This window comes from Anolis carolinensis, chromosome 2 (assembly GCF_035594765.1).
Source record: "Anolis carolinensis isolate JA03-04 chromosome 2, rAnoCar3.1.pri, whole genome shotgun sequence".
In the NCBI taxonomy this organism is placed as follows: Eukaryota; Metazoa; Chordata; class Lepidosauria; order Squamata; family Dactyloidae; genus Anolis; species Anolis carolinensis.
This window is the reverse complement of record NC_085842.1, coordinates 270298105-270874820: the sequence shown is the minus strand read 5'-3', so window position 1 is coordinate 270874820 and position 576716 is coordinate 270298105. Positions and strand designations below refer to the sequence as shown.

General features: G+C 38.7%; 1 protein-coding gene and 3 long non-coding RNA genes across 6 annotated transcripts; 1 reads left to right on the top strand and 3 right to left on the bottom strand.

Annotated features, from left to right (window-relative positions):
• Nucleotides 1-219103: 219103 nt before the first annotated feature.
• LOC103279348 (uncharacterized) lies at nt 219104-271821 on the bottom strand. Of its 2 annotated transcripts, XR_506720.3 has the most exons (5): nt 271133-271821; nt 248226-248362; nt 247915-248012; nt 232828-233092; nt 219104-219512 (listed from the first exon to the last, which is right to left on the bottom strand). It is a non-coding gene; the product is annotated as an uncharacterized LOC103279348 (long non-coding RNA). The 2 variants fall into 2 exon arrangements; XR_506719.3 differs by lacking the exon at nt 247915-248012 and having other exon boundaries at nt 271133-271818.
• A 56344-nt stretch (nt 271822-328165) lies between these two features.
• On the bottom strand, nt 328166-553946 carry efna5 (ephrin A5). Of its 2 annotated transcripts, XM_003222988.4 has the most exons (5): nt 552273-553938; nt 369894-370186; nt 341824-341892; nt 341346-341426; nt 328166-332461 (listed from the first exon to the last, which is right to left on the bottom strand). In XM_003222988.4, the coding sequence occupies exons 1-5, from the start codon at nt 552395-552397 to the stop codon at nt 332340-332342; spliced, it is 690 nt and encodes a 229-aa protein (XP_003223036.3). In that variant the 5' UTR covers nt 552398-553938; the 3' UTR covers nt 328166-332339. The 2 variants fall into 2 exon arrangements, with proteins under 2 accessions (XP_003223036.3, XP_016850333.1); XM_016994844.2 differs by lacking the exon at nt 341346-341426 and having other exon boundaries at nt 552273-553946.
• On the top strand, nt 388295-419672 carry LOC134296683 (uncharacterized). Its single transcript, XR_010003503.1, has 3 exons — nt 388295-388767; nt 417527-417605; nt 419504-419672. It is a non-coding gene; the product is annotated as an uncharacterized LOC134296683 (long non-coding RNA).
• Nucleotides 394102-419514, bottom strand: LOC134296684 (uncharacterized). The gene is made up of 2 exons (XR_010003504.1): nt 400972-419514; nt 394102-400244 (listed from the first exon to the last, which is right to left on the bottom strand). It is a non-coding gene; the product is annotated as an uncharacterized LOC134296684 (long non-coding RNA).
• Nucleotides 553947-576716: the final 22770 nt, after the last annotated feature.

Sequence of the window (576716 nt, the reverse complement as noted above, 5' to 3'; positions counted from 1 at the left end):
CCAAGAGCTTCAACTAGTAGTTTAAACATGGAGCTCCAAACAGAAAACAAAGCCAGGGGAAAACAGACTTGGAGCTGATGCAAAAAGAACTGTGGTTCCAAACCCTTTCTGTTGCAGGCAACTGGCTCTGAGGATTTAAAGGGACAGTTCACAAAGATGTCACCAAACAGGTCCGGAGACAAATTGACAGGAACAGCAGCAACCTGCTTCAAGGATGCAGATAATGCCAGAAGCTCCTAGGATATGGTGAAGAGGCGTCGTCAGGTTGATCCAGGGTCAGGGCAGGAGACAGCAGCAGGGTCAAGAAGGCAGGCCAGAAGTCAAGAGCCATGGGTAGACATCAATCAAAGGGCGAAGGCAGAAACAGGGTCGAATTCCAGTCCAGGGTCCAAAGGTTGCAGTCATCAAAACCAGGTCCACGAAATGGCACAAAGAGCCAAGGCAACGAAGGCAACAGCAGATCAGAAGCAAAGTCCCAGTCCAGTCTTCTTGAACGAACAGAAATCCCAATGGCGCTTCAGCAACACCTTGCCACACGCAAAGTGAAGTGACCAAACATTCCCAATTTATTCCCATTCCTCTTGAGTGTCTAAACACCCACACCCAAACAGCAGGTGTCCCGAATCCTACTCAGAGTCAGAACTCCACACAGCTAGGGCTCGTGGATCAGGTGTGCCTAATTGCTCGTCAGTTCCAATCATCCTGCCCACACCCAACCCCATGCACACTTGAAGATCCATCCTCCCTTCTCCAAGCAGTCCAAGTGGGATCTGCTCCTGAAGATACCCAAGGTTCAGCAGTATCCATAGGCCCCAATTCCCCAGACATCTCCGGTGGCCATGCCCATTCAGTGCCCACTTCCTCAGCCACCACCTGTTCACCAGCATCCATTTCTTCCACAAACTCCCCATCTGAATCTTCCTCAGAAGATTCCCCATAGAGATCCCTAATCCTTTTCCTGCGCAAATCCTCCAACGAGCCCTCCTCGCGAGGGTTTTTCCTTCCTCTCCTGATCCCACCACCATCATCCATAGTCCCCGAAGGCGCAGTCACAACATAAAGCACATCAATCTCAAGGGCTAAGATGTGGAAACCTGCCACATGGAGTTGTCTAATGTGGTAAAGACTTTTTATGTTACTTTGCATAAGGGGGACCAAGCAAAATGACATGCCAAAAAGATAGTTGCTCATGCCCTGCAATTTACCAATTAGGACAATTGGATCCTAATTTTAAGACCTTTTTACTTGCTACCTTGGAATATCAGCAAGCCAGATTAAAACACAATCAACTCACATGGGTAAACTATTACTTTGGTTTCAATCTTGAGTTTCTGTTCCCTCTTTTTTTGGTGTGGTATTATCCTATGGAATCAGGAATTCCAGCTGGTTTGCTCTGCCTGTGAGGAATGTTACTTTTGCTGTGCAAATGCATTTCTGTTAGTAATTTCCTGACTATTTCAATGAATAATTTTACTTATGTATCAGCCTCAGCAGGATGGAGATATTATGAGAAAGAGCTTCGATGTGAGATCCTCTTGAGCTAATGAGAAAGTACTGTTTCACCTTTCTAAACAAAGATCAGTGTGGAAATTATTTTATTAAAAATAATTAAGTTGCCACTAAAATACATGGATAAAACATTTTGTTAATTTGTGCAAATGCTTAATATTTAATATTTAATGTTTTGGATCGTGCAAAATGTTTCCTTATATACATTTCTATGATTAAATGACAACAGATGGCATTTGAATTGCTCTCTAGATATCTTAGGTTCTATTTTTCAGAATTTTTAAGATAAAGCATTAAATCTGTATCCTGACATTTAGATAACTTATTGTAGTCTACAGTAAAATGTGGCACAAGAAGCAATCACTTACTTTTGGTATTAAAATCTTCAGTTGTTTCACTTTATTTTGCTTGATAGGAAATGAGTGTATTTTGTTGAAGATGAAAATACAATCTTCTTTTTTCCCACAACCTGCCGACCTAATGAAACGCGGTAAATTTCGAGGGCAATGCTGGTTCCTCTTTAGTTTTACAACGGAGCCAGCTGGCACCTGTCCCACAACATACAGCTACTTCCAGTGGACCACTATCAGAAAACTAAAGAGGAACTGGCCACCTCCGCAGCAAAACGGGAAGCTTCTCAAGTTACATTGGGATGTATAGGGGGAAGCCAGGTGCCAGTTGCTTTCTCCTATGAGATGAGGTTGGGGGGAAGCTGGGTAATGTATGCCATGGAACAACAGAGTCCCCATGTTGTTCCCCCCCCCCCCAGGCACCACCAGATTCACCACATACCAATTCATCACAATGAGTTCCTGAAATGGTACAAATATCCATGCCATTATTCTGTGGGCTTCAATTGGCAGAGATTAAATTTTATTATTTGACAAACAGTTTAAAGGGCTTAAACCATAAAAGCACTATTTTAAACTTAATTTCAAAAACAAATATATCAATCCATATTGGCTGAGATACATCTTGGTTGCATGGTGTAAAATTGCACTCACATCGTTATGTTGTGCTACACAACTGGCAAATAATTTTCCTTAGATAATTGAATCATTTCCTAATTGCTGGCAATCTTCCAGGCTAAGGTGGAGTGTCAAATGTCAGGGGGGAAATGAACAGAACAAAGAACTGGAGCCAAACCAAAAATAAATGGCAAAAAGTAGCAAATATAATAATAATACTTATTATTATCTACCTCTCCTTGTGGCTTGAGATAGGATACAAATATGCAGCAAATAAATTAATTGTATGAAACCATGTCTGCCCAGTCTACATTTTAATGACATATGATTCAATCAAAATACAAAATACTGTGAACAGGCAGTCCCCAAGTTACAAACATCTGACTTAAAATGACTCACAGTTAAGAATGGGGCTGAGACAACAGGAAGTGAGAGAAATCTACCCCTCAGAAAGGAAATTCACACCTGGAAAAGTTACCATGGGGAAAAGGTATCTCCTCTGAAACTTTATTGCATACAAATTCAAATTAAGAACAAACATTCAGAACCTATCTTGTTTGTAACCTGGGGACTGCCTGAATTGATATAGAATGTATGTAGAATGTCATCACCATTTACATTTAGTGGAATGAGCTAGATTTGATGTTGAAACTAATTTTATTCTGTGTCTGAAGGCAGCTGCTAGCATAATATTTGGTTACTCTGAAGGAACACCTGGTGTGAGAATGAAATAGCTTGATTCTTTTAAAGTTTCTTACATATTTTTATGACCCTGTTTGTTAGTAAATTCAGAACAGTTTTAAGAAAGGCAATCAAGCTGAGGATGTTATGTGTGTGTTTCATCTTATGCAAGTAACTGATGCAACAAGATCTCATGAACTAGCACCAAGAAAAACATTCTGGTTGTAGCTGGTCACATATGGAAACAAAAATATCTTTATTCTGTTTTTCTTCCTTCTATTTTTATACTAAATCTGCACCAGTTGGGTTTCAGAGGGAGGAAGAATGGTGAAAATATCTTTAAATCATTTGTTATTATTCAAAGCACAAGAGAACAAAGACCATGTAGTAAGCCCTATTTGACTTGGATCACATTTTGCCCAGAATAAATTTGCTCATATAATGTTAGTAGAAAATAAACTTCTAATGTTTACAAATATCTTCAATTCACAGATTGCTGCAGTCAGACGATATCAAATGATTAGTGAACCCAACGACTGTGACTCAAATGCTTGGAGAGAATGTTGGCCACTAGAGCACTTAATGGCTGGCAGATGCTCAAGACTAATTGCACACACTCCCTTCCTGCGACAATTAAATTCTAACATCCTCCAAACTAAAAATGGATCCAAATTATGTCCTGATGTGGACTAAGCACAAAAATAATGCAAAGCAGTTTGACAGATGTACAATGACTGGTATGTTCTTGGTTTTTAAAAAATTACTGCCACTGCCTGTAATATTGGATGGAAGGCCATGATATACATTTCCTCATCCAAACACATGCTGCCACCCATAGCTCTACTAAATCAGAACAATGATAATGGATGTGTCTTCATTTTCCAGCTGCTCTCCTTATTCAGTACTGAGAAAAATAGTGGCCAAAGTTCATTGGAAAACAAAATGGAGGAAAACCTCTATGAGTCCCAGGAATATGACTGCAACCCCTGTAATTTCTCTCGGGAAGGAAAGGATCTGTGGGTGTAAAGTCTGATATCTATGTACATGAAAGTGACAACTCAGGACTACCTCCAAATTTGCAAACTCTTTGCTTAACAGACAGCTCCTCACATGCAGTAAATGACCTCTTCTCTAATGCTAGTCTACTTCTTCATTCACACAGTCGTCTCCGACTCTTCGTGACCTCATGGACCAGTCCACGGCCAGAGCTCCCTGTCAGCCGTCACTGCCCCCAGTTCCTTCAAGGTCAAGCCAGTCACTTCACAAATACCATCCATCCATCTCGCCCTTGGTTGGCCTCTCTTCCTTTTTCCTTCTATTTTCCCCAGCATCATGATCTTTTCCAAGCTTTCCTGACTTCTCATGATGTGGCTAAAATACTTCATATTTGCCTCTAATATCCTTCCCTAATGCTAGTATCTTTGCATTATTAGGTTGTGAGTAACAATTGAAAAACAAAAAGGGAATATCACCATGCTTGTGGGAACTCTGGAACTTCCCCAGACTCAGTTTTTATGATCACCAGAGGGGAAAATCCAAGATACTGAAATAACAACTAATATAAATTTAATTGAAAATAGAATAAACAGTGTCAGTTCAGAAAGCAAAATATAAAATGGATCGAGATAATGTGTATACATTGATAAAAGAACTGGCTGATTGCCTAGAACTCTGCAAGTTCTTACTTCTATACCCTGCTTCAACATACTGCAATGCCAAGGAGTGCAACCAAACAGTAGTCTGCCATGGTGCTCATTTCAACATGATAATGTGGGGAGTGGGAGTGTCACCTATCTGTGACCTTCAGCCACAGCCATTCTTGTAGCTCCCAGGTGTCCCCCAGGACAAAAAAAATGTTCCAAATTGTCCACTATGTTATCTGGGATGTGTGGAAGGTATTTTCATCATATTTGGAGGACACCTGAGAAACACCACCACCTCCAAGCACACCCCCATGGCCAAACAAAATTCCCTCTTTCAGGTAGGAATCATTTCAACCATGTCTTTGATCTACCTTGGGCCAATTTTGAAGCCTTTCTTTGAAATGGGGTGAATGGGAAATATCACTTCCTGTTACTTTTTTAAAAAATCCTCTCTTGGGCCTAAAATGAACCAGGAAATCCCCCATCCCAAAAAAAAGTATCCTACAAGCCACTTGAGGGCAGAAAAAAACCATTTTTTCTTGCAGTAGTGGCTACAGCTAGTATCCTAGGCATACAAAGCCACCCATTACGCTTCCATAATTTCCCATCCCTTCTGTATTGCATAACCAGGACCCCAAACAGAGCTAGTATCTTTTGTCTCAGGACAATTTTCTGATACAGAGGGCCCTCCAGACAGGCCCTATATCCTAGGATCTGATCTCAGGTTTTCTGTTTATCTTAGATTATTTTGCTGTGGGAAGTCATATAATCCAGTTTAAAGCAGAAAACCTGGGATTAGATCCTGGGATATAGGGCCTGTCTGGAGGGCTCAGAGAGAATGGGAAACTGCCCAAACCAATTCTGTGGCCTGTTGTGATTTCATGCCCATTCAACGTGCTGCTTTGCAACATATAAATACCTGCATTTGGTTCAATATTACAAGATCTTTTAAATGTTACAGAAGCACCACAGAAGGAACCCAAACTGTCATCACATAAACTTTCTAGAATAGCCATCTTAAAATCTATACCCTTGACCTTTAGATTTAAATATATGTTTAGATGAATCCATAGAAAGCTGGATTGTTGTAAGTATGAACTGTCCATATAAGTAGCCTGACTTGAAGAATTCCATTGTGCTGTACATGAATTATGTATGACACCACACTGCTAAAAATTCTTCCACCTGCAGGCTGGTGATCAGAAATGTATTTACCATCTCACTACAGTTGGGAATATCTTCAACTGAAATGAAAAGGAGTTTTGTCTTAAATGCAAAGTAATTGAACTGAACTGGATGGAATATCACACAGAGAGAGGCATCTCCGTTGTGAATTTGTACTCATCCATATCATCAAGAATGAGAGCCATCATAGAATTTCCCAAAGATGATCACCATCAAAACATATCAAAACATATTCATTATTTATTTAAACATTATGTGGCCTCCTCAGTTTCATTGTTGTGTAGAAAGAGAGAAAGAAACCAGAAGAGAAAGAAATGATATGCTTCTCTGTGTTGATATATATATAGATAGATAAGGTAAATAAAGCAAGAAAGAAAGTTGCCATGGAATTGGGATTCACTGAAGAAATATGGTTTCAAATTTCAGATCAGCTGTAAAATTTACTACACAGTGTCAGTAATAGTTTGCCTCAGGAACCAAAAGATCTGAATGGTTTTTTTGATCTCTATTTGGGATTTTCCTGTAAGGTTAGTTGTTGATTCTAAAAGACCTGAAATGCTGGGAGAGATCACTGGAAGTTTTGGGTGAAGTGCATGTAGCTCTCACTTTAGTATTTGTTTCAGTCTAATGATTCTATGAAGGCTGCTGAATCCCTTAACTAGGGGCAGTCTAAAAAATGGGGTGCGTCTTAGAATTGGAAGTGTAATTTTTTTTTGTGATAGTGGGTGTTTTTTTTTGTGTCAGGAGTAACTTGAGAAACTGCAAGTCTCTTCTGGTGTGAGAGATTTTGTCGGTCAGCAAGGACGTTGCCCAGGAGACTCCTAAATGTTTGAGGTTTTACCATCCTGTGGGAGGCTTCTTTCATGTCCCCACATGGGGGGCAAAAGCAGACAGACAGACAGTTCACCCCACTCCCTGGATTCAAACGGCCAACCTCTCGGTGAGCAGTTCTAATGTTACAAAGATTTAATCCATTGCACCTCCTTAAGATGTATAAGCCAAAATAATTATTATAAATAAATAAAATTGAGTACCACATTCCTAATCTACTTTGAAGAACTCTTATGGGGAAAAGTTAGAAAAATATATTGCAACGCACTACCATACAAGACATTTTAGTATTTCAGTCATGAATCTGGAATGTTAAACACATGCCAGAAGAAATGTATTTCACATAAATTTGCATTTGGACATGACCATCTGATATCAGTGGAACAAGCTTATCAGAGAGTTGAATAAGTTATTTCATTTGTGTATGTGATTTTTATATCAGCACCTAAATTAACCATATTATTATGACAATATATTTATTTAGTCTCTCCCTAAGATGATGGAAATTATATTACCACAATGCTTCACCTCATCCTTAGCTATTAGTAGAAGGGGACTGGAAATATTATCTTCCCTGCACGCCAACAATCGTCCTTCACCCAATGCAGTTGCTGACTGTTAAGGTGGGTTGGCAGAAATCTGGCCAAGAAATATTATTTAGTTACACAGACCTGATAAAATAACCAGTGAAGAATATCACTTATTATTATTTCTTCCAAGTAATGCATTTAGTAGAGAAAGGATGATATGTATTTATACTGTCAATCCAGCATTCCGCATTTAACTCTGCTTTGGATTGTGACCAATGTGTCTGGCACTACTGAAGAAAAATAGTGAAGCCATATGACAGAAGCAATAACAGGAGTAAATAACACATTTATTTAATCAAAATGTTAGAAATTCCCATAAATATGCATGTGCTCTAAACTGGATATTCTACTGCATTTATGATGCCATCTAACTTTCAGTTATCCTGAAGAAACACCAAGGAGATCCTGTTGATAACTAATAAGATTTTGAATGTCAAGTCTCCTCTGATAAAGCATATGTAAAATGTAAAATGAAAGAATGGTTTAAGGACACTTTCTGTGGTTAATGATCCCTTTCCTAGCCTCAAACCAATACCCTGACAAATGCTACGGTCAGCGAAAGACAAGAGGGATCCTCTCTCCTCTGCAGGAGTCTACCGGATACCATGCAGCTGTGTACAAGTATACATAGGGACCACCAAACGTAGCGTCCAAACAAGAGTCAAATAACATGAAAGGCACTGCAGACTAATTCAACCAGAGAAATCAGCCATAGCAGAGCACTTGATGAACCAGCCTGGACACAGTATATTATTTGAGAACACAGAAATGCTGGACCACTCCAACAACTATCATGTCAGACTACACAGAGAAGCCATTAAAATCCACAAGCATGTGGATAACTTCAACAGAAAGAAGGAAACCATGAAACTGAACAAAATCTGGCTACCAGTATTTAAAAAACTCTACAATCAAAGCAGTAGATGGGAACCAACACTCTAAGGGCAGAGGAGCCCCAAGGACGGCTAATGACTGAACAAAGGATGCCCCCCAGGCAAGAGACAAAAACCTTTCCAATGCTAATTAGGGTGATTAACTGAAACATTAATGCTGGCTTCCCAGTGACAAAGGACTCTTGCCACACTCTGGACTCTCCACAGATATATATTTTTTCCTTTCCTTGCCTAGTTTATCCATGCCTCATAGCCTCTGAGGATGCCTGCCATAGATATGGGTGAAACGTCAGGAGAGAATACTTCTGGAACATGACCACACAGCCCGAAAGACATACAACAACCCTGTGATCCTGGCCATGAAAGCCTTCGACAACACATTTATCATTAAAGTTAGCAAACCTGAAGCATTGCTTCTCAAATTTTGAAAAGGGTGAAAATGTTTGTTACTTGTTACCAAAAGAGTAAATTTGCACAAAAGTGTTACAGAATAAAAGACTTCTGGGGGTGGGGGGGATAAGACCTTCATTAGTACCCCTGTAGCTATATCTGTGTGTTTAATACATTTAGGCCCCATCTACACGGTCATTATAATGCATATAGAACTGCATTATATGGTCAGGGTAGATTCATATACAGTGTTCCCTTACTACTTCGCGGTTCACTTTTTGCAGATTCGCTGTTTTGTGGTTTTTCAATAAACTCGAAAAGACTATTATAAATCATAAAAATTACAATTCACAGCCTAAGGAAGGGAGAAAGGAGAAGACAAAGGGAGAGAAAAGGAGCCCAAGCAGCAACAAGAGGAGAAGGGGGCAATTTATTAACACACAATTGGTTGATAAAGACTTAAAATAGTGTGTAACTACTAAAATAATGTATAAATATTAAAATAAATATAGTGTCCCTACTTCAGGAATTTTCACTTATTGCGGGTGGTCCTGGAACCTAACCCCAGCGATAAGTGAGGGAACACTAATCCAGTTCAATCTGCATTATAATGGCAGTGTAAATGGGGCCTTAATGGATTTCACACTGCATCAGGTATAGGGTTGGAAATAATACTCAAAATATTTTTCCCTGTTGTTGGGAAACCCTAATCAAAGGAATCCTGGATTGATGAGAATTTTCACAGATAGGGATTTATTCTACACAAAACTCACACGTATTGTTATTAGCTGATAGAAGGGAGTAATCTGCAAAGGAAACAGACCTTCTGTCCAGAAAACAAAATCCACATTTTTTGCATAGAAAATAGCATTTTCTGGAGAGGAAACAGAATGTTGCATGCACTTCCTGTACAGAAACTGCTGGTTTTTTGTCTTGTAACTTCATACAAAATCTATGCAAAATAGATCCTAAACTGAAAATGGTGCCAAAAAGGCTCTTATACACTTACCTAAAACCCAGGGAAGAAACGGGTTAAAGGTTTCAGTCCACACCCCCTCCCACAACCTTGGGGGGGGGGGTTGCTTAGATACCATCCTGGGTCAACCTTTGGTCCATCCAACCTCCCTCCAGTCCCTGAGTCCCTCCCCCAAAACTTATCTGAGTGGGTTGTCAGCCACACAGGCCCCTCTGGAGAGCTCTGTAGTTGTGTCAGAATGATGCTCCAGGTGGTGGGAATTGGGTGCTGGGAGGGGAGAGAGGCACCATCATGTTGCTCCAGGCTTTTGGAAATCTGAAGAAGTGGGATGGCTTTGGGGCTGACCCCTGGGACTGTGGAAGCAGTTCTGGGACTCAGTCCCCACAAGTCCCACACCTGTACAAATCCATACCTTAGCTTAAAGTATGGATCTTTGCAGGTGTTTAATTAATTAACGCAGTTTTCTCTGTATTGTTTATTTATTTATTTATTTATTTTATTTCCATCATTTATATGCCGCCCTTCTCACCCGAAGGGACTCAGGGCAGCTCACAATCTGGCAAATTTGATGCAGTACAAAAATAAACATAGCAATTAAAACAATCAATTTAAAACAATCCAATAAATACATTTAAAACAGTATAATAAAATACTTAATCCATTCGTCCACATAAACCTTGCACGTAAACCTTAGTCCGGACCGAGTTAAAGCCATAATAATTCATTCATTAACGCTTGTTCGCAAAGCCAGGTCTTCACCTTTTTTCTGAAACTCAGAAGGGATGGAGCCTGCCGGATGTCACTGGGGAGGGAGTTCCACAGCCGAGGAGCCACCACCGAGAAGGCCCTGTCCCTCGTTCCCACCAGCCGCACTTGTGAGGCAGATGGGACTGAGAGCAGGGCCTCCCCAGATGATCTTAAAGTTCTCATGGGTTCATAGGAGGAGATACGTTCGGATAGGTAAGTTGGACCGGAACCGTTTAGTGATTTGTAGGCCAAAACCAGCACTTTGAATTGGGCTCGGTAGCATATTGGCAGCCAGTGGAGCTGGCGCAACAGAGGAGTGGTGTGCTCCCTGTACACCGCTCCAGTTATAAGCCTGGCTGCCGCTCGTTGTACTAATTGAAGCTTCCGGGCCGTCTTCAAAGGCAGCCCCACGTAGAGCGCATTGCAGTAGTCCAAACGAGCTGTAACCAGAGTGTGGACCACCGTGGCCAAGTCAGACCTCCCAAGGAACGGGCGCAGCTGGCACACAAGTCTGAGTTGTGCAAAGGCTCCCCTGGCCACCGCCGAGACCTGGGGCTCCAGGCTCAGCGATGAGTCCAGGAGGACCCCCAGACTGCGAACCTGTGTCTTCAGGGGGAGTGCGACCCTGTCCAACACAGGCTGTAACCCTATTCCCTGTTCGGCCCTACGACTGACCAGGAGGACCTCTGTCTTGTCTGGATTCAATTTCAATTTGTTAGCCCTCATCCAGTCCGACACAGCAGCCAGACACCTGAACAGCCTCCTTAGTGACAGGTGGGAAGGAGTGACAGAGCTGGGCATCATCTGCGTACAGATGACACCGCACCACGAAACTCCAGATGATCTCTCCCAGCAGCTTCATGTATGTGTTGAACAACATGGGGGACAGTACTGACCCCTGCGGGACCCCACAAGTCAATGGTTGTGGGGCCGAGCAGGTGTCCCCCAAGGACACCATCTGGGACCGACCCTCCAGGAAGGACCGGAGCCACTGCAGAACAGTACCTCCGAGCGCCATCCCGGCAAGGCGCCCCAGAAGGATACCGTGATCGACGGTATCGAAGGCCGCTGAGAGGTCCAGCAGAACCAGCAGGGACACACTCCCCCTGTCCAGTTCCCGGCGTAGTTCATCGACTAAGGCGACCAAGGCTGTCTCGGTACCATGACCCGGCCTGAAGCCAGACTGCGCCGGATCCAGAAAATCAGTGTCAACCAAGAATGCCTTGAGTTGTGCGGCCACCACACGTTCCATGACCTTGCCCAAAAAGGGGAGATTGGAAATAGGCCGAAAGTTCTCCAATTGAGTGGGGTCCAGTGATGGCTTCTTCTACAGCGGTTTGATCACAGCCAATTTGAGGCTCGCTGGAAAAATGCCTTCCTGAAGGGAGGCATTCACCACCACCTTCACCAACTCGGCCAAACCCCCTCTGGCTTCCTTTATCAGCCAGGATGGGCAGGGGTCTAGGATGCATGTGGTAGCCCTCACCTCTCCAAGCACCTTGACCACATCCTCAGACTGAACCAATTGAAAAGAATCCATCAAAATAGGACAAGCAGGTGCTCGTGTTACATCCTCGGAGACTGCCGTTAATATGGTGTCAAAGCCGGAGCGGATCAGAGCGACTTTGTCCGCAAAGAACCGAGCAAATGCTTCGCAGCGGGCTGCCGAGTTGTCAGGGATCCCGTCTTGAGGATTTAACAAGCCTCTGACAACCCGGAACAGCTCCGCCGGACGGTTCTTTGTGGACGCAATATTAGCTGCCAAGAAAGCATTCTTTGCAGCATCTATTGCCGCGGCATATGCCCTGAGGTAGAGACACAGCCGTGTTCGGTCTGATTCGTTCCACTCTGAACGCCACACGCGCTCTAGTTCCCTCTTTTTTTGCTTCATCGCTGCCAACTCCTCGGTGAACCAAGGAGTCGGTTTAGCTCGGTTACTCGAGAGGGGATGTTCCGGAGCAATCGTGTCTACTGCCCTAGTCATCTCCCTATTCCAGAGAGAGACCAGGGCATCAACAGGATCACCAACCGAGGCGGCAGGAAACTCCCCATTAATTCTTTTTTACCTGAGGCATCCAAATGACACCTCAGGTAAAAGCGACACAGGTCCCACTTTTGCACCTGTCTGGAAAGGCCTACAGTCTGAAGCTGTAAAGGCTAAATAAAATTGCTAAAATTACTTATTGCATTTTTGAGAATGACATCAATGAAGAATAAAATCCCTAAAAGGATGTTCTGGAACTTTGGTGATATTAAGAGCATCTCCAATGTCTCCTCATGAAATCTTTCTCACCATAGATACAGTGAAATTTTCCTATAGTACTGGCAGTCCCCAAGTTACAAACATCTTACTTACAAATGACTCACAGTTAAGAATGGCGTGAGACAACAGGAAGTGAGAAAAATCTGCCCCTACGAAGGGAAATTCACTCCTGAAAGAGTTATGAGGAAAAGGTGTCTCCACTGATGCTTTGTCATCAATCCTTGTTTCCACATCACACCAAATTTTTCAAAATCCAATGATCACAGGAACAAAAAGTGAGCTGAAATTTTCTGAACAGGGGCGCAGAAATAAAAGAAACACCATGGGGGTGTTAACCCTTCGCTATGCTGTCCAAAGCTTGTGTGTGAGTGTGTTTGTGTGGCTGGAGTTACACTTTAAAATGTTCTGGCTCCGACTTAAATATAAATTTAACTTCAGAACAAACCTGGAGAACCTATTTTGTTTGAACTTGAGGACTACATGTACATAGATACAGTATGACCCCATGTCCATGCGGGATACATTCCAAAAACATTCTATAGATACCTAAAACCATGATAATAATCAGCCATATATTTTAACTCTACTTTATCAAGGAGCATATCCTAAAATTGCACTGAAGGTCCTAGATGACATGTTTTGAGGCAGAGGCAAATGAAACGGTGAATATTGAATATGTGAATAATAGGGTTGCATTGTACTGGTGTTTCCCTTCCTTATCCTTGCAATATGTAACTTTCATTATATTGGCTACATCAGGTTCTGCTCAATCAAACAGTATTGAAGTGCACAACAGGTGCGACAGCCAAAAATAGAGGGGTACAACTAGGCCTGGGGCAAAAGACCAAGTTCAGGAAGATGAAAGCTCCACATGGGGCTGCTGGAGGCTATTCTACGAGGCTCAATGAAAACGAAAGCAAGTACATAAATTAGTCAATAAACCAAACAGATTTTAAAGAATTTACCAAATAAAGGCCTAATCAAAATGAACAACCACCTGTTTCCTGAAAATGTATTTTTAAAAACAAGTACTGTATTATTTTATTAAGCAAAGAAATGTAAAATACAGCTACACATTTTATTTCATGATAGGCAGAGTAATTTTATAAGGTCTTTAACCTTCTCTGCTAAAGGATCTCTTCACACAGCTAGTGGTGACCAGTGGCAGCACTTCTCTTAAGGGTAAAGCATGGAGCCCTCATGCTGCCTGGCCTCACCGGCTGGCAGGACAATCACATGGGGGGAAGCAAGGAGTGAGTATAGAGAGCATGACTTCCCCTCCATGCCTAGCCCTTAAGAGGAGCACTGCAGCCAGCTGCGGCCAGCCATGTGACAAGGTCCAAAGAGTTCTAGTGCCTCACCACATCAGAACTCCCGTGAGTCCATAGCATTGAGTCATGGTAGTTAGTGGTGTCAAACTGCATTAATCCTATAGTGCAGATCCACATTAGGTAAGCATTAGGTTGCTGGGTGGGGAGATGAATCTACATTTTATCCTTTGAAATGAAAATCATATCAGGAAAAAACAGCCGGCACTCAGGAAAATCAAGCCATTCTGAGAAAGTGGGTGTTCTCTGTTTCAACAATTCCTGGGGCATAGGACCACTCAGAAGGATGAAATTAGAGTTTCTTTAAAATAGTCTATTCATATTCATTATTCATTAGTGTAGCATTAGAGAGATGCTGTACACATCCAGGTATTGATCTCTCTTTTTGTCCCTTTCTTCACAACAGAAGCAAACTATCAAAAATTAACAGATTATCTTTAAAATAGAAGTGTGTGTGTGTGTGTGTGTTTAATTGTGTTTACAAACTAAACATTTACAATATCCTTTCTGCAGGAAAAATACATGCTGAATGCATCGTTTAGTTAGATACATCTTGGTTCACATCCTCTGAGTTTCTAATATGCATTACAAACCAGCTTTCATGAATGGACATGTTAATAATAATGTGGTCATTTGTATTCAAGCTCCAGCTCACTCACCTTTAGGGACCCTTTGTCTCAAAGACTTGATTCATTATTAGTCTTGCTAACAAGGTTCCAGTTTCTCAGCATCAGTCCCCTATTTAGTTCCAATTTGTAATATCACAACCTTTGCTTAACCTTGACAGCAGAAGCATTTTCCAGATCCTGTTTCAGACAGGAAAGCAACATTAATTCCTTAGTGCTCTGGGATATCTGAAAAGAGGTGATATTAAAAATGCCTTTGGTCTGTGTATTTTTCGGAATGTTATTCCCCTTTGAGCAAGCGGCCTTCATAGACCCTGTACCTTAGAGAAGCTGCTTTATGCACACTGAAATAATACTATCTTTAAGTTACATGCAAGCTGGGGATTCTGAGACCCCCACAAATATCCAGTCTCATTGGGGGGGGGCACTCTTATCTTTCATACTCTCAGAATATGAACTATTCCATGAGTGGGACACATGGTTGAACAAGAAGGTATACTTCAGAACAGAACCTAGAAGAGAATGCTCTGAGACTACAAATCCCCAAATCATCCAGGCAGCATAGTCTGGTTGGGGATTCTGGGATTCATTGTTCAACAATTATTCCAAACCCTGTCCTGCAATGCAGACATGTCCATTATCCATGCATAATACAGCTCTTCTACAAAAGTATGAATCCTGATCAACCATGTTCCTTGCTCAAAGGGAGTAGATGTATACATAATTTTCATCTGAACACCATAAAGATTACTGTAATGTCAGGCTAGCAGGGATGATTTCACAGTCCCACAAATTCAGTGCATATGATGTCTCAATAGAATAGAAGCCCCATATAAGAGCCATGGTCTAAACCAGTGTTTCTCAAACTGTGCTCCTCCCGGTGTTTTGTTCTTCAACTTCCAGAAATCCCAGCCAGTTTACCCGCTGTTAGGAATTATTGGAGCTGAAGTCCAAAAAATCTAGAGGAACAGCTTGAGAAACTCTGTTCTAAATCAAGCATGGACAATTTTTCCAGAGCCAGGGCCAAGGCATGTCCCTACTAGACTGGGAAGAAATAGAAATGTCTCCATCCCATCCCCCAGAAAAGAATTTTGAATTTTTAATTATTTAAAAGAAAACTTTTCTACACCTCAAAACACACTCTAGGGACTGTGGAGGCATTTCTCTCCTAGATTTATTACTTTGTTTTAAACCCAGGTGAGATTTTTTTTTCTCAACCAGTGAATTGGCCAGAAGTCATGTCCAGTTTAGTGAAAATGTCCTAATGACAGCACAAAATGCCCCCACATCCCCTGAAGAGTACAGGTTGCTTGTTTTTTAAAGCTGCAAAAAATGAGGGAAAACAGATGTGCTGGAAGACTGAAGCCAAATAAGGAGCTCTAAGAGGATATACATCTCACATTCCACATACAACCTACCTGTCATTTTAAAGTTTACATGATGCATCAGATGGAATACCCGGTCGTGCAATGAGCTAAACCCTTGTGCTGGCTGAACTGCTGACAGAAAGGTCGGTGGTTCAAAACTGGGGGTGAACTCCCATCTGTCAGCTCCAACTTCCCATTTGGTGACATGAGAGAAGTTTCCTACAGGATGGTAAAACAACAGGGCTTCCCCTAGTCAACTTCCTTGCAGATAGTCAATTCTTTCACACTTATAGTAACTTGCAGTTTCTTAAGTCACTTCCGACATGAAAAAAATGCATCAGATTTGCTGAGCAGATCTTCAATTGAAGATTGTCTGGCAATGCTATGTATTATGCCTTAAATATCATGATACCATAGAGTCGTGCTGGCCACATGACCTTGGGGGTGTCTATGGACAATGCTGGCTCTTCAGTTTAGAAATGGAGATGATCACCAACCCCCATAGTCGGACACAATTAGACAATGTCAGGGGAAAACCTTTACTTTTACCTATTGTGATAAAAGAAAGTCAGGATATAAATGAAATAAAAGTTTTTTTTAAAAAAATTATTCTTTGCTACAGATAACGGGCTAATGAAGCCCTTCACATTTTATTTTTGTGTGCCTTTAAGTCACTTTCAGCTTATAGGAACCCTAAAGCAAACCTACCATGGGGTTTCTTGGCAAGATGTGCTCACAGGAGTTTTGACATTGCCTTCATTTGAGACTGAGAGAATGTTATTTGCCAAAGTCATCCAGTAGGTTTCCATGGCCAAGCAAGGATTCAGACTCTGATCTCCAGAGTTCAATGATCTACGAACTACACTACACTGGTTCTTATTGGAAAGGTGCTGATGGGAGATGAAGTCTAAAATCAATTGGACAATCAGAGATATCCATTGGACAATCATAACTGGAAGTCATTGTGTACCATGGATTAACTAAATAAATGCAAAAGATGCACAACAGTGGTTTCCAAACCATCAAGAACATAGAGGTACAAATAGAGGGAAAAGGCAATGGCTGGATATATTTCCTCCCTCAGTGTATAGTAGTAACACAGTAATGAATGCTAACCTCCCATGTTTTTTTAATAGACTGGAGCAGAGTTGACGTTAGAAGCCGAATCATTCCTCAGCCTCCAGTTCCTTTAGAAAAATACCTTCAAAGAATGTCTATATAAAGTGAAATGAAAATAGAGAGCTTGTCTAACTGCCTGGAAGAGCTTTTCAAACCACAATGGCACAAAAACCTGGGCAGGCTCCTAGATTGGCCCATGGCTTTGATAAACCACACAAAAGTTTTCAGGCATTTATTAGTTGACTCATTACAGTGCAAAATCCCTAAGTAAATCATAGGCCTTGAAATCACTTTGTCAAAACAACTGGTGAAAGGGTATAATAATCTTGAAATTCTATATGAGTTCTAGCCACCACTAAAGGTGGCAATTTAAGTATTGCATTCTCCCATTATTAGGTTAACTTTTTTCTGCAGCAGAGAGTTATGAGAATTCCTTACATATCATAAGATCAGATATGTGGGAAACTGTGGGTGTGTGTTAAGTTTAAAAACCTAGTGTTATTTACATTTCAGATGAAGAATAGGAAGCAGTATTCTATTCATACATGGATTTGCCAGACATTTCCTTGGGGTCATAGAATCATAGAATAGTAGAATTGGAAGAGACCTCACGGGCCATCCAGTCCAACCCCCTGCCAAGAAGCAGGAAACTGTACATGCACAAATTTATTAAATGTGCATACATTCAACCCATAATCCATAATCCATCGATACTATAGAACTTCTGGCTTTTATTTAAATCAGGATCTTGTGTTGAAATAAACCCATCCTGATATAACCACATTGCTTATAGTTCTTTATTGTATGGCAGACCAAATCCGTTAGCAGCCAAAAACAAACACGCTGAACAAAATAATCAGGCAACACTATTTAACCACACTGTTCCAGCCTTTGTCCCCAGATACACCACCGGGATAATCTCTGTTGAAATCGGTGTGGTTTGTAATTTGGGACCTAAGGGTGGCTACCTCAGGAGTCTCAAAACTATCATTGACAAGACTCTTTTCAAACAGAATAGCCATCTTTCAGAAAATGTCTTCTTACCATTGCTCAGGATAAGTCCGCTGTAAGCAAAAGCTGTTTTCTCTCACATACTGGAGAGAATTAAATTGCTTTTGCCTTCACAATCTGTCTGTTCCTGTTAGGTTGAGAGGAGAGGGAGAGCTGAGTCACCATGAAAGGGAAAAGGAATATAGACTTCCTAGTGTTTTTAACAGAGGCTATAGCAGGTCCCTCCAATCTTCTGATTAAAATACCATCAGGAATGAATAGTTTGTAAATATGAATGAGACCTATTAAGTACATTGTATTGGATCATTTCTAATAATTTGTATTTAGTATATTTTACTCATATTTGGCAATATTTTTATGAAAATCTAACCCAGTTACTCTGTAGAAACAAAAAGAATAAGCAGCATGAGTAAGCAACTTTAAAAGAACAGGCTTAACATTATACTTGTTGCGCTGATTTTTTTTATAGTGTATATAAAAATAAAACAGACAGTAAAAAACAGAAAAAAAGAAAAATACAACAGAATAAGCACATTTACAAAATGGTATACAGTCAGCACTCATTAAACATGGGAAAAATTAAATTTGGCTGTAGATTTCTTATCCCTCTAATCCCACACCCGTGAACTCAACCCCCATGACCTCTGACACCCCTCAATATGGATCACATAACTAACCAGCAACTACCCATATAATTTCTTTCACTAAATCCCCTTTATGGCAATCTTCAAATCTACCTTTGTCTTCCTTTCCAGATACCCAAGAGAAATGGGGAAGAAAGGGTGGAGAGAAAAAGAAGGAAATGCAGAAGGGAAGGAGAGAAGGAAGGAGAAAGAGAAGGGGGGTAGCATATATTATCTCGCCCCACACGCGCCTCCCTGCCTTTTCCTTTCCTCACTGCCCAACAAGAGTTTTACAGCCACTCTCTCCCTCCCTCCGTGTGTGTGTGTGTGTGTTGCATTCCCTGTACATCCCTTGGAAGGAAGGAAGGAAGGAAGGAAGGAAGGAAGGAAGGAAGGAAGGAAGGAAGGAAGGAAGGAAGGAAGGAAGGAGGCTGATCAGCTGTTTCAAGCTGGAGCAGTCTCTCTCTCTGTCTCCCTGGGGAAGGATGTGTCTTTTGGGGATGCTGGGGCAAGTCTTGGCTAGAGTACAGCTCAATCAGTCTCCCTTTGGAAATCCATCCATCCAAAAGAGGATTTGCCTGCCTGCCTGCATCACACTGACTGTTCCAACTCTCCTTTGAATTGACTCAGTTGCATAGAGATGTTGTAATCCAAGCTTCAGGGTTGGGCAGTCTTATCTTAAATTATCATAAATATTCAAAAACATTTAGCCTACTGATGCCTCAATTAATGCAATTTTATTGGTATCTATTTTAATTTTGAAATTTACCAGTAGCTGCTGCATTTCCCACCCTCGGCTTATACTCGAGTCAATAAGTTTTCCCAGTTTTTGTGGTAAAATTAGGTGCCTCGGCTTTTATTCAGATTGGCTTATACTCGAGTATATACAGTAAATATGTTGTTTATAAACATTTCAGTATGCCTTCAGACCTGGTTTAGGAACAGACACTGATTTGGTCATCCATGAGGTGATGCATCTTGGAAGTAGCTAAAATGGTGCAATTCTGTGTGGCATTTGGCCTTTGAAACTCCTCTAGATGTTTTGTTTGTTTTACATTATATTATTATTCCGTTATTTTAAATAAAAAAATTAGTTTGTTTTTAAAATCTTTATTTACATATTTTTAAAGGTTTTCTACAGATTGTGCTTTACCTTGATGGCCCTAGTGGACTGAAAGACAATATATTAATACAATTACTAACTAATTACATTCCTTCCAGCTTGAAGTCAAGACATTTCTGTCTCTCCAGGATTTTAAGAACATCTTCATTCTTTGTAGGGTTTTGAACTATTTTATTTTTGCTGCCAACTTCATTTTGGCTTTATTACATACTGCATTGTATTTACCACTTGTTCCTGGTTTTACTCTGTGCTTTTTAATTTCATAGTTTTATTGTGCTAATGTATTTTATGTTTTTAATTCATCTGTAAACCACCTGGTGAAATTCAGTTAGCAAGAGTGAAACTGTAATATTTATTTATTTGTTTTGAAATGTTCAGTGTGTCATTCTGCAGTAAAATACTTTAAAAATGGCTCATAAAAGTTCACAAAAACAATGTTTACATAAAGAACTAGAAAAGAACAAATAGAAAAGCAGTAGCAACAATTAACTAGGGAGTATTAAACAACATTGCTGTAGCTCTGCCACCAATGTAAGTTGTCAGAGGGTCTGATACCCCTCCCCAGTCAATCAAGACTCTTGTCTAGTTTGGAGCGGGTGGGGGGGGATATGACATAAGTAAAAAGCTTCAGACACATCTCTCTCTTGTGCATTAAGGAGAAAACTTTCACTTTTCTCCTCATTCCTTCCCCAGACTTCCCCATCCACCTTCCCTAAGTTGTTGTTTAGTGTTGTCAAGTTGACTTCAGCATATGGTGATCTTATGAATGAGAGACTTCCAAGTCTCCCTGTCATCAACATTCACCCTCCTATGAATTGCTGGGACTTATCCTGTTCTCAAGGATTTCTCAAAGACTGTTGACAGTGGTGCCAAGATTTCTTCCTAAATTTATTTATATTAGCAAGATATTCCTGTACTGCCCCTTTATCTATTATGTGCTACATTTTCCTTAATGCAGCCTCTGCTCCATTATCCCCAATTTGATCACTGCTTACCTTTGCAAAAAGACTGAGGCAAAAAAAGTGTTGAGTAGTTCTTCCTTTTCTCTGTCTCTGGCCTCTTCTATACTGCCATGTTAATTCCAGATTATCTGCTTTGAAGTCCAGTTCAATATAGTCCAGTTCAAAGCAGATAATGTGGATTATCTGCTTTGATAATATTATCTGCTTTGATAATCAGGATTATATGGCAGTATAGAAGGGGCCTTAATTAGCATTTTGCCATCATCTGTATGCAGTGGTTCTACCATTTCTTTATACTTTTGCTATGTACATAACAAAAAAGCCTTTCTTATTGTCTAGCAAGCTCATGCTGTGCTTTGGTTTTTGTAGTTTTCTCCCTACACATGCTGGATATTTGTTTGAATTCTTCTTTGGTGATTTCTCCTTTGATCCATTTAACTGCAAATACCAGCTAAATCCAGTATAAAGTGCTCTGGAGCTGCTCTGGTGCAACCTTCAGAGCATGCCCAGAGACCTTTGGCTGCCCAAACATTTGGCTGGTCCAAGAGTGCATTGGGTCCACTGCTGCTACTGCTTCACCACAGGCAAGAAGCTGTCTTCTAGAAGATTGCTAGTGATGTTGTATTTCTGGTCACATGCTTTAGCACTAGAAATGACATAACCATATGTCTCTGGGAGATAACTGCTTGCCAAAAGTGATGCAGTGGTGGATCTGTTAATGTTGTGGACAGCAGATTGGGCAAGATCTAGAATTATTCAGTTGTCCACACCTCCAAAACTTTGGGATCACTTTTGAGCTTACAATAAACTATGTAATAAATCTAATTTTCCCTTAACACAATGCAATAGTAGGATGCAGTGGTTGTGCTGAGAATCCAGTTATTATGTGGACTATTCACAGCAGCTGAGCAATGACTTTATTTTGACCATGGAAATATGGCTTTAGTGACTGTAGCATGAACTACAGCATCATACTAGAAATTTAGGTCAGGATGTGGCACAGGCTGGATAGCGGCCAGCTGCAACAAATCACTCTGACCAAGAGGTCATGAGTTCGAGGCCAGCCCATGCCTGCGTCTGTCTCTGTCTCTGTTCTATGTTATGGCATTGAATGTTTGCCTTATATGTGTGCAATGTGATCCACCCTGAGTCCCCTTCAGGGTGAGAAGGGCGGAATATAAATACTGTAAATAAATAAATAAATAGATCATTCATACATAAAACATCATTGGATGCATCCTTTAATGTCACCTATATATATATAGGTGTTACAGAAAGAACTCCAATCCTGTATTGAAATTCCAACAGCTGTATAGACAGTGTAAAATCATCAGATATTGCCCCCTCCTCATAACCACTAACAAATGTCTGCCATCTGTTCCATAATGCTAGTGGGATACTATTCATTTATTTTCTTTTTCAGATTTGTAGCCCACAGTTGTATTTTACTACCAAATCTACCACCCAACAGCATCTCAGATATACAAACATTCTCTTAGGTACTTATGCTGAGACACATACATTAAAGCAGTTTACTAGTCTGTGTTTTTATTTCTGATCTCTGGGGAAAGGTCATTCAAATATATTTTATGTGATTACATTTTCCATCAGCAAGCACAAATTATAAGGCAAGATGAATTATATGGAAATATTTTGACTATATCCTGATTTATAGTAAGGATGAAAAGAAGCCATCCTTCTCAGGATGCCCACGTGCATCCTTATGTATAGAGACATAACTGAAGTCAGAACACTAACTATAGCAGCTTTCATAAAATGAACAAATTGTCTCCCTTCCCTGAAATAATTAGTGTTGACATCTTTGTTACATATCCCTCAAGTAATAGATGGCTAACACCTACAACTCCCATGATAGCTAGCCACAGATCTATATGACCAGCTTCTTCCTGGAAGCAGGGCGAACATAGCAAATTGCAAATCCCCTGGAATTTTTCCAGCAAGCCTCCTAGGGACACCAGGAACAGGTTTCACTCCCTTTCAGTATTATCCCTGAACTAATAAGTATACTCCAGGGCTAAAAGCAAAGCAGCCAAGAAGGCAATGAATTTTACAAAGGCTAGGGGGTTTGGCTGCTATACAATCTCCTGACACTGTAATTTAAGAGCAATGGATAAAGTCTACTTCATTTCTGTATTAAAGAGGGTATTGCATCTATGAAAAGGCATTGCAAGAACAAATTGCTACAGTAAAATCGGATGGGTTTTTTCCCCCCAGAATCTCAGAAGAGTTACTTTTTAGGATTTTTTGACATGCTGACTTGGGGAGATTCTAGGAGTAAGAGGTAATTTTTTCAAGTTCTGGTTAGAGTCATCTATGTTCATAGACTTCATATACAAAATATGCATAGAAAGGCATGCAATTAGACTTGTAGCAATAAGATAACTAATTAGAGAAGGACCTTGTGGAATTGTTTTCATTAGATAGTCATCAAACCATTAGGCAGTCATATGACATTTTCCTTTCAAAAGTAATAGCCATTGGACAATGTTCAAAAATAAATTACTAACATTGGTTATTAAAATTTGGCTACAGAAGTATAAATATAATTCAATCTACATTATTTCTTAATGAGAAATATAACTTATTTTGGTCATTCCCTCTGAGTAAGGAAGCTTTCCACCTCCTAATGAGTTTAGGGAGAATTTTGGGAGAACCAACAACTCTTATTAAAGATGTATAAATAACATATCATATTCCTTTCATATCCAGAAAAATGGCTTCTTTTTTGGAAATTATTCTCTTCCCAATAGTCTCTGGTCTTAGTGGTATTTCTAAAAATTCAGATTCCTACTGTTGTGTCCTAGTCTGGAAGATCATACTGAGTTGTAAATTATTTTTCAGGATATCTATACCAACTATTGTCTCCTTGTGAAATCCTATTCACATTATTTCACACTGACAAGAGGTGTAGAGAAGGCGCAAAAATATACGTTGCTAACACTTCAAAGCACTGCATCTTGCTTTATGACATATAAATCCGATTAAGGGAAAGGGAGAGAGAAATGATGTGATCACTGCTCATACACATCATTCCATTCCTTTGGAAATCCTTGTTCCTGTTCTAATTGTTGACATTTTCCCACTGCTGGGGGCAATTCAAATTATACAAATTGCTGAAGATTAGCAGTAATCTCAGCTATTAATGAATAGTAATTGCTCTTGTGTATGTGCAACTGCATATCTCGTGTGTGTTTTATTATAGTGGGAGGAGGAAAAGTAACTTCAAATGAAGTTTTAATCTTTTTCAAGTATCACAGAATGGGTTTTTTAATGCAGACTGAAGTTCTATTCATTTATTTACCTGCATGTATGTGATTGGCATGAATCCAGGTAAAAAATGTCCCTTCATGTTCCCTTGGCTATTTCCATAGCTTTTATTCATACAACATTTTTATTGAAAGTATACAAAATGTCATTTTATTTCATGGTGTGGATAGAAAACATTTGGATTCTTTCATGCCTGACTTTTCATTCCTGATTGGAAAAAAATGAAAAAAATGAAAAAATAAATAAATCATTGTACACCTCTTTCTCAAACGTTACTTCACCATCTGCTCAGACAGCACACGACAGCTCCAAGAAAAATGTAGGGAACAAAATCAACCTCTGTACATGGCATTCATTGACCTTGCAAAGGAATTCGACACAGTGAATCGCAGCGCTCTCTAGGCCATCCTCCAAAAAATCGGGTGCCCTGACAAATTTGTGAACATCCTGCAGCTCCTCCATGATGACATAATGGCAACAGTCTTGGACAGCAACGGCTCCCAAAGTGACCCATTTAAGGTGGAATCGGGTGTCAAGCAGGGATGTGTTATTGCCCCTACCTTATTTTCCATCTTCATTGCTATGATACTTCACCTTGTTGATGGGAAGCTTCCCACCGGAGTGGAAATCATCTATCGGACAGATGGCAAGCTATTTAACCTCAGCAGACTGAAACCAAGGTCACCACAACATCTATTATAGAACTCCAATATGCCGATGACAACAAAGTCTGTGCGCATTCAGAAGAAAACCTACAAGCCACTCTAAACACCTTTTCAGAAGCATATGAGAAGCTCAGCCTCTCACTGAACATTGAGAAAACCAAAGAGCTCTTCCAACAGGTACCAGCTAATCCCTCTGCAATGCCAGGAATACAGCTTAATGGTGTAACACTAGAAAATGTTGACCATTTCCGCTACCTTGGCAGCCACCTCCCCACAAAAGTCAACATTGACACTGAAATACAACACCACCTGAGATCTGCAAGTGCAGCATTTTTCAGAATGAAGCAGAGTGTGTTTGATGATCGGGACATCCGTAGAGATACCAAGGTGCTTGTTTATAAAGCCATTGTCCTCCCAACCCTGCTCTACGCCTTCAAAATATGGACAGTCTACAGACGTCACACTCAACTCCTGGAGAGTTTCCATCAGCGTTGCCTCAGAAAAATTCTGCAAATCTCTTGGGAAGACAGGCGGACAAATGTCAGCGTGCTTGAGGAAGCAAAGACCATCAGCATTGAAGCAATGCTCCTACGCCATCAACTCCGCTGGACTGGCCACGTTGTCTGAATGCCCGATCACCGTCTCCCAAAGCAGCTACTCTACTCCCAACTCAAGAACGGGAAACGTAATGTTGGTGGGCAGGAAAAGAGATTTAAAGAAGGGCTTAAAGCCAACCTTAAAAACTGTGGCATAGACACTGAGAACTGGGATGCCCTGGCCCTTGAGTGCTCTAATTGGAGGTCAGCTGTGACCAGCAGTGCTGCAGAGTTCAAAGAGGCACGAATGGAGGGCTTAAGGGAGAAACATGCCAAGAGGAAGGCCCGTCAAGCCAACCCTAACCGAGACCGCCTTCCACCTGGAAACCGATGTCCTCACTGTGGGAGAACATGCAGATCAAGAATAGGTCTCTTCAGCTATCTACGGATCCATCCCCAAGATAACAGAAATGGAGGACCATCATTCTCAAACTACAACGGATCGCCTAAGTAAGTAAGTACACCATGCATCGTGTCTAATACAAGATCCTTCCATGGATCTAATTCATCCATCTTGACAGTGATGCATATTAAACACAATTTCTGTATAGTTCACCTGGTTAAGTAAACTTAAATTCCAACTGTCTTGCAGACTTCAAATGTTATCATGCCCATTCTCAATAGAAGCGAATATGTCCCAACATGGTTTAGTTGTTTGAGCAATGAAGTATGACTTTGGACACCAGAGTTCAAATCCCTGCTCAGTCATGAAACCTCTGGGGCAAGTCACAATCTGTCAACCTCAGAGGAAGGTAGTTGCAAACCATATCTAAACAAATCTTGCTAAGAAAGCCCTTGCCATAAGACAAGGTTAGAAATTACTTGAAGGAACACAGTAACAACTGCAATGTGTTTTTTGATGTGGGGTGTTGTGTGGTTTCCAGGTTGAATGGCTGTGTTCTGGCAACATTTTCTCCTGATGTTTCATCTGCATCTGTGGCTAGCATCTTCAGAGAATCTAATGGTAACAAAGCAAATGGAGTATGTATAAATGAGGAATGTCCAGGATGGGAGAAAAGAACTATTGTCTGTTGAGCAAGTGTAAAGGGTGCAATTAGCAAGCTATGTGTTGAGTGGGATCTACCCATTACCATGTGAGTAACCATGAAGATAGCATGGTCAATTAGTAAGGGCTTCTGCATAGAAGTAGCCTTTGAATTGTTTGCTGCCTAGAGACATCCTTTGTCTGGGTGGTATTCAGGACCGGCCCTAGGTAATTTTCAAGTGTAAGCAAACAGAATTTTGCCGCCCCCCCTCCAAACCAATCACTGAAAAATAAAACTGTTGGATAAGTGAAAATGTTGGATAATAAGGAGAGATTAAGGAAAAGCCTATTAAACATCAAATTACATGATTTTACAAATTAAGCACCAAAACATCGTGTTTTACAACAAATCAACAGAAAAAGCAGTTCAATACATGGTAATGTCATGTAGTAATTACTATATTTGCGAATTTAGTGCCAAACATTGAACTGGGATATAGGGCAGTGTGGACTCAGATAACCCAGTTCAAAGCAGATATTGTGGGTTATTCTGCTTTGATATTCTGGGTTATATGGCTGTGTGGAAGAGCCCTAAGGGTCTAGCCATCACCGCTGGGGCTTGGCTCCGCCGCTCACCAGGCGGCTCATGGGATGGCATGGCAGCAGCAGTGGCTCCCCTGGCCACAGCACGGCCCGGCTGCAAAGCGGCCAGCATTGGTGGTGATGGCCCCGGAGCACCAATCCCAGGTGGCCGCTTTGAGGCCAGGCTGTGCTGGGGCCAGGGGAGCCACTGCTGCCACCGTGCCATCCCCTGAGGTGCCTGGCGAGAGGCGGAGCCAGGCCCCAGCAGTGATGGCCCTGGCATGCCCATCCTGGGTGGTGAAGGTAGGAAGAAGGGAAGGAGGGAGGAAGCGGCTGGGGCCTTGCTGGGGCCTGGCAAGGGATCTGGATTATCTGAGTCCACACTTCTATATAATCCAGTTCAAAGCAGATAATGTGGATTATCTGCCTTGATATTCTGGGTTATATGGCTGTGTGGAAGGACCCTTAGGGCTCTTGCACACAGCCATATAACCCAGAATATCAAAGCAGAATAACCCACAATATCTGCTTTGAACGGGTTATCTGAGTCCACACTTCTATATAATCCAGTTCAAAGCAGTTCCTTCCCTTCTTCCTACCTTCACCCGGGGTGGTGGGGCCTTGCTAGGCATCCCGCCAGTCAGCTCAGGGGAGCCGCTGCTGCCGCTGTGTCATCCCCTGAGCCGCCCGGCCCAGGAGCCAAAGAACAAACTTCTCCTTTGGGAGAGGAAGCAGCAACAGCGGCAACGGCACCTGCAGCAGGTGAGGATCACCCGATCCTGGGAGGAGGCGGTGTGGGGGGGTGCATGCGCATGGATGCATGCGTGTGCACAACTACACCCCCTAGAGAATGGCGCCTTCAGCAACCACGTACTTTGCCTAATGGTTGAACCGCCCCTGGTGGTATTCACTAGTCATTGACCACTTACTGCCTGGAGACCTCCTGTGCCTGGGTGATGTTTTTCAAAGTGTTTTCACTGTTTTAGTGAAACTGTTTATATTAATAATCATTTTATTTTTGAAGAAGTCCAAATGCTATAATTTTTCTCCATGAAGGAGGATGTCAATGTTGACACACAGTGGAATAGTTCCAGTTTCAAATGGTTTCCTTAAATATGTTCAGATAATTAAGCTGTTCAATTTTGCATTAAAGTCATTAGTATCTTAAAATGTAGCAAGAAACATTATTGGCAAATAGTGATGGATATAAGTGTAAAGCTACAATAAAAATAAGCCTTTTCCCCTTTTGTGAAATTTAGTTCTCAATATATCATATAGACTTAACGAGGGGGATATTTTAAAATGTATTACTTTTAAAATGAAAGAAAAAGCTTTTAATAATATGAAAATTCCCTAATCCTACTCATAGCACTCAAAATAATTTGATTTGTGTTAATGGAAAATGGTTAATTTCCTCCTCAAGTATCATGATATATGCTATACAAGACCACTGCTGCAGATTTGTATTTAGTTTCATAAATCATAGAAATGTTTCATTGAGGCCAAATTGGGAGTATCTGGAGACCTGGAAATTATGGCCTATCTTCTACATCAGGTACTTCATTAAGTATATAGTACTGTGCATAATGGCCATATCTGCAAAACAAATTAGCTCCAGTGGGCAGTATCCTGCCCTGGATTGACCCCATTGGCATCATATGTACCCCTTATAATCCAAACCCAGTGCGTATTGAGAGCCACACATCCCCTGCCCTACCCCACCCCAATTGGGACAAAAAAGGAGCATCCCATTACATCCACATGCTCTCTGCATTGCATTACTTTTAGTCAGATGGCAACTAGTGATTTATTTTTCTTCCCAGCATACCTGAACCTACCAACAAGTAGATTTTCATATTTTCTTGTCCATCTTCCCACTAGCCTTGAACTCCCATTGGGTTGCTTCCCAGTCTTATCCCCTTCTCTTCTCCCATTCAGCGAGTAAGTGAGCATAAAATCTTTTTATGTTGTGACGTAAACTGACACTATCTCTTTCTCTGTCTTTCTGTATTTCTCTCTCAAACTCCTGGAGGGCTTTGGCATTTTATTTTGTTTTGTTTTATTTAGATAGGAGATGAATACCAACAGCCCAAACTTATCCCCCTTGTAGCAGCTGCAGGCACCCTATCCCCTTCTCCCCTCTCTCTTCCATAAAGAATAATCCCTCCCCCAATTCAATCCATTTACACAGCAATGAGATATTCTCTTTTCAGGGAGTGAACATGACCTGGTATTCATTGATTGTCTCCAATCCAAGTAAACTAACAGACTGATCTGGGGCAGAGACCTGCAGTCGACATCTTAGTCACTGATTTTTCAAAAAGATTCTATTCACTTCCTTAAAGACTGAGGAGATCTCTATTTTAGGAAGGGGAAAACTGGTCCCCTGCAAGTCTTTGAGATGCTGGCTAGCAAGGACCCTAACAACCAATAGTATGACATGAATAAATTGCAAGAGTGAGCTGGCTATGCCTTTCCTGAGTCTGAGAGGAAAATGGTGCCCTACTTACCCTGATGGAACACTTTCTTGAAAAGTATGGAATAGTACAAAGATGTAAAAATATGAAGAAAAAAAAATCTCCCAGTTGGGGTTGCCAGTTGTCAGGGCCTGGCCTTGAGTCATCTCCAGTAAAAGATACCGAGCAAATTCTTGTGGGTTCATCATATGTATATCACCAGCTCCACTAATATAGCAGCAGCTTGCTTCAATTTGAAAGGTTTCATAGATTTGTTGTTGCAACTTGCAAAGACTATTTAGGCCAAGATGAGGATATGCTTGTCATTGTAGAACCAGGAATGACTCTGCTCTACCTTCTGGCTACCTACTAGGCAAGATTAAATGTTCCTTATCTCATTCCCCAATTCCTTAAATCACCCTCATCCTACTGATCCATGATCTTGGAACAGCCCCTTTAGCTAAGATTTTTCTTTTGATTTTCAAACATGAAAATATGTTTTTCTCCATGCATGTCTCTGTTTCTCTCCCTCTGTTTCAATGTGGTTGAGTGACTGACTGTATAAAAAAAACTATGATTGATACATAATGCATGACTCTTAATGGCACTACCAAGTGTTACGGGTTTGTGGAAAAACAGTCCTGTCCAGACTTGTACAGCCCTTTTATGCATCCACAATGAGCAAAAGAAAATAATCCAAGAAGATGGAAAAATCAAAACTTACTCTTAAGTAGCAGAGTCAAGGAGAAAATTAAACAAGCAGCTTCGAAAACACAAAACCTCCAGCTTCAAAATAACTCAGTCCATCTGAAGCAACAAAACTCATATAAAGTTCTTTGCATTAAATTCATGCATCTTCTTTGGAGATTTCTTCAATGGTGCAAGGAGATAAGTTCTCAGCCAGAAACTTACTCGGAGTAAGTTCTGAAGCAAGTGATTCAGTAAGTCCCAAAAAAACATTACAAACATTCCCCAAGTTATACCCCATTCAGGGAGTGGCTCAAGCTTGTTAGCCTTGATTGTTCTAATTACCCAACTATGAATTGTAATTGACCAGGTGTTTTTCCCTTAACACACACATACACAAGTAGTGATCCCACAGAAACTTAGTCAAATACATGCATATACAGCAATACCAAGGGCCATTCCTAGATTTTGGGTTGTTTTCCCAAAACCTCAGAGTACAGGATGATCTTCTTATTCCCAGTTCATGAGGGCTAATTATGTCTGTGAGCCACCGTCACACAGTGTAAGTTTCACATGGTACCCAAATGCAAAAAGAAATATCAGAATGAAACTAGCAAATAAGCCCAAAGCAGGAATGCTGTTGTTGTTATGAAGCAAGGCACATGCCAGTATAAATACAACTCTGTAGTTTGCATTATTATTGCAAACAGCTTCACAATGTGCCTAACTAATACATATTAAGATATGATGCATGCACCACCTACTTTCAGAGCAATTAAAACCGCTATTAAAGATAAACAATTTTACAATGTGAGTAATTAGGTAAGGTCATGTACCGCCTTAGCACTTTAAAAGTCCCTATTAACTAATAATCCATCAAATCCTCACAAGAGCACATGAATGAAATATTCTACTGAGTTCTTAATATAAATACTTCAGCAATCAGAAAGAGATTAATGGAAGCAATCTACAATGTGTGCTGTTCAGGTTTTATCATTGCCAACAAAGAGTCCTTTCCTGCATTTTGCTGTGTACAATCATTCACCGTGTTTTTGTACACACTGGATTCACAGTATCAGGACAAAGGACTGATGCCTCATTTGTGGATATATCCATCACACATTTCCAGAAAGGGCATCTATACTTGTAAAAAGAAAAAGTCCTGCATAATTTCAACACACAAGGGCATGCATTATTCATTGTTGTGTGCTTTAAAGGTGCTGTCTTTGATTCAATGTGTACATTCATCATGATCTTAAAAGTCTGTTTCTTCTACCTAGCAGAATACTGAATGTTTACTTGTAAACATCTTAATTTTTCCCACACACTCAAAAATCCATAATACTTGATAGAGCATTTGCTCATCCACGTTCATGTATTTATGTCTCTCATCTAGATGCAAAGTCAGCACGTGGGGAAAGTTCTAAGGATTTATACCAGTGACTTATCTTAGAAATCTTTATACATTTGCAAGAAAGCTCTAGCAGGAAGAAAAGACTTACATTGCCATCTACCTTATTTTAAATAATATATGCTTCTCTATATCTATTTCTATGGGCAAGCAAGATTTAATAGAAGTCTGAATTATGAAAAAAAAACTATCTGTGATTATTTGAAAAGGATGGTTCCTGTTTTCATGTTGCTGTTCTTAAACTGATATATATACATATTATAAAATCACAGTTCGATTCTTTTCCTTTTATGGAATGACCATTTGGAAGGAGGGTGATGAGGACTGGACTCTGGTGACATTCAGTTTTCACTGCTGTGAAAGACTTAGGCCTGATCTACACTAACCACTCAAGTCGGTGTAGATTTGGATCAGCCTCATGGTAGCCACATGCTTCATGGAGCTGCTCCGCAGTAATGTGAGACAAAGTTACCTTCTCATCATCTTGTCTTCCATTCCTGAAAGTTGGGGGATACTACAAATTTTGCCTCAACTTTGGGCCAATGAGAACAATTGGACCAATGCCCAACTTGAACTTGCCAAAACTGTCCCAACTACCTTCCCACATTCCCCAGGATGGCCTGTGGACTTGGGATGGAAGTTCCTTTTATCACTCACGCCCCCCCCCCCCCCACACACACACATGCCATGACAGTCTCTGGATGTGACACAGTAGCCACCTTTCCCTTGTTACTTGCCCTGATATCAGCCAGAGTAATGGGGAACTCTGATTGGGGGGGAAGTGGAGTTAGGCGCTAGGAAATCGTAAGTGTTGTGTCATGGCTGGAGAATGCTGCAATATGGGGGATGAGGGGAAAACATTTTGAGCAGCAGCTTCCCAGCAGTGCCAAACTCCTCCTTTTCAACCCAATCTGATAGCCAGCATTCCAGATTGGGCCTGTCCTAAGGGTCAATAGATATGACCCTAGAGTTGTTTCCAGTTGACCCCTTCTATAACTGGAATAACTTCTATAACTGAATTCCCACTCTTCCCTATAACCTCTCTAAAGTAAGGTAAAGGTTTCCCCTGACATTAAGTCCAGTCATGTCTGACTCTGGGGGTTGGTGCTCATCTCCATTTCTAAGCCGAAGAGCCGGCATTGTCCATAGACACCTCCAAGGTCATGTGGTCAGCATGACTGCATGGAGCGCCGTTAGCTTCCCGCTGGAGCGGTACCTATTGATCTACTCACATTGTCATGCTTTCGAACTGCTAGGTTGGCAGGAGCTGGAGCTAACAGAGGCTGCTCATGCCGCTCACGGGGTTTGAACCTGGGACCTTTCGGTCTGCAAGCTCAGCAGCTCAGCGCTTTAACGCACTTCGCCACTTGGGCTCCGTAACCTCTCTATGCCTTCCAAAATTGTCTATAGGGCTTATGAACCCTGGGACAGAGTCTGGGGGAAGGGTCCAACAATGTCAGAGAAGTAGAAGAAGAAGCTCTATTGCATATGCCAGGGGTTTTTAAACAGGGGGCCTGTTCATGGTCCCTCAGACTGTTGGAGGGCCGGACTATAGTTTTAAAAATAACTATGAACGAATTCCTATGCACATTGCACATTTCTTATTTTGAAGTAAAAAACAAAACAAAATGGGAACAAATGCAGCCTCAATGTTAATCATCGTAATCATCATCATCATCATCATCATCATCATCTTCAAATAAATAAATAAATAAATAAATAAATAAATAAATAAATAAATAACAACTTTATTTCTATACTGCCCTGTCTCCTGGATGGGACTCAGGGCAGTTTCCAATCGTAAAAACAACACATACATTACATAGCAGCATAATAACACATTATTAAACAAGGTACAACAATACAATTATATAGCAAGAAATAACACTTTCACAACCTGATCAAGGGGACGGGAACCATAAACCCAATATATTAAAGTGTATTAAAGAGGCTTGGAAGAGACATCTTGGGCCATCTAGTCCAACCCCCTTCTGCCTTTGTGCACCAAAACATAATCAAAGAACCCCTGACAGATAGCCACCCAACAACAACAACAACAACAACAACAACAACAACAACAACAACACTGTAATAATCAGGGTTGGAGGAGACTGCTAGTCTAGCCCCCTTCTGCCTTCATGCACAAAAAGCACAAGCAAAGTATCCTCAACAGATGGAAGATGTGCATGGGGTGAGGGAGGAGGGGGGAGAGGCACATGTGGGGCAAGCAAGGAGGCGGGAAAGGTATGCGCCTTTCCCTCCTCCATCGCCCTGTGTGTGCCTTCCTCGGCAGCAACAGTGGGAAAGGTGCATGCGGGGTGATAGAGGAGAGAAAGGTGCACGCTTTTCCCTCCTTCTCCTTCACGCCACATGCACCTTCCTTGGAGGAGGAGGAGGGAGCCACCGCCATGGGGGCTGGATAAATGGCTCCGATGGGCTGCATGTGGCCTGCGGGCCATAGTTTGGGAACCCCTGGCATATACAATGTTGCGTCCATGCAATATTGGGATTCATTGCTACTGGATGGCTAGCTCTATATGGTAAAATTAATGCTGTTTTATAATATTTTAACTGCCATGATTCAATGCTATGGAATCCTGGGATTTCTGGTTGTTATGGCACCAGGACTCATTGGCAGAGAAGGCTAAAGACTTTATAAAACTTTATTTATTTATTTATTTATTTATTTATTATTTTGTGTCAAAAGCATTGCATAATAAGTAAGTTTAAAAGTGATAAAATAAAGGAATCTCAAACAGCTAAATAGTTTTAGACCAAAAGTGGGCAACAGCAATCGCATTGTCCATAGCTTTGAACAACTCCTCCTCCATGCATGAGGCAGGGTATTGTGGGCAAGCATACATATGAGGAGTTGTTTGTTCTGCTCCACAGTCACACAAGGTGGAGGATTCCTCCAGGTAGTGCCAACTTGCCAGGTTGTCTTTTGATCTGCCCACTCCGCTTCTCAGTCTATTTAGGGACTTCCAAGTTGCCCATTCTTGGTTTGCCCCTGGAGGCAGACCCTCATGGGGAGCCATCCAGTTGGAATTGCCTGGTTTAGCTGCCCAGAGGACACCCTTGCTGTTGCTGGGGGAACATCAAGAGGAGTGGTGGTTCTCATGAAGCTCCTCCTTGACTTGAGTCTACTGGAAGGAGGCTGATAGTCATGCAGTGGGTAGCTTTCACAATGTTCAACCTTATTTCTCTCACCGTTAGCAGCAACTTCCCGTTGCACATCGGGGGGGGGGCAATGCCAGCTAGCTTATAGAGTTTATCAACAGGTGTAAGTTTAAGGCATCCTGTGATTATTCTACATGTTTCATTCAGTGCTATGTCCACCTGCTTCGCATGGACAGACTTGTGCCAGACAGGACAGGTGTACTCAGCAGTTGAGAAAGACAAGGGCAGGGCTGATGTTCTTATTAATTGTGGGTCTGCACCCCACGCACTGCCAGTAAGTTTCCGCAGGATGTTATTGCGTGCAGCTACTTTGTGCTTGGTGTTCATGCAGTGTTTCCTATATGTTAGTGTTTGATCTAAGGTGACACCAAGATATTTAGGATGGAAACAGTGTTCGAGCTCTTGGCCTTCTGAGGTAACTTTCAGTTTTCTGTTGGCTTCACAATTACGTAAGTGGAAAGCACACACTTGTGTCTTGGTAGGGTTAGGCTTCAGGTGGTTATCTTTGTAGTAGCTGGAGAGATCTTTCAAGGCATTAGTGAGTTGGCTTTCAACTGTTTCAAAATCTTTCACTTGTGTTGTTAGGCCAAGGTCATCAGCATATATAAAGCTCTTTGTGAGTGGTGGTAGTGGCTGATTGTTCATGAAGATTTAAACAAGATGGGTGCAAGAACGCTGCCTTGGGGAAAACCATTCTTTTGTCTCAATCTACTTTTCCTGCCCTGAAACTCCGCATGGAAGCTGCGGTTTTCCAGCAGGGTCTGGACAGTTTTTGTAAAGTCAAAGTCCCGGGTGATATCGTAGACTTTATGCAGCATTTTTCTATGTTGCACCGCGTCATAGGCTGCCGTAAGGTCCACAAAAACTGTTCCCATAATGCAGCCTTTCTCATAGCCTTCCTCAATATGCTCAGTCAGATGAAGAATTTGATCTGTACAGTTTTTCCCTGGTCTGAAACTTGCTTGTTGTGCAATAAGCTTAGGTTCGATGACAGGTTCTAATCGATTTAATAGCATCTTCTCATATACTTTATATAGATGACATAAGAGGGAGATTGGTTGGTACTTCCTGGCATTGGAGGCATCTTTACCAGGTTTTAAAATGGCAATGATCTTAGTTTTCCTCCATGCTCTGGGAAACTGTTTGTGTGCCAAACATTGATTGTAAAATTTCAAAAGCCAGTTTTCAGCTTTGGGCCCCAAATGTTTGATTTGCTCCATCATTAAGTCATCTAGGCCAGGTGTTTTACCAGTTTTACATCACTTGATAGCTTCTCTGAGTTCTTTCAGGTTTAGAGGAGATGACAAATGGTGGGTTTCAAGTTCTGGCACCCTGTTGATTTTCATCTTTACTGCGGTTGGTTTTCCCATTCTGAATTAGCTGGTGAGCTATCTGGTCTGGTGTCACGTTTGCATGTCCATGGTTGACCAGAGGGTCACTATCCAGGCGTCTCAGCAATTGCCAGGCTTTTCGGCTACTCTTGAACATATCAAGGTTCTCAAGCAGCTCTATTCAGCGGTCTTTCTTAGCATTAGCTATGGCTGTAGATAGTTTTTGGCCTGCTGCTATAGTCTCATCACTGTATGGATTCTCTTGAAATAGTCTGAGATATTCCTGTAGCTGATTTAGCAATTCTTCATTTAGGCCTGGTAGGTAGCTTGTGAGATAGCCTCTAGGGATTGAGAGCCTCGAGGATCTTTTCACAGCTTCTACAAACCAATCATAGCATTTTATAGAAGGCTCTATATCAGGAATAGCTGCTTCCAAGGTCTCTGTAAACTTTGTCCAGTTAGCTTTATTGAAGTTATATCTTCTGCGGAATGGGACACTTTTTGGTCTTACAGCTGCATATGCTACGCAGCATATTGGTCTGTGTTGAGTATTGGGTATCAGGTTTAATACCCTTTTAATGCATTGATGGATTATTCTTTCATTTACAAAAATCAGATCAGGGTTATAACCCCTCTTCCATCGGCCGCTATTAAAAGATGGTGGTAATTTACTGTCATGAAGGAGGCTCATTCTATGTGATGACTCATGGGCCATGTAGTCCCGTTCCTAGCGCTGTGGTGACAGATGAAGAGGAAAACTTGGGTTTTCCACCGTTTCAGCCAGAATTGGAATTTTCCCAGCCAGAATTGGAGCCCTTGCACCTGCAGGAGGTTTGTCTTCCAGAAAGCTGCCAAACAAGCCCTGAGTCAAAATCTCCCCCATTTTCTCGCCGTAACTATTATCAACAACAGAAAGGAGTTCAGCAGGCTAATCGCAGAAGCCTGAGAATCGCAGCCAGGCATTCAGCTGATTAAGACTGCTTTCATGAGAAATTTTAGGGAGTCATGCATCTGGACACAGAGATTGACTTTCGGTTCTGGTTTCCCCAGAGAAGTGTTCTTTGGTGGGAAAACGAGACCCTATTTAGGTTCTTTGCCCTGAAGGAATTTTGCGGAGTCAATTCGTCAGCAACTGGAGTAGGTTGTGTGTGGACAGCGCTACTCCCGCTTCCAAGCCTTCGTTTCTGTTTCCAAGCCTTCGTTCCCGTTCCCAGCCTTGTTTACCTCCACGGACCTTGCCTTGCTTCCTAGGACTCAGCCTTGTCTTCCAGGACCTTGCCAAGTATTTTACCACGGATTTTGTCCCTGTTCCTCGTTCCTTGCTGCCTTGTATCAAGCCTTGTGTTCCAAGAATCAAGTTTACTTCCTAGCCTTGCCTCAAGTTCCTTGGACTAAGAACCTTGTCATCTCCCCTCACTTTGCTTGGCAAAGTGAGTGTTTCGGTTATTGGATTACAACTTTGGACCTTAATATTTTATATTGGACATTGTTTTCTTGGACTATAATTGACCTTTCCTGAAAGGTCTTCTTCTGAACTACATTCTACACTTATTTTTATTGACTTTATATATTTCCTTAATAAAGATATTAGATAGATTCTGGCCTCTGTGTATGGTTATTGGTGCTCTGCAGCCTGGGTCGTGACAGTTTGACTCCGCCGCCCTAAGCACCAATTAACCTAGGCCAGAATGTCTACCGGAGCCGGACCGGGGGCCCAGCCACTCAGCTACACCATCGACAAGGATGAAGTGGACCGCATCCGTGATAAGCTCAATGCGCAGGAGGGAGAAATAAGGGGATTGAAGGAATGCGGAATCCATCTCCCGGCCCTGGCGTTGCCAACCAAGTTTTCTGGAGAAGCTTCTAAGGTTCATGTTTTCCGTCGCCAATGCCAGGCTTATCTAGAGGCCCGTAATGCCGAGTTTCCCCAAGAAGACATCAAGGTGGCGTGGATCTACAGTCTCCTAGACGGGCCAGCGGCCAACTGGGCGACGGCACTGTTCGACCAAGTCTCCCCACATCTAAGATCAGCGCAACACTTCTTGGATCACATTAAGGCGACTTGGGGGATCGAAGACAATTTGGAGGCAGCCGGCCACAAACTCCGGCGCCTCTCCCAAGGGGACAGACCCTTGTCCCAGTACATAGCCGAGTTCCGAGTGCTGGCCCATAACACCGGCTGGAACGACATAGACCTCAGAGGACAATTTCGGGAGGGTCTCAACATCGAGATGCTGGAGGAAATCTCCAAGGTGGATCCTCCACACTCCCTTGAAGGACTCATTGAACAATGTTTACGGGCTGAAGTCATGCTTGCCAACAGAAAGCAATGGATCCGAGGCCAGAGCGGCAGGGCTGGAGCGAAACCTCCCTCTCCCACCGGCGTCCAGCCGCGTCCAGTGTGGAGACCCCCGCCACCAGCCCCATACCCCAGAGGAAGCGAGGAGGTGCCGATGCAGCTGGGCAATGTGCGACCCAGATTAGATGCTGCCGAGAAGGCCCGCCGCCAACGCCTAAATCTCTGTTGGTACTGCGGGAACGGGGGCCACTTTGCCAGAGAGTGCCCAGCCAAAGGGAAGCCCGCCGCCCGTCTGGCGGCGGCGTCCTCCACGGAGACGAAGGCGTCTGAGGCGGCTGGCGTGAAGCCGGCGGGGGAAGCCAGCGACCGGGCGTAGAGAGGCTCGCCAACCCGGTCAAAAACCCCACTCAAGAGCCGCCAACCGAGGTCCTATTTCTCCTGGTGGTCACGCTGTGGTCAGCGAAAAAAGGACCCGTCATGATCCATGCCATGATAGACTCAGGAGCCACAAACAATTTCATTGATAGAGAGTATGCCGACTCTCTGGGATTACAATATCACAGATATGATTTCAATGTTGTTCACTTCTGTGAGAGAGGTTGCAGATATTGCTATACCAGATCATACAAAAATGGCACTACCATATTGTCTGTGAGGTCATTTCACTGCCAGTTGCATTCCAAGAATTTTTGGTCTTCTCATTGTGATGTCTCTGTGTGTTTCCTGTATACATAAGCATCACATGGTGTCAAAGTGCTCTAATTCTACATTGTAGGTACACTCTTTGTCACATATGGAAACCAAATATCATTCAGCCTCCTTTAGCCATCTCTAAAATAGGAAAATAATGACTTCATAGGACTTTGCCAAATTCATAATGCAATTCAGAATGCATATATGCTCATGTACAACTCAAACTCATATATATGTTGAGGGCAGGTTTTGGTGCCAAAATTGAAATCTGATATTTCTCCCACATATGTAGTGAGTTTCAAGTCATTCTGACAGATCGTGGTGCTGTAGTGAACTATTAAAATGATGTATGTTGCAGACTCCCGTTATAAACAATGAACTGTAATTGAATTCTTGGTTCATTAAAATGCATGGTTCATACAAACTTTTTTAATACAGTTATGCCTCAGCATTCTCTACGATCTCTAATGCGATTTGATTATCAGATTACAGCAGAAATTGACCATAGAGTTGACCAGGACACTTCTAGAAATGTGTTCTCTCAGGTAAGAAGAATAGCAATTTCTTTATTCACTGTTTTTCGCTTTCACAGGGGTCTTGTGCCCCTAACTGCAATGAATGTGGAAGGCCAACTATATATTTATTTCTATACTGTTGACTACCATTACATATACACCAACAACTTCCAGCATGGCATGTGAACAGTTGTGCTGATGTACATTTCTCTTGCAGAGACAGTTTCCCCAACAGCAAAATATTTTGACATTCCATCTTTGCCCTTGATGACAGGATTTCTGTAGTTTTCTCATTGCTAAAGACACCATCAAGATGCTTATTCTTTGCTGTCAGGAAGATTAGTTTACTGAACTGGAAAAAATATTTTACTGAGACCAGCTTGTTGAATCAAACTGCCTTTGATATGAGAAATGCTGTGTAAATATATGAGATGTTTTGTTATAAAATATCACCAGAGAGTGAAAGGTAACATAGTGCAAAGGTACAGTATTAATCATGTTAAATGTAAATTATTCAGGCCAGTTTCTTTTCTAAATAGAAAAATGCAAAGGTTCTTCAGAATGATTTCTGTTCAACTGCTGAATTGCACAAATTGTTGACTAAGATCAAATGCAACTGCTTGCAATGGGTCACATAACATTGAGAAATAACCTTGTTAATACGAGTTGTCCTGCTGACTGGGGGCATTCTGGAAAAGTTCATTTCCAGTTTGTGGAACCAAAGAGCTCTTTCGGTGCTCTTATATTTTTTTAAAACACAACTTGCCTGACAAAGGAGCCAATGGAGCTTCAAAGGCTGGCATAGTGTATTTTGTGCATGTTGGTTGGCCAATAAAGGTATCACTCTTTTGCGGATTTTGTTTTTTGCTACATGGCTGTTCCTACAGCTATCTCTGAATATATTTTCTACATTTTACACACCTATACAGACCTATACTTGATCTCTTAGTCTGTAGCAGGGATTAGAATAAAGAATAAAGCCTCTTTATGTTTAAGCATGTACTAAAGCTAATATAAAATTCATTCACCAACAATCCCCTTATTCATGCCATCAAGAAATTATTTTATTTTCTTTTTGATACTAATGGACATGCTCTCCCAGTTCAGTATTAATCTTCACTTTTTAACTCAAGAAGAATTTTGTTCAGAAAGTGACTAATGGAGAGAATGATTACTTTCTAGCTTTCTTTAATTATAGCATTTCTGGACAATATTTTTTGCATTACTGGCAGCGCAACCTAGGAAGCACTATGTTATTCTCTAAGAGTAATAGATGTGCTGCATATTTTGTTTCTAATAAATGTAAATTAGCAGAAATTGGTACAGGAATTATTATCCTGAGTGCATATATTGAAATGTGAGGGTTGCTTTAAATCATGCACAGCACACCTGTTGAAATGACTCTGCCATAAGTTTACATCCTTTGATACATAGAGTCTCACTTATCCAACCTTCACTCATCGAACATTCTGTACTATCCAACACAGTCTGCCTCCCACCCAGATCCACAGCTATTTCTCTAGGCAGCAACACACAGTGGGCCAACATGCCCAACAACAACACAAGTGCAGCCACGCTCTCAAACAAGTGGCAGACTTGTTGTAAAACATGATGTTTTGGTGCTTAATTTGTAAAATCATAACGTAATTTGACATTTAATAGGCTTTTCCTTAATCCATCCTTATTATCCAACATTTTCACTTATCCAACGTTCTGCTGGCCCATTTATGTTGGATAAGTGAGACTCTACTGAATATGGAATTGGTGGTAGTAAATCTACTCACTTGATTTTAAAATGGCTCAAACCTCTGACTTCTTAAAGACAGGTCTTGGAGAAAGTTTTGGATTTTCTCTTTTAAAAATACAGAGTTTCTCCAAATCCAGGACAGTTTTATATTACTTTTCTGACAATACCATCCCCACTGTTCTCAAATTTAGCTTATGAAGGACAGGACAAACTAATGTCAAAGGTGGGAGGGTGACTGCAACCAAGGTCTCACCCTTCATTTCCTGACATCAAAGGGGCTTCCCGGGCATGTTCAGGAGCATCCACTGCTGCCAGAAAAGATTGAGAAGTAACAAACAAAAAAACAAAAAAAACAAACCATTGTTTCCTGCTACATAAATGAGCCAGCACAGGTTGATCTCTCTTTTTCTCTCTTCTTCTTCTACATGGCTGGATGGGAAATCAGGTATAAAAAGCAGTAAAAACAAATGGCATGCATAGCCCTAGAAAACTGACATTCGCATGATGTGTACAAGTGATCTCAGATACAACTCCCTTAGGCTACTTATGTCTAATCAATTACTTAAATTTCATTGAGTTTAGTGGGGGAAACATGTGGGGGTTGATTATGACACACTGTAAACCACAGCATATTGACCATAATAGTTCTTCTTATTGTAAAGTAGTTATGGTGCTGCCCAATTAATGTTGGGAAGGCTTTTATCGTGTAATCTAATCTCAATTGTGTTAGTCTTTCAACCCTTTTTATCTCACTGCATCATTCTGATATGTCTTCTGACCTGGGGGTCTGAAGTGTTCACTATTATCAGCCAATTAGTCCTTCTAGCTTCTGGCTCACAGAAGACAAATTCACTATATTTCTTAGCACTTGACAGCTTCAATTCCTTAACCTCCAAATTCCCCTTGATATATGACTCTGTGTCTTACCCTTTATTTCAGTATTCCAAAATGCCCCTATGGCCCTGCATTTTGAAACCAGCTACAGACTGTAGTCACACGAAGGTGATAATTTGCCTCTGACAGCCAGCTTTTTAATGCTAGCAATTTGTTGCTAATTCATCATAAATATGTCAACTGACTGAAGTTGTTATTTAATATTTTAATATATGATCCATTTACTTTATGATGTCGATCTTCATACCCACCATTATGGCACATTTACACTAGGAATTACAATTGTCTAAACCAGGAGTCATTGAAATTCCTTCATACAGCCATTCATTCATTTATATATGGCCAATTATACCAGATCCTGTCTGATCTTGGAAGCTCAGCAGGGTTAGTCCTGGTTAGTACTGGGATGGAAGACTATCACTGAATACTAGCAACTATAGGCTTTATTTCAGAGGAAGGAACTGATAAAATCCCTGCTGAGGATGCCTTGCCTAACAAAATTTACGGAGTCATCATAACTACATGGGCAACCTGAAGACATATGCATATACAAAATTAGCAGCTTTGGGCGGTTTCAAACCTATTTTTTTTTCAAACTTTACTCCATTCAATCTCATGATGTAAAAATTGGCCTTTTTTTAAAACATAAAATCTGTCCCTTCCAACCATAGGTTTGTTCTACATTTACCAGAATCCTTCAGTTGAGATGTTGAGAATTGTAGTGTAAAACATTAACTTTTTCCAACATGCTCAGTACACAACAGAAATGAAAGTAACTGATCCAGATTACATTAATAATGCCAAACCACGTTAAATGCACACAGGTCCATGAGACCTTGATTAGTTCTTTAATGAAAGACCACTAGATATTAAGGATCTTCAGATTCAACTAAGAAAGAGAATCACTACCATTTGACAATGCTAGACTAAATTTTTTACTGGTGTACTCAATATTAAGCATTTTCCTATGGCCCTGAAAGTCTAGAAAAAGGGGCATATTTCATAAATAGAATACATGTTTTGCACATAAAGGGTTCCAAACCTTGTTGTTTCAAGCTAGCTCTGGGGAAAACTCTCTCTCTCTAAATCTGCCTGCAGTCTCTCTGTCAAAAGGACCGCTGATTCACTATAAAGCTGCTTCCTTTCCTAGGGCATTTTCTCTCACTGGCTGCCAGAATTGTCAAATCACAGTTGTGTGATGTGCTGTGCTCCGTACCACATAACATTGCCTCTGTGTGCAGTACCCCATGCAAATGTACCTCAATCACCTCTAAGAGCATATCTTCCTTTTGTGAAAGTGTTTGTGATTTTTTTAAAATTTCTTAGCAAAACACAAGAGGTAAACCAGAAAACTTCAAGGAGTAGAGTTGTTAATGATGCATGAGGTTATGCCTTACATGTCATTAAGCCCAGTTCTAATACATCCGACATCCCTTTCATAAAAGACAGGAAAGTTCTTCACTGTAGGGACACCATTATTTTCAAGCAGTGATTATATTGTATCTGTTGGCTTGACTCTTAGGAATTCAAAGATTATATGTGCATGAATGCATATATGCACACACACGTGCCTACTGCAGGTGGAACATAAGGAGAGCCGTCGTGGATAAACTGAAGGCCTACCAGTCTACAGTTTTGTTCACAAAGTAGCAAATTCCACAAGCAGCTATTTCCCATTCAAGTTTTCCAATAAATAGGAAGACACAACACCTCTGGAAGTAAAGTTTTTAATTATTATTATTATTATTATTATTATTATTATTATTATTATTATTTCTTACCTGCCTCTCCTCGTGGTTTGAGGCAGGTTACAACATCACTAAAACACACCATCATCTAAAAACATTCTACAAATACACATATTAAAGCATCTATAAATACAAAACTGTAATGGAATTTGGGCCTAGAAGTAAACAACAAAACTAAACACCCCAGAACCTCGAAACTTGGCAACACAACCTGCCGTCCTTGCCCCTAGGTTCCGACAACAAAAAGAAAAGAGAAATAAAGTCCTAATTAGTGGGAGAGGAATAACTGTTTTTATCCAATTGCTGCCAGTTAGAAGGCTAAGCTCCGCCCACTTGGTCTCCTAGCAACCCACTCAGCCCAGGACCTCTTCAACCAGGCCTCTTCCACACTGCCTATAAGATACAGATTATCTGATTTTAACTGGATTATATGGCAATGTAGACTCAAGGCCCTTCCACACAGCTATATAACCCATTTATAATCTTATATTATTTGCTTTGAACTGGATTATCTTGAGTCCACACTGCTATATAATCCACTTCAGTGTGCATTTTATACAGCTGTGTAGAAGGGGCCTCATATAATTCAGTTCTATGCAGATAATATAAGACTATAAATATATAGTAGAGTCTCACTTATCCAACATAAACACCCCAGCAGAACTTTGGATAAGTGAATATGTTGGATAATAAGGAGGGATTCAGAAAAAACCCATTAAATATCAAATTAGGTAATGATTTTACAAATTAACCACCAAAACATCATGTTATACAACAAATTTGACAGAAAAAGTAGTTCAATGCGTAGAAATGCTATGTACTAATTACTGTATTTACAAATTTAGCACCAAAATATCACAATGAATTTAAAACATTGACTACAAAAACACTGACTACTAAAAGGCAGACAGAGTTGGATAATCCAGAACATTGGATAAGCGAATGTTGGATAAGTAAGATTCTACTGTAGTATGAAATAATTACTGTGGCAGACTAATACAGAACAATATAATCTCTAAAACCAGGACAGTAAATAAATAGCAACACTCAAAATGAGAATAAGGTAAAAATATTTACACACGCTGTGACAGCGATAAGATTAGTAATAGCCAAAAATTGGAAGAGCCCATTAAGCCAAAACAATGTGGTTGGAAAAAATATTGGATATTAAAAACATGGATAAATTAACTTGTTAAAAAAAACACTGGGAAAGCAATGAAACAAACGGACTGGTCTGATTTTGTCAGGACCCAGGCTGCAGAGCACCAATAACCATACACAGAGGCCAGAATCTATCTAATATCTTTATTGTAGGAGTATATAAAGTTAATAAAAACAAGTGTAGAAAATAGTCCAGAAGTAGACCTTTCAGGAAAGGTCCAAATTAGTCCAAAGAAACAATGTCCAATATGAAATATTAAGGTCCAAAGTTGTAATCCAGTAACCGAAACACTCACTTTGCCAAGCAAAGTGAGGGGAGATGACAAGGTCCTTTAGTCCATGAGACTTAAGCAAGGCTAGGAAGTAAACTTGATTCTTGGAACACTAGGCTTAATTCAAGGCAACAAGAAATGAGGAGCAAGAACAGGATCCGTGGTAAATTCGTGGCGAGGTCCGGGAAGCAAGGCAAGGTCTGTGGAGCAAGGCAAGGTCCTGGGAAGCAAGGCAAGGCTGGAAACGGGAACAAGGGCTTGGAAGCGGGAGTAGCGTAGTCCACACACAACCTACTCCCGAAGCTGACGAATTGACTCCGCAAGATTCCTACGTGGGCAAAACACCTAAATAGGGTCTCGTTTTCCCGCCAAAGAACAATTCTCTGGGGAACCAGAACCGAAAGCCATTCTCTGTGTCCAGATGCATGACTCCCTAAAGTTTCCCATGGGAAGCAGGCTTAATCAGCTGAATGCCTGGCAGTGATCCTAGCGCTCCTGCGAGACGCCTCCTGAGAGCCTTTCTGTTGTTTATAATAATCACGGCGAGAAAATGGGGGAGATTTCGGCTCAAGGCTTGTTTGGCAGACTTCTGGAAGGCAAATCTCCTGCAGGTGCAAGGGCTCCAATTCTGGCTGAAAAAGCTCCAATTCTGGCTGAAATGGTGGGAAACGTAAGTTTTCCTCTTCATCTGTCACAACAGTGCTAGGAACGGGACTACATGGCCCATGAGTCATCACACTATCCCCCTCCTCAAGGCCCCTGTCCAAAATGGGCTCTCTTCCCGAGGTGCGGGGGCGCGGCTTGGTGGGGTAGGCCTGGTGGAAGCGGCGGGCTAAATCGGGGGCATGGACTGTGGAAGCGTCTTCCCAAGAGCGTTCTTCGGGGCCAAAACCTACCCAGTCAATGAGATACTGAAGGCGGCGGAGATGAAAGCGAGAATCCAAAATGTCCTGAACCTCGAATTCCTCCTCCCCATCCACCAAAACAGGAGTGGGGGCCGGCCGGTCTGCATCAGGGCGCACACCATCCGCCGGAAGGAGCAGGGAGCGATGAAACACTGGATGAATGCGCATAGAGCGCGGAAGTTGGAGTTTGAAAGTCACGGGGTTAAGTTGCACCACCACTGGATAGGGACCAATGAAACGGGCATCTAGCTTCCGGCAAGGGCGGTGGGAGGGCAAAAAGCGAGTGGACAGAAGAACCCGGTCTCCTACCTTGATTTCGGGGCCCGGCTGGCGATGTTTGTCAGCGTGGCATTTATAGTCCTCCTTGGCTTGGTCTAGTTGCTGGAGCAATAGTTGTTGCACCGCTGTGAGTTCTTGCAGCCAGTCCTCTGCTGCGGGAACTTCTGAGGTTTCAATGACAGAAGGAAAGAAACGTGGATGGAAGCCGTAGTTTGCAAAGAACGGGGTTTCTTTAGTTGAAGCCTGGACACCATTGTTGTAGGCAAACTCCGACAGCGGCAACAGGGAAGCCCAATTGTCCAGCTGATAGTTTACATAACAGCGAAGGTATTGCTCCAAAGTGGCATTGGTGCGCTCAGTTTGCCCATCCGTTTGAGGATGGTGAGCCAAAGATAAACGAGAGTCTATGCCCTATAGTTTTTGTAGTGCTTTCCAGAAACGAGAGGTGAATTGAGACCCACGGTCTGTGACCAAACTCTTGGGCAACCCATGTAATCTGAAAACATGCTGAAGGAATAAATCTGCAGTCTCTTTGGCCGTGGGGAGGCCATCGCAGGGAATGAAATGGGCTAACTTGGTAAAAAGGTCCACCACCACTAGGATCGTGGTGAATCCAAGGGTAGGTGGTAGGTCAGTGATAAAATCCGCAGAAATTATTTCCCATGGACGAGATGGAGTAGGAAGGGGATGCAGTAGCCCTGAGGGCTTCTCCCTTCTTGTCTTGGAACGCTGGCATACCGGGCAGGTATTGACATATTTTTCTACATCCTTGCGGATCTTGGGCCACCAGAAATCTCTTAGGATCAAATGCATGGTTTTAAATAGTCCGAAATGCCCTGCTGGCTTGCAATCATGACACAGACGAAGTGCCTTTTCCCTGCCCGGTCCTGGAGGGATGTAGACGTGATTTCTATAGCAAAGCAACCCATCCTTAAGCGAGAAGGGAAAGTGTAGTCCTTGGCGAAGTTGATCTTGAGCCCAGGCATCCGCCTGTTGACTGGCCCTGATTTCCTGAGCACAAAGGGGCCCTGGAGTAGAGGAAGTAGATTCAATTGGAGTGGATTTGGTGTTCCCCACTGTGAGCGTGGCAAAGTTCTCGGGCTGCAGCAATTGGGATTCAAAGGTCTCTCTGCGCCCTGCAGCATATTCTGGTTTCCGTGATAGAGCATCTGCTTGCTTGGTCTGAGCTGGGGTTACATAATGGATCTGGAAGTCAAAACGCTCAAAGAATAAAGCCCAGCGCTGCTGCCTCTGATTTAACTTGCGGGCAGTTCTTAGATGTTCTAGATTCCGATGATCAGTATGGACCTCAATGGGAAATTTGGCCCCTTCTAACCAATGTCTCCAAGTTTCAAAGGCTGCCCTTATGGCCAAAACTTCTTTTTCCCAAATAGTGTAATTTCTCTCTGGGGCTGTTAGTTGACGGGAGTAGAAAGCACAAGGGTGAAGATGATCTCCCACTGGTTGCAAGAGTACAGCCCCAATTGCCACATCGGAGGCGTCAGCCTGCACAACAAAAGGAGTTTTAGGATCTGGGTGCTGAAGGATTGGCTGGGACGTGAATAATTTCTTTAGTTGCTGGAACCCTTTCTCTGCTTGCTCCGTCCAGCGGAAAGGCTGTTTCCCACGGATGCAGCTGGTGATTGGATCAGACCAGCGGGCAAAGTCTGGAATGAACTTGCAGTAATAGTTCGCGAACCCCAAGAAACGCTGCACCTCTTTCTTGTTGGTTGGCGCCCGCCATTCCAATACTGCTGAAACCTTTGCCGGGTCCATGGAGAGCCCTAGTGGCGAGACACGGTATCCCAGGAAATCTACCTCTTGTAGATCAAAAGCGCATTTTTCCAGCTTGGCATAAAGTCCATGATCCCGCAATCGTTGTAACACCATTCTGACGTGGTTCTCATGTTCTGATTGTGATCTAGAAAACACCAAAAAATCGTCCAAGTAGATGATCAAGAACCGATCTAGATAATCCTGAAAGATATCATTGACAAAATGCTGGAACGTTGCGGGAGCTCCACATAAACCGAAATTCATGACCAGGGACTCGAATAATCCGAATTTAGTCTGGAAGGCGGTTTTCCACTCGTCCCCCTCCCTGATGCGAACTAGATTAAAAGCCCCCCAAAGATCCAGCTTGGTGTAAACCTTGGCCCCTCGAAGCCGGTCTAATAGGTCCGAGATCAAAGGCAGGGGATAGCGGTTCCGCTTAGTGATATTGTTCAATGCTCTATAGTCCACCACCAAGCGTAGGTCCCCTGACTTCTTTTTCACAAACATCACTGGGGAAGCGGCTGGGGATTGAGAGGGTCTGATCAACCCCTTGCGGAGGTTTGACTCTATGAACTCCCTGAGAGTTTCTTGCTCTGGTTCAGTCAGGGAGTAGAGGTGTCCTCGCAGGATCGGGGCCCCCTCCACCAAGTCAATGGCACAATCATAAGGTCTATGCGGGGGCAGTTTCTCGGCTTCCTTCTCATTGAAAACATCCCAAAAGTCTGAGTATTTCTTGGGCAAGGTGATGATGGATTCAGCGTCTGTGGCATGGCAGACCTTGGCTACAAGACAATGGTTTTGGCAATATTTAGAAGCAAACTGCAGTTCTCTGTTGGTCCAAGAGATGCTGGGGTCGTGGAGTGTCAGCCATGGGATCCCTAGAATCACAGGGAAATGAGGAACCTCGGTAACAAAGAAGGAAATCTCTTCCATATGCTCCCTTATCCACATTCTGGTGGGTTCAGTCCATTAGCTTACTGGACCTGTCTTTAGGGGGCGGCCATCTATGGCTTGCACCACCCGGGCGTTCTTGAAATCGTGATATTGTAATCCCAGGGAGTCGGCATACTCTCTATCAATGAAATTGTTTGTTGCTCCTGAGTCTATCATGGCATGGATCATGACGGGTCCTTTTTTCGCTGACCACAAGGTGACCACTAGGAGAAATAGGACCCCGGTTGGCGGCTCTTGAGTGGGGTTTTTGACCGGGTTGGCGAGCCTCTCTACGCCCGGTCGTTGGCTTCCCCCGCCGGCTTCGTGCCAGCCGCCTCGGCCGTCTCCGACTCCACGGAGGACGCCGCCGTCAAATGAGCGGCGGGCTTTCTTTTGGCTGGGCACTCTCTGGCAAAGTGGCCCCTGTCTCCGCAGTACCAACAGAGGTTTAAACGTTGGCGGCGGGCCTTCTCGGCAACGTCTAACCTGGGGCGCACATTGCCCAGCTGCATCGGCACCTCCCCGCTTTCTCTGGGGTATGGGGCTGGTGGCGGGGGTCTCCACACTGGACGTGGTTGGACGCCGGCGGGAGCGGGAGGTTTTGCCCCAGCTCTCCCACTCTGGCCCCGGAGCCATTTTTTCCTGTTGGCAAGCATGACTTCGGCTCGTAAACATTGGTCAATAAGTCTTTCAAGAGAGTTCGGAGGATCCACCTTGGAGATTTCTTCCAACATCTCGATATTGAGACCCTCCCGAAACTGTCCTCTGAGGGCTATGTCATTCCAACCGGTGCTTTGAGCCAGCACTCGGAACTCGGCTATGTACTGGGACAAGGGCCTGTCCCCTTGAGAAAGGCGCCGGAGTTTGTGGCCGGCCGCCTCTAAATTGTCCTCGATCCCCCAAGTCGCCTTAAGGTGATTTAGGAAGTTCTGCGCGGAACTTAGGTGTGGGGAGGCTTCATCGTACAGCGCCGTGGCCCAATTGGCCGCGGGGCCATCCAGGAGACTGTAAATCCATGCCACCTTGATGTCTTCTTGGGGAAACTCGGCATGACGGGCTTCTAGGTATGCCTGGCATTGACGACGGAAAACGTGAACCTTGGAAGCTTCTCCAGAAAACTTGGTTGGCAATGCCAGGGCAGGGAGACGGATTCCGCGTTCCTTCAAGCCCCGTATTTCTCCCTCTTGCGCATGGATCATATCACGGATTCTGTCCACTTCATCCTTGGCGATGGTGTAGCTGAGTGGCTGGTCTCCCGGCCCGGCTCCGGTAGACATTCTGTCCTAGGTGGATTGGTGCTTAAGGTGGCGGAGTCAAACTGTCAGGACCCAGGCTGCAGAGCACCAATAACCATACATAGAGGCCAGAATCTATCTAATATCTTTATTGTAGGAGTATATAAAGTTAATAAAAACAAGTGTAGAAAATAGTCCAGAAGTAGACCTTTTAGGAAAGGTCCAAATTAGTCCAAAGAAACAATGTCCAATATGAAATATTAAGGTCCAAAGTTGTAATCCAGTAACCGAAACACTCACTTTGCCAAGCAAAGTGAGGGGAGATGACAAGGTCCTTTAGTCCATGAGACTTAAGCAAGGCTAGGAAGTAAACTTGATTCTTGGAACACTAGGCTTAATTCAAGGCAACAAGAAACGAGGAGCAAGAACAGGATCCGTGGTAAATTCGTGGCGAGGTCCGGGAAGCAAGGCAAGGTCCGTGGAGCAAGGCAAGGTCCTGGGAAGCAAGGCAAGGCTGGAAACGGGAACAAGGGCTTGGAAGCGGGAGTAGCGTAGTCCACACACAACCTACTCCCGAAGCTGACGAATTGACTCCGCAAGATTCCTACGTGGGCAAAACACCTAAATAGGGTCTCGTTTTCCCGCCAAAGAACAATTCTCTGGGGAACCAGAACCGAAAGCCATTCTCTGTGTCCAGATGCATGACTCCCTAAAGTTTCCCATGGGAAGCAGGCTTAATCAGCTGAATGCCTGGCAGCGATCCTAGCGCTCCTGCGAGACGCCTCCTGAGCGCCTTTCTGTTGTTTATAATAATCACGGCGAGAAAATGGGGGAGATTTCGGCTCAAGGCTTGTTTGGCAGACTTCTGGAAGGCAAATCTCCTGCAGGTGCAAGGGCTCCAATTCTGGCTGAAAAAGCTCCAATTCTGGCTGAAACGGTGGGAAACGTAAGTTTTCCTCTTCATCTGTCACAACAGTGCTAGGAACGGGACTACATGGCCCATGAGTCATCACAGATTTTGAAGATTATTTTCAGGAAGAATTGAAAGGATAACTTTACACAAGATGCAGATGGAAGACAGAAGACTCCCACCTTTGACAAGGTTCCTTTCCGGGTGTCTGGTTCAGACCCTCACCCTTGTTTCCCCTCAAACCACTCCCTCCCCTCCCCAGTCCAATACCCTACCTGGACCCTCAGGATGCACCTTCACCTACTTCTATATATGTATCCATCCTGTAGGGCTATCCCTTTTCCTACCCTTATCCTTCCCCTATCTTGTTTACCCATACCTACCCTCACTTTTTTCCCCTTAGCAAAAATGATGTAACTTTGAAAACCTTTAATAAAGGTTACTACACTTGTAACTGGTTTTAATTTGTCTTATTAATAGACATTTTAAAAAGTTTTATTGCTTTAAACTGTTCTAAACTGACTTTACCGTAGATCGCCCAAGTGGTCTCAGAAACAAGATGGGGTATCAATATTTTAATAAATAAAACTAATAATGATTTTTTCACAAATTTTTCTGAATAACAATAAAATATTGCAGTGGTTGGTCATTTTTGATGGTACAGTCTCAGTCTCTTGAAAGTTAGAAAATTCTTCACATCTGTCATCTCAGATTATGAAGTGTGTTCAGAATTTGACTCAACCTTCCACTATCAGAATTTGACAGCTACAGTCTCAGTTAATTCTTTATCATTCTTCTCTTTTATCTACTTTTGAAATATTTCAGTTTCTATCTCCCCCTTTCATTTCCTCCTTTTTCTACAGCTTAGTTCAGTTGCTGCAAACAGAGGGCATGTCTATACCGATCACTTAGGTTGGTGTGGAAATGGATCATTCTGGTGGCTAAACACCACACAAGGCTGATCCAGGTTAACCCCGGGCAAGACCACCTTAATGCAACCTTGCCTCTGGTTAACCTAAATCATGATGTGGGATCAGACCTGCATTCATTGTCTGTGTAGAAGGGCCCACTGTTCAAAGTGCAAAAGCAGTGGGGAGAGGAGGATGCAGAATCTTGCCATTTCCTGTAGGCTTCTAGTTTATGTGTTCTTGCTTATTAATAATGTTTATCAGGTTGGCCACATTCTGATGGTTTTGGCTACACGTGTTCCAGTTTTCATCTGTGAAATGTTGGAGAATATGGTATGATGGTGGGTAATGGACAAGCTCAAGTCTACTCTCCCCACAACAATAAACTGCAAGGGAGTGTGTGTTGGGAAGTAGGGCAAAGCAACAGAGCTATTAATGAAATTTTACATGCCTGGGACACCCAGTACTGAAGTTTAAGTGTCACTTTTTAAGTGATTAGAATTTGTAAAACATTGAGCACAAGCCAAGGAACTGCAGCAGAGCTTCAGCCTTTGAAATCTTTTTGTTAGATGCACATCAGCCCGAATGAACAGAGTGATTTCTTTACTAATGCACTTGTCTTTTTGTGTACACAGGCAGCAACAGTGCCATAATTTGATTCATTTGGGAACTTTTACTTAACAAAGCCTAATGCTTTCAGTAAATAATGACACAGAATAAATTAGCAGGGGGAATTTTAAATACACTTGAGGACTTTTCTACCTTGGAAAAAAAAGAACTCAAATCTAGGACAGTCACAATTAAAGTAATTAAAATAGCACTTAAGTTGCTGTGTATCAAAACAAAGCAGCACAGTTTGGATTCTGGCTATGTTTGCATAATCCATTTCTATTTCCTAACCTTCCCATTCCCAAAGTTCTTCTTAATGAAAAGCATTATTAGACATATCTGGAGGACTGATTGATTGCTTGCTTTTTAGGGCAATCTCCTTTGAAAATCTGAAATGCTTTTCATATGTTGCATCACTTTAATTGAAACTGCAAAACTAAATGTACATGTTTATTCAGATATCCTGCCTTGAAAACAACACATAACCATTTTCACTTTTTAAAAAGTCTAGTGAGGTGTGCTTGTGCCTAATAGCACAGTATTGCCACCAACTGAAGATAAAGAGCATACATTTTAATGCTATGTGGTTAGATGCCACCTGCAGCATTACAGGCCCTGTTTGCTCATAAACATGGTTCATGTCTCTACACTGCTGTAAAGCCCTGCAATCTCAGGAGGAAATTGGGGATCTAATTTAAGAAAGGCTTTCAAAAAGAGTTGCCAATATAAGATTTTATCCATTAACTGGAAAAAAAGATAGCACAAAGGCTATGTTCCTAAGTACAACAAGGCCTATTTCACATTTTGCAGGAAGAGGAGAAAGAGGAAATAAATGTATTATTTAACACAGAGCAAGAATAGAAATACTGGGGTTTCAAACCAATAATTGTAATAGTGAATGGAAGGACGTCACAAATATAGAAAATATGGTTTAGATGGCTATAAGAATTTCAATGAAAAGAATGAGCAACCTATGAAAGCCATGTCCCTCTGGATCCCACAATATTGGATAGCTACCAACCACTTTCCAATATTTCATTTTGGGATAAGGTATTGAAATATATGTTAGACAACCAGCCACAGGGGTTTCTGGATGAGATTACATAGATCCATTTCAATCTAGTTTCAAGCCTGGCTATGGGACAGAGAAAGCTATGGCTGACCTATGCCAGGAATTGGACAAGGAAAGTATCTCCAAGTGCTCCCCAGCTGTTTTTGCTGGACTACTCAGCAACTTTTGACACTATCCTTCTTGACTAGATGCTCTTTTAATTTTTTCCAGTTCTATGATTATATTATTATAGATGCTGCTATAATAAGGGAATTATTTAAAAATTATCAGTAGCAAGTTATTCCAGGCAATGAGAGACAGAATCCTCACTTAAAGCAAGTCTCTAGGTAAAGGCCACAACTTCCAATAGATTTGTAGTTGAACTATCCATTCTCTAATTTAACAAATTATAAATATTGTAATTACTTGTAAAAAGCTACTGGGCAGTCACAGTAAAGACACTTTGCAGACATTGTTAGGACAAATATTTTGATGTTTATGCATTAGTTTATCAATCAAAAGAATTTTAAAAACAATCTAAAATGTTAGTCTTTAGATTTTGATAGTAATAACTACCAATGAGCAATGCAATCAATAACACAACTGATTTTCTATTTAAAAACATCAAAATGAATGAGATGCTTTTTTTAAAAGCACAATGATAACTAGATGAAGGCATTATTTTTAGTAAATAATGTTTAAAAATCTGGGAGATGGATGTATCCAACATAATATTTCTGAATTATCCTTCCAGGAGACTGCTTCCTTTTCCCATTTCCCTTCTTTCATTGATTTTTTTCACATCTACATCAGGGACTGGAATCATGTGGCTCCCTGATGTCATTATTCTACAATTCCCAACATTCTTCTCAAATGTGTATAATGCCTTTGCCTACTGGGAATTGCAGCAATTGGACTTCAATCCCTGATCTACACCAATTAATTGTAAACATTTAATACTTGGTGGGATGCAAGGCCTAACTATGGAATTTGTCTAGGGTCCATATAAAGGTCTCCAACCAACACTTGTGCTTCCAATATATTTTGATTTATTGCCCATAAAGCAACTTTATGCTGAGCATATCGTTGACCTCTTTGAAATAAGCTACTAAAAATAAATATAATAAGGGCCAGAAGCCATCCATCCTACAGTGGCAGGATTATGCTCCAAGCTTCCCCTGATGGCAGTTCAATCTAAACAGTATGATAGCAGCTTGAAAAATTATTGGTCCTGCTTAGGACATTAAGGTATGCATCACTAAATATAAACGCTCCTGGTTTGGAATTTCAAATTGTTTTGACTGCATGTAAACAATACGGGTGCGCAAAACTTCATTTTTAATTAGCAAGTTGTGTCTAATTCATAAGTTTTGTATATACAAACAAATATTAGGAAACATGGGGGGGTGCCCACACAAAAACTTAAGAATCAAAACTCACACAATACTTTTTGTTTGAATTCTGTAATGCCCAGAATCCTATCAAAGTCAGTTTCATTTTCAAGCACAAACAAGGCAAAGCCAAAAAAACCTGTAATTTTTCTTTAAATTAATGGCTTCTCGCTATGAAAAGAGGAAAGCAGTAGGGTGGGACAAACTGAGTGAGCTAGGAAAGAGATTGAGAGAGCACAGAATTCTGGGAAATGTAGTTTTAGAAGGCAAGGAGCCCTATGGCAGAGAATTCAAAAGGCCCTGCCCAATCTTTTCCCAGAATTCTGCTCAGCATCATAAAGCTCCGATTAGAATAGGGGAGAGATTTTTCCCTCCTAGGAGCAGCCAGAGTTCCAATAGATTGTTGAATCTGTAGAGGATGACTAACTGATGCTTCAATACTAGTAAAAAAAAATCAGTGCTGGGCTGGGAAGAAATCTTTATATTTATTTATTTATTTACTGCATTTTACCCCGTTCTATCTCCACCTCAAAGGGAACTCCAGATTGGCTTCCAGTTTGGCAATAATTCAAACCCATATTGCAACATAAAAGCATACAAAATACACAACACATTAAGCATTAAAATAATAAAACCAACCATATAAATATATTTAAATAAACTGTTAAAAGCGTTGCACCTAATCCCATAATTATAGTCCAAGCCGATTCATTTATATTAACTCAATAGTTGCATATTGTACTATGATTGTACTACTCCCCAAGAGCTTGATTCCACAGCCAAGTTTTAACTTTCTTTCTGAAATAAAGATCTAATGTTATGGGGGGGGGGGAGTTCCATAGCCAAGGGGCCACCACTGAGAAGGCCTTGTCCCACCTACTTCACCTGCAAAAGGGGTGGGACCTAGGGCAAAGCTTCCCAGAAAATCTTAATATCTGAGCTGGTTCATGGGGGAAATACATTCAACAGGTAAGCTGGACCAGAACTGTTTAGGGCTTTATAGGCTAAAACCAGCAGTTTGAATTGTATTCGGTAGCAAACTGGCAGCCAGTGGAGCTGACGTAACCAGGGGGGTGGGGTGTATGTTCCCTGTACACCACTCCAGTGAGTAATCTGGCTGCCACCCATTGTACTACTTGAAGCTTCTGAACAGTGTTACAAGGAAACCCCACATAGAGTGTGTTGCAGTAGTCTATTCAAGATGTAACAAGAGCATGGACGACCATGGCCAAATCTGGCTTCTCAAGGTACAGGCTCAGCTGGTGCACATGTTTTAATGCTGATGTATATATCATTTTAATGATTTAATTTATGGCCATATGTAATCATTTTTATATGTGTAATGTTTTTATATTTTTATATAGATGTGAGGCATCGAATCTTTTCCATGTATAATGCTGTACACCACTTTGAGTCCCCTTGGGGTGAGAAAAGCTGTCTATGAATTAAATAAATAAATAAATAAATAGTTCAAAAGCTCCCCTAGCCACTACCAGGGGAAGTTATATTGGTTAATATGAGAGACATTCAACAAGATAGCTGTTGTTGTTGTTCTTGTTGTTGTTGTTTTTTTTAAAAAAAAAAGATTTTGTCAAAATCTTAAAAACCTCCCAAAAATCAGTACATGTATATTTCTGTAACTTGAGGGGAATGATCCTCATTATCTTGTGTCATTGTATAGAAAATTCAAAGAAATAGCTCTTGTAGTTTTTTTAACAAATGTTGTTTGTAAACACTTTGAAAATTCCCCAAAAATCAGTGGATGAGTGAAACATTCTGAAACTTGATGAGCTAACAGTGGTAGATGTGTTTTTATTGTAGTAAGTTTCATGCCAATAGCTCTAACAGTGAGGGAGAACGGTGCCCCTGAAGTTTCCCCATTGGCACACTTAATTACTTAATGTAATGTAACAAAAAGTAGTTAATTCATTATAGTTAGTTACAATACAGACCCTGTCCAATTTCGGAAACACTTTAGAAATTATTTTCCCTCACCCCCTTATTTTGTAATGAGTATTGAAACATTTCTTTCACTGATGGCACAGGCCTAGTAAACAACCCAAACACTTTTGCCCAATCGTAAAGCATCTAGCTTCCAGTCATCATAACATCTAACGAATGGTGGATGCCACAATCATTCTTAAATCCTCTTCTATTGCTATGCAGATTTTCTTCCTTCCTTCCTTCCTTCCTTCCTTCCTTCCTTCCTTCCTTCCTTCCTTCCTTCCTTCCTTTCTTTCTTTCTTTCTTTCTTTCTTTCTTTCTTTCTTGTGAAACTTGAAACTCCCTAAAAATAAAGAAATGATTATGAGAGCTAGCATGGTGTAGTTGTTTGAACATTGGATCACAACTCTGGAAAAAGGGTTTGAATCCCTGCTCAACCATAGAAAAAGATTGGATGGCCATGGCAAGGGCCCATCTACATGGGCTAAATGAGTCCGGACAGAGATGATAGACTTGTGGTATCCACATGACACGAATCCATCTGCCCTAACGGCTGCCAAAGCTACTTAAAACAGCCTTGTTCTCTGTTTTAAAAGTTGTGGGATGCTCTGAAGCTTTTCTAAACTCATCTGCACTTTGTGGCAGTGAGAGCAGTTGGTCCACTTCCTATTCCTATTCAGAAGTCACCATGGCTGTTCATATGGCCATCCCACTTTCCCCATGCTATGATTGCCCAAGGACAGGGGATTATTTATTTATTTATTTACAGTATTTATATTCCGCCCTTCTCACCCCGAAGGGGACTCAGGGTGGATCACATTATAACACACATAGGGCAAACATTCAATGCCCATAAACACATCAAACAGAGACTGAGAGACACACGCAGAGGCAAGTTAACCTTCTTCTGAGGGGATGTTCGATTCTGGCCACAGGGGGGAGCAGCTGCTTCATCATCCACACTGACGGCACTTCCTCATTCCAGGTCGTAAATTAGTTAATCTTGCCTCCCCACTTTATAAGTGGTACCTTATCTCCTACTTGATAGATGCAACTATCTTTCGGGTTGCTAGGTCAGCAACGAGCAGGGGCTATTTTTTATTTTTAATTGACGGGTGCTCACCCCGCCATGGGCTGGCCTCGAACTCATGACCTCATGGTCAGAGTGATTTAAGGCAGCTGCTCAACAGCTGCGCCACAGCCCGGCCCTTTCCTCACTCACCCTCAGCTTAGTGGTAACCACCAGGCATGGAACTGCCAGTTGTCCTCCCTTCTTGCATCCATTGATGTTGATCAGAGCTACAAAGCAATTAAAGAAGGGAGTGAGGAAGGAGGAGTGATTCGTCTTTTGCCGTCTTTCATCTCTGATGTTGCTCCATTGTTCTGGTCAGCATTAGTCAATGTGGCAAGCAATGACCACCGTCAGTTTTCTTCCCAGTGGTCACCACTATGTGAATAGAAGATAAAAATAGATAAGATTTGCAGTACATTGCAAAAGATAAGGTTTGCAGTGCAACATCACCTAACCAGCTTTGGCACCACTGAACCATGTGGACTCTATCCAACTGTCAGGCCAGTTCAGTGCCATGTAGTGCAGACACCTACTAGCTGCCAGACTGGCTCAGTGACTGGCCATACAAACTCCTGTGGCACTGATCCAAAGTAACCTACTCTGGATCAGCAATGAAGTATGTGGCCCAGGTAGGTGGGCCCCAAGTCCTACTCTCTCAGACTCAGAAGGAGACCACAATAAAGCCCCTCTGAAAAAAATATTGCCACAAAACCCCATGATAGGTTTTCCTTAGGGTTGACATAACAACATAATATAACAATAAAGAAGAAAAACTTGCAAATAATAATACTGTATCCCAGTCATTGTGGGTTCTAACCTGGTATCTCATTATGGCTGGAATGATACTTTATACTTTGACTTTTCTTTTCAGATCCTTTTAATTTATACTCAGTGTTATTTAAGCAATAAATAGCATGTTTTGTTAACCTACCCATGCAACGAATCATCTTACAGCACAATCCTACAAATATGTTTATTCAGAAATAAGTCCTGCTGGATTGAAGGGTTCTCATATTTTTCCTTGCCGAAATGAAATGAAATATCATAATTTTAAAGTTGTTTTGAAATTATAACAATATTTTGGTAGGGCCAAGCTACCAAAGATTCTATAACTAGCAGACTTGTGTGGTGATACTTCTTATGAACAGAAAACCCCAAAGAATGTATTCCTCAAAGCACCTTGAGTTTGGATAATTGATCCACATTCTTTTCATAATTCAGTTTGAGAATATTTTTGTTCCCTTTAAAAATTTGAGTTTACTTGACTCTCTCTGCAATGTTGAATTTATGATTCACCAATATGAAAATATATAAGACATAAATTTATACCCAGACCACCCTCCTTAACTAAGAAAAAAAATCTTAATATTTGCTCCAAATCCCCCCCCCCCAAATATTTGCCCCCAAATTTAGATCTACCGGATTCTTTGTGTCCCACCAGTAGGAAAACATTGTGGAAGGACAAGGGGAGAACTTCTCTGTAATGGCACTCAATGGTGAAATTCCCTCCCCTTAGAAGCCTGATTAGACCCAACACTGAGATCATTTTTGGCACCAGGTCATTTTATTGAACACTTCAGACCAAACTGATTGTATCCAAGATGCCTGTCTTATGGTTGGTACTATTTAACACTGTTTTAACTGGTTTTAAATCATTCACTTTTCATTGATAAACTATTTAATATATTTTAATTTGGTACGCTATCATTGTTATTGTTTTAAACTGATTTTATTGTAAGTTGCTCTGAAATTTTTCAATACTGGATGGGATATGAATATGTGAAAAATAAAAATAAAATGCATGGCGCCCTTAAATTAGGTAAAATAAATATCTTAAGCAAGCTTGAAATGAGGAAAGAAAGATGTAATGAAATGATAACTGCAAACACCCAAAGTAAGTGCACACTCTATAACTTAGGGTGCATTTATTGTTTGGACACGGAGCATTGCAGCAACCTGTGTCTAAAATGCAACTTTATTGTTGTTTTCCACTTTCAGTGCTGTAGAATCTTCCAGAGAGAGGCCAGCTGCCTGAATATTTTGCTGCAGTGGCTTAATGGGAAAAGTACAGTGGGGCCAAAAGAACCATCTAGGAATACAGCTCAAAACCCCCTCGGGAAAGCCATTCCCATAACTATGGTAAGCATTCTGAAGCAGTAGGTTACTTTAGATTTACTATGTTAAGTATTAAAATGCAATGGCACATTACTATTGCAAAAACAAATTTTGTGAACAGAGATGGACCAAGAAAGCTTTTAGCCCATTTCCTGGGTCATAAACAAAGAGCTTCATATGCAGCTACTGGAAGAAGCGTACAAGGGCACAGCACTATACGATCTTTATTGGATTACTCAGAGGTTTCAGCCACTAGAAGCTACCATCATGGGCTATATAAATCATTAAAATATTTCCCACAGAAGAGTGTTCAGGTTTAAAGATGTGGCTACTTTCATTCCCCAATATTGCAGAGTAAAGAATTTTTGTATGATTCTCTTGAGTTTTTCTTTTTAATAGAACATTTTACAAAATGATACTGATTTATTAATTGCAAGTGGCAATAAATAATTCATACAATTACATTTGTATCCCAAGTTTCCTTTTAGGAATCTGAAATAGCCCATTTTAAAACTGATTTCTTTTTTTAAGGTTTCTGTTTTCAAAGTATCATTTTGAAAATCAGGATATGATGAGAGATTGTGACTGGTTCAAGAACTTTAGCATGCTTCCTAGTGGCATAAGAATTTGAACTGAGTCTTTGCTAGATGTGGACAGACACACACTTAAAATGGTCTCAGACCATCCTGTACTGTGTTACCTGTACATCTAACAGATATTTGGTTCTCTTTTACTCTCCACAATAATAGCACTTGTGTGGTCGAATCTGGGCAACCATCTGCGTTTAGTTTAATCTGACCTGCAGCAGTGAGTTCCGCAGATCAGAAGAAGCCATGCTGAGATCAATTCGGCTATACAAGCATGCTCCAGCAGCAACATAAAATGTATCTTTTGCTCCTTCTCTGTGCCTTCCAAGCTTTTGACTATGTAACAACTTCTAATAAAAGCTATTTTGTATCCTCTCTTGCATGAAAGCTTGAATTTCCTCTCGCGGCTCTGCCCTCCCTTCTTTTCCTCCCTCGCTGGGCGAGCCGCGGAGCTGTGGGCTACCCCCAGCCTCAACTTCCGGCCATATCTCCTTTGTTTCGACCTCAAGCATGATCATCTTTCATCTCCCTCACTCAAAACGCTTCCCTGTCAAAAGGAGACCACCCTTTCCCAAATTAATAGAGTTTTCAGAGGCCAATCAGCTGATTGTCAAAATCTGTCAACTGTCAAAATCGGAGTTTCCTTGCATTGCAGCACGATTTTCTCTGCAAGGGCAGACTCGCAAAGGTTCTGACTACATGATGGGCATGGAGGAGGCCACCCAGGGCTCCCTGTCTGCCACCCATGAACTGCCCTCATCTCCGGACTGCCCCCCTCCCTCTGACCTTTTAACCCAGTGGGGCTGCTTCGCCCAGATTGTCACAAACTCAACTCCTTTTCAACTTTTATTTTATAAATTCCATACCATGAAAGCCTGGGTTCCGGGATTGGGAAACTAAGATGAAAAATGTTCCTATATGTGATCCATGTACTCTGCATGCTCCCTTTTTCCTTTATCCCTATGAAATATGTTTTATATTAAAGAATGACCAAATCCTGACCTAGCAATCAAACGGACAAGTTGCAACACACCCCAGAGGGGGATAATCCCTCACACCAGGAAACTGTCAGATTTCTCTTGCATGGACAAAAGATTAGGTTTTCATCCCATTAGACATCAGAGCATGGCCATCTAATGGGAAGGCAGCCATCTGGTTCCAGGACCACTTAACAATAGGGACAATCAAAGCACAATGGTCTCGGCTGTCAACAGGAACTGAACTCTTTTCAAAAACAAATACAGCTCATCCAATCACCAGAATCTGGCAGAGCCTGCCAGACAAATATGTATATTTGCACCCCAAGAAGCAGTTTAGAAACTCCTTCTGGACATTTACCCAATGACTCAATCATAATCCCTCGTTAATCCCTGGCAAACCCATTGTTCCTAGTTAAGCCCGCCTCCTCATCCCTGATTGGTCGGGAACACTGAGGCGTAGGGAGCCCTCTGATTGGACGAGGGTTCCCGCCGCCGTCTCAAGGACCAATCAGCATGCAGGAAGGCGGGGAAATGAATAGCGCGAAATTCAATTTGCGCCTCCCATTTTCTGTATTATAAAAGTTGTTGATCTGTAATGCATGATATGACTTCTTGACGAGCGATCACAGACTGTCATCCTTTTCAGCTGAACTGAATAAAAACAACTCGGTCTTCTTTCTTCACATCCTGAGAGTGAGAATTCTTTGGCTAAATCTTGATTTGTAGCAGTTCTGCCCACCCCCCCTTGCCAGGATCCTTGGACTCGTGGCCGGGATAGGAGCGGGGGCTCCCTTCAAGAAGGGAATCCCTAACTAAAAAGAGCTCAATATCACTTGGATAACATTTTAACTGCATATTTTGACTGCTCTCATATTTTACTTCTACCTGTCTAGCAGAAAATACCATAAAACTATAAATCCTAACTACAGGCTATTCCCAAGCTATGAACAAGATAGGTTCTGTAAGTTTATTCTTAAGTTGAATTTGTTTGTAAGTTGGAACAGATACATTTCTAAGTGCTGTCTCTGCCCCTGTTCAGAAGATTTCACCTCACTTTCTGTCATTGTACTAATTGGATTTTTAAAAAAAGAATTGGATTGTTCTGCCAACCAGAATTGGTGATAAAGCTTCAGTGAAGATACCTTTTCCCCATGATAACTTTTTTATGAGTGAATTTTCCTTCCTAGGGAAATATTTCTCTTACTTCCTGTTGTATCACCCCCATTCTTAACTGTGAGTCATTTGTAAGTCAGGTGTTTGTAACTCCTGTATCCATAAGATTGCTCCATAGCAGTTAAAGTAGAATCAAATTGCTATCACTGTGATCGTAAAGTGAGGCAAACCTGTTTTAAATCTAGGGCTTAGAAAAAAAAATCTACAGCTCCCATCAAATTTTGAGTTTCTTGAAAATGTAACCAAAAACAAAAGCAATACACACTGGGATTTGATGGGGGGAGTCTCATGGAAAAAGACATCAGATCTGGACCTGTTTCTTCATCTGTTGTTTCCTTCTCATACCCTTTATTGCCAACTGCCAATTAAACAACTGGCATCCCAATCTAGTATTTATCATGTCACATCATGTTTGATTTTCTTTCCTTTCAACTAAGTGCCAGCAAATATGTGAGAAAATCAAGATACCCATTTTCTTTAGATGCCATTCCTCATTAATTTGCGAGCTGTTCTAGGAAGCCTACATTTGAATTATAGAAATGACTCTAAAATAGAAACATGCTTCTTTGCCATCAGTTGTTGTGTTCTCTATCTTTTTCTCTCCCTCTCTCTTTTTACATCTTTGCACTCAAAGCATTTCAAAGTGCTTCTCTAAAGATACTGTTAATAAAACAGCTACATAACAAATGGATACACCATTATGCATTCAATAATAGCCTTGAACACTGACAGCTATTTAAGTGACAGTGAAAATATGAAAAAACCCCCATCAAAGTCAGCCTTTACATTTCAAGGAGTGATGTCAAGAGTCAAGACAGATGGGGAAAATAATCATTCCCATCTTCACCATGGTGGGCTATAAGGCTTAATTAATGTTCACAAACTGCTTTGAAGCCTTTAAATGGGGAATGCTTTATCATTATCTGGCTGACGACTATGGTGAGCCAGAAAATATTATATGATGTATCAGTTTCAGATAACACAGCATACAATTTCTATGTGGATTGTTTACTTCAGTGTGCACTAAGTTTGAATGTAGAAGACAATTGGCTTCTTTATAGGTGTGCATTAGGACATTGCAACAAACATAAAATAAGAAATGTCTGGGTACCAATAACTGATCTCCACTTGATTTGAATCAGGTTTGAGTGTAATATAGTAGTTTTGTTTGCAAAGGAATCTTGTAGCACCTTTGAGAGCATGAGCTGATGTGGATTTAAGTCTGCATCAGCAGATGCATTGAATGAGGTGCCTGGGAACAGACCTTTGTAGTTATGAGTGAGCAGGCTGTATGTGTGAATAGCAATCTGTTCATTTAGATCTATAAAAGTCTATTCCTTCACTCCATGCATGTAGTGAAGTATTCTATGAAAGCAACTTCTCTCTTTTAGTTAGTCCTAAAAGTGCTACAATTTTGCATAGTGATCTAGATTAACATGGCAATGTCTTTGAATTCTATAGTGGTTAAAGCAGAGATATTGTGTTAGTGTACACATTTGCCAGCCGGGGAGTCTATTTTGGAGGCAAAGCATGCTGCTTCCCTCCCAATTGCATGCATCATATACTGTACAGTAATGAGTGACACAGTAATTGTGTGCCTACATCTCTACATGCATAGGCCTAAGGCCAATAGTTAGTTCCAGTGGGAATTGATCCATTGATTCAAAGTGATTTACATAAGTGTTGATTTACTATTTAACAATTGATTCAATAGGTTTTCCACAGTTACTACCAGGAGCAAGACGGCTGCAGTAGGGCTTCTCTTCCAGTTATTCCACAATAGTTACCTCTGATCTTGGAGCTTGTATACATCCATATTTAGTTGAATCTAATGTGCACCTCAATTCTCAAAACCCTGAAACCAAAAGAAAAAAAGGATATGCTACCGGATGCCATGCACAGCAGCAAAAAGTGTCCTCTTTATCATTTGGCCAAAAAAAGGTGTGCATTACAGTTGCTTAGGATTCTATTTTTAAAAACTAAAACTTCAAACAACAGAAAAGAAAATATTGGGGTACATATATGCTGTAGAATGAATCCACTTCAACAGCCTTGGTTGAATGCTATGGAGTCATGAGGGCTGTAGTTTTAGAAGGTCTTGAACCTTCTCTGCCAAAGAATGCTAATGCCTCATCAAACTACACATACCAGGATAGCATATAGCCATAGCAGCTATTTTACTTTGGCTCAGAACTATGATTACCATATGACGGAAATATAATGCTCAATCTAAATTTCATGAGGTGATTTAGCCAAAAAAAGGTGAAATTAGATTTGAGTAAATACAGTAATTAGTATAAAGTGCCATGTACAATTATAGTTATTTCTAAAATCATATTCATAATAACTTTCATTTATCCATTGATACATTTCTTTGAACATGCACTTCTCCATTAGAAAGAGATGGAATTACATAGCTGCAGGAAGTGGACTCCTATATCATAGACCGATGTCATGACTATTCAAACAAATCATACAATACAGTACAATCCAAAAGAGGTTAACAAGGGAGGTGTTCCAGGGAAAGCCACACATGTTGTCCACCTCTTCCCTAAGGTAACATAGTATAGATGCTCATGGAGACATCTTTGTCACTGAAGACACAAGTATCTATTAGGTCCCAAGGTGAGAAATCTGCTACCATACATGGGCAAGGTTGTCATTGCTTTAGTTATTTGTGCACTGGACTATTGCTATGGTTATATGTATATATATTTTAATGGTCTGGAAACTTCACGTATTTGAAAACATGTCTGTGTGAAATTGCTAACTGAGAATCAGCAATATTAGCACATGCTGTGAATGCCACGTGGCTGTCAAAGAAATACCACCCACACCCAACCACAGAATTTCGTTTTCAACTGTCTTTGCTTTAAATTCTTTTAATCACTGTAATTTGTATCTGTATAGTGTGAGGTACATCTATTTTTACTGTCTTTTAATATTATTTTATTTCTTGTTGACAGAGGAGTGTAGCAAGGCAGCCTATAAATACTGTGGATAAATAAATATCCTATCCAGTTCTGCTCTGCTTTTGAAACAAAACCACCTCCTGGCACACAGTGATTGCAAAGCCCAGGCCTCAGTGTGATGCAAATGCTCAACATCAAGATCCCACTTGGACTTCCTCGGTAAGCCTCACAGTCACACAAAACTGAAATGTTTATCTTAGGCTGTAGTAGCAGAGTACATTTATTTAGGAGCAGGTTTGCACTAAAGCGAGGGAGATTTATTTCCAAGTGAATGGGATTACCGATGGGGAGCTTGCCTCCCTGTCACATAACAGCTGAAAACTTACAATTTTTCCAACCGGCTACGTCTTGCCTTTAGGTATCATTCTTTTAAAAAGGAGGAGGAGAAGAAATCTAATACTAAAATGTTTGGATGGGTATTTTTTTCCTGTCCAAAGTTCCTTTTGGCATATATGTGTGTGAATAAATAATGCCATAGTGTTCAAGCACAAAGATGCTGTGCCCCATTGTCTCAGGAAACCTTAGAGACTCTCTGCTGTAGCTGGAGAGACAGAAGTTTCTTTTTGTTATGAAAAATGTTTTTGTGAAGAACAAAACCAGGAAGAGAAAGTAACTGCTACAGAATTCTTGATGGGCACTTTAATCTTCTATTAATATGCAAATTTTGTTCTTTAGAACCTCTGTTAAAGTTTTTTCCCCTATCAGGCTATTTGAAAATAGTCCTATTCTCCCCAAGGTCCTTCGAGCTTGAGTCTAAGTGAAACACTGTTTCTATGCTAAATTCCCAAAGCTCTCTTGTATGCATCATTTTCATTTGAAATTATATGGAGTTTATTGAAGCACATTTGTAAAACATTCCACAGTTGATTTCTTTCTAAAGATCTCCTTTAATAGAGCCAAGTCCCCTGTTGATTTGTGTCACATGAGGATGTTAAAGGAGATCATCTCAAACAAGATGAAGAGAATGGAAAGTCATCTAAAGAAAAATGGAGGGGGGGAGGGTAATTGTAACTTTGTGAGCAAATTCAGGTAGATGTTGGGTTTTCTGATAAACATCCAGAAGACATTTCCTATCAGGGATTTTTCCTTTCATAAAGAAGAAACTAAAGTTGTGCATAATATTATCCTTACCACCGTCTGCTCAAAATCACATTGCTTTTCAGTAACACACGTCTCCTAAAAATGCCATGCTCGAGTTTTTAAAAGCCCTACTATGCATCTAAGAAACAGCGGAAACATACTTGTTGTTATGAAAAGGGAAATGAGTCGGGCTTTGTACTATGTTGTATATAAACAATTCTGTACAAAGTATTTCTGGTTCTCCATTCAGTAACCCAGACATTTTCTTCCCATTCATTATTTTTTATTATGTTCTCCCTTGCCTGTTATAGAAAAGGGGGCTATACTTTTCTTATAAGTTTCCATAAATCTCCAGTGCTTTCACTTTAAAATGCAGATGAAGATGAAAGGCAGGACTTGTCTCCAAAAAGTTTTTTTGTTTGGAATTATAAGCTTTAGCCTTCTGTTGCCTATTTGTTCTGTCTCATACCTGTACCACACACACAAGCATATTATGCCTATCGAGTTTGCAAAATTATATCCTGCAGAACTCTAGTTGTTGAATTTTTATCTAAAATGGGAGTAACACTCTAAAGTTACAGCTCTAAGATTTCATTCTGTCTCTTTAAAGAAAGGTTTTAGATGCAAAATGTTCCACTGTTGCCAGAAGATAGCTAGCATCTTTGGCTTTAACACGTTAACCAACCTTTTCCACATACTGAAAAAAAGAAAGGCTTAAGGAAGTAGACAGCACTTATACTAAATTATACTATATGTTTCAACCAACAAATTCATTTTAAATGTTTTGAGAACATAGAGCACATCTATACTGTAGAAGTAATGCAGTTTGACATCACTTGAACTGTCATGTGTCAATGCTATGGAATCATGAGAGTTTGGTAAGGCACCACCACTGTTCAGCAGAGAAGGCTGTAAAACCGCAACTCCCATGATTCAAGTGAATTGAGCCAAGGCAATTAAAGTGGTGTCAAACAACATAATTTCTATAGTTACAATGTGGATGCACTCAGGGCCCTTCTACACTTACTGCAATCATGCAAAACATGTGACTTTTTCTGAGCCTGCTGTGTGGACTGCTCCAGTGCATTGCGTTTTAAAAAAAACTCAAAACAGCTGATCAGGCTGTCAAAACATGGAGCCACGAACACACAGGTGGCTCAATCTAAGCACAGTTGGAAAGCAGTTAGAACGCTCTGCGATCACTCCTTTTTCTAATCTTTATAATATTAAAGAGAGCTTCAATTTAGAATTGGGTGAAAAGTGAGAATAAGAAATCTGCTTGTGTGTACTTTAGGATCTCTGCATGAGTGTACATGAGGTCCAGTGCGTCTCGGAAATATTTTTTTAAAAGAAACTTCAGCCGGATGTTCCCCGTCCCCCTCCATCTTGTGGACTTGTAAAATTCAGTTGAAAGGAAGGTGTGTGGATGACAGGGGAGCCCTTTCTGGGATTGACAGGACTGTGTGTGGACTTGCTATCAGCTCCCAAAAAAATTTGCCCCACTTTTAAAACCCACATTTTGACTCTGTCTGGAAGTGCCTCAGAGTCATGCTAGATTTCTGCAATAAAAATAAAAACAAACAACAACGAACAGACACTGGTATCAGATCCATTTGGGCTGGCAACATACCCTCTTATCAGATGCATGGGTATGTTACCTGATATTGCTGTTGTGTGCCTACAAGCCATTTCCGACCTATGAGGGCCCTAAGGTGAACTTAACACAGGATTTTCTTGGCAGTATTTATTCAGAAAAGGCTTGCAATTGCTAGCCACAGAAGCAAAGAGTGTGATTTGCCCAAGATCACCCAGTGCATTTAATCGTAAAGAAGAGATTCAAACTCTGGTCTCCAGAATCAGTTTTCTGCATAAAAAACAGGAGTTTGTGGTAAACAACAACATGCATTTTCCTTCACCTAAGGATGTGCAAATGCAGGGATAATACTACAGCAGAATATTTTCTTCTATAGCAGGAAGAAAACTACTGCAATTATTCAGCTTTGAAAGTGAGGATGAAATAGACAGGGGTTTACATCCCTAGAATATAGTCAGAGAAAGATAGTTTACTTTGTAATTATGACTACCTTCTTAATGGTTGGCCAAAGTTTCTGCATTGCAATATCCTAACTCCGGAACTGTTACAACATTTATAAATCCAATGTGTAAGACATCTGTGAAGACCTCATCAAAGAAATAGAAATTCGCACTTGATGAGGATTATAAAATTCTAAGAAATGCTTCCAGTTTCCCCATTTCAAGTCTTCAAACAGGTTACTTCATCTTTGAGAGTACCATCAGAAGGAGACTCCCCACAGGGCGGTGCACAACAGAGCAAGCAAAAAAAGGACCTTTGACAGAACATGAGAAGTGCCTCAGAACATAAGACTTATCAATGAAACCACCCGTGGATCACAAAAATATGTGGGTATTACAGATATGCTACACTAAAGCAATGGAATGTGGTTTACCTTAGTTAACCCAAAATGCTGTATAATTAACTAAATGCTGTGGTTAAAAACACACTCTATGTATGATTAGAACCGAATTCACGATGTGTGAATTTGACCTACAATGTGTTATACTAGGAAATGTGCAAACGTAAAAAAAGATAAATTGCTATACCCACATACACTCTACTCAATTTAAAAATTAAGGAAGTTCCTATTTTGCCAGACTGGTTGCTGATACAAATGGCATATAAGCATTTGAATCAGGCAGAGTTCTATTCTACAACATCAAGGATTTCTGGGTGTTTCTTACCACCTCATCATAGAAGCAAAATTGTGCTGCTTTCTCCCCTTTTCAGGCATGGAACCCACTGGCTCACATCCCACAACATAGATCTAATTCTGGCAGGGCTCCATTGCATGAATGGAGAGGAACCGGCATGCACCACCACTGCAGCAACACGGGAAGCTTCCCATGTTGCATGGGGTTCAATGGGGGAAAGCCAGGCAACAGACACTTCCCCCATGGGATAAGGTAAGGGGGAAGCCAGGCAATGTGGAGTGTGGAGCAACAGGTTCCCCACGCTCCCTGCCGGGGCCCAGATCGGTGGCAGCTTAGTGTGATTAGATCCTTAGCTTCTGAACTCAAACACAAGATTTCAAGTTGGAAGTTTATTTATTTACAGTATTTTTATTCTGCCCTTCTCACCCCGAAGAGGACTCAGGGTGTATCATAATGTACAAATATATGGTAAACATTAAATGCCATTAGACAAACAACACACAGACAGACACAGAGGTTATTTAACTTTCCAGCTTCTGGCTTTGTGAGGGTATGCTCGATTCCGGCCACAGGAGCTGCTTCTTCATCATCCACTGTGACAATGAGTCCTTTTGATGGAGTACTTCCTCATTCGGCATGCACACTGCTGGACTTTTTATGGTGTTGTAAATTAGCCTCCCCGCATAAGCAGTCTTTAAATTTTCCTATTTGACAGATGCAACTGTCTTTCAGGTTGCTTAGGTAAACAATGAGCTGGGGCTATTTAACAGTCAGGCACTCAATCTGATTCGTGCTTTGAACTCACGACCTCTCGGTCAGTAGTGATTTATTGGAGTAGGATACTAACCAGCTGCACACAGCCCAGCATTGTGAATTTTCATCATTCATGTCATTTGCATCGGAAGAGTTGCTTCTTCATTTGCACAGCCCATGACAAATTGATTATGACATCCAAATGGCTGAAAACTCTGTAGTATCCCAATGCTTTGGTGCAGTCTGATAGTGGTATCAGATCCAATTCAGATTTATTAGAGTGATCCGCTTGGGCAGAGCTCTATGGTTAGATAATGTCAGTGTCATTGCTACCACCATTCCTAGCCAGCTCAAGCTCCTGGCCACCATGGGCACCTCTGCTGATGCCAAAATGGGGTATCTGGATGATCAGCAAGAAAGCAGGGAGATCAGCAGTACTAAAACAGAGGAGATGACAGCCCAATGGGGCAAATGCACTCCTGGGCTGTCTAGACATGCTGAATTCAGAACTACTCCAGGGCAGGTTTACATTGAATTAATCTGCCCATTCTACATGAGCCCCTGAAGAAGATAAGTCAGTGGGTTTATTTCCATCAGATCTTGAAACAGTTACTTGGTTGGACTATAACTCCCAGAATCCACAGGGCCACTGGCTGCTGAAATATCTCAGCTCAACCCAAAAATACCTTTCCAAATACTGGTCTTCACTCTTCTCAGCATACACTGACAATAGGGGAGGGGTTTTCAGTGGCTAAAAATGGCATACAATCCTGTAATAAATAGAAGATCCCACATTTTCCTTTGCTTTTAAACACATTATTCAAAGCTAAGTAGCAGAAATATCCTAGTTATTTGGTTGTAACATGAAATTACATGACAAGGAAAATCAGCATGACTCCTTCTGAAATATCTATTGTTATTGTCTATTAAGTTTGAAACTGGTTCCGGTTTGGTTTTGTTCTTGCTGAAACTGGTTGCATTGTTAGTGTGATGTTTTAGGAGAAATTATCTCCCACCAGGGATTGCACGATAGAGGTGTGCATGACTCCAAAAATCAGCTTTGTTTGCATTTACAAAATTGAGGTGACCCTCATTTTGATTCTAAAATGTTTTGAAAAATTCCTAAGGGATCTGTCACAGCGAGTAAAACAAAACTCAGTTTATTGAGGTTACAGAACTAAAAACGCCCATAGGAAACAAAGAACAGGGCAAACACTTGACTTCTATTACCGGAGCCCGAAGGCTCAACCATAACAGGATCTGTGTCATATCTAATACAAAATTCCAACAATTTCATTTGTTTTTTGTCTTATTATTTGCCCATTCAGGCCAATGGGGATGCTCCTGGAACTCCTCTCTCCCTCATTCTTTGGACTATCTGGATGAAACTTTCTACAACTATAGCACATATCTATCTACCATTGTAAGCCCCCCAAGTTTCAGAATGTTTCACTCATCCATTGATATTAAGGATTTTTTTTGAAGTTTTTACAAACAACATTTTTTTAAAAAACTACACAAACTATTCCCTTGAATTTCTCTACAATGATACAACATTACCAGGGTATCACTCCCCCCAAGTTACAGAAAGATTTGCATATCTACCAATTTTAAGGGAATTTTAAAAGTATTGCCCCTCAATTTAAAAAAGAAATTTGCAAGGTCGATCCCCTTGGATTTCTCTAAAAGGGTACAGCATAGCCAGGGCATCATTCCTCCCAAGTTTCAGAAAGATTCACACATCCACTGATTTTTAGGGGATTTTTAAAGTTTTGTTCTCTCTATCGCCTAACTCCACAAAACACAGTCACACCCGGGGGAGGGGGGGAAGAGACGCCTTACAGATCATGAACTTAGAGGGAGGAGGACAGCAGTGGTGTAGCCCACCCTGGCTGCACTGCATAAAGGACACAAACTAATCCAGCTCCTAGCTAGTCACTCATTGCTACTGAGTTACTCGCTGAGTGCTACTCTAGATCTCCAGCTCTCTCCCAGTTCACTCACAATGGCAATCAAGGCACTGAGGCTCCTGGATTTAAAGGAAACACCAGGAGTATCTCCTCCTTTCTCCTCTCCCTCAGCCCTGATAGGTGAGGAGATCATGTGACATGCCCTTTTTGCCTGCACCACCCATTAGAGTTTTCGTGCACTGAAGAAGAAACTGACTCACTATGACTTACAAAAGTAACAAACTTCTTTTGAAATCTCAATAGATGGCTGTTTTAATTCATTTGTAGAGGAGAGCACAGTGCTGGCTTCATAACATTGGTCATAAGTACCAATTTTCCTAATTACTTACAACTCACGTCCGGATTTTTGCACAGCCCTATTGCATGATTTAGCTTTCCCAACTCCTACGAAGACAATAACGAGTGAAACATTTTAAAAGCAGAGTTAAGTCATAAATAGTGCAGCATGTATGTCACATTGTTGAGTAAGTAGTCTAGTATCATAAAGAGGGGTAAAACACTTTTAAGCTTGCTCCTTGAGCTCTGTATAATTGCATCAAATTGTTCTGGAGATTCAGCAGTGAATCATCACCTTTTAAATCCTGTTAACAAATTATTGTTATTAACCTTTTTTTTATAGATCAGACAACATGGTGTGAAAAAGTAGAGTAAAAATAAATCATCTATATTATAATTATATACTGTATGGAGAGTTACTGAAATTAACATACAAAAGCTGTTTCCTTTCCTTCAAAACATTTAAACAGAACTGACATTCAGTGGTAAGAATAATCTCAAACACCATGTTTTTCTATTGTTCAAACACATTTGAGTGTATTTTACCAAAGAAGAGCTAGAACAACTGTGCTCTTTGAAAAGCCTGACATGTGCTTTATTGTGAATTTCAGTAGTTATACTAATAAAGAAATTATGATTAAACAGGCTGCTTTGATCCTGGGGGGGGGGGGGGTACATTTTAGATTTGAATTCCCAAATGTCTTCTAATATCATGGAATTCTATTCCAAATTTCCAAGACCAGAAATAAATATATATTTAATATATGTAATAAAATCATTCTTATCCCAAAGTTCTTGCCATTCTTTTCTCAAGAGGAAGTAGCATTCTTCCTTACATGAGCAGAGACACATTGGGAAGCTTCCAACTCTAGTGATGTTTCTCACTCCTTGCCGCCAGACTACATTTTTTACCCACCCCACAGGAATAGGTTGATTTTGCATGTTAAAAATTTATGACATTCTTCAGCACTAAAAAAATCCCCTCAAAATGGAAGGGAAATAGCATCAAAACTTTGCTGAGGAGAGGTCACTAGTTAACCTGTTGTTGATCTTCACCTATAATACTTTTAAGATATGCAGCCTTGATACCTGTAATACAGACCATATCAACATTAGCACCAAGCAAAATAAGGCCTGGCTGTCAAGATTTCTGAAGGTCTCTTCCTCCACCAACCATGGGCTTTAAGCTAGATTTTAAAGGAGGCTACTGGCAAAACAATCTCAGTATTTCTTGCCTAAGAAGATCCAATGAAATTCATGGGGTTGTCATAGACCAACAAGTGACTTGAAGGCACATACATTAATATACATATGCAATGAAGCAGAAACATCTGGGACCCCTTCCTCGGTTTATTCACTGATCACCTTCTCTCCTGCCATGATTACATATTCTCTTTTCTTCATTTTCTCAGTTTTAATAAGACAAAAGACATCAATGGTAAGAAGGGAAAAAGGAAAGCCACGCTCCTCAGATATTTGCCACGTTTCTCTAGGATGAAGGCATAGTATTGCAAGGAGCAACTATGTAAATTAGTGTCACTAGTATCACTAGTGTCCAACCCTCTGTAGGGAAAGGGCTCCTTTCCTGATATTAAAAAAAATAGGTCTGTGTTGCACCAGAGAAGCAGATGTGAATATTTCCAAAAGCCAAGACTTTTCTAGTGATTATAAAACACATGGGCCTGTTTTCACATGAATTCTTTGACAGAAAGTCATTCAGAACAATAATGGCATCAATCCTAGAAATATTAAGAAATAGAATGCATGCCTGTGAATCAAGATTTAAAAAAAGAAAACCAAAGTAAATGGAAAGCATCCCCTGAACAGGAGGGGTCTCACTAACCTCAAAATGTTCCATTCTTCTACTTTGTTTTTAAGCGGACGTTTTCTTTTTAATGTTTCAAATTTAATAAACCCCCAAAGAGTATAGAGAAGACCATGGAGAAGCAGACTGGAAATTTCTTCAAGTGAGTCACACTTGCGTTTCATTATTTTCTTCTACCAAGCTGCATGAACAATTTTGCGCCTATATGTATGTGCATGCAGATAGGTAGGTAGATGGATGGATGGATGGCTAGATGGATGGATGTGTTAGTCATCTTCATATAAGTCAAGGACAGGCTTTGAGGTCAAAATTATGGGTTTCAAGGGATAAGTCAACTGACTTAATTAAGAGGGTGATGCCATTTCCGCACACAGGCATTCACAAAGGCCATAAGTGGCACCATGTCAGAAAGAGTAGAGGAGGGTCAGTGCTTCTTTTAGATTTTCCTCTTAAGAACTAAGAATTTGCCTTTCACCTCTCTATTCAAAGAAAGATAGAGTTCCCTTTTAAATAAGAATCAAGGTGTTGTACTCACATTGACCCATGGATAAATCAACCCAGATTTTTGGGTTGATTTTTTGACTAAAATGTCTAAACTGATACGACTATACAAGTTGGCACGTATTTTCATGATTAAAATACCTGTCCCTACCCTACATATCCATCTGTTCATTATATAACATGGCAAAATGAAGATTTGCTTCTGAAGGGCCTACTGTAAACTCTTAGTAAGCATGAATCAATAAAGAGAGTATAAATCATATGGAAACAATTATATCTTCTGCCAACATTCCTCCCAGGAATAATACTTTATTTTTATACCCCGCCTCCATCTCCCCGAAGGGACTCGAGGCGGCTTACATGGGGCTAAGCCCGGATAAAAACAGCAAACCAAATAAAAACAACAAAAAATACAGACAGATATTAAAATTCAACGCTCTAAACATAACAAAAGTATAAAATGATAATCATATCAAAATGGATTTGCCACTAAGTGAAACTCCAGTCAAAAATATATATCTTTTAGCTTTGGATAGCATAAAAGGTAAAGGTAAAGGTTTTACCCTGATGTTAAGTCCAGTCATGTTCGACTCTGGGGGTTGGTGCTCATCTCCATTTCTAAGCTAAAGAGCCGGTGTTGTCCATAGAAACCTCCAAGGTCATGTGGCCAGCATGACTGCCGTTACCTTCTTGCTGGAGCGGTCCCTATTGATCTAGTCACATTTGCATGTTTTCAAACTGCTAGGTTGGCAGAAGTTGGGGCTAACAGCGGGCGCTCAATCCGCTCCCCGGATTCGAACTTGCGACATTTTGGTCCACAAGTTCAGCAGCTCAGCGCTTTAATACACTGTGCAACCAGGAGTCCTGATAGCATAGGGAAGGGTTAACACGCCTGTGGTGTTTGTTTTGCTGTCTGTGCCTCTGTTCAGAAGATTTCAACTCACTTTCTGTCCCTGTGCTAATTGGATTTTGAAATAATTGGCTTGTTGTGGAAACAAGGATATCAATGGGATTTACCTACATGTTGATTCCCTGTTCAAGAACTGGGTACTCCAGGTGTGACTATCTGTAGAATTCAGTCCGCCAAGCATGAAGCTATGAAGATATCCTGTACTGCATTCCATGGGTCACAGAGTTGAAACAATTGACACTAGGCACATGAAATTTGCATAGAAGTCTATATGTTTTTGCACATCATTGTGTAATAGATATTAGTTTTCCTGACACTGCAGCAGTAGGAAGACTTCACACCAAGGGTGCATCTACAATGTAGAATGAATGCAGTTTGACTCCACTAACTGCCACGGCTCAGTGCTATGAGATCATTAATTGTAACATTATGAGGTTTTGTCCTTCTCTGACAAAGAGTGCTGGTGCTTCAACAAATTACTGCTCCCAAGATTCAATGGCATTGAGCCATGGCAATTAAATTGGTGTACCCCATTTTAATTAAACATATTCTGAAATATTTATTTCACATTTGTGCTTTTCCTTGACTGGAATGGGGATCACTAGGCCATCCAGAAATCTTTGACCACATATCCCATAAGCCCTTACCAATGGCTAGGCTGGCTGGTTCTTCAGGGAGATGAGGCACAAACCTCCTAGAGGAGCAAATATCCCCTACATTGGTCTATATTTATTCTGTTAAAGAGCAAAATACCAAAACTGCATTCTTGTTGGGAGACAGAAAAGACAAATGCTTACAATTAAGGTGTCTATTTCAAATTGGGACGAGCAAGGTTGGTAATTTAGTGAAACTTCATCAGCAGTTGAAATATGAGTCCATCATGGAACTGGAAATAAGTTTCAATATCATAAAAAACAAATTTGTGTTAATTCTTTCTACAGCAGTTTTCTATGTACAATGTGGTTTCCCAGGCTAATTTCATTTACCCTTATCAATTTAGCATTTTTCTTAATTTTACAATGAGAAAATTATTCTTCAGTTGATGTGTGCAGCCTTTAAAAAAAGAAAAAGGAAATGTTTTCCGCTTAAGGTGCAATTAATTAAGATGAAATTATGTACCCCAGGAAACAACTCAAGGAGGTCACTGTCAAGAGCATACTTCATAAATGATTGAAAACTCATTTTTGCATAAAGAGCAAATTGCAAAAACCTTCAAAACAAGATGACTGGGGATTCATTATTTCTGAAATCTATGGAAGGCCTCCAAAAGATTTCACTAGCAACTATTTGTAAACAGACAAGATACTGAAGAGTCTGTAAGAACTTCAGCTCCATACGCTAACGTTTATGGAGTATAAAATTAATTTATATCTTAAGCATACTCTTATTCATAGAAATCACTGGTCTTTAAAGGAAAAAAAGTCTTTTTAGTTTCCTACTTCTGTTTTTTTCCCTGCTGTACAGTACTTCAATTCATTTTCATACTAGTTCTTTATTCTTTTGCAATCCCTTACTTATGAATAGTAGTACTAGAGTTACAATGGCATAAATCATATGTGCATCGCAACTCACTTTTTGCAGATGTTTGAATTTTGTTCTGACCCTCCAAAGCCTATCTTGTAAGCAGTACAGCCCCACCATGTTGTTGGAGACATTGCTATGAAATATGGGGATTTGTAGTTTGGTTAGGTAGAAGTACTGTTTGGCAGAGAAGGATAAAGAAGTTGTAAAACTCCAGCTCCTATGATTCCATAGCATTGAGCCATTGCACTTAAAGTGGTATCAAACTTCATTAATTTTACAATTCAGGTGCACTATTTTCCTGAACATGCTTTGAGAAATAGCTGCACCATCCCTTACCCATCTTTCTCTCCTCTAAACATTTGCACTACATTTCATGCTGAGCCTGTCTCAGATATACAGAGAAGCATTTTCTTCTCTAGACTCTCTCACACAGTCCATACCAACCCAACCAGTCCAAATGCATTCCCTGTGTTCCTGTTTGGAGCAAGTCAATGCACACCGCATTGTCTGGCAAGGCAATGCACACTGCATTTATTATTTTCTTTTTTAAACAGCAAACGTCCCTCATTCTGCAGACTACATTTTAAACTTTTTAATCTGGTTAACTTGAAGATCTTGACCAACTTACATTTTAAACTTTTCCCTCTCTTCTTTCTCTGTTACTACCTGTAAAGAAGAACTACATGCCAGCAAGCAAGTAACCCTTCCTCCTCCAGTGCTCGATTTGAATAAGTTAATTTAGCAAATTACAGACTTGCTCATTAACAAGAAAAGATAACACAGGGCAAATCTACGCTGACCATTTAATGCTATTTCAAGATGACTCAAAATTGTGGCAGCCACAAAACATGCTGCCAGTGCCTGTATATAGTACATTAAAGAAAGTTGCAGGAAAGTCCAAGTTAAGCCTTTTAATGCACTACAGCAAATCTCAATATATCCAAGATCTCAGGGCAAAACCCACTCCACAGAATGCAGATACCCACCCTTCTACAGTTCTCTGTAGAATCTGGAAAGTAGGATGCCAAAAAATACCCAAGGACATGGCTGGCTAGTAAGAAGCTGATGGATCCCCCTGGGAGGGGTGATTGATTACCTCCCACTCCTGTGAGTTTCCCTTTTTTTCTTTTTTTCTTTTTTCTTTTTACCTTCTATACTTCTGGTGCACATCTCTCCTGGAAATGGGGGAACAGAACACAGAGGGTTTTGAAGCCAAGTTCCGTGGTAAATGTAATCACCTTCCTGGGCTCAAACTAATTCCAGTCCAGTCAATCTAATCTTCCATACAACAAAACTGGATCCTCCTAAATCAGTTGCAAGCTGTATTATAGTGGGTCATCTACACTGCCATGCAATCCAGTTTATGAATCTAGATTATCTGTTTTGAACTGGATTATATGGCAGTGTAGATCATATAGTCCAGTTCAAAGCAGATAATCTGAATTCAGAAACTGGATAATATGGCAACGTAGATCCAGCTCATTGTACTAACCCACTACTGCAAAAAGGAGACTATATAACAAAGTGGCTCATTACATGTACTATGTTACTTCCAAATTCTGGCTGCAAATAGGTTTTATGGGTAGGCATCAGAGAGCTATGGCTATCACTATCTGTGCACAAATGTTTAAAATTGCACATCTGCTGTACATATTTTGCTCTACTGCTTTGTAAAGTGTTAAGTCTTAGAATATAATGAATGCTTTTGGATCAAACCCGATGGAATCATTGCAATATGGGCAGAATAGCATTTTTGTTTTGTCTTTTCCTTTTGTTTTATAGTAAGCATCCCTTGCTTTTATGGCATTTCAGTGGTCTTTTTCTGACTATGGAGGCAACATGAGTTTTGGCAGTGATTTATACATTAGTTTTCCATTTTAACAGCTGGACCATGTGTGCTTGTACTGGTGCCATGTGGCACAGTGTTCAAAGCAGCTGAAGTCTGAATGGCTTGCAAACCCACACATTGCTTAAATACACTGCAGAACAAATCTTAAAGATATAGCCTCGGCATTTAAGGCACTCAATCTAGCTCAATAATTGTTTCTTCCAAAAGCATTTCCTGACAGTTCAGAGACTTTGAGGCTGTTACATGACTGAAGATGCCTGGTGATTCAAACCACAAAAAAGATGAGAGATACTTTTTAAAAAAGAGCTTTTCACATTCTTTAGTGGGATAGCTGCAAGATATCGGGCATCTACCAGTGGTGAGGCATGCACAGATGTGCTAAATTAAAATAAGCAGCTTTTGTTTTTTAAGTTCTTGAGTCGCCAATTAATCTGAACACTTAGCAAAAGGGTCCCATTGAGAATCCATACATTCCAGAGGAAAACAAAGAATGATAGAGGCAAGTATCAATTTCAATTTACTTGGTCTATGCATATTGATGGAAAGAATATTTGAATATATTTAATAATTAGTCAGAGAACAAGTGTCAGAAAATGTTGATAAGGAAAATTCTTGGCTGATGGGAATTTTACAATTTGGGGCTTACTTTGCATAAAATGTGCACATTTCTTTTGCATCGAAACAATATTTTTCTATAGGAAAAGGAATTTTCTGAACAGAAGTTTTTTTTTTTCTGAATAGACAGATAAACAAAAAATGCAGTGTTTTGTCCAAAGAAGACATTGTATAAAAATGTCTCAGCCTGTATGTAGTCTTCAAAACATTTTCCCTGATGGTGGAAAATAAAATTATTTGTGCCCCCTTGAAGAATAAAATTAGCAAAGAATCGCATTCCTGCCTATGCATTATGTTCTGGACCTATTACATCATCAGAAATTTGACCATGATAGTTTGTATCATCATTGCTGCATTTCATAACTATAGCAAGAAAACAAATGTAGGAGGTTTTACTTCATACAACATGTAGGAGATATTGGTTTATTGCACTACGTTTCTCATAGGGATCCAGCTTGATTGGAATCAGGTCCTTTTCTGCTCCAAAGGCAGAGATGTGTAAATCAAATCTGAGATATTAAAATCATGACAACAACTGAGGTCTTACATTTTTAAGGTACTCTACCATAATAATAATAATAATAATCATCATCATCATCATCATCATCTTTATTTATACCCCGCCACCATCTCCCCACGGGGACTCGGGGCGGCTCACATGGGGCAAGGCCCAACTAGCACAATTTACAAAAACAACAGCATAAATACATTGAACAATATACAAAAATAATAAAACACAGTAAGACAATAAAACAAGTTAATACAGCAGTAAATCAATCAACCACCAAGTACAATTCAGTCGAATTCATTGGTGGGGGGGACTGCAGCAGCAATATAAAATAACATCATCACTTAAAATACCAGAATAAAAGGGACCTAATAAAATTCAGGATAGAGTTATAGTGCCAACTGAGGCTGGTCATCCAGTGACTGTCTCACCAAAAGCCAACCTAAACATCCAGGTCTTCAGCTGTTTCCTAAAGGAGGATAGAGAGGGCGCCAACCTAATCTCCTTGGGAAGGGAGTTCCAGAGCCAGGGGGCCACGGCCAAGAAGGCCCTCTCTCTCGTCCCCACCAGTCGTAACTGTGAGGAAGATGGAAGCGAGAGGAAGGGCCCCCAGAGGATCTTAGAGATCGTGTAGGTTCATAGGGTCACGAAGATAGGCAGGTCCCAAACCATTTAGAGCTTTATAGGTAATAACCTGCACCTTGAATTGGGCTCAGAATATTATCGGCAGCCAGTGGAGCTGCTTGAACAGGGGGTTGACCAATCCCTGTAAGCAGCTCCAGTTAGTAACCTGGCTGTTGACCATTGTACCAACTGTAATTTCTGGACCGTCTTCAAGGACAGCCCTACGTAGAGCGCGTTACAGTAATCCATCCTTGAGGTAACTAGAGCGTGGACCACCATGGTCAAGCCAGACTTCTCGAGGTATGGTCGCAGTTGGTGCACAAGTTTTAATTGTGCAAAGGCCCTCCCAGCCACTGCCGACACCTGAGCATCAAGTGACAGCAATGAATCCAGAAGGACCCCCAAACTGCGGACCTGTGCCTTCAGGGGGAGTGTGACCCCGTCAAGCACAGGTAGCCACTCTATGCCCCAATTGGACCTCTGTCTTATCAGGATTAAGCTTCAACTTGTTGGCCCTCATCCAACCCATTACAGCGGCCAGACACTGGTCTAGGATCCAAGGGGCTTCCTTGGAAGTAGGTGGAAAGGAGTAGTGGAGTTGAGTGTCATCTGCGTAGAGATGGCACCGAACTCCAAAACCCCGGATGACCTCGCCCAGCGGTTTCATGTAGAAACTCTCATCATCCCTGCATGGAAAAAGTGCAACTACTGGACTAGTGCATCGTTAAAAGATGTACCCTGTTTCCCCTAAAATAAGACATCCCCAGAAAATAAGACCTAGTAGAGATTTTGCTGAATTGCTAAATATAAGACCTCCCCCGAAAGTAAGACCTAGCAAAGTTTGTGTTTGGAAGCATTCCCATCAAACAAAACACCAGAGCATGCAGGATCGGTAAATGTACGTACCATAGAGTGTTGTACATGGAAATATTGGTAGTAACAAGAAATTCTTGATAAGATTCACAGTTTGTCTGGTTAGGATGGTTTGTGATGACAACTACTATACAGTATATAATAAATGTTCATTTTTTGTTCAACAATAAATGTGAATTCTTCTTCATGGAAAAATAGGACATCCCCTGAAAATAAGACCTAGCGCATCTTTGGGAGCAAAAATTAATATAAGACACTGTCTTATTTTGGGGGAAACACGGTATCTGCAGGGGTATGAAAGAGAGAGGGGGAAGTGAGTAGTTGGAAAGTGGGCTTCTCTTCTTGTGTTGTCTTTTTCTTTTAAATATCCCAAGAAACCCGTGGTTATCTATTGTATGGAAGGTGTAGCTATTAGGTATGTCCAAAAAATTGTTTTGAATCTTATATCGGATTTATTTCGGATTGTTCTCGCTTTTTGAGACGTATTCTGAGACGTTGTATCATGGCGCAACCGACAATGTAATTTGAACCATTCTCTAATTGTCTCTTAATGTTTTGTTAATTTTTCCCCCAAATTTTTTTAAAAATATATTTTTTAAAATATTGTTAAAAGTTTTTTGTTTCTGCAACCTACCTTGAATGGGAGCTTAGCACAGCCTAACATGGCTGCCACTCCCCAACATGGCTGCCACTGCCCGGCCAATCAGAAGCTTCCACGATGGACACAAAGGTGGGGGCTAGGGCCTCTGCGTCCACATGGAAGATTGTCATAAAAGCCCGTTGTGTAGCCCAGGTGAGCCATTCTGGGCTGGGTTTTGCGCGGAGAGGGTGGTGGTCTGCAAATGGAGAGCAAGCAAGCCTCATGTCTTGGGAAGAGAGAGGGTGAAAGGGTTCTAGCTGTTCCCAAAGAGGGGTTTGGAGAAAGGCTTAGGGTTTTGTTGCTGGTTCCTTCTCTTGTGAGTGTGTTAATTTTGGTTAGCGCTCAGCTTAGAGCTGTGAATGCCAGGGTTATTTTTTTTTCCATATTATTAAAAAAAATCTAGCTTTCAATTTTGTTAAGAATAGTTCTTGCTGGATCATAGCATTATATCTTTGCAGAATCAGTAGTCTATTTCATTAAGAAGGCATTGCCTTTCAGGTTTGTGGGATCACATAGCCAGAGACACCATTTATTTCCAGAGTTCTTGCTTACAAATATAGCAAGGGAATTTATAGTTTTCAAAGTATCTTTGCACTCCTGGCCAGGGCATTGCTTGGTGTGGTCACTGCTCCATTTCTAATTGAAGGCAAGGCATTGCCTTTGAGGCTTGTGGGATCACATAGCAAGACACACCATTGATTTCCAGTGTCCTTCTTGCTTAAAAATATAATAAGGGAATTTCTAGTTTTCAAAGTTACTTTGCACACCATGCTGGAGCATTGCCTGGCTTGGTCACAGGTACATTTCCCATTGGGTTTGGGGTTTCTGGGAGCGCATAGCAAGACATAGCATTGATTTCCAGTGTCCTTTTCCTTAAAAATATTACAAAGGGAAAATCGGACACAGAAACAAAGTTACACAAGTAGAAGAATGACTTTCACATTGAAAAAAACACAATTGAACAGGAAATAAAACTTTCAAACCAGGAACAGGTTTCTTCAATTATTAAAAAATAGTTTATTATAAAAGCTATGAAAATTCACCAAAAATCGGAGGATACAGGAAACGTTCTGCAATTTGGTGAGCTAGGAGGGTTGAATGTGTTCTCCCACTGTACCAAATTTGATCAGGATAGCTCAAGAAATGATGGCAGGAGAGCCCTGTAAATGTCTCCCCAGGTGCTGTTTTTTTTTGGCGCTTGCGCATTTGCATTTTAGAAACATTTAGAAACATTACAAATTTTTGGAAATATCCAAAATTTTTGAGGGAAAAAATCGGAAATAGTTTCTATATCGAAGCGCCAGCACCCCCTACTTTAGAAACGAGAATTGAAACATTTTTTTCATCGATCGGACATGCTTGGTAGCTATATAGGAAAGCCTGTTTCTTGGATGGAGAAATCTGGACCTCAGTATTAGCATTCTCAAACAAAACAGGTCAAGTTTGTTTTTAAATATAATAAATTGTTCTTCTTATTTAAAAGCAATGAGGACCTGTCTGCACTGGCCAGAAACCCTGAATTGGGCCAAAAATCACTCCTGGGTGTCAGCAAAGCCTCCTGGCAATGAATCAAGAAACAGCAAAAATCAGGATCAGCCCAACTGGATGATCCGGACTGCCATGTTTGGAGATCAAAGTATGTAAATAGCGCCTCAGAATCTGGGACCAGTCTGAAGCAACAATGTTTTTGTTGCTCTTCTAGATGAGTCCTGGCTCGGTTTTTCTCAGCCTGATGCACAATTACCCAAATGTCTTTAGCAGCTTGGCAGCAGATAAGAAATAAACCTTGTCCCTCAATCTTGGTAAAAATTTATTTGATGCTTCAGTTCATGGACACACATAATATGGCTACAATATAGAATTAGTAGCACCAGTGTTTCACAACAAATAGTGTTATTTGAGAAAGGGCAGAAGCATAAGGACTTGAATTCTTCCGTATTTGTTTCTGTTATAGCCTGTTTAACCCCATCACATTCAAAGACCTTTATTAAAACATTCCAACAGGTCAACACTTTTGGGAGTTTTGCAGACACCAGAATTCTGCATTGAGCATGCAAAACTACACACAAATCCCAACCAAGCTGCTTTTTATCATTTTAACTGAATGTTTTCAATAGGTTTCAAATGTTTTGGTAATTTAATCAATGTTTTAATATATGTTTATTGTAAACACCAGTAGAATAATATCAAAATCCATCACCATTTCAATATACATATCAAATGATATATTCTTAGTAACATTATCGTTGCTAAATCCACCTTTATCTCCCGCTTGTGTCTATTGGTTTTCCACCCCTTCATCCCCTCCCCCCACCCTCTAGGAACAGTACTTTCTTTCATTCAGATATTATTTTAATTGATGAATTGTAAATAGAGAACTGGGATTTGAAATGGGGAAGACTGATAGATAAAGTCAAAGGAGAAAGAAAATATGAAGAACTGAATCATTCTCTATTTACCATTCTCTAAATAAATTAATATTGATGTTTTGCATGTTTTAATTGTATTTCATTCTAGTACATAAGATACGTTGTGTCCTGATGATAATGATTATGTAAAAGAGCTTTCTTGGGAAGATATGATATAGGAAACATGAATTACTCCCTGTGATCTTTTGGATCAGGCCTCCTCTCTGCATTTGCTAGTTTGAGCAACAATATGACTATCATATTTTCCTCTAACCCTAGTGATCAAAGTTTATGAAAAAGAAAATTTAGGATGAATAAATTTATTATTTGCAATGAAAGAGAGTTACTCATTTCTGCTTGCTGGAGAAATATTTTAAGAGACACACAACTAGACAAAAAGCAACATCCAGTGACAAATGCGCATAACTATATTACATTTGGAGGGGTCCCAATAGGTCTTCTTGACATGGAAGGTGGTTTGCTGTGATAAAATTTGAGAATCCATGCATTCACCCATGTGTCCTAGTCATTATTAGAAGCTCCCCAGTGTCTGAAAAAGATGCATATTGTCAGCCTGTTATCAAAATGTCTACATCTGCACACAATGGACATAGTTTGAATTTTCTGTTCCACTTCCCAAGGCAATATGTGAAAGAACAGTAAATAAAAACATTTGGGAAGAAAGCAGCACACCTTTTAGGTTCTTGTTAAAGACTGCAATGACCTGGAATAAAATACGTTTGTCACTGTCAGAATTTCAGAGAGTTCTGTGGTGAATGATGGCAATCGTAATTCTGATTACTCTGCCATTTTTCTATTTGTATTAAGTTTGCATGGTCTCCTTCAGACCCCATCAAATAACTGCCTGACTGAATCAAAGCATTCCCTGTGCCATCACACCAGATGCTGAAAATGTTCAAACTTACAGACTGAAAGAACTCTGAACAAAGTTGAACAATACAAGCTAGATAGAAAGATGTAAAACACTATGGCCAGGATTCAATGGTATAATTCTATTGTATGCCACTATACATCACAGTATCAATGACACAACTTTTCTCTGGCAGCTTACACCTCATAAAAAATAACCCTGCTGAGGAGGAACAATTGGAGGAGCCCTGCTGAGGAGTTCTCATTGGAACAAATCTCTTGTAGACACAGAGGAGTGTAATGGGAGGAAGATTAAATGAATGTCCCTGTTCTATTCAATATCAAAATATACTGGTAATTACAGTAGAGTCTCACTTATTCAACACTCACTTATGCAACGTTCTGGATTATCCAATGCATTTTTGTAGTCAATGTTTTCAATACATCGTGATATTTTGGTGCTAAATTCGTAAATGCAGTAATTACTACATAGTATTACTGCGTATTGAACTACTTTTTCTGTCGAATTTGTTGTATAACGTGATGTTTTGCTGCTTAATTTGTAAAATAACCTAATTTGATGTTTAATAGGCTTTTCCTTAATCCCTCCTTATTATCCAACATATTCGCTTATCCAGCGTTCTGCCGGCCTGTTTATGTTGGATAAATGAGACTTTACTGTAGTTATGATTATTATTAGCATGTAATTTTAAAGGAAAAATCTCAGAGTTTGTGTTCCAAAGATTTGTAAAAATGTCAACAGTATTCTCATCAACAGAAATGTGATGATGATTAAATGTAATCTTGATTAAAAATCATTTTAACATCAAAAAAATGTGACACTAATTCTCATCAGAACTTGGAAAAACTATCTTTTAGATAATTACATTCCAGGATCCTTCATTCTGTCTAGTAGTTTCTGGAATCAGTAGAAAAAAATTCCAAGTTCTGGTTTGTATGGCTCCAGATGAAGTTGACCAGGAACCTTATCATCAAGGTCCATGAAGTCACCCTGCATTGGGGCAAATCCATGGGCTCTTGGCAGGGTGTGTGGAGAAGACACTACACACCCCGCATTGCCCACCTTACCATGCTCCTTATCCCATGAGAGAAAGCGTTGCCGCCCAGCTTGCCCCATTGAAAGGAAGGCAACACAGGAAGGCTCCCATGTTACTGCAACAGTGATGTGCACTGCTTTCTCTCCCTTTTCGGCATGGAGTCTGGCTGGAAGTGCCTGCAAGCAGCATATAGCAGGCAAATCGGCCTGTATGATGAGAGGACTGACCAAGGATGTACATCCAGACCACTTTCCATGGATTCTTCTGCTCTGCTTTGAGATGCCCTCTCTTCCCCCAGGCCACCAGTTCTCCTTCTTCAATCCTCTAAGCCCTGTTGGGCTCAATCTCACATTGAAAAGTAGGAAGTGAAAGAGATAGGGAAGAGGAAGAGAAAGATAGAAAGAGATGTATCCCTCCCATCAGCCTAAATATCAACCTCATGGCCCTGTCTCCTCCCTCCCTCCCAGGCTTTCTCACCGTTATTTTCTCTCTGGTTCCTTTAAGAATTCTGCTACAGGGATTTGCTTGATCAAAGTGTCTTTACTGCAAGGTAATCTTCTTCCTGTTCCTTTCAAATACAGCATGGCTAAACAAGTCCCTGCAGCCCCATGCAAGTATGCCTCCTGACTCACTGACTTTTTGGCTCCCTCCCTTCCCTTCTGTCCATTTTTTTCACGTTTTTTGCTGGCTAACCTTCAGCAAAGCACAGTCAAACTCTTGTGGCATACAGGTCCCCTGTAGCTATACTCACTTGCAAGATTGGGACTCCTCAATGCCCCTACTGCCATCCTGCTCTCACTATGAAAGTCTGTGTCTGTGATTTTATCTCTGCCCCCATGCACTGTTCTCTGACTGTAGCAAAAGAAATCAGTGTTGTTCAGAATAACAGGCTTTAGGTCTGCCACTGTGTGCAGTTAGAGACAGTCCCATGAGTAGGCTGGCTAGCTGGTGTAACCAAAAATGGCAGGAGCAGCACCAATAGTAGAAGTGCTCTGTGTGTCTCTAAACAAGAAAGCATATTGCATACGTACGTCTTTGTCTTCAGAAACCACACACCCCATTCCCATGCCCATCAAAGTTGTGCATTGGGTGGAGGAATGAGAAGCAAGATGGATTCCTCAGGATCTCATGCATGCAAAGTCTCAACTACTTATGTCACTTGAAACTACTTATCATGAATTTGTTTCCAGTGTTAATATTGATTTTATGTTGATTTTAACGATTGTTTTTACTGTAATTGATGTTTTTATTGGATAACTGTTTTATTGTTGTGTTTTGATATTTGATTGTTTTATCTGGGCTTTGCCCCATGTAAGCCGCCCTGAGTCCCTTCGGGGAGATGGGGCAGGGTATAAAAATAAAGTTATTATTATTATTATTATTATTATTATTATTATTATTATCATACATACAGTGGTAAAGATAAACCAGAGTGTTGTTGTATGTTTTCCGGGCTGTATGGCCATGTTCCAGAAGTATTCTCTCCTGATGTTTCATCCACATCTATGGCAGGCATCCTCAGAGGTTGTGAGAATGCCTGCCATAGATGTGGGCAACCTCTGAGGATGCCTGCCATAGATGTGGGCGAAACGTCAGGAGAGAATACTTCTTGATCATGGCCATACAGCCCAGAAAACATACAACAACCCTGTGATCCTGGCCATGAAAGCCTTCGACAGCACAATAAACCAGAGTGATCTTTGACAGCCGGAAAGTGCAGCGGGAGGAATGAAGGGACAAGATTTATCAAGTCATCTTGGCAGATTATACACATACACACAAAAATCACTAGATAAACAGATAGACACATGTGTTGGTCCATGACAACGAGATAAAGAGAGGCCACAAGAAACAAAAGTGTAACTCATTGTGCTCTATTTTGTAGTTCATTATAATTTTTAAATAACAACCAGGAAATACTCCATTATGTAATATTTATATCCCCTGAGAATTCTACTGAATATATGAAAATTCAGAAGTATTTGAGTATTTTACCCTCTATGTAAGTTTTTCCTTAAAATGAAAAGGAAAAAGTCAGAAAAACACAAACCAGGAGGAATGCCTAAGTCTATTCTCTCATTTTAACATGTGCAGCACTTGTTAATTTTTAAAAATTATAGTTAGTTCTCTCCACTTCAATCTTACTGTAAAAGGCAAATACTTATTGAAGTTAAGACAGTCTATAATGAGCACACCAGGTAATAACCACTGAAATACATACAAAAGAGAAAGGTGTGGAGAAGGGACAGAACAGAGGTGGAATGAAAATGAGGCATGTTTCTCTTTTGTAGACCTGTGGCTTCTCAATAGACATCATTATGCATTCAGTGTTTGCCTCAAAGGTAAAAGGTCAACTGTGCTGGGAGCTACAGGCACATGCACTCTCTATGTATTCTTATCTATCTATGCAGTGGTTTTGTTGCCTCCAACTTTTTGCCTCACCTTTATTTTTACCAGGGGAGAAAATTTTCAGCAGTACATTTATGTGAGACCTTGGCTCCCCAAAGGTTGCAATCTCCCTGGGAATATGAGCTAGTGCAACTCTAACTACTCAGCATTTTCTGCCTGAAAGTCTCAGTTGACACCAGCTATTCCACTTGGATGAGATCTCCTGAGATTGTGAATGCCCAGAGGTTCTAATCTTATCAAGTGTATACTATCTGCTGAATAGTAAATGAAAAATCCTAATGGCATCACATAAGTAGTACTATAAATTACACATTAAGATCTAAAGAAAAGCCTGCTACCTTTCTTACTAAGCATACACAAGGCAACAATCTGCTTTTTTATGTGCACTGGAACTGCCCTTCCAAAACTACCCTTTCTTCTTAATTGGCTTCTGTTGTATTTCCCCAACAACATATATTTTCTAAAATTTTCTGATCTCATCTTTATTGCACTGTTGTGGCTGAGTGCACCTTTGGCTTCCTGCATTAAAATAAATGATCTTAGCTTAAACCAGCTTTACCAGGCAGAGAACAGAAAGTCATCTGGCAAAATAAAGGCACTGTTGGATTGGGAAAGAGTTCCTCTAGCATACATTTGGACTACATTGCCTCAGTTGATGATCCTAAAGCATTTTAGAGGCATGATCTTAAGCAAGTCATTAAAGGCTCTTTTCTCCCAAAATATTCCAACAGCCCTGTCTTGCTAATGTGTGTTTTTTTCCTGCTGATACTTTTGCATTGTAAGGTCTTCATCACACCAACCTGCTATTCTTCTACAGTCATACCAAATTGAGCACCTTTGATGTCATACTTCTCTCACAATTGTACTAGTCCATGGTCCCATTGATTATACTTCTGCATGCCTTCATAACCCTCCTTTTCTGCACTAATGTTGTTCTGTTGTTGTTGTTGTTGGTATAGTTGCACAATTTCAGCATTCAAAAAGGCACATATATGAAAGAAAACAGCTAGTTTGAGAATATCAAGGAAGAGGGGGAGAGGACTAGAATCCCATCATGTTAATAGTAATAGTAGTAGTAGTAGTAATAATAATAATAATAATAATAATAATAATAATAATAATAATAATAATAATAATTTTGTCAAGGAACTTTCCACGCAATGTTTTGTTGTGCCAGTTGTCAGCTCTAGTTTGTAGTGTGGTTTTCTTGTACTGGTTTTTTGTCTGCTGTGCTTTGAGGAGTTTCTGATTTTTGACTTCAATCAAAGCAGGTTCTTCACTTTGCTTTACATATTCTGCCAGGGCATGTTCTTCTTCTTTGACTGCTTGTTTGACTTGTAAGAGTCCTCGGCCCCCTGATCTTCTAGGCAGATAGAGCCGGTCAACATCGCTGCGGGGGTGCAGGGAATGATGGATGGTCATGAGTTTTCTTGTTTTTCTGTCCAAATTGTCCAGTTCCATCTGTGTCCAGTTTATGATGCCAGCAGTATATCTTATGACAGGTATGGCCCAGGTGTTTATGGCCTTGATGGTGTTGCCTCCATTGAGCTTGCTTTTGAGAATTTTTCTGACCCTTTGTGTGTATTCTTTGCTGACCACAGCTTTCACATGTTCATGTTTGATGTTGTCCAGCTGTAATATGCCCAGATATTTATAGGCCTCTGGCTGGTGACACTTTATTGTTTGGCCATTAGGCATATTTATGCCCTCACTTTCAATGATTTTTCCCTTCTTCAATGCCACTGTCGAACATTTGTCCAAACCAAACTCCATGTTGATATCAGTGCTAAAAATTCGGACAGTGTTGGTCAGAGACTGAATTTCAGTTTCTGTTTTCCCATATAGCTTCAGGTCATCCATGTACATCAAATGTGAAATTTTGTGAGAATTCTTAGATGTTTGGTAGCCGAGATTTGTTTTTTGTAAGATTGTTGACAGAGGGATCATGGCAATAATGAAAAGCAGAGGGGACAATGAATCTCCCTGGAAAATTCCTCTTCTGATGTTGACAAGTCCATAGCTTTCATTTCCAACAAACAGTTCAGTTTTCCAATGCTCCATCATGTTTTCAATGAAGGTGCCAACGTTTTTACAAATCCCGATGGCGTCCAGGCACTTGATGATCCAGCTGTGTGGGAGTGAGTCAAAGGCCTTTTTGTAGTCAATCCACATCATGTGAAGATTAGCTTTTCGGCTCTTACAGTTCTCCAGAATCATTTTGTCAATCAATAACTGGTCTTTTGTGCCCCTGCTTTTCCGTTTGTTGCCTTTCTGTTCATCTGGCAAGATGTTTTTTTCTTCAAGATAGTCTTGAATTCTGTCAGCTATGATGCCAGTCAGTAGTTTAAACATAGTGGGCAGACACGTTATTGGCCTGTAGTTTCCTGGTGCTGCTCCTTTTGTTGGATCCTTTTGTATCAGGTATGTTCTTCCAGTTGTTAGCCATTCACTGATACTTCCTTTCTGCAGCATCTCATTGAATTGTTGGGCCATTTTTCCATGTAAACTAATCAGATGTTTGAGCCAAAATCCATGAAGTTGATCACTACCAGGCGATGTCCAGTTCTTGACTTTTTGCACTCGTTTGCTGATCATTTCAGTTGTTATTTCCATCAGTTCCATTTTGTTCTGTGAGAATTTTCCTTCAAACTCCTTTATCCACCCAGCGTTTTTGTTGTAGTTTTTATTGTTTTCCCAAAGTTCTTTCCAGAACTTCGTTGTTGCAGTTTTCTCTGGTTTTATGGTTACTGTGTCTGTTGTTTGGTTCAGACTCTGGTAGAACCGTCTTTGGTCTGATTGAAACAGACTTCTGATTGATTTTGTCTGTACTGGATGATTCTGGCTTCATACCTTTCAATTTTTCTGGATGTTGCTGTAATTTGTTCTTTCACGATCTCCAAAGCTTCTTCAATTTTTCTGGTGTTCAGCCAGTACTTTCGGATCAGGTATTGCTTGATTTTGTCATTCTTCAGTTTCTTCTCTTTCATATTTTTCAGGTTACTTGCATCTGATCTAAGCTTTTTGATTTTCAACTCCAGCCTGACCTTCCACTTTGGTTTTCCAGTCGATTTTCTTTGGGGCTGCCTTGGTTGTAGGAGCCCAAGCTCTTCTGTTACTATCACTGCTGCACTGTAGGCATACTGGTTTGTTTGTTCAATTGATGTTATTTGGACAGTGGAGAGTACTGTATTCATATATTTCATGAGAGGTGCCAGTTGTCTCTTGGGCACTGTTTTTAGAGTTGGGAGCCGCTTTCTTATTGCATTTGCTGCAGCATGAGCCACGATCTTATCCTTGAGCTCTTGTTGTCTTGCTGTCAAGGTTCCTGGTGGTTCAACGGGTGTTTCAAGTGCTGGTTCTTCAAATTCTTGCAAAAGGTCCACTCTTTCTTCTGGTTCAATCTGTTCCACCATTCCAAGTGATGCTGGAGTCTCTGCTGCTGTCTGTGCTGTGGTCTGATGGTGATTTACTTTGCAAATTTTCTGGATTTCTTCAAGTTCAACTTCACTGAACACTTTGTTTCTGATTATGAATCTTCGTTGGTCAGCCAGTCGGGGTTCTGTTATCTGTGAGTCAGGGTACTCTTGTTTCCACAGTTGATGCATCCTTTTTTGGTAGCCACGCATTTGAGGTTCAGATTTGTAGTAGCATTTCATAATTGTACGGTTTTCTGGCATTGTGTATTTCTGCCGCTTCTGTGACTGTTCATTTGGGTTTTGATGATTCCATAGCCCACTTGTCGATGGATGTCCAGAATCAGCAGCATCCACCGCGGTCCTTTTTATCCTGGGTGACGACCGAGCCAGTATAGACTTCGTTTGGGTTTGATTCTCCATAATGCTAATGGGTTAGGTGCTCTTAGTTCTGCTCCTCAGCTGAGGCCTCTCTGGCTTGGTTGGACCTGCCGGTAGTTACACTACTGCCAGCACAGCCCTCAGTCATCATTGGAGCAGGTAAGCCCCCCCACCACGTCAAGGTACATGGAAAGTTCCTTGACAAAATTGAAGGAAAAGCTGATAAGGAGAAGACCTGGCTCTGGCTCACAAATGGGACCCTGAAGAAGGAGACAGAAGGCCTGATCCTTGCAGCCCAAAAGCAAGCCATCAGGACAAATGCAATTAAGGCCAAGATCGAAAAATCAGCTGATGACCCAAAATGCAGACTGTGCAAGGAAACCGATGAAACCATTGATCATATCCTCAGCTGCTGTAAGAAAATTGCACAGACAGACTACAAACAGAGGCACAACTATGTGGCCCAAATGATTCATTGGAACTTATGCCTCAAGTACCACCTGCCAGCAGCAAAGAACTGGTAGGATCACAAACCTGCAAAAGTATTGGAAAATGAGCACGCAAAGATACTGTGGGACTTCCGAATCCAGACTGACAAAGTTCTGGAACACAACACACCAGACATCACAGTTGTGGAAAAGAACAAGGTTTGGATCATTGATGTTGCCATCCCAGGTGACAGTCGCATTGACGAAAAACAACAGGAAAAACTCAGCCGCTATCAGGACCTCAAGATTGAACTGCAAAGACTCTGGCAGAAACCAGTGCAGGTGGTCCCGGTGGTGATTGGCACACTGGGTGCCGTGCCGAAAGATCTCAGCCGGCATTTGGAAACAATAGGCATTGACAAAATTACGATCTGCCAACTGCAAAAAGCCACCCTGCTGGGATCTGCACGCATCATCCGAAAATACATCACACAGTCCTAGACACTTGGGAAGTGTTCGACTTGTGATTTTGTGAAACGAAACCCAGCATATCTATCTTGTTTGCTGTGTCATACAACGTCGTTGTGTCAATAATAATAATAATAATAATAATAATACCTTACATGGGGCAGCTTACATGGGGCCAAGCCCGAATGTTACTGCTGACACAGATGAATAAGGGATCCCATCACTAAGGCAAGTGATAAGAAGGTAGTAGGAGATGAATGGGAGAATCACAGGAGGAAGGAAACTAGTACAGTAGAGTCTAACTTATACAACACTCACTTATCCAACGTTCTGGATTATCCAACGCATTTTTGTAGTCAATGTTTTCAATACATCGTGATATTTTGGTGCTAAATTCATAAATACAGTAATTACTACATAGCATTACTGTGTATTGAACTACTTTTTCTGTCAAATTTGTTGTATAACATGATGTTTTGGTGCTTAATTCGTAAAATCATAACCTAATTTGATGTTTAATAGGCTTTTCCTTAATCTCTCCTTATTATCCAACATATTCGCTTATCCAACATTCTGCCAGCCCGTTTACGTTGGGTAAGCGAGACTCTCCTGTAGCAGGAAGCACATGTGTCGGTGTAATAGGCCCCATCACCTTCCATCTGTAATGTTGTTTTGCCTCCCTCATGTGATAAAATTCAAAAACAATTGTTGTTTTTATTACTACGTACACCATTTTTGCTACTTCTAGGACAATCACCAGAGGTTTACTTGCTTAGCTATGTGCTATAATTATTCTGAGAGTTGTAATCCAAATATCTAGTTAGTACTGCATTTTATCTTTTCCTTCCTTCATGGTGAGATGTATGGTCATTTTTACTAATTTGTCACAACACTCCTGGGACATAGTTTGGAGACGCAGATAGTGCCACTTGCCCTCCAATGAGATTTGTTGTTAAATGGGATTCAATCTCCCCTCTGTGATCCAGCCTAAGCACCATCTGGTACAGTATGTAGCTCCCAATAACTGACTATATTATACAACCCTAGCCAGTCTGATCATTCAGCTGTTGAAAAAAAATAGTTTCATTATACTTTTTTTAAAAGATATATTTTCCTGTATTGATAGTGGTCTTGGTGCATGTCTTATTTTAAAGTAAACAAAGCAATTAAATACATTTTTAAAGTAGTAATGGGGGGAGCATTTCTCGTTTTTGCCTTTTCTTCTTTTGGTGGGCCCTTTTGGAGACCAGCAATTATACACACACACACACAAATTAATTCCACATGCAAAAGTGCTCTGGGTATTTCTGGAGAGAACTATTCTATTGTGTGATTGATTGGAGGTCAAGAACCTTTGACACAAGCATGCACACCCTCCTGGCTTTCTACCCACTAATTCATCACTTCAGGGGCTTATTTTAAAACTTTCAGATGCTTGAAACTTTTTTCTTAAGTATCATCTATCCCATCTATTTAAAACATGGACAAACCACTTGTAAAATACAATAACACTAAAAGAACACTCCAAAGGCTGCCAGATGCTGAATTTAAAAAAATCTAGGCAGTATTTCAGTATTTAAGAAAATCAAATGAAAATAACTGGCCGTTGCCATACACAGAAAGGCAAAAGACTTTGTTTAATCAGCACAGTGGAATCAATTTCATTCAGAATATTAAATTGCTTTCTCGTATGTGACTAAGCATAATTATATATGCTGGGTGATGCCCATATGTTTCCAACAGACTACATGAAGTCAAGCAGTAATCAACATATCCTATCATTAAAATTATTTGATATTCTGTTTATGGTGTTACATATTATCTGAAAGACTGGGAACAGGCCAGATGAATCTACGCAAGCAGTTAACAATGTGGCTGCACTTTAATATCTCTACTAGAGCAAACATGCAAACCTTCTTTTAATCTTCTCTCACGTTCTTTTATATATAAAACTATGTTGTGCTGAAATGATGCTTCAAAGAGACCTAAAACTAATAAAAGTATAAAGGCACTAATTTTGATGCTCTGCAAAAAGTGAAGGAAGCCACTAGAGCAGCACAGCACTTTCCACCAAAGTTTGCATGTAAGTAGCACAGCATCAAATAATCCCAATTATAACACCATCCCTCGCCTGAATCAATGATATATTGGGGGAGGTATTAATTCAAGTTTGCAAAACTGTAATATAATTACAACGAATATTGATATGGCTACCCCTCAGTTTTGAAATGGAAATTGCATTTGCAATAAGTAGGTTGTTGAGTGTATTTACCATGTCCATGAAATTACTCAGCACACACTATCAGGTATGTACAAGGTTTAAAAAATGCTGGTATTATATTAAAGTACTTCATTCTGTTCCCAAATTAGTTCTCCTTCTGGAAGATAAAGCTGGATAGTTATCCATGTAATACTTTCATTACAAAGGAATGGAGAATAACGTTAGGCTCAAAAGAAAGATGAACAGTAAAGGTTACATTCATGATAATGGAATTCATCAAGGAGACTGAGGAGAAACAGGGCAGGATTCACAAAAAAAATATCAATTTTGCCTTATTCTATTCAGCCTAGAACCTGGGAGTGGGGAATGCTTTATCAAGAAAAATTATTTCACTAAGGCATGAGCAACTTTTTCTTATGATTTTGAATACCAGAGCACCAATATATGAGTATAAGCGACTGAAATAAAATTTCAATGTAGGACTGGAATAAGGTAAAGGAGATACTCTGTTGGGTCAGTCCAAGGGAATCAAAGTATATTTTCTAATCCACTTCCATTGTTTTTGATTATTAAATAATTTAAGCTAATTATTTAAATGAATTATTATAGATTTGGACCAGAATCCTCTATCATGGTGTACATTATATAACTTTACATATACGTAGCTAATAGCTATGTAGCAAAGGCACCAAGAAAACCTATTAGTGAATTGCAAAGATACAGAATGGGACATTGACAACAGTATCCCAATGCACATTAGCATTCCTAGTCGGTGCCCTCACACAACAGGATGGATACACATTAGTCCAAATGTGCCCCACTGTTCCTCAGTCCTAATGTGCATCAGTCCCTTTGCCCTACATAGTAATGTAGCAGTAGCCATTTACTGCCCAATTCTAATTCTTGAAGACATAAATCCATTTACAAAGATGTACCATATATATATTTAGGGAGCCCCTGGTGGCACAGCGGGTTAAATCACTTAGCTGCTAAACTTGCTGACTGAAAGTTTGGTGGTTCGAATTCAGGGAGGGGGTGAGCTCCTGTGGTTAGCCCCAGCTTCTACCAACCTAGCAGTTCAAAAACATGCAAATGTGAGTAGATCAATAGGTACCACTCCGGCAGAAAGGTAACAGCACTCCATCCAGTCATGCCATCCACATGACCTTGGAGGTTTCTACAGACAATGCCGGCTCTTCAGCTTAGAAATGGGGATGAGCACCAACCCCCAGAGTTGGACATGACTAGACTTAATGTCAGGAAAAAACCTTTACTGTTACCTTGCCATATATATTTATGTATAAACCAATTTTATGTGTAAGCTGAGGGCAGGTTTTGAGGCCAAATTTATAGATTTTGATAGGATCCATGGACAAGTAATTCCACAAGGTAGGGAAAGCACCAAAAATTCAAAAGCAGCACCAAGGCAGAGAGAGTAAAGGGTGTTGCTGCTTCTTTAGGTTTTCCCAGGATGGACTAAACTCTTACCTTTCCCCCACTTTACTCAAAGAAGGGGGCAGCTCCCTTTTTGGTAACAGTTAAGATAAATTGATAAGTTGATTCAAGTTTTGGGAGTTGATTTTTAGACTAAAATTTGTAGACTTGCATATGACTATAAAGGGTAAATCCCCAACCAGATCCTGGCCATGGTGATGATATTATAATGTTGTTGTTGCTACCACTGTGATCATTGCCCTTATTTATATCTTTATTTAATTAAAAACGTACAAATTCATCAATAAAATACCATTAAAATAACATTACAATATTATTAGGATTTATAATATTAAACCAATTTAAAACATATGTTTAAAATGATTTAAAAGCAAATAAAAGATTGTACAATTTACACAACACCATCTTAAGTTCTTTCCTTAAAAACTATCAGTTCTAAATGTCTGTCAAAATAACAAACCCTTTGCTTGCTGATAGGAGTACAGCAAATAAGCTGTACAAGCCACTCTAAACACCTTCACAGAAGCATACGAGAAGCTCGGCCTCTCACTGAACATCGAGAAAACCAAAGTGCTCTTCCAACAGGCACCAGCTAATCCCTCTGCAATGCCAGGAATACAGCTTAATGGTGTAACATTAGAACATGTTGACCATTTCCGCTACCTTGGCAGCCACCTCTCCACAAAAGTCAACATCGACACTGAAATACAACACCGCCAGAGCTCTGTGAGTGCAGCATTTTTCAGAATGAAGCAGAGAGTGTTTGATGACCGGGACATCCGTAGAGATGCTAAGGTGCTTGTTTATAAAGCCATTGTCCTCCCAACCCTGCTCTACGCCTGCGAAACATGGATGGTCTACAGACATCACACTCAACTCCTGGAGCATTTCCATCAGTGTTGCCTTAGAAAAATCCTGCAAATCTCTTGGGAAGACAGGCGAACAAATGTCAGCATGCTGGAAGAAGCAAAGACCACCAGCATTGAAGCGATGCTCCTACGCCTTCAACTCCGCTGGACTGGCCACGTTGTCCGAATGCCCGATCACCGTCTCCTAAAGCAGTTGCTCTACTCCGAACTCAAGAACGGGAAACATAATGTGGTGAGCAGGAAAAGAGATTTAAAGATGGGCTTAAAGCCAACCTTAAAAACTGTGCCATAGACACTGAGAACTGGGAAGCCCTGGCTCTTGAGTGCTCTAATTGCAGGTCAGCTGTGACCAGCAGTGCTGCGGAGTTCGAAGAGGCACGAATGGAGGGCTTAAGGGAGAAACGTGCCAAGAGGAAGGCCCAGCAAGCCAACTCTGACCGGGACCGCCTTCCACCTGGAAACCGATGTCCTCAATGCGGGAGAACATGCAGATCAAGAATAGGTCTCTTCAGCCATCTACGGACACACCCCCAAGATGGAAGACAATCATCCTCGAACCAAGAGGGATCACCTAAGTAAGTACAGCAAATAAGGAGTCATTGTTGCCCCCCATGATGGGGAAATCCAGAGTCTAGGGGAAGCCACTGAAAGGTTCATCTCATATTGCCACCAGTAAAGTTAGTGTGATTGAAAGAAGAGCCTTAGGAAGCAGTAAACCTTCAAATGTGTTCTACTCTGAATACATTCAGGCTTGCTCCAAGTTTTCAGCCAAGTTCACTGTAGACTCTGCTTTATTTGCATAGGACACCAAGCTCCCTAGAAAACAAGGAAGACAATTTAGCTCCATTCTGTGAAAGAAAAGCCATGGCCATTTCCCAGACAGAATTGTCTTATCATAGATATTCAATTCCTCTTGCATCACAAAGTGAGGTACCTCCAACACCAACAACGCTGGCTACCTATAGAAATGATAGGCAATACATCAACAAAATCTGCCCTGGCCATCCAGTTTCAAATAGACACATTCAAACTTGGCAGAAGGTGGAAAAGGCCACCCAGGGATAAAATAATGGCAGACATTATTTTTTCATTTTCTTTTTTCATTTTTGTAGGAGAGGGGGGATTGTTACTTGCAAATATTGGCCTATATTGCTCAGAGCTATCAGGACCAATATATGATAGCTCATGTAACTAAGACTTTCTAGTGATTAATAATTCACCAAAAATTGTGTCACCTGCTAAAGAAAAGATTGTTCCATTTGTATTTCTATTAATTCCAGCATTATTCCTACAACACTTATATAACACTGAGTGTTAACCACAGTGATGATAGACAGAAAACAAATGATGTAAATAAATAATTTCAGCAAATGAAGAAAATAATAGAATTCATACATTTTATCAAACAAAAATGAATGCATATGAACTACATATTATTGGCATCTCAATTCATTTTGCATTATCACACACTAAATTCTGCTTGTAAGTATAATTTTAACCTGGTTGATATTATTTTTCTGATATATTTTGCTGTTCTTGTTTTCATATAATGAATATTTTTTTAACTAAAAATTCTTAAATATTTTGAAAAGTTTAATTGGTATTATTATTATTATTGTAAACTGGGAAACTACAACAAAATAGATAAGAATAAAACAAGAGGTATTTGTAAAAGTCCAGAAATTATACAACTCTGACCTCCTACAGAAATAGCACAAGAAAGCATCAGGGCAGAATAAGTTTGCAGGGGGATCATGACAGCTTTCTCTGAGGCTTGACCTTCTTTTGTATCTGCGATATCCACTTGGCTGCGGTGAAGAATGCCACTTTGAAACAGAAAAGAGTATGAGCTGATGGAACAATATCAAGAGTTACTCTAACCAAACTTCCATTGATGGACAATGTTAAAGAAATGTACTTTCCAGCTTTGTGAATTGCTTTAATTTAGATTTTTACCACTATAAATTCTATTTTTGCATTCAAAATTAATAAAACACATCAAAACCATACATAGATTGAGTTCCTACAGCAGATGTATGAACAAAATGTCATGACTATGTTCAGTTTCTGGATCTATCCCCAGAAACAACCATAAAATCCAGTCATCTTATTTATTTATCATGTCAGAAACGAACCAAGGGTAGCGTTGTAATGTATTTAAGAACATAAAGTTTTAAAAAATATACTAAATGTCCTTTGATCAGTAGCTGGTCATGTGGAGTGCCTCTGGTGTTGCTATAAGAAGGTCCTCCTTTGTTCATGTGGCAGGGCTCAGACTGCATTGTAATAGGTGGTCTATGGTTTTTTCTTCTCCACACTCGCATGTCGTGGACTTCACTTTGTGGTTGTACCAAGGGATATTGTTTTGGTACACTGAGGAATGGTGCATCCAGTCCCATAGGGAGCCATTGTGCCCAGAGAAGTTGTGGCAGAACCTCACAACTAATCCTATTTCTGGTCCTCACACCACAGCTCAATGGTATGAGAGGGATGGATGCTTCATCTTTCAGTGCTCCACTCTACAGCACTATAGATCTCTGTTCTTCAGTGAGGTTGGCTGTGGTCAAAGGTGGATTTGAGACACATTCACAATTATGACAATGGTACTACAATCATGAATGAGTTATCAGTATTGTTCAATATAGATGCTCCTGGTCTTAGAAGCCTTGGGTAAACACTGTTGTACTGAACTTGCTGAGTTCTGGCTCAGGGGCTATACTATAGGAAAGCTGATTTGTTTTGTTTTTACCCCTCAAAATAGATGCAAAGATATGTCTTCAGAATGAACTTAGGTGTCCTGGGACTCCATGAGGCATGCATCAATTTCAAACTACGTATGTCTCTCTGGACCATTGATTATGTTCTCCTACATAGTAATGGTTTAATCTGGATGGCCCTTGTGGTCACTTCCAAATCTATGGTTTTATTATTTTAGATTACATGCTTTGTATTGCCTTTCAATCTACTCAAGCTCATCTTGTAACTAGTACCAGTTGTACCTTCCATAAGAAGTCAAAACATATTATGTGTCTTCTTACTTTACTGAGTCAACCAATTAATGAAAGTATAAGCCATGTTTCTGATTCTTTCTCTGAATGACAACTACATGACACAAAGTCTCAGAAAACTGATGTTCTTCTCCTGAAACACATAACCACAAATCTGACCTAAAGCCGCCCAAAACAGCATTTCTGAATATTGTCTATTTGGCTTTTTTAAAAATTAAAAATACCATGTGCATAAATCTCTATAACAGCACTGCATTCTTAATGCATTCTTATTTATACATTCCTTTATTAACAGTTACAGGCAGCAGAATCATCTTGAATGAGATCATGTGATGTTTGTAGCAGACTTAACAAAGTTAAATCACTCCTATTGAATTCTTTTTTGAAGTCAGGAATCTGAAAGCATTTTGTAAGCCTTACAAATCACACAGTACTAATGATGGCTGACAAAGCTACGCTTTTAATCATTTTCACTTGGCAGTGGTAGAACTGAACTCTTCTGAAAGCCACCCAGAGAGAAAGCAGCTATTGCACCTCTGTTAAAGCACTTGTGGAGGATTTCTCACATAATTCTTTAAAGACTCATGTTCAGTACTATTATTGAGAAACTGCAAGTGTCAAGTTTGGGGGAAATTCATCAGAAAGGCAACATTCTTGTGCAAATTCATAAAATGCACACACATGCATACAAATGTTGTGGAGGGTGAGGGATTCCCTTTAGAGCAGCAATGTTCCAAAATTTAAGAAGCTACACCAATATTAAAAATAGGGAAAACAGTGAATTGTTCTGATTATTGAATATATTAAGCAGAATATATGAAAAGAATTTCTTTTTATAGCAATGCAACATCCAACTGGCAGACTCTGAACCAAGATCAATATAATAATTGACATTTCAGCTACAATCTTGCTCTTAGTGTTTTATGCATTGATTCTATTGAAGTCAGTGAGATGTATCTATGCATAATTGATAGCAGGAATGCCCCTATCTGTATAAATACAAAACCAAAAATAGAAACAATTAGTCTGTTTATTTAAAGAGTTGCCTGGCAAATGCATTATTTTTACATAAACATGTTGTGCTGATTGTTACTTCGCACTTTTAAATCTTCATATACATGAAGCATGGCCAGTCTTCTGGACAGACGTGTCTAGATATAACCAATTGCCAATTGCACAAGTCAGTGGCAACAATGCAAAAAATATTTAGTCACATTGTTTTGCTAAAGTATATGTCTTTCCATGCACGTTTGCAGATACTAAAGACTATTTATGCAGAGCATCAAGAGACTGAGCCTTAAATGGTAGTTTCTGGATTATTAGAAAAAGCGTCAAAAAGGTTAATCCAGTTCCACACTATGGCATTCCCCTTGGACTTTAAAATAAAACTTAAATTGTACCATCAGGTCTCCTGTGTGTGTTAATCCTTTGCACCAGTGATTACTCCCCATTTAGATTAGCAATTTTTTTTAGAAAAATCATGTAGGTTAAAGGTTCTTCAGTCTTGTTTTTTCCCTATGCACTTCTTAATCAATAAACCAGAGACACTTAAGTAAGCTTTTAGGGAATGAACTGGACATCTCATCCCCATAATGAAGAGATGTTGTGGGTCCCTTGGTTGCATAAAATGCATTAGGTACCCATCTCATATAAAATCAAAGTCCACAGGTTACTAGGGTCAAATGCATTAAGCTCCCTTTACAGACTGCACCAGCATCTGAGCCCAAGAACATACTGCTTAATTGAATATTAAGTACTGTCAGTCAAAGCCAGCGAAAATAGCTCTACTTATGCAATGCTTTTCAATTGTAATTATTTAAGTCTAGCATATGGAATATTTCAACTCACACTTTGGTAGTTTTCCACTGCTGACATCTTAACCTGAAGTGGAAGTTACATAAATCCCCATGATCTTTCAAGAGTTCTAACATGTGAACTATTCAAATGTCTGTTTCTTAGCAAGTAGCTTAATGGCAACAATGGTCAAAAACTTGATATAAAGTCTGCAACTTTGAAAGGTGTGCTAATGAAAATAAATAAACTGTTAAAGTGCTCAAGTTCTTTTTCAAGGGGGTCTTTTTCTTGAAGGTATCCAAATTTTAAAACTGGATTTTGATTTTTATCTTATATGTTTTCAAAATGTGACATACAAACAGCCTACCATATTAGGAAACAAGAAACCTATCACAACAGAAAACATCAGTGAAGGTATATTAGGACCTTTATTTCCTAGAAATTAATGATGAATTAGTAATCAAGTGCAATTTCAAAAATGTGTTTCCTTTACTTATTACATTTATATTCTACCCTATGACATAAAGGCACTCAGGCTCAGCCTTGAAGGCAACTCATAGGACTTAACAGAAAATAAAAACTACTATGGGTTCACTAGAATAGGAAGGAGACAAAATCACATATATGGGGATTATTTGCTTAGATAATAATGGGTTGCCAACCTGAAGGTTGCCGGTTCAAATCCAACCCAGGGAGAGCACGAATGAGCCCCCCTCTGTCAGTCCAAAACACCTGGAGGGCCGAAGTTTGCCCATGCCTGGTGTAGAAGCGCCCTTACCCTCATGGAGGTGAGATACAAGGCATGGAAGAGCTGTGGGGTGCGCTGGAGTAAGGTGTGGATCCATAGCTTGCTCCCCTCCTTGGATCCGGCATGGACCTCCTGCAGGAAGTAGAGGAGACACAGGGCCTTGGTGGCATGAATGGGGTGGGCGGGAGCAATGCCGGCATCGAGGGCAATGCCTCCCAGGGAGGGGCCCAGCAGAATGCAGCCCAGGAAGAGAGGGAAGGTTAGGCTGGACAGCCATGCCTCGATACGGGCCGGATTCCCCCGGATAGTCCTCAGGAGCGGGTTGGGGCTGCTGCATGGGCCGCCGAGGCCTCTCCTCGTGAAGACCTTCTCGAAAGAGAGCCCTGTCTCGCTCCGCAGCCCCTGCACCGCTGCATCCAGTGCCAGCAGGTCCGCTAAGGCTTCCTCGGTGATAATTGAGCCCTTTCCCATGGCAAAAAAAGCTGTTGCATGCTGAATGGGAGGGGGAGGTGGCTGGAGCTCTCGCTCTCTCTCTCTCTCTCAGCTAGAGCGGAGGCACCTCAACTGTGCCCTCTAGGGGACGGTGCCATCAGCAACTGCGTAGTTGGCGTAATGCTTGAACTGCCCCTGGCAGCAACTGAGAATGAAGGCCAGCTCTCTCGTTTCCACCAATCAAGCTTGCGATGGATGTGGGACAGGGACTCCCCTGAAGACCTCAGGGTCTGGACAGGTTTATACAAGGAGATGTGGTCAGCCAAATAGGCTAGACCTGAGCTGTATAGATTATAACCAGCACTTTAAATTGTACCCTTGCCACAACACCCCGACCTACATGAGTCTTGGGACACACCAGCTGATGTCAGCCACTTTACTGCTCACCAAAGAACCCAGAACCCTTAGCAAGTCCGTGGTCTGACTAAAAATCAGTCAGAATACCCAACTGTGTTGCAGTTAGAGACAGTCATGGCACAAGGGAAGGAATGAGAGGAGGCTGCCATCCAGCAACCCTGGGTCACCTGAGCACAGGGAGCATGAGATAGCTGTCAGCATGAGATAGCACAGGGAGCATGAGATAACTGCAGTTATCTTGAAAACTATTCCATGCTCTTAACACTCCCTATCTTCGGAGACAATCCATATTTTTGTTCAAGACTTGCCATTTCTTAACCAAAAGGAATGCCATATTAAGACAGCATAACCTGAATGAATCCCCTGTACTGTTTAACCTGCCACGAAGTTCAGACTAGGTCACACTAACCTAAGTGTAGATATGCTCTCTAGCTAACAGAACTTTTCATAGTTCCATCTGGCTGGTGGGATTTTGATTACCAAAATTCAGAAAGGGGGGGGGGTTACAAACTTTACTTTACTTTCCAGAAGATATGCATAGCCACATAAATTGTTTCCCAGGTTGGTAAGGAGACTCCGTCCATTGGTCTATGTATAAGGTTCTAAACTTTTGTTGGGGTTAGATGTTCAGGAACCATGTGAAAGTTGAAAAAACACAAATATAAAAAAATTGTGATAGCTATTTTTAAAAACTGAAGATAAAACTTATCTAAGCATTTCTAGTTCTCCAGCATAATTGTATGGTTAACCTCCAGCACAAGTTGACTATAGAATCAGACTAGATAATCTAGAAATGCCCAGACATAACATGGAACGTATAGGACAGCTGCAAATACAATAATCCACGAATTATTGTGGAGGAACAATTGTATATGTGTGTGCATATATGAATGCATTTATGCATATATATTGTGTGTTTCTGTGCTTGTATTCACACATACACACATGCATGTGTCTGTATATAAATAAGATGACATAATCTGCTGCTGGCTACTCCTTCCCTCATTTTCTTTTTTAACATGAATAATATTGTTCATGTTAAACCTTGGATGGTTTTTGTTTGTTGCATTCTATTAACATCCTTAAATCTTACAAAATGAAAGCTACTGTATGTCAATCATTTAGTTCAAGGTGTTTGCAATTAATCTTCCATTACACTTGACTTTCATATAGTTTACAGCACAAGCACATCTGTAAATCTATTCTTTCTACATGAAGTGTTTATTTATTTAAGTAAGGTGCTCATTATAAGTGAGCAGAAGCTTCTAAACTGAGAAATAACAGTTCATGGTCAGCTCATACACTTCTGGTGCTAATGATTCATGGATGCCTATATGCACACAGACTTGAATTTGACAAATGGATTAGAGGGATTTTTATGTGCTATGTGAAAATAATTAATTCACCGTTTGTTACTCTGGACTTTATCACATGCAATAAAATAAATGTTTCTACACATTTGAGGAACAGCTGACTATGGAGCCCATCACATGACACAAGCTTGTTCTGTAGATTCCAACTATTTTGCCGTTTCTAAAGTGTGTTTTTTTCCTTACACTTCCTAAGGTAATCGACTTCTTTTTAAAATTCCCCATGTAGAGATGTGTCAAAACGTGAAATTTAACATGTGATAGTAATTCTCCATTATTCACTTGTAAAGATAATAATGACATCGTTCAGGAGGGAGGAGCTGAGATGGGCAGTATAGAATTTATTTATTTATTTATTTATTTACATCACTTTTACCTCGCCTTTCTCCCCGAGGGGACTCAAAGCAGCTTACAATAAATAGGCAAAAATTCAATGCCTAAAAACAATGTAAAAACAACAATTCATATAAAAACGATCTACAAAACAACAATTCATATAAAACAGATACCATTGCAAAATAAAATCACATTATATAAAATTCTAAGCATGTCCAAGATTAGAATCCTTTCTTCCACCGTAATTCTTAGAACTAATGAGGAAAAAAATAGTAATTTATATCTTTTTTTAACAATGTAAATTCAATAGAGTTACCTTTTGAATCGAGAGGTATCTGTACTCATAAATTGTAATATAGAATAATATAGAATATAAGAAATCCCGTTTAATGATCTCACTTTAAAAAGTACTTCAGCAAGGACAAACACAGAGAAAATGGAGAAGACAGTTGGAGGAGAATGTCTCCTGTGTGATTTGAAGGCAAAGAGATAATTTGAAAAGATGAAGCCCTGTCTTGAAATATAGCATCCCAATCCTGTAAAGAAGTTGGACTGTGACCTTAGCTCACCCAAAATTCAATTCCATGTCTTATGAGATATCTAAGAACAGCACACATTGTGGAAGCTTAAATAAGAACACAAGACAAGCTCTAATGATCATATTAGGGACTGGATTAGATATGTTGTTGATATGTTTTAAAATGTTATCAACATCATCATTGTCTCAGTCTCTAAATATGGAACAACATAAAATATAATAAGTAGAACAATATATAAAAGCTAATCAAACATGTCACTGGACAAGGGATGCAATGTTCTATATCAAAAATGCAGCTACAGACCTTATTTTTCTTGGTTAAGAGTCCTGTGGAAGTGGACAGTCCTTCTATAAAGATAAAACACTAGATATGAAGATAAGCCCAACCCGCAGCTGCATGCAAAGCCTAAGGCAGTGGTTCTCAACCTGTGGGTCCCCAGGTGTTTTGGCCTACAACTCCCAGCCAGTTTACCAGCTGCTAGGATTTCTAGGAGTTGAAGTCCAAAACATCTGGTGACTCAAAAACTGAGAACCACTGGCCTAAGACATGGGAGGTTTTTGAATCCCCCTATTGAAGAAACCAGTTGGTTTCTTCAATAGGTTGGTGAGGGATTGAGCAAGAGCCTACTTAAGGCCAAGTGCATCTCAACTCCCTCATTTGTTCCTTGCCCTCAGGATCTATGATGCTCAATCAAGTATATCCTTGGAAGTGGTCAGAGGAAGTAACAGGTGACCCAGGCACAGTTCTTAACTCAAGAGTTATTTCCTTACAAGTTAATTCCCCTTAACAGTGTTTTCATTCACAGGTTCTTGCAGAAGTTCTAGAAAATAAATAAATAGGTCAGAAAATGGCCATTTAGATCCATTTTCTTGTGTCTGGTCTCATTATTTCATGGTGGAAATTCAAATATCTTTCATATTCAGTGTGATCAAAACCAAATGGAAACATTTGCCACTAGATGCCCCCCCAATGTTCTTATTGTATGGAAATAGGTGATTTAGGCATGATTATGATGAACAGGGAAGAGGGGGGGGAAACCCTCCACCTGGAGCAAAACTTGGAGAGGATTTACACATACCCTGACATGAATGTTACCTATATATTTATTAAAGAGAAAAATAACAGAAGACTTCAAATTTGGTCCTTGAATTTCACCTACTGCAGTATCTCTTTCCCATCCTTCCCAACCACAGGAAGCCTGCAAACGAAACATGAAAGCACATTCCTCGCAAAATTTATTCAACATTATAATGCTTCTAAATATAGAGTTTCCATTCAGTCATCAATAATCATTTAATCATTTAAAATATTTTCATATCTTCCATCACATTTGGTTGCTATTAATATACTGCAGCAGAAAAAAACACTTCATAACAAATCACAGAAAAATCATTTCTTTCAGTGAAATCACAATAATCATCAACTATGAAATGCCTAAAATCATAAAAGATTAAAAGAAAGAAAATTTTGTAACCCATGTGGTCCATGAATGGGGCATTACAACTGAATGTGGCACTGAATGGGACCTCACGACTGAATGCGGCACCACAAGCCTTCTCTCGGACTAGCATTTTCAATAAAGATAGATCAGAAAGAACCACAACAAACAGTGCATCAACACAGCCAAATTAATGTAGTTTAACACCAGTTTAACTGCCACAGCTCAATGCTATGAAATCATAAGAGTTATAGTTTTACAAGGTGTCTAACCTTCTCTTTTATAGAGTGCTTGTTGCTCAGCAAACTTCAAATCCTCGATTTCAATAACATTGAGCAATGGCAGTTAAAGATATGTCAAACTGCATTAATTCTACAGTATAAGTGCATGCTAAGAATATAGATGCTTTTAGGGAAAGGCAGTCTTTCAGATATCTGAATTCCATTTGAGGACCATAGTACTACTTCTAAATGGATCTGGAATTCGACATACATGATAAAGTAGTTCTGCCAACACATGTAAAAATGAGACTAAACACAAAAGGTGGATTGAAATATGGGTGATTTAGGACATCCTACCTAAATGGGGGGTGGGGGGTGGGGGGCGGGGGGTTATATCTGTGGTGTTGTGTCCTGTTGCATTAGAAAGAAAATTGTATCATTTATCAGGTCCCATCACATATTGTTCCTTCTTGCCTCTTCTCCTGAAATTATCCACTTTCAGATTTATCACACAAGTGAGTACAGTTCCTGCCCACTCAGTTTAAAAAAAAAAAAAGCCTTGGGAAAACGACTTTGGGGATACTAGACTTTGCTTTCTAATCCTGCTACGGCTGAGGAGATAGGAGGCATTGATCTTGGAAGATACACACCACTTTAGGGCTTTAAATTTTCCTTTCCAATCTTGTTACTCCCAAGGAGACAGGAGGAATTGATCTAAATGGGCTCCTCGCCTTCCTCCCAATCTCATAAGCTAGCCATAGAGCAATTTCAAAAGCCAAGATTACTATGAAGGAGAAATGACAGGAAAAAACAAAGTGGTGATATTTTGAAATTTTGGTATTTCTAATGATTAAATTAATTTTAAAAATGTACCATGCCAGGCTCATAAAGCATGATTTAGGGAGAAAAATGTCAATGTTTGGTAGGAGACCGCCCATAGGAACACCTCTTACTTAATGTCATCAATTTGATTTAATGCGGGGAATCTGACAGATCCCATCCCACATGGTTTTTTCCATTTTCTCCAATTGTATAGCAATTCCTGAGCTCAGAAAATGAACTCTGCCTGTCATCTCCCCCCTCCCCCCAATTTCTAGACATGTTAGAAAAATATTATTAATGAGATATGATAGACACAGGGAAGAGATCCTCCTGCGTTAAGTGATGGGCTCCATTATATATTGTTAAATTACTGTATTACTAATGATTAAAAATGGGGCTGCATGGGATAATATCCTATTGAACTCCCCAGCACAGATACCAAGGATTTGATCAAAGGTTTCTCAACATAACACTATATTACAGTAATAACCAGTCCACTGGCTATCAACTCAAAGAGCATCCACAGAAGTATACCCAGAGCAATTCTATCAGACTCAACAAAGAGACCAAGAAAAAACAACCAAGCTATATTAACCTTCCTTTTTCTTGATAGACAAATATCACTCAAAACATAAGTAAATTAAAAATTCCTTATTTGTAATGCTTAAGGCATACTAAAGAAAAACAGTGGAACATGGACCTTTCTTATGATACTCTTAAAGGGTACCTAAAAATCAAGGTGATCATGAGGAAAGCTGAAAAGTAGGAAATAATATTTTTTTAAAAAAAAATACCATTCAACAGTTTAGCTCAGATAATGGAGTACAACACATCAGCTGCTTATGATCTCCCTGTTCAATAAATGCAGCCACACAGGAGGCATTTGTAGCAATGGACCACATGGCCACCCAACCTTGCAGTTTAAGCTTCCATACTTTAGCAAGGGCACCATAAAGTCAGCTTCATCACATGGCCAGTCAATAGAGATGACAGATTCCCCAAAGAGTATATCGTTGCCAGCATTTAGTGAGATTATGCAGACTTAAACTAATAAAATCAAATTAAGGTAGCAACTGTTTTAAATATAAAACATTTGCTTCATTAATTCTAAACTAATCTAAAAGCTAAACTGTTCAGTGAACATTGTTGCAAACTATTTGATTCTTTACATGCCTAAAAGATTAATATTAGGAAAAAGTATAAAATCTTGTCATTTTTCTTATATTATTTCAAGATTTCAAGCTTTAGACACTAAAATATTTTTTCTGTGTTTAAGTTACAAATGAAAAAAAACTGACATAGTTTGCATCAAACACTAACATTATAACATAACAGCTTTTGATCATCTACCTTTCACTTGCTGAATGTGGTCTGTATAATGATTTCCTGGCCCATCAATTATTAGGCATTGTATCAGACACACACATACATTCAAAAACAAAATCAGCATTCCAAGCCTATTAGAACGACTTAAATCAAACTGCTCAACTAACAAAGTTTCTCATTAATAAATGCTTTATTTGTCTCCTTGGTTATTACGTAGTATGGGAATAGTATGATCACCATTTTCACAACCAATGAAAATATATTCCATAACAAGTGGGGGTGTGCAATTTGGTTTGGTAGCTGAAATATCCTGGAAGATCTGGCCCATTGGCAGCAATGAGGAACTTATGAGGCTGTCATTGTTAGAGCATCAGTCCTAAGAAACCCCTGCTTATGGCTTCCTTCCTTTTAATCTCCTTCAGCTAGATCTGGGTTAAAGCATCTGGCTTAAGAAACCTCTGTGTGAAGCGTCTTTTCCTTTAATCTCCTTCAGATAGCTCTGGGTTAAAGCATCAGGCTTAAGAAACACCTGTTTCTAGCATCCTTTCCTTTCATCTCCTTCAGCTAGATCTGGGGAGGAATTGAATTCTCCCCGTAGGGACTCAAGGGAGTCAGGCTATCCCCTCCCTTCAGTAAACCACCCCAATATTTAAACAAATACCCGCTCCCCAAATGCCCTTTCATGGCCCATAAATGAAATTGCCAAAGGAAAAGATAAGCAAGATCCTAAGAGCAGCTAAGGCACTGAGATGGATAGAATGCGGAACAGTGAGCAGCTTTCTTCTTCTGATTGGCTGAGGAAGGCAGCAGTGCTCACAGCCTTACAGGGAAACCTGCTTCCCTCTCAGCACAGCAGTCCATGTGTAGCCGAAAGAAACCAACAGCAGCCGTTTTCAGCAGTCAAGTGGTCTGTTGCAGCTGGAAAAAAATTGGTGGCGGTGCCTCTGCTGTTATGTTTGGCCAAAGGAGCCAAAAGAGCTGTAACAGCTGGAGCCTGTTTTAGAAAACAGATCAATGCACAGCCTCTGAATGTATGTATCAACTGAATGTGTTGGGATAAGCCTCCCATGTTGTGAGGAAAGCCTAAAGTGATGTTTTCACCCTGGTTGGCACCAGGGCCTCCACCAGAAGTCACATGATGTCATGTGATAACCAACATGGGGCTCCATCCAGAAAACGGGGTGAAAGCTTTCTAGGACACTAAATCCCCCCATCTGATGCGGTTGTTGGGTTATATGAGCCTGAATATATTGCATAAGATTTCCCTAGCCTAAAATGACACATTTTAATATATTGGGTTTATGGTTCCCATCCCCTTGATCTGGTCATGTAAGTGTGATTTATTGTTATAATTGTATTATTTTACTTTGTTTAATAATGTGTATTATGTTGTTATGTAATGTTTGTGTTGCTTTTATGACTGTAAATCGCCCTGAGTCCCATCCGGGAGATAGGGCGGTATATAAATAAAGTTTTATTATTATTTATTATTATTATATGAAAATGTGTGTTCAAATGAAAAAAATTGCAACTCTTCTAAATTTTGGGACAAGGTTTCCTGAAAATCTTTGAAGTCCCAATGCATTCCTTTAAAAATCTCTATTTAAGCTATACTTAAATTTGAGAGAAGTGGAGCATTCTGATTTATACACAAACTATTTGAGGTCCTGACTTATACACTAGGGATGGGCAAATCTTCGGAATAAGTCATTTATCATAATAAATTCATTATTCAAAATAGATCTGAAGGGGTTTCCGAGATGGTTTGGCACTTCAGAATTAACCTTCCAATTCGATGCGTTGGTGCCCATGCCTCTAAATACCTTCGGATATATGGGAAAGTGTTTTAATTCAGCCAACCTTTGCTATTCAGGAGAGAAATCCCCCATCCCGTTTTGGAGTGGTTGCTTCTATGGGGCTCTTAAACTGGCTTCCAGAAGTGTAGAGAGCCTGGATCTTCATCTTCCCCCACTTAAACCCACGCTTGCAAAAGTGGAGGGAGGATTTCCCTTGCAAACCACTTCGTCTTCCCGTGCTTAAACCCGGGCTTGCAGAAGGGAGAGAGCCTGATAATTGCAGGGCTTTGCCTCTGCAGGATCTCCCTTGCAAAACCTCTCCTGTCTTTGCAAGAAATTTTAAGTGAGGAAAGGGAGAAAAAGGGGGGGGGGGGAAATCAATCCCAATGTGCTGGCAAAACCTCAAACTAGAATTCTCCACCCAATGGGCAGGGAAAGCAAACTATCACCCTGCTAAGGATTTTCCACGATTCCTCCTTATTATTTTAAATTACCCTGATATTATTATTATTATTATTATTATTATTATTATTATTATTGGTACCCCCACTTTTCTCTCTAGATTTGATATATATTAACACGAGTCCCCTTCGATCTCAAATCTAGAGAGAAAAGTGGGGTGCCAATAATAATAATAATAATAATAATAATAATATCAGGGTAATTATATATATATATATATATATATATATATATATATATATATATATATATATATATATTAGTATCATTCTGGGAAGGGAAAAGGTTGCATTTTAAATCTATGTTTTATTAGTACAGTATTCCTGTGTATGTGACACATTTAAGCCCCATTCACTCCTAAGCACGGGAAGAAACCCACTCCTAGATCATCTTCTTATCCCAGATTATATGGCAGTATCCTCCTCCTCCACCTCCTCGTTTGCAAGAGGAATCAGGCTGGATCTACACTGACCTATATCCCAGGATCTTATCCCAGGTTATATGGCTGCAGTGGGGACATATATTCTCCTCCTCCTCCTCCTCATTTGCAAGATCAGGCTGGATCTACACTGGTCTATATCCCAGGATCTTATCCCAGATTATCTGATTTAAACTGGATTATATGAGTCCCCATTGCCATATAATCTGGGATAAGAAGAAAAGTGTCAAATCTTGGCACATGGCTGTGAATCCTGGGGGAGTTTTGGGAGGGTTGACCCAAGAATTGTAGTTCACCCATACATTTTCTCATGGGAGCATTCATAAAAAACAAAAGACTGAGGTTTTTACCTAAGACATAGTATAACATCGGAAGAAACTCACTCCTAAGCGCTTCCCTTCTTAGAAGCAGGCTAAAACCCATTATCTTCTTATCCCAGATTATCTGGCAGTGTAGACTCATATAATCCAGTTCAAAGCAGATAATCTAGGATCAGATCCTGGGATATAGGGGGCAGTATGGAAGGGGCCTCATGGTCAATCTATGCTGCCCTATATCCCAGAATCTGATTTCAGATTATCCAATTTAAACTGGATTATCTGAGTCCCCACTGTCATATAATCTGGGATAAGAAGAAAAGTCGGATCTGGACCAAGCTTGGCACACAGACCCAATATGACCAGCTGTGAATCCCGGGGGAGTTTTGGGAGGGTTGACCCACAACTTTTGGGAATTGTAGTTTGCCCATACATTTTCTCATGGGAGCATTCATAAAAAACAAAAGACTGAGGTTTTAAGCCTCATAGGAAAAAACAGTGGCTCCTTGTTGGGACAGCATGGCGTAATGTAGTGGTTTGAGAGTTGACTACAATTGTGGCTTCATTCCCCACTCAGCCATGGAAACCCACTGGGTGATCTTGGGCAAGTCACACACTCTCAGCCCCAGAAAACCCAAATGAAGCAATTTCAAACCAGGAACAGATTTCCTAATTCAGAGGCTGATGGCCATCTGTCAGGAGTGATTTGATGGTGTCCTGTGATTTCTGTTCCTGGGTGATAAATGTCATTTCCTAATTGGTTCTGTCATAGAAACATGGCAAAATTTTATCATACTGCCAAAACTTTGTCTTTGTGCAAGGGACGGGGTGCTATGATAGCACATATGGTTTCCTGGGACATTGTCCACCAATTTAACAAAGTTTCAGCCACAAAAACAAAGCTTCTGAAGTATAACAATGACTTTCAAAGTAAAGATAACCCAATGAAACAGGAAATAAGACTTTCAAACCAGGAACAGATTTCTTCAATTATTAAAAAAATTGTTTATTATAAAAGCTATAAAATTCGCCAAAAATCAGAGGATACGAAAAACATGGTAAGCTAACAGTGGTAAATGTGTTCTACCACTGTAGCAAATTTCATTAGGATAGCTCAAAAAATGAGGGAGAGAGAGGCCCCTCAATTTTCCCCATTGGCGATAATGTTTTCCTTTATGTGCATGCACACCCGCCATTAACGAAGTACATATGAAGTTTCAGAAGTTTTGGAAAGTTTTGATTTTTTTTTTTGCTTCAAAATTCAGAAATGACTTTAGCGCCCCCTATTTTGAAGTGAGTATTGAACCATTTTTTTCATGGATTTCACATGCCTATATAGAAGTAAGAACTTCATACACATGCCCATGAGTTAAATGCTAAGATGTTTTTCTTGATCTCCACACCCATTTGTACTCTATTAGCTTACTCCTATTTATCTGTAATGGGTTCCCATAAAGAATTCTAGGTTTGTAGTTTGGTGCAACTGGAAATGTCCATGTGCTCTCATTTTAAAAAAGCATCTGTGGGACGGGCATTATTAATAAACCAGGTTGCCTATGGCATACATTTTCCTATGGGTCTGCAGTCATATTTTATCAACAGCTGCCACTGGAATAATATTTTACTCCTAGAGAAAAACGTACATCTCTCCCACACAGACACTTTTTTCCAGTTTGGCTGACTCAGGCTGTATTCTGTGAGCCCCGTTCCGACATGTCTTCCAATATGTCAACATGTGGATTTTAATAGCTATGTCTGACCTTCATCTGTTCTAGGTTGTCCAGAAGGCCAAATAGCTGAGAAAGTGTGTACTGAGTGGCTTACCCAAGATGATGTTGGGTCAGCAACAGTCATTAAAAAGAGCACTGAAACAAGAAACTGTGAAAGCAGCTAAAGGCAAAGCTGTTTTCTGCCCATTATTGCTTAGCAAATTTCAACCAAGTTTTTACAGAAGGCAGATCAGCTCCTGTATATCAAATCTGGTGACCCATTCTATCAAGCTCAGCTTCTAATGTCTGATCTACACTTAAAATGAGCAAGAAGTATAACAGAAGCAAAACTGAGAATAAAAATAATTCCTGAACAGTGAACTGTCTGCATTCAACCAAAGTCAATTAAAGGCATTTTCATTCGGTGCCTTTCAGTGAGGCTTTCAGCTCACAGCCCCAGGACAGACTTTGATCTCTGTTCAGGTGAACATTTATGCTTTGATTACTTCATAGAAGGTTGAGTTATGTTCCCGTTCATTACATTAACATTACACAGGGAAGTGTTTGTGTGTTTATGTAATGATTAATAGTGCTATGTTTATGTAATCTGAAAGCATTCTTCATGCTATATCGTAAGTGAAAACAAAACATTCAATTTCCAGGATATTTCTAATCCATACTAGATAATAATCATAATAATCATAATTGTATTTCTTACTCACCTCTCCTTATTGCTCGATGTACAAGTGATGAGTACAACTTCTTTATACATGAAACAAACCTATTTTGTACCTTTTTTTGGTCAAGCTATAGTTTTGTGACACTGTTTTATGCACTTTTTGGATACTGTAGATTTTACTCCCATAGATCTAGAAATATTGTCTGGACATGGCCACAGAAGCAAACCTGAGTCAGGGCAGGCATATATGTCAGAGTGTGACAGAAGCTTTGAAGCTTTGGAGCATAGAAGAATGGATACTTTGAGACTTCAGTAAAAGCAAACATATAGCTTTACTGAGTAGAGCAAATATACAACACACACAAGCATTGACATCCAACCTAACAGACAGAAACAAGACAGAAGACATTGAAGTAAGAGGAAGGAACGAAATCTTATCTCTGAATCCTCCCTACGAGTTCCAGGCACACTCAGGGTCACATCTTCACAGTTCATTAGAGGCTTGACTGATTAACCCTTTCAGTGTCAATACACTCTCTGCTGATGCGATCAGATTACATTCACAAGCATTGCACAAAATTACATTTAAACATTCACATTACATTAATCTTACATTAACAATATGTACAAGTATTGTGGTTCCAAGTAGTTTAGGGCTTTAATTGTCCTCTCCCACCTATGCAGACTATAACTGAAGTTACTGGAATCCATTATCTTGATATAACTGTATTGCATGTGGGATTTTTTTTAAAGTCTGCATCTGCTTTTACACATCCCACAAAGACCCAATGCATACCATAGTTTAGAAGTTTGCGCGTCTTTCACAATGCAAAACTACAAGCAGTATTTTTTGGCAAAATGCATGCTCTCTGAAAACCAGAACTAAAGAAACAGAATGCAAGTAATAACATCAGCTGAAATAAAATCAGACCACATATGTTTGAAAAAAATAAGTTAACTCTGCCACATTTTCTCACTGACACTGTGTTATTGAGTATATATAAAAAATGATGTCTTGTCAGCCATCACTTTAACTTTTGAATAGGTATATATTAATACATTCCTTTCCATTTTTCCAGTGTGAGAGGAAAGGACTCACTGACAGCATTACAAAAGTAGCCTGAAGCAATGAGTATTTGAGATTATCAAATCAAGTCATAAAGTTTACATAATATTTTAAAAATATTTTTATGCAAGAATTCTGATGTTTAATTTGATTGCCATAGGCATAGAGTGGGTGTTCAGAAACAGTATCCCACACTTGCCTTTTCTTGAGGACTGTGGTTCCAAAAAGAAATAGCAGCATGCACATGCATACACATGTATTTATAATTCATTAAAAAGTATACAGCCTAGTCATACTTTCCTGTTTGTTCCTTACTCATATTTTCTAGGCTTGTGCGTGGATCTGTTTTAGCCATTTTCCTCAGGCCAATCCAGCTTCTTTGCTTGGCCAGATGGCTGTAATGGCAAGGGACCAGCCATCATGGTTTCCCATCCATAATGGGACCATGTAGCAACCAATCACGGCTCCTTCTCCCCTTTTCGGGAGCATGCGGCATGCAAAGAGGCTGCCTTCAGTTACTTACCTACCTACCTAACTACCTACCTACCTATAATTACATTCCTTTGCAGACAAGTTCTCTCTGTTTATATTTCTCTCTATGCTCTAAAAATAAAAGAAATTCCTAAAAACCAGGGGATGACTCAAACGTTATGAAACTTTTTGGGCTAACAGTGATAGATGTGTCATCCACATGTGGTCATTTTGATCCTGATATCCCTAAAAATGACAAGAAGAGGAGCCTGGGATTTATTTATTTATTTATTTCCAGCATTTATACCCCGCCCTTCTCACCTGGGGGGACTCAGGGCGGCTTACAACAGTTGGCAACATTTAATGCCAATAATAAAACAAAAACAGTACATATCATCAATTAAAACTATAAAAATACATCATTAAAATACATTGTAAAACTTAAAACATATGTAAATTAGATCCATTTGTCTAAAAACCTCATGCTTCAGCCTTAAATAGGACCATGTTGACGTTATCGTATTACTCGGTAAAAGCTTGTGCACACAGCCATGTTTTCACAGCCTTTCTGAAACCCAGAAGGGTTAGGGCTTGTCGGATATTTGTGGGGAGGGTGTTCCACAATCACGGAGCCACCACCGAGAAGGCCCTGTCCCTCATTCCCACCAGCCACACTTGCGAGGCAAGTGGGACCGAGAGCTGGGCCTCTCCAGATGATCTTAGGGATCTAGCTGGCTCATATGAGGGGATACGTTTGGATAAGTAAATTGGGCCAGAACTGTTTAGGGAAGCCTGCCCATTGTCGACAATGGACTGGATCTAGCTGTATTTTTTGGTTGCGGTCCAAAAACTGCCATCTGGCTGCATGCCCATTTTCAGGAGCCATGCGAAAACAGATATGGGAATCTATCAGTATCCGGCCAGTATAAACAGATCAAGGTACAGCCGAATGCACAAGCCTAATATTTTCTATAAAAGTGCTTCAAATTTTGGGGGGAAATCCCCAAATCTGATAAATACTTTTCAAGAAAGTAAAATGAATAAGAAAGCTATAATGAAGTTATGAGTGTCATCTCTTCATAGCACTGAGCCATGGCAGTTAAAGTGGTGTCAAACTGAATTGATCCTGTAGTGTATATACACCCTAGAGCTCTGCACTTTTTCCATTGAAAGGACAAACTAACAAAAGTGATGTTGTTATTTATTTATTTTCATCACACCATTTTTCTCAGGGACTTTCTTTCATTCACTTTGCTTTTACAATTATCCTTTTAATGTAGGTTAAGCTGAAAATGACTGGCCTAATGAACTTCATGACTAGATTACTATTTGAATAAGGCTCCCTTTATCCTGGGACAATAATCTAACCATTACAATATATTGCCACTTTTTCATTTCCCAGCCTGACTTTGGGCATTCATTTTAGGGCTGTGTATCACTTTTTTTTTTGCTGGAGGTTCTCACTAATCATGGGCAAAAAGGATTAGATGTACTTTTCTCTGCATTAGTAGCATGCCGTCGTTGCTCTTTGACATACGACGACTTAAAAGCATAATAAAATGAGGAATTATAGAATAAGCATTTCTGAACCTTGGATCATACTTATGTTAAATCTTGGATGAAAAACACTAAAAAGTAGGCTTAAGGCAGTGCTGTAAATTCTTGGACCCAACATCAAATACACATTGATCTGACAGAAATTATAATGATGATTCATGGCTATGCTGGTTGGGGAGTCGAAGAAAATAATGAGAGTGAAATTAATGGTCTTTACAACTAATGAAAAATATATTGTGATAACACTGTGTTGACTTTTTTAAAAAGAGAATTCTTGGCAATATGATTGGTGACCTTAAAAATAAAGTTTGCATTATCTGCTCTTTTAGGACTTTTAACTTTTCTCCCCAAGATCTGAGATTATCATTCACCATATTAACATAAAAACTAGCTACAAATAATGAGTTACTTGTAATTTATTCCACTCTTGGTAACTAAGATATACCTATATAATATTATGACCATGGATTGATAAAATATAATTCAACTCTCTTTACAGTGTAACTATAACATGTTACTTATAGTTAAGAGGGGCGGGCCTTAATAAATAGTAGAACAGGAATTTGTTAGGGTTCAAATGCTGTGCCTTATTACTGTCTCATGGACCAGTGTGGGTAATGAGATGACATTGATTTATTTATTTATTTACAGTATTTATATTCCGCCCTTCTCACCCCGAAGGGGACTCAGGGCGGATCACATTATAACACACATAGGGCAAACATTCAATGCCCATAAACACATCAAACAGAGACTGAGAGACACACACGCAGAGGCAAGTTAACTTTCTTCTGAGGGGATGTTCGATTCTGGCCACAGGGGGGAGCAGCTGCTTCATCATTCACACTGACGGCACTTCCTCATACCAGGTCGTAAATTAGTTAATCTTGCCTCCCCACTTTTATTAGTGGTACCTTATCTCCTACTTGATAGATGCAACTATCTTTCGGGTTGCTAGGTCAGCAACGAGCAGGGGCTATTTTTTATTTTTAATTGACGGGTGCTCACCCCGCCACGGGCTGGCCTCGAACTCATGACCTCATGGTCAGAGTGATTTAAGGCAGCTGCTCAACAGCTGCGCCACAGCCCGGCCCCATTGATGTAGACAGGAAGACAGTGTATGTGTTTCAGCATAGTTTAGCTTATAGTATTCAGCTGTAGTTTGCAAATGAAACTAAAAGAAGCAATTTCGTTGTTGTGAAGCAGGAACTAAAGAATTAGTTGCAAAATCATACCTGTAATCATTACTAAGTACTTTTTCAGCGTATTAAGAACACAACTTAGTACACTGAAAAGTGTAATTAATTACTTTAAACAGCTCTATCTACACAGAAAGAAAATGTCTACAATTGATCTATCACAAATACTCTCAGGTAGTTCCAGTATGGTAACTTCAGTGAGAAACTTTGTGCTGCAATTTGATACAGTGTCTTTCAAACATCTGTGTGAATGCTAAACAAATTGGTTCCTGTAAACATTTCCATTTTTTTCTCATTCAAAATTTGGTGAAATTATAGTGTTCTCAATGGCAAGAATGTTATAAAATTCCATATCTTCTGAGCAACTCTGATGCATTTTTTGTGAGACTAACTGGCTGACTTCCCACAGGGCTCCGTGAGTGAACCGGGGTAGCAGTGTGGTAGAATGCTTGCTTTGCCAACATGGTAGCCTCCCCATGTTTTATTAGGAACAACGTGGCTACAGCAGGATTAAGTCACACAGTGACATTTTCTCACATGTGATGGGGAAGCGTTAACTGCTGGCTGGGGTGCCGGAATTTCCCCGCTGACATCCCAGTTCACCATGGAGGCTGACAAATCACAATACTGGACCTCATACAGGTGATTAAATCCTTACTAAGAGTAGCAAAAATTCTGGAAAGATTCTACTCATGAATAATTGTATTCTGAAAAAGATAATTCCTGAAAATGTGAAACATTTTCACACTGAAATATTTTCACACATAACAGGTTTTCATTATATATGATCAAGGCACCTGAATAGTAGAACTCTAGCTGTTTTCTCACATTTGCAGCAAAATGAGAGTTCTCTTCCTTGGAAAATCTTGAATACTTAGTTACTTGATTCCTTATGGCCATATTGGAATCACAAAACATTTTCAAAACAGTTCAGTCTGGTTTCCATAATTAGATCATTGCAAAACTTCGAGCAGATCATATGAAAAACATTATTTAAATTTATCACACATCATGAGGTCAGCTGCATACCAAACTAGACATGATGTATATGAATCTTTTAATTCTGTACACATACTTTACTGGAAATACCAGCAGCTGGAGGGTGTGGGCTGACTATTACTTAGATCTGAGCAGGAAAGGAGTTTCCTCCCCTCCCCTTCTACAGTGCCAACACAGATGGTCCCTTTGGATCTGTTTATTGTACTGGGAGGAAAATTTCCCTGGCACAGGGCAACTAACAGCCTCAGGGGTGTTTTTAAGGATTGTAAAAAGGGAGGGCAGTGTTAGACCCTACTCTGTCACCATCTATGTTTCCAATAAAAAGCAACCTGCTAATCAGGGATCTGTTGTTTGTAATTTCTACAAATCTGCATGCTAAATACCATAATGGATTGAATGCCTTTATATATATATGTTCCGTTTGGTCCTTAGATTAGCTGAATCTAAACTGAACACAACTGACTTTTTTGAAAATTACAAGAGCAATTGTATTTCAGTAAACTGAGGTTGAGACATTTTTTAAATGTAATTTCTGCTTGGCTATTGTACTGCTGTCTAACTTTCAAATTAATCACACTGATTAGTGATAGAATTTCAAGACACATAAATATATGCTAACTTTTCCAGAATAAAATTATTTCTTGAACTCCTATATGCTCCTTGAATTTAGGCTAGTGTATATGTGTATTTAATTTGAAAGACATTGCACCATTTAATTGCAACAAACAGAGGAGAAGACAAAACATATATTTCTATTTAAAAGAAAAACAGCCCTAATTCGATATGGTCAGGGGAAAAACTACATTGTCTAGTGTCAATACAACTCAGGGAATACTCTGCAAATATTTTATTTGATTTTAAATCACAAGCAAGCAAACTGAATGTGTAGTCTGAAGACTTTAATCCACATGGTTTATCCTTCAGATGAAAAATAGTGTGCTTTAAATGAGAAAAGTTCTCCAAAGGAAGTAAAAAGAGAAAATGTAATTAGGATGGAGTGCAGCATGTTGAACTATGTGTAAATGTATTGCCCTGAAGCTGCACCCAAATGCACCAGGAGATTAATAACAAGCAAAAATGCATTGCTGCTCAGAAGTTATAAATGCGGTCTCCTTGAGTAGCCTCCTGGATCATCAGAATAACACTAGGCTGAGTAGGAAGGTAGGATTTGCGATTAAGTTCTAGTGTGGGTTCAGATTTGCATGAGAGGGATATTTTTAACAAAAATCTTTGCTTAGATAATTGTCATGGAGAATTCTCAGCATGAGGACAGCTTTTTGAGCAAATTTGATGGTATTTGGCTAGCAGCGATTTGGAAGAAATTCAGAGTACAGTCTTCCCTCACTACTTTTGCGGTTCGCTTTTTGCGGATTCGCTGTTTCGCGATTTTTCAATAAACTCTAAAAGAATATTATAAATCATTAAAAATTACAATTTACAGCCTAAGGAAAGGAGGAAGGAGAAACCGAAGGGAGAGAAAAGGAGCCCAAGCGGCAACAGGAGGAGAAGGAGGCAATTTATCAACACACGATTGGTGGATAAAGACTTAAAATAGTGTATAACTACTAAAATAATGTATAAATATTAAAATAAATATAGTGTCCCTACTTCGTAGATTTTAACTTATTGCGAATGGTTCTGGAATGAACCCCCCACAATAAGTGAGGGAACACTGTATAGAATTGGTAAAGTGTTCTAAGGAACCTTCAAGGCAAAGCGTGGCGCAGGGATATACATGCAGACACAATCCCCACTGTTTTCTTTCTTTTTCTTTTTAAATGCTATCCACAAGTTCTAGCAAGCATAGGAGCAATTTCACTATGTTTTGCTGTTTCTGATGTTTAGTCCAAAATGGTCTTTCTTAGGGTACTTCTAGACAGCAACAAAATGCAGATTTTCAAAGAGAGATAAACAAACTCAGGACCTGCCTACAAATCCCCACATAAACCGGCAGGTCCTGGGCTGCCTTCCCACACTGTCCTCACAGCCCTTTTTTGTGTCTCAGAATAAAATGGAGGTGGACAGGGGACATCCACTAGAAGTTTTTGGGGGTTCTTTCTAACTTTGTTATGCGCTGATCCTCATATGTGCATATCTTAATATAAAATATTAAGAGATTCCCATGTGCACATGAGGATTAGTGCATAACAGAGGATTTAAAAAAACCTTCCCCTGGATTTCTCTGTTTCCTCCATTGTTTTTTCATAATCCATTTAGGTTTAGAAACTTTAAAATAAAGATTTTCAGAGAGCTCCAATGGCTCTCCTTCCTGCTCCATTAAAGCCAGCTGGAAAACAGCTGTGTCTTGGGCTTCTTTAAAACGGACCTGCAGTCTCCATGAAGGGGGGAGGGGAAATGTCACATTTTGCCAGACTGCAAGGATAGACAGTCTGGCAAAAATGTGCATTTCCCAACCAGAACTGGATTAAAAGAGGACTTCTTTATCCTGTGTTTTGGCTTGATTGCTCCGATTCTGCACGGATTTACCGGTAACTTCATCTAGCCACCCTCTTTTAACCCGTTCTCTCCCATTTCTTTTGTGCTGTGTGGAAGGGCCCTTAGACAAGGAAGTAAGTAGAAGTCAACCCCTGGCCTTCTTCTAGTCTTTAAAGCTGTCTTTCTTGGGCCTGAGATAGATGCAGGTGAAGAATAAATGTGCTTTCCTAAATTTAATTTCTTTATTTCTGTATCTTGAACAAAAAAAATTCACCTATGAAGTTGAGTCAAGAAGGATAGAAAACATTCAAAAGGAGTGCTTCTTCACCTCCTTTTTGAATCCATGAGTCTAAGATAGCCTAGTATAAACCAAATTGTAAAGGAGATTTAGTAAATCCATGATTGTCATAGCCAGCTAGGATAGCGAGGGTGAAGAGGAGGAGCTGTTGGAAGGGCCACCATTCAAATTGGAGTCCAACAATGCCCAGCAACTTCCTCAGCCAAGCTTGAAAGGAGAGCCTTTGGAGGAAGCTACCACTTCTCTGCCTGCAGAACAAGAACAAGCAAGCACATCTGGGCAATTGGAGGCTGCCCCTGCCAACATACCTGAAGCAAGGTCAGCGTTAACAAATGAACTTGGAGGAGGAGAGCAGTCCTGTGAGGAAGCAATAATCAGGAGAAATTGTTCATAGGAGTTGGAGAAGGCTGGGGAAGGGTTTGGAAGGGGAGGAGGGAAGAGTACTATAAAAGGGTCTGAAGGTAATAGGAAAATTAGTAGTGTTATTTTCTTTCTCGTGTGTGTAGGAGCAATAAAGCTGGCTACGTCCAACTTGGTGTGTGATTATTGGTTAATTGCTAGAAACTACCAGCAGAAGCTGACATAATAACACTATTCACACTTTACTACTTGTCCTGAATAACAGTGAGAGAACCAGCAAACCATGTCATTGGAACAGGCTCTCAGGGAGACTGAGGAGGATGAAACAGAGGCCTCTCCAGCTGGGGCAGAAACGCTGTTATCCCCATATGGTGAGACGGTGGTTGGCAGAGCAATTGCTGGCACACAGTGGACATCTACTCAGTTCCCTGCTACTGGTGCAGAAGGGGTGACTGTGAGAAGGAAGGGTGGAGCACCACCTCAGTGGCATGGAGATGAGACCCCAAAGCGCCTTCGAGTTTTGGAATCCAAGGTTGACTCAATGCAAACCATGCTATGAGAGCTTTCCTTTTATTGGAAAGGGGTGCAACCTGTGGGCAGTATAGAGAAGTCAGCTGCAAGTGCCAGTTTTGAAATCCCAGCAGGAGCGGAAGAAGGGGTTCCTAAAAGCATGGGGCCTACTGGTGGACTAAGAGAAGACAAACAGAAGGGAATAAATTGGCCTCCACCGATGCTGCCACCAGTGCGATGAGTTCCCATCATCCCTCCTGGACAAGGATTTGCCAGAGGAGAACTGCAGGTAAAGTTTAAAGGGGACCCGCAGGAGCTATCTTATTTCCTGACCAATGTGAGGAATTATGTGGTAGACTAGGAACATACTTTTCCCTTGGAAGCAGCCCGAGTGCATGAAGTGGGAGCAAAGCTGAGGGGAGAAGCATCAGATTGGATGGTGCAACTTTATGAGATTCAAGCCCCAGAGCTTAACCGGTTAGAAGATTTCTTGGGAGCTTTAAAGCTGAGGTTCCAAGACCCTCTAGTGAAGATAAGGGCAAAGACTCAGCTTAGGCAATTGTGCCAAGGGAATAACTCGGTTGTAGTGTATGCAATGAAGTTCAAGTCATTGGCAGGTAAAATCCCGGAATGGTCAGCTGCCACTAAAGTGGAGCTATTTAAAGGAGGATTGAGACCAGATCTTTTAGAATGGGCATTATACTGTGATGATCCAGAGGACTTAAGAGTCCTGGATTTTGTTAGCTGGAAAAGTGGAAGGAATAAAACAGCAAGTGAAAAAGCGGGCCAAGGATTTTACAGTTGGTAGAAACACGGCTGCACCTGGCGCAAGTGCGGGAGGGCTCCGGTATCCTCCCAGGCAGCGCATGAGCAGTCAGGAATGGAGAGGAAGAAATCATGGATGTTTCGTGTGTGGAAAGGAAGGACACCTAACAAGAAATTGCCTGAAAAATCCAGTGAGGGGAAGTAGATCAGAGCGCCCCGACAAAGGGAAGGAGAAGCCCGGGCAGGCATCATCCCAATGGGTTGGAAGAGAGAGAGCGAATGTGGGCAGAGAGGAGGACGACTGGATGGCAGATCCCAATCCTGGAGTGGAGTCGGGTGAGGACGAGGAAGAACTGGGACAGCTGGTGGAAAACTCCCACGATCTGCAGTGAGGGCGCCCCAGCCGCAGATCTGGAACTCTCGGGGCGCAGAGCTGCTGGTGAGTAATAACTGCGAAATGTTGTTATTACAGATTGTTCTAGCCAATATATAGAAGGAGAAAGCTGTGTCTCTGAAGGCCCTGGTGGACTGTGGGTGTACCAGATGTCTGATCTCCCCAGTAGTGGCAGAGAAGCTGGAGTTAAAATGAGAAAAGTTGGATTCCCCATTGTGTTTACACAATTAGATGGGACCAAAGCAGGGTGTGCCCCAGTGGAGTACAAAACTGATTTTGTGGCCATGAGAGTCGGAACTCATCAAGAAACCTTACAATTTGTGGTGACTCCAAAAACACAATATCCAGTGATACTGGGAATGGCCTGGCTCAGAAGTAGAAATCCCCAAGTAGACTGGGAAAGAGGGACTTTGATGTTTTCAGATGGGATGTATTCTCCCTCCTATAAAGAACCCGGACCAGGGAAGAGGGATGTAGCTGATGTACTCATACAACCAGTAGAACAGGAGATGGACTTGCTAAAGAAAACTATCCCAGAAGCATATCATGACTTCCTCAATGTGTTTAGTGATAAAGCAGCAGGGACATTACCCCTCACAGGAAGACAGATTGTGCCATAAAAATAGACCCGCAAGCCAAGTTACCTAAGCCCAAGCTGTATGCCATGTCAGAAAGAGAAAAGGAAGCTTTGAGGGAATTTGTGGACACTAATCTTGCTTGGGGTTTTATTGAGCCCACAAACTCTCCACTTGCTGCACCTGTGCTATTTAGGCAGAAGAAAGATGGGGGACTGAGGCTGTGCACAGATTTTCTTGGATTGAATGCTATTTGCACCACAAACAAGTACCCCCTGCCATTAATTAAGGACATGCTAGCTCACTTGTTCAAGGGGAAGATTTTTACTAAATTGGACTTACGCGAAGCGTATTTCCGGGTTCGAATAAAAGAAGGGGATGAATGGAAAACGGCTTTTAACTGTCCCCTGGGTCAATTCCAGTATAAAGTTTTACCATTTGGGTTGTCAGGTGCTCCTGGAGTATTCATGCAATTAATCAATGAAACGTTACACCCCTTTCTGTACAAGGGGGTTCTCGTTTATTTGGATGACATCCTAATAGTTTCAGAAAATATGGGAGATGACATTAGATTGGTCCGACAAGTGTTGCAAAAGTTGAGGGAGGCACAGCTTTATGCCAAATTATCCAAATGTGAATTCCACAAGTCCGAGCTGTTTTATCTAGGGTTCCATATCTCACAAGAGGGGGTGAGGATGGACCCAAGCAAACTACAAGATGTGCTGGATTGGGAGGTGCCCTGAACAAGAAAACAGCTCCAGAGTGTTCTAGGATTTGCCAACTTTTACAGGCAGTTCATAAAGGATTTTGCACAAATTGCCGTGCCCTTGACAGACTTACTAAAAAACTAAAAGAAGAGGAGAGTCTGCCAAGATGAGAACTCCAGGGGCTCAATTAAATTGGACTCCTCAATGCCAAGAGGCTTTTGTAAAGTTGAAACAAATGTTTACTCAGCAACCAGTGCTAGCACACCCAGACCCGGAACAGCCTTTTGTGGTCAAGTGCAATGCTTTGGATGTTACATATGGAGCTATACTGTTTCAAAAAACATTAAAAGGGGTTTTAAAACCATGTACTTATTTATCCAAGAAGTTGTCAGATACTGAAAGGAGGTGGCCAGTGTATGAGAGAGAGGCATTTGCGGTAAAAGGGGCACTGACAACATGGAGGCATTTTTTAGAGAAGGCAAAACACCCCTTCCAGGTGTGGACAGACCATAAGAACTTGAAATCATTACAGACCCCCCAGAAAATGAATGCAAAGCAGCTGCGATGGGCCCAATTTTTTAGCAGGTTTAACTTTACACTAAACTTTTTCCCAGGGAAAAGTAATTGTATGGCAGATGCTCTCTCATGTATGCCTCAGCATAACAGTTGACCACAAGAGGACATTGGGACAATTTTCACAGAAAAGCAATTAGGGCTAGTAGTTGAAACGCGGTCCCAGGCAGCCCCTCTAGGGAATCCAGAAAGGGTTCCCTCAGAGTGAGAAGAGGTTTTCCAAGCTCAGTATGGTTCTGAACCCTCTGGAATCACAGAGAAAGGGGGTTTGTGGTACTACAAGTAGAAGTTATATGTCCCGGGAAAATTGAGGGGGCAAGTTCTCAACTGAGCACACGATCACAAAATCGCTGGACATTTCAGGGTTGTAAAGACCCTACAATTATTGAACAGGCAGTTTTGGTCGCCTGGAATGAGAAGAGATGTAAAGGACTATGTAATAGAATGTGTGGTGTGTGCCAAATCCAAGCAGTTTGTGGGGAAGCCTATGGGACTTTTACAGACAGTGGCTGACCCATGTAAACCTTGGAGACAAATTGTCATGGATTTTGTAGTCGAACTACCCCCCAGCAAAGGATATATTGTGATATGGACTGTTATAGATTTATTCTCTTAGCAAGCTCACTTTGTGCCATTAAAGCGACTCCCAACTGCACAGCGGTAAGCTAACCTGTTGCTATTGCATGTTTATAGATTACATGGGGCCCCAGAACGGATAATTTCAGATAGAGGGCCACAATTCACCGCTAACTATTGGAAGGCCTTTTTACGTCTACTAGGTACCAAACAAGCTCTCAGATCAGCCTATCATCCCATGATGGATGGAGCCACAGAGAGAGTTCAAAAGACTTTACAACAGTTTCTAAGGTGTTATACCAATTATCAGCAAGATGACTGGGTGTCATTGCTGCCTTTTTGTGAATTTCCTTACAATAATTCAGTACACTCATCTTCAGTACACTGGTTGAACTTCATGCTGAGGCTACAGCTTTGCTTTCCATACAGAATGTTTTGGGTTAAGCCTTCCCTTCTTCCTATTTCCTGAAGGTCTTCACACCATTTTGATTGACTCTGAGGTGTATGTGCAGTGAAACTCTTCCATCTTTTCCTAGCAGAGATCATCCATGTGCATATGGCTTCCAAGCCAGGATCACTTTCAGCCCTCTCAGCCTGAGAGCTATAAGGACAGAAACAAAAAGAAAAGTACCTCTATGGTTAGAATACTGTATAGTTATTTTAAACTACATATGTATATTACAAAAAGAATACATGTATTATACTTTCTCACAAGGATCCTAGATATATTTCTATTATATATTTTTCTTCCCACAAAATACCTGCACAATGCTAGCAGACACTTTAAATCAATGAATCATGACATGATCCCAGTTACTTAGCCACATCTGTTATGTAGTAAATTGCCCTACATCGCTACACGCATAATAAAGAGGAAGAAGAGGATATTTATTCTTAATGCAGACCTCATTATGTGAACATACACGAAGAGTCAGGACAGATGGATTGGCAGCTATACTATAAAATTTAGAAATAAAATGTGTTTATCTTCCCTAAGACATTATAATAATACTGAATGCAATCAATCAGTTGGGTGGAAGAAAAAAAACACTGTCCTATTTAATTTGTAGTAAGTTTTAAAAGGAAACTATTTGTATGAGACAATGACGAGTATTCTTCCTTACTGGAGATATTTCTTTTTAGTTGACTTGCTATTCTTTTTAAAGTAGATTTTATTTTAAAAGTAAGCAGATTTCTTTCATTACCTTCCTTTGCTTTAGGGTATTTGGAAGTGTTGATGCGCTGCCATTTTCAAAGGTGCTGCTTCCTGGTCTAATACTATCCAATTAGAATAATTAGCACAGATTAAAAATAAAAAAGAATGAAAATGCTGAAGCAGAAAAGAACCATGATAATGTACCATAGAAGAAATCTGGGCCTGAATGTAAATTTTTGTTTATTTGAAAGAAATAAAATAAAAACAAGGTAAAGGCAGATAAAAACACATACTAAATCTGATTTATTAATAACCTGACAAACAACAAGGCAACTAGATAGAAGGGATTAGGATTACATCCTTTATGAAGCTAGAAACAAATCTATTTTAAAGCAAACAGGATTGTTACGGATAGTCCCAAAGATGTATCAATCAATATGCCAAACAATGATGTTACAGCTTCGTTCATTTCGAGGAATATCACATGATTCCAATAAAAAGGTATAGACTGGCAAAAACTGTGCCTGGTCAATAGAAGCTCTAGCCTGGTGTGAGGAATGCTTAGCCCTAAAGCAGATAAAGGTAGAGATTTAAGCATTGTTTTTTGATGATGCTTCTTCTGCAATAAGGTCCATTTTTTGTATTAAATATTTTTCAGGTTAAAAAAACTTTGCTACATTTATTGGAAAAGGAGAAAGAAAAAGTGCTCTAACAATAAAGTTGCAAAAAGTGAAGGAGATAGATGGATTTGATCTTCTAAGAATCATTGGATAAGATGGTTGCATTTTCTAAAATGAATGAAACATGGGAAATATATCTATTTTACAATCTGGTTCCTTCTTCTGAAAGCTTATCTAATGTTGGTCATGTTATAAGGAGGTCTGGGAGGGAGAGAAACAGCTCAAAGGAGTTTTGCTAGTACCACCTCATCCCTTTTTAGGTCATGGCAGTGGTGGAGATATATCTAGTAATATTTAATGCCATTACATAGTCTTTCAAGACATTCAAGACTATGTGCAATGTCCTCAAAAGGGACTAAAATAATGTAATATCTGTTTATACTAGCATGTCAGCAAGGAAATTCCAGACTTTTAAAGACTTTGTTTCCTATAATGGAAAGCTATCTTCTTTCAGAGCACAATTCATTGCTAGAAAGGTTTTGCTAAGATGAGGGATTCAGACAATTCATCAAAAAAAAATCCAAGCTCTGGATGGTTATCCTCAGCCTTTCCAGCCTCATCATGAGCCTCCAAGAATTTAGCATAGTTTGTTTTACATTAAAAGTATATTGGGTTGTTGTATGTCTTTCGGGCTGTGTGGCCATGTTCCAGAAGTATTCTCTCCTGACGTTTCGCCCACATCTATGGCAGGCATCCATGTGGGCGAAACGTCAGGAGAGAATACTTCTGGAACATGGCCACACAGCCCGAAAGACATACAACAACCCTGTGATCCCGGCCATGAACGCCTTAAACAACACATTAAAAGTATATTCTCTGTCAGTGTTATCTTGAGGATCATTTTAAGGAAATTTGGCTTAAAGGATTAGATGTTTCTCCTGTTTCTAGTCAGTTCACCTGAAGCAGCTGCTCTTATCAAAATACATTTTAATGTATGATTCGTCAGGAACTAGCATCAGCTCTCAAAGGTATTATTGGGGTTTAAACAGCAATGTACTATACACATGATGGAACTTGAGGTGGAAATAAAATATGTGGAGACTACACCTTCCGAAGGCCAAGAGCAACAATAGGAAATACATAGACCATGGGTTGCATGGAATACCGGGTCATTTTTGCAAGTTTCAGTATCCCTCCTCACATATTATTTAGTAGGAAACATGGAAACCCCCTTGAAAATAAGCAGTTCCCAATGCTTGTAGGCAAAGCGGTTTTTACTTATTCATTTCTGTTAATGGGCTTTTGAGACAGAAATATTTTGCGTATTGATTTTATATTTAAACTAGAACCATATATTCATTGAACTTTTTTTTCTAAAATGAAAGTCCCTAATTTGTGTATGAGTGTGTGTACGTACTTTCTTTTTATAATTTATGTTGCATGGGCATCTTTAATTACAGCTTAACAATTGAATAAAAGATGGCAATGAAAATCATTCTGAATTGCCATTTCTGTCATGGACTCATATTTGGTGTGTTCAAGAAACCAGAAAACCTCCATGCCTTGAGTTCACAGCCAAGGTCAAAGAATGAAAACATCTGGGGCCCTACATCGGAAAGAGCCTGATAAGATGAACCAGCTCAGATCAGAAGACCTGGAGACTGGATTTTCGAGAGTTGAGGGGTGTCTCTTTGGGTGTATTGAACTAAAAGATTGCCCACATTTTCTTCATTCATAACGTTTCTGTATAGTAATAACTGAGTGTTAAAGACATTTCCAATATTTCCTTATTAGTTAATGTAATTGTTAATCATCACAGTTTCAATAAAAACTCCCAGGAGTCTTTTAGTCAAATAGGAAAAATATTCCAGGAGAGCAACCTCAGAATGCTGGAGCCACTTTAGGCCTCAATCCAACTGTCAATCCCAACTAATGTAGAACCACTAAATCAATGGGAACTTGGTAAATCAATGTGCATGTAAACTTAATTGATTCAATGAGTGTACATAAGGTACATAATGGAACTAGAGGTGGAAACTGCAGAGGTGTTGGGACTAATAATGGGATTTATGGCACAGAATCCAAAGAAGAAGCAAAATATGTGACAGAAGATTTAATTCCCACTGTTTAAATTCGGATAGCATCAGCAAGAATATTGACTTCCATCAGTAGTGATGGGAAAGGACAAAAAAATGAAGGAAAATATAATATATATAAAAATTGAAGGAATATATAATCTATATATATAAAAGAGTGATGGCATCACGGCAATTCACAAAACAACAAAAGTACAGGCCCCCCCAACCTCAAAATTTGACAACACAACCCATCATCCACGCCTCAAGGTTGATACAACAAAAAGAAAAGAAAAATAAAGTCCTAATTAGAGGGAGAGCAATAATTTTTTTTATCCAATTGCTGCCAGTTTAGAGGGCTAATCTCTGCCCACTTGGTTGCCTAGCAACCAAGGGACAGCCAGGTTTCAGTTAGGGGACAGGCAGATTTAGGCCTCACTTAGACTTCTTCCACAGATTATCTAATTTGCACTGGATTATATGGCAGTGTAGACTCAAGGCCCTTCCACACAGCTATATAACCCATTTATAATCTTATATTATCTGCTTTGCACTGGATTATCTTGACTCCACACTGCCATATAATCCACTTCAGTGTGCATTTTATACAGCTGTTAAGAAGGAGCCTCATATAATCCAGTTCTGAGCAGATAATATAAGATTAGAAATATACAGTAGAGTCTCACTTATCCAACGTAAACAGGCCGGCAGGATAAGTGAATATGTTGGATAATAAGAAGGGATTCAGGAAAAGCCAATTAAACATCAAATTAGGTAATCGTTATACAAATTAAGCACCAAAACATCATATTATACAATAAATTTGACAGAAAAAGTAGTTCCATGCGCAGTAATGCTATGTAGTATTTACAGTAGAGTCTTACTTATCCAACACTCGCTTATCCAACGTTCTGGATTATCCAACGCATTTTTGTAGTCAATGCTTGCAATATATCGTGATATTTTGGTGCTAAATTCATAAATACAGTAATTACTACGTAGCATTACTGTGTACTGAACTACTTTTTCTGACAAATTTGTTGTCTAACATGATGTTTTGGTGCTTAATTTGTAAAATCATAACTTAATTTGATGTTTAATAGGGTTATCCTTAATTCCTCATTATCCAACATATTCGCTTATCCAACGTTCTGCCGGCCCGTTTATGTTGGATAAGTGAGACTCTACTGTACTGTATTTACAAATTTACCACTAAAATATCACAATTAATTTAAAACACTGACTACAAAAACATTGATTATGAAAAGGCAGACTGCGTTGGATAATCCAGAACATTGTATAAGCGAATGTTGGATAAGTGAGATTCTTCTTTAATATGAAATAATTACTGGGATAGAATAATGCAGAACAATATAATCTCTAAAACCAGGACAGTAAACAAACAGGGGAATTCCACACAGGAAACAATCAGGGCCAGCTAACACCTCCCAACAAAGTATTCCCATCATCAAAGTCTGGCAAATCCTCTGTTTTCTCAGGGCCACAGACAGTAGAAGCACATAAAATATCGCAAACAACACCACTCTGAAAACAAGGGAATTCCAGACAGGAAACAATCAGTGCCAGCTAACACCTCCCAACAAAAAATTCACTCAGGGAGGAAACAGCCAGGCTTTAAAGCTGCAAGGCCATTACATCCTAATCGTTTTTCCTAATTGCAGCATTCATACTTGCCTCCAACAAACAAAAAAAAACCAATCAGAAATATTGTATATTCACAACCTTTAGGAAATAATATCCCTTGATGGCGCAGCGTGTTAAAGCGCTGAGCTGCTGAACTTCTGGACCGAAAGGCCACAGGTTTGAATTGGGGGAGCAGAGAGAGCCCCCACTGTTAGCCCCAGCTTCTGCCAACCCAGAAGTTCGAAAACATGCAAATGTGAGTGCATTAATAGGTACTGCTCCGGCGGGAAGGTAACGCCGCTCCATGTAGTCATCCCACATGATCTTGGAGGAGTCTACGGACAACGCCGGCTCTTCGGCTTAGAAATGGAGATGGGCACCAACCCCCAGAGTCAGACATGACTGGACTTAATGTCTGGGGAAAACGTTTACCCTTGACCTTAACTACCACCAGTTCCTCAATACTTTATTTCCCATACCACCATACTTCGCCACAGCAACGCGTGGCCGGGCACAGCTAGTATATTATAATCTGCTATATTTATTTATATTCCAGTTTTCTTTCAAAATTGGAAGTCAATTTACCAATCCAGCAGAAACACTATTAAAATTGTGTTGTTGAAGGTTTTCATAGCTGGAATCACAGGGTTGTTGTGTGTTTTTCGGGCTGTATGGCCATGTTCCAGATGCATTCTCTCCTCATGTTTCACTCACATCTATGGCAGGCATCCTCAGAGGTTGTGAGGTATACCTTACAACCTCTGAGGATGCTTGCCATAGATGTGGGTGAAATGTCAAGAGAGAATGCTTCTGGAACATGGCCATACAGACCAGAAAACACACAGCAACCACTATTAAAATCACATGCATATAATGTAGATGTATTCTTTGCCCTCTGTTTTTGGAGAAGATTCTGAAAATGTTCATATAATGTAAAGATTCTGCTGAAAATTCAAAATTCATGACATAAACTGGGGTGGATCTACACTGTAAAATTAAGACAGTTTGACACCACTTTGACTCCTGGGGCTCAATGTAATGGAAACATGGGGGTTGTAATTGTATCAGCCCAACTATTCCCACAGGTCTAAGTCAGGGGAAAATTCAAATTCTTGATCTAAATTCAAACTTTCCCCTGACTCTGGTTAATGTGTTACCTGGATCAACTCTATGTGGTATTTAGCCACTGCAGGTCCATTCCTCATTAACACAAACCCAAATGATCAGTGTAAATGTGGTCTTAGCTTCCCAAAGCAAAAGATATTAGATATGTTCCAGGTGCTTCATAGCACTTAACATTTGTTAATGGAAAGGAATGAATAAAACTATGGAACATAAGCTTGTGAATGAAAAGGAACCCAGAAACCTATAGATAGATCAGGATAAAAACTTGTTATTCATCTCCTTGGCAGAATTTCTACAGCATAATTTGCAATGAAATTTATCAAATTTGAATCAAAGGATGGGCATTCTATTTTGTGTACAGGATACCTTGCACCACCCTTCCAAACAGCTGTATAAAATCCACATCAAACTAGATTATATGGCAGTGTGGACTCAGATAAAACCAGTTCAAAGCAGATATTGTGGATTATCTGCCTTGATATTCTGGGTTATATGGCTGTGTGGAAAAACCCATAGTGATAAGAAGGAACTCACTATAGTATTTGGAAATGAACCATTCTACTTTTTTAAAGAAGACTCATTTGGAATGTGGCACTGGAGGAGAATTCAACAGATCCCATTGGTTGCACTGATCAGCAACAGATGTCTCTGAGAGTATCAGTAATCTATGAACCATCAGAATGTATATTCCCAATTGCAATCAAGGTTAGGTTGTCAAGTCATGACCCCATGAATTTGCTAAGGAATGGAATATTCAGAGGTGTTTTTTACCAGTCCGTGTGTCTGAAATATAGCCTATAGCACATGGTATCCTTTGCAAATATCCCATCCAAGTACTAGCCAGAGCTGATTTTTCCCTGTGCAGTTAGAAGGCATGGGAAGGGAGGACAGAACTAGCTTGGAACTTAAATAAGGGGCAAATTCTTTTAACCCTTCTCTCTATGGCATTTTCCTAATCTAGATCAGAATGTCTGTGCTATCTACTATTGAAATAAAAATCCTGCAATCAAAGGGAATTCTCAAGATTATCATTGTACCACAAAATGTTAAACATTATTGTAAAAGTCATGTGGGAAATAGCTTTTCTATGTTTCTTTTGTTCTGATGGACAGCTAGACCAGCAAGATCTTTAGTGCTGTGTGGCCTGTTCAAAGACTACCCAGTTTCTTCCTCATCTTTTAAAAGTAGTGCAAGGGGAGAAATGATGAGTTGAAAGGAGTCAAAGAGAGACCACTGAAAACATGAGTCCAGAAGTTGTGGCAGCAAGAAGAGCAGTTGAAAGGATAAAGTGCAAAATAAAACTCCCAGAATTTCCTTCTAGTGTCTACAGTTTCTCAAGTCCCCGAGTTGGTATGGCTGGTTATGTTGGCTTGAATATTCTTGTCAAAAAAGGTAATTTTTCCAAGCTCTGATCATTGCCACCCAAATAATGGTTTAAAAAAAAACCTAGTATTAATTCCTATTCCAAACTGGATACACATGAAGTTCCAATGCAATTTCTGCAGAGATCCACAAACCAGAGAGTGAGGCCAGAGGCATTTACCTAGCAGTGGCATGAAAGAACTTCCCTGGTACACCTCTGCAGTTGATCAATAATCTTGTGGGTCAGAAGAGAGCTGTACTCAATACATGTCTGGTAGCTGTTATGCTGCAGAAATAAACATTGCTTAAGGAATAGCTGGAATCTTCTTTATGCAATGACATATAAAGAAAATCTTCTAATGTAACACCCAGTTATACTAGTGTGGCATCCTAAGAAACTATATAGGAACCATTTAGTTTTGACCTAATTCCTCTCCTGCTGTGTAATGTGTTGAATAAGGGAAACTTAAGATGTCCAAAAAAGAATCACCTTAAGCTTAAGTTTGGGACCTCTAAGATCTTGGGAGAGATTTTCCGTTGGATTGCTCTCCTTCTCCTCTCCCTTTTCCTTTCCTTTTTTTTTCTTCTTCTTTAGGAATAATGACGTCCAAGACTATTATTTTACCTTGTATGTTCTCTGCAATAGAGCTTTTGGAAAACCAAAGCTGAGAAGTTCATTACTTATTGGAGGATTATTCCTCCCCAATTCGGTTTTGCCACTCCAAAGTCATGACCTTTACAAGTACAAGCAGAAACCAATAAGATGTTTAGAAGAAGAAACAACGAAGCTGAAGCTGAAGAGAGATGGTAAAATAACACCCCACCTGGGATGTGGGAAGCTACTGCAGTTAGTTCAACAGAAGTTATCAGCTCATGTGCCTCTCATTTTCTGTGACCAAGGGCAACAATCCTCAATTCCAAACAAATTTTCTAAGAAAGGGAAAAGCCAAAGGAAAACTCACAGCAATTGCATGAGAACAATTCAGTCTTGTAAAAATTAGAGCCCTGCAGCATTTCCAAAAACAGCCTCTGCAATCTGTCACTTCACACCAGTTAAAATGCACTCAGAAGCAGTTTCTGGTTGTGAACTTGACATTTGTAGAGAAGAGGGGATTGAACTTTTCTATTTCATTTGAAAGTCTAGCTCAATTTTTCTTTCGTTTTCAGCCAGTTCTGATATCCTCTGCACTGAATAATGTAGTCAGAATCAAAAATATCTTTCCATGGAAAAGACAAGGTTTTAATCAAAACAACATTTTAAATTAATCCACAAAGGTTAGTAGCTCACAGTAATGTTTAGTAGCCTACATCTGTTCACACACCAGTATTAGGCCTTCATGGTGTAAATGCAGAAAAAGGTAAGAGACAGAACAACTCTTATAAAGCTCCTGTGCTAAATTACCTGGAGGGAAGTTTTATTCATCACTCACAGCTAGGCAAATGGCTAAGCCACAACTTCACATGCTATATTCTGAAGCAAAATGGTATGTGTGAACAGCTTTCTCCTGAGGAAACATTCATATGTGTGAACATAAACAAATATGGATGGAAGTAATTCTCAGAATTATAGCAGGATGCTTTCCTAATGTAACAAGATATATATACTTGATGCCTCATTTGCTTCCTTCTTTTGACCTTTCTTGGAGAATTGTTCAAGTTCTTTTCAGAGGACTTGGGAAAAGGCTAATGCCCAAACCCTTTCTGCCAGTCTTCTACTCTCAAAAGCTCTCAACAGCTTTTTCCCTCAGCTTTTTTTTTAAAAGTACTATTCAGAGCTTGAAATGAATGTAATAATAAACTCATAAATGATATTATTTGCTTTCTAGGAAGATCACTAGATTCCTTAATTACTGCTGAAGTTAATCTATGCAATATGCTTTCATGGATTAGGCTATTCCCAGGTAAGGTAAAGGTTTTCCCCCGACATTAAATCTAGTCATGTCCAACTCTGGGGGTTGGTGCTCATCTCCATTTCTAAGCCAAAGAGCCAGCGTTGTCTGTAGACATCTCCAAGGTCATGTGGCCAGCATGACTGCATGAAGCGCCGTTACTTTCCTGCCTGAGCGGTACTTATCGATCTACTCACATTTGCATGTTTTCAAGCTGCTAGGTTGGCAGAAGCTGGTGCTAATAGTGGGAGCTCACTCTGCTCCTCAGGTTTGAACCACCAACATTTTGGTCATCAAGTTCAGCAGCTCAGTGGTTGAATCTGCTGCACCACTGGGGGCTATTTCTACATGTTAAAATTCATTAGAATGTGGACTTCTTTCTCTTTCATACACAGAAAAACAAGAAGGCCTCTTTCCTTGGATTTTATCACACAAGCCTACAATGGCACTACCACTGCATTATAGCAGATAATTGATACATGCCATATTGAGCACCTTTGATATCCCATTTCTCTTCATTAGCTCAATTGTGCCAATTTGCCGAGCCATGGTCCCACGATAGTACTTCTGCACATCCTCATAACCCTGCCTTCCTGCACTACTGTGTTTCTTTAATTGTTATTATTTTTATATTAGCACAGTTGTGCAATTTCAATATGGAAGACAAAAAAGACAAAGATATGTATGAAATAAAAAGAAGCAAATAAAAAGAATAATGAGGAGGAGACGGAGGGAGGGAGGGAGAGCAGGAGGAAAGAAAGGAGGACAATTCCACCCAGCATTATGTTATTGTCAACAAGTTGGCACAGAAACAGAAATAATACATCATATCAAGGTAGGTGAAGAGAATGTTGCAAAATTGCAAGCTATTGATGTGCTTAACCCATTAATATATAGGGGCAGGAAAATCACAGGAGGAGGCAAACGGACAGCAGAATGCACATGACATCATGTAACAGGAACCATCACTATTACCCCGTTTCCCCGAAAATAAGACATCCCCAGAAAATAAGACCTAGTAGAGTTTTTGCTGAATTGCTAAATATAAGGCCTCCCCCAAAAGTAAGACCTAGCAAAGTTTTTGTTTGGAAGCATGTCCACCAAACAGAACAGAGCATGAAGGATCGTTAACTGTATGTAGCATAGATTGTTGTACATAGAAATAATGGTAGTAACAAGAAATTCTTGATAGGATTCACAGTTTGGTTATGCTGGTTTGTGATAACAACTACTGTACAGTACATAATAAATGTTCAATTTTTTTGTTGAACAATAAAATGGAAGAATAAGACATCCCCTGAAAATAAGACCTAGCGCATCTTTGGGAGCAAAAATTAATATAAGACGCTGTCTTATTTTCAGGGAAACAGGGTATGTAAGGGTAATCTATGTAATTAGGGGGGAGAAAGCACTGTGGCTCTCTTCAGTCAGTTCTCTTCCTTTATTGCTTTTATTCTGAACTTGTTTCTGTTATCAACTATGGCAGTGTTTCCCGGGCTATCTGATTTGAAGGACCAGCAATTTTTTCAGTGTGCCAGGGACCCGCACTAAATTTGTGCCCATTGGGGATAATTGTTTCATTTCATTGAAATTTGCCAGGAGTCAGCAGCCAATGTCTCGGGCAGTGGCACTGGGACAATTACTTTTATATAATGTTACTGGCAGTGAGCTGCAACAAATCCCTTTGTAATCTTGCTCACACAGTGCTATGCATTTGAATAATTAAGTGATATTTTCCTCTCTCAAATCCACCCCCCCCCCATTTCTTTGTTTCTTTGCTTCTCCCTCTCTTTCTTTCCATCCATCTGATTCTGCCTTGTGTTCATCCTCTCCTGCTTCGTCCCTCCATCCCCACCTATGTTTAATGATAGAATTAACAAAAAATGGTTACGGAGAAAAATGGGCTTGTTAGATAACTGACCAGATAATTCACCAGAAAGTGAATTTGGGATCTGGGATCCTGCATTCAAAACATGTGCTCTACTACTTATGTTGACAGACCATACTTCTTAATGGAGAATAAGGAGGTAGAGCGCATGCAGTTTTTTCAGTTGTTCTGCATATTCCCAGGGGCTCTTAGAGATTAAAAATTCTCCACTCTTGATTCATTCACCAATCTTTTAAATTAACCACTTATTGCTGTGCTTGCAGTAATCAGTGTCTCCTAACTGAAATAAATCACTCCTTCTTAACCTTTAATAAACAAGGCATTAAAAGAGTGAAGTGTATGAGTTGGTGAAAGTGGAAAGAAAAAAAAAGAAAATGAGTCAAAAACTAAAATGAGGAACTTGTAACATGTGATCCATGCTTTGAGAAATCCTGTCAAAGACCTGTTCACAGAATCTCTGTCAACACAATCACTCACCATCTCATAGTCAAAGGCAGTCGGAAATCATATATAGCAATCAGTCCAACAAGGGCAAAGTATACAAATAGTCCAGGGTTCTTTTGAAAGGTCAAAGCCAAGCAATCTTACCAACTCAAACCATAGTCCAGTCATCAAAGCCAAGTTCCAAAAATTTGGGCTGTAGCAGTTCCATGACGTTACCCACAGAGTCAGCCTCTAGTTATTTATGCCACTTTCACAAGTGTTCTCACAGTTGGCCATCCTCTGAGCCAACTGATTATATCTTCTCAATTGGATGGCATCAGTTCTTAATTGCAACCTAGCTGGAATGCTTAACTCCTTGTCTGCTTCCTGAAGCTCCTGATCCTGCCCTAATTCTGCATCCCTACTACCCTGAGGCTCCTGATTGTGCTCTGCAGGGGTAGATTCCTCAGTTTCAAACTACTGCTCTCTGATTGCCCTGACTCAGATGTTGGGCAAAGAAGCCCTTCATCTTCGTCCTCATTACAAGCCTTGACAAAGCCCTTCCCAAGCTGGCAGTTCCCAGACCTGTAGAATCTCCACCATTCCCAAGCAAAAATACTGCTATGAGTTTCAGGGTTCACGTGGCTAACAATTCCAGCTTGGAGGGAGGTAAATTAAAAGGACAAAAACAGCCCTTTTGAAATATAGTTCCCTAAGGACAACAGGGGCAATCTCCATGTCAAGCTGTGTAAATCCCATGGTATGGCCCAACACTAACATCAATTTAACAAGTCAATTTATGATAACCCAACGTATTGATTAAACAAACTGAGTTATTAGAGCCCTTCTCAAGCTGACAGTTCCCATACTTGTTGGTTGTGAATTAATTTTCCAATTCTTAACATTTAACATGATTGAATTTATTCTGGAGCTACCATTTAAAAAACTACAAAGGGATTCCAGTGATTCTTTGAGATTTCAGAACAATTAGCCCCAAGAGAATTCTCCCTTCTTCCTTTACAATTTTACCTAGTGAGTGTGGAAACAGAAAGCTGGAGACCTTTCAGGTATGTGTTAACCTATGACACAGAGCCCTTCCTCCATTAATTCTTCCCACCCCAGGATAACTGGCCCTGGTGGCAATAGGATCACTCCTTTAAAGGGGGCTAGGAACTGCTACAGCATGACCTCCATATCCACAGGGGATAATATGTCCGATGGGAAGAAATGAAATCACAGATACTAGTACCACTGATACAGGAGTAGTACTGGGTTTTAATTTTATACAATGTTTCAAAATGTCTATCACAAGGCCTTTTCACTCCAGTTTCTTTAACAGGGTGTGGGGGACAGCCCCATTTTACTTTGTCATTGTTTTCCTTTTTCTCTGCCTTTTTCTTTTCAGATCTGTTATTTTCCACATTACATTGCTTTCCAAGAAAGTGATCACAGAAGTCTAGGTGCTCCTCCCTTCCCATGTTCATGACGGAATAGGTTGACATTCTGGGCATTCTGGAAAATGGTGTTTCACAAATCCAACCAGGCAAGTGCTGGTGCTAGTGACTCCTGTTGGGACTCTGATGGGATGATTAGGATTCAGTAAGATAGAGATGTAGCTTGGCAATGCCTTCTGAACAAATTCTGCCAAGAAAACCATGTGATACATTTGCCCAGGGGTAGTAACTATTCAGAAATGAATTGAAGGCATGCAGCCACAATAAGAAGGATTTAGCCTGGTTTGTACTTGGTAAAACTAAAGATAAATCCTGTCTGACATCCTGGAGAGCTGCCACCACTCAGACCTAATAATTCTGGGTTAGATGAATCAGTGGTGTGACTCAATAGAATACAACTTTCTTTATTCCTAGATTCTTAGCTTCCCAATGGCAACATGTAGTTGAAAACACACTTAGGAAATCAATTTATCTTTGGAAAACCAAAGAAATGTAGTTTCAATAACTCTTGATTAAATCTATCAGATGAGGAGAAACAAAAGGTCCCAAGCTTAGTTGTGGCAGTGGGTACTGAAGGTCACAGTTAGAAATAAGTTGCAAGCCTCTCAGGCATTACTACAATGCTACATTTGAATAGTGTCAAAATCATTTCATTGCCAGATGATAAGAATCCACTTGCTTTTGGAATAGAAGACAGTGTGGCTGGAGCTCCTTCATATGTTAGAGAAAATGTATAACAATTCCCTCCCTCGTCACACCTTTGGTGATACAATAGATTTAATTTACTAACGAAATTCCTTGACCAACCTATCATATTTTTACTGTCACCCATCCCTTTTCCCCTTCCTCTCCCACCCCTTTCCTTTGTCATAAAACTGTGAAAATGAAATAAAAAAACTTGTCAAGCCAAAAAAAAATCATTTCATTTGTGCATGGTGAAAAGGGGTAGGGACTAGAATATGAAAAAAGATTCAGAATTTAGCTAGCATCACCTAACTGCATGAGTTCATGTTAAGACCCCTTAAGCAAGTAATAAGTATAGTATTAAGCAAGTAATTATCTATAAAATAAATAATAATAAGTTATAACTTGTCCAACTTACAGGACTCTTGCATTGAATTCTGACTTCAATGTTTATGAAGTTCTTCATACAGAGAATGAATACTAGCTAGCTATGTGTGATGCTTCTGATGATGATGATTATTATTATTATTATGAATTTTTTTAGCTGGAGATCAAAATTGATGGGAGTCAATGGTATCTGGATCTTTTCATTCTCTACACTTAAACCCCTATATTGTGGCTTCAAGACTACCTTAATGATCAGAAGCTGCAATGGAATAAAAATTCCCAATGATCTACTTTCTTATTCTCCAAATTTCTCAGTTAAATCAGATACAGGGTCAAACATCAGCACATATATACTACTAATTTGTCAACAGGCCCAGAAACATCTAAGTTTTATCAAGAACTTAACACCAATTGGCTAATAAGGTGAAATATTCAAGTGCAACTCTTCCTGTTGAAGCCACGACTGAATTATCCTGAAGATTTCAAAGGTTTCCCAACAGTATGGTTGCTGTTATATTGAAAACATGTTATGTTGGAAATGTAAACTGAGGATGCAAAGACTTTTAGCACATTTCAGTTTATGTTTTAAAACCAAATGTTGTATAGTTTTCACATGGTAATGAATGTGATTCCTCTCTACTGTAGCATTTTAAAGAAACTAAAGCTCAAATTGGCATGGGGTTTTATCATTCATCTTGTTGAGGTTTTATAGGCAATTATCAGGGTGTGTCTACAGTATAAATATATGTCAGGAATTTGAAAGAAAAGCTTTAGTGAACAGTACCTCCTAAATTAAGAAAAAATGGGGAAATACAGTCACCAGCAGTACAATCCATAGGGAACATTAGCACACTGGTATCTGTACTAATAGAAGGGAGAAACTCACAGTTCAGTACCTGCCATTTTCCTAATATCTTGGAACACTTCAACTAGTGAAAAGACTATGGCATAAATCTAACAGAAGCAGCAGAACTCCTCCATCAACTATTCAATACCTGGCTTCATAGAATTTCACAATCACTTGAAGCAGACTTTATGCATACATGAAAAATTAAAGGAAAGGAAAATCACTCCCTTCCCCTTCTGCTGTTCCACCAAAAGAGATCCAGCACTGGATTCTGCCTAGTACTAGGACAAGTAGGCACAATAGTCTCAGTAAGACAACTTAATGTATTCTAGAAACTGAGTCATGAATTTGCACTAACACAGACACAAATTTGTTTCCTGCCACAGAGTTACTATCTTCCAGGGGGGAAAGGTCTAGAATTAAAATATCATAATGCCAACACATCTGACTTTCTAGCTTTAAGAATTTAAAGTGCAGTTCATTCTGGAGTAAATCCTAATATAGGTTCTCTCTGAAATTACCGTATGTGTTAAAATTTGAACTAATTATAACCCAATATAGGATATTCCCACACTACAAGATCTCATCTGATCTTGGAAGCTAAGTACAGTCAACCCTGGTTAGTAATTGAATGAGTGTCCACAAATGAATATCTTGTACTGTAGTCTATATTTCACCATAAATCAATTGCCACATGCACACACATAATGTGGAATATAGAAGAAACTGTATGGTCCAAGTCTGAGGTACTTATAAGAATAACTAAGGAGAAAGCATACAAATTATGAAAATTTAACTAATGGGAGGCGAAATGCTCATTCACTGGGCTTTCCTTTCAAGTAGCTGCTTTTAGAAGAGACGTGTCTAGAGGCATGTAGCATTTCAGAATAAAGAATTGGTATTTTGTTCAATATACATGCCTAAGCATGATCAGACAATACATGGTATACTAAACTGCAACTGTCTTTAATAAATATTTCACTTTTAGGAAGGAAATCTTCCTTGTAGGGTTTCATGTGAATACCAGATTGAATGACTAATCTGTTAAGACTAGTGTTCTGCCTCCAGCAGCCATAATAAAATTAAGTTTTTAGAGAAAGGTAAGAAACTTCAAAGAGGTTGTTGGCTCCTCTCTGAAATGTGAGACCTAATTACCTGGTCATTATCTTCTTTTGCATTAGTATAACCATCACTTTTTAAAAAAAGGAAATCCAGCCACTGAGAGAGAGAAAAAATTGCAAAACCCTTGAAGTAACTATTGTGACTTAACAAAAAAAAAGGAATAAGAAAGATCAAATTAGATATTGCTTATAATCTAGTGAGTTTGTTATTTATTACATACCTTGACTAATATAATATTAAGTGCAATTTATTATTTTATTTATTTGTTTCAAAACATTTCTCTGACATTTTACTTTTTTAAAAATCAAAAAGTTGTTTACAATAAAACCAGACACAAGAAATACATGAACCAAAAGAATTAATAAATAATAATAATAATAATATAAGACACCCCCCCCCCCCGTAGGTGCCACCTTGTCATGGTGGGGGGACTTAGCTGCTCCAATGATGCTGAGAGCTGTGCTGGCGGTAGTGTAATTACCGGCAGGTCCAACCAAGCCAGAGTGGTCTCAGCTGAGGAGTGGAACTAAGAGCATCTAACTCATTAGCATTATGGAGAATCAAACCAAAACAAAGTCTATACTGGTTCGGTCATCACCCAGGACTGCGGTGGATGTTGCTGATTCTGAACATCCATCAACAAGTGGGCTACTGAATCAAAATACAAATGAACAGTCACAAAAGCGGCAGAAATATACAATGCCAGAAAACCGTACAATTATGAAATGCTATTACAAATCTGAACCTCAAAAGCGTGTCTACCAAAAAAGGATGCATCAACTATGGAAACAAGAGTACCCTGACTCACAGATAACAGAACCCCGACTGGCTGACCAATGAAGATTCATAATCAGAAAAAAAGTGTTCAGTGAAGTTGAACTTGAAGAAATTCAGAAAATCTGCAAAGCAAATTACCATCACACCACAGCACAGACAGCAGCAGAGACTCCAGAAATACTTGGAATAGTGGAACGGATTGAACCAGAAGAAAGTGTGGCGCTTTTGCAAGAATATGAGGAACCAGCACTTCAAACACCTGTTGAACCACCAGGAAACTTGACAGAAAGACAACAAGAGCTCAAGGATAAGATCATGGCTCATGCTGCAGCAAATGCAAGAAGAAAGCGGCTCCCAACTCTAAAAACAGTGCCCAAGAGACACCTGGCGCCTCTTATGAAATATGTGAATACAGTACTTTCCACTGTCCAAATAATATCAACTGAACAAACAAACCAGTATGCCTACATTGCAGCAGTGATAGTAACAGAAGAGCTTGGGCTCCTACAACCAAGGCAGCCCCAAAGAAAATCAACGGGAAAACCAAAGTGGAAAGTCAGGCTAGAGTTGAAAATCAAAAAACTTAGATCAGATGCAAGTAACCTGAGAAATATGAAAGAGAAGAAAGAATTACAAAATCAAGCAATACCTGATCTGAAAGTACTGGCTGAACACCAGAAAAATTGAAGAAGCTTTGGAAATCGTGAAAGAACAAATTACAGCAACAGCCAGAAAAATTGAAAGATATGAAGCCAGAATCATCCAGTACAGACAAAATCAACTGTTTCAGTCAGACCAAAGACGGTTCTACCAGAGTCTGAACCAAACAAGAGACACATTAACCATAAAGCCAGAGAAAACTACAACAATGAAGTTCTGGAAAGAGCTTTGGGAAAATAATAAGAACTACAGCAAAAACGCTGGGTAGGTAAAGGAGTTTGAAGGAAAATTCTCACAGAACAAAATGGAACAGATGGAAATAACAACTGAAATGATCAGCAAACGAGTGCAAAAAGTCAAGAACTGGACATTGCCTGGTAGTGATCAACTTCATGGATTTTGGCTCAAACATCTGATTAGTTTACATGGAAAAATGGCCAAACGATTCAATGAGATGCTGCAGAAAGGAAGTATCAGTGAATGGCTAACAACTGAAAGAACATACCTGATACAAAAGGATCCAGCAAAAGGAACAGCACTAGGAAACTACAGGCCAATAACGTGTCTGCCCACTATGTTTAAACTACTGACTGGCATCATAGCTGACAGAATTCAAGACAATCTTGAAGAAGAAAAAATCTTGCCAGATGAACAAAAAGGCAACAAATGGAAAAGCAGGGGCACAAAAGACCAGTTGTTGATTGACAAAATGATTCTGGAGAACTGTAAAAGCCGAAAAGCTAATCTTCACATGATGTGGATTGACTACAAAAAGGCCTTTGACTCACTCCTACACAACTGGATCATCAAGTGCCTGGACGTCATCAGGATCAGTAAAAACATTGGCACCTTTATTGAAAACATGACGGAGCATTGGAAAACTGAACTGTTTGTTGGAAATGAAAGCTATGGACTGGTCAACATCGGAAGAGGAATTTTCCAGGGAGATTCATTGTCCCCTCTGCTTTTCATTATTGCCATGATCCCTCTGTCAACAATCTTACAAAAAACAAATCTCGGCTATCAAACATCTAAGAAATCTCACAAAATTTCGCATCTGATGTACATGGATGACCTGAAGCTGTATGGGAAAATGAAAACTGAAATCCAGTCTCTGATTAACACTGTCTGAATTTTTAGTACTAATATCAGCATGGAGTTTGGTTTGGACAAATGTTTGACAGTGGCATTGAAGAAGGGGAAAATCATTGAAAGTGAGGGCATAAATATGCCTAATGGCCAAACAATAAAGTGTCACCAACCAGAGGCCTATAAATATCTGGGCATATTACAGCTGGACAACATCAAGCATGAACATGTGAAAACTGTGGTCAGTAAAGAATACACACAAAGGGTCAGAAAAATTCCCAAAAGCAAGCTCAATGGAGGCAACACCATCAAGGCCATAAACACCTAGGCCATGCCTGTCACAAGATATACTGCTGGCATTATAAACTGGACACAGGCGGAACCGGACAATTTGGACAGAAAAACAAGAAAACTCATGACCATTCATCATTCGCTGCACCCTCGCAGTGATGTTGACCGGCTATATCTGCCTAGAAGATCAGGTGGCAGAGGACTCTTACAATTAAAACAAGCAGTCAAAGAAGAAGAACATGCCCTGGCAGCAGAGCCGGTCCAACAATGAGGCGAATTAAGCAGTCGCTTCGGGCGCCAAACATATGAGGGTGCAGTTGAGACTTCCTGTTGATTTGTTGTAAAACATGATGATTTGGTGCTTAATTTGTAAAATCTTAATGTAATTTGATGTTTAATAGGCTTTTCCTTAATCCCTCCTTATTATCCAACATTTCGCTTATCCAACACTTTTATTTTTCAGTGATTGTTGGGGGGGGGGGGTGCCAAAATTCTGTTCTCCTACACTTGAAAAATACCTAGGCCCGGCTCTGCCTGGCAGAATATGTAAAGCAAAGTGAAGAACCTGCTTTGATTGAAGTCAGAAATCAGAAACTCCTCAAAGCACAGCAAACAAGACAAAAAAACAGTACAAGAAAACCACACTACAAACTAGAGCTGACAGCTGGCACAACAAAACATTGCATGGAAAGTTCCTTGACAAAATTGAAGGAAAAGCTGATAAGGAGAAGACCTGCCTATGGCTCACAAATGGGACACTGAAGAAGGAGACAGAAGGCCTGATCCTTGCAGCCCAGGAGCAAGCCATCAGAACAAAGGCAATTAAGGCCAAGATCGAAAAATCAGCTGATGACCCAAAATGCAGACTGCAAGGAAACCAATTAAACCATTGATCATATCCTTAGCTGCTGTAAGAAAATCGCACAGACAGACTACAAGCAGAGGCACAACTATGTGGCCCAAATGCTTCATTGGAACTTATGCCTCAAGTACCACGTCCCAGCAGCAAAGAACTGGTGGGATCACAAACCTGCAAAAGTATTGGAAAATGAGTATGCAAAGATACTGTGGGACTTCCGAATCCAGACTGACAAAGTTCTGGAACACAACACATCAGACATCACAGTTGTGAAAAAGAAAAAGGTTTGAATCATTGATGTCGCCATACCAGGTGACAGTCGCATTGACGAAAAACAACAGGAAAAACTCAGCCACTATCAGGATCTCAAGATTGAACTTCAAAGACTCTGGCAGAAACCAGTGCAGGTGGTCCCGGTGGTGATTGGCACATTGGGTGCAATGCCAAAAGATCTCCGCCGGCATTTGGAAACAATAGACATTGACAAAATTACGATCTGCCAACTGCTAAAGGCCATCCTACTGGGATCTGCGCGCATCATCCGAAAATACATCACACAGTCCTAGACACTTGGGAAGTGTTCGACTTGTGATTTTGTGATATGAAATCCAGCATATCTATCTTGTTTGCTGTGTCATACAATATAATAAGAAATTATTCACTAAAATCAAGGATAAGGAACATAGTTCAGAGAGAGAAAATTAGGGAATTTATCAGGAAAATTAATTAATTAAAATGAAGCTCTATGCCCATTTAGATGAGAATAACCCCCCCCCCTCCCAAATCACTAGGTATTTCCTCACACGGCCCCTGGGGCTGTGGCATTTTGCCAGCCATTTCTGGTGAAAGGTGAGGCATGCGAGGTGGCTCATGATGCTCTGTGTGCCCTCCCTCCTTCTCCCATCATAGGGTGGGGATGGGACAAGGCCTGTTGGCATTCTTTCCTTATTATATGGGAGAAAGGGCAGCAATGCACATTGCCCTGTCATAATTTCCCCCATCATATGAGGAAATTGAGAGAAAAGTGTGGATAGCTCCATTGGAGCTACCCAAAAAACACTTTTCTCTCTGTCATGGAGGAGGTAGCATCTTGCTACGGTTCCCCTCCACTTTGGGGGGTGTGGGTGTGGGTGGGGCCAAGCTAGCATCATCTGATGATGCTCAGCAGGCTCTATCAACAAATGGATGAATGGGGCAAAAAAAGTCCCATGAGAAGAGGTCCTCTGATTTATTTCTAAAAGTATATAGCTAATTTTGCTAAAATGTTTAATTTTCCTGAGCTAAACAAAGCTTGAACAGTTACACAGAACGTTCAAAGAATTATCCTAGCTTCATGTTAAAAAGGAAGGGGTTATAGCCATTTTTATTAAAACAATATTAAGTCAGATGTTTTGACATGGATATGAGAAATGTAAGTGGATAGAAAGAATTTGTGAAGTGTTTGCTATCAAAGCTAAACAGAGTGTCTTGCTTTGTCAATATTATGTTAGTTATTGAACTGTCACACAGAAACATAAACCAAGATTCAAAAATAATCTTAATTCCAATATTTGAACATGTACATGAAGATGTATTTAATTAGGTCAACCCAAATGCATGTACTTTCCAGAAGTCTTCATCTGACAGGATGCTATAAAAAGCATGTAGGGGGTGAAGAGCTGACTTAAAGTTAAAGTCATAAAGACTTTGTGGTCAGAGTCTGAAGATGAAATGTGGGAGAGGTTACAACATTCAAATTAAGCTCATGGGTGATGCAATGGATCCGGGTTGCTAGGAATGAAGAAGCAAACAAAGAATGCCTGATCTCTTATTCAATTATTTTCAAATAAATCTTTATCAATTTGTATTTTGAAACCCACCTAAAATAATTCATATTTTGGAAGGCATTTTAATACACACTTTACATGCATGTTTTAATGCATATTTAGTAAGCAACTCTAAAAGAAGAAGTAGGCAGGCCTTACTGAAGGCAGTTAATCATAGCTCAGAAAATGCTGTGAAAAGGGGAAAACAGTTTAAAAAACAAGAGCTTATCTCTGTAGCAGTCCAGATAGGACACTGAATTCACAAATAGGGTTTGAATTTGAGGGAGATAGGGGAAACTTGATGAAGATATAGGAAACAAATGGTAGAGACAGGAAAGGCTTGACTATGATTTTAGCAAGCTGTGACTGATTGAGCAGTTCAAAGGCTAATATATTATTTAGTTGTGTCTCAATAAAATTCCACTTGTTAGTTGGTTTTAGAACTCTTTCTGGTTGTCTTTATCAAGCCTGATACTAGTCAGGTCACACTAATAATAATAATAATAATAATAATAATAATAATAATAATAATAATAATAATAACAACAACAACAACAACTTTATTTATACCTCGCCACCATCTCCCCATGGGGTCTTGGGGCAGCTTACATGGGGCAAAGGCCCAAACAACATAAGGACAAAATAAACAACAACATGATATAATCACAATATAAAAGATAAAAAGAGTAATACAATATAAAACAAGAATATTATAACAGTTAAAAACCAGTCAACTAAAATAGCAATACAAAGATTTAAAAAAAATGAGTTTACACACATAAATGGTAAGGACATAATAAATACAGGATAGATTATTAAAACCATCTGGGGCTGATTAGCTAATGACTATCTCACCAAAGGCCAGCCGAAACATCCAAGTCTTCAGTTGTTTCCTGAAGGAGGCTAGTGAGGGAGCCAACCTAATCTCCCTGTGGAGAGAGTTCCAGAGTCGAGGGGCCACGGCTGAGAAGGCCCTCTCTCTTGTCCCCACCAAACGTAGTTGTGAGGAAGATGGAAGCAAGAGGAGGCTCTCAGAGATCGCGCGGGTTCATAGGGGATGACGCGGTCATGAAGATAGGCATGTTCCAAACCATTTAGAGCTTTATAGGTAATAACCTGCACCTTGAGTTGGGCCCGGAATGTTATCGGCAGCCAGTGGAGCTGCTTGAACAGGAGGGTTGACCGCTCCCTGTAAGCAGCTCCAGTTAATAACCTAGCTGCTGACCATTGTACCAACTGCAATTTCCGGGCCATCTTCAAGGCCAGTCCCACATAGAGTGCGTTACAGTAGTCCATCCTTGAGGTAACTAGAGCATAGACTACCATGGTCAAGTCAGACTTCTCAAGGTACAGTCGCAGTTGACATGTACTCTCAGAAGTCTTGGGAGTGTTTCCTTAGGAAATATAATTACAAAATTTATTTGTATGGTTTTTTAAAAATTACAGTTGACAGGCAACACGAAGGTACATACACAGGTTCACACAAACACATATCCTTTAGTTACAGTGCCACTACAGAACTACTGAGTAGTTCTGAATGCTGACTAGTTGTTTGTTAAACTGATTAAAGAAAACTTCAGTGAAGTCAGAAACGACTGCATGCAGTTTCCTACTTTCAAGATTGTTGAGAAATATTTGAATCCAAACTTTGTATTAGAAATACAAAATTAAACTTGACAGCATCCCAGTATTTAAGGCCAACACATCTGGAATTCCAACTATTAACAGATGCCCAGATGCATTTTTGAAAAATCAATTACATGCACACGTCTGGGTAGAGATAATGTATAGCAATGAGTGGAAGCTGATAGCTTTGGTGTCAATAAAATGTTGAATCATGTCAACAAAAGCATCTGTAACATTTTGAATGTTGAATAAATTTCATTGAACAAACTTATATCCCAGTTTAAAGAAAACATAGGATCCAGCTTCTTTGAAATGACATTACTGTTCCAAAATACTTCCTCAGAAAAAACATCCCCCACAGTCTCTCAAATTTTCATTTCATCATGTTTTATTAATTAAATTTCAAGATGTTCAAAGCAGGAGATGTATAGGGACTTTTGCAAACATAAAATAAATCCATATATTGAAAAAACCATGGGGATGATGATAGCTGTGACAGCACTGAAGCTAAAATGTCTTGCCTGCATTGTAAAAGATAGTTCAGGCTAACTCAAAATAGATAGATGAGAATAGAGTTCATATTCAGCTTAGCAACGTCATCAGTCACAGTAGTATGACTTAGGTTTTGGGAACCGTGTCCCAGTCATTTAGAATTTGGATATTGTCCACAAAGAACTTTCTGCAAAATGAGTTTGTTGAATTGCAGCTTTGAGCAACAACCCATAGGAGCCATTTATTGTAGATACTAGGCATGAAGACAAGTGGGTGGTAGATTGTTTCTTTGTTCTTTGGCAAGATCATATGGTGTAATATAATCTCTGGATTTTTTTTTCAGGTTACTGAACAGTGTCATCCACTCCTATCTGGCACTTCTGCTCTGTAAAGTATTTTTCCGACATTCATTTAAGGATTTGTGTGCTGCCTTGATGACATCATGCCTTCCATTAAGCCACTCTGTGTTAAGGTTAGTGAAAGAGCAAGGATATGTCCTTTTAATTGCAGCTGTGACCTTCTCTCTGATGAATGACCTTCTATCTGATGAATAATTGGAAATGCCATAAAATAAAATGTATATGAAGGGATATAAATTTCTCTACAAATGATTGTATAATGCTATTTGAATCATTTTTCCGCAGTGTTGCAAGAATTTGGTGAACAGTGGGTTTTGTAAGTCTCACTGTTTTATGAGGTGTGAAGACTGCAGCTACCTTTTGCCAGAAAATGTGTTTTCTTCCAGATTATTTTCACTGATGGTAAAATGAGACTTTTTAAATTCTCAGTGAAACAAAATACAAAAAAGCTGAAATACCTCAAACAGTAATTGTCAATGGCATGCATCCTGTATTAAATACACACACACACACACACACACACACACACACACACACACACACACACACACACACACACATATATATATATATATATATATATATATATATATATATATTCATTCTTACCATTATGCCAGTGTATGTATTTTTAAGATGATTGTGAAAAAAGGTTTCCAGTTCCTCCTTGCAGGATGATCCATTCTTCACAAGCAATTCAGTGGTTGGCACCAGGGCACAGGCTCATAACTGGGAGGTCTGGGATACATACAGATTAGATGCAGTTTTGCAGTTAGGAAAAATGAAGACAAATTGCCCTTCAATGTACACCATCTTAACCATGGGTACAAAATAAATCCTAAATCACATATAGATCACACATCTGTGGTCTGATGGCTTCACAAAACACAGGAAAGTTTTGGTTCTTGGTTCTGAAAAATTTGGCACCTCGTGAATATCACTGGTATCTTGTTCTGTGTTGAAGTCCCTTTCCACTCTGAATGGCATTTTATAAGTTTGAAACAAGTTGCTAATAATGTCAAAATAATTCAACCATGAACTGCAAGATAATACAGTACCATAATCTGTTTAAAAAGAAGCCCCATTAAATACAATAGAGTTTAATTTTTGATAAGTTGATATAGAACTACAACCTAAAAGACATTTTAAAGAAAAAAATTATAAGCAACTTCTTTATGTATAGTAAAATGCCTTGAGAGATAAAGGTCCTTTCATTTTTTATTTTTTATTTCTTTTCTTTTTTTTCTTTTTTATTAGATTGGCTGGAATTCAGACACCACGTTCAAATCAATGATTGTGCATATATCCACTTTCACGCTTTATTCTTGATATTCAACATCTCTTGCAAAATCCACGCATACAGCAGAAGGGAAGTTGAGTTTTTAATTCTTATATTGTTTAAAGTTTCTCTCAGTCTAATATGTCTCTGTGTGTCTGTACATACTTGTCTATACAGGAAAGGGCCAGAAACATGTTTGATGGTTCTTGGAAGAGCCATTCCTACTATTGAACAGACAAACTGCTTTTGGAAACAAAATTATAAGTGTAATACTATCTAGCAAATTCCCTTAATTTGTATACATTTACCAAGCTCAGTTTATAAAAACAGAGGAGGCTTCTCTACTTAGACATAGTTAAAAAATGTACCTAGAACATTTTCTGGAAATTGATGTTTCTCATGCATGCTGGCCTTGATGGATGGGAATTACAGTTCTCTATATATTGAAGACACAATGTTGCAGAAGGTTGACTGAGATTTTTCTAAATTAGATTGAGTGCCGAGGACCCTGGGTGTGTCCACAACAAAGCCAATGTGTTTTACAGAAGATTCTAGCTCAAGGTTTTGGATGCCAAGAATGAAGTGGACAGAGGAGGCAAATTGAATATCTCACCTTAGGCAGATTGCTATGTGACAGGGAGTGAACATTTATTTATTTATAATATTAAAATCATTTACAGAACATACATAAGTACAATGAACTCTAAACCTAGATAGTGAACTCCCTAGAACTGGCTTTTGTGCATGAAGGTTTGTTGTCAGCCAATTTTGGAATTAACTAAGAAGAAGGAAACCAAAAATGACCTGAGAGAGATATGAAATAAAAGAGGAAAAGGCTTGAGAGTATCGTTCTGCAATTAGGTTTGGAAAATAAAAAATAAAAAAGAAGGGAAAAACAACAAGGTTATCTATCTGTTTATTCCCGACCTGCCTCTACTGGCTCATATCACATGCCAGCTACCTTGGTGGTGCATTCCAAAAAGTCAGATCATGACTGCATTACATGGAATCATGTTTACGTAGATTTTGGAATAGTCCCTTACTACCATATTTACTCAAATCTAATGTGCACCTTTTTTTCTAAATTGTATAGCCAAATGTGAGGTACACATTAGATCTGAGTAAATATGGTAGTAACAGACTCGCCCAGAATCTATGTAAAAATTGATTAGAACTGTGCAGGTAAACCTGCCTATGTTCCTCCATCAGGTTGAGGCTTGCTGACTGAGGCTGACTTCCCAATTGGCTTTATTCATGAGGCCTTTGAAACCTCTCCCTCGTTGGCTGTTCTAAACTAGGTGATGGAATGGCCAATAAACAAAGGGAAGCCACACATAACAGTCAACATCAAATCTTTTTTCTTTTTTCTTTTTGTAATGCACACCTAAATGTGCTTACATATGGTGAGAGTCTGAGACATTTCCTGCACTGAAAGCAGCTTTAATAATCTTTGTAGTAATTCAGCAACCTAGCTATGTTTCTTCTCCAACTAGTAAACTGGTCAATTTGAAATTTGCTTGATGACCAGAGCTTGGAAAAGCTTCTCATTTGGATTACAGTTCCTAGAATCCTGAAGTCAGCATGGCAATTTGGCATGCAGTAGGTTGCCAAAGCTGAAATCAAGAAGTGATTTCTATCACCTCTTTTTAAATCACATTCTGGGATTATAACAAGTTGAAAACAGTTGTGGGGCATGGTAAAGAAGAGCAGCGTCTGCTACTGTTTGAGAAACCAAATAGTCAATTCACCAAGAATCAGGCTAGAAATTCATCTATCCATGTCCCTTTAGAGAACAAGCTGCCACAAGTCTCCAGTTTGAGACAGCAATCCAGACCAGATCCTGTTCGGGCTTGTCTCTGAAGCATTCAGCAATAGCCACTGTTGTCCCTTAGTTTATTTATGACAAAGTTTTTAGACTGTATTGCACTTTAAAATGCTGAAGCACTGTCCAAACATCCCATATGAACAAAGAGATTTTCCATACTAAGGGTTCTTCATGTCGGAAATTACAAGGCACTATGCAGCTATTTCATCCTTTTCTTCTCAGTAGATATCCTATTGTAAGAACAAAGACAGAAGTAGCAGTGAAAAAACAATGCAAGAGATGAAATTATTTGAAACCCCTACAAAATGTATTGAATGAGAAAAGGCATTGCTCTCCTAAAACTTCCTTCTGAAACTATGATCAAATTACAGTTTAATTAAGTGTAAGGCAAAATGTTCTCTCCAAATGTAAAGGTTTCCACATAGCTTACAGGAATATAGTATTCCCAAATACTGGTGCTCCAGGTTTTGTGAACTTCAGCCAGAGCCGGTCCAACAATGAGGCGAATTAAGTGGTCGCTTGGGGCGCAAAACATACGGGGCGCAGTTGAGACTGCTTTTTCTGTTGATTGGTTGTAAAACATGATGTTTTGGTGCTTAATTTGTAAAATCTTAATGTAATTTGATGTTTAATAGGCTTTTCCTTAATCCCTCCTTATTATCCAACATTTTTGCTTATCCAACCCTTTTATTTTTCAGTGATTGGTTTGGGGGGGGGGCGCCAAAATTCTGTTCGCCTACACTTGAAAAATACCTAGGGCCGGCTCTGACTTCAGCTCACAGAATCTCTCAGCCATTCCAGCTGGCTTCATCCAGAAGATTCATAGCTAACTGCAAACATGGCTAGGACCTCATCATATTAACATCTGGCCCATCCTAGAATGCTTCCAGGATGGAGCTAGGATGGAAACCGCTGGAGCCCATCACATGACACAGGGCTACTTCCAGCGAGGCTCTGTCCTGGCGCCATCCTGGAAGTTTCCTAGGACAGAGCCAAGAGAATACGGGGGCCTTCTTGTGTTCTCGTTATTTAGAATGGGCAGTGTGGCAACATTTTCCTCCATGTAATAGGGAAAGCAGTGATGTGGTCAATAAAGGGTATGAAGTGACAATTTTCCCTATTGCCCCATGGATTCACCATGGTGCCCAGCAAATTCTGCCTCTGTTACCCACAATTTAGACCTCAATCTGATGAGGTCCCTAGAGAAATACATTTTTGGAACTTACACATGGAAGAGAGCTTGCAGCGGTAGCTTTCCATAACTGCACTTCCAATGCAGGGCGGGGGGGTACTGCACTCTATAATACCATCTGATGAAAATGTAAGAATTATAGCAGGATATTTATTTATTTATTTATTTATTTATTTATTTATACTTTATTTCTATCCTAGAATTTGATTCTCCTCTAGTACATTATTAAAAGAAAGATTAAAATCAACCAGTGAAATTGCATCCAGAAAATTATTAGTGTGATTTAGCTAGCCTTCCACTGAGCTAAATAAAAAATAATAATTTTTCATCTATTTCTAGAGTATTTCAGTACAAATAAAGAGAAGATCCAAATTAATGATTAGCTCTTTAACACAATTCTAATCATTAACTTGGAAACTGAAAGCAAGTATAAATTCCTTATATACTGTTTATATTCAGAAAAACAAATTTCTTGTGTAAAATGCTATCAGCCTCTTCAATTTGTAATGCTAACTTGGGCAGCAAAAATGTGTGCAATGATGTTTCTCCCATATATTAACAGCAGGAAGTCATTTTTATACACTTGTAGTGAAATATACATTTTAATAGAGTCTGATAATCTAACTCTGCATCTCTTTCCTTTTTTAATACCCACAACATGAGGGATCTCGAATGGATTATTAATTTGTAATAGAAAATCTGGCAGTTCTGTAATGACTGATAACTTGAATACTAGAGAAGTTTTATAGTAATCTGAGTAAGATGCATAGGTTGTAGTCAAGGTTCACAATTAATGGGCCTCAAAGTCTTGAAGATGCACTTCAATTAAAATTGAAAATTGCACTTCTGGATGCTATGTTCCCATACATCTTAAACCCCTTTTAGGGTGCATCTGTACTGTAGAATTAATGTTCCACTTTAACTGCCATGACTCAATGCTTTCAAATCCTGGGATTTGTAATTTGGTGAGGCACCAGCCTTCTTTGACAGAGAAAGCAAAAAAAAAAAATTAAACTATAACACCCATAATTTCATAGCATTGAACAATGGTAGTTAAGGGGGTGGCAAACTGCCTTAATGTTACAGTGTAGATGCATTTTTATGGGCTTTTCCCATAGTTACTTTGAGATCTGGTTGGATCCAGATGTTGATGTTGCTGGCAGGGAAAATTTGCGAATTCTGCATCTTGCATCTCTGCTCTGGAGGTTTAGGCACCTTGAATGACAAATGAGTGCATCAGCGAGCTGCAGGTTCTTGAAATTGAAAGATTCAGAGGTGGGACTCAGGATGAAACAAAATAAAGAAGACAATGGGACACTTCTGACCAATGATAGAAGAAGACGTTGCCTTGCTTCTTTGACTAGCTCATCTAATGGGGAGAAAGATCAGTATTCAAAACAATGGAGAGGATTAAGGCCGCAAAACATGGATATTTCAATACAGTAGACCAACATAAACGGGCCGGCAGAATGTTGGATAAGCGAATATGTTGGATAATAAGGAGGGATTAAGGAAAAGCCTATTAAACATCAAATTAGGTTATGATTTTACAAATTAAGCACCAAAACATCATGTTATACAACAAATTTGACAGAAAAAGTAGTTCAATACGCAGTAATGCTATGTAATAATTACTGTATTTACGAATTTAGCACTAAAATATCACGATGTATTGAAAACATTGACTACAAAAATGTGTTGGATAATCCAGAATGTTGGATAAGTGAGACTCTACTGTAGTTACAATTATTGGCTGAGAATTGTGACTGATTTCTGACTGTTTTAGTTGCTTAGTCGTGACAGAAAATAGCATTTCTCTTCATGAAAGAAGATTTAGGATGACATTACCTGGTTATAAATGGAGCCCCCGGTAGTGGAGTAGATTAAAGCCTTGTGACTTGAAGGTTGGGTTGCTGATCTGAAAGCTGCCAGGTTCGAAGCCCACCCGGGGAGAGCGCGGATGAGCTCCCTCTATCAGCTCCAGCTCCATGCGGGGACATGAGAGAAGCCTCCCACAAGGATGATTAAAAACATCAAAACATCCGGGCTTACCCTGGGCAATGTCCTTGCAGATGGCCAATTCTCTCACACCAGAAGCGACTTGCAGTTTCTCTAGTCGCTCCTGACACAAAAAAAAAACCTGGTTATATGGCAGTATTTTAATGTTACAGTTGCATTCCTGAATGGCCAGCCCTCCATATCCATGGATTCTGCATTCACAAATTCCCCCATCCATATCTTTAAAATAGTCTAAGAGAAACTCCACTAAAATGAAAGCTGTTGATTAGATGTCAATATACTGACCTTCTGTGATCATTTTTCTTTTATGATTTTTGTGGATTTTGTATCTGAATTATGTGCAGTAACTTGGAGTTATGTTTCACTAGGAATCTTTGAGAAGCACAACAGTAAAAATAAGTTGCACTTTCACATGTACCTCTTTTAGTCACTGGAGAAATATTCCCCTTTAATCCTATCAAAACCAGATTTGCAAAATAGTCAAAGCAGTAAAAGTTGCAATACTGCAATAGTGACCTATGCAAAAGTGACTTCACAAGAGATTTATGGTTTAAGTCAATTCAATAACTCATAACAGATATGTAAATCCTAACCAGAGTTTTGAAAATGTACTTTTGGAAAATTCCCAGGATCCTCCAATCAACCAGAACAAAGGTTACGCTAGCTGAGAGTTTCTGAGAGTTGTATTTCAAAGAGTAACTTGACTAAATTCTGATCCTGCCTGAGCCCCTGTCATTAAATAGGGCACTTTTAATTATGTGTATGACAGACATAATATTCCATCGGAAAATATAATGTTGTAACACATCCTGAGGAGAAAAAGATGGAAAAGTTGAATCAAGCTTAAATGCTGGTTATTGTTGTTTTTTAGGTTTTAAATTTAAACTGCATGTTCAGACAAGCTTTTGCTTTTCACCCATTCTTCATTTATTTCTTGAATTCTATCTGATCTCTTAAAAAAGGTTGTCCATCACACACCTAATGTTTTTAAACTTTCCTTGTCTGAGGCCCAAGCTTCCATATACAGGCTGCATTTGGAGTTCAGTCTGCAACTCTTGGCTTGCCTTCAGTATGTCACATGCCATTAGGAGCCAGAGAGCAAATAATATATTTCCATTTAAAAATCTGAAAAAAGTCACAAAAGGCTTTTGGCATTTACATCGCTCAGACAATCGCACTTAACACCCTCTAATTCTCTCCACAACTAATTTCTTATGTTCCATATATATGCTCAGCAGGAAATCAGGAATACCTATTAGAGGAGGGAAAATGTGTTTTTGCAGCATAACCATTAATGTACGCTAGTAACAAGAAGGCAGCATTAAAGAAATCTGGTGAAAAAATCAGAAAGGTTCAAATTGAATGAATTCAAACACCACTTAAAAAAAGAACTCTGCTTGAAAAGTCAGTACATGCAGTTGTGAAGGCAATTATTGCCTGTCTTGTTGTTATGTTGTATTTGTGTTTCATTGCTTATTGTGTCTTATTGTATTTACATTATTGCCAGATGCCTTGAGCACTATTTGGTGAACAGGTGGGATATAAATCTGCATTATAAATAAATTATGTTCCTGCAGAAAATAAGCCATGCAAAGCTTTTTTCTTTACAGGTAAGCAATGTCTATGTATTGGATACATGTGTGCATATATATTAGATACATGTGGTCTCTATTTTTGACAAATGCTGGCAACTGTATATATATATTGGATAAATATTGCACAAATGTTGACAGCTGTATATATATTTGATCCACGTGGTCTCTATTTTTGACAAATGATTAGGACAAGAACAACCAGGTACAGTGTCCTTTCCCATTCAAAAGTGTTGCTCAGCATTGATTTATTTACGTGAGTAAGCGGAACAAGGAACATGTACGCCCATCATCTTCCTTTCACTCTATATTGCTGGAGAAGGTCTGAAAAGGCTTCAAGTACATTCATCCAGACATGATCCCAGAATTTCAGAGTTCCTGATCTGGCAATCCTTTCAATCATGCAAAGCTCTACAATTTTATTCAGTTTGATGCAGTTATGGCTCTTTTTCAGATGTCCGGGCAACACAGGTTGATTGGGACTAAAGCAGTAGGCTTGTACCATGCATCCCATGTCTCTTTTCTCACGTAGGCATGAATAATAGTGACACATATATCACTACATGCAGGTGAAAACATGAACAAAGATTTCTTCGAAACGTAATCACTGTGGTGACACTTCCATTACAAAACAGAACTTTTTTCCTCCTTTCAAGGTTCATGTTTTCTCAAGAGTCAGAATTTCAAAATTAACAAGGACAACATTCTACCTAAGCCGAGTATGTTGCGAAAGGCATCAAGGAGGAGAAATAACTTTAAAATACAAGTGAGCATTTTGCCACTGAGGGAACAGAACATTTTGCTGGTATTATGTCAGAGATACAGACATGAAATGCTTCATTGCCAATGGCAAATTGCAGGAACAATTTTGTTCATGTGAAATGGGAATAAGTATTTACTCAGCATAAACTATTACTTATGATATAGTCTTTTGAAATAGAACAGCTCCAGGACATGAAAATCTAAACTGATCCATCATACAGTAGTCCCTCTAAGAAGCCAGGTAGAGATGTAAAGGAGGGGGGATGTGGATTACCCAAAGGCTCTATAGTTTAAACATGAAAAATATCCCCACATTATGTTTTCCTAACAGGGGAGTATTTCCACAAATCACTCCCATATCTATGAATGTGGCATATTTTGACAATCTTTTCTGTCCACATGTATTTGCTTTGAAAAAGGTATGGCTGTTGCCTGCTATCAGACTGAACCTTTAAAATGTTGGTCATGCAAGTAGTTTGCAGAGTCACTCTTACACCTCTCAAGCCTCCAAATGGCTATGAAGTTTCAACAGCATGATCAGAATTGTTCCCCTTCAGTGCCCACATAATTTGCTGGAACAGTTTCTAATGAGGTAAATGGTCAAGATTCGAGAATATCTGGGTGGCACATAGAGCTCTGGAAGCATGCCAGCTTGTATATGCCAGCACCTGGACAGGAGAGATATAGGGCACTTGGATATAGCTGGGTTGTCATGGTGCAGCCAGAATAAAGGAAAAGCTATTACCCTCCTGGATCTCCAAAGACTATGCTGGAGGTACTGTAACATGTGCTGGAATCTAAGAGGATGGTGAGTGTTCTTTGGTCAAACATTTACTGGGGATTAATTAATGTAGCAGTTGTTTCACAGCAAATAAAATTCTCTACTCTGTCTACTGTGGAGAGCTTCAAGTTGATGGAGAACATGCCCTCAGACCACTTTGTCTCTCAAACATGTGAATACACGACCCAACTTAAGACAAAATTAGAGGTGTCCAAATAACTAGACAAAAGAAACTTATGCACTGAAGTAGTTAAAAGATACACAGAAACACCTGCACATACACAGTTCCTTCAGGTCCAGGCCAAGAAGTATGAGAATAGAGAAACACTAATTTTCTAATGGAAAAGTGTGATTGCATTCCTCTCTCTCCTGGAAGATCATGCCAGAGTATACATTTCACTGAGACCTACCTTCAGCATTAGCTGTTCATTTGAAAATATTATATCAAATCAACAAACTGGGTTTGATCCTAGACAGACATCAGAGGGACATTGGAAACTACCAAATTAGTAGTAGATTTCTAGTATGTCAGACTTTTCTGGGGTAACAGATGAATATTAGTTCAACTGAGAGGCAGTCTCCTTCAGCAGACTTGGGCTAAATGTCTATCATATCCTCCTGAGTCTAACTGCAAAGTGGGAGCAGGAGGTTGTAAAATGATTGATTGAGATGTATTTTCCAACATAAAGGTTTTGGAACATATGAAGGGTTCAGGTGGTTTCCAAAATAGCCTTAATTCTTAATGGTAATGAATTGGAATTGAGCATCCAATTGCCCTCCACTTTCAAAAAACTATTGTGTGGGTATTGAATACTTTCAGGTCCATATGCTCAGGTTCAGTTACATACAGTATAATAATGCATGTATTTGAATTTGTAACGTGTTCTGTTATGGTCTAACTGCTTTATTATGTTTCAATTGTTATTTTTAAATTATGTCTACTTCTTTTGTCCTAATGTATCGTATATGTTTTATACCTGTTGCCAGGCCTGTAGCGAGGGGGTGGTTTTAGGGGTTCAACCCCCCCCCCCGAAATTTTTCAGGTTATAAAAAAAAATCTGGTTTACTCATGAATTTTAACTGGTTAACTAAATCCCCATGCTAAGTCTATGAGATGCAAAACATTAAGAGTCCCTCCAGGCACTATCTCAAGCAGATATTGACAGGTTTGTAGCGGGGAGGGGTGCGTGCTAGGGGTTCAACCCCCCCCCCCAAAATTTTCAAAACCCCTCCCGAATTTTTTTTCTGGCTACGGCCCTGCCTGTTGCTACCCACTTTGAATCCCTGATGGGGGAGAAAAGCAGGATATAAATTAATTAATACTAGTAATAATAATAATCTCAGTTCTGTTTATCTAAAAATGAGGATAAAGGTGTCCAAAAACTGGCATATGTTGCCTTTGCACAGTGGAGAAATAAACATGACACCTTGTTTCATGTGACTGATCGTTATCAGGAATGTTAATTCATTTAATGTTCATAATAGCTCATATCACAAAAGTAGATTTTCCTAACTCCTTTTATTCATTGGGATATTAATGGAAATAAAATCAGAGGCGAGGAAAAACAGTGTATATGATTAAAATGCAGTGCATACCATGTAGGTGGTAAGATTAAAATGTAATTTAAAAAAATTATTCTTCATAGTGACCTTATATTCAAGCGGGGGGAGGGGGGACATACGCATTTGTGCACAGCAGCCTATTTTGTCAGATGCATGGGATGAATGGCGAAAACAGTCCTATAACTGATGAAATAAGCTGCAGCTCCTGAACTATTATGCCAAATAAAACTGCCTAATCATTAAGGTGATGCAGGAATCTTTGTTTTTCTCCCATAAACTAAAATGGCTAAACACTAGGAAATATATACATGCATTATCACTAAATAAGGTTCAGTGGTTTCAGCTGTCTATCAAAACTATTAAATAAATTCTACTATTCAACATCTTTAATTTGCCTATTTTATTTTTTCTAAGTCATGTTATGGTTACCCTCACTGAAAACATTAGGCTACTTTTATAAAAACCTAATCATTTACTTTTTGGAAGAACTGGAATTCAGATTTTGAGTATTGTGAAAATAACATTTGCTCAAAGTCTGGGAACTAGCAAGACTTGCAAAATCGACTCTGATTTGAAAACTAAATCAAAATTGGCATTCATTAATCTAACATGGTGACTAACCAGCTCATCAGGAATGTGTACAAATTGGGACACATATTTTACAGTAGTCTCATCTATTGTCATTATTGACATTAGCTAAGCTTCATTGTTGATTTGCAGCATGTCACTTTTCATCCGGAATAAAAAGGAAAGTGGGGAGGAGATAAATGAAGGAAGCAGCAGTTTTAAGACTGACTGGTTTATTTAAGTATAAAAATCATGAATATCCATTCATTTCTTCAAATGCACTGATGGAGCACAATATAAAAGCTGTCTGCAATAACTAGAAGCCACAGGAAGAGCTATATCAAAACTTATATGTTTACTCAAAGTCTACTGTAATATGAAAACATTCATTTTCTGCTTCTAACAACCTCATCAGACAGGCTCCTTTCCCCATCATATGCCTTTTCCTTTACTCATTCCTGATGGAGCCCATTACACAAAGCACATATACTTTTGGCTGGGCTCCATCGGGAAAGTGGAGAGGAAGCAGCATATGCCGCCACCAAGCAACATGGGAGGCTCCCCATGTTGCTTTCAGGATAAAGGGGGGAGGCCAGACGGCAATGCTTCCCCCCATGGGATGGGGTTCCTGGTAAGTCATGCGATGTGTGGTGCAGAGTGATGGCTTCTCCCTGCTCCCCACTGGGACCCCATGGACTTCCCATGATGCCTGGCAAATCTATGGACATTTGTGATGAGGTCATAAGATCTTTCTCATTTCTTACATACCCTTGGATATACTTCACAAACATATCTTTTAGAAATTTCAGAATGGGAATACCTCATCCACTACTCTAACAGGAAAAGTATTTCAATTCCTCACTTTCCTTGCTTTTCCAACATTCAGAATGCAATCCTAAAACTAGACAAAGACCAGCTGAATGTGTGGTCAGTGAATGCAACATAAATGTTCCTCCATCATTGGAGTTGGAACCCTGCTATTTAGTGGCTATAATGCAACCCCTTATTGCATCAATAGAAAGTTCAGTAGGCAACAATATTGTACCAGGAGGGCAGGCAGTATAACATAAAGGTATGGGCATGTCAAACATGGCCAAAGATCTACAGGATCCTGGAGCAGAAAAGGTGGTATGAGACTGCAGAGTGCAATCTTCACTACAGAAACAAGAGGGGAAAAGGGGTTAGAACAGGCCATGTAGCAAGGCTCAGGAAGCTACGTGGAGGCCAGGAGGCCTGAGAAGCCACACACCCAAGAAGGCACCAGAAACCTTCCTCAGAGAAGGCACACACCCAAGGAGACAAGCTCTCCTGTAAGGCACTTTTTTCAGAGAGAAGGCACACACAAAACAGTCAAAGAGAAGGGGCGAGGGTAGGTAAAGGTAACTGGCACCACTGTAAACAACCACCACCATCCTGTGAAAGAGCAAAAAGGAACATAAACAAAATGACACTTGGCCCAAGGCAGCAATAAGAAGAGAAACTGCAGTAAACTGGAAGTCAATGATACCAAACCAGTCAGCTCCTGGTTCTCAGTGTTCCTTGCCAGATGATCAGCCAAGAGGGATCATGACTGGCCTTAAGTAGCCTAGACCAGGCTTTAAATAACTTAGACTCCACCTGTTACATCTGCCTAGTTTTAGCATGCTGTAGCATCATTCACCATGTAGCCCCACAAATGAAACCTCAGACTATTCCCTATTACACTCTTATATTGGGTTTATAGCAGATTAAAGATCTCACATTCTCTTAGTGAATTTTCAAAATTTTAATTTGGTCAGGACATCGTTGCTAGAAATTCCCAGTTCCCATCTTAGAACTACAGTTCACAGTAGTTTCCCAAAAAGTGATGATGTCAGAGTCATAGGTTTTCACATTGAGATGTCTGCTTAAGATGGTGTGCAATGTGTTGATGAGGACAGGGTGATATAAGTAGAGGCTCCACATCTTCTTTGCTCTACAATGGTGAGGGCTGAAGTCAATCAAAGCCAAGTAAATAACACTTCTGTCTCCAACAACAAAATAAACCTCCTTGAGATCTAGGTTTTCTCTATTCCATAGGGAGGGGTGATAATGCCCTTTATGAATAGAGTAATTGTTTCATTAATGAGTCACTAATTGCAGATCATGGAATTAGAAGCTTCAGAGTAAACTGATTTCTTGTGAATAGATGCAACATCTCCTTTTGGCACAAGACATATCACAAAAAGCACAACAACCTAGGCAGCCAGTTTCTGCCATAAATTTTAATATCTGAGGAAGCTCTCAAAGAACAGCATAACTGGAGAGGAGGAAGTCAAAGAGGGAATAACTCATAACACAAGTCCATTGAGCCACCATGAAGCTCAGTGTGATGACAAACTGCAAGCTTTTGGACAAGTTTTATCACACCCAAAGCAACTCATTATTTTTTGACATTGTTTCATTTGAAGAAAATGGTAATTAGTCATTGCAAATTATCAATTGTCTCAGGACACTTGATTCACTCAATGGTGTATTCACATCTCAGCTGGTTTTCCTCGCCCATGATCTGCAAATGACAGTTTTTAAATTAACAGCCACTCTGTGTTATCATAAAAGCAGGCACAACAAACAAGCTTCCAACTGGTCAGGAAGTTGGACCATATCATCAAATGTGCAAAATACAAACACGGGCATTGAGGAGCATTGAAGAAATATGACATTTTGCACATTTCAAAGTGGAGCCTTGATTAATGCAAGGCACTTATAATCACAGACTAAGAGAATTGGAAGAGACCATATGGGCCATCTACTCCAACCCCCAGCCATACAGGAAAAGCACAATCAAAGCAGCACCGACAGATGGCCATCCAGCCTGTTTAAAAGCTTCCAAGGAAGGAGCTTACACCACATTCTGAGGCAGAGAGTTCCACTGATGAACAGCTCTTACAGTCAAGAAGTTCCTCCTAATGTTCACCCTATAATTTTTAATAAACCTGCCTAAACCCAATTATTTACCCTCACCAGGGATTCTCATACTTTTTCAGCCATATAGCCCTTTTTGAAGCAGAAGTTTCTTGGTGAGACCCAATAAATGTTTATATATTATATTATATATAATGTATATATATAGCAGGCATGGGCTGGGCCAATGGCAGATGGATGGAGAGTATTTGTGTAAGCTAATTCACACAGTGCAAAAAAAATACAGTATTGGAAATGAATAACAATTTTAACCAACATAAACTTAACAGTATTTCAGTGGCAGACCCTTTACACAAAGACAAGCAAGCAAGCAGGCAAGCTGAGTTGGGGCATGCATAAACAATGGTCAGGCTTAACCAGAGCAGGGGAGGAGGACGGGGAGGAGGAGGAGAGGGGAGGGAAGTCTGTAGCTCCTCAGTTTGCTTTGCAGAGCCCTAAGGGCTTCACAAAGCACAAGCTTGAGAGCTGCTACTCTATGCAGCAATCGTCATTTGACAATGTGAAATAGTAACATATATAAAAGTAGATTATAGTATAACCTGATAATCCTTTGTTATTGTCAGCATCAGAATGATCTCTTCTATTGTTCTATATAGAACAGAAACAGAACAAAGGGGAGAGGAGGAGGAGTAGCCCTATATGTCAAAAACATTTACGTTGCAGAAGAGATGCAAGATGGCAATCCGGGAAACCAGCTTGAAAACATCTGGATAAGAATAAAGGGAAACGGGGCTCAAAAAGTTCTTGTCGTGGGTGTTTGCTACAGACCTCTGAACCAGGATGAAGACCTTGATGAAGCCGTGTGTCAGCACCTGACCCAACAGGCACAAAGAAGAGATATAGTAGTTATGGGTGATTTGAACTATCCTGATATCTGCTGGAAAACAAATTCAGCCAAGAGTACAAAGTCCAAAAAATTCCTCGCTTGCCTTGCAGACAATTTTATGGTCCAGAAGGTAGAAGAGGCAACAAGGGGATCAGCTACTCTTGATCTCATCCTAATAAATGTGAAGGACCAGATCAATGCTGTTGAAGTGGTCAGATCCTTAGGGGCAAGCAACCATGTGCTCCTGCAGTTTGCGATACAAAGGAAGGCCGAAACGAAGACAAGTCAAACATGAATTCTGGACTTTAGGATAGCTGACTTCCAAAAAATGAAGGAAATACTAAGAGGCATTCCATGGACGCCAATACTAAAAGACAAGGGAGTTAAGAATGGATGGGAGTTGTTCAAAGGTGCAATACTCAAGGCGCAAATGCAAACAGTGCCAACAAAGAATAAAAATAAGACAAATGCAAAGAAGTCAGAATGGATGTGCAAAGAACTTCTAACTGGACTAAGATTAAAAAAAAACATGCACAAGAAGTGGAAAAAGGGAGAAATCACCAAAGAAGGATTCAAATGAATAGCCAACTCCTGTAGGGAAAAGGTTCGCAAGGCTAAAGCGCAAAATGAGCTCAGGCTTGCCAGAGACATTAAAAACAATAAAAGGGCTTCTTTGCTTACGTCGGTAGGAAAAGGAAGAACAAGGAGGCAATAGGGCCTCTGCGAGGAGAAGATGAGGAAATTCTGACAGGGGATAGGGAAAAGGCAGAAGTTTGCCTCAGTCTTCTCACAAAAAGAAAGCCAGCCTCAACCTCAACAACATGGAGTGGATGAAGGATTAGGGGAAATCCAACCCCAAAAAGGGAAACAGGTTGTCCAGGAACACCTGGCCACTCTAAATGAATTCAAGTCTCCAGGGCCAGATCAACTACACCCAAGAGTATTGAAGGAACTAGCGGAAGTTATTTCAGAACCACTGGAAATCATTTTTGAGAGTTCTTGGAGAATGTGGTCCCTATCTTCAAGAAGGGAAAAAGGACGACCCAAACAATTACCATCTGGTCAGCCTCATGTCGATACCAGGCAAGATTCTGGAAAAGATCATTAAGGAAGTGGTCTACAAACACTTGGAAACAAATGCGGTCATCGCTAATAGTCAACACAGATTTACCAAAAACAAATCATGCCAGACTAATCTCATTTCTTTTTTTGATAGAGTTACAAGCTGGGTAGATGCGGGGAATGCCATGGATGTAGCCTATCTGGATTTCAGTAAGGCCTTCAACAAGGTCCCCCATGACATCTGGCAAACAAGCTAGTCAAATGTGGGCTAGGCAAAACTATGGTTAGGTGGATCTGTAATTGGTTAAGTGAACGAACCCAAAGGGTGCTCACCAATGCGTCGTCTTCATCTTGGAAAGAAGTCATGAGTGGAGTGCCGCAGGATTCAGTCCAGGGCCCAGTTCTGTTCAACATCTTTATTAACGACTTAGATGAAGGGTTAGATGGCACAATCATCAAGTACAAATATGTGAGGGGAAATTATAGGGAGGAGGGAGCAAGCTTGATTTATTCTGCCCTGCAGACTTAAAATGGCTTCAAACTACAGGAAAGAGATTCCACCTGAACATCAGGAAGAACTTCCTCACTGTGAGAGCTGTTCGGCAGTGGAACTCTCTGCCTCAGAGTGTGGTGGAGGCTCCTTCTTTGGAGGCTTTTAAGCAGAAGCTGGATGGCCATCTGTCGGGGGTGCTTTGAATATTTTCCTGCTTCTTGCAGGGGGTTGGACTGGAAGGCCCATGAGGTCTCTTCCAACTCTACAATTCTATGATTCTATGATTCTATAGTCCTGGTCAACCTCAGATTTCATCTATCCAACCTATTATCTACAGACAGTTTTCCTCAGCTTACTATCCTGGACTCTGTAAATGAATTTGCAAATAAAATTATGGCACATTCCAAAGTATCAGAAGTAAATAGGTAAAATCTTGCATGGTGTTAGAATAAAATTAATCCTCTACTTTGTGGGCAATATGAATGCATATTCTTCTCTCCTTTAGAGCTTTATTTTGGACTCAATCACTCCTTAGTTCAGATATAAGTCTGTCTAATCTACAGAGGGCCTGATATCCTGGTAAACACAGAGTGCAACTTGGGTAAACTGAATTTAGCTGAGACTTGGGACCCTTCTACACAGGTCAAAGGAATCAGTGCAAAGGTGAATTGACTCTACATGATGCACAGGGTCCACTCACCTTAATGCAGGAGAAGGCTGCTTACTCAGTCTTGTTCCACAAAGATCCAGAGCTAACCTGCATTTTATGGTGAACACTTTGGAAACAGCCTTTTCAAAGCAGCCATGGCAGTTCACCAAGCTTTTCTCAGCCTTGGCATAGAATCATAGAATCATAGAATAGTAGAGTTGGAAGAGACCTCATGGGCCATCCAGTCCAACCCCCCACTAAGAAGCAGGAAATCGCATTCAAAGCACCCCTGACAGATGGCCATCCAGCCTCTGCTTAAAAGCCTCCAAAGAAGGAGCCTCCACCACAGCCTGGGGGAGAGAGTTCCACTGTCGAACAGCTCTCACAGTGAGGAAGTTCTTCCTGATGTTCAGGTGGAATCTCCTTTCCTGTAGTTTGAAGCCATTGTTCCGCGTCCTAGTCTGCAGGGCAGCAGAAAACAAGCTTGCTCCCTCCTCCCTATGACTTCCCCTCACATATTTGTACATGGCTATCATGTCTCTTCTCAACCTTCTCTTCTGCAGGCTAAACATGCCCAGCTCTCTAAGCCGCTACTCATAGGGCTTGTTCTCCAGACCTTTGATCATTTTAGTTGCCCTCCTCTGGACGCTTTCCAGCTTGTCAACATCTCCCTTCAACTGCGGTGCCCAAAATTGGACACAGTATTCCAGTATACACTGGGCTTACCTTCCCTCTGTTGTTCTGGGTCTAGAAGCAGCTACCGGAAACAAAACTGGAGGTGGTCATCATTTATCACCTGTAGTGAAGCTAGTCAGAGTAACAAAGTGATCAGAGAATTAATGACAGTGGGAAAATAACGGTGGCAGTTCAGTGGAGATGACCCAAATTTGGCACCCCTGGATTGTACAGATGACATTCAGATATGGGGCCACCTCAGTGCCATGCAATGCAGACACCCACCAGCTGCTGAACTGACTCCACAGTTGGCCTTGCAGATTTCAGTGGCACAGAGGAAGAGTTCCCCATTCTGGATCAGCATTCCTGATTTACTTCTAACTTAATAGAAGACTCTCAACCAAGTTTGCAGACCAGTTATTCCAGAGTAATTGGATGAAAGTCAATATAGAATCCCCAAGATAAGAGGAACAAGGAATGGGTGCCAAGCTCAAATTAACCATGAAATAAATGCTTAAAGAATTCATAATAGCTATGGTTCCATTACAATTCAACTATGCTGAAAAGACTTAACAAGCATTTACAGCAAACATTAAAAGATAACGGCATCTATTGGAAATGGATCAGCTTAACTCAAAGTGCAGTTAATTAACTGATTTCAGCTTCAGGTTGTTCACAAATATTGTTTCAGTTTTTGCACATTCATGGCATCAGATGAACTTGAACTGTTTGCCATAAGACTTCCAAACAAAATTATTTCTGCAGCTCCCCCATATTAAACTAATCATTTTAATGGCTGAATATAGTCAAACTGTATGATTAGTATTGCTCATCCAAAGCCCATCCTTCTTTTTAAAAATTGGAACTCTGGTTGGAATTTTGTTAGGGATACACACACATATCTGTCATTTGAGTCTGCAACCAGGGCCGTAGCCAGAAAAAAATTTCGGGAGGGGTTTTGAAAATTTCGGGGGGGGGGGGTGTTGAACCCCTGACCCACCCGCCCCCCGGGTTCAGACCTGTCAATATCTGCTTGAGATAGTGCCTGGAGGGACTCTTAATGTTTTACTTCTCATAGACTTTGCATGGGGATTTGGTTAACCAGTTAAAATTCATGAGTAAACCAGGTTTTTTTTAAAACCTGAAAAATTTGGGGGGGGGGGGGGGGTTGAACCCCTAACCCCCCCCCCCCCTCACTTCAGGCCTGTCTGCAACTATCATTTTTGGGGTTCTTTGGGGCTGGTATTCTCTTTCTTCCCCTGCACAACTCAAAGCCTCTACTGAAAACCTCTGAGATTGCCCTGCATTGTCATTCTGTGTTTTGTAGTAATTTTGCAAGTTTGGAAAACAATCTGGGTGACTTAAAATGAAGACACTAGTACTGATGTCCGTGGATGACCACAGTAGATCTTAGCACTGTTGTTATTATTTTGCCTCTGGCTACAGGACATAGCCAGATATGGGGACATAACCAGATACTTCTCCAAACCTGGTTGCTTGGAATGGCCATGTAGGAAGCTTCAGTGACTTTTCAGTATGTTTGGGTAAGCCATATGACTCAGAATGGCATAGGTCCAAATACAGACATTTATGCTATACTGAGAAGATGCTGAATTAAACCCAAAGTATCCTGGTGGCACAGTGCATTAAAGCACTGAGCTGCTGAACTTGTGGACCAAAAGGTGCCAGGTTCAAATCCTGGTAACGGAATGAGCGCCCGCTGTTAGCCCCAGCTCCTGCCAACCTAGCAGTTCGAAAACATGCAAATGTGAGTAGATCAATAGGTACCACTCCGGCGGGAAGGTAACGGCTCTCCATGCAGTCATGCCGGCCACATGACCTTGAAGGTGTCTACGGACAACGCTGGCTCTTCGGCTTAGAAATGGAGATGAGCACCAACCCCCAGAGTCGGTCACGACTGGACTTATCGATGGGGGGAAACCTTTACCTTTACCTTTTTATGTCACCATTTAGCATCATAGAATATTCAACTATACATCCAACTTTGTTTTCTTTCTTGACAGAATGCAAGGACCAAGATATGGTATTCAGTTTCAAAAGCACATTCTATTTAATTTAGCTCATGTTTTCTAGCCAACATGAAATCTCATTGTGACTTGTACAAATCAGCCCTTAACAAAGTTGCCTGCTTAACACAAGAGGAATACTGATATATGTATTTTCCAGTGTAATGTACACAGTTCTGTCATATCCCTTTGAAGTATTTTTAAGTAAGCAAAACTTTGAAACAAACCTTAGACATATCTTTATGTGCATGTATTCCTAAAAATTTAGTAAGTGTTTTTAAACGAATAAATGGATGCCTGAGTTGCTATTTCAAACACCTAACTTGTACATGTCTTCATTGAAATTTGCTCCCATTCTATCTCATGTATAATAAATTTGTCACCACTGGCTCATACAGCAGGAATACCAAGCAAATGCCTTCATACATTTGGTTTTGCAAAGCCGCACTTCATTAGTTGTTGACATTAAGCAATTGTGGCAATCTCTTAGAACTGGAAATTTACCCAACAAAGGTTAAGCATGCTGGTGAATTCACAAGTGGAAATTCTAACCCACTGGATATATTTGCTGATAAACTCCACACATTTTAATACAAAACAGTGTGAAATTCCAGACACTGGCAGAGGCTCCTTCACTGTGTTCAAGCTAAATAGAAATCTCAGCACTAGACTACAACAATTTCAGACCGACACTACAATAGCCTTGGTCTAGATTTGTAACAATTTCTAAAAGAATAATAAAGTATAAAGGTAAAGGTAAAGGTTTCCCCTGATGTTAAGTCCAGTCATGTCTGACTCTGGGGGTGGGTGCTCATCTCCATTTCTAAGCCGAAGAGCCAGCGTTGTCCGTAGACACCTCCAAGGTCATGTGGCCGGCATGACTGCCAGAGCGGTACCTATTGATCTACTCACATTTGCATGTTTTCGAACTGCTAGGTTGGCAGGAGCTGGAGCTAACAGTGGGCACTCAAGCCGCTCCCGGGTTTTGAACCTGGAACCTTTCGGTCTGCAAGTTCAGCAGCTCAGCGCTTTAACACACTTCGCCACCGGGGCTCCTATAATAAAGTATATAATTTCTAAAAGCCTTCTCTCTTTCCATCAAAATGTATGCAGGTAGTACATACCTACCGCCACCAAATTATGTAATGCATCATTCCCTCTGCATACAATGTACTGTATTTATTACATGTATTAGTTCTAATCCTCCATCTGCTACAACATTGTGTCCTTTATCCTTCTGTCAGATCATTGTAAATGTGTTGGGGGAAAAACATTGCAGGCGGTGTATAGGGATCCCATAGCATTGAGCCAAAGCAGCTAAAGCGGTGACAAACTTCATTCATTCTACAATGTAGTAGGTGCACTCATCGTCTGTGGTATGATAGTTCATTCCAAGTATAGTGCTTGCACCAAGGGCTACTGAGACAGAGAAATGATTAAAAAAATCATTTTAAATTGTAAACTGTACTGTATCCTGTGAGTGCTAGGCATAGGAGAAAGCATTATTTCCTTCATATTTTAAAATTGCAGGGGTAATTTTAAAACACCATCAGATAGGTATGCTAATATCGGATGCTGCTATTTTCAATTTCAGTTTTATATGTAGTTTACTTTCTAATTTGATATACATCATAGGAAGATTCCCATGGTATTAGAAACTATCCACGAAAATTCATCTAACAATTTCAGTAAAATCCTCTTTGTATTTCAGAGGTTCAAAGATTATTACACACAATTGAGCTCTCATAGTAGTCTGGTGAATACTGTGAGGAGAGGAACATAGACCATGTTAAATCAATCTAGGTAATAAAATTATAATGTCCTATCAATAAAAATATGGATTTTTCTAAAACTGCTTGAGTTACCGTTTAGACATGAACTAAAATAAATTGTATTGACTGAACGAACTCTAATGTCATGATGCTACCAAACATATTTCCTACTCCATAACTGTCTAGAAATCAAACAAGGGATTAAAAATGTTTTGACCACCTCATGCAATTATCATTCATTCTGGTATGTTTCTACTTGAAACATAGATTGTTTCAAAGGCAGGAATCTCACTTCTCCTCATCCTAATTAATAAAAAAAACTTTCTTGTTAGACAGGCTTGAAAACAAAGCAAATCTGAATGCGGCCTATAGATTTTAATCATCATTGGTGATATGTGGGGGGGGGGACCATTCTGGGGTCAATCTAGATCATGGTTAAAGCACCAGTGACCCTTTTTGTTGATGATATCAAATGCAACACCTTTGGCAAATGGTGGTTTTTATATCAGTTGAATAATATAGAAATTTAGTTAGAAATTTAAAGGACATATCCAAGTGATTAACATATTTGGAGGCTGAGGTTCATGGCATTTTTAATGTTCAGACTGAAATCCAGAATACATTCATCACTGACATGGGATGGTTCCATGTGAACACTTTATCCTGGGGCAATCTAGAGTTTTATATTCTGGATTGGCCCCAGGATGGTTTTTCCCATAAGCCCCTAAACTGCTGTAGAAGCAGGAAAGAGCCCTGACTGTCCAGTGATGTGAAGTCTGGTTTGGCAGCATCAGATAGCCACTCTTGTCATCACCCTCCTGTTCTTGTTATAGTGCCAACCACTGGGCACAACATGACTAGCGTTTCCTGAAGTGTTGTTGGCTGGAATTTGAGAGCAATGTGGGGGGGGGGGGGGGATGAGAGGGGAGGGGGAAAGGAGGAATTGCCATTCCACCTCCCTTCTCTGATTCCCCTTGTGCCTAGCTGGTGTCACTCCAGAAGAGGAGCAACAGTTACACCCAGTGGCTGCTACAACAATGAGAAAAGGTGAAGGACGATAAATGCTATTCCATGTACCTGGTCCATCCTAACCTGGGGAAACGTGGGATAGCCACATAAACCATTGTGGCCAGTTACTTCTCGGAACTGGCCCAAAAGTTTACACAGGACCAAAGTTGCAGTTTGCTCCCAATTCTTGGGGTGAATTCAAAGCAATCCATGACCTTTTTAAAAATGTGGCTCAAGCCAAGGCTGCATCCCTTTCAGAATAAAGAGTTTGTGTAGATTTGCCCACAGAAACCACCAGCTGTATGATGAAGCATTTTCCTTCACTGAGGAATTTCCAGTAACCTTCCTTATCAGAGATCTGAGATGGTGCTCATAAAGCCTACAGCCCTGCTACCATGCACATTCTGGAAGTTTGAATAGATGATGAAGGCAAGTCACCTCCTCCTGCTCAATGGCAGAAAATTAGTAGTGGGGTCTCTCAGCCAATCTGTGACCTGTCAGATTAGAAGAAACCTAAGATGGCCCCAGTGCCATCCAGTCACTATTGCACTGATGATAAAAAATATATTGCACAAGTAGAAATTAGATATCTCTTTGTGCAGCTAGCATAACAGGGAGTGCATTGAGTGTGCCGTTGAGAAGATCTGAATATTTATCCACTATCATTCTTTATTTGTCATTATTTCTGTAAATTTAAATATAGAAAATACTTAAAATGCCCCCACAAAAAAAACCTGCCTGAAAGGGGCATATAATTTAATAGGTCAGGGGGTGTTCTTGTTTGTAAGGAGTAAACATTTGTTCTTGTTATATACCTTGTTTCTGACTTATGGAGATCCTAAGGCAAGCCTATCATTGGATTTTCTTGGCAAAAGGGTTTTGCCCCTGCCTCTCTCTGAATCTGAGATAACATAGGCCCGGGTTGTGGCGCAGGCGGGAGAGCAAGCCAGCTGCAATTAACTGCAATGAATCACTCTGACCAGGAGGTCATGAGTTCGAAGCCCGCTCAGAGCCTATGTTTGTTTGTCTTTGTTCTATGTTCATAGAATCATAGAATCATAGAATAGTAGAGTTGGAAGAGACCACATGGGCCATCTAGTCCAACCCCCTGCTAAGAAGCAGGAAATCGCATTCAAAGCACCCCCGACAGATGGCCATCCAGCCTCTGCTTAAAAGCCTCCAAGGAAGGAGCCTCCACCACGGCCCCGGGGAGAGAGTTCCACTGCCGAACAGCTCTCACAGTGAGGAAGTTCTTCCTGATGTTCAGGTGGAATCTCCTTTCCTGTAGTTTGAAGCCATTGTTCCGTGTCCTAGTCTGCAGGGCAGCAGAAAACAAGCTTGCTCCCTCTTCCCTATGACTTCCCTTCACATATTTGTACATGGCTATCATGTCTCCTCTCAGCCTTCTCTTCTGCAGGCTAAACATGCCCAGCTCTTTAAGCCGCTCCTCATAGGGTGTCACGACCCAGGCTGCAGAGCACCAATAACCATACACAGAGGCCAGAATCTAACTAATATCTTTATTAAGGAAATATATAAGGTTAATAAAAGCAAGTGTAGGAAATAGTTCAGGAATAGACCTTTCAGGGAAGGTCAAAATTAGTCCAAAGAAACAATGTCCAATATGAAATATTAAGGTCCAAAGTTGTAATCCAATAACCGAAACACTCACTTCGCCAAGCGAAGTGAGGGGAGATGACAAGGTCCTTTAGTCCATGAAACTTGAGCAAGGCTAGGAAATAACTTGATGCTTGGAACACAAGGCTTGAACAAGGCAACAAGAAACGAGGAGCAAAAACAAGATCCATGGAATTTACTTGGCAAGGTCTGGGAAGCAAGGCAAGATCCGTGGAAGTAAACAAGGCTGGGAACGGAGGCTTGGAAACAGGAACAAGGCTTGGAAACAGGAACAAGGCTTGGAAACGGAGTAGCTGTCCACACACGCTACTCCAGTAGCTGACGAATTGACTCCGCAAGATTCCAAAAGGGGCAAGGAACCTAAATAGGGCCTCGTTTCCCACCAGGGAACACTTCTCTGGGGAAACCAGAAACGAAAGTCAATCTCTGTGTCCAGATGTATGACTCCCTAAAATTTCTCATGGAAGCAGGCTTAATCATCAGAATGCTTTGCTGCGATTCTCAGGCTTCGGCGATTAGCCTGCTGAACTCCTTTTTGTTGTAGATAATAATTACGGCGAGAAAATGGGGGAGATTTTGACTCAGGGCTTGTTTGGCAGATTTCTGGAATACAAACCTCCTGCAGGTGCAAGGGCTCTAATTCAGGCTGGGAAAGTTCCCTTTCTGGCTGAAATGGTGGAAAACCCAAGTTTTCCTCTTCATCTGTCACAACAGCACTAGGAACGGGACTACATGGCCCATGAGTCATCACATAGGGCTTGTTCTCCAGACCCTTAATCATTTTAGTCGCCCTCCTCTGGACGCTTTCCAGCTTGTCAACATCTCCCTTCAACTGTGGTGCCCAAAATTGGACACAGTATTCCAGGTGTGGTCTGACCAAGGCAGAATAGAGGGGGAGCATAACTTCCCTGGATCTAGACGCTATTCCCCTATTGATGCAGGACAGAATCCCATTGGCTTTTTTAGCAGCCGCATCACATTGTTGGCTCATGTTTAACTTGTTGTCCACGAGGACTCCAAGGTCTTTTTCGCACACACTGCTGTCAAGCCAGGCGTCCCCCATTCTGTATCTTTGATTTCCATTTTTTCTGCCGAAGTGAAGTATTTTGCATTTGTCCCTGTTGAACTTCATTTTGTTAGTTTCGGCCCATCTCTCTAGTCTGTCAAGATCGTTTTGAATTCTGCTCCTGTCTTCTGGAGTGTTAGCTATCCCTCCCAGTTTTGTGTCGTCTGCAAACTTGATGATCGTGCCTTCTAACCCTTCGTCTGAGTCGTTAATAAAGATGTTGAACAGAACCGGGCCCAGGACGGAGCCCTGCGGCACTCCACTTGTCACTTCTTTCCATGATGAAGACGACGCATTGGTGAGCACCCTTTGGGTTCGTTCGCTTAGCCAATTACAGATCCACCTAACCGTAGTTTTGTCTAGCCCACATTTTACTAGTTTGTTTGCCAGAAGATCGTGGGGGACTTTGTCAAAGGCCTTACTGAAATCCAGGTACGCTACATCCACAGCATTCCCTGTATCGACCCAACTCGTAACTCTATCGAAAAAAGAGATCAGATTAGTCTGGCATGACTTGTTTTTGGTAAATCCGTGTTGACTATTAGCAATGACCGCATTTGTTTCTAAGTGTTCGCAGACCACTTCCTTAATGATCTTTTCCAGAATTTTGCCTGGTATTGATGTGAGGCTGACCGGACGGTAATTGTTTGGGTCGTTCTTTTTTCCCTTCTTGAAGATAGGGACCACATTCGCCCTCCTCCAATCTGCTGGGACTTCTCCCGTTCTCCAAGAACTCTCGAAGATAATTGCCAGTGGTTCTGAAATAATTTCCGCTAGTTCCTTCAGTACTCTTGGGTGTAGCTGATCTGGCCCTGTTAAAAGGCATTGAATGTTTGCCTATATGTGTAATGTGATCCGCCCTGAGTCCCCTTCGGGGTGAGAAGGGCGGAATATAAATGCTGTAAATAAATAAATGAATAAATAAATAAACATGTCTTCCTCAAGTCACCCAGAGGGTTTCCATGGCTGAGCACTACAGGGATTCAAAACTGCAGTCAGACACTCAAACCACTATACCAGCATCATGAAATTAACAGTATTTCACTTTTCCATAAAAGGAACATAATTTACCTTGCCTAATCACAAAAGGTAATGCTTTCCAGTGATACATTCAACAAACATGATACTTTCAAGCTTTCAACGTATTGATAAAACTTTCAGAGTTAGCTGCACAAAGGTATTTCCAATTTCATAGTTCCAGCAACCACCCACTTATGACTAACATGGGTCCTACTCTTACCTGGATTTCTAACCAAGTACTCACCCGCAAACAAAATAAGTTGCCATTTAGTTTGTATTTCCTATGCATTTCAAAGGCAGACAACATCAGAATTATGTATATCTCTGACAGATAACATGGATTTCCATGGGTGACTACTGAAAATCAATGTTTCTAAACTTAGCATTACTTATATAAGCAATATTTTTTGGGGATTTGCTAAACTGGAAGCAGTAGCCAGTCTCTCTTAATGTACCAAAATCTTTTAAGATAAAAATAAAATCATGATAATTATAATTTAAGGAAACCACAGAATGAAAAAAAATAAACAGCAAAAAATAAGCTGCCATGGATGATTTAATGGGTTTTGAAAAAGTAAGAGTGTTAAAAAAAAAAAAAAGCAAAAAGGGAAACAAAAAGGAAAGCAACACAGCTTTGGGTGAGCAAGAACTGCCTTCTACTAATCAGCAAATAACAAAGACATAAATTAAATGATTGCTACTCCAAGAATGACAGTAAGAACAATTTTAGTATCATTTGAAACATGAATTATTAATGCCTTCAGTGCCTGGCTGCAATATGCTTCATGTCATATTTTGTTTCTATATATCCATTAAAAAGAGAGTTTGATAATGCAAATGTTAATTGTCATAAATGGCCATGTATAGTATGAAAGGCTGTCTAAAGGGACTCACTTGGCAGATGCATTTACAGACAAAGGGCTATTTCACCAATTTTTATTAAATATCTTTTTAAACACATACAACAAAAACATTTGGCTGTATTAGACATATATAAGGATTAATTTTAATAAACAATAAATTGACAATATATCGTATTTACTCAAATCTAATGTTCACTTTTTTTGACTAAATTACATAGCCAAAAGTGAGGTAAGCAATAGTTTTGATGGTTTAATCAAATTGCATATGTAAACCCACCTGTGCCCCTCAGCCTAATTTGGGGAGAGGCATGGCTTCTCCACTGGCCTATTCACAAGGCCTTCAAAACCTCCCCCTTGGTTTTGAAGGTCTCGTGGATGAGGGCTTAGTTGGGAAGCTGCCGCCTGTCCATCAAATCTGCCAGCCTCGACCTGATGGAGGGACACGGCTTCGCAGAGCCGGCCCTAGGTATTTTTCCAAGTGTAGGCAAACAGAATTTTGGTGCCCCCCACAAAACCAATCACTGAAAAATAAAAGCGTTGGATAAGCGAAAATGTTTGATAATAAGGAGGGATTAAGGAAAAGCCTATTAAACATCAAATTACATTAAGATTTTACAAATTAAGCACTAAAACATCATGTTTTACAACAAATCAACAGAAAAAGCAGTTCAATACCTTGCGGAGGCAGGCCGCAGGAGACAGGAGTTGCCTCGATGGCGCCCCCAACAAGATGGCGCCACAGGCAACTGCCCAGTTGGCCTAGTGGTTGAACCGCCTCTGCCTGTTAGCCTTTCCAAAGCAGGCAGCAGAATCGCATTACATTCGACAACAAGGTTTTATTTGCAATGCACACATTCAAAATTGAGGTGCGAATTATAATTGATAATGCATTATACTTGAGTAAATACAGCTATATCAAATATTAAACAAAAAGAAACAACATGGAAAAAATAAAACAGGGGGCAAATAGGCTTGGCTTCCAATCCTCCAACTGAAGGTATTATTTGTCTCCAAAACTAATTATTTCTAATACAAACTATATTGTTTTTGTTATTTATCAAACTAGGTTATATACATAAACTTCTACACAAATCATAGAATCATAGAATCGTAGAGTTGGAAGAGACCTCACAGGCCATCCAGTCCAACCCCCTGCAAGAAGCAGGAAAATCTCATTCAAAGCACCCCCGACAGATGGCCATCCAGCCTCTGCTTAAAAGCCTCCAAAGAAGGAGCCTCCACCACAGTCCGGGGCAGAAAGTTCCACTGCCGAACAGCTCTCACAGTGAGGAAGTTCTTCCTGATGTTCAGGTGGAATCTCCTTTCCTGTAGTTTGAAGCCATTGTCTGCAGGGCAGCAGAAAAAGAGCTTGCTCCCTCCTCCCTATGACTTCCCTTCACGTATTTGTACATGGCTATCGTGTCTCCTCTCAGCCTTCTCTTCTGCAGGCTAAACATGCCCAGCTCTTTAAGCCGCTCCTCATAGGGCTTGTTCTCCAGACCCTTAATCATTTTAGTTGCCCTCCATTTTAGTTGCCCTTCTAGCTTGTCAACATCTCCCTTCAACGGTGGTGCCCAGAATTGGACACAGTATTCCAGGTTTGGACTCCCCAAAATCCACAAGGACTCCATCCCACTCAGACCCATTGTTAGTGCCATTGGATCACCGACTTACAACCTGGCAAAATTTCTACACAGCTACACAGCTACAAACCCACATTGGGCTCACTGCACACTATATCAAGGACTCCACACACTTCATAGAAAAGATCAGCAACCTCAATCTAAGCACCAAGGACATCCTGATCAGCTTCGATGTGGTGTCCCTATTTACCAAGGTCCCAGTAGCTGACACCCTCACACTAATCAAACAAAACTTCCCAGAAGACATCACAGCCCTGTTTCACCATTGCCTCACCACTAGCTACTTTCAGTGGGACACTGGATTCTATGAACAGAAGGATGGAGTGGCCATGGGGAGCCCTCTCAGCCCAGTAGTAGCAAATTTCTATATGGAATACTTTGAAAAGCAGGCCCTAGAAACAGCACCAAAAAAGCCAACCGTTTGGTTCAGATACGTAGATGACACCTTCACAATTTGGAGCCATGGAGAGGAAGAACTCAGCAAGTTCCTGGACCATCTTAACAGCATCCACCCAAACATCCAATTCACCATGGAAAAAGAAAAGGAAGGAAAACTGCCATTTCTAGATGTTCTGGTCATCCGCAAACCCAATCAACAATTGGGCCACACAGTTTACAGAAAACCTGCACACAGAGATAGATACCTTCATAAAAACTCCAACCATCACCCAAGTCAAAAAAGGAGCACAATCAAAGCCCCGACAGACCGTGCACAAAGAATCTGTGAACCTCACCTCCTCCAAGGTGAACTAAACCACCTAAACTGGGCTCTACAAGCCAATGGATACTCCACCACAGACATCATAAGAGCTGCAAGGCCAAGAAATGCTACAGTCAGCGAAGGACAAGAGGGATTCTCTCTCCTCTGCAGGAGTCTACCGGATACCATGCAACTGTGGATAAGTCTACATAGGGACCACCAAACGCAGCGCCCAAACAAGAGTCAAAGAACATGAAAGGCACTGCAGACTAATTCAACCAGAGAAATCAGCCATAGCAGAGCACTTGATGAACCAGCCTGGACACAGTATATTATTTGAGAACACAGAAATGCTGGACCATTCCAACAACTATCATGTCAGACTACACAGAGAAGCCATTGAAATCCACAAGCATGTGGACAACTTCAACAGAAAGGAAGAAACCATGAAAATGAACAAATTCTGGCTACCAGTATTAAAAAACTGCAGATGGGAACCAACACTCTGAGGGCAGAGGATGGCTAATGACTGAACAAAGGATGCCCCCAGGCAAGAGACAAAACCTTTCCAATGCTAATTAGGGTGATTAACTGAAACATTAATGCTGGCTTCCCAGTGACAAAGGACTCTTGCCACACCCTGGACTCCCCAGAGATATATATTCTTTCCTTTCCTTACTTAGTTTATCCATACCTCACAACCTCTGAGGATGCCTGCCATAGATGTGGGCGAAACGTCAGGAGAGAATACTTCTGGAACATGGCCACACAGCCCGGAAGACATACAACAACCCTGTTTCTATTTTAAAGTTAGCCACCAGTAGGAATATTGGAAGGGGGGCTATATTTTTGAGCAAAGCTTCCAAATATGCATTTCCTGGATTTGTACCCAGATTCAGAGAGTTTTCCTTTAAGCTGATCATTGCCCCAAATAATAAAGTGCTATTATTAGTTAAAATGCTGACCTGAGATGCATTTGTTAGAGAAAGATGCCTGCCTACGTAATTTATTAGAGAGATTGCATATGGAAATAAGTGTGAATTTCTATGCTGCATTTTAAAATGGTAGACTGCAGAGGAAAATGGGTGACATGGGCTTATGACATAATAAATACACATTTAAACACAGAGTCTGATTTTTCCATAGTTAGCTATTGCAATTATCACTTTGAAAAAGAATGATTTTTTTAAACTTTAATGCTGAAACACAGTAAGTGACATTTTCATCACCTTTGAGATTGTGATCTATTGCTGTTTATATTTGTAAGTCTTGCAGACAAGAATGTCTAAGCTGGTGCTTTAAGTTGCATCAATTTTGCTCCAGGGTCAAAGCATACTGAGCTGATTTCTCTTCTACAAGCTGGTCACCTATTGCTTAGTCATGCAGAAGTGACCTTTCCATGTTAAGAAATTCATACTGCTCACTGCTAACGTGAGACAAAAGGTATGGATTAAGTTATTAGGGCAGAGTGAGCCCTGGGCTAGCATCATTTGCATCAATCATGCTGAAACACACGAAATCACCACGACTTTCACAGATGTTAATATAATACACAATGATAGAGACAGAAGACAGCTCATCTGGCTTCAAGTTGGGAATTTCACAGAAGAAAAATACCCAGAGAAATTGTGCCAGAGCATAAAAGATAGCTGTCAGTCTGATTTAAAGGCTAAGGAATACATGAAATTCTTTGCTCAGCAAGTCCTTCAGGGTCTGGTAGTAAAACACAACTGGGAACCCAGGAAAAGTCATTTTGTGCAGCTTTAATTATGTACTCAGTGCTTGGAGAAGCCTTTTCATATATTTTTTTTACTATTTTTAATACATGTACAAGTGTGCCAGAATTTTTACAACTTGGAGATGGAACAGAGCCCCGCAGCCTCTATAGTTGGGTGTATCAAGGTTCAATGCTGATGGAAAGTCATCAATTTTATGCTGTCTTGTTTACAACATGCATGGAAATCAACACAGTAACTTCACTGCTAAAACAGAGCTCAAAATGCAAAATATTTTGCCCTCAGTTCACTCGGGAGTAGGGTTAGGAGGGAGCAGAATCTGTCTCTTCCCAGTAGGTTCAGACAAAAACAAATGGCTGTAGTCTCTCCTAAACTTATATGTTCTTCCTCGTTAATGTTTTTGTCAATATTGAGCATGCTCTGATTTTGCTTGACCCAAATTGTTTACTATGAAATGTTGGCAGGAATGTTAATAAAGTAAACCCATCACTCATCTCTGTGCGCTCTGGTCGTACCATATCACATTTTTGAAATATATGGGAATCTATCCCAGTAGATCATCATACTAGACTTCAATAAAATGATAATTATAGTATGTGCAAAATGCCTATGTGTATAGCCTTCTGCCTGATGCCAGGCCTTTCAATATTAAAGCAGTGTAGGATGCAGCAATGAGTACATAGTATAAAGTACTATATGCAGTTGACTCATGTTTTTTCCATCTGTCTGTGTGCAGGTTTAAAGAACTTCACACTACAATAAAAAGAATAAAAGCAAACTTCCAGGTGTTAAAACTGGTAACAGTAATCCTACATAAGCATAATACTGGGATGCATAAAGAAAGAAATCAATAATTAATTGATCTCAAAAAACAAATTAAATGATTCAGCGCTTATGCCAACAGATTTGTGGTGAAATAAAATGCCTGTCTTCTAACATTTTCTACACTCTAGAAGATAATGTACTACTACAAGCCTGACTGTAATGCTCAAATGATTAACATTTTAAATAGCTAAATTAGCTATAAGTAGCAGGGATACAGGTAAAGCATTAGACATAACTCTTATAACTAAACTCAATTTTGAAGCTCTCTAATACAAAGCTGTACATATAGGACATCCCCTTCAAAAGTATGAACTCTCACTTAAGCTCAAAGCCATAATTTTGAAAACCCCAGAAGGACATTTGTCAGAACCTCTGAAGGACACTGACATTTTGTGCTATACTTTCTGACCTCTGATATCACATCAAAAATAGCTACCAAAGGTAGCTGATCCATGAGGAAACAATATCAGAGGCAGCAGAGTGGAAAAAGATCAGGAGCTCATCCCCTTCATCTGGAACTGTTGGGAAGTAGAATGAAGATTGTGCCGTGTTGCACAGCATAGTACCTTGTGCTTTTAGAAAGAGGAAACCGCTTCCTAGAAACAAATCAGTATTCCAACAGCTAACAAAGAGTAATAAACAATTCTGAAAATATGGGCCTATCACAATTGGTTTCTGAACCTACGCATTCAGCAGATCATACACTTGATGTAGTTTTCAGCTCAGAACATAAGGATCTGTGGGCGAAGGTAAGCAATATCTCCAAGTTGTCATGAACAGATCATTTTCTGATCAGGGCTAGTATCACAGCAACAACCTACCTCTGCAAGGATGGAGGACCTATTAAAATGGTCCACCCTCCAAGGCTAATAATGAATCCTTTGAGATTCTAGGAGGCCTTAGAAGGCTCTATGGCTGGCATCATCAACGGTGGTGCAATGGGTTAAACCCTTATGCCGGTAGGACTGCTGACTGACAGATCGGCGGCTTGACTCCAGGGAGAGCAGATGAGCTCCCTCTGTCAGCTCCAGCTCCCCATGCAGGGACATGAGAGAAGCCTCCCACATTAAATATTAAACTTCCAGGCATCCTCTGGGCAACGTTCTTGCAGACGGCCAATTCTCTCACACCAGAAGTGACTTGCAGTTTCTCAAGTCGCTCCTGACACACACAAAAATAATCCAAAATCCTGTTGAATCCCTGATTAATCTCCGTCTTAACACTGACAAGGTGTGTGTGTGTCTGTGAGTGTTTTTAGATGTCTCAGCAGCCTTTGATACCATCAACCATGGTATCCTCCTGGAAAGCTGTAGGGGGTTGGGAATTGGATGTACTGTGCTGCAGTGATTCCAGTCACACCTCTCAGTCAAGTTCCAGATGGTGGTATTTGGGGAGAGCTGCTCCTCAAAAGAAAGGAGCTGTTATATGGCATTCCACAAGGTTCCATTCTATCCCCAATGCTTTTTAACATTTACATGAAACTACTGAGAAAGATCATCCAGAGGCATGGGGCGAGGTGTTAGCAGTATGCTGATGATAGCCAAATATGCATTCCAAAACAGCTCTAGCTATGGAACATTTGTCTCCTCCAAAAAAAATGCCTGAAAGAGGTAATGGGCTGGATGAGCAAAAAGAAATTAAAACGGAATCCAGACAAAATAGAGGTACTGGCTATTAAGAATCCTAACCTAGGAATGGAGGTGTGTCAATAGTTCTGAATGGGATTACAGTCTTCCTGAAAGCCTGTGTTGAGAGTGCTCCCGGATCCATCCCTCCAAATGTCAGCTCAAGTTGATGCAACAGTCAGGGGTGCTTACGATCAGCTTCTGCTGATCTGCCAGCTACAGTGTTCCCTCGCTAATCCACGGTTCGGGTTCTGCAGATTTGCTGTATCGCAGATTTTTCCATCCGGCCCGCGCTCCCTTTGCAGGCACTAAAGGGCCCAGTTTGAGTCACGTGACCCAGCCTGCGCTTCCTCCTCAGCCACCTGCAGGCAGCGCCAGAAGGCCCTGCCTACACCTCATCACCCCAGGAACAACAAGGAAGACAGAACAGTATGTTTAAAGAGGAAAAGAGGGAGGGAGGGAGGCTATATTTATTGAAATAAATATAGTGCCACTATATCGTGGTTTTCCACTTTTCACGGGCAGGCCTGGAACCTAACCCCCGCGAAAAGTGAGGGGACACTGTACACTCCTTCCTAGATTTAAAGGACCTAAAGATGGCAGTGCAGTCACTGGTAACCTCAAAATTGGACTTCTGCAATGCCATTTACATTGAGCTACCTCTGTGCCAAGTTTGGAAACTCTAATCAGTTCAAAACGCAGCAACCAGATTGGTCACAGGAACATCCATGAGTGAGCATACCCCCCCCCTATACTAAAGTCACTCCATTGGCTGCCAGTTAGTTTCCAGGCAAAGCATAAAATGTTAGTTTTGACCTTTAAAGCCCTACATGGTTTGGGTCCAGGTTATCTACAGGATTGCCTTCTCCCATATAATACGCCCCACACACTGAGACCCTCTGGGGGCAGCTACTCCAGCCTTCCAGAACTCAACCGGCAACTACCACCCAAAAGACCTTTTCATCAGCCTCCCCAAGACTGTAGAACAACCTGCCAGAAGAGCTTCAACAGCTAGATTAGCTGTCAATATTTAAAACACAACTGAAGACCCATCTCTTCTAGCAGGCCTACCAAGTCAATTTTAAATTGTGAATTTTATCTGTATTTTATTAATGTATTTTAATTTGTATATTAACTCTGTGTATTTTGTTGTAAGTCTTCTAATAGTGGCAAGGCCATTAATGATAATCAAAGTGATTAATTACAACATTCACACTGGCCTCCAACAGACAATAATTCTTTCTCCCACCCTGGACCTTACACAGATATAGAAACCTCCCTTGCTTAGTTTCCAGTATACTTCACAGCCTCTGAGGATGCCTGCCATAGGTGTGGGTGGAACATCAGGAGAGAATGCTTCTGGAACATGGCAATACAGTCAGGAAAACACACAACAACCCATCTTCTTGTCCTGTTTTGTCTATCAAAAACAGCCTTAAAACACTGTGGTAAGTAAATGAAAACTGCTTTACTTGAGCAAAACATAAAGTACAGCACACTCAGTGGAATAATGCAAAAGGAAGCAAGAAAGTCTTAGGGTAAACACAGTTCTTAGTCTCTCTTAAATTCCCAAATCAAATAGCAGTCTTACTTCAGACAAAGAAACAGCAATAAATCCTTAGGAGCAGTTTCCCAGATGCAAACTTGAAGCAGGCACAAGGGGAGCGAAGAGTCAGTTTATTACCAGCAAGAGCTGGCTGCACTTGCTTCTGCTTTATAGCCCTGAGGCCCCTCACAGCTGCTAGGGCAGTTCCTAATTACTCAGCTGCATTTCTGGCAGCTATTCTAGCTGAATGATGTCTCTGCTCTGTTTCCTTTCACCTCTCCTGAAAAGTGGGTACTTGCAAAATCTCCTCCTCAGATTCCAACTCACCCTCAGATTCATTAACACTTTCCTGCTCCCCTTCCTCTTCCGAAGAACAGGAATCCCTAACACTTCTAATAGTGTTTTATCTCCCTTTGACAGATTCCCTTTGACAGATTCAGATGTTTGCCTTTCCATTATAGTTTTATGATGCTACTCTAAATGCCAAGATGAATAATAATAATAGTAATAATAATAACAATAATAATAATAATAATAATAATAATATCTATCTTGTTTGCTGTGTCATAAAATAAAATAATAATAATTGTGTGGTTTTCTGGCATTGTATTGCTGGTGTTGCACTACCACCAGCACAGCTCTCAGCATCCTTGAAACATTGACAAAATTATGATCTGTCAGCTGCAAAAGGCCACCTTACTGGGATCTGTGTGCATCATCCGAAAATGCATCACACAGTCCTAAATGCTTGGGAAGCGTTCGACTTCTGATTTTGTGATATGAAATCCAGCATATACGAGTTTGCTGTGTCGTACTCTGTCTTTGTGTCAATAATAATAACAATAACAACAATAATAGCCCCAATAATAACAACAGCAACAACAACAGCAACAATAATGTAGCTTACTTAGAATCACAATATATGTTGTATGAGGGCTCATGAGGTCATAATATGACCCCAATTCTGGGTTCTTATTTAATTTATATTCCTAAATTTTTCTGGCACTTACCATTGTATACTAGCCATCTAACATAGACCTGTATACATTCAAAAGTCTTCTACAAATTATCTTAAAATAAAGGCTGCCGTGGCATAACTGTCTGAGCAAACTTCCACCCATAATGACAATAGTTGCCTATATTTAGAAGTCTTCAAAATGATAGAGGAGACATACTGCATCTGTAAACAAGGAAAGATAACAGCCAGCAAATAATGTAATGGCATCCCTAGGATTTGTCTTCATTCCCTGTCAGGTTCTCTAAAATGTATTTTGTTCTTTTTTACCATTTATCAATGAACAAGCAAAGTAGTTTGTCCAAACCAGCTAATCACCCTAACATTCATAAAACATTAAACCATGATACACATTAGTGTAGTAACAATAGTATTCTTATATAGTTATATAATTATAATTACTTAATAGTTACCCATTGCATTGTTGTTCGAGTCTATCTGTCAGACACTATAAGTAATATCTGAGTAATTGTAACTGTATGCTTTAAAACAATTTCTTTTGTACAGGAAGCATTCAGGACAAGATCTCCCAAATATTGACATGACAGAAGGAATGGCTTTCCTAGAAACTATATGCGATTTTGCAATCTGTTCCCATTGTAATTCAATAGCTCCATAGAGATTTGCACACGTGTGATGAGGCAACTTCATATTACTTCAGATGAACTCTTTTATCGCTAATCAATGGCATCAATAATGGAGTTCTGTTCATATACTTTAAAATCAGTAATATGCTCTTAGGCAACTTTAAGGTAGCCTAACAGCGGAATGATTTGCATCAGATAACGTTTTTCTTTTAAAAAAATGTACTAACCTCCTATTGCTAAAAGGTGAAATATTCTAACATTTTTAATTATCTGTTTTCCCATGAAAAAAGGATGGTTTGCATACTTTAAACATAACATTTTTTGCTTGTTAGAGCTTGCCTTGCCTCTTGTGTGTATGTGTGAAGTCTAAGGGATATCCTTCTTCTTGAGTTTCTGCTGAAATTGTGGGACTTCTATAAATCACATTATTTAAACAGTTTAAACAGTTTATTTAAATAGAAAAAGAATGTATGTGTGGCAATTTCTCTCTTAGAGACCCTATTATACAGAGGTACTTAGTAGGGGTGAGCAATTTGGTTAAACCTTGTTCTGTATTCAGTTTCCAGGTTTCAGTGGACTCCCAGATCCATTTTTCAGGAGCTTCCCAAAATCGGCTGAGGAAAAATCTGTTTTTTGATCTGGCAACCAAAAGATTTGGAAAATCCAGCCCATTTGGCTAAAATAAAGGGGCATCCCAGGCTCCCCTTTCCATGCTTTTTTAGAGCTATCGGGATGAAAATGGACATACAGTAGAGTCTCGCTTATCCAACGTAAACGGGCCAGCAGAACGTTGGATAAGCGAATACGTTGGATAATAAGGAGAGATTAAGGAAAAGCCTATTAAACATTAAATTAGGTTACGATTTTACAAATTAAGCACCAAAACATCATGTTATACAACAAATTTAACAGAAAAAGTAGTTCAATACACAGTAATGTTATGTAGTAATGACTGTATTTACGAATTTAGCACCAAAATATTATGATGTATTGAAAACATTGACTGCAAAAATGCGTTGGATAATCCAGAATGTTGGATAAGCGAGTGTTGGATAAGTGAGACTCTACTGTACTTGGAGAACACATCTACCACTGTCAGCTCCCCAAGTTTCATATAATTTGGGTCACCCTCTAATTTTTAAGAAATTCTTAAACTTTTTAGAAATTTAGTTTCCTTTAAAACAAACCCAAAAAGGTATCCCCCGCCAGTTCTGCCCTGTATTTCTCCAGTTACAGGTAGAAGCAACAGCAGGGCACCATTTGTGTCAAGTTCCAAACTGTGAAGGAGTCACTGTTCCACACACATCCCACAATTTATAGGAATTTTTAAAACTTCCTTTACTAATAAACACTATAGCATCAAGAATGAAAGAGAGATATCCCATCACTTAAATTAAATAATGAACTGGTCTTTGGGCACCACAGTTGAAGGGAGATGTTGACAAGCTGGAAAGCGTCCAGAGGAGGGCGACTAAAATGATTAAAGGTCTGGAGAACAAGCCCTGTGAGGAGCGGCTTAAAGAGCTGGGCATGTTTAGCATGCAGAAGAGAAGGCTGAGAGGAGACATGATAGCCATGTACAAATACGTGAAGGGAAGTCATAGGGAGGAGGGAGCAAGCTTGTTTTCTGCGGCCCTGCAGACTAGGACACGGAACAATGGCTTCAAACTACAGGAAAGGAGATTCCACCTGATCATCAGGAAGAACTTCCTCACTGTGAGAGCTGTTCGACAGTGGAACTCTCTCCCCCGGGCCGTGGTAGAGGCTCTGTCAAGATCCAGGCTGCAGAGCACCAATAACCATGCGCAGAGGCCAGAAACTATCTAATATCTTTATTAAAGGAATATATAAAGTTAATAAAAACAAGTGAAGAATATAGTTCAGAAGTAGACCTTTCAGGAAAGGTCAAATATAGTCCAGGAAAACAATGTCCAATATGAGATATTAAAGTCCAAAGTTATAATCCAATAACCGAAACACACACCTTGCCAAGCAAAGCAATCTCAAATGCATGGTTTTAAATAGTCCAAAATGCCCTGCTGGCTTGCAGTCATGACACAGGCGAAGTGCCTTTTCTCTGCCTGGTCCTGGAGGGATGTAGACATGATTTCTGTAGCATAATAGCCCATCCTTAAGTGAGAAAGGGAAACATAGTCCTTGGCGAATTTGATCTTGAGCCCAGGCGTCTGCTTGTTGACTGGCTCTAATTTCTTGAGCACAAAGGGGTCCTGGAGTAGAGGGAGTTGGTTCAACTGCAGTGGATTTGGTGTTTCCCACTGTGAGCGTGGCAAAGTTTTCAGGCTGTAACAATTGAGATTCGAAGGTTTCTCTGCGCCCTGCAGCATACTCTGGTTTCCGTGAAAGAGCATCTGCTTGCTTGGTCTGAGCAGGGGTTACATAATGGATCTGGAAGTCAAAACGCTCAAAAAACAACGCCCAGCGCTGCTGCCTCTGATTTAACTTGCGGGCAGTTCTTAGATGTTCCAATTACGATGGTCAGTATGGACCTCAATGGGAAATTTGGCCCCTTCTAACCAATGTCTCCAATTTTCAAAGGCTGCCTTTATGGCCAAAATTTCCTTTTCCCAAATAGTGTAATTTCTCTCTGGGGCTGTTAGTTGACGGGAGTAAAAGGCACAAGGGTGAAGATGTTCTCCCACTGGTTGCATGAGTACAGCCCCGATTGCCACATCAGAGGCGTCAGCCTGCACAACAAAAGGGGTCTTAGGATCAGGGTGCTGTAGAATTGGCTGGGACGTGAATAACTTCTTTAGTTGCTGGAACCCTTCCTCTGCTTGCTCCGTCCAGCGGAAGAGCTGTTTTCCACGGATGCAGCTGGTGATTGGGTCAGACCAGCGGGCAAAGTCTGGAATGAACTTGCGGTAATAGTTCGCGAACCCCAAGAAACGCTGCACCTCTTCTTGTTGGTTGGCGCCCGCCATTCCAATACTGTTGAAACCTTTGCCGGGTCCATGGAGAGCCCTTGTGGCGAGACACGGTATCCCAGGAAATCTACCTCTTGTAGATCAAAAGCGCATTTTTCCAACTTGGCATATAGTCCATGATCCCACAATCGTTGTAACACCATTCTGACGTGTTTTTCATGTTCTGATTGTGATCTAGAAAACACCAAAAAATCGTCCAAGTAGATGATCAAGAACCGATCTAGATAGTCCTGAAAAATATCATTGACAAAATGCTGGAACGTTGCGGGAGCTCCGGATAAACCGTAATTCATGACTAGGGACTCGAATAATCCGAATTTAGTTTGGAAGGCGGTTTTCCACTCGTCCCCCTCCCTGATGCGAACTAGATTGTAAGCCCCGCGAAGGTCCAGCTTGGTGTAAACCTTGGCCCCTCAAAGCCGGTCTAATAGGTCCGAGATCAAAGGCAGGGGATAGCGGTTCCGCTTTGTGATATTGTTCAATGTTCTATAGTCCACAACCAAACATAGGTCCCCTGACTTCTTTTTCACAAACATCACTGGGGAAGCGGCTGGTGATTGAGAGGGTCTGATGAACCCCTTGCAGAGGTTTGACTCTATAAACTCCCTGAGAGCTTCTTGCTCTGGTTCGGTCAGGGAGTAGAGGTGTCCTTGCGGGATCGGGGCCCCCTCCACCAAGTCAATGGCACAATCGTATGGTCTATGCGGGGGTAGTTTCTCGGCTTCCTTTTCATTGAAAACATCCCAAAAGTCTGAGTATTTCTTGGGCAAGGTGATGATGGGTTCAGCGTCTGTGGCATGGCAGACCTTGGCTACAAGACAATGGTTTTGGCAATATTTAGAAGCAAACTGCAGTTCTCTATTGGTCCAGGAGATGTTGGGGTCGTGGAGTGTCAGCCATGGAATTCCCAAAATCACAGGGAAGTGAGGAACCTCAGTAACGAAGAAGGAAATCTCTTCCATGTGTTCCCTTATCCACATTCTGGTGGGTTCAGACCATTGGCTTACTGGACCTGTCTTTAGAGGGCGGCCATCTATGGCTTGCACTACCCGGGCGTTCTTGAAATCGTGATATTGTAATCCCAGAGAGTCGGCATACTCTCTATCGATGAAATTGTTTGTTGCTCCTGAGTCTATCATGGCATGGATCATGACGGGTCCCTTTTTCGCTGACCACAAGGTGACCACTAGGAGGAAGAGGACCCCGGTTTGCGGCTCTTGAGTGGGGTTTTTGACCGGGTTGGCGAGCCTTTCTACGCCCGGTCGCTGGCTTCCCCCGCCGGCTTTGCGCCAGCCGCCTCGGCCGTCGCTGTCTCCACGGAGGACGCCGCCGCCAAACGAGCGGCGGGCTTTCTTTTGGCTGGGCATTCTCTGGCAAAGTGGCCCCCGTTCCCGCAGTACCAACAGAGGTTTAAACGTTGGCGGCGGGCCTTCTCGGCAACATCTAATCTGGGACGCACATTGCCCAACTGCATCGGCTCCTCCTCGCTTCCTCTGGGGTATGGGGCTGGCGGTGGGGGTCTCCACACTGGACGTGGTTGAATACCGACAGGAGCGGGAAGTTTTACTCCTGCTCTTCCACTCTGGCCTCGGAGCCACTGTTTTCTGTTGGCAAGCATGACTTCAGCTCGTAAACATTGGTCAATAAGTCTCTCAAGAGAGTTTGGAGGATCTACCTTGGAGATTTCTTCCAGCATCTCGATATTGAGGCCCTCACGAAACTGTCCTCTGAGGGCTATGTCATTCCAACCGGTGTTTTGGGCCAGCACTCGGAACTCGGCTATGTACTGGGACAACGGCCTGTCCCCTTGGAACAGGCGCCGGAGTTTATGGCCGGCCACCTCTAGATTGTCCTCGATCCCCCAAGTCGCCCTAAGGTGATTCAGGAAGTTTTGCACGGAACTTAGGTGCATGGAGGCTTCATCGAATAGCGCCGTCGCCCAATTGGCCGCTGGCCCTTCTAGGAGACTGTAAATCCACGCCACCTTGACTTCTTCTTGGGGAAACTCGGCTTGGCGGGCTTCTATGTACGCCTGGCATTGGCGACGGAAAACATGAACCTTGGAAGCTTCTCCAGAAAACTTGGTTGGTAGCGCTAAGGCAGGGAGCCGGACACCGCGTTCCTTCAAGCCCCGTATTTCTCCCTCCTGCGTATGGAGTGTATCACGGATTCTGTCTAATTCATCCTTGGAAATGGTGTAGCTGAGTGGTTGGGCTTCCGCCCCGGTTCCTGTAGACATTCTGGTCTAGGTTAATTGGTGCTTAAGTGGCGGAGTCAAACTGTCAAGATCCAGGCTGCAGAGCACCAATAACCATGCGCAGAGGCCAGAAACTATCTAATATCTTTATTAAAGGAATATATAAAGTTAATAAAAACAAGTGAAGAATATAGTTCAGAAGTAGACCTTTCAGGAAAGGTCAAATATAGTCCAGGAAAACAATGTCCAATATGAGATATTAAAGTCCAAAGTTATAATCCAATAACCGAAACACACACCTTGCCAAGCAAAGCGTGGGGAAATGACAGGGTCCTTTAGTCCAATGGAGCTTGACAACAAAGGCTGGAAGCAAACTAGATGCTTGGCAAACAAGGCTTGATACGTGGCAACAAGAGGCAAGAAGCAAGAACGAGGTCCGTGGCAAGATCTGAGGACAAGGCAGGCTTGAAACTGGAACAAGGTCCGAGGGAACTGGAGTAGCGTAGTCCACACACAATCTACTCCTGAAGCTGACGAATTGACTCCGCAAGGATTTCTTTGTGGCAAACACCTATATAGGATCTTGTTTTCCCGCCAAGGAACACTTTCTCTGGGGAACAAGAAACGAAACCTATACTGTGTCCAGATGCATGACTCCTTAAAGTTTCCCAAGGGAAACAGACTTAATCAGCTAATTGTCTGGCAGCTATCCTGGCGCTCCGGCGAGTCGCCTCTCGAGCGCCTCTATCTTGATTATAATAATCCCGGCGAGAAAATGGGGGAGATTTCTGCTCAAGGCTTGTTTGGCTGACTTCTTGTGGGCAAACATCTTGCAGGTGCAAGGGCTCCATATCTGGCAGAAACGGTGGGAAACCCAAGTTTTCCTCTTCATCTGCCACAATAGTACTAGGAACGGGACTACATGGCCCATGAGTCATCACAGGCTCCTTCTTTGGAGGCTTTTAAGCAGAGGCTGGATGGCCATCTTTCGGGGGTGCTTTGAATGCGATTTCCTGCTTCTTAGCAGGGGGTTGGACTGGATGGCCCATGAGGTCTCTTCCAACTCTACTATTCTATGATTCTATGATTCTATGAAAACTTAATGAAATTGATAAAAGGAGAAGAGAATTAGTTGGTTTCTGGAAACTTTGTTTGCTTGCTTGGTAGGTTTGTAAAAGTGTTTTCTGAAGGACAGAGATGAGGAAAAAATATAAGGAGAGGAGAGGAGCAAAATAGTTTCAGTGGGTCAATGCTCAGAGCCATTCTATAACTGTTAAAGCAAAGCACAAACACTCGCCCACCCAAAAGATGCTCTTTCTCAACTTGGCTGAGACATGTCACGGCTTTCTTCTCTTCTGATTAGCTCTACAGGCAGGCACACAGGGAAACCCCATGCAAGCACGCAGCTGCCTCTCTGCACTCCTCATGTCCCTGAATGGAAACCGAGAGTAGCTATGGCTTGCAGCTGTGTGGTCTGTTGTGGCTGAGAGAAAGATGATGGTGGAGCCCATGCCATTACATCTGTCCAAATGAGCCAAACCAGCTGGAGCCCATTTTTAAAAATGGATCCATGCACAACCGTTGTACTTAGTAACGTTTCAAAATATTAGTCCTAGTTTTAAGGTAAAAAATATTTATTTTAATTTTGTTTATAAAACATGTTGTACTTTAGCCTTTTTCAGATTATGCTAACCTACTGAGTTAATGCTATTGTTTAAAACCTAAAAGGGGGAATAGCAGAGTGTGAGCCTCTGTTTTGTGTAAAGAAGGTGCAATCAAATTCTAGCTGGAGTTTGTTTTTGTCTTGTTTGCATCTTCTCGCTTATCCTCCACAAAGCTTAAAAGAATACAAATTATTATTATTCCCATTTTCATACTCACAATAATCCCGTAATTTAGATTAAGATGAAGTAAGTGACCTATTAAGCTTCCTAGCCAGGTGGAAACTTGAACCTGGCACTCAGGGCCGGCCGGAGATATTTTTTGATGTGAAGCGGGGGTGCTGAAAAGCGCCCCCGCCACCGGCGCCCTGGCCCCGCCCAGCGTGCCCTGGCCCCGCCTCCCACGCTGCGTGGGAGGCGGGGCTAGGGCGAATAGTGAGGGGGGCGGGGCCAGAGTTGGCCCCGCCCCCCCCCCCCGCCCAGCGTGCCCTGGCCCCGCCTCCCACGCAGCGTGGGAGGCGGGGCCAGGGCACGCTGGGCGGGGAGGCGGGGCCAGCTCTGACGCCGCTCCCCCCCGCCCAGCGTGCCTTGGCCCTGCCTCCCACGCAACGTGGGAGGCGGGGCCAGGGCACGCTGGGCGGGGGGGGGCGGGGCCAGAGCTGGCCCCGCCTCCCACGCTACCCCCGCTCGCCCGTCTGGCCATTTCTAGCAGGCCAGAGTTCAGCGGAGGTTCCTCCAGGCCGCGATTGCGGCCTGGAGGGACCTCCGCTGAACTCTGGCATGCTAGAAATGGCCAGACGGGCGAGCGGGGGTAGCGTGGGAGGCGGGGCCAGCTCTGACGCCGCTCCCCCCCCCCCCCCGCCCAGCGTGCCTTGGCCCCGCCTCCCATGCTGCGTGGGAGGCAGGGCCAAGGCACGCTGGGCGGGGGGGGAGCGGCGTCAGAGCTGGCCCCGCCTCCCACGCTACCCCCGCTCGCCCGTCTGGCCTTTTCTAGCAGGCCAGACGGGCCAGGGCGCACTGGGCGGGAGGCGGGGCACCGTCAGGGCGGTGCCCCGCCTCCCACCCAGCCTGACGGCGCCCCCCCGGGCCTGCGCCCGAGGCGGCGGCGTCAGGTGCCTCAATAGTGGGGCTGGCCCTGCTGGCACTCTTAGTCCCCATTTACACTGACCATATAATGCAGTTTAAAACTGCAGTACATGACAGTATAGAGGGCCCCAAACCCAGCAATCCAGCAACAATGCCACACTTAGGCTCCATCTGCACTCCCCAACTCTTAATAGATGCCTACTTTTGGCGTAAAGGTTGGTGCAACATTTCAGATGTACACGGTCCACACATTTAGTAAATTGTAAAAAGAACATTGGTGGAAAGCTGTTGCGCTATATTCATCTGCTGGAATATTATATATTTGCAGCAATTTTCTTAAAACTTGAAGTATACGCTTTTTTTAACCATAGCCACAGCAATTCAGTACACATTGGTACAGTTTCTTAGTTTAACCATATATATGGGTGCAGCTTTGGAAGGCTTTGCTTTTGCCCTGAGGTGCAGAGCTATAGAAATGCCCACATAATTTTCCATGCAAATGTGGTAATAACTATTTCATATGTAAACCAGCCCCTTTCCTTCTGTTTGGAATGGCAATTAAATGCCTTAACTCTGGGAGCTAATTCACTACATTTATTTATTCAAGTGAAATTGCCAATTTTTCCATTTGTAATCAAGTTCCAAAATTATATATTTTACTGTAATCTGACTAATTTCCCAATAGTAAGACAAGACTGTGTGATTTTAGTTTTGACTTAGCTTTGTAAAGAGAAGGGGAAGCTCCTTTCAGCTTGATTTTAATTCCTCGGCAATGAAAAACAAAAATAAGAGAAACAAAAAAAATCCACATGTGGTTCAATATTCCAGCCATAAACTATACTCTTATGATATGTTACGGTGGCTTCTTATTATTCCTTCTCCTGAGTTGTAGGGATGGAAATGTGTTGTTTTCTAGTCAATGAGAATCCAACAGCCTTATTCTGCAGACTTAGTGGATAGAATATCTTCCTAAGTATCAGGTTACTTGGTATTAGCCAAGGTATGCCAATTCTCATTGATTTCACTATGTAATATAGTTTAGTCCTGGACAATTTTAGGAACCAACACAGTAGAGTGAACTGAGTGTTCAACTGGGATTATCTGAGATGAGGGTTGAATCCTCACTCAGCCATTGAAAACCGCTGGATGATCATATGCTTTCTATCTTAGAGGAAGAGAATGACAAGCCCCTGAATAATTTTTTCAAAGAAAACCCTACGACAGGGTCACTTCAATTTACTTGAAGGCACATGACAACAACAAATGGGCAATTTCACATCTGGAATTGCATACCATTATATGCATATCTGCTCCCCCATTTAATTCAGCTAGCAAAAAATACAGGACATTCTTTAGTTTAGGGTGAACACTATCTTTGGAAAGATTTCTTCAACTGCCAATAAAGAACTATTCACTTTTGCAAAAAAAAAAAAAAAAAAACACACACACACACACACACACACACACACACATAAGTAACTGATATTTGTTATATGAGTAGTTTGATCATTTGGAAATATCTTTAGTAACAACGCTATACGGCATATATGAAAAAATAGTGTCAACCGGATATTGAAAAGCATGGGTAACTCTATACGAAATGTTAGAAAAATACAGGTTTCTAAACAGACACCCTAGAAATAGAAACTGTAAAATTGGATTCCTATGACATCAAGCTTCTTAGATGATATGGGTGATTCCAGAAAACAATAGATTTCAGGATCCTTATATATAGATAACAGCAGAACCATTTTGAAGGGAGATAAGGCCTATAGTAATCGCATAAAATGCGATTACTCATACACGGAGGGGACGAAAACAAGACTAGCATTGCTGCTTTGTTGCCAATTTTCTTCCAGAATTTGTCTTACTTAAACTCAATAAAGCTAAGAGGCAATGAAATCAGAAAACATACTCTACAGGCAATGGTGCCTTTCTGTCAGGGCAGCATGAACAAGATGGTTGTAGGTAAAGAAATGCTAATAATAGCAACCCAACTCATTATATTTCTATCTGAGTGAGAGACAGTGACAGACCCAAGTTTTCAGGTGAGTTTCACAGCAGAGTAAGAACTAGAATTAGTATTTCCCAAGTCTCAGACAATACTATTAAAGACATACACCACATACTCTACAAACCCAGAGTTCTCAGTGTAGGGTGTAAAAACCCAAATGCACCAACAAGGTCCCATAAGAACGAATTTGTTTTATCGTGCCCCAGTTGTTTCTTATTGTGATGTCTCATGGGCCATGTAGTCCCGTTCCTAGTACTATTGTGGCAGACGAAGAGGAAAACATGGGTTTCCCACCGATTCAGTCAGAATTGGAGCCCCTGCACCTGCAGGATGTTTGCCCTCAAGAAGTCAGCCAAACAAGCCTTGGGCAGAATTCTCCCCCGTTCTCTCGTAAGGATAATTATAATAGAGATAGAGGCGCTAGGGAGGCGAATCGCCGAAGCGCCAGAATCGCTGCCAGACAATTAGCTGATTAAGCCTGTTTCCCTTGGGAAATCTTAAGGAGTCATGCATCTGGACACAGTCTGGGTTTCACTTCTTGTTCCCCAGGGAAAGTGTTCCTTGGCGGGAAAACAAGATCCTATATAGGTGTTTACCCGCAAGGAGATCCTTGCGGAGTCAATTCGTCAGCTTCAGGAGTGAGATCGTGTGTGGACTACGCTACTCCAGTTCCTTGTTTCCAGGACCTTGTTCTAGTTCCAAGCCTGCCTTGTTCCCCGGACCTCGCCACGGACCCTGTTCTTGCTTCTTGCTTCTTGTTGTGATGACTCATGGGCCTTGTAGTCCTGCTCATGACATTGTAATGCCTGATGAAGAAGAAAACTTGGGTTTTTTACCTTCCCAGTCAGAACTGGAATCTTCTCAGCCAGATCTTTCCCAGGCAGATCTGGGAACCTTGCACCTGCAAGACAGTTGTGTCCCAGAAGTATGTCAAACAAACCCAGAGCCTACATCTCCCGTGTTCTCTCGCCATGAGTTTTGTAAACAACAGAGGGGTTTGGAAGCAGCTTCGCGCAGGAGTGCTAGAATTGCAGCTAAGAATGTAGCCAATTAAGCCTGCTTTTCGTGAGAATCTTTAAGGAGTCAAACATCTGGTCTCAGAGTTTAGCTTTCGTTTCTGGTTCCCAGAGAACTGCTTCGGCGGGAAAGTTAGACTCTATATAGGTGTTTTACCCGCGTAGTAACTTCGCGGAGTCAATTCGTCAGCCTCCGGAGCGAGTTGTGTCTGGACAGCGCGCTCCGTTTCAAGCCTCGTTCCTGCTCAAGCCTTGTCCTTGTTTCCAGCCTTCGCTCCTGTTTCCCAGCCTTTGTTTACCTACGGACCTTGCCTTGTTTCCCAGGACTAAACCTTGCCTAGTTTCACGGATTTTACCAAGTTATTCCATGGACCTTGTTCTTGTTCCTCGTTACCTTGTTCCACGATTCAAGCCTTGTTTCAAGTATCAAGTTATTTCCTAGCCTTGCTCAAGTTTATGGACTAAAGGACCTTGTCATCTCCCCTCACTTTGCCTGGCAAAGTGAGTGTTTCGGTTATTGGATTACAACTTTGGACCTTAATATTTCATATTGGACATCGTTTCTTTGGACTAATTTTGACCTTTCCTGAAAGGTCTGCTTCTGGACTAACTTTTACATTTGTTTTTATTAACTTTATATATTCTCTTAATAAAGATATTAGATAGAATCTGGCCTCTGCGTATGGTTATTGGTGCTCTGTAGCCTGGGTCGTGACACTTGTTGCCTCGAATCAAGCCTTGTTTGCCAAGAATCTAGTTTGTTTTCCAGCCTTGTTGTCAAGCTCCATTGGACTAAAGGACCTTGTCATTTCCCCATTATTGGATTATAACTTTGGACTCTAATATCACATATTGGACATTGTTTTCCTGGACTAAATTTGACCTTTCCTGTAAGGTCTACCTCTGAACTATATTCTACACTTGTTTTTATTGACTTTATATATTCCTTTAATAAAGATATTAGATAGATTCTGGTCTCTGTGCATGGTTATTGGTGCTCTGCAGCCTGGGTCCTGACACTTATGCAAGGGTGAGTCAAAACATTTTGCCTCCTGTGTCATAAAAAACATTAATGAAAATATAACAGCATAACTTCCTACAGATCATAGCCTGAACTATCCTCTATGCCAGTGGTTCTCAACTCCCAAAAATCCCAGTCAGTCTACCAGCTTTTAGGATTTCTGGGAGTTGAAGGCCAAAAACATCTGGGGACCCCAGGTTGAGAACCACTGTTCTATGCAAAACTACCATTCAACATAGTCACCATCAATTTGTACACATTTGCACCATCGTTTAACTCAGGCATCAAAACCATTTTGGAAAAATTCAGGATTTTGCTTCATGACCCAAGATTTTAAATCTGTTTTAACATCATTCAAGTCATTTACTGGGTGAGATACTGACGAGCCCATTTTTACAATACCCTAACCCCAAATGTGGTCCCCATAGCTCAGTAGTTCTCAACCTGTGGGTCCCCAGGTATTTTGGTCTACAACTTCCAGAAATCCCAGCCAGTTTACCAGCTGTTAGGATTTCTGGGAGTTGAAGCCAAAAACATCTGGGAACACCAGGTTGAGAACCATTGCTCTATGCAAAACTACTGTTCAATATAGTCACCATCAATTTGTACACATTTTCACCATCTTTTAACCCAGGCATCAAAACCATTTTGGAAAAATTCAGGGTTTTGTTTCATGACCCATGATTTTAAAGCTGTTTTAACATCATTCAAGTCATTTAATCTGAAAGCATGTAGGTTGTCTTTCAGGTGTTCAAACAGATAAAAGACAGAAGGGGCCAAATCAGGACTGTTGTGTGGGTGAGGCACTGACCAGCCCATTTTTGCAATATCCTAACCCCAAATATGGCCATACAGCTCAGAAAACTCACAGCAACACAGTGACGACGACATCATCATCATCATCATCATCATCATCATCATCATCATCATCATCATCTACACATCACACCAAAATCCAGGGCTGATTGAGATAAAAAATGCTGATTCGGTTAAAAAATGCTCCGAACCTACCCCAAATTTTGTGGAGCTGTTCAAATGCTTTACCCTTAATCTGTGGCAGCAGTGGGGTGGATTCTAGACTGTCCAATTAGGCTGAACCCCATTGGACAGTCACCCTTACCTGGCTTGTCATCTCTGTCACTATGACAGCTGACCAGAAAGCCCCAGATCCCATCCCCAGCCATCTCCTTGGTGGCTCAGTTGCCTTTGCTGACTCCCGTCAATGGACAGAAGCTCTCCGGAACTTTTCAGCTGACTGCTGCTGTGACAAAAATGACACAGCCCTGATTTGTCCCTCTTCCCCACAGTGTGTGTCTCATAGTCTTAATTTTCTGATGTCAAATATAATTGGCTGAAATGTTCTACTGCAGTCTGCAGTTACACATTATGCAACTTTATGTGTATTTTGCTACGTAACAGAAGTGATAAGAAACCTTAGAAATTGCAACGATGTAAAGATGCATAATGGGAAACCAACAAGAGTGCCCCAATATCTGTCAGAAAGTGCCAGTGAATATTCTTCCCTGGGGCGCATGTGTCTTGAAAAGGCCTTGTGTAAGAGAAATGATTGAATCTAAGTATGTCACTTGAAAATTGCCGTCTCAAATTGGGCCATCAATTTGGAGACATAGCCTAATAAATTCTGCAGAGTTACAGTTCATGGCACTCTTTCTTTCTCCAACAAATTCTAAGTGGAAACAAGTAGTACACATGCGATATTTAATATATTTTACTCTCAATTTTTCAGTTATATAGCAGAATGGTTGCTGAAGTGATTTCCAGAGAATTAAGATAATTTGAAGGGATATTACAATATAACCCTGTCATGAAGAATATTTGTATAGAAATGCTGAAGTAGTAACAAAATCTGCTGTGTAAAACTTAATTCAAATATGAAAATAATTAAAAAGTTACTGCACTCTTTTAAAATGAGTAACACTTCATTCGTTGCTCAAATGTATGAAGTAATGAATGAAAGATAATGCCAAATATTTTGCTATTGCAGAATAAATAAGGTTTACAGATTTTAATTATGGCACAGGGATACTCCATACACAGAGGACCTTGAGAAGAAGCAGCATATTTAGCAAAGGACCAAAAATAATGCTGAGAGCTCTTTGTGAGTTCCTTGAAAACATCTAGCTGGTGGCTATATTTGAAAACAATTGCTACATTATTAAAATTGGGGTTTAATCAAGAAAAACATTTCTTTTTATTCCAGTATTTATTTCGGTTCTAGAGTTTCTCTTGTTTTCAATACAATATTTTAGTGCCAAATCAAAAAATGATGCTAGTTCATTGGGACAATGTCATTTATGCAAACAAGGTCCATCTTTCCTCATCCATTTTTATTCTCATCTGCCATGTAAACATATGTAAGTGCTGTGGTTCATTTCAGTATCTATATGACTCACAGGGACTAGATTCACTGGATGAACACATCAGGTTCTTACCTATGAAATTGATGGTTAATATCTGGTTTATCCATATACTAGATGATATTTCCTTTACCCTTCAGAAAGTCAAAAAGCTGGGCCTTTTGTACTTAGACATGTGTTTGTATGTGTAAATGCAGCACTGGGTCAAACTGGGAAGATGTCAGGACCCTGGCTGCAGAGCACCAATAACCTTACACAGAGGCCAGTCTCTATCTAATATCTTTATTAAAGAAATATATAAAATCAATAAAAACAAGTGAAGAATATAGTTCAGAAGCAGACCTTTCAGATAAGGTCAAATATAGTCCAGAAATGTATTGTCAAATATAAGATATTAGAGTTCAAAGTTTTAATCCACTTGACCGAAACACACACTTTGCCAAGCAATAGTGTGGGGAAATAACAGAGTCTTTAAAGTCCAATGAAGCTTGACAACAAGGCTGGAAATAAACTTGATTCTTGGCTAGATCCGTGACTGGAGACAAGGCAAACATGAAGCATGAAACAGAGTCCGTGGTAAAACCGTGAGACAAGGCAAGGCTTGAAGCTTGATCCGGGAAGCAAGGAACTGGGATTACGAAGTCCACACACGATCTCTCTCCTCAAGCTGATCAATTGACTCCACAAAGAATCCCTCGCGCCAAACACCTATATTGGGTCTCGTTTTCCCGCCAACAGAACTCTTTCCCTAGAGAACGAGAAGCGAAACCCAACTCTGTCCAGATGCATGACTCCTTAGAATTTCCCAAAGGAAGCAGACCTAATCAGCCATTTGTTTGGCAGCGATTCTCAGGCTTCTCCGATTATCCTCCCTGACTCCCCTATCTTTAGAATAATTTTCCCTCCTGGAAAACGGGGGGGGGGGGGGGGGAGTTCTGCCCAAGGCCTGTTTGGCTGAATTCTTGAGGGCAAACATCAACATCCTGCAGGTGAAGAGACTCCGGCTCTTGCTGAACCGGCGAAAATCCCATGTTTTCCTCTTCGTCTGCCACAATAGTACTAGGAACAGGACTACAAGGCCCATGAGTCATCACAGAAGACTACGGAATGTGACATAGAATGTAGATTTTTGAACATAAAATGCACAGATAAACAATGGAAGTGATCGGAACACAACTTGACAAGAAACAGGTGCATTGAATTACATAAGCAAACAGCCAGACACAAAGACCACTATAAGCACCAATATACATTTTTATTAAAAATGTAAGCAAATTAAATATACACACAGTATTCCAGGTATTTTAAGCTTGGACACTAATCAGCTTGGATTAATGAAAGGTTGCATGTAAATCAGCTGTATTGTCAAAACACTTTTCCTTTAATCCCTGATAAATGATGGGGTTTATAAAAGCAGATTTTATGGATCACTGAAGATAATTTAAATATACATATGGAAAGGAGTTTAAGTGTTAATCCACTGCCATTTAAGTAAACTGAGTATCTGTCATTGGTCTCTGCTATGTCCCGACATCTAATCATTTAATAAACTCACAGCTAGTCTAAACCGGTCTATGCTGGAATCCAATTTTGGATTTATACTCAGAGGATTCATACTACAGCACAGAATATGTAAACTCTCTTTTAAGGTCTTTTCCGCATATCATATCAATGCAACAAACCTGTACTGGTTCTGTTTGGAAAAGAAAATCAGTTTGTTTTCAGAGCATATATTCCTGCTGGCAAGCTACTCTTTGTAGCCCAATGGAGAAATAGATCCGCCTGAGGATATTTGCACTAGGTGCTTTGTAAATGAGATTGTGTTTTATTGAAAGCTGTGTTGTACATCTGTTTTGCTTTATCAACAAAACATGCAAACATGTTGATGGTTCCAGTCCAGAAATCTATTTGTAGAAAAAGAGGAAATGCAGAAAGTTCATGTAATTGGTAAAGGGAAATCCATATGTGCCCTATGAGTCTAGGGTTTTTCTTTTTCTTTTTTACTCATTGTTCTATTCTTTAATTGATGACATTTTGATGTTTAATGTTAAATACAGTCTAATGTTAAACACAGACATTACTAAAATAGCTATATGTTTCATTGTTTTCAAATAGAACATTTGCTGCTAAATAGTAAGACCCACAGTACTCATCTCTCATTCACCCTTATCTTTTCTTGGTCTGTTTTCCATTTCTAAATCTTTAGGAGAAAATCTTACAGATTTTTCTCACTGTAAAAACTGGTATCTCTAGAGAGGATTTCCCTCATATGCCATGTTTGTTTGCCTTCAAAGATAGCCTCCACTAAGATTAGCCTGTTTCCCCTGAATGAATGCCTAGAGGAGGTAATAGGTTGGATGAGGAAAAACAAACGGAGGCTGAATCCATACAAGATGGTTGTGCTTACTGTCGAGGGTCCTAACCTGGGGTTGAAGGTACTGGATGGAGTTGCACTGCCTCTGAAAGATGGCATTCACTGCTTGGGGGTATTTCTGGATCCATATCCCAAATGGTAGCTCAAATAGATACAACACCCAAAAATGTTTGCTATCAGTTTCAGCTGTTACACTGGCTAGGACTAGGACTAGAAGACCTTAAGGCGGTAGTGAACACACTGCCAAACTCAAGGCTAGATTTCTGTAAAGTGCCATAGATTGAACTGCCTCTATACAAGGTTTGGAAATTTTAGTTTCTTCAAACCGTGCCAGCCAGATTGGTTACTGGTATATCTAGGAGTTATAATATTACACCAAGATTAAGCTCATTCCACTGGTCAGCAATTTGTTTCCAGGTAAGGCACAAGTATTGCTTGCTGCACCATTCCACACCAGACAAAACAGTGCTGTTCCTCATAGCATTCAATGTTTGAAATTCAAAACTGGATTCCAGGATTATAAGGTGTTTTTAAAATGTTTTATCTTTGTATTATTGCAATTTGGTTTTCTTTATTCCTCAACCTCAGACAACACAGAATCACTTTAAATAAATAAGTAAATAATAACAAGAAATAAAATAAATAAACCCAGCATTGTTTGGGTCCAGATTACTTATGGGATTATCTTCTCCTGTGTAATATTCCCCATACATTTGTCCTTTATTTCAGTCAACTAGAATTAGGCTGACTACTCTTGCCCAGATAATTTTTACTTTAGCCACCCTCAAATTTGGAATCACCTGCCAGAAGAGATTTGATAGCAGGAAATGCTAGGTTTCTAAAAGCTCTAAAGACCAACCTCTTCCAAGAGCCCTTTCAAAATTATTTCAAATGTTTGTACTGAATTGATTATTTTTAATATGCATGCTCTTTTAATTGATGTTATGCTCTGATTACTGTATATACACATATATAAGTCTAGAAAGTTTAGACAAAAAAAAAACCCCAATCAGCTGAGTCAATGTAGTATTGTACCTTAACTCTTAAAATGGAACCTACTCCTTCTCTAAACAGAATGGTGAAAGACAAGAGCTTAGTCCATCCCAGGAAAAAATAAAAGAAGCACTAGCTCTCCCTGCCATGGTGACACTTTCAGCCTTTATGAATGTCTAGGTGGGAAATAGCTTTGGCAGCCAGTAGTGGCTGGCCCGCTGATGAGATGGCATTGGTGCTTTCCCCTCTCTGTGGAATGACCCTCAATTTATCAATGGTTAATTATATAAAAATCCATAAGTGTGGCTCCCAAACCTGCCCTCAGCTTACACATAATGTCAATTTATATGAGTGCATGCAGTATTTTAACTGGTTTTACATATTTTAACTGATGTTATGTGTTTATCTGTTGTATTTTAATCAATTGTTTGTCACCTTGGGTAAGAAACAAGTATTATTATTGTTGTTGTTATGCTGGAGGTGGCAAACTTTTGACATAAAACACAAGAAAATAATGAGAATTGATAAAATTAACAATTAAATTAACAATTAAAACTGAAAGGCCTGTCACAAAGAAGCTGAAGCCAGCGTATACCCTACCCCCATAAACTGAAGGTGTCTCAACACATAGATCCTATGCTGAATTTTCCATTTTCTCATTTTGATCAATGTTGTGGCTTGACCTGACCCTTTTATGTCTCCTTGTTGATCTGCTTGATCCAATGGATAAGGACACCTATGAGTAAAATCTTGCTTTTGTATATTTGTAAAGTCAGATGGTTGTTTTTTGATGGGCCTATCCTTCATATAGACGATACAGGGATTTTGTTCTAGTCTCAGTTCTTCATTTCTAGTACCTATAATGACACTGCTTAGCATATCTTGACCTGCAAGGAAGTCCATACTCATGCCCCATTTTCCTGATAATAACAATTACATATATGGAGCAGACTTTAGTGTTTTGGACAACTATCCACAAAATCCCTAGATGGCTGGTGGATTCTGGGGAGTTATAATTCAAAACAATCACCCTTTCCGATACCTCACTTTGAATTGGTCATATTGTACCAGCTTAACTTGGAGAAGTAAAAGAAAAGAAGAGTACCAAGAGATAAGCCCTGGCATACGTGAACATGTGGCTGGGCTCTTTGGAGTGACAAGTCTTAACAATTCCATCTGTATCTTTTTTATTTTTCTTCTTCTCCTGGAAAGGACCAGTTTTATACTTCTCATTTCTTTATTGTTCAAGGAAGAACTACAAAGGATGATACACATCAGTCCCCAAAGCAGAGAGCAGAAATGAATGAAAAGAAATTTGTTCAGTTCAGATATAGTTAATTGTTAAGATGAGACAGCATAGGATGTTTTAGTAATACTGAGCACTACAAATGCATTTTCAATATTGCAAATTAGTGGTATTAATTGGGCTCCTAGGTGTAGATCACAGATTTCCATTTTACAGCTACATAAAGCACTCTTTAATGCTTTAGTGTTATTTAACTGCAAAGTGTATTGATTCATTCATTTGTTGGGATTATTTAAGAATACATTTCAACTGCATTCCATATTCACACTGAATAATAAGTGTTTAGCACACATGCACAAATCACATCCACATTTAATATCAAATAGGAGATTGAAGTAAGATTCTGGGAGATGGGAAGCTTGAAGAAGACTCCCTGGGGTGCTTCAAAGCAATTGTCAGTGGGGAGAAAAACATTCTACATAGTTTATTATCCAGAAAAGAGCTGATTGCTCCAAGAGGCAACACAGGAAGGACACTAGCACAGCTGGGAAGCTGAAGATGAGAATGACAGGAGCCAATGACACACCTGCTGAGGGTGAGATGTATGTAGGCTTGGAAAAAGGGAACACCCCAGGACATTAGAAAGGTGGCATTATATCTTGCCAGGCAGCTTGATTGTCAGAAGCTACTATTTGCTTGCAACCAGCCATCCCCAACTGGCACTCTCCAACTGTGCAGGATCACAACATAGACTATCCTTACTATCTGGTGATGATAGGGTTTGTAGTTCAACACAATGGTGGGGTGCCAGACTAGGAAAAGTGTTCATGAACTATCCAAAGTGAACTCAAAACTTTGGAAAACTTGAAATGAGAACAGAGGCCTAGATCCAAAGAACATACTGGGAAAGCACTAGTTTCTGCTCATATACTTTCACCATCCCAGGGATGTGAAATAGCAGCTAAGGAGTTGCTGCTAGAGTAAGGATTTTTTTTTCTTCTGTAGGAGCTTGAGAGACAAAAAGAACACATCTGGGTGCACCTCCAAAGTGGCTCAGTAGCTGGAAGAATGGAGTTCTTTCGAGGACCCCTTTGCTCTGGCTGCACAGCTAGGACAAAAGGCTGGGTATCTGGGTATGTTTCTACAACATCCCTACATATATGCTGGCATCATTAAAATGGCACCAATATATCTCTTACAGGATTCTAGCATACAATACTATGTTTGAGGAAAAAACTTTCTAAACAGACATACAAATTGAGAAGATAAACTCCAACAATTTTATTGGGGCCACAGCACCACACTGATCACTGTTACTTTCATAGTAATAGGGTGTCAAATCATAACCAGACCATTGCTCAGATATGAATGGCTTAATCATATCATTATATTAGTTATTCCGAACAGTACTTTTCCAGACTCTGTTATTTACTCTCCATTTTTATTAGGGATCAGAAGCTAACATTTCCCAACCCATATGCTACAGTGGGAGATTCCCTATACATTTCACCAGTTGAATTCACATAGCTGTGACTTTTTAAATCTTTCAGAAGACCAGAAGCTATGAGTGCTGTGTGGATTGGGACCGGAGATCATGTCACATGACTTCGTCACAATCTACACAGCTGTCTTGAGATTTTTGGGCTTCCGGAGCCCAAGACAGCCCCCACCCTCTCCCAAAAAACCCCAGAAAAGCCTTTAAAAAGAAAATAACTTACCCGGCCACCATTACCGTGCTGCTGGAGATCTCCTGGCATGTAGGAAATGACTCACCAGGAGAAGGGGGAGGAAGAAAATTGCTCCTCCCCCTTCTCCTGGCACGTCATTTCTACATGCCATGAGAACTCTGGCAGCATGGTAATGGTGGCCACATAAGTTAATTTCTTTTTTAAAAGCTTTTTGGGGGGGTTTTGTGTCTAGGTGCCCTGCTGGAAGTTTCGTCAGGGCATCTGGACACACACACCACCAGGAAAGCGTAGGTGTTGGGCCAATGTGCAGACTCTAATGTGAGCCCAATCAGGTTTTTAAGCCCAATTGGGTCTGCATGAAAGTCTTGTCCAGAACAGCCCTAAACCACCAAACTTTGTTGTGCAGCTATGGCATATTATCACTATCGTGTTTCCCCAAAAATAAGACAATGTCTTATATTAATTTTTGCTCCCAAAGATGTGCTAGGTCTTATTTTCAGGGGATGTCTTATTTTTACATGAAAAAGAATTCACATTTATTGTTGAACAAAAAAATGAACATTTATTATATACTGTAGTGTACAGTAGTTGTCATCACAAACCAACATAACCAGACAAACTGTGAATCCTATAAAGAATTTCTTGTTACTACCATTATTTCCATGTACAACTGGTATGTACATTTACCAATCCTGCATGCTCTGGTGTTCTGTTCAGTGGGCATGCTTCCAAACAAAAACTTTGCTAGGTCTTACTTTTGGGGGAGGTCTTATATTTAGCAATTCAGCAAAACCTTTACTAGGTCTTATTTTCCGAGGATGTCTTATTTTCAGGGAAACAGGGTATCCCACAAAATGGGTTATTTCCATGTAGTTAGTAGAAAGTGACATACTTCTAATTATATTTTTCCTATGTGGTTCTCCAAATGAATATTATTTCCTCATCTGTTCTACATCAAGGACAATGAGATTCAGATATAGGAATTCATACTTTGAACACGCTATCAATAACCCAGAAAAATAAGTCTAAAATGCAAAAGAAAGACATATCCACACAAACTGTGAACACACGATAGCATCTTTGTTACTATCTTGGTATGTGGATGCCTACCTTAGCACCACAATCCAGGGCAGAGACTGATACAAAGCATCAATTGTGATACTTATCATCTTTGAGGGAAAAGTGATCGATGAGACTGTCACCTGGTAAGAAAGCATTAGTGATTTTCAGCTAGGAAATGACTTTTTTTTTTTTTTGCTACTGAGGTCGTTTGATAATTCTAACACTCTTAAGAGCTATCTCCAGAATTTATCCGAAATCTTATTTAACAATGGGCAGAAGCTTGACTTAGGGAAGAGAAATGCTAGCTTAGAAATCCCACTAGCATTGTTAGTTTGTGTCACCATTAAAGTGTGATGAGAAGCTATATATTTCAGTTCAAAGAAAGCAAAGATTAGCTGAGTATTAGAAAGGCAGGAGCAAAGGACACCATGTTCCAGGATAGCTAACCTTTGACCCCATAACTCCCCTATTATCAGGTTAAGTACAGAACTCATGCAGGAACAGATATAGACCACCATTTGGTAGTATATTTGTGAGCAATCGTGATCATAGAATATTATAGATAAATATTACAGTATGATAACATTTCCCTGCAAAACGCTATCTTGGAAGATCTAGGAAATAACATACAGAAATGTTATTTTCAGCTGGTCCATGTTCTACTCGGGTACAGTAAAATTCAGTGCAACTATTTACAAGTTCAGCTATAGTTTGTAATATCTCTTATTTCAAAACCAGCTGATGAATTAACCTGGAATACTGGAAAATGAATCCAGATATCGTCCAGAAGTCCATAAACTCCTTGAAACGATCTAGTTTACCCTTATATTATTCTGAACTTTAACCAGAATTCAACAGGAATTGTTTCATTTTAAGAAGATGAGGGTTTTTTTTTACTAAAATAACTTGATTTTTTAAAAAGCTGACCTTTGAAGAGCCAAGGACAATCCTTTTTGTGAATAGTCTTATCCAAAATAAATTCCAAATAAATGCATAGAGATGGTTGTCAACTGACCCTTTTTAAATATTTGGCAACAAAAAGAAACATACGTATGTCAAAATTGGTTGTGGTACTATTAGCAAGCGCCTTTAAGAAAGCTCACAAAGAAGCACTAACATCAAACTATCTACATAATTCCTATTGAATTAGAGATATATAGGTAAGTGCTTCCTGGAAGTAAGAATAAGCTCTAAATAAAGCTTGACAGTTTAACCTTTGTTTCTTCTTTATCCACTAAAGCAGAGAAGTAAAAACCAAAAGTAATGCATAGGATACGGAAAACTATCAACATCACAACAATGACCAAATTTATATTTTTGAACAAACTTGGATCCAGATCAAAACACTAGATTGGAAAAAGACAAAAAACTGTGATACTTAAAAATGCATCCAAATGTTAAGTGGCTCTCCTCCATCTCTGAGGTGTAGCTGCCAATGAAGCAGCATTGTGTTTTTCTCTCCCTAGCAATCTGCAGATCTGTACCACTTTTAGGATGCTCAGTGCCTCATTTCTCTTATTTGCAAAATCTATCACTTACTTTGAAAACTTGAAAAACCCAACTTCACTCTAAAAGTCTTGCAGTCCAAGAACATGTAAGCAAATCAAGATATTATAGAGAATGATCTGACAACAGTAAATAAGAAAACCATTGAAATTCATAATCTATTCTCCATAGTTGTTCTTGCGTTTTCATATTATTATCTCCATGGCAATTCTCCAATGTATCTCAACACCTTTCCTGACCCATTGTTTCCTTTCAACAAAAATCTTGTTCAGTGGAGACCCATAGTGGCATTTTCTGGCAGAACCTATGTTTGAATCTTACCCATATTCTCATTAAGGAACAATCTCATAAATATTGAATAGAATATCAGCCAATATCTTTATGTTGACTCCCATAAAATACATGTCCAAGCATAAGTAAAATAATATGCTCATCTGGCCATTGAGCAATGGAAGTTAAATATTTCTCTCTCTAACCTAGATAATCAAATCACATTGGTCATCAGTTAAATTTCACACTGCAAAAATACAATTTTAAAAGTGCATGTGCATCTGCAAATGTAAAAGACTTTTCTAATACAAAATTAATACAAAATGAAAATCACAGAATTATAATACTGTAATACCTCCAACCATACGGAAGCAACCAATGAACATGCTCACAGCATATGGCACAAAAAAGCATTATTACTGTCAAAATTAGTATACGCAGCCAATTCCTTTCTTTAAAATACAGTGGTGTTCATTATACTCAAAACAGTATTTTTGCTTAAATAAACATTAAATAGATATCAGATATTGAAGCTGAGGTATTTTTCCATTGATTGACTTTCACAGGACAATTTAACCCTTTATTCTACTCAAGGTCCTTTCCACACAGGCCCATAACCCATGACAGGTCTGGGGTTTATCTGAGGGGTCCAATACAACCATGCAGCTAAGCCTGAATTAATCTGGATTTGACACTTAGAAAAATCTAGACCTTCATGTAAAATCCAGATCTTTCCAGGTGTAGGCCTGTGGGGATCAACTCCTGGACTGCATTCCATGATCCCGGGGTCAATCCCCATTGCTACCCCAGTTTTTCTCAGAGCTCGAAGGAGCGGGATGGCACCCTCACCTTCCTTCCCAGCCCCCTCCAATAAGTTTTCATGCAAAACGGAGAAGCTGGGAGGCTGGCTGCATGCCCTCCTAGGTCAACCTCTGGTTGACCCAGGAAGGCATGTAGACACCCTTCCTCCAGGAAAAGTGCAGGGTTTGAGGGAGGTGTGGGGACTAAATCCCAGGAGGAACTAGGGTTACATATTCCAATTCCTCCTGCAATTTAGCCTTGTCGAGAAGGGTCCTCAGTCTATCTTCATAATATCAATTGATTCTAAGTATACATCCCAGGAATATACAACTTCTTCCATAAAATAATTTCCTCAAAATCTTCAAATTTGCATTATCTCATAGAGGTATTTTGATATGATCCGGCAGCACAAAATGCAGGGAACTATTTTTTCCTCAAATAGCTAGCACCTGAGCAAAAAAAAAAGTACAGATAGACTGATTTCAATATTGTACAGGAGGTGTCAGAATCACTGTATGTGTATGAATGAAGAGACATATCAGATTTGGAAAATGAAATCTAGATTTGAATTAAAGGAGACTTGACTTTATGTGTTTTCAGATTGATTGAAATCCCTAACTTACCCCATTTTGTGCCTGCTATTTCTGATATAAGTTTGGGTTAAAATAAACTGACCTGGAGAGTTGGTGTAAAAACCTGGAGCTCATACCTGGAGCTGACAGAAACATATATGAGTCTCCAAAATAAAATTGTGAAGGACAGGAACAAATGTAAGACTTTCTGGTGTTGTAAAATCCGTCTGGTTGCAGTCTATAATGTGTTTTGACTTTTTCCCATCACGCCTTGGTAATTTTCATAAATGAGGTTGTAAGTGCTCATTATCTACAGAAGTATATGCATTTAGAAAGGAAAATCTACAGTGCATATGCTGAAGACTGTTGCAAATGAGAGAAACAATCCACTCCCAACAGACAGAGAAGCACTGCAAAGCAGATATTCTCTGCTGTACATTTGGGGGGGGGGGGGGGGTGACAGTTCAAATACTGTTTTTCTAATTACATGAGTCCCAGGACATGGCGTGGAACAAGGCATTGACTTTGAACCCCCTTCCCACACTGAATCATGTTAGGAGAAGGTCTACTATGAGGTTCTCTCCCTTGCATTGTTGTTATTTATGTTCAGGCACTGCACTTTGAGGAGGGATAGGTATTAAAGAAGGAATACTCCTAGACTCTCTGCAGGGTGGGTTGGGACTACCCATGGGCTAAAGGTCTTCCATTCATTTTAGGAGTGTGTGATACAGCCACTCTGCTGGAACTATGTTAAGAAGTACTAGGTATGTTCTGTGCTTAGGTGGGTGAATAGGAGATACGTATATTGTATTTAGTCAGGTCTAGTGCACTATTGAATGTAATGCACACCTCCATTTTGAAAACCCTGAAACCAAAAAAAAAGAAAAGAAAAAAGAATAGGTTGGCCAATGTAATACGCCCCACGATGCAAGCAAGGTCAAGTAAGAGAGGAAGACAACAGAAAGTCCAACAGGTAAGGGGAATGCTCTCCAGCTGCCTGCCTGCCTAGCCTCTCACTTTCTGGGGCCAGCCGCCATCCTTTCCTCCTCCTAAACTTGGGCTCTGTTTTATCCCAGCCTGTACCTGAGCTGTCAGATGAGCCTGAGGTTGGGCCTGTTCAGCCTGTGATTGTACCTGCACCTGACCTATCAGATGAATCTGGGTTGGGGCCTAGGATTCCCATGCAGTCAGAGTTGGATGAAGCTGCTGTTCCTAACTAGCCAGAGTTTGTCCCTGAGGATTCTGAGAGCAAGCATACAATGTTTTCAAGTAGGTAACTTGAACCGCATTCCTTGGGAGAGTCAAGGTCGAACTATCCCTTGGCAAGAAAGGGAGGTTTTGAGACAAAGCAGACAGTTACTAACGAGAAAATGTTTTGAGCAAATTTCCCACGGAAAGAAGCCTTGATTTCAGCTTTAAGAGGAACTGCTTCTGAGGGAGATTTTCAGAGGTGGTAACTTTACTCACCGAGCATGGTTCCTGTTCATGGACTCATGTTTCATGTTTCATAGAATCCTATTTCATGTTCCTGTGGATTTTCATGCCAAGTTCATGTAGCCTTGTATCTTGAGTTTTGTTCCAGTCCATGTTCTTGCTCTTGGGAAATTTTGGATTATCCAGTCATTGTTCCTGAAAGTTTGCAGTTTGGATCCCTTGTTCCAGGTCAAAGATCCTGTTATTTGTTCCAGTTTTGTTCCTGTTACTTGGACTAATTTTGATAGCTTGTTGAAGTTTATTCTTGTGTTTGATTTTCATGGACCCTTGCTTCAAGACTCTCGAGTATCTTGTACCTGATGGACTAAAACCTTGTTTCATTGACTTTGAACTTTGATTTGCTATTGCTTACATATATTATTCTATAAACAACTTGCTTTGCTTATAGTCTGGGGCTCCAGCATGGTTTTGTGGTGTCTCTGCAGTCTAGGGGTACAACAGGTTCTAGTATAGACGGCTTCTTCCCTGGCTCCAATCTTGAGGCCCCAGGGAAGACAAGCAGAGCCAGCTGAGCCTTTGTTCACCCGGCTTGGGATTTTGTTATCACGGCAGCCATGTCCAAAATAACAGCAGCTGCAGCACCTTAAAAGTGCACTGCAGGTAAGGAGGGGAGGCTTATAAAAAAAAACCCCAATTCGAATGCACCGTCAAATCAAATGTACACCCTAATTTTGGAGATGTAATTAGCCAAAAAAAGGTGCACATTTGACTCATGTAAATGCAGTATTCTGCTTTTTGTTGTGTGGGGAAAGAAAAGTGTTTTCTCAATGAACTAAATAAATCCGAAGAGATTCAGGGCACACCTTATTTAGGATCATATTTTTAACAATCTGAAGACAAGACCCGTATGGTGACAAGAATTTTCCACGTTATATTTCAGTTATCTATTTTATATCCCCAACTTCTATAAATTTCTTTAATATCTTTTTAGAACCATCAAAACCAAGGATATAATTACATTTGTTGACAACAGATTCTATGAGCTGATTATCTGATTGTGCATTACTTATTATTTAATTGATTAATTTAGTGTATACCACCTTTCTGCCAAAAAAGTGCTAGGTAATGCATGTCTCTTTATACAGCCAAGCGATCACTGGGGTCAGACATGTCACTACCATTTTTTATATAATAGTGGGAAGAGGAACAAATATATCACACTGAGTGAGTATATGTTCAATATGTGTATAGTAGTGGTTGCAAAGCTATATAGTACATTTAATGTCTCTGGCTAAGGGCTATTGAAATCTTAAACAAAAATGCCCTTTAAAAGTGCTCCAACCAAAGTTAAGTACTTTTCTGTTCCATTGATTTCAATTAGTTAAGCATGATCTTAAATCTGTCCAGCTGAAATCAATGAGACTTATTAACTGGACAGCATCTCATTTATTCTTTTAAGACATCCTATATCAATCCTTTCCAACAGAAGCATTCACAGTAATTTCCCAAATGTTCATACTTGAAAATCTATTTGGCTCAGCAACCAAAATACTCAGAGAGGGAAATAAAAATTCTTTTTCCTAAGACTATCAAGTTAGAAGCACACAAAGAACACTATAATAAGTGTGTGTGTGTGTGTGTGTTTACAATGTATGATATTGTTTCACTTTTTTATGCTTGGCATATTTGAGCAGGTTTAGAAGCAAGATTTATTCAGCTTTATTACAATCCTCAGGAAAAATAACTAAGTGCAACCCTATATCTTTTCTGACATCTTTAATGTGGTTCTTCAGGATTTCAGTTTTTTTGTTCCTAACGCACAGAGAACAGGAAGGATAGGGCTGAAAAATCAATACTACTGAATGAAATGCTCACCCACAAGAAAGTGCAAATCTTTCACAGTTAAGGGCTCAAATTTACAGTCTACACGCAAAGAAAATCACCTTCTAAATGAGTGATAGATTTACCTTGGCAGAAAATGAAAAGACAGGCTCTAAAAATAACTTATTTTAATAACAATCAGGGATATTATGTGGAAAGCTGGAATATGAGGTGAGAGAATCATTTCTCCCAAAATGCCTTTGAAAAAAACCCCACCTTTATAATGTTTGATGTTGTACCGCCAATGATATCCTGCAAGACAGAAAGAGGAAAGAACTGTAATGATGAAACATAACAAAGAAGCAGCCATTGTTACAATTTATGTTTTTCTTGTTACAGTAATATGGTTATTTTAGGCAGTAGATTTTATACTCATGAATTTAAATTGAGAAATAATGGCTGTACCAGGACAATGGGCTTCTCTTTCTATTCATTGTACAGAAAGTACCTGGATTTTCACCACCCATCCACATTGAGGAATTATAGCAGTTTGATGCCCCTTTAAACTCCTTCCTATGGAATAATGGAGTTTGTAGTTTGTTGTGACATCACAGCTCTCGAAAAGCAAGGATAAATATCTCACAAGTCCCAGACTCCCATAGCATTGAGTCATGGCAGTTGTTGTGATGTCAAACTGCAATAATTCTGCAGTGTGGATATATCCTCAGTTTCATCTGTCTTCATCTCCGGAGATGAGCAGTGTTCTCAACCTGAACACCAGTTTAGAGATGGCATGAACATATGGTAAAAGTAATGCATCAAACCTTCAGTGAAAAAAAGGCCTGTATAAGTGGTACGCCTGCCCACTTAGTCATTTTGAAATTTGAGAATCAGTGCTGACTACAAAAACAGGATATTGGAAGGTTGACATCTACAGATAGGGCAGTACCTTTTAGTTTCACAGCAGGAGAATGTGTGACTGACAGGGAGGAAACCAAGCAGGCTGCCATATGTTCCTTATAAGAACTGATTCAATGAATATACATTTTCACATTTGCTGCTACAGTCTAAGAATTTTCAAGTTGAAGATTGCTATAACAAAGAGCATCTGCATTACCTATGGTAATTTACTTCTACCATATGTTTCTTAAGTGACATACTGTTGGTGTAGGAGATGCTGCTATATGTAATAGCGTGTAAACAAAGAGTAGAAGAAATAAAAAAACCAAAAACCTGTCAAACTGAAAAGGAAATAATGGGAAAAGAATTAAAGGCCTATATATTAAATATATAGTTACAAATACCATTAACTATCTACCTGACTGTCATCTGTCTGTCTGTCTGTTTGTCTGTCTATCTAAACATCTATCTGGAAACACAAGATTATCTGTAGGTCAATAACACTTGAGAGTATTGAAGATTATACCATTAGCCAAAATGTGGTCAAAATCTAGACATTACCTCTCATACATTTATATTAATTTTATTATTTTTCAAATGATTGTCCTGAGTTGAATATACAGTAGAGTCTCACTTATCCAAGCCTCGCTTATCCAACGTTCTGGATTATCCAACGCATTTTTGTAGTCAATGTTTTCAATATATCATGATATTTTGGTGCTAAATTCGTAAATACAGTAATTACTACATAGCATTACTGTGTATTGAACTACTTTTTCTGTAAAATTTGTTGTATAACATGATGTTCTGGTGCTTAATTTGTAAAATCATAACCTAATTTGATGTTTAATAGGCTTTTCCTTAATCTCTCCTTATTATACAACATATTCGCTTATCCAACATTCTGTCGGCCCGTTTACGTTGGATAAGCAAGACTCTACTGTATGTGCAATAAGTTTCATTCGGCCCTACTAGATTTTTCTGAAAACAGGATTGACTTTTGACCCAATGTCTCTATGTAAACAAATAATATACAGACAATATGTAAAGGAAATAATATTGTTAGTTGAGTTCACATGAAGATGGCCAATGTTTCTGTTGGTTCAAGACAAGGGAGTTAAAACTTTTTAAAGCGAATCACGAAGAGTAGTTCCGTAACACAAATAATTTAAATAATATGGTTAATTATATATTTTATATAGATTTAATTAAATCAATTTTCTATTTTCATGTGTTTTTTATAATATTTCAAAAACTACTAAAGATAATTACATGGGTAAAAATAAATGAAAGTACATAATCAAATATATAACTGTGTTCAAATTTCAAAAAAAAATGTTGATTAGAATAAGGGATACAGCATTTTGAAATATCACTTTTACACACACACACACTTTAAATTTGCATATCTAAAAATCAAGATCAATAACCTATATATTTATTATCACATTTTTAGAAATTGTATAAAGTACCTTTAATCTGATACCTAATTATTCAAAAAAATTACTCAGGCTGCATTGTAATAGGTGGTTTGCAATTTGCTCTTTTCCACACTCGCATGTTATGAACTCCACTTTGTAGCCCCATTTCTTAATATTGGCTCTGCATCTCTTGGTGCCAGAGCGCAGTCTATTCAGCACCTTCCAAGTCACCCAGTCTTCTGTGTGTCTAGGAAGGAGTTTCCATTCGGCATCAGCTACTGACTGAGGTTCTGGATTGCATGCCTCCACCCTTGTGCAGCAGAGCCTCAACCTAGAGAGCAAGTACTACATGTTTAGCTTCAAGAAGAGAGAGAGCAAGAGAGGAAAGGAAGGGGGGTGGGATTACAGTATGAAGAAAATGATGCTGTTTTGCCTTGTTGTTAAACTGGCCAACACACATTTTGTTGCCTCAAATGTGCTTCATTGCCACAGTGGCTGGATGGAACCAAGCACTGCTTATCTCTGAACATTTTTCCATTTCATTTAGGCTTCTTTAAATCTTTTCCTCACTGAAAGAGCAATATCCTTACTCACCTGAACTCAGTGTCATAATTTTCAGCTGAATGCTAATCTCATGCATTTACAACCATGATTGCCTATGTCATTAGGGTGTGGCGAAATTATGTGATCATGAAGAGATCCAAGTCTCAAGGGAATAGAGGGCCTCGTCAAGTATTATTATTAAGTATTATTAAATTAAGCTGGAAGCAGAACACATAGTAAAAGTGTTTCATTGTGGGCCGAGGCCAAGTGCTTTCATCTCTGGTTTAAGGATAAAAATCACAAGTACCTATTTGCTGATGCACTATGTCTCACTCTTGTCACCAACTATCTGTCAAATACAGTACGAGTCTATTATCCATGGATTCTATATCCACAGTTTCTCTTATCCACACTCCAAAAATGATTTTCCTGATAAATATATATGGGCCTCTATAGATCCTCCAGTGTGATTATATGATACGTTTCCGTTCCAAGAATAGTCAAAATATATGTATGATTTGCTATTATATATGATTCCAGGTATCAACAGGGGGTCTTGGAACAGATCCTCCTCAATGGATGTAAGGCTGAACTGTACTAATATATATATTGGCATGTATAGGAGACACAGAGAGGAAGAAGTAGTCATACTCAAACAATTTATTCATAGTTTTAAATATATTTTGCTGGGATAGAGCTGTCCAATAAGGTGGAAAATACCCTAAAGGCAAAAGTCTGGTCCATTGGAGGTGGATCTTGGAAGCTATGCAGGGTCAGCCCTGGTTAATACTTGAATGGGGGGGGGGAGCACCAATGAATACCAGGTACTGTATGATGCATTTCAAAGGAAAGAACAAGTAAAACTACAACTTGCTCATAAAACACTGTACATTTCTAAAATTAACATAAACATGATTTAGCCAACGATAACATACACGCATTAATGTGGCCATTTGAAAACTGTGCACAGAAATACACTAAGGATCTCATCAGTGCAAGGTGCTGGCCCTGCTTCTCGGCCAGGGCACCGAATAGTCTGGCCCATGGGCCATAGTTTCTCCATACCTGTTGAATAACAATAAGGCAGTGAAACCTCTTTGTGTTTTATGTCAAACATATCTAAGGAGCAGATCTATACCCCCAAAATAAGTTCAGAACTTTGGAGAGCTTCTTAAAAATCAGACTGTGTGGATATGTGCCTTAAAGTAGTCTGTTGGCTTCTGACAATCCCCTGAATTTTATAGGTTTTTCTTAGTCTAGAAATACTTAAGATGTGACTTGCCATGGCCTTTCTTTGATATATAGCCTACAACACCTGGTACAAGTTGTGTTTGAAAAGGATCCAACCATACTTTTGTGCATAAACAAATGAAGCTAGGGTGGCATGGTTTGGTGCACGCATGTAGGTGATCCTAATGCTCATTATTTTTTTCCTGCCTGCAGAAGCTGTCACTCATTGACAGACAGCTGGTAACTGAGGAACTGTAAGTGAGCACCATTTGATTTTCGTTTTTGACAAAATGACAGAAAAACTTGAACAATGCTACTGCATTATATTTTGTGTGAAGCTTGGCTATTCCCAAGTGGAAATGATCCACAAGACACAACAGGCCTTTGGGGATGAAGCAATGGGCACCACACACATAAAAGAATGGTACAACCACTTTAAAGATGGCCGCACATCAGTGGAGAGTGAAGCCCTCAACATCCAAAAACGAGATCATCGTTGACAAAGTGAGGACCCTGGTGATGCAGGATCGTCAAATCATGATCAGAGAACTTGCAGACTAGGCGAGCATCAGCGTTGGAACCATTCATTCAATTTTGACTGAAGATTTGGGATTCAAGAGAATCTCAGTAAAGTTCTTGCCAAACCTACTAACAATCGAGCAGAAGCAATGCCATTTGGAGATTGCACAGGACATGCTGTAGTCTGTGAACAGTGATACCTACTTTCTCAACACAGTGATCATTGGCGATGAGTCCTAGCTTTATGGGTATGACCCAGAAATCAAGTTGCAGCCATCACAATAGAAGCATCCAACATCCCTAAGACCAAAACAATCAAGGCAAGTCCCCAGCAATGTCAAAGTCATGCTGACTATTTTATTTGACTCCAGTGGCATGGTTCATCATGAGTATGCATCACACAGCACAACCATCACCAAGGAGTACTACCAAGAGATTCCGTGTTGCCTTCGTAACACTGTGAAATGCAAATGGCCAGATCTATGGACAACTGGCGATTGGCAGCTCCATCATGACAATGCACCCGTCTATTCTTCGTATTTGATACAGAGTTTCCTGGCCCAACAGTTGTGCTTCGTCAGGCTCCCTACTCTCCTGATATGGCTCTGTGTGACTTTTTACTTTTCCCCAAGCTGAAAATGTCCCTGAAAGGAATCAGATTTCAGTCCAGAGAAGACATTGTGCAGAATGCGACAGATCAGCTACACACCATCTCAAAGGAGGTGTTTAAGCACTGCTTCCAATACTATCAGAACCTATGAGAGAAGTGCCCAAGAGGACTACTTTGAAGGAGATTAATGTGAGATTGTTGTATCTTGACGTACAGTGTTCCCTCACTACTTCGCGGTTCACTTTTCGCTCCCTCACTGTTTCGCAGGTTTTCAATAAATATTAATGTAACCATTTATCATGGTATTTTTGCTGTTTCATGAGTTTTTGCAGTGTGCAAAGGGTTTTAGAAGGGGGGAAGGGGAGGGTAGAGAAGGGTTGGAAATAAAAAAGGGTTATTTAGCTTCTATTCTTCTTCTCTGCCTGTGTACTGTATGTTGTAACTGCTAAAATAAATTACAGACTGCATTGTAGTAAGTGGTCTGTGGTTTGCTCTCCTCCACACATAGAATAAATATTGTGTCGCTACTTCGTGGATTTTCACTTATTGCAGGTGGTCCTGGAATTTAACCCCCACGATAAGTGAGAGAACACTGTAAATGAATAAAGGTTGTATACTTTTTGAACACACCCTTTCATGGTTTACCATTCGTGTTCTAAGCAGGGCATGTCCAAGAGTCAACACTAATATGGGAGCCATCAGGCGCCAATGCTTAGCCATAATCCATTCCAGTTGTCTCCTAAAGCCAAACAATTAAGAATTGTGAAATGTTTCTACAGAACATCTTCCTTTGAGAGAAGAGAGATTAAGTGAAAACCATGCTTATTCATGAAAGGAATGTGAAGGCATCAAATAGATGAGAAGCACGGCCCCCATATAAATCTACCACAGAAATGGCTAGTGTTGTTTGCCTTCATAATGTAAGCCCAGACAAAATGTGAATCAATGAATATATTAGCTCTGCATAAAGAGATGGCACCTGAGACAGACACTAGATGAACACTAAAGCTTATTAAGGAAAAATCAAAGCACCAAGAGGAGAATGACAAGGCATATGCTCCAGCTATTACGGCTGACTTTTTGGGTTTAACTAAACTGTAATTAATTGAAATGGGGGTTGCTGTGTATCAAATTCCTGACACGAATATACAAAAATGTTTTTAAATATACATTTGAAAGCATGTAGAGTAGCCTATCAAACTATTTCTTGTTTTCTTTCTTTCTTTTTTCCTCTGAAGGGTTCGTTAAGAACATAAATTGGCTTCGGCAAAACTGTGTATTCTCATGCGAACACCTGTGAACTGTTGAGTTTAATTGGGCAACAGCTGGTGCTGATTGTGAATTTTCTTGCTGTATCTCATTACATTTCTGAATTTGGCACTTGTGAGATGGGTGCTGTTTATGAGAACTTGAACACATTTGAAAGACCTTCAATGAGAATTATTAAAATGATTTCTAAAAATATTCATCCAAGATCTATGGACTGTATTTCACTATTTCATTCAGGGTAAGGATTAATACATAGAGGTTATGGGTGAAGGTCCTGAACCCTAATAACACAGTGTTAGTGACATTCACAGGAATGCATCTACTTCTCTGTACTCTCTCTACATAAATCCATTTTATGCTTGTGTATGCTTGTTGTTGTTGATGATGATGTAATTGACATTGGTATCCAACTCCTCCAACACATTATTTAGCAGTTGCAAGCCCACTGGGACATTAGGTTTATGAAGAGAATCCAGATAGATGAGGGAAGATTTTGGGCAAAACTTTGCTATGAGGTAATATGATAACTGCTGCCATTCTTGTTTAAGTTTTCATTGTGTGGACTTACACATAGCACAGATGACATAAGGAGGACTTTTCCAAAGTGTGTGCTGCTTCTGTGGTTTGTGAAAGCCTCGCTTCAGTCCTCAGGAAGACTTTTCCTAGGATATGTGCTATCGCTACCAAGTTTATACAGCTAACAAGGAGGTTTGTGAGTTGTGACATTGTCACTCCACCTTCTGCCTTACTCAAAGGGCTCAATGAGCACATATGCACCCTCTGGCTTTCTCTCGAATCGTCTCTTCCTCCTGGCTTTCTGGTGCCAGTAGAACAACTTGCACAAACTTTCATAGTGAGGCAGAAAGCCTTGGTGCCAGTTGGCTGGCCTGCCAAAGAAAAGGGAACAATTTTAAAAAGAAGAAAAAGTGGAGGCAGTGGTAGCAGCAGTAAAATATTATTTTGAATACAATGTAAATCGAAAAATCATGGATAGCAAGTTACTCTCGCATACAGGTTTGTACTAAGAACATTCCTAGTGCAATATGATAGTTTAAATTTGAATTGGGGTATTTTGTGTATGTGGGGGAATGAGTATACACACACACACAGTGAGTGTAGCTTGTTTATATACTTCTATACTAGAGGCAGCCAATGGCTCCTATGAGAAGGGTGGTAAATGCAATCTACGTTTTAATCTAAGATTTCATGGATTTATCCAGAGTATTATACCATTTTGTTAGAATAGGTTTGGCACCTTCAATAGCTCCTTGAAAGTCCTCCAAAATCCAGAGTAGATTCATTGCTCTGCTAACATAGACCTACCAACCAATATACTATATATAATGAGTTAATGCCAGCAAAGCAGAAGATTGGGTTTCTGCTGGAAAACATGTTAAAAAAACAAAACCAAGCTGCAATGTTGGCACATTTATTTTCTCAATGACAAGACCAAGAAATACATTGGAGATATAGCTCATCTTCAGATAGAGCATATTCAGAACACACCCTCCGAATATGTCCCTAAAATATTCACATTATGTCAATACCAAGGAAGAGCAGCTGAGATGTATGTGTCCTCAACAGGGCAAATGTCTCCCCCACACATGGACCTCTTTCTTCTTCAGGGTATACAGAAAGATTTGCTAAATCCATGCAGACTTGAGCATCTTTCCAGGGCCCATAGAATTCCAGGTAAAGGTTGATAATAGTTTAGAGCATGGGTCCCCAAACTAAGGCCCGGGGGCCGGATGCGGCCCTCCAAGGTAATTTACCTGGCCCCCGCCCTCATTTATAATATAATATTTTTATATCAGTTTTAATAATATAATATATTGTATATACATATAATATTGAAAATAATATCATTTTATACAATACAATACTAACAATAATATCATATAATAATATTAATTATATGTTATATATTGCATATAATATTACAGTATAGTGGTATAGTTCAGTATAATATTATGCTAATATTGTGCTATGCTAATAATATAATATTGTATGTACATACAGCTGCTCTGAGTTCCCTTTGGGGTGAGAAGGGTGGGATATAAATGTAGTAAATAAATGTAGTAAATGAATAAAAAAATAATTTTGGACTTAGGCTCACCCAAAGTCTGAAATGACTTGAAGACACAACAACAACAACAACAACAACAACAAGAACAACAACAATCCTAATTAACCTGACTATCATTGGCCAGAAGCAGGCCCACACTTCCTATTGAAATCCTGATAGGTTTATGTTGGTTAAAATTATTTTCATTTTTAAATATTGTATTGTTCTTTCATTGTTATTGTTGTTGTTTTGCACTACAAATAAGATATGTGCAATGTGCATAGGAATTTGTTTGGTTTTTTCCCCCAAATGATAATTCGGCCCCTCAACAGTCTGAAGGATTGTGGACCGGCCCTCTGCTTTAAAAGTTTGAGGACCCCTGGTTTAGAGTAAGTCTTCTAATATTGCAGTTTGGCTCTGGCTTGGAGAAGACAATTTTGCTCCCAATAACCCTTATGGCAAGTGCTGGAAGTGAGATATGAAGACCAAAGACTAACACTAGACTGACAGACAGTCCATGGTGGCTGTTATGTCCATCACATTATATCTGCTCAGGCTTTAACTGATCCTGTTCAGGAGAATAGAAATACTTGTATATTATTTATTTATTTATTTATTTGCCATATTCATATCCCACCTCTCTCACCCCAGAGAGGCCTCAAGGCGGCCTTGCAACAGGCAGCAAATTGATGCCATATAAACAATAAACAATTACAATTAAAACATGAATTATTAAAAACAACAATTAAAATCATGCCAACCAAAACATAATCCAGGGCTGCTCTATTTGTCAATCAGATTGTTTCATAGTCACTTATTGCACTGCTCTAATTACTTGTCAAAAATGTGGTCCCAAAGCCATGTCTTAAGTTTTTTCCTGAAGGTCAGGAGAAAAGGGGATTATCTGATCTCACTGGGAAGGGAGTTCCATAGCCAAGGGGCCACCACTGAGAAGGCCTTGTCTCTCATCCCCACTATTGGTATTAGTTTCATAAAGTTTGTCTTCAAGTACAGAGCAGAGTCAGATGTGTCTGCTGAAATAGTCAGGGCAGTTCATACTCAGGACTTCTAGTGCACGATATTTTGGTCTAAAATTGAAGTCATCTGGATGAATCTCAGTTGATTTTCCGAGAAAATGCAAAACACTTAAAGGGAACTACATGAGAGACTTTCACACAAAGGGATATTGTGGATCTTTCATTCCCTTTTTCTTTCTGCCTATTCTTCCTTGGGATTAAAATACACAGAGGTCATGTGTGCATTATTGTATCATCTTGCTAAGCATTCTTAGAGCAATGCCACTGATCCTAGGGGCCAAAATTACCATCTTTTGCAACTTACAAGAGAACTAGAAGTTCAGAGAGAAGATGTTTAGAGTGCTGACCTTGCCAAGAGCAGAACAGCTTGGAGTGCAATGCATAGAAGAGCAAATGGCAAATGAAAACCAAATTATTGCAGGCAAGAAGGGGAAAATGAAACAGTATTGAGGGAAATTATCAATAGATGCCTATTTTCAAGAGAATGCCTCAAGATAATAGAGTAGAGCTATGAATATGTGCTCTTTCTGATGAAGAGGGAAGCAACCCTAACTATTAAAATGTCATTCATTTCCTCAAGTTCTGCAGGAGTTGTTTGAAAGCTGAAATAAACAAGAGCTCCTGGGCTTGAACTTGGAAGTGAATTGCAAAGCTTAAGGCTGGAACCTATCCATATAGTTAGCTGGGAATGCTGGGAACACAAAATAGAACAGGGCTGTGAAAGGTGAGGCCTGTGATGTGGGGATGGATTAGTCAAACCCAATAAAAGTAAAGATCTGACACTGGAGAATTTAAGTGAACATTTATATTAATAAACAACAACACCCAATTAAACTACATTATTGTAAAACTAACCCCACCGCCATCTCCATAAAACCACCTTCAGTAGAAGATGAAAGGAGGGCAAGCTTAGACATGTCGATTTGAGACTAAGACTCTTTTAGTTTAGTGGAGAGTGCTCCGTTGCAATAGAAGTGTTTATAGGATTACAATCTTAAAACAACTACTTTCACAGATTCCCAAAAAGGCTACACGCAAAGGATCGCCACATGATTCCTACAGTAGAGCATTCAAAGGCTTGGAGATACCAAGAATACTACTATTTCCCAATTGCTTTGTCGAAGGCTTTCTCAATTGCTCTCTTGTGAACTGCTTTTGGGACTTTATGATTAAAACAGCTCACTTCAGCTCCATCCTGTTGCACCACAATTCTAGTACACAGTCCCTGCCCAGGTTCAACAGAAATGCCCGTATTGTTCAGCCTTATATAGGGAATTGATTGTTAATCTGCTTTTTTATATCAGTGTATGGATTCTGAGCAGGGATTTCTTTTTTTTCTTTTTTCTTTTTTGTTTAATTTTTTTTTTAATTTAAGAGATACACATACACTGAGCAGGGATTTCAACAACAGAGAAAGACTTCATATGAAAGCATGAAAAGTCCCCAATTAAGGCAGTAATGAGTTAGATTTAGATTTTGGAAAAGTTACTTTTAAGATTACAATTCTTTGAATCTGCTAGCTAGCACAGACATGGTCAGAAGTAACATTTCAATGTTCTGCTATATTACATATTATTGAATCATTACTATAGCTACTTCTTTTATGCTATTTCAGATTAATGGGTGTCCTATCTCTAGAGAGGTGCCCCCGATGCTGCAGCGGATTAACCGCTGAGCTGTTGAAATTGCTGACCAAAAGGTTGGCAGTTCGAATCTGTTAGCCCCAGCTTCTGCCAACCTAGAGGTTCAAAAACATGCAAACGTGAGTAGATCAATAGGTACCACTCCGGTGGAAGGTAACGGTGCTCCATGCCGTCATGTTGGCCACATGACCTTGGAGGTGTCTACAAACAATGCCAGCTCTTCGGCCTAGAAATTGAGATGAGCACCAACCCCCAGAGTTGGACACAACTAGACTTAATGTCAGGGGAAAACCTTTAACTTTACCTCTCTCTAGAGAATTATTTAAAAATTTCCTTTCCTTTTCCCGACCCCTAGCTCAGAAAAAAAAATATGATTTGTTCTCTTTCATCTTCTTTGTGCACCCTTGACCTTTATGGCAAAGTCTGTGTTTTTGTACTTTAAAAATGCAATTGAGAAACTTTGTTCACCCCCATTCCATATATTTTGGATTTTCTTCCTCCCTTCTTTCTTTCCTTCCTTCCTTCCTTCCTTCCTTCCTTCCTTCCTTCCTTCCTTCCTTCCTTCCTTCCTTTTTTTTTTACTTCAGGAGCGACATATTACTAAGAGACTGCAATCTCTGTGATATGCTCATGGGTAGATGTTTTGTTTCTGTTGCAGAGCAGGAACACACATCATACTTGGCATATTGCATTGATGTACAGTGAATTACTGTTGCCTGAAGAAAAGTGCATTTGTCACAGCTTCATTGACCCATACTCATGTCTGTCCACCCACCCATCCACCCACAGCTCAGGCAAGTTGCAGTAGTGTTCTTCACAGACCTAGTCAGAGTTTTCTTTCCAACTCTGCTACATCTCATCAATCAGTGGAATTTACCCCATGCGTATAGAGAGCTTCAGCTTTTGAAAGGGTACAGTGGACAGCCAACCTGGGATTAGTTTGAACATAAACAACATAGATAATTTATAGCCCAAGCAATGCTGAAAGATTGGACTCCCCAGTCATCCCCTCTCACACAAATAAAGCTATTTCTAGATGAATTTTGAGAACCTTAGCAAAGCAATTTGGCAAAATATTGATAGCAATCACATTCTGAGAAATGATGCCTAAATTAATGGTATCCACAGAGACTAGTTCCATCTATTTTAACCAGAAAAAGCAGCATAACCTTTTGCCAAGTTTGTGTCAACCTTGCAGAAGACACAAAAGGTACTACACCCTGCTATGGACATTTTACCAAAAAAGTCTTTGCCCTTTAAAGAACGAAGAATAGATAGAAAAACATTATCACACTAAGGCCGCCAGTAACAATCAGTTTGCTACTGTTCTGTCGGCAGGCACCAGCTGGTGTCTGCATTTGGAAAAGTATGTAAAACTAGTGGCAGACTGATCAGGATGACAGGTTACCCAGTGTCAAGTGAACCCCCTTAAACATTTTTAAGTAGCCCCCCTTAAAGATGAGACAATATAGTAAAAATGTTAAGGGCTTTTTATTAGCTTGAAAATATAATAGATGTTCCAATATTTTTGTATGCAACTGAAATTTATGTTGTATTACTATTTTAATAATAATTTTAATTGTACTATTTTTCCACTTTTTAAAAAATGTTTTTAAAAAAACAAAATTAAATGGTAGCCTTATAGTTGTGGCTATATTGTCTCCTGGCAAACAATATTTTTAGACCCAGTTCACCACTATTTGTTGAGCCCCCGATGGCGCAGTGGGTTAAACCATGCAGCTGCTGAACTTGCGGATTGAAAGGTTGGAGGTTCGAATCCAGGAAGTGGGGCGAGCTCCCATTGTTAGCCCCAGCCTCTGCCAACCTAGCAGTTCGAAAACATGCAAATGTGAATACTGCTCCAGCCGGAAGGTATTGGCACTCCATGCAATCATGCCAGCCACATGACCTTGAAGGTGTCTACGAACAATACCGGCTCTTCATCTTAGAAATGGAGATGAGCACCAACCTTCAGTCAGACATGACTAGACTTAATGTCAGGGGAAAATCTTTACCTTTACCTACAAGAAGAAACTAACTATTGCAATGGTTCCTGTTTAGTGCTGTATAGCCATACATAGCAACTGTAATACTCAAAATATGGGCTACTTCAAATACAATGCAAAATGCAAGATATTATTATTATTATTATTATTATTATTATTATTATTATTATTATTATTATTCAGCTGTTTTGGTGTACTGTTTAGTGTATTCACCTTCAACTGATTGCAAACACTTGCTAACTGTCCTTTTTGGCTGTATCTTTACAGTGTCTAAGTCTTGCAATAAGAAGGGATTTCACCTCTTCCAAAAAAAAGACATAGTTTGAGATCTTACACTGGAAGATACATCTCTCACTGCAACACATCCTCCAACACAATTCCCACCTTTTCTGTGTGGCAGCTTTGTCTTCCCATAGTCATTTTCATGTTGGTGGAGAATGACGAAACAATACAGAGGTGTCCAGCTCTTTTCCCATAGCTGAGTAACCACACTATGAAAGGGACTCTTCATGACTTCCTGATGGTCTTCTGTGAGTCCCATAGGATGGTGCCATTGCTCTGCATCCATGTGATTTATATCCCTTTATGGTTTTGTATACTTTGAGTTGTATTGTAATGTTTTTTCTTTATTGTGAGACACTTTGAGTCTCTGTATGGAGAGAAAAAGCAGAATATAAATAAACATAATAAACATAAACATAAACATGAACAGGAGGAGGAGGAGGAGGAGGAGGAGGAGGAGGAGGAAAATATCTGCATTATTTTCTGCTCTTAAACAACAGGGAAATAGCAGCCTTGGGGAGACTGCCACACTGAAAAAATGGATTGTGGGACAGACTTTGATTATTGTGTGGCTGTGGTGGTGCAGTGGGTTGAACCACTGAGCTGCTGAACTTGCTAACTGAAAGGTCAGTAGTTCGAATCCAGGGAGTGGAGTGCGCTCCCACTGTTAGCCTCAGTTTCTGCGAACCTAGCAGTTCGAAAACATGCAAATGTGAGTAGATCAATAGGTACTGCTCAGCGGGAGGGTAACGGCGTTCCATGCAGTCATGCTGGCCACGTGACCTTGGAGGTGTCTACAGACAACGCCGGCTCTTTGGCTTAGAAATGGAGATGAGCACCAACCCCCAGAGTTGTACACAACTAGACTTAATGTCAGGGGAAAACCTTTACCTTTACCTAGAGTAGACTTCTCACCTCCCAACAATGAAAGGTGAGTGGATTACAAGGGTTCATGTTGTACTTAAACCATTATAACTCATAACAGGATGCCAACCATGATCCCTTTGATATGGAAACTGATAGAACTGTCTTTCCAGTAACTTATGAAATAATCTTACTCTGGAAGAGAAATAATCCCAGTACAGAATGATGGTGAAATGGGCATTACAGTCCAAATCATACACAATTAACACATTTTAATCCAGCACAAATACACTTTTTCATATACTATAAAAGTGCCATGTAATTTAATGGGCTGCATATTAATGTTATTGATTTTTCACAAACTCAATTACTTTTAATTTGAGTGGAGGAGCAAGACATTAGGTATGTCATTTTATTAATGAGTTGGATGAAAAAGTAGCAAGCATACTTATCACATTTGCAGAGGACACAAAACTAGGAGGCAGTTGAGAATTATCTTGATAAATTGGAGAAATGATACTGAAAATGATTTAATGATATTACATGGTGGGGGATCTAGGCATAAAATATAAAGTAGTTAGGCATTTGCTAGCTGAGAATGCCCTGGGAATTATAGAAGTGTATAAGAGTCAGTAAATTGAGTCCATTTTTAGTGGCACTTGGGTTTCCATTTAGCAGAAGTAGAAATAGGTATAGTAAATAGGTAAGTAAATAGATCTGTCTATCACGAGGCAAGTCCTCAGTTTTATTCACTATGTTTTTAAGGGTAAAGTGGGTAAACTTCAAAAGAAAACACCATCAACTTTTCATTCTAAATGGAATGCAAAACGAGATTTCAGGGGTGATGCGGAGTTAAAGTGTTGGCAATATACAGTAGTAACATTTCTCAGTTAAGAAGCTGCCACTCCATGAAAAGGAAGAACAATAATTTATTAGCACAGAGTTGAACACAAGGGTTTTTTTTAAAAAAAAAATCAAGTCTCATCTCCTCCCCTCCCCCTTCCATGGGATGGAGTAAGGCAATGCAGAGTGATGGGTGGATTTGCCACGAACCACTACTTAATGTGATGAGGTCCCAAAAGAGATTGCAAAAATACTGTTTATTGCAATATCATTGTCAGGACCCAGGCTGCAGAGCACCAATAACCTTACACAGAGGCCAGATTATATCTAATATCTTTATTATAGAAATATATAAAGTCAATAAAAACAAGTGAAGAATAAAGTTCAGAAGCAGACCTTTCAGATGAGGTCAAATATAGTCCAGAAAAGTATTGTCCAATATAAGATATTAGAGTCCAAAGTTATAATCCACTTGACCGAAACACACACTTTGCCGAGCAATAGTGTGGGGAATGACAGAGTCTTTAAGGTCCAATGTAGCTTGACAACTAGGCTAGAAAATAACTTGGTTCTTGGCTAGATCAAAGGCTTGGAACGAGGCAAACACGAAACATGAATAGAGTCCAAGGAAGTCCGTGAAAACAAGGCAAGGCTGGAAACTTGATCCGGGAAACAAGGAACTGGGGTTATGAAGTCCACACACGATCTCTCTCCTCAAGCTGAACAATTGACTCCGCAAAGTTCCCCTTGCGAGCAACACCTATATTGGGTCTCGTTTTCCCACCGACAGAACACTTTCCCTAGAGAACGAGAAGCGAAACCCAACTCTGTCCAGATGCATGACTCCTTAGAATTTCCCAAGGGAAGCAGACCTAATCAGCTAATTGTTTGGCAGCGATTCTCAGGCTCCGGCGATTTGCCTCCCTGGCTCCCCTATCTCTATTATAATTGTCCCTCCGGGAAAACGGGGGGGAATTCTGCCCAAGGCCTGTTTGGCTACATTCTTGAGGACAAACATCCTCCAGGTGGAGAGGCTCCGATTCTGACTGAAACGGCGGAAATCCCATGTTTTCCTCTTCGTCTGCCACAATAGTACTAGGAACAGGACTACAAGGCCCATGAGACATCACACTATCCCCCTCCTCAAGGCCCCTCTCAAACATGGCCCCTCTCCTTGAGTCGCGGGGGCGCGGCTTGGCAGGGTAGGCCTGATGGAAGCGGCGGACTAAGTCGGGGGCATGGACTGTGGAAGCGTCTTCCCAAGAGCGTTCTTCGGGGCCAAAACCCACCCAGTCAATGAGATACTGGAGGCGGCGGCGATGAAAGCGAGAATCCAAAATGTCCTGAACCTCGAATTCCTCCTCCCCATCCACCAAAACAGGGGCGGGGGCCGACCGGCCCGCATCAGGGCGTACACCATCCGCCGGAAGGAGCAGGGAACGGTGGAACACCGGATGAATGCGCATGGAGCGCGGAAGTTGGAGTTTGAAAGTCACGGGGTTAAGTTGCGCCACCACTGGATAGGGACCAATGAAACGGGCATCTAACTTCCGGCAGGGATGGTGGGAGGGCAAAAAGCGAGTGGACAATAGAACCCGATCTCCTACCTTGATCTCGGGACCCGGCTGGCGATGGCCGTCATCGTGGCGTTTATAGTCCTCCTTGGCTTGATCCAGTTGTTGGTGCAAGAGTTGTTGCACCGCTGTGAGTTCTTGCAGCCAGTCCTCCGCTGCAGGGACTTCTGAAGTTTCAATGACAGAAGGAAAGAAACGTGGATGGAAGCCGTAGTTTGCAAAGAACGGGGTTTCTTTAGTTGAAGCCTGGACACCATTGTTGTAAGCAAATTCCGATAGAGGTAATAGGGAAGCCCAATTGTCCTGTTGGTAGTTTACATAACAGCGAAGGTATTGTTCCAAAGTGGCATTGGTGCGCTCAGTTTGCCCATCCGTTTGGGGATGGTGAGCTGAAGATAAACGAGAGTCTATACTCAATAGTTTCTGTAGCGCTTTCCAGAAACGAGAGGTGAATTGAGATCCACGGTCAGTGACCAAACTCTTGGGCAATCCATGTAGTCGGAAAACATGTTGAAGAAATAAATCTGCAGTCTCTTTGGCCGTGGGGAGACCATCGCAGGGAATGAAATGGGCCAACTTGGTAAAAAGGTCCACCACCACTAGGATCATGGTGAATCCAAGGGAGGGTGGCAGGTCAGTGATAAAATCCGCGGAGATTATCTCCCATGAGCGAGAAGGAGTGGGAAGGGGATGCAGTAGCCCTGACGGCTTCTCCCTGCGAGTCTTGGAACGCTGACATACAGGGCAGGTATTGACATATTTCTCCACATCCTTGCGAATCTTGGGCCACCAAAAATCTCGTAGGATCAAGTGCATGGTTTTAAAAAGTCCAAAATGCCCTGCTGGCTTGCTGTCATGACACAGATGAAGTGCTTTTTCTCTGCCGGGGCCTGGAGGGATGTAAACATGATTCCTGTAGCATAGTAGCCCATCCTTAAGTGAGAAAGGGAAATGTAGTCCTTGGCGAATCTGTTCTTGAGCCCAGGCATCTGCCTGTTGACTGGCTCTAATTTCTTGAGCGCAAAGGGGTTCTGGGCTAGAGGAAGTTGGTTCAATTGAAGTGGATTTGGTGTTGCCCACTGTGAGCGTGGCAAAGTTTTCGGGTTGCAGCAATCGAGATTCTGAGGTCTCTCTGCGTCCTGCAGCATACTCTGGTTTCCGTGATAGAGCATCTGCCTGCTTGGTCTGCGCCGGGTTTACATAATGGATCTGAAAATCAAAACGCTCAAAGAATAAGGCCCAGCGTTGCTGCCTTTGATTTAACTTTCGTGCGGTCCTTAGGTGCTCTAAATTTCGATGATCAGTATGAACTTCAATGGGAAATTTGGCCCCTTCTAACCAATGTCTCCAATTTTCAAAAGCTGCCTTTATGGCCAAAAGTTCTTTCTCCCAAATAGTGTAATTTCTCTCTGGGGCTGTCAGTTGATGGGAGTAATAGGCACAAGGATGAAGATGTTCTCCCACTGGCTGCATGAGTACAGCCCCAATTGCCACATCAGAGGCGTCAGCCTGCACAACAAAAGGGGTTTTAGGATCAGGGTGCTGTAGAATTGGCTGGGTCGTGAATAACTGCTTTAGCCGGTGGAACCTTTTCTCTGCTTGCTCCGTCCAGCGGAAAGGCTGTTTCCCACGGATGCAGCTGGTGATTGGGTCCGACCAGCGAGCGAAGTCTGGGATGAATTTGTGGTAGTAGTTTGCAAACCCCAAGAAGCGCTGCACTTCCTTCTTGTTGGTTGGCGCCCGCCATTCCAATACTGCTGAAACCTTTGCCGGGTCCATGGAGAGCCCTAGTGACGAGACGCGGTATCCCAGGAAGTCTACTTCTTGCAGATCAAAGGTGCATTTTTCTAACTTGGCATATAGTCCATGATCCCGCAATCGTTGTAGCACCATTCTGACGTGTTGCTCGTGTTCCGATTGTGATCTAGAAAACACCAAAAAATCGTCCAAATATATGATCAAGAACCGATCTAGATAATCCTGGAAGATATCGTTGACAAAATGCTGGAATGTTGCGGGAGCTCCGGATAATCCGTAATTCATGACTAGGGACTCAAATAATCCGAATTTGGTCTGGAAGGCGGTTTTCCATTCGTCCCCTTCTCTGATGCGAACTAGATTGTAAGCCCCCCGGAGATCCAGCTTGGTGTAAACCTTGGCCCCTCGGAGCCGGTCTAATAGGTCTGAGATCAAAGGCAGGGGGTAGCGATTCTGCTTCGTGATATTGTTCAATGCTCTATAGTCCACAACCAAGCGTAGGTCCCCTGACTTCTTTTTCACAAACATCACTGGGGAAACAGCTGGGGATTGTGAGGGTCTGATGAACCCCTTGCGAAGGTTTGACTCTATAAACTCCCTGAGAGCTTCTTGCTCTGGTTCAGTCAGGGAGTAGAGATGTCCTCGCGGGATCGGGGCCCCCTCCACCAAGTCAATGGCACAGTCGTAGGGTCTATGTGGGGGTAGTTTCTCGGCTTCCTTTTCATTGAAAACATCCCAAAAGTCCGAATATTTCTTGGGCAAGGTGATGATGGGCTCAGCGTCCGTGGCATGACAGACCTTGGCTACTAGACAATGGTTTTGACAATATCTTGAGGCAAACTGCAGTTCTCTGTTGGACCAGGAGATGTTTGGGTCGTGGAGTGTCAGCCATGGAATCCCCAAAATCACAGGGAAGTGGGGAACCTCGGTAACGAAGAAGGAAATTTCTTCCATGTGTTCCCTTATCCACATCCTGGTGGGTTCAGTCCATTGGCTTACTGGACCTGTCTTTAGGGGACGGCCATCTATGGCCTGCACCACCCGGGCATTCTTGAAATCATGATATTGTAATCCCAGAGAGTCGGCATACTCTCTATCGATGAAGTTGTTTGTTGCCCCTGAATCTATCATGGCATGGATCATGACGGGTCCTTTTTTCACTGACCACAGCGTGACCACCAGGAGAAATAGGACCCCGGTTTGCGGCTCTTGAGTGAGGTTTTTGACCGGGTTGGCGAGCCTCTCTACGCCCGGTCGCTGGCTTCCCCCGCTGGCTTGGCTCCAGCCGCCTCGGCCGTTTCCGGCTCCACGGAGGACGACACCGCCAGGCGGGCGGCGGGCTTCCTTTTGGCTGGACATTCTCTGGCGAAGTGGCCCCCATTCCCGCAGTACCAACACAAATTCAAATGTTGGCGGCGGGCCTTTTCGGCAACATCCAGTCTGGGGCGGACATTGCCCAACTGCATCGGCTCCTCCTCGCTACCCATGGGGTTTGGGGTTGGCGGTGGGGATCTCCATGCTGGACGTGGCTGAACACTGGCAGAAGCGGGGGTTTTCACTCCGGCTCTCCCTGCCACTCTGGCCTCGGAGCCACTGTTTTTTGTTGGCTATCAGGGCTTCGGCACGTAGACACTGGCTGATGAGTCTCTCAAGAGTCCCTGGAGGATCCACCTTAGAGATCTCTTCCTGCATCTCGAAGTTGAGGCCCTCGTGAAACTGTCCTCTAAGGGCTATATCGTTCCAGCCGGTGTTCTGAGCCAGCACCCAGAACTCGGCTATGTACCGGGACAACGGCCTGTCCCCTTGGAAGAGACGCCGGAGTTTATGGCCGGCCGCCTCCTCGTTGTCTTCGATCCCCCAGGTCTTTCTAAGGTGGTTCAGGAAACTTTGCGCAGAGCTTAGGTGCGTGGACCCCGCATCAAACAGTGCCGTCGCCCAATTGGCCGCAGGCCCATCTAGGAGACTGTAGATCCACGCCACTTTGACATCTTCTTGGGCAAATTCGGCTTGGCGGGCTTCTAAGTATGCCTGACACTGGTGACGGAAAACATGAACCTTGGAAGCTTCTCCGGAAAACTTGGTTGGTAGCGCTAGGGCAGGAAGACGCACTCCGCGTTCCTTCAAGCCCATTATTTCACCCTCCTGCGTTCGGAGAGTATCACGGATTCTATTGAATTCTTCTTGGGAAATGGTGTAACTGGCCGGTTGAGCCTCCGCTCCGGTTCCTGTAGACATTCTGGCCTTAGGTTGTTTGGTGCTTAAGGTGGCGGAGTCAAACTGTCAGGACCCAGGCTGCAGAGCACCAATAACCTTACACAGAGGCCAGATTCTATCTAATATCTTTATTATAGAAATATATAAAGTCAATAAAAACAAGTGAAGAATAAAGTTCAGAAGCAGACCTTCCAGATGAGGTCAAATATAGTCCAGAAAAGTATTGTCCAATATAAGATATTAGAGTCCAAAGTTATAATCCACTTGACCGAAACACACACTTTGCCGAGCAATAGTGTGGGGAATGACAGAGTCTTTAAGGTCCAATGTAGCTTGACAACTAGGCTAGAAAATAACTTGGTTCTTGGCTAGATCAAAGGCTTGGAACGAGGCAAACACGAAACATGAATAGAGTCCAAGGAAGTCCGTGAAAACAAGGCAAGGCTGGAAACTTGATCCGGGAAACAAGGAACTGGGGTTACGAAGTCCACACATGATCTCTCTCCTCAAGCTGAACAATTGACTCCGCAAAGTTCCCCTTGCGAGCAGCACCTATATTGGGTCTCGTTTTCCCGCCGACAGAACACTTTCCTTAGAGAACGAGAAGCGAAACCCAACTCTGTCCAGATGCATGACTCCTTAGAATTTCCCAAGGGAAGCAGACCTAATCAGCTAATTGTTTGGCAGCGATTCTCAGGCTCCGGCGATTTGCCTCCCTGGCTCCCCTATCTCTATTATAATTGTCCCTCCGGGAAAACGGGGGGGAATTCTGCCCAAGGCCTGTTTGGCTACATTCTTGAGGACAAACATCCTCCAGGTGGAGAGGCTCCGATTCTGACTGAAACGGCGGAAATCCCATGTTTTCCTCTTCGTCTGCCACAATAGTACTAGGAACAGGACTACAAGGCCCATGAGACATCACAATCATTGACTTAGAAAGGATATTTAATTGTTTTTTAACTTATGTATTGCACTTTTTAAACTTGTCTAGTATGGATTGTTAGCCACCTTGAGACCCCACTGGGAGAAAGGTAGGGTATAATAAAGATAATAATAATAATAATAATAATAATAATAATAATAATAATAATAATAATAATAATAATAATAATAATACAGTCCCAAACAGTCTCGGATTTCCATATTTTATCTTTCACTATTCTGTTGGTAAAAGCCAGAACATTATACTGGCTTGAGTGCTAGATTAGGACTTTGGGAGAGCAGGACTGAAATTCATGACATTCAGGCACCTCATGAGTTTTCCTAAACCATTTTCCTGACATCCTTTTACCAGCAGAGACAGTCTTTTCTATTCAAGCAGGCTTTGAACAACTGATTGACAAGCAGGAATGCTTTTAATAAAGGATGCTGTGCTTTTCTTTTTTCCTTCCCTGCATGTCTTCTTAAATTGTTTCAAAATTGTATTTAAACTGGGTCTTGTTTTAATATGATAAACCATTTTATTGCATTTTATATTATATTTTATTCTGTTCTTAATGGGTATCTGTTGACTCTTTAGTTATGTTGTGAGCTTCTCTATAAGCCATCCTAGTTTGGGGAAAAGGGTGAAAATGTGGAGGTAAATAAATAGACAATTCTAAACTAAAAGGCATGTCTGGGGAAAGCATTCATATTGCTCAAACAAATCAGAGCTATTATGAATATTTATAGTTTTGTATTGCAAGGCGTTAGAGTTGGATTTGCATTATTGTTGATAGAACAAGTCTTTGGATTTACCTATTAGTTCTTGTAAATCTCATTAATGGATGAAATAGAGGTCTTCTTAGCAATGTGCCCTAATTCTGCAACTCTAGAAGGAGAAAGCATTAAACTGTCTTGTGATAATTTTATTTGGAACACTATCTTGGTGTCTAGGAAGAGAAATTTATGGCAACTTTATTTTATGTCTTTATCTTCATTAATGCTATATTAGCATTGATATTGCACCTGAAGGAAATTACTATGTACAGAGAATGCCTAAACAATGAAAAGGGAATTTATTTACTTGTTCCTAATAAGGTGGGGAGCATATTTATAATAACTCGATGGAAAGAGCCCACTTTGATTTAAAGGTCATGAGCTTGAGAGGAATCGGGTATCTGTTAATTTGGGATTTACAGCCAACATCAACTTTCTGCTTACTTGAAAAGTTAATGCTAATTTAAATTTTATTATTAGCAGTTCAGCTATATATTTAGATATAGGGATTTAAATCACAGCATGAGGTAGCTCCTAGCTACTTCTGTGGTTATATTTAATAGACATTCATTGTCCCATTTATTGGAAATAGTATGTACGATACGATAGTGCATGCAGGATAGACTGTGCTTATGGAAAACACTCTATCCTATACTTTCAAATATTGATCATATCAATTTGTGTGCCCAATAATATAGAGAGATATGTATGGCAAATACATTGGAGAGATGCCTGTGTCTAAAGTCATATTCAGCACAGGCCAACTAACAGTAAGAGATGATGGGGTAACCTCCTAGTTTCAAAAACGAATGATTACCTCAGCCAAACTTCCATGACATTGTTTGCCCGGGGCAATTCATATGACATTATTATGACACTATAATTCCCTTTAACCATCATGGCTCCATCCTATGGAATCCTGGGGACTGCCAAGCCTCAGCACAAAATACCCTCTCTTTTCAGTATGTTTTATGTGGCCCATATCTTACAAGAATGTAGAAGGACCTGCCAGAAGAGATCCAGCACCTAAATGATCTGTCAGAATTTAAAACACAGCTGAAGTCCTATCTCTTTTGACAAGCCTACCCAGTCAGTTTTAACTCTGAATTGTAGAATCACATTCTATGTTATTGTGTTTTAACTTTTGTCTTATAAATTTTAACATGTGTATGTTTTGATATATGCTTTATGGTTTGTTTATTTACTTATTTACTGTATTTGTACCCTGTCCTTCTCACCCAGAGGGGGACCCAAAAGGCAAAAACTCAATGCCTTATCAAACCAACAAATAATAAAAATAAACATATACATCAAGAGCATAACATTTAAAAAGCAATATAAACATTAAAACCAATTATTAAAAACCACACAATCCGTAATCACAATCAAGACCATTCCAGTCATATGGAAACTTATTTTCTCTTCTCTTAATGCACCGCACTTCTACCCAAAGGTTTGGTTGTATTTTAACTATGTGTATACAGTATATGTATATGAGTCCCCTCAGGGGTGAGAAGGGCGGGCTAAAAGTATAGTAAATAAATTAATTAATTAATATGTGTGTGTGTGTCCTAACAATAAAACACAATATGGAGCCGCAGTGGCGCAATGGGTTAAACCCTTATGTCGGCTGAACTGCTGACCTAAAGGTTGGGTTGCTGACCTGAAGGTGGCAGATTCAAATCTGTAACATGGGGTGAGCTCCCATCTGTCAGCTCTAGCTTGCAGGGACACAAGAGAAGCCTCCCGGCAGGATGGTAACACATCCGGCATCCTCTAGGCAATATCTCTGTAGATGGCCAATTCTCTCACTCCAAAGGCCACTTGCAATATGTTCTCAAGTCGCTTCTGACACTATTTTTAAAAAGTACGACACAATGTATATCTGTTAGTCCCAATGAAGTGAGGGCTCTTTCAGACAGGCCTAAAACCTGAGAGAAACCAGCATTTAAAATGCCAGTTTCTCTTGGGCTTTATGTCATGCAGTTGACCCAAACTCTGCAATTATGATGTGTGTGTGTGTGTGGGGGGGGGGGGTTACTAAGATCTACCTCTAATGTAATTGTTTTCATTGTTGAGGGTATCACCACCAGCTGCCAGCCCCCTATTTACCCAGTCTGCAGGCCTCTAGATGTAAGCTTCTGCTGCATCAAAATGATGCGTCATGAGCTTTGGGATTGCCTCCCTCCCTCTCCAAAGTTCCTGATGTATTATTTTGACATGACAGAAGCTTACTCCTACTCCTTACTCCAGTATGTTTACTGGGAAAGGGGGGAGGGTTGGGAGAGCAGGGTGGCAGTGCTCCTAGAGCCCGAAGAACCAGGATTGTACTCAAAATGGAACCAGAGCAGTATAATTGTAGTGGAAAAATGGTCATTATTGGGGTAGCAACTGATTCCCCATAACTTCCAAGATTTCACAGCTGGAAGTTGGGATCCAGCGTGCTGGCCAAGCAACATTAAAATGTAATTGAAACAGCCCCAAGGAAACTGAATTGCTGTAGCAGATTTATAGCTTTCATCCATACCAACACTAACAGATATGAAAGCCCTTTGAAAATTTTTGGACAACAGTTGGAAAATTTAGGGCAATGGCCATGATTTGCATATTTATGGATTCTATTACATATTATCCCACTCTCTCAACTCTTGCATAATTATCCTTTATATCTGTGGCCTTAATACCACTCAGTACTGCATCTGAAGAAGTGGGTTTATATCATGAAATCCATGATAATATTACATATTATCCCACGCTCTCAACTCTTGCATAATTATCCTTTATATCTGTGGCCTTAATACCACTCAGTACTGCATCTGAAGAAGTGGGTTTATATCCATGAAAGCTTATGCATAAATAAAAATCCAGTCATTCTTAAAGGTGATGCCACATTTCTTTTCTTTCTCCTTCTTCTTTCTTCCCATTTATGCTCTAAGAGACTAACATGACTACTTTGAAAACTAAAAGGTGAATGAAGTGTTATTTCACTGGTATCTGTATTGCTGCTTCTGACCTCAGATTTGTCTCCATTTACAATTGTAGAGTTTGTTTAGAAAATGGAAAAATGAGTTATAGGTGGAAACACATGGTTGGATAGGATTAAAATATTATGTACAGATCAAAACTATCAAAATTTATCCAATTGTGATTTCAGCTTCTGAAGGCCCAGTATGTCAAGCTCTCCAGTAGACTGAATGAGACACAGACAGGTGGAAGGCAAAATCTCACTAGCCAGAGAGAATGTCAGCAGAGAAAGCACTCCACAGTACTGACATTCTGCAATTGCAAATACAGAGCACTTTTATTTCAATTGACAGGTTTTCAAGAAACCTGTGCCAGCTCCTGATTGGTTCAGAAACTGTCTTGCTAGAATCTTCATCCTGAGTGGCTCAGGACTCCATCCAATGGCTCTTTGTGGTGGTGGGAAATCGTATAAGTTGTCATTAGAGTATTTGAAGTGTTAGTCCATTTATTGATCCGCTCCTGAGAGGGTTGTGATCAGAAAGGAATTAGGTTTGGCTGGTGATAATGGGCTGGGCTGGGTCCCCATATCTTCAGCTTCGTTGTGGATAATGGTGGAAAATGATAAACAATACGGTGCTTCAAAGTGTTGGCCATCTCAATAGGTTTCTCCATAGGGGTCCGATACAGAGATCTGGGAAAGGGATCACTCACTGGCTAGACCAGCTAATATCTGGTAAAACAGACAAAGAGGACCTAAAGGTTCTAACGCACATTCATTGTGAGAGAATTATGATAATTTCCTTTGGGTGAGGGCAAGGTAAGGTACCATTCTGGGGAATTTCCAGAGAATTTGTTTTAAAAGCCTCCAAAGAAGGAGCCTCCACCACACTCCGGGGGCAGAGAGTTCCACTGCTGAATATGGAAACAGGGACACACATTTTCAAGCCAGGAACAGAACTTCGTCATTATCGACACTTTTTAGAGCCTGGCTGCTTGACCATCTGTCCAGACAGATTGGGTTGTGTACTTGTGGCATGGAACAATTGGGTGCTATTCCTGGGTTATAAATGGCTGTTTCTATTAGCCACCTGCATGACCTTGGCTCTCAGTATTTACATTCCTCTCCAGCACATCCATGTCCCAACAGCCAGCAGTATGCTTTTGCCATTTACTAAACTGTACCCATGTTGTCAGTATACACTCAAGGTGGAACCAACATGTATAACCTGGCAACATCATCCTGTTGTTCCCTGGCACAAGCACACCACAAAAACTGTCTACCCAGATGGCCATACAACAAGATGACTAATTATAGTAATGATGACAATCTGTTCCTAGTTTGAAAGTGTCTGTTCCTGTTTCATTGTGTACTACTTAATGTGAAAGTACTTGTTGCACCCCAGAAACTTCATTTTTCTGCTGCAAACTTCATTAAGCAGGTGAAAGATGAAGTTCCTCTTCCCAGGACAAAGTTTTTGCCTTCTACTCAAGTGTCACCTTTTTTTTAGGGACTGACTAATCAGGAACAAACATCTAAAACCCAGGAACAAACCCAGATAAAAAGATTCTGTGATTTCTGATTGCAGGGACATACAGACATGCGAAGATCCAGATATTCAGCTAAAAACCGCAATATTCCTGCACCTGGAAATCTCATGTTTTTTGCCATTTGTAGCGATTGCTGCTGGGTTTACAGGGAACAGCATCTGGTCACCCTCCTGATTGCTGTGGGAGCTCCTGGAATAAGGGTAATGTCTGGGAGGGCCCTTTGTGGAGTATATTGCATTTGTCTCTGTTGAACTTCATTTTGTTAGTTTTGGCCCATCTCTCTAATCTGTTAAGATCGTTTTGAATTCTGCTCCTTTCTTCTGGAGTATTGGCTATCCCTCCCAATTTGATGTTATCTGCAAACTTGATGATAATGTCTTCTAACCCTTAATCTAAATCATTAATAACAATGTTGAACAGAACTATGTAGATCTACCATGTAGATATATTTCCCAATGGAGCCACATCTCATTTTCCATGACTTTGGGGACTAATTTTTTCTAACAAAATCACTTCAGTACGGGGCTTGGAAAATTGCATTTTATAGCAAAATTTGTTCAGATTGATTCTGTACCTTTTCAAAACAGCTCCATCATTGTGCATAGAAACTGGCCAGTTTAGCCTATATGAAATACCATGTGGTATTGCAGGAAAAATGGCATAGAAAACCATTTATTGCACTGGATCCAAGTTCCTAAGAGATTTATATCCTTTGAAGACAGTGTTCTATACTTTTCTAGTTATTTTTTTCTATGAGAATACAAAATTCCATACATTTAACAATGCTAAATGAAATCAGGCTGTGGCAAGAACAGTCTGGTCTTAGCTTCACGTCTACCTGTCTATTTCGCTAAAAGTTATCTGAACTCATGCCATTTTGCCAAAGGCTGCACATTTTGACATCAAAGACCAGATTCTTGGCGCAAGCAATTATCAATTTAAGCTTTGCCAAAATGATTTAGCCATTTTTGTTACAACTCTCACCAGATTCAAAGATATTCTGTTACATTGAAAAATGAATATATGCACATTAAATTGCCCACTATGTTCTGTCTGTCCATAGTTCTCTTTACCATGGACAAATTCTACTGTACCTGGTTGTAGCTTCTAGCAAGGACTATGACCACCACATGGTGGTTGGGGAGGGATTGCAAGCGCTAGATCTCAGCTACCTTGAGTTTGCTATTAAGTAAAATAAAAATAATCCTTTCTTGGATTTTTGTCAGAAAGGCTACTAGAAATATAGCCAGTGGTATCTTAGAGATCAGCAAGTTTTATTTGATATTAGTTTTTTTGGGGCTGCAAAAACCTTCATCAGTTGCAGAACAGAATGCTGCAGTCTGTCAAAGCTTACACCAAAGGAAATGTGTTAGTCACAACGCTTCTGTTGGTTTGGTTTGCTCCAGTAGATGCACATGGCTAGATCCCTTCTGCTCTCCCATGTAATGTTTACTTCAGACATCTGAAATCTTCATGAGTTCAGATTTGTAACTGTGCTGGCATATTGAATTTTCAAATTTTAACTGGAAACATTACATGTTATTGTTGCTATTAGAAATGTTCACAGAGATAAAGAGAGAGAGGCACACATAGATGTTATTTGTTTTGTACTAGTTGCAGGATCTAGAGCAGGGAAATCTATTGCTATTGCTTTTTATTCTCTAACAACCTCATCAAAAAGGTCCATGGATTTGCCCCACTCCACTCCCCGCATCACCCACCTTACCTCCTGTGTTGCCACAATGGTTACGTGTGTTGCTTTTTCTCCCTTTTCGGCACGCAGCCTGACCAGAAGTTCCTGTGTGTCCTGTGAAGGGCTCCATGCTGAAAATTGAGGGGGAGCAGCATATGATAGGCAAATTGGCTCATCTGATGAGGTAGTTAGACAGTTCTCTTGAACTGTCCCTTTCCTTCTCACTTGCATTATACAAATATATCTATAGCACATCTGTTCCTGAAGTACACCTGGTGAAAGTACAATAATATTGATTCTGATCACAATTCTAATGCTGCATAACACATGAGCAATAAACTTACTGTCTGGTCTTAGAAAGCCACTTCTTCTCCAGGTGTTTCCAGATCTGGTATGGGGTGATGAGTTTCCTTGCATCAGTAATTGGAACCCAAATTTTAGTGATTCCATTTTTAGTCTCTCTCTCTCTTTGACAAACTTTCTGCAGTAAAGTAAAATGTGGAAGAGCTATTTCAAATGCAAGAGAATAAAATAAGTCAATAATGCAACCTAGAGTCTCCATAAAATTCAGAGATAAGTCAAGGCTCACCACAAACACCCTGTCTTTTCCATCTGCTTTATGTGGTCCATATACTATAAGGTTCTAAGAAGGCCTCACAGTACAATCGGTCTCACTGAACCAGAATCATGGAATCATAGAGTTGGAATGGACCACAAAGGCAGTCTATGCAGAAACACACAATCAAGACAGTCCTGACAGATGGCTGCATCACTAGGGGAAGGAGTTCTTTGCCAGGGCTTTGGTAAAGATAGTTGGGCTCCAACCATCTTTACCAAGGCCCTGGCAAAGAACCCCTCTCTCTGGTGACTCAGCCTTCTACATTAAAAAAAAATACAGGAGGGATCTTCTTGAATTTCTGGACAACAAGAAAACAAGTTTAGGGTATCATTCCGCTTAAGTTTCAGAACATTTTTCTCATGCACTGGTATTTTGGGGTTTTTTTGGATTATTATTATTTTTTAATTCACTCCCTCCTATTGAGAGGAGGAGACAGCTTGCAGGGGAAAAACAGATGCAGCATGACAGGAATTTATGGAACTTGAAGTCCAAAAACAACTCCACAACAGGGGAAGAGGAAAGGAAAACCAGCCCTGTCATTGGCTGAGGAAGAGCATGTAATGCAGTAAGTATGGCTGTGTGCAGCCCCATTACCCCCATGGAGAGATTGCTTGCTTCAACTTGGAAAAAAATGGCCCAGATATAATAATGAAACTAACAAACTTTTCTGGAATTTTGTGGGGCCTTGTTTTGCTCCGTTTGAATTCGAGGGGGGGGGGGCTTCCTGTGTTTTATTTCTGCGATTTGCATCAACAAATTACCAAATTTGTCCGAAATGCAATCTGTTTTGGCAATTTTTTTATTCAAAGCCAACAATATGCACATGTGAAATAAAATAACCAAGTCAGATAATAAGTAAATTTTGCATATGTATGCAAGCACACATTGACCCCTCTAGAGAACACTTGAATGTGTTCTCTAAAATGTGCCCAAGGATAATTTTTCACAAGCCTCCACTTTTTTATGATTTGCATTTTAACATGCTGATGATAGCTGATGTAGACGGCTAAAAAAAAAAAAAAGGATAGACAGAGGATAGGGAGGAAAAGGAAGGTGGCCGGGCATAAAAAGGCTGGGTAAAAAGTAGGTTTTTTTCAGAGGCTTTGTTAACTGAGGTATTCCTGTATATGCAGGAATCTTGCAATAGGTTCCTAATTACCCCATATACCCAACCGGATAGCCTTGGGATGCTTTGGATATTGACCTTCAAAATTTCACCCTGCATGGCCATTAATTAGGAATACAGGGAAATGTAGTCCAAAATATCTGGAGAACATATGATTGGGAAAGAACATGTACTTCATATTCTTTGCTCAAATGTGCTTCCCCTCCTCCACTAATTTCAATTCCATTTCTTTTCTTTTTCTAATTTTGGAAGGATCTCCCTTCCTTATACCAAAATAACAGTGTGGCATTGAAGAGATGTGAATTTAAGGCATTGTTCTAAAGTTAGTAAGAGCAGTGTTCAGCTGTGTCTCCCGTGTTTTTTCATTGTAACACCTTCACCTTGTTGCCAAGAAAGAGTATTTTTTTAATCCTTTTAGCAGCCTTTTAACTTGACAGGTTCAATGTACCTTCCAAAGAACATGACTGTTAAAGACAAAGGCCACTTTGAGAAGTGACATTTAAATTGGTTTCCGCATTTCCCACATCAGTAAAGGAACACTGGCTAGAATGTATATCCAATTGAAAAATGGCTCTCCTGCATTTTGTCTTCTTTACTAATGGCACATCATTCTTAGCATCACATTACAAGCAACACTCCACAAACCTCACGCCACAAGGCTCAAAAGCAACAATCTTCCTACTATCATCATGAGAACAACTGGAGAAAGACACCAAGAAAGAGAGAGAAATCCCAAATTGTCTCATAGTCTAAAGGGATCAGATTCATTATGCTTTCATGTTTAAAAACAAAAACAATACAATTGGCCCTATTTATCTATAGATTATGCACAGCTTGAAAACATTCCCCTCCCCAAAAAAATCCAAAAATCAAAGCTTGATTTTGCCATTTTATATAAGAGCCACCATTTCACCTCAACATTGTGTATAATGGGACTTCAACTTTCAAGGATTTTGGTATCCACAGGAGGTCATATAACCAAATCCTAGGGGACACTAAGGGCCCACTATAGTACTATGCATTGATATAGCTCATGGAGGATGTCCCGGGATTATGCAAGTTTTTTCAAAAAAAGATTTCCAAAAAAAAGGAAATGCTTCCATCCAGACCTTTGTATTGCAGCCATGGAAACCAACTGTTGATTTTCTGATATCAGTACCAGGTATTGTAGACGGGGGGGGGGGGGGGGGGGGGAGGGGGGGGGTTGGGTATGCTAGACCCAACACTCACTCTTTCCCCACAGCATTCTCCCCAGTAAGAATAGAATGGCTCCTAGACTGTTGTAATTTGCCTTTCAGATATTCTCCTACTGTCCAACTAGCTTTTCCCTAATTTCCTTGTTTTGGCAGTTCCTATGCCTAGGCTTTTCCCTTCCCTTTGCCTTATTCTGTGAAAAACACTCAGAAGCAGAAACTAACTATCATAGGGTGTATCCACTATCCACACTTCAGTTATAGCAATTTGATAACCTTTTTGGCTGTCATGTGTCCATCCTATAGAATGTTGAGGTTTGTAGTCCAGTAAAATAATCTAATGCTGAAGATCAGGGGAATGAGGGCACTACCTTACTGTAGTGGGAAACTCTGAGTGCCACATCAAACTACAATTCCCAGCATTCTGCAAGATGGAGACATGGCACTTAAAGTTGTATCATGAGTCTGGATATAATCATACAAAGATTTGCATGCAACTCTTCTTCTGTTTGGCACATGTTATGGCCATCTTTCAATTTAAGATGAGATGGCAGAAGGAAACAGGGAAGAAGACTGCATATATCTGGAGAATTAATCACTGATTTCATCAGTCAGAAATGGGAAAGCTGGATGACATCACAAGCACACAAAAGCAAGATTTTTCATAGACAAGCTGAAAGAAAGAATGGATCATTAGTGTCTCCAAAATACACATTTTTCTTGATAGATAGTCCAGCCATTTTGAACTCACCAGCTGAATGGAGTTTCCTTTTACTGAAAACACAGCCAACATCTGCTTTGAATGCTAGAATATGGATAATCACATGGAGAGTTAAGACTAATCTTCATATAATTTAAAACACAAGTTTTAGCTCTTCTCCAACATGAGGCAAACATATGCCCTGTCTAATATTGAGTAATCTGCCAGACAGCGAGGATTTGAAGACATTGGTTCATTGGGAATGTTCTAAACTTAATGGAACTTTAAAAAAAAATGATGGATATCTAAATAATGCTAATTACAAATCACATGGAATATTCTTCCTCCCATTATATGTCAACCTGTTGACACTCTCCATATCTTTTTCTTTTGAGATCAACCTATCCTAGCTAACACAAAAAGAAATCATACAGAGCTCCATACAGCTTACTTCTAAGTAAAGTAGATGTTCATCCTTTGAGACTAAATTTGCCTGCCGCCATTTATGTAGAAGGATATCTTTATTATTTTTTTAAGTCAGGTTCTATCATATCGTTGTCAAGAGAGGGAATATTTTTTGTGTTGTCAAAGGCTTTCATGGCTGGAATCACAGGGTTGTTGTGTTTTCTGGGCTGTATGGCCAATGTTTTTGGAACATGGCCATACAGCCCAGAGGACACACAATAGCCCTGGAATATTTCTTTTTCTTTTGTGCGCATAATGGATATCATTACATTCCTCACCCATATTGAATTAATTTCAGTATTGTTTAGATATTTATGTATTTATTTATATCACATCTTTCACCCAATATGAGTCCCAAAGTGGCTTATAGAATAAGGCTAAAACAAAACACAGTTAAAACAAAATGTGTTTACAAAATATTGTAAATAGATAATCCTGCTCAAAGACAGTGAGTTCCTGGTATCCGCTGAGGTTTGGTTCCAGGACCCATGGGGATATCCAAATCCATGGATGTTCAAGTCTTGTTATGACATAATAAAATGGTGTCCCTTACCAAACTTTTACTGTTTAATATTTTCAAGATGTGGATGACTGAATGTAAGGATGAAGAATGTATAGATACAGGGGGGCAACTAAATTTAAAACAGTCTACATTACACATAAAGCGTAAGATTTATATTACATCAAACCATATTAAAACCCCTTTGCCACAGTCAGGGCCCATCCAGACAGACCCATGTCCCAGGAACGTATCCAAAGGACATCTCCGGTAAAACCGAATTAATTCAGAACAAACCAAGTCATCTTAGTTTTTCAGGCTCCTGGAGCCCAAAACACAGAGAGGGCACCCGAGGCCTCATCCCCACCCCGGTGTATCATTTCCTTGCACTAAGAGGGAACTTATGGTGGCCAGGTACTTTTAACTTTACTTTTAAGGGTAAACTGGGGGGTTTCAGGGTGACTGCATGGGGACTGAAATCTGCACCAAACCCACTTTGGCACAGATCTTAGTCTTGTTTGGAAGTGCCCTCAGTGAAAGATCAAAATCCTATTTAAATAAGAAATCTCTTTTTTGCCAGTGAAAAGAGAGCACAATCTAACCTCCTGTGACAGAAAGTCCCACAATGAAGGAGCTGTGCCTGAAAAGATTCTCCTATTTCCTCATTAACTTTCCTGTGGTGGAGGTGGAACAGAAACAAAGCCCCTCCCCTGAAGATCTTAAGATGTATGCAGATGCATACAGTGAGATACCAGTTATATTATTATCAAGATAGCTATACTTTAATAAAATTCTGCTAATAACAGTAAACATTCTGAATGTGCACGGCATTCATGCCACCCATTGGATGGCATGGATACTTATGGAATGATAAGATTAAAGTTAATGTAGATACTAACAGTCACTAAGTGAAATGTGCAGTTTTGAGAGCATAGATTGGATTCAAACCTAGGTTATACCAGAATATACCATTATGGATCTCAGTGCAAAAAGTGTTTAACAGAAAAGAAACAGCTGGTAGTGAAAAATAATTAAGATACGTTAGAGAATCACCGAATTATAGAGTTGGAAGAGACGACATAGTCCATCTAGTCTAACCCCCTGCCTTGCAGGAAAAGCAAATTCAAAGTATCCCTGACAGATAGCCAACAACCTATGTTTAAATGCCTTCAAAGAAGGAACCTCACTACACTCCGAGGCAAAGAGTTCCACTGCTGAACAGCTCTCACAGTCAGGAAGTTCTTCCTAATGCTCAGGTGGAATCTCCTTTCCTGTAATTTGAACCCAAGAAAAATATAATATGAAAACTGAAAAAACACTTATTAGAGAAGGATACAAATTGACTGATTTTCCTAAGCCCCTTCTACACTGCCATATAATTCAGTTTCTGATCCTAGATTTTCTGCTTTGAACAGTATTATATGGCAGTGTAGACTCATATAATCAAGTTCAAAGCAAATAATCTGGGATCAGATACTGGATTGTATAGCAGTTACTGTTATGTTAGCATTTTTAAAACCGATGGTATTGACTCGTCAAAACCCACAATGTGCAGGAAAATAGTTGGAAGTAATGCTCCTTTTAATTTTATTCATTCTTCAGTATAGTGGAATGTGCGGTAAGTTTTGTGTTTAACTTTTGCATTACCTATTTTGTAGCTTGTAATTTGTGCTTGTTATAAATGTTATTCTGTTTAATTTTTTTATTTTTGAATATCTGATTTGCATATATATCCATAATGAAATATAGTATCTTATTATTATTATTATTATTATTATTATTATTATTATTATTATTATTATTATTATTATTATTATATTTCTCACCCACTTCTCCTAGTGGCTCGAAGCAGGTTACAACATCACTAAAACAAACACAATAATCTAAAAACATTCTAGGAAATACACATATCAAAACATATTTCTATAATACATATTAAAATACACAGAACAAAGATATTAGGAATAGGAACCAAGAATCTCATCACAAAGGACCATTGCTCTATGCCCTACATTATCTGCCTTACCTTGACCCCCAGCCCTTTGGGAGGAAGCATCGCTATCCGGCTTCCCCCCATTGCTCCTAAAGCACCATGGTGGAATGTATGCCGCTTGCTCTCCTCTTTTGGCACGTAACCTTTGTGCATCATTTAATGGGCTCCGTGTTGAAAGTAGAGAGCAAGTGGTGTATGACAGGCAAATCAGCCCATCTGATGAGGTCGATTGTCTAAACAAAAACTGCATTTATGTCATACATACATTATATACACATAACCTGAACATTTTTATATAATATTTTTAAATAGTTTTGTGTACATTGATCCATTAGATTGAAAAGGTGTTGCAATTACAGCCACACATATGCATGATTTTAGATTTTGAATTGTTTCTGATTTTGGAATTCTGTTTTTAATGTAGCTATTACTTAATAAAAAATAAGATGTGGGGAGAGTGTGCAAGGTATTTAAGTGCCTATAAAAAGGATATGTTGATCAGACTTATAGCAAAGTCCAAAACAATCAGTAGCTCTCACCATATGTGTATCTGTATAATGAATGCCACTCAGTTTTTCTCAAATATATTTGTTTTTTCTACTCAAATTGATGTACAAACTCTGTGTTTCCTTGGGCCACATACCCCAAAGCACAGTCTTAATAAAGGAAAACTTTATTTGAGATTTCCCAAAATCTATTAACAGTAACCTGGATTAATACAAATAAGGAATTTCCTTTCCACTGAGCACGCAATGCCAGACACTTCCAGAAAAGTCTGGAATTTTGTCTAAACAAAACAAAATATATGTTCTATATAAAGCATGAATGCTTTTATAATTAATGATTTTTTCTATTAAAAGTACACAACACCAGTATTTTTAACATGCAAGCTTCTGACACAGAATATTTGTGTTCCTTATTTGAGTAATGAAACCCACATAAATACAGAAATCAAAAAGTTGTGATTGGGGGGTAGGAGTAAAAGCAGAAAATATGACATCTGTAACAAATGCAGTCATATATATTATCCATGTATTTCCATTGTATAATTTCTACAGCCAAATATTGCTTTAAATGTGTGCTAGTAAAAATTCAACCACAATTTTTCAACTCACATTTTCTGTTTCAGAACTGTGCTCTCCAGAATTAAGTTTCTACTGTCAACAAGCTGATGTTTTCAAGTTTGGCAGGAATAAATACAAGTCTGATGATATGTTGACAAAACTGTCACGATCAATGTTATTATTGGACATGATCTATTTGAAATGAATTTGGATATTTTAGACCATTTCCAAGTAAGAAATCCATACATAGTAACTGTTGGAGTATGGTTATATTTATATAAAATGTAAATCAAGTGTTTACTGCTGATGAGCAAGAGTGTGTATTTTCAATAATGAAATAGTTAACAGCAGGCTAGTTTGGACTGACCGTCTGTTGTGATTGTTATGACCTATCAGGCTTGATTTCCTGCCTTTGAGGGTTGGAACTTTCTCTGGACAGAGGAATGTGTGTCTTATCTTATCTGTGGTGTTCGGCTTGAACATTTCGCTGGAGATGGACAATGAATGCTATGCTCCGAAGCCAGGAAATATAACTGTAAATATGTAAATAAAATTTAACAACAGTTAAATTTACAACTGAACCTCCGGCTGCTGGAATTCTGTTGGCCAGTGCTGTTTCTCCGCAAGAGAAGTCAGCCTGCGAAAGAAAGGGGGCAGTAAGACCAAAATGATGATTTTTAGAATCCACTCTGCTTCCCATCATCCCCTAACAGTAACTACCTTATATGAACCCAAATCTCTGAGATAAATTTATCGTATTCTCTCAGCCTTCTGTATCTACAGATTCTACTACCCAAAAGTATTTTAAAAAATACTTTTTTAAATTCAAAAAGTAAGCCTTGATTTTGCCATTTCACATACGGGACACCATTTTACTATGCAATTGTATATAAAGGGATTGTATCCACAGATTTTGGTATCCGCTGGAGGTCCCGAAACCAAACCCAAGTGGATATCCAGGGCCCATTGTATCATCTTTTACAATGAAATGCGCTCTAGTGTTATTTCCCTTCGGTCTTCCACAACTGAAATGGTCATATGAAAGGAAAAGCAAATTCTAGCCTTCTGATTTTGGATGAACATATAATAGAACCCACAACAGGACTCATAACATGGATTGAAATACAGGGACAAAATCTTGCTATTCCAATTCTATCCTCACTTCTATTCTGGTAATAATGTCACAGGTAATAATAATGTAACAATTATTATTATTATTATTATTATTATTATTATTATTATTGTCAGATGATACACAATTCTACTCATCCTTTCCATCTAATTTCAAGGAACCCCCCCCCCCCCCCCGGCAGCTGTGATAAACTGTAATGAGGGCTAACAAGCTGAAGCTTAATCCAGACAAGACAATGGGCCTCCTGGTCAGTCACGAGGCCGGTTGGGGTATAGGATGGATACCTGTGCTCAATGAGGTCATACTCCTCCTGAGGACACAGGTCCGCAGTCTGGGGGTCCTCCTGGATTCAGCACTGACACTTGAAGCTCAGGTGTTGGCTGTGGCTGGGTGGACCTTTGCACAGTTAAAACTTGCACACCAGCTGTGACCGTACATTGAGAAGTCAGATCTGGCCGCAATGGTCCATGCCTTAGTTACATTAGTTACAAAATTGGATTACTGTAATGCACTCTACATTAGGCTGTATTTGAAGACAGCTAGGAAACTGCAATTGGTGCAAAGATCGGCAGCCAGACTTCTAATTGGAGCTGGCTATATGGAACACACAATGCCCCTATTAAAACAGCTCCATTGGCTGCCAATAAGTTTCTGGTCTCAATTTAAAGTGCAAGTTATTACCTATAAAACCCTAAATGGTTCAGGCCCTTTCTATCTTCGTGACCGCATCTCTCCCCCCACTCCATGTACCTGGCCAAGTGCGGTTGGGAGGACGAGGGAGAGGGCCTTCTTGGTGGTGGCCCCCCAGCTTTGGAATGCCCTCCCAAGGGAGATTAGGCAGGCCCCCACACTGTTCTCCTTCCATAGGGTTCTGAAGATCTGGATATTTAAACAAGCCTTTAAGAATGTCTAGCCCTATGGTCTGCAATCAATGGCACAATGCGCTGTTCCTTAGCACTACCCCACTCCCTTGTCTTATTTACAGTTTGGCCATGTCTTACAGTAGTTGTCGCCATAGGTCATTGGGCATTGTTCTGAGATTTAAATTGTTTTATATGCTGTAGTTTTTATTTTCTTGTATTGTAAAGGTAAAGGTTTCCCCTGGCGTTAAATTGAGTCATGTCTGACTCTGGGGGTTGGTGCTCATCTCCATTTCTAAGCCGAAGAGCCGGCGTTGTCCGTAGACACCTCCAAGTTCATGTGGCCGGCATGACTGCATGGAGCGCCGTTACCTTCCCACCGGAGCGGTACCTATTGATCTACTCACATTGGCATGTTTTCGAACTGCTAGTTTAGCAGAAGCTGGCGCTAACAGCGGTCACTCACTCCGCTCCCGGGGTTTGAACCTGGGACCTTTCGGTCTGCAAGTTCAGCAGCTCAGTGCTTTAACACACTTCGCCACCGGGGCTCTTGTATTGTACTGTGTGTTTATTTTATGCTTTGTTTTAGGCATTTTGTGCCATATGTAAGTCATCCCAGCTCCCTTCGGGGAGATGGGGGTGGAATATAAGAATAAAGTTGTTTTTATTATTATTATTATTATTATTATTATTATTATTATTATTATTTCCTTGGATACCATCCTACGTCAGCAGGATGGCGTTGGACGAAGAGGACAGTCTTTATTCAAGAGGATAAATGGACACAAATTTAACAATACTCAAACAAAGCATTTGCAGAGCATTTGACTCTTCATGTAACTATACTCTGACTTAAAACTAGCAGTTCTGAAACAAATAAAATTCACAGAAAGTTTGCAAAGAGAAGCAGCTGAATTGGGATGTATTAACAAATGCCAGTCTGATTGTAGAGGCAGAGGTAATGTTTTCTCGACATCCTATACATATGAATATAGTAAAATGATAGTTCTTATGACTATCATTTTACTTTAAATGTTCTCCTTAGAATAGCTGAGTTCAAGCAATCTGTGCTTTTGGTAAGCAGATTTATTACATTTACACATCTCTACTGCAGACCATCTTAACATTATTATTTGAAGCCAGGGTCACCGTTTATATCTTTTTGTATCCTAGTACATTCTGATCCCACTTCCAGATACCTAGACTGTGATCTGTGCATCTGAACTAGTGGAACATGAAAGTTCATGATAAAATAAACCAGTCAATGTCAAAGACACCACTAGATGCCTTCTTTCCACCAAACCCTGGCTTTGGGGATCCAAAGCAGCAGTAGGGAAATAGAAATGGAAAATGGTGAAATATTTTCACAAAATGGGCAGATTAAAAAAATATTTTGATAAAACATGACCTAAGGTTAGGATTTACAGAAAAATCAATGTGTCCTCATAAGAAGTTTGTGAAAGACGTCGTTTGCTGAAGAAGGCAAATTTCAAAGCTGAGGGAAAACACAGGAGAATAATTTTAAATGTGAATTTGCAAAATGTTCCCTTTGGTGTATTCATAAAACCACTAAGACGTTTAATAGGGATTCTTACAATTCCCTTCCTTTATGATGATTTTAGATTTGTCTTTTTCTCTTTTTTTGACAAAAACAATAGGCAAATCTCAACAAATGACTTTAGAAGCATGAAAATTGATGAGCATCTTCTCAAAAATAAGTTCAGATTACTCCTGGGTAACTATGAATTTGACACCTTAAGAAGGCGTAAGAAATGTGCTTAATGCCAGTTAATATAAAACAGAAAAATCATATTCACAAAATATGCCATATATCTGCTGCATCAGAAATTGAGGCAATGTGCCATGAAAAGCATTCAAATGTTTAATAATAAATTACAAAGCAATCAAGTGTATCCAATTTTCCTTACTATTTGTATCAGAAGCACCTTAAATAATTATGAATTTATGATAGTGTTAAGTCTTCAAGGCCTAGATTTTTCTTTAATGGATATTTTAGCAGTATAGTTAACCAGATGCAGGCTAGAATCCTCCCTATTAATCCCAATTATAATAGACCCTCTGAATCTGCCAGAGGCCCGTTCTACACTGCTATACAAAATCCAGATTATCTTCTTTGAACTGTATTATGTGGCAATGTAGACTCATATAATCCAGTTCAAATAAGATAATGTGGATTATATGCTTTGACAATCTAGATTATATGACAGTATAGAAGGGGCCTTAGTCAGCATCAAGGTAAATTCTAACTGTTCACTCTGTATTTACTCTAGTTGGGATTAATAGAATTTAGGCCACAGGGTCTTGGACATAATCAATTTCTGAAATCCACTGCTGCCCCCTGGCATCCAGAATGGACATCATTCCTGGAATAGGCACCCTTTTCCATCTATACATATAAAAGTTACTCTGGGGAAGAATATTGGAAGCAGATTTGGAGTGATGCAGGAGAAAGGAGTAAGATAGAATTTCACTAGCTTGCAGAGGAGTCCAACATTGGTTCACCTGAATGATTGATGTATGTCGCAGCACAGCTTTCAATTACTACGATATCCTTCATGATCAGTTATCTAGGGTAGGATTAGAATGCATTGTGTTATGGTCATTCTTGATCCTTCCTGGATAATATCTCAAAAGGCAGTGCTGTAGGACCTCTTTTCTAGTTTAGGCTGGCACAATGTTTCAATCTCCATTATTGTAGTAGTAGTAGTAGCAGTAGCAATAATAATAATAGTAATAATAATAATAATAATAATAATAATAATAATAATAATAGTAATAATACAGCGTTCCCTCGCTAATTTGTGGTTCGCTTTTTGTGGAGTCGCTATTTCGCAGTTTTTAAATAAATACTAAAATATTATAAATAATAAAATATTATTATAAATCCCTCTTTCTGCTTCCTTTCTAAGGAGAAACCTAAGTAAGTAAGTAAGTAAGTAAGTAAGGAAGGAAGGAAGGAAGGAAGGAGAAGCTGAAGGGAGAGAAAAGGAGGCTGAAGCAGCTTTGTTTTCGCCTCAAGCGCGCATGCACGTTCTTGAGAGGCGAGAAGGGGACAGAGACGCTACTTGCCAGTGAGATTGTAAACAACACAAATATAGCGTCCCTACTTCACGGATTTTCACTTTTTGTGGGTGGTCCTGGAACGTAACCCCAGTAATAAGTGAGGGAACACTGTAATAGATTTATTTTTGCCTGCCTCTTCTCTTGGTTCGAGGTGGGTTACAGCATTACTAAAACATAAACAAATGCATAATCATTTTATAACATTCCATAAAATACATATATTAAAACATATTTCCATAAAATACATATTAAAATACACAAAACAAAGATTAGGCATACAGTGATTTAAAATTCATCATTAAAACTGGGTAGTCCTGCCAGAAGAGATAGGTCTTCACTTGTATCTTAAATTCCAACAGCTGATTCAGTTATCAGAGCTCTACTGGCAGGTTGTTCCATGGTCATTGAGTGGCTGATGAAAAGGTCCTCTAGGTAGTGGTTGCCAGTTGGGTTTTGGCTAGTTAGAGTAATTGCCCCGCAAAGGACCTAAGTATGCAGGATGGATTTTACGGATTGTATGTTCCCATAACCAATCTCGCTGCCATATTTTGAACCAGCTGAAGTTTTCGAAGTTGGTACAAAGATAGCCCAATGTAGAGTGCATTGCAGAAGTCCAACCTTGAGGTTACACGTGTGCGCATTACCATCTTCAGGTCCTCCAAATCAAGGAAGGGGTGCAGCTCATATATCAGCCAAAGCGGATTGTAAGCATTTGTAATAGTTACAATAATGAAGCCCAATTTCAGTCCATGTTTGCATCCCTCCTGGGAGATAGGATGGGTTATAAATAAAGTATTATTATCATTATTGACAGTATTTAATCTATCTATTGTAGTTGGGACTACAGTAGAGTCTCACTTATCTAACATTCGCTTATCCAACATTCTGGATTATCGAACACAGTCTGCCTTTTAGTAGTCAATGTTTTTGTAGTCAATCTTTTCAATAATACATTGCGATGTTTTGTTGCTAAATTCATAAATACAGTAATTACTACAAAAGATTGATGTGTTTTGAACTGCTTTTTCTGTCAAATTTGTTGTAAAACATGATGTTTTGGTGCTTAATTTGTAAAATCAAAATGTAATTTGATGTTTAATAGGCTTTTCATTAATCCCTCCTTATTATCCACCATATTTGCTTATCCAACGTTCTGCTGGTCCGTTTATGTTGGATAAATGAGACTCTAATGTATTTAATTTAGGTATGTATTGCCAGCTACCAGTGTTAGACTGCACCTTTCATCACAGTAAATCCATTTCCACATAGTTGTTGGGAATCACCCTGGACTACTCAAGTCTAAATGTAGTCAGATAGATGATAGAGTTAGATTGAGGGAATCCTTTCCCCGTTTCCAAAGCATGCCTAGATAGGATTCACCATTGTTTCCTGCTTCCCGTCCTATTTAGGTCAGCCCACCCTTTGATGCTTTAGAAATATGATCTCTCCTAGGGCTTTGACGTAACTTCCCCAATTTAGCCTTTGGAATGTTTATGGCCCTAGAGATGAGAGACCCACGAGGTTGGTCGCCATTCCAGCTTCCTGCTTTGTTCCAGAAAGGACGCACCTCTGTCCTCTATTAGTCAAGATGTAACTATCTAGAGCTTTGTTATTTTAATCCATCTATGTGTATTAGAACAGGATAGATTAGATAGTTAGCTCCAAACCTTTTCTATCCATCAATGGATTTCTTTTTACCTCAATAAATGCTTTTAAACTTCAAAGCTAACTTTGCATCCCTTTGCCTTCCTGAATACACAGAGGCCTTCCAAACTCACACCGCGCAAGTCTCACGCTGCTGCAATTTTTTACTCTGCTATTTTAATGGGAATTTACCTCATAAAGAGGGTGATTAGAGCTTAACGGCACTTCCATTCCCAACAATAGTCACACTCAACAGTTAAAGTAGTTTGAAGCCATTTTTGTTGGTTATATATGTGTGTGCAGTAGAAAAAAAAACATTCTTTAGCATGTGCTAGGAAACCCAGGCTAGAAGAGGTTAAGGCATAGATATGTAATCCTAGAATAGGACCTTCTGGGCAAAACAAACATCATTTCCTAAATATTCATGTGAGAGCCGAGTTACTTTCTCTTTCATTGCAACCTCATGCTGTGAGTAACCCTTGTATATATGCTGTGTGTAAATAAAGCAATTAACCACTCTGTTGAGCTAAACTTAAGGGTTACAGCTTGATTTATTGATGGGTCAGCACAGACAGAGAGCAGGATAAATCATGTGTTCCAAAAACAGAAGTTTTGGGAGTCACAAGAGGGAAAGGAGGGGAAGGTTTTTCCAGTTCCCACTGGCCAGATGATTTGGGGACATCTCCTTTCTGAATCACACCGACAATTTTAACTTCTATGTCTTGTTCTCATGGAATTTTTAGAATTCTCACCAGAAAACACTCTCTCGTAGCTACAGCTACCAAGATATTCTGTTCCTGTACATTACAGAGTTAAACCAAATTAATCCTCAATCTCTTTTTATTTCAGGTTGCCTCAGTGTCTTCCAAATAACTTCCAAACAAGAAATGCTTCCCTTTTTTTCATTTCTCATTGTGACTTCCAACATCTCCTCTTCATCTCAACTCTTCCACTGCTGAGTCTCGCTGACTTCCAGATATGGGGATAGTTTCAGTCACTAATTCCTTACAAACTTCATTAGCATCATTCTTGTTCAAAGCTTGACAGCTACTTTCCTAACATTCTAATGGGAGTACTCAAACCCCTCAATCCCATCAATGAGAACTTCTCTCCATTTCCTGAACACACTTGACTAAGGCTCAACTTGAATGCTGGCAGTGTAACAGGGGCATTAAATGGGGTTCATAATAAGTAAATTGATTAAACAGGGATTTCTACAGCTTCCCAGAGGAAATAAGGGTTCTCTAAGTCCAAACAATGAAAGGAAGAGTAATCTGGACCTTGTATTATCCTTGCGGGAACAAACCAGAGTTAATACGTTGTGTCCAAATACACATAATACACATCCCACACAAATTTTATACAAGTTTTGTGAGTAATTACTCTAATTCAAGGAGTAAAGATGGGTGAAGTTGCCCCAGGAAAGGTCTAAGTATCCCATTTCAAGAATTGCCAGGTGAAATAAGAGACATGGCCCCTGTCTCTTTAATGGTTGTGTAGGGGAAATAATTTCAGCAGGTGTTGCTCAAATTCTCCTTTCTACACAACCAATAAAGGAACAGAAGCCCTGTCCCTTATTAAACCTGGGAACCCTAGAGTTTGAAAGTTCTTCATGTTGTTATTGAGCGTGGATACGCCCCCCCCCCCCCCCGGGTCAAATTATATTAAATTATCTCTCAAAGACCGCGAAGGGATAAGCCGTGGCTGGCAAGAACCTTTTATTTGGCAACCGTCTATTTTGCAAATGTCTGGAGGTCTGGAGGAGCTCAGCAGCAGCTACTGGCGCCTGAGAGACTTTGTAACAATATTTCCTTTTTATTTATATTGTTCCCAAACCCCTAAATAAACATGCACCTTAGTGCATTATCCCCTATATCTGCCTCTTTGAATCTCTTTCTGCATCTTGAGTCCTTTCCTCTTGCTTTCTTTTCCCGCAGCTGGCCTGGGTAGCCACCGGGCCACATGGCCGTCACAGCCCCATGGCCCTCTACGGCCCTCAGAGTGGGGCTTATTCTTTCCCTTTCACCCACACTAACCATTGTTTCATCTCCATGAACCCTTTTGCTAAATCCCACCCCTCTTTGGGTGTTCCGGTTGCCTCGGTGGGAGTCCCTGGTATCCACAGATCCCTATTTGTCCCAATTAATGTGTATATTTTGTACTTAAGGTAAAGGTTTCCCCTGACGTCATGTCTGACTCTGGGGGTTGGTGCTCATCTCCATTTCTAAGCCGTAGACACCTCCAAGGTCATGTGGCTGGCATGACTGCATGGAGCTCCGTTACCTTCCCGCTGGAGCGGTACCTATTGATCTACTCACATTGGCATGTTTTCGAACTGCTAGGTTGGCAGAAGCTGAAGTAACAGCGGGCGCTCACTCCACTCCCGGGATTTGAACCTGGGACCTTTCGGTCTGCAAGTTCAGCAGCTTAGTGCTTTAACACACTTCACCACCGGGGCTCCTACATGTATAAAAACATCTTTGAAGAGGTATGCCATTTTTCAAGACCCAGAAAATCCTTTCCAGACATTTTCCTGGGCATCATCTCTATCATAAAAGATTCAATAACCCATCATCTCTGAGCCAGTCCATCTCTACTGGTCCCATAACTCCCGCTGTGCAGAGGACAAAAGGAATCCGGGGCTCAGGCCACCTCTCCTTTGCGCAGCTACTTGGACACAAAAAACACTCATCACCTGGCATGACACTTCCCAACGATTTTCCACAATGCCATTTTTCCTTTTCCCAGGACTGGATTCTTTATCCCATTATTCTGGGCAATACTTTGCTGGAAACCCAATGGACATGGGCACTGCGGGTGCTGAACCTACTTTAATGAGTCCCTCATATACAAAAGACAATCATAAAATGCATGGGATCTGATGGCCCTCTTTGTTCTGTCCCTCAGTGGGACAAAGGTTACTCATTCAACTGTACTTTGCATCCCTTTGTCTCCCAGACCAGCATGCCCCCCCCCAGTCTGCCATTGGAGAGTGGGAATCTGCATTGGAAGTGGGGAACGCTCTCCTATTGGCAAGTGGGCACTGCAGTCCCGCCTCTGCAGGAAGTCCCAGCCAGCTGGCCTGTGACGTCAATGTAGCTCAGACAATCACAGCAAAGCCAGATCCAGCTGAAGCGGGAGTGGGAAATTCAAAGGATTTCGGTCTATAAAAATGTATCTTTTGTACTGTATGGCATATCAGCATACTTTAGCAGATTACTGTGAACTGGCATCACTTCAGCTGACTTGAATAAAATATCTTGTGGCCTCTTCTTCAGCTTGGTGAGATTTCTTCATTTGGGAACATTAGGTTAGCTTCTTCGTCTCACCAGGTGCACAGATCCATGGGCGGTCTGCTGCCGGTACCGGTATCTGCTTATCAGGACTCAGTATCCGTGCTTCAGGTTTCACTATCTGCAGCCTGCATCTCACTATCTGTGGTTGCTTCAAATTGTTCTATTTCAATGTCACATCAAAATGGAACCTTCAATAAAGCAATTTGTTGTATTTCTGAAATGGGGACGGGATCATGTTCAAGAGGTTTGCATTCAGTAGAACAGGAAAGTGTATATATAGATAGCGAGTCATTGCAGTGGTAATAAAAATGACACCACTGCTGTGTTATTCATTTTCTGCAGGCTGAATAATTTGTGACTGTAGGAAAAAAACACAATATTAAAAGAGCCGGAAATATATAGCTCTTTTCTATCCCTAACCTAACCTTTATTGTTCTCAAGTTATTTTCCATACTTTCTGCTGGGATTTTTTCACATATATCCTTTCCCTGAACAGCCTTTTGAAAAGGTTTTCGCCCATAATCCAAAACTCTGAGCCCAACTTCCCTGTGCAATTAAACTGTGGGACCTCAGTCTGAATGTTTGTATTTTAGTTGTCTGATTAATAGTCTTCACATTCAAATGGTCATGGCTGGCCTTTAAAGCCATTAACACCCCATTAAGATGAATGGGGCAAAGCTAGCAACTTTTGATTCAAATTGTTTAGTGGGACAAGACATAAAGATCCAGTTTATTGATTTACAGAGCGAGACTTCTTTCTCTCTTCAGTTCTAGCTGAGAGGGAAAAATACGGAGGCTTACCTATGTGAAACTTAATATGCAAGAACCCTAAATGACCTTCTCCCGTCAACACCTGGAGATTCAGTGTTCCCTTAAGGAATCAGATAATTGCACAAATACCACAGTTTGGAAAAAGACAGAAAGAAAACATGCTTCCCTAGCCGTTTCTTGTCCCATGTATTTTGGTGGAACTGCTCTGAAGCAGTGAAAACTCCACTCTGTCAAAGGCAGTTCCTGGCATCCTGATGCAAATAACTGTCAGTGTGAAATCCCCATCTAACGTCTTTGCTGAGCAAAATAAGTAAAAGCTGTAGTTTGCTTTTTTCCACAGGCAAAATAGCTCTGTGGATTTCTGTGCCTGCTGATGCTCTCATATATTTTTGTTTACAGTTATAATAATCTTGTGCCTGCATGCATCTCCCTCCTAACAGGCCAGTAATGATGCTATGAAATTCTAGCTGAAATTAAATGGCTGGAGTCTTTATCAAGAGTTGTCGCTGGAAATGAAATATAGATGATATTCCAACAAACTGAAATATCTAGACCTTTGAGAGGTAGAAATAATGCTACCAATCCTCTTTATCATCTAAGGGTGTATCTTCACTGTAGAATTAATGCAGGTTGACACAACTTTAACTGACATGGCCCAAGGCTATGAAATCCTGGGATGTATACTTTGGTGAGGCACCAGCACTTTTTGGCAGAGAGAGCTAAAAGCCCTATAGGAACCACAACTCCCATGATTCCATTGGGCCATGGCAGTTGAAGTGTGTTGAACAGCATTAAATCTACAGCATAGACGCTTCACAAATTCCTAGTAATAGATGGGTGTGGCCACAACTTTTATAGTCTCCCTACCACATCACAATTTTTTCCAATCTCTTTGTGCAAATGGGAAGGAGAGATCCAGGATGAGAGTTTAAGGACAAAATAGTGACTTACCTTTTTCTAGTATCCTATCCCTGTAACCAAGCAATTAATGGTGAAAAATATCATTATGACACTAATGCAATCGCAAATTGACACAGGATTATTTAAAAGATAGAAGAAACAAAGTGAATATGCCAAATTAAGCAATGAGATAGGAAGGATGGTGGTGCCATCAGCCTTAGATCAATGTAGTATTTGCAAGTACTTTGGTATGCTATCTTTGCCTGGGAGAAAAGTTGAAAATTGAGTTGTGTTCTGAACCAGAAGTCAAATTGTATGAAGGCAGACTAGTGTTTCACCATGGAGAAACCCGAAAACAAGTGTTTAATCCTTTTTTTTTGTCTGCCATTTCCCCTTTTTCTCAGCAGCTTTTATGCCTGTTAAGGTTTCAGGCCCTTATTTCTCCTGCATCCAACCCTGAGGAAAAACCAAGTGAAGAAGGGAATGATAAAAGAAAAGTAAACATGAAAGAAAATGCAAGCATCCCTAGTCTGCTAAAAATTCCAGAAATTGAATTGTTGGGCTATTTTTACATGAATGTCCATTTAGAGCTTCATGTTGGCTCAACACAACTAGGATTTTTGCATTCATGCAAATGATACATTGTTTTAATTTCTTCATTTTCCTGTGGAAAATTCCTGTGGAATTGTTCCAGAGGAAGTTCCACCCCAATGATGAACACATTTTAGCTCTACAAAAATTTCAAGAGAGTTTGGAAATCTTTCTGAAAGGGATAACCATCTTAGGGCAAATGAGGAAAGAATGGCTATTCAAGGACGAATGAAAGTGATATCCAATGGGGAAAACATTTAGTAGCCAATCAAAAGAGGCAAACTCTTTAGCGGACAAATGAAATTGATGTCCAATGAGGAGGACATTTGGCGGAGTCATACTCTCTCAAGGGATATTGAGGTTGATGCACAGCGTGAGTAATGTTTGAGCACTCATCCCCCCAAAGCAGTTGGAAGTGAATTATCATTAATAGGGGCTAATGATTTCCCTGAGCAATGCTTGATACAACAGCTAATGAGTGAAGAAAAGTGGATTTGTACCTATTGAATTCATCACAGTGAGCTGGATGTTAGGCTAGCATTATTAATGGATGCCACAAAGTTGAATTTAGAAATGGAAAAGAAAGAATTGGTGATTATTTTACTCACGGTGGCAAGACTTATAATTGCAAGGAATCGGAAAATAGTAACCAATCTTACACTGGAAGCATGGTATGGGGAGGTATGGAATGTAGCTTTAAATGATAAATTATTAGTGTAAATGAGGGTGTTCAGGGGGAAAATTAATAGATATGATTTTGATTTATACTGGTCAGTTTTTATTAAATATGTTCTAGAAAGTGAAAAAGGAAACTAATACAACTTTGTTGGCCAGGAATTTTGGATATGACATTTGTTTAATGGTTGAATTATAATTTTTATGGTAAAGGAAATGATACTTGTTCAGACCTTGGTGGTGGAGTTATGTGTTTGTAAAATGTTCACTGTTTTGTGATCTGTTTCACTGTAAGTTATTAATGTATGTAAATAAAGAGTAAATTTAAAAAAGGAAAAAAATGAAGAATTGGAAAAAAATAGGGACTAATGATTTCCCTGAGCAATGCTTGATACAACAGCTAATGCGTGAAGAAAAGTGAGTTTGTATCTATGGACTTCATCACAGTGAGCCAGAGAAAACAAGGAAGAAGAAAGGGTAGAATTTCATGGAGTTATATTTCTAAAGAAGAGGAAGGATTTACTCACTCCCATCACACTGAGATCACCTCTTCCAGCTTCTAACTCAACCATCTGTTTAATTCCCATCACATGAGCAGGTGATGACTCCTCCCATTTCAAGGATACCAGCACACTTTTTAAAACAGGCCTCCTTTAAGGCTTCAAACCCCTTAGACTGAAACAAAGGCACCTTTCTTAAGGCAGCACTTTTCCTGGGGTCATTTGCACTGAGATTTCCTCCCATTGTTCCTCCAGGATTTCTATTATTTATGTTTTTTTTTTAAAAAAAATCACCCCAGATTGTAGGAAGTGGTTTTAAATTAACTCTTATCTTTCCCAGAACTTTTGCATTGGCAATAATAGGAAGTGGTTTTAAGTTAAGCCTCTCCCCAAGCCTCTGCTTTGTCAGTCTGGGGAAATGGGCATTTTGTCTCCTCCCACACACAGAGTCATAGTCATCCTTTTATTTACAAGCGGGAAACAAAAGCAGGCAACCATGATTAACATCACACTGGGAAATTGGCCATTTGGTCCGTTTCTATGCAGGGAATTTAAAAATAAGTCAATTGCCAATCAACTCAGGAATTGTTGGAAAAACCAACACTTTAGAAATGGCAAAAAACCTCACCCCCACATTTGAAGCTTGTGTCATGTGAAGGGCACAGTAGGTTGCCGTATCTTAAATGTGTAGAAACACTGATTTTACTATGTGTAATGAAGTCATTTATGTGGTTTTGCTTCTACAACAAGAATTGAATAGCAAGCTGTATGTAAATGATACTTCCATTTCTCATGTCTGTATCAAAGACCACCTAAATGCTGATCTCATCCATTCTAGTCCACTGGTTACTTTGGTGTGTCTTTATTTTTTCACTTATCTATTTTTAAACAAATAACAATGCAACACAAGGAAGGAATATGTCCAAACAATATTCAGTCTTCAAAGTTTACATTCTTTCTTGCTATTTGTTTTATACTTGACTCACAATGGTTGCATTAACTGACTGTTTTATATTTCCATCACGAAGGATGAGCTAGCTGATGTCTCCTTGTTTTTGGAGCCCATTCCTTGTTTTCTTTCTATGCCAGGGACTGAGTATTTTACCTACAGGTTTGATGCAAAATGCATAAACTCAAGAGCCATCTGACTTATCCCTATGTATGGTATGAAGCCTAGGCATTACTTTGTAGTAGAAACCTCATGTTGCTTATCAAAGGAGAATCCTCAAGTGCCTTACCGCATGGTTAAAAAAGATGGGCGAAAACTGGCAATAGTTATCTCTTCCCTCCTAGTTTAACTAAACCAGACAGGGCAATTTTTGTTGGAAGAATCTGCTGGCAATCAATATGTCTCAGCTTGCTTCTCTGTGCCTTGCTGAGAGGGGGGAGAGAGCTGTTGGAAAAGAATCAAGACATGAAACTTCTTCAGCTCTAGTTTAGAGCTTATGAAAGCAAATGATCTCCAAGGCACTAATCCTTTCACCTTGGTAAATATGCAATCAATTTAAATGATTACAAAACAGAAAGGCTCCTCTTACTCTCCTCCTCCACTCGCCTTCATACCTAAAGGCTTGAAGTCACATATTTTCCTAGCAGGGCTCTCTGCTAAGGATGTCTGGAGTAACTCAGTGGAATGGCTATGTAAGAGAGAACACAAGATCCTTAAAGGCAACTGAATGTATTCTATTTCAAAGAATACTGGCTACTACTTTTACTTTCTCTGACACAGAATATATTTTCATTGACAGAAGAGCTTCAGCACTACAAACTGTTATTTGAGTATGAGAATCTCAGATACAGTTTTATTGTGAGAAACCTTTGTGGCTCCCCGTGAGAATTCTTTGGATCAACAAAGCAGGGTATAAATATTTAGAGTGATTATGTACATAATTTTTTTTAAAAAAAAACAAACATTTCCTCTATACGGTTTCATACAATAACAACAAAAATTCCTGTGTTATTTTTTTTGCACCAACTCCAGGACTGTGTAGAGAATTTGCCTTAAAGTACAAAGCATAGGTGTGATGGTGAACACAACCACTGAAAGAAACACTGTTGTTTTATATGATGGAGTGCTTTTGCAAAGAACATGATGAACAAAAGGCCCTGGTTTGACCCACATTGTTAAAGTATGCTTACCTGTAATGGCTTTCACTGAATTGATCTCATATTATCTGCTAGTGCTCCTTAGGGTACTCCAACCTTGGAAAGGGGCAGGATCTTGATTTGATGTACACCATTACATTTATTTTTCTTTTGTTGTCAACTGCTGCCAATAGGTGGAGGTGATGCTGGCCAAACATTCCCATTTTATTCCCCTTCCTCCTGGGTGACCAAACACTCACACCCAAACACCAGGTGTCCCAAATCTACTCAGAGTCTGAACTCCACACAGCTAGAGCTCGTGGATCTGGAGTACCTAGCAATTCGTCGGAGTCCCAATCATCCTGCCCACACTTAGCCCCATGAACACTTAAAGAACCATCCTCCCTTCTCCAAGCATCCCAATTGGCATCAGCTCCTGCAGAAACCCCAGGTTCAGAAGTATCCATAGGCCCCAAATCCCCAGACATCTCCGGTGCCTGTGCCCATTCAGTGCCCGCTTCCCCAGCCACCACCTGTTCCTCAGCATCCATCTCCCCATCTGAATCTTCCTCAGAAGATCCCCCATATAGCTCTCTAAGTCGCTTCCTGCGCAACTCCTCCAGTGAACCCTCATCACGAGGGTTTTTTCTTCCTCTTTGAATTCCATCACCATCAACCATAATCCCCGAAGGCGCAGTCACAACATATGTTCTATCAATCAGTTATTATTGGGAGGAACACAAAAATAACTGAAATGGATGAGATTTTTGGTGAAAAATTCTTACAATGCAAGGCTTTGATATTTTACTATATAAACCTGGTACACAATTATGTGCAATGTGTGCTCGTTGTTCTGAATTTCATGTGTCCTTCTGTGCTTTGTACAGTGGCAACTGGTGTTTTTGATGTAAATGGAAAAGAGAATCCACTCCAGTAGGCATGTAGCGGGGGGGGGGGGCTTGAGGGGTGGTCAGTGAGAAAGCCTTACATTTATTATTTAAACTGATTGAAATTATTAAATCATGATATGAATAAACTGTTATGTTTATTCATATCATGATCTGATCACCATGCTCAATATATCCCATATGCATGGGGGTATTGCGATAACGATACAAAAGGTTTGCTAGGGTAGACCCTCTTCCGCTCATACTCAGCCCCCCCCCCCCCCGAACCAAAATCCCAGCCCCTCCCTAAACAAAATTCTGGCTACGGGCCTGCACTCCAGGTTGGAACTCACATTTTAAAAGAACCATCCAAGATGCTGAATCTATTTTGAAGATAGAGTTCACCATCTTGGAAAGTTTCTTTAAAGTCCAACCACATCTGAACCCCAACTCTGAAGCACATCCTCCACCACCACACTAATGTCTATGTAAATATGGATATTCCAAAGTCTGAAAAAAAAAATCCCAAATGCATCTGGTCCCAACATTTCAGATAAGAGATATTCAGCCTGCATCCAACAGAAAACAAGCTGCCCAGAGAAGAAAATTATGATGACACCTTCTCTTGGAGGCTTTTCAGAAAGTGTGGAAGATGCAAGGCACAAGAGAACATAAAGATTGAAAAGTGAGATGCACACACATACAGAGCCACTTGTTATAGTAAGGTAAGCACTGATGAGTCCTGCACAATAAGAAAGTTCTCAGAAAACAGTACTGCTGTGAAAGAGTAAGAAAAGGGAACATGTGTGTATGGAATGAGAGAGAGGGAATTGAATGAGAAAATGTCATTACCTTACCTATGTGACAAAGCTGCAAATTTTATGGTTCCAACAATCAAAGGATTTCCATCAATATTGGCTGAGAATAACCCATAATCTTTTTTTGTGTGCTTCTACAACTTCTTGTTCCACATGGTCTGCCCACAATTTATTTATTCTATTTATTTATTTGCCCTATTTGTATCCCGCCTTTCTCTACCCCAAAGGGGATTCAAGGCTTCTTACATATGGTAATTATTCAATGCCTTAACACATACAAAATAAGCTTAAAATAGATTGATTAAAATTAATATATATAAACATTTAAAAACATTACATTCAATATTAAAATCACATCATCCAAAAATCGTAGTCTGAGGCCATTTAATAATCATTGCACACGTACTGAATCCATTATTGTACTAAGCTAGTCTCCAAAAGCCTGATCCCAAAGCCAGGTTTTTACTTTCCTTCTGAAGGGAGGGGGCTGATCTAATGTCACTAGGGAGGGAGTTCCACAACCGAGGGGCCACCACTAAGAAGGCCCTGTCTCTCGTCCTGCCAGCCGCACTTGCAAAGTGGGTGGGCCCGAGAGCATGGCCTCCCCAGAAGATCTTAATCACCAAGATGATTCATTCTACTACGCTTATAGAATTCAGTTTTCCCTACAAAAAGCTCAAGATGCCGTCAAGATGTTTATTTTATAATCACAACAATTTCCCTCTCCTGAGATGGGGTGGGCCAAGTGGGACCCCAAATATGATTTTGGGTTGGAAATCACAGCAGATCTAGTCAGTATAGATGAGGCATGGGCTAATTTTGACCCTCCGGGTATTTTTGACTTTAACTCCCAGAAATCCCAACCAGCCTGCTGGCTGTTAGGAATTGTGGGAGTTGAAGTCTAAAACACCTGGAGGGCCAATGTTTGTCCATGCCTGGTATAGACAATGGTGAGGATTGATGGAAATTGACACAATTTGTCTACCCCTGCTGTAGCTATTGCAATAATCTTGTCTGTCTGCTATTATTCTCAAAACCAGTGTGGCATGAGAAAAGGCATCTTAAGTTATTTTGGAGGTGAGCCCAGGAAAGGGCTTCAGAAATTCACTCTATGAGATCCTGTCTCACATTTCTGAACGTATAGGTTTTCAATGAAAAGGCCAAAGGATTCCACAAACTTGCCACTACACCTGTCAAAGTTAAACCCTGAGAATTGAGACTGTGGTCATCTAATTATCATGGTAATGACTTTATTGCTCCCCCCCCCCTTAATGCATTCTAAACTTTTAAGTGCTTACATCTAATGAATAGTATGCTAATTAAAGGGAAAATTCTCTTCTCACCTCAAGTCCTGCCACAAACTGAAACCAATGTCTTGGAATGACAAGTCCACATTGCAATTAACTTAATTGATCGGACTGAGCCCCTTCTCATGAAATGCATGAGAACAAGTTCCTGGCCTGATGTCAAAAACCCCTCTTGATGGAAGAAAGTTTCATTAGAAGACTGGGGCCTGAATCCTGTTGGTTAGTTCCAACTACAGTAGAGCCATTTAATCTCTTGTTGAATGGCAAATCAACATATAAGTACATCCAATTGAATTGATAGGTATGTTCTAGTTTGAACTAAAAACAGTATTCGGGCATGGGATTTAAGGATCCAACACATCACATTGCTTGGTAGATGATTCAGTTTTTGAACATATGTCCAGATGAATCTAAACAGATATAAAGAATGAGAGCAGTATGGATGCACTACAATGTTGAAATGTTTAAAAGAACACACGAGTTCATCTAAGAACAGGATAGATACGAATGTCCCACTGATAAAATTATTCTCAGGCCTAGGCTTGGTACCTGAAGCAGTCAAGAACAAGATGCAATGCGAAATTGAGCTGGTGGGCAGGATGAAATGCAAAAAAGAAAGTGACTACTCCACCTCATATCACATCTGCTCTGTGGGCATAAGGAAAATATACCAGTGAAATAGCTTTAGCCCAAATAATTCAGAATAAATTGACCATCTCAATGAATGTTAACTAATGGGGAGTGCCATTTACTTCTAACTTGCTTCATTGCAATACAATTTATTCCCTAATAAATATGGTTAGTTGCCACCCTAATAAAGGAGAAAGGTTAACAACAGTCATGCTTGTTTATAAAACTTAGATTTTTTAAAAGACTTTTTTTAAAAAGGCTTGTTATATTTTACTTTTCTTCTCCCCAGCAGAAGACCAGAATAAGGAAAGAAAAAAAATGAATATGAACCATAAATGTATCCCTGTTACATGGCTCCTGCTGAGTGCTAATAGGTCTTGGAATGAAATTGTTTTATTAATTTGATTAAGTTGAAGGAATATCTGGGGTCTCACATGAATAATTCAGATTCTCATCATATCTTCAGAAGCCATATGTAAAACATTGTTATACCTCAGTGGTCTTTTACAGTCTAACCCACATTTAATTTTCAATAATGTTGATTTATAGTTTTATAAAGCCAAATAATAAATATAATAAATTGTCCCCATATTTCTTGATCCATGGCACTATAAAATAACCACTGTAGTTTTACATTTCCAGTGTGAAATATTAAATACATAAATCAAAACAAGATTATTTTTCATCTGGCAATGGAGATCAGTTGCAGAGAAATGACAAATTCATTTTGGTTAAAATGAATGTTTTAAGGCAAGATCTCTGCAGAGCCTGTACCAATTTTTTTACAAAGACCCAGGGATTGCTGGTTCCCTCTGATACTAACAGGCTGCATTTCTAGGGTTTTCTATACTGGTGTACTATAAAGGTAATCGTACAGATGATCCTCAATCTTTTGAGAAGCAAAGGTGTATGTTTCCAATTCATTTTATTGCTCTGTTCTTATTAGCAAAGGATGTTCCCTTTCTTTTTAACACTCTTTCATACAGGAAAGTGGTCTCTACAGTTTACACCTGTACTGCCACCTGCCTGGCATCCTTGCTGTCTAAGTACAGATGTTACAAAGGGTTTCCTTTCCTTCTTCTTTTCCTCACCATTAAAAATAACAGTGGGCAATGAAAACCATTACAGAATAATAAGAACAACCCAAGACAGGCTGAAAGAGCTTCTAATTTTACAAATAGATCCATTTACTGCTACATACCCAGCATGTCATCCAGAAGTTTCATTGGGAACAAGAAATACCATTTTGCATTCTTGATTTAAAAGGCTACATCTAATTATAAGGATTCATTATAACATTTAAATACCTTTCAGAGCGTGTTTAATATTTTCAGTCACAAGATGCGTTCTGAAAGCATGCTGATGTTTGAATGCGAAAGATGTGGCAAGCATATGAATGAAGGAAAGAGTGAATAACTTAATGTGCCCTACTGGGATGAGGAAAACACCTGGGGAATGGAATGAAATCCCATACTCTCCAGATGTCCCAGTTTGGCAGAGATAATCCTGATAATGCCATTATTTTGACTGCTTTCTAAATGTCCCAGTTTCCCTCTCTTCTTTCCTTTCTCCACCTTTGTACTGTGCATAATCTGATTGTTGCAAACTGAATTCAAAGTGAAAAAAGTGTATCTTTTTCCCTCCACCATACTTTTTAAAAGCATAACTGGCAAATTACACCTCGCTGCTTAATGCACCACACACAAACAAATGCAGACCATTGGTTCTTGCATGATTCATGTTTGTAATGTGTGGAATAGTAGGAACAATAAGGATTCTCATAAGACACTTGACAAATTCTGAAAACCAGCCATGATGAAAATGGTAAAACTTTAGGGTTGTTGTGTGTTTTCCGGGCTGTATAGCCATGTTCCAGAAGTATTATCTCCTGATGTTTCACCCACATCTATGGCAGGCATCCTCAGAGGTTGTGAGGTATATTGGAAAAACTAGGCAAGGGAGATTTATATATCTGTGGAAGGTCCAGGGTGGGAGAAAGAACTCTTGTCTGTTGGAGGCCAGTGTGAATGTTGCAATTAATCACCTTGCCAGCTTCATTCCTGCCTGTGGGAATCCTTTTTCAGAGGCGTTAGCTGCCCCTGATTGATTCATGTCTGTGATACCAGCCATGAAAGCTTTCAACAACACTGTAAAACCTTAGCGCCACACTACAGAAATGTCATATGTGCCTAATAAGTCATTCTTCAGGTGTAAGCAAGAGGAAAGACGTTTCCAAGCATAAGAAAGAGAAGGAAAAATTAAATGTTCTCTTAGCATGACCACTGTTAGGTCATTTTAAAAGTGATCTGGAAACCAATCAGGTTTGGCTACCTTGGCATGGTTTGAAATGTAATCTTCCAATAGCAAATTAACACTAAAAAGCTTTGAAAGTAGCTTTTTAAACAAAAAATGTAAAGAGAACAATCAGCTCATTAGGCCTTGACATCTTTTGAGGTTTTGTTCCAGCCCCCATCCGCCAGCCACCCATGGATACCATGGCCATTACACACCATGATATGGTAAAATTGTGTCCCTGATAAAATGGCAAATCCAAGTGATTTTAAAATATATATAAATTCAAGCTGTGGATGGTTGGATCCAGTGGATAGAGAGCTAACTCTATGTAGGTTATTGCAATCTATCAAAAATGTTTAGGTATTTAATCTTAAATTACTATTCCACTTTTCTTCTAAGAAGCTCAAGGAAAAGTATGTGAATTTGCAGGTGACAGTCAATATTCAGAAACATTCAGAAAAAAATGGAAAGAGATATCAAAACATTAACTGACTGTCTTTGCATGAACCACCAATGCTGGACCTCAGTTTGAATGATTAGAAATGATGACAATATGAGAAGTACAATTAGATAGGCTACCTGCCTATATAACTCAAATTGTCAGTTTCCTTCACACCATATCATAATGATCCCCTTTACTTTCTCGATTTTCCTAGGAAACAGACTGAACTAGAAGTCAGATGTGCTTCAGACACATCCTAATGATATTTTACTTTTTGTCAGAACTCGAATGTCATCTACATTTCTCATCTGACAGAGAAACAGCTCAAATATTCTACTTCTATTTTTTCAAAGCCTAGGCATAAAAAGATTGATAATGGTGCTCATACAGGAGTCTTCACTTTAGTTAATATGTAGTCCTAGTTATATTTTCTGAGAGCCATATATATATGGAACATGTTCACATTCTTTGTATCAAGAATGAGCAAAATACAGCCTATAGGTGACCCAGCTTTGTTTTTTTTTTAGCCTCAGGAGCCACAAGGATGAAAAAAACTCAAATGCCACATTTTGCCACGTTTGAATGATGGACTCTGGAGACCAGTTCAGCCATGACAGTCACTGAGCGAGCTTGTGTAAGACGTTCTCTTGGAGGAAAATAGTACTTTTTCAAACTTTTGCTATTTTGAACCATCAGAAGTTGGGAGCAGTTGGTGGTAGCAGCTTTCCTATAAAGACTTTATCATTCCAATCTGTTCTTTCCAAATCTTCTGCCTAATATGTATCTTTATACATATGTGTGTGTGTGTGTGTGTGTGTGTGTGTGTGTGTGTGTGTGTAATGTTCGTTTTATTATGGAGTAAACAACAAAGCCACTGAATCCAAACACACCAAATTTGGCCACAAAAGACATAGTCATCCAAAATATGTCTTTCAAACATAAAAACCTAAAATTGTAAAGCCCAAATAAGAGGAAGAGGAAGAACTATTTTCCCCCTTGCTGCCAGTTAGAAGAGTAGGCTCTGCCCGCTTCATCTACTAGAAACCTACTCAGCACAGGGGACAGGCAGAGTTAGGCCTCACTTAGGCCTCATGCACACTGCCTATAAAATACAGATTATCTGATTTGAACTGGATTATATGGCAGTGTAGACTCAAGGCTCTTCCACACACCTATATAACCCAGAATGCTAAAGCAGGATAATCCACAGTATCTTCTTTGAACTGGATTATATAGAGTCCACACTGCCATATAATCCAGTTCAGTGTGGATTATATACAGTTGTGTAGAAGGGGCCTCATATAATCCAGTTCTAAGCAGATAATATAAGATTATAAATATAATATCTAAAATTACTGTGGTATCATAATACAGAACAATGTAATCTTTAAAATCAGGACAGTAAATAAAGAGCAATACTCTGAAAACAGGGGAATTCCAGAAAGGAAACAACCAGGGCTAGCTAACACTTCCCGACAAAGGATTCCCCCAGACAGGAAGCAGCCAAGCTTTGAAGCTGCAAAGCCGTTAAATGCTAATCAAGGTGACTAATTGCAGCATTCATACTTGCTGCACTAAGACTATTCATTGCTATTCAACCTGGCCAACCAAGAATTCCACAAGGTAGAAAGCGGCCAGGCTTGCAAGCAGCAAGACTATTCAGTGCTGTTCAACCTGGCCAACCAAGATTTCCCCTAGATAGAAAACCCCCAGGCTTTGAAGCCATGAGGCTAATCCGTCCTATTCAACCTGGCCAACGAAGGATGCCCCTATGTAGAAAGCGGCCAGGCTTTTAAGCTGCAAGACTATTCAGTGCAATTTAAGCTGGCCAAACAATGATTCCCCCACAAAGGAAGCAGCCAGGCTTCAAAGTGGCTCTTTAATTGAGGGTGCTACTCCAGCTCGCCAAACAAGGATTCCTCTAGGCAGGCCCGTAGCCAGGATTTTGATTTGGGGGAGGGAGGCTGGGATTTTGGTTCGGGGGGCTGAGTCTGAGTGAGAGAGGATGTACCCTAGCAAAAAATGTTGTATTGTTATCCCAATACCCCCATGCATATGGGATATATTGAGCATGGTGATCAGATCATGATATGAATAAACATAACAGTTTAAATAATAAATGTAAGGCCTTCTCGCAGACCACCCTGAGAATTTGGGGGGGGGGGGGGTGAAGCCCCTCAACCCCCCCCCCCCTGGCTACATGCCTGCCCCTAGGTATAACACAGCCAAGCATTGAAGCTGCAAGGCTATTCAGTGCAATTCAACCAGACCAACAAAGGATTAACCTTGGTAGAAGGGAGCCAGGCTTTAAAGCACGATACTACTCTGTACTATTGAAGCTGACCAACCAAAGATTCCCCTAGGTAGCAAGCAGCCAGGCTTTGAAGCAGTCAGGCTATTCATTGCAATTCTAGCAGCCCAAAAAACCCCATTCCCCTAGAATGCAAGTACCCAACCTTCCAAGCAGCAAGCCTATTCCATTCCAGCTCACCAAACAAGGATTCCCATAAGAAGAAAACGGCCATGCTTTGAGGCTGCAAGACTATTCACTGCTATTCTACCTGGCCAACAAATGATTCCCATAAGCCACAGCAATGGGTGGCCAGGCATATATATATATATATATATATATATATATATATATATATATATATAAATCTATTTCTTCCTATAAAGTGTATATGTTTCTTTGTAAAATATAGCAAGACAAAGGCATTTCAGATGAGTTAAGCCAGCAAATATGTGTTTGGCCACACAGCCCGAAAGACATACAACAACCCTGTGATCCTGGCTATGAAAGCCTTCGACAACAAATATGTGTTTAGTTAAGTGGTCTGCTTAGGCTGAGAGACTGATGACCGTGGAAACAGAGGCTCAAAAATGTTCATTTGTTTAACCTTTTTATTGAAAGCCCAACCCTTGATTACCGAGATCATCTCCAGACACTCACACCTTTGGTAAGTTTGGAAATGGACAGTTGAGTCAATCAAAGACTAATTTTCATTTCTTTGACATTGTTTCCATAAGGGACATCCCCTCTCAGGGGACGTCCTATCAGTTGATTGATTCTTTGGCCGGCAAACCCCAAATTGTCATTTTCATGAGGAGGAATCTCCAGCAGAAGGCAGAAATATCAGCAGTGTACTCAGCCAATCAGGGCACCGATCCAGACTGCCCCCTTTCTTAGCTAAACAGAGAAATGGGAGTTTTGAATAGGTGTCAAGTTGTATAAGAAGTCTTACTTTTCTAGGCATGTGCAATCAACAAAAAAGTTTCAAAAGACATTACAAAATTACAAGGTGTCAGTGACCCTCCAAAGTCTTAGTGGTGTTAAAGGTAGCTTCTTAGCAGGGGCGGTTCAAGCATTAGCCAAAGTAGGTGGTTTCTGAAGGCACCATCCTCTATGGGGTGCCTAGGGGGCGCTGTTGAAGCACCTCCACCCAGGCATGGCCTTCCTGCCTCCACGGCCACGGCCTGGCCTGGCCTCCGCAGTGGCCGGGCCACCATGGCAGTTAAAAGTGCCGCCAAGGTGCCTTCACTTTAAAGCAGAGGCGCAGAGTCACTTCCTTCAAGTGCTTCCCAAGCTTTGGTGGTGACCCAGGTGTTTTGGACTCCAGTTCCCACCAACCCCAAGCATCAGGCAAAGCAGTGAGGCTGTTGGGAGTTGAAGTCTCCTCCCTGGGGGCATGGCCTGAGGAGGAGGCCATTCAAGTTTGGGTGTTTGAGCAAGCTTGCTCCCAGCACTGGCAAGGAATGGAGGGCAGCAGCATGGAAAGCGGGGGCCAGAGCGACGGGGGCGCCCAAGGAGTGGCCAAGGAGGGCAGCCCCTTCAACTTGTGGTGCTTCCTGCAGCAGCCCCAAGTCCTTGCCCAACTCCTCAGCGCCGTAAGCCAGGACTTGGGGTGGGCGGGGATTCGGGAGGGGGTTGAAGGAGCTCTCCGAGCGCTCCCAGAGAGGGCTGAGGTACGGCCTCCTGATTGGTTGCTTCAGATACCTGGGCTTGAGGGAGGTATCTGAAACTCCCAGGATTTTATAGCATTGAGTCATGGCAGTTAAAAGTGCTGCCAAGGTGCATTTGTTTAATTTACAGCAGGCATAGGCAAACTTCTGCCCTCTGGTTGTTTTGGACTTCAACTCCCACAATTCCTAACAGCAAGGGGCAACCATGAAAACTATTTGCTCAACTATCTATGGCAGGCATGGGGCAAACTTCGGTCCTCTGGGTGTTTGGACTGCAACTCCCACAATTCCTAACAGCCATATAACCCAGAATATCAAAGCAGAATAACCCACAATATCTGCTTTGAACTGGGTTAGCTGAGTCCACATTGCCCCATATCCCAGTTCAATTTTTGGTGCTAAATTTGCAAATATAGTAATTCCTACATAACATTACCATGTATTGAACAGCTTTTTCTGTTGATTGGTTGTAAAACATGATATTTTGGTGCTTAATTTGTAAAGTCATAATGCAATTTGATGTTTAATAGGCTTTTCCTTAATCCCTCCTTATTATCCAACATTTTCTCTTATCCAACGTTTTTATTTTTTAGTGATTGGTTTTGGGGGGGCAGGCACCAAAATTCTGTTCGCTTACACTTGAAAATTACCTAGGGCCGGCCCTGCTTCTTAGCTTCTTACACTTGCCCATCCCTGGTGTATATGTCCATAGATTTAAGATCACATGAAGAAGTATAAAGATTTCTGCAATGTACCATAAAAATTTGCACAGTTATGTCTTTAAAAAAGGAAACATGACCTGAAACGCCAGCATGTTGCATCTGCTGGCACTACAGTCCCATAAATTGTTCTGATTACGTGAATTCACCAAAAACTTTGAGGGTTGTGGGAATGAAATGGACAAAATAATTGACAATCAAAGCAACATGCTACAAAACATTGACCTCAAAAACAAGTCTCTGTTGAATATTTTATGGAGATGGTTAATGAAGACCACAAATGTTTATAATATATGCACATATAACATGAAATTCAACATCTGCTCCTTCATCTACTCTTTTCAGCAGTCTGAAATAAATCTCTGTATTTTTTAGAAACATCACTTTCAAAAGATATTTTTGTCCACTTTCATGAAGAACAATGCAAAAGCAGAAAAAGGAAAGCATTCTCGCTTTCCTTCTGATCTGTAGATATACTTACCAGCTGCTTAAGATACTAGCTCCAGCACATAAGTGTTTTTCTTTTCCAGTGTTATGTTTGAATTGCTTTCTTTTTACATGAAACTTCAAAGTAGTTGCCTACATATGATCTGGTTCCCTTCCCCCTCTCTTTACAGCTGCATCTAAGCAGATTCAAAGATATTGGGTTTCTACCAAGACACATGGTTAACATTTGAGTGTTAGTGCTCTCCTGTCATTTAGAAAACTGTTTTTGAAAGCAGACAGAGACTTCTGCAGGATACAAAACTTGATGAAGGCAATGCTAAATGCAGCTTAACAAGAGATCTCCTCTGAGCTTATAACATATCAAACTCAAATTTAGTTGGCACCAAAGGCAGGGGATTACAACTACGGTATTTTGGGAAGTCAGACTGTTAAAAGGAGAATAGGAACCAAAAATAGAACTTGTCCTGGAAAAAATAAGAATCAAGGGAGACTGGTGTATTGATGCATATTTATGTGGATGGATCCTCTTCAGCAGTTTTAGAGTTGTTTTGCCTTCCCAGGCATGGTTTTAAGGACTGGCCCAAGACATTTTGCTGCCTAAGGCAGAATGCCAGGTATTCTAAACTGGCAATCAAGTGGCATATTGACAAAAGACAGTCAAGTTATTTTGCCACTTGAAACCGATTCCTCCCAAACACACACATATGCCTTTTCTTATAAGAAACTATCATAACAAGCAATAAGCTGTCCATTTGTTGTGTTTTTAAAATGCCATCCATTCCCTGAGGTGGCCTTTTCAATCTGCCTGATAACTGTAATGTTTGAAGGCTCTGCAGTACATAAGCCAGACTGGCTATGCATGTCCTCATCCCATAATTATGACTCAGCTATACCATCAGCCTTGCACTACAGCAGTACCATGGGAAGAACCTATGGAAAAACCAAGAGGAGAAGGAAGAAGAGGATAACAATTGGTTAAGCTCAGTCCATTAGTGGCTATAAATTAAATGCTGCTCCTTTATCTGGACAGGTGGTATTAAAAAACAAAAGTGTTTCTCTTAGGTGTGCAAGGCAGGGAGGAAAGAATACCACATGGGACAACTAAGTTACTATGACTGTTATATATGTGTTTTGTACTGTAAGCTGCCCTGAGTCCCCTGTTGGGTGAGAAGGGCGGGGTAGAAATACTGTAATAAATATAAATAATAAGTGGGATGACTGACAAGGACAATCTGCCAGGTTTCTTGTGTTCCCCTTTTCTGTCTTTCTTTTTCCTCTACTCAGGTTTTCCAGACAAATTTAGTTTTCTATCATAGTTAGAGGGGTCAAACAACTTAATGAGAAAAGCTCTCGGATCACTTAATGTTATGAGAAACATTTCTAGATTCTTGTTATCAATCTGTTATGTCAACTGGCTTTTATTAATCAGAAAAAATAATAATCATATCTCATTGGCCCATGTACAACTTTGAGGTACTAGTGGTAACATCTGTAATGATGTGAACTTTGACAATAATGATGGTGTTGTGCTATTCAGTATCTTTAAGCAGGAGCTGTTCAAGTAAACCAGGATCAGCAAGGCAACAACTCTATAACTAATTAAATCTGATTGTACAGACTTTGCTCTCTATTAGAAGCTTACACATATCAACATATGCCAAATCATCCCTAGATCAGGACAAAGCATGAACATTTGAAGTAGTGTAGGAATGACAGATGTTCTTCCTGATGATAAACTATGATGTGTTACTTATTTTCTGTGTATAGGGATAATAATAACAATAATAATAATAATAATAATAATAATAATAATAATAAGATTCATAATCAGAAACAAAGTGTTCAGTGAAGTTGAACTCGAAGAAATCCAGAAAATTTGCAAAGTAAATTACCATCAGACCACAGCACAGACAGCAGCAGAGACTCCAGCAACACTTGGAATGGTAGAACAGATTGAACCAGAAGAAAGTGTGGAGCTTTTGCAAGAATTTGAAAAACCAGCACTTGAAACATCTGCTGAACCACCAGGAACCTTGACAGCAAGACAACAAGAGCTCAAGGATAAGATCATGGCTCATGCTGCGGCAAATGCCATAAGAAAACGGCTCCCAACTCTAAAAACAGTGCCCAAGAGACACCTGGCGCCTTTCATGAAAGATGTGAATGCAGTACTCTCCACTAGGCTTGCTCAAATAATTCGTTTTCCCCGTTTACCGTTATTGATTCGTTTTTTTCGATTGTTTTGAAGCAATATCGAACCTTGGTTGTCCACACGTCTGGATATCGCAGTTTCGAATCGCGAGAGGCCGTTTTTTCTTATTTCTTCGTTTTTTTCGAAAAGAAAAAAAAGCTTTTGCAAAGCACCCAAACTCCTTTCCTTTTGCCCCTCAGCCAATGGGAGGCTCAGCCAATGGGAGGGGGCGAGGGGGAAGGAGGCCGAGGAGGAGGAGGAAGACGGAGGGGGGAAATGGCCGCCGCCGCCGCCGCCTCGCCTCAGCTCAGTGCATTAATTAATTGGGCCTTAATGAGCCCCCTTCCAAGCCAAACCCACCAGAGAAACACCCTCAATGCAAACCTTGCAACGTCCTTCTCTCCTTCTTGGACACAAAGGCAAAGGGAGGAGGCACTTCGGGTTCCCAAGCGACCTGAAAAGAGCCATAGAGAAAGGGAGAGCCAGTGCGCATGCTCCACCCTCCAAGGCACACAAGGGGGGAGTTCGCATGGGAGCCGGAAGTGTTGGGGCCTCCGTCCCTCCCTTGCTTTTCCTCTTTGGTCTCCCTATCTTGAACACAGAACACGCATGAAAAAAAACACACCATAATTTCACAATATATAGTTTAAATAACAAAAGGAAGAGGAAGGAAGAGGCCCGGGATGCGAGGGGGTGTGGGCCAGGCCCGTCCTCGGCTGCTCCCAGGGGCCCAGATTCGCACCCTCCCTCCCCCCAATACAGGTCTCCAGTCCATACCACGCTACATGAACTTGAATGGATACTGTGGTTGTGTTGTCGAAAGCTTTCATGGCCGGGATCACACTGTTGTGGTATGTATTCCGGGCTCTATGGCCATGTGCCAGAAGCATTCTCTCCTGACGTTTCACCCACATCTGTGGCAGACATAGAGGTTTTGACGTCTATGCGAAGCTAGGCAAGTGGGGTTTATATATCTGTGGAAGGTCCAGGGTGGGAGAAAGAACTCTTGTCTGTGGGAGGCAAGTGTGAATGTTGCAATTGGTCACCTTGATTAGCATTGAATAGCCTTGCAGCTTCAAAGCCTGGCTGCTTCCTACCTGGGGGAATCCTTTGTTGGGAGGTATTAGCTGGCCCTGATTGTTTCCTGTCTGGAATTCCCATTTTCTGGGTGTTTCTGGGAAGGTAATGGCACTCCATGTAGTCATGCCGGCCACATGACCTTGGAGGTGTCTATGGACAACACTGGCTCTTGGGCTTAGAAATGGAGATGAGCACCAACCCCCAGAGTCAGACATGACTGAACTTAACGTCAAGGGATACCTTTACCTTTACCTACACACACACACACACACACACACACACACACAAGCAGGGACTATATATATATATATACACAATATATATCACACACACACCAATTTAACAAAGTTTCAGCCACAAAAACAAAGTTTCTGAAGTAGAACAATGACTTTCACAGTAAAGACAACCCAATTTAACAGGAAATAAGACTTTCAAACCAGGAACAGATTACTGCAATTATTAAAAAAAGGTTTATTATAAAAGCTATGAAAATTTGCCAAAAATCAGAGGATAAGGGAAACGTTCCACATTTTGGTGAGCTATCAGTGTTAAATGTGTTCTACCACTGTACCAAGTTTGAAGAAGATCACTCAAAAAATGAGGGCGGGAGAGCCCCCTAAGTCCCCCCCCCCTTCGGGCTGTTTTTGGGCCACCGCGCATGCGCGTCCGCCATTAACGAATTAATTTAGAAAATAACGAATTTTCATTAATTTCGAAAAATTTTGGGGGCCAAATTCGTTATTAGCAACAAAAACGAAAAAACTGCCCCCTCTAGTATTGAAACGAGTTTAGAATCAAATTTTTCATGGATCGATCAAGCCTACTCTCCACTGTCCAGATAACATCAATTGAACAAACAAACCAGTGTGCCTACAATGCAGCAGTGATAGTAACAGAAGAGCTTGGGCTCCTACAACCAAGGCAGCCCCAAAGAAAATCGACTGGAAAACCAAAGTGGAAGGTCAGGCTAGAGTTGAAAATCAAAAAACTTAGATCAGAGCATACCTGATACAAAAGGATCCAACAAAAGGAGCAGCACCAGGAAACTACAGGCCAATAACGTGTCTTCCCACTATGTTTAAACTACTGACTGACATCATAGCTGACAGAATTCAAGACTATCTTGAAGAAAAAAACATCTTGCCAGATGAACAGAAAGGCAACAAACGGAAAAGAAGGGGCACAAAAGACCAGTTATTGATTGACAAAATGATTCTGGAGAACTGTAAGAGCCGAAAAGCTAATCTTCACATGACGTGGATTGACTACAAAAAGGCCTTTGACTCACTCCCACACAGCTGGATCATCAAGTGCCTGGACACCATCGGGATTAGTAAAAATGTTGGTACCTTCATTGAAAACATGATGGAGCACTGGAAAACTGAACTGTTTGTTGGAAATGAAAGCTATGGACTTGTCAACATCAGAAGAGGAATTTTCCAGGGAGATTCATTGTCCCCTCTGCTTTTCATTATTGCCATGATCCCTCTGTCAACAATCTTACAAAAAACAAATCTCGGCTACCAAACATCTAAGAATTCTCACAAAATTTCACATTTGATGTACATGGATGACCTGAAGCTATATGGGAAAACGCAAACTGAAATCCAGTCTCTGACCAACACTGTCCGAATTTTTAGCACTCATATCAACATAGACTTTTGTTTGGACAAATGTTCGACAGTGGCATTGAAGAAGGGAAAAATCATTGAAAATGATGGCATAAATATGCCCAATGGCCAAACAATAAAGTTTCACCAGCCAGAGGCCTATAAATATCTGGGCATATTACAGCTGGACAACATCAAGCATGAACATGTGAAAACTGTGGTCAGCAAAGAATACACACAAAGGGTCAGAAAAATTCTCAAAAGCAAGCTCAATGGAGGCAACACCATCAAGGCCATAAACACCTGGGCCATACCTGTCATAAGATATACTGCTGGCATTATAAATTGGACACAGGCGGAACTGGACAATTTGGACAGAAAAACAAGAAAACTCATGACCATTCATCATTCACTGCACCCTCGCAGTGATGTTGACCGGCTCTATCTGCCTAGAAGATCAGGGGGCAGAGGACTCTTACAAGTAAAACAAGCAGTCAAAGAAGAAGAACATGCCCTGGCAGAATATGTAAAGCAAAGTGAAGAACCTGCTTTGATTGAAGTCAAAAATCAGAAACTCCTCAAAACACAACAGACAAAAAACCAGTACAAGAAAACTGCAATACAAACTAGAGCTGACAGCTGGCACAACAAAACACTGCATGGAAAGTTCCTTGACAAAATTGAAGGAAAAGCTGATAAGGAGAAGACCTGGCTCTGGCTCACGAATGGGACCCTGAAGAAGGAGACAGAAGGCCTGATCCTTGCAGCCCAGGAGCAAGCCATCAGAACAAATGCAATAAAAGCCAAGATCGAAAAATCAGCTGATGACCCAAAATGCAGACTGTGCAAGGAAGCTGACGAAACCATTGATCATATCCTCAGCTGCTGTAAGAAAATTGCACAGACAGACTACAAACAGAGGCACAACTGTGTGGCCCAAATGATCCACTGGAACTTATGCCTCAAGTACCACCTGCCAGCAGCAAAGAACTGGTGGGATCACAAACCAGCAAAGGTTGTGGAAAATGAACACGCAAAGATACTGTGGGACTTCCGAATCCAGACTGACAAAGTTCTGGAACACAACACACCAGACATCACAGTTGTGGAAAAGAACAAGGTTTGGATCATTGATGTTGCCATCCCAGGTGACAGTCGCATTGATGAAAAACAACAGGAAAAACTCAGCCGCTATCAGGACCTCAACATTGAACTTCAAAGACTCTGGCAGAAACCAGTGCAGGTGGTCCCGGTGGTGATGGGCACACTGGGTGCCGTGCCAAAAGATCTCAGCCGGCATTTGGAGATAATAGACATTTACAAAATTACGATCTGCCAACTGCAAAAGGCCACCCTGCTGGGATCTGCACGCATCATCCGAAAATACATCACACAGTCCTAGACACTTGGGAAGTGTTCGACTTGTGGTTTTGTGAAACGAAATCCAGCATATCTATCTTGTTTGCTGTGTCATACAACGTCGTTGTGTCAATAATAATAATAATAATTTATTCTTATATCCCACCCCATCTCCCCTAGGGGACTCGGGGCAGCTTACAAAGGGACCATACCTGAACAGTATAAAATACAACGATAAAAACAATCCAAACACAACAATAAATACATCAAAAAAGAAAATACAAACAACAACAATTTAAAACAATTAAAACATGATTCAGGGTCCCAGAATGGTATAATTGGTACTTCAATCTTCAGACTAAGGGTGAGGAATAAGGTTAACAAGGTGCAATGCATTAGAACTTCTAATGGGATGGTACAACAATAAGGTGCAAAGTGTTGGGGTAAATAGCAGAAGGGGCTCACTCTGATGTTCTTCTTAATTGAAAGTGTTTTGGAAAAGCCAGGTTTTCAGATCTTTCCTGAAGGAAGTCAGTGTGGGCGCTAGTCTGATTTCTTTCGGAAGGGAGTTCCAGAGCTGGGGAGCCACAACCGAAAAGGCCATTTCCCTCGTCCCAACCAAACGTGTTTGAGACGATGGCGGGAGTGAGAGAAGGGCTTCCCTGGTGGATCGTAAAGTTCATGATGGTACATAATAGGAGATGTGGTCACAAAGATAAGGTTGAGAACCACTGAACTAATCAAATGTGGGTTAAGCAATGCTACTGTTAGGTGGATCTGTAATTGGTTAAGCAACCGAACCCAAAGCGTTCGATGTTTAACCAATTGTTCTTTTTCAACCTTGAAAGAAGTGATACTACACTGGGGAATTAAAAATGAAATGCAAAGATACAGAATGGGTGATGCCTGGCTTGACAATAGTCTATGTGAAAAAGATCTTGGAGTCTTCGTGGACAACAAGTTGAACATGAGCCAACAGTGTGATGCAGCAGCTAAAAAAGCCAATGGGATTTTGTACTGCATCAAAAGGAGTATAGTGTCTAGGGAAGTCATGGTGCCTCTCTATTCTGCTTTGGTTAGACCTCACTTTAAATACTGTGTCCTGTTCTAGGCACTGAAAATTAAAAGAGATATTGAGAAGTTGGAAGGTGTCCAGAAGAGGGCAACTAAAATGATCAAAAATGTTGAGACCATACCGCATAAGGAGTATTTTAAAGAGCTGGGTATATTTAACCTGCAGAAGAGAAGGTTGAGAGGAGAAATGAAAACCATGTATAAATATGTGAAATGATGTTATAAGGAAGAGGGAGCATGCTTGTTTTCTGCTGTCCTGACAACTAGGACGCGGAGCAATGGGTTCAAATTACAGGAAAGGTGATTCCACCTGAACATTGGGAAGAACTTCCTGAATGTAAAAGCTGTTCAGCACTGGAACTCTCTGACTCGGAGTATGGTGGGAGCTCCTTCCATGGAGGCTTTTAAACAGAGGCTGGATTTATTTATTTATTGTTTATATACTGCTTTTCTCACCACTGGGGGGACTCCAAGCAGTTCACAACATAGTCAGTGGTAAAATTCAATGCCTCAAATGTATAAAACATCTCATATCAAGTCAACATGATATAACAATAGATTAAAACCATTAAAACTATAAAACTATTACGACAATCACAGACCCAACATAAAACCTTTAGACCTTGCATCAGTCCCGGACTATCTTTAGCTACTTCCATATTTCCAGATTTCTGTCATTCATCAAATGCCTGCTTGAACAACAAAGTCTTAAATTGTTTCCTAAACAATAAGAAGGAGGGTCATCTATCAAGGGTACTTTGATGGTGCTTTTCCTGCATGGCAGGGGGTTGGATGGCCCATGTGGTGTCTTCCAACTCTATGATTCTGTGATTCTAATTTCCTGCAGCCAGGCATGCAAAGACAATGTAATCCAGCCATTGGGAGGACTACAGAGAGATACCTGAAGATGCCTTCATCATTTGCCCAAGTACAGGAATGCCAAAATGTAATACCAGGCTGGTCTCCCAGTGTCCCCAACCACTAAATACTCTGTTGCAGAAGTCCAGCAGGAGAAATACAGCTTCCAGAGACAGAGAATTGTTACATGGAGATGTGGATATATTCTTCCACAGTGATCACTAAAAAGCATATGCAAGTGTAATTTGACATTACGTGTATCTCACCAACAGAATTACAACCATATTACAACCTTAGCATGAAATGTTTCCCAGTCTCTAACTTATGAATGGTTACAATATTGATGTATTACATAGAAATAAACACAATTTTAAAAATACTGAAGCACTTTAAACACACAGCTTGAAATTAGTGGGGGACATGGGGAAGAGTGGGGATACATGTGAATCTAATATAGAGAAGGTGGAGGCAGCATTGATTGAGTCACACTTCCTGGTAAAAACCTAGTTTTTACAGGGGTGCTATTTAACTTTGCATCTTTCCTTGATTTCCAGGTAGACCTGAATGCCTCTGATCAGATTTGTTTTGTTTACTAACTATTGTTGAGAGAATCTCATCCACACTTTAGTGACATTTGATTAGAGACTTTAATGTTGTGCACAAGATTACCATTTAATATAGTCTGGAAAATTCACCTGGTGTAGAATGCAACATGCTGTTTATCAGTAATCATGACTTAGTATGTTCATTGATTATCTGTTTTGAAATATCTGCACTGGCTGCTAGTCTGTTTTGAAAGCCATTTCAAACCAGCAGTTTTCAAATAACTTACACCCTGATTAGAGAAAATATTTTCTATATAAGTAATCCAAAATGCCATGTTTGGAACTCCACTGCACAAGAAACATTCATTTGCCTCTACCAGGAATATGGCCTTTTCTGTACCCTTTTCTGTATTGTGGTTGTCCTTTTTTGAGAGAAATTCAAAAACTGCCTGCTGCCTTTTCTACAGATAAGTGTAAATGTTTTTGTTTTATTATGCTTTAACTTTTATTTTATTTATTCTCTATTCACTTTTCTACTGCTATTGTTCTACTTTTATTCTTAACAATACAATGAGAGGTATAGAAATATTTTTTTTATAAAAATCATTGGTCAAGATCCTACATATGTCGAATAAAAGTTCAGCATGCAGAACTCCACTGCAGCTCCCCATCAAGACCCCCAGAAATAACTGGTGTATGGCGATCCCCCACTTTGATATATTCAATTGTTTGTAAAAAAAATAATAATGGTAGAGCGGTGACAGAAGAAACATCTGGCCATGTTGCCATAGTCAGAAGCAGATGGGGAACAACTTCTGCAACATTTACTGAGAGCCTGTAGAGGTCTAAGCAGATGATGTCATTGGTCTGCGTCTGACTGTGGGAATAGAGTCAAATGCTTCTCCAATTATCCTCCTGTTCTCCATCAGCAAAGTAATGGCTGGATGGGGCTATCACTGTGCTGCAATGGAAGGCTGGGGGTGGCTTAGGAGATGACAGAGAAAGGAAGAAAATATCAACATATACCTCAAGTAAACAAATACATGTACAAACTAAGGTGAACTTACCTTTGTATACATCACTAACACAATGCCAACATAATAATAATGTTAGTATGGGCTCTTCAAACTAGTTTCATAGTTCTTTCTAACTTAGGCCACCACACAGTGGTGTGATTCTGCATCAGCTTCCCAAGAAAAACAGAGAAAGAGACCTAACTCATAAGTTATCATATTCAGCAAGAGATTCTGAAACATTTAAAAAAGATATCATAGTAATAAAACCACAAGGCAAAGTGAAAGAGATGAAAAGAAGCAAATCAAACTCAGCCAATTCATCTCCCAAGGTGAGTTAGTGAAAGCACACATTATTAAGCTGGGTGATTCATGCCTTTGGTCAGATACTGATAATAATGTCATTTCTGAATCTTTGTAGCACAGCATGGACCATTTAGTTCACCAAGGGAAGCTCACACCCACTGTGACAGATTCCTAAACTTTGCATGAATGGTTCTCGTCAGGCTCTAATTTGCACAAACCAGGCTGTAAAGTTTTTAAATCTTGAAATTGGTATCTTGTTAGTATGGGAAATCTGGAGTCATTGTGAATTACTGGGCAATGGTATTAAAATTAACCCATGAACATTTGTGACTTTTGTGTGGCGGCTACCCTTGAAACATCTTCACATCACATTAGGATGCCCATGTTTTCACTTGATGGTAATGATGATACAAACCAACCAACAAATCACCAATCAATCAGTTCTAACATTCCCTTGCTTCTTCTTCTACATGTTAAGCACTATCTGTAAATAGTAAACACTAATGAAGTAGAGTTCAACTATGAATGCCTACTGGTGGACTAATCAGATGGATAGTAGAGAAAGTATAACATAGTTGACTTACATAGTTGACTTGTAGTGTATGTGTTTGCTGAAATAGTCTCCATATGACTGCATTACTATAGTAAGTAAGTAACTTTATTTTTCTATCCTGCCACTATCCTGCCACCATCAGGGACTCAGGCCGACTAACACGGGACAAAGGCCCGAAAATAAAACAAGTACAACAATTAAGACATATTACAATAAATAAAATACAGTAAAATCAACATTATAAAAACAATACATTACATAAATCATAAAAACTCATTAAAAGCATAACATGCGCAAAACAAAATAAAATGAAATGAACCACCAGGTTGATGGAGGGGGATGGTGTAGCGGGGACATTTGAACTAAAGTGCAGTAATATAGTTATAAAGTGCTTTGGGGCGAACAACAAGATGGAAACATTTCTATACTCCTTTAACTCCTTGCTTTCCCTACACCAGAGCTGGCTGTGAACTGTCATAGAACTGCTGTGTTTGTAAGCATTATGGCAACTTTCTGGCTGAGCAAAACTGTGAAGAAAACCTGATGGTTGGTGTGTGTAAGCTTACCATAAGGCTTGGGGACCCATTTTAGCACTCTCCTAACTGGCATTGTAGCTCAGAATGAAGGTGTTTATATAAGCAATACAACTGCACACAGATCAGTGCATGAAAAGGCCAAAAGCAAGGGAAAACAATGAGAAAAAGGGATTTTATGTTTGTGCTTTTGTGCAATTTGTACCAAAGCAGAGGATTAGAGAGCCACTGCAGTGCCACAACTCATGAATATCTTTATTACTACTGCTCTGGCAGACATCGTGGAGAATTTTCAGGGGAGAAAAACTCTCCCTGCAAGGTGTCCATTGAGTCTTCCAGAAGTCTTAACAATAACATACAGTCTAGAAAAACGACCATGTGTCATGTGTGTTTTAAGTAAATCTATACAGAATGTGAGTCCTAATTGGGATGTTTTGTGATCTTCCATTGGAAATGGCTACAGGTAACCCTGTTCTTTGTTTAGCTGGTTTTTATTCTTCTCATATCTCTTTCTGAAATGACTTAGCCCACTCCTTGTCAGCCTCTAATATCACAAAGGAATGTCCTTGTGACATCACAAAAGATTCCCTTCTAAGTCTCGGGTTTTTGCCTTGAAATCCCAAGGAATTGGAGAATTTCATGACCTGAATATAAAGAAAGATAAGATTGCAATTTTAGCCTCACTAACTTGTGATTTCATGCCTCATTGAGCAAAACCTACTTCAGAAAACAAAAATCCACAAAGAGTTATAAATGCACAAAATACATCTTGCAAGCTTTTGAAGTTCTACTACCTTCTTTGTCAGCCAAAAGATGTTATTTTGAAAAATCATACATGAAAAAGTGACATTGGTAGGGTCACAGGCCTACATTTTATATCATATGTTGTTTCTGTTGTGGTTCAGTTGTTCTGGAGAGATTTAAGTGTGGGCAAAGGTAACTCTCCTTTTTGGCCATGTGGGAACCAGAGACAAAAGGCAATAACATTTCAACAGGTAATAACATTTCAACTCCAGAAGCAACAGAAACACAACATCCCTTGAGAACCAGGTTGTACTTGTCCTGCACGAAGCTAACTGCTTCTTTCTTAGAAGAAGACAGGTATAGGATTGTGCTATTAAAAGGTTGGGAGAATAACAGTGTCTTTGACACTGAAAGGATAAAAATGTTGGCATGAGGCAGGCTCCCTGAGAGAAGGACTCTCCGGAAAACTATTTGCCTTGTACCTTCCTCATCCTAGAGAAAGCAGTCACCAAATTATACTACAAGTGCTGGATTATGCCATACAGATTCTACAGTGACAGAGAATTATTGTTTCTTTCCTGACATCACCACCATAAAATAGGCATAAACTTGTACTCTTACCTATATTTGGTTATGTTCTCATTAAATATAACAACACATCTATTCCAGCATCATTTGGCCCTGTTAGCAGATATAAAAGCATCTTTTTCTTAAGTCTTCTTTTTCTTCTTTAGTACATAGCCAAAATGAACTCAGTGCTGTTATGAAGCTGGTAAATAGGGACTGAAACTGGGCATAATATCTATTGGACCAGAAAATGCCTTCTAGTACTATCCAGTTATTCAGAAGATTTCACATACATTATCCGAGTAATCTTAATAACACGGCCTATGAAATCTGTACAGTATTTGTCTTTCTAAAACCTCACTGCTAAGTCACCAAATGTGGTGAACTTGCAACCTACCATCAGGCATTTCTAAATTGTGGATTCTGGCTGGCAGCCTATCTCCCTTTGCATTACAAATTCACTCAAATTCCTTATCTTTTGAATTTCACTGTCACTAATGTAACAACGCTTATTATATCTTCTGCCCAGTTCACCAGCACATTGTAGTGCAATATACTAGTGCACCAGATTTAAAAAATAGGATTTTAAAAGATAAATCAATATTTGCTCATTTGCTGGGTTGGCTATTTATTTATGTTTGCATAACCAAGTAACACTCCTTGTCCAGTTCTCCCAACCCAACACAAAAGCCAACAGCTGGATTTGGCAAAGAAGGTTCTTTGAGTTTCCAGTCAGGTTGCCAAGATGAGGATATTTCTGTGAGAATTTACAACTTAAGCCATTGCTTTTCTATCAGGTGAGAGGCTCTGATCTCTGCTGTCACCAAATGTGATGACTTTAATAAATCTCACTGTTGCTACCAAGAATGAGGACTTTTCCTTAGCTCTGTTTCTCAACACTGCAAGGAAACTAGTGGGAAGAGGTTGGAAACATCCTGTTCCCTTCAACCCAACCAGAAGCTAAATAGACCTCCTTTGACTGATCAAGCTACTGGCTTAAATGCATGGCATTTACATAAGGTAACAATAAGACAACATTGTTTTATGACCTCATCACATGGAACATTTTCCTTGTCATAGGATACCTCATCTCCATTTAAGGGACAAGGAGGAACAAAGCCCATCACATGATGTTTGCCAACTTCCAGCCATCATCCGTTGTCATTCATCCTTGAAATGGAGCTGAAGTGTGTTGAAATGAGGGAGTTCAGAACCACAGGCAAGTAATTGTGTTCTGAGCCCCATGTGATGGGATCTGAAATATTTGCCTGTGTTGAATTGTTTCAGTGATGTGGAGGAATGGGCATTTCTCACCACTTTGCTGTCATTGCATTTTCTCCTTAATAGTAATCTAGGCTCCATAGGAAGTGGTGGATTTCTCCATTACACTCCATTTTATGAAGTGCCCCTCCATGATCCTTCTGTTGTTTAAAATGGTTTAAAGACAGTGCGGGTCTTATTTAAATAATTGTTTTTTAAATGTGCTGATCTCCTCTAGGGAGAGATTACCAAATTGAAAGGAGCGTTTAATGTGGTGAGAAGATTCAGTTGAAAGAAGTGTTACAAGTGGAATTTCTGCTCATCTACTCAAGGGGAGAAATTCAAAGAGAAGAGAGGAAGATCCCATTGAAAAGAGTGATTTAAAACTGTGACATGGGAAGAAACATCACCTCCTCTGATATGTGAGGCTTTGGAGAGGGCAAGGAATCCCACTGAAAAGAAGGCTTTTTAAAATGGTGTCTCATCTCCTCTGGTCTGCAAGGCTTTTGAGAGGGCAATTTTCTCCCATGGAAATAAGAGTTTCTTTCTGGTGTTTTGGGCTTTGGGGAGAGCAAGGGATCTCTCGGTTTTCGGATATTGAAGTTTTCCCTGATTAAGAAAAAGTAATATGGACAGGGAAGAGAAAAAAAATCCCAGTGTGATGGTGCCGTATGCGGGCAACCACAGGCAAAAACCTGAAGAGAGAAATATGTGATGGGAAGACGGAACTTGAAATGGGACGACTAGGGATCTAATAGTACAATTTCCTTTGGTATACACTGACAGACGGTCCCCAAAGCTTCTCAAGGTCCATGTTCTGATGTACTTATTGAAAATATCTGTGGAAGAAGACATAGGGTGCATCTACACTATGAAATTAATGCTATTTGACAACATTCAACTGTCATGGCTCAATGCTATGGAATCATTCTCTCAGTCTCTAAGGTACTACATGATCCTTTTTCATACTGAATACAGATAACATGATCCATAAATCTTGGTTATAAATAAACTGCAATACTGAATGCTAGTCATTTTTATGAACACCTTACCGAACATTATTGTCACTGCAAGGAAGCTATTATCTTGTACACTGAATTCACTTTTAAGTTCCTCCTGTGATCCAGGACTAACTTAAAGAGTAGAGGGTTCAACCGTCTCTCAGTAGCCATGCATAATAAACCCTAATCTTCCTGAACCTGGTGCTGTCTTTGGAAGGCTTAATTCTACTAAAATCTTCCCTTTGGTTCAGGTGTAAGGACAGAGTTCCTACCTCTGAAGTCTTCCTACTTTCTGAGACCAGTTACCAGCCCATGTCATTGCGGTCAGACATGGCCAACCTTGGCCCTCCAGGTGTTTTGGACTTCAACTCTCACAATTCCTAACAGCCAGTAGGACTTGAAGTCCAAAACACCTGGAGGGCCAAAGTTTGCCCATGCCTGTACCATACCCTCCAATCTTTCACAGATGAAAACTGGAACATGTGTGATCAAGCAATATCAGCATGTGATCAAGATGGTAAACTAATTAACAAGGAAGAACATACAAGTTAAGAGGGGCTGCAGCAGTTTGCTTTTGCCTGGGAAAGGCAAGGCTCCACTCCTTCCTGCTTATTTCTCCCTACTCCCTCCCCCCTCCCCAGTTTAATTGAGTGTAAAAACTGGAATAAGCTGAGGACAAAGGAGAAAATGAGAAGAAGGAGACATTTTAAAAGCTGGGACATTTTAAAAGTATATATTAAGTGGGACTATACCTACTACACTGGGACATGTGAATGGTATGGAAACCTGTGCTGGATCACTAATGGTACAAATATACACAAACTGAAACGAAAATGAATTCTGTGCTTAGACTTGGGTCCCATTTCCAAGATATCTCATTATGTATATGCAAGTATTCCAAAATCCCCCCCCCCAAAAAAATCCAAAATTGAAAATGTTTCTGGTCTTAAGCATTTCAAATAAAGGATAGTCAGACGTATACAAGAGTTAATTGTGAACCACTAATTCCATCATAATGCCTTCATATCAACTGGCAGCTACCTGCTGTCCATAATAAATTCAGTATTCCACTGTCACTGTTATTGTTGTCTACTAGGGTACATTGATTGTCAATGTACATCCTTTGTTTAAAAAATTACAAGCACTTTTTAAAAGTATACTTCTGACAAATCTTCAACAGAATCTGTTTGGGTTTAGAGGTACTGTATTAACATTTCTTTGCTGCAGATGAGTTGCCGGAAAAAGCAAGAACGATGAACTGGCAAAGACCCAAATAATAGCTGGATTTATATTTGAAACTGTGACTTTCTGACTCACAGCTTAAATCAGGTAACACTTTCTTTGAATTTCATAAAAAGGAATAAAATTAAATTTCTTCATTCTCTTCAAGCACCTGCTAAATTAGAAGATCAGAACATGGATCGCATAAAGCCTGGAAAGTAAACTTTTAAGGAGTAACTCATTGTGTTACTTAGTGCAAACTGATTCAAAATAAATAAATAAATAAATTTATTTAATTAACATAAAGGAAAGGAGCCCCCAATGGCTCAATGAGTCAAACCCTTGTGCCGGCAGCAACTCAAAGTGACCTCACAAAGTATTTGAACAAAAAAGGTTTGTGTATGTGTGAACCACACATACCCTGTATAGCAGGCATGGGCAAACTTTGGCCCTCCAGGTGTTTTGGACTTCAACTCCAATAGTTCCTAACAGCTTATCGGCTGTTAGGAATTGTGGGAGTTGAAGTCCAAAATACCTGGAGGGCCAACATTTGCCCATGCCTGCTATATACTCATGTACAAGTCTAGAAGTTTTAGTCAAAAAATCAGCCCAAAAATCCTCAGTGTGAATATTGTAACGTAGCTCTTCTCAAAAAAAGGAACCATCCCTTTCTCTGAGTAAAGTGGTGAAAGGCAAGAGCTTAATCTGTCCTTTGAGAAGCTAATAAAAGCATCAGACTCCTCTATTCTCTTGGCCATTACACCATTTCTGGTGTTTTTGAATGCCTGGGTAGGGAATCAAAAAAGTGGAAGCCGACAGCAACTGACTCTTTGAGTCAGCATTGTTGCTTTTTACTCTCCATGCAATAACCTTTAATTTATCCATGAGTCATATCAAAATCCATAATTTTGTCCCCAAAACCTACCCTTGACTTATATATGAGGTCGACCTAGCCATGAGTATATACAGTAATTTTTTTTGTTCCATAAAGAAATATTATCAATGTTGTCAGTTAGCTTGTTAAATGACCATATTTATTATTATGTCATTCCTCAAAGTAATGCATTATAGATAATATTATTGTTTATATTATGTTTGTTATAACCCTTGGACATCAATACATATTAGAGCTACTCTCTGCTGCAAGATGTGACTGATGTTGCCACAACCAAACAAGTTCAAATGACAGTGTGTTACAGAACAGGGCACTGCTAGGAAACATATTGTGGTCTTGTTCCCAATAGCTCAAAGGACCCAGAAAAGCAGGGCTTATGTCTCTGAAGCTCATGTTAGAGCATTTTAATAGTTTTCCTAGCATATACCACCTCCCTTGGTGGTTTCCAGTGAGTCATTATTCATATGTGTTAGAGTGGATAGAAACCTTTTTGACACTTGTGTTTGAGTGAGAAAGGGAATGGCACTCCTGTATACAGAACTCTAGATTTAAGTGCCCTGGATTCATGTGTAAATTCATTTCAAGGGCTCATTAAGATATATCATTCCTCCTTTTCCTTAGAACAATGAAAATATATGTTCACGTTTATCATGTCCTCTTGCTGATAATTCTTGGAAAAAAACACACCAGGTAAACTTGGCTGAAAGTCTAATAGCATCGACTTAAGCATGAGCTAGAAGATGAACTGCATTAACCTGTTTAAACAAAACTCATTTAAATCATGGAAGCTGGAATAAATCAGCAGCTCCATCTCCAGAGGCAGTAAAGTTCTGTAGCCCACCCAGCCGGCTGCCGGCAGCCTTCCTCCCACTCAAGAATTTTAAAAAGATGCCTGTGAGGAATCCTCCCTTTTCTTGCTGCCCACACGAAGGGTGAAGGGTGTTTTTCCTTGAAAAGAGCCATTAATCACATTCGGCTCTTTGTACCTGAAGGAAAAAATCCCTAGATAGAGGATAAATATAGCTGAAGAAAACACACACATGCACACACCTGATTTTATGCTTAAGCCAGGCTGCTTTGTTTCTTGACAAAATATCACCAGGGTTTAGGCTCTTGCCATAGAGAGCCGTTAAGTCCCTAAATGTATGTAAGTGGAAAGCATGCTGTGGAACACTATTCCACAAAGGAGCCAGAAATAAATCAGAATAAGCACCCGCCACCTCTTCCTTTCTCATGAGCCCCCTACAGAGATGCAACATTAAAAGCAAAAGTATTTGCAGGTTCTTCCAAAAGTGAATAATGAATTATTATTATTATTATTATTATTATTATTATTAGTAGTAGTAGTAGTAGTAGTAGTAGTAGTAGTAGTCAGAATGCAATACTGTAGCATTACTATGTAGGAAAGCCAACAAAGTAACCAGTGGGACCAATATCCAATGTGAATTTATGAACGTTGGACACTAGTGCACTTTGGCCTCTTTAACATTGGCTAGGTAGTGCCAGTGGGCATTGGCATCCTAGTGATGGCACAATATGCATCTTCACAGCTAACTGAGATGTTTCCTTAGCACCTCTGCTACATAGCTAAGTTATGCAACATAGATCATGATGTAGAATTGCAGCCATCATTGATTATGTTACCTACTACAGAAATCCAAAGAGCCTTTGCCCAAGTCGAGATTTTTAATCATGTTCAAGAATGGCATGCTTTTTTTTTTTATTTCGTGTCAAAAGCATTGTACAACAAATACATTTCAAATAATGGAAAGAAAAAAAAGAAATCACAAGCAACTAAATAGTTTTGGACCAAAAGCGGGCAACAGCAACCGCATTGTCTGTAGCTTTAAACAGCTCCTCCTCCGTACATGAGGCAGGGCATTGTGGGCAAGCATACATGTGCTGAGTTGTTTGTTCAGCTCCACAGTCACACAAGGTGGAGGATTCCTCCAGGTAGTGCCACCTTGCCAAGTTGTCTTTTGATCTGCCCACTCCACTTCAGGGACTTCCAAGTTGCCCATTCTTGGTTTGCCCCTGGAGGCAGACCCTCTTGGGGGGCCATCCAGTTAGAATTGCCAGGTTTAGCTGCCCAGAGGGACACCCTTGCTGTTGCTGGAGGAACATCAAGAGGAGTGGTGGTTCTCATGAAGCCCTTCCTTGATTTGAGTCTGATGGGAGGAGGGTGATAGCCATGCAGTGGGTGGCTTTCACAATGTTCGACCTTTCGCACGTCAGGAGGGGCAATGCCAGCTAACTTGTAGAGTTTATCAACAGGCGTAGGTTTAAGGCATCCCGTGATGATTCTGCATGTTTCATTCAGTGCTATGTCCACCTGCTTTGCATGGGCAGACTTGTGCCAAACAGGACAGGCATACTCTGCAGTTGAGAAAGACAAGGCCAGGGCTGATGTTCTTATTACTTGTGGGTCTGCTCCCCATGCGCTGCCAGTCAGTTTCCGCAGGATGTTATTGCGTGTAGCTACTTTGTGCTTGGTGTTCATGCAGTGTTTCCTATATGTTAGTGTTCGGTCTAAGGTGACACCAAGGTATTTAGGATGGAAACAGTGTTCGAGCTCTTGGACTTCCCAAGTAACTTTCAGTTTCCTGTTGGCTTCACGGTTACGTAGGTGGAAAGCACACACTTGTGTCTTGGAAGGATTAGGCTTCAGGTGGTTCTCTTTGTAGTAGCTGGAGAGATCTTTCAAGGCATTGGTGAGTTGCTTTTCAACTGTTTCAAAATCTTTTGCTTGTGTTGTGAGGCCAAGGTTATCAGCATATATAAAGCTCTTTGTGAGTGGTGGTTGTGGCTGATCGTTCGTGAACATAGAAGCTGCGGTTTTCTAAGAGGGTCTGGACAGTTTTTGTAAAGTCAAAGTCCCAGGTGATATGGTAGACTTTATGCAGCATTTTTTTATGTTGCACCGTGTCATAGGCTGCCGTAAGGTCCACAAAGACTGTTCCCGTAATGCAGCCTTTCTCATAGCCTTCCTCGATATGTTCAGTCAGATGAAGAATTTGACCTGTACAGTTTTTCCCTGGTCTGAAACCTGCTTGTTGTGCAATAAGCTTGGGTTCGATAACATGGCATGCTGCAAACACCACTATGTCACAATAACATCACACTTAGGTAAAACATATGTCCACTTATTTACTGAGCTCAGAAAATTATATTTTTCACTTTATGTACCACAGTTCCCAGAATCCCCCAGTTAGGATGGCTGGTGGTGATACTTACTGAGGGATTCTGGGAACTATAGTCACAAAAGAGGCACTGACTCTCTGTTCGTTTATTGCACTGATCTGTGTAATAATCTGGTGCATGGCTTGGAGGAAAGGAATGGGATCAGGAAGCATCAGGGAAGACACTGGTCAGGAGCATCTTGTAATGACATTTCTATTGCTACACACAAACTGGACTTTATAAAAGTGGAAAATTGAGATGCTAGAGAATGAGAAATCAGCCTCATTTGCAAATGTGCAGATGTTGATAAACACATAATTGGTCTCAGTATTCATGTGCCAGTTCTTGGAAAGACCATCTGGAAACTACCAAGTTGGTTACTGAATTGTCAAGCTCAACTATACTATGACTTTGGATCAAGGTGGCAAACACGTAATTCTCCAAGTGTGATTAGACCCCAACCCACATCAGCTAACATACCCAGTGGTGAGAGACACTGGGAAGTTGCAATCCAATAAGTTCTAATAGGCTGTTTGTTTCCCACACATGACTTAGAAAGATGCTTGAGGGCTCACTGACATATTTTGTTCTAAGACTTTTGGTATCTAAACTTTGCTGTGAATCTTTCTCCTAGTTCTGTAAAGATGAGGTTTTTGTACCAAATGAAAGAGGATAATATCAGAACATTTCTAAAAGGATCTCCTTAGTTCTGCCAAAATCAAGAGAAGGGGCCTCATCACTTAAAAAATGCATAAAGATTTTTATGATTGTCCAATTTTAGCTATAGAAGCATTTTAGTGGCTTCTTTTTGATTAAAATATACTGGAGCTGAGACTCCACACTCACAAGATTATTTCAGTTTTAATCACAATTTATGAGCATTAAAAAAAATCCCTCAGCAACCCTGAATTCTCTGCCTACTGACAGAGATGAAGGGGGAAGAAACAAAGAGAGACAGAAAGAGAGGTAAGCCATGCAGTGCCTCTCTGCCCTCTCAGAATTGCTGTTCATCACTCATTCTTTCAGCGGTTCACTTGCTCCTTTTCTGAGGGAGGTACTATTGCCTAATGAAACAATTAAGGTCTGACAGTTTAAATATGCTCTTCCATTCTTTTCAGGCATAAGTGCCAGCCGTCAAGACAAACTATCCCTACTGCTTTGCTATCAGCAGAGTCATAGCTACCCAAGATAGAGTGCCCTAAAAATAAAAGCAATTCTTTGTGCAGAACTTCATCAAGTCAGGTCATGTCAGGCCCTTTGGCCAAACGGCAATGAACTCATTTTATTATTCTATTTTTAAGCATCAGCCCCTTGAATCTTTTGGTATGTTCTATATAACACTCTTAAAGCTCACTCACTGTGGTCAAGGTTTTTATAATAGTTTGTGCCATGTTGTCTCTAACAGTGATAGTAGGACAGGCATCTTTTTACTGCATAATAGTACTGTAGTGAGACAACACAAGATTTCGCCATTCACTATTGCAGATTCGTAAGATAAAGTTACAATTCGATGTGGCTCTCTGTTCAGTTAGACTACATAATCTCGCAGTAAAATGATGTAAATACCACTCAGTCCAGAAGCCAGACAGGTTGAAGGACATCTTTTTGATTTCCAATCAAGGGACAAGGATGCCCAATCTTATCAGTGAACATCTGCAAAAAGGATTTATCACAGAAGTTCTGCTTTTGATTGTTGCAGTCTCACTGGTGGGAGCGTTTGACTGTACTTACTTACTTACTTAGGCGATCCCTCGCAGGTTGAGGACGATGGTCTTCCAGTTGTGGGGTCTTGGGGATGGATCTGTAGATGGCTGAAGAGACCTATTCTTGACCCGAATGTTCTCCCGCAGTGAAGACATTGGTTTCCAGGTGGAAGGCGGTCCCGGTCAGGGTTGGCTTGACACTCCTTCCTCTTGGCACATTTCTCCCTTAAGTCCTCCATTCATGCCTCTTCGAACTCCTCAGCACTGCTGTTCAAAGCTGACCTCCAGTTAGAACGCTCAAGGGCCAGGGCTTCCCAGTTCTCAGTGTTTATGCCACAATTTTTAAGGTTGGTTTTAAGCCCATCTTTAAATCTCTTTTCCTGCCCACCGACATTCCGTTTTCCATTCTTGAGTTAGGAGTAGAGTAACTGCTTTGTGAGAAGGTGATCGGGCATTCAGACAACGTAGCCAGTCCAGCGGAGTCCAATACATGATTTCTACTCCAGTGGGAAGCTTCCCATCAACAAGATGAAGTATCATAGCTATGAAGATGGAAAATAAGGTAGGGGCAATAACACATCCCTGCTTGACACCTGATTCCACCTTAAATGGGTCACTTTGGGAGCCATTGCTGTCCAAGATTGTTGCCATCATGTCGTCATGGAGGAGCCAAAGGATGCTCACAAATTTGTCAGGGCACCCACTTTTTTGGAGAGCTGTTGAGCAGTGAAGATCATGTCCACTGTTCCTCTGGAGGGGCGGAAGCCATTCTGGGAGGGTGTCTTCTGAGACAGGAAGAAGGTGGTTTGCAAAGATTCTTGCGAGGATTTTCCCAGCGGAGGTTAGAAGGGAGATACCGTGATAGTTCCCGCAGTCTGTTCTGTCAGAGTAATTGCAGCGCAGCAGTAGTAGGATGGAATCAGTGGAACGCAGAACGAAGAGACATCAGAGACTTTAGTAAAACTATATACAAGTTTTACTGTAAGCAGTAATAATCAAGACAAACAGGCTTGCAAACAATAGATGAACACAGGACTTGACTCTCACTCCAGGCAGACAGAACTCGACTCTACTCAGAACTGAACGCAATCAGCAATGCACACACTTGTGTCTGGACACTCCCTGGTTCCAGCCACACATCAAGGTCATTACACCTTCTAAGTAATTAACTCTTTCCAGACTATAGTCCACTCTGGATGATGCAATCAGTATGCAATACAGGAAAGACACAAATTTCATTTAAACACTACCAATACACAAATCCCACATTAACACGTTCTGTCCCCTTTCTTGAAAAGGGTGATGATGGTGGCATCCTTGAAGTCTGCTGAGATTTTCTCGGTCACCCACACTTTTTCAATGAGCTGGTGGAGTTGTTGTATCAGCTCGGGTCCACCCTCTTTGAAGATTTCAGCAGGGATCCCATTAGGTCCGCTGGCTTTGTTATTTTTTTGTTGGCTGATGACATTGCTGACTTCTTCCAAACTAGGCAGTGCTGCAAGCTCATCCCTGGTTTGTTGTTGCGGGATTTGTGAGAGGGCCTCTTCAGCCACATTGGAGCTGCAATTCAGAAGGTTCTGGTAGTGCTCTTTCCAACGTAGTGCAATTGATGTTTTGTCCTTCAGAAGTTTGGTTCCATCTGATGAGCCTAGAGGCTGTATGCCATGGTTTCTTGGTCCATAGATTATCTTTGTGGCTTTGAAAAATCCCCGAGCATCATGGGTGTCTGCAAAATGTTGGATTTCTTCAGCCTTCTTTGTCCACCAGATGTATTATACTGTATTAGTCCAAACATATCCCCTTCATTAGGATTCTTATATGTGTAACTGTACCTCATGCAAACAGAATTTAGAAGGGTTAATTTACTTTCTTCCCATCTTTTTTTAATATTTTTATTACATTACTATTAATTTGTTACAAAGAAAAGAAAAATCTTTACAATTCATATAATTAAATCTTTTCCTTCCCCCAGTGTTCTACCCGTTGTGCTCCCCATCACCAGAGTCCATTTCTTTATAGTCCAACCAGAACCTCATTTCTTCTGGTGGGGGTTGATTCCCATCTTTGGAGTCATGTATGCTATGACTAGTCAAAGCTCAGAAATTAATCACAAGCAACAAAGTTACCTGAGTACCACAGTTCTTTTCTGGAGAGGTGTAAAGCCTTGAAGAAAAGTGGAACATAAATTAAAGATAGATTACAGGTGATCGGTAGGTGGCTAGGTAGATAAATAGACAGACATATTGATCAATGATTGCACATTTCAAAACTAAACCGTTGATTAAAACAAATAAAATAAAAGTAAACAAAATAATTTATTATTGCAAATGTTTTCTAGTTACTTTCAAAAGTTAATTTGAGAGCATGCAAAACATTTTGAGGCATTTTGTCAGGAATGTTTAAAGTTTTGTGCCATTATTTTTTCAATACTAAAGTTCCCCACCCCACACACCAAGAAATTGGAATGTGGCATAATGTAGCAAGTTATTTATTCCATATTGAGTTACATAATACATATTAATAATGGGTTACTTTTTCAAACATAGTAATCAGTAAGGGGACAAATTACTGTTAAAATAACTTTCTAACTGTGTAGTAGGCATGTGCAATCAAAAACAATGGTTCTAAACTGTGTTCAAACGTAGGGGAGCTGGTGCTTCGTTTCTGAAGTCCTTTCCAAATTTTGGGGGTAAAAATTTTGGAACTCTAATAAAATGTATAAATCTTCATAAATATTTCGTTAATGGTGGTTGCGCATGCTCAATAAGAAAGACATCACTTCCAGTGGGAGGCTCAAACATCCCTCATTATTAAAGCTATTGGGGTGAAACTTGCTACAAGGGTAGCACTCATTTACCACTGTTAGCTCACCAAATTTCAGAACATTTGACTTATCCACAGATTTCAAAGTTTTTATGAAAAAAAAATTAATAATAAAGAAAATCTGTTCCTATTTTGAAAGTGTTATTTCCTGTTTCATTGTGTTTTCTTTGCTTTGAAAGTCATTGTTCTGCTCCAGAAACTTTGTTTTTGTGGCAGAAACTGTGTTAAATTGGTGGAGATTCAACAAAGCAAAATGTGCTATGTAATATATATAGGACAATGTCCTTTGCACAAAGACAAAAATTTTGCAATGTAATAAACTTTTGTCATATTTTTATGACAAACCATATGATCCAAAGTAGCAAGATACTCCTTCACAGAAGGCTTAGGGAGGAAAGTAGAGAATATCTTGGGGGCATTCTTGGCTAGTCTGTCACTTATTAAATCTCTGCCCTCCAATCTGTTACCCCTCCCACCCACCCCACCACCCACCCACCCCCACTCCCCAAATATATTGTTGTAGACTGGTAAGACTTACAGAGTTGAAAAGGGAGATGTCATTTTCCTAAGGCCATGGGAGTATATTGGGGAAATGTGCTTGTTTTTCTTGAGATCTTTTCCCCATGGATGGACATGTAAGGTTTGTGATCTAATGTGATCTGAACATGATGCCTGTTCCAGTCCACTCGACTGGAACAGTCATGGCACAGATCTTGGTTAGTTCCACATTGCAGTAGCTCATCAAGCCAAGCTATTAAACAGAGTAGCTGCTGCTCATGTGATTCACCTCCAATGAGTTATGATAGCATTTCAACCTATTTGCATGTGTTTTCTGGCTCATATCCATTTCCTGTGACATCCCATGAAAGGATTTACAAAGATGCTGTCTGACAGAATGGTTTAAAGAGCTCTGCATAGAGATGAATATTTCTGGAGTGTCATGCAGAATGAGTGGCTTTAGCCTCCCAGCTGTGCTTCTCAACAGATGGGGACAGCGGAGGATGCATATGATGTGACAGGACAGAATTAAGTTGAAGCTACAATTATCAGACTGACTGGAAAAGAAAACAAGGTCACTATCCATCTGATGGAAATCACATTGGATAAACATTTCTGTCAAAGGTCAATTAATCCTGCTTTAAGACCCGAAGTTCAACTACTTGGAGGTTGTCCCTGGAAACCACTGAGAGGAAGCATCTTCAGCCTTTTCCCACTGCCCTTTCCTTTCTGGCTCTTACCCAGACATCTTAAGAAATTTCTCAAGCAGTATGGCACACAACAGCAAGCAATGGAAGCATGCATCCATCTATTATTTGGACTCTTCAGTAAATTGGAGTTGTGAGGGAAGCAGATTTCATGGCATGCAGAAGTTTTTAATCCCAAATTGGCTACGTTCTTATCCAGTTGAGCCCCGGTGGTGAAGTGTGTTAAAGCACTGAGCTGCTGAACTTGCAGACCGAAAGGTCACAGGTACAAATCCCAGGAGTGGAGTGAGCGCCCGCTGTTGCTCCAGCTTCTGCCAACCTAGCAGTTCGAAAACATGCCAATGTGAGTAGATCAATAGGTACCGCTCTGGCGAGAAGGTAACGGAGCTCCATGCAGTCATGCCGGCCACATGACCTTGGAGGTGTCTACGGACAATGCCGGCTCTTCGGCTTAGAAATGGAGATGAGCACCAACCCCCAGAGTCAGACATGACTGGACTTAATGTCAGGGGAAACCTTTACCTTTACCTTTATCCAGTTAGCCTTCAGTATCCACAATTTCTGCATCCATCAATTCAACCAACTATGGCTTGAAAATATTTATTAAAAATCACAAAAGCACTATACTGATGTGTAGCCATACTTGGCTGTAGCCTCCCACTGTTTCATAGATCCTCACACTGGCACTTGTTTCAATTATTTGCCATTTTATTTAAAAGGCACCATTTTACTAAGCCATTGCTAAGCAATGCTTTTGACTGCTTGGGCAACTTGGGCAACTTGGAAGTCCCTGAACAGACTCAGTGAAGTTGGCAGATCAAAAGGCAACCTGGCAAAATGGCACTACCTAGAAGAATCCTCTACTTTGTATTATTGTGGAACAGAACAAACAACTCAGCATATGTATGTTTGTCCACAATGCCCTGCCTCATGCACCAAGGAAGAACTGTTTAAAACTACAAACAATGTGGTCATTGTTGCCCGTTTTTGGTCTAAAATTATTTAGCTGCTTGTGCTCCTTTTATTTTATCAGTTTGATATTTATTTATGCAATGCTTTTGACATGAAATAAAAAGAACTAAGCCATTGTACATAGCATAAGACTTGAGCGCCCCACACAGTTTGATATCCATTCGGGATTCTGGAATCAATGGTCCACTATATATGTAATAAGGACATAAAGCAGAGATAATAAGGAGGAAGAAAAAAACACAATTGGGAAATTATTATTCAAAAGAGGTTAAAAAAAACCCTAGCAGCTCTTATGCATATTTGTGTGCATGTGTGATATACTCTTCTACCTCATCTGACCAATGAGGCCACCATTACCTGAAAGTTTTAAATTGGAGAGATTCAAGAAGGTCAGCTGCACTGACATTTCATAATTTAAAACTCTGTTCAGTTCAAGTAGAAGACAGGAAAGATGATGCAGCTTTCCATATAACTAATTAGCACAAACACATCTTCCCCAGCAATTTATGTCTTTGGAGTCCAGGCAAGGACTATACCTTTACCTTATTTCAATATGAAATTGCTATTTATCGATTCTAAATGAGGTAAAATTTTCCAAATTAATATCTCTTTGCTTTTGAAAGGAGGAAATGAAATAAAGATGAAATGTTGAGACATTGTCCTTCCATAAAGTATAAGGCTGTGTCCACATTTACAAAATAATGCAGTTCTCTGGAGCTGCCCTAAAGAAGCATCCCTAAGGCTGTTTAGGTGTCCAGAAGCCAGCTGGCTGAGAGCATATAAGAGTGGCCAAAAGCTGCTTCCTCACAGAGGATTGGAGGCAGTGTTGGTTTTGCTGGTTGGATGGCTGAAGGCTATATTGTTACCTCAACAAATGGAACTTCAACAGCAAGCCTTTACGAGGAAGCTGCCTTTGGTCAGCAACACAACAGTGGGTCTGCTGGAAGTGTGAACACATCCACCCAGATCCAGCAGTCTACACCTCAGAAACACTGAAAGCTCCAGAGCTAATTCCATTTCTTCTTCTTTCAGATTAAACTCTGGAAGCAGCACTTCTGCTGTGAATTGAGTCATACATCATATGAACTTCCTGCAACAGTTGCAAGGTGAGTCTGCTTTATTTGGCTTGTGTAGATATGGCAGTGGTTCTCAATATGGGGTCCCCAAATGTTTTTGGCCGTCAACTCCTAGAAATCCTAACAGCTAGTAAACTGGTTGAGATTTCTGGGAGTTGTAGGCCAAAAATATCTGGGGATCCAGGTTGAGAACCACTGAGATATGGCCTAAAATATAGGATTGGAATCAGGAAACAAGAAACACTGTGAGTTGGAGAAACTGTGGCTGATATAGCAAAGATAAGAGAAGAAAAGCTGCTAAGAACCTCTTCACATGGCCCAAAATTTGGCGGCAGTGACAGATTTTCTGTCCTTTTGTCATAGAGCCTGCTGTCTCCCAACAGACCCCAGAAAAGTACTTCCAGGGTGGCTCTGTGGCTAAACTGGAAAAAAAAACCTGCCACTGCCGAAAAATTGCCGATGGCAGACAACAAACAGGAGGATCCCCAACTTTCTATTGGGAAAAATGGGTCAAGCCAGCTTAAACAGGCTTCCCCCATGTAATGAGGTAGGGGGGAAGCCAAGACGATACAGGGCATGGGGCAACAGTTTCCCGTGCCCTTTAAGTGCACGCTGCTGGGATCGCTGGGATCCATAGCAAAACTGGCTGATTCCAGTGGTGCGTATGACAAGGTCCTTAGAGAAGATTGGGTCAGACAGGAAAGATTCCTGGAAGTGACCTATAACTATGAAAATAATAACCACAACAAAAGCCAAATGTCCATGCTTTACCTCAAAAATTGCTCTTACTTGGGTTGTGCTGAACAGCATGAAAAAAGGCGAAGTCTTCCAAACACAACAGCTTTATTGTTATGTAACATATTTGGAATCATTCCATCTATGAGCAGAAATTTATTGTAGAAAAATTACATCAGTCAAAGAGATCCCCAAAGCATTAACACTGAACCATAGCACATCTTGGCATGCATAGCAATTTGAAATACCCTTTCATTGGAAGGAAATTAAGGTCATTAGTATCCAACCAGAACATCAGAAAAGGAGGATATAACAGGAACTAGCAGGAGAACAGAGAGCTTCTAAGCGTGTGCTTGTAATCCTGTATGGGTCATGTGGAAAGGGCAGGCGCTTGAAACAGACACTAAGACTTAAGCATCAAGGTTGAGCATTTCAGACGTTTCCTTAGAAGAGAGAAATAATCTGATTTCTGAAGAAATATTTTAATGGAAAGTAATGAGGAGGAAATTGTTGAAATTCAAACAATTGTGAATCCTAAACTCTTATAGGCATCAATGATGAGATGTGACAAAATTAGAAATGTAAAAATAATATTCATTTATTTCTGCTGTTGTGTGCCTTGAAGTCACTCCCAACTTACCAGAAACCCTGGTAGGATCAAAGGGTTTTATTGACAGTTAATTCAGTGGGAATTTGCCATTGCCTTCCTCTAAGGTTGAGAGAGTGTATCTTGCTAAATAGTGATTTGAACATTAGTCTACATGAGTCTTGGTCTAATTTTATGGCACCATACCATGATGGCTCTCCATATTTAAAAATGTATTTTCTTTCTACCCACTTCTTCAAAGAAACACACAATTTAAAGCAGTAGTGTATCAAAAATTAAAAGCAACAATTAAAAAAACAACTACAAGCCACCAGGAAAGAACTGTCTTTAAAACAATCCAAAGAATAACAGCAAAACCCAGGAAAACAGTTCAGTTTTTACTGCCATTCTAAAGCCTAGTGAAGTTGAATCTAACCTTGCATTTTACTTTTTAAAAACTGTATCTTGTGTACTCACCAATGTAATCTTTCTTGCTGTTCGAGCACACCACAGATCATCTGATGGAGTTCACAGATATCTGACAGACTTGTACAAGAGTAAGGTTGTAACTCCTGTTTCTTTTTAGCACTTGGCCACTGAAATGTCAAGAGAGAGAGAAAAAGAAAAGACTTTCTCTTTGCTAAATAAACACTGAATAAAGAATTATCTTGCAGATTGCAATATTAATCTAATTTGGATGTAGTGCATTTCTGATTACTACAGACATAGGTTTAAATATTCAGACAGATAATCCATGAGAGAGGAATAATTGGTATACCCTTATATTTCAGCTGCTTTATCAAGCAAGTAAGCGACAAAACATGGTGAGAGCCATTTACTATGATAGCTTTGTTTCCCAGACTGTATCCATGCTGCAGAATTATTATTGTTTGATACCTCATGAACTGCCATGGCTCTATACTGTGGAATTCTAGGAGTTATAGATTTGCGAGACATTTACCTTTCTCTGTCTGAGATTTCTTGTCCCACAACTAACTGCATATCCCAGAATTCCATTGGATGGAGCCATGGCAATTAGTGGTGTCAAACTGCTATAATTCTGTAGTGTGGGTGGTCCCACAAATATTTCTCTTTATTCCAGGGCACCAAAATCCCACAGAATTGAACAAGTGCGTTTCACTTCAGATGCCTCAGTTATCAAGTGCAACTGGCTTTATAAAATTGTATCTGACAGGTACAAGAGGGCAGAAGAGGATAACGGTACAAGGGCCAAAGATGCAAATAGTAAGAACAGATGAGAAAATTTTAAGTCAGAAGAAGGAAGTATAAACTAACTGGTAAATGAAGAAAGTTCCAGGTTTAGAAGCCACTGGGTAACAGAGTTAATCACAAACACCTATTTTTGGAAGGAACCAGTCATCCCAACAGAAGAAGAATGGATGACAAAGATTTGCAAACCAGCTAAGATAAATAAGCTGGTTATGCTGATCAAGGAGAATTCTCTGACCAACTTTAAGAAAGACTGGGACGTGTTTATCACCCTCTCATAGCAACAATGGGGGCAAATTTCAACTGTTGTATTTATGAATTAGAGGAGTGTTATTAAAAGCAGATGTGTAGATAATGATATATAAAGGGAGCAGGGTAATAAATGGTAAAAATCGATAGACAATTGTGAGGTTTGTAGAATAGTTTTAGTAGCTGTGTGTCTTGTGCATGTTTATTAGTGTAGGTATATTTTAGGTGTATTTGTTTTAGATTTTGTTAGATTTAGTAGCTTGATGACCTCATCATATGAGGTTAGAATCGGCAGCATACACCAATCTAGCTCTGGTCACCCATGGAGCCGGCCAGCTCCCATCAGACAACGCCGTGCCGGCTCCATGGGTGAAGGAGGGTGGAACCAGCACACCACCACAGCAACAGAGGAGGCTTCCCATGTTGCCATCATCTATGGGGGGAAGCCACGTACTCATGCTTCACCCCATGTGATCACCCACCTGGCAATGCAGGCGATGTGAGGTGTGTGGCACTGAATTCCCCATGCCTTGCAGCAATGCGGAACACCATCATGTCCTGCTGCCAGCCATCCTTTGAAGTCATTAGTGTCATGTATTAAGAAAATATGTTTTTTGTTTTATCTTTTCTTTCTTTCTGAATAAAAACACTGGCTGACACACATTTTGATTATTCAAATGTTAGCCCTGTTTCTGGGTATATTTGACCTGTTGATTCCAAAAATTGCACCTCTAGTTTTTGAGATACAGAACATATGCCATCTACCACTCATTATCTGCTTGCCCATAGAAACCCATGATAATTATATCTTAAGAAACTAAATGCTGTCTATCCAATATGATTTTCTGAATCAACATCCCATATAACCCCTATGTGAGATTCTCGAAAGCACCAAGACGCATGCTAGGTAGATCCAAACAGGTTTATTGAACAGAATACCAGAATCTTCTCTGTAGCCCATTTATATAGGGTCTCCCACATACCTGAGGGTAATTGAGGTTTTATGGCTGGCCAGTTTTATGGCTGGCCATCTGTTCTTTGTCAGCGCTTGCTCTGTGTTCGGAGATGGCATGAGATGGGCGCATGGGATGGGGGATCATGACACCCTAGAACAGGCCTAAAAACCAAGACACAAAGCTAAAAAGTCAGCTCCAGTAGTCTGGCTATAGCTTCTTGCCACTGTGTGTTAAAACCATGATGGTCTGGACGGGGTGGAGGCTGCTGTCATCTGTGGATGTGTTATGTGGGGAAATAATTCCTAAAATGTGAAGAGGCTATCATGGCTAATTGAACAGAGATATGGGGAGCCATCAGAAATTTTCAAGGTATTATTTTGCAGATCAGGACATTGTCATTCATTGAATTCTTTCTTACATATTTTTAAAAATTCACAGACTCATTAATCACCCAAACAGTCTGGACCATTTCCGGATGGGCATGACTGCACCAACATTTCTTTGGTTTGTAAACCCGACGTACAAATAAATGGCTGTTTCTTCACTGTCTGCCATTCTTTGTCCTTCCATCACCCAACAGCTTCCTTAGAAAGAATGTGGCAAAAATGAACCTATTTATGCATCATATAAAAACTATTTTTTCCATGTTGCTTTCAATTTCCATTAACGTGACAAGGCTGACTAAGTATATTGCTTTCCAAAGTAAACTGGTCTTCTTAAAGCCTTCAAAAAAATTAAGTGAAAAGCTAAAACTTCCAGCTATTGTAAAAACTTTCCAGTCGGTTGGTCCTGAAGAGAATGCAAAGCAGCAGCAGCAACAGCAGCTTCTGTTTAAGATGCCAACAGCTGCCTTGAGAATTTTGGGACTAAAATCTTCTGTTCCATAGTTGAAGGTCACTTTATTGTTGCAACCCTTGAGCTTCCCGAAATGAAGTTCACAGGAGGGGAAAATGAAATTCAGAGCAGATAAACCCCCCACTGAAGCTTTAAAGAAATAATAATCTCTGTATCCTGTTTTACGTGTTGATTTCATTTGAAGAAGGAGAGGAAAGAGGTGGGAAGCACTGAGACACCCCCACCCCTACCCCTGCTGCTCTCAGTGGGGTTTCCATACTTACTGACGTCACTGTTTTGTACGGATCTCATTATCTGTTCTTGGAAAAAATACCTTTATTATTCATGGACGCATAACCTCCATCATTACCCCCATCATAAATATTCATAATGCTTTGCAGCTCCACACATTCTATTTAACCTTTTGGCAAAAGTTCTTTGGAGGACAAGAGTTTGGAAGAAATTTGGCTAATGAGAGAAGCACACAGGAAATGTGTCCAGGTTTTTTTCTTTATACCTGAAAACAAATGTGTGATAATTGTATTAAAGAAATAAGGCTTTAAAAAAAGTATGAGGGAAAGAAAAGGAAAAGAACCAACTTAATCACAACTTACTTCCACATGCTCATTTGTTCTCTCCCCTTGTATCTTCGAAAGATGAGTGAAGGAATTGCATCAAACTACAGCACAACTGCAGCACAACCTTGTAAAGTGAGTCAACTTGTGTCAAACAAAATGTGGCACTGCAGAATGTATATTTTGTTTCTATACAATATGGAGGAGCCAGCTTTAAGTACATAATCACGTCTAATGTGACCTTAGATAGGGATACCAAATGGGATTCCTGAGTTAGTGGATGTCTTACATATACAGTAGAACCTCTACATTAGAATGTCCCAACATAGGCATATTTTAGGCAAGTCCTCACTTTGCCTAAAATGATGTTTTGACATAAGATTGTTGTTTTCACCTACAAACAGTGCAAACGAGGCCTCTTTGCCCCCTAAATTATTACTAACAGCAAAGTGGGGAGAAACTAAACCTAGACTGGATTACTAGCAGGAGCAGCTCTGGCTCTTCCTGCAAGGCAGAAACTCCAGCTTCCCGTGATTCCCCTGAACGTTCTGGGAGGAGTCCAATCCAGAGATTCCATTCCAGAGATTGCAGTCCACCCTGAAGCAGCTGAGTCTCAGCCTAAACAGCGAGTACTATATGTTTCACTTCAAGAAGAGAGAGCGCAAGAGAGGGAGGCTGGAATTACAGTATGAAGAAAATGATGCTGTTTTGCCTTGCTGTTACATTGGCCAACACATATTTTGTTGCCTCAAATGTGCTTCCTTGCCACTGTGGCTGGATGGAACCAAGCACTGGCTATCTCTGAACATTTTATACATTATTTGTTATTTATCAAGTACATTTTCTTATTTAAAGACACATTTAAAAATTGGGATGGTTTTTTGGGGGGGGCAGAATGGATTAATAGCATTTAGATCGGAAAATTCACTTTGAGATAAGCATGTTTTGACGTGAGAACATGGTCAAGAATGAATTAAATTCTTAAGTCAAGATATCACTGTTGAATGTTTGTTGATATTCTACACTAGTTACCTAGTTACATACATATAACTAAGTAGTATTTCCTGCCATGACACCCCGGCCTCATCCACCTTAAAAGTGAGCAACTGGATTGGTGGGGCAGGCCTTTTTCAACTGGTGATCAGGGTGCAAAGAGAAGGATGTTTCCCATCCCCTCCAATACCCTAGTGAGTGAGGCTGCAACAATCAAGCAGGACCTCATCGAAAGTCCTTGTACAGCTTCACTCACTGGTGAAAAGGGGTTGGAAATGTCATCCTCCTCATGTTCTGATCACTGGAGTAGCAGAAATTATTTGCCTAGCCAACTATGGGCTATTAAAGTGGACTGTGGACCATTTACATAGTTTTACAAATTTACAGTAAACCTTGCATCCTCTATTTAAAAAATATTTTCAAAGCCTCAGTTAAAGATATCCTATTTTTAATCATGACTGTTTAAACATTGTAGCTATATCCTTGTCTGATTCCCATGGTAGAACATATGCCCTGTAGCTCTGGCTCAGCATTATACCCTTTATAAGGAAAGGGATGTAAAACTCTATAAGAAAATGATAGCAAAGAGTTCATTGAAGTCAGAGGACAAGAAGATTTGGTATCTATCCCCCACAATGTGTTTATTTCACTTGGAAGTACCTAGTATTTTGCTGTTTAGTTAGGATGCCACTTCCAGCACAATTTCACTGACTACCACTACTGTACTTTCAAAAGTATATGATCAGAAGAGATGTATTCAACACCGTGTTATACTGACAATTGCCATATTAAGGTTATTTGAATAATTTTCAGGGCCTTATAAATTCATCTCCATGTTCTGTACACTTTTAAAAGAAGGGAACACTTATCTGAAAAATATATGTCCTTTATTCGTCTTTCTAATTATTTAGGCATCATTATTTCATTAATCTCGAGATGGCTCCAAGATTTTGTGATTAAAAACAGGGTTATAAGCATGTTTTCTTTTAATACAGTCACTTCATCAAATGCATAAGGTGTTAAAAGAATAAGCAGATCCAGGTACACCTCAGTTAGCAAAATAAATATGTTCCCAGGTCTTACCGCCGTAACAGAAAATTAGATGCCAGGGGAAGAAATAGTATGGAAAGAATGGGATCATTTCCTTCACCACAAAAGAACAGTTCAACATGTTTCAGCAGACTTTTTATTCAAAACTAACAATATGAATATGTGAAATGAAACAACCAGCTCAGCTAAGTCTTGCATAAGAAAGCAAAACCATGGGAAAGTTCTAGAAATTATTTTCCATTTTGGTATGCAAAAGTATAAATCTATGTTTTTTAAAGATGTTTGGGTGACCTGATGAGACATGAATATCTGTTCTCATATTTTCTATTTCTCTGTTCATGCGTGGTCAGTAAGGGATTGTGGGGGCAGCTATTGTTTACCTTACCTGTTATAGACAATGGAGGATCAGTTAGAACATTCCTTCCAAATTCAAATTTTATTTCATTGTTTACTTCAGACATGATGCTACAACCCACATCGAGTCTGTATTTTCCCAGCCCTCCTTCATCAGCCTCCCAATCATTCCCACCAAAGAATAATCGTGGGATAGAGGTGGCATTAAGGTCTGCCATATGGTTTGCTCCTGTGCCTTTATTTCTGTTGCAATTGTTATTCACAGTTAACAATATTTCCAAATTGAATGGTTGCTGTACTGATTTATCACCCAAAACATCTAGTTTTAATCCCTCTCAGTTATTTAATAGCCAAGGAATACTACAGGATAGCTATTCTGCAGCTGTAACCAAACAATAGTTGCTCCCTTCCAAATTTCCAGTGGTTGCAATTAAAATTCAGGAACGAGACACATCCCCCTTTTGCTGCTCAGTGACTCTGCACTTTTTCCAGCCAATAAATCGCTGCCTTCCTTTCCTAGATACTAAATAGCTGAGGGAGAACATTGCTGTTTTCAAACAGGTTTTCAGGGTGTCTTCTGCAAAAAGCTACTGTACAGCTCCTTGCACAATAATTAATATATCCATGAACTGAGAAAATTGATCAACCTATATCATGACAACCAAAGATTAAGGCATAACTACCTCTTTGTCAATTTTCTAAATGCTTCTTTAAGTGCCGAGTCACTTATGTGAAGAAATAATTGCCAATAAAATGCCACAGAAAGTATCTTTATTGTTTTATATCCTTTGTAAGTTTAAGAAAATTAGCACAAAAGTATAATTCTAGAGCAAGAAAATTGTACTTTTCAGACTACAGCTGCCAGACTCCCTTACCTGAGTGGGAAAATTTCCCGCAACTAAAGGATGCCAGGATTTGTGATCTAAATAAGTAAGCTTCCCCAAGCTCAAGATAATTTTCAGTTTCCTTCCTCCCAATGTGAACCCATATCCTTTGAAACGTGTCTTATTGAAGGCTAGCCCACACCCAAAAAAGGCCTCAGCTGTGCTCCAGGAAGTTGTAATGAGTTAAATGAATTTGGAGAATCTAGGCAAAGGCAGGTCCCATTGCCAGATGAACTACATCCAAGAGTATTGAAAAACTAGCAAAAGTAATTTCTGGCAATCAATCTTTGAGAATTCTTGGAGAACAGGAGAAGTCCCAGCAGACTGGAGGAAGAAGAATGTTGTCCCTATCTTCAAGAAGGGTAGAAAGAGGACCCAAACAATTGTCCAGCCAGCCTGACATCAATACCAGGAAAGGTTCTGGAACAGATCATTAACGAGGCAGTCTAAATCACTTAGAAAGGAATACTGTGATTATTAACATTGATTTCTCAAAAACAGGTAATGCCAGACTAATCTTGTCTCTTTTTTCAATAGAGTTACAAGCTTGGTAGATGCTGGGAATGCTGTGGATGTAGCATATCTTGATTTCAGTAAAACTTTCAAAAAGGTTCCCCATGACCTCCTTGCAAACAAACTAGTCAAATGTGGGCTAGGCAATGCTACTATTAGGTGAATCTGTAACTCGTTAAGCGACTGAACCCAAAGGGTGCTCACCAATGGTTCATCTTCCTGGAAGGAAGTGACTAGTGGTGTGCTGCAGGGTTTGGTTCTGGGCCCAGTATTATTCAACATCTTTATTAATGATTTAGATGAAGATTTAGAGGTAATACTTTTCAAGTTTGCAGGTGACACTAAATTAGGAGGGACAGCTAATTCTCCAGAGGACAGAATCAGAATTCAAAAGAACCATAACAGATTAGAGATTTGAACCAAAACTAACAAAATGAATTCCAACAAGGAAAAATGTAAGCTACTACACTTCAGCAGAAAAAAATAGAATCACCTTCTCCTGTACAATAACAACTTCATTCTTATATCCCACCCCATCTCCCTAAGGGGACTCGGGGCGGCTATGCAAAGATACAGGATGGGTGGTGCCTGGCTCGACAACAGTCTTCATGGACAACAAATTGAACATGCGCCAAGAGTGTGATGTAGCAGCTTAAAAAGCCAATGGAATGTTGGGCTTCATCAAAAGGAGTATAGTGTCTAGACTGAGGGAAGTCATGATGCCTTTGTATTCCGCTTTAATTAGACCTCACCTGAAAAACTATGTCCAATTCTGAGCAACAGAAAAGAGATATTGACAAGCTGGAGGGTGTCCAGAGGAGGGCAATTAAAACGATCAAACACCTAGGGACTAGGCCCTATGAGGAGCATCTTAAAGAACTGGGTCTGTTTAGCCTTTAGAAGAGAAGGTTGAGGTGAGACACAATGGACATGCATAAATATTTGAAAGGATGTCATATCGAAGAGGGAGCAGGCTTGTTTTCTGCTGCCCTGGAAACTAGGACTCGGAGCCATGGGTTCAAATTGCAGGAAAGGAGGTTCCACAGGAACATTAGGAAGAACTTCCTGATTGTAAGAGCTGTTCAGCGGTGGAACTCTCTGACTCGGAGTGTGGTAGAAGTTCCTTCCTTGGAAACTTTTAAACAGGGGCTGGATGGCCATCTATCAGGGGTACTTTGATTATGCTTTTCTTGCATGGCAGGGGGTTGGACTAGATGACCCATGTGGTCTCTTCCAACTCTATTATTCTATTATTGTGTCAGTCATTTCCTGCTCTTTCTTAGACCTTTCCTGAGGGTTTCCTGATGCCAAAGCTCAGGAAATTTGCCTTTTGGACTACAACTCCCAGAATCCCATATTTAGTTTGGCCACCTATCATTTTCTAAGCTCTGGAAAAGTCTTAGAAGAAGTTTTACTGGAGAAGTTTCTTCACTTTGCAAATCCTACAGTATGTACAGAGCAGTTCTCTTAAATTGAGTTAAGAATTGTATTCTGCAGTTATGTTAAGGGCAGGGCAAACCATGGTGAATCAAGCGATTTCATGAAAGGGCAGCCCTCACCTATAAAGAGATATACTGGGATTCATTAGGTCACCATTTCCATCTCATAAGGCATTTTCTTACTTAATGATTTCTATGTAAAGATGGTAGTGCATGTGCTGGTAACTATAAAGCTAGATTTCTGCAATGTACTTTCCACTGAACTACTTCTGTACCAAGTTCTGAAACTCTAGTTAGTTTAAAACACAGCAGCCAGATTAGTTACAAGAACATCCAGGAGTGAGCATATTACACCCATACTACAGTCACTCCACTGCTTGTCAATCAGTTTCCGGGAAAAGTACAAAGTGTTGGTTTTAACCTTTAAAGCCCCTACACGATTTGGATCCAGGTTACTTATAGGATCACCTTCTCCAGTACAACAACAACAACAACAACAACAACAACAACAACAACTTTATTCTGATATCTCGCCCTATATCCCTAAGGTGACTCAGGGCGGCTTACATGGGGGCCAAGCCCAGTAATATACAATAAAATACAACAAAATAAAATACATTTTGATTAAAATAAAACTTATGTATAAAATACATAAAAATTTACAAGGTAAGAGATACAAAAGAAAAGACTATTAAAAAATTTAAGAAACCCCGATGAACGGGAATGGATGTCAACAAACTATTTTTCTTTTTCTTTCACCCTACCCCACTCTCCTCTACCCCACCACATTATCTACCACACTCTACCTACCATACCCTGCCTTACTTTCCCCTCAGTTTTAGTCTTTTTTTCTTTGTCAAACTTCAATAAACATGATTATATATTTATATATAGGTAAAGGTAAAGGTTTCCTCTGACGTTAAGTCCAGTCGTGTCCGACTCTGGGGGTTGGGGCTCATCTCCATTTCTAAGCTGAAAAGCCGGAGTTGTCCGTAGACACCTCCAAGTTCATGTGGCCAGCATGACTGCATGGAATGCCGTTACCTTCTCACCTGAGCGGTACCTATTGATCTACTCACATTTGCATGTTTTCAAACTGCTAGGTTGGCAGAAGCTGGAGCTAACAGCGGGCGCTCACTCCGATCCCCGGATTTGAAGCTGGGATCTTTCAGTCTGCAAGTTCAGCAGCGCAGCGCTTTAACACACTGAGCTGAGATATATATATCTCAACAACAACCGAACCAGTAGCCAATGGCCGGCACAATGGTGTGTTCAATATTGGGACAATCTGCCCCACACACTTAGGTCCTCTGTGGGGGTGGCTATTTCAGCCTGCTAGAACCTGACTAGCATCCATCACCCAGATAACCTTTTCCCAAAACTGTGGGTTGACCTACCAGAATGATAGCTAAATCAGCTGTTGGAATTTAAGGCACAGCTGAAAACCCATCTCTTCCGGCAGGCCTAGCCATAAGATTTTAACTTGAAAATTTTAACCTGCATTTTATTGGTAGTTTTAATCTGCATTTTACCTGTGTGTGTGTGTAGTGGTCTGTTTTATCATGTTGTACCCTGCCTTGAGCTGTGAGGAGAGGCAGTAATAAATAATTATTACTATTATGATGATGATCATCATCTCATACACTATTTTTTTCTTATTGGGTGTCAAGAACAAGCCATCTTAGACATTTTACTAAAGGAAAAACCTGTTCTGTGAATCTGAGAGTCATGGTGGATGAGGATGATGACCACCCTAACATTGATCCATGAGTTCTCAGGCTTGAAGTATCAAGATATCACCATGGTTATTTATTACAGAAATTGTGTGCATTCAAATTCCATTTTTTGTAACAGCATGACTATATCCTTTGCTTGTTGTGAACAAAGGACATCATGCACCATCTTTCCTAGAGAGAAAACTGGTTTTCTCTTTACTTGTTTGAAGTCTTTTCTGTTTCAATAGGGCGTTCAAGGTGTTGTTTAGGTAGGATGATCTTGTACAGTGTACTTTTTTAATGTTATTTTGTTCTACTGTTTTTATCATTCATGCTTTTAACTGGTTTAAACTTAGAAAAAGGCAGGAATCATCATCATCATCATCGTCATCGTCAACATCATCATCATCAACAGCACCATCTTGTGTCCAACCTCTTTCTCAGCTGCATGAAATGGCAGCTAGGTAAAATTAAATGTGAATGTAATATAATCCCTGAAGTGTTTAATTTAGCTCTAGCTGGGTACCCACATTGCAGTAAACAGTAAAGTTAAACAAACTTTAAAGACTGACAGATGTATTGTACCATAAGCTTCTGTGAGCCAAAACACACTGGAGGCAGGTATAATGATCAGTTAGTGTGTGTGTGTATGTGTGTGTTTAGTCATTGGATTCTGGACAAAGAACAAGATTGCAAACAAGAAAGGCAAAGGCTCACAATGTAGTAAAAGTAGTATAGCTGCAACATTTCTAAGCAAAGATCAAATGTATACAAGATAAGTAAAATGACCTTACAACAGGAGTTAACGGTGATAAAACAATCTTATCTTTGCTATACCTCTGTTGAGGGAGATATCACACACACACACACACACACACACACACAAGAAATCCTATTCAATATTAAATAAATCATGTATATGCTCTTAAACTGTAATTTATACTATTTAGTTAAGCTCATAAAACATATGAATATGTACTCTCTCCATTCATCTGACAAAAAATATCACCAAAATTTGATTCCTTATCAGCATGATTCTACCTTGTTTATATGGAGAATACTGCTTTATTGACTGCAAAAGCACAATAATGAAAGTTTCTTCTATTGGTTTTCAGCTTGTAAAATGAATGTCTTAGAATATTGAGGAAAACAAGTTATAAAGAAGCAGTTATCTGGGGCCAGATCTACACTGCCTGTTTCTACATCATCCTGTTTCTGAATCCAGATTATCTGCTTTGAACTGGATTATATGAGTCTATAGTGCCATATAATCCAATTCAAAGCAGATAATCTGGATTCAGAAACTGGATTATATGGCAGTGGAGATGGAGCCTGGATCAGTTCATTTTATCTTGTGCCCTGGCACAAAGCTTTAAAATCGTCATGGTATATTGCCCAGATGCAATAGAAAGTTGGGGTGTTTAAAGACACGTTTAAAGACATGTTTAAAAACATGTAACCACATCAACATAACAGGAGTTGAAAGAATGCAAGACAAATCTGCTAATAGTAATGTTGGGACACTTTTACTGTAGAAATGATTTATACCAAGGTTAGGAAATGTGTGATCTTCCCATTGTTCTTGGATTCCAACCGAAATAGTATCAAGCAGTATGCCCAATGATAGCAGCAAAATTTGAAGTCCAGCATCAAGAGTCCCATAGATTTGGGCACCCTTTAGAATCATGCAGAGTATGCAGTTTCTCAGGGATCCATTGAGCAATAGTATTTTGCAGCATAATCTGGAACCTGATTTTAATTTCCTGAAATGAATTGTGTCTTTGGTTACCATAGATTGCTCTATGGTCAACTTTTGGCAGAGTTTCAGTGGAAGTTGAACATAGAATACTTCTCTAGGCAACACTAGGTCCTATTGCGCAATACTATGGTATTCAAAGCTGTTTGGCTATAACATGTTCAATGACCTCATCTAATAAGAGGGCCTACTGTATGCTGACAACTATGCAGAATCTGGACCCAGTGAAGATTCCTGAACATAAACACATCTGGGTTTACTTAAAATATTTTATTTTTCAAAGTAGATCAAAAATAAACTAAAAATATTCAACAAGACATTAAACTAAAAATGTTACACTTATCTTGATGGACCACACTAGCTAAGTTACAGTTCATAATTACAAGAACAGTTGTGCATTACTGCAGATGAGCATGTAATAAATGACTATGACAAGATTTGTGTGCTCTCTTTCTCTGAAACACACAAACTTTAGTATCTGTGCAATACAAAATATACAGGGGATGGTCTTCCCAAGTTTCCTTTACAAATGCATATCAAAAGAGTATGCTTTGGTATATGAAATAGTATTGTTAGTATTAATAACAGCAATAGCAAAAATCAATAATAAAATAGTAGCAAATCAAGAAAAGTTATTTGCAAGGTCATTTTCAAACTTTTTTTTTTTTAAAAAACAGACACGATATTGCAAAACTGTTTGACATTAAACCGGAAAGCATATAATAAGCAGTATGAAATCCTAGCCATTACAAGGTAAAGGGGAACATAACAAGTATAGCTGTTTTCTCTTGTAAATGCACCTAGTTTGTTTCCTGTTCTCCCTCTTGTTTTCTTGTCAAAACTGACAAGCATTTTTGTGCTAGTGGGCGACAACTACCACTCACTTGGATAATCATTGCAGAAAAATAGGATGTTTTACAGTACATTATTGACTGCAAAAGTCACCTGACATACAGTATTTCTCTGAACAGATTATGACTGACAGTATTAGAGACAGTTCATTGCCAAAGCAGGAAAACAAATTCAGCTTCTCTTTTTTGAAATACCAATGTAGGTTTGATTTTTCCTTTATGAAATCTAGGATGAATCATTGCTCATTAAATTTATAGTGCCTTAGAAGCTGTCTAAATCGATAACAATTAACATACAACGTGCACATTAACAAGCATATTATCAAGAGCAGTTGCAATAGTTAGATGGATGAATATTTGTCTACCAAAATTGGATGTTTCTGCTAATCCTTCTCATAAGGGGCACATTATCAAAAGCATTTCATGACTATATTTTAGTATTTACACCTGGAAGATACTTTGTGTTCCATTACCTACACCATATTATTTTGCCAGTACAATACAATTCATTGGTTTTGATATATGAAAAGCACCCTCAGGGTTCCTGATACGGAAGGCGTGCTTATTGCGGCTCACAAACACAGCTCTGACTGGTGTTGGATTTTCGACAGAAAAAACATCAGGGTTCCATGGTTGTATTTCTTCAAAGTAAAAATGAACAACTTAGGTGAAAATGGAAAATAGCATCTTATATAGCTTATCTAAAAGTAGGAACCATTCCAGAAAACATCAAGGGTATCATGTGACCAAATGCTCCTGCAAACAGGAAAAAAACAACTAATTAATCCTCTAGACCAGGCCTGGGCAAACTTCGGCCCTCCAGGTGTTCTGGACAATTCCCACAATTCCTAACAGCCCGTAGGGCCAAAGTTTGCCAGGCCTGCTCTAGACATAGAACATTAGATCTATGGAGAAACTCGCAGATGTAGTTTTGCTTTCTGCATGCAATATAAGTTTTCAAATTGCATTTATAATGACTGCACTATGCAATATTTCAGAATGATTTGTAATAAGAGGAAGGCATCATTGCATACGTAACTGAATGACAGATTGCAAGACTGCATCATATACATTATAGTATATGCAGCTGGACCAGCCACCACAACAACGCTTTTCCTATGCGTATTCATGGTAAATAATAACAATAATAATAATAATAATAATAATAATAATAATAATAATAATGTTTATTAGTATCCCGCTTTACTCTCCATAAGGAGATTCAAAATGGCTAACATTAAAAGCATTACAATACATAACACAATATATAGTATGAATACAATACTATCAATATCAATAAAGCTCCAATGCTTCCCATCCACATTCTTGGTCAAAATTCTAAATATTCTTGTTTAGAAGTAAATTCACCCATGCCTCCCAACAATGGCACTTACTTCAAAGCACTTACTTTGAATAATTTAAATGTACGAAGTCTTCAACTTTTCGTTACCTTTATTGACCTTATGGAAATAGAAATGTGGGAAGCAAACTAAAGAATAGAAAAAAGGAACAATCCCAATATGGGAAAATTTATGTTAAGCACCATGTTTTTGATAGTGACATCATTTAACTAATAGGCATAATATCCTAAAATGTAATAAATTCCAGATTCATCAGTATCTTGGAGCTGGATATCTGTCATCCGCAGACTGATGGACTCAGATCTGTGTTCACAAGAACAGATGTAAACAGTCCATGTAGGTAAATATACCATTCTAAACAACTGCAATCAATATCACATACATAGAATTAAATAAGTGGAAGGCCACCCCAACTTTAGCATATAAGTATAACAGCGTCCATGCTTCAGAATTCAAAGTCCATTCTCCATGCACCCAGTGCCTTTAGAACAGTGGCTACTCACTGTCCAACTTGTAATTGTGGGCTATTATGTTGAAATAAACCAAACATGTGTCATTTATAATCTCACATTCACACCTCTAGAAACAAAGCCTGAGCCCACCAGCTCTTTGTACAACATATACATGCCTCTTCTTCTCACTGAGCTGTCATTCCTAATTTGTAAAGAGAAGTCACAGCAAGTTATAATTAGTACTTGCTGCCCTGTCAACCAATTAAATGTAATAAAAAGCTTTTGAGGAGGTTAATACTGACATGGGTGTAATTAAAATGTGTATTTTGAACAGCATAGTGTATGTGTATCAGCTGCTTTCTTTGTGTGTCACCCTCCCTGGCCCTTTTACTCATCTGATATTCTTGTGCACCTATCATTTCTTTGAAGTTGTAACCCTTTTACCCATGTCAAGAGTTCAGTAAATCCACCCAAAGAATAAAGGAAATGCAACAATTGCTACTGAAATGATGAAATAAGGGAGGCAGTTCTCTTAATTTTTCCAGTGCTTGTTCAATAGGAAAGACCACTTGCTTCAATCCTGATTTCCCAAGAGATTTCGTGTCTTTAAGATTTAACATTCCTCTTCAATTATTTTAAATCAATTTTAAACCCCCCATTTTGAACTACTGTGAACTGAAGGATGCTCCAAGGCATTCAACACCAATCAATATATACTGAGGAAATGCACACTGTGATTGCTATCAAATTATTAGGGATGGAGGGATCCAAAATGAAGTGGAGAAAAAGTTGGAGAGAAAAAAATGGAGCCTGTCTGCAAGATAGACCAATCCCATTTAACTAGGTCTATTGAGTGAAAAGGTGCCTCCAATCTTATCATGTACTGCCTGCAGTCCCTGAGGACACACTAGTCCATATTAAATGGGGCGATGGCTCTTCACCAGAAAAAAATAGGAAAGTGGAACAGATATCAAGCTGCATTGCTACTACCTGAAACTGGAAGACGGCCTGAACAAGAAATTATTATAAAACAGATGCTTAGGGTGGAGAATGGCAGAGCAGCCAGGAAACCGGTCAAGATAGATCCTGGTGGTGACAGCTCCAGGTATTCAAACCATGCAGAAATTGCATTCCAAGCATTTCAGAACTGTGTAGTGCTGTACTCCTTGCAGCTTTCCACTCACAGCAAAGTTTTAAGATGAAGGACAGCTGGCTAGCTTCTGAAACAAAGGTGTTATTCAGCCAACAAAAATATAGCCTGAAATAATCCATTAAAATGATGAAAATCTTTAAATTTTTTATTCAGATATAATTGTACGGACACGTGTATATACAAATACAGATTGTATGGGTTTGTTTCGGGTTGTTGTTTTTTTTACAATTTCTGTTTAAGTTCATATAATGTAAGCATTTCAAAAACAGCACTCAATGAATAAGTGCAAAGAAACTGCAAAGCAGGGCAGTACAAGCACAGGACCACACTGAGCTGGACTTTCATACCCAGAAGGACACACAATGAGTGGTTTTAATAGGGTGTCAAGAGTAAGTATGGAAAGCGGATTTTGTAAACTCATGGGTAACCTCCAACATGCCAGCATCTATTAAACTGTACAGACAATGGCAGCAAGCCCATTGTAGGGAGATTTGTCTCACATCCGAAAAACCCGGGGGTGAATGCATGGGAAAAACTTGGTAATGCCAAATCAGAAACAGATCTGCCCATTCACTACTCTGAATTCCAAAAGGGGTGGAAGGAGAAAGGAGAACTTGCTGGAGTTGGGCAACAGGGAAGAGAAAGAACAGATTTGATACAGGGCACTTGCAAAGTAAAACTAGCGAATACATGTAAACTGATTGCAGTATGAATGAGTCCAATGTTTTCAAAACTTCTAAAACTGACACAGCCACTGCTTTTGTAAAGCAATTTTGATAAATATCAGTTTTTTATATAAAAATGATCAGATCCCCTCAACAGCTACTGTTCCTTTCCCTCAGTATTAGTTAGGAAAGAAAATTATTTACATATGACCCCCTATCACACCGTGTTGTTTATTGGTTTGGGGAAATCAAGTCAATGTACATATCACATATGATGCTGGCAAGGCCCCTTTTGAAACAAACCATCCAATGAAAACAAATGAGCAAAAGATAAAGAACTGGAAAATCATCGTCCTGACCAAAAAAAAGAAAAAAAGAATTAAATCCCAAAGCCTTCAAGAATCTACATGCTAATGGAAACCCAACCTCAAAAGGAAAGGTTAGCAGAGGACTCCTACTTCCGACCATTAACACTGAGGACAAAACATTGATCATCAAATGCCACACTGCTCCAAGTCCTGACACTGTGAAATCTTGCGTCTGGGTGAATGGGTCGCATGGGTGAATCCTGCATGATGGCCTGTTGTGGCTACTTGTTATTCAGTTCTTGATAGCCATGACAGCTGCATCTGTCATATAACTGGTAGGTTTACTTTTTTTAAAATTTAATTTTTAATATCATGAAAGTCTATTTTTCTCACTTACAAAAGACATAAGAATCAAATTAATACTTTATTATCAAACACTATATACAACAGAGGCTGCTAATAATACAGAATTTAAAGAACATTGCATTTTTTTCTTATGTTTAACTTGTCTTTCCTTCGCCATCCAAGAAAGTACAGTACAAAACAATTTCTCTAAACTAACACGAAATGTTACCTTGTTGTCTATTAAAGGATACACAGTATCCACCAAACAGATCAAAATCCTTATTTCCCTGCTACCCTTTGCAAAGCCCTTGGCAAACCAGGAGTAGATGACACAGGGCCAGCTTGCCTGGGTTGAGGGGCCATTGTGGTGGCATTCTGCATGTTCAGTTTCATGCTGGGGGACAAGAGCTGCTGTAAACTTTCACACTGGCAACTTTTTGAAGATGCCAACAGAAGACACACACACCAGAGATTCAAAACACCTTCAGACTGAGGTTGCCTGATGCCATAGTGTTGTCCAAAAGATGGAGGTCCTGTAAACTTACTGCCCACAAGGCTTGCATTTGATGCAGTGCAGCAGTTAGGCTCTTGACTGTAATACACGGTCACTTTTATACATTAGATTTACCAGTGGCACTGTGGCAAAGCAAAGGGCTGAATTCACTGCGGTGAAAACTTGTGTTTTTATAAAACGTGCTCTTGAGACAAAAGTGAGTCCAGTCTATCATTAGAGATGAAATTGGGGAAACAGCTATCATCCTTGTCAACATCAAATAATATTTTTTAAATCAGTACTACTCAGGTTTGCAGTTGGTGTTTGGTGTACAGTACTCCCTTCATCTTGCTTTACGGTCTTCAAGATCTTTTCTAGCTATGTGTGCACCAAGTATATACACTAGAGAAGATATATTGTATTTTGAGGAAAGTAGTGACATCCCTCGGTGGGGATTGTGACACTTTTGGTTTGTGTGCAATAACAGGCATCTCTGTGCTTACAAATGCAGCCCACGTCATATGGTATCAGGCAAGCCCAGAGTGCCTTAAATGTATTTATTTTTCTTTTCTGATATTTTTGGATCTAAACATCCTTCAGCCAAAAAATAAAAATCTGCATTTTTTTCTCACAAAAAAAGACATTTACAAACTGCTATCTGTTTGTATGGTAATTTAGGCCTAAATATAACTTAGTCCCAATAACAATAGACCTATTCAAAGAAATTCATACTGTTGACCAAGTTCCCATTCATTCAATAGGTCTGTTCTAGTTAGGATCAGCAATTGCATTTAGACCTTAGTATTCAATTATGATTACATTATTTTGTTAAAATACAGTGGAACCTAATCCCTTTCTTGTAAGGCTTTGTAGGGTGGAAAACTGAGGGGGGAAGGAAGGTAACTTTCCAAAACAGTTGTTTCCATAGTCTCTTTCATTACTCAATTTCTTGCAAGTGAAATTTAAGGCCTGCCTACTGTAAGCCAATGGAAATCCATAGAGAAGGCATTTCCTGGTAAATGGTTTATGAGACCCTAACAAGGCTGTATTCAACCCCTGATTTCAACCAGACAAGACAGCATCACATAATTTTAACTTAATCTTACCACTTTTAATCATCTTTAAATAGGACAAGCATATATACTTACTTTCAGCATAAGGTATACCTAAATAATGTATTTTCTATTCTAGTGGGGATTCTTTTAAAAAAAATAGTTAAAGGTCTTTGGGAGTCCATCTAGTTGATCTCCTGCTGATGAAGACATTTCCTCTACTATTCAACTGTGTTGGAAAGGAAGAGAGATATAAAACCTGTGCCTGCATGTTCACTCCAAAGTTCAACATACTTTTCCTATTCTTTTCATTACTCACCCCTATTCCCATCCTGTCCTGGTCCTTCTCTGGCAGCATTTTATTCCAATGATTGCCAAACTTTCAAGGGAGGCACATCATGAATACTCTGGGGAATCTGTACCTTTTATCAGGCTTATTTCACCCAGTGTTATCGTCTAAGCATGCATCATCACCCAGAGTGGTGTCCAAGGCTATTGGCTAGTAGGTCAGCCTTGGGAAAGGTCACTTTATTCACACACAAAAGAAAAGGAAAAAGATTACAGAAAATGCCTCTTTGCATTTGAAGGGCAAGTATATATATATGTCATAGCACCATGGTGATCTGTTTCAAAAGAAAAGTAATCTGGTGTGCACTATCCACTTAGAGAGATAATAGAGGCACTCACACTCCAGCATAGCTTCCTAAATCTGACCTTGCTTGTGCTAGCATTTCTCAGTAGTCACTTTTTTCTCCCCTAATGACAGAGCTTCTGTTGTGGAGCACAAGTTCTACTGTCAACGATGTTTCAAGGCAGTTGCATACAAAAGAGTGAGTATCTCTTCTCTCTGAGAAGCCTGTTCACTGAGAAATTCCTGGAGGAAATGGTGTTATGCTAGATCTATTCTTAATATCTTCCCTCCAGTCCTGACATGGTGACACAGTGCCTTGCGCGATCATCTTACAGTGCTGAACAAGAAGGAATAAATATTGTATTGAAGAGAGTAAAGAAAAAACTCCTCTTGGTCTTCCAAAGAACTTCCTTATCCTCCAACTGCCTGCATCTGCTATTACTCTTTCTTCTCCACACACAGATGGCTCAGCAAGCTAACGGAGGCGGTATCGCAAGAGGCTGCAGAGGAAAGTAAGAATCACTAGTGTCAATATTGAAATTTGGCATTTTCATTTGGAGTCCTTTTATTTCAGAAGGGGTCAAGGAAGGCTGGGGAAAGACTGGGAACAGGAAGAGGGCCAGCAAGGCCTCTCCCATTTTTGTTCATAGTTCAGGCTGCAGAGGAAGAAGGGGTGGAGATTGGGGGAGGAAAAAAACCAACAACTGCAAAAGCAATATAAAGTCCCATTCTTAGGATGAGCAGATAAGTGGATCTTTGATGTTCCAAGATCCTGGTGTTGTCTGTGACAGCTTGCTAGAGTATGTGCTATAACGTCAAAAGCATTGCCAGGAGGAACAGTAGAGTCGCCAAAAGCCAACTGGATATCCTTGGTGTATGCGCTGCATTCTCCCCACGGGACGGCTCAGCTGATTCATGTACAGTGTCATCTGTTCAAACAGAAAACATACATTCTAATGAAGTTTTGCCTCCTTAATGAGCACTACAGATAATGCCATAAGCACATTTCAGCACAGTCAAACAAATTTTGTGATTTTTAAAGATAGACCTAGCATAGAATTTAGACCAGAAGGCTGTCTTGGAGCCTCTCAACACTCAGATCCTGCTAAATGCTATTCTTTGCTTTTAAACTTGACAGCAACAAGAGCAAAAAGACACATTATTTAACAATGTGATATGCAAACAGATTTTTGCTTTAAACTATGCTGCAAGCTCACCCTACACCTTGTGCCTAAGGAGGGGAGAATCTAGCTTTTTCAAGATGCTCTGCTGCAAACAGTTGACACCATGAAGATGGTTTTAGTGTCAGAAGAGAGGGCATGAAGGAGAGCTCAATAGACAGAGGATGTTGTCCACTTCTGAGTTAAACACATGTTTCCAAAAGTGTACATTTTTTTTCTTTTAAAGAAATCCAAGAAAAGCCAATATAAGCAAACACCTATTAGTGGAAATATTGGGAAAGGTCTCAAAGGAACACATTCTTCACACGTCGTATAGTTAAACTGTGGTATCCCAAAGCATAAGATGTAGTAATTGCTACTGATCTGGTTGGATTCAAATAAAGAGTTATACTGTTTCATGAAGGAAAGTTTATAAAAGGCTGTTAGTTATGACCAAACTATATTGTCAGAGGCAATATACTTTTATTATTACCAGTTCCTGGGAAACAAATGCAAGATGATACTTTGATCTTTGTGGGATTCAAATGTGAATCTGGTTAGGCACCGTGATAATACCATGCTGGACTCATAGGTCTTTGGCATCTTTTCCATATTATTATTGTTGGTTAGATCAATTGAGCTCTATTAGTTTCCCTTGAGTTACTGATGGTTCTCCTTCATTACAGAAGTGAAGTAGTGCAGAAGCATTAAATCATGCCAAGGAAAGCCTGCTGGAGCAGCTGACTATCTGGGGAACTCCTCAAACTCTGAATTATCACCACATTGGAACAGTTCTGATAACATTTGAGAAAGCAGACATGAGTTATAGCTCAAAGGTATTGGACAAACAACAAAGGCTGTAACTCCCTGGGTTTATAAAGATTCTAGATCAAATCCCTGGCTGGGAGAGACTTCTGTTTGAAATCTTGGGAACTTGGTGGCAGCCACTATTGATCAAGTCTGGTCAACCTTAGAAGAGCTGGGAGAGAATATTCCACTTTAAGCAGCTCCCTCTCTCTGCTAAAACCATTCAGGGGTGGTGGACCTCAGTTTGAAGAAGAATCACTTGAGCTGCATTCCTATCCAATATGTTTTAAAACCTTTTTACTAGAGTTAAAAGGCATAGTCATGTTAACCTGTTTCGGTATCAAATATTTAAAGGAACCTTGTAGCCGCATGGAGACTGAGAAAAATGATTTTTAACAGAAGCTTTAATTGATTCATACATGAGATATTTTACTAGGCTACTCAGGGGACTGCAAACCCAATCAAGTACAAATACTCAGCCAGATAAACCAATGATCTGGTTAAGTATAAAATAGTTTTGAGTTATACTGGCAATGAAGTACTAAAACAGTGATATGTTCATTTGGAAAGAACTAAAAACATTAGAACAATGTGTGGATGGGTGTCAAAATTGTACCAAAGTGTCAAAATGGTCCAAGGGAAAAATCTTTTCCAAAAATTAAGACATGAAGGCTTCCTGCAAGCTCGGGACGATGGCGGTGCATCCTCAAAAGAGCTTTGCTCACACATCTTAATAACTGGGCACGTTTGTACTGAAACAGACAGACTTTCTGACAAACAGGCACAAAATTGTTTAGTGATGAAAACAAAGTTCAACAACTTAAACTGAACCAGGAGAAGACTTTGAAACCAATGCAGATTTTCTTTTCAGTTTTGAAGCAAGGTGATCATCATACAATCTATCAGTTGGTGGCTTTTTGCATCAACTGAAGCTACTGGTACTTTTTAAAAGTACAAGATGCTAAAATTGCCAATGCAACCAAGGCATGAATATTTCTTCTCAAATTAAGACTAACTCAGGAACTGGGGCAGCTTATATACTATACACAGCTCTGCAAGACATCCCTCACTATCATTAGTACATGAAAGAACTTAAGAACACGGTAGGGTCTTGGAGTCTATTGATGTGTTATTTCCAGGAGTGTACTATATCCCTGAGAACAAGTCAAAAACCAGTTTGTAGCAGATTTTACACTGACTAACAGCATCTCTGTCTTGAATGGATTTATTTTCAGCTTCTTCAAGCTCGTCCGGTCTACTACCATGTTGAGTACTGACCAGTACCAAGCAATTAAGAGAGAGGAACAAATCTGAGTGTCATCAACCTAGTGAAGGTAGCTCACTCCAAAGCCCTAGCTGACCTTTCCCATAATGTTTCCTAATTTCACAGCGCAATTAGTATCACTAGGATTCAAAAGAACAAGCAACTAGTTCTGTGTGCCTTGTGAAGCTTACATTTCTCAAAAACTGAATAAAATAAACAGCCCTCCATGGAACAGTATAGTTCAAAAGCAAGAAGACTTCCCAACTAATTTTGTAACAAAACCTAACATTCAATGGTAGTGGTGATAATGGTGGGGAATGTAAATGACCCAGTGCCAAACCTTTGAGATGGAGCTAAAGCATATGGCTAATGTTGACAAGGGCATCAATTAAATTGTAAGAATGATAAATAATAATAAATCTTTTAAAACATACCTTAATTATTACCATAAGATAATATGAATGTGTGAAATAGCATTATGTCCCACTCACTATCATTACATGGTATTGAGTACACTACTGAATTGCCCCAAACCCTTAATATAATTGCTGCAATGGTGGCAGGTTGTGTTTGTGTAGAGTTTATGAAGGATAGGTTCACAGGTGAATGTTTTACAAATAAAAATGTAAGTAAAAATCAGCTTCCCTCCCAAATATTAATGTTTCTTTGGGGTTCTAATTTTGTACAAAAATGTGCAAAACCTTAATTGAGTTCCCAATTATTAAGCAATAAATACTCTTCTGATTCCAACTGATCTTGGAAGCTAAGCAGACCCAGGCCTTCATGAGTACTTGGATGGGAGAATGCCAATGAATAATTAATGAATTGATTTACAGGATTTATATTCTGCCCTTCTCACCCTGAAGGGGACTCAGGGTGGATCACAGGACATATACACAGAAAACATTCAACGCCATTAGACATACAGGACAAACAACAGATAAAGATATATGTCAGAATTTTCCAACTTTGGCGTCCTGGAGGTGCTCAATTCCAGCCACAGGAGGGTGCTGTCACTCCATCCTCTATGACAATGAGCCCTTGATCACATATTTTTCCTCCTGTTCTTTGATTTCCTGGCATTTTCTGGTATTTGCTTTTTATGGTGCCGTAAAATACCTTCCCTGCTTAAGCGGTGCCTGATTTCTCTACTCACAGCCGTTTTCGAACTGCTTAGGTGGACAGTGAGCTGGGCTGAAGGTAAAGTGTTCATTCCAACCTGGGCTCAAACTGCCAACCTTTCGGTTGGTAAATATCTATTGCTGATGATGATTAGCCAACTGTGTTAAAGCTTGGCAGAATATAATAGGCGCTGGCTATGTTTCACAGGAAGGAACTGGCAAAAATATTCTTTACCTTAGATAACACTATGAAATTCAAGGGGTTGTTATAAGTCAACAGGTGACTTAAAGGCAGGTGTATACATACTGAGAAGGTATGTGATGAATTCTCAAGTGACGTCTAGGATGCTTTTCACTAGCTTTAGAAAATTGTGACATTTTCTGAGGAACCCAGATATTACAACACTTAGGCAAACCCTGGTAATACCAAATTAATTATGGTTAACAAAGAGTGCTTCTATTAGATTGAGCATTTCAGAATATGTTGGCTAGATTATTGACCTGGCCTATAGAGTCTGTCTAAGTCATCCTAATGCTAATAAAGCTGTCCACAAGTTTATTTCTGGGCATAATTTAAGGAATTAATTTTGACTGGAGCTTATAAAATTACTTTTAAAAATTAGTTACAGTTACAGTTCTATACCTTTCACTCAATCAATTTGTTCCCACCATTATCAATAACTTGCTTACGTGTATTATGATCTTCTGTAGCACACTTCAATCTGGGTGCCTTTCTCTTTGAAAGTGAGAATGGTGCCTACCAGGAACTAAAGTTTTACTATAATACAGGAGCAGGAATCATGTAGCCCTCCAGATGTTGAGTTACAGCATTCAGCATTTCATCAGCTTAACTGGCCAGGGCTGCTTGAAGTTGTGGGCCAACAACATCTGGAAGGCCAAAAATTCTTGAACTTAATCTAAAAGCACCTGGATTTGCCCAAGTTTTTGATGGCATTGAATTCACTTTTGATTGTATTATTTTCAGTTTACACTTATTGCTATATTAATAGATGTATTTTATGTTTCATTCCACACACACACACACACACACACACACACACACACACAATATTAAAAGGAAGAACATAAATGTTTATAAAACAAATTAACAAATGAAACTAACAAGCAATTACCTGATTTGTATCCACACTTCATCCTTTGAGAACATGCAAACTACAAATGTATATAGCTTGCACATTAGAACACAGTTTAGGCAGCAAAATCCAGCAGAACTATTCTTGTTAATGAAGCAGGATGCTATTGGAAAGCTGTTAGCAATCTAGGAACTATTATAAGATACTTTCTCCTATGAAATGCTTAGGCCTCAGTGGGAACAGACTTTGCTGCACATTTATTTACAAGCTGCAATATGTTCACCTACTAATGGGTTGCATCTCAGTGAGTAGCATCTCTAAACAGGCAGGGATGCAGAGGGAATCTGCCTTGTCATCAGAGTTGAAAGGAAGGCTTAGGCTTCTTTTCCATGAGAAAGCTCTTATAAGATCAAATGAAGTGTGTTTTTGTCTAGTTATATCTATGTACAACTATTCTTCACTAAGACTTTGCATTGGATGTCACATTTTAAGAACTCTTAAAGCTGCTAAAGATTCCTAATCTGTCTGAGGGCCCTTCCAGACAGGCCCTATATATACGATCTGATCCCTAGTTTTCTGCTTTAAACTAGATTATAGGAGTGCCTACTGCCAGATAATCTGGGATAAACAGAAAACCTGGGATCAGATCCTGGAATTACAGCCTGTTTGGAAGGGCCCTAAAATATCAGGATTAGAAAAGGACTTCCACAGTTGATATTGTTCTACACTTCTGAAAAATCTAAACTGGAAATGTTGCATTCACTGATAATAATTCTGAGATTTCTTTTGCCATGAACTATTGGGCAGATTTAGCTTTAAATCATGCTTAAGGGAGATCACTGAAATGGATGGAACTTAATTTAGTCATGACTAATTTAAATCCAGTGGAATTCAGTGGGCCTATGTAAAGAATAGTTAAATAAATCCAGCCATTGTTTCCAACCTAAAAAATAATCAGCTTGAAAGAATTAGGTGCCTCTATATGTATTAAGTTAAGAACACTGAAACATTCTTGCACAAGGGATTGTTTTTAAAATAGAGTTAATTGCCATATGAAAGAAGGAAATTTTTTGATTGTATATGCATCAAAATAATCACTTTCTTTTTGCAAAAATGTACAGGTATAAGAGAGAAGATAGCTGGATAACACAAAGGTTATAGAGGTTAGTATAGGTTTAAACCCACTATCATATTGTGGCTCAAAAGGCCAATGATGCCTATATTACAATAACAGTAAAGCAGGTCAGGATAGTTAACAAACTACAAGGAGGCAGCAGCAAAAGTGATACTGGGGGAGGCATACAAGGAATTATTAAAGAAGCTAGTTTGGAAAGTTGCAAAATATTTTCACTTTCCCAATTTTCATATTTCTTCTGAGAAAGTGGGGGGGGAGAGGGAAAGAGAATGTAAAATTTGGGTTAAACGTTAGAAAATATAATTTAACAACGTGACACAATGACCGCACAGTATGCGTCTTTGGTTGGCTGCCTCCTCACTAGTGAACATAAAGGTTACTCATACCCAACTATGGTCATTCTATTTTGCTACTACACTCCAGCTAACTGTTATGGTGATATAATCTAGGACTTTGCATGCGTAACCGATTCAAAACTCCTCTCTTTCACATAAAATACATCTCTTAATCATAGTTTAAGCTGACTTCAAAAGACTACATGGAACTAGACCGACAATTCAGCAACAAAGACATCTGGACAGTTCTCCAAAATTTCCCCTAATTTCAGCTACTTGCCATGTTCATAAAATGGATCAGAAGCAAATGGCCCTAATAATTCTACCATGCTTTACAGGGAATGCTATTTTGACTCAATGCTAAAGGCTCAAAATATTTCACACTGTTTTTTGACAAACTATAATATTGATAAGCAACGTATTTTAGATGTCAGTATGTCAGCCCTTTTCTGAAGTGAGACCACACTGGGCTTCTCAGTTCACTTAGGAAAAACAAGAAGAATATTTATATCTTCTTTGAAGCCTAGCTATAATCACAATGCTAACTCTACTACTAGCCATACATAGGGTCAAGCAATACATTTTCACAGTGTCACACAGTGCCCCACAATTCACTCGATGCAAGTTGTTTTTCTTTTTTTAATCCTGGGGCATGAATGTTAAAACTCTCCTAGTTAGCATTAACTGTGATTAAAGTCAATGGGGAAAATGAGGTAGAAAATTCACATGCAAGAAGGAAAGGCTGGCAGGAAGAAATGTGTAATCCTGTGGTACACTCCTTACCTCTTAACAATAATTAAGGGCATTGGACCTTAAAGACAAACTGCTAATATTAACATAGAGAACAAAGTAATGGCCCCTTGAAAACGGTTGGCTTGCCATTCATTCTCTGTGATAGCAAGCAAGAGGCTTTCTAAGTTCCGCAGGAGAAGCAATCAAAGGGGGAAATCTAATAAAATTCTGTGACAGGATAAACATATACTCAGGTGTAGAAGAAAATGTTTTCCATGCTAAAGGCTTGAAAAAAACAATAAATACTATATGGACATTTGTTGCTCGAATCTAACTAGGTAAAAATAATGTCTGCAGACACATTATATGATCAGGTTTGTATAAAAATTCCCTTGGCATTTTCATTCTAAAACAATATTTGTGTGTGTGGGGGGGGGGGGGGGCAATTCCAAATTCTCACCAGTCAGAAAGGTCTTCTGAAGTGCCTTCTAACAAAAAGGCTTGCAAAAATAAATGTTTTGAAAGTAATTATTTGTACAGCATGGTTCCTTGTATACAGTCAGTTGACAATTTGTTTACCTGAATTCTTGCACTCATGAATTCATGCACACTTAGACACATACATATTTTAATGAGCACAATACAGTTAAAATTATGCATTTGAATATTCTTTTAATGGTGAGACTTATGTATGCTCTTGATGCCACTGGTTTTAAGAAAGATGTAATAATGTTTACTAACAAGGTTTCAACCTAACTGTGGGTATATGTAGGAAAGCATTTGAATTGAACAGCCAATTAAAAACAACCAATAAATAATGAGCCTGTACAGTAATATACATTCATATATTTACTTAGGTTTCAAGGATCTGCATGAATATAAAATGATGTATGATATGAGAAAGATTTCCCCTGTTTTTTTTTCTTCCTAATATGAGAATCTGTGTTTTCACTGAAGTTAATGATAGGAGATACAGGACAGATAAAGAGAAGCACTTCTTCATGCAACACAAAGTTGAACTGTGGCATGCACAGCCACGTGAATGTAGCTATGACTGTCAACTTAAAAGGGGCCTGGAAAAATTCATTGAAGCATGGGAACTTCAATAGCTTTACAGCCAGGATGGGCATAGATCACTTCTAGAATCAAAGGAAGTAATTCTCTCATATCAGACTGGATCTACAGTGCCCTAAAATGCAGTTTCAGAGCGCAGATTAACTGCATTGAACTGGATTATATGGCAGTGTAGACTCATATAATCCAGTTCAATATGCATTATATGCATCTACACTGATGATATAATGTAGTTCAATCTGCATTATTTGGTAGTGTAGATTGAGCCTCAGTTGCTTGAGAGTACAAAATGGAGTGTGCAGATACTTTCATGCCCCGCTTATGGCTTCCCATAAGGAACCCGTTGACCACTATATAAACATAATTTTGGATTTTGGATGATAGTTCTTTGTTCTGATCCAATATGGATCCACTCATATCAAAGGGATTATTCTACATATTACTCCACGTTCACAGAAGGACAGATCATAACCAGGAAAAAATTCATTGGTTTAAAGCTGACAGTGATTTTGATTATACTCATCAGACTCTTCTGGATACTTGTGAAGTCACATAGCTCAAACAGTGACATCTTTGCAAAGGGTGCAATATGAACAAAAAAAATTGATACCCATGAGAGAATAGTATTTAGGAAAACATTATTTCACCTGCTGCATGTTGTTGGCAGAACGCCCAGAAATTTAGATTTTTTAAATGAACACAGCAAACAAATACACAAATAATATTTTTATATACACATACACATTTTCTCTCTTACATAGGTACTTCCTGAATGGATATTGTGTTGCAGCAACTTACTATAAAAACGAGGTGGGAATGGGGACAGAATACTACTAATTCTTTTAACTTTGGGATGTCATGTTCGAGTAAATAAGCTGTCATGGAAAAAAGCATACTTTGCCTCACATCTGTTACAAGAGGAAACTAGCATTAGCAAATGAGATATATCATAAGCAATATTAGCACTGCGAGAAATGAGCAAAAGCAGAGTCATTTTACCATGCAAACCATGCAGAGGAAAGAGGGAAAGAGAAGCAAGGCATCAGGGGGACAGAGGCATTGGTTAAAAGAAATTCTCTAAGCATACTAACCTGCTGGTTCTAATGAATTTTCTACTTTGTCGTTAACATCGAAAACACGATCATGAACACCTATAGTTTTCATACAGTTGTCTATAACAAAAATAGAGATAACAGCCAAATATGTTAGTGAGAACACCCTTAAATTCCCCATTTTCCTTGTTTTTGTTGAACTATCTGATTTCTCCTTCTATTATATGTATGTATTTATATCTTAGCTGTGGCACGCCTCCAAATGCCACAACAATTGTCTTTTTGTACAACAGAATAAGAAACAACAAGTTAGCAACTGGTATGTAATTAAAACAAGAAAAAAGCTTTGTGAAAAAATGATAAAAGATATGGTGAAATCAACAGAAAAAATGCCGCTATACAGAACAGATACCACACAGAATTTAAGAAGTAAAAAAGAAGTTTCACTGCTGTTTACCAGACCAAACAAAGCATGCGCTATAAAGCCACCCTCTAAAGCAAGAGCTAAAGAACTTACTTGCAGGTCGTACAAAGACTTTCAGCTTTAGACAGGACCTCCTTCCATTATTATCTGGGATTGCAGAGGCTGTTGAGAAGAAAATGGAAGGGGACACATGGTAAATTTTTGTCTTACAAACATAATTCCCAACATTCTTCTTTTCGCAAAGTAACACAACTCCAGCACACAAATAAAGCAAGAACGTAAATGTTTGGAATCATTTGAATAACAAGTAAACTGTTATAACTTCCCTGTTTTTTCTTCATAAATTAGGTAATAATACAAAAAAAAGATGATGATAAGGGAGGCCGGGAGTCACAAAATTGGCCCACTGACCACAAACATGCTTCTCCAAAAAAGAAAAACAAAATCTCTACAATTGTGACTTGTAAACTGGAATTCAGAGTATGTGTAAATGTAAACTAAATGCAACTTTCTGGATGTCAGTATATACCTTCTACCTGAGGCTAATCAATAGCCTGGGAAGGAGAAATTTCTTCAGGATTGCAGCAAGGAGGAATATAATTATGGCAATAACAATAATAAATAATTATGGCAATGGATAAGGCCAGAAAAACAGGATTTTGCTATAAGCCAATCAAAAATCAAAATGCTTGCTTTTCTAGAATCAATTGAAACACTATGAAAATTATGCAAGGACTGTACCATTTCAAGCTGCAAAAAATCCCCTCAATTATATCATCTCCTGCACCTAGAAAAGCAATATTTCTGGGAGCAGTGGTTCTAGACCAGTCTTCTTGTCAGCTGTCAGTTTTTTCCCTTGAATTTAAACTATAAGGAAAGTTAAACGCACAAGGCACTCAACAAGCATGTACACACTGAGGAAAAAGCTGTTTTGTAAGGACTTCATGAATGCGCAAATCAGTATTCTAGGCACAGAGGTTAATGCAGAAGGTTAAGATCCAACTCTCGTGACCTTCTTTCAAATACTTAGCAGGGTAAAATCATTTTTACCCATCACTTTCACAGGCAAACACATCCTTTCCATAAGTAGTCAAAAGTAACAATGCACAGAATTCTGATGGGGCTGAAGACTTTATGTTGCTAGTTCAGCTTGATCAATATTTTGATTTCTGCCAGAATTAGACATCTTTGTTCAGGGGATAAGGAATTGGATCCAAAGAGTTCCTTCCACTTACATAGAGGGAATAACATTCAGCAGAAATTCCCACAAGAGAAAGAGGGGTAATTTTTCCAATTCTTCCTTCCTCCTGTAACTCCCTGTGTCATCTCACTATGCTTTAAAGTTATTATCAACTGCTTGGAACAGATTTTCTAAGGGTGATTGTACAAAGAAAAAAACTAGCAAATATAACAAATGTTGTCTCTTCTCTCATTCTTCCATTGGAAATTTCTGGGGAATCATTAATTTTACAAAAGATTCAACCCAAGTATTAGCACTGAAAAAAAATATGTAAAAATGATGCAAAACCTGAGATTCAAAAGAGGCCTTAGATTTTAGGAAGTATTTGGTGCTAAATGATATGTGCAGACCAGGATCAAAAAGTGACTTGAAGTAGAAGTTTCATTTAATAAAATTCATTAAATGCTGCAGATCATAATTGAGTCCTAGAGTAAATCAATACTGAACTTTGTACTTTGGACATGCTTTGTACTTTGGAAGAGATGGCTCATGAGAAAGGACTATAATGCTTGGTAAGGAAGAAGGCAGTAGGAAAAGAGGAAGACTCCTCTTTATAGATATTGGAAAATCAGGGAAGCCATGACCACGAGTCCGCAAGATCTGAGCATCATCACTGATAATATGACAAATGGAGGTCTCTCATTAATTCACAGGAGTATCATATGTTGAAGTCAACTTTATGACAGGTGAAAATAACACATAATATCCTAAGAAGTTAATACATTTGTATTAACAAAATAATGTTGCTTCTTCATTCAGAGGCAATGTGAAACAATTTTATCACTGAAAAATATATAATTTCCTCCTCTGTGTATTTTTATGGCAATATATATCCCAGACAATGTGATGATGTGAAATGTACATATCTTCGTTTATGAGAAAGAGATTTATGTATCTGCTTTCATGTATCTCAAATTGCTAAGGACTAACAAAACAACATGAATATTAGTTTGCCAAGAAATTAATGAACAGTATTCTATTATTGTGTGATGTAACTTTTTATTTAATATTCCAAGCAGTGGCCTAGACTGTTTTAGGAAAATAGAATGTTTTGTGTCTATGTGTCATTCTGTCTAGATGGTTTAGGAGTATACCAGTGGATACAGATAATATAACTGAGATTATGCCATTTAATTTATTTATTTATTTCGTGTCAAAAGCATTGCACGACAAATACATTTCAAAATGATATGCCATTTAATGAACTGCTGTTATTGATGACAACATGCTGCAAAGATACAGTAGATAAGGTGAAATATACTGTTCAGCAAGAAGAAAGGATGCAGAAGTAGAGACAACAAAACTAATCTATTCACTAGAAGATGAATGCCACAATTCATGAATGCCCTGCCTTAGCTAGTTGGCTTGGAAGGGCTGAGTAAACTTGAGGACTTAAAAGACTAAAAATGCCATTGAGATAAGGCACTGAGCGATGGTGTTTATGACAGACTTATAATGGACCCTGATGACACACAGTCTACCAATAACCCAAAGCCATAACCTTCAAGTAAGTGGGGCTTATGGGGATTTAAGAGAAGACCTGCTCTTTAAAGAAAACATGTGCTGCTTTACAAAACAAGGGTAATTGTCATCACCTAACATTTTAGCTCATTCCAAATATTTCCACGTATTCCATGGTTTTGATCTTTTCTCCCCCAACCACAATGCATATTGTAAACTTAAAGTTGCATGATGCTGTTTCGCTTTCTTCCTTTTTCATTCTCCTTATATTTTCCCTGATTTAAGCATTATGAATCACTCCTCCCTCCATACGTTGATATTTTCTGAAAAAAGATAGATAGGTTTACGAGGGAGAGGAAGAAACCAAGAAAAAGTGAAGCAGAGGTTCAAATGGAAAAACCAACATGCATTAAAGTGTCTTTTAAAATCACAAACACAACCGTACAGCAGTGATGCTTCCCAGGTCTGTGCCATACTCTGACAAGCAGTTAAGAAGTGCTAACAGCTGTCTGAGCTCCACTAAATCAAAGCTTGGGGGGGGGGGGCTCTATGACATCTACAGTAACTGATGTGTTACAGGGCACAGAACTGTACTCTGCAGGGGCTTCCAGGAAATTGGGTTCTTCCTGTGGCCCATGATGACTACACAAATCCTTCTCAGACTGGAGCAGGCTGCTTAACAAGATAGGAACATTGTATTCTTTACCTGAAAACTTGGATGTGAGACACAACTAAATTGCTTCCTCTGTTAGCCTAAGCAAAAAAGTGCATTTGATTATTTCCTGCTCCATCCAGCCTTGGGAATGACTTTACAAATGACACTGAATGGAGTTTTTGGAATATTCAAAAGCAGAGTGTTAGTGTTTACATTCAAACCTTAGAACCTATTCATTGCTTCTTCTTTTTTTAAGGTGGGGGGGGGGGAGAGAACATGAGATTTACTGTTCTGCATATTACCTGGTGTTTTTTCCCCTCTGATAAAACAGAAAGACATTAATTTCCATTGGCTTTCTTTCTACCACAACAAAAGGCAGCAAACATCATATTGGATTAAACCCTGGGCTAGTTCTAACCCTTTATACCACAAATGACAACATTTTTACTGCAATTATTTGTATGGTTTTGAGAGGTTAAAAAAATCTATTATTTAAAACCTTTCCCCCAATCTAGGTTCTGAAAAAAAGATACAATACTTTAAAATTCTTAGTGGTCCCACAGACTAGATATACATACATAGCAGCACATATGCAGGAACATTCATACAGAGCAATTTTCACAGTCTATCTACCTGCCTTTCTTTCTTTTTCTTTCTCCTCACCTTTCTTTGCTTCTTTTATTTAAAACAAAGGTATCATGTCTGTAGCTTGGCATCACTTCTGCAATGTACTATTAAGGGGTGACATTCTACAAGGAAGCACTCATCTGGTTAAACACCTCCATAAAGACCTATAAAGTTCTGTACAGCTTGGTTCCAGACCATCTAAAAAACTGTACCTTACCATAATGAGCCTGCCTACATTCTAAGATGGTTGGGGGAGAACTGGCATGTTTTAAGATGTTCATTCATAGGCATGCTTCATGAGAACACAGGAGAATTATTATTATTATTATTATATTTATTTGTAGGTCGCCTTTTCTCTTAACAGAGACTCAAAGTGGCAAACAGTGCTAAAATCAATGCAGTATATGATATAAAACCTAAATGCCATAGATATCAAAATAGAATTTAACCAAACACTATTTAAAAAATAAACAGTGGCTGGTCCCAGATTATAGAATTCTTTCCTAAGGGGAACTAAACTGATCACTTCTCTACCCTCTTTCTGTTAGCAGGTGAAGACTTTTCTACTTACTCAGGCCTATTAGTGTTAATTGCCTGATGAAAAGGGTGTTTTAATTGGGGTGTGCTATATTTGTATTTTTATCATAATTATATTTTAACTACATGTTAAAACTTTTTAAATTAATGTTTTAATATGTTTTTTTCATTTAAATGTTTTTAAACTTTGTTACAATCTATTGTTTTAATTGTATTTTGTTTTAACTAAAAATCTGAATCACCTTGGTTTCATATTAGAGAAAGATCTCCTATGAGATGGAGATACTCTTGGGTCACAACTAGATGATTTGCTACTTTGGAAAAATCTTTCCCCATTTTTTTAAAAAATAGAATATTTCAAGGGGCTGTTTGACTCTCCTTCACCCTTCACTGTATATACATACATCATATTTATAATTCTTCTATATAAAATGAAATTAATGTTGAAGTATCTCTGAAAAAGGCAAATGAAACTACAGCCATTGATAGACAGATACAGTAAGCAATGTTCTTAGTCTTTTGTATATCCAGGTCCTGCTCTATGGCCACTCAAAATATCCCTTGAAAGAGGATTATCATAATTTATTCTCCAAGCAGCTGTGGCAGGGACAAATAAATGTATCCTTGTTGCATTTATTTTTCTCTCCTAAGTGATTTTTCTCTCTTTCCATTTCTTAGTCTATCTATGGCAAACCATCTACAATACTGAATAGCTTATTTGAGGATTCCCTTCTCTCTGCCATAATGTCACAAGGCCAGATGTAAACCCAACATGCTGAATGATGGGAACTAACCTAGACGCACCTGCTTCGTCTTAAAATAACCAAGTAGAAATATTAGCTCCATTAGAATGTCATTCCTTGCTGGGAGAATGAAATCTGATCCAAGCGTTTTTCTCTTTCTAAAAATTAGCTGTCTACAAAACTGGAATAGATACCTAGAAGTCTCAAAACCCAGCCAAGCAAACCCACTCTCCCATAGTCGGCAGCATCAAAGAACAAAAAATGAGCAGAGAGATGAACCATCCTCATCATAAATGAGATAAGTTTGAAATTCAGGTTCAGACAGTATTACTAAATTACTTATAAGGATAAGCTCTTTGGGGAGTTCTGAAAGTATTTATAGCAACAATTTGCCTTTGGCTATTTCAAGCACAATACCATTTTCATTAGTCAAATCCAAGATCCACATGACCTCATCTAACCCTCAAATCTTAATTCTGATAGCCAGAAGCACCAAAATTTCTAATACCCTATGTCAACCCTGGAGATTTGGGAAGTTTCATTTTTAAGAACAGCCATCTGCTTCCTTCTTTCTAAAGAAATGAGTCTGTGTGGGAGCATTAAAAATGCAGTTTCCCATTATGTTTGCCACAGGCAATATTTCTCAATTTGCAGAGTCAAAAGAAAAGATAGCCTATTAGTTGTTAGCAGAGCCGAGCCTTTCCCCTGTAGGGTTTAGTGTGATTTACAGTACAACACAAATGTATGTAGATTAGGCAGGTAAATGCAGTATTAAGCATTAATATTCTTCTCACAATGCAAACAGAAAAAAGTTTCACATTAACATAAATGCTATTGAAAAAGTCTCCTGAAATGTAATGAGCCAACAAAAAGTATGAATGAATGTGATCCTGAAAAAGGAATTAAATGTACTGACAAAAGTTCTTTAAAGTATTTATTGCTGTTTTATTTTTATTTATTTTTTTAAAAAATCCACATTCAGACTAGTTATTTCACACACAAAAGAATCCTTCAGAAGCTACGCACTCAAAGAATGTTTGTGCCTCTGTGATGACTCCATTTTCAATGGAAGAATTAAATGTCAAATTGTGTCTAAATCTGATTGCTCATGAGGACTTAGTCTTGTACATTTGTTACTTGCTCATCCTTGATACCTGGTTTCTCAAGCATTCATCCTGAGTAAATTGCTTTGCTATGTAGCTGTAGGAAATTACTTAAGTTGCTGGTAACATTTGATCTCACCTAGTCTGCTGTATCTCCACATTTAATCATCAGCAGGGTCAACGTACTGACAAAAGTGGAAGATTTTGATATCTTGAAGCAAGAAACATGAGGATGCCAGCTGCAGAAGTTGCAGCAATAAATGTTGACAGAAACTCAAAAACATCTGTCTTGTACATTTTCTAAAAAAAAAAAAAAAATAGAAATTGAGCCAAACACCCAAACACTTGTACAAAGAAAAGTGATCAGACCACCAGCTTCTACAGAAAATATAACTGCAGATGTCAGACAACTGGACACTTTTTAAATGCCAGTTGTAACATACAAGGATATTGCATGTAGCATCTATTTCTGTTTGTCTTATGAAGTTCCTATCACTAGGTTTATTGAAATGTTTAGTGAGAAAAGGGCAAAATTCTCTAAAAATACTTTTTGAAGATGACAACTCCCAGAATCCCACAGGCATGACATTTACTGTGCTTCTACCCCAGCCTTCTCACCCTCCAAGGGGGACTCAGGGTGGCTGACAAACTATACCAATAATTCAATGCCAGATTCAACATATTATAAAACTGTAAAAAACATATACATATCAATTATAAATCATTTCAAATGAATAAAACATATCAAAGATCTAGCACCAACGGAGCTTTGTAAACATTAAACCAATTGCTTTCGCCATTCTTATACAGATTTTGTCATACTTATGGGTCATATTAATTCCCAAAGGCTTGCTTAAATAGTCAGGTCTTAAGATTTTTCCTGGAGCTTAAGAGTGAGAGGGAGTAGATAGTGAGAAGGAGAGGATTCTGGAAGATGCTGTCCAAAAATGTTTGTTATATGAATGCTTTTGTGACCTCACAGGTTGTCTTCTCCCTGCTGGCACAAGCCGATGCAAATGTAGGAATAATTAATGGATCTCTATATCAAGTAATATGGATTTCATGGGGTTTTTCTCAAGTAAGGAATGCTCAGCAGTGGTTTTGCTAGTTTCTTCCCCTGAAATAAAGTTTACAGCACCTGGTATCTTCAGACTATACTGTGTTCAGGGAAAAATCAGATTCAGCACATAAATTCAAGACAACAATTTAGGTCAAGTAGTTATGGGTAACTATTGTGACTGTTAACATGACTCTGCTAGAGGACAGACCCAGAGACAAATACAAGGAAACATAGTCTAATTCAGGACTCCAAGGCTACTGACCTGTCTTATGTTTGCTTAATTTTAAAGCAGACTTCGTTTAGACAATCCTTGTAATCGAGAATGTTTCCAAACATTTGCTGTTCTAATTAGTAAAACACGATCAATAAAAACTTTAGGTGCTCTGCCAGTAAATTATATTCAACAGCACTATGATTCACAGTCTATCTAGTTATCAGAGCTAACAGCCCTTTGAAAGACTCATACTTCATAAATTTAAATTGATCCTCCCAATTTAATCTGAAACAATGTGTACTGCAGTACCAAATCCTGTAAATTATTTTATGATCAATCATGGAATAATGAAACCAGACATATAAAGCTTGGTTAAATAAATAACACTTTATTTGACCTAAAACCTCTGTAAATTAGAATTGAATCTGGTAAGAAGCAAGAAGGAGTAATCTAATATAGGTTCAGCTGAGGTCAAGTGTCAACCCTAGACTACTTTCTCAACCATCCCTTAGATGAAACACTTGAGCCCCAAGGGCAATCTGATAATTTGGATTGCTTTCTGGCCAGTTCTTTACTTGAAGGTAACTATAAGGTACTACCCACCCACCCCGCCCCACATGTGAGAGGACTTTATAAGTGAGAGCAAACCCCCCAGGTCAACCTCAATAGCAGACATCTTCCCTACCCCCTACCTGTAGGGATCATCCCAGAGAACCACTCTTCACCAAAAGGGTGCCCAGAAGTAGTGAACTTTTAAATCTCCCCCCAGCCACCTGCGATTGCCAGGCTATTTACAGACACCACATTCAGGCAATAATAAAATTCCTGCAGGTCAGCATGGAGTAGACAAAAAAAAAACACCAGGTACAGAAGAAAAATCTGACCATCCCCAAAGCATTCAGTAAAACTCACTGTACTAAGGGTGAGAGGCTGAGCATTAAATTGCCTTTGGCTCTGCCCCAATCACATGCAATGTCCTGATGGTACACACCATCACATGACATCCTCCAGACCATGCAACACATATCCTACCTTGCATTGCTGTTCATTGTCTTGGTCCAGGTATGCAATATTATAAGAAGCACTTCATTATATCTGTCTAGAAGTTCTGCCAACCACTTTCACTGGATGATCCCAGTGTCAAGAGAGCAAGAAAACCTTTAATCCACCTTCTACTGAATTTTATAAGTTTTTATTAGAAAACCAACCGAACTCAAATCTGTGTGAACTATAAAGCTCACTTTTATTATCTTTCCTCAAATGTTTGGTACTCAGATGGTTGATTTTAATGTTACACTTAATGTTAGACCACCTCCCCCATCAAATGTAAAGTATAATGGTAGTATTTGCTCAGGGGTGTCATTGTGGTGTGACAAAATGAGATCATTCCACTGCATAAGAATTCTGCCCTTGCAGTTGAAATTTTCCTTCAGTCTTCACATTTTTATTTTAGCAGTAACTTAAAACATTTGTCAAGCAATTAGAAATACAGTTTCGAGATCCAAAGAAAAGAGGCAATCAAAGTTACCAAGGAAATGTTGAACATAGCAAGTATCACAGTTCCTAGCTGTAAACAATCTTTAATGTTTTTCCTTTTGCAATGCTAGACATTTGGGAAATGAGGGAAATTTATATCTGGAGAGCAGAATTCTACTCTGGGGAACAGCGGCCTGGTTTTGATCCCCTTTACTTATATTCCTGAATCTACTGGTAGAAGGAAGTTTGCAAAGCAGACCTACTTCTCCTGTCCTTGCCCTGTCAATGGCCACACTGAACAGGAAGGCTTGCCATGAGTGACAGGCTAACAGGGAAGAAAACCCTGTTTTTGGTGATTCTGTGTTTTAACCATGTTGGCATCATTTCTGAGTTTTTATTCTCTGCTTAGTTTATCATATGAAATAAAACTTTAATAATCTTTAATCTTAGTCAACAACAAGACATTGAAAATGTATTTACTTTTTCTTACTCAAACAGAGACGGAGTATTGAAATATTTGTATCTTTAAAACGTTCACTGTGTGATGCACAATGGCCCTTTACATTTCCTGTTTCTTCAAATGTGCTGCTTTTGGGGTTAAGAAACAAGAAAGGCGAGCAATTCTGCCAACAAAACTGCTACAGGGAGGATACAAAGGAAGTGTATTTTAAACATCTTAGGAAAAAAAATGTTTGTCCTAAAATGGAGTTGCAGGAAAATAGCAGGTATGAAGTGCTCACTTCTTTCTGCAGAGCTGAAGTGACCACATCCTTTCATACTAAGTTTTTAAAAAGAAGGAGGTGAAAAAAGATTATTACTAGACTACTCTGAGGAAGTCAGCCCTCCAGTAAGTGAGCTCTTTTGTTATGAATATGGAACAGATGGAGCCAAATCTATCAGCTCGGTTGGAACAAAAACACTTACAACCTAGCTCTCTCTATTAAAGACTCTACTTAGCTCCTTTATACCACTAGCTTTCTATGCACCGCTGTGAGGTTTTGACTTTATAGAATAAGGGACTTCATAAAAGCAATAGCTCTTACTCTTAAAGCAAAGTGGCCTAAGAACTGCAGAAAATGAATACGGAGTTTAACCCACATGGCTCCTTAGAGATATGCAAATATTCAATTACTTCTGTTCTCTTCTTTTTTTTAAAAAACTAGGGAGAAATTCTCTACAGAAAAGAAATATACGTGTGTAGTACAGACTTTATACCAACAACAGTAAATCGTGTGGGTGATAGCATTCTCTCACATTAATAAAAGGTTGAAAATAGCTACATTGCTGAAAGTCAATGAACAAGCATTTAATTTGTGTATGTCAGGAGAAAACAAGGTGACAATTCTTCAGAGAAATCTAAATTAGACTCCCAAAGTGCATTTTGAACAATACAAGTGAAATCTGCAATCAGATTTCCATCATGCGTACAAAAGAAAAAAGATGCTGTATTTGATTACTTCAGATAATGTCATTTTTCAACTTTGAACATATGTCTGGCCTAAGATCCAAGTAAAAGATTACCATTATGAAATTGGATATAAGCAGCTGAAAACCAATAGAGCCCCTTATTTTATGAGTCCATTAACAGCATAAAACACCTAGATTTTCTGAAATGGATTATTATTTCACATACTAAAATATTTTAAGTCAATGCTTATGTATGTTTTGTACATATTATCGTATTTGAAGCACATAACAATAGCAGAAATACCAACTACTCATCATAGAACATCAATAGCCAGTCAAATTGTTTTCAAAGGTTTTAACAGATAAAACAAAATGACTACATATGCTGTGTTGTTACGTTTGCGGTCTTTAAAATAATTGGAAAAGCAGTTTTTTAGGCAGGGTGCTTTGATTTTGACTAGATCAAGACTTCAGGCAAATTTCCCCCTGCTATGGAGAGCACAGCTTGCCTGAAGTCATAACCTTTGTTGGCGGAAGGGAAGTGGCCTTGAAACAGATCACAAAGCAGATGTTTAATGTCAAATCAGAGTCTAGGGATACATAGGCTACTGCAAATAAAACTCTTCTCCTGTCTGCTTAGTCTTCCCAATTCCCTGCCATATGAAATATGAACTCGCCAACAAATGGCCAGTGTGTTATGAAGCACAGCAGGCGGAGCAACTGCCACAGCTGTGCCAAGGACCAGAACATTCCATATATTTCACAACATTTTCATTATCCTGCTTTAAAGCCGTCAGTTCAAGCATAACACGATGCAATCGCCCTCTCTATGTAAGGTAAGAAGGCTTGATACTGATATACAAGTCTGAAAGTATGGTTCAAAACAAACCAATTCAATGACATTTTCTAACTCTGTAACTTAGAACATTGACATGTGCATGCCAAACATCACAGCAATGTAGTGGCTGGACTTCTTTAAACATGTGAATCATGAAAGTTGCATCTTCAGCAAAACGTTGAGACAAAACTACCTTTGAAATGCTGATGCAGAATAGGGAAAGAGGTGAAGAAAGAAAGAGCACAATAATAATCGAACCAAAATGTAAAAGTTGAGAAGATGGAGGCAGAGGTTCTTAAGCCCAGAACTCATGTCTGAAAAGAACTCTAAAACAGCACTCTTAAGCACTCTTCAGAGAGGGCTGGCTGAACAACCACTTGGGACATGAAACGAATAACACCATTATCAAAGGAACCAGAACACCCTGGCTGGATCTGACAATAATGAGAATATCAAAGGTGTTATCTCTCTGTGTGTGTTAAAGAAGTAGCTCAGACAGAGAGGGCCTTGAGAGAGAAGGTAATTCCATTTATCAGGAAGCACTCTTTCCCTTCCATTCCTCTATGTGTTGGCTTCCCAGGTTTGAGTGTAAATACATCTTGTGTACATGACTATAATAGTGTCTGTATTTAGGGGTCTTCTTTGCTATACTAGCAGACATCCTCAGGGAAATCATTCTTCGCTGACCCAATTTATTAAGGCTTCACTCTTTCCATGCCACTTCTCTCCATCTCATTCAACTTCAAACTATCTTACAAATCTTTCTATCTTCAAACTATCTTTCTTTCCTATATCAGTTTTTCACTAGTATTTCACTACCCACTTCAATTCTTTTCAGGTTCTGTGATTTCTTTCTTTCATTCATTCAATCCATTCGTATGGCTATATCTGAAAGTCAAGTACTTAGAACATTAGACTCTATTCAGACTATTGGATGCTCCATCCATAATCTATTTTGTCGTACTGTTGTCGACGTCTGGCTCAATAGCAGTATCTTGGAGTCCTCATGGACAACAAATTAAACATGAGCCAACAATGTGATGCGGCAGATAAAAAAGCCAATGGGATTTTGGCCTGCATAAACAGAAGCATAGTGTCTAGATCCAGAGAAGTCATGCTACCCCTCTATTCTGCCTTGGTCAGACCATACTTAGAATACTGTGCCCAATTCTGGGCACCACAATTGAAAGGAGATGTTGACATGTTGGAAGGTGTCCAGGAGAGGGTGACTGAAATGATCAAGGGTTTGCAGAACAAGCTCTACGAGGAGCGGCTGAAAGAGCTGGGCATGTTTAGCCTGCAGAAGAGAAGGCTGAGAGGAGACATGATAGCCATGTACAAATAAGCGAGGGAAAGTCATAGGGAGGAGAAAGCTTGTTTTCTGCTGCCCTGGAGTCTAGGATAGGGAACAATGGCTTCAAACTACAGGAGATTCCACCTGAACATGAGGAAGAACTTCCTCACTGTGAGAGCTGTTCGGCAGTGGAACTCTCTGCCTCGGGGTGTGGTGGAGGCTCCTTCTTTGAATGTTTTAAGCAGAGGCTGGGTGGCCATCTGTTGGGGGTGCTTTAAAGGTGATTTTCCTGTTTCTTGGCAGGGGGTTGGACTGGATGGCCCATGAGGTCTCTTTCAACTCTCTGATTATATGATTCTATAATATAACATTTATTCTATTTATTTTAACTTTTTAATCTGGGGGGTGAAAACATATTTCATAACAGAAACCAACATTCTAACACAAACCACAATCAGTTCATGTTGCGGAGGTTCATAATCTCTTCTGACTTGGATATTTAAGGGCCCGGAAATATGCAATAAAAAATTATCTATGCTTGCAATATTCTAGTTTCATTTACCAGTACTATATGTAAAAAAAAAAAGTGTGAATAACAGTTATTCATTGGGATATCTAAATGACAAATGAGTACTATTTCCAGATGATCTAGAAATCTGAAGTATGGTACAGACTAGAGTCTTGCCCAGGCTTGCACATCACCAGAAAATTGTAATTTGATAAACAGATATCCCACAGCAGCCTAATTACTAAGAAAATTCAGGAATGTAAATTACTTGGAAATGTAAAGGAATGTACATGCCCTTCCATGACAATTACATGCCTGACTTACTGTTAATTTCTAAATACTATTGCCACTCTAAGCTTATTGAGATAGACAGAGTTAAAACAATGAAAACAACACAAAGTAAATAGACCGGTTCTCACTTTTCTTAGAGGGTTGCCAAACCTTTTAGAAGAAATAGGGCTGCAGGGTATTTTACAATCTATAAGAAAGATGCTGTGGCATTTAAAATTGAAGTCTGTATTCCAACATTGCCTCCCAGAAGCGTGCTTAAAAATAGAACGCAATAGAGATTTCACTTCCATCCACATTAGACAGTTCACCAGACCTTACTTTACTATCACTGAATTCATTGACTGCCTGATAGAAATTGAGAAGCACAAATTCGTCACTGTATTTTGAAGCACTCTGTAGAAGAGAACCCTCCCCATTGCAAGATTTCTTCATTTTATGCTGAATAGGATTCTTCTCTTTTACAGTCCTGATAAGAGACTTAGTAGGCTTCTCTGGGGAATTATACTACCATGGCAGATTTTTATCATGCCCTTTTCTTGTGAAATATTTCACTGAAAATAATTGGAACTTAATGATCCTTCAGAAGAGTAGCTAGTCAAGGAAAATGCAATAACACTGAAGAGTGTCATGTTAGAGACTGCATTTTCATTTTGCAGAATCCTCAGATGTCCAGTGGGAACTGTCAAAGCCACAGATCAATTAATTTTCTAATCTCTTCATAATGAGCTTCTCCCTACCGCCCACTTCTTGTTTGTATCTTCTGTAGTGAGGAGTTTGATCTTTATGGTTTTGTTTTGATCATCTTCCTATTTCCCTTTCAAAACTTGCTCATTGTCTTAAAACAGAAAACATGTTTGAGAGGAGGGAAATGTGAATTTAACTTAATAGAATTAAGCACACCAGTAATGCTGGTCCTTTAATCCAACAGAACAATAGAGATAAACCTCTTGAAGCTTGTATGTGGGGAAATTGATTTTTGCCTGTAGAATACATGGAAAGTGTGAAGGTCATATTGACAGCCTGCTCTGCATTGCTCTTAGGGCCAGCTGTATTCATTCTGGCTTTGCTCTCTCCATTCTCATCATCAGCTGAACACATTCGGTCCCATTATTCATGCATTGCTCATACAGTATTCTAAAGAATTGCTTGCAGAGTTACAGAATATTAAATGGCTTCTTCTGGCTCATTTTGAGGGCTGTAAAGTCCTTATCCCAAAAAAACTGCTAAGAATAAAAGTGTGTGATGATGGGGGGGGGGGGGGGACGACAAGGAATAGGAAGATGTTGTAACTGCACGAATAATACAACTGGGGTGAAAGATTAGCTGGTGATTTCAGACCATTGTAGAAATATTTTCTTGATCTCTAGTCCTTAGTCCTTGCTCAACTATCTAAGGCAAACAATTGGCATAATAAAGCATACTGGGTGCAAGTTAACTAGCAAAGAAAGTGGGATGATGGTCACACTGGGAGTCAAGGCTCTTCTGGACTCTTGGACCAGTTCTTAAACACGCTTCTGGAATGAGCTTCGTGTATTCCAAGTAGACTGGAACGTACTTAGTCCTAATCTTTTTTTATACTGGTTTTAAACCACTTCATTGGATGTGTTGCAATAGCAGATTCCCAGATTAGCTTAGTGTTTACACCTTATTTTATTTTTTTGGTTATTTAATATTTAATGTTTATTTTACTTAAGTGATATTTGTCCTTACTGTTCTAATGTAGCACAAATCCTATGTAAAATCATACTACGTATTTTTGACATTAATATTGAAATCTGAAATATATACAGAAAGTCTTTACTTTTATTCCTGTTAGCCCATCTCTATTCTCTCCTGATGCTATTTCTAGGCTGGTGTGATTTCCCCCCTCTTTCATCTTTCTTCTCCCCAAGCTCCCTCTTTTATTCTGCTGCTTGCTTTGCTACATCTCCTTCAACTATCTTGTGTCTCCACACTACTTCCAGATTATACCATGCAAGCTTTTTTGCCCCCAGGCCTACCTATTTGTTTATTTCCAAAATAAATAAGGCATTTGGCTTAATCTTTAGTCTTTTAGTTTAATTTCAAATGTGTGATGTTTCATTAAGGAACTTATGTTAACACACATCATCGCTTGAAGTATGCAAAAACATGAGTAGTCAGCAATACTGTTTACTCTCCCCAAAGCGGAACAACAAAAAAGCTGCATCTTCTGTAGTAAGAGCAAAATGCCATTTTCTTCTTTGCTGTAGAGATCTCTATCCCATCGTTTAAAGTACAGTACAATACACATTTTGAAGAGCTTAAAATAATGTAAAACTACAATATACAATATAGCACCTTATCCACAGTTTTCCTTATTTATGTATTCACTTAAGACCTCCAGTACAAACTACGCCTGCTGTTTCCCTATCTTCATTTTAATGGAAGATGACTACTAATTCCTATAGTGATAAACTATAGCTTTTGGAATTGAAATTAAATTATAATAAAATATATAAGTTCGCACATGTATTCATGTGAAGCCTGGGGTTTTATCTCCTGTGGATATGGGGGTCATGCTGTAATTTTTAAAAAAACAATATAGGTTTTAAAAGCCCTCCCACATAGATGTAGTAAGAGAGACATCATTGTTTAAAAACAGCTTTCAAGTTTAAGTAAAACATCTATATTTAACAAGTAAGGGCAGAGAAGGGCCTGCCTTTACTTGCAGAAGAAAGGAGTCCCAACATCGTTCTGAAAAGTGAATATAGTGTGTTGAGCTATCAACCCCACTAGTTAATTAGAGATGATATTACTATTATTACTACTATTAATTTATTAATATTATATTTTCCTCCAGCAGTGGGACTTATGAGTAAAAGGTAAAGGTTTTCCCCTGACATAAAGTCCAGTCGTGACCAACTCTGGGGGTTAGTGCTCATCTCCATTTCTAAGCCGAAGAGTCGGAGTTGTCCGTAGACACCTCCAAGGTCATGTGGCCGGCATGACTGCATGGGGTATCGTTACCTTCATGCCAGAGCGGTACCTATTGATCTACTCACATTTGCATGTTTTCAAACTGCTAGGTTGGCAGGAGCTGGGGCTAACAGCGGGCGCTCATTCCACTCCCGGGATTTGAACCTGGGACCTTTCGGTCTGCAAGTTCAGCAGCTCAGTGCTTTAACACACTGCGCCACCACGAGGGGCCCAGGGACTTATGGTGGTCTACAAATTTAAAACAAATGCAACTAAAACACATTCACAACATCAGCAAAAATGTACAAATTATTTTAAAATGCATTAAACAATCTATAAAATTAAAATCCAGTATACGATGGAAGATAAACATGACAGGGCCAAATTAAAAGGCCAGACAGGAAGTTCCTAAAAGCCTGTTCCTAAGAAGGGAATTTAAAGATGAGCAGAAGGCCTCTCTTCTGTTGCTACCTAATATACCTCGAAAAGTGGTGGGACTCTGGGCCCTTCCAGACAGGCCCTATATCCCAGGATCTGATCCCAGATTATCTGACAGTGGCGACTCATATAATGCAGTTTAAAGGAGAAAACCTGGGATCAAATCCTGGGATATAGGGCATGTCTGGAAGGGCTCTAAGAGATGGGTCTCCTTAAAGATCATAAAACTCAGATAGGGTCATACTGTTGGTTCTAATAGAATGAAATGGTACTGCAGATATTGTATTAAGGTCACTAAACATGTTTAGAAATGGACTTAATGTCATGTTAAATGGATCTAGATGTTCTGTTTTATCCAAGACTGCCTGGAGTGCAGATGAAAATAAGAGATCAAGAACATTGTCCAAGATATCTGAAACTGGTTCAAAATTGTCTAGAATGGCGAAATCCCAGAGAAGCCTTTGAAAACAAATCTTATTGCCTTTTTAAAGTTAGAAGGAATGACATTTTCTTCTAACCCCTTCACTCTTCTATCCCACTCACGCATTTATCCAGATTTGCTTCATCAGCCATGAAGGACAAGGATCAAATGCATAAGTTGTTTTTCTCATATAAGTCAGTGTCTGCCATTTCAGTTTAAAAAGAAGTGGCACAGGTGTATAATGAAAGTGGCAAATATGCCTGAGGTGAAATGACAAATGAAAAAGCAATCTTGGTTGTATTTAGACTCTGGACCTTCTTGGTTGCATTTAGACTCTGGAGTAGCCATTGCTAAGTTAGTTATGGTAATGCATAAGAGATTTGCCTATTGGAATGCCACTTGATGTAATGTGCTGCTCATGAAAGCAAAACAGGAAAAAACACTTTTTTATCCTTTATAAGACACTTGTGATTTTCTTCTGCAAAAAGGTACACAATAGTTTTTGGAAATGTTGCAAGTCATAACATTATTCACACAAAAAGCTTTTGCCAATGCAGACTAGGGACCTCATCACATTGGCTTCCGGAATAGCCACAGATCATGGCAAACCTGGTGGTGCCCATCGGGAGGTTGGGAAACTTGTTGCTCCACACCCCACATCATCCAACTTACCCGAAACCCCATCCCATGGGGGGGGGGTCCACTGCCACCACGGCATACACCAATTCTGCTGTAGTTTAGCCACAGACCCCCAACGGAAGTAGCTGTACATCGTGGGATGGGAACTAGTGGACTCCATGGCTAAACTACAGTGGAACCGGTGTATGCTGCCAAAAACAGCCCCATCTGATGAGGTTGCAAGTGGCAAAAAGCTCGATTTTTCAATTACACTCCTTATTTGTACACTCAACTCCAATGCTATTATTCTATATGCTTTTAAATATCTATTTGAATCTGTCACTCCGAAAATATTTTTGAATAGTGGAAAATATTGATTTAGTTTCCATGTTTCCTTTTTACACTTCTAGTTTTAGGAAAGGAAATAATTGTATCTCTCCTGTATTAAAATACACAATATCCTCATAAAGTATCAACTCAAGTGGATGTTCACATCATTTTACTAATCACAAAAACCCTGTCATTATCAATATTGCCAATTCAGTCCTTTTCTTCAGAAATTTGAATGTGTATAAACATTCCATGGCAATATAGACATTCGATGAGCACTTGTTCTGCAGTGAGAGACCTTACAGGTTAATAAAAAAATACTTGACATATTGTAACTGGCCGAAATCTCACATTTGTATAAGGAGGGAGGGAGGGGGGAGGGAGGTTTTGTTTAGCCTCTCCCTGCTTTCTCAACAGGCTTCTCTTTGTGCATACAAGAAATATAAAACCCACTATTTCCATTTTAATTTTTATAAAATAGCTGACCACTTATTCCTGTAGTGATGAACTGTCACTATAGAAACTGAAATCAAATTATACTAAAATGTATATTTTTCACAGATGAACCTATAATCTTTATCTAAACATCCATAACCGTTTTGTTCCCTGAGGCAGTGTAGAGGAGAAATGTATTCCAGAGAGCACTTTGGAAGCTAATCTGCTTGTTAATAAAACTTGGAGAAACATTTGTGATTAATATAAATTACTAATTCCACTTTTATGCCTCTGTGTGACAGGGACTAATTTATATAGTTTCGCTTGAGCTATCATTGAGTATTTCAAAGTGGAAAGGCTCACAATGTACTACCAGAGCGCTGCGCAGTTGTGTTGACTTAAATGTAGCTTTTAAATGCACCACTTGCCTGCCTATGTAAATTGGACAGCTTGTACCTAAGCATGTAACTTTAGTATGTGAACAGATGACAGGTATATAGTATGGACACAACAGGTATTACAGTTGCTAATGTTGCAGGTCCTAACAGCTCAATTTATATGTAATCTATGCAAAACATGTGGGGAAATGTTTCTCTTTTTTCTTTTTAACACATCTACTTTAATGTCTAGTTGCTTGCCTTATACCCCTATGTAACAGTCACCTATGGGAAACTCGTCTATAATAATATAAAAAGTATTCTAGCCACATACAGTTTGGCTTAACAGTATATTTTTCCAAGTAGGGAAGCAGTAGGGAACAAGTAGGGAACAAAGATGTCCAAGTAGGGAACAAAGATGTCAACAGTGAAATATGGCTGATTGCACACTTGGGGAATCACAAGGAGTTGAGTTAATGTACAGGCAAGGGGAAGGGCTTCTTATATATAATATTTTCAGTCCTACCAATTCGATCAGTGCACATATTTTTGAAAGAGGAAAAAGAATAAAAGACATCAATCTTTCAGTTAACACAGACACAGATTATTCTTATTCCCATAATAGCAAAGTTATGTTAGCCTTCAGCAGTATATTCCAGGGATTTTACTATACTTTTCATCACAAAATATCAATTGAACTACAGTCAGTATAGTGTCTTGAAAGGTAGATTTTTTAAATTCATTAATCAAACATGATGGTGCTTAAATATCCTAAGTATCTTAACTGATCTTGGAAGCTAAATAGGATCAAGTCTGGTAGTACTTGGATGGGAGATCACCAATGAATATTCAGGAACTGACAAAATCACCTCTGAATATTCCTCGCCTAAGGAAACCCTATGGATGGAATTCATGGGGTTGCCATAAGTCAATAGTCAACTTAAAGGCACATAATACACAAACCAAGCATAGTGTTAGAGCTTGCAAAGATCTGGAGAGGTAAGCTAAAGTCACTATAAAGAGTGGTTTGGCAACTCATCTTGTGCATGTATCCAGTGCTTATTAGTTCCAACAAGTTGTTTAAGGAACAAGGAATTAACAAGTTAATGTCTGTGGCAGCTATTTATAAACACTTAATCCAAACAACTTCGGCATATTTTCATTTGACCTAACATCTAGTCCATATTACATGATGTATGCAAGCAATATTACTGAATTAATTTAGTGCTATTGGTTTGCTGTATAAATGGAACAATTCTCATTCTTGAAACCATACTAAAGCAACATAATGGGTTCTAAAATGGGTTTCGTACATAAACTTTCAAAGTCTTTGAATGGGTACCATATACTCAATAATATATCATTATCTATGTTTTAAGCTATCTTTTCACATTTGGGAAAGGTATGTAAATATTATTACTATGTTCTAGCTACAATCTGGTAAAATTTTAAAGTTAGTTTAAATTGTGGTATGTATATATTACAACCGTGATTACAAGCTGAAATTTCAGCAAAAGCACTAATTAATATGGATTTCCGCTATAACAGTGGTGGTTTACATATTCTAGCAAGATCTTTGTTGGGTTTTATCACTGCTCTTAGCATATTGTTTTGGAGAATGGAAGGTTTAGGTAGTATTTTTATATATGTTCATCATTTCCCTTTTCACAGCTGCTTTGAATGAAAACGCTATGTATATTTTTTGTAATCCTCAAATGGTCAAAGCCATTTATTCTTGGTGTGCCCATAATTGACATCTCACTACAAATACTTATATCATAACCTGATTATCATAACTTGATAATTGATAGCTTGATAATAGCTTGATAAAATCTAAGCAGAATGTATGCTATATGAGTGAAAGTGTAAGATAACACATTAAGTCCTAATGGTGGCATTATGAGACAATTAACAAGAATGAAACCAGATATCAGCTTCTGCCAATGTTTCTTTTATTACATTAACTTTCTGCTTTATTAAGAGACCTAATAGAAAAATATACATAATTAGCTGTGTAGTGTGGTTATGTAAGCATTGCCAAAAGAGGAGCTGTATCATCTAAAAGAAAAGGGGGGAATTATTTTGTAATAAAAACTTCATATGCTGATTTATAGATATTGATGTAAATTTGGTAATAATTATTGTACTGTAACTTAAAAACAAAAAAATCACCATAATTGAAAAGCTCATAACAGAAAATAAAAATAATCTGATCTGAAAAATATATTTGTTTTTAAATTTCTAAAACAGTAAATAAAACATTAATATTCTCTTGACTCTTATTTTAAAAATAGTAAAGCTATAACCTATTGCAGAAATGCCAACTAAACCTGTCTCATGAAACTTATAGTCCCATAAAATTGGTTAATGGCACATTTCCCAAAGTAGCAAGGTTTTCTATTTCAGTCTATTGAAACTGAAGTCTTCTGATGATTTAAATCATGATTTTAATAAACCATCCTCATCTTCTTTTCTATGCTTATTTTTAAACTTGAATTTTAAAAAGAAGGGATAGGATGGGCAAATCTGGCCCTCGAGATATTGTTGGATTTTAATTCTCATGACGTCTCACCATTGGCTCAGCTAGAGCTGATGGGAGTTGCATTTCAACATGAAACACAGTTCCCGGCTCCTGAAGCAGAGAATTATATAGCATATAGCATATTTATTACATATATATAGCATATTTATTACAAATCTGCATAGCCATGCACTGGGTTGTTTTTTTAATTTAAAATGATGATCACAGTTAAATGTCAAGAGGAAATTAAGCTGCAACAAGTTTTCTTTAAGGATATTTCTTCATAGACATTTCCTACATTTCTTTCTCCACTTTGCTAACTCATGAAATCTGTTATGCTCACAGATGTATTCCATTTTTTTCTGTGGGATGGACTGATGTTCTTAAAATGCTTTATTAAATGAAAGACCCTGTTCTTTTATTTTCTCACTTTAAAAAGAAGTATCAACCAAGGATATTAACAGTGGAATGACAACCATTCATTCACCTAGACCCAAAGGCCGAGACCTCCTACAATATACTTATGAGACAATTCTAAAAGATGCAGATTATGGAGACAGCCCATCTCCTTCTTTCCGTTCCCCTTTCCAGTGGGTTAATGACAGTTGAATTTTTGAACAGCAGGATTCCAAATAATCTCTTTTCAATTTGTCACATGACAGATCTTTAAGGAAAACAGTTAAGGGCAGCACTACTTTCATTTCTACACCCATCCTCCTACAGCGATATTTCCCTATTTCCAAATTATGCAATCACTTTTAACACTCCCTTTGAGGATTTTAAGAACACGACTGACATCAAAATTCATTAGACAGTGGCAATTCTTCTAGCTTTTCTTTTACAAGACCAATACTTAATTCTTCTAATAACAACCAGCCCTTTAATCAACACACTGGATTAAGCAAAATTCCCTTGAAAGGTCACCTTGCCAGTCTGTTTAATGTTTCATGAATGAAAAAAAAAACCTAAAATAATAAAATAAAACATACATCTATCAAACCCTTCCAATTATTCTGATTTCACTCAGAATGTCTAAAGCAATTTGGGTGAACTAACTATCAAAGCCAAGATTCCTTGAGTCACTTTGGCGGCTCACAGCTGTCAGAGAAGCATCTATGTTAATGCTGATCAGGTCCCTGCTCAAAAGTTAAAAGGGCATCTAGTAATAAAAGCAAAACAAAATCTTGATGTATTATTTGGACATTAAAAAGTTCTGAAACTGTTGGGCAAATCCTGCAAATTTTCTAGTTATTTTTCATTCCTAAGGTCAATTGAAACATTCCTATATGTGATCAGAATGTAAACACAGTTCTCTCAGATCAAGACAACATGAGATCCCTGGGGGAGAAAGTGTTCCACAAGTCCTCAGGAAATTTACATTATCTCCAAATATAACAATGCAATGGCTCTGGTCACATCTATGGTCCTCACTGTTGGATCACAGCCAATGAGTATAGCATACGTGACTCTGAGTCAACTGAGAAATGTCTGAAGCAGTCAAATCATGTTATTTTAGTTTATCCCATTCAGTTTTATGTTGGATGGGAGAACTCCAGTTTTAATACATCAAAGGTCATCTACCATACAACTCCTTTTCCCCTCCTGCGCTGTTCACACTTTACCCTAATTCACTTCTAACACTGGACTAAGGCTGGGAAACAGTACTTTTTCTACAACAGACATGGTATGGGAAGATTAAAGTGGTAGAGAATTCCAGTTATCCAACACACATATCTGTCACATGCAGTTTGATTACCACTGTCAAATACCTCAAATCTAGAGAACGTTTTCCTAGATTGCTGTGAGTTTTCTGGGCTGTATGGCCATGTTCCAGAACATGGCCATACAATCCAGAAAACTCACAGCAACCCAATCATTCTGGCCATGAAAGCTTTTGACAACACAACATTTTCCTACTTTCTTTTAAAGTTTTGATATGGAAGGCCAGAGAGCTAGGTGTAGTACTGTTACTTAACATGCGAAGAAACATATGAGAAGCTAATAGAACAAAACTATTGGGTACCTGCTCTGGGGTTTTAAAGCCAAAGTAAAATCATGATGGTTTCTCTACTCCAGGGGTCCCCAAACCTTTTAAACAGGGGGCCAGTTCACGGTCCTTCAGACCATTGGACAGCTGGACTATAGTTTTTTAAAAAATTATGAACAAATTCCCATGCACACGGCACATATCTCATTTTGAAGTAAAAAAATAAAATGGGAACAAACACAGCCTCAATGTTAATAATAATAATAATAATAATAATAATAATAATAATAATAATAATGAGAGTTGGAAGAGACCCCTTGGGCCATTTAGTCCAACCCCCTTCTACCTTTGTGCACCAAAAGCACAAGCAAAGCACCCCTGACAGATGGCCACCCAGCCTCAATGTTGTTAATAATAATAATAATAATAACAACAACAACAACAACAAATCACACAGTCCTAAATGCTTGGGAAGTATTAGACTTCTGATTTTGTGATGCAAAATCCAGTGTATATATCTCGTTTGCTGTGTTATACTGTGTCCTTCTGTCAATAATAATAATAATAATAATAATAATAATAGTAAAGAGGGTTGGAAGAGACCCCTTGGGCCATTTAGTCCAACCCCCTTCTGCCTCTGTGCACCAAAAGCGCTAGCAAAGCACCCCTTAATAATTAATTAAATAATAATTAGAATACCATTATAAACAAGCAAAGCTTTGGAAGGCGTACACCATGCGAGGCAGGAGGTCTTTCCCTCCTCCCTTGTGCTGCACGCGCCTTCCTCAGTGGAGAAGGAGGGAGCCGCCGCAGGGGCCGGATAAATGGCTTCGATCGGCCGCATGTGGCCCCCAGGCCTTAGTTTGGGGACCCCTGCTCTACACTGTTCTGAACCCCAAACACACATGTGACCTTTGTGAAAACAGTTTTTTTTCTGTGAAACAAAGGAAACACGTGCACACAAATTAGTGGAAGATAGGTTCTTGTATTTTCTTGCAAGCAAAACATGAATATTTAGTTCATGACTGAGAACACAAATTTAAAGAAAAGTGCTCAATACAGAAAGACAGCGTGATTCACATTTGCTTGAAAAGGACTTCTAAGAATGACTGTCCATCTCTAAAACGTACTACTACAATGAAAAGAAAATCTTGTTGATATCAGAAGTGGGCTTTCAGGTTAAGGACTGTGATCTCCATTCAACCCTGATATTACACATGTGTCTCTGGTTGGTGGATCTCAGGTTTCCAGTTTAAAATATGTAAATAGAGCTCCACATTCTTACTAGCCCTGGCTTACCATACCACAAACATAAAAGAATCCCTTGACACACATACAAACATATTTACACACAGGACTGAAAGAGACACCAATTAACTCTTAGTCATAGAGATACAAGGCCCAACCAGGATAGGAATAAAGGGGAAGACAAAGAAGGAAGCATGGGTAAATGTGGCTTAACACAGTTTGCTATTTGCAATAGCCAATACATGCCATCACCAAATCTTTCCCTGGATAATGTTAAGTTACCTGATGTTGATGTTTACTGGATACAATCACTTCTTTCTTTCCTGGAAACATGCCAGGGTTTCCCTCAGACTGTGCAAATGTTGGAAAACTGAGAAAAATTGAAGTAGTTTCCACTCTCATTTTGTTTTTGAAACTCTGGGGGTCCTTTGAACAGTAACAACAAATGCCCACAAAGCTATTACACCTAAGTCTCCAGGAACAAGAACTGTGTTTGCTACCTGCATTTTTTTCAGGACAGGGAGCATGGAGAAGCCTCCATGATAAAAAAAAGCACCAGAAGATGTGTGCAATCTATGAACTACTTTTAATCCATCCTAAACAAATGCTATAGAAGCCACAATGCTTTTGAAACCAGAATATTGAATTTAACCACAATAATAATCCACGAATAATAGAATGGGTTCCTTATTAAATGTAATGTATGTTTTGAAAAGCAACTGTTAGGTAATAAGCTCTGGGATTTCTCATCCTACTTTCTTATGTATAGAGTGTTTTCAGTAAAACAGCTTGCACTTTTATCGAGGCTTTCCTAATTTGAAAAACCACTGCAAAGTTTATATAAATTTAGAACAGTGAGTGGTACTTGGAGGGCCATTTAGTGCAAAGCAAACACATGGAGTGAGAAGAAACACTTCATCTTAAATACGTTCAGTTAGTTGTCTGACTTGCTAGGAAGGGCTTTCAATATTAAAATTGGCACTAAGTAAATACATAGCCTGTTACCCTCTGCAGTGGAATACAGTTGTATCCCTTTGAGACACAGACTTCTTCAAAGTAAAAGGGGATGTTTACATAAGTGCAATCAGTACCATGTGATGTAAATTAATTCCTTTCACAAACATGCCCACCTTCCTAGAATTCTTTTCATATTTATTCACAAGATATGCATCAGAGTTTAGTTCTGACATGCTTTCGCAAGACAGACAGGAATGCATCAGTGAAGCATTTCATTTCTTACTGTTCAAACTTATTTTCATTACTCTGGCATGTAAAGAGAGCACAAACAAACATAAACTACTGGTTAAGACACTATCTACTCTGAAAATGATGAGTTCATACATGTCAACAAAAAGTCCCTATTATTTAGTCTTCTTAAGAAGCTGAAGCAGTCAGGGAAAAGAACAAGGAGGCTACAAATTTGTTGCAGTAATAGCTGCAATACCAACCACAGGCATGAAGACTGAATGTCCTATTTCTGAATGTACACTGCTTTCTCCTTTAGCTAAGAACATGGTAAATAACTGCTGCCAAAATGTATTAAAAATATTAAGTGTCTAGATTCTCAGGTTAGAAGAAACAAGCTCTCTGTTAACACACAGCAAATTTTAAATAGTGTTTTGTAACAAGGGAGTCCCAAATCGCCCACAACTTAATTAATCAAAGGGGCCCTTGTTTTAAACAGCTAATACTTCTGTATGGAAAAATAAAGCTGCTGCTATTTTACAGTTCGTTTCTTCCACTTCCTTTACTTATAGAGCATGGAAGGATGACTTCAAATCTCTTTGGAAAAAGTGCTTTGATGGTGAAATTGTATGTGTTCATTTACTAATGCAGGTGCACATATTCCTTTATAGTGTTTTGCTTGGAAACCTGCTCCCACTGCATTTTGTATCCCCTCATGCTCAAAGAAGAAACAGCTGCTCTGAGTAAAAAGTCTCCTTGGATTGGTGAAAACTGACATTTATCCTGAGACACTATTACATACAATAATGCTAGACTGTGGTATTTGAAGATATAGCATCTGCAAGTACTCCAGCATGTTCTCAGTGATAACCATTTTGAGGCACCAAGGACATCCCAGCAGCCAATTTGAAAAAATGAAAGTATACTGAGTATCAGGACTGAACTTTATGGTTCACCTCAAGACACTTGCAACTCTCAAAGTGAGGAATAGTTTAAATGGCTATAATGACGCTTTATTAACAATACTATTTACTCCCTTTTTAGCTGTGAACTCTTATACTTTTAACTTTAACTCCTGCTCTCCTCATAAATAATGAAAAGTATAGTGGACTCTCAGTGTCCTCTCATTCTGCATCCACTCACAGTTTGAAAATATGTTAAAAATTCTAAAAGCAAGCCTTGATTTTGCCATTATAGATAAGGGACACCATTTTATTATACCATTGTATATAATGGAATTTGGGCATCCATGGATTTTGGTATCCACTGGAGGTCCTAGAATCAAACCTTAATGGATACAAAAGGCCCACTATTTAGAACCTTTTAAAGGAGTAGTAGAGTCTCACTTATCCAACATAAACGGGACGGTAGAATGATGAATAAGCAAAAATGTTGGATAATAAGGAGGGATTAAGGAAAAGCCTATTAAACATCAAATTACGTTATGATTTTACAAATCAAGCAACAAAACATCATGTTTTCCAACAAATTCACAGAAAAAAAGTAGTTTAGTACACGGTAATGTTATGTAGCAATTACTGTATTTATGAATTTAGCACCAAAACATCACAATGTATTGAGAATATTGACTACAAAAACATTGACTACTAAAAGGCAACTTGTGTTGGATAATCCAGAACGTTGGATAAGCGAATGTTGAATAAGTGAGACTCTACTGTAGTATCAAAATCATTGCATTATTTATCCATGCAGCTGCTAGGTGTACGCCGCTCATACTTTTCTTCTTGAGATACCTAGATCCATCAAAAACTTTGTCACAACTTGCACTGTACAATCATCATGTGTTCCAAGATATTATTGTGACACCATCACCAAATATGATCATTGGTGTAAAAAATGATTGCACAGTAACAACATCCATCATCTACTACTCTGCCTCCTATCTGGATACTATAAGACTGTTTTTTAAATGTATGTGAACAGGAAAAAAGCAAAGAAAGCTCCAGCAATGTTAATTTGTTTCACATGAATGCAGCTGGATATGCAGTTTTGTGTGAGAAAGAAAAAAATGTGCTTTTCATCTCATTTTCATTCCCAGTTTCCGAGATATTTTATCTAGGGATGCTAAAATCTACAAATATATACTCAAACACATCTGCCGTACATGCAAACTGGCCCTCTGTATAGGTGAAAAAAATTACCATGGTTTCCTCCAGGTGTTACACAACATGATAAATCTTCATATACTCACAGATGTAGAAATATTCCCGGCCTGGCCTGAACTCAAATCCTAATGAGAAGGGAGTGAAGAGCTGGAATTTTTCTGAGAACTTCAATGGTCCATTTGGCGAGTGAGGCCGATTGCACTCCCATCTCTTGAATCCTTTGGAGGTATGATCACAGGAACTGTAGCCATCAAAGTTCACCATGTAAAGAATGTAGCGTTCAGTCTTATCTTCCGGCACCGAATCCTCATAATGAGGACAGAATACATCCAAATAGTCATTAATGCAGACATCAATATGGTAATCACCCCTCTGGAATCTGAAAATAAAAACAAGCAAGAACAAAGCTCAGGTAACTTTACTGCAATATATATACATATATCTCTTTCTTCAAAAAGCAATCCTGTGTGGGAATCGCTCGAGAAATAAACAAAGCAGCTGTTTTGAATGTGGTTTCCTTTAAAGATGGTCCACTACTGTATCTGCCTGTATTCTTTGCTCTTATAAAATTGCCTCCAAACCTGTATGATATTCTGCTTTTCTATAAAGAGTCAATCCTGCATTTCTTTACTAGGCAAAAAGATGAAAACATCTATATGTACTTGCATATAACAAAAATACCAAACGGTCCAACAGGCTGGGAGATACTATTTCTGTACCACAAGGAAGGCTCATTACAGGCACATACATTTCCTACAATACTCATTCATCTTGAGTTTTTCTTTACTGCTGACAACATTTAGTCGAGATCCAAGAAAACCCTGGTACACCTTTGAAAGATTTTTGAAAAGCTATATAAGTCTACTGCCAAAATATATGGAAGAGATACTGCAGTTCAGATAAAAGAATTCGAGGCTATGAATTATCAGCACTCACCTGACAGTTTGGAATGAGAGCCAGATGAGAAAGGCAGTACAAGGCATTTTTACCAATGCACTTTTATTATCAGCAGTGGTAAGCAGTATTAGCTGCAACAGTAGTAAGGTTGTTTTTGCTGTCACTGTAATAGTGCAGTAGATTAGTACCAGGTAGAGCAAAAATATTTCACTCCAAACTCCCAACAGCATCTTGCAGGTGGAAGGTGTATATTTAGTAACTTTGCCAACCATCCATGATATTCTCAACACTGTTAGCCCTAATGAAGTACACGGACTATAGGTTTATGGCAAAAAACATTCTTGGATTATAAACTGATGCAAAACATACTGTATCACTGTAGCTTTATTTCTACAGATAGTGCATAAGGCTTCCACCAAACCAGTCAAAGGTTGTGTGAGTAGACTCAGAATCAGATGTTTACTGGTCAGTATAAAGCATCTCATGTGAAGCATGCAAAATAGTTGCTTTAAACCACAGCTACACAGTGTGGGGCGTGTTCTTCCAATACAGATATCCAGCAGCTATCTTATCCACTCTGTACTGTTTGGTCACTACCTCTGATTTTTATTCCTTGACAGCAGCCACTGTCAAATGCACAGAGAATAATAAAGACACCGTGACATATTTAACTATAATGTTCCTTTTCACTTGAGGCACATATTTTAAGCACCTGATGGACCTAAAATCTGCCAAGTGGATCCTTCTATCTAATTTGAGGGCAAAAAGCAATGATCATCTGGCCTTCTCCAAGGATATATTCAGAGCAATCTATTCATCTCTTACAATCATTTAGCTACTACAATATAGGTTTTTAACAGTGGGGAAAATGCATGTAGCATAGGAACAAAAGCCTGATAAATCTAATTCTAGGCAATACACAGGGCACTACGCCGTTTCCTCTAGAAACTTAGTCAATGGGATTTCTCTTCAAATTCACATCCACTTTAACCATTAATATCAATGAAATTTGATAAGGGATTTCTGTGACTGGAAGTCACATTTACATTTAGAAAAAGCACATGTAAGGGCTGCTGTTCCTGGCCAGGACTGTTGCAAACTAGATCAGGGGAGTCCACACACCTTTCTCTTTATTACAGACCCCTCATCCCTAAAGCATTTATTTCTCCTGCCAATGTCCCCAAATTATATAATATTTTACCAATGGGAATAAATAGCAGCTTCATTAGAGGAGTTTGTTAGGAAACCGTGCTCCCCATGGTTGGATGTTATAAGGAAAAAGCTATCTGAAATGGAGCCTGCAAAATTACTTTTAAGGCTAATAAATATAATGAAATACTGCAATCCATAACTAAGCAAAGGTAAGATAATGCTCTAGGTCCCAATTATAGTCCAACCTACTTCTCATGGTTAGCTTCATCTCATCATATTTATTCTTCACAAACGCAATTTTGGAAGTTCTGACACTGGAGGTTCACTCACAGAACTCTCACGTATAGATTGATCCTCAGTAAACAGCATATACTAGTACTTTAGCAACTATAGCATTTATAGAAATGTTAAGAGTAATAAATTGCCTTTGAAATTGTATTATCTCTTAATGAATAGCTTCAAGGTTGCCCGCACTTTTTAAAAAATATGTGAAAATTAAAAAGCAGTGTCACCACTAATTTGATTGCATTTTCCCACAGCACAGGATCTGCAGAGAAATGTATGCATTTGGGGGGGAAAGAAAATCCTACATTTGTCTGCCAATAAAAAGAAATGAAAATATTGCCTTGTGAGTTTAAACTGTCTTGAACACCACGAATGAGTGGACATAGACTCTTAATAAAATTAATTCAACGATCCTTTAAAAATGGGCACATATGCATTTTGCCTGTAGCACTTCTCAATTAGAAGAAGGTAGAGACATAGAGAATTTTGAGTTGGCAGATGCTGAAGAACCTTGAGGCAAAGAAGCTCTCCGGAAATCTGAAGAGCAGTTAACAAATTTGATGCCTGCTGAACATCTATTTACTCCCAATGTATTCTGTTTGCATAATTGTGAATAAAACAAATATAACAAGACATCATATGTGTCCTGCGGCTATTTAGTTATGATCAGTTACATAGATATCTCAAATTAGAATGCTTAATTTCATTAATACTTGCTGATTTTATTCTCCATTCAGTATTAAAACTCATTTACCAATTAGATATCTCTATCATTAATACACCACTCGTGTCCTAATGTTTATTGACAGTACCGTCCTTACTACTTCACAAAGAGGTATATAGTTCTTTTTCAGGCTATCAGTTCCTTTCCATTTTGGATAAGCAAAAAATGAAAATCAAAGAAGAAAATCAAACTGATGACTTTATATCTCATTTGTATAACCATATTAAGAAATACTCTGAAGTTGAAAATTAGTTACATAATTCAGAGCATTTAACAATTGAATGTCAAGTTGTACAAAAACTTTGGTTGGCCCTAGGAACCTGCAGTAGAGGGGAATATCTGGCCTATGGCATTATGTCTAACTTTGACATATTATTTAGACATCTCAACATAGCAAGTAATGGTATTGCATAACTCTGGGTAATATTATCAACACAACAGAGCTTTCTGTATTTTGTTATTTACAACAATACGGATGTGATCATTTAAGAACAAAGAAAGAGGAGGACTGAAATATTTATATGTATATATTACATGTCACAGGATCTCAATAAAACAATAAAGTATAATGAACAGCCTGACAATTAAAGCATTAAACATATTTTTAAAAAACTGAAATGATTTGGGCAAAATCATTAGACCTCAAGGATTTTGACAGAAAATACTTTTCTGATGTGAGAAATACTATAGCTGAATTACCTTCTCTCATGTCTTCCAATAGTGCTCACTATTGGGACACAGAGGAAGTTCCCTTCATCAGAACTCAGTCCAGTCTGGGGAAGGTACATAGAAGGAACAGCCCCAAACTCTTTCAAGGTTTATCACATATGGTTTATCACTTATTCCACATATGTGGAATAAGTGCTGATGCACTTTATAAAGTTGTTCTTCTAGTTGATAATAATGATTGCTCCAAACCTTGTTTGAATTATATCAGCAATATTATGTGTAGTCCAAACAGATTGATGCTAAAAAGCCTTCTCTCTGCCTAAAAAGAAGGAAACAATCAAGAAAGGAAGCAAAAAGAACCACCTATCAAAAGAAGGTGAAAGTTTCTATTTCAATTGTTTTCCTGCTCTGAAGAAGCAGAAAGTATTGTGCTGATGTAAAGAGATAAAATGTTGCAAATATATTTTGGAAAATTAAAAAACCCTCTCCAAAATCAAAACTCAGCAGGCGACATTTTGTGGTATAGTCAATCACCTCCTTACATTCACTGTCTCTATTATCTACAGTGCTACTCTATTCTCCAATGTATTGAGACTGGTTTGATTTATTTTAATGATGTTTTTATACTTTATTGTTTTAATGGTTTATTAGCTTGTTATATGTTTACCTGCATTTTAAAGGTGTTTTATTTATTAACTCTGTTATTATTGGGCTTGGTTCCACTTGTAAGCCGCCCCAAGTCTTTTTGGGGAGATGGTTGTGGAATATAAAGTTGTTGTTGTTGTTGTTGTTGTGTCCATGAAAACTACAGATGTTCCTCTTTTTCATTTAGTATGTGAGCCCCTAGAATAACAGTGCAGATTTATTTACAAATGACACTAGTCTGCACAGATCTGTGTTCACATATTTGTAATCATTTGTTGACACATGGGCAGTTTAATGAGGGGAAAGAGCCATTTTCTTCCAATTTACAAAAGTATTCATGAAAATCTATTGTCCATGGTCCTCTAAGAAATTAACTTATTGTAAGTTTATGTATGTCTTCATAAAAAAGACACATGTTTACTCAAAACCTTGCTGGCACTCCCCCTCCCCCAATAAATTTATTAGCTTAGAACATGAAAAAGCTACAATAATTTTGTATCTATTGTTTTTAATCTTTGTTCCTTGTATTTTAATATGTATGATTTATAGAAATATATGTATTTTATTATTATGATATATTTTAACTGGTCCTGCCTCAAGCCATTCTAATAATAATAAATAAATAATGAATAAAATATTATTCTATTATTACTTATTTGAATTACAATTGGCCTTGTTGGCTGAAGGATTCTGATAGCTGTGCTTAATAAAAGTAACATTTCTAAATTCTGTGTTCAAAAACAGAAACTGTGAGAAATCATAAATGTTCTTCCTAATCAAGCACTTTTGCTTTCATAGGCTATATGCTACATATAGGAAAACACACAAGTATTCTTCAAACACAAGTAACCTTTACGTTCAGTCAGGTGGTGTTCATGCAATTTTATGGAAAGTTGCTCACTACTAAGCTAGATAATGGGCAGTAAAGAGTGGAAAAGACAGGGCAAAGACAGAGAAAATGAAGTATCTCCTAACCAAAATTATCTCAGTGGCAAGATAATGAGAATTCATTACCTCAAACTCATACTGACACCAAACCCAACAGATTAGTTCTGAGCTGAATCATATGTACAGGTACTTCATTTCGCAGACACCTCCTATTTGTTCCACCAGCACAAATGCTGAATACAAAAAGAAACTACCTGACACTTTGAACTGGAGAAAGACAAAATACTGACAAAATGTTTTGAAATTGATGCTGGTGCTATGTTTATCCATCATTACAAAATGCAGGCACGGCCAGTGTCACGTGCATTTTTTCATAATTGTAATTCTGAAACATATGCAAGTCTTGTCTTGAATTTAATAGCTTTGTTGGCTGTGGATATAAGAGATGATCTACTTAACTAGATACTTAGAATGCAGTAGCATTTTTTGCATGCTGCTCCCTCTGACTTTCTTCCTTGCAAAAAAACCCTATAAAATCTTAGCGTAAAATACAGCACAACTGACACTAATTGCCCATTATCATATAGATGGATAAAAAAACAACACTATCTTCTGCTTGTGTCTCCTCCCATACAAATCATATATATTAGTCATATTCTGCATTCTAAAGCACATGCTCTGGAAGAAACAACTCTGTTTTCAAGTAAGTTCCACTTATTTTTATTTTCAATTCTTATATTCATGCCACTTATTTGAAAGAGATTTTGCTTTACAGAAGGCAAAGGGATCTCTTGTTCATTCTGTATGAATATGCACAATAGAAATGTTAGAATGATTTTTTATTTTTTTAAATATTTTTTTTCTAAAATTATGATACACCCACAATACACATTACAAACATGTACACATACACAGACATCCCACCACCCATGGTACAAGTACCCCTCTCATCCCGCCCCTAGTGCAACCCACCACCTTGGCTTCCGTTAGAATTATATTGTAGCATGGATCCTAGAAGTAAATCTGCTATCTCTTGTTACAGATCAGTTTAGACACAGTGGTTCTCTGTGTATATGTAGTACGAACATTGTATTTTTACTTAGCAAAGCGATCTGTTCTTTTCTGGAAAAGATAGTAGAGCCAGAAACCTGGGGACTTCAATGAACAAGAAGAAACATGATTCAGAATCAAATGGCTTGTGTATGTTTCCCCCACTGATTACAAAAAAAAATGCATTACACATGGAACAGTGGATATGAACTAGTGTCTTCTTGATTTTCAAGCCATTCCCAGCAAGCTAACCTGTACCGGTAAACTGACCAATCCAGCTATAACATAAAGCAAAGAGCCTTTCAGTAGCTAAAGACTATCAATCTACATGATGATATATGTTTTTGGAGACCTCAGAAATGTTATCTTTAGTGGGTATTTATACATAGGCATATGGGACAGACTGTAATTGGGACCAAACAGAAATGAAATGCCAAATGTGGCAATTTATGAAACTAGCCACTTGTATTAGGTGATACTGCTAGTATCACCTCTAAGGTGACAAATCAATGCAATGCACAATAGAGGAATTAGACTGTGTTTTAACAGCAAAGTATCTTGATGTTAATTACACAAAACCATTGTAAAACATTAGTATTATTTTAAATGCAGTACATATGCAATTACATTAAACTATCCAGCAACTCTGTTCTCATGATCTAAATAAAATGCTGTCAGTAGTTTAACATTCAGTGCGCACTACAGAAACTAAGCTCTCAACTGCACAGTCATTATCCTGCTATTATTCTGAACAGCTCAATACATTCATTTCAATTTTTTCTCAGTACTTTTAGCCATATAGATTTAAAACTCTAGTACAATAGTTATTAATTAGACTTGCTAAGGGATAAAACCACTGCAAAAATAGTACACTGCGCTATCTTTGGGAAGCTGAACATTTAATTTAAAACAATATTTTTGAAATACCTATAAATAAACTATGTTCCTTTTGTTAGATATTCTGTGCTTTCTAATAAAGTGTTCTCAGAAAATGGTTGAAAACACCATTAATTTATATTCACATAACAATAGAATAATCAGGCAGATTGTTAATTTCAGCTCTTTTAGCTACTAAAAAAGTGGTGTACTTCTTGTTAAACACTTATCTTTTTTAAACAAAAAATCCGACAAATCAGCAAATTGGAACAATTAATTTACAACAGCAAATGTCTAGGAAAGCAACCTCCTTTAGGTGATCTGTGTTTATGAAGTCAACAAAAAAATCGTATGCTTCTGGGAGGATATAATATGGCCCATAACAAATAATGACTCTGCAAAACCAAGTCCAAATCAGGAAAGCAGTATGAGAGGCAAAGGAAAAGTTTTTTTCCTGTTTTGTCATTAAGTCCTCACTATTCAATCACTATTTATCTGGGTAATTAAACACTGGGAAAGGATGCCAGGCTAATTGTTAGATTATGATAATTACCTGTCTCTGCTATGCTGCAGATGATCAAAATAAAACATGGTCACAGGCAGAGAGCTGTGGCGGCTCTGTAAGCATCAGGCTTCCATGGGAAGCCAGGGTGTTTATTACTTGTTCATTACAAATCAAGCAGAGCAGCTTCTCATTTGCAACTTCTCGTTTTGTTTTTTTCTTCATTCACTCTGCTGAAACAAGACTCCCAAAAGGTTGTGACTAAGTTGCTACCATTGATTGGGCCATTTCCATCACAATTACACAGCTGAGCAGAATCAGGTCCCTGGAATAGTACATCAGACTGGAAATGGCTCCCTCATAACAGACTGCAACGACCGACCACATTCACATCAATACTTTCTTGCTACCTGATTTCCAGCGAGTGAAAGATCACTCTAACTTGACCCTCTTCTTCATGCTGTAATCCTTCACGGGCAGCAGAATGTTTCACACTAATTGGATCATACAAATGGGAGTACAATCAGCAACAGTGGAAGGAAAGTACGTAGTGTTAAGTTATTGCCCAGATAAGTACTCAGATGCCTTTCGGTTTTGGTCTACAAATCACAAGGTAAAATTGATCAGCATGAACTGCCTGGCCTTGATATAGCTAAATGAAAATAATTTTAAAAGCTTTAACAAAACATCCATGATGAAAATACTAAAGTTTTAGGCTAAGCTAGGAAAGCTCGGCTCTTCTGTAGCTCTACTTGTACAAAGCTGCTTTGGGATACTCAAACCAGTATTCCCCTGGACCAATGTATAGTGAGAAGAGAATACCCCCAACCCTATATATAGTATAATTGCGAAGTGTGAAATGACCTTTTGAGGTTTCTACCAGCAGATCTGCCAGGAAGGCCCTTCTCTCGTTCCCATTACCATCCCAAGTGCGGCTCGTGGGGACAAGAGAACGGGCCTTCTTGATGGTGGCCCTCCCTGGCTCTGGAACGCCTTCCCCAAAGACATCAGGCAAGCCCCTACATTGCCCTCTTTCCGCAAGGAACTGAAAACCTGGTGATTCCAGGATGTCTTTGAACAAGATTAGTTGGCTGTTCAACATGTTGAACTTGGTCTACACGCTATCCACTCCGGGTCCTATCATACTCTGAAGTACAAGTCTTTATCTATCTTTTAATTGATTGTGTCTACCTTGCAGTCCTGATTACTGTATTGGACTCCTTTATGTTGATTGGTACTGTAACTGTCTTCATTTTAGATTGAACTGTTTTTACTGCTGTTTTATGATATTGTTTTTATTGTTTTATTGTTAGTTCGTTCATGTTGTTCATATGTTGTTTTGACAACTGACTGTTTTTTACATGCTGCAAACCGCCCTGAGTCCTCTCGAGGAGATGGAGCAATATATAAATAAAGGTTTGTTTATTTATTATTATTATTAGATGTGTAAATATTCAAAGACATAGCAGTGTTAGTCTGGATCAGGATGCAAAAGATCTTGTGGAACCCTTGACAAAAAGGTAAAGGTTTCCCCTGACATTAAGTCTAGTTATGTCTGACTCTGGTGCTCATCTCCATTTCTAAGCCGAAGAACTGGCGTTCTCCAATGACACCTCCATGGTCATGTGGCCGGCATGGCTGCATGGAGTGCTGTTACCTTCCCACCGGAGCGGTACCTATTGATCTACTCACATTTGCATGTTTTCAAACTGCTAGGTTGGCAAAAGCTGGAGCTAACAGTGGGAGCTCAGCCTGCTCCCCATATTCAAACTGCCAACCTTTCAGTCAGTAAGTTCAGCTGCTCAACAGTTTAACCCACTGTGCCACCAGAGGGCCTAACTACGTGTACATCACCATTATTTCCAGTCTCCTTATAGCCCCCATCTGCTAAGAACCACAGAATCATCATACATAACTTTAACCTTTTTTTGCTGAATGCTTTCAATGTTCTTCTCCTGCATGCTTTTTAGATCACTTTTGCCTGATGAAATAGCCTCTAGGGCTCATAACTACACAATGTATTTCAAAGCTCTTTTTTGGCCAAAGAAAGATATCACTACCATCTGTATTTTAAATTTTGTTGTATGGTTAAGATGACCATCCTACATTTTCTTCTAATACTGTGAAAAATGATACGCATAGAGATCAGGGTAACAGATATGAACTACATTACCCATTAAGCACTTACACAGCAACATTCACTTCCCTTTTGTAAATCCATGCACTTAGGTGCCAGCTGTTTAATACTGCAATATCTTTTTTCACTAAACCGTATACATTTTTATGTTTCCTCTTCTGCCTTCCATCTTTTTGGAGGGATGGAGGAAAGAAAATATACTTTCCAAGAGAGTGTACCAGACAGACAAGCATTCTTCAGCATAAACAGTCATAAACCTCCTTTTGATCCTTTGGGAATTCTTGTTCCAGCCTCAAGAATAGCACACTAGTCCAGGCTGCAAGGTTTCAGGAGCACAATTGTGGCAAGGCATGTGGATAATAAAGTGAGAGGGCAATCAGGGGCACATTCGTGCTGTGCAGCATGTCAGAGCCTTGATTCCAAAGAGATCAGGCTTTCGTCCTCAAATTCTCCCAGCTCCAATGGCTTTAATCCCTGCAACTGCAAACCCCACCTGACTATTGATTTTTTTTCATCTCTGTGGGCATTTAACTTAGTGAGAGGGATGGAGAGGGATGGTAAGGAGAATGGGAAAAGAGGAGTTTCTGTCAAAGGCATCATTTAGACTTATCAACTGAACTTTCGTACTGATGACCTGAGTCACATAAACTGAAGGATATCACATCCAAGCAGAAACTAAAGTCAGCCAGGGATTTCTTACAGTCTGTCTCCAGACCACAGAAATTTAACAATCCAGGCTACACCAGCCTCTTTGCCAGGCTGATTTATAGAGATGTACTCTTGTGAATTTCAATTCCCAATTCTTTCATGTTATTCCCATCTAGCAGTAATACGTGGGTTCAGACTCATAACATTTATCCCATTTTATCTATGGCAGAATTAAAAAACCTCATAATTAACATCCATACATCTTTATATGTTCTATCGAGTGATTTATGGATTCCACGCTCCCTCTTTTTCCCATCATCTTTCTCTTGTTTTCGATTTACTTTTTATCAAGGCTGACTGCATTACACTGTTCAGGCTCAGGGTTTATCCCCTTCTCCAACCCATCATCCCTTTCATTTATTCCTTTTCAGGAATAGTCTGACTTCACAATTGGGGATTTAGGCAGAAAAGAGGGGAGAATAAAAGCTACAGTAGAGTCTCACTTATCCAACATTCTGGATTATCCAACGCAATTTTGTAGTCAAGTTTTTCAATGCATTGTGATATTTTGGTGCTAAATTTGTAAATACAGTAATTACTACATAGCATTAATATGTAATGAACTACTTTTTCTGTCAAATTTGTTGTATAACATGATGTTTTGGTGCTTAATTTGTAAAATCATAACCTATTTTGATGTTTAATAGGCTTTTCCTTAATCTCTCCTTATTATCCAACATATTCGCTTATCCAACGTTCTGCCGGCCTGTTTATGTTGGATAAGTGAGACTCTACTGTGCCAATTTTGTCTGTGGGTGTGTTACTAATAATATTTACTCACCAAAATATGGTATCATATCAATTCAAAACATATTGCTTTGTTATTTCTGCCACTGAAGCATTAATCTGGAAATACTAAAGTGACAATAATTGTGACTGTTCTTAAGAGATATGCATAAACATGCTTATTAGATATTTTAAAACAAAGGGAAACTCCGTCGCTGGCGTTTACATTCTGTAATAAACTTTGCCGCAGCACAATATAAAATAATACCCTGCTCAGATAAAATATAAAACTATTTGATCATACATGAAAACTTCAGTTCTGAGAATTAATTAGGAGACATAAACACAACAAAAATTAAGAAAATGACTACAGCATCGTGCTAAACAATGCAGACATGAGTTGTTTAACATGCGTTGACCATGTGTCTAACTTTAGAGCTACAGTCCATCAGGCTTGATAGAATGCGACTATGATTGGTATTTGTTAACCCTGCCCCGAGGCATGTGCTGACAATCTATTCATGGTTATGGAGAACAATGGCCCATCTGCATAAAGGTCTTGCTTCTAACACTTAAAAAGCCAAAAAGAAAATCACTTCCACAACATTCATATAGACCTTCTGTGTGATTGATGCACATCCGTTGAAATTGACATTGCCTCTCCATAAGAAATTTATGCCAATACTAATCCCAGTAGCTCTTAGATATTTGTTCTTTCACTCTCCTATAAAATATTATTGATGAATGAAAATAGGAAAAATGTCTATTAAAATACTTTCCAAGAAACATTAGGGCTTTTTATCAGCTTATTTATGGGTACAAAATGCATAGTTTATCTCAGAAATAATATCCCTTCTGCCTCCCTTCCCAATTGCATAGGGCTGACATCAGAGCTATCTAAAGTATGGTAATTACAACAAGTGGAAGAATTTCATGGACATGCATGTATCTAATCAGCAAGGTAACTTTTCAGTTAATCTAAAAACATATTTTCTGCTGAAGAGAACAGTTTTAAGAATTATGTCACAACAATTATTCTCTCATTCCACCTTTGCTAATAGAATAGTGAGACAATATATAACTGAAGTTACAACTATGGGGCATTACAATGTCCTTCCACTATTTTTAATCCTCTAATGATTCTCTAACATGCAGGACAAAATGTGATGAGCAGTTCTCAAATCCCAAGATAATTTCTATTGTCAGCACTGCCAATACCAAGCACAGAATCCAGGACAAATTTCGTAATAGTTAACATCATTTCATGCCCCTGCTGTTTAATTGACTTTGGCATTAAAGTATAAGCTTGTTTTAATTTTTTTAATGGCTTCAAAATTTTACTATATATACAGCAGCAGACGTGCAGTGATCATTCCACACACCCAATTTTAAAAAATAGAATATCTGTAGGAATTCGTAATAAACATCTGGTTCTAATTCAGTAGAATAACTAGTCCCATGGCTATCTTTAACATGCAGGATCTAGCAAAGAGAACAACGACTAGTCCTATGGCCACCCTTCACATGGGTGGTTCAGCAGTCATTTATAACATGTACAATTTGCTTAACTTACAAATATTTGGAATAATCTAATCTACATGTCTAATAGAAGAAATGGGGGTGGGGGACAAAGGGCTGTTAGTTCCATGACACAGTAAAAGTTGAAGATCGTGACAGACATGGTATATCTGCTGGCAAAAGAATCTTGAGAGGAGGTCCTTTACTGAAGCCATTCATGAAACAAGATATTAGGTCCTGTTCCATTTCAAAATTGAATCTAACCTATGAATCAATATGTCTTCCATGTGAAGTTCAATAAAAAAATAAGTAAAACTCCTTCAGTGACTAAATTAACTGCACTTTTGTATAAAAATATCCCTCGTACGTCTGTAGGCAAGTAACACAAAAGACAAAAGAGATTACTATATGACAGCATTCTGCTATTAATTTGGTTCATGTTTCATGTTCAAGTGGCACATATTTTATACTGTACTGTAATATGTAGATTGCACTAACAATATACCGATAGACAGTGAACAACTGGTGTAAATAAATGTAAACCAGCAGATAATGTAAGTCATGTCTTTTCTATTGTCCATGCTATGCCCATTTAAAGTATACTCCAGGTTTTACGTAAAATGTGCTGTCTGGGGAGGTGTAAGTTTGACAAGGAAAGCTTTACTTTCAAGATTTTCACAAATTTGTAATGCCCATTTCTCAGCAATTTCAGATATATGGTACAATAGTTCCTAAATCCTTTCTTTGATATATGCCTACGGCTAATTAAGAAGAGAAGAGCATGAATTTTGAACCACTGCTGCATACACGGAAATTCAACCATAAACTCCATGTCCTTGCTGGCACCTGATCCATGAATAGCTATTTCAAATAATACTTTTCAGTCTCTGAATTTTGAAATGAATGGCGGTGACATCCAGAAGATGACAAACACAGGATGCTAAGAGAAACAAATATTCAAGATCCTCCTAAATATGAACAATGCAGAGACCCCAATTTTCCAGAAGGTTACGGTAGTTAAAATACAACTAAATGCTTAATAAAATATGCCAAAAAAGGAAAATTCTTCTAAAGAGCCATCATTATGTTAACTCCTTTGTATAATATTTGTGAAGTGCAGCAAATCTTAACCATGGCAGTCATTACTATTTCATTTTGTAGAGTGGCAAAGCTTGTGGGCCCAGAGAATTTGTTATTTTGCTACCGAACACCTGCTATGGGAATTTTACAGAACTATCTAAACTTGTTTTACACCTGCTCCCTTCAACTAAAACCCAGTGGTAACAAAAGATGTGTACAGTATTATTTGAATGATAAATCTGCTTCAATTTGAAAGCTACAGGGAGGCAATTAGGGCTTCCATGTTCCCAAAAGCAAAAGACATAAGACTTTGACGTTCACAAAACCTTTAGGCAATATATGCAAAAGGTGGAATTCTGTTTATATCCTTAACTTTTATTTTCTTTTATGAAGGAAATGTAACTTAATTTCACACAATACTTTGAATATTTTCTGTCTGTTTGTCTATTTACACCTACTTTGCTTTTATTTAATTGCTCAGACATGATCTTGCCTCAGTTTGGCAAAGCAAGATCACAATGCTTCGTCCCTCATCTCTGCAGCTACTATTGCCAATCCTATTTTACATACACACACACACACATGATACATTTTATATATTTTACTTTATATATATTTAAATGCACTCCTTAAAGAGATATTGTCTTATCATAATAAGTACCAAAAGAAAATCACACCTGTCACACTGGCAGATCAAACATCTAATTTCACAAATTTCACATCACAAGTCAGATACCTAAACTCATCTGTTATTGTCAGGTCTGGACGACTCTTTTCTTTTGAAAGGTGGCAAGATCTTGCATCCTCAGCTTAATATAAATAAATATGCACAAAATCAAGCACTTCAATGGGTAAAAAGAGTCCTAATGACAGCAGGTGGTGTTGAATACAGACTATCGAAATACTTGTTGGAATGATTCAAGAGTGCTCAAGGCCATCTGATGCTAAGGGCCATACGAGAAATCAACAGAGACCTAACCTAGCTAATTGTCTCCCCTGATTGTGACGGCTCTGATTAGAAGAATAATCAGCTCTCAGCAGCCTGTAGGCAAAAATGCCATCCAAGGGTTTTTTCCTTCTTTATGATGATGCAGAGCAGAATGAATTCCAGATCTCATCATTACAGCACTTTTTCAAACATTAAAGGAATTTCTATATGAACAAAGCAAATAATTACCTTCATAATTAGCTAAAACATTCTGCTTCTCAGTTGTTGTTAGGTCCCCCCCCCCAAAAAAAGAACTAGGTAAGATGGCAAATAGATGACAGCACACAATCCAGTCACAACACTGCTTACATAAACATGCTTGTATCAGTTCCCAAAGTCATATTAAAATATGGAGCTTATGTCTATTCCTGGATTAGACACAGGTATGCAAAACTGCTCCAGGTTCTAAAATATGAACAATCAAATCAGTGCTGGAAACAAGATAGGGAGCATGCTTTCATATGGCTTTAGGTTTATTCGGGGCTGTAGCTGGGGGAGGGGGTTAAGGGTTCAACCCCCCTCCCAAACCTGGTTTACTCATGAATTTTAAGTGGTTAACCAATTTATGAGCAAACCAGGTTTTATTTAACCTGACAATTTTTTTTTGGGGGGGGGGGGGTTGAACTTTTAACTCCCCCCCCCCCCCCTGCTACAGCTCTGGGCCTGCTGCTTCCCAGAGTTAACTTCATTTACCTGCCAACCAGGGAGAGAAACTGGTTTGAAAAACTGCAGTTAATTATGGTTAGAATTCATATGGTTAGCTGTAATGCTACACACAGTTAGCTGTGAAAAGTAAAAATAGGCAAAAAAATTCATAGGAGAGAGGTTAGCAGGGCAAAAGACACCATGCAACATGAACTCCAAGGAGTTGTCATCATTTAGACAATATAGGTTTTTGTCATGACTGAACAAAATACAGGGTGTTTCAAAATATGGGCCCAATTAAAAATTGTATTTTATGATGGCAACATGCTACAATTACATAAAAAGCGGGATGGCCATTTTTTTGAATGACTGAGCCTAGGGGCTGTTTGTGCACTGGGTGAGACATCTAGTAGTAATCTTTTAAAACTCTATATCCAGCCTTTCAAGTGGTAAAAGTTTCATTTGTGGACAGTTCGTGGTTACAGAAATAGAGCGATTTCAAATTGGGCCCACCTTTGTGAAAGACCCTGCACATAAAAGTTATGAACAAGATAGATGAAGTGCCATTACTGCCAACATTTCAGACAGATCTGATATCTAAGTCAACGTAATACGCAACAAATTTGCCTTGATATCTAACCGCTCACAGATAATATTTAGTTAGGTGGCTTGAATTTTATTTTACTTGTGCTAATCTCATTCACAGCTTTTTTATTCCTCACCTTTAGTAAAAGAAAAAGTTTAAAAGTTTTCAATCTTTCCCACTTGCTATTTTCTGTCGTAGTTTATCTCTTCAGCTTTCTGACTATAATGATTTCTTCTTTCCATTACTTGTTTTCTACAGGAGAGAATCTCAAGTATTCCTCTGCATGCAAAGTAGCATGTGGCAACAATTATGGTTTCTAGGCTAACAATTTCAAGAAGCACATCTTGTTACCTCACCCTGCAGCATATTTGTCCAAAATCTACAGCTGATCACACATAAAAGAGTTGGGGAGGGGATGAAGGAACTAGACTCGAAGTATTCTGCTAATAGGTCTACAGATCAAGGACATTCAGCAGTATCAATGAAGCTTAAGTCTGTCCAAACATATTGTGAGAAACTAAGAAGTAAACTGCATGCCAAAGAGAAATTATCCAAGCACCCATTATATGCCAGGAGCTCTGTCTGTTTTCTTCTCAGCTGAAGCAATTTAAAAAAAATAAAAAAGACGCCATGTTTTCCCTACTTCAATGATGGTATGGAGGCAAAAATCTCCTTCTCCTGTTCTTCCCTCCATACAATTATTATAGAGAGATTTAAGAAAATCGGGGATATCTTCTTTCAGTTAGAACTCAGAACAATTTGGTAATGTAAATCTTTTTCACTTCACTCAGTGCAAATTGCTCCCCCTCTCCCACAAGATCCCCAATGAACTGTAAAAGCCATCACTTTGGTCCAGTTAGCATCTGCATCCATTCAGAACCAGCATAATAGAGACCACAATGATTTATTGAAGCAGTCTCTCCAGTCTTGAAAAAGTTCAAAATCAAAAGTCACTCATTCAAGAAAAAAATGCCTCTGATTGCTCTCATGCACTTTATATTTGACTGTCTAATACTTCACAATTATTAACATAATGTGTGAAATTGCATTTCTTTAAATATGTATAGTCAAATGTCAGACTGAAGTGCACTAAATGTACAAATGATCTATACCAAAAAAATGTGTTCTTTTAAAAAAAACTGAGGTTCTTCTTCTGAGGCTTTCAGTTGGTAATTGGGTTAAGGAGAAATGAGTCATTAAAGAGTTTCCATGTAAGAAACATTTTCTGAACATAATCAACTTATTTTTAAAAAAGGTGAGGATGTTTCAAAAATCAACCTTTAGGCTGTTATGATGTTTTACATTTGCTGATGTTCTATAAGGAATACACAATGTTTAAAGGCTGTGGCACAGGCTGGATAGCAAGCCAGCTGCAACAAATCACTCTGACCAAGAGGTCATGAGTTCGAGGCCAGCCCATGCCTGCATCTTGTCTGTGTCTCTGTTCTATGTTATGGCATTGAATGTTTGCCTTTATGTGTGTAATGTGATCCGCCCTGAATCCCCTTCGGGGTGAGAAGGGCGGAATATAAATGCTGTAAATAAATAAAATAAATAAAGTTAAGTCAGATTCATGAAATCATTAAAACAAACTGTTTAGTTACTAAAAGAAGGTTATTGGGATTGTGAGAAGATTTGTTTTGCAACCAGCTGACCATCACAGAAATACTTGCTTCAGTCAGCAAAACATATTCCAAATTCTTCAACACAAACCAGTTCTTCAAGGAAAGATGCTCCTTTGAGAAGCTGACATGAGAAAAGCGAAGTCATGTTATCTGTAAGGGCGATCTATGACTCCTGTTTCTTCTAACCACTTGGAATGAGTATTACCTATGTAAATGGGTATAGCTTTTAAAAACAAACTTGGATGATATCACAAAGGGGAAGAGAGATCATGGATACGGACAACTATAATTAAGGCAGGGCAGACCTTTTCACACACTTAAAGGATCCCACCCCTGCCTACAATATGATAGTAGAACGATGATGGATATGTGTTAGGGTAAAGTGAACCCTGCTTGTATTTTAAACTTTCTTTATGAATTAAAGCTGCCACCAACCTAATAGGTTTTAGGAATTTTCCAAGGTATTTGAGGTAAACTGCTCCCATGCCTGCCAACACTGCTTCCACCCCTGACTCCCAAACAAATAAGAGGTTTTTCTGTAGTAACTGGATGTTACTAATGTTGGAACTATCACAAAGGCTTGACGATTGAATGATGCGCCGTAGAGACCTTTTGACCGTTAAATAGAATAAAATTTATTTATTTTAAAACAGACAACTAACTACTCCTGAGAGGTACAAAAGGCATGATTTGTTACAAAAGTTCTTCAGCTTGAATTGGTTGCTTGTTCAGTTCTCTTCACTTTGTTACAGACGGATCTAACCAAACCGATCTAACTTGGTAACAAAACCCTCGCTCTATTTCAGAGAATAGTGACGAGTTTGACTAACCTATCTAGGTAGCCCCTGGGTTATTAACTAACTCTACCCTAGAGTTCTTCCTGTTAATTAGCCCAGCCTGGAGAGTCAATGTCTTGTGCTAACTCTCACAAGAAATCAAACTGCTGTCTGACCTTTTTCCTGTCAGCTCATAGCACTCAACTCTCTCCCTGAAAACCTAGTTTCAAACTCTACACCTTCACACACCAGCTCTCAGCTCTCCACACTCTCTCACACACTCTTTCGCACTCCCCCTCTGAAGCTCTCTTTCTTCCCCTCTCTAAGACTTGGCTCCTTCCAACTCCTCTGGCCAATCCTAGGAGTCTCCAAACTCATTCCCTTTTCCAACCATCCTCACTCAAGATGGCTGCCTCCCTGGCATTCTCTCCCAAAATGGAGGCCTGCCATACTGTTATCCAGGCTCCCTTTCCGGCCTACCAGGTAAGATTCACTACAGATGACGATGTACAATTGAACGTACTCTGTTTTTTAACATGATTACATTACATTTTACACACGTAGAACATATAAATGGAACAGAACAGATCTGTAACTAAAGACACGTGACACTGGCACAATCTTATACTGAACTCACATTTTGGTTTTTTTCTGGATGAGGTCTTTCTAAGGCCCCTTCTACACTACCATATAAAAACATAGATTATCTGCTTTGAACTGGATTATATGGCAGTGTAGACTCATATAATCCAGTTCAAAACAGATAATATGGATTATCTGCTTTGATAATCTGGAATATATGGCTGTGCAGAAGGGGCCTAAGAAATAACTTTTCAGTCAGTGTCTTTTAAGATAATTACACCCAACAAGCAATTACATTCAGGCTTTACCCTCCTTTGGCAATCAGATGATACAAAGACCTTTTTCCAGACCCTCATTTAATTCTATGTTTGTTACATTGTATGTGAACTGATTAGTAAACTGCTAGAGCATCTCATTTAAATTCAGTTACTGCTACCACACACAAGCAAGTAAAAGGCAAAAATGTTTGTGCTAAAAAATACAAGATGGTAGACTTCATCCTATTTTGTTCTGCATCTTCCATTATTGTGTGCTCACATTTATCCTCATAAGGGAGGGTAAACTCCTCATGACCGCAAAATGCATACAGCATGAATTGATTCAGTAGCATCACAGAGTTGTATGAATAATGAAATTCCTTAGCTGTCTGTCTCAAAGAAAACCTATCAGTCTAATTGATTTATTGAAAACCTGAGTGAGTAAAATCTAATTCACCAGAAAGTAAATATTCAGGGTACACATTATCTTTATAAGTACCTCTTGGAAGATTTTAAAAATATATATTAAAATAAAATGTAGACATGTTTTCATTTTCTACATAGTGCTTCTAGAAGTAACACAGTGGCTATTCTTCTATGCTTCTACCATGCCGTAATGGTATCCTCATTTCAATGAGTGAGAAGTCTAGGGACATGATTTTGTTTCCAATGTGGGTGACTCCATGAATTTCATAGGATTTTCTTAGCGAAAAAATATTCAGAATTGGTTTTGCCATTTCCTTCCAATGCTATCAGCAGCTGGTATTCACTGCAAGTCTCCCATCCAAGTACTAACAAGAGTTCACGCCACTTAGCTTCCAAGTTCAGGTAGGATCTACTGTCTTTAGGATAGTTAGGCTTGTGCCTAACTGTTTTGCTGCCAGTTTAAGAATTTGCTTGATTCTAGCAGGCCCTGTAAACGAACAGGTTGCAGAGAGAATATAGGTTTATATGATGATACTGTAATGAAAACTGATATTCTCTCTATTTCTTCACAGAGCCTATTAAAAACAATACATTGCAGCAATACATTGATCTTGCTTGAAATTTCTCTGAAACCAAAGTATGGATCCATGTAACCTAATAACAGGAAATGGGATCTCCATCCCCAAATCATCTTGGAGGACTCCAAATTTAAGCTGTCTCTCTAGCCTTAAAAGTATAATGATGTGCTTTATTCCCCCAATAATGTTGGGTTTCATTTGAAACATTATCTAATGCACAATAATAAGAAGTCCTACTTAACAACTGAAACCAAACATTTGAATATCTGTTTCCAGAAAAAGCAAAGTTCCAATAATAAGTCTGTTCTAGTTTTTGAGTGCTACCAATGATATTTTAAAGAGCAGGAATTGTTTAAAACCCACCACAAAATAAAGAGGCCAGACAATAAACATACGGTATTAAGGGGCCATTATTTGATCTATTTATTTAATTTCTGCAACCTGCAAGAAAAAGGGGGGGGGGGGCTAAATCCACCTGATAGGTATAGTCAAGGACCAGGTTTCACTTCACAGACTACCTACACAGACGATCCTGCGCAAGCACCTCAACTCCAAGGGGCAATCCAAACTATTTTTGATTGCTTAAAGGGAAGGACATCCTGGGGGCGCTCCCTCTCAAACCACAGGGTTTTGCAAGAGTAAGAAACCCCCATTCAAGCCTCAAGAATGGCCTCTTTCCCAGCCAGAAAACAACAACATAACAACAACAACAACAACAACAACAACAACAACAACAACAACAACACTTTAGTTATATCCCGCCCTATCTCCCCATGGGGACTCAGGATGGCCCACAGACATAAAAAGACAAATACTCAATGTATTGTACCGTAATAAGTAAGTTATACAATTTAAATAACATATAATTTAAATTGTATTAAACAAATAGTTATAAAAGTAATAATAACTATCCAAGTCAAAGACGCTAGAGCTGGCATGGGCAAACTTCGGTCCTCCAGGTGTTTTGGATTTCAACTCCCACAATTCCTAATAGCTGGTAGGCTGTTAGGAATTGTGGGAGTTGAAGTCCAAAACACCTGGAGGGCCGAAGTTTGCTCGTGCCTGCCCTAGAGAGAACATTCCAGAAGGCCACCCTTTTCCACAAAGGGGGTGCCATGGTGCCTACTGAATCTAATTTAAACTTTTAACATACCAGTGACAACATATTTAATTGACTCCACCTAAAGCCATTTTCCACCATCAACAGAAAGAGTGTGGGATAGGTGAAAAACCTCCCAGATAAACTTTGGGGGGGGGGGGAGTCCTACCTGTCCGTTACGCAACTAGTTCTAACTAACACTATTCTGAGGGTGGAAGGGTGGGTCAAACAAGTTAAAAAGAAGGACGTTGTGAGGAGTGGAATCTATGTACAGATTCCTCCACCCCTTGTGACATGCAGAGGGGGGAGGCTTAAATCAGACAATCCCTTCAAAGCCTTATCTGGCTTTCTTCATGTGGGTCTTCAAAAGCTTCCCTTTGCCACAAACTTCGCCTTTGTGGTTCATGTTGGGCTAATGTGAATAAAGTATAGATGCTTTAAACAGTGTGCTAATCGAATTATAATTAAATTTAATGATGGGAATAATATTCTTATAAATGGTAGATCATTTAAATCTATAAGCAAGAAGAATTTAGCAAAAATACTTTCAGACAATTTATATTTGGAAAAAGGATGGGAAAACTATGCTTTGCCACACGCTCAAAATAAGTGACATTCAGAATACTCCTCAGGAACCAAACTGCTTGATTATTCAGTCCTATTCTGAGTTCAAAAAATGTTTAACATTTGCATGCAAACACCTTGATATGCAGGAGACTAGAAGGAGGGAGGGAAGTGGAAAGGAAAATACAGAACAAGGTGACAAAGACAGATGATAGAAATGGTCTTATATCACAAGTTTTTTCTTCTTCTTCCATTTTGGAACACATGTAGCAAATAAAATAGTAAATGAAACATCTGCTCTGGTCCACTTGGTGTTATTATTTTAAAGTCAATACAAATCCTTCTCCCTTGCCAGCCACCACGCACACTGTTGAATACCACTGTGATAAGATTTTAAAAATATATCTTTAGAGGCCAAAAACAAAGTCAGCACCTGTGAAGCTGGAGTTTGGATTTCTTGTGTGATGTTATGACATTTTCATTTTGAATATTAAAGTTCTGGTCTGCTTTTAGTGATTGAGTCATGCATGGCATGTTAGCTTTATATGTAGATAGATAGATAGATAGATAGAGTGTGTGTATATATATAAATATATGTATGTATATGTGTATATATATGTGTGTGTGTGTGTGTAAATATAATTAAATTCGTACTTAATACCAGAACTTTTAAAGAGATTTCTTGCCCAGTAACGCTAGTTGCCTAGCATTTTTTTAAATTTGTTTTGATGGGTTTTTTGATTCTATGTACTAGATTTTCCTTCAAGAAGTGACAAACTTTTCTTTTTTTCTTTCTAAAAAGAAAATTAAGAAGCATAAAACAGCTCATACAATAATGAATGATTATGGGTTTGTTGTATATTATGCAAAAGTGGCCCACAAAGGTACTCCTCAAATGAGCTGCCACACGTTACAAAAATGTTCCAATTAATATATTTGTCTGTCATCCTTTTCAAGATGAATCGTACGTATAAAGCAAGAAAGCACGTGTTTAAATTTAATAACAGTTGGATCCAGCAGAGACTTTCCATTTGTGAAAGGAACTTTGATTCTGTAGACATTCCTGTTAATGAAAGAAGGAACCCTCACAGATACAGAGAGTTAATGAAACCTCCTAGGGATTATATTTGGGGAAGGGAGCAAGGACTACAGAAATAATTGAGGAAAATAACCTCCCCCTTTGCTGTTGGTGGAAGCTGAAGCCTTCATCCTTGAGCAGAAATCTACATATGGGTCTCTAAATGTAGTTTACATTGTCCAACATTGTTATGTCTCCAATGTTAAAATGAAAACATTCTTAAATTTCATATAAATAATTAAAAAAACAAAAATTTCAGAAAACTGGGACCTTTTGGTTTGTTCTACCACTTTTTAAAAGTACTTGAAAGTGTCCCACCCCCTCCGCCATCCCCAAGATGAAAAATGACACTTTAGTATTAAATAACCATGACTTTAAATGACCCATGGATATTTGAATGACTTAAATATAAAGAATGCTGTTATATTGCACTATATATCTAAGAATAAAACGCCTTGTTGGCAAATCTCTTCCTGAAGTATAGCTGCAATATTCTTTCTTCAGGTCCACTTTCAGTCAGTGGAGAAGTGGCACTAACTGTGAGTAGGAAAAATGAGTCTGTATGTGAAGAAAAGTTATTAAAAGCAACAGCTTAAATGTAAAGGATATTCACAAATTTTCAATATTGAAAAGCTTCTAAGCTATAATAAAAGTGCTGGTGCAGGATAATTATAAAAATATATTACATATTTTCCCTCCCAATACAGGCATGAAAACATTTTTTCAATTATGTTGCTAAAGACTGGATGATGCCAATAGTTTGAATTAATACTCCACAGTTTTCTTTAAAAAAGGAAGTTAAGAAACAATTGTCTACACTAGCCGAGTACACACATAGCCCTGCTTCAAACTTAGTTCAAAGGTTTCTAAATTTGATTTGCTACTGGTCAAAACCACAGCCTGACTTTTTATCTTTTGAAATAGCCAGTTTGGACTCAATGTGGAAATACTACTGGAGGAGAAAACTTTGGAAAGTCAATAATTACGTTTAAATATAAGAATGTGCTTGATTTTGTAATGTATGCTATTATTCCATATAAGGGACTTTTTTTCTGTGTATGTCCCTTGGAAATTGTGTTAGTGTTAACAACAGAATGTTGTATAGAAGACAGATGGGACAACTTTAGTTTGTAATCTACATTAGTAAAATTTTTAGAAGTCTGGTTTTGTCTCATAGTTTACAATCAAAAGGAAGTCAAAGCTGATCATCTGCCTGCTGTACTCAGACATACTTGCATTTTACATTTGTATGCATTACTGATATATATCTTCACACAAAATGTACAAAGCAGAAAAAACATACCACAAGTTGTGAGCAGGTAGGTGAGTAAATAACTAAGGATATGGATATAGCAAATCACTTTTGGAACAATCACTTCCATGTAAATAACTAATGGAGGAGGTAAACTTAGTTGCATGGGGGAAAATAATTTTCCCCATTAAAATATGTATATGTAAACCAACGGAAGAAAATTTAGAAGTAAAATGAAGGCTATCCTGCAGATAATGTCTACCAGAAAATTCCTCACGTCCTTTGAGGTTTTTGTCCTGCCAGACTTCTTGGGCCCTTCACAAAGAATCTGCTCAAAAGCCACTCCGGGAGAAATAAAACCCTTGGAAAAACATCTATCCCACCTCTAAATGGTCAAAAATGAAAACCAGATATTATTTCATTTCCTTTCTGGCTCCCTGACTGTCAATTTTCAGGGTGTGTACCCTATTAGGGAATGCATTCTCCAGATTTACCCAACCTGGATCCATACTCAAATAATCCCATCAAAATCAACAACAACATATTACATCCATAGAATCACAGTGTTGGAAGAGACCACAGGGCCATCTAGTCCAACCCCCTGCCATGCACACAATCAAAGTACTTCCAACAAATGGTCATCCAGCACCTCCTTAAAAATCCTCAGAGAAGGAGACTCCACCCCACTCCCCAGAAGCATATTCCACTGCTGAACCACACTTATTACTGGGAAGTTCTTCCTGATGTTTAGGTGGAATCTTTTTTCCTGCAATTTGAATCTCTTGCTCCATTGTGTCCTAGTCTCCAGATTCCTCAATGTGACATCCTTTCAAATATTTAAACATAGCTATCATATCCACTCTCAGCCTTCTTTTCTCCAAGCTAAACAAGTTGAGGTTGTATCGGTCTGTATAAAACCTGCTTTGAGCTTACATCACATCTTTCAAAAGTACTATGCTGCTTTGTATATCTTCATTCTTTGGTTTCTATATGATTTTATGTATTCAGGCTTACTTTTGAGTGGACATAGATAGAACTGGTGTGTTCTGTTTAAAACAGTGTTGTGAGTTATGCAGCCCTACAAATGCTGTTGGATTGCAAATCCCAGAGTCAATGATGAAGAATGGTGGGTACTGCATTTCAATGTATGGAGGGTCTCATGTTATCTACTCCTACCTTATATAAAGTATCTGATTTGCAGATGACAGTGTAATGCAGAATGATTATTCTTCAACTATTTCTACATACATCTATCTGTGAGAAAATAACACTAAACTAAATTTAAGGAAAGAATACTGTGTCTTATTCCTTATTAAATGTTAGAATGGAAGAAAAAGAATGTTATCATTACATAAGAAGCATTGTACCGCAGCAGACGTTTGATAGGTAAAATGCATATCAAAAAGGCACTCTGCTAGAAAGGATTAAAAAAAAAAACTACTGGGGGTATTAAATTTCATCCCACACTTTAAAAAGAATTTAAGGTGAGGGAATGAGGTGTTTATGAGACAAAACTAATGAGTCACAGAACAGAAGAAAATGAAGCTTGTTGTTTCTCACTTGTCAGTGCACAGTTTGATAAGAAATCAGTTCATGACAGGAGAAATCCTTTTACAGCCGTTTCTGAACTATAATTATGTCAGTCAAACTTATTTTGAGTAGGGGGCTCCCCTTCTAGAGGTGTTTTTGAAATATCCCAGTATTGAGCTATCACAGCCTTAGAAAATAAGGAGTTCCCCGGGGTCTTTCAAAAAGTCCATTAAAACCTCTCCCTCACACATACACATATCCTCTGGTGTTTTGCACACACTTTTGAATCAGCAATACTGACAGACCTGTTGTGCTGAAATTATAGGCTCAAACAAGATTAACCGTTCACTTTCCAGCTACAGTTTACATTAGCAGTTCAATAAAATGTGCAGAACTCCTCCTGTTTGGCCAGCAGACGAAACTCTCTCCTCTGTTCCTTCTGTTGAAAGTCTAACGTTACAGCAAAATGCATATCCTTTCTGCACTTGATTATTCAATAAAACTTAGAAAAGTAAGAAATAAAGCAATGGTTAAAATAAGAACTAAAATATAAAACATTGATCTATTACTAAGGCCCCATCTACACTGCCATATGCAATCCAGATTATCTGCTTTGAACTGGAATATACGGTACTCATATAATCCAGTTGAAAGAAGTTAATATGGATTTTTTGCCTTGGTAATTTGGATTATATGACAGTGTAGATCCAACCTAAATAACATTTCAATTGTAGCCTTTCACCCTTCTTGTTCTTTATCTAAAGAACCTGAAAGGAAAATCTTTGAAAAATAGAAGTCTAAATTGGTGTCTAGATTAGGCTTGTTATTCACACAACATCCCAAAATGGCAAATGTGTAAAGTCACAAATGACTATTACAATTTTGATATAAGCACAATATGTTGTCGTGCACTTTTGAGCTATTTCTGACTTACATTGAACTTAAAGTGAATGTATCACAAGGTTTTCAAGGCGAGATTTGTTCAACAAGGGTTGCCTTTGCTTTTTTCAGAGGCTGAGAGAGTGAAACTTGCCCAAAGTCACCCAATGGGTTTCCAGGGAAAACATCTCACTTTACTGGGAAGACTGCAACCCGATGACCTGTGCATCTGTTGAATCTTTTGTCCAGGTGTTATACATGGCTGGTCAACCTCAAGCTCCAAAGTCTCCTTCCTTATGGTTCTTTTATCATAAAATCAGATGGTTCGGATATGCACTTCACATAAAACGATACCATTCAAAATTATTGTCCATGGTGTGGAGCTGGTTCACAAGAAGTCAGCTGCCAGTTCATGGCATGTTTTCAGGAAACTATATGAATATGATAATACCAGGTGCAAAAATTGTACGAGTCTGGTAAATATTGGGGGGGGGGGGGATGCTGGCTTCCTAGAAAGGATTCTTAAGAAGATGACATAGAGGGCACCTTCAAACAGAAGAATATCCTCTGACAGTCCTACAAAGGGAATTGTTCTTTATGAGCAACATGTGGCCAACTCAGTCTGGGAAAAAACTGCATGCCTTCTATATTTTTTACTAATATAGCTATGACAGATACATCTGAATTCTGATTTGCATGCAGGGTTAGCAGAAACACACACAAAAATGAAATGAAAGCCTGCCAATTTGTCCCTAGAGGTGTCTTTTTTCAACCCTGAGGAAACCTTGAAATAATATTTAGGTGTCAGAGAATTCCTGCATAAAGATTATTATATCTACATCTTAATTTTTCCCCAATTACAATCTCTAGCAATCTCTTAAATAACTCTAAGGTGCAATTGAACTCTGGTTGAGAAACTCCAGAGTGAAAGGGGAAACTAGTTTCCACCCTTCGCTTAATTATGAATATAGCTCATCCCCGAATTACTTCTAGACCCTAAATGCACCTGACAGCACAAACTGGAACAAATTTGGAAATTAGATCTCATTATATAAGTGGATGGAAAATAAACTACCTGGGAATTTTATCATGGCAACTATTCTGTTTGAATGTGCCCTCTGCTGGTGAGAGATGGCATTTAATACACCGGGGAAATCATGGTAAAATGAGGCTTAACTTGATTTATTCCAAAAACAAATCACTACTATCTCTTCCCCTGGTTGGTCTCAGAAGAAAATGTCCAATGAATGAAGGTGATTTCAACAATTCAAACTTAAACCTAACAGATTGGCAATATGCAAATAGACTAATTTTAAAAACCTTCTTCATCAAATAAATGTAATGAATTTTACGTCTATGTCTTTTAATATATATGTTTATCTATAAATTTTAACTATATTATACCCCGCCTCAAGGAAAGGTGTATAAGAAATAAAATGTATCATTATCATCATCATCGTCATCAGAGGAACTTTTGCATTGTCGAAGGAACATTTCTTCTTTTTCCACTCTTGTTTTGGAGGGGACTGTTTCCAAAGCATGGAGCCAATGGCTAGCCTTTCACACTGCATGGTTATGACACTATGATAGTACTTTGATTGTAATGATAATATTCTACAGAATTCTGGCATCTGCAGTTTAGGGATGGGCACTTGGAATTCTCAGCTAGAAAACTAGTCTCTCACTAAACTACAAATTCCAGGAATTAATAGGATGTAGCCATGGCAGCTGTGTACGGCAAAAGAACCATAGTCTACTATTCCTAATATGTGAGCAATTAATACCATCTAGATAAAAATAATTTTCAATCTACTTAACAGGAAACAGAAGCATTTCCAGTTACTGTCTTATCTTTCTCCAGCTCACTCCATGCATTTTGAATTACGAATTGTGAAAAGGTGAAACAGGAAATGGATAATATGGCATCGTCCTCCTGATACCCAGTTCATGGGCTTTGAGGCCAGTCTGATCTCCAGCCAGGGACTAAGTGCAAAAAGTGCCAAACCATCCCGCAGTAATATTCATTATTGTATCTCCGAAAGCTAACAAGATGGCTAGCTTGGCAATGAATGAAAGTTTCTCAGAGTCCGCAGCAGGCTCTTCTAGATGTTTCACAGAGCACAGAAAGTGTTTGCAGATCTTTTTAGGTCCTCTAATGTGATTTTGCTGTGTTTATGGAACAATGATAGCCAATGCATAGGATTTACTATTATCCACGGTTTTAAGTATCCACAGATATGTGTGTATCTTGGAATGTATCCTGGCAGTCAGCAGATGTGGTAATCGTACTGTACTACTAACAAAATTTTCCAGAGATGCATCTGTATATGTGTGTGTGTATGTGTATGTGTGTATATATATATATGCATATGTCTGTATTAGCTTCCAAATAATATATGTTATCAAAATACTCTTAGACTGGTATTGTGGTAGAGACATATACATAAGATTCCCTTATGTTGTACATATAACTTTTTTGTGAACTGTGGGTGCTGGCATTTCCCTCCGCAGCAACCAAAGGCTTCTGGCATAGGCACTATCTGCTTTGTGGTGAGCAATGAGGATTGCTGAAGCATCTCTCCATAACTAGATAAAAAAATGATAACATCTCTCACGAGTTAAACTGGGGCCCTACTGAGATCTCAACATTGCTGTAATAATTTTGCATCCGAGTATGGGTAGCCAGATACTTCTATATTCATCCCAGCTATACACAAAATAGAGAATAACCATGGAGAAGTGCTCCAGAAGCTATGTGAAAAGTTAAAGCAGATGATATATGGCGCTGTCTTACATAGGTCCATTTGCAAACATGTTGTGCTATGCTGAGCCATCCTAGATTACAGCCCTAGTGCTCTTCCAGGAGCTTATTTTGGAGCTATAGGGATACTATTCCCAGCACACTGTTTTCCAGATGTAACCATGCTTTTTTTCTTGTTTTAATGTAGCACCTTTTCTCACAATGAAAAATGAAGGGATGATTATTTCCTCTGAATTAGGATGTTAACAATTAATTGTTTATGTGAATCTTCCTACGCTAATGCAATTATAACTATATTCCATGAAGGGCAATAGGAAATAATTACTCTGATTCTCAAGTGATAGTTCTAAGAAAATTAGATTCTCAATCTTAAATTCATTAGGTAGGTTCTGCAACTTTGATTACAAGCCCAGGATTATAACAGTCTTTTCTCTCTCTTTTTTTAATAATAGTTACTTTAATCATTGTACTCTGAAGTCTCCAATTTGCCTGGTAATGATGAGGGCCAACCAAGACTATCAAATATGCTTCGTTTCAATTTGCTCAATCCATTGGAATCTATGGGGCAAGATGCTACGGTAACAGAAGGTCACCCAACTTCAGTGTTTTGAAAAGTTATAATTGTATGGGTCCAAGCACCATACAAAGAAAGGAAACTAGATATTATTAGAATGCAAGTCAGCATCATCTCTACTGGATTTGGCTCATGAAGATGCAATCCAACATTAGCAGGCTCTGTCTTATAAGGACTTTTCTGAAGAACACAAGAGGATACAATGTCCCATTCTCTTTCTAACACAGGAAAAAACAAAGTCTGTGGCCCAAACCAAACATCAATATCTTTAATATAAGCTTATCAGCTGTGATAAATAACAATCTGAACAATGTTTGCAAATGGATCATGTAGCATTTTAGAGACAAACTGAGAGAACAAAGTTAACAACTTTTGTAGACCTAGAGCAGGGGTCCCCAAACTAAGGCCCGGGGGCCGGATGCGGCCCTCCAAGGTCATTTACCTGGCCCCCGCCCTCATTTATAATATAATATTTTTATATCAGTTTTAATAATATAATATATTATATTATATATACATATGATGTTGATAATATTATGTTATACAATGTAATACTAATAATAATACCATATAATAATATTAATTACATGTTATATATTACATATAATATTACAGTATAGTGGTATAGTTCAATATAGTAATATATAATGCTAATATTGTGCTTTGTTAATAATATAATATATTGTATGTACATACAGCTGCTCTGAGTCCCCTTCGGGGTGAGAAGGGTGGAATATAAATGTAGTAAATAAATGTAGTAAATGAATAAATAAATAATTTTAGACTTGGGCTCGCCCAAGGTCTGAAATGACTCGAAGGCACACAACAACAACAACAACAACAATCCTAATTAACTTGACTATCTCATTGGCCAGAATCAGGCCCACACTTCCTATTGAAATCCTGATAGGTTTACTATGTTGGTTAAAATTGTTTTCATTTTTAAATATTTTATTGTTCTTTCATTGTTGTTGTTTTGCACTACAAATAAGACATGTGCAGTGTGCATAGGGATTTGTATTTCTTTTTCAAATGATAATTTGGCCCCTCAACAGTCTGAAGGATTGTGGACCGGCCCCCTGCTTAAAAAGTTTGAGGACCCCTGACCTAGAGCATATCTACACAGGAGAATTAATGCAGTTTGGCACCACTTCAAATGCTATGGCTCAATGTTTATGGAATCATGGGAGTTTACATTTTTGAGGCACCAGTAGAAAGATGGCTAAAGACCTTGTAATACTACAGTTCCCATGATTCTATAGCATTAAACCATGGTAGTTAAGGTGGTGTCAAATTGCACTGATTATACAGTATTATTATTGTTGTTGTTATATTTATTTATACCCAGCTTTATCTCCCCTGAAGAGGATTCAACATAACAAAAAACATAAAAGCGTCAGCATAACTATTTAAATAAACAAATATGTGAACATTAAAACAGTACTAAAAATTCCCACTTAAAAACTAAATAATAATAAAAAACTAATAAAAAACCACAGCACCCCCTGAACTGATCTTTAAAATCTTCATCTTTAAAAACCTGTCTGAATGAAAAGGTTTTGGCATGCTGCTGGAAAGACAGCAGGGAGGGGGCCATTCTGGCTTCCCTGGGCAGAGAGTTCCAGAGCTGAAGGGCAGCTGCTGGGAAGGCCCTTTCTCTCGTTCCCACCAGCCAAGCTTGAGATGGAGGTGGGAACGAGAGAAGGGCATCTCCTGAAGATCACAGGGCCTGGGCAGGTTCGTACAAGAGGATACAGTCGCCCAAACAGCCTGGACCTCAACCATCTAAAGCTTTAAAGGTCATAACAAGCACTTTGAATTGTGCCCAGAAACAGATGCACCCTTTGTCTGGTTCCTCAGGTGCATGCAGTGAATTGTCTAGAAACAGACCTTTATAGGCAGACAGATTATGTGAATATTTACACTAGTGCAGAATTTGTGGAGATGGGGATGAGATGACAAGTTCAATTTTGAAGATGGTCAGTGGACAACAAAGATAAGGAGGGTGATGTTGCCTAAAACAACCTGAATGATTACTAACATTTTTAGAAATCAATTTATTACACAAGATAGATTGCTATATTATATCAAATTAAAACACCAGATAAGGACAGTATTTGGAAGCTATTCCTCCATTTGTGATACATTGTGATTTTGAAAGGTCTCTTCCCCTCATGGAATTTGTTCCTTTTTAGAAAGGTTTTTTCTGTGTTACAGGTTTTCCCCTATAAATGTTCTCTTTTTAATTAAAATATATGATTTTTCTATTTGGGGAAAATGGCTTCCTGCAGCCAAGTGAGCTTATATTGTCTCCTGAGATTTTCTTATTGTCTGGCAGAGCTTTTCTGAGTTTCCTCTTGACTCATTCACACCTTTCTAGGTCAGACTGCCCAATAAGACAGTTTTCCAGATCCTTAATATGTGAATCCATGTTTCCTTGGTTGTTCTTGGTAGCCTTTTATACATTTTGCAGGCTCCCTAGTTCCATTTCTTTCACACATATCACCAATTTCAAAATAATTGACAACTTTCCATCCCTTTCAACAGTTCTATACTCTGGTTCTAACTAGTTTTTATCAGTCACATGACCTACATTTTCCAGGCCCCTCCTGTCTAACTCTATTCCTTGAAGAAAATTCAGCTAACTCATGAATTCCACAATTTCAAAGTTAGCCTGAGCCTGAAAATTCAAAGATTCTAGTGATTCTAGTGATCTGAACTTCTTATATTTGAAGCATCTTAGATGATGTAAATTATAACCATCTACATTTCCAAGTTGAGATGACAGTAGATTTCTTGCACCTTTTATACATTTAGAAGATGTGATTATTTTTGAAATTTTTGAAACTGCAATGCTTGGCAGATAATCAAGTTGGTTAAGAAATAGTTACATTTATATAGCAGATTTTTTCCCTTCAGTCTCATACCCCCCCCCCCCCCCTTTTTAAAACAAAATGAAGTTCAGAGTACAATAACTCTTTGAGAGAACATTTGCTCTGTATATTCATTACTTGAGCTTAGGACCGTCTCAGAAACACTATTTTGAGTGCAGTGTTGTATTAGAATTTTTCAAAGGGGATCTAATGGCACACCTCTTATGTTACTAAATCAAAGCTGATACTGTAATTGCTCAGCTACTATAAATTCTTTGTTATCTTTTAGTGGCTATCACTCTACACTCCTCATATTAAACACGCAGGTACAAGATGGACTTAAGTCATTAAAAAGAGCTTGCCAAAAGGATGTTAGCACAAGGAATGTGTCAGGTGACATGGTATAACCTCTAAGGACACTGGGATTTGTCAACCTTGGTAACTGTATCCTGTTGGCCTGTCACAGTCAAGTTAATTAGAGACATCTGTAGCATAGAGATCAAGCAGAGGAACCAGTGGCAGCTTATTTGCACTAGAAAGGTACAACCCAAGTGGGAGGTAAAAGGAATAGAATCGCAAACAGATATGGATCAGCAACATGAGCCTGAACAGTTATCTGAGCCATATTCACTTCTGGAATAAAGCTGCTTGATTCACTGATGGGATGCAAATGCAGAGCTGATGAAAAGAGTGAAATACTCTGTTAGCAAACACTTTGATATGCTGGAATTTTAACACTGTAAATGGAGTTCAAAGCCACCTGCCAGCACTTTTCATACAGCCTATCCATATTGGTTTATAAGAGTGTTTGATGCTGATTTTTCCATTCTATTGTCCACCCAATCCTTGGCTCATCTTGAGTTGTTTCCTATGATAAAGCTGAAAAGGCAATCACAACCCTTCAACCTTTTTGGGCCAAGTCTTCTCCAAGCAATGCTAAATGCTAGAGGTAGATTATGGGCCAATGAATTTTCAGGACTGGGGCCATAATATATTTTTATAGTTCATTCTGTTGCTATAACAACAGCTTGTTTATGTATTTATGCATTAAAATATTTCTATCCTGCCCTTTATCATAGGTTCTCAAAGCACTGTACAAGTATATGAACAGTCTGAAATAGATTACAAGCATGAGGATAACATAAACAGGATAAAAAGTTATCAAATCAACAGGTTATAATACGTAAAATGATAAAACAGTTAAAACAATGCACATTTATATTAAAAAGTAAATTATGTCTTTCTTAAAAAATAAAATAAAAGGCTATGTTTTGACTTGGCACAATATGGGTATCAACAGGACCTCCAAAGGGAGGGGACTCCACAAGTAGGAGGCTGCACCAGAGAAACACACACTAGAGTTTCATTGCTTAGATGTGTATATATTATACCAATATCCCCAAACACTTTATTTATTAAAATATAATTAAAAAACATCAGATAATGTAAAGATGCAATCACTACTATGCTTCTCCGTATATGTTATTAATTCAATCAAATATTACAGGTGTACATTAACATTTGCTGACTTAATTCTAGCTTATATTAAAAAGAAAGGGGCAAAGACCTGACAAAAGCGACCTGAAGAATATTGTAACTCAATACAGGTCTACTGTTTTAGATGATGATGATCGACATGTTGATTTTAAAAGCAATCACTGTATTACATTATGAGTTGTAGCTATCAGACCATTAAAGTGAAGGAACATATAATCAAGAAAACAGACCTGTATGCACATATGAGGGATTCAAAAAGGTGGGGAAAGCTGAATTTAATTTCCTGATTCTTCTGCCTCCTACAACAGTGATTTAAAACCATTTTGGCTTCCCTGGCAAACTCTATACCCATGTCTTTTGCACATCCCTATAGTTGGGCCTGAACCACTAAAGTAATGATTCAGATCCAGAAAGAACTAAAATAAATATAACTTAATTCCTATCTATTTCCATGGATCTGTGACTAAGTCTGGACAAGATCATTTTAAAAAAAATATTTAACCAAACAGAAGCAATGTATGCAATGAAAATAAATCCAAGGATATTTCACACTGAAATATTGAAATAATTAGACACCTCTGTATTCTATGTGCCACAAACTGCAAGAAAACAGGCCACAAATGCAGCTAACCAACATTACCCATGTCAAGCTATTATTGCATCATATAACAAGTAAATTGAGTTCCCTATGGCTTACTATTTACCTAACAAGCCATCAATCAAACTAAGGTATTTAGAAAAAGACAAACTGATTGGTTGCAGTGGGATTTCTGGACATTTTAAATGATACTCACTGAAAATAAATGAGAAAGATTTCCAACTTTGAAAAAGAATTGCCTGACAAAATCTATGACAGATATATAATGCCATGATAGAAATACTACTCATTATGTCATATTTAATAACCCACTGGTGCCACATTACACAGCTGCTTCTGTTACACAGTGGTGCCAACTAAAATTTCTTATTTCTTGGCCTTTCTTTCTCCCTAATTAATAATGAATAAAATCAAATCAGCATCACTGTAACTTCACTTTCAAGAAGGAAAAAGTCAAAACAACTAGACAAGTAATTTCCTTAAAATGACATGAAGATTTCTAACTACTTCCTGAAATATATTAATACAGAATCAATTCCCGCAGGCTTACATAGACTAATTAGTAGCAAACAAACAATGGTCCTGATTTCTAATGTGCAGGTCCGGCTGTGGGATTACACAAAGGTTTTGTAAATTTCAGAGGTTACCTACGCAGATGTCTGAAAGGGAGAAAAATCACACCATGCTGCATGTAGCCAGGACCCATTAAGTAGTTGCGGATTTGTTAAATTCAGACTGCCAATAAATGTTATGAAAAAGTAATAAAACCTAGATGGAAAAACCATATCCAGCATAAAAGCTGCAAACTTCTAGACAGCTTGTAAAAAGAGGGAGAAATAATGGAAGAGGGAAACAGTAAACAGGCTAACAAGAGTTCACAGAAACCTTAATAAACAAGGTAGAGTCACACAGGCTTCCTTCTGGAATCTATCTAGGTCCCTCAGTAACTAATTATTTCTGTGAAAAAGACTAGGGTTTCATTCTCCGATCATGTCTGTTAGCATAACTGTGAATTAGTCAGATTCTGCATTCAACTTTCTAAATGAAATATTCACATTTAGATAACTGTGTCTTACCTTTACCGAGCTGACTAAGAAAGAAAGACTTGTTTTGCTCCATACTTAAATTTTCGTGCACCCTGAAATATTTAAAAGTACACTGAAAACTAACAGCTTTTATGGCACATTGCCTAGTAAAAAAACAAAAACAAAAGAGAAACACAGTAATATTTTTGAATACGATATGAGCTTGCTAAAAAGTATGGATAGGAAAAAAACAGCATATATCACTTCTTGATACATATATATTGTGGACTGCTAGAATTGTTTTCACTAAAGAATTCTCAGCTGATGCTGCAAAGTTTTTGTTAACCTGTCAACAAATCCTGAAATGGCTAGATGTCACTGCTTTTAGCATCTACATCTTTAAAATTATATCAGACAGAATTTGAAAATAATCCTAGCCCAGTTCCTATAGCTATGTACAATAGATTTGTGCAAAAGAGAAAAGGATGTCAATAGGATGAAACTTCATTTTTATAAAATATAATAATGCTTAAGATTAATTATGCAAAGTTATTCTCCATATTGATATGGATCATCCATATCTTGTGCGATTTATTCAGAGTTGTACCACAACAGTTGGCTACCATAGGCAAAGCAGTAAATAATTGGCTTACAGTCCCTTTCTAGGCACAATTCAATGTGTTGCTGACAGCCCATAAAGTCCTATATACCATGGGTCCAAGCTATTTGAAGAACCACATCTCTCTTTATGAACCCATCAGAGCTCAACGATCTTCTAGAGAAGCCATTCTTTCTATATCTCGCCACCTTCGCAAGCTCATTTGATGGGAACAAAATCTGGTTGCTGATCCCAGACTTTGAAACAGGAGGGCCCTATCCTTGATCTCCTTCTTTCAGCATTGTACCACATATATCATGCCAGGCATTTAGTAACCTAGTGAGGTGGGCTTTTGATGCTGTGTCCTGCTGTTTCAAAGGTTGAATGTAGTCTTTTAATGAATTGTAATGTTTTTCATGTTTAATGCATTTCTTTAATTGTGTCTGTTATATTTATACTTTCATGGAAGACTTTACATAGTTTTAATCTGTTTGTCACCTTGAGCCTCATGACTGAGAGAAAGGCAGGACACAAATGAATCATTGTTTTCTTTAGATGGGGGGGGGGGTGACAATTCCCCTGAGAACACAGGCTCATAGTTTGGAGGTAGTGGACTTGTCATTGAACCTGGAGGCCCAGGTTTCTGCAATGGCCAGGAGTGCCTTTGTTCATTTAAAACTTGTGCAGCAACTGTGCCTGTTCCTTGAGATGTCAAACCTGGCCATGGTAGTACATGCCTTAATTACACACGGTTTGGATTGCTATTACATGCTCTATGTGGGGCTGCCTATGAAGAGTGTTTGGAAATTTCAGCTGGTCCAAAACGATATGGCCCCAGGTTGAAACAGCTCCACTGGCTGCCAGTTTGTTTCTGGGACACAATTAAAGTGCTAATTTTGACCTATAAAGCCCTTTATGGCTCATGTCCAAGACATTTGGCAGATTGCATCTCTCAGTACAAAACTGCCCAGGCCTTCAGAAGAGACCCTTCTGTTGGCCCCACCTTCATCGCAATCTTGGTTGGTGTGGACACAAGAGTGGGCCTTTTCAGTGGCTGCCCCTTGACTCTGGAATTTCTTCCTCAGGAAAGCCAGAATAGTCTCATCCCTGCTTTCTTTCTGGCAACAAGCTAAATACTTTATTTCAGCAGAATTTTAAAGAAGAAAGTTTTTAAGACAGATCTGGGGATGCTATATAGTGTTCTGTGTATAGGTGTATAAGTGTTTGATGGTTTTACTAAGTTTAACTATTTATTTTTAATACTCTAATATTTAATTCTATTTTAGTGTCTATATGTCTTAGATTTTAAATGATACATTGTTTTGGAGTGTTGAATCACCCCAGTGATTCTAGCCATGTAAGCCTTTGACTTTGCATTGTATTGTTTTTAGCATTGTTAGCCAATTTGAGTCTCTATTTTTATAGCTTAAAAGCATTATTATTATTATTATTATTATTATTATTATTATTATTATTATTATTATTATTATTAGACAGAAGACCTGAAGTAGTGGCCTCTTTACCACAGGAAAAAAAAAAGAAAGCTAAAACCATAAGCCTAACTATGGCAGCACTGTCACCTGGGTTTCGGGTTAGTTTTTTCCCCTAGCTCTATGTTAAATTTTCAGCATTTCCTCATGATTTCCCATCCAAGTAATAACTAGGTCTAAAGCTAGACAGAGTTTATTTATTGGTGTGTGATGGGATCCGGTGTATCAGCACTGCCGTAAGATTCAATTGCCAATTTGGTGGGATTTTGTGACACAAAATGAAGATTAGGATGGGTTTCAGGTGTTTCACATGAGGCAACAGGATTCCTTGTCAGCTCTCTGTTCCTTTACTTGCAGTACTGCCAAAATCCTTTCATCCTCTGCTTCAATTTCGCTTTTCTACACAATTGCAATAATGGCAAGCAGATGTGAATCCAGTGAGGAGACAATTACTACTACAAACAACTTCATGTGATGTTTTGAAGCTCTTTAACACAAATACAAAGAAATATGGGGAACAGTTTCACAATTATTGGAATGTATAACAGGATTTTATTTGGTGGGGGGTGTATTTAGTACACAATGGTATGCACTCCCAAGAGAGTCCACTGAGCGCATACATGCGTCACCACATCAAATGGTGTGCACATCAGTTTACAGGGAAGAACAGACAAACCAAACACAAAGTTTTCCATGCCAAACACCTGCCCCTGTTTTCTTACCATGTGGGCTCTCCCTCCTCCCCTTTCCTCTCTAAATACCTTGATACTGGGCAGACTAATTAATAATGCCTCGGCTTGCTCATGATTAGTTTAGCTTGGAGCTGCCAAGTGGCTCTGAGCAACAAAAGGAATTCCTATGGGCCTTGTCATGACATCATTTTGCAATATAGCTAGCGATGGCAGAAAATGAAGCTGGTATTTATACAAGGGTATTACAAGGAAGGTTCTCCCGCACCAGGCTTAAAATGACAAAATGTCAGCTTCAATCATACGCCAGGCTTTGGTCTCCTTCTGTAACCTCTTTCTTTTTTTGGTTGCTTTCTTTTTATATACGTATGACACTAACAGAAAAATAAATTGAAAAGAGCACTGAGGCAGAGTGTATTTCACGCACTGGTGCCAATGTTTCATATCTCATGAACCTCGGGAAAACAATTCATCGAACTAATTAGTTTACAGTGTTTAAGCAGCTTGTTTCCCGTCTTTAATCTTCTTTATGTAATACTGTGAACAAAGCCATATTATCTTTGGACTTTTTTCCTTATACAGTTTAACAAATATAATCTTTTTTGTTTTCTAAGATTACTTCATTTAGACATCAAACTGTCTCTCTTCTCCTTTTCAGGGCAGGAGATAAATAAGGTAATGCTAATTCTATGTGTTTCAAATGGCCTCCCACATTCAGACCGTGGCTAAGCTCTTTTATTGTTAATGACTCCACCTCAGTTATTTAATTTATTCAGTGCGTTTTCAACTAATGGCTGCAATATGCAACCTACACAAAACCTAGTGAAATGAAATAAATATCCATATGTTTTCCTTCCGGCTGAGCAGTTGGCCACTAACACCACGGCATTCTCCAGTAGCAACATCCTTCTCACTCTTTGTAAACCCTGCCTACATGTCCTATCCTACCCTTTCCTTACCATGCATAAATGTAAAAAAAATTGTGTTATTGTGTTTTATTTTTAAAATGGAATTGGAAAGTATAAAGTACTATATATTCTGCTGTGTACTTGGAATAGAGGTCAAACTGTTTAAAGATCAGGTTAGCAGATGGACAAAACATCTGTTAAACTGTCACATTTTAGTAATACCAGCCATGCCTCAGCTCACTCATGATTAGTTTAGGTTGGAGTCCTACATACTTAGGACTACAATAGGTTTCTGTTCCATATACTTAGTGAGGGAATCCCTATTAATAGTGTGATTAGGTGTAAAGTGACTATTTCAGGGTAATCCACTGATACTTGGTTTAGAAAATAGTGGTGTGACAGAATTCTGACCACTATTAATCCTACTGGCAGTGAATTTCTACCATATATAATTGATTATTGTTATGAAATATGTCTGTCTTGTTACAACTAAATGTATTATATGTCATATATACTCACAAACCCAAGATACTTATTTCTGCAATGGCTGTGGAATGTCCAGTGTTGATATTAATTCAGACATTTTACTCTGCATGCCATTAAAACAAAGTCCACGCTGTCAGCAGTATTTCCTATGCTGACTTTCTGCTTGCTTTAGAACTATTTACTGTCCCATTGAGCCTATCTGCACTAAAGTTCATTCTGTCCTTAATTGTCAAACAGATTCATAGTAACTCTTAATTAGTACAGAACAGGTAACACAGCTGTGACTTTGTGAGCCCCATGTACATAGGGGATCTGTGACCGACTATGCTCAAGGGACTTCTCCACTCTCCCCCAAGGTTAATGACTGTAACTTCAGTAAGAATAAGCAAGTATTCTGGCTGTGTAAGTGAAGATACCTGAAGTAATACAGCTACTTGGGGATTTACGGGGTGACTGGAGAAGATTTGTCTTTGAATGCAAGAAAGGTTATAGAACCAATGCATTCAAGAAAGGAGTTACTACATTCGTTAATGCATTTTAATGAAACATAAAATTTTCATCCTAAACAGATGCATTTAAACATGTTAACTAGTAGACAAATTGAAGGCAAGCTGCTAGTAATACATTACATTTTCAACAGTAATCGTGTAAAGAGAAATCCACAATGGCTTTTAACATCTCTTAATACCAATTCAAACTTCAACAAGAAAACTGGAACCAAATGTGAACACATTTCATTGTTTGCCAATTCTGTGTTGCTGATTCTACACAGTTCAGCCAACTGGTAAATTGTTTTATTTTATTATAAATTATTTAAAACATGTTTCCTCCAGCTTTTATCATAATATGTATCTAATACAGCATAATAAATTAAGCTTTGTAAAAAAAAAAGAGCAGATAAAACCAAAACCGTCTCCACAGGAAAACTGGTACTTTCAGAAGAAACAGTGGTAAGAAGTGCTTACTCTTATAGAGTCTGATCCCATTGGCCTCTGAAGGACTAACCTTTTTTTTTTTTTTTTGCATATTTGAAAATCAAACAGTCTTTTAGTTTTGAAAACAAAGTCGCAAACACATTTCCCCACAGTATAAATAACTTAACCTGACAGGCCATCAAGAAAATCACAACTAAAGCTAATTGTAAGATATTGCAAAAAGCTGTTTCATGTGCTTTCTAGTTTAACTGAAGCCTTTGTATTTTGCATTTGCTCTTTATAATCTACATCAGAATGTTAATTAGACATTTAATGGATTTACAACATTTTCCAAATAAACACAGAGAAAGACATCCGTATGTGAGGAAAAATAACCCACTGTTCAAAGGGTTTGCAAATAATTCAAAATCAGACTAATCATCTAAATGCATCATAAACAAAACCCCTGATCACTTCAAGCATTTTTTTTCAAAGGTTCTTAGGGCTAGAGTGCACATATTTGTAAATGAATAAAGAGCAGTTTGGTCAGAAAACTATCAACCATTATGTACTAAACCGTAATTCTTTAGATATGGGCAATTGCAGAGACTCCAGGGTCTGAACCGCCCCCGTTTCCCCATGAACCTTCCTGCGCTGAAATCAACCATTATGAAAAAACCAATAGTAACTAAAATCTTCCAAAATGCTTTTTTTTTTGCATTGAAAAACACTGTCAATGTAGTGTGCCTGCAAGTCATTTCTGAATTATAGTGACCCTAAGGTGGACCTTTCATTGGACGTTTTGGGAAGATTTGTTCAGAGATTTTTCCTTCAAGCTGAATGCAACATGTTCAAGGTCACCCAAAATGCTTGCATCTTCAAGCAGGGATTTGAACCCTCGTCTACAGAATTGTAGTACAACACTCAAACCACTGCACCACACTGATATGCCCCCTAAAATTTGTTTACTAAAGAATCATGCTCCCTTGAAGAGTCTGAAGATGGGAGTCTTCTTTTGGGGAGTTTTTCATAAAAAGGTTTTGTGAGCAATGAAGTATGAGCTCTAGACACTGCACAAAAGAACTGCTGTAGATGGTGCCAACATCTAGTTAGTACTGCTTAGCTATTGAATGACCATATGTTTATAAGTGGGTGTTAATGAATATAAAGGCACATGTCAAATAGTAGTCCTACTGTGTATCCTTGTTTTTCTTGTCTTGATTCCAAATTAACAAATTAATACAGGGCTGTATTAATGCTTTTTATAGTTCATTCTGTAGATGCACACTGTTTCTACACATGATTCACCACTAAGAACAAGCTACAATACAACTAATTTAATCATGAACTGACACTGCATGTTCATCCTACATAAAATGATTTCACATGAGCAGGCTAAAAGAATAGACATTTCGGGCTAATGTTGTTTTCTAAAGCATCACATTTGAAGGAAGATGAGTCCCTATGTTATATTTAATCTCTGTCCAATCACACAGATCATCCAGATACTCCTCCTGATGTAATAATCTCATTGTTTCCATAGTATGAAAAATATGATGTAGAACTCAAATGTTACCACAGTATAGGATAGTTGTTTCTTACGCCAACCGCAATGCTGACTGGGGGATTTTGTGAAATCCAAAATGTAACTTTACTAAGATTTGAGCAGGGATGTCAATCAAAAATGAAATTCGGTGGCGTTTGACATATTATAGGAGAAGCATGCTGATTTCTGCAGTATATGAACAATCTATTTCCATAATGTTGAAGATGTGTTTTGAACTAAAATGGTGATCAGCTTTTGTTATTTGTGTAATTAACCAATTAGGTTAATCAAAACAAATTAAGTATCTTCCACAGCATTGATCCAATCCTTTACCTCAATAGGCTTAAATGGTGTGAAGTCCCATGGCTTATCTTTAATGACAAACTAGTCATGCTGCTTTCCAATGCAGAACTTCTCAGATCAGTCAAATGAAACAAGACTAGCTAACAAGCCCATAATTCAGCATAGTGCAAAGATAAAGAATGTATTAATGTGATATAAAGAAATATGTAAACATGCTCAAATTTTATGATTATATATTGCAACAGGTCTTTAAATTACTAATTTCAGTTAGAGAAAAAGGTAGCACCCATAAAGTAAAGGAAGTAGTTCATTAGGTAAAGAATATGGACAGATCAATGGCCGCAGGAAAAGTAAGGCAGTATGCACTTAAAGTTAGATTTTCATAAAGAAAAATTATATCTATTTGCCTTTTGTTGAGTACTTCCCTCAGAAAACCAGAGAATTAATTTCAACAAGACTTACTTCTGAATAAGCATGTTGCAAAAGGGCAATCTTCACCAAACACAGAAACTCCTGCCAAGAGGTGCATCTACACTATAGAATTAATTCAGTTTGACCCCACTTAGCTGCCATGGCTCAGTGTTAAGGAATCATGGGAGTTGACATTTTTCAAAATATTTAATCTTATCTACAAACAACAACTCTGTGATGCCCCATGGGCCTCCGAGTCCTGACCCTAGCGCCATTATGGACCATGGAGATGAAGACATGGGATTTCTGCCATCTCAGCAAGAGACTGGTCCGTTCCAGATGCCTTTTGTTGACAATTCTTGCCAAGAGCTCATTAAAATGGACCTTGAACAAGCTATCCCAAGCACTTCTCCCCCCTTCACGAGAAGGGAATTCTTTGAGACTAGTCGCTTGGAGAAAGCGCAAACAAGAAAGAGCGCGAGATTAGCAGCCAGACAGAGTGCTAATTAGCTCGGTTCTCCTGGGATTTTTCAGGGAGGAACGCATCTGGATGAAGATGTGTTTCAGTTCTTTTCCCTTGGGAAAGAAGCTCTGGACACCTGTTTGTAGGAAGATTTGAAGTTCTTTAAAAGTTTCCCGCACGGGTTAGCCCGCGCGGAGTCAACGAGTCAGTTGAAGGATTAACTTCGGTTCCAGCTAAGTGTGGACTGCGTTTTGAGTCCGCTATCTCCAGTCTCTCCGTGCCTTGCCTTGCCGTGTTCTTGACCGGTCTCACCGTGTTCCCAGCCTTGCATCTTGTGCCAAGTACCCAGTCTTGTCTTCAGTTTCCTGCCTTGGACTTACTTTGAACTCTAGTAAAACTTTTGGACGCTTTCCCCACTCTAACTGCTTGGAAGTTGAGTGTGTTTCGGTTTTGGGATTATAATTTTGAACTCTAATATTATATACTGGACAATATATTTCTGGACTATATTTGACCTTCCCTGAAAGGTCTATTGCTGAACTACATTTTCTACTTGTTTTTATCCTCCTATATTATTTCCTTAATAAAGATATTAGATTGTTATTGGCCTCCGTGTATTGGTTCTTAGTGCTCCGCTACCAGGGCGTGACAAACTCCCACAATTGCATAGCACTGAGCCATGACAGCTAAAGTGATGTCATTGTGTATGATCTCTATTATGTACAAGCACCCAATGTATCTGGCAAAGAAACTCCTTTTTACAAAGTCTATTGGTGGAAACCCAACCTAACTCAACCCCCAATCCCTAACTTGTAAGACAGTGGTTCTCAACCTGTGGGTCCCCAGATGTTTGGCCTGCAACTCCCTGAAATCCTAGAAATCCTAGCAGCTGGTAAACTGGCTGGGATTTCTGGGAGTTGTAGGCCAAAACAGCTGGGAACCCACAGGTTGAGAACCAGTGCTGTAAAATAAGAAATGGCTACTTGAATAGGCATCCCTCAATTAACAAGTCCCCTGATGTAAAAGCTGCTTTTCTTTAAGTACTTTTCATTCAAAAGAAAGAAAGAAAGAAACAAACAAACAAACAAACAAACAAACATATTTACATGTTGTAGGGTGTGTTTTTTTTAAAAAAAACAAAAACAAAACCCTACTGATCTAAATGCTAACCACTATTGATACCACACTCTAGCTAAAAGCCTATTGCAGGTAGCAGAACACAGACACAAAAGTAAAACTAAGGACACACACATACGCTAAAAGAACAAAACTAACAAAAAGTCTAGCCAACAAAGCTCTCACTCACTATTGGATGGTTTTTATCTTTAATTAGCCTACTCCCTTTAAATGCAATCAACTATGTAATCATAGTTGTAGTTTTAATAACATTCTACTAATTCATAAAACTCACAATTGATAAATGCTTCCCTCATTATCATAATAAACTAATTAGCAAATCCCAGTTCTGCTTGTAACTGAACAAATATTTCTCCTTGGTCAGGCTAATCAATTTGTCCATCTCAGCAGATTAACAAGTCTTCATCAGCCATTGTCGTCATCCTTCATCTTCCATTCTCTATGCATGCAGCCCTCCTCCTCCCCTTTTCTCCCCTGCTTCCTCAATACAGTCACTTGATAAAGAAACAAATCACCAATGTGCTATATTACAAAGTTCATCACCACCAGTATCTTTTAAATTCTAAACAGCAACTTTTACTCACAGTCTTTGGCATGTAGAAGACAATCTGTCTGACCAACAGACAGGAGTGAAATTGGATGCTAAAGAGTGCTGGTCTTGATTAATACATGGGTGGGGCCATCAATGAATACTAGGTGCCATAACAGTGCTTCTCAACCTGGGGTCCCCAGATGTTTTGGCCTTCAACTCCCAGAAATCCTAACAGCTGGTAAACTGGCCGGGATTTCTGGGAGTTGTATGCCAAAATCATCTGGGGACCCCAGGTTGAGAACCACTGTGCTATAGGAACTCAGAGAAAGTAAATGGAAAAACCACCTCTGAGTATTTCTCATCTAAGAAAAGCTTGTGAAATTCATTGGGTTACCACAAGTCAACATGCGACTAGAAGGCACATATACCTAAGCATATGGTAATATTCACATAAAGAATCACAACAACAGTCAAACATATAATAACGCATCAGAGCAATATCTTGAGCAAAAGCTCTGGGAGAGCAACAGAATGTAAGACTTCTCTTAATTGCAATGGACAAATTGGCATTGTTTGTGCTGTAGGTTCACAGCAATGATGCTACAGCGAACTCCTTTTCTTGGTGCCTGACTAACCTCGGTGCCAAGGCAGATGTCAAAACAAATGCCTTAACAGAGGTAGAAACTGCGCCCTGTGAAAGTCACGGATCCTTCCATTCCTGGAGGAAATACTCCACCAGTCCAAAGATATCACAGAACAGTGATTTTGCAAATGATAACTTACCCCTCACAGAAAACTCTAGGGTGGGGTCTTCACTTTGCTATCTTGCCAAGGCTCATGAAAGCCTTATTTCTAAAGATTTTGCTGTAAGTTTATTTATTTATTTATTTATTTCCGATATTTCTACCCCGCCCTTCTCCCCAAGGGGACTCATCACATTTTCTTTCTAACTTCTGTCTAGTAGCAGCAGCACAAAGAGAATGGTGAAGCAGGGCTAAGAAAACATAAATCTTTTACAGCAGCATGTCTATAGTAAATGCAATAAAACCTGAGCTGGGAAAAAGAAGGAATCTACTCTAGCCAATCCTACTGTAGTTGCATGCTGCTGCACACAATAGGCAAGGTGAGCAGCAGCTGCCTCAAGAATGCCTTGCTGATTTGCACAAACAGCAAAATTAAACGAAAAGGGGAAAGCAGATTAGTTTAACTTCACAGCTCCTCCCCACATGTTAAATAAGCATAGATTATAATTTTTTTTATCAAAATGAAAATCATAAGAGTAATGAAAACTGACAAAGGAAGAATGTCCCTGAATTCATTTTGCAAGAAGCCTTTCCAGAGGTCCCCAGAAGGTTTGAAATGCTTTTATTTACTTATGCACAGATTACCTGCATAAACTTCATTTCACATGTACACATTCTTAGTTATAGAAAAAAAAACCCTGACACATGTCAAACTGCTTCTCTTTTTTGTGGCAGAAGAATCTATCTCTATTCTTTCCATATTATTTCTACTTCCACTACCATTTCTTTAAGGATGTAACATTAATACACTTACTTTGTTAATTGAAGTTTATCTGTACTGGAAGCTTAGAAGTCCTTGTCAGAGTGTTCCCTATGACTACTTTTTCCTTTTAATCTGCAAACTTCTTCTTTCAAGTATGTAGAAACAATTATATTAATTTTTGGTTTCACTTCCAAAGCGATAAGACACTCAATGACCCTAGTTTGTATTAAAGAAAAGGATGACCTTTATTGTTTGATAGAACAAAACTTTTTTTGCAACAGATTTGAATAACTATAAGAAAACCTTTGAAACTAATAATACTCATTCTTACAGTAGCATTTGAATATTTGTACTAAAAATGATGTTTTTAAACAGCTTCCTTCTTTTCTTTTCGAACAAAGAATACAGAATATAATGCAGTTAATTGTTAATATCCACTGAGGTTTATGCAATGCATTACCTAATAAATATCATTATTTAAAGAAAGCTCTCTTTTGTTAGAAGAAAGTACCATGTTTTATCATTCCTGGACTAGTTTACTTAAAGAAAAGATACAGTCTCATCTTAACTAAATACATGTCTGAATTATATTTCCATTTTAGGAAATGTTTGAAAAGGAAGACATGTTGAATTTCCATATTTATTGTGTTTCAGTGACTACTACAGTCAATTTGCTTTGTTTACAGGAGAAATATACCTTTTTCCTATACTACTAGCTCTGGAATCACAGCACGGGCTCCGAAAGTCAAGCTGCGTTCTTTCAAGGTCAGTCATCTTCATCAGCAAAAACATTCTGCAAATATAACATGTGGAACATCTCCAAAGCTCAGAGAAAAATATCATGCATGCAGCTAGAACTTAGAGCTCGCTATGTTGTAAATTAATGCCCTACCTAACTACTTGTTAATTACATCCTTCCACTACTCAGCATTCCAAGTACTTTTACTTTGTGACAAGTATCGTTTCACAATATGAAAAAAGGAGATTGCTTGATCACTATAATCATTATTTGCCAACAGAAACCAAACACACCTTGGTAAGTACTCTTACCGGAAGCTGAATTTGTGAAGAGAATCTTAATAAATGTACACAAAGAACTGCACATACTTTCCCTATTTTAATGATAATCTTAACCTCAAGTCTTGCACAGGAACCTTTTGGCTTTTTAATGAGTCTTCCACATGTTTCTCTCCTAAGACAAGACGTCACTTGGAAAGGACAGTGATGAGCTATTTGAAGTGAATACTAATTAAAAAGAGGTCAGGTCCTTCAAGTCATACAAAACATAGGAAGAAAGACTTCACTTGAATACTATCATTTAAGTTATGACGAGGAAACAACCATGGAGAAAAGGTGAAGGGCAAACACTGAAAAAGTCCTTCTGATCTGAGAACAGCAAATATCATTTCAAATACAATCTAGAATTTACTATTCATTTCCATTTTGTATTTGTTAGACATTCTGTTTAGTCTTTTATAACCAACTCTATTTAGCAGTCTGGAAAAGATATAAAGAAACTACCTTTTAAGGCTTCTTTTATCTAAATAGTTATCTGACTTATAAGGGAGGGGGTTAAAATGTTCAACAGCACATAGACAGAGATATAGTAAACGCTTCACATTTGCAGGGGTAGGGGCACTGAAAGACTGTGAATAAAGAAATTGCTTTTTTAAAAATGGGAGAGAACACCTCTCTAATAATTTCTATATCTACCAACCCAACTCTATGGTCAACTTCCCCTGGTAGCAGACCCTAAACTCACATTGGATGATCCTGAAATTCTTAGAGAGGTGTTCTCTTTTAGAAATCTGTAGGTTGATGGGAGGAATTAGACCATAGAGTCACACTGGAGGACCTAGATATTCCTAAAAATAACATTTTAATCAAATCCATGAACAATGAAATCTGCAAAAATCAAAATTGCAAATGTGAGGGATAACTATAGAATCTGGGTCCCCACAGCCAGTCTTGACCTTACCTTAGCCAACAGCATCAGTATGATGGAACACTGGTCAAATTTGTCAATCACAATTTTTAATGTATTTTCAATATTACAAAGCATATTACTTTTCCTTTAAGCCTTACTCCTTTACATTGTAAGCCAATAAACCCCAACTCTTCATTTTATTAGCGTCACTTCCAAAAGTACTTCTCATCATAACTATGAATTCTGAAATAGTTGCGAAGTTTGTTGAAGGTCATATAAGTTAAATATTGTATAGCTTGATCCAGGCCAGAGATGACGCAGATAGGTCTACAGAGAGGGGATTTCAGAGGCTTCAATCTGTTGAAATGGATCCAAGCATCAGATGCAGGAAGCTGTATACCTTTAGTCTTTTCTCAGTTGATTTAAGCATACATCATGAAAAATCATGTTTCAAGAGTTATGGTAATGCAATCTTCACTCAAAAACAGTCTCTTTGGTTCAAGAGTCACTGGGGCCATTTTAAGTCAATTCTCACAACCCCCCAGTTAAACTTTTGATTAAGAAATATGATCTTAGCAAATAACTGCAAAACAAATATTAAATTATTCTTAGTTGCTTAAGAGTGTATCCATTTCAATTGCTGTGGCTCATACTTACATTACTTTTCTTCATTTTTCCATCCATGACTGCTTTTTGCTATCTCTGGCATAAACCCTGATGTGTTTTCAATCTACAGCTGCAGCTTCCCTCTCTTGAAACTAACAGGAACAGACAGAAGATGAGCGATTGCAGACTCCAGAACTGATGTGTATAACGAGGTTAAAATCTCTTTGGCAAAATTTTTCATTCAACTCTGCTAAGTGAATACTGAATGAATAAACAAGAATAAAGCTCCTTACAAATAACTCAAGATGTAACTTTACTTCTCCTGTAAAATCTCTTCTCCCCCATGCAGAATAAGCCAATATCTGCAACCAATGTAACTACATCAGGGAATGACGGCAGTATCACAAAGCAAAAAAAGCAAACTGACTATGTTAGGGAGACTAAATAAAACCAAGCCAATGTTTCAGAACCAACTTGCTTTGAAGATATTCTACAAGGAATATTTTCCCTAGTGAAACTCTACTAATCAATAGCTAGCAGGAAACTGTGACTTGGCACAGAGACAGTCTACTGAGCAAAGGCTGCTTTTTAAAATCAAATGCCATACTTTTATAGCTGACCCCTGTTGCAAGGTTGATCGGCATATGCTGTTGCTTTGTATCAGCTCAATGCAAAAAGGGATCTTTTTCATCGTGAAACCTTTCATTTGTTCGCTTAGATTATTATTATTTTTTTGAAAAGACAAGAAAGAAAGAAACAGTAAACAATTACTCTTTTCAGAGAACCAATGTTAATATTCTTGTAATTTTGTTTTATTTTCCATATTGCTGTTGCATGCCTTCAAGTTGTTTCCGATTTACGGTGAACCTGAGGGGTTTTTTTAAACACGGTTTGTTCCTTGCCAACCATGCTCTATTCTGAATTTTCTTACTTCAGCAGCTGCCACTATGCTTCACTGTGACCTCTTTTAAAATACAACACAGACTTCCACAATGTGATCTCTTACAATTTGAGCATGCTCTCCTACAATTTGAATATTTTAGAAGCACTGTCAAATGTTTCAATAAATAATAATCAATAAGAAGCAATTTGATTCTTTACATTCTACCAAAGAGATAGAGTTGTTTAAAAAAATCAAGGTATCTTTTTTCTTCTCACTTCTGATTATAGACCATACATTATTTTTCACTGACGGCTGATAAATCAACATTGCAGTAAGGATGCACTGGCCATTGTAAAACGTGCTAAGAACTATTACCAAAACATCTCACTATAGCCACAATCACATCAGGTTAGCTTTTCTACCGGCACTAAATTACCAAATTCTAAAGAGACATATTATTTTAAAGTGCAAGGTGGCAACACTAAACACCTTATATACTGCTTCATAATATATATTTTTAAGTGAAAGCTTATTATTAACTTACATTTCAACCAGGCTTTAAAGGCTATTTCTTCAGACCCTTATTTATTTCCTACTTAGTTATCATTATGTATTATTTACAACATATATCATTTGACAGGTGGCATACCTACCGTATAATAATGGCAATAACAACATAATGGAATATTTTTGTGTTGTTGTAAGCTGCCCTGGGTTCCTTTGGGGAGGGAAGGATATAAATAAAGCTTATTATTATTATTATTATTATTATTATTATTATTATTATTATTAAGCTTATTAAAATTCTCTTTCACTAATTTTCTGTGTCTATTGTCCATATGTCTTCACAGATCTGTGATTCCTGAATTGTGTGTGTGTCAATAAACTATATGTAATATGAGAACAACTGAAATAAACTTTGAAAATATAGTCCAACATGTTGGAATGTAGTCTAGGCAGTGCTGGTTGTTCTTCCCAACCACACCAATCTATATATATAAAAGGGTAATGAAATTTCGGCCTAGGACAAAACAACAAAACTACACATTCCAGAAACACTGAACTTGGCAGCACAACCCCTCATCCATGCCTCTACGTTCATACAACAAAAAGAGAAGAAAAATAAAGTCCTAATTAGAGGGAGAGGAATAATTGTTTTTATCCAATTGCTGCCTGTCAGAAGGCTAATCTCTGCCCGCTTGGTCTCCTAGCAACCCACTCAGCCCAGGGACAGGCAGAGTTAGGCCTCACTTAGGCCTCTTCCACACTGCCTATAAAATACAGATTATCTGATTTTAACTGGATTATATGGCAGTGTAGACTCAAGGCCCTTCCACACAGCTATATAACCCATTTATAATGGACTTAATGTCAGGGGAAAACCTTTACCCTTTACCTTAACTACCACCAATTCCTCAATACTTTATTTCCCATACCACCATACTTCGTCACAGCAACGTGTGGCCGGGCACAGCTAGTACGTTAAATAAAAACAGAAACTGACCAAGGGGATAGGAATTCAGAAAAGTCCCTTAACAACATGTCAGGGTTATCACTGCCTATTCTAGGCAGTAAACGACAGAATAAATGTGAAGGGCAAGACTCAAGAAGGAAGCAGCAGGAATGTTTGTATAGAACACCAAATTCTTTTATCAGTTTGGTGTTCCACATAGTTTGTGTGAACATATGCAACAGAGAAACATACTTTTTACACACAAAAGCTTATGCAACATCTTGTTTAAGCATGACAGGAAAAAGATATAGTGAGTCTTAGCCTCATGTTCTCCCACCCCACCATTACCATCCATTTGGTGTGACTGAGAAGAGTATGGAATTTTAACCCTCTATTTTGAATTAAACACAGCTCAGTGCAGCTTCTTCAACCTGCTACCTTCCAGATGTGTTAAACTACAATTCATATCAAACTCAGCCAACATTCAGAGTAGACACTACCTAATAGTATTTTATTTTAACAGTTGAAAGTACAAACAGAGAGCATTCCTGTATATTCTGTAATTTAGGTTTCAATTTAAAAGTTTTTCTCTGCTTATATTTCTCATGGCAATCCAGCATAATTTGGGATATCCATTGTATGCTAATGTGTACTTCATTACATTTACAGAAAGGGTGAAAAGGTTCATGGCTCCACCTCCGTAAGGAGTTAATGTGATCAATAAATAGCTTCTGTATGTACTTTCAACTCAAGGAGTTCATGTCTTGGGAGGTTAGACCTAAGCAATAACGATAAAATTACAAGGACATTCCACATTACTGCCACTAGATGGATACTACTGTTTGCTATATTGGTGCCATACAAGATGGCCAGAAATCATCTGAGCAATGGCAGGAAATCAGGAGAGAAGAAGTTGTTGCAAAAGAACACACTTACAGCTTTATCACCATCACCATGACACCTGGTAATGATGAAAACAAGTGTGCAGTAAAAGAAGATATAGGGGAAGAGAAAGAGAAAGACCACAAAAGAATCACAGTTAATATGTTATGAAAACAGCTGTTTATGCTAGGGGAAAAACCCTTGATAGTTTGGATTAAGGTATAGGCCAGGTGAATTGCAAAGCAAATATAAAGATGTGGACATAACGCGCTCCTTGAACAACAACTGTTAATTATTTTAATCCACACACGATCAAAACATGTATGACTATCCACAACAAAAGTAAAAACAAGTGCTCAAACTAGATATAAAGCAAATAAAAATCTTACAGCTACAAGCAACTATCTACAAGCAATTGCAAATAGTCTTTTTTTCCCTCCCCCTTTTTTCCTCATTTTTTATGCTGCAAGAGACTAACTACTTCTTTGAAATTGTCACCCACAAGGTTAACTGAAGATATAGCTGCAACTTTAATCACAGTTTCTTAAATGGTAGAAACCTCAATAATATGTTACATTTCCCATTAGGTCAATCTCAAACCTGCATATCTAGCATAGTAACACATTTTCCTCCTCTCTATTGCTAGTGAAGTGTAAGTAATGTAGAAGAAAAAAAGAATTACAAACAATCTACACATGTTATGTTGAGAGTTATTCACATTACAAAAAGCAGCTGAATCTTCTTGTACTTAAAAGAGGTTACTTCGGCAACACATAGCTATTACTTTTGAAGAGCATGCACAAATGTTAGCTGATATACAATGTGAAAATGTTTCAAGCCCTCGTTTTCTCTTCATGTGCAAAACCACACACTCAGATTTCCTTTCTAACAAACACCTGTAGAAATACTTGATGAATGGGAGCGGTTCTCATTGCCCTCGCATGAAAAGGCTTATAGGCATAAGACACTCCATCAATATAGAGAGCTGGCAGACTGAGAGGCAGGAAGGATGCTCTCTGATAGCATGCATCTGCTTACTAATATCAGGGAGTACTCAATCCTTCCCCTCATTTATTACCTGAAGAAAAATTCACTACACAGATTTGCACCATCAACAGATGGCCCCTGGCTAAAGGAGCAGTTTGTTAATTTCTCCTAAATAAACCTTTAATCAATAGAATTAGTTTTCCATCTGAAATTAAAATCTAGATCTTGCATAGTAGACAAGAGTGTTAACACAAAATCAATTTATAACAGGCTTTCACAAACCAGTGCATTTCTCCAGAGGAATGCATAGTAGAGACCTTCCTATTGCCTACATGTATATAATTTGTTAGATACGTTCCATTATTTTTTGTTTTGAGATAAATGCTAGGTGAAAAGTATTGTGATTTGCATGCTAATTAAACTGTTTATTTTCTACCTATGTTTTTCCCTCTGGAAGTCTACATAATATGTTTTAATATTAAAAGACAGTTTTTAACTGTCTTTAGCTTATGGGCTATGTGATAGTAACAATACCCCCATTGTGAAAGTGTGCAAAATGTTCAATAACATCTTATAACCTTTTCAAAAGAATATAGTATTTGGACTTTTTTAGCAACTGAAAGCATCATTAATTTCAAGTTATTAGCTTTGTTAAAAACAGCAACTAAATTCATAACTCTGCTTACTAAGGGTCCATCCAGAAAGGCACGAAAAGCAGGACCTGTCTTTGTTTTACCGGAGGTGTTCAAATGATGCCTCTGGTAAAACTGAATTAATTTGGAACAAACCAGGGTTTTCCTGGTTTGTTCCGAATTAATTAAACATCTGGTAACATCTAGATCTTATGGTAAGATCCAGGTCTTAGCAGATGTGTTGGCCCTGTATGGATTGGACTCAGGGACCACGTCACACAATTCCCTGGCCCAATCCACATAGCTATCTTGGTTTTTCAGGCCCACCACTGTCACAGGCGCGATTGGCGGGGATGAGAGACAGGGCCTTCTCAGTGATTGGCCCTCGTCTGTGAAACTCCCTCCCTAGTGAGATTAAATCAACCTCCCCCCTCCTGTCCTTCAGAAAGATGGTAAAGACTTGGCCGTGGGGCCAAGCCTTTGGGGCAGTGCAATAATGGCAGCAATAGGAAATTTCACCCTGCTGACAAGATGTGGTACGGCTGACTTTTGATGGCTTTAAATAATTGTTTAAATGTGAAAATAAGTGATTTTAGTGTTTATGTATATGTATAGTTTATTTTATGTTCCGGCACTGAATGTTTGCCGTATGTATGTTGTGCGTCCCCTGAGTCACCTCTGTGTGAGAAGGGCAGAATATCTTTTAAATAAATAAATAAAATAATTATATGAAGATTTTTATTCTTCCAACTATAATTACACTCCATGCCACTGGTCATCCTTACTAGAGATACAAAGGAGAAAGACCGAAGTAAAAAAGGCAAGTAGCCCCATGTAAGTCCTCGTCATTATCATGAAAAACATCAAGGGGATTCAGACAAGCCTGTCTTAAGTACACGTCTCTTAGGTTTTTCGGAAGATGCTTATTAGAATTTGAGTGGGTTCTTTCTCTGTTGCTTGCAACAGCTGAACTGGTAGGCCATCTGTTCCTAGTGATTTGTTTCTTCAAAGTGTTTTGGGATAGGCTTTCAATTCACCTCCTAAAACTGCAAGTTCATTGGCCAAAGGTCTTTCCCTGAAGGAATCTGTCATCTGTCTCTCTTTTGTATAGTTCTTAATTGTATTGCTTCTACCATCTTTTATTTTGTTCTAATCCTACGTCATCCCTACTCTTAGTTTACATTTCCTTTTCATTTCTCAGATCTTAAAAGGTCTCTCATTCTTAATTTTTGGTTGTCTTCTGTTTCTTGATGTTGATCATTATAATAATTTGCTACGCAAAAATGCACAAGTCACCCAAAAGTTGCATTTCCGTCACCTTTCATTTTTGCTTTCCAACTGTCCTCAACTGTAAAATTTCATCTGTCACCCACTGAGGCTCTTATCTACCAATCTCTTATTCAGTTACAAATAATGTCTTTTTGTTTTCTTCTTTATTATGTGTTTAGCCTAGCTTGAGTCTAGGGCAATGATGGGCAACCTTTTGCGTTTGGTGTGTCAAAATTCACCAAAAAGCCTAGCATGACTTGGGTGGTGTGTCACTTTGCGAAAAAAAAACATAATTTCACAATATGTATAGTTTAAATAACAAAAATGTATAATCATAATATATAACTGTATTTAATAAATCAAAAACTATTTACTACCCTTATTTCCATGTACAACAATCTATGGTACCTCTTGCAGTTTCCACGCTGATTTCTCTCTATTCTAGTTTCAATGTAGTCATGAATAATGAATAATATAATAATAATATAATTGTAATAATATGATAATATATTACAATAATAATAGAATAATAATAGAATGATATAATATATATATAAATGTAATGTGCATAATTCCCATGGATCAAACAACAAAACCACTGGACCAAATCACACCAAATTTGGCCACAAAAGACATAGTCATCCAATCAATCTGCATGCGGCAGTGTGTCAGCAAAAATGGCTAGGCATGTCACTGCTGACACGCGTGTCATAGGTTGGCCATCACTGGTCTAGGGTCCTCCTGGGTCTCGGCCAATTCAGATTAGGAGTGAATATATGTTCTTGATATGCTCTTTAAATTCTGCAGGAATCTTATATAGACTGAAATTTAAGTATTTTATAAATGGTGATTTTATAGAATGGAACGGTGCAATATTTTTTCTTATATTTTAGCAATGTTGTGAGGACATTGGGAAGATTAGCCTTTAAAGCAGCACAGATTTTTTAAATGTATACATTGTTGGTGGTTTTCTTGATCATATTCTCACACAGTCTATTCTGATGGGATTACTGTTTGTTTAATTGTTTTGGACATCTTAAAGCAATTAAACAAAATAAATGGTTTCTAATTAAATAAATTAATAAATTAAACTGAATTTGATAAAGAAAATTCATACCTTAGCAATAGTGAAATTTTGTGTTCATAGATATATCTGTTTGATTTGGGAGTTAATTTGATGTGTCTATACTATAGAAGTGATACGTTTTTACAAACTAGTGGGGGGGATTAAATACAAGCAGAAAACTGTGCTCACACTACATAGGTACTCCACCAGCTAATATTTTATAATTTCTGGTTCTATAAAATATTGAAAATTGCTTGCGATCCTTTGACAATTGTAGCTGAACTTCATGGAGTTATTTTTATGTGTTTGGAATTATAGTAGGAGGGTCATCTTCTTTCTCCTGAGAGGTGTTAGAATTTCAAAACAAAACAACAACTTCAGTCCAAGTGATGTGATGCTGTCATGCTATCAGTATAGCTTTTATTTTAGTGTTATCTGACAGTGCAAGAGAATGTTTTGTATGCCAAAAATATAGCTCCTGCTGTCTTATTTTTACATAATCGTTTTACAGCCTTGTACCTAGTGCATTAATATAAGCTTTGTAAAAATATATAAACTATCAAACCAATCCTAAATGGAATTGGAAGAGAGAAGAGTAGCAGATGCATTTGAGCAAGCCAAGCCCACCCAGCACACACAATCCATTCTTAAAACTAAAAGGGAACGTGGAAATTGAATAGCTTTGGATGAAGCAGAATCAATGCCAGTTCCTCGCTGCTCTATGCCTTGAAAATGTTACTGTTCCTAAAGCAACATCACCACTTAGTAGCAACTTTGCAGGGGTTTTGATGGCACCAGATCCTGTCTGATTGAGGAAGCTCAACAGGATCCAGTCTGGTTAGTACTTGGGTGGGAAACTGCCAATGAATACCAGATGCTGTAGGCTATATTTCGGAGGAAGGAATGGGCAAAAACCACCTTTGAATATTCCTTGTCTGAGAAAACACTATAAAATTCATGGGAGTCTCAATAAGTTTTCAGGTGACTTGAAGACACATAGATATAAAACAAGGGGATCCTGCTGGCAGTGTTCATTCCGCCTCTGGTATATTGACTTGCACCACATTTCAAACTCTTTCAGCAGGAGCACAAAATTCTTGCTTGCTTTCTACAGATTCTTTTCAACAGTCAATAGGCCAACTCTAAGATAGATATGCATTTCCAAAGAAGGCAATTATTTTAAAGTTGGGAAATGGCAGCTCAGAAAGCCCATATTCAGCGTGTATAACATAATTTTGTGTTTAGCATTTCTAATCTCTCTCTATGACACATCGTTCAATATTTTACCGAAGTATTCACCGTATTCAACATAGATGATCCACAGATAAGCATATCAACTAACTTGCAGTCCCTGGTAAATAGCAGCCTTTCTTAGGGATACATGAGTATTACCATTCTCTTATTTTCTCCTTCACTTTGAACTATGGCAAAGAATACTGAAATGAATGATTTGTTAGAATTTGAGTGGATTCTATTTCAAGCATAAAAGAAATGCATTCCTAGAACTACATACGATGTCTGCTTAAATATGGATTGAGACAGCAAAAGTGTGATGTCATTGCTCAAGCTGTTGCTTTACTGAAATCAATTTCAATTTTTTCTTACTGCAGTCCAGGCCAACTAATATAGACACATTTCATGTCTTCTAATCATTGCTAAGTGATCAGCAATTCTGTGTGTTTCTTTCAATTTTGAAAGGACAAATGGAATCATTAATACAGTGAGATAGCCAAAGCTTTTTTGGACCATGTCAGCTGGACTGGAGAGGGACACAGGATAGGGTAATGGGAGTTGTAGTCCAAATAGGAAATCTTTCCAAGCTCTGTCTAAATCATATACAAAAAATATGGCTTCCTCTACCACACATGCATTTTTCACACTGCTCCTGCAGCCAAGACAACTGGATTGGCAGTGGGAAAATTTTGCCTTCAATAGGATTGCTAGAAAAAATGTAGAAACAGTGGGTGGCATTATCGCCACAAGCAATCCAGACGGGTATGAAAAAGACAAGGGAGTTTCAGTCCACTTTTGTTTGTTGTATTTGGATTTTCTTCTGTTACTTCACGGAGGAGCAACTGAGTTCTACAGTGAAAATCTCTAAAATGGTATACAAATCTAAAAGGTACTTTATAAGAAATGACAGCCACTATAAATGACACTCTCCATTGCTTTAAACTATTCTAAACAGCACATTAAAATGTCTCATAGTATAATTTTTCTTATTAGAGAGATGAAAGGCTAAGTGACTGAGGAGAAAATAGTGTTCAGATGAATCTGAAGGGAAAATATTTATTTATAAAAGCAATGTATTTACTCTTTCTTGGTGTTTGAATACACTTCCAAATAATTAAGAGGTCTGTCTCACTCACAACAAAAAAGGAGGGCTGATGGGTCATTTCAGACCCCAATGCCTTATTTGACAGAGGTCTTCAGAGGTCGTAGTGACTGACAAGCCTTTGGTAGCTCTGGGATGCCAGATAATACACTTATCATCTCTTGAGACATAAGAGCTCTAACTACAGCTGACCATATTTAGGAGGAGAAGGGGAGCTGGTGGTTTGAACAATGGAGGAAAGTAAGATAACTCAAATATTGCAAATAGTTTCCTCGGCCAATTAGTACCAATTAGAAATCAGGAGGATGCTCTTGGAAACAGCAACAAGCGTTCTCTTCAATCCATACCTGGCTCTCTCTTCTTCTTTTATAGCTACTGTTGAAATCTGTCCCCAAAATGTACAGCTAACAGTTGTGAACACTTACCTGAGATCCCATGAGAGACAATGTGCTATATTTGACACTACGCCAGTAATGTTTCTTTTAAAAAGCAACTGGAGCTGGTTGCAAAGGTTTGAGTTTCTATTACTTATGGTAACTTAAGCACTCAGACTGAGTTTTCATAAAAGTCAGAAAAGAAACAGAAACTCATGGTATAAATAAAAGGAATGCAGAAGTAAAACCTGTTAAAGGAACTCCATGTTGTGAACGCAAAGTAGTTTTTTTGTTTCAAACCAAATACATTTGAAGAAACAGCAGAGGCTGGTTTGCCAATTCTAGCTCTTGAGATATTTATTCTGGTTTTGCAACATCTCGGTTATATTTTTTCATATGTATTTGTAGGTGATTGCTTTCTATTGTATGGTAATAAAGCACAGTTGTGTGTGGAAGATCTGTTGTTATTACAGATTTTTTTGGACAAGGACAAAACTCCAAACTGTTATATTTAAATAGCCTGACATTTTTATTAAGGAATATTATTACCTCCTTATGTTCTTCTGTGTATAAATTCAGGGGAGGGAAGCCTCTCCATAATAACAGGTTTGTGTTTTTCCTTCCTTCCTGTTTTGTTCTGTGTAAATGATAGAAATAATGCTTTGATCCATCATATTTATGATATAAAGGTCAGTACTTATTTTCCCCATGACACATTTTCTACCACAAAATAGCAACTTTCTACTATTTCTTTTTAAAATTGAAACTACTTAATTTGTACCTTGCTTTGGAGCATGACTCCAATTGATTTGAAGACATTTGCCACTGAGTTCTGCCTTCTTTTACAAATGGAGAGTGGTAGTGAAAACTACTAAATACCAGTTCAGCTTCTGGTGAAAGTTCACCATAGAATCACGCTGGCATCCTAAAGAGGACACTTCCCTAGACATTGTGTAGGACTGTGTTGTCGAAGGCTTTCATGGATGGAATCACAGGGTTGTTGTGTGTTTTCCGGGCTGTATGGCCATGTTCCAGAAGCATTCTCTCCTGACGTTTCACCCACATCTATGGCAGGCATCCTCAGAGGTTGTGAGGTATATATTTTGTAAGTCTTCCTGAGAGATTCCTTTGTATCCAAAGCTCTCCATGTATAAACATAACCACACTGAATGAGCTCACATAATAACCAACCTACTACATTATTAAATGTACCCTCACTTATTTACATAGAGATCTCAATGCCATTTCAGTCTCAGGCAGACTGTAGCAATTAGCAGCAAAGGGATACATGTAAACATCTTCTTAATCTAGTTACTTTGATGCTCTAACACGAAGTTTCAGCTGGAGTAGTAATATTAAATGCTTCCACTGTAATCTAAAACTATACTTGTTTACACCAGTTTGTTCATAATTTGTATATACAGCAGAGTCCCACTTATCCAACATAAACAGGCCGGCAGAACGTTGGATAAGCGAATATGTTGGATAATAAGGAGAGATTAAGGAAAAGCCTATTAAACATCCAAATAAGCTATGATTTTACAAATTATGCACCAAAACATCATGTTATACAACAAATTTGACAGAAAAGGTAGTTCATTATACATTAATACTATGTAGTAATTACTGTATTTACTAATTTAGCACCAAAATATCATGATATAATGAAAACATTGACTACAAAAATGCGTTGGATAATCCGGAACATTGGATAAGTGAGTGTTGGATAAGTGAGACTCTACTGTAACATCATTCGATTAAATTCAATAAATGGAATAAGGCTGAAAAAGCAGATTAAGTTCTAGATGGCATTGCAGCCACTCACCAGTTTCATATTAAACTTCAGAATGTCAGAATGGCATCACTAGCAGCCAAGTCTTAGAACTCAAGTTTTGGTCCTGACACATCAGAACCTGAAAATCATCTGAGCAGTTAGCCCTAGCTACAATAGATGTTACTCTTAAAGGTACTGCCAGTGTATAACATCACAATTACATACTGGGAAGAATGTCAGGGCACCACTAAATAATAGGGGAAGGGCAAGAAATAGGCACTACGAAATATCATGAGTCTAGAGCTGATATTCTGTAAGCTTACATGTGGGATCCAAGCTCCATTGTCCTGTATAGGATTTATGATGTTTTATATTATTTCAATATTAAATTTTTCCTATATCTTATATTGCACAACTGTGTTCTTTTAGATGCCAAGGAACCATTCTATATACTACACTAATGCATAAAATAAAATGTAATCCTTAAAAAGTAGTTGATTGAATACATGGTTAAGACTGAGAAAATTAACCCTATCCTATTGCATTTTCATTCCTAATCTTTCTCCTAACATGAGCTACAGGATTTTACAGAAGACTGCTGTGTCATCCTAGATTTTCAGTTATTTGACAGATTCCTCCTTTCTGTGGTTTTAACACTGCGCATTACAATGACTTAAGTATAATGATTTGTTGTTATTGAAAGGCTAAGTCAGGAACATATGTTCTTAGGGTTGTCTGCATTAAGCATTATCTAACCATAAGCCTTATGGCATAAGGTAAGATCCCCCTGACCATGTATCTGCAATGTGCTGACCCTGCTTTCAAATGCTATTGCTTAGTTTAGATATATAGGAATGAGATAGGTTCTGTAAGTTTGTTCTTAAGTTGGATCTGTATGTAAGTCAGAACATCTACTTTTTGAATGTTACTCTAGCCATACATACACACACACACACACATATATATACAGTAGAGTCTCACTTATCTAACATAAATAGGCCAGCAGAATGTTGGATAAGAGAAAATGTTGGATAATAAGGAGGGATTAAGAAAAAGCCTATAAAACATAAAATTATATTATGATTTTACATTATAAGCACCAAAACATCATGCTTTACAACAAATTGATAGAAAAAGCAGTTCAATACACGGTAACATTACGTAGTAATTACTGTATTTACGAATTTCACACCAAAATATAACATTTATTACAAAAACATTGACCACTAAAAGGCAGTCTGCGTTAGATAATACAGAACATTGGATAAGCGAAGGTTGTATAAATGAGACTCTAGTGTGTGTGTGTGTATATATATATACATACACACACACACACACATACATATACACATACACACACACATATATATACACACACACATTTAACATTTACAATGTTTTAAGACTCCTTTGTATGAAACATCGGAGCCATGTTTTTCAAACAGTAGTGTATCTGGGTCATTTTCAGAATGTTATGCTACCATAACTTTTCAACAGTACTAAGTAGCAACTATTCAAAGAGCTGTTCAAAACTCATACTCTCTTTAAATGTAAGTGGCTAATAATATTACCATTAGTATTACTGTAGTATTAGAAAAGAAATGAGGTTTTACACTGACCTCTCATTTTAGTGGGATTTTAGTTCCATAGTATTGACAGTGTATCATTACAATTTTGTTGAAAGAAACACTTCATGAATCCAGATACTCAAAACTGTGACGGGTGACTCTTACCTACCTAAATATGATCATGTTTTTCTTCAAAGCAAATAGCATGAAAACTCATAGATGTGAGTGCCAAACAAGGGTGTTATCAAATGCAGCCAAAGCTCCCACTTATGATTGTATATCTCTGCCTGTACTTTAATTTAGGCAGAAAGAGATATCTTGAGGCCTCCTGCAGAATACCCCTCTTGGTTTTTTTTTTCATGTGCACAGCATGGACAGAAGGCATACCCTCCTAATCTCATGAAGGAGCTGTAGAAGAATCTGTTTGTAAGCCTAGGTCACAAACCCCAAATATCCTCATAGCCACTTATTCTTTTGGATTAGCCCTTAGCCTCCCTACTGAGAAACAGATGATGGTAGGTAAGCATATCAATAGTAATAGTAATTAGCCTAGATGGGAAAACAACATAAGGTGAAAAATTTCTCCTTTTTCCTGCACCACTTCTAAACACACTGACCTCCACAAATGTCTAAGTCCCAAATGTGTCATTTTCCCTTATTCCCTTCATCTGTTCCTTTTATTTTATTCTACAGACACAGCAGAAATGTTCTCAAAGGCTATGACATAAAATAGCAACATATGATAGCTACCATATGGAAAGAAATGAATCACAGGTCAAGCTGAAGCCCAAGAATAACATCTGGGAAAGCCATTCATCATTAGTCCAGGCCTGTGTAGAACTGATGAGTATGGAGCTGTCAAGACTATAGAAAGCACCCCCTCCTTATCTCCATCAACACATGTATCATCTTTCCCACATTTCTAGCAAGGAGACATCTTGTCTCTAAAATGGGTGGCTAGCAACTACAGCCAATAATTATCTTAACTATTTCAGCAGAGAATTACAGTTTCCCTACCAAATGCTTCTGTAGCACTAGACAAGATTAGTAAGCTTCCCTTTGTAAGTGACAAATTATTTTCTCTTCAGAAGTAGGTTCCTATGCCATGATTATTCAATAAGGATAAGCTGAGTTTTATGGCTCCTCTTTTAAACACGGAGGCCTAAAGTCCATGTGACTGGCCTGCAACTGAATGGTGGCACTCTAAATTGCATTGTTAAAATGATTTCCAATAGTAGGCTGTTCCTAGGGATGTAAGAAGACAAACATCAGTTCACAGAAAAGCAACTAGTCAGTCACAGAATACTGATAGCTAATCTGTCTCTTTCTTACTTCTTAGTCAACATCCCCCGCACATTCTTTGGTTAAATATGGCTAACAGATGCCACAAAAGATCCATAGGAGAAAATGCAAAAAGGCTAAAAACAACTGAGGTGCCTGACCTGTGCCTGCTACTGTCCTACAAGTATCCATGAGCTGCCTTTAAATGCCACAGTAAGTGGGGGAGAGGATATATTGCTGACCAATTGTTGAAAGAATTCCTATTTAAATCTTGCCAGGAGCCAGTGCTTACAGTTTCTCACTAGTATCCAGTCCCCAAACATTTGCAAAACATAGGACTAGACCATTAAAAAAGACTTCTTACCTATAACAAGTAGGTAGCACCCCCAGATATCAAGACAAAAAGCCTTTTTTTGCTGGAAGGCAATTGGGTTTTTTTTCCCTCTCCTTTCAAGCCAAGAATGTACTACATAAGCCCAAAAGAAGCGCATGTGGGAAAGTGGACTATGAAACATTTTTGTGGGTTAGTAATTTTTGAGGACTTTTCGGGCTCACTAAGGCAATAAGAAGGCCTCCAGGAATAAATTTTAAAAATCGCACAGTGAGGCCTCTTACATTAAAAAAAAACCAGGATGGAAAGATGCTTAGTTAAACTATACTGATACCTTTGCTTTTGAATCAGGATTTTATTCTCTCCTGAGTTTCAGACTGAATTCTTTTCATTTAATCTTAATAGTTTAGTAAAGTAGCTCCAAGAGAAGCTTAGTGGACAACATCAAATTTAAAAGCTCAAAAAGAGCTAATGTCCCCTGACATTAAGTCTAGTCGTTTCCGACTCTGGGGGTTGGTGATCATCTCCATTTTTAGGCTGAAGAGCCGGTATTGTCCGTAGACACCGCCAAGGTCACATGGACAGCATGACTGCATGGAGTGCCGCTATCTTCCCGCCGGAGTGGTACCTATTGATCTACTCACATTTGCATGTTTTTGAACTGCTAGGTTGGCAGAAGCTGGGGCTAACAGCGGGAACTCACCCTCTCCCTGGATTCAAACTGTCAACCTTTCTTTCAGCAAGTTCAGCAGCTCAGCGGTTTAATCCACTGTGCCACCAGGGGCTCCTGTGACTGTATCATGTGAAAATACCTTCTGTCTTTTTCTCACATACACATGCATGCATCCTTTACAGGTACTTTAAGTTGGAAATGTTTAAACCTACTAGACTCATTTTATGGGTTCTATGCATTAATTACTAAGTTTCAAAACTTCTTTACATGTAGAAGAAACATACACAGGAAAGATGATCATCACGGGTCTCACTACTTTTTGTGCAAGGAGTTGGGGTTGTCTAGTTTACTAACAGTGTAGTCCTATACAGTATCTGCTTCCTGAGAAGTCCTATTTTTTCCAATGGACCTAACTCTCAAATATGGGAGTCTAGGACTGAAACTTCACTTCATTCTTTTACTGTAATGTGTGCACCTTTCTAGCACTGCCACATCCTTTTTTCCAATCTGAAATGTATTTTGCTTCAAGACGTGAGAAAGATTGTTTTAAAAATAAAAAGGTTACTCGTGCCAATAAGCACTCTTTGCTCATCTGCATGGCAGTCCTTTTCAGTCCTCTAATGGTACGGAATTGCTATAGCAACAATATTATTATTTGGAATGTCTTGCCAAGATTTTAGAGTGCTGAAATTAACAGCATCATTTGCCTACAAACCATAATGCAGTTCCTGGCTTCCATTTGCTCAGTTTTGTTACAATACTAATTTGGGCAAGACAAACAACACTAGAAATCATACGCTAGAAGACAGATACAAATGAATGGTTTTTTAAGTAGGAGAAGGGGGAAGGACACCTTGTTTGTTAAATTAAATACAGCAAACGAGCTTACCTGTGCTTTCTCCCCCAATATCTCTGCCAGAAAAGTATAAAAAGAGAAGAGCAGATATTGCAGAGTTCTGTACAAAAGATTCACAAAAGTAAACCAGAACCAAGATGCTGGTCATTTACTGATAACTAGAGAAGAGCAAGTATCATTTGTTTCACTTTGCTACTATTTCTTCAGGGTTTTTTAATATATATATAATGGGGGGGGGGGCAGTTTGAGTTCCTACCCTCTGTCCGCCACACATCCTGGCTTAAGACACAGTGACTGCATGCAAACAGGAATCTTGATACTACTGCATGATCACATTAGAATTCTTTGGAGGGACGTTCCAATCAGCGCAAGTGTACAATGGGAAGCTATTAGGAAAGATAACACTATGAGCTGAAAGGTTTCAACAAAACACACAGTACTATGAACTGTACATGGAAATCAATAGTAGAAGATCAGCAGGCTGCAATGTATCTGTACAGCTTCACAAATAAGATCACACAATTCAGAATCCCCCAAATTACAGGTGAGGGGACTGACTACATTATCTCAATGGAACTGAAGTCATGAAGGCCAAGTCAGTATAATGAGTAGCATCACTTTGGTTTTAAATCTACTAAACCTTTCCAGGCACAGGATGTGTCTCACAACTACACCTATCCCACAATGTCAGCATTCCAGCCTAATCTGAGTGAAACCAGTTTACAAAACAATAAGCAGAGCTGAGAATCCTATCTTAACTACATGAAACGTGAAATTGCAGGGATTCCTTTTAGTTTATTGAATTTTGCTGTCAATGTCAGTACTGACAAAGTTGCTGACAACTGAGAATTATCTTATGCATTTTACTATAGAGAGACTGAAAATTGGTAAACAAGTAGAAAAAGAACAAAGTAGGTGACAAAAATGAATTGAGTCAAGGATGGTTGTGGTGATGGTGATTTCTAAAGCTACTTCTTCTCCTTGTTCTAGTGTGGGCTATGCACTATGTGGTAAACAAGGCTACAGAAAATTATGTAAGTCATATTCCAGAGGTGTTAATCCAAGTTATTTTTAAACTGCTCTTCCTATTCCCCTTGGTCCTTTCTTCACTGAAACAGACAGCTGTACTCTCCATATGTCATAGAGCTCTTAGACACTCTACATTTATATAATTTGTCAAATATTGTACATGGGACTTAAGATAAGTCATGCAGACAGGAAATCAAGCCTGGCTTGCCCCTAAGCCACAACCTCATTAGCAGTGAGCAGAAGATCTGAAAATTAATGATCTCTACCTGAATGGTCCTGTCAAAGTTTACTCTTCAGAACAATAGCCTTCAAAATCTGTCTAGTAACTATCAGATATAGCTGATCATATGCAGCTAAGACAGGATAAGAATACAACAAAGTAGCAGAGGTCATATTGCGCATTTAAAAGGCAAATGATTACAGCATCTGAAAACTAAGTAATAAATAGTTTGAAATCTTACTAAGCGCATCTATTCTAATGCATATAACATCCACATATATACATACATAAATGACGCATACATTACCAGACCATAAATTAGCATTAGGAAGAGATATGAAGAGAAGAGATATTCAATGCGCTAAAAAACACAGAATGATTTTTGACATCCTGGACAATGACTGCCAGCCATCTGTATATAGCACGGAGCTAGAGAGGCTAATAATCTGAATGGTAAACAGTCTCTTGGGTTCCCAAAGCAGCCCCCATAAGGCCAAGATGGGGAAAGTATGGGCGTTCATAGGCTGCAAGTAGCCACCAACCTCCTACTCCTCTAGCCCTCAAAACCCAACTACTTCCTCAAAGCCTCTGTACCTGTATCTCATTTTGTTCAGGTAATTCAGGGACAACTCAGGATCCTAAAATTTACCCCAAAATGGCTGCTAGGCATCCGAAAATGTATACAACCGATGCACAATCGATCCGTGCCCACTCATGCAGCTGCACACCTGCCTTTAGTTGAGGATTTAGAAACATTATTTTAAGAAAATGTTATGTTATTAGCCTGCCCATGATTCATTTAATGGGATTCATTTAATTCATCTTTTCCCTATAGGTTTAAATAAAACTTTTTGATAAAGTTACATACTAAAATATAAAACTCAAATGCCTCTCTAAGCTTTGTTGGCGATTCCTTCTTCCCTGATGTTTGTAAGCTTACTTACCTCTGTCCCTGACTCAATCAATCTACAATGGAAATGCTTTAAAATGTAATTTGTACTATGAAAGGTGTAAAGATAGCATTTAAAATAAAATGGAATTACATACAATTCTGCTTGTGAAATAATTCTTTTCGGTTTAAATGTCCAAAACATACTTTGACAGCTATATCAGAGTACAGATGGAATCTAAGCTTTCTTGTAAGTATCTCTCCTTTGTTTTCCCTGTATGTTTTTAACATCTGCCGAATAGAAACAAAATGATAGGAAAAAAACTGAAAACAAAGCAGTGTGGTCAACCACTCCTAGAGGACAAAATGAAAGGTAAAGTCATTCACATTCATTTCAACTTGGGCTCTATATTAAATGAAGATCTAACAGAGATGTTTCTTTGTTTTATGCACTGCTGTCAGCTTTCTTTTTGAGTTATGGATGCAGCTGAAAATAAAAACAGAGTTCTTATAGATGTGTGATCAACCATTTCTGTGCTCTGTCTTCATCCCCCTGGCTTCTTAAGGCAGCCAACAAATGAGCAGCTAAATGAGTAAAGTGAGGACAGAAACAGTTTTTTGAAAGAAGGAAAAATACGAGTTTAGAAGAAGTTATGATGAAATTTTTGCTAAAGAAAGATCTCACTGGATGATCATATTGGATCATCTCCAGCCAGCATTCAATTTTCCATTTTTTAAGCAAGATTCTGGACTGAATGGCAGAAATTCAATTTTATTCTTTGGTGAGCTGGATTATCAGGCCAATTTCAATCTAGTTTTAGCCCGATGTTTGGATTTCTGGGAAATCCCTTTGACATTGTGTCCCTTTGATTCTGCTAAATCTCTTGCAGAATCAGTAACTTCAGTTATATGTGTTGTCGAAGGCTTTCATGGCCGGGATCACAGGGTTGTTGTATGTCTTTCGGGCTGTGTGGCCATGTCAGTTATGCTACCCACCTAAGATGTCTGGCTAGTACTGAACTCAAAACACTATTTTATGGTGGTTCTAGCTTTAACTGGATGGTAGATTCCACAAAAAGGGTATAGGGGAGATAATTGGCTAGTGGTCTCTAGCAGAGTTCATGTGTTCACTGTAGTTTAAATATGTATGTATAAAAGAACTAGGTAGCATATCATCCAAAGTTGCTGAATCTGCTAACAGTAGAGTCAGGTCTACTTCTTTCTTCTATTTCACTGCAGGGAAGCAGTGGATATTATGGACAACTGTGTAGAATTTGTAATGGTTTGGAAGTCAGCTAATGAATCAGCTTGAGCTAGACAATGCAGATGCATCTACACTGTAGAATTAATGTAGCTTGACTCCACTTTAACTGCCATGGCTAAGTGCTGTGGAAGCATGGGAACTGTTTGCCATAGCAGTTAAAGTGGTGTCAAACTGCATTAATCTTACAGTGTAAGATGCAAGCAAAACTTTTAGATCAGCCTAGGGATTCATTCTGTTTGGATAGGATGGCATTCTGTCTGAATCAGATTGGCAATAAAGAAATGTTCCTAGAAACAGCAATTCCTATTGATGATGGTAGTATCACCTCTCCCATATGATCCTATTTCACTCTACTTGCTGGGTTTAGTCTGGGAGTTTGCTCCTCATGTTCCATCCTCTTTAGAATAGCCCTAGCATCAGAAGTTCCAAGTATTAAGACAGTGTGACTTGTGTTCTAGATAACAGGTGAAACTGCTTGATTCAAAAAATGCAATCTAACAACCTTTTTTCTTTCGGTATGAAAACAATTCTTTTGCCAGCTTCATTTTCAGAACTTTTAAAAAGCTACTGCTACTTTTACTGTGTTTTATTTTTGAATTCTGACACTTTTATTTTGTGCCTCTAATTTATGACGGCAGCTTCCTTGAGTTTCCTTATGAGGTGGAGAGTTGGGATACTAAAAATGAATAAATACATTAATTTTGATATACAGCAAGGACACCAGAACAAGCCAGATATAAGATTTATTCCCTTCGAGTAGGTTTAACAACATTTTTTTGCATCTCTTTCCAAATCTCTCTCTCATCTTTCTTATTGTATTTACATTTGAGCAATAAATTTCTGCATATTAAGACCTCAGGTCTAATAAATCTACATTCTACCTATATCAGTAATTTCCATAAATCTCCTTGTTAGTGCAGATGTAAACATTATAAAATGATAAAGAAGTAAAGGGATTGCATGGTCTCTTCCCAGCCCATCTATGTGGAAATTCCTCTACAGCACACAAAATTAGTTATAGCGTATAGAGCACTAGCTCAATTACAGCTTCTGGTGACTGTGTGCAGAATTATTGTACACACAAAGTTATCAGCATTGTAGTTTTACAAAGTCTTTAGCCTTCTCTGCCAAAGACTGCTGATGCCTCACCAAGCTACAAATTCCAGGATTCCATAGCATTGATCCATGACAGTTAAAGTGGTGTCCAACTGCATTAATTCTACTGTGTAGATGCACCCTGTGATCTTAAAACAACACTAAAATGCTCGGACCTATATTAACCAGGTTTAATGAACTCCCAACATAATTGGTAATCATAATTAAGACCAAAGCTGTGGTCATATGCATGCTCAAGGGAGGGGAAAAAAATCTGCCATTCAATCACTTGTTCTCTTTCCTCTTGTACAGAAAGGTACAGAAAGTTGATAAATAAGACAAAGGATACAATATGCAACAAAAGAAAATGAAACCCTTCATTTTATTTCATTAGAACTAGGGAAAACAGAAAAAAAATACCTTCTCTCCATTGCTTTTTGCGTTGGATCTCCTCCACCCTATATTCTAGTTCCTCATAGAGTTTGAAATAAATAATGACATACATACCACACACAATGTCATTACATAAAAGAAGATATTTGTACATTACTATTTTTAAATATCGTGGGATTTACCATTTTAAAACTGCTCCTTTAGGAACTTAATGTCTCTATGCTTAAACTGGATGAAGTTAAGGGAGAAATATTGCTTCAAATAATTCCTCCATAAATACATCAATTATCAGCTTTTTCCAAAAGCACTGAGGATTTCTTTTGTTCCTAGTGAAGCCAGATCTTCAAACGTCCTGTTTACTACATAGGAAGAAGCTTTACTTAATTTGCTTGCTGACAGATGTGCCCAACACACCAGAGTCATGGGTTTTCCGCCTTTCATTCCAATTACTGGAGGAGATAGGGAGGGAAATAATGGAATGATACTGATCTGGGCTTCTAGTGAGTAGTTTTGAGATAGCCGCAATAAGCTTGAAAGTCTGAAGTATAAAGTTTACAGTCAAGTGTCTGAAAAGCAGTGATGAGGCAATGGTTCTTGGGAGCAGAAGAGTGTGACCAAACAATTTTCTAAAGGAGTGGCTGTGTCCGTCTACACTGCAGCAAAAACAACATAAGTTGTGTGGCATCTTAAAGACTAAGACATTTATTATGGTATTAAGATGTCATGTCTTAAGTCCATTTTGGAAGTCTATAAAAGTTTATGGGATAATACGGTTAGTTGTTAATCTTAAAGGTGCTACCTGTCTCTTTGCTGCTTCTGATGCTTTTTTTTTTTTTGGCAACGGGGGGGGGGGATACTTCAGAAAAAGAAAAAACACTCAAAATATAATTGCTTGCATGGATTAAATTGAAAATTTGACATTCATAACATGTGAATTTTTAGTTATTTCTGTTTAAATTATTGTAAACCACATTGAGCCCCAGACACAACAACAACACGGGAATAAGGAATAGATATGCAGACAGTGTTAAATGGGGTCATGCTACCCCTAAAGATGCAGATTTGGAGTTTAGGTTTACTCCCAGATTTAGCTTTAAATCTGGAGAGTTTTTATCTGGGCATAGTAGCACACATCTTGATTACATCCTGGTTGTATCTATTCTTAATCCAAGGCAACCACTCTGGAGCTGCCCTGATGCAACCTAGAAGGGCTTCTGGGTCCCTTTGGCCATCCAAATAGTTGGCTGGCCAGGCCAAGGATACATTGGGGTCACCACTGTTGGATTCCTGGCAACAAGCAGCATTTAGAGCAAGTGCTTGGCATAGCAGAAGGAAAAAAAGTTGGCCTCTGGAGCATTTTCATTACGAAACTTTCTAATGAAACTTTTATTAGAAACTTTCTAGTCAAGTGCCTTCTTTCTACAGAACAGCTTATATTTCATAGATCTTTGGGGAGCTCTCTCAGCTGAATTCTTTAACAGCCAATATGACAGGGATATCCATTACTGAAATGGACAGCACATTCTATTGATCAGTGCTCCATTTAGCAATTCCATTTATCATCCTATTGTTTATGTCCTAATCTGCATTAAAAAAGGAGGGAATTCTCTAGGGATGGTAACTTATATTCAAAAAACAAGTCACAAAATACAGTTCTGTTTTTTTACATTTTCTTTTTTAAATGTGCATTCTTAAAACATGTTTCCATCATAGCTAGATGAAACATCGAAATCAGTCAATCGTAAAGCAGGGTGCAACAGCTTTCTGTCTAAGTATGTCAAGCACCTCATTATGCTATCATCACTGCACTGAACAACGCCTTGTTTTTCTTCAGTAAGGCAATATAACAAGAGAAAAGCCAATGAAAATATGCATGAAAAGAGAAGAAGTGTTTAATCGGCCAGTAAATCAGTTAGGGAGGACTAAATACAATTAATTTGGTATGTATCTTCAGACACTAGCAGCCAACAGTTTCATAGGCAGTGCATTTTATTTTATTTTTTCATGGAAAACCTAACTAGAAAAACAAAACAGAAAAGCAATGATGAACATTTAATAAACGTCCACCCATACTGGCATGTCAGGGAGCTGTAAGGATTTATTATTATTTCATTCAATGGAGAGGAATAAATAAATTCATCTGAGACCTGAACTGCATATTCACCAGGTAATAAGCAATTATTAGGCCAGCTATTTCTGAGCATTCTCTGAAAAAAAACCTATGAAATTCATGAGGTCAACCGAAGGCTTGAAGGTACACGCACACACATTGGAATATGAGCTTCACTTTGATTTTTTTTCACTTATTCCCATTCAGAAAGCCATCCAGATTTTCCCCCAGAACACTTTTACGATGCAATAAACACAGTCATCCAGAGACAGGAGCACGGCAGCATCTTAGGTGCAGACAGAAATAACAAACAACATTTAATTGTCAGATGTCACTGTGTGGCAGGATTTGAATTTTCATTTTCATCTCAGCTACTGTATTAGTAGTGCAATCATGTATAAAGATAAGGCTGTGAGTACAGAAATAGATAAAACCAATCAGACCTGGAAACAACCAATACTATGGATTGATTCTTTTCATACTATATGTATTCAAAGTGCAGCAGCATAAGCATGGAACCAAAGATTTTGGCGGGTTTTTTGCTATCAATAATGTCTTCTCTATTGAAAAGCTTTGAATCCTGCCACATTTCTAAACCCATGATTTAACTAGAGTTACTCTATCCACTTAATTCAAGGACTAAGCTATGTTACTTGGCCTTTCACACTAAAGCATTCATCAGCTTCCTTTTAGTTATGGGATGTTTTGCTCCAGTCCTATTCAAGCCAGTTACGAAATTCTATGGACTCCGACAGATGGCTTCACAAGATATCTGAAGGAAAGCAGTGAAACAAAGGGAAAGAGTACCTTCAGAAAACGTGAAAGGGAAAGCTGAAATACCAAGGTTGTTCCCTGTACTGGTACAGGCACATCTTAGGTACAGATTGTATTTTTTAAATGAATAAGCTTTTCCTTTAAGTAAAATCCTCTTTGGGTGTATAGGTTCATTTAAAGATTCTGACAATAATTCTTTTCAAGCTGCAAGTCTGCATTCATGATTTTTTTTAAAAAAAGAAAAAAAGGAGTGGTATTTATTGTTTGCTCGGTATGAGCATTTTCATGCTACAAGCTTTCCAACCATTTTAAAAACCATTTTCCTGCTTCTAAAATGCAAGCCATAGAGAAAGTCAAATGGAAGAAAAATTCAGCAACATAAATTACATTCCTGTATTTTCATGTTATTGACTTTTTCCCTGATTGTTTACACAGTTCAAGCATAATAGGAAGAGGCAGGAAGAACAGGCTTGAGATCCCTATATGTGTAATGTTAATGCATTAATGCAAGTAATTTCTTCTATTTTTTAAATAAAGATATTTTGGCTACAGTACCAGATTATCATCATCATCATCATCATCATCATCATCATCATCATCATCATTATCACCACCACAGTCATCACAGTTATGATCACACAATCATATCCTTCAGCCTCCTTTCTACCATTATCCATATAAGCTTGGCTTGATCAATGTCTTATCACTACCCCCAAACCTGTCAGCTATGGAGTAGTTGAATGCTGAAAGGTAGAATCAGGCAAACTACTTTTTTGACCATGCAAAATGTCACGGGGTTGATGCAGAACGTGGGAAAACTTGGGGAGATCTTGGTGATTTCCATTCTTGAGCAGAAACACTCAACACTAAAAGAAAGGAAACAGGTGAGCTGTCACCCATCAGTAATGAAAACAAGAGCACTATCTAACATGCCAGCAATGCTAAAGGAATCACATTTCACAAGGCACACTTTGACTGGAACCTCTTGATGAATGACATTAAGTATAATTTGAGGTTACAAGGAGGGTTATTAGGGTGTAGCTTCCACCAATCATGACCCAAATATCTGATTGGCTAGAAAGTGAACCGGGAGAGTTCCCTTATTGTTTCCCACCTAACAGTTGTCACTTTCCAGATCTCTTGTGTAAGTAGGCTAGTAGAGATATGCACTCTGGCAATATCAGTTATGGTCTTAGTCCTAATTAACAGCTAGACAGGCCAAAGGAGGAAAGAGAAAGAAAAAGGAATAAATCTTTCCCAAACACAAAAACATATACTGCTGATATTGCGAAACTGGCTGGGAAAAACATCTGAGTTTCCCCACAACACCTTGAGTAATAAATGTATTTTTAAAAGAAAAGAAAGGTAGCCCTGTCAGTCCAACAAAACAACAAGATCTAACTACACCTTTAACAATATGATTTATTTGACATAAGGTTTTCTGAACTGCTGCTTTTTTATCAGATGCATGGATTGTTGCCTGACTTGGCAAACATTTATACACATGGTTGGTAGGAAATGCAAATGCTTCTAACATTAGTGATTATCTTGTCTACAAAACTAAACAGAAAATATTAATATCTCACAATGTGTAAACTAATGGTTTGGTCCACAATGCTTTTTAAAGCAATCTGATTAGTTTTTTTGGAAACCACTCCACAGATCCAGAGAATATGTATATATACTGCACTGAATTTTAAAGGGGTTTCAATATTGAATAACTCCTTAACTTTTTGCTTTTAATTTACAATACCATGGCAACATATGCAGTATAAACAGTAAATACATTTAATAAGGAAGGCTGAGCAAAGAAAGATAGACGCTTTTTAACTATGGTGTTGGACGGAAATTCTGAAAGTGCCTTGGACTGCAAGAAGATCAAGCCAGTCTATACTCCAAGAAATAAAGCCCGACTGCTCACTGAAGGGAAGGATATTAGAGGCAAAGATGAAGTACTTTAGCCATACCATTAGAAGACAAGAAAGTTTGGAGAAGATATTAAAGCTGGAGAATATGAAAGGAAAAAGGAAGAAAAAGGAGGAAAAAGGGGCCGACCAAGGGCAAGATGGATGGTATCCTTGAAGTGACTGGCTTGTCCTTGAAGGAGCTGGGGGATAACAATGGCGGACAGGAAGCTCTGGCGTGGGCTGGTCCATGAAGTCACGAAAATTTGGAAGCGACTGAACGAATAAACAAAAACACATTTACATTAGGAGTGAAAAATCAAATCTCATAAATGGCACCCAATGCCATAGCATCATGTGCCATATACAACAGACCCCTTTGTAACTTTCGGTCCACACTGATATGAAAATAAATGGGAAGTATCATAATAGACTATTTTCTCTAATTCCTTCTTCACATGCGTCTTACCAAATTTCTACTTTTCTGTTTTGTGTTTTACCTGAGAGCATAAAGACAGCAGGAAAAGAAAGAAAGCAAGAGGTCATAAAAGATTTTGGCAACAGCAAAGAGAAGAAATATCTAACATATTTTTTTCATGTTTGCCCATTGGTTTGATGAGTTCACACTGTTCTAAATAAAGGGATTCTTCATGTCAGAGATAAGATACACGTTCCTGGAGTCTTTTGAATGAAGAAGGGAATGATGAATTCTAGTCTTGGTGAGAGGTTTGCCTGCTGAGTTGCTCGTCCCACCCACTGCTGAGAGAAAAAGTAGCATGTCTTCTGCCAGAAATCAACAACAACATGTGTGCAAACAATGCAGCAGCTGAAAAACAACTTATTCAATATAAAGAAAATCAAAATGACATCTAGGAATCTCTCAGTGAAAATGCTCACTGCAACCATATAAACTTCGTTTATAATTGCCTAGTTTTAAAAATATGGCTCTCCTGCTTTCTCCCATATAATAATCTGCCTTGTACACTTAGGTCCTCTGGGAGAAACCAAACATTTTAAATTTACATTCTACTCTATTGTAATTTAATGATTGCCCCAAAAATATATATATATAATATTAATATGTTTTAATTTATGCATCTTATATATTTTATGGTGATGTGTTTTAACTGTGTTGTGCCTCACCTCGAGCCATAAGGAGAGGAGGGTAACAAAATAAATTTATTACTACTACTACTACTACTACTAGCACTACACATACCTGTTTTGGGTACTGATAAAAAGAACCCAGACAAAGCCCAGGTTATCATGATCACCAGGATATGGTGACAAAAAGAGAAGTGATCAAAGGGAAAGAAGGGGATACCTGAATAATTTCAAACCCTACTTGAATTAGACTTATGGTCTAGGATAAAGTACAATTGGTGATTGCAGCAACCAGGCAACTTTGCTCCAATTCCATAAGTATATGCAAGGGATTTTCTAGCCTTGCCTTCATAATCTAAAAACCAAACCATTGTACTTAAGCTGCTACTTTGAAAATCTGAAACACTTATTAGCTTAAACCAATTCCTCACCATCTTGTTCTGGCTGTGCTCACTAGTTTTGCTACTATCTATGAAGCATATTCAGGATCTGTATGAGGTGTTATACTGTGCTATTCCTTTCACTGCATGATACCAATTTTTATTCCCTGAGCCGACCTGGATATCTTCAGGGAGAAAGGCGTGAGTTAGAAATGAATTATTATTATTATTTTATTATGACACAGCAAACAAGATAGATATGCTGGATTTCGTGTATCTATCTTATTTCGTATATCTATCTTGTTATTGTTGTTGTTGTTGTTGTTGTTGTTGTTGTTGTTGTTGTTATTATTATTATTATTATTATTATTATTATTATTATTATTAAATTCCAAGGAACATTACAGTAGATAATCATCGGGTGAATTTAATGTTGCATGTCTTAGGCTGAATTTGTTTGGTTGCTTCATTTGTAAAACTGGGACTGGGGGAAGAGAAGAGAATAATTTTCAGTCTTATTTAGCATGTTATCATGTGTTGAGATCTGTTCTCAAATAATTAACTATAGACTTACATAAGTTCTTTGTCATGATTGTTGAAATACCCTTCTTAATAAAAATTGTTAAGCACTATTTGATCACAACGGCAAAAGTGCTATATAATCCAACTCAGGAGTGGCCATAAAAGTGGAGCACAGAATCTAGTCCACCAAATCATAGCCTATTAACTGCCACGACTGTATTTCCTAAGACCAGACCCTGTCTCTCTCTGCCCTATAGCCTAAATGTGCAGGTGGTAGCATGAAAGTCAGTGGCAGACTGGCAGAGAGACATGGAACATGATGAAGAGAACAAGCAGCTGTAATAAACACCTCTTGACCCCAGTCTCCTTTCTTATCTGTCCCACTTGATTCCTTTTGCTGCAAGAGATCTTCTAAGAAGAAAACTGGGAGACAGGTGATATGAAACAATCCAGATGATGAAAACCACCCTGCTTGAAAAAGAAAAGGGAGGATGCAAATACCTTTTGGTTTGATGTGCCTAGTCCTCTCTGCAAATCATCCCATTAGCTGAACAAATGTGAAGAAGGCCTTTCACAAATAAAGTGACTAAGATGAGATAGCAAGCATGAGATGGCAGCAAACTTTAATAGTCAGAGAATATCTCCATATTCCTAATTTCATTTGGGAAAAGGGGAGTCACATTCCAGCTCCAATCAAACAAACATTAAGGATTATGAAAAGGAAATAGTGTTTACACCCCCTAGTCCAGTGTTACACAGGAAATGGAAGAGGGCTGGAAAAGTGCCATAACTCCAAATTTCAGAAAATGGAAGACATGGGCATTGGCAGAAGTAGCAACAATGATAGAACTGTCATTGTAATTATGTCTGCGAATCTAGTATCACAGCCTATATTTTGAACTGAATCAGAGTTGATAAATGGAAAATTTCTTAATTATTCAGATTTGGAAGGTTAGTAATTAGATACTGGTGTATAAACAAACCAAACTTGGAGAGGGGGGGGGAGGATGATAGTTCATTAAAATAAGCATGAACAGTATAAAATCTACACCTGTGTTTGATAAAAATAAAAATTAAGGACTCACAAGAGTTAGAAAGCAATAGAATATGACAAACTATACATGCATTTGGCATATCTGCTTTTATTTCAACGCAAACGGATTAATTACAGTCAGCAGCCTCTGCCCAGGCGAAACACAGGACCAGACAAGCTGAGGTATCACAGATTAGAACCTGAATATACGGACCGATATGCTTGAGGAAATATCTTTTAAACATTTTCTAATATATTTTATTCACAAATGCGCTTACAAGCACCAACTTTTCATCAGCATTAAATCAAGCCATGTGTTCAAAGCCTTGGAGTTAAATATAGCAGCCCTATATCTTAAGGAAGGTTAAAAAAACAATTTCAAAATATGAAGACATATTAGAAGAACTAAAAATGAAAGTGTTATTCACATTCTGGAAGGGAAAAAACTGCATACTGTCTTCTAGACGTTCCTACAGAAAGAAACCAGTTATTCTCCAGTACATTTAAACATCTGGATATTTTCATCATCCATAGGGCATGTTTTTCTATCACAGATTTAAAACATTGTCATAAACTGGCAAATCAGTGAAAGATTTCTAGGCGAAGCCAAACAATTAAGTCATATATATTTTAATTCATTAATTAATTAATTTAGATATCATACCTCTCCCCCAGGGGGACCCAGAGCGGCCTTACACAATGGCAGAATAAATATAAATATAGCATAGAACATAGCATACATTAAGTAAAAAAAATGGTAGCAGGCAGTGAAAGCAACTTTCAGTCATTTTCTGAAGTGGCTATCTCAGGAAGAAGACAGAGGTTCAGAAGTTCTTTGCAGGCCAGAAATCATAGTTCCATTTGTAAAAAAAAAAAAAAAAAAAAGTAAACTTGGTATGTACTTTCAGTATATAAGACATGATTAACCGCATGTATAAGTCTAGAAATTTTAATTAAAAAAAAACCAATCCCAAAAATTGAGTTGACTTATTTATAAGTCAATAAGAGCCTAAACCTTTCTCAAAAACTGAACTTTTCCCTTCTTCAATTAGAGGGGTAAAAAGCAAGAGACTAGTATATCCAGGATAACCTAAAGGAAGCACCAACTCCCTTTACTCTCTCTGTCATGGCACTGTTTCTGGAATTTTTCAAAGCCTTGGCAATGAGGCAGTGATGGCCTCCTGGAGCTGCACTGATGTTTTCCCTTCTATGCATAATGACCCTAGACTTATCTACAGGCCATATCAAATTTTTTCCCCAATGACTTTGACTTATACATGAGGTTGGCTTAAATATGAGTAGCTATAGCATGTAGATCCTCTAAAAATAAATTGCAGTGTATTCAATAAAGTTCACTCTAAATATGTATAAACCTGTTGTAATCTACCTATTTACCTATTGTAAATTACAATCACTGAATTAATCAACCTCACTATTTTACTACGACTAACGTTTGTGTAAGTAAATTTAGAATGCTGTGTGAAGTTCTGATCAGTCCATTTCAGGTAGAATATTGTAAAACTAGAAAGGATACAGAGAAAGACAACCACGACTGTATTTTCCTCATGATGAGAGATTAAAGTCAAAGGCCATGGAGGAAAAAAAAATAATCTTCACAAATACTAGAATTAATGTCACCCTGTAAAACTGGCAGTGAATAGATTCAGAGTTTACCAAGTTTGCTGCAAAAGAATTTCACAGAATCTAAGGAATAGTTGGAAAAAAATCCAAAAACTATTCACTAAACCCCCTGCCATACACAATCAAAGCACTCCCTACAAATGGTCATCCAGCTACTGTGGAGTCATATTCCACTGTCAAACAGATTTTACCATTAGGAAGTTCTTTCTAATGTTTAGGTGGAATGTCTTTTCCTGTAGTCTGAATCCATTACTCAGTGTCCTAATCTCTTGAAAAGGAGATAACCAATTGGCTTCCTCTACAATGTAACTTAAAGGGAGACTGTTTATATTTTTAGAGAGTAGACCTTTTAGTTGTGTACTTCCAAGTCATCTATATGAGTTATGAACCTATAATTGGGTTTTTCTAGCAAGATTGGTTCAGAATGGGATTACAGTAGAGTCTCACTTATCCAAGGTTCTGGATTATCCAACGCATTTTTGTAGTCAATGTTTTCAATATATCATGATATTTTGGTGCTAAATTCGTAAATACAGTAATTACTATATAGCATTAATGCGTAATAAACTACTTTTTCTGTCAAATTTGTTGTATAACATGATGTTTTGGTGCTTAATTTGTAAAATCATAACCTATTTTGATGTTTAATAGGCTTTTTCTTAATCTCTCCTTATTATCCAACATATTCACTTATCCAACATTCTGCCAGCCCATTTATGTTGGATAAGTGAGACTCTACTGTACTACTGCCTTTCATTGATGTTGAACAAATGAAATATGTCCAAGGTCACCCAATAGGGACTATGGCCAAGCGAGGATTCAAACCCTGATGTCCAGAGTCATAGTCCAAGTCACACCAAGTCACACCACAGAATGCATAGCATTGGTTTGTTCCAGCAAAGCATTAAAAACATCAATGAATGAACACAGCACCAACTCCAAATGCAAAAGCATTTTAATAACATTCCATTTAATTACGGAACAAAATTTAAGAATCCAACAAAAATGATACAATGGATCTCTGCCAAAAACAAATTGAGCCAGAAACTAGTAGTTATCAATCTGCATGTTGAAATTGAGCAGAACAAGAATTCACAGGGAGACCTATCACTTTGTGAAGAGGAAAAGAGCATACAGTGTTGGCAAAAGCAAAGGGAGTACACAGAAAGGGAGAGGCCAAGGAATGCAATGCTATGTCATACAGGCGTTCCAACACATCTGCCAATTTGGCTGGGATTTCCTGGCAACACTTATTTCACAGTATCATTATGCTGAACCAAGGGAGGGCATGACAAAGAACTAAGTGTTCATTTCCAGCATCAGATCTTTCAGCCACAGCACCTTATTCTTACTGACCTTCAAAGGGTTTGGTTAAAAGAATTTGCACAACCAGTGAAAAGATTGCAACATGCTGATGCTTGTTCCAGAATTTCCAGATAACTATTAATTGATGTAAAGAAGGGAAACAAGGGAGGCACATTTGGTGAAATACAAGCGTAACTCAAAACTTTACTGCTTGGAGCCAAGTAAGAAGTATCTACGTTCACTTGAACTTGATTCCCCCATGCAGGAACTGAACACAGGTTTTTAAACAAGCACTTATTTGAACACCTATACAAAGATGTTTTTGAAAAAAAAGGTGTTTCTTCAAGATCAAGCAATAAATTACCTCTTATCAGAAAACCCCATATGCCACAATGAATCAGCCTGTCAACATGGTATAAATTACAACATGCCGTACATGGCCAATGGGTAATAAAATATTTTGTGCCTGACCAAAAAAAAATGAGAAAACAGAAAACTCTGCAGCAACCAAGAGGCAAACAGAGTAATCTATGGAAGAATCTATTTTTTGTCCTCTGTATATATAGCAATATGTAGAAATAAAATGTGTAATCTGAAAACTTGTTTCCTAGCAAATCTAAAGCACAAATTAGTCCAAATAACAACGCTGCCTCACTTGAATTGAATTTCATGTGAAACTGGCATGCTCTATTTTTAAATTAAATAATGGTGTATTTATAATCAGCAATTATATAGCACTTAATTCAGTGATAGTGGGATAATTCAGTTAACACTGTCACATTTTAGGAACTGATTGCCTTTATATATTATCTCTTGGGAAACTCATTGTTTCATAACGACACACAACTACCAATTAAGGCAATAGGAACTAGAGGCTTCTATTGCCACTGAAAAGTAGTCCCTTGAATTACTATACAAAAAATGCTTTGCTCTTCAGTTTGTTAAGATGAGACAAACTCAAATGTGGGCAATGAAAAACGGCAGTTACTGTCTAAACTCTGTGCCAGGTCTGGCTATTAAGCCCACACAGAAGCAATACCACTGTACTAGCCACTATTCACTAAAAATATAGAAAGACGCCTCCTTTTATGCCAGCTTTAAAAGCAAATGCTTCTCTTCTAAGGCATGTTGCTTACTAGAAAGGAAGCAGAAAAGAGGACTAACTAGTATTCAATCAACACAGTTCAACAAAACAGAGGAAGTGTAGAATTTGCTGAAGAAAAAACAAAAGGAGTTGAGTGCTAGTACTTAAGAGAAGTCTTTTTGTTCCTCATGAGAACTACATTGAGGACAGCAGCGCACTTGAAATACAACATCCATGGGAACCCTTAAACACCTGAAAGCCCGTCTGAACAAGGAGACTATCCCTGCGTCCTAATCACAGCTCACATGATGACTGACAAGTTATTTGCCCAGAAGACAAACCTTTCATTAAAAGTCTGCAACATACAAGAAAACTAGTTCGGAAGAAAAAGTGTTTGCATATAAATATTTAGAAATGGTCTATAGATTTGAACTAAATAGGTTTTTTTTTTAAAAAAAAGGATTTCAACACTTCCTTTTACCAATTTAAAATGAATCTTCTAAATACAGGCTAAGAGAACTCACTGTTACAGATATAGAATGCTTATCTCCAACAAGTCTTACAAACTAAAAAGTAATCTGCATTTTACACATTTAAAAGATAGTGACGAGGCAACAGGAGCAAACAGTGCTCATAATCATTATCCCAACATGTATCTATTATACCCAAGATTTCCAGCAATTTCATGCTTCTACATAACTGTTCAGCCTTTGTGATTACTCCATAGAATCATGCTTTTTGAAATTACAATGTCACATTTAAACACTTGCAGGTTGACAATGTAGCTGAATGACACGTTTGGAACACGCCTATTTTGTCTGCTGAAGTTTTACTTTCAGTCTTCAGTAAACAAGGTAATAAAAGCTACTCGCTGCTATATCAAATCCACATCTTTCACAAGTGTTACCAGTCTGTCAAGATAGCAGGTCTTAGCATGAAGAGTGAGGTTATGTTTATTCTGTGATCTTGATATAAGCCAAACATGCTTAAAATCCATCAATTACAATCTCAGAAGACTGGTAGCAGTACAGTTCTAAATTGCAGAAATGAAGTATGTTATTTGTTTTAGCTCTGAGCTAAAATAGGGTGAGTCATGTTAATGTACGCGGGGAAACATTCACAGAGGAAACATGCAATGTCCCTATCCCAATGAAGCCTTTAAATCACTACAGGAATTCCAGATTGAAAGCCTAGTATTTTAAAATAAATTCACTTCTTTTTTCAACCCAAGATAGTGACTTATCCTGACAACTCTCCAATTCATGTTCTGAAAGGATTAGGTACCTTCAACCTGTTATTTGAATTGAGATAATCAGCATTAGATGTTCTGTATGGGAATTATCAGCATTTGACATTTTCATGTAAATCGTGCCCAGTTATTTCCAGTGGAATCTTATATATATATGTCTGCAAAGTTTCAATTATTCATTTGTATGTTTATGTATTAGAGCTTCTAAAAGTTAGTAGTTTTTTTTAAAAAAAATGATAGGTTCAACAATCCCAAACACATCCATGACAATTTCACAGTTCAAAAAGTATTTATTTATTTATTTATTTATTTGCAGTACAGTAGAGTCTCACTTATCCAAGCTAAACGGGCCAGCAGAACCTTGGATAAGCAAATATCTTGGATAATAAGGAGAGATTAAGGAAAAGCCTATTAAACATCAAATTAGGTTATGATTTTACAAATTAAGCACCAAAACATCATGTTATACAACACATTTGACAGAAAAAGTAGTTCAATACGCAGTAATGTTATGTTGTAATTACTGTATTTACGAATTTAGCACCAAAATATCATGATATATTGAAAACACTGACTACAAAAATGGCTTGGATAATCCAGAAACTTGAATAAGCGAGGCTTGGATAAGTGAGACTCTACTGTATTTATATACTGCCTTTCTCAACCCCAAAGGGGACTCAGGGCGGTTCAGTGTTGGCAACAATTCAATGCCCTCGATAAAAAACAGCATAAAACATCAAAGTTCTCCCTCCCCTAATAAAACATTAAACATTATTAAACACATCACATAAAGTAACATCATATCTCACACAAAGACATAGCCATTGTCCGTAAAGAGTCCTGGGTCACTGCACTTTCAACTTTCACTTTCACTTTAAATATTCCTATGATGGGCCCAATGCCTGGTTCCACAGCCAGGTCTTTAGCTGTCTCCTAAAGGTCAGGAGGGAGGGGGCCAACCTGATCCTACTCAGGAGGGAGTTTCATAGCCATGGGGCCACCACCAAGAAGGCCCTGTCCCTCGTCCACACCAGCCGCACCTGTGAGGCCAGTGGAGCCAAGAGCAGGAGCTCCCTGGAAGATCTTAATCTACGAACTGGTTTCCAACATAATCTCTGCCAATGGCATGTTGATATCTCATATTTTTAAAAGAAAATTGTTAATTTAAAAATAAATTAAATTAAAAATAAATTAAAGGAATTTTAAAAGGAAATGTACATTGCAATTACCGTATCATCCAAGTACTACTAAACTGTTCTAAGAAAGCTGGAAAAAACACACACACACATTTCCTTATTTTCCCAAGCTGTGTAAGGCACTATTACTTTCTTTCCCACTAGTTAAAATGGCAGGAAAAATTACAGGTCACTTCCAGGCTTGAAGACATGATGAGTCTCATTCTAGGAGACTGGTTCTGGTGGATCAAAAACTACCTGTGTCTTGGATAGTATTCCTCACACAATACTTTTCTTGACTTACATACACAAAAATTAGTGGTAACAAGCACATCAAAGCAGCTGAAGCATCTGTAGTGGATTGGCCTAATGCCTAATGCTGAATTCTTCCAAAATAGATTACTTGTTTAGGGTTCTTCTGCAACATTTTAATCCACCTTCCATGACCTCTCTTTAGACATTTGATCTATAGAGACAGACAATTTAAAAATACCTTCCAAGGTATGAGTGTTGTAATTGCAAATAACTCTTAAAGGCTGACACTTGTGGCCTTTCAACTGACATACAGAATTAAATGCTACTTTCAGCCTCCCTGCCAAAAAGATTACAACTAAGAGAGCTCACTCATGGAATTGTCCTTTGCCAGCTTTCCTCCTTTTCCTCAGCTATGTGCCTGAAAGCTTCTGAAAACCCATACCTTCTTCAGTCATTCTGACCTCCCAAAGAAAGCTTAACAGAAAGCAGTCATTAAAAGGGGGAGAAAGAATGAAGAAAATACGATTTGCAATAGCCATCTCTTCCACCAACCCTGGTAATAATGTTGCATTTATTTCTTGTGATCAATTTGACCGTCTGGAGCACATCTGCTCAGGAGCTGAAAAATGGCAATTGCCCTTCCTGAATTCATAAATAAAGTAATGTGCAAACTGACAAACAACTATGAAGGAAAATATATGTGCCTTTCATAAGCAAGACAAATCACTTGTTCTTACTGAACGCTTCCAGCAGGAGCTCACTAATTCAGTATATATTTGCGAAACATATGCATTGTGTCCGAAGCAGTACATTAAGAGAGATCCAAGCCACCTGGTTGCTTTGATTGGGTTATTCAACCCAGAGCTGCCTCAGTTTCAGAGATACATTATGAAATAAGGAGCGGTTTATATGGAGAACAGCTTGCCAATAGGATTTAGGATTTATTGATGTCATCTTACTTTGAACACATTTTTCCAGACTGAAAGCAAAGCTCTAATTATGAAACAACAATCATTTAACAAAATGCTTCATGCAACCTTTTCCCACCCTCCCCACATTTTTAGAACATATTTTGAAATTATTTTTCATTTGGGAATTTGGATTCCCCCTTAGACCAAGAGTTGCTTGAATTGTAAGTTTAACAATTCAGTTATCAGTCTCTTTAAGCAGGTCTGATAGCAAACAGTTGTGCACCCAAGGCCTAAACAAACATGTAACTGTAGTTGCACTCTACGTGTGATGCTCCGGGCAATGACAAACAAGGAGAGTCAAACAGGAACAAACTGAGTGCTCAAATGAAAAACGGAACTTCTTCAGCTATCCTTAGTAAGTGCCATAGATAATAAATGATGAAGTAGTAAAAAAGATCTCTTCGCAGAACACACAAAGCATGCTCTTCTCCAAGAACCAATATGACAATGTGCGAACATCCCGTTAAGGGATTCAAGAGATATGTGGGATTCAGCTCCAAGACAAACACATTTTTAGATTCTCTGCTAAAACCAGAGGTGCTTCAAACATTAGAAACATTCTATGCAATGTAATGTACTTCTATGTAGCATAAAGCTTCATATATATTTACAGCACAGTCCCCATATTAACAGGAAATGCATTCTAAGGCCTGCTATGGATACATGAAGCATGGAAAATAGCAAATATATTTACTACATACTTAGGTTTGAAGTATACCATAGAATCACACTGGAGGACCTAGAGATGCCCACAAACATTTCAGTGAAGCTATGTATATCAAATCTGTGGATAAGAGGTCACACTGTATATTTTGCACTAATCCTGATTCAAAACTTCACACTAGCCCATATAGAATTCATAGCGCTCAAAGCACAATTCCTACTGGGCTCCAAGTTCTGCTCACATATAAGCCAACAAGTGGCTGCCTCATACCACTTTGAATGGAAAAGTAAGGGATTTCAGTGGCTTCGGAGACCCATATAAATATCCTCTGTGAACTGCCTATAAATAACTTAAGACATCTGCTGGTGAGGTTCATGTGGAGGAAAGTACACAGGCTCTGTGTATAGTTTTGGCCGAATCTTTAGATGTCTCTACAACTCATGTTTTCCTCGTTCTCATTTCCCCTTAAGTTAAATATCAGTTTTCTTAAGCCAACTCAATCAAATGTCTTCTGGTGTTTCTTCTGCCTTTGCAAAGCGTAAGCTCACCTATGGATCATGGTGGAGTCTCCTTTTCTGGGTGTTTTTGAACGGACATCTGCCAGAAGTGCTTTGATTGAGTGTTCCTGCATTGCTGTGGTTTGCGTGGCTCTTGTGGTCTCTTCCAACTCTGATGCTATGATTCTATCACAGCACTGTGAAGTCTCTTTGCAGCCTGTTCCTGATTAAGTCTTTCCTACTTCAATTCCCTGCCTCCTCTCCTCTTTTCTGTTTTTTCTCTGAACTCCAATTTGGATTTGTTTTTAAGTCCAATGTCTATTCTGTGGCCTTCATTTAGCCTTCATGCCTCTGGTCTCTACTTTGCCTCATTTTCCTATATTTATTAATCTTTCCTCAATAATCCTCCATGTGAAATTGTGTGTGTGTGAGTGAGTGAGTGTGTTTCCAGGTCTGCCAACATATGGTGACCCCATATATTTTATAGGGTTTTCTTAGGCAAGGAATACTTTATCAATTCCTTACTCTGAAATATATCAAGCAACACCTGGTATTCATTGGTGGTCTTCCATCCAAATAGAAACTCCACTTAGCTTCCAAGATCATACATGATCTGATGCCTTTAGGGTATTCAGGCCAAACATATAAAATTAATCCTAGTTAATTGGCTATTTCCCTATCCCTTATACAAGTTAGAGTGAAACACATTTTGCAGCTTGAAAAATTAAAGAATCCTAGCCACTCAATGCTTGGAGAAATATGATGAATGGTAAATATTTACACAAATAACACAATTAATGGAAACTACACACCAATCCTATTCCTCAATCAGTTGCCAAGGTGCATGGCTAAAACACTGTATTTTCTCCTGATGTGTCCATGTTCACCCCAGATTGTTGAGGATGATGTTCTTCATTTCAGATTCTTCATCTCTAAAATGGGAATGAGCACCTTAGGTTTGTAGCAAAGATGATCTGATTAGGGTGTATAAGCCTGCCACACAGCTCTGGTATTTCGCAATTTGCTAGTAGGTGTGTAATATATATACAGATTTTCATAAAAACTTCCTTTCATGTTTAACTAACCCACCATTTTTACTTATCTTGACATTCTGAAATGTGTTAAAAACTGGGACTCATACAAGTTCCTTAAGTCATTATTTCCTCTATAATAAAATTCTCCATAATAAGAAATCCACATCACAAAAACTATGCATCACTAAGTGTTGAAAACCTATGAAACTGTACTTCACCTATTGAACTAGTCAGTGTATTTGCTTTCCAAATTCCGTAGGTGCTGAAAGATAAAGTTAGATTTTATTACTAGATGGCTGTTTAGCCAGTTTTTCCACAGAGCTCATCTCAATGTTGTAAAACATGTGAAACAACCTGAGATGAAAGATGCTTTTTAAAACTTTATTTTCCTCTGCTGGGAAAAAGGCAGGATATAAACAAATTACATATGTATACTTTAGCTGCACAGTGAAGCTTTATATCAGGCAAAATCCACACTAAATGAAACAAAGTGCAAACTGCTACTAAAATGAACATTAGTTCAGCTGCTCAGAAACTTGATCAATAGAAACTGAGCTGATGAACTTGCTAACCGAAAGGATGCCTGTTCGAATCCAGGGAGCAGGGTGAGCTCCTGCTGTTAGCCCCAGTTTCTGCCAACCTAGCAGTTCGAAAACATGCAAATGTGAGTAGATCAATAGGTACCGCTCTGGCAGGAAGGTAATGGCACTTCATGAAGTTATGCTGGACACATGATCTTGGAGGTGTCTATGGACAATGGCGGCTCTTCGGCCTAGAAATGGAGATGAGCACCAACCCCCAGACACGACTAGACTTAATGTCAGGAGAAAACCTTACCTTTACCTAATCAGTTCCTGGTTGTGAATATGTTGTGTTAATTTTCCAAGATAAGCACAAGTATTTTATTTGGCAGTTGGCATAAATTATTTTTTCATAAAAGACTGGTACTCCCATTGATCAATTAGAGATCATTTGGAGGACGTGGATTGTTTAGAAAGACACAGTATGAACTATGGATCTATAAAAAACATGGAATCTCATATTGTTTAGAACAATCACTGTGTTTATGGACCACAACTATCTCAAATGTTATTCTGGTATAATATTCTAGGACAAAAAGTCTTTGGACCCAATGCATTGCTTCCACTCTACATGCTAGGTTTTTTGGTCCTGAACAGGACAAAATAAATCCAACAATCCTTTGCTTTTCAAAATGACAAACTGTTCAAGATTTAAAAAACTAAACATGACAAACACTATTCTGAATCTGAAACCATTCTGATCAGAAAGACTTCTCACAAAATGCTTCTCAGATTATCTGAAATGCTTCCTTCGTATCTGCCAACTCAGAACATCTAAGATGCTTTTAAAACTTTCCCTTAGTTTATAAAGAAGTTGACATTCAGCAGCAATTAAGGTGTGTCATTTAGCTCAGGCAAGAGGCAATAGTTTCCTTCAAATTTTTCTTATATTGAACAATAAAACCTGAAAGTCAAAAGCCCTACTTTGGAGATTTTCTGCGTGGAAATAAGGAGAAGCAAACCCTTTAAGAGACTGGTGCTAGAACACCAATTCATATGTTAACCAGATTTATAAAATTGGAAATATAATTTAATTTTATACATTTGTAGTTTTAGTTCTGGTTCTAGATGTTAAGTACAATAGGACAAAAAGCCAGCCACCTGTCAGTGTCCTGAAGAGAATCTTTTCACCTGCGACAAAGACATTTAACAACTCCTTAGACAGCTTTGTACACCTTTGTACACTGTGGTATTTATTGCTTGATTTACATGTGGGAATGAACCAAAGAATTATCTGCCTGTGCCCAATTCAGGATTGTTACGTGCTATAAATGAGCTATAATGAGCAAAATGTCAGAGGTGGGAATATAATTAAAACAGTTCAGTAAGACCACAAATCATTAATATGCAATGCAAAGGTTAAATGAAGAACTGACTTATTAGTCAACACACTGGTTCATAAATGACTAATATTCTTAAAACTGATTGCCTAACAGAGCTATTTCATTATTTTCTGTTAATAAAGTCATCGCACTGTTAAACTCTCTCCTCATCTAGTCAGATACCCTATGAAAATATCTGAAGCCACTGAAGTTTCTTCCAATCATTTCCATCTGTTTCTCCTCTTTCATGGTATCACTGGGTAGGAGTAGTTAGAGCAACAACAGCACAAAAAGCAGCTTGAGAGAAGCACCACAAATAGCATTAGTCTTGCAATTGGGATGTATATTTTATCCAAATATGTTTTTGTTATTATTTTTGCACATACAATGATATCTTATGGAAACTTTTGTCTAGTTGGGAAATTTTCACAAAGCAGTAATCACCTTAAACTGTCCAGATTTTCCATTAAAAAGAACTTCAGAATGGCTGATATATTAAAAAAAAAAACCAATGGACCCATATATAACCAGTGCTCATATAAATCTACCAGAACAGGGTTTTTATAGTGAAATCATGACTCCAGAGAGTGGCATCTCTTTGAGTAAAAGGGCAAACCTTTCACACTCTCAAGAGTCAAAGCATTCTTTTTATATAACGGCACCTGTCAAAATCTGACTATCAGTTAAACTCAATACATACTTGGATCTGTCAAAACATCCCAAGTGCTGGATGAGTGACCAGCTACTATCTTTTTCTATAGTGGTAACCAGCTGTTTAACTGCTAAAGAGCTTCTGAACTGCACTGACTGCAACTAACAGCTGCTCAGCACCCTTCAAGCAGGCAGCACAAAGAAAATAGTGTGAGGGGAAGCATAACTCACAGTTAATAAGTCTTTGCATTCAGGGGGGAAAAACAAAAATCAGGTTCTTGAACAAATAATCCTATGGACACCTATTGAGAATGAAATCCCATTACAGCAGGAATACTTTAACTTCAAGTAAAGCAGAGCACAAACACCAAAATATGTACCTTTCGCCCTATCAAAAATATGCAATCCAGGCACCAATGCCTATACCTTTCCAAAGTTCATTAATGTATTTAGGATGGAAATCTCGCAAATTCATGTGAAATTACTTAGTACAAGTTATTGGCCCTTTAAATATTTAAAAGAATTTAAACAGTGAGCACAATATGATATTGAGGAGTGATAAAAGGGCCATCTCTTCAATAATGTCAACATGTCACACAAAGCCAGGACTTAATCATTAGCCAAGAAGAATGGTGATAAAAATGTGCTCTTTTGCATGAGACATCAGCAAAAACAGTATCTTAACATTTATGCTCTTCAGTTTGTAACAAGAAATTATGTGTTTAGAGATATGTGCTCTTTCTTCTTCAGTTCACTTCACTTATTTCTTAATTAGTCGCTCTCCACCAGAGTGCTCCGAGCGACTTACAATTTAAAATATTCCACAATATAAAAACATTCAACATAAAAACATTCAACAGTGACTATTTGGCAAATTAGATCTAAATTACTTAAATGCACAACCAAACAGCCAAGTCTTGAACGCTTTTACAAAAGGTCGCAACTCCGACATTGCTCTAACATATGGAGGCAATGAGTTCCACAGAATTGGAGCATAGGTCGAAAAGGCTCTACACCTTGTAGCTTCCAGGCGTACCTCTCTAGGGCCCAGTACATATAGGAGATTTTCCTGGGAGGGTCGAGGTGACCACTGATGAAAAAAAGGAATGAGGCGGTCCCTAAGATATAATGGTCCTTGGCCATTTCGAGCTTTAAATGTCAGCATCAGTATCTTGTAAGAGATCCGATGTTCTATTGGTAGCCAATGCAGTTGTTTCAGAATCGGTGTAATATGGAATCCTATAGATGATCCCGCTAGCACCCTGGCCACCGCATTTTGGACCATTCGGATCTTCTGGGTTTTTGTCTTTAGAAGGCCGACATATAAGGCATTACAATAATCCAACCTAGTGATGACTGTTGCATGGATTACCGTTGCCAATGCTTCTGTCGATAGGTAGGATGCCAATTTCCTTGCCTGGCAAAGGTGAAAAAAGGCCTGCTTACTTATGGCAGTGATCTGGGCCTCCATTGTCAGCAATGAGTCCAACATAACCCCAAGGCTTTTAACAGTAGCAGACGGAACCAGAACTTCCCCATCAAAATCAGGCAGTGACTGGATTAACTCTGGTGGCTGGCCGGGCCAGGGTATCTCAGTTTTTGCGGGATTCACTTTTAGTCTACTCGCTCGCAGCCAACTCATCACTGCTTCCAAACACAGCTTAAAGCTCTCAGGAATCGTGGTTGTCCCAGGTTCGAGATGCAAGAGTAGCTAGGTATCATCTGCATACTGGTAGCACTCTATGCCAAAGCTCCACACTAGTCCAGCAAGTGGTCGGACGTAGATGTTAAATAACAGCACCCTGGGGAACTCCACAGCAAAGGCAGGAGCTGTCAGAGCTTTGGCCTAACTACTCCACCCTCTGTCTCTGGTCCCGGAGAAACGAATTGAACCATTTAAGAGCTAAACCTCGTACATCAGAAATAGCCAATCGATGGATCAGCAAGTCATGGTCCATGGTGTCGAGTGCAGCTGTAAGGTCCAAGAGTACCAATAGCGCTGATCCACCCCAGTCTAACTGACAACGAATTTTGTCAGTAATAGCTACCAAGACAATCTCTGTCCCATGACCTGAATGAAAGCCTGATTGAAAGGGGTCGAAGCCCGCAGTCTCATCTAATAATTGCTGTAGCTGTCCCGCCACTGTCCGTTAATCACCTTGCTCAAAAACGGAAGGTTTGAAACTGGGTGGTAGTTACTAGGTATGGCAGCGTCTAGACTTGGTTTTTTCAGAAGAGGGTGAACCACTGCTTCTTTAAGACACTCTGGGAAAATTCCTTGTTCCAAGGAGCTGTTAATGATGTTCCTTAAGGGATCTCGTAGTCCCTCCCAGCACTCCTTAACCAACCGGGTGGGGCAAGGGTCGAGGGAGCAGGTAGTTGGTTTTGCTGCAGGTAGAGTCTTTTCCAGATCTTCCATTTCTAATGGCACAAAAAGTTCTAGAAGTTTGTCACTAGATGGCCAGAAAGCTTCTAGTTCCCTCAATGTGTCCTCTGTGGGAGGTAGCCCTTCACGAAGCAGATTGATCTTATTTATGAAGTGGCTCTGAAAGGTCTCTGCTGTAATATCTTGACTGGCCATATCTTTGGCTGGATGGGTTGAATTTATGATGTTACGAACAATTTTAAATATTTGAGCAGGTCGAGATCTGGTGGGAGCTATCAGTGAGGAATTATATTCTTTTTTGGCCTCTCTGGTGGCTGCTTTGTAGATTTTCTGATGTGTTTCGAGAGCTGACTTCGATGTTTCATCAGGTTACTTGCGCCATTTACGTTCTGATCTCTTCCGCTCAAGTTTCATCTGATGTAATGCATCCGTGAACCACGGAGATCTATTCCGGCAAGGGCAAAAAGCCCATTTAGGGGCAACTATATCTAAGGCAGTTGATAGATTTTTATTCCAATTTTCCACCCGTTCATGTAGAGAATTGGCTGTGTAATCCAGTTCTTTAAGGACACTCAAAAGTCTAATAGGATCCATCAGCTTCCTCGGCCACGCAAAAATTTGTTCAGTCTCCGGACGCTGTGGTGGCGCACTTTTTATTTGAGTGCTCTGGATGTAATGATCAGACCAAGGAATCTCTAAAACTGAAGATAAAGTCATTTGTATTCCAATACTAAAAATCAAGTCCAGGGTGTGTCCAGCTCGATGAGTAGGACTGGTCACCTACTCACCCCTCCTCTCTGACACAAACACATAGACTCACACACTTCCTGTTTTAAATATTGACAATTTTAAAAAGTACTGTATTTTAATACAGTGTAAAGAAAGTAACTAGGTGTGAATACACTAATGTCTTTTTATGACAACCTCACTATCCTTGGTAAAATCATACAGTGTACCTACTTATTGCAGAATCCTGATGGAAGACACTACTTGGCCTAAACAGTTAGCTGTTCTACTCCTGTTATCGTGCACTGAAAAATAAAATTTCTAAAGGATTTTAGCACATAAGCATTTTATAGCTAACAACAAGATAGAACAGAGAGAGAGGTCAAGATTTCAAATATTTCCCAGATAAAAAATATAGTAGCTTCATTATTCCAGATGTCTGTCCAAACAAAAAATCATCATGAATACTGCCATTGTTCCTCATACCTCAAACATAATTTATCATTACCATTTTTTCAAGACCAAAAGTGTTGATGTGCATTTCCTTTAGATAGAAGCGTACTCTCTCAACACCATAATTTTGGCAGTAAAAGTACAGCCAGGAAATATATCATAGCACAGCTAAAAACACAAATTAGTCTACCTGACCCTTATTCATTCCCAAGCCCTCTCATCCTCCCATCTTCCAGTAATAAAGCACACAACAAAAATTGCAACAACATGATATGAATTGGAGAAGTGACCAATATCAAAGGAATTCACCAAGGTTTAACACTCTGAATCTTCATGCATACCATATACTCGTATATATGATGGAAAAAATGGGGAAAACCTTGATCCCAAAAAGCTGAGTCAACATATCCATGGGTCAGAGCCAGAAACAGATGCTGACAATTGCTCAATGAGCAGGGTGTTCTCTACTCACCACCATTTCGAACACTTGAAGTAGAGCAGACTGGTGGCAACTATTTTTAATAAAGGCTTACTGTCTAAGTCTCCCAAGGCTTGACAACTGAAGTTTATGCAGCAAGCCCCTATGAAAAATGGCCACTGCCACTCTGCCCCAAAGCATCACAAAATAGTGAGTGCATTGCATTTTTTGGGCTCCCCCACATAGTAGAACACTAGTCAAGCTGAAAAGGAAGGTGGGAAAGGAAGGGCTGGCTTTCTTTTTCCAGTTTGGGCAACAGAGGAATAATGGAATTAAAAGGCTGCTTTCATGCTTCACCACACCAAGAGGAACATCTCTTATCACTATATTCATGGTGGATCCCTAATAGTACAGGTTAGTTTCATTGCTCTTCTCCCCCTTTTTTCCTTTCACAAATAAACAAGATCCTCATCTCTTTAGCTCTTCCTAAATATTTTTGAAAGGAAAGAAAAATACTCTATTTATCCACGGCTCATATCAAAATCAATAATTGGGCCCCAAAACCTGCCCTTCTATGAGGTCAGTTTATACACAATTACATATGGTAATTCTCTATATAAAGATTCATTCTAGATATGAACTGCTTCATAAGGATGAATATTCATACACGGACACAAATATTTTAAATGATTTTTTTGACCAACAATGGTCATTTTCAAAATCATTACTTGGTTGCAATAAAGGAATTCCAACTTTTTAAAACAGAAGCCCAGTTTTGCACACACAAACCAATGAAGATGTAAAACTGTGATAGCTAAATTTCTTTTTCCAAATTTTGTATGACCAAGGATCTGCTGTCATTATCAGTTCACTAATCTTTTTTTCCTATCCCCCTCCCAAGTTCTCATTTGGATATTGGGTTATAAATCTGATAGGGACAAAGAAATGTGAGCTAGCCATTTGTTTAACATGGCTAACCTCAAGCTGTTTGTGCTTTTACAAGCTGTTAAGCTTGATCATTATATTAAAGTCTCCAAGTGCCCAAACAGAGGAGGGTCACATCTTTAAGAAACTGTATACTCCTTGCTTCATGATTCACCCTCTTGGGTTGGTTGCAGTATGACCTCTGACATGACTTGGGGCTTAAGGTTAAAAACCAAAGCTGTTCCAGCAGATTTTAAGTCCAGTTACAGCACAACTACAGCCTCAAGACATGGTTACCAAACAAGTCCATACAGGAAATAATTGGAACAGTTCAGGAAGCAGGATCTAAAGCTTTAACATTTATACCTCAATAGAAAGTCATCTGTAATTTTGGCAAACAATAAAACTAGACTGCGGAATAACAATAAATAAGAACTAAGATAACAAACAGAAATCAGAGAACTTTAGTTTTAAACAGAGTGCATCAGACAATATATAGAATGTTCATGCATGTTTGTCAAAATACTGGCCCCATCTATACTGCCATATAATGTGATTTCATGATGCAGTTTAACAACATTGAACTGCTTTATATGGCAGCATAGATGGGGCCACTATCACAGCACAGCAGCACTTATAGAAATCCTACAGCCTCCATTTATTTATTTATCATATCAGAAGCAAACCGAGGGTACATTTGTAATGTATTTAAAAACATGAGCAAAGTTAAAAAACTTGGCATTATACTAAATGCCTTTTGACCAGTAACTGGCCACTTACAGTGCTTCTGGCATTGCTATAAGAAGGTCCTCTATTGTGCATGTCGTAGGGCTCGGACTGCATTGTAGTAAGTGGTCTGTGGTTTGCTCTTCTCCACACTCTCATGTTGTGGACTCCACTTTGTAGCACCATTTCTTAAGGTTGGCTCTGCATCTCATGGTGCCAGAGCGCAGTCTGTTCAGCGCCCTCCAAGTCACCCAGTCTTCTGTGTGCCCAGGAGGGAGTCTCTCATTCAGTATCATCCATGGCCTGAGGTTCTGGGTTTTAGCCTGTCACTTTTGGACTCTCACTTGCTGGGGGGTTCCTGGTAGTATCTCTGTGGATCTTAGAAAATTATTTCTTGATTTAGGGCATTGGTGTGCTGGCTGATATCCGAACAAGGGAACGGCCAGAGATGTCACTGCCTTGATCCTTTCATTATTGGCTGATACTTCCCGGAGGATGTCAGGTGGTGCAATACCAGCTAAACAGTATAATTTCTCCAGTGGTGTGGGGTGTAGACATCCTGTGATAATACGGCATGTTTCATTAAGAGCCACATGCACTGTTTTAACGTGGTGAGATGTGCTCCATGGGCATGCGTATTCAGCAGCAGAGTAGCAAAGCGCAAGGGCAGATGTCTTCACTGTGTTTGGTTGTGATCCCCAGGTTGTGCCAGTCAGCTCTTGTACGATGTTCTTTTTGCACCCACTTTTTGCCTGATAGTCAAGCTGTACTTCTAGTAAGTCAGAGCACAGTCCAGGGTAACTCCCAAGTATTTTGGTGTGCTGCAATACTTCAGTGGGATTCCTTCCCAGATAATCCTCAAAGCTTGAGGATACAGTCTCAATATCAGAAGGAAAGTAATAACCAGAGGTGGTTTTGCCATTCGTTCTTTCCTCTTAACTACAGCCTACAGTACTTGGTATTCATTGGTAGTCTCCCATCAAAATTCTGACCAGGGCTGACCCTGCTTAGTTTCTGAATCAACTTTACATACTCTCCTAAAAGTCTCATACCCCTAACAACGATAAGTTTATCTTACTTCAGCTCTGCCTTTATAATGCAAACTCACCAGAGTTGTGAGACAAAGAATCAGGGTGGGAAGTCTAAAATATGAACACATATATATGTCAAGCATCATCAGCATAAAGTAAAAGAATGCTGCAGCCAACAAGAATTCACCTTGGTTGTGCTTTAGCTAAACCATGCCTGGTTTCTTCTAAATCACTGTGAAAATAATAAAGGAAATGCATTAAGGGGAAGTGTAAAAAGAGATGAAAATGAAAGAGATGCTAAAGTAGTTACTGCAAAGCACACATGGCTTATTTTTGGAAACTTTCAAGTGCAAATGGCTAAGGAGAAGAAAAGGTTAATTATAAGTGACACTATATAATTTCTACTGAAGGGAATCCTGAGGCGTGTAAAAAGAAAGGTTACCCTGAAGTCTAATAAAACATTACCCTGGAATGCCTCTTTCTTACATACAGAAGGAAGCTGCTATTGTTTTATGGTTGGCTAGGCAGCTGGCACTACACTTTGACCTCCAACCCTGACTCAGCAAGGAGCTCATTTATGACCTCAGGAGAATCAATCAATTAAATGAGATCATTCAGGAGAAAATCTCACAGACTGTTTGTCTTCTCTCTCCAGCTCTCCTCCCATTCGCAGACACTTGGTGGCATGCAAGCCCAGTCAAGCTTCACAATTCCATTTCCTTCATAAATTCACCATTTTTCATGTGTGTGTGATAGGTTCTTTCCCTCTGATTCAAAGCTGCTTTCACAGGCACGTAAGCGTGTGAAAGCTTTCTATTCTTGCCTTAGGGCTGGTTAATTTATGGTGTTCATACGTCAGACAATGGAAATAGACTAGGTTAAACTCAATCAACAGACAATTTATGCTAGATCTGAAGCTTCTGGTTAAAGAATGGAAATTGGGACTTTTTTTCAAAGAAACATACTTTTTAACCATAATTAAATGCTAAATATATGCAAAGGAATTACAAAGAAAACCTGTTCTACTTGGATGTGGAACTTTTTTTTAACAAAAAGAATAGTAACATCAAAACCTTTGCCTTACATATGGGTGCAGAGGAAGATTTTAATCATGATTTAGCAGCATGCCATGTAAGGCCACGTATGGTCATGATTTATTTAGGCAAGGAATATCTTTCCTTCAGAGGAGATAAAGCGAAGTACATAATAATAATAATAATAATAATAATAATAATAATAATAATAATAATAATAATGTGATTGGCACATTGGGTGCCGTGCCAAAAGATCTCAGCCGGCATTTGGAAACAATAGACATTGACAAAATTACAATCTGCCAACTGCAAAAGGCCACCCTACTGGGATCTGCACGCATCATCCGAAAATACATCACATAGTCCTAGACACTTGGGAAGTGTTCGACTTATGATTTTGTGAAACTAAATCCAGCATATCTATCTTGTTTGCTGTGTCATACAATAATAATAATAATAATAATAATAATAATAATAATAATCCTTGCAGCCCAGGAGCAAGCCATCAGAACAAATGCAATTAAGGCCAAGATCGAAAAATCAGCTGATGACCCAAAATGCAGACTGTGCAAGGAAGCTGACGAAACCATTGATCATATCCTCAGCTGCTGTAAGAAAATTGCACAGACAGACTACAAACAGAGGCACAACTGTGTGGCCCAAATGATCCATTGGAACTTATGCCTCAAGTACCACCTGCCAGCAGCAAAGAACTGGTGGGATCACAAACCAGCAAAGGTCGTGGAAAATGAACACGCAAAGATACTGTGGGACTTCCGAATCCAGACTGACAAAGTTCTGGAACACAACACACCAGACATCACAGTTGTGGAAAAGAACAAGGTTTGGATCATTGATGTTGCCATCCCAGGTGACAGTCGCATTGACGAAAAACAACAGGAAAAACTCAGCCGCTATCAGGACCTCAACATTGAACTTCAAAGACTCTGGCAGAAACCAGTGCAGGTGGTCCTGGTGGTGATGGGCACACTGGGTGCCGTGCCAAAAGATCTCAGCCGGCATTTGGAAACAATAGACATTGACAAAATTGCGATCTGCCAACTGCAAAAGGCCACCCTGCTGGGATCTGCACGCATCATCCGAAAATACATCACACAGTCCTAGACACTTGGGAAGTGTTCGACTTGTGGTTTTGTGAAACGAAATCCAGCATATCTATCTTGTTTGCTGTGTCATACAACGTCGTTGTGTCAATAATAATAATAATAATAATAATAATAATAATAATAATAATAATTCCATACCTAGTCAAGGAAAGATATTATCACCAATTTTCTTGAGAAATGTACTTCATATGCTGATGGCACCCTTATGCCACATGGCATGGGAAGAGTTTGTACACAATAATAGTCAAAGGTCTTTGTTTTTACTGTGATCAAACCACCTTCAATTCATTAATACTGTTGGATCAATGACATAGGTCTGTGCGTGTGTGTCTTCAAGTCTCATAGCATCTTATGACAACCTCATGAATTTCATAGGGTTCTTTTGAGAAGTAATACTCAGAGGTGTTTTTGCCAGGCTATAGCACTTAGTATTTTTGGTGATCTTCCATCGAAGTGCTAACCAGTGCTGACTCTGCTGATCTTTCAAGATCAGACAGGATCTGGTACTTTTAGGGTATTATTTAGGCAATACTACAATTTTATTTTATTTGGCACGGCATGCTAACAGACACAATCTCACTATAAACACATGCATTTGGAATAGTTTTACAGTTACACAGTTTGATACATCAAAACAAAATCATATATAAAACCAAAATGCAATCAATAATTCCTAAGTACTAAACTGCATTGCTGCTAACAAGCAAAAGATGCAAATGTAATAAAGAACGAACAAAACTGTTTTGATATACAGGAGGCATAATGTCTAGGATCATCTAATTACTAGCAATTACCCCAGCACACTGAAGTCAATAAATACATAAAGAAGCATGATCTTTACTGGCCCTGAATTTGTTTTATAGCCATTGCTTATAATTAGTCTTGATTAATATTTCACATTGCATATAAATGGCAATATTGAACAAAAATGATCTAGACAGACAATATTGATGGTCTTATTTGTGTTTCTGCTTAAAGCACACATAAATGAAAGAACAGATTGGTGAGTTTAAAATAATGTTTGTCATCCCACTTTATTAACAGAGCAAATACCATATCTTCAACAGTCATATTAACCTGCAGTATTGTCTCATTGGTACTAGCATCACTGGGCAGAACTGCAGCAAAAAAGTTTTACTTGTCTCTTATCAATGAAATGCTATCTCTGGTCTGTGCCTAAAAAGAACCAACATGTTAACATGATAGATAGATAATTCTTATATTCCAAAAAAATCCCTTTCCAATCATCCAAGATGATTTGCAACAACATTTAAAGAGAAAAGATTTAAAACACTAAGTTAAATCCATAAGAAATAATGAAATGATAGATATTGAGCTGTTTGCCCTGTCAGTGGTTGGGGCTCCAATGCAGTTGTGGTTTCTATTAAAGGCAGAGGGCATAGTATTTTTTTCTTTCCTTCTTTAGCCCCATGAGTTATATCATACCTGAGCTGTTGAAGGGGTCCTATGAACCTTCTGTGGAGCCCCCGATGGCGCAACGGATTAAACAGATGAGCTGCTGATCTTGCTGACCAAAAGGTTGGCAGTTCGAATCCGGGGAGTGGGGTTAGCTCCCACTGTTAGCCCCAGCTTCTGCCAACCTAGCAGTTCAAAAACATGCAAATGTGAGTAGATCAATAGGTAACAATTATTACCTCTGGCGGGAAAGTAACGGCACTCCATACAGTCATGCCAGCCACATGACCTTGGAGGTGTCTACAGACAATGCTGGCTCTTTGGCTTAGAAATGGAGATGAGCACCAACCCCCAGAGTCAGACATGACCAGACTTAATGTCAGGGGAAAACCTTTACCTTTATCTATGAACCTTCTGTAAAATACCTGAATGGCTCAATGAGTTTCACTAACAAGGAGAAAACCAGCAAAAAGAAATAAATAACTAAAAATCCCCACACATAATGGGACATAATTTTAAACCAGTACTTTCTAAGAATTTTAATCCAATTAAAACAGTTAAACATCTTATAGGTTGTTTCAATTAAGACATTTTTTAGTACACCACAGCATCTGTGAATCCTTGTAAGTGTCTCAAAGATGTGATCAAAGAAGTGCATAGTTATTTCTAGGATTTTATCAAGGAAGGGAAAGGAGAAAGCAGTGGCAATCCTGATTAAGGACTGTTCCCATACAGAGCTCAGTGGATTTGTTCATAAAGCTTCATCCAAACATCTACAGCATGTGGAGCTGCTTCTGTGTGCACCAGCGAGAGTGGGAAAGTTTCCAGCCTGCTGTTTGTGCATAATCCAGCCAGGGAGCAAAGTGCAGGGAACTGACTGGGTCAGGCTTTCAAGCCAAGGTTCTTGCAGATAAACCACACTGTGATTACAAGTGCTGATCACACGACCGCTGAACTTCCACTGTGCTGATAACTTGCTGCCTTCATAGACCAAAATATTTCCTCCTACACCCATCTGTGTCCCTGTGCAAGTGGGGAGGAGAGAGACAATAGGGCGCATGGAATGAAAGAAGCCTTTGTTATTTTTGAAAAGTCATTACTTGCTACCCAAACAAACAACACATAAACCAGACAGTATTCTTTAGGCTAGAAAAATAAGCTTGGGCAATCATTCAGTGGAACTTTCCTGCTCAAACTGCTAACACCTTTTTGTAACCTCACATCCACAGGGAGACAGTGTGAAGCACAAGAAGACGTGAAGCATTCCTCCTTTGCAGTGAAAGAGGCTCGCCTTATTCTCAAGAGATGAAAGATCTGACATTCCTTCGAAACTACATAATGTAACGGATATACTCCCATCTGGTAACTTGTTCTGGATCCCTGTAGAATTTCCTCCCTTTCTTTTTGCCTGTCTTTGAACCATTCAGCCAGGGAGGGGATACTTCTATGCTGAGAGGCTGCAAGCCGAAGAATCCACTGCAAAACATTGTAAAGAGGCATCACTTGCTGGTGTTGCAAAGATTACACAACTTGGGTTGTACTCTCCACTGATTGCTGCAGAGCCACAGATATCAAGCAGCAGGGCTGTACCTGCTGCTTTTTTGTGGAGGTGGAAAGTGTAGCTGGAAATGTTTTACTGACAGCTGTTTGATCTAACAAAAAGGATAGGAGAATACAAAATGACTGGAAGAGGATTTTTTTGTTCTTTTGTAGCATTATACGCATACACTATCTGGCTTTAACTGGCAATGGCACCCCCTGCTGGCTTGTATTCTGAACTTTCTTCACTTTAATTTTTGTTCTGCAAACATTACATAGACTCCAAGCTAAAACAAAGCTACTGTGTCACAAATTGATTTTACTTCACATCTTTATCTTTAGCTGTTTCACACTAAACAAGCCCCCTCAGATCTTGTGACGATAATATTCACCCAGCATCATGTGACAAATGCCGCCCTATATAGCTTCCCCAATGATGTAGAGCAGTGATTCCCAAACTATGGTCCTCCAGATATTGTGGACTTCAGCTCCCAGAATCTCTCACCATTGGCCAAAATGGTTGAGACTGCTGGGAATTGAAATCCAAAACATCCAGAGGACCAAGAGTTTGGGAATCACTGGTGTAGAGAACGCTTACTGTGAAATGGACCTTTCCACAGCATGTGCAAGAATTGAAATATATCTGCTCACTATATATCACAGGGCACAATCCAAAATGAACTTCCTACAAGGAAATGTTATCTGTTCTATAGGTTAATAGAAAACAAGCACTCCACAGAGAGAGAAAGGGGAAAGGAGAGAGTGAATACATTCAGAGAATTCTAATAGAAATCAGAAATTAGCTGTATTATATTTTTTGGTAGGAAAGAATAGTAACAGATTCACAGCAAGTGCTGCTTCTTATCCTGGATTTACATGATTGGCCTGAAACCTGAGTACAAAAGCATTTTTAAAAAGTGGACTGATTAGAAGCAGTTTCTCTGCAAAATACACAAGGCATGATCTTTTAGTGTGGCTACTGTTTGTGATCATTCTAAAGAGAACACAAAATGCACCCTTCAAAACTGATTCAGTACTGCTGTATTCTGCATTAAAGTCCAAACTATATCATGGTCACAAAGTAACCTCTGGGACTGAAATTTAAGAGACAGGCAATACCTATAATTTTGAAAGAAACCTTGAGACCCCCATAGTGCAGCACTATGACAAATGCTAGGAATATAATCTTATGAATTGTTAAACCTAGTAAAATAAATGCAATTTGCTTCTACTGATGCTTGCTTAGGATTAAAGTATAAAAGTTTTGGGGAAACTGTCTCTTTTACATAGATGTTAGCAATCTTGTTTCCATTTCCACAGGGACAAAACTGCTGTTTCACAAAAATCATACTGATGTTACATAGCAACAGCTTCCTGCCCCACCATGGCAGCTCTCCTTTCATCACTGCTGCTGTAGTATCTCAGGGGTCTGACAGAAAATCCTGTGTAACACAAGCAGCGAGATTGTCTGAAAGCACATTCCCACCATCATCAATTGGAAACGCTTACTTAAAGAAAACTGCTGCTAATATGTTCCAGACAGCTACGTCCCTAAGATGACAAAGCCCCAATGTAAAAAATATGCATCGCTTAACCTGACGGCAGGAGCTTTGATCGTCTTTCAGGACCATTCTTCCCTCCACCCTTTTTGTCTGATACACCATTCCATAGTTTCCTGAGCAAACTTTCTGCCTGTTAGTCACACTATAACAAACTCCTTAGTTTAATCTGTACAAACTTCCCTGAAGTGTTGTCTGTTTCCATCCAACCTAACCATGTATTGGAAACAGAAGTTCTAGAAATATTCAGAAAGTCAAGCAGAAGATGAAGTTTTTACTTTCTCCCGAACAAGTAGAAAAGTCTGAAAAAACTCAAACTGAATTTCTGCTTCATTCCAAAGTATGATTTTCAAGAGTTAAAGATACCTCAAACTAGATAAAACATGAATGGGCAGTATTGTCCAGATACTGTTGGAATGCAACTCCCATGATCCCCTTTACCACTGACTACCTGTGCTAGGACTAATGCAAGCTACAGTCCAGAAATATCTGGGAAATCACCAGTTGCCTTAAAGTATCATTTCCATTAACGACGAAATAATGAAAACGAGAGCTTCCAGCAATGATTAAAGCATGCCTTAAGTTTACAAAACATTCTAAATATATAACTTGACTCATTTTATTTGGCTATTGAAACAACTTTAATGCCCAGTTCTGAAGTCACATCAAAGTGCCACCTAGCATCATGTCTTGATTTTGTCAATTGCATGAACAGAACATCTAATATATCCAGAAAGTTAACCCTTTCCCTTCATCTCCCCAACATAGACTTCAGGTAATTGGACAAAATTAGCTAAAACAAAAATGCCACATTAAGTCAACTGGCTGCTTAATGTTCTATAAAGCCTAATTTCCTCATTGCTCCCATATTTAGTGCTGGCATCCTTCCAGCACTCTGCAATGTCAAGATTACATATGTCACAAACCATATCACTGCATGGAATAGCCATCTAAAGCTTCAATTTAATTAGCTACAAGAGTCAGTAGGAAAAAAAATCCAATATAATGTTACTTCTAGTCAACAAGATTTCAAACAACAAAAATTGTTTTCTAAACAGACCACAAACATTTATCATCAGTCAATATTGTCTATTTTTTGTACAAAAAAGCAAAATAAGGGTGATAAATGAAAGCCACCTTCCTTGTGTTTAAGCTAATACCCCATTAATATGAAAAGAATTTGACAGTTTACATAAGGGATGTGACCTAGTGCCAACAACCTCTGGCTTCTCCATTTTCCAGATGGAAGGAGATTAGTCTAAAGCCTTTATTCTCATAAGAAGATTTTTCCCCCATGGAAAAACTATAAAGGACAATTCTGTTCCAAACTTCAAGTCTCCTTCACAAACGTCTACTCAATTCTGGTCCCTTACTAATGCCTATTAAAAGAAGCCCCTAGGCCCAAAGCTGTTGGGGAAAAAAGACTAATGCAAACTCCACTTTAATGCCTGCCTTTAAAAGATCTATTGACAAAAGCAGTGGGGATAGTTTGGACCAATGTTAACTTAAAGAAAAAGGTTGGTGAGTTTCAATTGTGGATGTGAACGCCTGCTTGAGTTTGATCTTGATGGGTTTAAAATCAAGAAAAGTTAAGCCTACTTGCATATTAAAAATGCATTAATTTTAAATTCAGTATGTATTTCTCTCACTTTGATTTATAAGCATCACTGAAAAAGACTTTGAAGGACATTCCTGTTTAAAATGATAAAAAAACACTGTATAGGGCACTGTCTCTTCTTTGAAAATGTTAATATGAAAAACTGTCTATTGACAAAGCACGACAACATTTGTCATTGATCCTAAAAAATACAGCAAATGAGAAAGTGGAAGTTTTCAGTGCTGATCAATTGAAGAGCCTGGTAGGTGATCAAAGTGAGAACATTTCTCAAAGAACATGTCTAAACACATGTTCTTTGAGAAATAAAATACACCAAAAATTAATCAGGCAATGAGAATCAAAGTTGGGTCAAAGGTTTGGACCAACCTCAGTTATCAACCAAACTCCACCATTGCTCAGGCTGCTTTTGATTTGATCTTATACTATTTCTCTGAAATGCATCAAGAGTGTGGATATAAAAAAAGCAAGTCTACATGACTCCTCCATCTACCTTTTAGAGGTGTGAAATTCCAAGGGACGAAATCCAAAAATTGGGAGAATGGTATTTTTTGGGGGGGAAGAAGGGTTGTCTATCACCTTTGCCTCACAAATATTTTCTATTTTTAGTGGGAAAATGAATCTTGGGGGAATGTGTGTGTGGGGGAGCGGGATCCAAACTGCTTTTGAGACAAGGTTGTAGACCTTCACAGTGCCAGGAACTGCATAGCACAAAAATATGTATGCAGGATTGTTGATAAGATTAGCTCTGTGAAAACTGTAGATGTATACAATACTCAGACAGTCAGATCCAATGTGCATATCTGCTCCTAGTGGGACTACCAATTCATGAAAGCCTTGAGCTTTCTCAACTCCATGACAATAAAAACGAAGGCCAAATTCAGATGTTAATCTTTCAAAAAGGGATGGAAGACTACTAAGGCTAGTGCTTTCCAGAATATCATTACTATTTAAGTGTGACTAAGATTTCCACAATTCTCAATACTCATTTTAACTATATCGAAATACACTATTAGCCTATTACATATTATGATTGCTTAGGTTCTATCCAAAATATATACTTTGTTTTGTTTATGAAGACATATTTTCATATTTTATCTACTTTTCAGATGTTCAAAATTACAACACATATGGTTATGTAGCATAACATGAAACAGTTTGCACCAACCTCTTTAATATTACAGTATGTTCACAATGTATCTTATACAAACCCTTCTAAATGTCATAAATATGCCTAACAGTACAACCATATAGGCCTAGTCCTAAATGGAAAGTTTTATACTGCTAAAACAATAATTTAAATTTGATATCAAGTATATATATATATATATATATATATATATATATATATATATATATATATCAATTTTTCCCAGATTTCTGTTTTTATCCATGAACACAGTTTGCAATTTTTTCCACACTGTTCTCCAATTCTTGAGCTCACAATGGGATATGATGGCTGGAGATTTACATGGCTCAGCAAGCACAGCACCAACACAACTTCAAAGTGTCAAATGAACCTTGACACTGAAAAGGGACATAGGTTTTTATTTCTCCTCTTTAGAGCAAGATTTGCAGAAAACCGCACATTCGATCATTCAACCTATGAATAGGGAAACAAGATTATCAAAGCCTGAATACTACAACAAATTATTCATATAAGCTGCCAACCTATTTTTGAGGCCCACCTTCTATCAGTATAATTTGTTAGGAGGTATGTGTGAATTATGCATGGAGCAGAGTAAAAAAAATTACTTCCTTCCTTCTCTTCTCTCGACCTACCCTTATATTTTATCCCCACTCAATTTCCTCTCCACATAGTGAGTTTTTAGGGAAGGACAAAGTATTCTTGTAGAAGCCTAAGTTAAGTGTTTTTAGTTGGTTTTTGAAATAGGGACAAGAAGCATATAAGATCAGGCCATGGACTGAACGTGACACTGGGCTATATGTTGCTCATTCATTCTAAATGTATCATAGGATGATTCTTGTGGATACATTGTAATGTATTCCTTAAAGTAGTGAAATAAATTAAATTAAATTAATTGAATTTAATATGAACAGACACAAACATGTTCCAAGGTGCCTCCTGCAAAAGATATTCCCTTCTTGATGGCACATTTTGTGTCATATTACATAAATCTACTTGCTCATAAAATGTGTAGTGAATTTGTCCTTTAAATAAATATTGGTCCAATCATAATACGACCATCTTGAAATACTCACCTAGGAAGTTATTCAATCCTAAGCAACTTGAATAAAAGCCAAAAATGTTACTCTTTTCAGCGCAGTGTAAGAACAGAACAATTGTTAATCTAATCTTCCTTTAATACATTCCAACATTTTGGAACAATGTTCCTAGTGGAAGATAATTTTTCATGCTTAGATTTAGAAGCGGAAAGATAAATACACTCTAAATCCCTAAACAATAAATGAGCTTTCCTAAAACCCAATAACCGATCGAGTCATGCAATCAGATAACAAGTTTAGAAAATGGTTTCAGGAAATGAATCCTAATGATATTACATCACAGTATCAGACATCTCCTTAACTGATGCAATGTGTTTTTGAGAAGTGATAACCTTTTTAAAAAAAAACTAAATATTAAAAACATTTTGATACTTCAGTTTTCAAATTAAAATTAATGTGGAGGTGCCAAACAACTGCAGCTAGCCCAAAGATTGGGAACAAGGTGGAGTATTTGACCAAATGCATGTCCTTATGAAAGGGTAGTATTTTCTTTCTGTATAAGTGGAACATATAGCAAACAGTGTGGATTGTTGCTGCTCAACCAGCCAGCCATTCTATGATACACCATTTATCTTCCAACGCTTACACACTCAACAGACATGACCATGCTCTGTCCTCATTGGGCTGTTCTTGGATATATATTTAATTAATGGTTTCCCCCTAAACCATTTCTGGAATAGCTCATCTAAAACATTGGAATTCCCCTGAGTATGCCAAAAAGCATGTCTTCTTTCTCAACAACCATGTTTGGTCTAGTCTTATCAACGTTATTTATTATGTATGTGCAGGCAACAAGGAAGGGTTTTTTTTTAAGTGCCCAAAGCTAACAAATATCTCTGCATGTTACAGAATGTGTGAGTTACAGAACTCACAGAAACCATAAAGAAGATAAACCATGACAAATATAAGGATCCTAAGAAATTATTGAGGTTCATTTTTAATTTATTTTTCTTTTGTATATATAAACATGCTCATGGAATACATTATCACAATAACTTATAATAAAATATTGAAACTAACACATATATGCCTTTACAAGGCGCCCCCAGAGGCGCAGTGGATTAAACCACTGACCTACTGAACTTGTGGACCAAAAGATTGGTGGTTCGAATCCGGAGAGCAGAGTGAGCTCCCGCTGTTAGCCCCAGCTTCTGCCAACCAAGCAGTTCAAAAAAAATGCAAATGTGAGTAGATCAATAGGTACAGCTCCAGCGGCAAGATAACTGTGCTCCATGCCATAATGCCGGCTACATGACCTCGGAGATGTCTATGGACAACGCCAGCTCTTTGGCATAGAAATGGAGATGAGCACTAACCCCCAGAGTCAGACACGACTAGACTTAATGTCAGGGGAAAACCTTTACCTTTACCTATGCCTCTACGTAGGGATATGGCACAAGTAAGGAAGGGTTTTCCATTACAAAAACTTTCACTGTGCTGGCCTAGAGCTCAGTGGGTAAAATTCCCACCTCCTGGTACAAAGCTCTGACCATTCTCAGGCTGGGAAACAGCCATAGTAAACCTGACATGATTTCATGAGAAAATGCATCTTGTCCCTGATCCACTAGTCAAACTAGTGTAAAAGGGGACAGAATCAAACTATTTAGCTTAGATGATCATTCTTCTGGCTGTCAAAAACCCTGGAGTAAATCTGGAAAGGAAATACACAACAAGAACACGCCTAACCCATATTTGCGAATTAGAAAACAGATTAAACCTGCTTCCAATATGTAAAAGAACTGCTACCCTTATTCATGTCTCCGGTTTGTTTTGTCAAAAGTCTTCCAAAAGTTCAAGGGGAAAAAAAATGTTAGTTAGATCACCCCTGCCCATGTGTGCATCGAAACTCTAAAATGTTAGTGAAAAGGGGTCTGCCTTTGAAGAAGCCATGCAGATTCTTTTTCTTCCAGCCTTGCTTTTCTATATGCTTGCTATTTTATCTTTAATAATGCCTTCCATCAATTTACTTGAAACAGATGTTAATCTAATTGGCTTGTAATCTTCTCAATCTCTTACACACACCTAATACCCTTTTAAAGCTAGGATTAAGCAGGCCATTCTCTTGTTGGCTGAGTCTGAAGATCCGCAATTTCATTATTTGTATTTGTTAAGTATTCTCATATGCTCAGAATCTGGACCCATTCATTCCCTGTATTCTGTTATATTTTTCTCTTTGGGGCTGGTCCTGGAGTATCAGTATTAATTTGCTTCTTCATTTCACTGAATAGACCTCATTATTGTAAGAATCCTTGCTATAAACTTTCAGGTACAAGTTCTAGTGTGAGAAACAAGAACAAAAGTGCTCATTGTTTTCATGAACTGTGATGCCATTAGTTTAAAATACCAAAACTGGGTAAAGCCACTTCAGTAAATGGCTTACCCAGTTGTGTTTCAAGGATCCACTCACAAGGCAGGTTTTAAGTATGGATCATGCCACAGAATTCACTCTTTGAAGAAATTCATGCTTGTGTGAGTACAACTACCCATGGAGATAATCCACTTTCTAAACAGCTTCGTTTCCTAAATCTATGGCATAAGAATGAACATCTTAAAGGGGGGGGGGGAGAGAGAATGGGAGATAAAAAGTCTTCTGTGCTTTCAAAGGAGGACAATAAACCATGATCAGAAATAGTCCCCAGGTCTCCTTTTCTAGCTGTTCTACACTTGAAGCGCTCTCACTCTGATTAAAACAAACATGGTCTTATACAGAAAATTTCAGTTTCTGTTGTTGAAGAAACAATATGAAACAGATATGAAGCCTTTCAAACAGAACTGCACAACTTCTAATCTGTTAAACCAAACACAACCCAATCACCTTGACTCACCCACACAGGACCCAAAGTCAGGAGAAATACACAGCTAGTGCACATTTAGCTTAGATTGTAAGCAAAGCAGAGGTTACTCCCGCATGTTAAGGAAAGCTAAGACATAAACATCTTCTCATTAAGAACATATCACCTTTTATAATCATTGAATCAAAACTGTATGGAATTACCATCATGAGAAGTTAAACTTACTTTATCCATTATTTTAAGGGTGTCAATATTATGCTCATCATGCAAGAGTTAAATCAATTACATTAAAACGGTTTGGAAAATCATTTAATATTAGGGCCAACTCAATGAAAACCATTTGCAAACGTTTTTATTATTAATATTTTTAAATATGCAAGTTATTTTTATTGTCAACAATAATATGTACCTACAGAAGCTGCATCCCACCTCTTCTTCACAATAATAATAATAATAATAATAATAATAATAATAATAATAATTTATTTATACCCCGCCACCATCTCCCCATGGGGACTCGGGGCGGCTCACAACGTTACAAAAGTAACAGCACAAATACATTAAACAATATACACAGTTTAAAACACAAGAAGATGTACTTTGTTTTAACAGAAGTTAAAACAAAGGTTTATACAATAGTAATAATATCAAACAACCACCAATACAAATCCGTCAACTTCAAAGGTGGGGGGGGGGCTATAGCAGCAATATAAGATAAAATCATTAGATTAAAATACCCCGATGAAAGGAACCTAATAATAATACAACATAATAATGGTCTCATAGGACTTGTCCACATCAACTTAAAAATCATACTCATCCGTAGGGGTTTGGATCTATGATAAATCATTTGCAATGAGGTTCTTTACAATTTAAAACACTCAAAAACCTTTGCTTTTTATCCAGAGGTATATGTGTTTACTGAAATTCCAGGCATTTACACATGTGGCGATAGCTCCTGGTGACATCCCTTCACTGCGCTCTTGAGGGAAGGACTTAGCACAGAACTGGCTGGTGGGGAAGGAGTATTCTCTCCATGAAATGGCTATTTCTCAGGTTGATGTTTTAAAAAAGAATAGTTGTGTATATTAGCAATAGTACACCTCTATTAACAAAAATATGTTTATTTGAATGCATGTTAGCAGGCAAAAAGAAGAGTGTCACTGATTGTGTGTCTGAAAATAGTGAAGCATTAGAAATTGGAACCATCCCCTACCAGAAAGATGAGTTTACTGTATGGCTGGTTATGGCGATCTCACTGTGATGCTTAAGTGTATGGCATTAGCAGAGTCAAAAGAGGGTCCATGCTGATTGGAAAAAAATCAGTGCCAAAACGTTTTTTCATCAGTGTAGACAAGCCCCTAGAATGGAATTATAAACAGCCTTATGCTTTTTCTTAGCCAAGTATGTCAGCTGGCATTTCAGAATACTGGAAATGTGGGCACTATAGTCGAGAGCAGGGCTTCTTAAACTTTTTCCACTCATGACCCCATTCTGCCCAAGAAATTTATATATGACCCAGGTATATAGATCTGTAAAACAGATATAAAATCAAACACTTACTGATAATAAATCAGCATTTGTAAGGCTTTGTTAAACAGGCTGGTTTTTCCTTTTTGTGAAGTATTGCTGAAGTGTTTTATGCAGAGTCCACTGTATACACTGCACATTGTTGGTAATAGATTTGTATAAACGGGTGGTGTTCAGAAACCTTTACTGTTGCCAAATTTTTGTGACCCCCAACGTTGAGCTAAGGGGGTCACTCTGTTAAAGATAGTGACATGAAAAAATATTGATCACCAAATAACTGTAATTCAGAACATTACGAATGTTATCCTTCTGTCAAATCACCACTAACATTTGTAAGCAGGTTCACAAGGTAACATGCATTACATATTTTTCCACTGCTTTTGACCAGAATATTTCCCCTAAAATCATTGCTCTTACTTTCTTTGTCCTCAAAATGTTTTTATCCTACACACTTCTAAACATTTGTAACAGTGTAACAATAATATTCTTAATAATATTTGATAAGTGTTTCTTATCCTGCTCATGTGTAAGATAAAATATTTTCAAGTACACACATGCACACAGAGAGAGACAAGCTATATGAAACGCAATTAAGTGAATTCTGTTAATAATTAGCAAATTTGTTCAGGTTGAGTTAATAATTGCCCCAATTTCTATTTTAGCTATGTTCCACAAATATTATTTATTGAAAGATTTATCTCCCTAATAACAGAGGTGGTAGCTTTGTTTAAGCCAAAATAATTCAAATTCTGCAACAAGACATACAGCCTAATTGCAACAAAAGTCCAAGAAGACTGAGGAAAAAATTATCAATATATTAAGAAAGCAAATGGACAGATGTCACAAACCACTTAATAACTTGGAGATATTCACTCTTTTGAAGTTCTGCCAGAGACTTCAAAGTAGCAATATGAGGCAGCTTCAAAACAACTTGTAAAAAATACTTAGACAAAAATCATAGCTGCACGAAAGTCGATAGGGATTGTATTATAGATGTAAAAAAAAAAAAAAGCAATCTCTCATCTACTGTGTCTTCCTGGAGTGCAGGTCAGATCCGAGACTGAATACCTTTGTTGTTATTCTGAAAGCTCAAAAAATAATCAAGACAGTTTGAATGTAAGCAAAAAGACTGTTCTAAAACATGCATTAATCTCAACAAAGCAAAGAATTGCACTTTTGAAGCAGAATTTGCTTAAAGAACATTGTCACTTCCCCTCTCATTATGAGACACAATATTCAATTATCCATCCAGAAAAATTCCTCTGCCACCACTTCTCCTCTTTTTAAAAAACGCTCTCTGTTTCAAAGAGAAGGTCCTACTGCTTACAGGTGCTTACAGGATCTATGAACTTGAGGTATAAAAGATCAAGATTAAAAATAAATCCATTTTGAGAATAGGCCTCTAAATAACCTTGTACTTCATCTAGACTCATCTCTGTAATGCTGCTATCACATCATGCATGAAAACATGTTATATCTACTGCATAAGAAGAAGTGTAAACATATCTTCAATTTTTCCCCAAAAATAATGAAGAAACAGAAAGCAGACAACTATGGTCTTCCTCTCATTGGGCCCTTTTCTATCAAAGATACACGCACTAATTGTGTTCAGTTGTGGCCAAGGAATAATGAAAAAGCATACAGGTATTAATAGAAATGTGTGATGGCCATTAATATTCTTTTTATGGACAAGGTGCTCAAGCAGGCAGTTGCCTTGAAGTCACAGGATTTTGTCTTGAAGCTCACTCTTGGTCTAGAACTACTTTGGTTCCTCTTATTTATGGTATGGTCTTCTCAGGAAAATGAGAAGACAGCCCTGTTAATTCACCTGGGTTTTTATTTCATTTTCAGTTCTACCAATCATGGTATCCTTGCATAGGTTGCACTATTTCCCTTGCTTTCTTTACTTTGATGGTCAAATCCAAATGGTGCTGACAACAGCATTATTAGGTAGCTCTCTGGCTTTTTTGCTATGTTATTTTATACACACTCTCCTCCTCCCCACCCTCATGTGAAGTTTAATCTATACATGATATCATTGAGGAAGGTCATGTAGAGATCTGGAATGGGGAATTATCAATATGCTGATGTCATCCACCTCTACTTCCCCTTTATAAATGATTCAGGTGAAAGAGTTCAACTGGTCCCTGAGCTCTGTTCTAGACTAGATGAAGGCCATTTAACTTAGACAGGATGGGAATGCCGTTGGTAGGTGATTGCTCTGCTCTGAGTAATAATGTCTAGTTTATAACGGATAGGAGGCAAGTTTGCTATGTGAGTTTTCCTTTTATTAAGTTTTTTCACTGAAGGCTGAAGCAGTCTCCATAGCATGGATTACCTTTCACTAGTAGAATTAGTCAAAAACAGTTTGGACATGGAACTGGATATGTTTTGATGTAGTTATTTATCTTCTTTGTTCAAGTCTTTTCTGGTGTTGGTCAATCTGGTGCTTTGTAAGCCATTCAGATAAGAAATATCTCAGTCTTGCAGTAGTGGTAATATTATTACCACTAATAGTAGTGATAGTAAAAAATTATCTGGATTATGAAACAAATTTGTCTATTTTTCCCCAAATGGTTATGCAGCAGAAAGTCATGGCTATAAATAAGTTTTTCAGAATGCATAGGTTGCGTTCTTGTCCAAAGGACAAGGAAAAGGGATTTGTGCTTGACAAAAGTATATTCCATACTACTCTAAGTGAACATTACAGCTATGGAGTTCTCACCTACATCTTATCCTTAAAGGAAAAGATGCAGTCAGAATAGTCTCAACAATTATTATTCCATTTTCTCAGTGCTAGTCACATGAGCAGTTCACTACTCACTATGCCTGCCTTCATCATCCATGCACATAGCCTTCAAGTATTATTCAGCTTTGAAAGTGGTAATCAATTTGATGGATTTCTTTTTTGTCTGCTGCATATAATCAAGGCTGAATAATTGTATTGGCAGGCTGTTACTGAACGTAATTGGGCACTGATACCTATAGATTATTATGCAAAGGCAAGGAATTGCTATTGATAGTGTTCCCCCATTCTCTATTTTCCATAAAGTAGGTAAAGGTTTCCCCTGACGTTAAGTCCAGTCGTGTCCAACTCTGGGTTTTGGTGTTCATCTCCATTTCTAAGCCGAAGAGCCAGCGTTGTCCATAGACACCTCCAAGGTCATGTGGCCGGCATGACTGCATGGAACGCCATGACCTCCCCGCCGGAGCGGTACCTATTGATCTACTCACATTTGCATGTTTTCTAACTGCTAGGTTGGCAGAAGCTGGAGCTAACAGCGGGCGCTCACTCCACTCCCCGGGTTTGAACCTGGGACCTTTCGGTCTGCAAGTTCAGCAGCTCAGCACTTTAACACACTGAGCCACCGGAGGCTCATATTTTCCATATGAAGCATTAAAAAGAATGCAGAAAGGTGGGTAAGAAATAAATATCATCATCATCAAGCTTTAATAGTCAGCAGCTTTAGAAGATGAGAATCTACATGCATGCAAGTCTATGTGTACATATTTCAAAATTTTAAAGCTCAATATTGAATTTTAGATATTTAGTGTTGTGACATCTAGGATTCTTCTAGAATTATATTAGAACATATTTAAGGGCAATATTGGCAGCTTTAAGAATTAATGAACTAGTTCCCTTCTTTCCCTTTGAGATGAATTCTTCCCGCCTTTTAGGACAATAATCAAATGGTAGGATGACTAATGAATGTAAGATATTTGCATGTGATAATAATAAAGAGAGAGAAGTCACCAAGAACTTTTTTCTTTAGGTATGTTGAAGCCTCCATTTTAAAAATAAAAAGCATGATGTTTTTACTACTTAATCATACAGAAAAGAGGATTTTAAAAAGCAAACTTGCTTGTGCTACTGTGGTGAAATGTGTCATGGAAAAAGCTACTATTATATTCTTTGAGAATCCATGCCACATTGGAGAGGCTTTCAACATGTCACACTGTGCTTGCAATTATTTAAGAATCAAGATTCATGAGACAAAATGGTATTGTATAAAAAGTTTTTGCATCCAGTAAGAAGTGACCACGTGCAAATATTCTTTTTCCTGAACTGACGTTCAAATTCTCCTTAATATTCATTTCCCCCTTAGCCAGTTACACTGTACTGACACTAATCTGCCTTGAAATTGGCTGATTCTGCTCAAGCCATGTTTACTGCAAAGCCAAGTTTCATCAGTTGTCTTCGCTCCAAAACTAGTTTATGCTGTATGGCAGAAGTTATTATTAAAAACTATATATTATGTGCTCATGAAGCTTGGAAAAATAACTGTGTCGTATTTGTTTTCCGTTTGCTCAAGCCATGGAAAGAGATGGGAAGCAGTTAAAATCTTGAATGGCAATTGGTTTCTAAATATATTATCCTGCACAAAAGCTATTTGGCAACTGTTCGTATCCACAAAACAGAAGGGAGAAAGATGTTAACAGGTATGAGAAAAGATGAGATTTGAAGAAGGGAAAAATATATCTTCTCTTATATTCTCATGGTGAGCATTAACCTGGAAGACAGAGAAACCAAGGTTTCATGATCAATTATGTCTGGTAATTTAGTTGATTTTTTCCAACTGAGAAAGTGCTTCAGTTTCAATAGAAAGCAGGATCATTTAACACCAATCCACTGTCTAGGGGTATAGACCAAATATGAATCAGCATTCTTTCATATGCACAAGAAAAATCATTACTGTTTATTCTGATTTGATTGGCAATGCAATCTTTTATCTACTTAAAAGCCAGTCTTACCTACATCAAGTAAGTCTACCATTTAAGTTTACATGATTACAGATTAAGGTTGCAGCTCCATACTAATTCCATCCCTGTAAGTAAACCCCATTCACTTCTGAGCAGACTGTATATGATCATGCTCTAAGTATTCAAACTAAAGTTCTATAGTTAGGAGTTTGAAAATTTGTCTTAATTCAAATATATACTATATACTATTTGCCTACCATAAACAATTGTTTAATAGTGGTCCTCAACCTGGTGTTTTAGCCTACAACTCCCAGAAATCCCAGCCAGTTTACCAGCTGTTAGGATTTCTGGGTGTTGAAAGCCAAAACATCAGGGACTCACAGGTTACGGACCACTGCCATATAACATATATGCCCAATATATAGACCACAGTGCCACCACTACCAAACTTTTCTGTCAAGTTTCCGCTTTTCCTTCCCGGCTAGAATTCTATTATTCTTTCCACCCCTTTTCAAAAATCAAAGCAACAATGAAAAGAAAAAAATCAACCCCCTTCTCTTTCAACAGCTCACCTTCCTTCTGTACTGGAGAATGCAAGGAAAGATGTCTTCCTTCTAGTAAAGAAGGGAAGGAATATGAGCTGCTGGTGGAGAAACAGGAACAGATCACATTATGACGGGGATGGGAAAATGGAAATTATCTGTAATTTGAAAGATGCTAATGGACGAAAAGTGTGCAAATTGAGGTAGAAAATTAGGTCTGGAATAGAGAAAATGAGAAGAGGGTAAAAGTGATGTTTGAGATACGTATCCATAGCTTGGGTTTCTGTTTGTGTGAAAAGATAAGTATAGGAAGAGGGCAGATATAGAAGGCGAAGAGAGCAAAAATCAATAGAGAAGAATAGATGCAATAAATAAATTAATATAAGAGAAAGGTGGTATTCCTGTCCAGTTCTGGCTGAAACCATGCTATACACACACACATACATGTTCCTATAATAACAGGGGTATTTCTTGTTCTGTAAAAAAAAACCAACACTGATAAATTTCGCTAATCCTAGGAAAAAAGAAGGGTTACATGATAAGAACATGATTGTTCAAAGGTTATGCTCAAATAAGGTTGTGTTGGTTCTGCCAAACATATGCATTTTGGCATGACTTACATTGTGCTATCTCTAATATATCACTGATAAGAACTGTTATGCTGTCTTTGCTCAAAGGACCACATTTCAGTGCAATAACCAAGAATTTGATCTCTTTCCAAGATGGATTTCTTCCTTAAATCCTAAAAAGCTTTGAGAAGCACAGGGTTTTTGAAATGCCTAGGGGAAACGAGAATACAAGACACTGATGGGAACACATTTATAACCCAGTGTCAAATGTCAGCATCCTGCATCTCTATCAAGTGTGATGTTATCTTTACTCCAACATATACTGTTCCAACAAATCTCTGTTGAGTGACCAAAAGTAAACGTAACCAGTAACTGAAATCAGAGCATTACAGCTAAAATGAAATACAAAAAATAGTTTTATTCATCATATGGCTATATCAAATATTTAGCACATTGAATTATTCTGCAATCCTTTCCCCTTCAACCATAAAGACAGACGTATGGTGTATTCTTCCATTCAGCAACAGTCAAAGAGCTGTTGAATGTCATATTCTATCTTATACCTCATCTAATGATAAAACAGTGAAATCCCAATAACAGATAGGTTTTCTAAGAATGATAGAAATTGTTTGAACAGGTGCTCCTTAACCAACAAACCAGAGCCAATATATCAGAGGTGGAATGCATGTGTCCTGCAGATTGTTGTTAAGCCCCAACCACCCCCTTTTTAAATTAAAAATGTTTCCATTCAAAATGTTTCCCATGTTATCTTCAGAGCAGGGGGAATCAGCAAAATGTAAATTTCATTTAACTACTGGATTTAAACAGGATTCTTCCTGATTTTAGAAAGTTCACTCCACAAGCTAAGCTAAAATACTCTCATGGTATTTAAACAAGGTGAATTGCCCACATCCTCTTGAAATGCATCTACAATTTTCAGTAACTTTTCATCTTAAAGAGACACTTGCTGGGAGAGGCGAAATAACACCATAAAATGCATTCTCAATTTTATCAAAGTTTTAATACCTGGTTTGACTCTGTGTACGTGCCTTCAAGTTACCCTTTTAACCTTTCAGAGATGGTTAAATGGATGAAACTTGTACTCATCACTGATGACTGGCTTTAAAAACATGCATTAACTTTATTTCAAGGAATACAGGAATTGCTTGTTCATTTGTTTAATTCATACCCTGTCCTTTCTGCACATAAATCACACGACTATGATTTTGTGTTACTAATGACCATTTGAAAGATAATTAATGTTATCTTAAAGTACTCTATGGCACTTCTCTTTGTCCTAGAAATATTTCTCAGTACTTTTAGTCTTGCATCTCATTGATACAAGGATTCACAACTCCTATCTGCCTGAACAAACTTCATATATCATATACGTATTTTATTCAGTCAAATAAAAATCCAAAGTAAGCTTATATTTTCCTGTCATACTGTTTCTCAACCTCATCCTGATTGGCCTCTCATTAGAAATGGTGATTCGGGACAATAGTGTTGAGATAAAACTGGCAGTCACTTTATTAGCAAACAGTAATTTGCGATATAGCAACAAATGGGATGAGCAAGCACTTGTGTGTGAAAGATGGGTAAAACCAAACTTCCCCAAGTAAGAAGTTCTATAGCTCTGACTTGCAAGGAAATTCCCTGTGATTCTTAGTCTAATTGCTGTGTAAGGGAAGTAGGAATTGCCTCCCCACCCACTCCGGCATCCTTTGATATTCTTGAGGCGGACATCAAGACTGAATCAAGGAACCATCTCCTTTTAGTCCTTGAGACAAATGGCACTGAAAGTAGGTTGTAGCCAAGACTCCTTCAGCTTTCTATTCCTCTGGAGAGTATCTCAAATAGAAATGAGCTGAATTACCCCACCATGGTGACATAACAGCAAACAGCCACAAACTTCAAGACAGAGCAACACATCTATTAAGTCATTTTTTTTAAGCCACATAGTATGGTTAAAAGAAAATCCCCTTAACCCTTAAAGGTGACTAGTTGATGTCCATACTACAGTGAAAGTGGGTGGGGAAAATCTTAAGGGCAAAGGAGTGTTTGGCACAAACATAAACTGAATATTCCCATGCACCTGTGAATCAACAGAAAGGAAAACATTATTCCTGAATAATTGCTAAAGGACTACAATACTTATCCAGGGCCTTAAATGGGTTAGTAATTGATTTAAAAAGCCAACATATCTTCCCACAGTACAAATTTACCCACCAATGAACTTACTAAGAACTTTTTTTGACAAGAGACATTTCAGAAATTTTCACATTTTAATTTTAAAATTATCATAGTTCTAGGGTTTTGAAATTGAGAGCAGTTTCCCTGCCACTCCTTTTTACAAAGATGATAAAAAATGGAAAGGACAATATAACAACGTGGCCAGCAATCAACCCTCTTTCCATTAGCTGTAAATAGTTCACTGGATATGGCATAATGGAGGATCTTACTTCTCAAATTGTTGTTGAAGTTCTCTTACACAGTTGAGTGGTTTTATGAATATAGTAATAACTATAACCTTTAGAATTCAAGATGAGAATAGCAGATGGAACCTAATTAAGATAAAAAATATTACTCTTGAGAAGTAGAAAAAGCTATGGTACTTTAGAAAAAGGAAATCCTTTGTGTCATTCCATAATGGTATAATCAGTTATAACATAGACTGCATGGCTTTTTAATAATGATAGCCTGGCCATTTTGGACCTGATTTCATGTTAGCAACTTTAACATGGCTAAGGTGAATATTTATAAGACTAAACTTTCAGGCCAATCCTATAAATCTTGATGGAATAGATATGCCTAATGGGATGCTGTGTCCATGCCATGCAACTAGCTATCTCATGCATGGCTGGAAAATTTAAATATTCAGTGAGCCGCATAAGAGAGCTAAACTAATGGATTTGGTTACTCTAAGAAGAGGGGTAGCTCATCACATTAGTGGCGATTTAGGCATCCACATACATCCCAAATCAATGGCAACTTGTAAGCTAAAGATGAAATCTAGTGAAAATCAGGCATGCTACCTGCCAAGTCAGAACTTGAAATATACAACAGCAGAATCCTAATGCCAAAGTTCTTACATGATTGCACTTGAAAAATGCTTCCTTTTCATCATACTTTTTTCCTATTTTTGCTTTATTTCTATAAAACTTTTCAAACCTGAAAATCTTCAGCGCTAATCATGAGAAGAGAAGGTTGCTAAAAATATGCAATATAGAAATTATGCTAATTCTCTAGTTGAGAGGAAATTGGGAGTTTCCTAGAAAATTTATATGTAGCATAGGTCTAAGTGCACAAATCGTCCCTTTTGGATGGAAAGAGAAATTTATGTATGGCAATGGAAGACAGCAAATACTTTTTGAAAAGTAGAATACTATCTAGAAACAAGAGATCACAAAAGGGATTTATGGATTCCCTCTCCCCAGTTCTACCACAATGGATTCTGGGGAATCCACAAGTTATATATTGCTATAAGCTATATTTCATAGGTAAAACCAAATTGTCACATGAATTAGGTGGAAGAAATCTGACAGATATCCAATGTTTTCAGAGCTGTGTGAAAAGAAACATCTTTGGCTCCAAGTACAGTTTGTGTCAACAGAACTTTAATGAAACACCTTAAAAAGGGAGAAATCGGGGTACCAATCTAATTCAGCAACACATGAGCACATTATAATACAGTTTATTAAAATAAAAAGAATAAGATCTCAGAAGATGAATTAAAGGTACTGACATTAGAAAGGGAATATTCTGGGATAGGCAAGGGGTCCATTGCAGGAGAAGCATAAAATATTTTCCTCATGTTAAACTTTTTATTCTCTCATATATTTCATGCTATAAATTGCTGTACTAAAATTCCAAATATAGCAGAGGAGGTTATAACATTGTCCTCGATTTAAAGGAAGTCCACATTATACACTATACATTAACTGAACATATACCACATGCCTAAACTTTATCTATCCATTAGAATGATTAATTCAACTAGTTACAGAAAGGCAGGGGAATGTAATTCATGGCCCTCAAATAATTCACTTGAGATGTGATAGGAGCTGCAAACTTCAGGAGAACCACCACTCCACCCTAAATGTTAAAACATTCAGTCCCATTCAGAAGTTCATATGCCCTTCCCGTAGCTCCTCAGGTACAGTACTGTAGCCTTTATTTTTTGTTTTTGAAAGTCAGGCTAATCCTTGTTCCCCATCTGTCAGTTCCTTCAGAAAAAAGTTGTCCTCTGTTCAGAACTTCCTTTCTGCTTCAGGGTACCATTCAGAGTGGCAACACCCTGGGAGCCCATTCCAACATAGCTTTTCGGAGTGTTGAGCCCATTAGTTTTAGCTGCTTTATTGCATTTAACTCTGCTGACTAATAGCGTCTTTTTGAAGTGAACGAATTATTCCTTAACACAATCCAAAAAGCAGGCTACTCCTTCTTGTGGAAAAGATAAATGTCACTTATTCTACAGCAGCCAGAAGCCAGCTGAAAGTTGCACAATAGAAATCCCCCCCCCCAAGCTTGCTTCACGATGATGATATGTTTCCAGCAATGGAACCTGCAATGACTTGAAGGCTACAACTGGCACTATTGCTTCAACAGATAGACTACAATGCATACTACTAGACCATATATTCTTCTAAGGAAATGCAACAAGAACACATTAATCCATTTTTCTATAAAATGCTCCAGTTATTCAGCTGATCTGGTATATTGTAAAAAAAAATTACATTTCACCTTTATAAAAATCAGCTTTTAATTTTAAAGATCTGTAACATATACAACTGCAAGTTACCTTAATACCTCTTTAGAAGGTAGCCTTGATTTCATTTTAGTGTCAAATGTAGATGCCTGAACACACCTAGTGTAGAAATATCCTACTAGTATAAATACAATGTCATTCATTTAACAGTTGCATTTACATATGTATTACTGTAAGTAGAAATATTGCAGAAGTCAAGTGCTTACAGCAATGCTTTCAGTTCAAAAGGTAGTGTCTCCTCAGCACATCGTATATATTGTTATACCCGCAGGCATATTCCATTAGATTTTTTGTGGCTGTGTGTCTTCAAGTCATTTCCAATTTATAGCTACCTTAAGGCAAACTTATTATGGGATTTTCTTAGAAATATTTGTTTAGGCAGGGTTAGCTTCTGCCTTCCTCTGAGGTTGAGAGAATGTGCCTTGCCCAGAATCATATTCTCACAAGTACATGGCATTTGAGTTTCAGCTCCATTTCAGTCTCAAAGATGTTGCTTGATCCCTCTTTCCTGTTCCCTTTAATTCTAAACTGTTACCGAGGAGTAGGCCCCAAAGAAAACAGTGGAAACAGTGAGTTAATAGGCATAACAGTGTTGTAAATGACAAACTGTGACTTCACTGGCTCAAGAAAACTTGATCTAGCAATGCTTTATTGCTTTATATCGGGGCATTAACTTGGAATTCCCATTTCCCTCTTAACTGTCCCCACAATCAACAAATAATCTGTTCCCTTCTTCCTGCCCCTGACACCTGAAAACCAACATTGAACTGGTGACTGCCTGAATTGGTTTATTCTTCATTAACTGTTTGTTTTGGATCAAGTGAAAAAGCAAGGAAACGGACAACTGCTCCATTGGGAGAAGGCTCATGTGGGACAAATTAAATGCTCCTGCATGATTTTGAAATAGAGGGATAAGAAGGGGGAGTACGGGGCTAACTGGAGGCAGCTGTCAGGATGTAGATTTTGTTTATAATCCACCTCCGCCCCACTCCCAAATTCCTGGTGGATATTATGAGAGTAAGTGTGACCTGTAAGAAGAGCAGCTTCAGTCTCCCTAATAAAGTCATGAGAATGTAACCTTACTGGTGGGAGGCAAATGCCCAGACAGGAAAGCAAGCCTATTCTAAAGATTTTAAGTGTCTTATTATTCTTTACTGTCTTAATGTCATCAACTGAAAATCAATTACTTAATACCTAATCACTGCATTAACACTTTTGAGTATATTGCACTAGGTACATTCTCACTTTTGGAAGGTCCTGTACCAGGATAAAGACATGATGGAAAAAATAACAATTATACTACTATATTCTGAAAATATTCAGAATTTTATCTCAGCCCAAGTTAACCTCAGTTTCAGTTATAAAGTCCTCACTATATTTTATCTCCCCCAAAGAACAGTACAATATCCATTACAGCTAATTACCATTTCTGTCTGCAAGCCCCAATTTCCTTTAAAGAAATCCATGTGCTTCTGCCCTTTATACAATATTAATTTGGCATATTTATAGAAGAAAGCAAACTTATAAATATAGAGAGGCAGAAGACAGAGAGAAAAGACAAAGTATAGTTTGCATGTTGAACCTTTTCAGTGACACAAAACAACACCCGTCTCTACTGTTTCCACTCTGCTGTAACCCACAGTAATGATATGCAGATCAAATGCTGAAGCACCCTGATACTTAGAGGAATCCACCAAGCCATCCAAATAAAAGGATATAGCAGCATCAGAGGAACTTGCTTTATTCCAGATTTGAATTCAACAATAGTAAGGAATCATAAAAAAAATAAACCGGGTTCAAACTGCAATGACTTTACCCATGTGAAACAAAGCAATCAAAAGTGGTTTTCCTTTAACAGTTCAGATGGTTTGGTTTTCCCTGCTGGGTGAACAAATACATGAATTGGATATGCTTCACAATGCATGCATTCCTCTCACAGTTTGTTGCAGACAAAAAAGCAACCATACTGGCCTCGTATTTTGATATGTGGAAGCATATGAGATATTTTTATTCTTTTTTCACATGCATATAAATAAAATATTAACAAAAGCAAAGCAAATACTGAAGCTGCAGTCCTACATACACACTCTTAATTGGGAGCAAGCAACCTTAAACATAATATGGTTCCCTTTTATAAGACATACTTAAGATTACATTATAACTAATTAAACATTTCCTATCAGAAATAAGAACTTTTGAGTTTAATTAATTTACTCAGAAATAAGCTATATTGATTTCAATCTACAACTTGGGAATATGCATAAATAGGACTAGGGCTTTAGTGACTACAAAGTGTCCCCAAAGTCTTTATACATAGGAAAAATTAACAAATCCATATTATATTTTATATGATATTATATATTGTGAATAATTCTTAAATAAAGGTACATTTATCTACAATTTCCCATTTTCCCTATGCCTGGTGATTTTGGGGGCTCCCTGTAGAATTTCTTTCTGTATCTATTTTGAAGCATTAACTATAAAGAAGAGTTTGCTATCAGAACATCTGGTTGTTCGTAAATTAAAGTTACATCTTTTTTTTTTACAAAAAAACCCATAATAGCTAAGAAATACTCATTTATTTGTCTATAATTGCTAAAACTAGATTTATGAATCAATGCCTATATGTTATTAATGGCTAAATGTTATTTGAAGGACCATCTCTCATTGATGAATCCATTAGAACTCTAAGATCATCAGAATGGGCCCTTCTTTCTGTCCCACCACCTTCTCAGACTCATTTGGTGGGAACGACCTTGGTGTCTGCACCCAGACTTTGGAACTTGCTATCTAAAAAGGCCAGGATGGCCTCATCCTTGCTTTTCATCTATCAGGTGGTCAAAACATTTCTGTGCCATCAGCCTTTTACAAACTGAGTAGGGTTGAGTTTTAAATGCTGAGCTGTGCTGGGCTTTTTAAAGGTTGGCATATGGTCTTTTAATAAATATTAATATTTTTAATATTTAATATTTTAAATTTTAAATGGTTTGTTTTAAAATATTGCATTAATGCTTTTTTACCTGTCATGTATTAAATATTTTATTACCACTGTAATGATGATGATATATTCATACACACATAGTTTACACTCAATGCCCTACAACAAAGGGAAAGGATTAACTTGTTTTTCTGATTGTGATATGTGTGTGTGTATTTCTGCAAATCTATGCCTTTCTCCCAACAATATTAAGCATAAGTAATGTCCATGTCAACTTGGATGAAATCAACTATGCACAAATGGCCAAAATAAGTGTATAATCATTTTTCTTTGATTCCTTTTTAATCTTACTAGGCAGAATTGTGTGCTGCTTCTCAGACATAAAGGCCAGGTCCTGAAATTTATGTAGTATTTTTCAGCTACTCTAGGAAATAAAAGTTATTTTTTTCGGATATCTTTAAAGTGTATCCCACACATAAAAGGCCCAATGTATGATAATGAGTAACTCAATCTTATATACCTAATTAATATATAGTATTAATGTAGTAATGTAATATATATCGTAATTATCAATCCAATAATTGAAGAATGCTAAGCATCTCTTGATATAGTCATTTCTAAGAAATTAAAATATTTAATTAACTACGAGATAGATGTGGGAATCATACAGCATGTTAAACCAAAACAAATTAAACTGGTGCAATATTTTGCCAAAATATGCACTGGGGAACTGGGAGGCAACCCCTGTTGAAATCTCACTCCCAAATGAATAGGTAACTTTGTATCAAATAAATAAATATACTTTTGTATAATTTTTAGACCCAAATCTTTTTATTATTTTGTGTTATTTCTGAATCATTTCACAAACATAGATTATTTTAATAATATACAGTTTAAATAAATTGCTTAAACCTTATACTTGAGAGTAAGACCCATTTAATTCATAGTGGCTTCTTTCCAAGTAGACATGCATAAGACTGCAATGTAAGAATAGTCATAAATATACCAACAAAAAAAATCAAATGTATTTATAGAACAGGACCATAACTTGGACAAAACACTATGAAGAAAAGGGTCAACAAACAATCCATCATACTTTGGAAGTCCAGCAGCTTCTCCACAGGAGTGCTTTCCATATTTCTTGAGCAGACAGTAGCCAATATGTATCAAAGTACAGAGGTCACTACTGGTTTCCTTAACTGAATCATTTCAAGAGATTGGGATGAAGTCGAAAGATGACAGCAGCTAACAAAATTTCAGTGTAAAGTACTGAAAGTGTGGAAGCATCCTAAAATACATCCACTTTGGAACTATTAAACTTACTGGGGAACAGGATAAAGTTTTGCAACTTCAGTTCTTACTGGCTTACAGAAATTCTGTGCCAAATGTAAGAATGCATAAAAATATTATTTTCTGCTCAATGGCAATAAGATCGAACAATAAAACTGTATGTTATTCATAATTTATCACTCTAAAATGCAAAAAGGCATGTTTAAGATTGTTCACTTTTTCCTTCTCTTTGCTGGACTTTGCAACAATTCCTGTGTGGAGGGAGGAGACTTCTTTATTATTCAAGACAGATGAGAATAAGTCTATCCCGGTGTTCTAGTGAAGTGAGGTACCTGCCCTGTCATAATTCTGTGTTTTCTATTATTTCTCTCTCTCATCTCAAATTAAAAATTCATTTTCAAATTCTGTTCAAAAACTGCTTTTTTAAAAAAAATATCTTGAAACAGGTTAATTAGATAAAATAGGCAAAACTGACAATGAAAACTAAATTGCAATTCAAACATCCTGTGGGTCTCTTTGAATGTCCCCTCATGAAAATTTCTATCAAAATATAGTTCCATTTACTTTATTTTTATTTATTAAAATTGAGAAGCCTGAAGTAGTAAATCTAAGCATCTGCTTTTGTTCACCCCAGCACAAGATGAGGAAACATCTTAAGAAAAATTCAGAATCTGTAACATTTATTAGTATAAATTTCATTTAAAATGACCATTAATGAGATTGCCAGTTTTTAAAAAATATATACAATATATGCAGTAGTGTCCATGCCAACTAGGGATGCCCCATTTCTTTCATTCACCAGCTTTGTTTCCTTTGATCCGTCCATCCATGTTATTAACAAAAGCTGCAGGAACAGCAAGTTCAAGTCAAAATAATGTAAATAATTCCTAACTAGAGGAAAGCTGAAGTAGACGCATAAATGGACAGTAAACTATATTAACAAATCAAATTCTAAACTGAAAAAAATCTACTTAATCTATCAGAAGGGCTCCTTAAATTGCACGATTATGGAAATGCCTGTAGAAATGCACAGAGGTGGTAACAGCGGCTTCTGAATCACTACAATATCTGGAACATTCCTCCCAATTTATTGTTGTCCTATAATTCTTGCCCATGTGATTAAATTGCAGCACAAAATAATTGCATTTAGTTGTTATTTCAAAAGCGCCAGCATTATTGCTCTATCCAGAGAACAATTTTTAAAAGTAACTTAAACACACAGCTCTGGTAACAAAGGTTTTCAATGAGGACAAACCCAAACACTATTAATTTAAGCAAGATACTCAATATTTAATATAAATAACAGAAAGGACACCAATAATTTATTTATATTTCAACATCTGTTGTGGCAGACTTCATTATATACAAAATTTTATCTTTTTCTTGAACATTTTGAATTTCATTATCTTACCAGTCATATTACCAGGACCTTAAGTTTGTCCATAAGCAACAGTACAAAATTCATTATAAATTTCTGTTCAGTGCCTTGTCAAAAAGGCAATCTTTATTCTAATAAAAGAGAACCATTAGATGTAGAAAGCAATTCACATCATTACTAGAAACAAGTAAAGGAAAAAACAAAGTGAGTATAAAGGTTTCAAAAATTCCGTACTACAGAAAAGAAGACATAAAACCAGTTATTTTGACTCATGAATCATATTCCCTATTTTATCTCAGGTAACTCTTTTTAAAATAAAGATCACAAAGATGAGAAAATATAGGTCATTGTCCTTTTAGTAGATTTATCTGTCCAAAAAGACTTAAAATAACAAGGTTTAAGGCAATTCATTTGATGTGTTAGAAATGAAAATCCAAGGTCATTAACCATTAAAATAACAATATCACTAACCGAACATGCTGTTCTGTTTTAATTGCTTCATTGATGATATTTTTTCACAGCAACCTTTATGCATCTAAATTCAGAAAAGTGGAATATATCGTTTCAGAAATGTAAGGTGGCGACTACGGGATGATGAAGAATTTTCTAGAAGTGCAGATTTTGATCTGTACTCTCTCAACCCTATTTCCCTTGTGTATTGCATGCTAAGAATACTGGGGGAGATCTTCTGAGACTTTCATGATGATGCAATATATGGTCATGGGGCTCAGGCACTTCTCCCATTCGCCCACTCTTCACAATATTCTGTCTCAAACCATTTCCATACTCACTCAAGCATGAAAGAGGGGCAGTGACAGATTCATAACCTAGCACGAAATACCAGACAGTTACTCCTGTATTCACTGGAAATTAACCCTTTATCAGCTTGAATGGTTTTCACACAAAGTAAGATGGAAGAGTGGACTAACTCAATAAGTGTGTTGAACATGAAACACTGCAATAACTGAGCAGGATAAAAGGAAATAATATTAAAACATACATTGGGATTTTGCTTGAGAGAAAAATCTGGCTCTCAGTGGCAACAATAACTGCGATTACGGTTCCCATCACCTTGAAAAAGCTTATTATCTGTGCCATATAAAGCTATTTGCATCAAAGAAGAAAGGCAAAAATGTTCTTCAATTTTCTTTTAAGTCTAATTTGCAAGACACTAATTGAAAAATACTAACTGTTCAATCTACTGCAATTCTTTCTCCATTGAACTTGGTCTAAATGCTAAGGACACACAGTACATATTAATTGTGAACAAATTGGATCATGAAAGAGAAATGCTACTAAAAGAAAACACCAAGATCAGCCAGGCGAGAGGGGAGGGGGAGAGATTTCTCACCACGTGAGGAATTTTTAAGTACAGTAAAAATAACTAAGTCAGCCAAAGCTTTAAAAGTTTTTTTAAGAAATCCTTTGAAATATTGTTTTCTATATTTCTGTATTATAACATTTACTCTTTATTAAGTACTATATGAAGTTCTTTGGAATCTTTATCACTTTTTTGTTAAATTATCATTGCATTTCTGGATATTTTTAACAAAGGATTAAGCAAATTCAGTTTACAAAAAAAGAACCAAGAACTAATGCAGAAATTCTAATTTATCCTAAATTATAGCTCAACAGCTACAATGATATAGTCTGGGTACTTCATTTGGCATGTTCACAGACAATACCTTCATATTAGAAGTAGATTTCATGCTACTGAAGAGTACATACTGAAGAGCCCTAACAGAAATTAATAAAGGAGAAGTGCGTTTCGAATGGAGTGAGACCTTGATCATTGTAAAAAGCTTCAGGCAAAGCTTGTAGCACACCTCTAAAATTAGTTAGCCTTAAGTGAGGCATGGATGGGAATAAAAAGATCAGGAATAAAAAAGGGAAAGCTTTTTTAAAAAATGTATAAAAACTGATTCACTGAACAAAACAGCTAAAAGAAACAAAAGCAGATGGAAGAGACTACAGTACACGGATAGTCAAGAAGTGGATGAGCATATTATAAGAAAGGCACACCTCTTGATGTTCCTTTGTATAAATGCACTGCAACCTACTTAGTGGAAGAGAAGAGAAAAGGAAAAAAGAATAAATTTTCTGTTTAGTAGACTGCAAAATTACCTCAAAAACCTACTTAAGAACAGAGTAATACAGAGGTCGAACAATAGAACTACCCAGATGAAACAGGCCTTTTAAAAAGAAAAGCTCAGTCTTGTCCACAAGTTCAAGAACATGGCTCACTGTATTACAATCATAAAAAAGAATATAGAAAAGGGTTCTTTCTCATGAAAGCTGATACTGTGTAAGCCCAAGAAATCTAGTCTGCAATAAAAAAATGCTAATAATGAAAAACTTTAGGAAATGCAATTTTAAGTGGGTGTATTAACTTACCAATATAAATTAGAATTATCTCTTTTTTATTTACTACTTACTCATTTTCCAGTGTCTCAGTAGTGATAAAAATAAAGTCTTACGTGTTTGGTAAAAACTATGGGACTAGCAGAAACAATTAAGGGATTTCTACTTTATTTATAGTATGGTTTTGAGAGAGTGTACTGGTTATATGTGTTTAATTATGACACAAACATTATTTATTTTATTATATCTCTTAAATGTTATATCTCTCAACTATCTAGCGGAACCAAAACAAAACAATAAATACTGGACAAAATATAAATCTGACATTACTTGATACCGGCACACAGGCCAGGGAATAAGGCACAGTGAACATACTGGGATTTTTTTTTTCAAATCAGGATATATAAATTAAAAGACTACAAGAGGAGTATAAAAGAAATATCTTCCTTTTAAACACTATGCTCCTTTTTTCCCCCTCCCTGTTCCGAATTCCGGTGCTCATGCCACAATGTGCTAGCAGCAAGATTTTTTTTTTTCTCAAATCCCATTTTCAGCCGATTCCAAGCTGTTTAAAAACTTATTACTCCCTTCAAGGGGGCTTTTATTCAAAACACTTCAGGAGTTAAATTGCTAAGTTAAAATCAAAGTAATGACCCCAAGCAGAGATTACTGAGGTGCAGAGTAAATTCACAGAACAGGAGAAAAAAATCAGAATGCAAAGCATTTCCTGCTAAAAGATAACATACTGATTAAATCTTGTTCTGACACTAAGCGTTCCTTGTGGTTCTAACAGCCCATCATTCACATTAAGAGTTTCACAAAGAGCAAGATTACCAAACGAACCCAATCAGAACTTTGCCCTCGGAGCTGTGAAAGCCTCCAATTTTTCAAGGTTTCCAGACCACTTGACTGACTGTCTCGTAAAACATAAGCATAATTAAACTGACATGAAATAACTGCCCTGTTTAAATTTGAGGGGCAGTTTTTCTAACCTTATGAACCTTAGAAAGACCACAGTCATTCCAGCATCTGTCCATGATTCCTATTATACCAGTCCAATATGTGCTCACATCTTCAGACATATTCTAAGTCTCCTGCATAGAATAAATCTGGACTTGTGTTTATACCAGCATTATGAGCCAACACTACATTTTGCTCTTCAGTGTATAACTATTATTCTTGAAAAACAAGGAAACAATCCAAACTTCTAACCTGGAGTTTGCATTCATAATGCATAAATAATTATAACTATTTTCAAATTAACTGAAATGTACACATATTGTGTGGAATCTCAACCACAGAGCTCTCCATGTTTCAATTTTATTAAGGTCGGTTTTTACTCAAATAGATCATATCATTTAAAAATATGGATATGTTTGCTAGACATACAGGAGCAATCTAAAGTCACTACTATAATAGTAACAATGTTAATGTGCATTAGAAATACAATAGTAGTACAGAGGCACAGTATACAAACATCCACATACTTTAATTTACTCAAATAGAAGATTCACATTGATTTCAATAAAGACTTAATAGTTCCTTACTGCTAACTGAAACAACACTTTTTTTAAAAAAAAAATATGGGACTCATTTCCAATAACAATTCTGAAGAAAAAGATGTATTTTATTTTACTTTTATTTCAATAGATAATATGAATCTATAGGGCATTCAATAATTCTAGGGCATTTTATCCTCATTCAGTTTTTCATTAATAAAATTAACCATTTTTATTTTAATTTTGGTTTTGTTAATATAGGAGTTAATTTTTGTTCGTTATACACTACAGTCCTATACTTAGAAGTCCAAATGACCTCAAGAGAGCTCATTCCTAGATAAGTGGGTATAAGATCCCAGCAATACAGATAGATAGAGTATTTTAATTTTAATTTACAAGCACATTATAGATTCATGCACATAAAAATTAAAACAGAATTACAAAACCAGATCTAAACACCATATTCTGCCAACAAGTTTTCATTATGCCTACTTTTCCTTTGATTTTTAATGAATGCATAAAACAATGGGCAAAATTCACTATCTTGCTTTTTGTATGCTAGCTATTACTTTACTATTTACTGCAGGGGTCCCCAAACTAAGGCCCGGGGGCCAGATGCGGCCCTCCAAGGTCATTTACCTGGCCCCCGCCCTCAGTTTTATAATATAATATTTTTATATCAGTTTTAATAATATAATATATTGTATATACGTATAATATTGATAATAATATGTTATACAATATAATACTAATAATAATACCATATAATAATATTAATTATATGTTATATATTACATATTATATAATAGTATAGTGGTATAGTTCAATATAGTAATATATAATGCTAATATTGTGCTATGCTAATAATATACTGTATGTACATACAGCTGCTCTGAGTCCACTTCGGGGTGAGAAGGGTGGGATATAAATATAGTAAATACATGCAGTAAATAAATAATTAATTTTAGACTTAGGCTCGCCCAAAGTTTGAATTGACTTGAAGGCACACAACAACAACAATCCTAATTAACTTGACTATCTCATTGGCCAGTAGCAGGCCCACACTTTCCATTGAAATCCTGATAGGTTTATGTTGGTTAAAATTGTTTTCATTTTTTAAATATTGTATTGTTCTTTCGTTGTTGTTGTTGTTGTTGCACTATGTGCAGTATGCATAGGATTTTTTTTGTTTTTTTTTTTTCAAATGATAATTCGGCCCCACAACAGTCTGAAGCATTGTGACCGGCCCTCTGCTTCAAAAGTTTGAGGACCCCTGATTTACTGTAATAGTATCTAATATTGCATCTTGAATTTTGGTTAGTGAATTCAAACGAATCAAAGTGAATTATTCAAAGTCAAAGTTCTCAAAAAATGAAAAAAGTGTATATGCCAAGGGAAATGAATATTTAAATTTGATCCACAAATATGGAGTCCTTTTTAGTTATGCAGAGATTCCTTCTCAGGAACCCAATTAGGAGGGGCATGTGGGTCTTATACATCATATTCACAAGTCAACCTCATATTTCAGTCTACCATTCAAAAGATCAGGCTTAAAGTCTCTAGCATTCTCTCTGCCTGCTCTCCAAATAAAATGTTAATAGCAACATTGTAATCTATTCAATTAGATATATACAGAAATATTACGATATAAAAAACTATGGTTCTGAAACATCTTGTAACATCCTAAGGTCCGATAACTTTAAAATATTCTGCTATTATTTATTAGATTTATATGCAGCAAGTCCAAATGACATCGTAAGGTAGAAACCTACAGTGGGGGGGGGGGGGAAAGTATTTAGTCAGATACCAATTGTACAAGTTCTCCCACTTAAAAATATGAGAAAGGCCTGTAATTGACATCATAGGTAGACCTCAACTATGAGAGACAACATGAGAAAACACATCCAGAAAATCACATTGTCTGATTTTTCACAAATTTATTTGCAAATTATGGTGGAAAATAAGTATTTGGTCACCAACAAACAAGCAAGATTTCTGGGTCTCACAGACCTGTAACTTCTTCTTGAAGAGGCTCTTCTGTCCTCCACCCATTACCTGTAGTAATGGCACCTATTTGAACTTGTTATCAGTCTAAAAGACACCTTTCCATGACTTCAAGCAGTCACACTCCAAACTCCACTATGGTGAAGACCAAAGAGCTGTCCAAGGACACCAGAAACAAAATTGTAGCCCTGCACCAGACTGGGAAGACTGAATCTGCAATAGGCAAGCAGTTTGGTGTGAAGAAATCAACAGTGGGAGCAATAATTAGAAAATGGAAGAGATACAAGACCACCGAAAATCTCCCTCGATCTGGGGCTCCGTGCAAGATCTCACCCTGTGGGGTCAAAATTATCACAAGAACGGTGAGCAAAAATCCCAGAACCACACGGGGGGAACCTAGTGAATGACTTGCAGAGAACTCGGACCAACGTCACAAAGGCTACCATCAGTAACACACTACACCGTCAGGGGCTCAGATCCTGCAGTGCCAGACGTGTCCCCCGCTTAAGCCAGTACATGTCCGGGCCCGACTGAAGTTTGCTAGACAGCATTTGGATGATCCAGAAGAGTATTGGGAGAATGTCATATGGTCAGATGAAGTCAAAGTAGAACTGTTTAGCAGAAACACAACTTGTCGTGTTTGGAGGAGAAAGAATGCAGAGTTGCATCCAAAAAACACCATACCTACTGTGAAGCAGCGGGGTGGCAACATCATGCTTTGGGGCTGTTTCTCTGCAAAGGGACCAGGGTGACTGATCTGTATGCCATGTATCGTGAGATTTGGAGTGCAAACCTCCTTCCATCAGCAAGGGCACTGAAGATGAAACGTGGCTGGGTCTTTCAGCATGACAACGATCCCAAGCACACTGCCAGGGCAACGAAGGAGTGGCTTAGTACGAAGCATTTCAAGGTCCTGGAGTGGCCTAGCCAGTCTCCAGATCTCAACCCTATAGAAAACCTTTGGAGGGAGTTGAAAGTCCGTGTTGACCAGCGGCAGCCCCAAAACATCACTGCTCTCGAGGACATCTGCATGGGCCAACATACTAGGAACAGTGTGTGCCAACCTTGTGAGGACTTACAGAAAACGTTTGACTTCTGTCATTGCCAATAAAGGATATATAACAAAGTATTGAGATGAACATTTGTTATTGACCAAATATACTTATTTTCCACCATAATTTGCAAATAAATTCATGAAAAATCAGACAATGTGATTTTCTGAATGTGTTTTCTCATGTTGTCTCTCATAGTTGAGGTCTACCTATGATGTCAATTACAGGCCTCTCTCATCTTTTTTAAGTGGGAGAACTTGTACAATTGTTATCTGACTAAATACAGTAGAGTCTCACTTATCCAACGTTCTGGATTATCCAACGCATTTTTGTAGTCAATGTTTTCAATATATCATGATATTTTGGTGCTAAATTCATAAATACAGTAATTACTACATAGCATTAATGTATAATGAACTACTTTTTCTGTCAAATTTGTTGTATAACATGATGTTTTGGTGCTTAATTTGTAAAATCATAACCTATTTTGATGTTTAATAGGCTTTTTCTTAATCTCTCCTTATTATCCAACATATTCACTTATCCAACATTCTGCTGGCCCATTGATGTTGGATAAGTGACACTCTATTGTACTTTTTCCCCACTGTATATCTAGCACAGCATGTCAATCATTATGAGAATCTTGTATCTCGATCCATTCCATTTTATCTCCAGATAATACTTTGAAATGCCTAGCACATGCAAAGATCAACATCTTATTTTAAGCATGAAAGGTATGCATTCCTGTGCCAAAATGGAACACCATAAAGCCAAATAAAAATGTAAGCCCCCTCCCCAAATAGTCCAACTATTTGACAGATGCTTAGCCCCCATTTCACTTTTATATAAGAAGAAAAATCAATCTCTTTGTTGGTGTTTATCAATTTTCTTCATAATAAATAAATAAATAAATAAATAAAGGACGGTAGGAGTTCATGTATTAGCATTACTTAGTAGAGGAGAGCTAAATCTGAAAGCCAACAGGTAATATCAAAAAGAATTCTCACTAATACCATAAAAATTACAAGTTGACAATAATGACACAACACTACACTTACACAACAACACAATCTCTACATTATGAAATGTGAGGACTGAAACTGACAATTCAAACAATATTTCAAAGGCAATCTAGTAAAGCGGTGCAGCCTATTTTTGTGAGGTTTAGGGAATCTAGACATCATACACATTGATAGAAACTACCATCCATCACAGTGGTCGGCAAACGTGACATAAAGGTTTGCTCTCATGTTTCGAATAGTGACAAATATGCAGTATCATATGAATCATACTTGGCCTTATGTGTGATTATCAGTGTTGAAAGATCATTCTGTTTAAGAAAGCCTTTGAGGATACTGAGGACTAAACCACTACAAGACTATACACAGCAATACTTTAGGTTGTTACATCTAATCTCTTTTAAAAGCTGGTTACTGCAGTTCTATTTCTTACAGTCTTAAACATATCTGTATGGTAGCTATTTGTTAAATCTTCCTGCTAAACCTTGTATGGATGCCCAGGCTGCCAGGAAGGTGATTTCAAGTTAAGTAAACCATATAAGATATCTGACACTGCACACTCTCTGCTAATCTTTAAAGCTAATTCGGAGCTGCAAGATATTTGTAAATTTACCAATCCATCAAAACACGTAAATACTTCTCAGTCACATGAAAACATTAAGATACACTAAACAAGACTTTCTAAAAAGCACTGTGAGCCAGAGTGGATGAGCTGGTGACCAGCTCCAAAGAAAGCAAATTTGTAGTATTGCTTTATCATTTAGCAACTATGATTAGGCATTACCCACTGGGGGGGGGGGGGATAACTAGGTCAACTCCAAAAAATTAGTCTGCCAGAAAATACTCTCTCGTATACACTGATTATTTCAGTCTTTGGTCATTTGTGCTAAATAAAATACAGGGATCATCCAAAAGCCAGTTTATATGTGCTATGCAGGAAGAATATTGTATACAGTCAACTCTTTTCTACAATCTATTGTATGCTGTTTTTAAAACTGCATCAAATCACAATAATTTTAAATACTAATGTGATAAAATTATTAAAAACTATCCAATCTCTTTCATACAGAAGAAAATATGTTGTGTCAAAAACCAATTCACCACATTTTAATAGAAAAAATGCAGAATAGAAATGGTAGAAATTAATAAAATAGTAGGTGAATTCAGGATGCATACAGCATGAAGCAGGAAAGGGGGGGGCGGGTATTATGCCCTTTGTTGTTACCTAAATTGAACTAAGTTATATTTTGAAAATCCTTCCTGGATAGAGAAATACATTTCAAATTCTTGCTTTCCAACAAATCAGACTATTCTGTTTTGCAATTTTGTAAGAACACTCAAACAAAGTTCTAGGAAACTTTAGAACTCTTCCATTCCATATTTACTATACACTGCTTATTTCTGGACAGGTAACTGTGTGTTAAAATGACTTTCTTGACCTACTTGAACTCGCTCTACATAAACTGCAAGCAGAGACATGCCTGACAATTTCAGAAATATCTGGTGCTTCTGTGAGGCCAACAGCTACAACAGTAAGCATAACATAACTGCAATAGATTGTGAGTGGTTCATAGCCTGTCTTGACAAAATATTGCAAGAGTTTCTGTATTAGCAGAACATATTGAAATACCTACTTATTCAAAATGGATAGGATTCCATAATTATTGGTTTTTAGAGATGGGTTATAAAATTATAAGAATCACTACCTAAAGCACAATAACTTAACCCACAGGCTTCTAAAGTAACCTTGCAGATTAAGGTTACTGAATAAATGAGATTATTATTAAGGAGAATCAGAAGAAATCAATGAGGTTCATTATCCATTATTCCACATTACTTCCATTTTAACTACAAAAATATAACGTGCACATAAAAATGTCCACATATTTCACATAACAAATATTATTTAAATGCTTTGCTACATTAACACATTTTGACAAGATGCATATTAGTGCATCACATGATATTTAAACATATAATATTTATACACATATTTATAAATGTTAAATAGCCAGAAACATAATCAAATAAAACAACAAATATCAGCTTCACTGATTTTTACTTCTAATTTAAGTATTTTAAAATGAAATGTAACTTATAAATACTTTCAAATATCTCTATCACACTGTTGTTACATGACCACACAATTGTTAAAATAAAAACATGAAATTAATAAATATTACTCTCCCATTTGGAATATAGGAAATGGAAACGGATTAATTTCCTTATTTATTAAAAGATATGAAAAGTTTTCTAAAGTGTCATGGGAAACTTCTAAGGAAATCTCATGTTCCTAAATCCTTCTTTGAAACATTACCAAGTTTAGTGATTGTCCAGACTAGCAAAAAATGATGAAAATCATATAGGTCTTTCTTTCTACTTGTAAGAATAAGCACCCACAGGACTTGAGCACCGACAGATTTCGGTAATCACCAATTATCCAGGAACCAAACCTTAATGGATATCAAGGGCCCACTGCAAACCAATAAGACAGTCACTTTATTTGCCACTATACTCTTTGTTCTGTATCATTCTTTCCATGTTCTGTGAGACAAAAGAATCCAAAGCAGAAAATGATTCCATCCAATGAACTTTTGTGCATCAGAATATTGCAGACTTTCCCATTTTAAAAAATATTTGCATTCATTCAATATTTTTTGCATGACTGAAAGGTATAAAGAATCACATAAATGGTGTTTTAAATATTATTTCTTTTTAAAAAATTAGTTATGAACTTGGATTTCAGTAGATGTGCTCAAGTATTTTACCAGTGTGCATTTGTGCCAGTTTAGGAAAAATTCCAGCCAAGGTTTTGAGATAATCTCAGCCTTTCCAATTTGACAACAGTGCCTCAATTATGTCCGTTATAAAGAAAAAGGGAGGAATTTTAAAAGTTGGGATATCCCTATGGCCTCATTAGTGCCAATATGTAATGAGACTTAACCTAAAGCAATCAAATGGACAGCATTAGCAAAGCACTTAGCCCAAACTTGACCAAAGTTGAACTGCAGACTAAATCCTCTTATGTACAACGTGGTGTAGTCAAGATACTTCATCTATTTTATATATTCAATATATATCCTGCTTGTTTCTTGGGCACACAATTCAAGCTCACTTAATAATACAAATGTTGGTGTTGAGACGCATTGTTTCCTAGTTATCATTATAAAAAGTATATGATACCTCAAGGTATAGAAGATAGAGGTTAGATGTGAAAAAAGAAAATGCTATGGTTACTTTGCAAATAGTTTACTAATTACTGGCTATCCACTCATATGAGTAATAAGGGATCATAAAGAAATATCAAGAATGACGTTGATGGACATGTGTCTAAAAGAGTACAGCCTTTGCATTTATGTTTTTCATAATCATCCACTTTTATGTACGAAAAGTTCCACTGTGTTCAGTGAGGCTTAATATCTAATAAATGTGCTTGGAAACTCAACCTGAGGTGAGATAACATAAGATATGAGTCACCATCAGATATATCATTTTAACATTCTAAGCTTCTGGAAGACAGATTTTAATTAGTTATTTCAAGACAGCAGGTATAGCCTCAACAGTGTGGGGACTCACTAGGAAGGTTTTTCCCTATTCAAATAAAAACATTTTACTCCTTCCACTTAACACTATGGCTTGGGATGTTACAGCAACCAACCTTTTGAAAGAGGACAAAGGATCCTTTAAAAAAACTTATTAATATAGTATTTTATAGCACAATCATCAGAGAAGCTGTAAGGATTTGTATTGCTTCATTAAATGTTATGAGGCTGTCTTTTCTGTATGAAATATTGAATCATATACTTCTTCCTGTCATTTTTAGTATCATAATAATCTTTCTATTATTTCCTTAATTCATCTTTCATTGTTCTCTGTTGGTATTTGTTAGCTTCCTTTACTTGGCTGAATTAATACAGGAAATGTTAATGAGGCTGGATTATTAAAGCATGGGGATGAGTTGATTTGGGATCTCTGCTCTATTCTTCCCAGCAAATAGAGAACAAAGCATTCATTTTTGTAGCACAGAAATAATAAAAGTTATTAGCCACTTTATCACCTGAAGAATTGTCACAGCGGGAGCATTTAGCATATAAATGCCTGTATCAGAACTACTGTGTAAAAAGGTAATCCAAGCAGGCATAGGCTTAATACCATGGTGTTATTTTGTACATATCTGCTTCTTCATAACTTGGATATAAATGCATAAAGATAAGACTGCTAAATCTGTGACTCTATCACAATAGTTCAAATTGCATAAATGCACTGTTTCTCATTTTAAAAAAGAAATAACAAGGAAGTATGCACTATTTAATTATTTCCATCACATATTCTACATGATTCCACATCTTTTAATTTTATCAAAGATGTTTAGTAGCAGCTTTTATTTTACACGAGATAACAGAGTCCTATTCATTAACTATTCATTGTCAGCTTTGGAGTGAATTCTTTAAAAGTTCTTTCTTTTTTGCTGCAAAAGACAGAGTCGAAAAGGATTTACTAACTTGGACATATAGGTTTGGATTTACAATCTGTGATTTACACGGTCCTCCATGTGGAACATGAACTCTGATTGTCATTGGACTCACAAACCTTAAGTATAAGAGTTGTGCTTTCTATGAGTGTATGTGTGTTTGTAACACAATGATTATATTTTTCTGGACTCTAATTTAGGAATTTCTTGTATTTCCTATGTAAGGAAGATTTTGGTTTAGAGACGTGTATTTTGAAGCATTGAGTATATTTTGAATTTCTATAATCCTTGTCTAGACATTGAATGTTCTATGAGTATAGCATATATAGGAAATACTGTCTTATAGTTTATATTATTAGATTAGATATCTGGTTATAGTGGCCTCTTGCCTCTGTATTTCGGGGAATCCCTTCTCTGTATTGTTTATTACTAGGTTTGGGACCTAAACTGTCCCTTACTTGTTCAACATCCTGAGCACCCAATTTCCGCCCATTTTAATATTCCGACAAATAGATGCTTTTATGTGAAGATTCCAAACTGGATAATTAGCAATATGAGTTTTATGCTAATCATACACTTTTATAAACTCTAAGACACAATACAACCTAGTGAACATCTTAAGATGCTCCCAAATGATTTTCAAAGCTTAGAATATCTCAGCTATGAATTACTGAAATATGAAGTCTTTCAAGGAGTTCATAGTAAATCAGCAACAATAAATTTATTATTACTATTATTTTCTTGACCGCCATAAAAGTTGACTCCAACCTTAGTTTTCAACAAATAATAGTTCATAGTTGAGAACTATTTAATCTTTAACCTTATTCTAGTATAAATCAAGTTCATACATGGACTTAGACCATAAATTTAAGACACTGAGTCCTTTATTTGAAGATGCTCTGTGACTATTAGATTCCTTATGACATGCAGAGAAGCATGTGGACGTTTTACAAATTAGTTCTTTTAATCAGAAATTGTTTCCAATTTAAATTAACTAAGTTATAGATTAGCTTTGCCTAGAAATACCCATGTCTCTACTACATAAAAGCAAAATGCTACAACCTTCCATTTTTTCCATTAGTCATATGACTTAGCAAAAAAGAAGAATCCAACTCCTTCAATTTCATATATTCCCCAAAACATGCCAGAATCAGAGCCTCTAATTTCTGATGGCTTTTCCTTGGTGGGCATGCACACGCGATCCTCAGACTACTCTCAGCCTCGATAGGCTACACCAGCTGGAGCTGCCTCACTGCACTTTCGCATCATATTACTTCCGCTTTTCTAACTTTTCCACTTTTGAGCACCATCAATTATGCACTAGAATAACTGAGGCCTGGCTCAGCAATGTAACATAAAGGCCGATTATGAGTGTAAATAATTTAAACACCTGCGTGCCATGTTCTTTTTAACACTGATATGAAGCTGTTGGAACACAACATATTGCTAGAAAAGGTTCAATCTAATGTACAGAGAGGTCCCTAGTTTAATGGTGGCTATGGCTGGTGCATAACTTAGGCCTTAAGGCTACTGCAAATGATTGCCCAGAAGAAAAGTATAACATAGTTGGTCTTAAAAGCTAATTTCATTAGCAAACAATTCAAACAGAAAATTCAATTTTAGAGTTTCAAAGGACCAAATTTAACAAATGCTGGTTAGAAAATCTGCAAAAGGTTCCCATTGAGGAAATATGATATAAAACACAAAAGACAACAAAAAGGAACTAAAAAGAGAACCATAAATGGTATAATATTTAACACAGTTTAGATTTAACAGTATAGGAAATGAGCATACTTGGAGATAGGTATAGAATAAACAATGTGTCATTAATAATCTCAACTTCCCACATTAAATTCATTCCTGAGATAAGTGCACCAAAACAAAAAGTATAGTTTCCAAATACTGAATAGCCTGTTTTGTTTTAAATACAGGATTCAAAATGATTTCTTTCCCTGCCAAGGATTAGTTGTGCAACACTACCCTTAAAATTGTATAACAAAGGCTCAAAACCAGGGCCTCGCTCAGACAAAAGAAACAGAAGAACAAGCTTGAAATAATATAATATTAGTTTAGGAAGCACAGACAAGGTTTCACTATAATAATATGCCAGTTTCATGATTCAGCATTCTCAACACTAGTAGCTTACAGTAAGTAGTACAGTTTAGCTACATCTAGTGTTGTTCTAAATTAACTGGGGATCTATCTGATGAAGTGCAGTTGAGATGAATGGATTTAAATTACACTTTCTGTTTGCTTTTGAAAAACACTAATAACTTGACATTGCAAATGGAATGTTTCCATTTGAGAAGCACAGTTCACGCTTCAGTAAAATTCATTCTGAACATGGAGATCACAGCTTAAACAAACCTAATTCCTATGGAAGACCATCAGACAAAAGCTATGTCATAAGTGAGGCAAAGCAAAAGGGAATAGGAGAGAAGGGACGCATGCTAGCAACCTGATAGATATTAGGATTGCTTCTCCTTCCCCCTCTAAAAACATTTTAAAAGACTTTTTGAAAAAATATGGTTTTTACAAAACATTGAGATTTAGCCACATTAATTTCAAATGGAGATGTAGTAGTGTGGTACAAAGGTAAACTGACTTAATGACATCCATATGATATAGCCAATCCACAGGGCCAGAGTCAATAAACAACTTTGGAGTTATTTTCTGACATGTTTTCATTATTTGCTTTGAGCTAACCATTTGTAATTAAGGGGAAGGCCTTTCACATTTTTTTCTCATCAGAATTATCTTTAACTTGGGCCTCTTGTGCCAAAGGAAAGGGTGTAATAGCAGATTTGGTAAGTGGTAGAAGATTTGCACTTGTATTGCATTAGGAACATTTCAAAGCTATTTGCTTTGTTCCAGCTGAGATTTATAAATACTTAGAAAAATGAACAGTCTTTCTCAACCCAACGGAATATTCTGCAAGGTCACTTTTCAAACTTTGAAAAAATCCAGGGTCACTTTGCACTACTTTAATGTAGTCTCACCAAGAATTTTGACTCAGACCAGTGAATCCACTTAAACATAATTTACTGTTACTATCAGGTTTAAAAAACAGGTTGTGACCCACCATGAAGGTGTTACAGCTGCAAAACAAACTGAATGGCTGTATATGTGAATTTTTGTCTGCACATACGTTCTTTGACTCCAAGAAAGAGAAGAAAAAATTGAGGTCTTTTCTCACATAATGTGCATAGTTCACTAAGTGTAAGGTTTAATTTTTATCTAGGAATTTTATTCTATGCTGACTAAAATACAGCAAACAATCTGCTCATAGCAGTCCTTTTAATCCAGCACATTTTATGTGTTGTAATGAGAGGCGTTTTATAGACGCAGTAATTATCATGGTTTTTAAGCCTTAGGTAATAGACAGCCACATAGTGAGAGGGTTCAGTAAAGGCAAAGTTTCTAATTAAGTAATATAAATGCATTTCCACTAAACTCCACATATAGAGAATGAAAGATAAGCCCAAATTTGTAAAGCCAGCCACCCATGGGATGAAAGAACACAGCATAGAGACCATTAACAAGGTGACTATAGTCAATTAGGCCTGCAAAAGATGACTACTGTACAGTAAAGTCACTTTAATCCACTTTAGACAAATATATACCCTGTTTCTTAGATTCTAAGATGCACTTTTCCCCATATAAAGATCTTAAAAAATGGGGCGCATCTTATAATTGCTGTGGTGGTACTGAAATTAGTGTGCCCCTTACAATCAATGGCATCTTAGAATCCAATAAATATGGTATCTAAATACCCATTTAGCATAGATCTCTGTCATACCAGGCTTTTCCAAAATTGTGCCTCTTTAACGTTCATGAAGACACTGCTAGAGATGGCATTTCTTCCATAGAAAAGTGCCAAGAAATACATTTGGTACTTTGTGAGGTGAACATAAATCTAGCTTCTGGCAGCCCCAAAACATGAGTGGGGAAAGAGCTAATAAACATTAGGAACGTTAATTATTTCACAGTAGTTTGGACAACAGTAGAATTCACAACAGAACATTTACAAGTTGTGTAAGTGTGTATGTTGCTCCCTCATAACCTAAAGTCACTCCATAAAACTGATCTAGTGAAGTAGACCCACCCTTGCCTCCATTGATACACTGCTCCAAATTATAGTACTCTCGAGCTTCTTTCATATAAAGAAAACATACTTTTGGGGCAATTTACTTATTCCTACTGTGTCAGGCATTTGCCTCATTGCCATGCACACATTAAAAAGAAAGAACATGAAGTAATCAAATCTGAGGGTCCTTTACTTTACTTTCTTGGGATTTTCTCTCTCTCTCGTTCTCTCCATGTGCGTGCAAAAGTCAGTCTGCCCTGCTTGCCTGTAAGATCGCAAACAGTCTTTAATATTTAATTCAGCCCAAAGCACAAAGCGTGCTCAAATTCAATACAAGGAAATGCTTTATCTCTTCCATCACAGGCTAATAATCTGACAAAGCCAGAAGCACCAGGGAATGGTGGCAATTTTTGAGGAAATGACGTGTAGACGGCACTTTTAAATATTTTTATTGCAATTCAACCAATACCTAATACACAATAAGGAAATGACATATGAATGAAAACTCTGGTTGAAATATTTCCCACCAAGCAAAGAGCCATTTGTTTTAAGTATAGCTGGCACTGGCCAATGTTTTAACACATTTATCTACAATATATACAAAAACAAAGTCCACTAGCAACTAGAATTAATTCTGGAAACAAAAATATATATTCAACATTAATTCTACTGAATTTTTATATTTTAAGTTGAATACACTTGATTAAGTGAGGTGGAGAACAAATTTACACAAGGGTTTAGTAATACCTGGAACAAAGGTTATATTGCTAACACATTTTAGTTCCTAAATGTATGCTAGTTTAATAAATACTTGTTTAATTGCACATACAGAAAGCATTTTTGTCTTTTTGAAAGAAGATGCAACAATGGCATAACATTTATTTCACCAGGGGACTATTTCAAATTTATGTGTCATCTACGGGAGAACAGACATCTGGTCCCATCATTCCTTCCTTTTCCAATCCCCCATCACACTCATCGCACTCTTTCTCTCATACACAAACACTGCTTTATCAATATTATAACAAATATGTTAAAGTATGGTCACACTCTTGTTTGAAGAACGTAAGTATCCCAGTACTTGTTTTATTTCACAAACAGAATTACAATTCTATTTTTCTCTCCATTATTCCTCTACAGCAGAGCTTTCCCAACTGTGTGTCGTGGCACATTAGTGTGTCATCTGCAGTTTGTGGGTGTGTTGCATAAACGTAATGAGAAACCTCTGAATTTCTGTGAAATAAGGAATAAATCATATATTTTTAAAAATATAAATAAAAGTTTTCATGAGGTCTTGTCCACTCATTTCATAATTACAATTTATATATGTGTCCGTTTATAAGGGTTTGGTTTAACCTCTGATTTGCTAGTAAACTGAATAACTGTGTTGCAAAATGATGTGTTTCGCCAATATGAAATGTTTGCAAAGCTCTCTTCTACAGTATTTGGTGAAACATAAAGTAAGCAGCAGAACACATCGGAACTGGAAGTTGATACTAATCAAGTTACAGAAGTAGTTTCAGCTCAAAGCATCTAGAATGACTAACATTATACCACAGCTCCAGAATCCATTAGGCTTCTAGCATCTGGCAGTGGTATATATTGCTAGGCAAATCAAAATTCCACCTCAATTCATTGGTATAAAACCTAAAATGTTAAAAGAAATCAGATATGTTCTAAACAAAGAAAACCATAAATTCAATTGGTCTTATGTATCCATTGATTTTGCATTCATGAATTCAGTTTAAAAGAAAAAGAAAAAAAGCAAAAATAAGCAAATCTTGATTTTGCCATTTTATATAAGGGACACTATTTTACTATTCCATTGTATACAATAATACTTGAGCATCCACACGTTTTGGTATCCATGGGGAGACCTAGAACCAAACACCACTGGATATCAAGGTATTTTTATACAGGTTTTTTTTTTGGGGGGGGGGTTAAAATATCTTTAAATAATGCCCCTTTTAAACATCTGAATAGGAATATGTTAGGTGTTTTAAAAGAGTCAGAATACACAACCCAACTTGTTTTTCAGTTCTTATAAAAATCTCATCCAAAATAGGATGAGACATCTTACTTTTTAAAATTTAATGCAGTTACATGTTTTAAAGATGGAAGGTATCAAAGAAATATACAGCCCATCTAAAATTTGTAATGTAAGAAGTACTCTTCTTCACCTTTAAAAAAAATACCATGACGAGAGTAGCAGAGAAAAAGGAGAGCAGATAAACTTCTCTTCTCATAACACAGGGAGAAGAGATGCCAACAAAAACTTTTCAGGAAAAAAAGCATTGAGGAGTTCTGAATGAGGTAGCATGTAATAGGAAACAGAGAGATTATGAAATATTCTCTAATTTTAAATACTAGCTAAATCATTCTTTGAACTATTGTTTAAAATACGATCATAATCATAATTGGGTAGAAGGTATTCTGAAGATTACTGTTTTAATTAATCAGATTAATAACAAATATTTTTCTTCTGATATGTTGCTGCAAAATGCTGTTTATATACTGCAGAATACAGACTATGTTGCAGAGTATGAAGGAAAATCAAAAGGTCTGCAAACCAAAATTGTTTTCCTGTGGTGCAAAACTATCATCTTCATACAATGTAGACTCCATTTCTTTTGTTTTTCCCTTGCTGCAGTTCCCTAATTTTCAGATTTAAGTGAAAGAAACTGATGTTAGAAAGTAGATAGTACCATTTAGTGACAGAAACTGATGTTGGAAAAGAGATACTGCCATTCAGAAGTGCTATCAAAATGAACTTTCATGTTTTTCCTCAACTCAATAATACAGATTGTATCTTATGAAACTATTACATCATAATATCAGATTATATTTTTGCATAATAAGATGACTAACAGTGTTTTTTTTTAAAAAAAACCCTCTATAAAGCAATATAGCAGAGTTGCCATATTGCTGATCTAAAAATATATATGTAAAATTCAACACAGGTAAATCATGTTTTTGAAATGTGAAACTATAGATGCCTCATCTTAAAAAAATTCATCTACATACCAACTTCAAATGTGAGCTCCTGCTGTCAGCCCCACCTTCTGCCAACCTAACAATTCTGCCAACCTAATCTAACAATTCTGCCAAAATTCAATGCCCAGAATTTTGTTCTGGGCATTGAATTTTGCCAGTTTCTGTAAGCCGCCTTGAGTCCCTTCAGGTGAGAAAGGCAGGGTAGAAATGTTGTAAATAAATAAATAAATAAATAACAGTTCGAAAACATGCAAATGTGAGTAGACCAATAGGTACCGCTCCAGTGGAAAGGTAATGGTGCTCCATGCAGTCATGCTGGCCACATGACCTAGGAAGTGTCTACGGACAACGTCAGTTCTTCGCCTTAGAAATGGAGATGGTACAGCACCACCCCCGAGTCGAACACAACTAGACTTAATGTCAAGGGGAAACCTTTACCTTTACCTTATTCTTTCTCACTCCCATCCTGATTAGGAATTATTTAGCTTTAACATTCATCTCTTGATATGTTGATTCTTACTGGTATTCTAATGCTAAGGCATTTATATTTTTACATTAAATATTCCACATATTTTTTTCATGCCTCTAAAATTTCCAGACATTTTGCATTTTTATATGGCAGACACCTTTGTTTAAAACTCAATTGTAACTGCACAAAGAGTAAAACTGGAGTTTTACAAAATTGACATAAGTTATCTACCAAGTATATCTGCATTTGTCTCCTTAGTTGAGCTCCAGAAAATAAACTTTCACACCATCATACCGTAGTTTTTAAGTATTTTAAGGGATTTTAATTGACTGGTTGTTTCATTCTATTTTAATATTTGCATGTTGTGGATTTCAAATTGCACTATTTTTAATGTTGTGTGCTTCTTTGAATCTCAATCAAGAGATAAAATTGGGATACAAATAAATTGAAGCAGGAGGAGGAGGAGGAGGACATTTAGGCAAACCAATGTGCCTCCAGAACCAAGTGTTCCTCTAGTGATAAGGACACCTAGCCCAATGGAAATTATATTATCATTCTAGTTTTCATGATGTTTCTTTTAAAAAGCAGGAGACTTTTTCAAAGTCACCAAGACAATTTCCTACTTTCATACTCTACATATTGAAGGTCTTAAATCTCTTCCATGCCTGGAAGAAACTGATTACAATAAAATATTATCTATACAGTTCGAGCATTCTTTGTCCAGAATTCCAAATTCCAGAATACTCAAAAATTCCAGAATTGTCCACATGGATAGCTGAGTGACACCTTTGCTTCAAGATGATTCATTGTATACAAACTTTCTTTCAATGTTTTTATTGATGCAACATTGTTTTATTGCCGATCTTGTTTTATTGTTTTATTGCTGTTATTGTATTGTTGTCAGGCATGGCCCCATCCATGTAAGCCGCTCCGAGTCCCTCCGGGAAGATGGGGCGGGATATAAAAATAAAGTTATTATTATTATATTATTATTTCATCCATAAAGTTATGAAAACTATTGTGCATAAGGTATACATGAAAAATAAATTATCTCCTTGCACACACACACACACACACACACACATACATATATGAGAAACAGGAATTCTAAAAATAAAAAATTGCAATGTCTAAAACAATTCTGGTCCCACACCCTTCCAATAAGAGACTCAACCTGTGCTACTAATGTTGCAACATCATTCAGAGTTTCATAGTTTTTATTTTATTTAATTCAATGCCACTGCACTGGAAACATTTTAAATACTCTCAGATTTGGGATATCAGCCTGTTGAAAAACATTATATACAGACGCACAGAAATTTGTAATTCAGAACAAAATCTACTTGTCACCAGAAAAATAAAAATAGTATTACGCCTGTGAAATGGACAATTATGTTTAGTTCAGTCATGTCTCTTGAGATAGTATCACTCTTGTATCTTTTAGATTTCAAAAATATCTCTTGAACATAGGATCAAAGCAGAATATGGGGGAGCCAAATCTTCAGTGCTAGTATTTAATTGACCATAGCCAATAGTAGTAGTGTGTTTATCTTGCTTGGATCTTGCACACTTTATGACTGATGAGATAGGCAATTTACATATGTGTATGTGTGTAGGAAGTATAACAGAAATGCATAAAAATAAGTTGCGCCTTCCTGTTTAACAAGACCAGAATATGAATGCAGTTATGCTTGTCAGTTTGAAAAAGTCTAATGAAACATTATCTGTAGGTGAACTAACTGTCTTACTGTATTACTTTCTATGTAACAAATGTTTTTTTAGTCACTGAGGTAAGCTCAAATAAATTCACATTTAGAGACAAATGAAGACTCTGGGGAATTGGGGAAACCACCACTGAATGCCAAAGGACTGACATGATTATTGAGCCTTCCAAAATCTATCATAAGCAAAGAACAAGAGCACTATTCACATCTGAATTTATTAAACCTTAAGTAATAGCTTCAACAGATGGACAACTATTTACTCAAAATCTAGTATGCATTAAATTACTCTTCAGGAAAAAAGAAACCATATAGTTATTGATTAACAAAAGCCAAATAACTGAAAGTTCTGTTCTTCAAGAGTGTCTGTATACATTTCAGGAATAATACACAGAAGTAATTTACATTTTTGCTGGAGAGAACTTGGATTACTCTCTAGCACCCTACTTCTCAACCAGTACAAGGTAGAGTCTAGGTAAACAGGTTTACAGAAATACACATACTTTTATCTCAAAAGTATTACAATTAATTATTCAATTTTTGTAGAGTTTTATACTAAGGCAAAATGGCCACAAATGTGCAAGACCATAAATTCCAATGTAGTGAATGTAAATTTATATCACAAGTCTAACAGTAAAACTACCCACTTTACCAGATACACAGTAAAGAACATCTAAAGCATATATCTCTACTTCGTATATTTTTTAGGTTGTACAATATATAAATGTATATCTGTTATTGCTGGAAAAAATGTGTGAGCATCCTTAACTGTTGTCATCATAAAAATGTTATCTTCAACATATTTCTAAAAGACCTATCATAAAACACAAATGCAACTGGTCTATTTAAGGTAAGTATTTAAGAGACTAACTTTAATTATCATAGGCACAAATGGGGTTTTATGCAGAAGGAAGTGCAAAGGATTAAATATGAGATGTCTGTCCATCCAGATGGAGAACAGCTGTTCAGTTAATAAGTCATTTTCCAAATGTTTTATGTGGCAAAGTGAAGCCAAAATGACTGACTGTCAGGAATCACCAGGGCAGTAAGATAAATGATCAAACCTAGGCTAAGTTTCAAAATATTCCAGGTCCTTTCTAAAATTATTCTGGCATTCTAGCTGCACAGACTGAAGAAAAACCTGCACCATATGCATGTCTACAACCCTGCATTCCTTCATTCTCATTCCTAAGAAAACACAAACTTTTTGAAGTCGTGCAATACTCTACAGTTATTTTTTTAATATTCTTTTTGCTCTCTCTCTCTTTACTTCCATTTGTTGATGCATCCGTTCTTACTCCATGTATTCTGAAAAGACCAGGCAATATCTATCCATTCTCAGCACAGATCATTGTAAGTCACTGTAGATAATTTCTGTAAATGTGAAATGAATGTGCTGATAGTTTGAACCACTGCAATTTAAAAAGTTCCAAAAAATTTACAATCCTTCTGCAGCCTCCATAAACAAAGTACTGAACTTCCTACAGAGCATTAGGTCAAAAGATACAAAAAATTGAGAAAATCCATCTGATTGGCCACAGTGTGTGTGTGCATACATGCCCGCTCTCATGCTCGCAGACACACACACACACACACACCTCTATCTCATTCCTTTCTTTCCTTATCCTCTCATTTCCCTTCCCCTTCTTTGCTCCAGTGATCTGTTGTTCTTGGAATACTATCTGCCCATGAGCAGAACCTCAACCATCTGGGCCGCTGAAGGGCCCTCAGTTCCTGGTCCTGAATGGTAATTGTCTCAGAGAGCACCCTTACAGGCATTTCAAGCATCGGGGCTTATTAAAATCCTGAAGGGCAGTAATCCCTGAATGCCACTAAAAGGATCTCCAGCTGCTACCGTTTATGAAGTGGGTTTGAGGAGAGAGAAAAGGGAAGGGGGTGCAGAAAGAGAAAGGAAGAATTTTTAAAAGGGCAAGTTATCCAAACAACTCCCATCGGGGAGGGAGTTTGGGGGTGGAGGAGTCATGTTTTATCAGCTTACATTTTCTTGCCTCAGCTCCCAAAAGGTATTTCTCTCCCTGCTGCTTCCTTTTTCCTCACAGCACACAAAACACACACTTTTGTTAAATCTTCTTTGTATTGTGTAAGATCTCATTAACATACGGAGGCAGAAAGTCTAAAGCTAGGTGAAGAAGAAGAAAAGGCCAACTCAGAAAGCCAAAATCAGAACTGAAAGTGGTCACCCCACTACCTACTATGAAGTCTTCCCAAATTGTTTATGTAAAAACATTCAAAAACTATTTCTGTATGCAGCTCTTCGCTCGCCCTTTTGAAAAGGTCTTTTCATCTCATTAGGATAAGCTGATTAATAAAAATTCAGCAGTTTGCTCATGGTTCCTTCAGAAGAGGTGCAGCAAGTTGAAAGATACAGCGAAAGGTTTTTGTGTTTGAAGACAATGAATGGGATGACTTCTTAAAACCTTCCTTGTCATTTCCCATTAGAGACGGACAGACACCTCGGATCAAATTCGTCAGACAAACGCTACATTGCTACAGTTCTCCATCATCTATTAACTTTCATGAGAGTATTTAAGCATTCCAAATGTTTTTTTATATCAATTCCCTGAAACACCAAACAAGGAAATGTTCCCATTTTAACAATTATTTAGACACATTGCTAGAAAGACGTTGCTGGAAACACTGAAGAAAACGTGAGAAGGGAGAACCATAATAACAGATGTATGCGACAAATATATGTGGCACTGATATATACAATTTACCCCTTCCAAAATTATATGTGTGTGAGAGTGATTTCAATTTGGAAAAAATCTTCTGAAAATTAGTTAAAATAATTGCATATCTATATCAAAATAAATAGTATATTCAGTGTTATCAACTGCCTTCATTATAAGTATAAAAGAAATTTTTTTAAAAATCAGCCATTTACTTTTAGAATAAATGTAAACTTGAAAAGTTAACTGATTTCTAAGGCTGTAGTCCCATACGCACTTACTTGAAAGTAAGTACTACTAAATGCAAAGGGAATTAGTAGACATGTGTCAAGTTGCTCTGTAAAAGAATTTCAAAATGTATTGAGCATAGAAAAATAGTGTTTTGTATCTAAATATAACCTATTAGTCTTTGCCACAAGACTATTTTTTTGCAGCAGACAAACAGAATCCCTGAGAGATTTGTATATATACAACGGCCTTTCATCTAACGTACATTGAACTATAAATGCCAGCCAGATTTCTTTCATGCATATGTGTTTATTCATTTATGTAATACTCCATCAATTTTGAACAAAGTGTAATGAAATATGAAATGCTAAAAGTAACTTTCTATTTGTTCTGGCACAAACCTTAAGCCTTCACAGAACCAATTTGTGTGAATAAACTCTGTCAACCAAACTGAGCTTCTTGTGTTCCATGGACTCTGATCTCTGGCCCTCTCACTGCAATAGGTTAGTTGCTAAAAGGAATTTCCATTGCAGTATTTACCCGCAACAATGCAATCTGGCAACACATGATGAGTTGCCATGCCAATATGAAAAACAACATGATCAATGAACAATTATGGCTTAAGGGGCTATTTGCATGATGTAAAAGGAACAGCTCACATCTGTACAGCTGCCACAAAACTATTTCTACCAAAATGTTCTCAAGTTCAATTCACATGGATAAACTCCAGCACAAACGTACATTTGTTATATATAAGGAACTTAAATTTCAATATTATAAAAATCTTTAATGAGAGCCCAACATTTGGCAACCCCAGAAGCCTTGTATATTTTCACTTGTATTTCATCCCATATGACTGTGTGCAGATCTCGGCAAAACTTTGGTTCACATTTTAACACAATAACAGTACAGCGAGTGTCCTATCCACATGAACCATACAACTTTTATTGCAAAATCAACATGAATCCTTTTGGGGAGAGAGGGCGAAATATAAATAAAATATTATTACTGTGTTGTGAGTTTTCCGAGATGTATGCACATGTTCCAGAAGCATTCTCTCCTGACCTTTCACCCACATCTATGCAGGCATCCTCAGAGGTTGTGAGGTATATTGGAAACTAAGTAAGAGAGGTTTATATATCTGTGGAAGGTCCAAGGTGGGAGAAAGAACTCTTGTCTGTTGGAGGTCAGTGTGAATGTTGTAATTAATCACCTTGATTAGCATTAATGGCCTTGCCAGCTTCAAAGCCTGGCTTCTTCCTGCCTGGGGAAATTCTTTCTTCGGAGGTGTTAGTTGGCTCTGATTGATTCATGTCTGGATTTCCTCTGTTTTCAGAGAGTTCCTCTTTATTTACTGTTTTAACTTTAGAGTTTTTTTTAAAACTGATAGCCAGATTTTGTTCATTTTCATGATTTCCTCCTTTCTGTTGAAATTGTCCACATGCTCGTGGATTTCAGTGGCTTCTCTGAGGAGTCTGACATGGTGGTTGTTAGAGTGCTCCAGCATTTCTGCGTTCTCAAATAATATAATATGGCCTCCAACAGACAAGAGTTCTTTCTCCCACCCTGGACCTTCCACAGATCTATAAATCTTCCTTGCTTAGTTTTTCCAATATACCTCACAACCTCTGAGGATGCCTGCCATAGATGTGGGCGAAATGTCAGGAGAGAATGCTTCTGGAACATGGCCGTACAGCCCGGAAAACTCACAACAACCCAGTGATTCCGGCTATGAAAGCCTTCGACAACACAGTAAAGAAGTATTATTATTATTATTATTATTATTATTATTATTATTATTATTATTATTATTATTATTATTGCAACACAGAAAATGTATTAAGGGAAGCCTGTGCTGCCTTTAAAGAACACAATTTTTCATCCTTGAAATAATACGTAGTATGTTTTGTCAAATACAAAAACAAGTTAGTAGAATACAAAAGCAATGGATTACAAAAATGTGGGTTAAATTCAGCATTCCACTATATGAACTACTTGAAATCTCTCTCTCTCCCCCACCCCCCTCCCCAATGTCTATTAGATCCCTAGACTCTAATGAGAACTCAAGTTTCCTAGTGCCCAGGGTTGTTTGGGGGATGTATAAGCTTTAATGAAGAAAATCCTTTAATGAGGAACTGACTCTTGCCAATTCCACCAGAATCCATTATTACTTGGATGGATGGCCAGCACTAGACTCCTGAAATCTCATTCAGTTGATGTGTTTCATTCTTAAAACACAGAACATGAGATCTGTAGAGAAACAGGTCTAGATCCAATATCAATCTAGCACATCAAGAAAACACATCTAGCATAGCTCTGCTGGATTGCACTATTATGCAAGTGGAAGCACAAGAGACAGTACAAAGATGTGTTGTCAAAGGCTTTTATGGCCAGAATCACAGGGTTGTTGTGGTGTGTTTTCCAGGCTGTATGGCCATGTTCTGGAAAACACACAACAACCCAGTACAAAGACGTATTTCGCTTTGCACAGTCAGTTCATAATGGAGCACTATACAGGGTTTATTAATATATAATGTGCCCTGCACTAGCACAATGACATCATTTGATTCAAGCCGTAGTTGTTCCATTAGTTTTATGCTCCAAAAAGGAATTCCACCTTGGCAATCAGACTGGCTTATCCTGTCACTCCAAACTGACCAGGGATCATAAAATGTTAATATTTAGCTGGACAGTGCATAAAACCTATCACATTATCCATGCAATTCTATATAATCAATTATATCCAGTTCAGCATAAACACTATTTTAATGTTGCACATTTGACCTCTCATCTAACTATCACGTGACAAAGAATCCCTATTTAACTGAAAGCAACAGAAAAACATTTGCCAGCACTAAAATATAGAAAAAATGTGAAAAACTTCAAAGAGACCAAGTTCTGAGTGAGAAACTTCAAAAGAACATGTGTTAGGTATGTTCTAGTCTTATTGGCAAATAGATTGCTTCCAAAGAAAATTAAGCCATCCAAACCTTTATCTTTCAAAAAATGCTGAGATGTATTTGTACTTTTTAAAAAGACAAAACATGCAAAAGAAAGCACTATCTCCTGAAAAACAACACCATAATGTATAAAGACACAATATAATGAGTTCATGAGAGCATAAACATGATTTTAAAAATCTGTAATTAGTTGTGCTGACACGTATTCCCAAATCTACCTACCTGGAGCCAGAGGTAAACAAAACAGTTTCTTAACTTCTAGAATTGACTGTTCCTCATTATTCTCAGCACTTTCAATTAGTTCTATTGAAAAGAAAAGCAGCCACGAAATACTATTGATTTTAGTCCAATCAATCCAGAAAATGGATTGAAGTAATCTGAATTCGGAGCTACTAGGCAATTGGATGCTGAAATAAGTTTGGCAAATAGAATTTTGCCCACCGCCATCACCAGCAAATTTGTTTCAGCTTATGTAGATAGTTGAAGAAATACATTACAATACGTAACAAAGTACCACTCCAACATGTTTCTGCTTGAATTAGCACAATTTTCTTACCAAGATGCTTCACAGACATCCAAATTATTCCTATTCTTAGTTGACTTTTGGGTATAAAGTAATCAGATATTGAATAAGTTTCTTTAAAACCAGTGGATTGATATACAAAATCAATTCCTTTAAGACACTGGAAAGGGGGGGGGAGTCCAAAATGCATGCGATTTCTCAATGGATAATCGTATATTTGAGAAATAAAATTCATTTGAAATGAATTAATTTGAAATTCTCATGTACTGTCCCTTCAGCAACTTAATCCGTAATGACTCATATAGAAGCTTGATCATATATAGAATCATAGAGACCTCAAGGGCCATCCAGTCCAACCTTCTGCTAAGAAGCAGGAAAATTGCATTCAAGGCACCCCCGACAGATGGCCCTCCAGCCTCTGCTTAAAAGTCTCCAGAGAAGGAGCCTCCACCACACGCCAGGGCAAAGAGTTCCACTGCTGAACAGCTTTCACAGTGAGAAAGTTCTTCCTAATGTTCAGGTGGAATATCTTTTCCTGTAGTTTAAAGCAATTGTTCCTCCAGAGAAGGAGCCTCCACCACACGCCAGGGCAAAGAGTTTCACTGCTGAACAGCTCTCAAAGTGAGGAAGTTCTTCCTAATGTTCAGGTGGAATCTCCTTTCCTGTAGTTTAAAGCAATTGTTCCGTGTCCTAGTATCCAGGGCAGCAGAAAACAAGCTTGCTCCCCCCACCCCATGACTTCCCCTCACATATTATACATAGCCATCATGTCTCCTCTCAGCTTTCTCTTCTGCAGGCTAAACATACCCAGCTCTTTAAGACACTCCTCATAGGGCTTGTTCCCAGACCCTTGATCATTTTCGTCGCCCTCCTCTGGACACATTCCAGCTTGTCTACATCTCCCTTAAATTACGGTGCCCAGAACTGGACACAGTATTCCAGGTGTGGTCTGACCAAAGCAGAAAAATGGGGTCAATATGCCAACACTTGTAACTGAACAAGATAAAGGATGTTCCAATGTATCGAAGTGAGTCTTCTGTGCCAGTGTTTCTTAATTCAACTGATACGGAGGAATAAGCTATTTTTCTGCAGCATGCCAGGGACTGGTACCATATTTGCAGCCATTCCCTATTCCTTTCTTTCCTGGGCATTATTGGGAACAGCAACTGATAGCTCAGGGTCCAATCCATATTGAGAAAAGCGTTTCCTGGTCATAAATACCAAGACAGAGCCACACAAAATTATAAACCACTTCAAGTAAACAAATAAAAGGGGAAAGGCTGATGATTTGTTTGTTTTTAAGAAATGTATTGTTTAAATTGTTTAAATGTATTGTACTTAAGAGTATATCAGGCTGACTAAACAAAATGCAACTGCAAAACAATGTTACTGCTAAAAATGTTACAGTATACAAAAATCAGAAAAAAATATTATTGCAGGTTGAGTATCCCTTAGTCGGAAATCTAAAATACTGTACTCCAAAATCTAAAATTGTCCCCAAGGGTGTCTGTGATAGTGTCACCTTTGGTTTCTAAAGCTTCGTACACAAAATTATTACAAATATTCTTTCTAAAATAATCTTCAGACTATGTCTATAAGGTGTATATGAAACATAAATGAATTTTGTGTTTATACTTGGAGTCCCATATTCAAGATACATCATTATGGATATGCATACATTCCAACTCCGTCACATCCACTCCCAAATTCAAAACATCATTTCTGGCCCAAGCATTTCAAATTAAGGATACTTCAACATGTACCTGCAAGAAAAAAATATACTGGATTAGAGGGGATATGTACAATGAGGACTGAAAGAGATCCACACGTCTCCTTAGTTCAACATCAATGGCCACCGCCGAATGAGTGGCCTGTAGTTCATCCAAATGATGAAGAAAGGCAGGCCCTTCCAAAACGAGCTGATGGTGTGGAACCACTGTGTGTGGCTGTATTATAATTGAATATGTTGTACATGTAATGGGGAAGTTTGTTTTTAGAGCTCTTCAGACATACAAAAAGATACTTTAACTTTAGTATCGACACTGAAATGAGGCTTCTGTAGTAAAAGGTTTGAAAATAATTACCATAAAAAGAACTTTTTAAAAGGCTTAAACAGCTTAGAATTGTCTTTTACATCCTCTTTGAGACTAATTATACATACATGATATATTTGACTATTTTTAATAATGAAGTTAGCAATAAGCAGTAAGCTTAGTTCTCTAGGGACAAAGTGGACTTAAACAACTTCAGTTCAAGCACTGTCAACATGGAACTAACTGAATACAGAACTTTTTTATTCTTGTCTAAGTATTTCATGATGACATTGGAGTTAGTAGCAAGAATCTGGTTCACATACTTTGCCTATCGGTTGCCCTTTTGCCAGGATTGCACAGCAGTAGAGAGGAACAATGGGAAAATCTTTCTCCTATATCTGTAGTTACTCCAGTGTAGTTCACCAACTGGATTCTCCAAGTTGTTATAAACAAAATTATCTTTTAAGTTGATGTTACAAACAACAACAGGAATTTATTTCGAGAACCCATTCTATAAACAAGTGGTTCTCAACCTGTGGGTCCCCAGATGTTTTGGCCAACAACTCCCAGAAATCCCATCCAGCAGGCCTGTAGTGAGGGGGGGGGATTAGGGGTTCAACAACCCCCCCCCGAAATTTTTCAGGTTATAAAAAAATCCTGGTTTACTCATGAATTTTAACTGGTTAACTAAATCCCCATGCTAAGTCTATGAGACGCAAAACATTAAGAGTCCCTCCAGGCACTATCTCAAGCAGATATTGACAGGTTTGTGGCGGGGGGGTGTGTGCTAGGGATTCAAACCCCCCCCCCTGAAATTTTCAAAACCCCTCCTGAAATTTTTTTCTGGCTACGGCCCTGCCATCCAGTATACCAGCTGTTAGGATTTCTGGGAGTTGAAGGCCAAAACATCTGGGGACCCCACAGGTTGAGAACCACTGCTATAAACAAATCCCTTCTATAAATAAGACAAGTGAGCATAATAGCAGTTATAGCCTGTCATCTGAAATTAAAAAAATTTAAAGTTTTTGTCTGCGAGTTGTATGCACAAATTCAAGCAAGAAAATTAGCCAAAGGTATTCAACAGGGTGGTCTAGAAACCATTTCTCATGAGAAACCACCTCAAAAGCTTACAGGCCCGGCTATTTTAATAATCTACAAATACAACCATCCACAAACAAGCTTCTTTTTCTTCATTCACACAGTCGTTTCCGACTCTTCATGACCTCATGGACCAGTTCATGCCAGAGCTCCCTGTCGGCCGTCACCGCCCCCAGTTCCCTCAAGGTCAACAAACAAGCTACATTTTACATAAACTCCATGTGGGACAAGGCACTACATTAATCACTCTACTTTGTCATAGATGGTGGATAGCACCCACCATTTTCCATTACCTCTGGAGAGCTTTCTGCTGCCTAGAATAAGTTTTTGCACTTTTTGTTGCAAGCTTCCTTTCTTCTGCTTTGAGCAGTTTGGAGTTCAACTGTGTTCTTTGTTTAATCTCCCCTTTCGACCACTTTTTTGCTTTTCCTAACACATTCATACTTCAGCCTGAGCTATGAAGTGCTGACTAAAGAGGAACAATAAGAGCTTTTCAAATCATCAGGGGTGGTTTTGAGAAGGCCTCAGCTTAGAAATCCAGTCAATATTTACTGCAGTTATGTTATACTTTTCTAACAGATTATTTCAAGTGGAACTTACCAGTAGCTTCCAATGAGCTTGATACATCTTATTTTAATAGAATTTTAAAAATTAGAACTAGAAGAGAAGAAAGAGTGGACATTTGGAGATAATCTCCCCCCCCCCTCCATTTATAATGAGAAAGCACATTTTATTTAAAATTAGCAGAATTTGTTGGAGTAAAAACCTCAGTTTGTAATATGACTGTATACTATGTAAAATTTACTTAAAATGAATCCTTTCAAATCTAAATATGAAAAGATAATTCACTTGTTTCCCCCCCCCCCCCCCAAAAAAAAAAAATGACAAAAGCAAAGATATACTGTGGGCATCCAGAAAGGCTAACCTTTAAATGTTACTTATCATATTTGAATATGCTAAAGCAATACTTACACTGAAAGTACATCTGAAGAAAGGTCATATACCCACTATATTACCAAAGCATACATCTAGGATTGCCTATCGAAATTAATTAATGTTCTGAGTAGGTGATGGGCTAAAGCTATAAAACCAATAGGTGTTCCTTTTTATTGACTCATGCCACTTTAAAAGAAAGCACACATGCTACAAAATGGGCTAAAATCCAATTTATTATTTATCCATTAAAATATTTATGACTCAATCTTTATTGTGGGTTCACAGAGCAACACACAAATAAAACAATGGCCATGTTCACATGGTCAAAATAAAGTTGAGTCCCCTTTCAGCTGCTGTGGTGAGTCCAGACAACACACTGCTGGATTCACAGCAAAATTGCGGCATCCAACCATTAATGTATCTCAAGAGGAAATGAGATTTATTCCAGTGTTGACAGTTGGATCTGGCTTGATATAAAGTCTACACTTAAATGAAGCCACTGCCAGAGGTCACTGGCCACAAGCAGCTCCATGCCAGAGGTTTTCTAGTGACAATGCCGTTTAAGTGAGGGGTCACACCAAGATGACCAGCCATATGACTAGTAAATATGATATTGCCAGTAGTCCCCAATGTGTCTGGATGGTGAAAGGGCTCCCAAGATGCTCATAGGCTGCATTGGGATAGTTACAGAGAGATTTACACATTCTGTAAAGACTTGAAAACATTGATGTTTCAGTGTGCCTTTGAACAACAGATCAGCTCGCAACCATCACTGTCCAGTCCTAATTTATTCATTGTTCCGGCTTCCAGCACTTTATTAACACTCCTGGTCCTATTGTCCTGCATTTTGCACAATCCCTGCCCTTCCCTTGCAATTTTTAATAGTCCCACTTTCGGTTCTGTGGTTTTTTAGATGTATTTCAAGATGTTTATTTCTCTGGTTTAACGGTTTTAACTGTATTGTTCTATCTGTGTTTTAATGTTTGTATTTAATTTGTATTTTGAATTCCTTGCTTTCTGGGTTTGATCCCCATGTAAGCCGCCGTGGGTCCCTTCGGAGAGATGGAGGTAGGTTATAAGAATAAAGTAATTATTTATTTATTTATGTAATTTCTATCCCACCTTTCTCATCGGAAGGGACATTATTATTATTATTATTATTATTATTATTATTATTATTATTATTATTATTATTTACCCTGGATTAATGAGGTGAGTGTAGACATTGCCAGTATATGCAATTTAAAACAACCACATTAACACGATAACAAAAAAATCAAACAGGATAAAAGTAGAATAAACAAGTCATCAAGTTAAAACAGCTTAAAAATAAACAATTTAATTCCATGTATTTGTACATTTAAATGTAAATTAAGCCACAAAGCTTAATTTTTTTAAAAAAAAGCCTTGTTTTGGCTTGGCATAAGAAGGAAGCATTACTAAATGGGATCTTTCTTTGTTGTGGCATCCCAACTGTGAAGTGCTTTCTCATCTAGCAATGTTCTACTGAGAATAATAAAATGTTTCATGTCTCTCATCACAGTCCAACCAGTTTTATTTTTCATAACCACCTCCAGATTTGAGAACTCCAACTGAATCAGACTGTTACACTGTTAAGTAAAAGATCATTATGAAGGTCAGTTACATCTGGAGCCATGATTGCAATTTAACTGTTCAATCTGATAAATGGCTATTCTTACAAAAATGCTTAGAGACTTGTCCAAAAACACCATTCATTTTTTTCTGATTATTTAAAAAGTGAAGAGGACAAAAAAGTCAGCATTCTAAACTGGAAAAGACAGCTCTGACCCTAGTTATATCCAACTGTTTTGAAAAAGCTATGTAGCCTACCTAGATCTTGTCGGAGTAGAAAGGTTACAAGAGATCAGTTCTCTCTGCCTCTTATAGTTTGTTCTACTTTGTTGGTTTTAGTAAAAGGTTTTAAAGGCTTAATGGTTGGAACACAATAGCATTCTATGTAAATCATAAATGAAGTCAGACACTTCATATATTTATACTTGTGTTCATTGTTGGATCTGTCAACCAACAACAGTGGAAAGAAGTATACAGTAAATTCCGTCCCCATATATGTCCTTCTTTTTTTGGGAAAGGGTTGTGAAATGTTTAATTACTATGCAACTTCAGGAATGCACTCATAGCCAGAAGGCTATGTAGGGCTCCCTTCAATGCAATGGTGTAGTAGATCATGACTGGCTATGAAACTATGTGATGCTATTTCTCAAGAGTCTGTGTGCTTCCATATGAAGCACTAGTTCCTTAAATGCTGTAGCCATCCAAATATAATTCATAATTAAAACAGAAAATTATTGAAGGAAACAAATATGTTAGTTTTCCTCTTGTCTATCATACTGGACTTTCAAAGACAGTTCCAGCAATGTCCTTCTGGTCAATGTTGCAAACTCTTGTGTCATGTGCTTTTAAGGTTTTAGTTTGCATTCCAAGATTGTTTAGAGTCACTGTGGGTTCTGATATTACAGTGAGCTCTTGGTATCCACTGTGGTTTGGTTTTAGGACCCCATGTGAAATACCAAAATCCATAACTGCTCAAGTCCCATTATATACATACAATGGCATAGTAAAATTATGCCCCTCACATAAAACAGCAGAATCAAGGTTTGCTTTTTGGATTTGATATGCAGATACAGTAGAGTCTCACTTATCCAACACTCGCTTATCCAACGTTCTGGCTTATCCAACGCATTTTTGTAGTCGATGTTTTCAATAAATCATGATATTTTGGTGCTAAATTCGTAAATACAGTAATTACTACATAGCATTATTTCATATTGAACTATTTTTTCTGTCAAATTTGTTGTATAACATGATGTTTGGGTGCTTAATTTGTAAAATCATAACCTAATTTGATGTTTAATAGGCTTTTTCTTAATCCCTCCTTATTATCCAACATATCCACTTATCCAACATTCTGCCGGCCCGTTTATATTGGATAAGTGAGACTCTACTGTAGTTGAATCCGTGATACAGTATCCCTGGAGTGTATATGAAGGGACAACTGTATTTTTGCTGTTGTTTAATTTATCATCCAAAGCAAGACAATCACATTAGCCAGGAAAATAAAATAATTCTAAAATGGTGTGATCACAACAGCTCTTTACAGACAGACTTAGGTCCTGTTGAACAGCAAGAGTTTGGCAACGATGTCTGTATTAAATCAACAGGGTGTTGAAGCTGCCACTGAGGCTGCACATTTTCAGCCCAATCAGATAAATGGCAATCACACCCATCTGCTATTACTAAGCCAGTCTGGGAGGCTAAATTCAAATCTACTTCTCCTGATAGACAATACTGTCATTTATCTGAGAGTACTGTTCATGCACAGCTCTGTGAACTACATATGCGATCTCTACCCAACTAGGAATAGGCACACTGAATATGTCTTTCATAGATATACAGCCTTTAGGGTACATGTATCTTCTGCTTATTCAACTCAAGAGTTTTTGTTTAGAATAAAGTATTGAAGATTTTTTTTCTAGTATATTAATTAAAGAGCAAACTAATTGTGTACCTTTCTTCTAGGTGCTCCATATTTAACAGTTAGGGAGATGTGTACCATTCTTAAAAAGACACCTGGGGCTGAATTGTGAAGAACTCAGCTCTACAGTTTATTGCAGTTTCCTCAAATCTGAATTTCCAGAATGTCAAATCGCTTTTAAGGTGACAGGACACCATATGACTCCATCAAGTTTTTTTCCCTTACCAAAGCTCTACTTCTTTAAAATATCAGGTTTGTAAACAAACAAATAAAATCTAACTGAAGTGAAACAGTAAGCAAATAAAGCACACTGGAAACGATCCTTAAGGAATACTGCAGTTACTAATTCACTAGGGAACTCCTAGGGAACATCTGCTTGACTTCCCTTGCATCTCTAGTTATACCATAAGGATTTCCTTGAACTAACACATCACAGGAATATCAAAGAGATTCTCAAAAGGAGTTGTGGAAGGGAATTAACTGCGGAGCCTGCTTATTCGGCTGGCAGATCTAGGTTACTCAGGCCCCATTTTTACAACTGCCACAGTTGTGACAAACAGCTTTTATAGCCAGTTATATTACATTTAGCTGGTATCTCCATAGCACCTCACTGCTAAAACTGTTACTGCAAAAGGAAATGGAAAGCCAAAGTCCTACCAGGCAACAGAAATATAATTTCCCCTTTTCCGCCAGTTCTTATCAGCACCAGAGATATTAGCAATGTGGGTTGAAACAGCATTTCCTTCTATCTTAAAAGGGAAGTTTTTCTAAAAGTTGAGAAAAGAGATGAAGTCCCCTTCCACACTGCTGTATAAAATCTCACATCATCTGCTTTGAATTATATGGCAGTGTGGACTCAGATAACCCAGTTCAAAGCAGATATTGTGGATCATTTGCCTTGATATTCTGGGTTATAAGGCTGTGTGGAAGGGCCCTAAGAGAAGCCCACTCACAGTATATCGGAGTGAATACTTAAAGACAAAGGAAATTAACTATTTATTTTACCTCTTTTTTCTTCATTGGCAAAAGCAAGTAATCCTGCTTCTCCAATCCAATGGCACACTCTGTAAACAAACTATCCGAGAAGAAACATGAAAAGGGTGTCTGTTGTAAATTGAAACATATTTTTCCCTAAATTTCATGAGTAAGATTTTAAGGTGATGGGCTGCATGTAATTTCTGATTCTTTGTTAAACAGTGGGGAAATTACTTTCCCATCCTTCATGAAGTAGACCTTATTTATTAGGGTATTTTGTTTTTTGTATTTGAACTACACAAGAGCAATCAAGCACATGCAGTCTAGGCTCAGTTAAACTGTAAATTATCAATTAGCTTTTGAATCCCATCTCTTGCAACTCTAGCTATAGTGCTATCCTATATATGCCTATGGAATAGTTAACTCCTTCTAAAAGTGGTGGGTCTAAGTGCGGTTCCAGAGAGCACCAAATTGCACACATTAATTAGGGCCAAAAAACCCCGGGACCGCGATCAAGTCCACACAGAGACCTGTTGGTCCCGGGATGTCAGACTCCACAGTCCACACTTCCTGCCCACAAAATGGCTGCCACAGGACATCCGCTGGAACTGACCATTTGGAAACAGACATTTGACCCGGGAAGAAACCAAAATTTTAAATCCCATGTTTTCTAAGTGCAGGGACAGACAGGCATTGGAAAATGTGGATTTCTGGCTCAGAACGGGATATTTCCGCACCTGCAAATCTTGTGATTCTTGCCGCTTGCAGCAATTGCTTCCACATTTACAGGGAATGATATCTGGCCACCCTCCTGTTGGCTGCAGGAGCTCCTGGGGTAAAGGTAATGTCTGGATGGGCCCTTAATCGACAACAGTGGTTCTCAGTCTGTGCATCCCTAGGTGTTTTGGCCTACAACTCCCAGAAATCCCAGCCAGTTTACCAGCTGTTGGGATATCTGGGAGTTGAAGGCCAAAATATCTGGGGACCCACAGGTTGAGAACCATTGATCTACAGTAAGGCAACGTAAGAAACTTGGCTGTTCAAACTCCATCCCCAAAACATGATTCAGAGACTGGTGGATGTCCCACATCTTATAACGCTTTAATAGAAGCAATTTATTTTTAAACTACCATCCTTTTCCTCCCTTCTTCAGAAACATTACACTCTTCTGAAGACATTTTATAGATGACACTTCAATAAGCAATGGTACATTAAAAGAAGTAGCTCCTTCATTATTTACTAAACACACTACAAAAGGATTCCACTTGAAATAACTTTCCCCTCAAAAGCCACTCATTTTCCTCACTTAAGATTATTTAGTGAAAAACAGGTGCTTGTGATTTCTTCAGAATTATGTATTCCTTTCCAAACAGGCATAGCAATTAATTTTTTAAAAAAGAAAATGTCATGATGCCATTTGAGAGTGAAATAGGGATGGGAAACATGTGGTCATCCAGATGTTGATGAACTAGAACTCTGGTGACTCTTCACCATTGGCTATTCTGCCTCAGGCTGATGAGAAGTGTAATCCAACATCTGAAGTGCAAGACATTTCCCACCTCTGCCATATATAAAGTGAGGTATCTTATTTGTTAAAGCAGACCCATGGAATCACATGTTCCATGGTGAGTTAAGGCACACAAAAAATGAAGTGGATTTGGTAGTTCTACTTTGTTTGGGACTATCAAGATTTAGGCCAATGAGTTGGAGTCAGATGTAATCGTACTTAGAACCAACTGAAATCAGTGTAGCTTAACACTAAAATAAGGTTCACTGGCTTTGAACCAACTATTTACACAACTTACGTTGTGCAAGCGTTTTCTTCTTTTCAGAACCTGTGCAAGAGTGTCACCATGTTTGTAATTGCATAGCAGAGATAACAAGCTTGCATAATGGCACAATGCAATATATATAAACCTGCAGGAATTTGTGCCATTGATTTGAATGGCTGTAATCTAAAAGACTAATAATTACTGGATCCAACCTTGCAAATTTAGTTCATAACGTGACAGACCTACAAAAGAAAAAGAATGTTGCTTTCCATTCAAGGCCATTTAAAAAGCACATAGTGGACGGATGTAACATATAAAAATTTTCTCTATAAAGAAGCACTGTTGGCAACAGATTTACAGTTTGGGAGCATGATTCTTGCTGCTGTCATCAGTTCTGAAAGAAGCACTGATAAAATAAAAGCACACAAAGCTTCCTGTATATGATTTTCCTTAACTTGCATTGTGTACTTAAATTCGCCAATCTAAACTGTTTCTGTTTTAGTGGTGGTATCTGAAACTTGATGTGAGCTCTACCAACATATGTTTTAATTTTACCTTATATATTGTTTGTTTCATTGTTTGTTTATTTCAAATTTGGAATTTATATTAGTTTAAGATGAAACAATAATCAACCACATATGCCTAGTTAAATAAGAATCTTTGATGCACGCTCAGAATTTTGCTTGATTTCTGCTATTACAGTGTGTTACCAAGCTTGCATTTAAGCAATAAGAACTCTTGGCATTTTTATGAAATCTGTTTCTCAAAGAATCTTTTAAAACTTCCTGTTAAAAATTGATAGCAAGATTTAAAATCATCTTCAAAGCTACCCAAAATTTCAAGAGCCTTCAGCTAGTCATAATAAATAACTCTTTTAGAAAATATCTCTGCAACCCATTTCCAGTCAGCAAAATAATAAATCACTTGACAGCACACATTACATCATTTGCATTTTTGAGTTCTTATTTGCCCAGCAGCCCCAATTATAATTATACTTGGGGGGCAAAGTACACTGTGCGCAACTGGTCACTAAGGAGAAAGACTGATTAACACACATAAACAAAACAATTATTAATACGGTATAAGAACACAACTCCAGAAGCAAAAAAGTGGCACCTCTATTGAGCGGAGGAGTTAAACATGACGCCTTACAATTAAGACACTGAAGACAATGGCTGTCCTGGAGACCCTATAGTTTTTATGTTTGAATCAGAGCAGATTCGTTTTTTTTCTAGAATTTATGTTTTTACAAAGACAAGCATGGACTCGTACATTAAGCTGAGGGTAGAAGCCAAAACATATTGTTGTAGCATTTTAATATGCCTCTTTTGTTTGTCAGTCTTTCCACAGAAGAGAGCCAGCATAGCATAGTGGTTTAAGTACTGAACCATGACTTTGCAGATCAGGATTCAACTCCTGCTCATATATGGAAACCCAATGGGTGAACCGGAGCAAGTTACATGCTCTCAGCCTCAGGAAAGGCAAAAGGAAGCCCCCTCTAAACAAATCCCCCCCCAAAAAAAATGATGCAAGTCAGAATATTACTTGAAGGCACACAGCAAGACTAACAAGTACCCAAAGACCCAGATTCCTTTAAGTTAAGCTCAGGTTATAAAGCTCTACCAGGATACTGGCACAACAGTGACTTTCTAAATGACATTTCAGTGGCCAATCCAGACAGTTATGTTTGCTTTCCCAATTGCTTTACAATGTCTTTGGGAGCATGAGCAAAGCTGCACTTGCACAATGGGCATGGCTTTAAACCAACCATTCCTCTAATATGTATGGAAGCTGTTGACATAATAGGATATTGGATATTTCCTTAAACCAGGGGTCCCCAAACTTTTTCAACAGGGGGCCAGTTCACGGTTCCTCAGCTCGTTGGAGGGCCAGACTATAGTTTTTAAAAAATCTATGAACAAATTCCTATGCAAACTGCACATATCTTATTTTGAAGTAAATAAACAAAATGGGAACAAATACAGACTCAGTGTTAATAATACTGTAATCATCATCATCATCATAAAAATAATAAAGAGGGTTGGAAGAGACCTCTTGAGCCATTTAGTCCAACCCATTCTGCCTTTGTGCAGCAAAAGCAAAAGCAAAGCACCCCCGATAGATGGCCACCCAGTCTCAATGTTGTTAATAATAATAATAATACATCACAGAGCCCTAAACACTTGGGAAGTGTTCAACTTGTGATACGAAATCCAACATCTATATCTCATTTGCTGTGTTATACTGTGTTTTTGTGTCAATAATAATAATAAGGAGAGTTGGAGAGACCCCTTGGGCCATTTAGTCCAACCCCCTTCTGCCTTTGTGTACCAAAAGCACTAGCAAAGCACCCCTTAATAATTAATTATTAATTAACTAATAATTAAAATAGCATTATAAGCAAGCAAAGCTTTGGAAGGCACAGGAGGAGGCGGCAAAGGTGTGCGCCCCTCCCTCCTCCCTTGCACTGCATGCGCCTTCCTCGGCAGAGGAGGAGGGAGCCGCTACCACGGGGGCCGGATAAATGGTTTAAACCATGGTTTCTCAAACAGAATTCCTTTGAACCCTAGGGTCCCACTGGAGATGGCTAGAAGTTATGCTTCTGTTTGCAAAATAATTGTGCTCTACAAGACCAAACCATGAAAGAGACACTGCAATTTGTTTAAAAGGTGCATTCAAAAGCTGTAGATACTTTGCTTCTTCCTTCACTTACGTACCCTTTGTAATAAAATAATTTATTTATTATTATTACAATTGAAGTCTTTCAATTGTAATTTTTCATCTACAAGTTAGTCAAGTGCTAGAGAAAGATAAACGTGTATAAATAACATGGGTCACATTTTTCACACCTACATCTGACTGTGAATATGCCAAATAGTTCACATAAAATCTCCTTACAGAATTCCAGTTTCTGACACCAAGATTAACATATACAGAAACAAATTAACAAGCATTCTCATTAACATGAGAAATCACAATTCACAAAGAGCATTCATGTCCTGGTTCAAGTATTGTAAGGCTAAATTACATACTACTTTTGCTATGCAGAATACAGCTACAGCTATTTTTTCCATATTCAAAAGTAAATACAAAGGACTCAGTCCAGATTAGGGCCCACATGGATACTTTTATCTCAGTGTGGTTCCAGTTCAGATTTGAAACCCCACTCCTACAACTTGCACTGGAGTAAAGAAAGCTCCAGGTAAGAATCTCTTTTTCCTGTAAAAATAGCAACTATGATAGGGGAGGGCTGTAGGAAGAGTAGGATTTCTCATAATACAATCCAACATTGATGAAAAAAGCTCATTGAGTTAAATGGCACAAGCACATAGAATCAATTTCCTTCTGCAAAGAAAGTTCTTTTCTTTTATTAAAATACAATCACAAATATATATAATAAAAAAGAACTGCTAAGTTCAACTAGAACTAATCTTCGGTGAGTAGCAGTAACACTGCAGTCTTCAAGTTTTAATTAAGGGTGATACCTTTTAAATTGGTTTTGCCACTGATAAAAAAGGGAAGACGAAGGGCTAACCCCCCCCCCCCCACACACACACACACACACAGCCCAGAATTCAGCCACTAATGTTGTTTAACAAAAGAAGTACAGAAATCTATATTTAAGACATAAGCAGACTAACATGAAAAAGTAGAATCCTATTTCCAGGAGCGTATTTCTCATTCTCAGAATATGTAAACAATTCTGATAGGGAAGAGCATGGAGATGGCGCAGACATTAAAATGGTAGGAGGTATAACATATACCACTGCTATAAGGCAAAGCATCAAGATAGCATAATACGACATCAATGAAATTCCTAAAATCCTTCACATGCCATCCAAATGGGTGAGGAAATAAGCAGGTGACTTTGTGTTTAAGTCCAACTTTAACATGTCTAACATTCACTGATAGATTTTATATTCATTCATATTCTTACATAGCAGTTCACCTCAAAAGGGGTTCAAATTACATAAAACACATTTGGACATGGAAGGAATCATTACTTTTCTTATCAAAAAGAACATTTAAAACTAAAAATGTGGCCAAAAATGTCCTCCATTTGCTGAAAAGTAACAATGTTTGTAGCCTCTGGGCTAGCATACAAGAACTACATCTCGTTCTTTCCCTTATTTAGTTCCAAACTAACAAAGATACAAATACCATTCTTACAGAGAATGCATTATTTCTAAGCTATGGCCAACCAAGGCATTGTAGATACACTGATGTGGGAGCTGGTTTTGTCTCTATTTATGCAGGAGAGGCATGAAAACACATACCTCCTGTAAAATCACACATAGCCTATAATAAGTCAAGGAAAAATCTGATTCATAGTTGCATGCTACTTAGCAAGCAAATAGGCCCTCAAACATTCAACTGGATTCATTAGGGCTTAGTCTCAAGGAAAACATACACATTCATTTACTCCAGAATATTGTCTGTACACATATAGATTAGATAAAGACATTCACATTTTCTTCTCTTTTCTGTAGAAAAAACTAATTAAAAATGTAAGTTTTTTAAAAACAACGTTTTGTTTATTCAGTCAAATATTATGTATAAAACAACATGTGTCTCGTAGTGTTTTCTTAAATGCCAAGCTGAAAATGGTGATGGTACAATATGTAATTAGTTTTTTATTATTATTATTCCCCTGACAGCTATAGCTCCACAAGCACCCTTTGCCTTTCCTACTGTAAACGTTGCGGGAAAATGTGCTAATTACGGACATCACAGCTATGATGGGGTCTGTGCCAAGAGTGACTGGCAGTCTTGAATACCAGAAATATGCTTGTTTTACCTTTATCGGTCATTGCCCAGTTAATTGGGGGAGAAAAACCATATCCTTTACTCTTACATTTCGTACTTCTTCTAACGTTTGCTCTTGTTAAAATGTTAATATAAATTATTATAAAGTTGGCAATCACCTTCCAGTCATAAGCCCCAGAAATATTCTGGATTTCAAAACCAACTGAGAGAAAGGGAATGTTCATAAACTATGATAACTGCTGTTGGGCTATTATATCCCTTTAGTTTTCCTTTCAGCATTATTTAGTAAATATGTAAAAGAAATGGCAGTTCCTCTGGCTGTTGAGATATTTTTTGCCTAATTAGTAATTGGGAGGCACATTTTTTGGCAGCTGTTGCATCCCTATTGTTTCCTGATGTTGGCACAAAAACTCTGTCAGGAGCACCACTACTCCGTACGGTATCCCTCTTAGTGATGGATCAGTAATCTTTAAGACACCAGGTTCCTAAAGAATGGTCTTTAAAAAAATAACATGTATTGCAACAACAAGAGTAAACAAGAGCCACAGATTGTTGCCATACACGAAATTACTAAGCATTTTCCATACACTTTATCAAAAACAGTTCATGCAAAAAAATAGAGAATGAACAGATAAAAGACAGGAATTTATGCATCTTGTTCAAAGTTTAGAAGAACAGTGGAAGCAATTTTGTCATAGGAATTTGGTCTTTCCATCTTCCAAGCACATTAAGGTTATTCTGGCAGGAGGCTCTCTTGGAGGAATGTCTACAATTCCTAACCCAAAAAGAAGCAAATCTATGCAACAGAAAACAAATCTCTTACATAATACCAAACATAACTCCTTACTAATAGATGTATACCTTTTAAAAGGAAACAGTGTTGTCAAGCACTATACTGAAAGATTTCAATATCCATACAATCAATGCTGAATTGTATAACTAGCTACCTCCCATACCAATGACATCATAAATGCAGTTTTACTATTCTTGTGACTTAGGGAACATTACATTTCAGTAATATATTTTGGAGCTATTCTTTTCATTTTGTTTGAATACTTCTAATCGGATTCAAGGAATGGTCATATTCAGTTAATTGGGCAAACCAAACCATCCTATTTTAAGTTTACACGTTATTCTTCTCACAAAAGAAACATTACTACTTTCATGCTACAATAGAGAACTTTGTAATTACAGTACTCACAAAACACTCTGGGTTGTTCTTATGCTTGTACGGAAATTAAACAAATGAGTTTAGTGTGCCTGCATGTTTCCGCATATATTAAAACACAAACTGTTTCCAAAGCTAGATGGAACCATTATTACGTAATTGTTGAATAAGGATACTGTATATTAGGTCAAGTAGCTTTTAAGAATTCTGAAAACTAAACTACAATAAAATCATGGATTCGGTATGCTTCTTCCAAAAACAGAAGAGATTAAGATCCAAGGGAAGCTTGCATTGCCTAATTTGTCCTGCACTAACCATATTTATGGAAGGTTACCTAACTTTCCAAAGGAATACTGCTGAACATAGTGGTCCATGGACCAATGCCTGCCCACAAGCCATCTACTGTTGATCCCTGGAGAAATTTCAGCAAAGAAAGAAGCCATTAAAGCCAATTGGCACAAATATGGTACCAGTACCTGGCACAATGTTGAAAAAAATCCAGTCTCTCAATTTAGATAGCTGAAGAAGCACTTCTCCAGAGTACACTATCTCAGAGCAATAGCGTGCTAGAGGAACATCCAAAATTAGACTCTGCCCTACTAACTTTTTCCTATAGCATTCTGCTCATAGAAAACTTTGCATCCAAAGCAATATGTTGAAATTCAACAATTCACTGCTACATGTTATTTCTTAAGGCCAATTCATTGTTCCATTTGTTCAGTGAATATTCTCTTTCAATGATCGTCCATCATATATTAAATGTATGGATCGCTGTAATATGGGCACATAACAAAATATTAACTCATGCTTACTGAAAAATGGATGGACAAACAGATAAAGAGAGTGGGTAGAGTATTAGTATTTTGTCCAAAGTTCCTTTAGCATTGAAAAAATAGGTAGCTATTAAATAGGATAATACAAAACAATGCTAATTGAAGCAGCAGGCATCTCAAATAGGCCTGTAGAAATGTAGTAAGGAAAAGTCAAGTACATCACAACACTATACTGTTTATGCTTATTATAATTATTTTAATATGCAACATAACAATGAAATCTAAAAAGCAAGGATTATTTTGTTACTACAGATGCAACACTTTAATATTTTATTACTGCTTATAAGGACAGTGGATAATGTTGCTCCATCTAAACTAGAAAACTGCTCAACATAAAATGCTTTCAGCACAGAAATTTTTTGACTGACACTGAGTTAATTTTAAGATCTGTGTACATACTGTTTATATTTAATCTTGTTTTAATGTTCATATATTTGTATATTTTAAATGATTATGCTAATGCTTTTATGCTAAGCCGCTTTGAGTGTCCTTCGGGGGAGATAAAGTGGGGTATAAATAATATAATAAATAATAATAATAACACATAGACATGCATGCATACTCCAATAAAAAGCAAAAATACTTCAAAACTAAAATGATGGCATACTGGACATATCATGTAAACATATTAATAAACATGGAGAGAAGCTTTTACAATAAAAAGCGGTGTTAAAGCTCTGCCACAGAATTCCAATAAACTATTTTATCAAACTCATAACTCAGAGCCAAAATTAGCATCTATCTTGTATAACTTAGAGCTAACATCAAAGACAAATGTATAGAATCCTTATAGTCTCTCCAACCCCATTTTGCAACACGCAAGAGCCGAGTGTGATAGTCAAGCAAAATGGAGGCTTCCAAGAGACTCGATATGAACTGAAATTAAATTTGTAGGTAAAAACTAGCTTTGTAAATGTCATCAGCAGTCTGGCAACATCCCTTACTTAGATGAGAAATGTATATAAACATATATGAGTTCACATGGACCTCAAAGATTAAATATTTCTCACATTATACAGGATAATGGAAACAGTACAAGTTTCTTCACTATTTATCATTGGCTTCATGAGAGATTACCTAAGAGCAAAATACACAAACACAGTGCTGAGAGATACAAAGGCCAGAGTTCCTACTCAACGTTCTTCTAGTCTTTCCTCTTCATAAGTCCCTGCTCCCCTCCCTACTTCAAACTTCGAAAAGAATTGTGGGAATTACATTCAAAGGCATTTCAAAGGGAAAGGGGGCTGTAGGTGAATAGAACTCGAAACTAATCCTCAACCACTGTTAGTATTTAACTCAGCAATGTATATAAAAACATTTGGATGAACCCACTGGATTTCAGCTCAGCCATATGCAACCATAGTTCACTTCTTTTATCATGCAGACGTTACGGCCTTTGTTCCACAACTGTTTCTTTCAGTGTATTTTTCTGCTAGAAAGATATTGGCTTCCCACATTATGTTTAGAGGACAAATTATTAACAGTTAGAAGACAACAGTGGGAAGCTTTAACTTCAATTTCAGACTGAAGATTTAAGATTAGACTGTATTTAATTTTCCCCCTGTACTTTCATCAGTATATCACTTGTCAAATATACAAATATGCCCCTCAGCAATATATAAAGGAAATATATTTTATTATATGATTAACAGAGTATTTGCCTCTATGAAAACAGGGACTTCAGAATAAACATGATTACTAAGGATACTAATTCTCACATTTGCTTTGCAGGAGAAAAAAAAACTGACTAACTAACACAATAATTCAATATTACCATACATCTCATGTGGAGTTCACGACTATGTACGAGATGTATATGATGTACATACAATACTGTTAATACTCTAAAACCCTAACAATAGGCAAGTTTTGTATACAGTCACCTGATGGGTAGTAGATTTCAATAGTATTTCAAGGGCTGCAATATAACTAAAAGTGGCTTTTGTAGCATTCCTCTTATAAACTCAGTATTTAATTTCTCAATGACTACTTATTTAAACAAAACTGGAGAAGAAATGTATACAATGGGAAACTGCTTTCAAAAGGATATGCATCACTCCAAATGGCTGAAACTGGTTAGAACAATTCCTGGGGTTGAAAAATTACAGCTTGATATATGGATATGTTTGTTTGGTAATTTAACTCTTGCTTGTTGTGTTTTTCAAAACAAGGTGTGTTTTCTACTGTGTAGCCTTTTTAAAAGCAACAGAGGATTAAAGATTCATACATAGTAGACACTTACATGAGAAAGAACAAAATAATAAAGCAATCTTTGCAAATTGAAAGCCTCACTCTATACATGTAAGACGTGATGCACCCAACTATGAGAACTCAAGTCCTGCTTATTCCAATGGGAAAGATGCAAGTACAGATTTCCACCTGTACTTTATACTGAGAGGTAAATATTTCTGCTTTTGTTAACATCTACGCATTCAATTCTTTAATAAATGATAAACTACACATTTCACAGCAAAGTTATGATAAAAGTCTTAGGTGACAAGACTATTTCATCAACTTAAAAAGTATTAATTTCTTTTTGCTATTTGGTTCAGCATCTTTTCTACTAAAGATGTGAGCATATGCATACATATGTCTCACCTTCAATGGCCAGAATGCCTGATGAATTCACTCTTTTCATTTACTTTCTCATCCCAGCAAAAAGCTTGTAGATTGTTGGGTTCATGGGGAGATGGGAGAGAGACAGCAAGAAGTATCTTTAGTTGTCTTTCCTAATACAGTAAAGTCTCACTTATCCAACACTCGTTTATCCAATGTTCTGGATTATCCAACGCATTTTTGTAGTCAATGTTTTCAATACATCGTGATATTTTGGTGCTAAATTCGTAAATACAGTATTTACTACATAGCATTATTGCGTATTGAATTACTTTTTCTGTCAAATTTGTTGTTAAACATGTTTTGGTGCTTAATTTGTAAAACGATAACCTAATTTGATGTTTAATAGGCATTTCCTTAATCCCTCCTTATTATCCAACATATTCGCTTATCCAACATTCTGCCGGCCTGTTTATGTTAGATAAGTGAGACTCTACTGTAGTAGGTCAGTCCTCTCTGACCAAAACAATGAAAAATCTCTATTAAGTGTGTGTTTTAAAAAAGGAAAGGAAAGGAATTAACTGGGTGATTTTTAAAACCCTTTGGCCAATGCCATTTTTAAAAAGTAAGACCAACAAGGCTCCTGCTTGTCGGAGAGGTTTTGAAGCTAAAGGCAATGAAGAACTTTCAGAGCCACAAGGCTCAAGGTAACACTATTAAAATCAGCTCAAGTACATGTAATGAGCTCCTAAAGGCTTTTCCACTATGATTCTAATCATGAGAAACTCAATGGATGGGAAATCCGTCTCTATGGAATTAACACTATAAAATAAAACATAAATGCAATGTACAATAGAGATTATCCAAGAAAATATAAATACTTTAGCAGCTAAAAATGCAAGCCCTTTGCAGTTTGTTTCAATTATGTAACTCCTTGCTGGATTTAATAGAGCATTGAAGTAAAGCCAAATACTATCAAACAACAACTTTTGAAAGCAAAAGCCATAAGCACCAAGCTATGTCTAAGGTTCACAAATCATAGTATGACTTCGCAGAAATCCGGTGGGTCAAGTATTTGATTTATGAAGCCTTGAGTATTTTTCGAACATTCTCACTCCCTGAGGAATTTTTGAAAGTTAGCCTATTTTTAAGGCCGTAACACAATAAAGGAATAAGTGCAAACTTCAACTTAAATGTGCATTTAAGTTCCATTCATTTCAGTGAGAAAAGAAACCATCTCCAAACCAGTCCTGGCACTCGTCAACACTACAAAACATAAACTGGAAGAATAGCTTGACGTTTGAGACATTTTATACTTGTACAGTCCTGCCTACAATAGAGCAACAGTTGGGATAACCAGTGTAAATGAATGCAATGCTACAGTCTGGACAACTTTCTGAGAGTAAATCTTCTTGAGATTTGTTTTTGAGTAAGCAAGTACGGACCTGCACTGTACTTTAGTTAAATGTCATATCAGAAATTGAATTAGATATATATTTTTACTCACACTTGTCCCCATGCTGCTCTGGATGAACAATTTACATACAGTACTTTATTTGTATGGATACATATAAAATGTTATTTGGTTGCATTGATTTAATATCAGTGCAGTCATTTACATGACTGATTACTGTAGTCTGTTTTATAAACGATAGGGATGTTGAAAACAGGGGAATGTTCCTGCATCACAAAGCGCTATGGGATCTGTAGTGTCAAATCTTTGCTTGAAAGAGAAAGTTCTGACAGAGTGAAGTCACAGATTTTTATTCTTTATTTTAAAAATGTCGTCCATTCTACATATACATCTTCAGTCTAGTTTTCAATCCTAGATGTAGAGCTAATATCTTGAAAAGTTTAAGGTGGACATACAGTCCAAATCACACACAACAAAGCTTTAGAGCATTTCTCTATAGTTTCCTAAACTGTTGGAGTTTAGGAATATTCATCGATGATCTGTTCCTAACATAATCAAAATATCAATTACCTGCAACTTTAGAAAAGAAAACTAGTTGTAATTTTTCAAAACTTTGATTCTCTTTTATGATAGCTTTGTGTATTACTAATATAAAAATAATTGTTCAGAATATAGCCAAAGCAATACTTCAAATATATTGGTAAATGATATTTACATTATATGTATATGTATATGTGTATATGTATGTATGTATGTGTATATATATATGAAGTACTTAAGAGAATATACCTTTGAATTGGATTGCCACCCATTGACTTTTTAAACAAATTCTTTACTGAATTTAGAGAATCTAAAACCTATATGAGTGTATGAGAAATATATATATAAGAGTTAAGCAATACTTATCTGAGTTATTAAGAAAAGCTTACCACTTTTGCTTTATTTTATTCTCAAAAGCTTAACACTTTCATTGTTCTCCAATTCACAGTACAAGCCTATACGTTCTCTTAAAACTAAGTCCTACTATGATCAATAGAGTTTGCTTCCTAGGAAATGCATTTAGTTTTTCAACTCTGGGATGAAGGTGCCAATACAAATTATAATTTAATAAGCAAAACATTCAACTATCTATCATTTCCTTAGAACTAACAACCTTATTAAGACCTTATTTCTTTAATCTGGGTGATACCATTAAAAACATATCATCATGATCAGTTCAAGATTTTTGATCCTGTATCAACTGCAAAAATATATAGCAATTTCTCTTAATTGATTGAGAATGGTTTTCCAGTTCCAATAACTGTCTTCCAGAGTCTACTGAGCTTTGCAATATACTGAAAACAAACCATGAGAAGAATAAAGCCTTTATAACTTCATGTTATCTTAAGATTGAAGGTTACACTTTCACTACAGGAGCCTAGTTTTTGAAACATTCTGGACAGGAATTTATTCCCCATCAAAAGGTACCTATATGAACTTCTATAACTCATTATTCCTTGGCTATTTTAAAAACACATATACTTGGCAGTCTTCACAAAAGTTCTCACTTAACTGGGTCCTTTCTGGTTCACTGGTTTAAATGCTCGAGTTCTGACCCCACTGTTCCATGGATTATTTATAGTGAAGTATTGTACCTACATCACATGTTTAATTAATACCATAACAGGCAGAGAAGCAAAACATTTAATACTATGCTTTGATTTAACCAAGAGCGCAACATGTGCAAGTCATTTGGTCAAATTCAAAGCAGCAAACATTTCCGCTTTCACAAGTAGAGTGGGAAAATTCTGTTTATTATTTCGCCACCTTCCCCAAATACATTTTTCAGTCTAAAAAATGAAGGATTTGCCCTTTAAAAGGTATCTACTGTAAAATGCCTCTAGAGTTTTGTCTGTTACAGCCATTGCCTAATTTCACCTGAAGCTGTTTTGGCTGCTGTTTTATTTCAGATATGAAGGGAAATAGGTGACAGATTCTGAAAGTTCACAAGTTAGGAAGTTAATTTGAAGGAACACTTCTGAGTGTCACCTTCCTTACTATTTCTCATGTTTAAATTGCCACATATAAAAATAATATTTTGAATTTTGAATCTGAAGTATCTTGTCATCTTTTCTCCCCTTTATTTTCAAAGCACACTCAAACATTTTTATACATTTCCTATAAAAATCCCATGAACTACAATAAAAAGCCAATATGCTGATATCAGTACAAGCAGTTATATCATGAATCTAGCAGAAAGATAATATAGGACAAGATGTCCTCAGCTGCTCAGAATAGTACAATTGGCTTAGAGGAGTTTCTTTAAAAAAAAACTATTAACTGTTTTAACCCACACACAAAAACCTTTATAAAAAAAACCTCAGGTGGATTGTTTATATAATATCATTGCCAAAGAATTCTTATCTTTCAAATGCTGAAAAGTAGGAGAAATGGCAAGGGCTCAGCAAGATCCTCAATACTAAACTAATACAATCAACACGGTCCAAATAAAACTCATATATATATTTGATTTGAAACTTTAGGAACAAAATATCTCAGAATTTACTTGTATTTATGGTTGTTACTAAAAAGCAAATGAAACAAAGAAACATATTAAAAAGGTGTGTGTGTGTGTATGTTTACACAATCCCCAACTGGCCACTTCACCGTGAATTTTGTTTTATCAACTATTATTCAAAAACATCTCGGATTGTATAACTTTCTCCTTTGTGTTCTCAATATCACATTTTACTGATACAAACTCCCCGCATAAAAAAGGAAGGACTCTGTTCATCGTCTAAACCCAAATCCAAACCCTTTTGCCCTGTCAAGGCATCACCAACTACTACACTTGAATCTGATGACAGCTCGAGTGGCCCTTTTTCTACTGTAAACAACATCCAAGTCTAGACACCATCGCCAAATTGCACTGAAACACTGAAAACATGTGGGTTTGTTTTTTATCCAGCAGTTAACCTGGTTTTTAGCAGATTATGTAAGAGCCTCATGTTCTAGGCAAACTGAAGGAAGGAAGCAAGGGAAGAACAAAACTAGGCTGGCACTCTCAAAATCCTGGCACCTCACCAGAGCCACATGTGAGCAGGGTCTCTATCACTCACATCCCAGAGAGATTATAGTAAATGAAAATAAAGGCAGATTCTCTCTGATTCCAGTGTATTATGAGTTTGAGGGTCTATTTGTATGAACTTCTGGAAGTTTTCCTGGGATAAAAAAGGGAATTAATGTTCAGTGTTCCATTTTGACCAAAGTGGCTACCGCCCCATTAAAAAAAATCTTGGTCCTGATGTATACACACAACTAAAGCATTAGGGATGCATACAGCAAAGATAAGAGGTTCTGAAGCAGAGTATAAATAGCTTTTATTGGAAATCAGAGGCACCAAGGCATTCAGGGAAACAAAGGATGGATCTAAACCCGGCATGGGTGAAGCTGGGCCCTCCAGGTGTTTTGGAGTTCAGCTCCCATCATTCCTAACAGCCTCAGCCTTAAGCAGCAGAGGGAGAAAAGGAAAGGGCCTGAGGCTGTTAGGAATGGTGGGAGTTGAGGTCCAAAACACCTGGAGGGCCCAACTTCACCCATGTCTGATCTACACTGTCATATATAGTTCAAATTGCATTATATGGCAGTGTAGATGCAGTCCAAGAGGAGAGGAGGCAATGCACAAGGTCCTTCCAGAAGAGGAAAAGTTTGCTGCCTTCCTGTTCCCAAACAAGTGCCTCCAACACCATCAAATGGATGCTTCCAAGGAGGGAGACCACACTCCTGCCTAAACAATGTGAAACCTCCCTTCCTTCTCCTTTCATGCATACGGTAGGAGGCAAGGATGGTGGTGATGCACAGTGGTGTCTACACTGACCATTTAATGCAGTTCAAAACTACGGGCAGCCAGGCAACAAAGAAACCCTTCCACAGATCCCTGTAACCACTATCAGAGCATCAACTGGTTCAGGGACGACAGAGAATGAATTCCCTTTATTGAATACCAGTTGGAAAGTGGTGGGGGCAGGCAGGGCCATTGGCAGAAAAAAAATTTGAGGGGGGGGGGGGTTGAAACTTTTTTTTTAGCGAATCATGAAGAGTAGTTACATAAAACAAAATAAATTAGAAATCAGGCTCCATTGATAAACTTCAGTGGACACTCAAGACAGATAAACTTCAGTGGACACTCATGGGGATTTGGTTAACCAGTTAAAATTCATGAGTAAACCATTTTTAAAAAAAACTTAAAATTTGTGGGATTAAACCCCTAACCACCCCCCCCTACAGCCCTGAAAGAAACCCTTCCACAGATCCCTATAACCACTATCAGAGCGTCAACTGGTTCCAGGAGGGCAGAGAATGAATTCACTTTCTTGAATACCAGTTGGAAAGTGGTGGGTGCAGGAGACGTCGGATGAGCCCTGGTTTCTGTGAAACCACTATCAATCAGAGCATCAACTGGTTCCAGGATGACAGAGAATGAATACCCGTTGGAAAGGGGCTCGAGTGTCGGGTGCAGGAGGCTTCCCTTTCTGAGTTTCTTCCTGTCGCTCTTACCTGGGGTTGGTGCTGTTCCAGAAGACGGCGTAGCGGTCGGCGACGGTTTTGGAGCCCGGGTCCTGCCCGAAGACGCGCGTCCAGAGCAGCAGGAAGAGCAGCGTCAACATCTCCACGTGCAGCATCCCTCCTCTGGGCCACGAAGGAGGAGGAGGAGGAGGAGGAGACGCAGCACCAAGGATGGCGAGGAGGGAAAAGGAGGAGGGGGAAACAACACAAAAAACAAGGGCAACAAAGGGGAAGGAAGGGGAAAGGAGCAGGGCGAGTCACAAGGCGCACACAAAGGGAGGAGGAGAAGGAGTCCAGCCGGCAGCGGCCACGAGGAGGAGGAGGCGAGAGGCGGCCACGGGCGGCGGAGAAAGAAGGGGCGGCGGGAGGAGCCCCGGGCGAGACATGCACCACGAAGGGGCCCCTTCGCCCCTCTCGCTCCCCTTCTCCTCCTCTGGACGGGAAGCCTCTCGGGAAGGAGAAAGTCCGCTCTGCGCGCCCTGCTGCTGCTGCTGCTGCTCCTGCCTTCCTGGCCGCCTGGTCTCTCTGTCTCTCTCTCCCTCTCTGTCTCTGCCTGGCTTCAAGGCAGGCTGTGCTCGCTCTTCCCGAGCGACGGATGAGCCCCGACCCACGGGGATCCGCACCGAGCCAGGATTGAGAGTTCGCAGCAGTCCTTTAGCTTTGCTTCAGGGAAGATGTATGTCCAGAGATTGCCTCGGGACGCCGAAAGAAACAAGGAAGGGGGGGGGGGGGGGGGAATCAAGGAAGGAAGGGTTGGCTGGTTGGTTGCTTGTTGCCGGTGCTTTGCGGTAATTGGTCTTCTCTCTCAATGAAGAAGCCTGGCTCCTTTTGCTGTGAGTCTTTAAGGAAGGGTTGGTTGGTGAGTTGCTTGTTGCCGGTTGCTTTGCGGTAATAACTGGTCTTCTCTCTCAGTGAAGAAGTCTGGCTCCTTTTCGTTGTCCGAGGCGAGGCAACCGCCTTCTCTCCCTTCCTTCCTTCCTTCTTTTCTCCCCAATCTCTCTCTCTCTTCCTTGCCCTCCTTTAAGCCTGGCCAAGTGCGGCTCTGGGAGCAAAGCAAGGCAGCCCTTCCCAGTCCCCGGAACGTCAACTTTGCAAAAGAGGGAAAGGAGGAGGAGGAGGAGAGGAGGAGGAGGAGGGGAAGAGAAGGGAGGGGAAGAGGGTCCCTCCCCTGGATGACTACATGGAGAGGAGGGAGGAGAAGAAGGAGGAGGAGGAGGAGGCGAGGTCTTCTTGCCCAGCAGCAACAGCAAGCAGCGTCTCTGTTTCAACCTCCTTGGAAGCAGAAGGAAGCCGGCAAATCCCTCGCTCGGATCCGAGGAAGCCCAGCTGTAAATACAAAAAAAAGAGGATCCACCGGGATTGGAGGACTCGACGGTGGCAAAGCAGAGGAAGAATCAGGCAAAAAAAGGAGAAGAAATAGAATTTCAAGGAAGGGGGGTGTTTCAATAGTCACGCCCACTATATATCAAAAGGTTTCTTTTCCTTGTGTGCGTCAATCCAGATTGTAAAAAAAAATAAAAAAAAATAGGCGAGCCTGTCTGCTTGCCTGACCCAGACAGCTGCGGAGAGACCTGGCGCTCTATTCTATGCCTCCTCCACGTGTGCCTGCGTGTCCGGGGAGCGGGCGTGCACGTCTGGATGCGCGCGAAGGGAAGGGGAGAGGGATTTTTGGCATATTTTGCCATTGATTTGCGAAGCAGAGAGGGAGCAGGCGCTCGCTTACAGAGTGCTCTTCTCCCCCCCCCCTCTTTTTTTCTCCCACCCAATTGGATGACAGCCCCAAGGCCCCGCCCCTTCCCCCCCCCCCCCCCCCAAAAAAGTCCAGCCTGGCTCTTTGAATGGAGTGAAGAGAGTGTTTGCGGCTGTAGGTAACCGTGGGCGCCTTCATGCACCCAAGACTCAATTGCATTGAATACCAGGAGGCACTGGGATTCCACAGCATTGAGGCAAATTTGGGCCCGTCCAGGTGTTTTGGACTTCAACTCCCATCATTCCTAACTGCCTCAGGCCCCTTCCGCTTAAGCGGCTGAGGGGGAAAAGGAAGGGGCCTGAGGCAGTTAGGAATGATGGGAGTTGAAGTCCAAAACTCCTGGACGGGCCCAACTTTGCCCCATACCTAGCCCTGGCGCCCTTGAGCCAGATGGCACCAGAAAGGCACATTGTGTTGACACAAAAGCGCGCCTCGCCCAGGTCCAAAGTTTACGCAAAGTTCTTCAAGTCCTCTGGACTGACAATATATATAATCCTACGGACGAGTTTCCAAAGAAGGACTGACATTGCCAATGTCTGGCCAGCGCGACACGGAATTGTCTCTTTTCCTTCCTCCCTGAACCAAAACACCCAGGCACTTTCTCATTCAGCTTTTCCTTCTCTCTCGACGCATTCTCTGGATTCTGCGGATTTTTCAAAGTGCTCAGACTCCCTCTAGTGGAGGATCGTGAGATCGCACTTTACACTAACATTTCTTGATAGGAAATAGTGTCTGGAAGGGAGTCCATCTGCACTGTAGAATGAGTACAGTTCTGCACCACTTCAACTGCCATGGCTCAATGCTGTGGAATCCAAGGAGTTCTATTTTTGTGAGCAGGGACATCCTTTGGCAGAGAAGGCTAAAGCCTTGTAAAACTACAACTCTCAGAATCCCACATTGGTACAGAAAGGGGCCAGGCTGTGGCGCAGGCTGGTGAGCAGCCTGCTGCAATAAATCACTCTGACCATGAGGTCATGAGTTCGAGGCCAGCCCGTGGTGGGGTGAGCACCCATCCATTAAAAAATAAAAAATAGCCCCTGCTCGTTGCTGACCTAGCAACCCAAAAGATAGTTGCATCTATCAAGTAGGAAATAAGGTACCACTTATAAAGTGGGGAGGCGCAGGCTGGTGAGCAGCCTGCTGCAATAAATCACTCTGACCAAGAGGTCATGAGTTCGAGGCCAGCTCGGAGCCCCATGTTTGTCTTGTCTTTGTTCTATGTTAAGGCATTGAATGTTTGCCTTATATGTGTAATGTGATCTGCCCTGAGTCCCCTTCGGGGTGAGAAGGGCGGAATATAAATACTGTAAATAAATAAATAAATAAATTATAAAGTGGGGAGGCAAATTTAATTAATATACCACGTTGGAATGAGGAAGTGCCATCACAGTGGATGATGAAGCAGCTGCTCCCCCCTGTGGCCAGAATCCAACATCCCCTCAGGAGAAGGTTAAATTGCCTCTGCGTCTGTCTCTGTTCTATGTGTATATGGGCATTGAATGTTTGCCCTATATGTATATAATGTGATCCGCCCTGAGTCCCCTTCAGGGTGAGAAGGGCAGAGTATCAATACTGTAAATAAATAAAGGGTAACGAATCAAAAGGGTTACTGAGCCCTGTCAGTTGAAGTGGTGTCAAACTGTGTTAATGTCAGTGTAGATCAGTGGTTCCTAACCTGTGGTCCATGGACCACCAGTTGTCCGCAAAAAATAAAATATGATCCGCGGCCTCAACATTATTTCTGTAGATAATTAACACAGCCCAACCAAAAAAAAATTCTTGGCATCTTTGTTTTTAGGCCTGTTCAGCTCTAGATTATTAAATATGGTTTTCTGTGGGCGAGCAGATGGCAACTACTCAATGGCATATGTTCTGTATCATAGACTACAGCTGATGTGGTCTATCCAATGCAGTTTTTTGAATCAGCACCTCAAATAATCAAACCGAATCTAAATTTGACCAAAAACTGATTTGTAACTCTTTTGGTACTAATGTTGGAGGGTGGTCCCTGGTCAATAAAAGGTTGGGAATCACTCGTGTAGATGTACCCATAGTCTGGCTTTTGAGTTGTAGAGAGAGTTGTAGAAATTCAAGGCTGGATTAATTATTAAGCAAAATAAGCATGCTAATTGAGCCTCAAAAGAAATGGCGGCACCATTGAAATTTTCCATTGTTAGATGTATATTAATAATAATAATAATAATTTTATCCCGCTTTGTAATTGAGACACAAAGTGGCTCATGATGATAAGCAAACCTTTACAATTTTAAAATCTCCATCATGTAAATATTAAAATATGATTATGCATACAAAATGGGCTAAAACTACTTACTACAGATTAAATGGTCCAAAACAGCAAATGTTGCAGCTGAACCAGGACTCACAAAAAGGGGCTCTCCCAATCAAAAACTTCACAATTGGAAAAAAAATAGCACAAAACATTTCAAATGTAAATCAATTAGAAATATTATTTAAAACCCCATTATTTTCCATCTTATAAGCTTTGTTTTGAAAAATAAAACTTTATGTTATGGTTTCTCATTGTTTATATTTTGTATTAGATATATATGGAAGCGCCAAAGTGCTTAGGGCCTCTAAAGGTCTTAATCCATCCCTGCCTGAATTCATGTCTGTGGAAACATAAGGAGTGGAATGAATCACGCTGAAGTGTAGGTGTGTTTGGAGTGCAAAGTCTGTCACAATGTGCTGCATTGTTTCAGTATCATTATAATAGATTATTCTGTCCTTGTAGATACCTGCAAAGTGGCCGATAAACAGGAAGTTAGAGGGATAAACTGGCATAAGTCTGCACTGACACGTCTGTCCTTCCTGTTTTGCATGTGAACACAAGTTAACACAATATCATATTTGCTTGTAAAGACTTTTGCTTGAACGTAGTACGCTCTTGTAAATTTAGCCCAAGCCATGTTATACAATTGGATAGGCTGTATCTGTACTAATATCTGCTTACAGAGAGGTAGCACAAAATACAGGGCAATCTGGCATTAAGAAAGTATAAGTCCCAATACTATAAAAACAAAAAATAATTCTCTGTACACAGTGGAGATTGTGCAAGTTAATCACATGGATTATTTTGATAGCTGCTTACGAAGAACTATATGCTGTAAGTATCTATTGGACTTTATTCTAGATTTGGATTTTATATGCCAAAGAATAAAAATCAGTCTGTTACAAACAACACTATTTAAATAAAGACAGGACTTAGAATTACTGCAATGTTTGTTTAGCTCTTTCTTTCCTTCGTCAACTCTAGTATGATATCCACTTCTTCTTCAACATTCAAAAATATGACAAAATGTATGAAATAATACAATAATAGCAAGTCAAATTTTATTGTTAATTAGTAGAGACTAAAGTGAGACAACTATCAAAAAAGATACAACTGCTCCAGCCCTATTTCGCAAATAGATTGTTGAATAATGTATTTGAATAATATACAAATGCAACAGACTCAATAACTTTGCATCAACTACACTTCCTTTTAAAAAAAGAAAGAAAAGAAAGTCAATAGTTATCAACAGGACTATTGGATTAGCAAATGTCATAAGAAAAGCAATTCATAAGGGTGTATTGACTATTACATCAGTCAGATATCAGCCCATCTGATGTACCCTTCCATGGTGACATAATTAATTATCGATGTCAAAGTTATAAACTACTTCTGCATGCCAATAAACACCTCTGACCTTGGTGTGTAATTAGTAGAATTATAAGGGTGTGAACAAATGACTTGCTCAGCATTAACACGTTGCAGCATTTGAAATGAAAGAACTTTCACAAAGTATTTACAAGGCAACAGAACAGATTAGCTTTCTTTTATAAACTACCTTTCTATATTTGTTAACACATTTTCCTGCTCTGTTAAGAGGTTGTTCATATTACGTACAGCCTCTCTCTATTTCTATTTTGAATAGTCTCATCACAGCAGAGCGGAAAACCATGTGACACATCAGATATTGGACTGAAAGGCCCAGCTGCTCTGGCCAACTTTCCCAGTGGTGATTGCCATATCATACAGACAGATATGAGGCAGTACCAACGTTTGTAAAAGATGAGAGGAAGGACTATTTTAAGGGAAATCTTTTTTGGTAATAAGTATGTCCTATTACATCTGATTCCTGTTGATGTCCTGCAAAGGATTTTCAAGGTTGATGTCATATTTCAGGATATTGTTTCTGGAAATGTGTACTGTTGTGCAAAATACAGCTGAGACCTGTGATACTTTCAGGGCTGTCCTGATCAAGTCACCTGTAGCCCACATCACCTCCTCCAGGAAAGGAAGGAGAAACATTCACCTTGAAAGCACCAGGCATGTGACTTGGAGAGGGAGGATGTTTCTTAGACTCTTCTTGGTTCACCTTAGTCTTTGAGTCGCTACAGTCAAACTTATTCAGTGCATGTCAGACTTCACTGCAATTTGTTGTTATTCAGTTACTTCCAGCTCTTAGTGTCCTCATGAACCAGCCCACGCCAGAGCTCCTAGTCGGCCGTGGCCATCCCCAGTTCCTTCAAGGTCAAGCCAGTTACTTCAAGGATACCATCCACCCATCTTGCCTTTGGTCGGCCCCTTTTCTTTTTTCCTTCTATTTTCCTCAGCATCATTGTCTTCTCCAAGCTTTCCTGTCTTCTCATTATGTGGACAAAGTACTTCATCTTTGCCTCTAATATCCTTTCCTCCAGTGAGCAGTCGGACATTATATGGAATATGGACTGGTTTGATCTTCTTGCAGTTCAAGACACTCTCAGAATTTTCCTCCAACACCATAGTTCAAAAGTGTCTATCATCCTTCGCTCAGCCTTCCTTATGGTCCAGCTCTCGCATTCATAGGTTACTATGGGGAATACCATTGCTTTAATTTGCAGACCTTTGTTGCCAGTGTGATGTCTCTACTCTTCACTGCAAAGACACTCTGAAAGAGCCCTCTTTCAATGATGATGAGGATTAATATAATGGTATGCCACTTTCTCTCTCTTAGATTCCAAGGTTATGTGATCATTTTTGCTGATGTCAGTAAAGGTGTTTATGGATGCCTGTTATCTTCTCAGAGCTCCATGGTCATCTGCAGTGAAACTGTGGAGCATCCGCCCACTTTGAGGAATGCAGGTTAAATCTAGATCATTTGGACATCCAGGAGCAGGTTCTGGTCCCAGTCGGAGTTTGGCGCAGCTACACAGAAGAAAGGAGAAACAGACACAGAGAAGGTGCTTTTGAAAAATCGCTCCCTTCTTCATTTTCTCATCATAATGTCCCAGACAGTAACTTTCTAAGGTCATCCAGTAAGGCTTAAGCCATCGTGATCAACCAACATTTTCAACTCTAGAAAGTTGCATGCTGTCATGGAAAACAGATTGAGGAAATCCTCTTCATTCACACCATTGCACATCCACTTGAAGTTGGATCTCACCCAATTTATTACTATAGCTAGTTTCCTTTGCAGAGAAATATAAATGAAGGTTGCTTTTAAAAGGCTGTTTATAACTCATGTGAATGTTGATTGCTTTATAGCCACTTGAAGAGTCTTTTAGGACTTTGCAGACATCAGGACATCTTATGCTTTGAAATCCGTTTTTGATCCCCTAAAGCTGCTGCTGAAGAAGAGAGCCTTAGGAAAGCAGCTTGAGAACCATGGTTTGAAAATTAATTATTGCATAGCATGGCTAATAGTTATAAATCCTTTCATATTTTATTTCAAACACTATACACTTATACACTTGTAAGAAAAGAATAAACTATTAACCTTTTTGTTTGGATAGGAGGTGAAATCCATCAAGCAGAAGAACTATAAAAATGCTAACTTTACAAGAGTTTTTCTTTGGAAAGAGGTATAGTCGTGTTCTGGTTGCAGAGTACATAAATGTAAGACAGAAATAATATGGGTATTTTTCACATTTTGTGGCTTTGCACAGTAAAACCTGAAGCTAAACTCAAAGACCTGAACACGGCCTTTGATGATCCAGACTTGCTAGAAGTCAGGGCAGCAGAACAGAGCCTTCTTGCCTGTAAATAAGTGTGTCTCTGGAAGAAAAGATATTGTGGGTGGGCATCTAGGCCCAAGGAACTTGTCTGTCAATCCATGACACTTACTGCTATATACTTCTCATAAACTAGCAGGTAATGTAAGCAAAGAGATACCTCTTTGCCTCCAGCTGTTGCTTCTTTCCAATATCATATCTTTTTCTTCTTGGCATGCAACAACAGTGATGCTGCAATTGTGGCTGTCACTGAGACCAGTGTAATATACAAATGATAAGTCAATTTGAAGCAGATCTCTATGAGGCACTGCAAGATAAGGTTGCCATCACGTTACATTCAATCTATCTGTGTTTTTTTAAAAAAAAAAAAGTTCTGAGAAGGGAAGAACCCTCAGCTTGGTATCTCATTTGGACTCTATATGATCTAGCTCTGCTGGAGGCTGGCAGTCCAATCCAACAACAGATAATGGGTTTTTAAGATATGCCAATGTTCAGTACACACCATTGGTCCAATTTCAAGGAATGAATACCTATTGCTGAAAACAAGCATGGTATTATCCTGCTTGCTCTCCAGGAGACCAGGGTATAAATCCCAGTTCAGCCATGGAGATCTTTGCCAAGTGTCACTTTGGTGATCATCTTGCCAAAGAAAGTTTCATAAACTGAAAGTGACTTAAAAGCACACAATAACAAGGGCAGCCTATTACTGGATTAAAATCTAGAAAAAGTGCAGTCTTTCTACAAGGTGAATTTTGCAAAGTCCTGCCGTGAATTGCCATGAGAGGGCACAGGTATTCAAAGATAGAAACCTTAGTAATCATGAGAATTCAGGACTTACCCATAATAATCTTCCATCTACTCCTACTTACTTTACCCATCTTATCTCTTGTCTTGAGCAATCTGTATAACTTAAGCCTCAACGTTGCTCGATACTGAAGTTATGGAGGCCAATTGTAAAGAGAGAGAGTTTGGTGCAGTCATGACAAACATTGTTTTTGAAAAGAGGCTGAATAATTGCACATTTGAAGTTCTTGCACAGACTTTCCTTGTTGCTGGAACAACGTAATTGGTTCACCCATCTGTTGGAGGCATAGAGGGACACCCAAGCAGAAGCAAAGAGCTTAAGCTGTCTTCTTCATAGAATGATGAAAGAAGTGCCTTAGATCTTCATGCATTGTTTCAAAGTGAAACAGTCATCAGAGACTGCCGAACTGAAGTGCTGATTCAGACAGTGATTCTGAGACATGAGAGCAGTCTGAGGCTTCACAGAACATTACAACACAACTGTCAAAAGAAGTGTAATGACCAACCAAAATGTAAAAAAAAGAAAGAAAGTTAATTAAAGGCATTCAGAAGGCAGGCATCTCAATGAGAGCATTACTAACTTTTAAAACTTAAGCACTTATCTTTCTTATGAAACCTCATATGTGCTATCTAAGAAGAAATTCTAATTTCACTACTGTGAAATCCTTCATCGGAAGATCTGGATGAAACAGTCAGTGGAAAATAATTTCACTATAGAGAATGTAGATGGCATTAGCTAATCTTCTATCTGCTATTACAACATAAAGGTTTTTCTTTATAAAGAGACAACTGACGTTATCTACTATGCAAATATTAGCACTTTTCTTGTTAAAGGGAAGTAAAGCCATTCTTTTGAAATCATTATTAGTCTCAGTTTTTCATAACAAGAATAAAGCAATAGGATAATGAAGAAATCACACAACATTTCAAATGTACATTTTAGTCTCAAATATTACAGTTCTTTTCTGCTAGATATTAAAATCTAATTTATGTGACAATTTTCAGAAGAGACATTTATCTAGTATATTATCCTGATCTTGTTTGTCTTGTCATTCATACATGATATCAGGACCTCGAAAGTACTGACTTGGATCAGTCTGGCTAAATAGTCTCAACACTGACTAAGTATGCAATAGTGTTTGGGGAGGGGGGCATTTCTCACCTCCCTAGATCTCTAGCTTTTAAAATAAGTTTAAAGTTCAAACTAAAAGGGGCTGGAAATCACTACTGAGTGTAATTGTTGGATTTTCTAATGGTTTGAGGGTGATAGGATATTAAAAGAATAATCACTCTTCCCAGATAGCTCCAATAATGGCAACTGAGAACGCCACATCTCTGAAAGTAAATGGGGAAAAGCTTCATCCTTTTGTTAGTTTTTGGTGGTGCAGGAGCTTGAAGGATCAACAAGTCTGACATTACATAAAGCCTGTAGGTTACATATCCCTTATCTTTGATATAGAATAAGCATATTCTGGATGTTGGCCATTATCAAGACCCCATCTAAGCCACATTGCTGTGGCCGCTATCTTGGCACATCAGAACTATACCTACTATACATAACTATATTGTAGTGTAATCCCTTTGATATCAGTTTCTGCTATTCAAGACAATTCCAGTAGGTTTTTTTTTTTTTGCAAGATTTGTTCATATGAGATTGTCATTGCCTTCCTCTGTGGCTGAGACAGTGTGACCTTCCCATGGCCACCGAGTAGGTTTCCATGGCTGAACAAAGATTTGAACCTGAGTGTCTTGGAGTTCTAGGACCTTGTCACACAGCCCAGCTGGGACGTGCCATCTCACTGGTGAACGGGAAGGCACGTGGGGCAACTTGTGGCGCCCTGTGCACCCTCCCTCTTCCCCTCATCACACGTTGAGGGCAGGAAGGGGTGCTTTGCCTTCACTTTGGGAGGAAAGTGGTGGGGCCTGCTGTTTGTTGTGTGATGGTGCACGGCAGGTCCCGTCAAAGTCGTGCATAAAGGTGGCGAAACGGGGCATTTTTGCCCCATTTGAATTGTTCCCTAGTCTAATCCTCAAACTTCTACACCACACTGTTTTTTTATATTTAATCAGAAGTAAGTTTCACTAAGTACAATGGGCTTCCTTCAAATCCTATTAAACTCAGGCTGCATCTAGAATTAGTGTAGTTTTGACAGCACTTTAACTGCCATGACACAGTACTTTGGATTGCTGGGATTTGTGGCTTGAGAAGGCTAAATACCTTGTAAAACCTCAATTCCCATGATTCCATAGCACTGAGCCATTGCAGTTAAAGTGGCACCAAACTGCATTAATTCTCTTCAGGGGCACTCGTCAGTAAGATATAGCTGGAGCAGGCATGAAAGAACTAGACCTCCTATAATTATAGCTACTGAATACCTGCAGAAACATGATGAATATTTTCAGCCCACATTAATTGGCAGTATTTTAAGTCTCTCTCTCTCCCCCCCCCCCCCCCCCCCCGCTGTCATCTATCATCCAACAGGCTTAAATCCAGACCCCCTACATTTTGGGTATGTAGTGAATGGTAGGGTGTGAATCCTTAAGATAAAATAAACAAAATGTGACAGAGGGATTTAACTGCCAAGTGCTTGCAAGAGAAACAACTGCAGAAGATTTGAATTGCTTATGAGAAAACAAGTACCACCAGCCCGGTACTATCATATTGACCTACAGCAGAAGGACTTGTTGTAATTTGAGTATTTTACAGCATATGGCTGTCCACTGCTGTGCAGTTTTTCAAGTGCCTTGCCAGTAATTTTCTTGTTATTATCATGATAAAAAATCACTTTATGTAAGTACTGATGTCTAGTAGCCACATATTACCATCAATTATTACAGCAGTGGTTTTCTGTGTTTTGGAATCAAACATATAGTAATACAAAGCGCAGCAAAAGGACAACACTTGGCACAATAGTTTTGTTAATTCTTCTTTATTTTCATATATTTCAAATAAGTTAAGTAAGTTGTTATTATCTTATTGATATTTTTCATTTCTATTTGTTTTTATATTTCAATATCCTTTGCTTTTATTTAATTTGAATTGCATTAAAGTTAGTTACTTTGAGAGGTGTTTTGGAGGCAGAGGGGTGGGTATCAGTTCAATAAACAACATAAATATATAAAAATGTAAGAGATATCCAGCTTAATGACACCAGCAAGAGCAGGTTTTATGATGTTTTAACGTTTTATACGTCCTACATTTTTACTTAGTTTTATATTTACGAGTGGTTATACAGTTATACTCAACATGTCTATTGATATTCTTCTTTCCTATGTATCATGATTTGTCTTTACTTTGTTGATTTAATTCCCCCCTATTGTTATGTGCCTACTTTTATTTATATTGTGTTCCTCTCGTAAGCTGCTCTGCGTCCTCTTGGGGAGAGGGGACAAGAAATAAAGCTTTATCATCATCATCATCATCATCGCCATTATCATCAATGACTGATCATTTTTAAGGAAGTAAGATAAAATTAGCCTTCCACATAGGAACATAAGATCTCAGCAAAAGTGGGAAAAGTGGGAATTTAAAAAACACTATTTTTACAAGCAGAAGTTGCACTGGACATTTCAAATCTGGTAATAATCAAGCCCACAGAAGTCAAATCCATAAATGTGGAGAACCTACTGTGATTACAAAGTCTAAAACTATTTGATTTGTTGGATTTTCTAACTCTGATAGACAAAAATATCTCTTGGCTTATGTTGGTGTTTCATTTGTTTTCAGCATTCAGTCTTGCATCTCTATTAAATAATCAGAGAAACAATGGTTCTGATGACAGTCAAAGGTTTGGTCCATGTGATTTGCTAAAGAATAAAATTTTGACTTCATTAATGTTTATACCCAATATTGTCTTCCAAAAAATAGTCCAAATCAACTATCAATTCTTTATTAATATCCTGCCTTTTTCTCCAGAACTGGGACTCCCCAAAATAACTTATCTAAATTATTTTGAGTGTTTTTAGAGCCCAGACAATACAGAAAAACTTGTTATTATGACAAATACCCACAGCAGACTTGCAGGCTTCCTACAAAATAAATGGATATGACATTTGGAGTTTTCATGTTTCCCAGCACCTTTTAACAAAATTACTACATTTAAAAAAAAGTGTGATGCAAACAGAACTAAGCATATTAAACCCCTTTTATTTCTCAGTAAAATTTAAGCATATGTTTAGATATTTTCCACTGTAAATAACCTGCTATGGCTGTATTGTATTCTAATAGTTTTCATTAATTGTAATGTAGAGTTCCTAATACCAATCGCATCCCATCATTTCTATCCCGCCTTTCTCACCCGAAGGGACTCAGGGCGGCTCACAGTCTGGCAAAATTCAGTGCCAATATACAATAGAAGAAGATAAAACATAAGCAATTAAAACAATTAGATAATTTAACAAAGTACAATAAACAGATTTAAAACAATACAATATAAAATACTTAAGCTTAGTAACTAAATCATGTCACTTAGTGTTCTTTCTTTTGTAAGATACTGAATTATTTGGATCCTTTTCTATTCTTCTTAGATGTTTTCATTTACTTTGTAAACAAATGTGGTTGCCATATGGCAGGATGCAGTTTTGAAAAGTCAACAGGAAACTTCAACTATGCCACAGGTACGTTTATGTACAAAGGTAAGTTTATGTACCTTGTATCCTCTAGGTTTCCGTTGCTGCATTTTGATCCCATATAATAGTCATTCTCAAAGTTTTAAAAGCCCTTTGTAGGGTGCACTCTTCTTTTTCTTATCTTTTATTTTTTATTTCATGATCACTTAAAATTCTGTTAGAAAAACAAACTGAAACATTTTATGCATTTGTATACTGTACGTAGAGATCACTGGCAGAAAATTCTAAGCAACTGTCTCTAAATGACAACTTCTGTGATTCCGTAGGATGGGGTCATGGGAGATAAAATGGTGTCAAGGTGCTGTAATTGTGAAAGGGACCTACAGCTAGACCAAAATATTGCATCCCGACCTTTGCCAGAAGTTTACTTTGAACACTATATTGTATCAGTCTTGGAATAATTTCACAGGCTTCCAGCTAGGTTCCAGATAGAACTGAAGAAGTTGGTCCTGACCTTCAATGCCCTAAACAGTTTGAGACGAGAAGTTCTTCCACACTTCACAATTATGCTATATTTTCTTTTTAGTGCCATGGCAATAACCCAATGTTTATAGCCTGGTGGGCACTAGAGCTTCCTGGCTGAGATTCTGATTATTCCTCCCTAAACTACAAATCCCATGATTCCATAGAATAGAGTACTAGTTATATTGGAATAATGGCACTATGTGGGTTTGAATGGGCCCCAGTATGTGTGAAAGATCATCTCTTCCCATTCAAACTTGCCCATACATTACAGCCCTCATCAGAGGCACTGTTCTGTATGCTCCAGCCCCTTCCCAGAAAGGTGATATGGTCCTCCATTAGATTGGCATGAAATTTTTGTTCTATGAAACATAATATCCAATGTTTAAATTGCAATTTGTACATTTTGATGTACATTTTGTCGCTTCATGTATGAAGTTTCTTATTGTACATTCACCTGCTAGTAGAGGGAATAGCTTTCTAAATCCAAGAAAAAAGACAGAACAAGCAAAGGGCATATTGAAGTGAGAGCCTTAGAGCAAAGGTTTTCCTTAGATCCTGAATACCCAGAGGAAAATAATGAAAATGAAAAGAGGGAATATAGAGGATGGAGGCAAGGAAGGCAAGTTTGCTGTGTTGTGTCTTTATTTATAACTATGGGTGTTTGGGAGCCCCAGACTTATGCCCTCAGCTGTTCCACCTCAAAACACAACTGAGCTTAAATGTCAGCTACTCATACAATTGACACTACTTTCGGTGTCACAGCAACACAGTTGATTGAATTTCCAAGATGCCTGCAAAAGGTCACTGGCCCAAGAATCCAGTTACATATGAAACATAGGAGGCAATAAGAAACTATGCAGTCCTCCAGATGTTATTGAACCACAGTCTCCATGATTCAGCATTATGTTGGTTATGCTCACTTGGGCTACTGGGAGTTGTAGTTCAACATCATCTTCAGGACTGCTGAATGCCATTCTTCCCTGCACAAAGGTCTCTCAAATTGATTCTTTTGAGTGCATGATGTGATTGGACAGTCCCAAAGGAACAAAAACTGGATGAACAGCTTCCACAGATGTTTCTCAGGCAGTGAATTTCTACCAGTTAGGCAAAGAATCATAAAGCATGAACACCATCCCTTCAGTGCCTGAATATTCCAAGCAACTCCATGAAGAAATCAGACTTAATGCCAATATTCTATCTTTGATATTGTAACCCATCTTTTAAATGACTGGAAAATATCATTATCTTCCCGCCCTGGGGGGTTGCCATCAATTTCGTTTATTAAGCATATTTTGCTGGATCAGATGTCCACTGCCCGGGACCTCATCCTGCCACAAGAAAACAATAAATATGAGACAACGTTTCTAGTCCATCAAGAAAACCACACACAGCACTTGAGGGAACAGAACCAGAGAAAGATTATCTTGAAAAAGTAATAAAATTCTGCCAGTTGCTCCAAGTCAATGTTTCCTTAACCCAACTCTTGTTTTAATTGTAGTATTACTAGCCATGGCACTGAATACTGAATAGTTATAATGTTTTAATTTTACTGATTGATGTTTTAATTTATGTTGTTCGGGCTTGTCCCCATGTGAGCTGCCCCAAGTCCCTTCAGGGAGATGGAGGCGGGATACAAAAATAAAAATATTATTAATTGGACTGTGCCTCTTGGCAGTACTTGAGAGACACTCTTGTGGGTTGTTGTAATAAGATGATGGCATGGTCACCAGAAAAGTATTTTGATCTATCTGGACTTTTCTTGTATATTGCAAAAGGACAACTTCTTTTAACCCAGTTAAAGTGAAGGACATTACAACTTCTGAATTGTAATTGCACCATAAGACTCTTGCTTATGCAAACTTTCCCAGAACAAAAAGAAAGATGCCACGGCAATGCCATTTTTAAAATTAAAAAACTAGAAAAAATAACCCAAAAAACGCTAAAGATGTGTACAAAAGCTATCATGACTGTGCTGCTCAAAGAACCTTTTTATCCAAAGAAACTTAACACTCAGGGAAATAGGAAGCACAGAAAAATATTTGTTTCTTTGTATCAAGGAGAAGGTTTGTGAAGGGGCTTGGATATTATCCTTTCTACCCCTTGCATTCTCGGCTGACTCATTTTTTGTTCTTCCTGCAAATTCTCTTGTGCCTCTTTTGATGTCAAGAGAATATTCCAAGAATTACTGGCCTCATCATAAGAGGTATGTTGTTTCAAGTCACTATAACAATGTTTCAATTTTCTGGTGAGCATTTCACTATATCCAATATGTTCAGATGCGTGTATTTTAAGTCCATTCTAAACTGTTCAGATGCGTGTATTTTAAGTCCATTCTAAACTAGAGTGCTCAAATATGGCCTAAACTCTATTTTTATCTCTTGGTAGTATTGCTACAAGAATCATCAGTGTTCAGGACACTTTAAATGATGAATTAGAGAAAATTTTATGTTCTTAAATTAGTGCCATCAGCAAAAAAGCATGTCACATCACTATTTTCTCTAGACAATATTTTTTACAGACTATATGTCATACTAATATATTACTTTGGGGAGTTTCTGATTCATTTCATTGACTAATTCTGCAGATGTAGCAATATACAATAGAGCAGCACCATATTAGCTATTAGTAAATGTTTTGCTACACTAAACATTATGAGGTAGAAGAGACAATGCAGGTGATGGTAGTGCCTTCTTTGTTGTGGTCTGGGGCTTTTGTAATAACAGTTTTGAACTGAAATAATATTTTCCAAAACCCATTAAATGATCTTCCTATCACCTCTAGTTTTGTCAGAAGTGGCAAATGTAACTCCTGAAATGATGGGGAATGGGGTTCTCTCAGATAATAATAATATAATAATAATAATTTTATTTTTATACCCCGCCCATCTCCCCGAAGGGACTCGGGGAGGCTTACATGGGGCCTTGCCCGATAAAACAATCAAAAATCAAAACACAGCAATAAAACAATTATCCAATAAAAACATCAATTACAGTAAAAACAATCGTTAAAATTGACATAAAACATACAATATTAACACAGGAGACTAATTCATAGAACCCAGGCAAAGTGCAGAATGTGCCGAAATGGGGAAGGTAATTTCACAGTTGAAATGGACAAAAGTGCAATATAACATTGGCAACACCTCGGGAATGGGGCTATTATAAAATGGGCAGATAGATCAGTCCGACAACAAATTAAGTGTCAAAGGCCTTTTGAAAAAGCCAGGTTTTTAAGCTCCTACAGAAGGAGAGGAGGGTAGATCCTTTAGAGTTGTCCAGCCTAGTAGTTGAACGCTACTTCAACAGAATGTAGTTATTATTTACTTGGAAAACAGTTATGTGATATTTTGGCAATTAGTATAGCACATTTTAATATTCACAAGACATTTGCAAAGACTGAAGAGTTGTACATCTGCATTTTGAATCTTTAATATAAACAGTAGATTTTAATCATAATTTTATTATATTTACTTACATACTTACTTAAAGTAAAGTCTTGCTTATCCATCATAAACGGGCCAGCAGAACATTGGATAAGCGAAAATGTTGGATAATAAACAGGGATTATGGAAAAGCCTATTTTCCTTAATCCCTCCTTGCCGGCCAGATCCTGTACCCCACGGGAAAAGTCTGCGCCAGCTGCGTCCTGGTGGGCACCCAGTGCACGGAGTGGCCTACTGCGCATTGCTGCCTAGAGAAACAGCTGTAGATCCAAGCGGGAGGCATACTGCATTGGATAATATAGAGCGTTGGATGAGCAAAGGTTGGATAAGCGAAACTCTACTGTTCTTATTTACTCTGCCTTTATCCCTGTGGGGACAAAGCAGCTAACAATTCAACACTTTGGTCATCATTTTTAAAAGGAATGTGTGTTTGTGTATACACACACACACACACACACACAGTCCTTATTAATTCTATTTCAGTCTGTCTTTTACCTTAATTCACACTATATTATTTATATATATATATATATATATATATATATATATATATATATATATACACACACACACACATACATACATACATACACACACACACACACACACACACATATACATAGTCATTAATTCTATTTCAGTCTGTCTTTTACCTTAATCCACACTATATTATTTTATTTGTGTGTGTATATATATATATATATAATATAGTGTGGATTAAGGTAAAAGACAGACTGAAATATAATCAATACACCTGAAATAGCCTTTAAAACTTACAAGCCCCCGCCTAAAATCTCCACCCAAATGTCCTCAGCAACATGCTACTTATTTTTCCCCAATTGCCTGCAGGCAGAAGAAGGTCTTGACCTGCCTGCGGAAGGCCAACAAGGATCTTCCTGGTCTCTCTTGAGAGGGAGTTCCACAGTCTGGGAGCAGACACCGAGATGGACCTCTCCTGTGTTCCACCAAAAATCCAATGTTTTTGCATCTAGAATAAGGATGCATACAAATAAAATAATCTTAAAATTACTGAAAAATAGTGAAGGCAAGAGACATCCATGCACGTTTTTAAATTATAGGTTACAAGTATGTAAAACATACCAGAATGTACAAATTTTGCTCCTTCTGCACAGGATGTTCCTTCAGGTCACAGTTCAAATCTCTCTGCCCATCCTCTTCCTCAGTTCAAAGGTGAAAACTGGTTAAACTAAATGTCTGGGCCATAAAAGATGTTTATTTAGGTATTCATTATAATAATGCAATTTCTTGATATTAATTCACTTTTCATTTACACAGCTTTTGCATTTTAAAACTTAATATTATCCACTAAAACTTCAGGATTCACAATTATTAACTTGTTTAATAGTGCATTATATCAAACAAAAAGTTCTTTTTTTGTCTCAGGATAAATACTACCACCTGAGGATAATTGATATATGCCCATTACAATCCGCACATTAACAATCCAATATGAATTAACCCCCAGGATCTTTGATGCTGAATCCCACTGAGATTTGAACATCTGTGTTCCATATTTGGTCCTCATGGATCATAGAAGTGATGCTCAAAACTGTTCCACTCTTGGTTGTGTTTTCTATCTCCTCCTCTGTGAGTCTGGAAAGGGACATCACATTCAGTAGACTAGAAAAAAAAAACTAAAGTTACTGACACACAGATTATAGCACTGTATGAAAAACATCTTTTCCATTTTCTTTCAGATTTCTTAGCTATACCAAAAACATCTAAGTCAAAAATATTGTTCAAATTGGAATGTTGTATTTCGGACATACAGTAGAGTTTCGCTTATCCAACCTTCACTTATACAACGTTCTGTATTATCCAACACAGTTTGCCTTTTAGTACTCAATGTTTTTGTAGTCAATGTTTTCAATACATTGCAATGTTTTGGTGCTAAATTCGTAAATACAGTAATTACTACATAACCTTACTGTGTATTGAATTGCTTTTTCTGTCAATTTGTTGCAAAACATGATGTTTTGGTGTTTAATCATAACATAATTTGATGTTTAATAGGTTTTTCCTTAATCTCTCCTTATTATCCAACATTTTCGCTTATCCAACATTCTACCGGCCCATTTATGTTGGATAAGCGAGACTCTACTGTATCATGAGAAGACATTACTCAATAGAAAAGACAACAATGAAGGCAATGGGAAGAGATGAAAACCACACAAAGTACCATGGCCCTGAGCAGGGCTGTTGATGATAAGATGACTTGGAGGTCTTTAATTCATGGGATCACCATAAGTCAATTTGATAGCAGTTAGCAAGCAACAACTTTGGATCTTCATTTTGTATGTATTTTTGGAAATAACAAAAGCCAGTATTATCTGGGAAAGGTAGAAATTCTCAATCAAGCAAAATGCATCCATCACTAAAAATATGTTTCTCCATCTCGATAGTCCTCTTTAGCAATACTGCGGTCCCCAAACTCCACACAATCATGTATCTTCCACTGAATTCTTTTCCAAGAATTTGAAACTCGTCAGGTAAATAAACCAACAAAACTAAGTGTGCTTGACTGTTACTTCTGAAAATAATCACGAAAGAACCAGCAAAGTCAGGCATGGTAATTTGTTTTATGATAAATCTTCAAACCACATGTTCACTGAAGAATGCTGATAAAAGCACTTTATGAAACAGATGACTTCAAAATGGAGAAGAAACCCTGAAAAGAAACCTGGAGCTAAATTCTGAGACAGATCATTAATAACTAAAGTGTATAAAATCTAGTAAACAGCTGCAAAGGAAGTAAACTCAGAGTTCTTCAGAAGTTGCCCCATCTAAAGAATGGCACAGTGTACACAATGAGTTTTCTCTTTGCACAAGGAAGAAAGCTAATCTTGCACTCCAGGCAATGCTGTATTAAATATTGATGGAAATGCACCGCATATAATTCGACTACCACTCCTTATTTCTTTCAAGGCATTATTAATACTTGGGGAGAATTTAGAACATTCCCATTCAATGTGGAATTTCTTCAAAGATATAATATTATTCAGGATTTTTTTAAATCACAAAACTCTTCACAGTGAAAGAAATACAAGTTTCATTTCCAAGGCATATGGTCATTTAGCTACATTTGGGAGGAGGTGTCCATATAGAGAGCTAGCTTGGTGTAGTGTGGGACCATGACTCTGCAGACCAGTGCACAAATCCCTGGTCAACCAAGGAAACCTGAGCAGGTCACATATAAATTGAAAATGACAGGAAGGTACAAAATAACAAATACATGCATATATGATATTTTATATAGTATATAAAATGCAGAGAGATAGCTGTGGCAGCCACCTGCAGGACAAATCTATGGATAATACACTGAAATAGGATTCCTCGTTGTCCAGGTATGATGGCCTTCCAAGATCTTGGAAGATGCCTATGCATTTAAAAATTTGTGGAGGTCGGTGCACAGCCGATCAAGCAGCCTTCTTCCACCTTCACAGCCATTGTAACATGTACCATATTATCTTCTGCCTGATCTGCCATTGAGGTCTATGGATTGTATTTGGCCTGGAACCTCCCCAACATCCCCCCCCCCCGGGAGTGCATGACTCCAGTGGTTGCGTTCGCATGTTCATTGGAACATGCAAGCCCCCTCACCACAACAAGGTGACAATCCATCAAGGGGGTACCTAGAAATAAGCCATAATGGGGCTACAGTCTAACAACCCTCAGTGTAGCCAGTGTGGAAATAGGCTACAACAGCAAGCTACAACCCTCATGCAGAATAGCAAGATTTCACATCACACGTCAGTGACTGGATCCTATAGTGCAATGTGCAAAGTACAATGTACAGTATGAAACTGCAATGCACAACATTGCTTGTATATGCATACAATTTTGCTTCCACCAAAGTCAGCAGAATATGTTTGCACAATAGCAAATAATTTGTGCTATATGCATAGCAGGGCTTCCATATGTCACTAACAAGATGGCAACTTAGGTATGCTTAGATGGGCAGCCATCATACTTTAAAGGCAATCATAAAGTTATTTTTCAATTTACAAAACAATCTCCTTAAAGAGTTAAATCAATGTGGGTAGGAAATTAAGATAGGCTTTTTCTAGTGCTACCTGGAATTCACAGATTCCTTGGACAGTAGAGAACATTGAAAATATGTTGTAATCAAAAGAAAATGAAATAAATGATTAAAGTAAATGAGTATGATTGGTAAATATGGTAAACAAAATGATTTTACCTTTGGAGAAGTTAGTACTACCTACTTTAAAGTCATAAACGATGGAGTGGCAAATATATTTGACCTTCCTCATCCTTTGGTTAAATTCCCTTTCATAACATCTTCCTTGATATATGACAATATTAGTAATTATGTTGTACCACAAAATAATGCAATACTATTTATTGAACAAATTAATCACTGAAAATGGTACCAGCCATATTGCCTGTCATGGATAAATGTATTACAAATATGTGGTATCTTGGTTGTAACATGCTCAAACGTATGGCTAGCTGTCTGTGTCTGAGAACAAAGGCCAAGAAAAGCAGGTTATGTTAATTAGATTACTCCTAATTTTGAATGGAGAGATGATTGATAGAACAATTTTCTAAATCCTTTCACTGAGACAAACAGAAACAAAAACAATGCAGCAACGAAAGATATAAAGGCCAAGTTAATCTTGGCAAAATCACTTCCAGTTTAGTCTCCTTTCATAGACCTGCAAGTAGAAACATCTTTTCCAGGGTAGTGTTGGGGACATAAAAGTATGCTTTGGGAAAGAATATCTTTAAAACTTTGGTACAGATTTTGAGTCTTCTATGTTGACCTTTGTATGAAGAGTAAGTTTTTTTTCTTACTTCTTGTGTCACCAATTACAGAGAACCCTTATTAAACCGGAAACATTTTTCAAAAGAAGAACATGCCATTTCAAGTACACTGAAAAGAGGTTTAAAATAGATATATCAACCTAGCCAATTACATATATATAATAATGAACCAATTAATTTTATGTTCATCTTACACTTTTCTCTATGGAACCGATAATATTCTTAAGAAAAGAAGCATAGAGGCTGGATGGTCATGGGTTGAGATATTTTTTTTCCTACATGAATTATTAGCTGCGGCACTCACCATTTCTTAGGTGAATCATTAGGAGAGCATTAATGATTGCTCAGCGCTATATAACTATTCCTAGTGATCAGGCAGGTTTAATTCTTCTGTAGGATAACTACCTGTCTGTTCGTGTGATCATATATTCCTGCTGTTTCATATCCGTCTCAGTTGTCCTTGAGGGAGCATGGCTTTCCTGCAAAATACATTGTGCTGCCACATTCTCCCAAGGTGAATTATTGCCATTTTTGTAAGCCGCCCTGAGTCCCCTCGGGTGAGAAGGGCGGGGTAGAAATGATAGAAATAAATAAATAAATAAATGTGTACACTATGTGTCTGTATGTTTAATTTGAGTATCCCAATATCATCTCCACATTTGTCAAATTTCCATCCAGCTGTTTATCAAATAAACAGAAACTTGATTTTATTTCTATATGACAAATGGCAGAAAATTTATTTTTTTGAACCCATATTACTGAAACCTTTCACACGATCTGCTACATTTGTCTGTATGATTAAAAATATAATTGCGGAATTCCCAAAGTGTATCTGGTTTCTGTTGTATAGCCTATCATTTAAATCTGGTTATCTCAAGTATTTTGTCCACATTTTGTGAAATTTTTTCTAGCCATTTGGAAACGATAACATTACAACAGAAATACAGATAGGGAAAAAATGCATGGATTATTATCTTTGTTTGGAATGCAGATTTCTATGAGACAGGTATTACTATTTATGATTTATTTACTGCATTTACAATGCAATACAAAGGGAGTCCCCAGTGGCGCAGTGGATTAAACCGCTGAGCTGCTGAACTTACTGACCGAAAGGTTGGTGGTTCAAATCCCGGGAACGGAGTGTGTGCCTGCTGTTGCTCCAGCTTCTGCCAACCTAGCAGTTCGAAAACATGCCAATGTGAGTAGATTAATAGGTACCGCTCCGGCAGGAAGGTAACAGCGCTCCATGCAGTCATGCCGGCCACATGACCTTGGAGGTGACTATGGACAACGCTGGCACTTCGACTTAGAAATGGAGATGAGCACCAACCCCCAGAGTCAGACATGACTGGACTTAACATCAGGGGAAACCTTTACCTTTTTATGGGGTATAGTATGTATTCATTAGGCCTATTTTAATAGCAATTCTCAAGCAACCAGAAAGTTTATCCAGCTTCTACCAGTCTTCAAGGATACTGGTTAACTGAGAGTTATTGTACCTTACATTTTGAACTACGTAGCTAGAAATTTCCCACTTGTAGGACACTTCAGCCGCTTTTCAAGCATAGAGAAGCATGGAGTTGAAATGGGATGGGAACCACGAAAAGTTTCCCATCCTGTTTCATTTGCCCAGACATAAGCAGTCTCTTGTATCCTATGGAATTTGATGTGGAACAATATAATCCCATGAAAAGAAATGGTTTTAACCTGGATCACTGTCTCTTATATCCTATGGGGTTTAGGGCAGAACAATAGGATCCCATGGAAAGAAGTGGTTTTCAACTGGTGTCAGTCTCCTTTACTGTAAGAGGCTTTAGGCAGGGCAAGGGATGTCTTGGTTTTCGGATATTGTTGTTTCTCCTAAGTTTTAAAAAAAGTAATACTGACTTTGTGATGAATGTCAAAGATGAATGTATTGCCAGCTCTTAAGTTTCCACGGGACTACTGACAATATAAGATTGGCGATTCTCTGCTCTTAAAGGGACGGTCACCCATGCTTTCCCCTCTCAATGTGAGAGGTGGTAAGATATAGCTCACATACGGATCCAGCCTACATTTTAGGATGTATGATTACGAGTGACTGGTACATCTGTTCAGTATATAGATTTATCAGAATTCTCCTTTAGTCTTTTAAAAACAAAGTAAAGATATTTACATAACTTATAGTCATTCAGAATAAGGCCTTGTCCTTGACAAGTAAAAATAAACAGAACTTCTGCAAGTTTATTTTCCAGCACTTTTGAAAGAAGTAGATCTCATTAAATGGGCTTTCAGTGTCCACTCTATATCCTCAAGGACAGTCAGAATATGATCTATAATGTTTTTTTTCTTTCTTTGTTTCTTTCTTGTGGAGGTCTAATCCATTAGATTCTTACATAATTAAAATATTTCATTTTCTTTGGATGTTGGTGCCAGAATAAATTATTCTCCATTTAAATAGCTGCTTTACACTTCCAAAGTAATATCAGGAATATCAAAATCAAACATTGCCTTTTCTCTAGAGCAGAAATGGTGTAAGGAAAGCTGCATATTTAGTGTTTAAAGA

Bases quoted from the DNA above. Each gene is read 5' to 3' on its own strand.
- efna5 (XM_003222988.4), bottom strand. From the start codon at position 552,397: ATGCTGCACGTGGAGATGTTGACGCTGCTCTTCCTGCTGCTCTGGACG. The intron at 370,187-552,272 runs GTAAGAGCGACA...TTTTATTTTCAG, and splicing joins TGGAACAGCACCAACCCCAG to ATTCCAGAGGGGTGATTACC. The intron at 341,427-341,823 runs GTAAGTTCTTTA...TTTTTGTTATAG, and splicing joins AGTCTTTGTACGACCTGCAA to ACAACTGTATGAAAACTATA.